Genomic DNA, 460763 nt, shown 5'->3' with positions numbered 1-460763 from the left:
CAGCTGATAAGTACTTGAAGGATTAAGATTGTTAAACAGAAGTAATTTACAAATCCTAGATCCTATACATCCCACAACAACTGACTGATGAAGAGTAGTAGCACGGGGTGGCACCTGTGGCAATAATGTCCAGGGGTAGCGGATGCTCTTGCCGTCCCTGGAAGGGGGATCACACTCTGCAGTCATCATACCTACAGTCCTGGTGTCCTCGTCACACAGGGTGTGTCAGGCAGGGGACTCCCAGCAATCCTGGAGAAGACGAGGCAGGTGCCGTGTACTCCCTCACACTGACTCTCTTCAGCTCTCCCAGCTCTCAGCATTGCCTGCGCTCCCGACACCAAGCGCTTCCTTTAACTTCTCTGATGGTGTGTACGGGGCACAATGTGAGAGGCACACCAAACTTACCCACGTGTCTCCCCTCCTTTCTCACTATCAGGATATATGCAGTGCTGCAATGGGAGCCCTGTCACTGTCACACAGCAAGTACCAGACCAGGTACCATGTCCGTCCAGCCTCATCTCTGTATGGGATAAGTGCCGCAGGTGTAGGGCTGCGTGCTCCCACATCCCGGCAGAATAGCCATTGGCTGGATAGCCTTTTTTATTGCAATGGCCCCGACATGCAGCAGCATCAACACACAATAGGCTCTGCCTTCAACACACGATAGGCTCTGCCTTCAACACACGATAGGCTCTGCCTTCAACAAACGATAGGCTCCGAGAGGCCATCCTATGTTGAAACAATCATGTGTCGGGGCCATCGTATGTCGAGGGACCCCTGTACATACCACATGCCTAAGGTGAAGTACAGTACAGTAGTACCATTTGTTTGCATTTTGTGACCATATAGTGGATGCCATAAGATGGTCATAACCAAGAACAACAGGTTACCAAAACAAAGCAGGCACATGAAGGGTGTCACGCACCTGCAGGGAGGCTGTCACGGAGCTCGAAGTGGATCCTCCACCTGTCTGGCTGATGACTCGGACGGTATCGGGAGCAGAGTCTAAGGTGCTGCTGGTTTTCACCAGAGCCCACCACAAGGCAGGATGGGCTTGCTGCGGCAGGCGACACACAGGTCACTTCCCCCGACATGGCTCGACCAAAAAAGTTACAAGACAAGGTACCGAATGAGGATGTAGCGTAGTCAAGCGTAGCACAAGGTCAAGGCAGGCAGCGAAGGTTCGTAGTCAAAAAAACGTAGCGGGAAGGTCTGGATACACAGGAATGGCAAAACAGGCAATGGGAACGATTTCTCTCAGGCAAATGGCACTGAAGATCTGTCAGAGAAGTGTGGGAGGTGCAGGGACTTATAGAGTATTGTCAGGTGTTACACATAATTATGGGCGTACTGGCCTTTTAAATTTCAGAGCTCCGATGCGCGCGTACCCTAGGAGACAGGGACACGTGCGCCGGAGCTGAGACACAGTGGAGGAGGTGGCAGAGGAGCGAGGTAAGTGACAGGCGGGGATTCACATGCAGGCGCGTCACATGCGAATCGTGGCCCTGCGGGGAGCAGGAAAAATGCTCTCGCGGACGATATGTGCGACCGGAGCGCCAGCTGTAACAGAACCGCCCCCCTCTTTTGGCCTCTTCCTCAGGAATTTCTTGAGAAGGTCTTTGTCCAGAATATTGTCCTGCGGTCCCAAAGACCTCTCCTCCGGACCAAAATCTTCCCAATCTACCAGAAAAAAGCGTTTTCCTCTGACGAACTTAGAGTCCAAGATTTCCTTTAAAACATACACATCTGAGGTACCAGAGATGGGAGCAGGAGGGATGTCCCTTGGAGAGAAACGGTTGAAGATGGCTGGTTTCAGGAGGGAAACATGGAAGGAATTCGGGATACGGAGAGAGGAGGGAAGATGGAGGGAATAAGCCACAGGATTGAGCCGTTTCTTGACTTTATAGGGACCTAAATAACGAGGACCTAGTTTATAACTGGGTATCTTGAAATAGATATATTTAGTGGATAGCTAGACATTGTCACCAGGAGAATACTCAGGAGGAGGACATCTCTTCTTGTCTGCCTGAAATTTTATGCGATAAGTAGCCTGTAGAAGTGAAAGACGTGTCTTTTGCCAGATGGAAGAAAAATTCCGTACTTTTTCATCAACAGCAGGAACTCCAGAGAAAGATGACAAAGGATGAGGAGGACAAATGTGAAGTCCATAGACCACAAAGAAGGGATAAGCACCTGAGGAATCGGAATCCTTGCAGTTGTAGGAGAATTTTGATTGTATCATTGTAACTTTTTATATTCTTTTAATATTTTTAAGGAGTTACATTGCTTTTACAGATACTGAATTTACCTGGGTAGCAGCCTCTAACCAAGGCTAAACCTCTAAAAGGAGCAGCTCACGTTCAAGCCCCAATAAGCTGAATCCTTTATGTTAATGATTGATGTAAACTATGAGGAGATTACTTCTATACAGGACTCTGTGGCTATTGATTGCTCCAGTTTGGTCCCTCTAAATCAGGCCACCCAATAGGTCAACAAATTCATATTTCTGTAAAGCACTAATGATTAACCAAGGGCTAAGAAGGTGTTAATGGCTTCAACATTGATGGTCTTGAGCAGTGAAGGGGATAATGTCAGCACCCCTTGTACTAGCCATCATGCCCCCTCCCATAGACATGAATGGAGGGGGCTCGGCGTGACATCACATACACATACACAGAAGCCCCAAGCTTCCTGTAACGGCTCTGGATGTGGATCCACTGACCTCTGTGGCTGATGATACGGGCCGTATCGGGAAGCAGAGTTTAAGGTGCCGCTGGTCTTCACCAGAGCCCGCTGCAAGGCAGGATGGGCTTGTTGCAGCAGGCGACACCCAGGTCGCTACCCCCGATACAACTTGACCACACTGGTAGCTGGGCGAGGCGAGGTACAGAAGGATGAGGCAAAGGCATAGTCGGACTTAGCAAAAAGGTCTAGGCAGGCGGCAAAGGTGCATAGTCAAAAAATGTAGCAGAAGGATCTAGAACAAGGGCAAGGCAAATAGACAAAAGTACACTTAATCTCAGGCAATGGGCACTGAAGATCCGGCAGGGAAGAGTGGGAGGAGCTGCCTTAAATAACATAAGGGAAGGACTGTTTGTAATAATATTTAACATAATATTTAACATACTGCACACTGGAACCATTCAAACAGTCTTTACAGCAAGCAAATAGACCTACATTGGCAGGTGTCACAATTCAGTAGTGCTGAGTTTATTGTAACAATTCACCTTACAGCAATAAGTTCCGTTTGCAGCATGTGGTATGAATGAAACTTAAATGTCCTTTTTTAAATGTCCAGTAGTGTTGAGCGGCATAGGCCATATTCGAATTTGCGAATATTCGTGAATATATGGACGAATATTCGTCATATATTTGCGAATATTCGCATATTCGTAATATTCGCGATTTATTTTTGCATATGCGAAAATTCGCGTATGCGAAAATTGACATATGCAAAAATTAGCATATACATTAATTAACCCCTTAAGGACGCAGGACGTAAATGTACGTCCTGGTGAGGTGGTACTTAACGCACCAGGACGTACATTTACGTCCTATGCATAACCGCGGGCATAGGAGCAATGCCCGTGTCATGTGCGGCTGATCCCGGCTGCTGATTGCAGCCAGGGACCCGCCGGCAATGGCCGACGCCCACGATCTCGCGGGCGTCCGCCATTAACCCCTCAGGTGCCGGGATCAATACAGATCCCGGCATCTGCGGCAGTGCGCGATTTGAATGAATGATCGGATCGCCCGCAGCGCTGCTGCGGGGATCCGATCATTCATATCGCCGCACGGAGGTCCCCTCTCCTTCCTCCGTCCGGCTCCCGGCGTCTCCTGCTCTGGTCTGTGATCGAGCAGACCAGAGCAGGAGATGACCGAAAACACTGATCTGTTCTATGTCCTATACATAGAACAGATCAGTATTAGCAATCATGGTATTGCTATGAATAGTCCCCTATGGGGACTATTCAAGTGTAAAAAAAAAATTTTTAAAAATGTAAAAGTAAAAGTAAAAAAATTTGAAAAATCCCCTCCCCCAATAAAAAAGTAAAACGTCCGTTTTTTCCTATTTTACCCCCAAAAAGCGTAAAAAAATTTTTTTATAGACATATTTGGTATCGCTGCTTGCGTAAATGTCCTAACTATTAAAATAAAATGTTAATGATCCCGTACGGTAAACGGCGTGAACGGGAAAAAAAAAAGTCCAAAATTCCTACTTTTTTAATACATTTTATTAAAAAAAAAAATTATAAAAAATGTATTAAAAGTTTTTCATATGCAAATGTGGTATCAAAAAAAAGTACAGATCATGGCGCAAAAAATGAGCCCCCATACCGCCGCTTATACGGAAAAATAAAAAAGTTAGAGGTCATCAAAATAAAGGGATTATAAACGTACTAATTTGGTTAAAAAGTTTGTGATTTTTTTAAGCGCAACAATAATATAAAAGTATGTAATAATGGGTATCATTTTAATCGTATTGACCCTCAGAATAAAGAACACATGTCATTTTTACCATAAATTGTACGGCGTGAAAACGAAACCTTCCAAAATTAGCAAAATTGCGTTTTTCGTTTTAATTTCCCCACAAAAATAGTGTTTTTTGGTTGCGCCATACATTTTATGATATAATGAGTGATGTCATTACAAAGGACAACTGGTCGCGCAAAAAACAAGCCCTCATACTAGTCCTTAAGGCCAAAATGGGCTGAGTCCTTAAGGGGTTAACATAAGCGAAAATTTGCATATGCGAAAATTTGCATATGCAAATTTTCGTATATGCGAAAATTCGCACACCGGTATCACACAGTAGTATTAGAGCCTTCTTTACACCACACAAGCTGGAAGCAGGAAGGGATGATCACTGCGATGTGAACTGTGAAAAAAAAAAAAATAAAGTATAAAAAAAATAAAGTATAAAAAAAAAAAAAATAAAACAATATTCATAATTACGAATATATAGTGCTATATTCGCGAATATTCGCAAATTCGCGAATAAAATTCGCTTTGCGAATATTCGCGAGCAACACTAATGTCCAGGTTTTTCACAGAAACATAAACTATAAAGCCTCTCCTCTTTGCTGCTCTCTGGCAGTGTTCACACACCTTTGTGATCAAGTACAGGACTGAAACCCCCCACCCCACCCCAAACTGGAGTATGCAAATGATATCACTCCCAAAACCTGGTCCCCAACCCCCAGTCTTATGTCCCTGAGGCAAGAAGCCTTAGTGTTATATACCTCCCATCCACCATTTTACCAGCTGCTTGCTTACAATACCTTGAATGGAGGATCTCTCATCTCTATGTACTTCCATGCCTCTAATGGCAGACATTGCAGTTTCAATTTAGGTCACTAGAGATCTGGGTATAATAATCATGTTTTTACCTATGGAGAGAGAAGAGTATGTGTCTGAATTATGTTAAAGGGGTATTCTGGCTTTATACATGTTATTCCCTAGCCAAAGGATGGGGGATAAGATGTATGATCGCAGGGTTACCGCCGCTAGAGAAATCCGTGATCTCGGTGCAGCCCCTGGCATTCTGTGCCGGGCGCTGCCTCCAAGATGGTGATGTCATGACCACGCCCCCTAGTGACATCATGCCATTCCCCCTCCATTCATGTCTATGTCACGCCCCCTCCCATAGACTTGAATGGAGGAGGCGTGGCGTGATGGCACTAGGGGGCATGGCCGGGACATCACAGCCCCGTCTTGGAGGCAGCGCCCGGCACAGAATGCTGGGGGCTGCACAGAGATCGCGGGGGTCCCAAGCGGCAGGACCCCTGCACTCATACATCTTATCCCCTTCAATGACCTTTAATTAGTAAAAAATTAGGAAGTGTACCCATTTTTACAGAAAATGTCTACATTTTTGTGCCTTCTACTGTCTGAAAGTTTTGCTGAGACATTTATGTCTGTTGCTGATCATCTACAGTATTCGTCTTTCTTTTTTTTTTTTTTTTTTTTTAATCTAATTTTTTTTACCTCTGCCAAAACAGATTATCACCTCACTCCTTGGGGTTTCAGGTTCTGTGTACTTCTTATAAAATCTTCTTAACTACAAAGTGTGACATGGATAAGTGTGATTTCTTAGAACATTTAGTAATGTATGATGTTAGCAGTATAAAGAATTATCTATGTGTGAATGTAAACACAGGACACAAACACATTGTACCATATCTAACTTTATTCCATAATGTTATATTATTGTCTGTTTCAATATTTTTATACATTTTTTTTCAGAACAAGAAAATATAACAATATTATTTTGCAACAAGTAAATGAGGTAATACATACACAGGTTGTCAATAGTAAAGGGAGCGTCCGGCTGCATATTTACGGGACATGTTCCCACCCCATAAAAGCACATCCCCAATCCACAGAATGAGGGATAAATATCTGTGTGTGGGTAGAAGGGGAGGGGGGTTCGGCCCCACCTTTGGGGACCCCTGTGATCTCTAGAACAAGGAGCCCACTCTCCCAGCTGAATAAAGTGGTGGATCGGCACACTATTTATCAGACATGTTTTTAGAGGCTGGCGTACCCCTTCAGTAATCCAGTAACAATTGTTTCAATTGTAAATGTAACAATGTAAATGTCCACACTGTTACCTTCTATATAATTTGTGAAGAGCTTTTTATTAACTGAGCAAAATCGTAATAAAGCCCAATGTTTGTTTAGCAACCCTGATTAAAGGGTACTCCAAAGGATAGGGGATAAGATGTCTGACCGAGGGGGTCTTGCCGCTGGGTACCCCCGCAATGTTGCATGCGGCACCCACCTATTTGTTGTCAGGAAGTGCTGGAAGGTCTCGGTCACGACCACTGGAACGGAAGTCCGTGACGTCAGGACTCCACCCCCGTGTGACGTCAAGCCCCGTCCCCTCAATGCAAGTCTATGGGAGGGGGCATTGAGGGGACCCCCCTCCCTTTGACTTGCATTGAGGGGACGGGGCGTGACATCCCACGGAAGCGGAGTCCTGACGTCACAAACTTCGAGACCCTCCACCGCTTCCGAACAACAAACAGGTGGGTGCTGCATGCAACATTGCGGGGGTCCCCAGCGGCGGGACCCCTGCGGTCAGACATCTTATCCCCTATCCTTTGGATAGGGGATAAGATGTCTAGGGTGGGAGTACCCCTTTAAATCTAAATGTCCTACAATCTGATATGCATCTGAATCTAATTTTCATTTTTGACTTTTCTAATTTCTCCATTGTACCTGTTCCATTAAGAGATTGTCAGAGTCAATGACATACAATTAACACTTTACCATCATAACAAATGTATACCAAACCAAGAAAAAAAAAAGGAGTTTCTTCATTTGGTGTATATATGGTGTATATATAGATTGGTCAGATAAACCCAACTGTGTGTTTGTATATTTTCTCTGGTTTGCCATTTTGAAAATACCATCATTCCATCAACAAATAGAAGGTTGTAGCACTCTTGGTCAAAAAAATGAGGCTCTTAGTGGACTTTTTATCAAAACATGACCCCCCCCCCCCAACCACCACGCAGAGGTGGCCTCACTGCAGTTGGGACCCTAAAACACTCGCCCTCACCCCTACTGGTCATATGGCTTCTGACTAGGTAACATGCAGGATCCACTATTAGTTTATAAACCTCCTGTGATTAGGGAGGGGTGCATTGCTATGGAGGGCTGCCACTCCCCCTCACTTGTATTGCAAGAAACACTCAGAAAAATATTCAGCACAACTACCTAATACACAGGTGCATGGCGCTGTGCAAATACAAAGTATACCAATAGAAGGTTGCAGCAGCACTCGGTCAAAAAGTGGAGGCTCTTAGTGCACTATTATTCTGTGTATTTCTTACCATTATAACAGTTACCCAAGGACCTGATCATAAGTCCCTCTTAGAAATACTTTCCACTTACCCAATACAGATATTCAAGCCACATCACCAATGACTGACAGCTCTAGGTATTTTCTGACTGGTTGCTACAGGTGTTAATCATTGGTGAGGGGCATGGCTGGGGAGGTTGTCATCATTGCGAGCTCAGGGGAAGATTCCACCTCTCTGACTCTTTAGAAGCTATGGACTGGGACAATAAAAAATACATTTTCTTGATCATGCAAAGTGCATAGTGGGGAGCAGAAATATGTATGCTCTTCTCGTCCCAGTGCCTATTATGGGCTGTTCATAGATAGTGTTGAGCGGCATAGGCCATATTCGAATTCGCGAATATTCGCGAATATATGGACGAATATTCGTCATATATTCGCGAATATTCGCATATTCGTTATATCCTCGTTTTATTTTCGTGTTTGCGAAAATACGCGCATGCGAAAATTTGCATATGTGGAAATTCGCATATGCGAAAATTAGCATATGCTAATTTCCGTATATGCGAATATTCGCACGCCAGTCTCACACAGTAGTATTACAGCCTTCTTTACACCACACAAGCTGGAAGCAGAGAGGGGTGATCACTGTGATGTGTACTGTGAAGAAAAAAAAAAAAATACGAATATTCGTAATTACGAATATATAGCGCTATATTCGCGAAATTCGCGAATTCGCGAATATGCGATATTCACGAATAATATTCGAATTGCGAATATTCGCGAGCAACACTATTCATAGATTGCTATCTCAAAACTGCTGACAGTTTCCCTTTAAGATAAAACCTTTTGATGACTTGCCATGTACGGGAAGGGTTATTTTTATCATCTTGGTAGATCCCTAGGGATTATTATACTCGCATTGGTCTCCTACTAGTATTGTAGGTTTTTGTGTTATTTGCTGGAAAACCCTTGCCCCACAGTTAGCACAGATAATGCTATTTTTTGGAAGACTGCAATACATGTTTTACCTTGCTCAGGGGAACATAGACAGCCTCGTCCATGTAGTAGGTGTGGATCAATGTGTCACACTTTGTATTCACTTAAAGGCAGTAGAAGAGAGAGGTGGTGTCTGATAAGAAAGTATACTAAGCGATTGTCTGAGCTAGTGATTGTTTCCAGTGAGTCGTGTGAGATGTGTGCGAGTTGTTCATTATGAAGCCCAGATCCTGTATCTAGAGGAGCAACTGGCAACACTGAGACACATTGACAACGAGGAGAGGAGTCTTCTGCTCACTGAGCAAGAACTCTCTAGGGTAGAGGTAGGGGGGGGGGGTAGTGGGACGGAGGTGCAGGACAGTAAGGCAGCTAGCTGGATCAAAGTTAGAAAACGGGGTAGAGGGAAAAGTGTCAGGGAGGCTAGTCCTGATCTGGCACACCCCAACAAGTTTGCCGGATGGCAGATGAGGGGGATGCCATTTCAGAGCTAGCAGTACTGCAGCAGGATTCTGCCTCTGATGGCCAGGGGGGTGTCTGCTCCAGTAAGGAGGTAGGGAGGAGTGCAGGGCAGGCCAGACAGGTACTGGTAGTGGGGGGCTCAATTATTAGTGGGACAAACAGGGCGATATGTCAAAAAGACCGGGATCGCCGAGCAGTGTTGTCTTCCTGGTGCTCAAGTTCAGCACATCATGGATCAGGTTGACAGGTTGCTGCGTGGGGCTGGGGAGGACCCAGCAGTCGTGGTACATATTGTCACCAATGACAAAGTAAGAGGTAGGTGGAATGTCTTTAACCCCTTAAGGACCAAGGGCGTACAGGTACACCTTTGCTCCCTAGTACTTAAGGACCAAGGGCGTACCTGTACGCCGATGGGAATTCCGGTCCCTGCCGCGCACCGGGCGGGGATCGGACAGTGGTGACTGCTGATATCTATCAGCAGGCAACTCGCGCAAATGCCCAGGGGGGTCAACAGACCCCCCCATGTCGGCGATGAATTCACACTTGCGATTTGCGGCTATTCCGGGTCATACGGGTCTATGGTGACCCGGAATATAATGGGGATCGCGGATGTCCAAGACACCCACGATCCCCCTCAAGGCATAGGAGTGAGGTGGCAGGGGTGCTATCCCTCCTATCCCTGCTATTGGTGGTCTAGACACGACCACCAATAGCAGATCGGGGGCGGGGGGCTTTACTTTCGGTTTCCCCGTTCTGCCCACCCACAATAGGCGGGGCAGAACGGGGAAACGACAGAGGACCGGCACCGACGTCCACTTACCCCGCGGATGAGGCTGCGGGCGACCATCGGTGGAGGAGATCGGAGTCCGGCGATGTTGTGCGTCAGGCTCCCTGGATCCGACGGAAGCCAGTAAGTTGCCTAGCAACATCTGGAGGGTACAGTTTGAGACCACTATACAGTGGTCTTTAAACTGTAACCCTCCAGATGTTGCAAAACTACAACTCCCAGCATGCCCAGACAGCTGTTAGGGCATGCAGGGATTTGTAGTTTTGTAACAGCTGGATAGCCCCAGTTTGGAGATCACTGGCAGTGATCTCTAACTGTGGCCCTCCAGATGTTGCAAAACTGCAACTCCCAGCATGCCCAAACAGCAGTTTGCTGTCAGGGCATGCTGGGATTTGTAGTTTTGCAACAGCTGGAGGTCAACAGTTTGGAGATCTCTAAATTGTAGCCCTCCAGATGTTGCAAAACTGCAAATCCCTGCATGCCCTAACAGCATACAGCTGTCTCGGCATGCTGGGAGTTGTAGTTGTGTACCTCCAGCTGTTGCATAACTACATCTCCCAGCATGCCTTTCGGCGATCAGTACATGCTGGGAGTTGTAGGTTTGCAACAGCTGGAGGCACACTGGTTGGTAAATACTGAGTTAGGTAACAGAACCTAACTGAAGGTTTTCCAACCATTGTGCCTCCAGCTGTTGCAAACCTACAACTCCCAGCATGTACTGATCGCCGAAAGGCATGCTGGGAGATGTAGTTTTGAAACAACTGGAGGTTTGCCCCCCCCCCCCCCATGTGAATGTACAGAGCACATTCACGCAGGCAGGTTTACAGTAAGTTTCCTGCTTCAAGTATGGGCTGCAGCAAATTTTTCGCCGCAGCGCATACTCCTAGCGGTAAGCTCACTGTTAACTGCCGCGAGTGTGAAAGCACCCTAAAAACACTACACTACACTACACTAACACAAAATAAAGGGTAAAACACTACATATACACCCCCTTACACTGTCCCCCCCCCCCCCCCAATAAAACTGAAAAATGTATTGTACGGCAGTGTTTCCAAAACGGAGCCTCCAGCTGTTGCAAAACAACAACTCCCAGCATTTCCGGACAGCCACTGACTGTCCAGGCATGCTGGGAGTTTAGCAACAGCTGGAGGCACCCTGTTTGGGAATCACTGGCCTAGAATACCCCTATGTCCACCCCAATGCAATCCCTAATTTAGTCCTCAAATGCGCATGGCGCTCTCTCACTTCAGAGCCCTGTCGTATTTCAAGGAAACAGTTTAGTGCCACATATGGGGTATTTCCGTACTCGGGAGAAATTGCACTACAAATTTTGGGGGGCTTTTTCTCCTTTTACCCCTTATGAAAAAGAAAAGTTGAGGTCTACACCAGCCTGTTAGTGTAAAAAAAAAACTACACCCCTCACGTAATGTAATAAGGGGTACAGTGAGCATTTACGCCCCACAGGGGTCTGACCGATTTTTGGAACAGTGGTCCGTGAAAATGAAAATTGTAATTTTTCATTTGCACAGCCCACTGTTCCAAAGATCTGTCAAACGCCAGTGGGGTGTAAATGCTCACTGCACCCCTTATTAAACTATGTGAGGGGTGTAGTTTCCAAAATTGGGTCGCATGTGGGTATTTATTTTTTTGCGTTTATGTCAGAACCGTCGTAAAATCAGCCACCCCTGTGCAAGTCACCAATTTAGGCCTCAAATGTACATAGTGCGCTCTCACTCCTGAGCCATGTTGTGCCCCCGCCGAGCATTTTACGCCCACATATGGGGTATTTCCGTACTCAGGAGAAATTGCGTTACAAATTTTGGGGGTCTGTTCTGGCACCAAGGGGGGGGGCTTTGTAAATGCACATGGCCCCTGACTTCCATTCCAAACAAATTCCCTTTTCAAAAGCTTAATGGCGCTCCTTCTCTTCTGAGCATTGTAGTGTGCCAGCAGAGCACTTGATGTCGACACATGGGGTATTTCCATACTCAAAACAAATGGGGTTACAAATTTTGGGGGTAATTTTCTCCTATTACCCCTTGTAAAAATGTAAAATTTGGGGGAAAAAATGCATTTTTGTGAAAAAAAATTTTTTCATTTACACATCCGACTTTAACAAAAAGTCGTGAAATACCTGTGAGGTGTTAAGGCTCCCTGTACCCCTCGTTACATTCCTTGAGGGGTGTAGTTTCCAAAATAGTTTGCCATGTGTTTTTTTTTTTTTTTTTGCTGTTCTGGCACCATAGGGGTGCTTCCTAAATGTGACATGCCCCCCAAAAACCATTTCAGAAAAACTCACTCTCCAAAATCCCATTGTCGCTCCCTCCCTTCTGAGCCCTCTTCAGTGCCCGCCGACCACTTGACATACACATATGAGGTATTTTCTTACTCTAGAGAATTTGGGTTACAAATTTTGAGAGGATTTTTTTCCTTATACGTCTTGTAAAAATTCAAAAACTGGGTCTACAAGAACATGCGAGTGTAAAAAAGGAAGATTTTGAATTTTCTCCTTCACTTTGCTGCTATTCCTGTGAAACACCTAAAGGGTTAACACACTTACTGAATGTCATTTTGAATACTTTGAGGGTTTCTGTTTTTTATAATGGGGTCATTTGTGGGGTATTTCTAATATGAAGGCCCTTCAAATCCACTTCAAACCTGAACTGGTCCATAAAAAATTCTGATTTTGAAAATTTGGTGAAAAATTGGAAAATTGATGCTGAACTTTGAAGCCCTCTGATGTCGTCCAAAAGTAAAAACATGTCAACTTTATGATGCAAACATAAAGTAGACATATTGTATATGTGAATCAAAATATTATTTATTTAGAATGTTTATTTTTCTTACAAGCAGATAGCTTCAAAGTTAGAAAAATGCAAGATTTTAAATTTTTTCATCAAATTTTGGAATTTTTCACCAAGAAACGATGCAAGTATCGACAAAATGTTACCAATAACATAATGTAGAATATGTCACGAAAAAACAATCTCGGAATCAGAATGATAGGTAAAAGCATTCCAGAGTTATTAATGCTTAAAGTGACAGTGGTCAGATGTGCAAAAAACGCTCTGGTCCCACAGTGAAAATTGGCCTGGTCCTTAAGGGGTTAAAGGCAAGGACCTCCAAGGTAATATTTTCTAAAATGTTACCTGCACCAGGAGCCACACCAGAGAGGCAGCAGGAGATTAGGGAGGTAAACAAGTGGCTCAGAAGCTGGTGTAGGAAGGAAGGGTTTGGGTTCATGGAGAACTGGGCCGACTTCGCTGTCGGATACCGTCTCTACCATAGGGAACATGGGGAGGGGTGCAGCTGTGCTTGGGGAGAAGATAGCTAGAAGGGTGGAGGAGTGTTTAAACCAGGGACTGTAGATAGAGAGGGGACTAATTAATGTACTTGGGGGTGGAGCGGATGGAGGGGTAAGAATAGTTAATAGGGATAGGCTTCATAGGAAGAAAAAACATACACCTTTAAATTGCATGTTGACTAATGCCAGAAGTCTGTCCAATAAAACAGAGGAACTGGAGTGGTTGAAATCTGAGGAAAATTATGACATAGTGGGTATAACAGAGACTTGGTTGGACGATAGCTGTGACTGGGCGGTCAACATACAGGGTTATAGTCTATTCAGGAAGGATCGGACAAAATGTAAAGGGGGAGGAGTTTGCCATTATGTGAAATCAAGTCTGAAGGCCAGTCATTATGGGTAGAAATATATGGAGATAAAAAAAAAATTCTGATAGGGCTTTGCTATAAACCACCAAACATAATGGAAGAGGCAGAAGATCAATTACTGAGGAAAATAAACAAGGCAGCGAATCAGAATGAGTAGAAATCTTTGCAGATGAAACTAAACTTTTAAAATGGTAAACACAATAGAGGACAGTTCACTGTTACAAATGGATCAGGATAGGTTGGAGGTTTGGGCTGAGAAGTGGCAGATGAGGTTCAACACTGATAAATGTAAGGTTTTGCACATGTGGAAGAATAATCCGGGCTGGGAGTATGTATTAAATGGGAGAACACTTGGGAAGACTGACATGGAAAAGGATATAGAAGTCTTAGTTAATAGTAAATTTAGCTGCTGTAGTGATCAGTGTCGGGAAACTGCTGCCAAGGCAAATAAAATCATGGGGTGCATCCATAGGGGCATAGATGCCCACAACAATGAAATAATTCTACCACTGTACTAATAACTAGTTAGACCACACATATAATACTGTGTACAGTACTGGGCACCAGCGTACAAGAAAGATATAAGCTGGAGAGGGTTCAAAGACAGGCAACCAGGGTAAAACGGGGAATGGGAGGACTACAGTACCCAGAAAGATTATCAGATTTAGGGTTATTTCGTTTAGAAAAAAGAAGGCTTAGAGGCGACCAAATAACTATGTATAAATATATCAGGGGACAGTACAGAGATCTCTCCCATGATCTATTTATACCCAGGACTGTATCTACAACAAGGGGGCATCCTCTACGTTTAGAGGAAAGTAGGTTTCTACACCACCACAGACGGGGGTTCTTTACTGTTAGAGCAGTGAGACTATGGAATTCTCTGCCAGAAGAGGTGGTCATGGGGAACTCTGTAAAATAATTCAAAAGGGGTCTGGATGCATTTTTGGAGAGTAATAACATTGCTGGTTATGTATACTAGATTTATAGGGACAGAACGTTGATCCAGGGATTTATTCTGACTGCCATATTTGGAGTTGGAAAGGAATTTTTACCTCTAGTATGAGTTTTTTTTGCCTTCCTCTGGATCAACTCATTAGGGACTCATTAGGGATATAGTTTTAACTTGATGGACTCTGGTCTATTTTAAACCTTATTAACTATGTTACTATGTAATAATGGGGGACTTTAACTATCTTCATGTAAACTGGAAGACTGAAACCTGTGAATCTCATAAAGGAAAAAGTTTCTGACTATAGCTAAAGACAATTATCCATCCCAAATGGTGCAGGGCCCGACCAGAGGGGGCGCCCTACTGGACTTAATATTAACCAACAGACCTAACAGAGTAACTAATGTGCAAGTAGAAGGACACCTAGGAAACAGTGATCATAATATAATACATTATAGCTTGTTCATCAATAAGGGAACCTCGCGAGGGGCCACAAAAACAATGAACTTTAGGAAGGCAACATTTGATCAACTCAGAGAAGCCCTTAACAATATAAAATGGGATAATGTCCTCAAAAACAAGAATACTGATACTAAATGGGAGACCTGTAAAAATATATAAAATTCTAACTGTAAGATGTATGTACGTTATTAGAATAAAAGGGTCAGAAATAAAAGAAAACTAATATGGATGACTAAAAATGTTAAGGGCGCAATAAATGACAAAAATAAAGCATTTAAAATACTAAAACGAGACTGCAGTGAAGAAGCATTCAAAAGCTATAGAGAAAAATGTAAAATATGTAAAAAACAGATAAAAGCTTCAAAAGTAGAGACAGAAAGACTCATTACCAAAGAGAATAAAACTAACCCAAACATTTTATTTAACTATATAAATAGCAAAATGGTTAAAAATGAAAGTGTAGGCCCTATAAAAAAACTATAAAGAAGAAATTATAAATGGGGATCAGGAAAAAAAAACTAATATATTATGCAAATTCTTCTCCACTATATTCACCAAGGAAAATGAAATGCCAGGTGAAATACAGTGAGATAAGGTAAACTCCCCAGTACAGGTCACCTGTCTAACCCAGGAAGAAGTACAGTGCCGCCTACAAAAAATCAAAATAGACAAATCACCAGGTACAGATGGCATTCACCCCCGTGTTCTAAAGGAATTAAGTAATGTAGTAGACAGACCCCTATTTTTAATATTCAGGGACTCTATAATAAGAGTTCCCCAGGACTGGCACATGGCAAATATGGTGCCGATATTTAAAAAGGGTTCAAAAGGTGACCCCGGAACTATAGGCTGTTTGTTTAACCTCCATTGTATGTAAATTGTTTTCTAAGAGATGCTATTTTGGAATATATTGATAAAAATAAATGCATGACCCCATATCAGCATGGCTTTATGAGGGATCGGTCCTGTCAAACTAACCTGATCAGCTTTTATGAGAAGGTGAGCTCCAGACTGGACAAGGTGGAATCGCTGGATGTCGTATATCTGGATTTTTCCAAAGCATTTGATACGGTTCCACATAAAAGGTTGGTGCATAAAATGAGAAGGATTGTGCTGGGGGAGAATGTGGGCAAGTGGGTAAGTAACTGGCTCAATGATAGGAAACAGTGGGTGGTTATTAATGGTACTTATTCTGATTGGGTGACTGTTACTAGTGGGGTACCACAGGGGTCAGTCTTGGGTCCTGTCCTATTTAATATATTCATTAATGACCTTGTAGAGGGGTTGAATAGTAAAGTAGCAATCTTTGCAGATGATACTAAACTCTGTAAAGCAGTAAACACTATAGAGGACTGTGCAATGTTACAAATGGATCTGGATAGGTTGGAGGTTTAGCCTGGGAAGTGGCAAAGGAGGTTCAACACTAATAAATGTAAGGTAATGCACATGGGGAAGAAAAATCCGGGCTGGGATTATGTATTAAATGGGAGAACACTTGGTACGACTGACGTGGAAAAGGACTCAGAGGTCTTAGTTAACAGTAAATTTAGCTGTAGTGACCAGTGTCGGGCAGCTGCTGCCAAGGCAAATAAAATCATGGGGTGCATCAATAGGGGCATAGATGACCACGACAAGGAAATAATTCTACCGCTGTACAAATCACTAGTCAGACCACACATGGAATACTGTGTACAGCACTGGTCAGACCACACATAGAATACTGTGTACAGTACTGGGCACCAGTGTACAAGAAAGATATATTGGAGCTGGAAAGGGTTCAAAGACTGGCAACCAAGGTAATACGGGGAATGGGAGGACTACAGTACCCAGAAAGATTATCAGAATTAGGGTTATTTAGTTTAGAAAAAAGAAGGCTTAGGGGAGACCTAATAACTATGTATAAATATATCAGGGGGCCGTACAGTGATCTCTCCCATGATCTATTTATACCCAGGACTGTATCTATAACCAGGGGGCATCCTTTACGTCTTGAGGAAAGGTTTCTACACTAGCACAGACTAGGGTTCTTTACTGTAAGAGCAGTGAGACTTTGTAATTTTCTGCCTGAGGAGGTGGTCATGAGGAACTCTGTAAAAGAATTTAAAAGGGGTCTGGATGCATTTTTGGAGAATAACAACATTACAGGTTATGGATTCTAGATCTATTGGGACAGAATGTTGATCCAGGGATATATTCTGATGCCATATTTGGAGTCGGGAAGGAATTTTATGAGTCGAGTATGAGAGTTTTTTGCCTTCCTCTGGATCAACTCAACTTAGGTTTATAAGTTTATATTAGAAGTAGAGCAGGAAAAACCCATCAGGTATGGTGCTGCAGACTCTTGTAGACAGATGAGGCGGATGCCAAAGGTAATAGGAAAGTACAATAGCAGGTTTATATAGCCCAATAATGGGCATCAAAAACACATGGGAGGAGTAACAATCCAAACTTGAAAATCAAAGTACAGGAACAGAAACAGCACTTACATATAATATACAGTATGAATATACATTAGGAAGCAATACAATTACAAATTGTGGTAATATAAGGTCAGGTTATGTGTTGGACCATGACTAGCAACTGCTGGAGAACCGCAGTGGGCCGAAAGCTGTTCCTGCAGTTTCTGTTCCTGTACTTTGATTTTCAAGTTTGGATTGTTACTCCTCCCATGTGTTTTTGGCACCCATTATTGGGTTATATAAACCTTGTATTGTTGTACTGTCCTTATCCTGATCTGAGGAAGGGAGGGATCCTCCCGAAATGCGTAATCTTGTCCATTTTATTGTTTTTTTTTTATAAAATGTTCTGCTGAGGACTTTCCTATTACCTTTGGCATCCGCCTCATCTGTCTACAAGAGTCTGCAGTGCCATACCTGAGGGTTTTTTCCTGATATACTTCTAATATTGACTCCCAGGATGACTTGTTTTCTCCTGCAACCCATCGGCATAGCAGCAACTCGCACTACAGTACCCAGATTATATCGTGGGTGATATGCTTTTTTGCATAGATCTCAAGGTGAGCGGCCATCTATAAGCCCCGAGATCGCGCGGATGTCCGCCATTAACCCCTCAGATGCCGTGATCAATACAGATCACGGCATCTGCGGCAGTGCGGTACTTTGAATGGATAATCGGATCGCCCGCAGCGCTGCCGAGGTGATCCGATCATCCAGCATGGCAGCCGGAGGTCCCCTCACCTGGCTCCGGCTGAGTCCTGGGGTCTTCTGCTCTGGTCTGAGATCGAGCAGACCAGAGGAGAAGATCACCGATAATACTGATCAGTGCTATGTCCTATACATTTAAACAAACAACAAAAAACGTGGTCTCAAATGGCTGGAGGTCCTCAACCCCAAATGCGGTTGTGCATTTATACTGGGGGAGCAGATCCTGCCCTTGTAGTCCGTTGCTAAGGGCGATCCCCAGCATAAAAATGCATACAATGGAGGATGCCTGCAGCGAACTACAAGTGCCACAATAGAATCCAACACCAGATAAACGGTGTGGATGTGTAACAATTAGAATACAATACAGGAATATGGGTGCACTACTGTGGTAGATGTATACAATGACATTGGCTATCCCTCAACACTGATGTTAAAATTGAGACATTTGCCAGTGTATCCTTATATGAAGGACACACCAGAGCCCGCACACCAACGCCAAGGTTTCTCAAGATGGTGCGAGACCTACGCTAATCCTACCTGTGCTTGATAAGCAAAACAGGGGCCAGTGGGCAATTACGGCAGCATTCGGTCGACTCACAACTGTTACGCCGAGCGCTCCGGGTCCCCGCTCCTCCCCGGAGCGCTCGCTACACTTCCCTCACTGCAGCGCCCCGGTCGGTTCCACGGACCCGGGGCGCTGCGTTACCACCTCCGGCCGGGATGCGATTCGCGATGCGGGTAGCGCCCGCTCGCGATGCGCACCCCGGCTCCCGTACCTGACTCGCTCCCCGTCAGTTCTGTCCCGGCGCGCGCGGCCCCGCTCCCTAGGGCGCGCGCGCGCCGGGTCTTTGCGATTTAAAGGGCCACTGCACCGCTGATTGGTGCAGTGGTTCCAATTAGTGTTTACACCTGTGCACTTCCCTATATCACCTCACTTCCCCTTCACTCCCTCGCCGGATCTTGTTGCCCTAGTGCCAGTGAAAGCGTTCCTTGTGTGTTCCTTGCCTGTGATTCCAGACCTTCTGCCGTTGCCCCTGACTACGATCCTTGCTGCCTGCCCCGACCTTCTGCTACGTCCGACCTTGCTTCTGTCTACTCCCTTGTACCGCGCCTATCTTCAGCAGCCAGAGAGGTTGAGCCGTTGCTAGGGGATACGACCTGGTCACTACCGCCGCAGCAAGACCATCCCGCTTTGCGGCGGGCTCTGGTGAAAACCAGTAGTGACTTAGAACCGATCCTCTAGCACGGTCCACGCCAATCCCTCTCTGGCACAGAGGATCCACCACCTGCCAGCCGGCATCGTGACAGTAGATCCGGCCATGGATCCCGCTGAAGTTCCTCTGCCAGTTGTCGCTGACCTCACCACGGTGGTCGCCCAGCAGTCACAACAGATTGCGCAACAAGGCCAACAGCTGTCTCAACTGACTGTTATGCTACAACAGTTACTACCACAGCTCCAGCAATCATCTCCTCCGCCAGCTCCTGTACCTCCTCCGCAGCGAGTGGCCGCTTCTGGAATACGACTATCCTTGCCGGATAAATTTGATGGGGACTCTAAGTTTTGCCGTGGCTTTCTTTCCCAATGTTCATTACACTTGGAGATGATGTCGGACCAGTTCCCCACTGAAAGGTCTAAGGTGGCTTTCGTAGTCAGCCTGCTGTCTGGAAAAGCCCTGGCTTGGGCCACACCGCTCTGGGACCGCAATGACCCCGTCACTGCCTCTGTACACTCCTTCTTCTCGGAAATTCGAAGTGTCTTTGAGGAACCTGCCCGAGCCTCTTCTGCTGAGACTGCCCTGTTGAACCTGGTCCAGGGTAATTCTTCCGTTGGCGAGTATGCCGTGTCCCTGTGCTTCCTCATGTAACCGGTCTCCCTAAGGCCTATATGGACTTTGCGGACGTTTTTTGCAAAAAACAAGCTGAGACTCTACCTCCTCACAGGCCTTATGATTGTCCCATTGACCTCCTCCCGGGCACTACTCCACCCCGGGGCAGAATCTATCCTCTGTCCGTCCCAGAGACTCTTGCCATGTCTGAATACGTCCAAGAAAATTTAAAAAAGGGCTTTATCCGTAAATCCTCCTCTCCTGCCGGAGCCGGATTTTTCTTTGTGTCCAAAAAAGATGGCTCTCTACGTCCTTGCATTGACTACCGCGGTCTTAATAAAATCACGGTTAAGAACCGCTACCCCCTACCCCTCATCTCTGAACTCTTTGATCGTCTCCAAGGTGCCCATATTTTTACCAAACTGGACCTAAGAGGTGCTTATAATCTCATCCGCATCAGAGAGGGGGATGAATGGAAAACGGCATTCAACACCAGAGATGGACACTTTGAGTATCTGGTCATGCCCTTTGGTCTATGCAACGCCCCTGCCGTCTTCCAAGACTTTGTTAATGAAATTTTTCGTGATCTCCTATACTCCTGTGTTGTTGTATATCTGGACGATATCCTGATTTTTTCTGCCAATCTTGAAGAACACCGCCAGCATGTCCGTATGGTTCTTCAGAGACTTCGTGATAATCAACTCTATGCCAAAATAGAGAAATGTCTGTTTGAATGCCAATCTCTTCCTTTTCTAGGATACTTGGTCTCTGGCCAGGGACTACAAATGGACCCAGATAAACTCTCTGCCGTCTTAGATTGGCCACGCCCCTCCGGACTCCGTGCCATCCAACGTTTTTTGGGGTTCGCCAATTATTACAGGCAATTTATTCCACATTTTTCTACCATTGTGGCTCCTATTGTGGCTTTAACAAAAAAAAAATGCCGATCCCAAGTCTTGGCCTCCTCAAGCGGAAGACGCCTTTAAACGACTCAAGTCTGCCTTTTCTTCGGCTCCCGTGCTCTCCAGACCTGACCCATCTAAACCCTTCCTATTGGAGGTTGATGCCTCCTCAGTGGGAGCTGGAGCTGTCCTTCTACAAAAAAACTCTTCCGGGCATGCTGTTACTTGTGGTTTTTTTTCCAGGACCTTCTCTCCGGCGGAGAGGAACTACTCCATCGGGGATCGAGAGCTTCTAGCCATTAAATTAGCACTTGAGGAATGGAGGCATCTGCTGGAGGGATCAAGATTTCCAGTTATTATTTACACCGATCACAAGAACCTCTCCTACCTCCAGTCTGCCCAACGGCTGAATCCTCGTCAGGCCAGGTGGTCTCTGTTCTTTGCCCGATTTAATTTTGAAATTCACTTTCGACCTGCTGATAAGAACATTAGGGCCGATGCTCTCTCTCGTTCCTCAGATGCCTCTGAAATTGAACTCTCTCCTCAACACATCATTCCTCCTGACTGCCTGATTTCCTCTTCTCCAGCCTCCATCAGGCAAACTCCTCCAGGAAAGACCTTTGTTTCTCCACGCCAACGCCTTGGGATCCTCAAATGGGGTCACTCCTCCCATCTCGCAGGTCATGCGGGCATTAAGAAATCTGTGCAACTCATCTCTCGCTTCTATTGGTGGCCGACTCTAGAGACTGATGTGGTGGACTTTGTGCGAGCCTGCACTATCTGTGCCCGGGATAAGACTCCTCGCCAGAAGCCCGCTGGTTTTCTTCATCCTCTACCTGTCCCCGAACAACCTTGGTCTCTGATTGGTATGGATTTTATTACTGACTTACCCCCATCCCATGGCAACACTGTTATTTGGGTGGTCGTTGATCGATTCTCCAAAATGGCACATTTCATCCCTCTTCCTGGTCTTCCTTCAGCGCCTCAGTTGGCTAAACAATTTTTTGTACACATTTTTCGTCTTCACGGGTTGCCTACACAGATCGTCTCGGATAGAGGCGTCCAATTTGTGTCTAAATTCTGGAGGGCTCTCTGTAAACAACTCAAGATTAAATTAAATTTTTCTTCTGCATACCATCCTCAATCCAATGGACAAGTAGAGAGAATTAACCAGATCTTGGGTGACTATTTACGACATTTTGTTTCCTCCCGCCAGGATGACTGGGCAGATCTTCTACCTTGGGCCGAATTCTCGTATAATTTCAGAATCTCTGAATCTTCCTCCAAATCTCCGTTTTTCGTGGTGTACGGCCGTCACCCTCTTCCCCCCCTCCCTACCCCCTTGCCCTCTGGCCTGCCCGCTGTGGATGAAATTTCTCGTGATCTTTCCACCATATGGAAAGAGACCCAAAATTCTCTCTTACAGGCTTCTTCTCGCATGAAGAGATTCGCAGATAAGAAAAGAAGAGCTCCTCCCATTTTTTCCCCTGGAGACAAGGTATGGCTCTCCGCTAAATATGTCCGTTTCCGTGTCCCGAGCTATAAGTTGGGACCACGCTATCTTGGTCCTTTTAAAGTTTTGTGTCAAATTAATCCTGTCTCTTACAAACTTCTTCTTCCTCCTTCTCTTCGTATCCCTAATGCCTTTCACGTCTCTCTTCTTAAACCTCTCATCCTCAACCGTTTTTCTCCTAAATCTGTTCCTCCCACTCCTGTTTCCGGCTCCTCGGACATCTTCTCTGTTAAAGAAATCTTAGCCTCTAAAAAGGTCAGAGGAAAAACTTTTTTTTTAGTGGATTGGGAGGGTTGTGGTCCAGAAGAGAGGTCCTGGGAACCTGAGGACAATATCCTGGACAAAAGTCTGATCCTCAGGTTCTCAGGCCCCAAGAAGAGGGGGAGACCCAAGGGGGGGGGTACTGTTACGCCGAGCGCTCCGGGTCCCCGCTCCTCCCCGGAGCGCTCGCTACACTTCCCTCACTGCAGCGCCCCGGTCGGTTCCACGGACCCGGGGCGCTGCGTTACCACCTCCGGCCGGGATGCGATTCGCGATGCGGGTAGCGCCCGCTCGCGATGCGCACCCCGGCTCCCGTACCTGACTCGCTCCCCGTCAGTTCTGTCCCGGCGCGCGCGGCCCCGCTCCCTAGGGCGCGCGCGCGCCGGGTCTTTGCGATTTAAAGGGCCACTGCACCGCTGATTGGTGCAGTGGTTCCAATTAGTGTTTACACCTGTGCACTTCCCTATATCACCTCACTTCCCCTTCACTCCCTCGCCGGATCTTGTTGCCCTAGTGCCAGTGAAAGCGTTCCTTGTGTGTTCCTTGCCTGTGATTCCAGACCTTCTGCCGTTGCCCCTGACTACGATCCTTGCTGCCTGCCCCGACCTTCTGCTACGTCCGACCTTGCTTCTGTCTACTCCCTTGTACCGCGCCTATCTTCAGCAGCCAGAGAGGTTGAGCCGTTGCTAGGGGATACGACCTGGTCACTACCGCCGCAGCAAGACCATCCCGCTTTGCGGCGGGCTCTGGTGAAAACCAGTAGTGACTTAGAACCGATCCTCTAGCACGGTCCACGCCAATCCCTCTCTGGCACAGAGGATCCACCACCTGCCAGCCGGCATCGTGACAACAACTTCCTTCCCTGGAAAATAAAAAAGTAAAAAAAAATCCCCTCCCCAATAAAAAAGTAAAGCGTCATTATTTCCCATTTTTTGCCACATTTTATTAGCCCTCATACCGCCCCATATACGGAAAATGAGAAAGTTATAGGTGGTCAAAATAGGGCAATTACAAACATACTAATTTTGTTACAATGGTTTGAGATTATTTTTAAGCGGTACAATTATAGAAAAGCATATAATCATGGGTATAATTTTAATCCTAATGATCCACAGAATAAAGAAAACGTCATTTTTACCGGAAAGTGTACAGCGTGAAAACCAAACCTTCAAAAAATTTGCTAAATTGCGGTTTTCTTTTCAATTTTCCCACATAAATAATATTTGTTTGGTTGCGTTGTACATTTTATGGTAAAATAAGTGATGTAATTACAAAGTACAATTGGTGACACAAAAAAATAAACCCTCATATGGGTCTGTGGATGGAAATATAAAAAAGTTATGATTTCTAGAAGGTGAGGAGGAAAAAAACGAAAATGCAAAAATAAAATTGGTCTGGTTCTTAAGGCCAAAATGGTCCTGGTCCTTAAGGGGTTAAAGGGAAACTGATAGCCAGTTCACCCGCACTAAACACAATACACAGGGTTATAATGTGGGTAAACCAGAATAAAATGAGGTATAGCTTACTTGGATTGGCACTGTCTTTCCAGAGATACAGGGTGTATCACCCTCTGTTGCTAATGAGTAAATGTCGTCCTTTGCTCAATGGAAACAGGACCCAGAATATAGAGTTTTCCTGCTTCCAACCCCTCTGCTCCAATATGCCCACCCACAGAGCACTCACATGGGCAAAGGGGTCCACGAATACTCACGAGGTGGAGGGGCATATCGGGGCAGAGGGGATGGAGGCAGGGATGATGGGTATTCCTTGTCTGACCTCTATTGCGCAAAGGATGACATTTACATATTAGCAATGGAGGCTAATACACCCTGTATCTCTGAAACAGCAGCACCGATTCGGGTAAGTTATACAACATTTTCATCCGGTTTACTCACACTATGGAAGAGACTTCTCAAAACCTGTGTAGAAGAGGTGTGCGGTTTCCTATACTGTAGCAATCAGATTGTTTCTTAAATTGTAAATGCCTATGAAAACTAAAACGAGCAATCTGACCGGTTGCTATAGGTAACTGAACTACTTTTTCTCTATACAGGTTTGGATGAATCTCCCCATATAACCCTGTGCATTCGGTTTAGTGGGAGTGACCAGAGCACAAGAGTTATACCTGCAGGTCCAGTGATATAGGGGGAGATTTATCAAAACCTGTGCAGAGGAAGAGTGGTGCAGTTGCCCATAGCAACCAATCAGATTGCTTCTTTCATTTTCCACAGGCCTCTTTAGAGGTTTTGATAAATCTCCCCCATTTTGTACTGTCTTTCTGTTATATTTTCAATTTCTGTAATAAAATAATTAATAGAGAAAACACCAAAGAAAACAAAAAAATCCTAGACTTTATATAATTATCTTTTACATAGTTGTCAGGATTCGGCAGGCTGGAGGTGGATCCTCTGTGTCAGAGAGGGATTGGCGTGGACCGTGCCGGCGGACCGATTCTAAGTTGCTACTGGTTTTCACCAGAGCCTGCCGCAAAGTGGGATGGTCTTGCAGCGGCGGTAGCAACCAGGTCGTATCCACCGTAGCAACGGCTCAACCTCTCTGACTGCTGAGATAAGCGCGGTACAAGGGATTAGGCAAGAGCAAGGTCGGACGTAGCAGAAGGCCAGGGCAGGCAGCAAGGATCGTAGTCAGGGACAACGGCAAGAGGTCTGGAACACAGGCTAGGAACACACAAGGAAACGCTTTCACTGGCACAATGGCAACAAGATCCGGCAAGGAAGTGAAGGGGAAGTGAGGTAATATAGGGAAGTGCACAGGTGAACACACTAATTAAAACCATGCGCCAATCAGTGGCGCACTGGCCCTTTAAATCGCAGAGAGCCGGCGCGCACGTCCTAGGGAGCGGGGCCGCGCGCGCCGGGACAGCACAGACGGGGAACGAGTCTGGTAAGCGGGTCGGGATGCGCACCGCGAGCGGGCGCATCCCGCATCGCGAATCGCATCCCGGCTAGGGACATTATCGCAGCGCTCCCTGTCAGCGGGTTTGACCGCGGCGCTGCGAACAGGAGAACGCTGCGAGCGCTCCGGGGAGGAGCACGGACCCGGAGCGCTCGGCATAACAATAGTGCTGCCTCTTGAGAAATGTCATCATGTCCATTTGTATGTGCTTGGTAACTGTTATCTTCGCAGGTCCTTGGATTGCTGACAATAACTCTATATTTCTTTTCCATACTATATCCAGTTCCACCCACTGATCCTTTGGCACTTTTCATTTGCTTTCTTTTTTCCAAGGATGTGTCCACACTACAGGATAAATAGGCTGAATAATACATGTGTATTTTAACATCGATTTCTTTTGAAATTTCAAAATATACGTGTATTTTCAAGGCCTTTTTAATTTTGCATGTGTTTTTACTTGTGTTAGAAGTGTGTTTTTTTTTTAAACATAAGATTTCTATTGATTTTTTTCTACTGTAATATACATGGGCAAACATAGGCCATTAAACAAATTGGAATAAGGATCCATTGAATCTATGGGTGCATAGAATGACTCTAGAGGGGCAAAATAGTAAGCGATTTTTGGACTTAAAGGGGTGTAACAGGAATTTTTATTATCTGACTATGCTACAGGAGCTGAAAAGTTAGTGTTATTCATAACATAGTGTCTGTACCTGTGTGTGATGGTTTTCTCACAATTCTTATGTGATTTTCACCCCAATATTTATTTTTACCAGCATACAAAATGACTGTTGTCTCAGATTTTTCCCAGGTTGCAATGCGGCTGAGACCTGACTCACTAGTCAGCTGATGACAGGGAGCCTGTCTGCTTCAATGGGTGGAGAGATCGCTTGGTGGGATAGGGATCAATCTGCAACTAATGCAACAGCTGTAGGCACCCTGATTGAAAACCACAGATCTTTTGAATGGATGCAGCTAATTTATGTTTAAATGGGTGGGGTGGCTGATGTGTGGGAGGGAGGAAAATGCAATTATGGGATTTGTAGGCAAAACAGAAAACTCAAACAGGAAATACCAGTTCACAAAAAGCTAGCCACAGTATTATGGTAATCTCACCACATAGCCATTTATCCCCAAGACAAGTGCAGATCCTTCCTAAGCATGTCCATTACTACTGTCTTGCAGGTATGCACTAAAATCACCTTATGGTGGATAACCCCTTTAAGCTATACATTCATAGCTCATTCCTGTGTATACAAACTGGTGCGAGATTGAGAAACAGGGCTCAGCTTCCAGCTGACCATCAATCAAGAGGGATGGGGAACACTTAAGATTCTTGGGGATACCACATTGATACTTGGTACCAGAGGATCATGCATTTTTCTAAGTTATGAAAGCACATACACATGTGTTTCCTTGCCTTAAAGGGGCTATCCACCATAAGGGGATTTTAGTATGTACACGGCAGACAGTAATTGACATGCTTAGGGAGGATCTGCGCTTGTCTTGGGGCTAAATGGCTATGTTGTGAGATTACCATAACACTGTGGCTAGCTTTTTGTGAACTTGTATTTCCTGTTTGACTGTTCTTTTTTTACTACAAATCCCACAATTCCATTTTTCTCCCTCCCACACATCAGCCCATTGAAACATAAATGAGCTGCATCCATCAAAAGACCTGTGGTTTTCAATCAGGGTGCCTTCAGCTGTTGCAGATTGATCTCTCTCCCACCAAGCAATCCCTCCACCCACTGAAGCAGACAGGCTCCCTGTCATCAGCTGACTAGTGAGTCAGGTCTCAGCCTCATTGCAAGCTGGGAAAAATCTGAGACAACAGTCATTTTGTATGCTGATAAAAAATAAAAATAAAAAAAATAAACATTGGGGTGAAAATCACAGAAGAATTGTGAGAAAAACGTCACACACAGGTATAGACACTATATTATGAACTACACTAACTTTACAGCCCCTGTAGCATAGTCAAATAAAAATAATTCCTGGAATACCCCTTTAAAGTGCAAAACACTTGCTAAGCTGCCCACACATTGCACTAGGGCTGCACAAGTATAATCCATTTATACCCTTACCCTTAAGATGCTTTATAGCAATAAAAAAAAAAAAATACATTTGTAAGGAGTCCAGGAGAGTCAGAGAGGCAAAGTTGGGTCTGCTATGCTCCAAGGCCACAATGCCTCTTTCCACTTTCATCAAGCTCGCTCTTCCTCTTGATTGACACACAGAGTTTGCCTGCCTGAATTCAGCCAGAACTGTCACTAGAGGTAGGGAGAGAGTCAGAGAGGTTCTGAATTGATCTCAAACTCACTGCATGTGCACTGCAATGAACATTTACTGTGCATGCATGGAGAAACTACACTGGGCCGCTACAAACAGGCAATACCAGTGTGCCAATCAAGAGGTACAGCAGGCATGGCATAAGCGGAGTGCAGCATTACAGCCCCAGAAGTATAGTGGACCCTGGGGTCTGCCTCTCCTGAATGCTTTACAAAAGCTTAGATTGATATAGATCACCCTACAATTAAAGGGGTATTCCAGGCAATTTTTTAATTATTTTTTTATATAGCAACTGGTTCCAGAAAGCTAAACAGATTTATAAATTACTTCTATTAAAACAATTTTAATTCTTCCAATAATTATCAGCTGCTGAAGTTGAGTTGCTATTTTCTGTCTGGCAACAGTGCTCTCTGCTGACATCTCTGCTTGTCTCAGGAACTGCACAGAGTAGGAGAGGTTTGCTATGCAGAGGAGAGGTTTTTTTTTTCCCCCCTAGATAACCCCTTTAAAGCAAAGGTATGGACTGTACGGTATGACTGGTGAAGCCCTGGTGCAATGTGGGGGCAGCTTAGTGTATGTTTTGTACATGACATATGCACTTTAAAGGGGTATTCCAGGCAAAAACTTTTTTTTTATATGTCAACTGGTTCCGGAAAGCTAAACAGATTTATAAATTACCTCTATTAAAACAATTTTAATCCTTCCAATAATTATCAGCTGCTGAAGTTGAGTTGTTATTTTCTGTCTGGCAACAGTGCTCTCTGCTGACAATGTCTCGTGAACTGCACAGAGTAGGAGAGGTTTGCTATGGGGATTTGCTTCTACTCTGGACAGTTCCCAAGACAGGTGTCATCAGGGAGCACTTAGACAGAAAAGAACAACTCAACTTCAGCAGCTCATAAGTACTGAAAGCATTAAGATTTTTTAATAGAAGTAATTTACAAATATGTTTAACTTTCTGGAGCAATATATATATATATATATATATATATATATATATATATATATAACGTTTTTTTTCCCCTGGATAACCCCTTTAAAGCAAAGGTATGGACTGTACGGTATGACTGGTGAAGCCCTGGTGCAATGTGGGGGCAGCTTAGTGTGTGTTTTGTACATGAAATATGCACTTTAAAGGGGTATTCCAGGCAAAAACCTTTTTTTATATATCAACTGGCTCCGGAAAGTTAAACAGATTTGTAAATTACTTCTATTAAAAAATCTTAATCCTTCCAATAGCTATTAGCTTCTGAAGTATTCTGTCTAACTGCTCAATGATGATGTCACATCCCGGGAGCTTTGCATGATGGGAGAATATGCCTTGCATGATGGGAAAATATCCCCATAGGAGCTGGACAGCTCCTGGGACGTGAGTCATCAGAAAGCAGTTAGACAGAAAACAGCAACTCAACTTCAGAAGCTAATAACTATTGGAAGGATTAAGATTTTTTAATAGAAGTAATTTACAAATCTGTTTAACTTTCTGGAGTCAGTTGATTTATAAAAACATTTTTTTTCCTGGAATACCCCTTTAACAGCTATCTAACAGTGTAAATCGTGGCTGACAGATTCCTATTTAATGCAATAGTGTTTCCTATTTTTGTTTATTCCCACCCATTAATGAAATATCTAAATGGAAGCTTATGAACATCTGACATGTACATTTAGCTTGGTGTAATGCTGGGTTCACACAGTATTGGGCTCCATTCAGGGGAACTCCAGAGAAAAAAACAATGCAGGACACCAAACACAGGTTATTGTGAGTTATGCTTTAGCCACATAGCTGACAGATTCTTAGATGAATTAATCTCTTATGAGCTTAAACCTAAAACCTGTTAAGATATTGTCTGTTATTTTTATTTTTCTTCATTTTTGTAATTGTATATTTATGCACATAATGCACAAACTCTTGGATCTTGCTTTGCCCGTGGAGACCTATGTCAGCACATACTGTGATCTTGGATTCTAATGAAGCGCAGTTGCTTGACCTTCATTCCTATAACTACCTATTTCCTTTTAGATGCATTTTTATACGGCTGCATGGTTAAGTTGGTGTCACAGTAGTTCGGGCAGTAATGCTATCCTGGCACAATATCTGCTTAGAATACATTTTTTATATATTTTCACTGAAATAGAGGAGTGCTGAAAGGAATGAAAATATAGAAATATATAATAAAAACATAATTTCCTTATTATCTATTTCTTTTTGCTCACACATAACAGCCATAATATTAAAACCACCTACCTAATATTGTTTAAGTCTCCTCTGACCTCTTAAAGGGGTACTCCTTAACGACGAAGGACGTATATTTACGTCCTCCGCCAGCTCCGGCGATATGCCGCGTCATATCGGGTCGGTCCCGGCGGCCATCAACGGCCAGGACCCGAGACTAATACAGGACATCACCGATCGCGGTGATGCCCTGTATTAACCCTTCAGACGTGGTGATCAAAGCTGACCGCCGTGTCTGAAGCGAAAGTGAAAGTATCCTGGCTGCTCAGTCGGGCTGTTCGGGACCGCCGTGGTGAAATTGCGGCGTACCGAACAGCTTACAGGACACCGGGAGGGCCCTTACCTTCCTCCTTGGTGTCCGATCGACAAATGACTGCTCCATTCCTGAGATCCAGGCAGGAGCAGTCAAGCGCCGAAAACACTGCTCACAGGCGTGTTAATACACGCCAGTGATCTGTGTAAGAGATCAGTGTATGTGATGTTATAGGCCCCTATGGGACCTATAACACTGCAAAAAAAGTTTTAAAAAAAGTGTTAATAAAGATAATTTAACCCCTTCCCTAATAAAAGTTTGAATCAACCCCCTTTTCCCATTAAAAAAATAAAATAGTGCAAATAAAAATAAACATATGTGGTATTGCCGCATGCTTAAATGTCCGAACTTTAAAAATATATTGTTAATTAAACCGCACGGTCAATGGCGTACACGTAAAAAAATTCCAAAGTCCAAAAAAGCGTATTTTTGGTCACTTTTTATTCCATAAAAAAATGAATAAAAAGTGATCAAAAAGTCTGATCAAAACAAACATGAGGACATTTTTAAAAGTATAAATTTCCCTGCATGTAGTTATGATTTTTTCCAGAAGTACCACAAAGTTAAACCTGTATGAGTAGGGTATCATTTTAACTGTATGGACCTACAGAATAATGATGAGGTGTCAATTTTACCGAAAAATGCACTGCGTAGAAACGGAAGACCCCAAAACTTACAAATTGACGTTTTTTTCTTCGATTTTGTCGCACAATGATTTTTTTCCGTTTTTCCATGGATTTTTGGGTAAAATGACTAATGTCACTGCAAAGTAGAATTGGTGATGCAAAAAATAAGCCATAATATGGGTTTTTAGATGGAAAATTGAAAGGGTTATGAAAGGATTTTTAAAAGGTAAGGAGAAAAAAACAAAAGTGCAAAAACTGAAAAACCCTGCGTCCTTAAGGGGTTAATCAACCAATGCCAGAAAGTTAGATTTGTAAATTACTTCTATCTAAAAACCTTTATCCTTCCAATACTTAGCTGCTGCTTCAGAGGAAGTTGTTTTCTTTTTGAACTTCCTTTCTGTCTGACCACAGTGCTCTCTGCTGACACCTCTGTCCGTATCAGGAACTGTCCAGAGCAGTAGAGGTTTGCTATGGGGCTTTTTTGTACTATTGTACAATTGTACTATTGTACAATTCCTGATGTGGACAGAGGTGTCAGCAGAGAGCACTGTGGTCAGACTGGAAAGAACTCCAGAAAGAAATACACCTTCATCTGGAGCATACAGCAGCTGATAAGTACTGGAAAGATTACGAGTTTTCTGTGACCAGTTGATTATAAAAAAAATTCCACAGGAATAACCCTTTAAGATTCAAAAGAAAAGAAAAACATTGACAAAGTGCATATTCTAAGGCAGACTTACCGTTACATGTGTCAGCTAAGATTGCCCGTCATATCAGTTCAGTTGATAGAAAACAAACAATTTAAAGACACCCTGGAGACATCTACAAAGGTGTTAAAACGATCACATGAACTCACAAGAATGACAAACATTGATTTCTTTTCTCAGATCACACATAGAATTACAAGTGCTTGAGTTGAACAACAATTCAGTAAAAAATGTTAGAAGAAAATAGCTACAGTAACAGATACTAGTGACAGATAACATTTGGATAAAGAGATAAGCCGGTTTAGGTCTTAAAGGGGTACTCCACTCCTAGACATCTTATCCCCTATCCAAAGGATAGGGGATAAGATGTCTGATCGCGGGGGCCCCGCCGCTGGGGACCACCGCAATATAGCATGCGGCACCCACCTGTTACTGTTCCGGAAGCGCTGGAGGGCCTGGGTCCCGACCACGGGAACGGAAGATCGTGACGTCACGACTCTGCCCCCACGTGACGTCATGCCCCGCCCCCTCAATGCAAGTCACGATCTTCCGTTCCTATGGTCGAGACCCAGACCCTCCAGCGCTTCAGGAGCAGTAATAGGTGGGTGCCGCATGCTATATTGCGGGGGTCCGCAGCGGCGGGACCCCCGCGATCAGATATCTTAGACAAGATGTCTAGGGGTGGAGTACCCCTTTAAAGGGGAGGCGCTAAAATAAAATTCACATCTATGCTTCTAAAGTTGCATGGTATACTATAGTATATGAAGTACATGAGTTTTATTTTAGAAGTGTTAAATATTAGATATACTGTACATGGAAAGCTATACCACTGGAAATATGACAAGACCATACCTTCTGCTCAGTGGAACAGCATGGATCTGGTCCTTTCTTAGACTGGGTTCACATCATGTTTCTTACATACGGGGACTGGATCTGGCTGGGAAAAAACAGGGACTCCCTTAGTCAAATGAATGAGATGGGGGCCGGGTTCGGGTGGGATACAGGAGCGTCTGGTTTTCCCAAATTCCCAACCCGGATCCAGTCCTCGTATGTAAGAAATGTGAAGTGAACCCAGCCTTACATGATGCAAAATCCTTTTTTTAGGGTCCTATATGCTTTTGATTAACAGACTTGCTCGATGTGCCCCACATGGCATTTGCATGGCCCATAAGAAGCTTGTATGGTATGTAATCTATGGTTAGATTGTTAATCTACATAAAATCTGAGGTAAACTAGGTCATAATGTAGTTTTCATGTTTAATTTCTTTATTTAAGATGACTGTAACATACTTACCCGACCACACTCCAGCCTCAATCTCAGCCTTTGGTGTACTGCTTAGTCTATATAGAATTGTCCTGTTTTGCACTGGAATAAATATGTTACTGCAAATTCAGTCTCTTTGGATTCAGTTTTCTCTATTACGCATCCACAAGCTGGTCCCAGAGCTACTATCTGGGCTTGATGGCTCTGATGTGGACCATGTTACTGACCTTGATAAAATCCCTGATATGCATCTCTGTTGTTGACCCAACTAGCTAGACGTTCCTTCCATCCCATTAGGTTAGGTTTCCTGAGCACTTAACTAGGAGGGGACCATAGGGGGAATTTATCATGTGTTGTGTGTATATTTGTCTCACAGTTGGTGCTACACAGCTTTTCAGGCTCTTTTTTGCGACTTTTTGGTTTACACAGCTTTTTTTTAAAAGGGTGTACGGGGCAGTAGTTACATAGTTAGTATGGTTGAAAAAAGACATACGTCCATCAAGTCCAACCAGGGAATTGAAGGGAAGGGTGTAAGGGGATAAGGGAAAGGGATGTAGTTTTAGAATTCTGCATAAGCATTAATGTTATTTTGTTCCAGGAATGTGTCTAACCCAGTTTTAAAGCTGTTAATTGTTCCTGCTGTGACCAGTTCCTGAGGTAGACCGTTCCATAAATTCACAGTCCTCACGGTAAAGAAGGCGTGCCGCCCCTTTAGACTAAACCTTTTCTTCTCCAGACGGAGGGAGTGCCCCCTCGTCCTTTGGGGGGTTTAACCTGGAACAGTTTTTCTCCATATTTTTTGTATGGGCCATTTATATACTTATATACGTTTATCATATCCCCCCTTAAACGTCTCTTCTCAAGACTAAACAATTGTAACTCCTTTAATCGCTCCTCATAACTAAGATATTCCATGCCCCATATTAGTTTAGTCGCGCATCTCTGCACCCTTTCCAACTCCGCAGTGTCCCTTTTATGAACAGGCGACCAAAACTGAACAGCATATTCCAGGTGAGGCCATACCAATGCTTTATAAAGGGGGGAGTATTATGTCCCTGTCCCTTGAGTCCATGCCTCTTTTGATACATGACAATATCCTGCCGGCTTTGGAAGCAGCAGCCTGACATTGCATGCTATTCTGTAGTCTGTGATCTACAAGTACACCCAGATCCTTCTCTACCAGTGACTCTGCCAGTTTAACCTGTTAACCTTAGTCTTTTGCAATGGTAATGAATTTAACCCGATAACGACCATGGACGTCTATACTCGTCCAATGGCCGTTACCGGGGTATGACGCGGGCTCCCGACTCGAGCCCGCGTCATACCGGCCAGCCCCCAGCTAATTCCTGTAGCTGGGGGCCGGCGTTAATAGCCGACATGCGGCGATCGCCGCGGCCGGCTATTAACCCTTTAGATCGCCGCTGTCAAAGTTGACAGCGGCGTCTAAAGGTGCCTGTATCCAGTCCCTGGTGGTCCAGTGGGGTGGATCGCTCCCCCGCAGCGCGATCGCAGGGGAGCGATCCACTGCTGAGGTAGCCTGAGGGCTTACCTCTCCTCCTGTGTCGGCTCCGGCTCTCTGAATGATAAAGCCTGGCAGGGCCAGGCTTTATCAATCGAGCGCAGAGCACACAGATGAATGGGATTGTATGCAATCCCATTCATCTGTATGAGGAATCAAATGATTCCTCCTAAAAGTCCCCTAAGGGGACTAAAAGTGTAAAAAAAAAAAGTTTAAAAAAAGTTTAAAAACACACACATTAACCCCTTCTTTATTAAAAGTTTAAATCACCCCCCTTTTCCCAAATTCCATATTAAAAATATGTAACCATAATAAAAATAAACATATGTAGTATCGTCGCATGCGTAAATGTCTGAACTATAAAAATATATCATTAATTAAACCGCACGGTCAATGGCGTACACACAAAAAAAATTCCAAAATAGCGTATTTTTGGTCACTTTTCATACCATAAAAAAAGGAATAAAAAGCGATCAAAAAGTCCAATCAAAATAAAAATGGTACCGATTAAAACTTCAGATAACGGCGCAAAAAATGAGCCCTCAAACCGCCCTATATGTGGAAAAATAAAAAAGTTATAGGGGTCAGAAAAGGACAATTTTAAATGTATAAATTTTCCTGCATGTAGTTATGATTTTTTCAAGAAGTGCGACAAAATCAAACCTATATAAGTAGGGTATCATTTTAATCGTATGGACCTACAGAATAAAGATAAAGTGTAATTTTTACCGAAAAACGTACTGCCTAGAAACAGAAGCCCCCAAAATTTACAAAATGGTGTTTTTTCTTCAATTTTGTCGCACAATGATTTTTTTTTCCGTTTCGCCATAAATGTTTGTGTAAAATGACTCATGTCATTCCAAAGTAGAATTGGTGGCGCAAAAAATAAGCCCTCATATGGATTTTTAGGTGCAAAATTGAAAGGGTTATGATTTTTAAAAGGTGAGGAGGAAAAAACGAAAGTGTAAAAACTGAAAAATGCTTGGTCCTTAAGGGGTTAAACAATTTTTGTGAAAGACACACCAAAAAGTCGTAAAAAAAAAAAAACACCAGCCCAGAGTTGGAATAGTTTTTTGGTTTATGTGTAGAGTGAAATTTCAGAAAATGTGGACGTGCCCAAAATGTTTCAAATGCCCTGTGACCATTTAATAGAATTGGTGCACCTATACATTACCAGCACACAAAAAAAGGTGTATAAAAATGCTTCACGTACACCTACAATGATGAATTCAAACACCCTTATTCCCAATGGTGGTCAGACCCCCCACGATCTGCTACTTATTCCCTATCCTGTGGATAGAGGAAAAGTTACATTTTGCCGGAGTACTCCTTTAAAAAGAACTCTTTGCCTGGAAAATCCTTTCAATTTACAACGTAAGAGAAAGGGGGTTATACTAATGATGATGTATCAAATGGGGTTATCCAGGAATAGAAAAACTGGTAATTTCTTTCAAAACCACTCACCATCTGTCTCCAGGTTTGGTGTGGAATTACAACTTGGCTCCATTCGCTTCAATGGAATTGAGCTGCAGAACCACACCCAACCTTGAGACAGACGGGAATGTTTTTTGAAAGAAATTAGCTCTGTTTTTCTATTCCTGGATAATCCCTTTAACTACTGCAGCCCAAAGTTCAAAAGGAGGCTGGACACGAAAACCAACTATATTAATATTCACATAGGAGCAGTAAGAGTCTGGCACCGCTAATGTAAGTGGATATGTGAGAGCATAGACATAGTGGATAAAACACAGCTAATAAGAGTGTCTGTCTGGACAGTGGTTGCTGTGGGTAACGGTGGTGCTCTTATCAAAGAAAGTCCAGAAATGCAGCACATTCAACATATGTAGAAAAGAACGAAGATAAAGCACTCACCACAGCAAAAATTGCGACAGCAGAATGTAGATTTATTCCAATACTTGGATACATATAACGAGGCGGACAGACACACAGGGAGCAATGGATGGAACAGGTGAGGTGGGGGTGGAACAGAGGGGCGGCTGCCCCTCTGTTCCCCCTACCCCCCCACCTCACCTGTTCCATCCATTGCTCCATGTGTGTCTGTCCGCCTCGCTATATGTATCCAAGTATTGGAATAAATCTACATTCTGCTGTCGCAATTTTGGCTGCGGTGAGTGCTTTATCTTCATTCTTTTCTGCATATCAACTATATGAATAGTACGAAAGAAAGATATTTAAAAAACATTTATATTATAAAAAACATTTCATTTACCACAATGGGATAAATAGCCACATTATTGTCTCTCAAGTAAACTGGTGCAATTGTAATAAACACTGTGCAACACCTAGAACAACTCAACTTCAACTCAACTTCAAAAGAATACTGGGCAGGTTAAGTTGGAAGACTACAATCTAGAAATATATTTAAAATATATATATATATATATATATATATATATATATATATATATATATATAATTTTTTTTTTTTTTTTTTTTTTAAGTTTTGCTGTACATTTTATGGTAAAACCAATGTTGTCTTTAAAAAGTGCAAATGGTCCCACAAAAAAACAAGTCATGACTCATAGAATGCAAGGAGTTACTAAAGTGTCAGAAATTTAAGTCCCTTGCACGTAAAATTAAGTGAAATGGACTTCTTTTTGGTCCATCTCTGTGTAAAAATTATTTTGGGTGCTTTTTTGGCCCATTTCTTTGGGGGGAAAACGTGGGGGCCAAAAAAATTAATTCTAGTTTGCTAATTGCATATTAGTATTTTCTGTGGATCAAAAAAACTTATGAAAAACATCTGAAAAAACTGTTAAAAAAACAGCTCCTCTAAAGTTTGAGGCTTACTTTGCCTCTGAAAACTTTACTTTACATTACATCAGAAACTGAGACATTAACTAACATACCATAGAGACCAGCTCTCAATATAAATGAATTATTGCTCAACAATTATTAAAAAATCCATAGGGCACAAAACAGGCTTAAAGGGGTATTCTGGTGGGGAAAACCTTTTTTTTTTTTTTTTTTTTAAATCAACTGGTGCCAGAAAGTTAAACAGATTTGTAAATTACTTCTATTAAAAAATTTCCAGTTCTTATCAGCTGCTGTATATAACACAGAAAGGTCATTTCTTTTTCCATTTCTTTTCTGTCTGACCACAGTGTTCTCTGCTGACACCTCTGTCCATGTCAGGAATTGTCCAGAGCAGGAACAAATACCCGTAGCAAACCTATTCTGCTCTGAACTGTTTCTGACATGGACAGAGGTGTCAGCAGAGAGCACTGTGGTCAAACAGAAAAGAAATTCAAAAAGAAAAGAACGTCCTGTAGAGCATACAGCAGCTGATAAGTACTGGAAGGATTTAGGCTAAGTTTCCACTTGATTTTTTTCTGACAGTTTTTGAGCCAAAGTCAGAAGTGTATTCAAAAGAAATAGGACATATAAAGGGAGGACTTACACTTCTTATGGATCCACTTCTGACTTTGGCTCAAAAACTGCCAGAAAAAAATCAAGTGGAAACTTAGCCTAAAGGGGTATTCCAGGAATAAAAAAAAACAGGCCTTTTTTTTTTTTTTTTCTTTCAAAGACCTCTTGCTGTTTGTCTCCAGTTTGGGTGTGGTTCTGCTGCTCAGTTCCATTGAAGTGAACGGAGCCAAGGTATAATACCACACCCAAAGTGGAGATAAGGAGGGTGCTGTCATTGCATGAAAAAATTCCTGGAATATCCCTTTACAATTTTTAAATAGAGGTAATTTACAAATCTGGCACCAGTTGATTTAAAAAAAAATAGTTTTCCACCGGAGTACCCCTTTAAGCCTGTTTTGTACCCTATGGACTTTTTAATAATGCCAGCGTCTAGTGAAGTATTTTGTGCAAGCGCATAAACCAGCAAGTTATATGGCAGCAGGAATCTCACAATGATGTTAAGCAGCAACGTGTTGATATCTTACCTGATGCTGAAGTTCAAAGAACAAAGGGCGAGCTTTATTAAAACTTGTGCAGAGGAAAAGTTGCCCAGTTGCCCATAGCAACCAATCAGCTCACTTCCTTCATTTTTAACAAGGCCTCTGCAAAATGAAAGAAGCAATCTGATTGGTTGATATGGGTGACTGGGCAACTTTTCCTCTGGACAGGTTTTGATAAATCTCCCCCAAAATGTTTTGGAAGATAACAATGGTACTGCCGCAATCCAATCATCATCTAATACTTTGTGTGATTACTACAGGTGATACTTGGTGATTCCTTGTAACCTTCTGCCCAGACTTAAATTGAGATTGATGGGGAATCCATCCGCCTATGACAGAGTAATCACAAGTGTCATTTTCTGTTTCTAGATACATTTTTTTCCAGGCGGACTTCAGCCATAATTTTCCCAATTTAGAAACTGCTACTGACTTCTGGAATATAAGTGTCATTACCCTGAAACTCAGCTACATGAAAGCTTGACTTTTTATTTGTAAGCATGATATATAGCCCTAAAATGGTGCATCTTAGAAGAAATGATATGTGATTATTGTAGATATTAACATTGGAAAAGCTCAGCACAGAATTAACCCCTTAAGCACCTCGCATTTTTCCATTTTTGCAATTTCGTTTTTTCCTCCTTACCTTTTAAAAATCATAACCCTTTTAATTTTGCACCTAATATCCATATGATGGCTTATTTTTTGTGCCAGCATTTCTACTTTGTATTGACATCAGTCTTTTTACCCAAAAATCTACGGCAAAACAAAAAAATAATAATAATTGTGCGACAAAATTGAAGGAAAAGCTACATTTTTCAATTTTGGGGGCTTTTGTTTCTACGCAGTACATTTTTGGGTAAAAATGACACCTTCTATTTATTCTGTAGGTCCATACGATTAAAATAATACCCTACTTATATAGGTTTGTGTGATAGCCTGGGGGAGTAGGGTATATGGAATGTAGCTGTGCAGTGACTAAAGGGTGTCTGATTAACCCTTGCTATTCATGACATCAGGGTGAGGGCTTCTCTGTAATGCTTGTCCTACCGCCATTCTTCCCAAGAGCGATAGGGAGGTATAGAATAATGGAATGTCCACAACCGGAGAGTTTGCAGAAAACAGTTGGAACTTTTACTGCAGATTGTATGCAACTTCACAACAGGAACAGTCTCTACAAGTGCAAATTCTCTTGGAGATTGACAAAGGTTGGGACCTTAAGCAATTTAGAGTCTTTAGATTGATATGCGCTGTTCCACTGGATTTAGGGGAATTAGTTGTGGTCCAGTAGTCACGCTAGCTTTATCGGGGATTTGATTAGAACTCATGGTTTAGGTTCTGCTGAGGCTGTTAGGTTGTTAGGCCTAGCGTGTCTTTGAAAGTTGCGCAGATCCGTCCTGCTTGTCCGGCATCCACAAGAGCAGCAACCCAAGAGAGCGATAATTGGCTACAGCTCCCTTATATGGGCAGGGGCTGGACTAGTGCTAATTGGTCTAATACTGATGTCAATCACCTTCACACAGAATTATGGGTAACATGTGACCCAAGGACCTCCAAAGGTCCTCTAACATACCATAGAGGATTTAATATGGTCACATGACTGAAGGTCCTGCAACGCTAGACAAGGTAAGCATACAATACATCATATTAAATATACATTATTATTAAATATGTACATATATAAACATTACAGAGTTAGAGTAGAGAAGAGGCGACTAGGGGCTGTCCCACCTGGGGGGACCCTACCTGAGCGTAGTTACTCTGACTTTAGGGACCACCATACAAGGTATGGTATGCAATACGGTACCAGGACACCGCAAACCCCCTCACTTAAAATAATTCGGCCTCGACCTCTGCCCCTAAGACAGAGGGACAAAGTGAAGGTTGGTTAATAACAGTCCTGAGCATAACTTTTCAAATGTCCATCAATCAGGCTGCTCATTTGAGGAGGATATGGTGAAAGCCATACAGAGGCTAACTAAACATTTCGTTAACTAAACATTTCGCCATTATGAATAAAAGTGGCAAAATCCTTGATACCAAACCACCCAAAGAGGGGGAAACCAGGTGTAAAATTGGCCCCCTAGGTTTTAGGGTGATCTCCGGTAATACTGTCCAAGATGAGGAAAATGTGAGATTATTAGCCAGTCTAACAGAGACAGAGGAGGAATTTTTAAGCAGAGAAATTTTGGTGGACGCCCCCTTTCGAGGAGGCAACCCTTCTCACTTTAACCCCCCAGTTCCTCCAGGCAGCTCTGTGGATTTATTCCACAGAGCTGTCTGTCAGGACGTTAAGGCTTTAATCTACCCCCATGTGGATGGAAATATCACACATGCAGAGGAGAAAGCCCTCAAATGGTTGTCTGACAGGGACGATTTAATATTGTCCCAAGCAGACAAAGGAGGGGCTATTGTATTATGGTATAAAAAGGATTATGAAAATGAAACATTAAAACAACTTAACAACACAGTGGTATACAAAAAATTATTGATAACCTCCGTACCCTTCTATGTAAACATGTTAATGCCAATATCATTACTGAAAAAACAGCCGAGCAGTTACTACCAGACAATCCATCAAAACCAAAGTGGTACATACTCCTAAAAATCCATAAAGCCGTCACTCCACCACCAGGACGCCTCATTATTGCAGGAATTGGTTCACCCACTTCATTCCTATCAAGCTATGTTGACTGGATGATATACCCTATGCTCCCACACATCCCATCATATGTGAGGGCTAGAGGAGACTTGATATCAGCACTTGATGGGTTTGAATGGCAAGAAGGTTACGCACTGGCATCAATTGACGTTGAGAGTTTGTATACCCACATCCCCTAGGATGCGGGGGTGCAGGCTCTCCGTCAATTCTTGACCAGCTCAGACAAGTCTCCAGCATTAATTGATTTCATCATAGAAGCAACTTCTTTCATTCTGTCAAATAATTGTTTCCAGTACAATGAGCAGTGGTACAGGCAGTGCCTTGGCACTGCCATGGGCACTCCTGTATCTTGCTCATTTGCAAACATTTATTTAGCAATTTTTGAGTACAGGTACATTTACACAATTGCTAATCCATTCATTCACAACATTAAACTCCTCCTCCAATTCGTCGACGATGTATTCGTCGTATGGGATGGAGACAAGGATAGTTTTGATCAGTTTACACAATATTTAAACAATGTGAATAACATGAATATGAACTTTACATCTGTATTTGGGAAAAACATTTTGTAATTCCTAGATGTACAAATAGAAATAAAAGATAACAAAATCATTACATCAGGGTTCAGAAAATCTACATCACATAACTCCATCTTACACTACAATTCATCCCATCCCACCCACATTAAAAACGGAATTCCTAAAAGCCAACTAATTAGATTGAAAAGGATAAACAACGATGAGAACAAATACAATGAGCAAGCCGATGAGCTGGAAAAAAGGTTATTAAAACGAGGATACCCCCCTGAAATACTCCAGGCAGCACTATCTAAAGTAGATAAAATTCCCAGAGCAGCACTTCTTTCCAATTAAAAAGAGAACAGGACAACAACCATAGGTTCACATTCACATTTAAAAATACTGCCATGAATGAAGTAATAAGAAAATCCATTAATAAAAACTGGTTTATGATCCAGCAGGATAGTGACTTAGAGAAAATTAATAACAGGTCACCGATAGTAACATACAGAAAAAATATTACAATCCAGGATAAATACAATAAAAATAAAATACAAAAAAAAAACATACTACTAACTGGTTGAGGGACTCTAAACCAATAGGTAATTTCGCCTGTGGTAATTGCAAGCAATGCAAATACAATGGGAAGTATAAATATTTGCAATTAGGTGGTTACAACATCAAAATAAAACAGTTTTTAAAATGTAAGTCAACCCACGTAGTTTACTGCATAGTCTGCACATGTGGATATTTTTACGTGGGGAAAACGATTCACCCACTATATCACAGAATCAGAGAACACCTGAGATCACTCGTTACAGGTATAGGTGCCCCACGATTCGTAACCCACATGAGAGACGTCCACTATAGCAATCCAGAAGGGTTGCGCTTTGCTGCTATTGAGCAAAAAGTGAATATAGCGCAAGGTCTGAATAAACACCAACAATTGTTGAAAAATGAAGCCAGGTGGATCATCCGGCTTGATGCCACCGGCCCGATGGGCTTAAATGACAAACAAGAGTATAGTGCTTTGTTATAAGTTGGCATATTGAATACAATTGTCTCATTAGATAAGAAGTTTGCTTTTAACTTGCACTTGTATAATTTTTTAAGAGTTATATGTAATGGTGTTGTAGCCAATGACGCACAGATTCACCTGCAGCGTCACTACACTTACCTGTTTTAAGCACACCTCTTCCTGTGAACCCGACACTCCCGGTCTGACGAAGCACAGAAGCGCGCAACGGTCCGTCACCGAGATTATACCCCGCGTCCTCCGGACAACTCCCTGGTCCGTGCACCCCTATGATGTAAGTTTTGCAATAAACTACAGCTGCAGTTGAAGCTTGGCGAGTGCTCCGCATTTTTTCTTCATCTCCTGTGTTGAAAGATTTGTAAATTACTTCTATTAAAAAATCTTAATGCTTAGTGCTCTCTGCTGACATCTCTGTCCATTTTAGGAACTCTCCAGAGCAGCATATGTTTGCTATGGGGATTTCCTTTTACTCTGGACAGTTCCTAAAATGGACAGAGATGTCAGCAGAGAGCACTGTGCTCATGATGTCAGCAGACAGCTCTGTGTTTCAAACGGAAAATAATTTCCACTGTATATAGAAACATAGAAACATAGAATGTGTCGGCAGATAAGAACCTTTTGGCCCATCTAGTCTGCCCAATAATCTGAATACTATGAATAGTCCCGGGCCCTATCTTATATGAAGGATAGCCTTATGCTTATCCCTTGCATGTTTAAACTCCTTCACTGTATTTGCAGCGACCACTTCTGCAGGAAGGCTATTCCATGCATCCACTACTCTCTCAGTAAAGTAATACTTCCTGATATTACTTTTAAACCTTTGCCCCTCTAATTTAAAACTATGTCCTCTTGTGGTAGTTTTTCTTCTTTTAAATATGCTCTCCTCCTTTACCATGTTGATTCCCTTTATGTATTTAAAAGTCTCTATCATATCCCCTCTGTCTCTTCTTTCTTCCAAGCTATACATGTTAAGATCCTTTAACCTTTCCTGGTAAATGTTTCCTGCAATCCATGTACTAGTTTAGTATCTTCTTTGAACTCTCTCTCTAGAGTATCTATATCCTTATGGAGATACGGCCTCCAGTACTGCACACAATACTCCAATTGAGGTCTCACCAGTGTTCTGTACAGCGACATGAGCACTTCTCTCTTTCTACTGCTTATACCTCTCCCTATACATCCAAGCATTCTGCTAGCATTTCCTGCTGCTCTATTACATTGTCTTCCTACCTTTAAGTCTTCTGAAATAATTACTCCTAAATCCCTCTCCTTAGATACTGAGGTCAGGGCTGTGTCAAATAATCTATATTCTGCCTAAGGGTTTTTACGCCCCAGGTGCATTATCTTGCACTTATCCACATTAAATTTCAGTTGCCAGAGTTCTGACCATTCTTCTAGTTTGCCTAAATGCTTTTGCATTTGGCGGATCCCTCCAGGAACGTCAACCCTGTTACGTATCTTTGTGTCATCAGCAAAAAGACATACCTTACCATTGAGACCTTCCTTAATATCACTAATGAAGATATTAAACAATATTGGTCCCAGTACAGATCCCTGAGGTATCCCACTGGTGGCAAGACCTTGCTCTGAATATTCTCCATTGACTACAACCCTCTGTTGTCTGTTACTCAGCCACTGCCTAATCCACTCAACAATATTGGAGTCCAAGCTCAATGACTGTAGTTTATTGATCAGTCTTCTATGTGGGACAGTGTCAAAAGCCTTACTAAAAATCTAGATATGCAATGTCTACTCCCCCTCCGCCATCTATTATTATAGTCAACCAGTCAAAAAAAAATCAATAAGATTTGTTTGACATGATCTCCCTGAAGTAAACCCATGTTGTTTTTAATCTTGCAATCCATGGGATTTTAGATGTTCCACAATCCTATACTTTAGTAGGGTTTCCATTAATTTCCCCACTATTGATGTCAGACTTACTGGCCTATAGTTGCTTGATTCCTCTTTACTACCTTTCTTGTGAATGGGCACAACATTTGCTAATTTCCAATCTTCCGGGGTGGCTCCTGTTACCATTGATTGGTTAAATAAATCCGCTAACGATTTTGCTAGCTCACCACTAAACTCTTTTAATAATTTTGGGTGTATCCCATCAGGCCCCTGTGATTTATTTATCTTCACTTTAGAAAGCAAACGTAGAACCTCTTCCTCTGTAAAGACACATGCATCAAATGATTCCTTAGTTTTTCTCTCTAATGGAGGTCCTTTTCCTTCTTTTTCTTCTGTAAAAACTGAACAGAAGTATTCATTAAGGCAGTCGGCTAGCCCCTTATTCTCTTCTACATATCTTCCTTCCTTTGTTTTTAATTTAGTTATTCCTTGTTTTGATTTCCTTTTTTCATTTATATATCTGAAGAATGTCTTATCCCTTTTTTTCACAGACTGAGCTAGTTTTTCTTCTGCCTGTGCTTTAGAAGTTCTTATAACTTGCTTGGCCTCTTTCTGCCTAGTCTTGTAGATTTCCCCATCTTCATAGCTAATAAGTACAGGAAGGATTAAGATTTTTTAATAGATGTAATTTACAAATCTGTTTAAATTTCTGGCACCAGTTGATAAAAAAAAAAAAAAAAAAATTTCACCGGAGTACCCCTTTAACATCAGTTTCAGATCCAATTAATATGACCTTCGTTAGGTGACAATAACGTATTTTTCATTACAGATTTGTCCAACGCTGATGTGAATATAGCCTTACCCTGCAAACCACACAGCTTTTTTATTTACACTCGTGAACATAATTGCAGGACCTTCACAAAAAAAAAAAAACGAAATACAGGACATATGAATGGGACTTGGATTTGGAGTCATGCGGATTTGGAGTCATGCTGACGAGTTTCAGATGAACAGCATGCCCTCTTTGTCACTAATACGGATTTGCCACATATGTTTTCTATTTCTATGCAATGTATAATACACGCTAATTTAGCCATGAATTTCAGTCCACTTTACCGGTGATAAAATCTGCTACATGGGCATATAGCACAACATGTGATTTCTAAAAAATAAAATAACATTGCAATTCTGCATTCTGAGGCATAGTTCTCTAGAATAATTCGGGAACTAATTCATAGAAATACTGTATGCTTAAAGGGGTTCTCCGGTGCTTAGACATCTTATTCCCTATATAAAGGATAGGGGATAAAATGCCCGATCGTGGGAGTCCCAAGCCTATGGGAGGGGGCGTGATAGCTGTCACGCCCCCTCCCGTGGGCTTGCATTGAGGGGCGGAGCGTGAAGTCACACGGGGGCGGAGGCGTGACGTCACACGCCGCTGGCCTTGTGGTCGTCCGTAATCAGACCCGGAGTGAACACGCTTCTGGGACTGATTACAAACGGGGTGCCGCGTGCAAGATCCCGGAGGTCCCCTGCGGCCGGACTCCAGCGATCAGGCATCTTATCCCCTTTGCTTTGGATAGGGGATAAGATGTCTAAGCACCGGAGAACCCTTTTCATGATTCTAAATATACCTTCCATAATATGTTGAATCTGTAATGTATCTAACTACAGTGATCCCTCAACTATTAATGGCCTCTGGTTACAATATTTTCAACACACAATGGTCTCTTCTGGCCCATTGTAACTCAAAATCAGACTCAATATACAATGCTAACACCTATAACATACACCAGACACAAAATATCGAAACATTGAACACATCTTTATTAGAAATTCATATAAAACTTAAAAAGGACAAAAAGACAGCCACACAAACACTGATGAATGTGAAGTATAGTACAGAAAGATAAAGTGCATACAATAGCAAGCTAATCCTAAGAGGGCCACCAGTGTATATAAGCTGGACAGTATTGCTCAATCAAAGCACTAAATATCTTAACCCCTTAAGGACTCAGCGTTTTTCAGTTTTTGCATTTTCGTTTTTTCCTCCTCACCTTTTAAAAATCATAACACTTTCAATTTTCCACCTAAAATCCATATGATTGCTTATTTTTTGCACCACCAATTCTACTTTGCAGTGACATTAGTCATTTTACCCACAAATCCATGGCGAAACGAAAAAAATTATAATAATTATAATAAAAATATAACAAAATTGAAGAAAAAAATATTTTTTTTTTTAACTTTTGGAGGCTTCTTTTTCTATGCAGGTAATTTTTCGGTAAAAAATGACACCTTATTTTTATTCTGAGGTCCATATGGTTAAAATAATACACTAATTATGTAGGTTTGATTTTGTCATTTAAAAATGTCCTCTTCTGACCACTATAACTTTTTTATTTTTCCGTGTACAGGACGGGTTGAGGGCTAATTTTTTGCGCCATGATCTGAAGTTTTTATTGGTAACATTTTAGTTTTGATCAGACTTTTTGATCGCTTTTTATTCATTTTTAATGGCATAAAAAGTGACCAAAAATAAGCTATTTTGAATTTTTTTTTACGTGTACGCCATTGACTGTGCGGTTTAATTAATTATATATTTTTATAGTTCAGACATTTATGCACGAGGCGATACCACATATGTTTATTTTTATTCTCACAGTTTTTTTTATTGGAAAAGGGGGGTGATTCAAACTTTTATTAGGGAAGGGGTTAAATCACATAAGACTTTTTTTTCACCTTTTTTTTGCAGTGTTATAGCTCCCATAGGGGGCTATAACACTGCACACACTGATCTTTTACACTGATCACTTGCATGTATTGACATGCCATTGATCAGTGTTATCAGCGATTTACTGCTCCTGCCTGGATCTCAGGCAAGGAGCAGTCATTCACCGATTGGACACCGAGGAGGCAGGTATGGATCCTCCCGGTGTCTTGTAAGCTGTTTGGGACGCCGTGATTTCATCGCGGCAGTCCCGAACAGCCCGACTGAGCTGCCGGGATAGTTTCAGTTTCAATTCAGATGCGGAGGTCAACTTTGATCGCCACGTCTGAAGGGTTAATACAGGGCATCACTGCGATCGGTGATGTCCTGTATTAGCCGTGGGTCCCGGCCATTAATGGCCGCCAGGACCGACCTGATATGACGCAGGGTCACCGCGTCACCCCGCGTTATATTCTATGAGCCGGTTCAGGATGTAAATATACATCCTGTGTCGTTAAGGAGTTAAAGAGAAAAAATGCAAAGGATCATGCTCACAAAAGATATGGAAGTGCTGAGATTGCATGTTGAAATGGGAGACATATACCTCAGAGGTAAGTCATGTATACTTAACTAAGCCTCCCGTGTAACTGGTATGTAGCACAACTCATTCTCCCCAGCCCCACACGCCATAGCAGCATAACAAACTTTAAACAACCTCACAATTCACCAGCACTCCAACGCCGTTTCACCATTAGGCTTCCTAATGGGGTACTCTGGTGGAAAACATTATTTTTTTCTATAAATCAACTGGTGCCAGAAAGTTAAACAGTTTTGTAAATGACTTCTATAAAAAAAATCTTTACCCTTCTAGTACTTTTTAGCAGCTGTATGCTAGAGAGGAAATTCTTTACTTTTAGAATTTCTTTTTTGTCTTGTCCACAGTGCTCCCTGCTGACACCTGATGCCCGTATCAGGAACTGTCCAGAGCAGGAGAAAATCCACATTGCAAACCTATCCTGCTCTGGACAGTTCTTGACACGGACAGAGGTGTCAGCAGAGAGCACTGTGGACAAGACAAAAAAGAAATTCAAAAAGAAAAGAATTTCCTCTCTAGCATACACCTGCTAAAAAGTACAGGAAGGGTAAATATTTTTTTAACCCCTTAAGGACGCAGAGTTTTACAGTTTTTGCATTTTCGTTTTTTACTCCTTACCTTTTAAAAATCATAACCCTTTCAATTTTCCACCTAAAAATCCATATTATGGCTTATGTTTTGCATCAGCAATTCTTCTTTGCAGGGACATTAGTCATTTTACCCAAAAATCCATGGCGAAATGGAAAAAAAAATCATTGTGCGACAAAATCAAAGAAAAAAACACAATTTTGTAACTTTTCGGGGCTTCCTTTTCTACGCAGTGCATAGTTTGGTAAAAATGAAGACTTATCTTCATTATGTAGGTCCAAACGGTTAAAATGATACCCTACTTATATAGGTTGGATATTGTCGTACTTCTGGAAAAAATCATAACTACATGCAGGAAAATTCATACGTTTAAAAATGTCATCTTCTGACCCCTATAACTTTTTATTTTTCCACATACAGGGCGGTATGAGGGCTCATTTTTTATGCCATGATCTGACGTTTTTATTGGTACCACGTTTGTTTTGATCTGATTTTGGATCACTTTTTATACATTTTTAATTGTATAAAAAGTTACCAAAAATACGCTTTTTTGGACTTTGGAATTTTGACTGCTCCTGCCTGGATCTCAGGCATGGAGTAGTCATTCGCCGATCGGACACCGAGGAGGCAGGTAAGGGCCCTCCCGGTGTCCTGTAAGCTGTTTGGGACGCCGCGATTTCACCACGGTGGTCCCGAACAGCCCGACTGAGTAGCCGGGATACTTTCACTTTCGCTGCAGACGCAGTGGCCAGCTTTGATCGCCACGTCTGAAGGGTTAATACAGGGTATCACAGCAATCGGTGATGTCCTATATTAGCCACGGGTCCCAGCCGTTGATGGCCGCCGGGACCGACCTTCGTCGTTAAGGGGTTAATAGAATTAATTTACAAATCTGTTTAACTTTCTGGCACCAGTTGATTTAATAAAAAAAATGTTTCCCAATTGAGTACCCCTTTAAGTATACGTGACTTACCTCTGAGGTGTATTTCTCCCATTTTCACATGCAATCTCAGCACTTCCATACCTTTTGTGACCGTAATCCTTTGCCTTTTTTTCTCTTTAAGATATGTAGTGCTTTGGTTGAGCTATACTGTCCGGGTTATAAACACCGGTGGCCCTGTTAGGATTAGCTTGCTATTGTGTGCACGTTATCTTTTTGTACTATACAGCACATTCATCAGTGTTTGTCTGGCTGTTTTTTTGTCCTTTTCAAGTTGTTATATCTGGCGCTCCCAGACACGCTGGTCGTGAGTGCTCTCCTGCTCCGTCCACTACTTACGGCAGGGCCGGGATTCGCATCGTGGGACGTGCCCGCATGCGAATCTCGGCCCATCACTCACCTTCCCTGTCTGCCATCCCTCCTGTGCTCTTGCATTGCCGGTGCACGTGTCCCCCCCTCCTAGGGCGTGCGCGCCGGTGCTCTAAGATTTAAAGGGCCAGTTAATTATGATTTACATTTGTACCTTGTGGCTTAGAGATAGCATTATTGTGCCTTGCCTTATCATGTTCCAGACCTGTCTGATCCCTGACCTTGCTCCTGTGCCGCCAGCCTGTTGACTTCCTGCTACGTTTCCTGACTACGCACCTGTGCGCCTGCCCTGACCTTCTGCTAGTCCAGACTACAAGTTGCCTAACCTTTCCAGTACTCTGTTCAGTAGCCTGTGGGGACAAGTCGTACTAGGGGTAGCGACCTGTGTGCCGCCTGCAAGTCCATCCCGCGTGGCGGACTCTGGTGAAATCCAGCGGCACCTTAAACTCTGCTCCCTGGTACGGCCCACGTCATCTTCCACACAGGTACAGCGGATCCACTACTGCCGTGAGTGTTACATAAGCATTTTTATATGAATTTCTAATAAAGATGTGTTAAATTTTTCTATAATTTGTGCCTGGTGTATGTTGTAGGTATTACTGTTGAACATTGTTCACACAATACCAGTATAGCTGATGCAGATATTTACCCACTTTTTTCAGTTATATCAACATACAATGCTACAGACAGCCCAGGACAGCAATGGTCGGAAGTACTGACCAATCAGAATGGGCATTTCACTGGTAAAACCCCTGTATTACTGAAGTGCATGCACCGACTGGCTGTCTAGTGTTACGCCTAGCGCTCCGGGTCCCCGCTCCTCCCCGGAGCGCTCACGGCGTCTTTCTCCCTGCAGCGCCCCGGTCAGTCCCTCTGACCGGGAGCGCTGCACTGTCATGGCCGTCGGGGATGCGATTCGCACAGCGGGACGCACCCGCTCGCGAATCGCATCCCAGGTCACTTACCCGTCCCGGTCCCCTGCTGTCATGTGCTGGCGCGCGCGGCTCCGCTCTCTAGGGCGCGCGCGCGCCAGCTCTCTGAGACTTAATGGGCCAGTGCACCAATGATTGGTGCCTGGCCCAATTAGCTTAATTGGCTTCCACCTGCTCCCTGGCTATATCTGATCTCCTCCCTTGCACTCCCTTGCCGGATCTTGTTGCCTTGTGCCAGTGAAAGCGTTTAGTGTGTCCAAAGCCTGTGTTACCTGAACTTCTGCTATCCATCCTGACTACGAACCTTGCCGCCTGCCCCCGACCTTCTGCTACGTCTGACCTTGCCTCTGCCTAGTCCTTCTGTCCCACGCCTTCTCAGCAGTCAGCGAGGTTGAGCCGTTGCTAGTGGATACGACCTGGTTGCTACTGCCGCAGCAAGACCATCCCGCTTTGCGGCGGGCTCTGGTGAAAACCAGTAGCCTCTTAGAACCGGTCCACTAGCACAGTCCACGCCAATCCCTCGCTGACACAGCGGATCCACAACCCGTAAGCCGAATCGTGACAGTAGATCAGGCCATGGATCCCGCTGAGGTGCCGCTGCCAAGTCTCGCTGACCTTACCACGGTGGTCGCTCAGCAATCGCAGCAAATTGCCCAACAAGGACAGCAGCTGTCGCAGTTGACCGCCACGTTACAGCAACTTCTGCCTCTGCTACAGCAGCAACCATCTCCTCCGCCAGCTCCTGCACCTCCTCCGCAGCGAGTGGCCGCTCCTAGCCTCCGCTTGTCCCTGCCGGACAAATTTGATGGGGACTCTAAACTCTGCCGTGGATTTTTGTCTCAGTGTTCCCTGCATATGGAGATGTTGTCGGACTTGTTTCCTACAGAACGGTCTAAGGTGGCGTTCGTAGTAAGCCTTCTTTCAGGAAAGGCCTTGTCTTGGGCCACACCGCTCTGGGACCGCAATGATCCTGCCACAGCCACAGTCCAGTCCTTCTTCGCTGAAGTCCGGAGTGTCTTCGAGGAGCCAGCCCGAGCTTCTTCTGCCGAGACTGCCCTGCTGAACCTGGTCCAGGGTAATTCTTCAGTGGGCGAGTACGCCATCCAATTTCGTACTCTTGCTTCCGAGTTATCATGGAATAACGAGGCTCTCTGCGCGACCTTTAAAAAAGGCCTATCCAGTCGCATCAAGGATGTGCTGGCCGCACGAGAGATTCCTGCCAACCTGCAAGAACTCATCCATTTGGCTACCCGCATTGACATGCGTTTTTCTGAGCGACACCAAGAGCTCCGCCAGGAAAAAGACTTAGATCTCTGGGCACCTCTCCCACAGTATCCGTTGCAATCTACGCCTGGGCCTCCCGCCGAGGAGGCCATGCAAGTGGATCGGTCTCGCCTGACCCAGGAAGAGAGGAATCGCCGTAGGGAAGAAAATCTCTGTCTTTACTGTGCCAGTACCGAGCATTTCTTGGTGGATTGCCCTATCCGTCCTCCACGTCTGGGAAACGCACGCAGGCACCCAGCTCACGTGGGTGTGGCGTCTCTTGGTTCTAAGTCTGCTTCTCCACGTCTCACGGTGCCCGTGCGGATTTCTCCTTCAGCCAACTCCTCCCTCTCAGCCGTGGCCTGCTTGGACTCTGGTGCCTCTGGGAATTTTATTTTGGAGTCCTTTGTGAATAAATTCAGCATCCCGGTGACCCGTCTCGTCAAGCCGCTCTACATTTCCGCGGTCAATGGAGTCAGATTGGATTGCACCGTGCGTTACCGCACAGAACCCCTCCTGATGTCTATTGGACCCCACCACGAAAGGATTGAGCTCTTCGTTCTCCCCAACTGTACCTCTGAGGTCCTCCTCGGTCTGCCATGGCTCCAACTTCATTCTCCCACCCTTGATTGGACCACCGGGGAGATCAAGAACTGGGACTCTGCCTGCCACAGGAAGTGCCTCTCCCCCCCTCCCAGTCCCGTCAGGCAAGCCTCTGTGCCTCCTCATGGCTCCCGTCCTTGTGTTTCCCTGCCCCGTGCCAAGCTTCACCCTCTGCCCTCCCTCCCCATTCCAACTCCTGCTGTACTGCCTGCCGTTGAGGAAACCCTCCATTCTTTCCCGGTGTCCTCATCCCAGGGGAGGCAGTTACCGGACAAAAAAAAGGGGAGACCTAAGGGGGGGGTACTGTTACGCCTAGCGCTCCGGGTCCCCGCTCCTCCCCGGAGCGCTCACGGCGTCTTTCTCCCTGCAGCGCCCCGGTCAGTCCCGCTGACCGGGAGCGCTGCACTGTCATGGCCGTCGGGGATGCGATTCGCACAGCGGGACGCACCCGCTCGCGAATCGCATCCCAGGTCACTTACCCGTCCCGGTCCCCTGCTGTCATGTGCTGGCGCGCGCGGCTCCGCTCTCTAGGGCGCGCGCGCGCCAGCTCTCTGAGACTTAAAGGGCCAGTGCACCAATGATTGGTGCCTGGCCCAATTAGCTTAATTGGCTTCCACCTGCTCCCTGGCTATATCTGATCTCCTCCCTTGCACTCCCTTGCCGGATCTTGTTGCCTTGTGCCAGTGAAAGCGTTTAGTGTGTCCAAAGCCTGTGTTACCTCAACTTCTGCTATCCATCCTGACTACGAACCTTGCCGCCTGCCCCCGACCTTCTGCTACGTCTGACCTTGCCTCTGCCTAGTCCTTCTGTCCCACGCCTTCTCAGCAGTCAGCGAGGTTGAGCCGTTGCTAGTGGATACGACCTGGTTGCTACTGCCGCAGCAAGACCATCCCGCTTTGCGGCGGGCTCTGGTGAAAACCAGTAGCCTCTTAGAACCGGTCCACTAGCACGGTCCACGCCAATCCCTCGCTGACACAGCGGATCCACAACCCGTAAGCCGAATCGTGACATCTAGTAGCACCTCCTACAGTACAGGGAGGTACTACATTCCGCAAAAAGTCACGTTTAGTAAATTAAATCAGTGACCACTGCACAAAGTGCTCTAAATGGGTAAAAATCATGGAAACGTTTCGCTATTTTAGCACCAAAAGTTGCACAGAGCCATTGTGCGACATTTCGTGTGACAAACATTAAGAAAAAAGCCGTTTAATAAGCTTTCTAAATGTCTTGATAAATCCCCCCCATTGTGTGTACTGTACAGGACCCTGAAGAAGCTCTTGTCCTCTACATAGACAGTGATTTAAGGCTTCCAGCAGATCTTTATTACTTTTATATATAAGGATTTGCTTTATCTATTTTAGTTATCTAATTATTTTTCTTTATTCCTTTTTTTTTTCTTTTTTGGATGATATTTTGGTGGCTTCATAACTAATGGTGTCAACATACAATGGTCATCCTAAAACCAAATACTATTGTAACTTTAGGGATCACTGTATTAGTATCACCCCCTAAGACATTATATTTTATACTTAGTTGCATTGGTTGGAGCATAGATTGGCCCTCATTTACTATTCTAAACCCGACTTGTTTTGTTGGTTTTTTTTGGCGCATTTGCGACACGATGCAACATTTTTTCCTGACAGACCCCATGTGGATTCTCCCAAACCCGAAAAGGGGCGTAACCTGACATTTCTGAGCTTTCCCACATATTTATAAAGGTTTCCAACCCAAATTTGTTGAATTGTTGTGGATTTTTTCCCGACAACTCAGAGGAGTTGGAAACCAAAACCAACAAAACCCAAGTGCGACAAACAGGATGCGACATAATAATATATACCAGGGGAAAAAAGCAGTCAGGTAAGAAAGCAAGATAGACTTACAACCCGATTTTCTAAGTAAATGAGGGCCAGTATCTTTGAATACTAGTTTTACTCATGTGCCTTGTAGAAGTTATAGCGTATGCTCCAAAAAAAAAAAATCTTTCACTACCAATATTTGTGACTGTTCCTTTAATTCTATTATTGTTTTGAGATCTCCTGCAAATATTCTTAAAAAATTGACAAATAGCTGTACTGCAGCCAACGTGCAAAACAATCTTTTCCCTGTTAGTACCCAGAAGGGATTATTTTCTTACGAAACCTTTTAGTTTCAGTTTCTACCAAGTATTCATTACAATAAATTAACCTCTTCTATGACCCGTTACATATGTTTGTTTCTCTGGGTAGTTGTGTATATTTCAGGATAACAAAAAAGCTGTTTATTATCCCTAGAGAAGCTACAATAAATCATGTATATTCCCATTGTAATTGTTCATTGGGGAATTTTGATTTGTCTTTTTTTCTAAGTGTTTTTCTTCCAGTGTTGCTTGGGCAATTTCTTAGCAACAGATTCGTAGTGCAGGAGGCAATAAGGACAGTGGGGGGGGGGGGGGGGGGGAATATTCAAAACCTAAGTTGCCTTTTTATGTGTATATACTGCTACATAAAGAACAAACCAGCTATGAACTGGATCGAAAAACTAATCCCAAAAGGTAGCTTTAAGTGTGGCCAATGCAATGTATGTCAACACATGCAACAAACTAAAATGGTTCAACTTGGAGTCCAGAACATCATACTACACGATTTTACAACATGTAAAAAAAACAACATATGTGGTTTATGCCTTAATATGTACACGGGGCCTATACTATACGGGCAAAACAATTAGACCCCTGCATAAGAGAATTAGGCAACATTTTCTTTCACTCATAACTGGAAAAGGATGTCCTAGAATAATAGAACACATGAAAACCGTGCATGAAAACAGAGTAGAAGATTTTAAAATTTGTGGGACTTTCAGCTGTTAAGCTTTTGTAGAATGGAGGAGATCGTCATAGGTTTTTATTACAAAAAGAAACTGAATTCATAATACGCACTGATGTGGTAGGACAGCAAGAGTTAAAGGAGTAGTCCAGTGGTGAAAAACATATCCCCTATCCTAAGGATAGAGGATAAGTTTCAGATTGCGGCGGTCTGACCGCTGGGGCCCCCTCGCAATCTCTCTGTACGGGGGCCAGGCTCGCTGGCCAGATAGGGCGTGTTGACCACCGCACAAAGTGGCCCTTCAATACTACGCTATGGCAGAACCGGAGATTGCCGAAGGCAGCGCTCCGGCTCTGCCATAGAGTTTTATTGAGGGAGCTTGTCAGCCGCCGCTTCGTGCGGTGGTCAACACGCCCCCTTCCCGCAGGCTGTCGGGGCCCCGTACAGGAGATCACGGGGGGCCAGAATGGTTGGACCCTCTGCGATCTGAAACTTATCCCCTATCCTTAGGATAGGGGATACATTTTTCATCACTGGATATCTCCTTTAATTCCTTTTCATTTTTAACTTTTTCTTCAGAATGTAACATGTTTTTATCTACATTCTTTATGTGTTGTCAATAGGTGGTTAACCTGAATAAAGTTTTGTATATAAGGGGAGGGGGAGGTCACTTCTAAGCGGTCACTCCGTGTAGCGCCAAAACGGCCCATCAGCCATGCCACTGCTGTTGTAACCAGTGAGTGTTGCTTAATCATTTCTACCATGTTGGATTGTTATTGTCTGTGCCTCTGAAAAGTCACAACATTTTTGGGCAAGACTACATTTTGCAAAAAAAAAAAAATTTACTTTTTCAATTTGCTTGTCAAGTGGGGGAAGCTACAGGAAGTGTGGCCTCCTAAAATGCTGTATTTATTCCAATATATGCTGGAGAGGTAGTGTAAATTGTAGATTAAATTGATACTAGCTCAGAGCTATCTTAGATTCCTAAGCACGGCGCATGGGCCACTTCACTAAGAGGTAAGTGCCCCCTATTAAATCAGGAAAACGGAAACCATCCCACTTTCACATTAAAGCCAGTGTGTGAAACACAGGTTTTGATAAATTTCCCCCTAGAAGTATAACAATTAAGCTAATATCAGAAGGCACCTTGTTCAGAGACTGTGAACCCGGACTGTGTATATATACCGTATTTATCGGCGTACAACACGCACTTTTTAGGCTAACATTTTCAGCCTTAAGTCTATGTGCGTGTTATACGCCGATACACCCCCAGGAAAGGCAGGGGGAGAGAGGCCGTTGCTGCCCGCTTCTCTCCCCCTGCCTTTCCTGGGGTCTAGAGCCCTGCTGCCGGCCCTTCTCTCCCCCTGGCTATCGGCGCCGCTGCCCGTTCTGTCCCCCTGACTATGCAGTGCATAGCAACGACGCAGGGGACGCACGCCGGAGGCCTGGAGCAGCGCGGACCCGACCCTGGCAACAGGTAATTATGCAACCGGGGATGAGGGGAGGCAACGGGGCAGCGGCGCCGGCAATGGGTGCCGCTGCCCCTTCTCTCCCCCTGGCTGTCGGCGCCGCTTCTCTCCCCCTTGCTATCGGCGCCGGCAATGGGGCGCCGGCACCGATAGTCAGGGGGACAGAACGGGCAGCGGCGCCGATGGCCAGGGGGAGAGAAGGGCCGGCAGCAGGGCTCTAGACCCCAGGAAAGGCAGGGGGAGAGAAGCGGGCAGCGACGGCCTCTCTCCCGCTGCCTTTCCTGGGGGTGTATCGGGGTATACAAGCGCACACACGCACCCTCATTTTACCATGGATATTTGGGTATAAAACTTTTTTTACCCAAATATCCTTGGTAAAATGAGGGTGCGTATTATAGGCCGGTGCGTGGTATACCCCGATAAATACGGTATATATATATATATATATATATATATATATTAAAATATGATTGGCCTCAACAGAGAAACGTGAAACTGGCCTGGGCAAGGTGATTCTGGAAATGGAAAGTTACTTTATAACAGTGATTCCCAACCAGAAACTTGGGGTTCCGTTGGCTCCAGCAGGCAAATTTTTCTTTTTTTAAAGTGTCCCGCCCCATCCTGTGTGCCTGTTATCCCTTTACACCTATATGCCCCTTTATTCCTCCTCACTTCAAAAAAGGGAATCTGGAGGCTGTTGAGTGCGGAGCCTAATAGGTTTGTTTTGCAGGTTTAAAGGTGAAGAATTGTGGCTGGAAGAAATCGTCATGACGGTGCGAACCAGATGGAAAAGAGAAGGAAATCACACTGATTTTAGAAGACGTCACTTGTGAGTAGCTGTATAAAGCAGCACTGTAATCTCCATACCCACAGATAAATAGATATTGGGCATTGTTTCCCTTTTTTTTTTTCCGGTAGGGGTTCCCCATGAAAAAAAAAAAATCATGAGGGATTCACTGGGAAACACTGCTTTATACAAACACAATGGAGGTGTCAGAGGATCATAAGCAATGGCTGATTCAATATCACAAATAAGACAATGCAGGGCATGCTCAGATGTGGGAAAGGGGTATGGTGGTGTTATATTAAAGGGGTACTCCGGTGGAAAACAAAATCAAATCAACTGGTGCCAGAAAGTTAAAGAGATTTGTAAATTACTTCTATTTAAAAATCTCAATCCTTCCAGTACTTAGCTGCTGTATGCTCCAGAAGAAGCATACTTTTAAAATGTTCTTTTTAAAGTAATTTTCTGTCTGACCACAGTTCTCTCCATGGAACTGTCCAGAGCAGAAGAGGTTTGCTATGGGGATTTACTTCTGCTCTGGACAGTTCCTGACATGGACAGAGGTGTCAGCAGAGAGCACTGTGGTCAGACAGAAAAAAAAAATCTAAAAGTAAAGAACTTCCTCTGGAGCATACAGCAGCTGATAAGTACTGGAAGGATTAAGATTTTTAAATAGAAGTAATTTACAAATCTGTTTAAAGGGGTACTCCGGTACTCCTTTTTTAAATCAACTGGTGCCAGAAAGTTAAACAGATTTGTAAATGACTTCTATTAAAAAATCTTAATCCTTCTAGTACGTATTAGCTGCTGAATACTACAGAGGAAATTATTTTCTTTTTGGAACATAGAGCTCTCTGCTAACATCATGACCACAGTGCTCTCTGCTTACATTTCTGTCCATTTTAAGAACTGTCCAGAGTAGAAGAAAATCCCCATAGCAAACATATGCTGTTCTGGTCAGTTCCTAAAATGGACAGAGATGTCAGCAGAGAGCGCTGTGGTCATGATGTCAGCAGAGAGCTCTGTGTTCCAAAAAGAAAATAATTTCCTCTGTAGTATTCAGCAGCTAATAAGTACTAGAAGGATTAAGATTTTTTAATAGAAGTCATTTACAAATCTGTTTAACTTTCTGGCACCAGTTGATTTAAAAAAAAATTTTTCACTGGAGTACCCCTTTAAGTTAGGACTGCAATGTGTACTGCAATAGAGAGAGAGAAATGTTACAAGCAAAAGCAACTGTTCTGTTTATCAGGAGACTCTCCCCACCAAGTATTCCAGAGACCAACAAGCTACGCTACGCTAGAAAATGTATTCAACTTCTACCTGATCTTTTTGTTTTGGATTTGACCTTTGTCTAAACTGCTGATCGTACCATTTGCAATGGAATGTGAACCGGGTGCTTGGAGCCTGCTGTGTAGCAGCAAATGTATAAAATTCCTGGGACAAGTATTTTATCTGGTTGTAAGGAAAATGCAGGCGCTATGGTTAAAGGGGTATTCCGGGCAAAAACATCTTATCCCCTATCGAAAGGATAGGGAATAAGATGTCTGATCGTGGGGGGCCTGCCGCTGGGACCCCCCCGCAATCTCCCTGCAGCAGCCTGCATTCTATGCGTAGCTGTGTCTGAAGTTGCGGAAACCTCCGGGCTTCCGAGACGGGGACGTGACGTAACGCCACGCCCCCTCCATTCATTTCTATGGAAGGGGGCATAATGGCTGCAACGCCCCCTCCCATAGACATGCATGGAGGGGGCGTTGTGTGACGTCACGTCCCCGTCTCGGAAGCATGGAGGTTTCTGAAACTTCAGACGCAGCTACACATTGAATTTGGGCTGCTGCAGGGAGATCGTGGGGGGTCCCAGCGGCGGGCCCCCCGCGATCAGACATCTTATCCCCCCCGAAATACCCCTTTAAAGACAATAGCCAGTCTAGTACCATACAAAAACACAGTTACAATGAAGTAATAGGATTATTTCTGTACAGCAAGGTCACATTGTCAGTGTAAATTTGTAATGGAAAGCATTATGAAACAATAATCCTGTACCAGGTAACCTGCTCCTCTGATTCTATGGCAGGTCCCTGATCAGTATGCAACAAAAGCAAGCAAACTAGAAAGGACCTGAACAATGCTCATTTTTAAAAATCTTCTTGTTTGCATAATACAGATTAAACATTAGCCTGGGTGGCCTTGTATTAATATGTAAATAAACTTATAACACATAGAAAAGCCCAGTAACATTGTTAGTACTGTGAATTTTATTATAGGGGTATTCTCTTCTAGTATAGGGGTATTCTCTGCTAGGGGTATTCTCTGCCCCCTCATGACATTACATCCCGCCCCCTCAATGCAAGTCTGTGGGAGGGCGAGTGAAAGCCGCCACGCCCCCTCCCATAGACTTGCATTGAGGGGGCAGGGCGTGACCTCATGAGGGGCTGGGGCTATGATGTCACGAGCTCCCCGCGCCGGCTCCAGCATTTAGAACAGTTTGTTTCAAACGGTGAGCAGCGGAGTACCCCTTTAATAAAAAGAACTAGATAATGGCCCTGGCCCTAGAACCCTTGCTTTGGAGTCTTTTCCATTTAGGTTGCCCATGGCACCTTTGGCTGTGAGGTTGTGTTCACATTTGCTTTGGTGTTTTATCTATCTATCTCTTTCTATCTCTGATATTTGGGTTCTATATGGCTATTACATATACACTATACTCGAGTATTACAATATTATTATAATTAGTGATGAGCGGCATTGCCCATATTCCAATTCGCGATATTTCGCAAATATATAGACGAATATTCATCCTATATTCGCAAATTTCCATTTAGGTTGCCCATGGCACCTTTGGCTGTTCACATTGTGTTCACATTTGCTTTGGTGTTCCATTTGGAGGGCTCTGTCACAGATGGCATTTATTTTGCAGGATCTGACCAGACAAAAAATGACTACAGAAAGTAATTTGTTTATCCAGTCAAATGCTGCTAAATAAACACCTGATGGTATCCTGACAGACACTATTGAAGTCAATGGGATCTCCTGGAATTCGTCAGTGTCTATTGTGCAATGGACTCTCCAGCTCAGTTTTCTGCCAAGACGCAAACGTAGACCTGGCCTGACACGTGTTGCACATCCAGATATCTCACAGTCAGGCTACCTGAATCAAAGTGGGTAAAGGTTGCATTGCAATGCGACCATGTTATCTTCCAATCTACAATGTTATCTATCTACAATAATTATAATTATTGTTATTAATTATATTATAATTGCTCCTGCTGCTGGCACTCCGCTATAATCTCCTACATTGGTGCTGCCGCTCTTTTTGTGTTCTATCTATCTCTATCTATCTCTGATATTTGGGTTCTATATGGCTATTACATATACAATATACCCCAGTATTACAATATTATTATAATTAGTGATAAGTGGCATTGCCCATATTCGAATTTGCGATATTTTGCGAATATATAGGCAAATATTCGTCCTATATTCGCGAATTTTGCATATTCGTTATATTCATATATTCACATATTCGAGGAAGAAAACAGTGAGGGGGTGGGCAACTTTACTATTGGTTGCTAGGGATGTGGTTGATAACCTCTGACAAGTGTATTTGCATGATTCTAATTGGCCCACAAGTGAAAAGAAGGAATATGCAAATATTCACATGCGGGAATATGCACATATGCGAATATACAGCGAATATATTCCTAATAATATAAATAATATGTTGTATAGATTGTCATGTTTATATTACAATTTCCATCTTTTTTTTGTACAGTTTATATTTTACTAACAGAGTATATGGCTTTGCCTGGTCTTTTATATATATAAAAATGTATGTATGTATCTATGTATGTATGTTCCCTATGGACTTCTAAGGCTCCTTTCACACTATACTGTTGCTCCAAAAAAAGACCCTGTCACGATGCCGGCTGGCAGGAGGTGGATCCTCTGTGCCAGAGAGGGATTGGCGTGGACCGTGCTAGTGGACCGGTTCTAAGTCACTACTGGTTTTCACCAGAGCCCGCCGCAAAGCGGGATGGTCTTGCTGCGGCGGTAGTGACCAGGTCGTATCCACTAGCAACGGCTCAACCTCTCTGGCTGCTGAAGATAGGCGCGGTACAAGGGAGTAGACAGAAGCAAGGTCGGACGTAGCAGAAGGTCGGGGCAGGCAGCAAGGATCGTAGTCAGGGGCAACGGCAGGAGGTCTGGAACACAGGCTAGGAACACACAAAGAAACGCTTTCACTGGCACAATGGCAACAAGATCCGGCGAGGGAGTGAAGGGGAAGTGAGGTATAAATAGGGAGTGCACAGGTGAACACACTAATTGGAACCACTGCGCCAATCAGCGGCGCAGTGGCCCTTTAAATCGCAGAGACCCGGCGCGCGCGCGCCCTAGGGAGCGGGGCCGCGCGCGCCGGGACAGGACAGACGGAGAGCGAGTCAGGTACGGGAGCCGGGATGCGCATCGCGAGCGGGCGCCACCCGCATCGCGAATCGCATCCCGGCTGGAGACGGTATCGCAGCGCACCGGGTCAGTGGAGCTGCCCGAAGCGCTGCGGCAGCGAGAGTGAAGCGAGCGCTCCGGGGAGGAGCGGGGACCCGGAGCGCTCGGCGTAACAGTACCCCCCCCCTTGGGTCTCCCCCTCTTCTTAGAGCCTGAGAACCTGAGGAGCAGACTTTTGTCTAGGATATTGTCCTCAGGTTCCCAGGATCTCTCTTCAGGACCACAACCCTCCCAATCGACCAGGAAAAAGGTTTTCCCTCTGACCTTCTTGGAGGCCAGTATCTCTTTAACGGAGAAGATGTCCGAGGAGCCGGAAACAGGAGTGGGAGAAACAAACTTAGGAGAGAAACGGTTGATGATAAGTGGTTTAAGAAGAGAAACGTGAAAGGCATTAGGAATTCGAAGAGAAGGAGGAAGAAGAAGTTTGTAAGAGACAGGATTAATCTGGCACAAGATTTTGAAAGGACCAAGATAGCGTGGTCCCAATTTGTAGCTAGGGACACGGAAGCGGACATATTTAGCGGAGAGCCATACCTTGTCTCCAGGAGAAAAAATGGGGGGGGCTCTTCTTTTTCTATCAGCAAACTTCTTCATGCGTGATGAGGCCTGTAAAAGAGAATTTTGGGTCTCTTTCCATATGGTGGAAAGATCACGAGATATTTCATCCACAGCGGGCAAACCAGAGGGCAAGGGAGTAGGGAGGGGGGGAAGAGGGTGACGGCCGTACACCACAAAAAATGGGGATTTGGAGGAGGATTCAGAGACTCTGAAGTTATACGAAAATTCGGCCCATGGTAGAAGATCTGCCCAGTCATCCTGGCGGGAGGAAACAAAATGGCGTAAATAATCACCCAGGACCTGGTTAATTCTTTCTACTTGCCCATTGGATTGAGGATGATATGCAGAGGAAAAGTTTAATTTAATCTTGAGTTGTTTACAGAGAGCCCTCCAGAATTTTGACACGAATTGGACGCCTCTATCCGAGACGATCTGCGTGGGCAACCCGTGAAGACGAAAAATGTGTACAAAAATTTTTTTGCCAACTGAGGCGCTGAAGGAAGACCAGGAAGAGGGATGAAATGTGCCATCTTGGAGAATCGATCAACGACCACCCAAACAACAGTGTTGCCACGGGATGGGGGTAAGTCCGTAATAAAGTCCATACCAATCAGAGACCAAGGCTGTTCGGGGACAGGCAGAGGATGAAGAAGACCAGCGGGCTTCTGGCGAGGAGTCTTATCCCGGGCACAAACAGTGCAGGCTCGTACAAAATCCACAACATCCGTCTCCAGAGTCGGCCACCAATAGAAACGAGAGATGAGTTGCACGGATTTCTTGATACCCGCATGACCTGCGAGATGGGAGGAGTGACCCCATTTGAGGATTCCGAGGCGTTGGCGTGGAGAAACGAAGGTCTTCCCTGGAGGAGTTTGCCTGATAGAGGCTGGAGAAATGGAGATCAGGCAGTCAGGGGGGATGATGTGTTGCGGAGAGAGCTCTACTTCCGAGGCATCCGAGGAACGAGAGAGAGCATCGGCCCTAATGTTCCTATCGGCAGGCCGAAAGTGAATTTCAAAATTAAATCGGGCAAAGAATAGAGACCACCTGGCCTGGCGAGGATTCAGCCGTTGGGCAGACTGGAGATAGGAGAGGTTCTTGTGATCGGTGTAAATAATAACTGGAAATCTTGATCCCTCCAACAGATGCCTCCATTCCTCAAGTGCTAATTTAATGGCTAGAAGCTCTCGGTCCCCGATGGAGTAGTTCCTCTCAGCTGGAGAGAAGGTCCTAGAAAAAAAACCACAAGTAACAGCATGCCCGGAAGAATTTTTCTGTAGAAGGACCGCTCCAGCTCCTACAGAGGAGGCATCAACCTCCAATAGGAAGGGTTTAGATGGGTCAGGTCTGGAGAGCACGGGAGCCGAAGAAAAGGCAGACTTGAGCTGTTTAAAGGCGTCTTCCGCTTGAGGAGGCCATGACTTAGGATTGGCATTCTTTTTGGTTAAAGCCACGATAGGAGCCACAATGGTGGAAAAATGTGGAATGAATTGTCTGTAATAATTGGCGAACCCCAAAAAACGTTGGATAGCACGAAGTCCGGAGGGGCGTGGCCAATCTAAGACGGCAGAGAGTTTGTCTGGATCCATTTGTAGTCCCTGGCCAGAGACCAAGTATCCTAGGAAAGGAAGAGATTGACATTCAAACAGACATTTCTCCATTTTGGCATACAGTTGATTGTCACGAAGTCTCTGAAGAACCATGCGGACATGCTGGCGGTGTTCTTCTAGGTTGGCAGAAAAAATCAGGATATCGTCCAGATATACAACAACACAGGAATATAAGAGATCACGAAAGATTTCATTAACAAAGTCTTGGAAGACGGCAGGGGCGTTGCACAGGCCAAAGGGCATGACCAGATACTCAAAGTGTCCATCTCTGGTGTTAAATGCCGTTTTCCATTCATCCCCCTCTCTGATGCGAATGAGATTATAGGCACCTCTTAAGTCCAGTTTGGTAAAGATGTGGGCACCTTGGAGGCGATCAAAGAGTTCAGAGATGAGAGGTAGGGGGTAGCGGTTTTTTACAGTGATTTTATTAAGACCGCGGTAGTCAATGCAAGGACGTAGAGAGCCATCTTTTTTGGACACAAAGAAAAATCCGGCTCCGGCAGGAGAGGAAGATTTGCGGATAAAGCCCTTCTTTAAATTTTCCTGGATATACTCAGACATAGCAAGAGTCTCTGGGACAGAGAGAGGATAAATTCTGCCCCGGGGTGGAGTAGTACCCGGGAGGAGGTCAATAGGACAGTCATAAGGCCTGTGAGGAGGTAAAGTCTCAGCTTGTTTTTTGCAAAAAACATCCGCAAAGTCCATATAGGCCTTAGGGAGACCGGTTACAGGAGGCACCACAGGGTCACGGCAGGGAGTACTGGGAACCGGTTTAAGACAGTCCTTGGAACAAGAGGGGCCCCAACTCTTGATCTCCCCAGTGGACCAATCCAGGGTAGGGGAGTGGTGTTGAAGCCAGGGTAGTCCAAGGAGAATTTCGGAAGTGCAATTGGGGAGGACCAAAAACTCAATTTTTTCATGGTGAGATCCGATGCATATTAGGAGGGGCTCCGTGCGGAAACGTATGGTACAGTCCAATCTTTCATTGTTAACACAATTGATGTAGAGAGGTCTGGCGAGACTGGTCAGCGGGATGTTGAACCTGTTGGTGAGAGAGGCCAAAATAAAATTTCCTGCAGATCCGGAATCCAAGAAGGCCATAGTAGAGAAGGAGAAGGTAGAGGCGGATACCCGCACAGGCACAGTAAGACGCGGAGAAGCAGAGTTGACATCAAGGGCTGTCTCACCTTTGTGCGGGGTCAGCGTACGTCTTTCCAGGCGGGGAGGACGGATAGGACAATCCTTCAGGAAGTGTTCGGTACCGGCACAGTACAGGCAGAGATTCTCCATGCGGCGTCGTGTCCTCTCTTGAGGTGTCAGGCGAGACCGGTCAACCTGCATAGCCTCCACGGCGGGAGGCACAGGAACGGATTGCAGGGGACCAGAGGAGAGAGGAGCCGGGGAGAAAAAACGCCTTGTGCGAACAAAGTCCATATCCTGGCGGAGCTCCAGACGCCTTTCGGAAAAACGCATGTCAATGCGAGTGGCTAGATGAATGAGTTCATGTAGGTTAGCAGGGATTTCTCGTGCGGCCAGAACATCTTTAATGTTGCTGGATAGGCCTTTTTTAAAGGTCGCGCAGAGGGCCTCATTATTCCAGGATAGTTCTGAAGCAAGAGTACGGAATTGTACGGCGTACTCGCCAACGGAAGAATTACCCTGGACCAGGTTCAACAGGGCAGTCTCAGCAGAAGAGGCTCGGGCAGGTTCCTCAAAGACACTTCGAATTTCCGAGAAGAAGGAGTGTACAGAGGCAGTGACGGGGTCATTGCGGTCCCAGAGCGGTGTAGCCCACGACAGAGCTTTTCCAGACAGAAGGCTGACTACGAAAGCCACCTTAGACCTTTCAGTGGGAAACTGGTCCGACATCATCTCCAAGTGCAGGGAACATTGAGAAAGGAAGCCACGGCAAAATTTAGAGTCCCCATCAAATTTATCCGGCAAGGATAGTCGTAGGCCTGAAGCGGCCACTCGCTGCGGAGGAGGTGCAGGAGCTGGCGGAGGAGATGATTGCTGAAGCTGTGGTAGTAGCTGCTGTAGCATCACGGTCAGTTGAGACAGCTGGTGGCCTTGTTGCGCTATCTGTTGTGACTGCTGGGCGACCACCGTGGTGAGGTCGGCGACAACTGGCAGAGGAACTTCAGCGGGATCCATGGCCGGATCTACTGTCACGATGCCGGCTGGCAGGAGGTGGATCCTCTGTGCCAGAGAGGGATTGGCGTGGACCGTGCTAGTGGACCGGTTCTAAGTCACTACTGGTTTTCACCAGAGCCCGCCGCAAAGCGGGATGGTCTTGCTGCGGCGGTAGTGACCAGGTCGTATCCACTAGCAACGGCTCAACCTCTCTGGCTGCTGAAGATAGGCGCGGTACAAGGGAGTAGACAGAAGCAAGGTCGGACGTAGCAGAAGGTCGGGGCAGGCAGCAAGGATCGTAGTCAGGGGCAACGGCAGGAGGTCTGGAACACAGGCTAGGAACACACAAAGAAACGCTTTCACTGGCACAATGGCAACAAGATCCGGCGAGGGAGTGAAGGGGAAGTGAGGTATAAATAGGGAGTGCACAGGTGAACACACTAATTGGAACCACTGCGCCAATCAGCGACGCAGTGGCCCTTTAAATCGCAGAGACCCGGCGCGCGCGCGCCCTAGGGAGCGGGGCCGCGCGCGCCGGGACAGGACAGACGGAGAGCGAGTCAGGTACGGGAGCCGGGATGCGCATCGCGAGCGGGCGCCACCCGCATCGCGAATCGCATCCCGGCTGGAGACGGTATCGCAGCGCACCGGGTCAGTGGAGCTGCCCGAAGCGCTGCGGCAGCGAGAGTGAAGCGAGCGCTCCGGGGAGGAGCGGGGACCCGGAGCGCTCGGCGTAACAGACCCGTTACAAAGTTCCATTAGAAAACCCTTAAAAACAACCGTTAAAAAATCCCATTCAAGTCTATCATAGCCCGGTATAGCCCATTATGACTAACGACCGTTATTTCTGACAGCACAAAAGACGGTGCATGCACTAATGTTTGTCCCGTCAAAAATAACGGTGGAATAACGGCCGTTAAAATGTTAACATTGAAGTCTATGGCAAACAAATGAGCCTTTACTGTCAACCGTTTGCACCCGGTTTATAATATTGATCGCACCGGGTCTCATTTCTGAGACCCGATGCGATCAGAAGTTATTAAACAGGGGAGCGGGCGGCAAGCCCTGCTCCTCTGCGATGTACAGTGTACTTTTAATGGTTACCGACATGTCCCCGCTGCTGCCTTGCTCCAAGCACAGTCAGATCGCACAGCAGGGACATGTAAGCCCATTCCCCACTGCTCAACCCCATACCCGACAGAGATGAGGAGTGGGGAATAGATTGATATGTCCCCGCTGTGCACTCTGCGCTTGGAGCATGTCGGGAGCAAGCGGCAGCGGCGGTGAGTGAATGAAGCCCCCTCCCATAGACTTGCTTTGAGGGGGCATGGCCGTGACGTCACGAGCCTCTGCCCCGCATCAACAGTCATCCGGCATGGAGAGAAGTTTGCTCCGTGCATCAGATGTCTGGGGTGCTGTAGCTGAGCTCGCGGTCAGACATCTTATTCCCCTATCCTTTGGATAGGGGATAAGTTGTCTAGGGGCGGAGTACCTCATTAAACCATTCAATAGCCTGGACCAGCAGAAATATTAAAGGGTTTTTAAAGGCCTCAAATGTATTAAATTAACAAACCAGCAGTTATTGGCCTCTCGGATGCCGTGCTGTTACAGGAGCTGTAATATGATCCCTTGTTCAGACTCCTGTCAACACCCCAGGCTATCTTTTTGGAGTGAAGATTGCCAATCCTTTTTGACCACTGCAGTAAATTTTTATTTTAACCCCTTAACGACGCAGGACGTATATTTACGTCCTGCGCCGGCTCCCGCGATATGAAGCGGGATCGCGCCGCGATCCCGCATCATATCGCGTCGGTCCCGGCGCTAATCAACGGCCGGGACCCGCGGCTAATACCACACATCGCCGATCGCGGCGATGTGCGGTATTAACCCTTTAGAAGCGGCGGTCAAAGCTGACCGCCGCTTCTAAAGTGAAAGTGAAAGTGACCCGGCTGCTCAGTCGGGCTGTTCGGGACCGCCGCGGTGAAATCGCGGCGTCCCGAACAGCTGATCGGACACCGGGAGGGCTCTTACCTGCCTCCCCGGTGTCCGATCGACGAATGACTGCTCCGTGCCTGAGATCCAGGCAGGAGCAGTCAAGCGCCGATAATGCTGATCACAGGCGTGTTAATGCACGCCAGTGATCAGCATTAGAGATCAGTGTGTGCAGTGTTATAGGTCCCTATGGGACCTATAACACTGCAAAAAAAATGTTAAAAAAAAGTGTTAATAAAGGTCATTTAACCCCTTCCCTAATAAAAGTTTGAATCACCCCCCTTTTCCCAGAAAAAAAATAAAACAGTGTAAAAAAAATAAAAAATAAACATATGTGGTATCGCCGCGTGCGTAAATGTCCGAACTATAAAAATATATCATTAATTAAGCCGTACGGTCAATGGCGTACGCGCAAAAAAATTCCAAAGTCCAAAAAAGCGTATTTTGGTCACTTTTTATATCATTAAAAAATGAATAAAAAGTGATCAAAAAGTCCGATCAAAACAAAAATCATACCGATAAAAACTTCAGATCACGGCGCAAAAAATGTGTCCTCATACCACCCCATACGTGGAAAAATAAAAAAGTTATAGGGGTCGGAAGATGACATTTTTAAACATATAAATTTTCCTGCATGTAGTTATGATTTTTTCCAGAAGTGCGACAAAATCAAACCTATATAAGTAGGGTATCATTTTAACCGTATGGACCTACAGAATAAAGATAAGGTGTAATTTTTACCGAAATATGCACTGCGTAGAAACGAAAGCCCCCAAAAGTTACAAAATGGCGTTTTTTTTTCGATTTTGTCGCACAATGATTTTTTTTTCCGTTTCGCCGTGCATTTTTGGGTAAAATGACTAATGTCACTGCAAAGTAGAATTGGCGACGCAAAAAATAAGCCATAATATGGATTTTTAGGTGGAAAATTGAAAGGGTTATGATTTTTAAAAGGTAAGGAGGAAAAAACGAAAGTGCAAAAACGGAAAAACCCTGAGTCCTTAAGGGGTTAATGAGGTTCCCAATCCTTATGTTAATAAGAACCAGCAGATATCCTTTTTACCAAAGGGCTTGAACATTAGCAAACAACACTCTGGTAGGATTAATCCAAGGTAAATGAAAAGGAGATTAAAGCAAACAAGAATAAAATCTTCCTGACCCGGGTGGTGAGAGGTCTGGTAATGTGATCATCACTAAAGGTTGCTGCATGTTAATTGTTGATACAAGTGCCATCATATCTACTGTATATGCCCCTGACTAAAGATATTATATATATTATATTATATATTCAACATTACTCCTTAAACTGCGCCCTAAGCTGCCAAGGACAGATTGCATTGGCACTAAAGTGAAAGTTTTGTAAGGGATAAGGTAAATTGGTTATTTAAAAAATGTTTGCTAAAATGGCAACTCACTAGCTTGCTCCCCCTCCCATCGTGCTTTAAACAATGTGTATAAGATGGCGCCTCCAGAGAGAGCTACACTCAAGATGATAAGACTGACATGCTGGATGAGGAACACCTGCAGATGGAGGAAACCAATCACAAGGATAGTTATTCATGACGTATAGCTTTGCACATGGCACAGTGTTACAGTCTGTATAACCCCTTGCAACTGTTGTAAATACAGGAAGTATCATTTTGACTGAACTGTGTTAGTGTGATTTTCTTCTCTTGTGCATGCACAGATCCTGATACCCAATTAGGAAGGTGGCAGATACTCATCTGATTCAGGGTCCAGTTCCGATCCATTTCAGCATCCCTTTTATTTGAAAAAAAGAAACAATAATTTTGAAATGTCACATAGACATGCCAAAAGTTTTGATAGGGGGTCAGGCTAGGTTTCCACATAGGTTTTTTCTGGCGTTTTGGGAAAAGGCCACTGCAGTTTTTGATCCAAAACCAGAAGTGTTTTCAAAGGGAATGGGGAATATAAAGAAATAACTTACACTTCTCCTTCCTACTGGATCCACTTCTGAATTTGGCTAAAAAGCTGCAGTGGCAGTTTTCCAAAAATAAAACACTAATAAAAACCTGTGTGAAAACCTGGCTATAAGGTATTTAGGCATCCATCGTTGTGTTTTTTTTTTTTTTTTTTTTAAGTGTGTGTGGGATACTTTTCCATAGCATTTCATATAGCACGATATCATATTACACTAAAATACTGCATATTGTGTAGTTAACTTACTAAATTACTTTGGCTTCAGTATTAGTCACTTCATACCTCTGTGCATCTGTGGATCGGATAGGTTAAATGTTACAGGTATATGTCATATTATATCTGTCATATGTCAAAGCTGTACCTAACAAAAGTAGCAGTGGAGACCAAGACAAAATTTAAAATGTACACATTTTAGCAAGTTTAGCATTTTAACATATGGGGGGAGATTTATCAAAACCTGTCCAGAGAAAAAGCTGCTGAGTTGTCCATAGCAACCAATCAGATTGCTACTTTCATTTTTGAAAAGGTCTCTGAAAAATGAAAGAAGCGATCTGATTGGTTGCTATGGGCAACTCTGCATCTTTTCCTCTGGACAGGTTTTTGATAAATCTCCCCCATGGAGTGCTACATGATTTATACTTTTTTCTTACTCTTGGACAACATCTTTGAAGGGGCTTCTCTGGTTTGCCCAATTCTTTGACCCTTGTCAACAAAGTGTTGGGACACACAGAAACCAACTATTATCTGTCTGGAAAACTAATAGTAAGTGTTTAGTTTCTCTGCAGCGCCACCACAGGAGAGATTGAGCATTGTATAATGTCTATTAAAATGAATAGTTTGTCTGTCTAATGCAGGACAGTACTGGTCCTCCAGAGTCATAGACACTAAGCTGTTCTCCATTCTGGCCAATAGGTGAAGATCCTGAACAAATCAAAACAACTTTCATACTGATGATAAGCTAAAGGAAATATTCCCACAGCCCCCTTAATGGACTTAAGACAGGTCCCGAACCTGAAACTGATGGTAAGGAGTGACCTGGACAAAAAGGCACCTCAGCCTGCCTCCAAAAATGGTGCACAACATGCGACCACATCCACACTACGGAGAGAGTACCCATAACAAACTCAAAATAATATTGTTACGCCTGCGCTCTGGCCGGACTCGCCGGCCGTGAGTGCTTTCTATCCCCGCTGTCGGCAGGGCTGAGATTCGCATTGGGGGACGTGCCCGCATGTGAGTCTCAGCCCGTCACTCGCCATCCTCGGGGTCTGCTTCCTGCTGTCACTGCAGCCCCGGCACACGTGCCTCCGCCTTCTGGGGCACACGCTCACCGTAGCTCTTACTCTTAAAGGGCCAGTACCCAATTAATTAAAGTGCCTGCACCTGTCCCCTGGTCCATAAGTATCTGTTCCTCCCTGGTTTCCCTGCCGGATCTTTGGCAGTCTTTGCCATTGTGAAGTCCCATAGCCATTGCTTACTCCTGTTTCTCAGCTTCTGTACCCCTGTCCCTTGTTCCTTCCTATCCTCTACCTGTGTTCCTGCCCTGGCCTTCTGCCATCTTGCCTCATCCGGCCAGTCTCCGTCTGTGCTACGCCACCTCCCAGTTACCTGTGTGGACGAGTTGTGCTTAGGGAAGCAACCTGAGTGCCGCCTGCCGCAGCAAGATCATCCCGCTTTGCGGCGGGCTCTGGAGAAATCCTTAAACTCCTTAGACTCTGCTCCCTGGCACGGCTCTCATCATAATTCATACAGGATCCACCACCTGCCGTGACCATAACAGTAAGATCCGGCCATGGATTCCACTGGGGTGCCTTTGTCTTGGATTTTACCACCGTAGTTGCTCAGCAGTCGCAGCAGTTAGCCCGTCAGGCGCAACAACTGAACCAACTTACAGCCATGATGCAATAGCTCCTTGCTGCGCAACAGCAACAGCAGCAGTATCATCTGCCGAGACAGCTCTACTGAACCTCTGCCAAGGTAACTCCCCCATTGGCGACTACGCGGTTCAGTTCCGCACTCTTGCCTCAGAACTTTCTTGGAACGATGAGGCCTTGTGTGCTACCTTTAAAAAAGGACTTTCCCCTCGAATCAAGGATGCTCTCGCTGCACAAGATTCTCCGAATAACCTAAGCGAACGTATCCATTTGGCCACCCGTATTGATGTGCGCTTTGCCGAGAGGCAGGAAGAACTTCTTTTGGAAGGGGAACCTGCCCAAACATGGCAATTACCCAGTCTGGCACCCGTATTCCAACAGCCACCTCTACTATCTACTTTGCCTCCTGCCGAAGAGGCTATGGAAGTGGACCGTTTTCGCTCAACACAACAGAAAAGATCCCGTCCTTGCAATGAGAATTTGTGCTTATTTTGTGTCAGTCCAGAGCACTTTTTCAAAGCCTGCTCTGTACGTCCTTTGCATCTGGGAGAATGCTCTCATCTTGGTCAAGTTGGAGTGGCATCCCTTGGTGTGAATACTTCCTCTCCTCGCTTGACCACCCCGATTCAAGTGCTCACCTCTGCCAGGACTTCTTTCATTGCTTCTGCTCTTTTGGACTCATGTTCCAGTGGTAACTTCATTGGTGCCTCCCTGGTCCATAAATACTGTCTTCCAGTGTCTTGTCTTACCAAGCCCTTCCACATCTCTATTGTAAATGGAAAAAAATCTGAACTGTATTGTGCAATTTCGCACAGAACCCCTCGACATGCATGTAGGAAATTTGCATAAGGAGAAAATTGTATTCTATGTACTACCACAGTGTACTTCAGAGCTTCTTCTTGGTATTCCTTGAGAAATCACTTGTTGGGGACTATATTGCCAAGATCACTGTCTTGTTCCTCCTGTGTTGTCTTCTGTTAGATCTAAAGTCTTAAATGTGGGACATTCTTTCTCGCCTGTTGATCCCCTTAAAAGACAGAAGACTCCTCGACAGATGCCTGCAAGTTCCTTACAGCCTTTGCCCATTCCTGAAACCCCCTGGTCTCATGTAGTAGGGAATGCTTTGAGTTCCAAAGAAGAGGGGGATACCAAAGGGGGGGGTACTGTTGCGCCTGGGCTCTGACCGTACTCATCGGCCGTGAGCATTTTCTGTCCCCGCTGTCGGCGGAGCTGAGATTTTCTTCGCGGGACATGCCCGCATGCGAGTCTCAGCCCGTCACTCACCGTCCTCGGTGTCTACTTCCTGGTGTCCCTGCAGCCCTGGCACCCATGCCACCACCTTCTAGGGCACGCACGCATCGGAGCTCTTACTCTTATAGGGCCAGAACCCAATTAATTAAAGTGCCTGCACCTGTCCCTTGGTCCTTAAGTATCTGCTCCTCCCTGGTTTCCCTGCCGAATCTTTGGTAGTCTTTGCCATTGTGAAGGCCCAGTGCCATTGCTTAGTCCTGTGTCTCAGCTTCTGTACACCTGTCCCTTGTTCCATCCTATCCTGTACCTGTGTTCCTGCCCTGTCCGTCTGCCATCTTGCCACGTCCTGCCAGTCTCCTTCTGTGCCACACCACCTACCACCTACCTGTGAGGATGAGTCGTGCCTGGGATAGCGACCTGGGTGTCACCTGGTGCAGCAAGACCATCCCGCTTTGCGGCGGGCTCTGGTGAAATCCAGCGGCACCTTAGACTCTGCTCCATGGCACGGCTCACTTCATCATCCACACAGGCCCAGAGGATCCACCACCTGCCGTGACCATAACAAAAATCAAGACATCAATGGCATCTTCTCCTGCAAATAATCTAATGTGGTATACATCATCATGTGTGCAAAATGCCCAACTACTCTCTATGTGGGTGGAACAGGCCAACCACTGTATAAATGACTCAAGGGGCACTCCATTGAGGAAAAAAAAAAAAGGTTTTCAAATCAACTGGTGCCAGAAAGTTTTACAGATTTGTAAATTACTTCTATTTGAAAATCTTAATCCTTCCTGTATATATCAGCTGCTGTATGCTACAGGGGAAGTTGTGTAGTTCTTTCTAGTCTGACTACAATGCTCCATGCTGACACCTCTGTCTATATGAGGAACTGTCCAGAGCAGGAAAGGTTTGCTATGGGGATTTGCTTCTACTCTTGACAGTTTCGGACACAGACAGAGGTGTCAGCAGAGAGCACTGTGGTCAGACTGGAAAGAACTACACAACTTCCTCTGTAGTATACAGCAGCTGATAAGTACTGAAAAGATTAGGATTTTTAAATAGATGAAATTTATGAATCTGTATAACTTTTTGGCACCAGTTGATATGAAAGAATTTTTTGTTATACTTGTTTTCCACTGGAGTTCTCCTTTAATTCACACAGGTACAACATTAACAATAAGAGGACAGAGACACCAGTAGGAGAACATTTTTGCAAGACTGGACAAAGTGTCAGAGACATCACTATTAAAGAAGCCCAAAATAAGAAAAGCAGAGTATGATGAGCACTACTCAAAGTCCCGTAATTAGCACCGGTAACCACAATAGCGCATATGAGGCACTTGGGGAAGTGATCTCCAGATAGTCCTGACAGCGGTGCTCGCCGTTATCAGTCACTAAGGAACAAGGTGTGTAGAAAAAGAAGTAGCGGCAACTCACTGTGAAATGCAGGAAAGATTTATTGGAGATTCAGAGACAGACAGCTGGACTTTTCCAGAGGATGGAGCGACACCGTGTTTCGCCGGTGGCTTCTTCCGGCTCCCTGCCTTGACGTGGCGGCGGCACCTCTGAAATACGCAAGCAAATGCGCGTCATCGACGTCCGTCGTCACAGCAACAGCTCACAAAACAAAACAGCCTGATATCTCTAGGCGCATGCGTACTGCGCTCAAACGCTGGCGAACAGCGGAGCGCCGTATCAGGGGTTACCTACGCTACAGGCCAGAGAACGCCCTTAAATGGGCGGGCATAATGCTGTGAGCAGTGATAGCAACAAAAAAGGACAGACATAAACAGTGCAATTCAAGGTATGTAAAATCAAAAAACATTAATATAAACAGAGCACAGCACAAAAATACTCATAAATGGGGTACAGAAAAAAGTATAGTCAGGACAAAAATATACACATGTCAATGTTTTCGTTCAAACCAGGTGGTCCCATAGCGTCTGTACGTAAAATTCAGGTAGCCTCCTTTTTGAGCAAAAGCCCATTCCGGTCACCACCATCTTTTGAAATAGGGACCTGCTCAAGACCTGAAAAACGTAACACCCGCTGGTCTCCACCATGGCTATTCCTGACATGTTCTATAAGCCAAGGGCATCCCTGCCCGGTTCTTATAGAACAAAAGTGTTCTTGTACACGGGTGTACATGCACCGGATGGTTTTCCCTATGGAGTACAGGCCACAAGGGCACTGCACTACATAAACCACATATTTAGACTTACAGGTGAGGAAATGGTTAACCTTCCACTCGATCCCTCCTAACTTACAAAATTTCAATTCCTCATTGAATTGACACATCGAACATTGTCGACATTTAAAGTTTCCCTTGGGGAGTGATTTGTCCAACCACGTTCCTGTCTCCAGGTGTAATTTGGTGCATCCTAACTGTGACCCTAAAGTGCTGGTGCGTTTGTAGGAGAAAAGGGGTTTATTCAGTGCAATGTTTTTTAGGTCCGGATCATTTTCAATAAGGTGCCAGTGCTTCCTGTTGGCTGATTGGATGATGTCATTCATGGAAGAATGCTGAAACGAGAAAGTGAAGCGTTTAGGCTGTTTAGGTTGTGTAAACTAGACGTAATGTCTGACTGGGGATGCTGACAGGCTCTATCGTAAGCCTCCTGTATGGTCTCAATAGGATAGTTTCTGTCAAATAGACGTATGGCTAGCTCTTTAGCCTGAGACTCAAATTGTAATTTGTCACTGTTGAGTCTCCTCAACCGGACAAATTGTCTTTAAGGTAGAGCTTTCTTGACGTGCGGGGGGTGATAACTATCATAATGCAAAAGGGCATTAGTCGCTGTCTCTTTTCTGAAGCCCGAAGTGGACAAACCATCTTCTCTTGCTTCCACCCGCACGTCAAGAAAGTTCAAAGTTTTATCGCCAAAAGCGGTGGTGAACTGCATGTTCATTTTGCAGTCCGTGTTCAGGTATGCAACAAAGTCAGAAAACTGCGATGGGGACCCCGACCAAACAATAAATACATCATCGATGTATCGCAAGAAAGAAACCAAAAATTTGGCAAAAAAGTTTCTTGTGGAGAAGATGAATTGCTTCTCAAAAGAGGCCAAAAAAAGGTTAGCAAAAGAACATGCTACCGGGGTCCCCATCGCTGTGCCCGAATCCTGTTTGTACCATTTGTTTTGGAACTTAAAGGCATTGTGATCAACGATAAATGACAAAGAGTCACCTATGAAATCTATAAAATCCGGTGTCTTACCAATATCGGTGAGAAAATCCCTTATCACCCGGACCCCCTCAGTTTGGGGGATCCGGGTGTAAAGGCTCTCTACATCTACCGGTGCCAGATGGTAATCCTCCTGCCATGCGATCTCTTTCACTGTTTTTAAAAGATTAACCAAGAGGGGTCTGATTAGCCAATCAATGCATTGGGACAAACTCTCGGTCACTGAGCCTATCCCCGAGACAATGGGTCTGCCTGGGGGCCGGCTCAGTGACTTGTGAATTTTGGGGAGATAGTACCAATTAGGGGCACTTGGGTTGGTAGGGAGGAGCTTATTGGCTGTATGTTCTGAAATAATATTACGTTCAGTGTACTTTCTAAGCAGTGTCCTTAACTGTCCCTCGTACTTATTAGTAGGTTCACCTGGAAGTGGGGTGTACACTCTGGTGTCATGTAGGAGGCGATGTGACTCTTCTAGATACTGATCTTTTGATAGAACAACAATATTCCCTCCCTTGTCCGCTTTGTGGAAAACCAACTGTTTTTGTTTTTTGAGCCACTTCAGTGCCCTCTGCTCTCTAATGGATAAATTATCTGCCGCCCTAGGGTAAATCAGTGCCTTGACCTCATTGGTTACTAAACTAGTGAATGTCTCCAGGGTCCCTCCCGGGGCTAGAGGTGGGCAGAAAGTGGAAGGCTTACCACCAGAAAAAAAGGCACATGAATGTCATCATCATTGTCATAAATATTATCCAAGTCAACATTGCCCCTATCCTCAAAGGCTCCGACAGTTCACATAGTAGTTCGGCATACTCTCCTACATCAGGCTCGAGGTCTGTCACCACTCTGAATCCGAGCTGACTAATCTTAATAGGGACTTCTCCCTCTTTCTTAGGAGGTGCAGGTAAAGTGTTTTTTGTGAAATGTTTATTAAGGCCAATTTTCCTTATAGACCTAAACAGGTCTACCTGAAAACTGGCAAAGTCAAAGTTCTCTATGAGGACAGGGAAAGGCAGTCAGGTGACAGTACAGTTTCTGACAAATTAACAACATTATGAACGACGTTCTTACCCAGTCCCTTTAAGACCTCCACAAGACTTGCTTCCTTTTTGCCGGCCCCCATTTTTTTGCCCCTCGGGCCGCCTCGCTGGGTCTTCTTTCTAAAGGGCCGGAACCTGGGGTTTGGGTGCGAGCAGGATCCTCAGATGCACTCGAATCTGAGTTTGTGGTCCAGAATTCTTGAGATCTTTTTTTTGGGGTACGGTTGCGCATTTTTTGTTGTCTGCGATTTCCCCAGTCGAGGATGCGATCGTTGGTATAATCCGCTTTGTCTCGTATAAACTTGTCCCTCTTCCTTTCTTTGATATCGGCTTGTGTGGTGAGGAGTCTTTTTTCCAATTTCTTATTTACTGTATCAAATTGTTCTCCTGACAGACGTGAGCGCAGTTCAGATTTTGCTTTACTTAGCAAACTCGTCGTCTGTTCGTACTCCTTTTCGTTACGCTGCAGAGTAATGGTGAGTAAGTTCAAGGAGTGCACTAAATGTGCTTGTTTCCATTCATTGACAAACTCCTCATCTTCCAGGAATTGCGACGGCTCCTTGTAGAACCGTAAGTCCCTCGGAACTCTCTGGCACTCCTTATATGACCGCAAAGAGTTGATGGACCAAAACAGTCTAACTTCCTTTTCTGCCAAAGCAAACACACGTGCTTCCAGAGATTTGGAGCTCAAGAGCTGTAAGTCCTCTTTGGTGTTACAGGACAAGAAGAAATTTCCAGCGTCTGTATGTCCTTCATCTAGTGCATTGCTGGCTTGTTGTGGCTCACTATCCATATCCATGGACTAAGATCCGGCTCTAGGAACTAGCAGGTGTGCTCAATCCACAAATACACAAAAATGTCCAAAATAAGAAAAGCAGAGTATGATGAGCACTACTCAAAGTCCCGTAATTAGCACCGGTAACCACAATAGCGCATATGAGGCACTTGGAGAAGGGATCTCCAGATAGTCCTGACAGTGGTGCTCGCCGTTATCAATCACTAAGGAACAAGGTGTGTAGAAAAAGAAGTAGCGGCAACTCACTGTGAAGTGCAGGAAAGATTTATTGGAGAATCACAGACAGACAGCTGGACTTGTCCAGAGGATGGAGCGACACCGTGTTTCGCCGGTGGCTTCTTCCGGCTCCCTGCCGTGGCGTGGCGGCGGTGCCTCTGAAATACGCAAGCAAATGCGCGTCATCAGCATCCGTCGTCACGGCAACGGCTCACAAAACAAAACTCAGCCTGATATCTCTAGGCACATGCGTACTGCGCTCAACAGCGGAGCGCCGTATCAGGGGTTACCTACGCTACAGGCCAGAGAACACCCTAAATGGGCGGGCATAATGCTGTGAGCAGTGATAGCAACAAAAGAGGACAGATATAAACAGTGCAATTCAAGGTATGTAAAATCAATTTTTTCGTTCAAACCAGGTGGTCCCATAGTGTCTGTACCAAAGATCCTCTGTAGTATACAGCAGCTGATAAGTACTGGAAAGATTACGATTTTTAAATAGATGAAATTTATGAATCTGTATAACTTTTTGGCACCAGTTGATATGAAAGCATTTTTTTATACTTGTTTTCCACTGGAGTTCCCCTTTAATTCACACAGGTACAACATTAACAATAAGAGGACAGAGACACCAGTAGGAGAACATTTTTGTCAGACTGGACACAGTGTCAGAGACATCACTATTAAAGAAGAACTCTGGGAAACTTCCGGTTCCGGCGCGGCCGATGTGAGTCTCACTGCAGGAGTGCTCCCGCTCCCCCTGCTCGTAACAGCCCCGTACCAACTGCCCAGACTATTCTAGTCACACACACGGGTGTGACAAGGCTCCGGCGTATACCCGAGTCCTCCGACATGGACAAATTCGTGCAGCGGAGCAGCCAGCAGCCGCCGGCAGCCTCCGCTACTCAGGCCGCCCTGACAGAAGCTGCGATTAAAATGGCCGCGGGCACCGCCGCAATCCCTGCCACTGCTACCACTGACGTGCCGCGCGCCTCGCTCCCAGCTAGGGAACAGCCACTGACACCACTGATGGTACAAGAGACGGAGGCTCCGACAGCTATGGAGACCAGCCTTCCTGACCCACAAGATCCCAGTAAGGTGCATGACAGATCACCTCCAGATGAGGGAGACGGCCATGCGCCCACACAGCCTAACCACGTGCTTAAGGGCCAGGTACACCAGCCTCAACATGGTAATCCCTTCCATATTGATTATCAGCAATTAGCAGCAGAGGTGGCGCTACGTATTACTCCTAATATACAGCACATTGTGGAGGACGTCCTGAAAGCGGCTTTACAAAACTTACACTTAGAGGTGAAAGACCATTCAGACAGGCTGCATATGATGGAACAGAGAGTGTCTCACTTGGATGATGCAGAGGCGAAAACCTCCAGGCGCTTACATTGCACTGAAACTGAAATTGCTAGAATGAGCGAAAAACTAGAAGATCTCGAAAATAGATCTCGGCGGAATAACCTGAGAATTGTGGGGGTGAAAGAAGTGGTATCACCCCAGGACTTACAGCGATTCTGTGAGAGAGAGACTTACCGAAAGCTTTGGGATTGTCTCATCCGTGCCGAGTTGAAAGAGCTCATAGGATTGGGTCTGCTCCCCCTACATCATCTGATGCTCCGGCGGCTTTGGTACACCGCCCGCGCCAAGTGATCTTGAAGTTTTTGGACTTTAATGATAAGGTTGAAATCCTACAGGCATACCGGCGTCTATCACAACCGCTGATTATCCAAAACATGCGTTTATTGTTATTTGAAGATTTCTCGGTGGAAGTGGCAAAACGCAGGAGAGCATTTAGCACCATTTGTACAGCACTCTTTAAAGCCCGCTACAGATTTCAATTGCAGTATCCCGCTACTGTACGAGTATTCCATACAGATGGGACAATTTCGGTGTACAAAACGCCGGATACAGCATCCACCGCTTTGGAGCGGATCCTGTCCTCTTCGGCACATCGTCCATCAAGAAAGCGATCCCAACACAAGAGAAGATCCCGCTCGCCAAGAGGACAACAGCGTTCCAGGTCGGCAACGAGAGATGACGCCTGCTCTGCAGAACCGAGAGAACAACGCCTCAGACACCGCTCCCCGAGACGTCATCATGGTGGTAACAGGCAATCTTCACCGGATTGATGGATCGCCTACTTCACCTCCTGGTTGAGCTATGGACCGGACTTGAACCAACTGTCTCTTCAGGACATGATCGAGCCTGGAGGCTGTCCTCAGGTTTATAATTAACAGTTTGATTTACCCACTCTCTCTTTTCTCTATAGTGGACTTATTTACTTGCTGATATGAATATTGTTTACAGTTTAAAGCGGGGATTATATAGTTGGGTTCATAGGGCGGTATAACTAAGAGATATAATCGGGGGGGGGGGGGGGAGGGAGGCCTGGCTCTCCTCCTGAATGGGGCATGTTAACCACCGTACAAGGCAGCAGCCGACACTCCCCCTCCATGCAGCTCAATGGGATAGTCGGAGATACTTGACTGCAGCACTCCGGCTCTCCCATAGAGCTGCATTGAGGAGGTGTGTCAGCCACTGCTTTGTGTGTTGGTTGAAACTCCCCATTCAGAAGGAGAGCCGGGCCCCATACAGGAGATCGCAGAGAGTCCCCTGACACTTATCCCCTATACTTAGGCTAGGGGATAAGTTTTCCTATTCCAGAGTCCCTCCTTTAATGGGACTTTATTAATGGGACTATTTCTAAGCAACGGGGTGACTCTGAATGTGATGTGCTAGTCTGACATTCATTGGCTCTTTGCTGGGGGACAGTATTATGTGTTGGTACTAGTGGCTGTGTAGCGACCTTGCTTCTGTTTACATAAAACCCTCCCCCTTCTTTCCATCTCCCACATCACATTACAGACACTTTGTTTACCACATTTTCCTTCTCTTGTGCTTTGCATGTCAGGCTGCCTTACTTATTCTGAGCACTTTGTGGCACTTTTTGTAATTATTACATCAAATCTGTTCTTACCCTATTTTGGTAGACTTTTTGCTATAACATGTATCTGATCACCGCACATTTTTCTAACTGTCATTGAGCCCTTTTATTATGTTGTTTTATTTAATCATGTATGTTCAATAAAGATTATTGGTTTTATATCAATTTCATGTTTAGTGCTATTTTTTGATAGGTGATCATTATTAGTATGTTATGCACTGAACAAGTATTTCTTCAGGTTGCAAGACACTTTGGTCCTATTATTTGGTTACGTTATTTCCTGTATATTTACAGAGGGTTTTCCATTCAGTGAGGATGGATTTTCAGGCCAGAGAGGCTTTCTTGCTGGAACAGGCCAGTGTACTTTTCAGGATCAGCTACAGGCAGTATGGAAACAGTTATCGTCAGATGAAGACCTGGTGGAACAAAGCATCAATTGACAATTATCTACAGAAACAACTTATACCACACGGTTTAAGAATCCAGACCTTCCCCTTTTTCAGAGAGAATGAGCTGTCCACTAAGAAATGAGAAGAGGCTTGTAACACCTGCTCCAGATCATTCATGATGATAATAATGGAACAAAATACCCAGACGCTCAGTGAGTTGTCATTACAGATTACCAACATGGAGAAAGAGATTTCCAAAATGTTGGCGGGAGATGAGTTTGTAATTTTTAAACAGGAATTGGATAAATCCCTGAAACTTTGGAAAAAAAAATCTAAGAAGTTTTCTTGGGGTTTGAATGATTATTCTTCCAATAAAATTTAGAAGTGGAAGCAGGTGCCAATGGAAGGATTAGCCTCAATTTCTTCGACTACCTCAATGGGGATAGAATCTACCGCATCATCTCAGACATCAAACAACATTGGGAGATATCCTAATAGAATGAAAATACAGCGCAATAAGGGTAATCAGAGATGGAGGACTGAGAAACGCATGGACACCAGAAACACTAATGGATTGCGCAAGGTAACTAACCTCTCAGAAAAAATCCTAACTACAGCTCAGCATGAGGTGTTAAGCCTAGGCATGACCTTTTCACCTTCCTCATCATTTAATACATTCACAGCATTAAAGGACCTCCACCTATTCGCTAGAAAGTTGATTTTCATTCAACACCGGAAATTTAAGCTGTCAACGCCCTGTATGACTTTTTGGAAGAACAACAGACTTCAAATTTGGGTAAGTTCCCCAAGGGGGTGTTACTTCCTTCTAAAAATGACCCTGCATTGTCCCAATGTTTGTCCAGCTTGTCACTAATGAATTTGAAAAAATTCTAAATACTAGATTACATGACCATCTCTCACACACACAATGCAAGGCACTCATGGATCTGGGCCGTATGGACGACATTGTTATTAAACCATCTGACAAAGGTGGCAATGTCGTCCTGTGGCCCAGATCCATGTACGAAAAAGAGGCAAAAAGTTAACTCACAGATGAGGACTGTTACAAACGGTTGACTTTCAATCCACTCTCCCAATTTAAACAAGAGCTGGCTGGGATTTTGGATAATGCAGTTGAGAGTGGTCTTATCAATAACAAACAGTATCAAGGTATTTTACCTGAATATCCCACAATAGCCACATTATACCTTCTCACAAAAGTGCATAAGGCAATTGAAAACCCTCCTGGCCGCCCCATAGTATCGGGCAACAGCCCTTTAATGGAATCCATTTGTAAATATATTGACCATTTTTTTAAAAACATTGTAGAATCCTTACTTTTTTCTCTGAAGGATACAGCCAACATACTGAGGAGACTGGACAACATTCAACTTGATGAGGAAGTAAGTCTTGTGACGTGTGACGTTGAAGACTTATATACATCAATCAGACATCGTTATGGTATAGAGGCAACCAGGACGTTCTTGTCTATGACGGATCTGGACCCTGAGTTAGGTGAGTACATTGTCCAACTTTTAGAATTTGCCTTAACGCATATTTTTTCTTCTTTAACCCCTTAAGGACATAGCATTTTTCCATTTTTGCACTTTCGCTTTTTTCCTCATAACCCTTTCAATTTTGCACCTAAAAATCCATATGATGGCTTATTTTTTTGCACCAACAATTCTACTTTGTAATGAAATCAGTAATTTTACCCCAAAATCTACAGCAAAACGGAAAAAAAATCATTGTGCGACAAACTGGAAGAAAAAATGCCATTTTGTACATTTTGGGGGCTTCTGTTTCTATGCAGTACATTTTTCATTATAAATGACACCTTGACCCTCATTTACTAAGAGTGTTGTGTAGGTTTCTTTGTGGGTTTTAATTCCCTACAATTCATTTTCCCCGGTATTTACTAAGGTTTCCCTACATTTTACACTTTCCCTACACTTTGCTATTTTTTTACACATGCTCTGATCTGTAGGGTTTTCCTCAGCTCAAATCCACCAAATTTTCTGTGGAAACCTTAGTAAATATGTTGGTTTTTTTGTGAAAATGTTGGGAACATGCCCCTTTTCTGAGACCAGGTCCCTTTTCCCCGGTGGTCACGCCCCTTTTTTGAGTTTTCTTAGCAAAATGGAGAGTTAGTCGGGTTTTTTCAATTCTGGCGCAAATGAGGGCCCTTATCTTTATTCTGTAGGTCCATATGATTAAAATGATACCCTACATGCAGGAAAATGTATATGTTTAAAATTATCCTCTTCTGACCCCTATAACTTTTTTATTGCTCCATGTATGGGACAGATTGAGGGCTCATTTTTTGTTCCGTGATCTGAAGTTTTTATCAGTACCATTTTTGTTTTGATCAGACTTTTTGATCACTTTTTATTCATTTTTTTTATGTTATAAAAAGTGACCAAAAATACACTATTTTGTACTTTGAAATTTTTTTTGACCGTGCAGTTTAATTAACAATATATTTTTATAGTTCAGACATTTAGGCAGGCAGCGATACCACATATGTTTATTTTTATTTACACAGTTTTTTTTATGGGAAAAGGGGGTCATTCAAACTTTTATTAGGGAAGGGGTTAAATGATATTTTACACAGATCACTGCAAAGCCATAACTTTGCATTAATCAGTGTTATAGGCAGTTGATTGCTCAAGCCTGGATTTCAGGCTTGCAGCAATCAATCGCCGTTTGGACATGCAGGAGGCAGGTAAGGCACCCTCCTGCTGCTTCCTAGCTGATCGGGATATTGCAATTTTATCGCAATATCCTGATCAGCTTGACTGGGCTGCCGGGATGCTTTTACTTTCACTTTTAGACTTTCACTTTGATCCCGGCGTCTAAAGAGTTAATGCCATACATCTGCCGGAATGGCGATGTCCGCCATTAGCCATGGGTCCTGGCTGCTGATAGCAGCCGGGATCGTGCAGGTATGATGCAAGCTCAGCTCCTGAGCTCGCTTCATAATCCTCCCGTGCCGCAGTGCCGTATAAACCCAGCGTACTGTGGCAAGGGGTTAAAGGGGTACTCCACCCCTAGACATCTTATCCCCTATCCAAAGCATAGGGGATAAGATGTCAGATCGCTGGGGTCCCGCTGCTGGGGACTCCTGGGATCGCCGCTGCGGCACCGCGCTATCATTACTGCTCAGAGCGAATTCGCTCTGTGCGTAATGACGGGCGATACAGGGGACGGAGAAGCATGACATCATGGCTCCGCCCCTCGTGACATCACGGTCTACCCCCTCAATGCAAGTCTATGGCAGGGGCCGTGACGACTGCCACGCCCCCTCCCATAGACTTGTATTGAGGGGGTGGGCCGTGACAGCATGAGGGGGCGGAGGCGTGACATAACGATGCTCCAGACCCTGTATTGCCCTTCATTACGCTGGGTCCCCAGCAGCGGTAAGATGTCTAGGGGCAGAGTACCCCTTTAAAGACCTCATCTACCTACAGCTCCAGGGGACAGACGTGGGGGCATCTTGTGTGCCCTCATATTCTAATTTGTTCCTGGGGCTGTGGGAGAGGAGGACCTTTATGTTGGAACCAGTTGAACTTATTGAGAGGGTGTCACTATGGGGGAGGTTTATCGATGATATCCTATGTGTGTGGCATGGCACTGTGGAGGAATTGAAACTATTCATGACCAAACTCAATGATAACACCTACAACATCTGTCAGGAATGGGCAGGGAAGGAGTGCACAATATGCTCACCCACTCCCCTTGTCCCTGCCTACTTGCGTACCTATCCTAAATAACAGGTGCACAACCACGAAGACAGTCCCTTCCTATATACGTGAGGGGTATATTTGTCAAAATAACAAACTACAATGACACAGACTTAGGTCTGGGGACAGTAGGATAACAGACAGACTAACAAAGAAAGACTAAACACAATAATTCCAATGTCAACTATCCGCATCTGAAGCAAGGAGATGTCACAGTACAAAATTGCTAATACCAGAGAGAATAGTCAGAAAGAGAAGCCAAAGATTCAAAAAGCCAGATATAGCAAGTACATAAGACAAATAGCTAGAGTACAAACTGAGCTCTATAGCAAGCACTGACTGGGAGTAGACTGCCAGCTTATATGGAGTAAGAACAGGTGCTCCAATCAAGTTCAGCTGACCAGTCAGACAGCCAGGCATAACCCAGCAACAAAACACAACAAAGAACCTGTCAGAACCTTTTAACCCTATAGGTTCTGACAACATCAAGTTGACATATAAATGGGGACGGTCTGACATGGACTTTTTAGCCATTCTGCTAAATGTTGATAAAGAAGGGTATATTACTTCTAAAATCTATCACAAAAAGACATCAACTAATTCTGTCTTACATGCAACATCCTCTCATCTGAAAACCCTTGTTGCTAATATTCCTGTAGGCCAATTCCTACGATTGAAGTAGATATGTTCCTCACCATCCTTTTTTGAAGAACAAGCTACGGATTTGAAGAATCGCTTCAGAGAAAGAGGTTACAGCAACAAAGATATTCAGAAGGGGTGCTTGAGAGCCAAGGAGACCCCCTAGGACCAGTCTACTTGTTCAATCCAAGGGAAAATGTTTAGACAATCAGGTAAGGTTCATATCGACTGATAACACCCGAGGGCCTTACAGAAACATTGGCCCATTTTACAGATGGACCCCATACCTACCCAATACTTACCCGAGAAACCATCCATCACGTATCGCCGTTCTAGAAACCTGAAGGACATTTTGGTGCACAGCCATCATAAGAACAAGAGTGATAAGGGCCTTTTTTGCATAAAGGGCCTTAAGTGGGGGAGCAAGCCTTGTGGGGGCTGTGTAGCCTGTCGTAATATGGAAAGAACTAAGGACTTTACAGACTCTAGTGGGTTGAAGAGCTATAAAATACACAAAATACACAATCAACTGTTGTACCCAGGGGTTGTCCTTGCAACTTAATGTACGTAGGTCTAACTTCTAGGGAACTATGGAGATGTGTTCAGGCGCATGTCCTGGGTATTAAGGCTGCAAAGAATGAAGATGACATCAGTAAATTGACATTTACATTTCAAGGAATACCATTTACATTTCAAGGAACACCATTCCTGTGATGGCATCTTGTTACAGGTAAGGGGGATTGATAAAGTGATTGTGGGGTTCAGAGGGGGGGAATTGGAGGAAGGTGTTGGCACAAAAGGAGACTCCTTGGATATTTGATCTTAAAACTGTTGCTCCACATGAATTACATGAAAATAGCAGCTACATATCTTTTCTGCGATGCATACTGGCCCATGGTTTTACTTATTTTAAATATCCGATTTCGTTCTGTCAGTATCTTTTGTCTTTTGATTTTAGTTATAATTTAACAGGTCACTTTTTTATAAAAAATCATGACCAATCATATTCAACAACCATCATACTCATTATTTTGTTCATTTTCTTTATCTTTTCTATCTTGCTCTCCCCCCTTTTTGTCACCCTCTTTTTTTTTTTGTTCCTCGTTTGTTGTTTTTGTTTTTCTTTCTTTCTTTTCAGATCCTGTAACAAGTGTCATCGGACTATGAAGAGGGGCGCAATCAAGACATTTATATATCTTTATTTGGGGTTGCTAATACTGGCTCGGAATACATTGAGCCCTTTTCTTACAATTGTATACATACCGTATATATTTTTAATAATGAAAACCATTATAAGTGCACTAGCACTTTATATCCCTGCACTTTACTATTGACAGTACACAGCAATTTGCACATATTCTCATGATGCTGCATCTGATTGAACGCATTCATGACCTTAGTTAAAAGCATACATTTTTTTATCATGATTATGCAGCATTTGGACACATTAGATTTGTTGCATCACATTACATATTCTAAACATTTAAAATATCGTTTTTTTTTTACCCTTTGAGAAAAGATGACAGGTAGAAACATCCCTTTTTCACAATATTGTGATTTATTTAATAACGATTCATAGACAGGTGCAATTGTCACATATGGCCTATGGCACTTTACATACTATTTAAAGGATGTTGCACGTTTGTCACTTTGTTGTGTTTTTCACGTTTTTTACTTTTATTTTGAGCACGAGCACTGGCACCTTCACTAATTATTATTCATTATTACATTTCTTTATGTTATTGTGTCATGTATGTTATATATGGATTCAGTCTGCGCAACCTCCATCCTTTTTTATATATATCCAACATTTAAATCATGCTTTAAAGAATTCCTATACATTTACTTGGTCTGCAGCTGCGAGGTCCCATTGGTGGAGCAATCCGCTCTGGTGCCACACTCGCTGCGTCATCACTTATGGACTCATCAGCGCATGTGCCCACTTAAAGCGGGATGATATTGGTGCAAAAACGTCATAGCCTAACAGCAAGCATGCACGTTTGACTCCGAAATGGCGCTGGCATCTTCAGCTTATGGCGGCACAGACTGCAGCTGTTTTTCATAGGTGTTACTATATTTGGTTTTTGATTGGTCAGTCTTAATATAAATATCATGCTCTAACTAGTCTAAAGACACTCCCTGATGAAGCGAGTAGTGAAACGGCGTGGGGGTAGTGCGTGACCAGATCCAGTGAGTATAACGGGGTGACTCTGAATGTGATGTGGTAGTCTGACATTGATTGGTTCTTTGCTTGGGGACGGTATTATGTGTTAGTACTAGTGCTTTCTGTTTACATAAAACCCTCCCCCTTCTTTCCAGCTCCCACATCACATTACAGACACTTTGTTTACCACATTTTCCTTCTCTTGTGCTTTGCATGTCAGGTTGCCTTACTTATTATGTGCACTTTGTGGCACTTTCTGTAGTTATGTCTTTTACATATTACATCAAATCTGTCCTTACCATATTTTGGTAGACTTTTGCATACCATGTATCTGATCACCGCATATTTTTTCTGACTGTCATTGATCCCTTTTATTATGTTGTTTTATTTAATCATGTATGTTCAATAAAGATTATTGGTTGACAGTTTATGTTTAGTACTATTTTTTGGTAGGTGATTAGTCTGACTACAGTGCTCCATGCTGACACCTCTGTCCATATCAGGAACTGTCCAGAGCAGGAAAGGCTTGCTATGGGGATTTTCTTCTACTCTTGACAGTTTTGGACTTGGACAGAGGTGTAAGCAGAGAGCACTGTTGTCAGACTGAAAAGAACTACACAACGTCCTCTGTAGTATACAGCAGCTGATAAGTACTGGAAGGATTAGGATTTTTAAATAGATGAAATTTACAAATCTGTATAACTATTTGGCACCAGTTGATATGAAAGCATTTTTTATACTTGTTTTTCACTGGAGTTCCCCTTTAATTCACACAGGTACAACATTAACAATAAGAGGACAGAGACACCAGTGGGAGACATCACTATTAAAGATGAAGTCTGGGATAGTAAAACGTATCCCATATCCTAATAATAGGGGATAAGTGTCGGATCGCAATCTCCTGTACGAGGCCCAGGCTCTCCTCCTGAATGGGGCATGTTGACCACCGCACAAGGCAGCAGCCGGCACTCCCCCTCGATGCAGCTCAATGGGAGAGTCGGAGATACTTGACTGCAGCACTCCGGCTCTCCCATAGAGCTGTACTGAGGAGGTGTGTCAGCCACTGCTTTGTGTGTTGGTTGAAACTCCCCATTCAGAAGGAGAGCTGGGGCCCCGTACAGGAGATCGCAGAGAGTCCCCTGACACATCCCCTATACTTAGGCTAGGGGATAAGTTTTCCTATCCTGAAGTTCTCCTTTAATGGGACTGTATTAATGGGACAATTTCCAAGTTGGTCTTAACAGAGATAGATACTTTATTTCCATTATTCCTTGGTGGATCATCAAACTAAACATGCACACAGCCTGCCTGCAATATGCATCCCATTATACCACCATGGACTGATCAAAGAACTTTGTCCTACACTAGGTTGATCATCTCTGCTCCCTATGTCTGTAGAAAATGTATTTAAGAGAGATGCTTTTCACATTAATTTTGTATAATATTCCCCAATAAAGGGAACAAAGTATCAGATTTAACCTTTGGCAAAGCATTATATATGGTAAAATCTTCATCCTCACCATCCCGAGGGGTTGTTCCTACCCACAGAGATGGTGTAAGTCTCCCCCCCCCCCCCCACGACCCCTGTAAGTAGTCCCCTGGGTGGGGAACTTTACTTTCCTAGTCCCGACAGCTACACTGTAACCACACCCTCTCAGCGTGATTGATAGCCCGCGTCACCACTCCACTCCCTGAGCACCATGCCCAGGGAACTGCTAACTAACAGGGGCCTCGGGGGAGACTGACAAACTTCATATTCTCACCATCCCTGCAGGAAGGGGCATCCTCTGGGGATGATAATGATGAAGATTTTACCATATATAACGCTTTTAACGAGGCTTGTTTCTTTTTAATGGACCTGAGCTTGCAATTCCTAGCATCTCAATTAACAAATAAAGATATCGGGGGAGATGTATCGAAACCTGTGCTAAGGAAAAGTTTTCCAGTTGCCCATAGCAACCAATCAGATCACTTCTTTTATTTTTAACAAGGCCTCTGGAAAATGAAAGAAGCAATATGATTGGTTGCTATGGGTAACTGGGTAACTTTTCCTTTGCACAGGTTTTGATAAATCTCCCCCCATCGTCCTTACTCCATGTATTGTTTGATCCTGAACAGAGGACCCTCTCTATTAACACAGAAAACCCAGAAAGTAAATATAAAACAGAGTTTTCTAAACCGGTTAACTCCTTTAAGCTAATGGATCTCTTCTCGAATAAACTCTAATACATTTTAAGCCGTCCATCCTCTGCTTGAACTAACAGCCTTAACAATGAGAAATACATTTTACACTTTCAGAGTTTACTGAAGAATATCTGGTAATAGGAACAGCAGATTTTCTATATTTTCCAGACTGAATTGGCCGGTGAAGGTAACTTTTGATCATTTCATTTCCTCAAAGTTTTCCTTTAGGTTAGGATTGTAGAAGGTAAGATAAACATGAAAGAACTCAACATTTCTAACGGCACAAAGAGAAGTAGTATTGACTTGAAATCTGCACTTAAGTTAACCTTGTGTTACATCTTTTAGCTTTATTAGCAGGTAGAAGTTGTATTAACTCTCAGAATTAGAGTTTATTCCCAGAGAGGGTTAAACGTCTGAGAATAAAGTTTTATCCAATCACAGCTTTTGCTGTGAGGCGGTGGCTGTCAATCGAAGACTCCATTCACCTGCTGTGCTTGTCTGATCCCTGTGCTATACGGCCATGAGCTTTATAGATGAAGGGGCTATGGGCCTGCTCTGGGTCAAGCACTGCCCTAAGGCTGAACCATCTTTCCACCCTTAATTTTAATGCAGACAATACCTCAGAGCTAGAGAAAGATTATAGGGACCAACCTCTTATCCAGACTAGATTTCCCAAGTGTTTCAAGTCCACATAAATTATGCAAAATGTAAAGAAGGGTGGGGGTCACAAGGGCCGTATTTTGATTTGTATTTGCTGCTGTGTATTTTCCCACCCATTGAAGTCAATGGGTAGCAAAATATGCAGCTGATTTTGTTACTCATTGACTTCAATTGGTAGGAAAATACACAGCAGCAAATATGCAGCAAATTATGGCATGTGTGACCTTACCCGAAAGGGTCACTTTTTAATGCAATTATTTTGTGGTTGTCTTAACAAGGTTTCCCTGTATAGTAGATATGCAAAGTTATTACCTTTTATATAAATTAGCTTGATGTTTAAGCTGTAAAATGTAGCCAAAATGTGGACATGTGCTTTAATTTTCTTTTTTTTGCCCAAGATATGTACATATATTTGCTTAGTGATGTGGGAACAATGCAAACAGTGTTATTGTGCAGCTTCTCTAGTTTCGGACCAGCATAGGGAATGTGGGAAGGCCTGCAGGAACCCTCATGCCCCCCTTGTAGTGTCTTTACCTTCAAATCAAATAAATAAAAACCTTTTAGCCATTTGTATCTTGGCTTAGCATTTTTCTTTGTTTGCATTTTTACTCTTAACCTTATGCACACACTCCCTCTGGCCACAAGGACAGCGCTATTGTTAAGACGCCTTCTCACAGCATGTGTATTCCACAGAATTAGAAAATTGTGAAACAAAGGGAACTATTAACTTGCACAATCACATTCTTGATCATTGTGAACTACATCAACACAGCAGAAACATGACACTTAAAATGCACATTAAAGGGGTACTCTACCCCTAGACATCTTAAAAGATGTCTGATTGCAGGGATCCCTCCGCAAAAATCTGCAGGGCAGTAAAACAGATGTATCACTCCTTAAAATTAGTTCCAGAAAATAAGTATTAATATAGCTTAACCCCTTTAAGTATTTTTTTTTTATATTTTCACACTAGAATTTTTTCCTCCTCCTCCTCCAGTAATCATAACACTTTCAATTTTCTACCTACAGACATATATGAGGCTTGTTTTTGTGTCACCAATTTTACTTCATAATGACATCGATCGTTTTATACCAAAATCTATGGTGAAAAATAATAAAGGAAAAAAAAAAAAAAAAAAAAAAATATATATATATATATATATATATATATATATATATATATATATTGTTAGGAATCACGGCAGGTGGACAGCAGATGGTGGATCCTCTGGGCCTGTGTGGAAGGAGACTTGAGCCGTGCCAGGGAGCGGGGTGGGATGGTCTTGCTGTGGCAGGTGGCACCCAAGTCACTACCCCTGGCACGACTCATCCACACATGTAGCTTGGGGGTGACGTGGCACTGACAGGGACTGGCAGGATGTGGTTGGCAGTACGTGGCGGGATGGCAGAAGGTCAGGTAGGTAACACAGGTATAGGTTAGGTAGGGTAGCTAGGAACGGAAACACAGTAACAAGAGAACAGGAACACAGGACTTCACAATGGCATGGACAACCAAAGTTTCGGCAAGGAAGCAAGGGAGGAGCAGGAATATTTGGACCAGGGGACAGGTGTTAACACTTTATTTAATTGGGCACTGGCCCTTTAAGAAACAGCTCTGGCGCGCGTGCGCCCCAGAAGGCGCAGGCACGCGCACCGGAGCTACGAGGACAGGGCACAGTGAGGCAGTAACTGAAAAAAAAAAAAAAACACCATTTTTTATTTTTGGGGCTCCCAGTTCTGCGCAATGCACTTTTTGGTAATCATTACATCTTATCTTCATTCTGTAGGTCCATAAGATTATGATGAAACTCAATTTATATAGGTCTTATTTTGTTTACTACTTTAAAAAGAATTATAACTTTTTATATGAAAATTTGTATGCTTAAAGGGGTATTCGACCCCAGGACATCTTTTCCCCTATCCAAAGGATAGGGGATAAGATGTCAGATCGTGGGGGACCACCGGGATCTAGGCTGCAGCACCCCACCTCCTCAATACAAGTCTATGGAAGGGGGCGTGGCAGCCAGCACACCCCTTCCCATAGACTTGCATTAAGGGGGCAGGCTGTGATGTCTCGAGGGGCGGAGCCGTACGTCATGATGCTCTGGCCCCTGTATCGCCAGTCATTACGCACAGATTGAGTTTGCTTTGTGCAGTAATGAAAGTGGGGTGTGCAGCCAAGATCCTGGGGGTCCCCAGCGGTGGGACCCCGCAATCTGACATCTTATCCCCTATCCTTTGGATAGGGGATAAGATGTCCTGGGACAGAGTACCCCTTTATCCCCTTGACGCAAATGGACATAAATTCATGTCCATTTGTTGCTCTCGAGGTATGACGCGCGCTCAGCAGGTGCGCATCATACCCAGAGGGTCCTGGTTGCTATAAGCAACCAGGACCCACGGCTAATGCCAGACATCGCCGATTAGGATGATGTCCGGCATTAATCCTTTAGACGCGGTGATCAAACTTGATCGCTGTGCCTAAAACGAAAGTAAACATTGCTGGTTAGCTCATTGGTGCTATTCGGGACAGCTGCGGTGAAATTGCGGCATCCAGAACAGCTTGCAGGATGCGAGGAGGATCCCTACCTGCCTTCTCACTGTCCGATCGCCGAATGACTGCTCCGTGCCTGAGATCCAGGCAGGAGCAGTCAAGCGGCAGAAACACTGATCAATGTTATGCTACGACATTGCACGGATCAGTGTAAGGCTGGGTTCACACCACGTTTTTGAAATACAGTTCCCGTATCAGGTTTTTGATTTTTTTTTTTTTTAAACAGATTCCTCAAAACTTGACTAAACTGTATCAAAACGTGTGTACAAATTTTAAACCGTATAAGGTTTGAAAAATGATGTCCGGTTGCATCTTTTTTTTTTTTTTTTCTTTAAGAAAAAATGTATAAATGTTTTTAACTTTTCATTCCATAACGAATAAGGTTTCACTTGTTTAATTGAAATTCCAAGAAAAAAACTGTTCAAAGTCAAAAACCATATGGTGAAAACTGGGTGAAACCGTACACACATACGGTTCTGTACGGTTCCATTGACTCCCATGTTAAAAAAAATTAGCCATCATATGGATTTTTAGGTGCAAAATTGAAAGGGTTATGATTTTTAAAAGGTAAGGAGGAAAAATTTAAAGGGGTACTCCGGTGGTAATTTTTTTTTTAACTATATGGCATCTTCTTTGTAAGTTTAGTTTTTTTGCAATATACATGTGTTATATGTTTTGGCAGCATGTGTGTGTTTTTCTTACCTGTTTGTTGGGCAGGAAGTTCTGTAGTTCAGAGGGTTTTCTTTTACTGTTGTCCACAGTTCTGAGTCTGTTGTGGACAAGATGTCACAGCTTTTTTTTCTCTCTCTGTCTGCATGAGAGGAATAAGCCACGCCCCCTCATCTCATCCAGCTGAGTACACAGCTCCTCACCTCCCCTCCCCCCTGCTCTGTATTCTAAGGACACAGGTCTGCACAGGAGAAGGAACACAGAGCAGATAAGTGTTATCTGAAGGGGAGGATGAGAAGGTGCTTGGGCTGGGGATGTATGGACTGCAGGGGAATAAATCTCATACTGGGAATGATTTCTATGGGGGAGATTTATCAAAACCTGTGCAGAGGAAAACTTGCCCAGTTGCCCATAGCAACCAACCAGATTGCTTCTTTCATTTTTCACATAAAAATGAAAGCAGCAAGCTGATTGGTTGCTATGGGCAACTGGGCAAGTTTTCCCCTGCACAGGTTTTGATAAATCTCCCCCTATATGTGAAGGGGAGGGGGAGATTCCTGAATGACACATGCTGGGAGTTGTAGTCCCTGTTGTGTGTGTGTGTATGTGTGTGTATGCTGGTGTTTACAAGCCAGTGTGCCTCCAGCTGTTGCAAAACTACAACTCCCAGCATGCCCTGACAGACTTTGGACATGCTGGGAGTTGTAGATTTGCAACAGCTGGAAGTACACTGGTTTGGAAACACTGTTCTAGCCTATTCAGCATACACATCATGTTACACCAGTGTGCCTCCAGAAGTTGCAAAACTACAACTCCTAGCACGCCCAAAGGCTGTCAGGGCATGCTGGGAGTTGTAGTTTTGCAACACCTGGAGGCACCCTGGTTGGGAAACACTGGTGTATGCCCTACAGAGGTGTGGTGAACTACAACCCCCAGGAGACTACAGAGGCAGCATGCTGGTGTTATACCACAGACTGAAGACTCCTGAATGACACATGCTGGGAGTTGTAGTCCCTTTTGTGTGTGTATGACAGTGTATCCCAACCAGGGCTGATTATATTAGTGTGCTGTGTATAAGGAGCCGACCTGGGAAAATAGTGGGATGGGTAAAGGGCGGAACAAACAAACAAAAAAAAAAAGGAGCCGCCCCAAACCAGCAAGGCATGTGGCATGCTGGGATTTGTAGTTTTCAGCACAGCAAGAAACAGGAAATAGAAGCAAAGATAGGAAAACAAAGTGGGGGATAAAAAGACAACAAAGAATGGAAATAGAGTAGGCTAAGCAACAAGAATAGAAATGAAACAAAACAGAGTAAGTCAAAAACGGAAAAACACGTTGACCACCAGAGTACCCCTTTAAGTGCAAAAACGGAAAAATGCTTGTTCCTTTAGGGGTTAAAATTGTTCTCTTTTGATCCCCATAACTTTTATTTTTCTGTATACTGGGATGTATAAGGGCTCAATTTCTGCACCGTGGCCTGTAGTTTTTATCGGTACCATTTTTGTTTGGGTTAAACTTTTTGATCGCTTTTTATAAATTTTATTCTGGAATAAGAAGTGAAGATGTTTACATGTACGTCATTAACCATGCCTACTGGGTATGAAGGGCCCTTCTGAGTGTGAGACTGGACATAGTATGTACCTGTATGCTTAAGGTGTTAAGAATAACATTATTTTCTGATTGTAAATTACATAGCAACATAGTTTGTAAGGTAGATAGATATTATGTTCAAAAGCAAAACATTTTAATAAAAATTTACAAAAAATGTAAAAAAGTAATGATTAGTAATTTTTAACATAATTTTTTGACATTTTTTGTAATTTTTAATTTTAAACATAATATCTGTCCGATGCAAGGGTCCTGCAAAAGACAATAAATAAATTAATACATTTAAATATATTTATTGGACGTAGTCCCACATCTCTCTTTCTTTCTTTCTTTCTATCATCCTTAGCCTAGTAGGACTGTTTCGGTATTTTGTTCTTCTTGCAGTAAAGTTGGCACATTGGGTAATGTGTAACGCAGTATCGTCGGCTTAGGTCTTCAGTTCTATGTAGAGCTCCCATCAATTTTTTCCTTTGGTCACATCAATAATTTTTGTCGTCCTCCTCTGCACCCTCTCCAGTTCAGCCATGTCCATCTAATTTTCAGGTGCCCAAAGTTGGACACAATACTCCATGTGCAGTCTAACTAATGATTTAAAGAGAGGGGAGAAGGCGCCTCATGTGCGGGATCCGCAGATCTTGTTAGTGGGGGGAGGGGAAGGTATTCCCAAGCCCCTTACCAAAGCTGGTTGTGCGCCCACACACAACAAGGTCTAACATGAAATAGATGAATCGGTCCACTGCAGCCCTCCTTAGTAGAAATGGAACAAGGATAAGATGGATAAGAAGGAGTTTGTCCGGCGCAGAAAGGAACCGTCAGGAAGCAGAGTAAAATCAAGGGATTTATTGAATGCAACGCGTTTCGCTGCGCATGCGCAGCGAAACGTGTTGCATTCAATAAATCCCTTGATTTTACTCTGCTTCCTGATGGTTACTGTTATGATTCGGCTAGCCAGATGTGGATCCTCTGTGTCAGCGAGGGATTGGCGTGGACCGTGTCGGTGGACCGGTTCTAGGGTTGCTACTGGTTTTCACCAGAGCCCGCCGCAAAGCAGGATGGTCTTGCTGCAGCGGTAGCAAATAGGTCGTATCCACCGGAAACGGTTCAACCTCGCTGACTGCTGAGAAGGCATGGGACAGAAGGACTAGGCAGAGGCAAGGTCAGACGTAGCAGAAGGTCGGGGCAGGCGGCAAGGTTCATAGTCAAGGAGGATAGCAGGAGATCTGGAACACAGGCTTTGGACAACACTAAACGCTTTCACTGGCACAAGGCAACAAGATCCGGCCAGGAAGTGCAGGGGAAGTGAGGTAATATGGACAGGGAGCAGGTGGAAGCTAATTAGGCTGATTGGGCCAGGCACCAATCTTTGGTGCACTGGCCCTTTAAATCTTAGAGAGCTGGCGCGCGCGCGCCCTAAGGAGCGGAGCCGCGCGTGCCAGGACGTGACAGCCGGGGACCGGGACAGGTGAGTGACTTGGGATGCGATTCGCGAGCAGACGCGTCCCGCTATGCGAATCGCATCCCCGCCGGCAATGTCAGTGCAGCGCTCCCGGTCAGCGGGTCTGACCGGGGCGCTGCAGAGAGAGGAACGCCGCGAGCGCTCCGGGGAGGAGCAGGGACCCGGAGCGCTCAGCGTAACAGTACCCCCCCCTTAGGTCTCCCCCTCTTTTTGTCGGGATGTTTCTTCATCCGGGATGAGGCCTGTATGGGGGATTCTTGAGTGTCTTTCCAGATGGTGGAGAAGTCCCGGGAAACCTCATCAACAGCGGGCAAACCAGAAGGCGTGGGAGTGGGGAGGGGGGGGAAGAGGGTGAAGCTGGGCACGGGGCAAAGTGTTACCAGGACGGGGGCTATGAGGAGGAGACACAGAGGTTTGACTGACGGGACTGGGAGCAGACGTGAGGCATTTTTTATGGCAAGAAGCACCCAGTGGTCCAATCCCCAGTGGTCCAATAAAGAGTAGGAGAGTGGCGTTGGAGCCATGGCAGACCAAGGAAGACTTCAGAGGTGCAGTTGGGCAAAACAAAAAGTTCAATTTTTTCGTGATGCCGTCCAATGCTCATGAGCAGGGGTTCTGTGCGGTAACGCACAGTGCAGTCCAATTTCACTCCATTGACCGAGGAAATGTAGAGCGGCTTGACGAGACAGGTCACCGGGATGCAGAACTTATTCACCAAAGAGGCCAGAATAAAATTTCCAGAAGAACCAGAGTCCAAGAAGGCCGCGGCTGAGAAGGAGGAGTTGGCAGAAGGAGAAATCCACACGGGCACAGTGAGACGTGGAGAAGCAGACTTCGTACCAAGAGACGCCACACCCACGTGAGCTGGGTGCGTGCTTTTCCCAGACGTGGAGGGCGAATAGGGCAATCCACCAAGAAGTGTTCGGTACTAGCGCAGTACATACATAAATTTTTATCCCTACGGCGAGTCCTCTCTTCATGGGTCAGGCGAGACCGATCCACTTGCATAGCCTCCTCGGCGGGAGGCACAGGGGTAGATTGCAAAGGATACTGTGAGAGAGGTGCCCAGAGATCAAGGTCTTTTTCCTGGCAGAGCTCCTGGTGTCTTTCAGAAAAACGCATGTCAATGTGGGTGGCCAGATGGATAAGTTCTTGCAGGTTGGCAGGAACCTCTTGTGCGGCCAGCACATCCTTGATGTTACTGGATAGGCCTTTTTTAAAGGTCACGCAGAGAGCCTCATTATACCAAGATAATTCGGAAGCGAGAGTACGAAATTGGATGGCGTATTCGCCTACTGAAGAATTACCCTGGACCAGGTTCAGCAGGGCAGTCTCGGCAGAAGAAGCTCGGGCTGGTTCCTCGAAGACACTACGGACTTCAGCGAAGAAGGACTGGATTGTGGCTGTGGCAGGATCATTGCGGTCCCAGAGCGGTGTGGCCCAAGACAAGGCCTTTCCAGACAGAAGACTAACTACGAACGCTACCTTAGACCGTTCTGTAGGAAATTGGTCCGACAATATCTCCATATATAGGGAACATTGAGACAGGAAACCACGGCAGAGTCTAGAGTCCCCACCAAATTTGTCCGGCAGGGACAAGCGGAGGCTGGGAGCGGCCACTCGCTGCGGAGGAGGTGCAGGAGTTGGCGGAGGAGATGGTTGCTGCTGTAGCAGTGGCAGAAGTTGCTGTAACGTGGCGGCGGTCAACTGCGACAGCTGCTGTCCTTGTTGGGCAATTTGCTGCGATTGCTGGGCGACCACCGTGGATAGGTCAGCGTGACTTGGCAGCGGCACCTCAGCGGGATCCATGGCCGGATCTACTGTTATGATTCGGCTAGCTGGATGTGGATCCTCTGTGTCAGCAAGGGATTGGCGTGGACCGTGTCGGTGGACCGGTTCTAGGGTTGCTACTGGTTTTCACCAGAGCCCGCAAAGTGGGATGGTCTTGCTGCGGCGGTAGCAACCAGGTCGTATCCACTGGCAACGGCTCAACCTCGCTGACTGCTGAGAAGGCGTGGGACAGAAGGACTAGGCAGAGGCAAGGTCAGACGTAGCAGAAGGTCGGGGCAGGCGGCAAGGTTCGTAGTCAAGGAGGATAGCAGGAGATCTGGAACACAGGCTTTGGACAACACTAAACGCTTTCACTGGCACAAGGCAACAAGATCCGGCCAGGAAGTGCAGGGGAAGTGAGGTAATATGGACAGGGAGCAGGTGGAAGCTAATTAGGCTGATTGGGCCAGGCACCAATCATTGGTGCACTGGCCCTTTAAATCTTAGAGAGCTGGCGTGCGCGCACCCTAAGGAGCGGAGCCGCGCGCGCCAGGACGTGACAGCCGGGGACCAGGACAGGCGAGTGACTTGGGATGCGATTCACGAGCGGGCGCGTCCCGATATGCGAATCGCATCCCCGCCGGCAATGTCAGTGCAGCGCTCCCGGTCAGCGGGTCTGACCGGGGCGCTGCAGAGAGAGGAACGCCGTGAGCGCTCCGGGGAGGAGCAGGGACCCGGAGCGCTCGGCGTAACAGTTCCTTTCTGCGCCGGACAAACTCCTGACTCTACGGTCATCTTATCCTTGTTCCATAACTAATGATTTAGGCAGAGGTAACTATGTCCTTGTCACAAGCCTTTGAGCCTCTCTTCATCCATCCCATGATTTTTTTTTTTGCCTTCTCACTTGTGTTTGGGTCAGTTTATAAATCCAGAGTCAGACATGGGTATACTAAACTCTTCTCATGTCAGGACATGTTGCAACGATTCTCCAGAAATGAGTCAAAAAAGGCTTTGCTGTTTTTCTCTCTCCGATTATCACTAAGTAAAGTTTATTTTAAGCAATTGTTTACCTTGACCAAACAGAGGCTTTATCTCCAATAGATGCCTTTTTTCTTTTTTAAAGCTCATGCGCATAATCCTTACAGGGGGAGGCAGCAGGTCCTCACACATTCTCCTCCCATTCTGTGCATTCCTTTACTGATTGCGAAACCATTTGAATGAGGGGGAAGTTAATTGAGAGATTATAAACAAGGCCGGTCTTTGAGTGTCTCACTATAGCAGGAGCTGTGGCAGGAGAAGCAAGTTGCTTAAAGACAAATGCTCAGTTAATGGTCTTTTATAATGTCTTTACTTGGATATTTTCTTCTGCTGACAGCTGCCTTATGCTGTACTGCGGCCCCGGCATCGGACGGTAAGGTTTTACAAGGATGTGTAGCTAAAATGTTTTAGCAAAGTACGTGCTTTCTTGTGTATACTACTGTATGTGAAATCTGTTTAACCACTTGCAATAGCTGGCCTCTTAGTTGTTTCCTCTTGGTTCTTACTGTTCAAGAAAGTTGGAGTCGCTGAAAAACGTGAAACAATGTTGTTAAAATGTATTTGGAAAAAAAAATGCAATATAACTGGAGTATGAATTGCAAACAATTTTTACTAAGTAGTTACAAAATTAAAACCCTGAGTAACACGTATGTGTGTGTGTATATAATATATATATATATATATATATATATATATATATATATATATATATAATTCATTTGTCTTTCTATCTGCTCAAATCTATCTTCTATTAATTATCTCGTATCTATCTAGCTTTATCTATCTTCTATCAAGCTCTAAAATCTAACCTAATTTGTAACAGTAATGAATCTGTTATCCAATTATTTATTTTGTGAATCATGTGACCGGGTTTTATTAGCACTGTCATACTACCCCTTAAAGGGAAACTGACAACTAGTTAACCAGCACTAAACCCCATACACAGGGTTATCTGTAGGGGTGAACTGGATTACAACTCCAGAGATTGAGAATGGCAGCAGGATGCTGCTGAAACGTTGTATCGTCCACATGGGTTAATAAAACCTCATTTGTTTTGCACTTTATGGGTGTGCTGCAAGGATAATTTCTTCTTTGGATCTACTTCCATGGTCTGCGATTGGGACCGTGCCATCGTGCCGGCCTGTACCTGCATATTTGGGACTACATTTGGTTGTGCTGCCTCCACCCTTGCTGTTTGTATCTATCTATCTATCTATCTATCTATCTATCTATCATCTATCTATCTATCTAGAAAAATTTAATAAACAGTGGCACACCAAGTGTCAGCAAAAAAAAAAAGGTGATTTATTCAAAAGAATGTGTTGGGCAACGTTTCAGCTGGCTCACCCAGCCATTGAAAATGGCTGGGTGAGCCAGCTGAAACGTTGCCCAACACGTTCTTTTGAATAAATCACCTTTTTTTTGCTGACACTTGGTGTGCCACTGTTTATTAAATGTTTCTGTATCTCAGAGGGGTCCCCAACCTAGACCTGACACAGTAGGCACCCGAGCACCTTTTTTTACCCTGGAGTGCTGCTTCCCTCCTCTATCTATCTATCTATCTATCTATCTAATATCTATCTATCAATCTATCTCATATCTATCTAATCTATCTATCCAGGGGCATATATAGAACATATATCCCCTCTTCTATGATTTTTCTATGGGGTGCTTCTATTTTCCTAGCACTAAACCACCACACACCCCCCAAGATCACCCCACCCCATGCCCCACCTCCTGAATTATGCTGTTGGTACAGCATAATTAACTATGAAACGGAAAAAAATGGAGCTCTATCCTGCAGTGTGCTGGCAATCCCCTGCCAGACACCCGAAGTCAAAGAACAGTGAGTGAGCGCTAATTTCCAGTGCCTGACTGGGAATTGCTGGTGCGCTGCAGGATTGAGCTCCAGTCCGATAACTTCATAGTGTCTTCTACCTATGCATCTATCTAGTATTTCGTTTCTAACTATCTATCTATCTATCTAATCTATCTTTCTCATATCTATCTAATCTATCTTACTCATATCTATCTATTTACATATCGTTTCTTCTGTTTATCAATGTATCTATCGTCTACAATATCTAACATAATTTGGAACAACAGTAAATCTGGTATCCAATTCTTTCTTTTGTGAATCTATGGTTAATAGAGATAAGAGTTTAGAGACAGCAATGTGCTTTCTTACCTCTTCTCATGATAATGTGTTGCATGTAATGACTAGCTTAGAACGAAACATGATATCACGATACTCTGTCTGGAGATGTATATGCTTTATGTGTCTATGTATGGCCACCCATTGGTTGTAATATGAACTGCAGTCTGTTGAGGTTTTTCCTAGGATGTTTTTATAGCGTACTGAATTTCTATTATGAAAAAATGTAAGGTTAGGGTGGACAGAGCTGTACTTTAATTTAATGCTAGGAAATATATTATAATTTAATGCCCCATTACTCTTCTAGAGCCAAAGACTTACATTAAAATGTATCCAGTCTGTATCCACTAATAGAGAAAGCACTAGTAGACATAGAACACTGAATAGGGATACATACATATATAGCTCTTACTGAACTTAATAATAAATCCATTTGTATCATTTATAATAATTCCATCATTGGCTTCACATAAATGTCTCAGACAATAGTTTATATTACTGCTGTTGATTTAGGTAATAATGGGGGCGATTTATCGAAACCTGTCCAGAGGAAATGTCGCTGAATTGCCCAGAGCAACCAATCAGATCACATTTTTTTTTAAAAGCCTCTGCAAAATTTAAGAAGCAATCTGATTGGTTGCTATGGGCAACTCAGCAACATTTCCTCTTGACAGGTTTTGATAAATCTCCCATTTAATACCCAAATTCCTGCAGACAAAATAAGGCTGTGTGCACACTGAATTTGTTGCTTACATCAGATGTATACACCCACAATGTAAACATCCGGCCAAAGTGTCCCGCAGAGAGACGTAAAGTTTCCCAAAAATTTGTTCCCCTGTTTTATTTTCTGGAAAAATTGAAATTTTCAAAAAAATGCTGAGTGGAGTAGTTTTATGCATTTAAAATCATTTCAATGCTGGATATTGGTCTAATATTTTTACTAATAGGAGGAAAATAAAATTAATTCATTAGTCAACCATACTCTATGCAAATATTATTTATGATGGGGGAGAACATTATTTGTGATGGAGGAGAGAACATTATCTGTGATGGGGAGAACATTATCTGTGATGGGGGAGAGAACATTATCTGTGATGGGGGAGAGAACATTATCTGTGATGGGGAGAACATTATCTGTGATGGGGGAGAGAACATTATCTGTGATGGGGGAGAGAACATTATCTGTGATGGGGGAGAGAACATTATCTGTGATGGAGGAGAGAACATTATCTGGGATGGGGGAGAACATTATCTATGATGGAGAAGAGAACATTATCTGTGATGGGGGAGAGAACATTATCTGTGATGGGCAGAGAACATTATCTGTTATGGAGGAGAGAACAATATCTGTGATGGGGGAGAGAACATTATCTGTGAGGGAGGGAGGAGAGAACATTATCTGTGATGGAGGAGAGAACATTATCTGTGATGGAGGAGAGAACATTATCTGTGATGGGGAGAGAACATTATCTGTGATGGGGGAGAGAACATTATCTGTGATGGAGGAGTGTCAGGATCCGGATACTGTGAGGATACTGGTGGTGGATCCTCTGTGTCAGTGGGGTGATGACGTGGGCCGTACCAGGGGAACGGAGTCTAAGGGGTTACTGGTTTTCACCAGAGCCCGCCGCAAAACGGGATGGACTTGCTGGTAACCCCCAGGTCATTCCACCCGATAGCGACTCAACCCCAACTGACGGCTGAGACAGGCGCGGTACAAGGGATTAGGCAAGAGCAAGGTCGAACGTAGCAGAAGGTCAGGGCAGGCAGCAAGGATCGTAGTCAGGGGCAACGGCAGAGGGTCTGGAACACTGGCTTGGGACATACAAGGGAACGCTTTCTCTGGCACAAGGCAACAAGATCCAGCAATATTGGGAAGGGGAAGTGAGGTTATATAGAGGACACAGGTCTGAGCACTAATTGGGCCAGGCGCCAATCAGTGGTGCACTGGCCCTTTAAAACGCAGAGGGCCGGCGCGCGCATGCCCTAGGGAGCGGGGCCACGTGCGCCGGGACTGAGCCGTCGGGTCGCCTCCCCGCCGATGACATTAATGCAGCGTCCCGGTCAGCGGGTCTGACCGGAGCGCTGCAAGAAGGTGAACGCCGCGAGCGCTCCGGGGAGAAGCAGGGACCCGGAGCGCTCGGCGTAACAGTACCCCCCCCCTTGGGTCTCCCCCTCTTTTTGGAACCCAAAGCGAATGAGCTCCTTGTCGAGGATGTTATCCTCGGGTTCCCAAGACCTCTCTTCGGGGCCACAATTCTCCCAATCTACGAGAACTTTTTTTTTACCTCTGACTATTTTGGACGCAAGGATTTCCTTAACAGCGAAGACATCGGAGGAGCCAGAGACAGGAGCTGGAGCGACAACCTTGGGAGAGAAGCGGTTAAGAACAAGAGGTTTGAGAAGAGAAACATGAAAAGAGTTAGGAATATGGAGAGAAGGGGGAAGAAGAAGTTTGTAGGAGACAGGATTGATTTGACTCTTGATTTTAAAAGGTCCAAGATAGCGTGGTCCCAGCTTATAGCTGGGAACACGGAAGCGGATATACTTGGCAGAGAGCCACACTTTGTCCCCAGGAGCGAAGACAGGAGGAGTTCTTCTCTTTTTATCGGCATGTCTCTTCATACGAGACGAGGCCAGTAGGAGGGACTTTTGAGTTTCCTTTCAGATGATAGAGAAGTCCCGGGTAACTTCATCAACGGCAGGCAATCCAGAAGAAGTGGGAATGGGGAGGGGGGGCAGAGGGTGACAGCCGTACACCACAAAGAATGGGGATTTGGTGGAGGATTCATAGTTTTTGAAATTGTACAAGAATTCAGCCCAGGGTAGAAGGTCGACCCAATCGTCTTGGCGGGAGGAAACAAAATGTTGCAAATAGTCACCAAGGATCTGGTTAACTCTCTCTACTTGCCCATTGGATTGGGGATGATAGGAGGATGAGAAATTTAATTAGATTTTTAATTGATTACAGAGAGCTCTCCAAAATTTTGATACAAATTGGACGCCTCTATCTGAGACGATATGTGTGGGTAGCCCGTGAAGGCTAAAAATATGCATAAAAAATAGCTTCTCCAACTGTGGCGCAGAAGGAAGACCTGGAAGCTGAATGAAATGTGCCATTTTTGAGAAGCGATCAACGACCACCCAGATGACGGTGTTGCCATGGGATACAGGCAGATCCGTAATAAAATCCATGGCAATTTGAGACCATGGTTGCTCAGCAACAGGTAAAGGAAGGAGGAGTCCAGCAGGCTTCTGGCGAGGGGTCTTGTCCCGGGCACAAACTGTACAGGCCCGAATGAAATCAGCGACATCACCCTCCAGCGTAGGCCACCAATATAAACGAGAAATAAGCTGGATGGACTTCTTGACACCAGCGTGGCCAGCAAGGTGAGAGGAATGTCCCCACTTGAGGATCTTGAGGCGCTGGCGTGGAGGGACAAAGGACTTTCCAGGAGGAGTTTGTCTAATAGAAGCTGGAGCAGAGGAGATCAGGCACTCAGGAGGTGCTATGTGTTATAGAGGGGCTTCAGATTCGGTAGCATCAGAGGAACGTGAAAGGGCGTCAGCCCTGACGTTTTTGTCAGCAGGACGAAAGTGAATCTCGAAGTTAAAGCGGGCAAAAAACAAACGACCATCTAGCCTGGCGAGGGTTCAGACGTTGGGCAGACTGGAGATACGAGAGATTCTTGTGATCAGTATAGATGACAATGGGGTGTTTGGAACCTTTCAGTAGATGCCTCCATTCTTCAAGAGCCGGATATGCCGGCGTATAAGACGACTGGGCATATAAGACGACCCCCAACTTTTACAGTTAAAATATAGAGTTTGGGATATACTTGCCGTATAAGAGTACCCCTCCTACCGCGATGTACAGTACCTTGTAGTTCCCCCCATATTAAGTAGGCAGTAGATAGTTCCCCCACATTAGGTAGGCAGCATGTTCCTCCACAATAGTAGGCAGCTCTCCCACATTATGTCAGCAGTTCCCCCCCACAATAGTCGGCAGCTCCCCCCCACAATAGTAGGCAGCTCCCCCCCACAATAGTAGGCAGCTCCCCCCCACAATAGTAGGCAGCTCCCCCCCACAATAGTAGGCAGCTCCCCTCCACAATAGTAGGCAGCTCCCCCCCACAATAGTAGACAGCTCCCCCCCACAATAGTAGGCAGCTTCCCCCCCCCCACAATAGTAGGCAGCTCCAGTGGCGTTGCTAGGGTTGGTGTCACCCGGTGCGGTAGAAAATTTAAATATACAGCTCCCAGAATTACTTAAAGGGGTACACCACTGGAAAACATTTACTTTTCTATCAACTGGTGCCAGAAAGTTAAACAGATTTTTAAATTAAAGGAATATGGATACCGCTCTCACCAGCGCTGGACACCTCTCACACCTGTGCTACAGACTGCCGGCACCGCCTCCGGCAACTCTTTATGCTATAAAGAACTCCGTCCGGCACCAAGGTATGGGGTAAAAAAGGCTTGTCTTTTTTTATTCCACTGCAGGATACATACAGATCAAGATGTCCAACGCGTTTCGCCCTTTACAGGGCTTAATCGTAGACTCACGATTAAGCCCTGTAAAGGGCGAAACGCGTCAGACATCTTGATCTGTATGTATCCTGCAGTGGAATAAATAAAGACAAGCCTTTTTTACCCCATACCTTGGTGCCGGACGGAGTTCTTTCTAGATTTTTAAATTACTTCTATTTAAAATCTTAATCCTTACAGTACTTATAAGCTGTTGTATTATCCACAGGAAGTTGTGTAGTTCTTTCCAGTCTGTCCACAGTGCTCTGTCTGTCCATGTTAGGAACTGTCCAGAGCAGGAGAGGTTTGCAATGGGGATTTGCACCTACTATGGAGAGTTCTTGTCAGCACAGAGCACTCTGGTCAGACAGAAAATAAATTAAAAAAGAAAAGAACTTCCTGTGAATCACTTATACAGCAGCTAATAAGTACTGGAAGGATTAAGATTTTTAAGTAGAAGTAATTTATAAATCTGTTTAACTTTGTAGCACCAGTTGATAATTTTTTTTCCCCCAGTAGAGTACCCCTTTATGCAGTGGTGAGGTTATGCTGGGAGTTGTAGTTTCACTCATCATAACTGTAGAACTGACAAGTGACTACAGCTCTGATAGGACATAGAGAGGAGAATGTACAATGATATCAGTGATTACAGGTGACGTCTTCTCTATAGTGAGGAGGATACACAATGATATCAGTGACTACAGGTGACGTCTTCTCTATAGTGAGGAGAATACACAATGATATCAGCGACTACAGGTGACGTCTTCTCTATAGTGAGGAGAATACACAATGATATCAGTGACTACAGGTGACGTCTTCTCTATAGTGAGGAGGATACACAATGATATCAGTGACTGCAGGTGACGCCTTCTCTATAGTCTTCCCTTATCTAATTCAGATGAAACATACTGCCTGGTCCAGCTAAAACTTCTCTCTGCAGAATGTGACGCCCAGACATCTCCTCACTATGTCAGCGCATTCTCATCCTCTATATGAAAACAATAATTATTATAAACCTGCCAGACACTGTATCCTCTAAATATAATACTACTATACACTACACTCTTTGATTATAAACCTTCCATACACCATACCCACTGAATATAATAATACCACACACTGTACATTCTGAATACCAACACATACTGTACCCTCTGAATATAAATCTGCTACATACTGTACCCTCTGAATATAAATCTGCCACATACTGTACCCTCTGAATATAAATCTGCCACATACTGTACCCTCTGAATATAAATCTGCCACATACTGTACCCTCTGAATATACAGCCACACACTGTGCCCTCTGAATATAAATCTGCCACATACTGTACCCTCTGAATATAAATCTGGTGGTGTTGCTAGTTGATGATGGGGGTGCTAGTACTGGGGAGGTGTTGCTGGAGGATGATGAGGGTGCTATTGGCCATCCCGCTGGCAGTATCACCCCCATCGTCCATCGGCAGGATCATCCTCCTGGCAGGAGCACTCCCATCATCCACCATCAGGATCTGCTGATGGAGGTGCTGCTGCTGGGGGGGTTTGCTGGTGGATGATGAGGGTGCTACTGCCAGGGGGGGAGCATTAGGTAGGCAGCAGTTCCCCCACTTAAGGTAGGTAGCAGTTCCCCCACATTAGGTAGGTAGCAGTTCTCCACATTAGGTAGGTAGCAGTTCCCCCACATTAGGTAGGTAGCAGTTTCCCCACATTAGGTAGCATAGATTCCCCACATTTGGTACCAATTACCCCACATTAGGTAGTTATTTCCCCACATTAAGTAGCACAGATTCCCCACATTAGGTAGCACAAATTCCACACATTAGGTAGCACAGATTACACACATTAGGTAGCAGTTTCCCCACATAAGGTAGCATAGATTCCCCACATTTGGTAGTAGTTTTCCCCCATTAGGCCGCAGGTTTCCTTGCATGTTCCCCACAATAGGTCAAAGTCTCCCCACATTAGGTCAAAGTCTCCCCACATTAGATCACTGGTTCAAACAACCCCCCCCCCCTCCCCCCACACACAAAAAAACACACACACACAACACAGAGACACACAGACACAGATAGATAGAGACAGAGAGACACACACACACAGTCAGAGAGACACACACTCAAAGAGAGACACACACACACAGAGTCACACACAGTCACACACATACAGAGTCACACAAAGACAGAGTGTCACACACAGACAGAGAGCCACACACAGACAGAGATTGCAACAGACACACACAGTCACACACACACAGAGAGACACACACACAGTCACACACAGACAGTCACACAGAGACAGTCACTCACACACACAGTCACACACAGACAGAGACACACAAACAGAGAGAGTGAGACAGACACACACTCACTCACCCATCCAGTGCAGCGCTCCTTCTCTCTGGGCGCTCTGCGAGTGACGTCACGTCCTCCTGCGCCGGCCCTGCGGAGGGACGTCGGACTGGTGCAACAGAAGACGTGGGGGCGCAGGCCGGTTCACTGTGCAGGTGACGGGGGGGGGGATGCTAGTACGGAGACGCAACAAGTGAGGACCGGGGGGGAAATGCTCTCACAGAGGCAGCGCAAGCTGCTAGTATGGAGACAGGCAGCGCAACTGAGGACCGGCGGCGTACCTGGTGTCACCCCATCAGGATGGTGTCACCCGGTGCGGGCCGCACCCCCCGCACCCCGGTCGCAACGCCACTGGGCAGCTCCCCCCCACAATAGTAGGCAGCTCCCCCACAATAGTAGGCAGCTCCCCCCCCCCCACAATAGTAGGCAGCTCCCCCCCCCACAATAGTAGGCAGCTACCCCCCACAATAGTCGGCAGCTCCCCCCCCACAATAGTAGGCAGCTCCCCCCCCACCCCACAATAGTAGGCAGCTCCCCCCCCCCCACAATAGTAGGCAGCTCCCCCCCCCACAATAGTAGGCAGCTACCCCCCACAATAGTCGGCAGCTCCCCCCCCACAATAGTAGGCAGCTCCCCCCCACCCCACAATAGTAGGCAGCTCCCCCCCCCACAATAGTAGGCAGCTCCCCCCCCCCACAATAGTAGGCAGCTCCCCCCACAGACATACAACTTCCAGCCATATAGAGTGTATGGCTGGAGGCTGTATGTCTGTGTACTGCCCCCCACAGTGTTCCGGTCACCGCTCCTCCGGCCCTGGGTCACAATCTACTGCTATGGCCTATGGACCATAGCAGCAGTCCCGGGACCGGAGGAGCGGTGATCGGAACACTGTAGATGACCCGCCGCCGGTCACTCACCAGGCCCCGGCCAGCTCTCGTCCTCCTGCGCCTCTATGGTTGTACGCACGGGACGTCATTGACGTCCCGTGCGTACAACCATAGAGAGGTGGAGAAGCGCAGAAGGACCGGTGGAAGACCGCAGGAGGACCAGAGGAGGACGCATGGTGGTTGGGGACTGGTAAGTGACCCGCGGACATCCTTATGTTCCGAAAAGATTTTTCGAGACACAGGGATGTCCGGCATAGGAATACTTATGATTATCTTCCCGACTCCTGTGTGCGGCTGCAGGCGGGGGCCGGCCAGAGCATGTAAAAACAAATTCATGTATACTAAAAACCAGGGTGCCTCCAGCTGTTGTGAAACTACAACTACCAGCATGCCCGGACAGCCTTTGCCAGTCCGGGCATGCTGGGAGTTGTAGTTTCCCAACAGCTGGAGGCACCCTGGTTTTTAAGTATACTGTACAGTTATTAGTTTGTACATGCTCTGGCCGGCCCCCGCCTACAGCCACACACAGGAGCCGGGAAGATAATCATAAGTATTCCTATGCCGGACCCCAATACCCGGCGTATAAGACGACCCACGACTTTTCAGAAGAAAATTCGGGGTTAAAAATTCGTCTTATACGCCGGGATATACGGTATTTTATTTTTTAAATTAGCATTTTATATGAATTAGAAGCCTAACAATTTTACTTTAAATTTTCAACATTTTGGAAATTTGAAAAGTACAGGGTGGGCCACTTATATGGATACACCTTAATAAAATGGGAACAGTTGGTGATATTAACTTCCTGTTTGTGGCACAATAGTATATGTGAGGGGGGAAACCTTTCAAGATGGGTGGTGACCATGGCGGCCATTTTGAAGTCGGCCATTTTGATTCAAACTTTTGTTTTTTCAATAGGAAGAGGGTCATGTCACATATCAAACTTATTAGGAATTTCACAAGAAAAACAATGATGTGCTTGGTTTTAATGTAACTTTATTCTTTCATGAGTTATTTACAAGTTTCTGACCACTTATAAAATGTGTTCAATGTGCTGCCCATTATGTTGGATTGTCAATGCAACCCTCTTCTCCCACTCTTCACACACTGATAGCAACACCGCAGGAGAAATGCTAGCACAGGCTTCCAGTATCCGTAGTTTCAGGTGCTGCACATCTCGTATCTTCACAGCATAGACAATTGCCTTCAGATGACCCCAAAGATAAAAGTCTAAGGGGGTCAGATCGGGAGACCTTGGGGCCATTCAACTGGCCCACGATGACCAATCCACTTTCCAGGAAACTGTTCATCTATGCTCGGACCTGACACCCATAATGTGGTGGTCCACCATCTTGCTGGAAAAACTCAGGGAATGAGCCAGCTTCAGTGCATAAAGAGGGAAACACATGATCATGTAGGAATTTCGCATATCCAGTGGCCTTGAGGTTTCCATTGATGAAGAATGGCTCCACTATCTTTGTGCCCCATATACCACACCATACCATCAATGGAGGGATCTTGGAGGGATCTATCCAATGTGGGTTAGTGTCAGACCAATAGCGGTGGTTTTGTTTGTTAACTTCACTATTCACATAAAAGTTTCCTCATCACTAAACAAAATCTTCTGCTAAAACTGAGGGTCCTGTTCCAATTTTTGTTTTGCCCATTCTGCAGCACCTGAAACTACGGATACTGGAAGCCTGTGCTAGCATTTCTCCTGTGGTGTTGCTATCAGTGTGTGAAGAGTGGGAGAAGAGGGTTGCATTGACAATCCAACACAATGGGCAGCACGTTGAACACATTTTATAAGTGGTCAGAAACTTGTAAATAACTCATGAAAGAATGAAGTTACAATAAAACCAAGCACATTATTGTTTTTCTTGTGAAATTCCCAATAAGTTTAACGTGTCACATGACTCTCTTCCTATTGAAAAAACAAAAGTTGAATTCAAAATGGCCGACTTCAAAATGGCCGCCATGGTCACCACCCATCTTGAAAAGTTTCCCCCCTCATATATACTAATGTGCCACAAACAGGAAGTTAATATCACCAACCATTCCCATTTTATTAAGGTGTATCCATATAAGTGGCCCACCCTGTACATCTATTTTTCATGTGCTATGCAAGGTTTGCAGAAACTTAGAGGTGGTAGAACATAGGACCCCCCTAAATGACCCCATTATAAAAAATAGACCGTTTAAGATTAGTGTTGAGCTACATAGGCCATATTCGAATTTGCGATATTTTGCGAATATATGTCTGAATATTCGTCATATATTCGCCAAATTTGTATTTTTGTAAAATTTGCGAAAATTTGCATAAACGAAAATTCGCATATGCGAAAATTAACATATGCAAATTTTCACATATGCGAAAATTCGTACGCCAGTCTCGCACAGTAGTATTGGAGCCTTCTTTACACCACACAAGCTGGAAGCAGAGAGGGATGAGCACTGTGATGTGACCGTAAAGGTTACAAAGTCAGTGGAAAAAAGTGAAATTTGCTTTTTTTTTTCACAAATACATAATTTGCGGGACATATTTTGTTTTTCTGAAAAGGAGGAAATGTGCTCCCATATTTTATTACGTTGTTCGTCCCGTATACGGCAATACCACAGCTCAGGCCATATTAGGCTGCACTGTTACATGGTGGGACCAAGAATGAAAGGAATGCCATTTGGAGTTCACAACTTCATTATAAAAATATAGACCCCACTCCATGCCTGCAAAGGATTGAAGCTGGTAGATCCATACCTCACCCCCACAAGTGACCACTTAAAAAAAATACACCCCTAAAGTATTCACTTTGGATAGTAGCGCATTCTTTGATGCCTTTTTGTGTTGTTGGCATTAGCATAAGTCAGTGTAAAATATTTAAAATCATAGTTTTTTTCACATATGCATAATTTGTGGGATAAATTACTTAAAAATAGCCTCTGAAATGAATGAAATGCACCCCAATTTTTATTATGCTTTTTATCCCATGTTAGGGAGTACCCCGCTTTGGCCATATTTGGTTGCCTGGCCACATAGTGATACCCAAAAGGAGAGGAGCGCCATTTGGCTTTCAGGATATCATTGTACAAATTATAGGCTGCACTTCATCTTGCAAAGCATTCTAGCTGTCAGAACAATACTGCCCCCCAGAAGTTACCCCATTTTTGAAAATAAAGTATTCACCTAGGGCAAAAGTGAGTATGTTGAGCCCTTATTGTGTGACTGGAATTACGTCAAAGTCAGTAGAAAAAACTAGAAATTTGCTTTTTTTTTTTCATAAACACTTTATTTGTGGGACATCATTTTGGTAAGTCGCTTCTAAAATGGAGGAAATATGCCCCTTATTTTATTATGCTGTTTGTCCCGGGCTGGGCACTACCCCCACTTAGGCCATATCTGGTTGCCTTACCGTCTGGTAGGACCAAGAAGGAGAGGAGGACCTTTGGCTTTCAGGGCATCATAATAGGAATTATAGACCCCACCCCATGCCTGCAAAGGATCGGAGCTGGCAGAACAATACCGCATCCCTACAATTGACCCCATGCGGACCACAAGATTTTTGTCTTGGAAATAAATATTTATTAGCTGGACCAGGGACCGCTCTGATTGGTCCTTGGTCAGCTAGCAGTGATACGCGGCTGTCTGTGACAGTTGAAGTTCCTGATGATATATCCGTCATGTTGTGGAAATAAGCCCCCGCTCATGGCGAATATATCCATCATTGGGCGTTTTGTTGGGGTTGGGGGAGGAGGGGTTTAATAGTCCCCATTTATACTGCATTTCTGCAGTATAGGTCCGTTGGAATCATGTCAAAAAAGTGATGCCGCCGTATACTGTAGTAGTCTCATTCAGAAATGAATGGGGTTGCTGCAGTATACATTGGCATCACTTTTTTGACGTGATACTGACGGATACCTGTAATTTTACGGTAAAGATGACACGTTTTCTTAATTCTGTGGGTCAATACGATTAAAATGATACCCATGTTATATGCCTTTTTATTATTGTACTGCTTTAAAAAACATGTCAAACTATTTAAACAAAATTACTTTGTTTGAAATTGCCCTATTTTGACCACCTATAACTTTCTAATTTTTCTGTATATGGGGCGGTTTGAGGTCTAATTTTATGCGGCATGATCTGTAGTTTTTATTGGTACCGCCTTTACTTATATTTGACTTTTTATAAATTTTTTATTATTTTTTTTTTTCTAAAATGTGACAAAAAAGCAGCAATTTGGGATTTTTCTTTATTTTTTATTTACGTTTACCCCGTTCGCCGTACGGGATAATTAATAATATATTTTGATAGTTCAGACTTTTATGCACATGGCGATACCAAATATGTGTATCAATAATTTTTTTACGCTTTTTGGGGGGTAAAATGTGAAAAATGGATGATTTACATCCATGGGATTTTTCACATTTTGTAACTATTTTATTTTTTTGCATTATTTTTACTCTCTTTTTTTACACTTTAATAGTCCCCATAGGGGACTATTTATAGCAATCATTTGATTGCTAATACTGTTCAGTGCTATGTATAGGGCATAGCACTGATCAGTATTATCAGTCATCTTCTACTCTGGTCTGCTCAATCTCAGACCAGAGCAGAAGACCCCTGGAGACGGATGGAGGCCGGTGAGGGGACCTCCGTATGCCTCTATGGATGATCAGATCCCCGCGGCAGCGCTGCGGGCAATCCGATCATCTATTTAAAGTACCGCACTGCCGCACATCCCGTGATCTGTATTGATCACGGGATCTGAAAGGTTAATGGCGGACATTTGCGTGATTGCGGATTTCCGCCATTACCGGCTGGTCCCTGGCTGCTGATAGCGGTCATGGCGGAGCTTAAATGTATGTCATTGTGCGTAAAGTACTAACGCACCATGACGTCCATTTACGTCCATTGTCATTAAAGGGTTAAATATGTCCAGTAGATCCTGAGATGTCCCCCAGAAGATCCTCTGCTGATTTCAGTGACTCACGCATGGGGGTGGGGCATCCCCGGCTCAATTTAAATATTCATTGTCTGTGACTCCACTTCACTAGGATGTGGAGTCACAGGCAATGAATATGTAACTTGACCCAAGAGGCCCCACCCCCTCTGTGTGATTCACTAAATTCAGCAGAGGATCTCCTGGGGGGGCATATTTCAGGATCTAGTTGACGTATTTAAGTAATTGACCCCTCGTTGGACTACAGTTTACCCACACTATAATCCAGTGTATTGGGTTTAGTGTGCGTGGACAGGCTGACAGTTGTAGCTGTGATCCCAACAGGATGAAGCCCAGCCACAACCAAACTATTTGTTTCCCCTGCAGCGCCCCTAGAGACAGAAATGCATATTGCTGTTCTTTCAAACTGCATTCTCAGCATTTTAATTGCTTTCTGCGATTTTCTTGTCTTCATGTGAGACTGGAGAATTTGCAAAGATTCCCAGATGTCTTTCATTAAGGTCTAAATGTTTTATAGTTTGAATACCATGTTATAAGGAGATTATTTATTATTATAAAAAAAAACATATTCCTTACTCCAGGGCTCGAGTCCTGCAGGAACTAAGGAGATTACATGAGGAGGAGGTTTGTTACAGTGTGTCACCCCAGTAGTAAGGTGATTACATGAGGAGTAGGTTTGTTACAATGTGTCACTCTTATACTCCGTAGGTAGCTGTATGCCTGTGGCCTGTAAGAATCCTGGAACCGTGCAGGATGCCAAGTTTTAGCTTGGACATTTATTTATTTTTTTTTAGAAATCTTGGGTGAGTTGCCAAACTTTTCTTTCCAGGACTTGACCCCTGGATGTAACATATACGATGTGAGCTTTTCCTGCTATATCTGTTAAATATACACTGCTTGTTAAAAAAAAAAAAATAAAGGGAACACTTAAACAACATAATGTAACTCCAAGTCAATGACACTTCTGTGAAATCCCACTGTCCACTCAGAAAGCAACACTGATTGACAATCAATTTCACATGCTGTTGTGCAAATGGAACAGACAACAGGTGGAAATTATAGGCAATTAGAAATACACCCCCCAATAAAGGAGTGGTTCTGCAGGTGGTGACCACAGACCACTTCTCAGTTCCTATGCTTCCAGGCTGATGTTTTGGTCACTTTTGAATGCTGGCGGTGCTTTCACTCTAGTGGTAGCATGAGCGGAGTCTTCAACCCACACGAGTGGCTCAGGTAGTGTAGCTCATCCTGGATGGCACATCAATGCGAGCTGTGGCAAGAAGTCTGTGTCTTTAAGCGTAGTGTTCAGAGCATGGAGGTGCTACCAGGAGACAGGCCAGTACATCAGGAGATGTGGAGGAGGCCGTAGGAGGGCAACAACCCAGCAGCAGGACTGCTACCTCCACCTTTGTGCAAGGAGGAGCAGGAGGAGCACTGCCAGAGACCTGCAAAATGACCTTCAGCAGGCCACAAATGTGCATGTGTCCGCTCAAACGGTCAGAAAAAGACTCCATGTGGGTGGTATGAGGGCCCGATGTCCACAGGTGGGGTTTGAGCTTACAGCCCAACACCGTGCAGGATGTTTGGCAGTTGCCAGAGAACACCAAGATTGGCAAATTCACCACTGGCACCCTGTGCTCTTCACAGATGAAAGCAGGTTCACACTGAGCACATGTGACAGATGTGACAGAGTCTGGAGACGCCGTGGAGAACGTTCTGCTGCCTGCAGCATCCTCCTGCATGACTGGTTTGGCGGTGGGTCAGGAATGGTGTGGGGTGGCATTTCTTTCAGGGGCTGCACAGCCATTCATGTGCTTGCCAGAGGTAGCCTGACTGCCAATAGCTACCGAGAGGAGATCCTCCGACCCCTTGTGAGACCATATGCTGGTGCAGTTGGCCCTGGGTTCCTCCTAATGCAAGACAATGCTAGACCTCATGTGGCTGGAGTGTGTCTGCAGTTCCTGCAAGAGGAAGGCATTGATGCTATGGACTGGCCCGCCCGTTCCCCAGACCTGAATCCGATTGAGCACATCTGGGACATCATGTCTTGCTCCATCCACCAACACCATGTTGTACCACAGACTGTCCAGGAGTTGGCAGATGCTTTAGTCCAGGTCTTGGAGGACATCCCTCAGGAGACCATCCTCCACCTCATCAGGAGCATGCCCAGGCATTGTAGGGAGGTCATACGGGCATGTGGAGGCCACACACACTACTGAGCCTTATTGTGACTTGTTTGAAGGACATTACATCAAAGTGTGATCAGCCTGTAGTGTGGTTTTCCACTTTGATTTTGAGTGTGACTCCATATCCAGACCTCCATGGGTTGATACATTTGATTTCCATTGATCATTTTTGTGTGATTTTGTTGTCAACACATTCAACTATGTAAAGAGGAAAGTATTTCATACGATTAGTTCATTCATTCATATCTAGGATGTATCTTAGTGTTCCCCTTATTTTTTTAGCAGTGTAGTGCACAAATGTAGCATGCACTTAACCTATTTTTACCTTATATAATTAAATGCAAAAAAAGGTGTCTCAAACATAAAAGAGTTTAGTTATCTTCACCTGGGTCTGTAAGAAGCATTACGATGAATGTCGCTGAAAGTTCTGTTTGCTTTTCCTTTTAATAAACCAAGAACTGTAAGTATTGTTTGTCCCTATGCTTACAGAATATGTAATTTTTGCTCTGTCCATGGTGCTGAGAAAGCATTGACACCTATGTATGACTACTCTAAGGCTTCGTTCATATCACATCAGCGCTATACATTGCATGTATATGTTAGGAGTGCGCCCACCAAGCAAGTTACCCCAGATGTGGATGTATTTCCATACTCAGGGGAAAAAGCCCTCCAAAATTTGTAACCCAATTTCTTTACCTTGTGAAAATGTAAAAAATTGGGTAACCCCAACATTTTAGTTTAAAAAACATAACATTTTTATATTTATGGCCCACTTTTCAAAAAACCTGTGAGGTTTAAGTACTCACTGTACCCATTGTTACCTTCCTTGAGGGATGTAGTTTCAAAATTGTCGTCACTTGCCAGATTTTTTTTTTTTTTTTTAGATCTTATGTCAGAACCTCAACCATTGCAGTGCGAAGCACCACTTTAGGCCTCAAATCTCATCGGTAAAACAAGCTGGCCCTTGGACTTCTCAATAAACAACATTGCACTTTATAGCAGATTCCACCAAAAGAAAAGAGCATGTTCATTCTTTCGGTGGAGTCTGAGGTCTGAAATTCCGTAATGTGAATATTGCAGCAGAATCCCGTTGAGGACAATAGGAGGCTGTGGCATTGTTTTTTCCGAGCGGAGCGAGTTTGAATGAGCCCTTAGTGTAGAGGCACTAACAGGGAAACATTTTTACCATTTGGGGCCCTATAAATGGTAAGTTTGTATAGAGACACAGAGGGTGCTAGAAAACTGAGGAGCCTATAGTGTTTGTCTGGCAATTGTGTAGAAAAGAGAAACAGCTAGAAAATGTTGACATGGCGGTTGGAGTCTGGGATCTGAAATGTCAGCAAATTTTGTAGAGTGAATGGTGCAGCAGAATCCAATGGAGAACAATAAAAGGCTACTGCACCATATTCCACTCGAATAATAAGTTGTATAAATGGGCCCTAACTCTGAGTAAGAAAAACAAGCCACAGAAACAGCCTTAACCTCCCTGGCGGTATGATTGTGTGGAAAAATGTACCAAAATCGTTACAATTTTTTGCAATGAAATTTCACATCTCCCCTCGTCACATTTCCCCCTCCCTTATCACATTTTCCTCCCCCTTGTCACATTCCCCTTCCCCTTGTCACATTCCCCCCCTCCATGTCACATTCCCCCCCTTGTCACATTCTCCCCCCTCCTTGTCACATTCCCCCCCCCCTTGTCACATTCCCCCCCCCCTCCATGTCACATTCCCCTCCCCCCTGGTCACATTCCCCCCTTGTTACATTCTTCCCCTTGTCACATTCCCCTCTCTGTCACATTCCCCTCTCTGTCACATTCCCCCTCTCTGTCACATTCCCCCCTCTGTCACATTCCCTCCTCTGTCACATTCCCCCCTCTGTCACATTCTCCCCCCCCCCCTTTGTCACCTTGTTCTGCAGCAACACACACTAGGTTTGCCGGGCAGATTTCAAACCTAGTGTATTTGCTGCAGAACAAGCCCTTTCCCCTTCAGCCAATCACTGGCTTGACACCACTGCGGCCGGTGATTGGCTGAAAAGGGAAAGGTCCTGTAAGATGAACAAAGAAGAGAGCAGGGAGAGGAACGGCATCTGCAGGGACCGGGACTAGGTGAGCAGAAGTTTTTTTTTTATTTTCCTCCCGGTGGCTTTTTACACTTAGCTCAGTGTTTTTCTACCAGGGTGCCTCCAGCTGTTGTGAAACTACACTCAGCATGCCCGGACAGCCTTTGGCTGTTTGGGCATGCTGAGAGTTGTAGTTTTGCAACATCTGGAGGCCCCCTGGTTGAGAAACACTGACTTTTAGTATTTGTCTTTACCTGCTCTGGCCGGCCCCCGCCACGGGAGCCGTCCTGAGCAGATAATCGCATGTTTTGCTGGGGGCCGCATAGCTATATTGCAAAAAGCAAAAATTGCGATGCGATTGCTTTTGCGATATATCGTGCAGCCTGGCCGGCAACTCTCCAATTCTACCCCGAGCGTGACTCGGGGTTACCGCTCCTGGCAGGGAAAATTAACCCCGAGTCACGCTCGGGATAACCGCTAAGGAGGTTAAAGGGGTACTCCAGTAAAAAACTTTATTATTATTATAATTTTTTTTTTTTTATCAATTGGTGCCAGAACATTGAGCAGATTTGTAAAGTATGTTTTGCTGAAGGTCCATGAAAAGGATTTTTTATTTTATTTGCACACCCTAATGTTCCAAAGGTCTGTCAAACGCCAGTGGGGTGGAAATGCTCACTGCACCCCTTATTACATTCTGTGAGGGGTGTAGTTTCTGAAATAGGGTCACATGTGGGGGGTCCACTATTCTGGCACCATGGGGGCTTTGTAAACACACATGGCCCCTGGCTTCCATTCCAACCAAATTCTCACTCCAAAAGCCCAATGGAGCTGTTTCTCTTCTGAGCATTGTAGTTCGCCCGCAGAGCACTTTACATCCACATATGGGGTATTTCCTTACTCAGAAGAAATGGTGTTACAAGTTTTGGGGGGCTTTTTCTCCTATTACCCCTTGTGAAAATAAAAAAATGGGGTAACACCATCATTTTAGTGTCAAATCAAATTTTTCATTTTTATGTCCAACTTTAGCGAAAATTTAGGGTGGGTAGGGTGTAAAGGCTCATTGTACCCCTTGTTACGTTCCTTGAGGGGTGTTGTTTCCCAACTAGTATGCAATTTTTTTTGCAGTTCTTGCACCTTAGGGGCTTCCTAAATGCAACATGCCCCATAAAAACCATTTTAGCAAAATTTGCTTTTCAAAAGCCAAATGTGGCTCCTTCTCTTCTGAGCATTGTAGTGCGCCCGCAGAGCACTTTACATACATAAATGGGGTATTTCCATACTCAGAAGAAATAGGGTTACAAATCTGGGGGGGAATTTTCTCCTATTACCTCTTGTAAAAATTAAAAATTGTGGGAAAAAAATGCATTTTAGTGAAAAAATGTTTATTTACACATCTGACTTCAAACACCTGTGGAGTGTTAAGGCTCAATGTACCCCTTGTTACGTGCCTTAAGGGGTGTCGTTTCCAAAATAGTATACCATGTGTTTTTTCTGTTCTGGCACCATAGGGGCTTCCTAAATGTGACATGCCCCCCAAACACCATTTCAGCAAAATTTACTCTCCAAAATCTCAGTTGCTCCTTCCCTTCTGAGCCCTCTTTGGCACCTGCAGGGCACTTTACATTCCCATATGAGGTATTTCCTTACTCAAGAGTAATTGGGTTAAAAATTTTGGGGGGCTTTTTCTCCTATTACCCCTTTTTAAAGTTAAAAAAAAATGGGTCTACAAATGAAAAAAAAATTAAGATTTAGAATTTTCTCCTTCACTTTGCTGCTATTCCTGTGAAACACCTAAAGGGTTAACAAACTTTCTGAATGTCATTTTGAATACTTTGGGGGTGCAGTTTTTATAATGGGGTCATTTATGGGGTATTTCTAATATGAAGGCCCCTCAAAGCTGCTTCAAATGAAGGCCCCTCAAAGCCAATTCCCTGAAAAACTCCGATTTTGAAAAAAAAATAAAAAATTGGAAAATTGCTGCTGAACTTTGAAGCCCTCCAATGTCCTCAAAAAGTAAAAACATGTCAACTTTATGATGCAAACGACATTTTGGAATTTTTCACCAAGAAATTATGCAAGTATCGATGAAAATTAACCACTTTGTTAAAGTAGAATATGTCACGGAAAAAAAGCAGATTATATTTAGTATTGCATGCATTTTTATATAGAGTTTTTGTAGCATTTTTTTCAAAATAATGTGTTCAAAGTGTCATTTCAAAATAACATTTGACGTGTCATAGTCATGTCAAAAGTTTTGATCAGTCAAGGTCGGGTTAACATGTGCATGTGCCTCTAATAATCATAGTGGTTTCAGCACTAAGACTACGACCAGTCAAAACTGTTGACATGTCTCTGTGACATATCATGTTTTTTGAAATGATAGGGACATTTTAAGGTCACACTTTTTTGGTTGGTTTTTGTCCCTATTGACTTCCAGCTAACATCTGACTGTTTATAAGGAAAAAAGCTGGGGGGAAAACACAGTAAAAACACCACAAATACATGAAAAGCACTTATTGGGAGTATGTTTAGAGAAAATGAGTGGTCATGAGCTGCCATCTTGTGGCTGTGCCAAAGTCTTACAGGTACAATATTTTTTAAGTAGTCAAACAAACAGATAATGGGGTCGGCACTACTGAACTGTACAACTCACGATCAACCACAGGGAGATTCATCACAGAACTTTCAGCATTACATCCTGGTACACGGTGGTGCTCAGCTGATAGTGTCACAATAGTCCAACAGCAATTTCAGGCAGAAGAATGATATATAACGGCACTCACATTCTGGGTGGATAAAACAGCAGTCTTTATTGTACGTACATCGGGGTTACAGAATGAAAGTGCAGGGAGGGAGCAGACTAAGGGTGAACTTAGTCACTGATCTGAAGAAGGGGGCGCTGTCCCCCGAAATGCGTTATCCTGTTTGTATTTATCTCTTCACTGATAAATTGGTCCAACTTCGGTTGTTACCTCATCCGCTTGCTTGATCATTTCCACCTACAATGGACTACAGCAGCGCCATCTCTAAAGGGTATTTTCTGCTTCTACTTTCTACGCCTCTCATCAGGACAGGCCGCGCCTCTCCTACACCCTGGGCTCAGCAGCTGTCTCCGCTTCATAACCGCTGTTGCGGGTTGATATGCAAGTTTTTTGCTCTCCTAAGGTGAGCATCCACTACCTAGGGGCTCTGCATGCCCATTAACACATTGTTTCACCTAGCCTCCTTTCCTTGCGGTATCACACTAGGCACCTCCTGCCGGTCATCTTTTTACCCTTTTATAGATTGTAATTGTTATTTGTAAAATATTGGTGCAGTTTCTGCATTTTTTACTGCTGCAGTACAAGGGAAAATAAGAGAGAGGTGGCCGATTGAATGAGATTGTATAATGATTGTATTAAAGAGAAACTGACAGTCGGCTCACCAGCACAAAACCCAATACACAGTTATAGTACGGGTGAACTGGATTAAAACTAGGGCTGCAGCTAGTGATTATTGTTAAAATCGATTAGTTAGATGATTTTTGGTACAATTCGATTAATCTGTAAAAATAGCAAAATGACTTTAAAAACTATGTATATTAGGCATATAAAAACAAGTGAACAACTCACATAATCGTATAAACTCAGCATTAAGGTATGTTCTCACATGCATATTTTTTTCTACGGATCAGCTGATTTGCTGCCCATTGACCTCAATGGGTAGCAAAATCTGCTACAGCAAATCTGCAGCAGAATATAAGCCCATGTGAACGTACCCTTGCAAAGTAAAAAATTATAGCATGTCCCTATGCTCAGGGCTGATGGCATTCTAGCTGTGAGCTGTAGTTTTATTGGTACCATTTAGTTTTAATGGGACTTTTTATTGCTTTTTATACATTTTTTAGGGTATACAAAGCGACCAGAAATAAGCAATTCTAGATTTTGGTATTTTTTACATATATGCCATTGCAGCTTAATTAACTTTATATTGTTATAGTTCAGACATTTACACACATGTTGATACTAGGGATGAGTGAATCGAATCTGACAAATCCGAACTTGTTATGAATTTCAGGAAGAATTCAATTCTCAACGAATGTGGATATCGCCACGATTCCTTTGTGCAAATCGCTTAATTAAACTCCATTTAGTGCAGTCCAGGCTCCAGGGCATCTAAAATGGTAGATCCAAATGTCAGGACATGGGCCAAGGAATCATGGGAAGGCAGGAACAAGGGTCGGCAGGATGACTCTGAATCACATGCAGCATGCAGCCTATCAGCAGCCAGTCGCCCCTGAGATGTCACAGCACTATATAATTGGCAGGCATCTTCCGGCCACTCACTCCAGCGTTCTATTGCAGAGAGAGACACAGAAAAGCATTTTTACAGCAGTGTTTAACCTCAAGCCAAATTCCAGCCTACAAGCACCGATAGGGAAGGGAGAGAGATTGAGAGAGAAGGTGCACTTTCAGCCTACAAGCACTGATATAGAAAAGAGAGAGTGAGAGAGAAAATGCATTTTTGGGTTTATTACATCAGTGATTCACCTCAAGCCCAAATCCAGCTGAAGGGAGCGAGCAACTGTGAAAGGCCATCCAAAAGTACACACCTGATGGTGTTGTAGACAAATACTGTTTTAAGTGTACTGGAGCGTATGTCAGGAAGAGAAGTGCCAGGACATGCACAGAGGAGTGGCAGAGGCCTAAATTCATCAGGCAGAGATGGCAGCAGACTAGGGGCGAGTGGCAGCAGGAGTCGCAGCGAGAGACCTGAGCTTCCGGTATCAGCTAGCGTTCATGTCTCGACCAACAACCCATCTGCTGTCATCGATTGGTTAACACGGTCATCCACTTCCTCACAAGTAACATCTGATACCCCCAGTCAACAGTTGGTGGGTTCCTCAGACACAACCCTCAGTTGGCATGGCCCGGGAGAAGTCCCTGTCCTCCCATTGTCTATGTCCTATGCTGTTCCCTCCTCTATAGAAGTATCTAATGCTTTGGGTTCAGCTCCACTATTCAGTGAGGATGATCTAATAGAGGACAGTCAGCAGCTACTGCCCAGCCCAAAAGTGGAGGAGACATTCACAGCTTCCTCCACTAGGTGGGCAAGTAGTGATGAGGAGAGTGGTGTGGGAGGTGGTGTTGCCAGTGTTCAGGCTCCTGAAACAGACACTGTTGAGAAACCTGAGGAGGACATCAACGCAATGATGATGAAGCCGATCATACTCGGGAGCCGGGTGCAGAAGGGGCTTCATCATCATCAGGAGAAGAGGGTTTCAGGTTGCCTGTGAGGCAGCAGCTGAGCCAGCAAGGTGGTAGCATGGTTGGCACTCAGCATGGTGGCAGCAGTGGGAAGTCTGGAGCCAAACGTGCCCGGGGTAGACCACCTGCCTGGGAGGTAGTGGAACAGGGGTTCCTGGAGTTGGCAGCGGTAGCAGTCAGTCATTGCAGACAGTTGGTGGGGAAATCAGATACTCATGGTGGGGGCAATTTTTCATCAAGTATACAGAGGATATTAACATGGCCACATGGAATTTCAAAAAATATCTTTCATCTTTTAAATTGAGAGGCCTTTTGGTCTGGTCAGGCTGCCGCCACCTCCAGGCTGTGTCATTCTTTGACCATATGGTCTACTCTTGCTTCTGCCACCTCCAGGCTTGGTCATTCTTCCAAATTTTGGTCTCCTCATGCTGGTACCACCTCCAGGCTGGGTCATTTTGGTCTCCTCATGCTGCTGGGACATTACCTAAAAATTTTTACGGTAGCACTAGCTATTCAAAATTAGAAAATTTAATTTAAACTTAAATTAGAAAATATATATTTTAATCTGAGGAATAGTGAGGCATGGTTTCCTCATGCTGCTGAGACATTACTTAAAAATATTTATGGTAACACTAGCTATCATAAATCTTCCGTTTAAATTTGAAAATGTATCTTTTAATCTTTAGAATTGTGATGCCCTATTGTCTCCTCATGCTGCTGCCACCTCCAGGCTGTGTCATTGTGCCGCCATGTGCTCTTCTCATGCTGCAGGCACTTTACGTAAAAAAAAAAATATATATATATATAATAATAATTATTTGAACTTATTATTGATTTAATTTAAATCAATTTCAATTTATACATTTAATAAAAATGCTCCTCCAGCATACCATGTGTGCAGGGCACAGCGGTGTTACGCTGTTCTTCCCATGGTTTGTCTTGGTGAACGGAGTCACACAGGGGAGGAACTGCTAAAAGTCATTCATCAAGAAATCGAATCATGGCTTACTCCTCGAAAACTGGAAATGGGAACCATGATGACCGACAAGGGGAATAACATCTTGTCTGCGCTGTCACAAGGAAGCCTGAGCCATGCACCCTGCATGCCGTATGTGTACAATCTGATTGTCAAATGATTCCTGAAGTGTTCCCCCATCTGCAAAACATCCTAACAATGGGAAGAAAACTTTGCATGCACTTCAGCCACTCATACACCGCAAAGCACACCCTCCTTGAGCTGCAGCGTCAGATCAGCATCCCCATTGGAATTCCACCCTCCATATGTTGGACCAACTATACGAACAGAGAAGCCATCACTGATTTCTTGATGGTCCAAACGGATAGGGGGACTCCCCTGTGTAACTTCAATGTCAACCTGTGGCAGCTCAAATGTGACACCTAGCGTTTGCTCAGGCCCTATGAGGAAGCCACATTATTAGTCAGTCACCAGGATTGTGGGATTACTGACATCATTCTACTGCTTCATATCCAACATGTGTTGGAAACAATGGCTGGTCAGGGCACTGGAGACGTGGCGCCTTCATCTCGAGGCCACATGAGCCCTATGGGGGCTGAACTGGAGGAGGAGGGGGACAGTGAGCGGAGCACAGGCAAGGTTTAGCGAAATAGGTGGTTTTTAGAGATGAGCAAATTTTTTGAAAAATTTGATTTGGCCGATTTGCTGAATTTTCCCCAAAATTTGTTTTGTTCTGAATTTATTTGCAGCAAATCGCTGTTAAAAATGGCTATTTCTGGCCTACAAAGAGCTGCAATATGGGTGTAGAACACTTTGCCTTACTGTAACACCCATAGGGTGTGTGCTGAGTTAGTAAAATGATAATGTTATTAAGTATAACATGCAGATTACAGGCATCGCTAGAATCACTGCCACAGAGCATCTGGATGTGGCAGCAGGGAGACCACATGGCATCAAAATTGAATAGAATAAATAGATTTTAATGTAATTTTTTTAAATTTAACTTGAGTTTATTTAATTTTTTGAGCACCCATTCTGGTGAGCATCGAGCTGGTGGTCCGCCGCGAGGCGAGCTATCACCTTTTCCAGCCCGTGCCTCTCAGCGCTCCCGCCCCCACTCTCTTACTCTTTGTGGAACTGCAAATGTTTCATTTAATCAGTTATGGTTCATTGTTATCTCTCCAACCTGTTTCATTGAATTCTTGTGGTAATTCCACAGCTAATATATGATGTTGAAGACCATAGGGCCTCAGTCTTGAAAAGATTAAATCGATTGTTTGAAATTTTAATTTAGTATTACACTCCCAAGTTTAATGTCCCAGGCCCCGACGTTTACTTTGAAGAAATAGTGTGGTTGGAAAAGACAAAATCTAACAAGGAGTCACATGTCACATGGCGGCACAATGACAGAGACTAGAGGTGGCAGCAGCATGAGGAGACCATAATCTGGCAGAATGACACAGCCTGGAATTGATGGCAGTAAGAGGAGACCATATAGTGGCAGAACGACCCAGCCTGAAGGTGACATAAGCATGACAAGACCATAGGGCCTCACAATTGAAAGGATTAAAGATAGTTTGGAAAATTGAAGATTTAAAATAGATTATACTTTAGTTTCATTTAATGTGCCAGCAGCATGAGGAGATCACATGACCACAGTGTGTCTGGGTCCTCTGTCTCGTCTTCCTCATCACCCTGTAGCTCCACAGCCTGTTCCTGCTCCTCCTCTCCTTTCAGATGACTTTAAAAACCACTCATTCGGCAAAACCTTGCCTGTGCTCCACTATCCCCCTCCTCCAGTTCAGCCCCCACAGGGCTCAGTTCAGCCCCCACAGGGCTCATGTGGCCTCGAGATGTAGGCGCCACATCTCTAGTGCCCTGACCAGCCTTCATGTTGCAGGATATGAAGCAGTGGAATGACGTAGTTCATCCTTTAATCCTGGCGACTTACGTAAAATGTGGCTTCCTCAATGAGCCTAAGCAAACGGTAGGTGTCACGTATGAGCTGCCACAGGTTGAGATTGAAGTTACGCAGGGGAGTCACCCTATCCGTTTGTGTAACCAACAAGTGGGTGATGGCTTTTCTCTGTTCATATAGTCGGTCCAACATATGTAGGGTGGAATTCCAATGTGTGGAGGTGTCGCAAATCAGACTACGTTGGGGGATGTTGGTCTGATGCTGCAGGTCAAGGAGGGTGTGCTTTGCGGTGTATGAGTGGCTGAAGTGCATGCAAAGTTTTCTTCCCAATGTTAGGACATCTTGCAGATGGGGGGAAAACTTCAGGAATGGACAATCAGATTGAACAAGTGTGCCATGCAGGGTGCATGGCTCAGGCTTCTTTGAAGTAGCGCAGACAAGATGTTCTTCCCCTTGTCGGTCACCATGGTTCCCATTTCCAGTTTGCGTGGAGTAAGCCATGATTAGATTTCTTGGTTAATGACTTTTAGCAGTTCCTCCCCTGTGTGACTCCATTCATCAAGGCAAACCATGTGAAGAACAGCGTGAACGGCTGTGCCCTTCACACATGGTATGCTGAAGGGGCATTCTTAGTAGAATTATTAATTAAAATGTATTAGAATTAATTTCTTAAAATTAATTCAAATTATTTATTTTTAACATTTTTTACAAAATATGCCAGCAGCACGAGAAGACATCATGGTGGCATAATGACACAGCATGGAGGTGGCAGGAGCATAAGGAGACCATAAAGGGGCAGAATGTCCAAGCCTGGTGGCAGCAGCATGAGGAGACCATAGGGCCTCACAATTCCAAAGATTAAAAGATACATTTTCAAATCTAAGTGAAAGATTTATGGTAGCTAGTGCTACCATAAAAAAATAAAGTAATGTCCCAGCAGCATTAGGGGACTATATAATGGCTGAATGACACAGCCTGGAGTTGGCGGCAGCATGAGGAGACCATATAGTGGCTTAATGACACAGCCTGGAGTTGGCGGCAGCATGAGGAGACCATGAGGCCTCACTATTCCTAAGATTAAAATATACATTTTCAAATTTAAATTTAAGATTTATAGTAGCTAGTGCTACCATAAACATTTTTAGGTAATGTCCCTGGAGCATGAGGAGACCACGTGGCGGCAAAATGACACAGCTTGGAGGTGGCACCAGCATGAGGAGACCAAAATGTTCCAGAATGACCAAGCCTGGAGGTGGTAGCAGCAAGAGTAGACCATGTGGTCACAGAATGACACATCCTGGAGGTGGCGGCAGCCTGACCAGACCAAAGGGCCTCACAATTTAAAAGATATTTTTAATTTTCATGTTGCCATGTTAACATCCTCCGGATACTTGATTAAAAACTGCCAAACCACAGAGTAGCTGATTTTCCACCCAACAGTCCGCACTGACTGACTTCTACTGCTGCCAATTCCAGGAACCCCTGTTCCACTACCTCCCGGGCAGGTAGGCTGCTGCGAAGCAGGTGGTCTACCCTCGGCACATTTGGCTCCAGATTTCCCACTTCTGCCACCATGCTGAGTCCCAACCATGCTACCCATTTGCTGGCTCAGCTGCTGCCTCACGGGCAACGTGCCAACCTCTTTTCCTGATGATGAAGCCCCTTCTGCACCCGGCTCCCAAGTGTGATAGGCTTCATAGAAACATAGAATGTGTCGGCAGATAAGAACCATTTGGCCCATCTAGTCTGCCCAATAATCTGAATACTATGAATAGTCCCTGGCCCTATCTTATATGAAGGATAGCCTTATGCCTATCCCATGCATGTTTAAACTCCTTCACTGTATTTGCAGCAACCACTTCTGCAGGAAGGCTATTCCATGCATCCACTACTATCTCAGTAAAGTAATACTTCCTGATATTACCTTTAAACCTTTGCCCCTCTAATTTAAAACTATGTCCTCTTGTGGTAATTTTACTTCTTTTAAATATGCTCTCCTCCTTTACCGTGTTGATTCCCTTTATGTATTTAAAAGTCTCTTTCATATCCCCTCTGTCTCTTCTTTCTTCCAAGCTATACATGGTAAGGTCCTTTAACCTTTCCTGGTAAGTGTTATCCTGCAATCCATGTACTAGTTCAGTAGCTCTTCTTTGAACTCTCTCTAGAGTATCTATATCCTTATGGAGATACGGCCTCCAGTACTGCACACAATACTCCAAGTGAGGTCTCACCAGTGTTCTGTACAGCGGCATGAGCACTTCTCTCTTTTTACTGCTTATACCTCTCCCTATACATCCAAGCATTCTGCTAGCGTTTCCTGCTGCTCTATTACATTATCTTCCTACTTTTAAGTCTTCTGAAATAATTACTCCTAAATCCCTCTCCTCAGATACTGAGGTCAGGGCTGTGTCAAAAAATCTATATTCTGCCCGAGGGTTTTTACGCCTCAGGTGCATTATCTTATCCACTTATCCACATTAAATTTCAGTTGCCAGAGTTTTGACTATTCTTCTAGTTTGCCTAAATCCTTTTCAATTTGGCGGATCCCTCCAGGAACATCAACCCTGTTACATATCTTTGTGTAATCAGCAAAAAGACATACCTTACCATCGAGACCTTATGTAATATCACTAATGAAGATATTAAACAATATTGGTTCCAGTACAGATCCTTGAGGCATCCCACTGGTGACAAGACCTTGCTCTGAATATTCTCCATTGACTACTTACTCAGCCACTTCCTAATCCACTCAACAATATTGGAGTCCAAGCTCAATGACTGTAGTTTATTGATAAGTCTTCTATGTAGGACAGTGTCAAAAGCCTTACTAAAATCTAGATATGCAATGTCTACTGCCCCACCGCCATCTATTATTTTAGACACCCAGTCATCATCATCGAGTTGTGTCTGCACGTCACTGATGTCCTCCTCAGGTTCCTCAACAGTGTCTGCTTCAGGAGCCTGAATGCTACCAACACCGCCTCTCACTTTGCACTTATCTGCCTGACAAACTTAGTGCGTATATGAGAGGAGTACACTATGCTTAAAACAGTGTTTGTCTAGAACAGCAGCAGGTGTGTACTTTTGGCTGGCCTTGTACAGTAACTAGGCCTTTAAGACTTTAACAGGAACAAAATGGTACACTTAGATGTACGTATGTGGTATGCACTTATGAGGGCAGTACAATGTGCTCCACTAAGCTTAACAGTATTTGTCTAGAACAGCAGAAGGTGTGTACTTTTGGCTGTCCTTTCACAGTATGTAGGTCATTCAGACTTTAACAGGAACAAATTTGGGCTTGAGATGATTCATTGCTGTAATACACCCACAATTGCACTTTCTCTTCCAATTTCTCTGCCTTCCCTATCAGTGCATTTATGCTGGATTTGGACTTGAGGTGAAACGCAGGTGTAAAAAAGCTCTTCTGTGCAACACACTGCTCTTTGTCCCTCTCTCTCTCTCCCTCTCTGTAATAGAACACTGATGTAACTGGGAGGTGAATTGGTGCTGTAAAAATAGCTTTTCTGTGCAACAAACACTGCTGTCTGTCCCTCTCTCTCTGTAATAGAATGCTGATGTGACTGACTGGAAGATGGCTACTGATTATACAGGGCTGTGCCATCACAGGGGTGGCTGGCTGCAGATAGGCTGCATGCTGCATGTGATTCAGGGTCATCACGCTGACTCTTGTTCCTGCCTTCCCAGGATTCCTTGCCCCATGTCCTGACATGTGGTTCCGCCATTTTCGATGCCCTGCCTGGAGCCTGGACCACAGTAAATGGAGTTTAATGAAGTGATTTGTGTGATCAAATAGCGTCAATTTTCTCATTCGTTGCAAGTCGAATTTTTCCTGAAATTCGTTACGAATTCGGATTTGTCAGATTTGATTCGCCCGTCCCTAGTGGTTCTTATAGTCATCTGAAAGGAAAGGAGGAGTAGGAGCAGGCTGTGGAGCTACAGGGTGATGAGGAAGATCACACACCGTGGTCATGTGGTCTCCTCATGGTGCTGGCACATTAAATGAAACCTAAAGGGGTACTCTGCTGCTATCTTACCTCTGTAATTACCACAAGAATCCAATGAAACAGGTTGGGGCGATAATAATGAACCATAACTCATTAAATGAAACATTTTCAGTTCCACAAATAGTAAGACAGCCAGGGGCACTGAGAGGCAGGGGCTGGAACAGGTGGTATCTCGCTTTGTGGCGGACCGCCAGTTCAATGCTCACCAGAATGGGTACTTAATTTTTTTTTTATAAATTCCAATTAAATTAAATAAAAATTACATAGGAAATCTCTTTATTCTCTTCAATTTTGATGACATATGGTCTCCCTGCTGCCACATTGCGGCAGTGATTCTCATAGTGATGCCTGTAATCTGCATGTCATACTGAATAACAGTTTTATTTCACTAACACCACACGCACCCTATGCGTGTTAGGTTCAAATGGTTTTTATTGAATTTTTCAAGAATTTTTACAATACAATAAACAAGACAAAAAAGAGAACAGTATAAAACAAATACAATTATAGCATATGTGTGTGCATATATATATATATATATATATATATATATATATGTTTGAAATGTCCTGTAGAGACCTGAAATTTAAATTATAATTGTGTATTGACATTCATACACAATAATAACATAGCGCACTAAAGACCAGCTGTAAGTGTAGAAAATGCACTTAATTTACCTAGTCAGGTATTAACAATCATACCTGCACTCAAGCTACAATCAGAGTCATGAAGCATCCGTAGTCCGTGATCCTCCCCTCCCTCGTCCTCCAAAGAACCTGTAGTAAGTTTGAATAGAACCACATACACGCAACAATATAGAAACATCATACTGTACTCTCAAATATGTGGATTTAGGAGTGCAGTCAACAGCAAGAAGACACCTGTTATATGGGGTAATAGGGAAGGTTCAGGAGGGGGATATATAAAAGGTAGTGTTATTTCAGAGCTGGGAACAGCTTCTTCCATCTTCTCCAGTTGTCTTCGCAGGTCGGTCCAGAATTTGTCTTCCAAGCGTAGGTAGTCTCATAGAAGCAATTAGTTGTCACCATGTCGATTACATCTGCAGAGGTAGGAATATTTGTAGACTTCCATCTAGATGCGATTAAGGATCTATATGCAATCAGTACATGGCAAATAGGTGTTCTGTATTTGGGTTCTGCAGAGGACAATGTGATGGTTTGACGTGAGATTACTTGTATTAATTCGCTAATGTCTCCTTTAAATTTATGAAGTAAGGGGCAGGTCCAAAATATGTGACCAATAGTTCCATTCTGTCCACACCCGATCAGTGATGTCTTGCATTAGCCACAGGTCCTGGCGATATAGTCAGTATTAGCCTGTATTGCTAGTATTGTAATTAGCCTCTTTTGCGCGATGGAGGTGGGAGCCGGCATGCCTTTTTCCTTTCTTTTCACATGTGCCCACTCACATGGGTAAGAAAGTCCATAAATATTTGCAAAGTGGGTGGGCATATGGGAGCAGAGGGGACAGATGCAGGGAGGTATTGCTTTCATTACTATACTAGCAGTGCAGGTTAATACTAGCTGTATCTCCAGAATGGCGGTGCCGAACAGGGTAACTTTCACATAATTTTAATCACCCGCACTATAACTATGTGTATTAGGTTTAGTATGGTTGCCAGCTGCCAGTTTTCCTTTAAAGGAGAGGTAAATATGTGAATATTTCCTTCAGCCTATTGTCTTTGGGAAATATCCATTGGGGATCAGAATATTGTCTGATGCAAAAGAAACAGAAATTAAAACCTGTGGTTTACACTTTGGGGGTCATTGATTAACATGTGCAACTTTGGTGTTTTATTTTGCCTGTGTGGCGCACTAGTGAGCCAGGCGTAGCTGGTTGACATTTATCAAGAAGTCAGCGACTTTGGATGAATGCTGACTAATGTTTACAGGGCTAATGTGGAGCACATTTATCAGTCAGCTTGCGCCTGGTCTCAGCTGGAGAGACTGTTGTGCAAAATTGTGTGACTTTGCAAAAGTTGCATGTCATAAATCTGTGTGTAAATTGTGTGCCCAGAAAACCATGGCAAACAAACATCCACTGGATTTGGCAGAGTAGAAAGCCATATAGGCTCATAAATGCTGTGAGTATTGTGTGCTGTGACTTCGCAACAATAGAGGCCGATTAGGGCCTGAATAAATGATAAATATTTGCTAAATATACTCAGGATTGCTCTGAGCTGAAGTCACCTATTTTTTTAAGTGTAGTTGAAAAAAAACATATGCAAAAAGGACACATTTTGTATACAACATACCCCAAGTACTATCTTCATATCTACTGTATATACAGCACAATGGGGGAGATATATCAAAACCTGTCCAGAGGAAAAGTTGCTGAGTTGCCCATAGCAACCAATCAGATTGCTTCTTTCATTTTTAACAAGGCCTCTGCAAAATGAAAGAAGCAACTTGATTGGTTGCTATGGGCAACTGGGCACCTTTTCCTCTGTGCAGGTTTTGATAAATCCCCCCCAATGTCTAGTAGAGATAAGTTGAAATACCACTTGCAGGTATATTTACTTGAATGCTTGTGGGTGACATGACTACTTTGCCTTCTGATGCCACATTGATGACATAGATTTTAGGCTGCTATAATAGAAAATGTGAATAGATATCGCAACGGCATTTATACACAGGCAAATGGTCTATGTTTGACAAGAGAATTATAGTGCGAGTGTTGGCTGCAACCGTTGTCCAAATAAAGTCTCCTGTGAGTGGACAATGATTTCTTAACTTGTTTTTTTTTCCTGCATTTAGGTTCATGCCTGAGGCCAGAGAGAAGGGAATCGGAAGAGCTGACAGGTGACTGGGAGAAGGACTCGTTCCCTCCAGGTACAACAGCAACTTACCAATGCCGGCCTGGATATAGTCGTCTTGGAACGATTAAGATTGTTTGTTTGGAAGGCAGATGGCAAGATGTTGGAAGACGGGGTCAATGCAGAAGTAAGTATATATGAGTTGGAGAAGATCACTGTCAAAACCAAATTTCATATGCATTATATATTGGCTGTAACTATAATTCTGTATGAGCAGCAGGATACACGTTTAAACTCCCGGCAATTCCATAGCCCACTGTGAAAGCAAAAGTTTTAGCAACACGTTACGGAGTTGCCAGAAGTTTGAACGTGTATCCTGCAGCCACAATGAAACAATACTTACTCTTTTACTCTATGCATTACAAAGGATGAAATCCGCTAGGTAAATCCAAGACAGATCCAGAGTAGAATTGACATATTGCATATTAGTAAGCCCATGGGGTTGGGACTCACAATCATAATAAGTGACACCTTCAGGTATTCATTATGCAGGAAATGTTCAATTATGAAGTGGACAAAAGGGATTTGTGAGTGAGGTGACCAAGAAGTTATGTGATGAGGAATTTTACAAACTGCGAAACTAAGGGGATGGACTACCTATGTAACTGCACACGGCCCATAGATTATATAGGGAAAACCAAAAGGGAGCTCAGAAGACAAAGAAACATGTAAACAATACTGAAAATAGAAGAGACACTTCAGTAGCTCATCACATGTCCATAAGGTTTAACCCTAAGGCGATCTTGTTCAGCATAATAGAGATGATCCACTACTTCCCTAGTCAAAGAAATCCCTAGATCAAGTTCATTTGATTCTTTTTCTGTCTTTCCATTGTGACCGATTCTCTTTCCGATCTTCAATTTTGCAGCAGTTTTCAGGGTTTCCCTTTATTATGGAATCACTTCTACCTACTGTTTTTTATACAGTAGTTTGTCTCTTTGAGTACATGGGAACAATGTAGCAACTATAAAAACTTGTACAATGGCAGGACCAAACATACCACAATACAAAAGCTATTACAATTGTGAATAATGTGCTTAAATCTTTATCTTTTACTCAGAAAAATCTTGTGGGCATCCAGGTGATATCCCATTTGGATCATTTCAATTGACAGAAGGGGAGTCATTCGTTTTTGGAGCTATTGTTGAATACTCTTGTGATGATGGGTGAGTCAAAATCATGTTAAACACTTTCTACTAGTTTTAAAACACAAGTCTGTATAAACATTAGAAAATAGAACTAAATCCTAGCACTGGCATGTTCTGCCAGCATTCCACGGTCGGGGGAATGCACTGTGTGAACATAGCCTTATACCGATCATGCATTTTACTAAGCAAATATCCACAATGCAGGGAAAAAAATCAGATTAAAACCTTTAGATTGCCTTTAGCAGCAATCACCTGCACTAAACATATTGGAGGAGATTTATCAAAACCTGTCCTGAGGAAAAGTTACTGAGTTGCCTATAGCAACCAATCAGATTGCTTCTTTCATTTTTAAAGAGGCCTGTGAAAAATGAAAGAAGTGATCTGATTGGTTGCTATGGGCAACTCAGCAACTTTTCATCTAGGCAGGTTTTGATAAATCTCCTCCATTCTGTGTAATTTTGGACCATCCCTTCCTGCAAATTGGTTTTTGGTTCCCTCATAGATCATAGTTTGTGTTCCTTCATAGATAATAAGGCATCCAGATCCTTAGACAGCAAAACCGGCCCAAACTATGACGCTCTGTCAATCATGCCTCCCTGATGAGATGAGCTTTTGATATTGGTTTTGTTAGTTTTCCTTCAAACATAGTGTTGTGCAATTATGTTAAAAACTCCCAGTGTTGTCTCTTCTGTCCATAAAACTTTTGTACGACAAGCATTGATACAGATGGTCTCAAGAAAATTTAAGATGGACCACAATGTTTATTTTGTTTTTGTTTTACCAGTGGAAAGCAGTGTATTTCTTTGTGATATCATTCCATGTACATCATTCTTGTTCAGTGTTTTTCTCATAGTGCACATGTGAACAGATGTTTTTGCAGTTGTAGGGTCTCCAGTAAGTCTTTTGCATTTAAACTTGCATTATGTCGCCTCTTTCAGTAATGTTCTCTTGGTGAAATGCTTGTTGTTCTGTTTGTGTGATTCTAATCCCTTTACCCTCCAGGGACAAAGCCCCCCGTGGTGCCAGAACAGTGGACCCCCCCACATGTGACCCCATTTTGGAAACAACACCCCTCGCGTAATGTAATAAGGGGTACAGTGAGCATTTATACTCTACAGGTGACTGACAGATTTTTTGAACAATGGTCCACGAAAATAAAAATAAAATATTTTCATTTGCACAGCCCACTGTTCCAAAGATCTGTCAAACGCCAGTGGGTTGTAAATGCTCACTGCACCCCTTATTACTTTCTGTGAGGGGTGTAGTTTCAGAAATAGGGTCACATGTGGGTGGGTCCACTGTTCTGGAACCATGGGGGTTTTGTAAACGCACATGGCACCCGACTTCTATTCCAAACAAATTCTCTCTCCAAAAGCCCAATGGCGCTCTTTCTTTTCTAAGCATTTTGTTCACCTGCAGAGCACTTTACATCCACATATGGGGTATATCCATACTCAAAAGAAATGGGGTTAAACATTTTGGGAGGATTTTTTCTCCTATTACCCCTTGTGAAAATGAAAAATTTGGGGTAGCACCAGCATTTTAGTGAAAAAGAAATGTGATTTACACATCCGACTTTAACTAAAAGTCGTCAAGCACCTGTAGGGTGTTAAGGCTCACTATATCCCTTGTTACCTTCCTTGAGGGGTGTAGTTTCAAAAATAGTATGCCATGTGTTTTTTTTTATTTATTTTTTTGCGGTTCTGGCACCATAGGGGCTTGCTAAATGTGACATACCCTCCAAAAAAACATTTCAGAAAAGCACTCTCTCTCCTTCCCTTCTGAGCCCTCTAGTACACCCACAGAGCCCTTTACGTACACATATGAGGTATTTCCTTACTCGAGAGAAATTGTGTTACACATTTTTGGGAAATTTCTCTCCTTTTCTCTCCCTTGTAAAAATTCAAAAACTTGGTCTACAAGAACATGCGAATGTAAAAAATGTAGATTTTGAATTTTCTCCATCAATTTGCTGCTATTCCTTTGAAACACCTAAAGGGTAAACACACTTTCTGAATGTCATTTTAAATACTTTGATGGGTGCATTTTTTATAATGGGGTAATTTATGGGGTATTTCTAATAAGAAGGCCCTTTAATTCCACTTCAAATCTGAACTGGTCCCTGAAAAGTTCAGATTTTTAAAATCTGCTGAAAATTGCTGCTGAACTTTGAATCCCTCTGATATCTTCCAAAAGTAAAAACATGTCAACTTTATGATGCAAACATAAAGTAGACATATTGTATATGTGAGTCAATATATAATTTATCTGGGATGCCCATTTTTCTTATAAGCAGAGAGTTTCAAAGTAAAAAAAAATGCAAAATTTTTAAATTTTTCATGAACTTTTGGAATTTTTCACCAAGATATAATGCAAGTATCGACGAAAATTTACCACTAACATAAAGTAGAATATATCACGAAAAAAAACATTCTCAGATAAGAGTGAAAAGTAAAAAGCATCCCAGAATTATTAATGCTTAAAGTGACAGTGGTCAGATGTGCAAAAAATGCTCGGGTCCTTAAGGGGTTAAAGGGGTACTCTGGTTGAAAACTTTATTCAACTGGTGCCAAAAAGTTAAAAAGATTTGTGACTTACTTCTGTTAAATTCTTAATCCTGCCAGTACTTATTAGAATTAGCAAAATTCTTTGCTTTTTGGATTTCTTTTCTGTCATGACCACAGTGCTCTCTACTAACACCTCTGTCCATTTTAGGAACTATCCAGAGCAGCATATGTTTTTTATAAGGATTTTCTCCTCCTCTGGACAGTTCCTGACATGGACAGTGGTGTCAGCAGAGAGCACTGTGGTCGTGACAGAATAGAAATCCAAAAAGAAAAGAATTTCCTCCATAGTATAAATCAGCTCTTAAGTACGGGAAGGATTAAGATTTTTTAATTTAAGTAATTTTCAAATCTGTTTAACTTTCTGGCATAAGTTCATAAAAAAAAAAAAGTTTTCCACCAGAGTAACCCTTTAAACTTTTAAAAAGGAAGGTGTTAATGTATGTGTGTTAAATCTTTATTAATTTATTTTGTTACTGTATTGGACCCTTTAGAGACTTTTAGGAGTAATCATTAGATTCCTCATACAGATCAATGTAGTCATATTGAACTGCATTGATTTGTGTGTTCTGTACTTGATTGATAGACCCTGGTGCAAAAAGCCTCTATCAGTTACAGATCCATGAAGAGCACTAAAGGAGAGGTAAGCCCTCCAGCTGCCTAAACAGTTGATTGCAAATCTGTGATTACACTGTGGGAGGGTGATCAACTAGACCCCCAGGCACCATTTAAATTTCCCTTTAGACACCACTATCAGTTATCATAGTGGCGATCTAAAGGATTAACAGCCGGCTGTGGTGATCGCTGCATGCCGGCTATTAGCGGTGGCCCTGTGCTACTGTAATTGGGTAAGGACTTTTTGGTATAGTGTGGGCTTCAGCCAGGAGACAGTGCCAAAGCCCCTTAATGGTCCCACAATGTGTATACACGTCAAAGGTCGTTAAGGGGTTAAGAGGAGTCCTGATATTCTTCATTTGTTGAAAAGCTGTCTTATCATGGATTGTACACACAGGTCTTTTATAGCACCTATGTGACTTTTTCAGTTTTACAAATCTCCTCTAAGTCAACTAATGTCTCCTAAAAGTTGCTCACATTGAGGCATGGTTCATAGTAAGCAATCTTTCAGTGTATTTATTTAACCCCTTAAGGACACATGACGTACTGGAACGTCATGTGTCCGCTCCCGATCTATAACGCCTCATAGTGGGTCGGACCCGTGGCTAATAGCACGCGGCATTGATCGCTGTGCTGCGCGCTATTAACCCTTTAGATGCGGCGTTCAAAGTTGAACGCCGTGTCTAAAGTGAAACTGAAACCATGCCGGTTAGCTCAGTGGGCTGTTCGGTATAGCCGCGGCGAAATCGCGGCATCCCGAACAGCTTACAGGACAGCAGGAGGGTCCCTACCTGCCTCCTCGCTGTCCGATCGCCGAATGACTGCTCAGTGCCTGAGATCCAGGTATGAGCAGTCAAGCGGCAGAATCATCGATCACTGGTTTCTTATGAGAAACCAGTGATCAATGTGAAAGATTAGTGTGTGCAGTGTTATAGGTCCCTATGGGACCTATAACACTGAAAAAAAAAGTGAAAAAAAGTGAATAAATATCATTTAACCCCTCCCCTTTTCCCATAAAAAAACAGTGTAAATAAACATAAAAATAAACATATATGGTATCGCCGCGTGCAGAAATGTCCGAATAATAAATATATATTGTTAATTAAACCGCACGGTCAATGGCGTGCGCACAAAAAAATTCCAAAGTCCAAAATAGTGCATTTTTGGTTACTTTTTATATCATGAAAAAAGGAATAAAAAGTGATCAATAAGTCCTATCAATGCAAAAATAGTACCGTTAAAAACTTCAGATCATGGTGCAAAAAATGAGCCCTCATACCGCCCCATACACGGAAAAATATATATAGGGGTCAGAAATGACAATTTAAAACGTATTAATTTTCCTGCATGAAGTTATGGTTTTTTCCAGAAGTACGACAAAATCAAACCTATATAAGTAGGGTATCATTTTAGCCGTATGGACCTACAGAATAAATATCAGGTGTCATTTTTACCAAAAAATGTACTACGTAGAAACGGAAGCCCCCAAAAGTTACAAAACGGCAGTTTTTTTTTTTTTCAATTTTGTCTCACAATGATTTTTTTTCCGTTTCACCGTAGATTTGTGGGCAAAATGACTGATGTAATTACAAAGTAGAATTTGTGGCACAAACAATAAGCCATCATATGGATTTTTAGGTGCAAAATTGAAAGAGTTATGATTTTTTAAAGGCAAGGAGCAAAAAATGAAAATGCAAAAACGGAAAAACCCCCGGTCCTTAAGGGGTTAATGGACAAAGCCCCTGTGAAACCCACACCCACATCTCATATCCATAATTATAATATATTTTGCTAAAAGTCTTTATATATAGCCATAGCTTTATGCATGTGTATATATATATATATATATATATATATATATATATATATATATATAATATATATACGATTTTGCTCCCAGGGATGGTGAGGATATGACATTATAAAGTCCCCCCGCCACCCCATAAATAATCCCCTGGGCAGGGAACTATACCTACCAGGTCCCGTCGCTCTGGCCATAGTGATGCCCCTTTGGCATGATTGACGCCTCGTGTTACCAGTCTGCCCAGTCTGCTTAGACAACAGAGCGATGATGCAGGCTGTCAATCACAGCTGGAGCAACGGGACCTGGTAAGTATTATTCCCCACCCAGGGGACTACTTACAGGATGGCAGTGGGGGGACTTTATAACTTCAGAAATTCACCATCCCTGAGGGCAAAATTGTCCCCCTGGGGATGGTGAGGATATAGATTTAACATACATAACACGATGACAAACATTATATATGGTAAAATCTACTGCTTGGTTTCATTTAACATAGAAACTCACTTACTTTTTCTCTTTGCACTCAGAGAAAACTTTATGAATGGTACAGCATATTAAAAGTAAAGTTAGATCATGTTTATCCATCATTTTGATTTATAGTTGTGATTAACTGTAAATAATAATCATGACCCATTTTATTAATGATCAATGCAGAAAGTGATTCCAAAAGGTTTATTCTTTCTTAAACTGCATATAATTTAATCAATAGTCTGCCATATCATATATACCTATATTTTTCTTAAATAAACTAAAATTTTAATTTTTTTAGATATCAGATGGTTAGCAAAGAAAAAACACGCCAGTGCACAGCTAATGGTTGGAGCAATTACCCTCCTCACTGTGAAGGTAAGGTTCAAGGAAATGCTTATGTTCAAGATCTGCACAAAGGGTTTTAGATAAATGTATATAGGGGTACATTTTGCAATTTTCTTTTTGAAGAAGCATATATATAAATGTGTTATGGAATTACTGTTCTTTTATCCTTTGTGTATTTAAAGTTCTTACATCCTATATGTACAGTATGTGTAAAGTAGGACAACTTCTTCCCAAAATTATGTGATAATGACCCCAAAAGCAGCAGCAGCATAGATCATATGAAACTACAATAGATGTACACAAAAAGTATAACTAACTATTTATTTCAGTATTTACAAAGTTTACATAGATCACAGAGGGGTTGTACACACTAATATGTTAATCCTCAACTAGCATTAAAAATATTACCTCACAAAAACACATAAGTCACACCTTTACAGCCATTAAAGGAAATCTGTCACCAGTGTTACCTGCACTAACCTGTCTGTACCGACAGGTAGTGCAGGTGACATTGATGACAGCGGTACATTCCTTGTCCCGTTCCATGGCAAGGATCTCTGGTAATCTTGTCCATTAAGCTTCAGTTCTGGCCCAGCTTGGGGCATGGGTGGAGCTTAGTGATGTCACCACTGCTGTGAGACCAAGCAGAGAGCAGCAGCGGCTTGAGGCATGGGCGGAGCTTAGTGACCTCACCGCCACTGTTCCCTGCTTGGTCCCACTGCTAGATAACAGCAGCGGTGATGTCACTAAGCTCCGCCCATACCCCAGACAGGGCCGGAGCTGAAGCTCAACGTACAAGATTATCGGAGATACCCACCATGCAATGGGACAAGGTAAGTGCTGTTGTCATCAGTGTCACCTGCACTACCTGTCAGTATTGACAGGTTAGTGCAGGTGACACTGGTGACATATTTCCTTTAACTAAATTTTAACTAAATGTAGCTTTAACCATATGGAACTACCAATTCATGGGAACCTAAACAAACTAACAAGGTATAGTTTTAATGTTAAAGTATGGATCTCATCCAGAGTCTCAATTCAGTGTTACCTCTGCCTTAATAGTGGAGGATACTAATTACCTTCCGTGCCTCCATTATCAGGCCCTTCCCCCCGGTATCCACCACACTGCACTTCCTGGTTCCATAATCGATATGTCACATTGGTGCTCAGCCAATCACTTACTATGGTGGAACACCGTTGCAGCCAGTGATTGGCTGAGCGGCATTTTCTTGCACCTACCCCTGCACCAATATACTTTCTAATGCTGGGGTCGACGTGTCCTGCCTAACTCCGTGAATGGTTGAGCGGCAATATGACATATTGAGCATAGCACCATTAAATGCAGTTTTGCTGGACAACCCCTTCAGTGGACTTAGAGATATTATGAGATATTTCCTTCCTATAGCTCTTTTTAATTTAAGGAACTACTCTGAGTTTTTTTTTTTTGGTAGGGAAGCAGTGGATTTCCAACTACAGAAGAACAGAGTAGCAATTAGAAAATACATCTGGCTTTTTGTCTTATTCTGGCTAGGAAACTGTCATATCCTAATTAAAAAGTTATCCCATTGAAAAATCATTAAATATGTGACATTATGATTAACTGAAAAGTATAAACAATGTAATTCATATTTCTGGGTCTAACTATTTACCCAGAATTGTCTATCAAGCTCATTGATTAGTGCTAACTGGTATTTTTTGCAATATTGTAAAATATGCTGGTATTATTGGTTATGTTTGATGAACATAATTCAGTATATAAACATAATGATAAGAAATCATCAATCAAATATGAACATATATAGAATTGTGGTAGCCCTTGGGGGAGTATTGGTAATGGAGTATTGTATCGGTATATGAGGGGTTAATGTTAACCCTATAGTTCGTGATGCCAGGCTGAGGGCTAGTATGCTGAGGTAACTCTCCAGCCTATTGCCACCCTTCCCAGTAACGATAGGTGCCTGTAATAAAATGACTGAAGATCCACAAAGTAGTTGAACTTTAACTTGAAGAACTTTACTTAGATGATTGCGGTACACCCAATGAACAATAATAGTCGCAGGCAAACAGTCTCTATATATCTCAATGACTGACAGTTGTTGCGGACCTTGAATAATATTAAAGTCTCTGAATTTAGGGTAATTATTGCAGATCCGTCCAGATTTAGGGGATAGATAAGGTCCGGTGATCCTGCAGAGTGTTTAGGGATTGATACACTCGCGATCCTAAATATATCAGCCGTTGCCGCAAGGCTCAGGCCTAACTCACTGCGATAGACAGCTGCGCAGATCCTGCTCGTTTGACACCCCGGAAACAAGAGAGAAAACAATGGCTGCCACTCCCTTATATGGGCAGGGGCGGGGTGAATTTGATTGGTCCGAACATCCGTCACTCACTGTTACACAGTGTGATGGGATTGACTACGTCACAGGGACCTCCAAAGGTTCTTAAGCAGAAATACCATAGAGTTCACCTAACCACGTGACCCGCAGGTCCTGCTACATTATAGACAGGTAATTAACTATTTATAGACATTGATATCATATTTACATGCTTCTTACATAAACTATTAGTGCAATAACTATCTGAATGAGAGGTGACCAGGGGTGAACTAGACAATGGGAACCCCGATGTCCTAGGGACTCTGGCTAAGGGGACCCACACATGCAGGTACCGGATAGGATACGGTACTGGGATACCACAGAATGTTAGTGAAGCATTTTACTACATACAGCAGAACTACAAGTTGCTTAAGTTAGTAACTATGTCAGTATAACATCAGTTACAAAAGTTAGTTCAATATGATATACATGTTATTACTCTGAAAGAGAACATCACATCAATTGATATAAAGAATGGGCAAATACCTAATCTCTAGATATATTAAATGGAGGTGATTTATATAAACCACACAACTCTGGTAGGCAAAGTTTTAGGCACAGTACAAGATATATAATATTTGGTAGTCTGGATTAGTGCTTAAAAGAAGTTTCCTTGTGGGAATATTATTTTTTTTATCAATTTGATGGTGAAAGATTAAACAATTGACTAAGCTAGATTCATTATGTTAATGCACTGATATGCATAGCACATTCTTTATTCTCTGCAGAAGAAAAAGGAGTGATCCATATGCTAAAACATAATCTTAATGTGGAGTTTAAAGAAAAGTTCTAATTACCATAATTATTGATAACATTTTATACACAGTTTTAAAAATATTTTTAATCAAATAAAAACAATTTGTATGTTAGGAGATAAAATGTTGGCACTTGGAAAAAAGGGAAAGAAGGAGTCATCATAAGAAATCATCCAAAAGTGCTTTTAGAACCTAAAGGGTTACAACTATTAATAACAAAGATATATAGAAAAATAACCATACCTCCATAAAAAGCACAAGACATTTTGTTTATAGCTAATGTCTGATTATGAAAGACGTTTTTATCTATGATCCATGAATTACACAAATAATTAGAGAAATCATAGCAATATTATGTATTCTTTCTTCAGAAAAATGACTTCTTTTGTACCCTTGCTACAAAACAACAAAGAATAACAACATTATTGTGATATATTAAATGTTAAGGTTCCCTTGGAACTTACCATTCCTTGATTATCTCTAGACAGTTCATAGAGAGAAAAATATAGTCATGGAAAATAATCATGTGCAGTGTGTGGATATAAGATATGTAGATATGTGTTTGTGCTAACAACATACATATTTTTTTTTCTTTTTTTCAATAGTAAAATGTATTAAAGATTTTAAACATATAAAGTAGTAAATGTGAAAGTGAGCAAGGGGCCAAAATATGTGGTGCACATGTGCCCAAAAGAAATAAACAGGTAATATGGCAAATAAGTCATATTAGGAACAGTAACACTAGTCTTTTAGGACTCCAACATGACAACAATAAACACTTAGGCATACATGGCAGGCAATAAAATATCAGCACCTAGTCTGGCACAAGTGTTCCTACAAGAAAAAGAGAAGAGCAAGACTAAATGAGAAAGGGAGAAGGCTCGCAGGTAGACCGGAAGGAAGACAGGAGGAGTTGGAAGGAGACAGAAAAACACAGGCAGAGACAGAGAGAGAGAGAGACAATAAAGAGGATTAACCTTTCAGCACGGTGCACTGGCGAGAACCCCAACACCGGACAGACTGACATCATATGTAAGAGCACACGCTCAAGGCATCAGTCAGTAGACATTTAACATACATATTTTTTTCTAAATATATATGTAACCACGTTTATATATGGCTGCCAGAGGCAAAATGAGGAGACTGACATGATCACATGTTTCTCTGGTTCATTTTGACCTGGACCAAAGCCTGATAGTGGAACTAGAAGCCTTCACTGATCTGGAAAGGCTTTCCACAATATTTTAGATTGTGTCTGTGTTGTCCTTTTAGCCTAAAGAAAATTTTTAAGGTCAAGGACTAATGTAGAATTAGAAGATTTGGCTTACAACTATCATTTCAATTTATCCCAAAAGTATTTAAAGGGGTACTCCGGTGGGGGAAAAAAAATTAAATCAACTGGTGCCAGAAAGTTAAATTACTTCTATTTAAAAATATTAACCCTTCCAGTACTTATCAGCTGCTGTATACTCCAAAGGAAATTATTTTCTTTTTGAATTTATTTTCTGTCTGACCACATTTCTCTTTGCTGACACCTCTGTCCATGTCAGGAGCAAATCCCCATAGCAAACCTATCTTGCTCTGGACAGTTCCTGACATGGACAGACCGGTAAGCAGAGAGCATTGTGGTCAAACAGAAAAGAAATGTACAGCTTACTTATATGCCAAACATTAAAAAAAAATACCAACATTTTAAATTCTCCTATGAATGTCATTGAGTGGCCCAGCCACAGCCCTGAGGTATTGAGTGCAGAATAATGGATGGGGGAGGTGTGGGGGTTGCAAATTGATTATTTTATTTAGCATGAGGCTGTGGGATAACAAATGGTAAAAAAAAAAGGAAAAGATCTAAAGACTTTCTGAATGCATGACTGGAAAAAGTCTTGTGTTATAGATGGTGAAACTGTATGAGTTGTCATAAGAATCAGTCTGCTAAAGTAGAGTAGCTTATTGTCATCATTTCTCAGTCAGTGGGCTGAGGGACACAAAGGCTTGTTCATCATGAAAATTTTGTGAGCTGGAGGCTTAAGCAAAAAGATACATTTCTTAGTAGCTGCTGTTTGGGGACAGTTCAGGGACCCTGAGTTTAGGAAGCATTAGAGGTGTATGGTAGCGGCTTATTCTCCACACCACTCCTTGCCACTTATTTAAAACAATTACACGCTCAGCTAAGCTGACTTTGTAGATAGAAAGTTTAGAGGGAATAGCTGTTTGCCAAATGTGCATGGCAAGCATATGTGCAATGTTTGAAACATTCATATACTATTGTTCCTGTGACAAAGAGAAGGAGGTTTACCAGTTTATACATATTTAGGGTACGGTCACACGCACTGCTTATGCAGCGTGAAATATGTCACGCTGCCCAAAATCTGCTGCTCAGTAGGAAATACATTGCATTATCCCAGATCACCATACACACAGGGCTATCCGGTGGCTGCCCTATGTGTGCAGTGAGTTTTGGAGGCGCTGCCCTGCCTCCAAAACTCACTGCACACACAGAGCTGCCACCGGATAGCCCTGTGTGTATGGTGATCGGGGATTATGCAGCGTACTTCCCGCTACACAGCAGTTTTTGCGTGGGACCGTACCCGTAATCAGTTAATTGGTGACAATATTGAGGCTAGGAACACATGGTCAGCTTATCCAGAAGACTGATTAGAATCCTCTGCAATTGTACTAAAAACGGCCAAAGATTGTTAGGCAAGGGACAAGATGGGATAACAATTGTATAGCAGGTAATAGCTGCCCCATCTGGAGCCAAGCTCAGAAAAAATTGACATGCCCAGATTTATCAATCCCTGGGAGACAAAAATGTTTATGTGTTGTGCCCATAGCAACCATTCGCCCAATCTCAAATTACTCTAGTAATATTTAAGGAGATTTATTATGGTGAATATTGTATGCCCTATCCTTTGGATAGGGGATATGTTTTCGATCGAGGAGGGTCCGACCACTGGAACCCCCCTGGGATCCCCTGTACATGGCCCTGGCTCTCCCGGGAGCTGTCATGCCCACTGCTTCGGGTCATGATGCACCACTCCTGGGAAGAGCTGGGATGCACAAGATCACGGGGGTTCCCAACGCCCATCCTAGTGGTCGCCCAATCCCCCCACCTTTAACTTTATCCTTCGAATAGGGGATACATTTTACTGCAGTGGAGTACTCCTTTAATCTTGAGTTGCGGTTTGTTGCAGGCAATTTTTCGGACTCATGCAATTGATACATCTGGGCCCTTGTTTTTTAAATTAAGTGAGAAGTTATTATTATTATAATTATTCCATAATTGGTTCCTAAATTATATATAACACTCAATGGAGATTACTGTCATAATTCTATAAGAAAAACTAAAAATATGTTTACTCTGATTTTATTTGTGTGGAAGTATTGGTATTCATTACAGTATGCAGATGTGATAAACTAGTGTCACATTACAGTGGAAACTCAGTAAAACAAAAACACCTATGTATATATGTGCATATTTTATCTCTTGCAGTTAGGAATTGCCCACCAGTTGAAGCTGAAGCCAATGTTAATGTTTTGTCCACTTCATACGATGAAGAATATTCTGTTGGCCAAGTGGTTAGATTTGAATGTAAAGACCCAAATCTTAAGCTGGAGGGTGCTTCTGAAATTTATTGCACATCAGAAGGAGGATGGAATTTGGAACCACCAAAATGCGTAGGTAAGAGGTGGGATTACCGTAAACAGCATTAAATAATAAATACAGCACATTGTTTGTTAAGGTAATGGTATAGTTATTGACCGTGCAGTACTATTACTATATGAAGAAATTGGCAGGAAGTTACAGGGAAACTCTATATAAAAACACTAAGTATTATATATTATCGGTTCATCTGAGTTCAACTGTTTAATACTCTGAAAAGCCAAAAGGATAGCCACTCATACATGGGTGATACTGAGCGAGGGGGCTTCCTCTGTGATCTTTATATACACCAGTATTTCCCAGGAAAAAAAAAAGGTTTTCTAATCATCTGGTATTGGTTGATGTAGAGCAGGGGTTCCCAAACTTTTTTCGGCTCGGGGTACCCCTCACAAAAATATTGCCTCCTCATTCAACCCCCACCCCTTGCTATCGCCTCCTTAGTTCATAACCACCCGTTGCTTCCATTATTTAGCCCCCACCCCCCTGCTATTGCCTCCATTATTAAATCAACAACTTCCCAGCACCCCCACCATGCCGCTACTGCCTCCATTCATCCCCTCTATCCATTTACTCTCTGTTCCAGCTACATTACTTGCTACCAGCTCCCTGCTGCGCTGAGGACTGCCGGGAAGCGTCCAACGTCGTCGCTTCAGTGACGTGGATTATTCCCAGCAGGTGTCTGTATGCACTCCTTGCTGGCGGAAGAGTTCAGCGTATGACACTGACGCTTCCGTCCAGGATGGAAATTCAAGATTTTTTTTTTTTTAAATCATGCATTTTTGCCCACTGGACCCCTGGCAGTGCTTGCTGGCACCCTTATGTAGAGGTTGGCATACATAATCACATCATCCTTTCCTATGCAGTAAAAAGAAAATGTTACACTGATTATTACTTATTACTTATTACTGATCCTGGGAAGCAGATTCCAAAAGGACACTTTGCCTTTGCTGTTCTTTGGAGTTTATGGATTTTTCAAAGTTATCTTAAATGAGTACTCTGGCACTTAGATATGTTATCCCCTATCCAAAGGATAGGGGATAAGATGCCTGATCGCGGGGGTCCCACCGCTGGGGACCCCCGTGATCTTGCACACCGCACGCCGTTCCTGCAAATCAGTCCCCGGAGCGTGTTCCCTCCGGGTCTGATTACTGTCGATCATGGGGCTCCGCCCCCTCAATGAAAGCCTATGGGAGGGGGCGTGGCGGCCATCACGCCCCCTCCCTTAGACTTGCGTTGAGGTGTGATGTCACACGGGGGCGGAGTTGTGACGTCACGCTCTTTCGCTCGCGTGGTCGGGATCCGATGCCTCCAGCGTTGCCGGAAGCCGTTTAGGTGGGTGCTGCAGCCGAGATCCCGGGGGTCCCCAGTGGCAGGACCCCCGCGATTAGGGGATAAGATGTCTAAGCACCGGAGTACCCCTTTAAGTACCCCTTTAAAGTAATTTCCTGAAGTATACACTGAAACATGCACATGGTGTGAACAGAGTGTTACACAATAACAAAACTGTGTGTGGTGTTCACAAATGTTACTTTTATCTATTGTTACATATGCCTAAGCTTAATAAATCATTCCATAACATGAAAAACAAATGTTTTTATGCAGCACTTCCTAAGGCAAAGTGTTACAGCTCCAATAAATTTCTCAATTATTTTGCATTATTTAGGTTCTCATGTTCAGTAATAGACATTTGTAACAACCAGAACCATGTATATATTGGGATATAATAGTCAATGGATATAATAGTAACAAATGACATTGAAACCTAAACTGTAAAATGTATTCATACTGTACATCCGGGACTTTAAATCCAATTGGTTGTTATCTCCTAGAGTCTTACCTTTTGACATTTCCTTAAAGGGGTACTCTGGTAGAATACATTTTTTTTCTAATCAACTGGTGCCAGAAATTTAAACGGATTTGTAAATTACTTCTATTTAAAAATCATAATCCTTCCAGTACTTATCAGCTGATTTATACTCCAGAGGAAATTATTTTCTATTTGAATTTCTTTTCTGTCTGACCGCATGTCAGGAGAAAATCCCCATAGCAAACCTCTCCTGCTCTGGACAGTTCCTGACATGGGCAGAGGTGTCAGCAGAGAGCACTGTGGTCAGACTGGAAAGAACTACACAACTTCCTCTGTAGAATACAGCAGCTGAAAAGTACTGGAAGGATTTAGATTTTTTTAATAGAAGCAATTTACAAATCGGTTTAACTTTCCGGCACCAGTTGATTTGAATTTTTTTCCCCCACCGGAGTATCCCTTTAATATAACACCACCATACCCCTATCCCACATCTGAGCATACCCTGCATTGTCTTATTTCTGACATTGAATCAGCCATTGAATCAGCACCAGTTGATTAAAAAATTTTTTTTTTTTCACCGGAGTATCCCTTTAAACAATTTGTTACTTTAGGATTTATAAAGTCTATATAACAACAGAGAGACAACATACACTATGTTATCAGGCGCGTACTTGCATTTGCGACAAGTGTAAAAAATGACAGTCAGGCTATGTCAACACTACAGAATATCCCCTTGGAGATCTTTTGGGTGGACATTTCGAGTGCAGCGGTGACTGCGGAAATCAATCAGTGCTAGGACCACACAGACCTGTGTGTTCACCATTGACGGCATTGCAGTCCACGTGGATTTAAGATGAAGGATTGAACATGTGAATGGGTCTATGAAAAGGCCTTCACACCAATCTTACGTTCATAAAGCAGAATTTCAGAGAGCAGTTCTACTCAGAAATTCAGTAGTGTGAACGTTGCCTTAGTAGCCAAAATATTTTTTTAAGAACAATTTCCATTAGAATAAAGAAGTAAATTTACAGAGTGTACAATACACAATAGCCAGAATATTAGGAGTTTTATTAGTAGCATGTACAGTTATTAATAGCATTATTTTATAAGGTAATGTTCACACAGTAATGAAATGCTGCAGAATATCCACAACAATATTGGCCCTGATTTATCAAAATATGCAAGAGAAAAACTGGAGAGATTTCCCCATAACAACCAATCACAGATCAGCTTTCACTTCACCGCAGCTCGTTCAGATAGGAAAGCTGAGCTGTGATTGGTTGTTATGGGGAAATCTCTCTAGTTTTTCACACATTTTGATGAATCAGGCGAATTGCTTTCTTTTTGTATGATGTTTGTTTTTTTATTTATAATAATAAACTTCTAAGACAATTATTTGTCTTGCTGCATAAAAACAATATTGTCTCTCATTAATATACTTCTCTACAGTGATTAGATGCAGACCACCAACTATCGATAATGGAAAAGTGAATGAACCAAAAAAAGGAGTGTACAATAATAATGACGCAATACAAATTACCTGTAATGAAGGATTTAGTCCAAGAACCAGCAGAGACATTAAATGCACTAAAGATGGCTGGACTCCTAACCCTTCATGTGAAGGTTTGTAAATTCTTTGTTTGTAGAGCTCTATAATATATAAGATTGTGTTTGAATGTGTTCTGCACTGAACTGTAATTTTGTAGCAAAATGATCTCCATTTAGGTTTGAATTATGCGTTTCACTTTAAGAATGGTGTAAAGCAATTAGCATATGTATACATTAATTTAATGTGACAGATGGTTATGTCCACCTCCTTACATTTTTGTAAATATTTTCTGAAACAAAATTGAAGAAAGAACCTCTGCCACAATTTTAAAGGAGTATTCCGGGATTTTTTTTTATTTGACTATGCTACAGGGGCTGTAAAGTTAATGTAGTTTATTATATAGTGTCTGTACCTGTGTGTAATGGTGGTCTCGCAATTCTTCTTTCACTTTTGCTCCAAAGTTTATTTTCAACAGCATACAAAATGACTGTAGTCTCAGGTTTTCCCAGATTGCAGTGCAGCCCGAGACATTACATCACTAGCCAGGTGATCAGAAGGAGTCTGTCTTTGCTTCAATGGGTGGAGTGACCGCTGGGTAGGAGGGAGATCATTCTGCAAGAATTGTAGTTTTGCAACAGCTGAAGGCACCCTTGTTAGAAAACACTGGTCTATTGCATTGAAGAGATCACTGGTGTGTTTCAGTGTGTGTGTGTGGGGGGGGGGGGGCTGATGTGTGGGAAGGAGAAAAGTGACCTCACACTTACAAACAAGAAATGATTGGACTTATAGTTGGAGGGAGGGAACTCCAACAGAAAATAACAAGTTCACAAAAAGATAGCCTCAGTATTATGGTAATATCACAACACAGTGATTTAGCCCCAAGACAAGTGGAGATCCTTCCTAAGCATGTCCATTACTGTCTGGCAGGTAGGTACTAAAATCATCTTATGGTGGATAACCCCTTTGAAGTAGTAAGTGCACAGGTGTTTAACACCTTCAGCAAACATTCTGTTTTGGCCTTAAATGGCCACTGTTAGATACAAAAACTTTTGATATGTTGTAAAGCATACAAAACCAATGGGTTTACCAATTGCTTTTATTAGAAAAATTTCAGTATTTCATACTGAAAAAGCCAGTCAAACAACTGCCCCCCCCCCCCCCCCTGCCTGCTTGGACACATACTAGTCCTGCTGTGTCCATGCGTCATCACCTATGTCATGGACACACTTCCTTGATTGACAGCTGTGAGTGAAGGGCAAATAAAGGTGCTAGACACATAAAAATTTGATGTACATGGTCAGGATTAGGTGCTAGGTGATATATTTAAAAAAAATGTTTTTTGTTGGATCTGACGGGTACGCTTTAAGGACACAGACAAATTTTCAAATCTGACCTGTCACTTTATAACTCTGAGATGCTTTTACTTTTCTTTCTGATTCTGACATATTGTGACATATTCTACTTTAAGATAGTGGTAAATTTTGGTTGACACTTGCATCATTTCTTTGTGAAAAATCTCAAAATTCTATGAATTTTTTTTTTAAATTTAAAATTTTTCTAAATTAAAATGCTCTGCTTGTCAGGAAAATGGGCATACCAAATAAATGACATTTTAATTCACATAGAAAATATGTCTACCTTATGTTACCATCATAAATTAGACATGATTTAACTTTTTGAAGATTTAAAACATTTTCACGCAAATTTTTTTATCTGAATTGTTCAGGACCAGTTCAGTTTAAATCCCCTATAAATCAAAACTGAAGCCTATAAAATAAAGTATAAAAAGGTACTTTAATAAAGTTTCTTAACCATTTAGGTGTTTCACAGGAGTAGCAGAAAAGTTAAGGTGAAAAGTCAGAATCTCAATTTTTTTACACTAACATGTTGTAGCCCAAAAATCTTAATGTTTACATGGTAAAAGGAGAAAAAAAAACCTCAAAACTTGTAACACAATTTCTTACGAGTGTTAAAACACCCCATATGTAGATGTAAAGGGATCTACTGGCACATGGCAGGGCTCAAAAGGGAAGGAGCAACATTTGCCTTTTAGAGAGAGAATTTGACTGGAATTGTTTTTCGGGGCCATGTTGCATTTATAAAGTGCCCGTGGTGCCAGGCGAGTCAAAACCTCCCTTATGTGACACCATTTAGGAAACTACACCTCTCAAGGTATATAGTACCATATTGCTAAGGCTATCTTTTTGTGAACTGGCTATTTCCTGTTGGAGTTCGTTCCCTCAAACTACAACTCCTATAATTCCTTGTTTGTAAGCGTGAGGTCTCTTTCCTCTCTTCCGGACATCAGCCACCCGACCCATTAAAACACACCTGTGATCCCTTCAATGCAATAGATCAGTGTTTTCTGACCATGATGCCTATAGCTGTTAGCAAAAAAAAGGGGTTTATGTACTGCTAGCCTCTCCCGTGCATGTGAATCAGTCCTCTTCAACCGTTAGTGGGCAGAATCCAAAAGCAGAAAATTACAGCTCTGGCAGTTAAAAGAATCACTTTTATCCCATCTTCTTATAAAAGATTATATTCAATTATAATTACATTATAGATTTTCTAAGAATAAAGGTGATTTTTTTTTAAATACTAGAGCTGTGATTTTCCCTTTCTGCTTTTGGATTCTGCCTCCAGCTGTTGCAAAACTACAATTCTTGCAGAAGGATCTCCCTCTCACCCAGCGGTCGCTCCCCCCATTGAAGCAAAGACAGGTTCCCCCTGAACGCCTGACTAGTGATGTAATGTCTGGAGCCGCACTGCAACCTGGGAAAACCTGAGACTACAGTCATTTTGTATGCTGTTAAAATAAACCTTGGGAGCAAAAATCACAGAAGCATTGGGAGACCACCATGAAACATAGGTACAGACACTATATTATGAACTACGCTAATATTATAACCCCTGTAGCATAGTAAATAAATAAAAATGGGATATATCAAATTTCCACAAGAGCTAGTATGGGTGGAACGTGAAAAGGACCCTAGCTGCAGCTGTGCTAAAAAGCAAACATCCATATATATTGTGCTAAGGTGCAAAATTAAATCAATAACAATCAATGTGCTGCAAGGGGTATTTGAATATGTGTTGAAATGATGCATAGATGGTGTGGACTGCTGAGGCCCCGTACAGGACATCACGGGGGATCCCAGCGTTCAAGCCCACGGCGATCTATATATTATTTTAAACTACAGATCTCCTTTAAAGAATAACTCTGGGATGTAAAAACGTATCCCCTATCCTAAGTATAGAGGATAAATGTTAGATTGTGGGGGTCCAACCGTTGCCCCCCCCCCCCCCCCCCCCCCGCGATCTCCCGAATGGCGCCCCGACTCTCTGTATGAAACAAACATTTTCGAGCACCGCACTAAGCGGTGGCAGACACGCCCCCCTCCATGTAGCTCTATGGGGCTTCGGGAGCACTGCTTTTGGCAATCTCCAGCTCTGCCATAGAACTGCATGGAGAGGGTGTGTCGGCTGCCGTTTCGTGTGGTGATCAAAAATGTTTGTTTCATGCATGGAGCCGGGGCGCCATTCGGGAGATCGCGGGGGCCCCAGCGGTTGGACCCCCCATGATCTAACACTTATCCCTTATCCTTAGGATAAGAGTTATCCCATAGTTATCCTTTAAGCTCAGTACTGATAAAAACTCCCTTTTCTCACAGAAGCCCTCATTGGTTGCCTCTGATTGACCAATGAGGGCTTCTGGTGGGAAATATGAACTTACAGCATTGTAAGTTCATGTTGCCCGCCAGAAGCCCTCATTAGTCAATCAGTGGGGACCAATGAGTTATTCTGCGGAAAATACGTACTTATAGAAGTATGTGTATTATTTTATTTTCTCTACTCCCTCCCTCTATCCACCCGTCCCTACAGAGCCGTTGCAGTCAGCACAGCTGTAAGTCCCTTATATCCGCTTGCCTCTGCATTGCACTGTACAGTCAACACTACAACTCCCAGCATGTCCTCACTGTCAGGACATGCTGAGAGTTGTAGTGTTGACTGTACGGAGCAATGCAGAGACGAGCAAGGACAAGGGGCTGACGGCCGTGCTGAGTGTGGTGGCTCTGTAGGGGCGGACGGCTGGAAGTAGCGGAGGAAATACAATTAATAACACAAATAGAGAAACATAGCCGCACATCCACCATTTGTATTTTTATCTACTTGCTTCTCAGTATAATTTAAAAAACTAACAGGTTGTAAGTATACATTTTGATCAAAAAGTACAAGCCCACTCGCCACGTCAAGGCCACCTTGTCAGAGTGGGTCCCTAACCGGACACTGGCGTAGCGTTGGGCGGCAACCACTGCCTCCGAGACACAATGCCCACAGGGGGAACGACCCAGTGGCCAGGCAGCATCGCCACTGTCAGACCAAGCCCCATAATACACATACTTCGATACTAAGTTTGTATTTACCGCAGAAACTCTCATTGGTCCCCACTGATGGACCAATGAGGGCTTCTGGTGGCAGGAAATATGAACTTACAGTTTGTAAGTTCATATTTCCCATCAGAAGCCCTTTATTGATTAATCAAAGGCAATCAATGAGAGCTTCTGTGGGAAATATGAATTAATTCAGTACTGAGCTTAAGTGCAGCCAAAGTAAAATATGAAGCACCTAAAATAAAAAGTTTAAAAAGTTTGTAAGACACATACATTATTCATAAAAATTAATACACATAAAAAAATCATAAATGTTTGCTATTAATAACATGCCCTGCTCCCAACAATTGCTCCCTGCTTTCCAATAAAAAAATTTTTTCTAAAAGTTCTATAATTCGTCCCCTACAATTTCCTATATCCCTACTGCATTATTCTTTATTTTATTTTTTATTTTTTTTATAATTGGTATCCTACTAAATTCTAAAGAAAAAAAAAATGCATGTAGGGAAACTGCCAAAGGGCAAAAATGTGCAATTTCCACAGAAAGGTAAAAACACCTTTTTTTTTCCAAAAAAAAAAAAAAAAAAACTTTATCCCAATGGTGCATTTTTTGCTCCAATTTCTGTGAAATTTATGGGAAAAATTTACAAAAATGCGTATAAATCCACCGTGTGACTAGCTTTAAAGTTGCTAAGTAAATGAATATTTGGCATTATACCAACCCTATCAAATGCCAAGCCCTACTCACAGCCTCCTTTCTCCTTGTAATTATGTCCCCTGTGATTTGAAGGAAATAACCTTAGTTAGGATATGATATGTGTATATGCCTATTTATGAAGTCTATGGTTCATCTATTCAATTGTTTTCAAAAATTTTCCTAGAAATATTCTGCAGTGCTTATTCGTCTGTGACCAATGGAAAACTGGTTGGAACAAAACCTTCTTACAAATATGGAGAGGAAATTAAAGTGGAATGTGATGATGGATATGTGCTTCAGACTGAGCCAGATAAACTCCGTAAATGCACATCAAACGGATGGTCTCCATCTCCTGTCTGTGTTAGTAAGTACAATTGTAAATGCTAATGTTTTCAGTGGGCATATTTTTGTGTACAATAGATAACTATTTTACTTTCTTTATATAGTGACAGTAAATAATCTTCTAGGTAGAAAACTAAACTACAGTCAATGAAAAGTTAAATAATCTCAGGATCAATGTCCAGTCTGTGTAGAGCTTAAAAGCTGTGGAGTATTCTTTCTTTGTACTTATTATGGTACAAAAACTTATTTTTTTAATAGAATAACAAGTTTATAGCTTCTGTTGTAACTTGCTTGCAGACAGGGGCATTGCTAGGGATGCACAAGACCGGGGCATGAGCCCACAACCAAAAACATGCCCCTAACCACACCCCAGTCACACCCTCTAACCACACCCCGGTCACGCCCAATCGTGCACAGTATACCAGTATACAAGGATAAATATTATCACTGTACATATTACCGCCATACTGTTAGTTACCATATCTAACCAAAACTAAGACCAATATTACCAATAATACCAGTAAATAAAATAAAAAAATAAAAATAAAAGCATCTCCAAACAAAATGAAACACATGCACACTTCTAGTTGGACTCCATAAGTGATTTAGGGTACGTTCACACCTGCATATTTTCTGCTGGAGATTTGCTGTAGCAGATTTTGCTACCGCTTAAAGTCAGTGGGCAGCAAAATCCACTAAAGCAAATCTGCAGCAGAAAATATGCAGGTGTAAAAGTAGACATAAAATAACATCTTTAGTCCTCAGTGTCTTATCACCTATGGTGAATGTGCAGTAGACATTTGTTCATATAGCCAAAAACTGTAAGAAAATAAATCCAAGTCTGTAAAGAAAGAATGTATCCAAACTAAAGAGACATGTCCAAGTTCAGCGATCCTGTCAGAAAGAAAAGTTTGGCACTTGGTGCCACTCACCAATCCTGGATATCTATGGAGGTGTAACACCGGTGAGGTGGTTCTGTGTTTCTGAAGCGGCGACACCCGCGTACCGGAGTCTAGCCGCTATAAGGAAGCCATTCCTCCAGTCTCTCCGTCCCGCTCTCGGTCAGCGCTGCCGCTGATTATTATCATTTTGTTCTCCACTGAAGAAGGGGTCAGGATATCACCTATGTGTACCCCGAAACGCGTTTGGTTTTATTTTGTTTCATTGTTGTGCTGAGTTCATACTAATGTGCGGTTCACCTGCGTCCTTTCCTGCGATCTAAAGATTTATTGGGATTCCTCCATTTGCGAAGAGGTCATAGCACAGACTATTACTATTACTATCTATCCCACTAAGTCTGTCACACCACAAATAGGTGGCAGAAGGACTACAACAACCAGCAGACCTTACAAACACTTGTATTGAAGCGAAAGAGACCAGCTAAACCTGTGTCATAGCCATCCCGTCCAGAGTCTTGGGCGGACACCCTTCGGTACATCCTAGGTGCTTGATACCACCAGAGGTCAGCTGACCTGCAATCAGCTGATCGTTCACACCCACGTCACACGCCACGGGATGCAAGCAGCGGCAGCGCTGACCGAGAGCGGGACGGATAGACTGGAGGAACGGCTTCCTTATAGCGGCTAGACTCCGGTACCTGGGTGTCGCCGCTTCAGAAACACAGAACCACCTCACCGGTGTTACACCTCCATAGATATCCAGGATTGGTGAGTGACACCAAGTGCCAAACTTTTCTTTCTGACAGGATCGCTGAACTTGGACATGTCTCTTTAGTTTGGATACATTCTTTCTTTACAGACTTGGACTTGGATTTATGGGATACAGCCTTTTATCGTTTACTTATCCAATGGTCCAGATAAGTCAATTCACTCTGTCTCCTCACTCATATTGTATGATCTTATTGTCACCCCCTTTATACATCTCTTGATGCATTACAAGTTTGCTTATTTGGCTTAATTTTGACTCCATTGCATTACAAGTTTGCTTATTTGGCTTAATTGTGACTCCATTGCTATATATATGATGCATTGTGGTCAAAGCTTTATATTTTTGTAAATTAGTTGTGCATTTATATGATATAGGTGTATATACCTGAATGCCTTTTGTATGGAGTTTCTCCTATCTATGGGGTCAGTTGAGTGACATATATAAAGTGTATCATAAACTTTAAAAACACGTGGTGCATTCGAATGACATTAGTGTTAATGATACACCCGAATACTTACATACAAAGTTTTCAAGCAATATATATGAGATCAGTTGAGTAATATACTACCTACATCGTGACAATATATACATATATGTTCACTCTATAGTACCCACACTATTGGTGGGACCCCTAGATTGTGGTGACAATAGGTCCTATCTATCCTTCTCCTATCCAAAGAGATAGATAGTTCTATACAGTGAGACAGAGAGCCTCCCTGTGGTCTATAGCACAGGGTAAGGCGAGCTTATTGAGGGGTAGGTTCCTGTACGGGGCCATCCTTCTTAGGGCGATCACTCCGTCTAGGTTTAGGGGTAGTGGAAGGGACCTAGAATAAGGGCGAGCAGGTAGTGGCCACCATCCATAGGCCTACACCCCCCTTAGGCCCTTCCCCCTTGATCCTACCTCATCCCCTATCCTATCCTTTAGCATCTATATGGACCATTGATTGTAAGTCTCCTGATTGGTGGGAGCAATTGGATATTGGTATCACAACCAGTGGTTCCTGGTATGCCCATATTTTCAAGCACCAGGACCACATATTTTATACAATTTTTGTTGGTCTGAGTGGACCTTTTTTTTTGCTTTAGATTCTCAGATTAAATAAAGTTTGATTTTTAGTGTTTGAATTTGGATTATAATTTTTGGCCTTGACACTAACTGTATCCAAGACTCAGTGATATTTTTCTTAGATGATCCAACTCCAGTAAAGAAAGACATATGGGTTCAAGCGCAGCGTGATTTTGAAATCTCTCGGGCTGCGTCGGATTCCTACTACAGGGACCAGTTTAGGGCGGAGTTTTACAGGTTTGGAAACAAGTCTGGGAAATTGTTGGCCAATATGGCATGTGGTCAGCGAACCCTAGAGCCCATCCGGCCCCTTAGAGATAAGGATGGCATCCTGCATAAGCAGCCTAGGGATGTGGTGGAGGTTTTTTGTCAATTTTATCAAGACCTCTATACGGCCCAAGATATAGATACTGCTGCAGGGGATAGATTTTTGAGCTCCATTACACTTCCTGAATTGTCTGCGGAGGATAGAGACTTGATTAATGCTCCTATTACGCTGGAGGAGATTTCTCAGGCGATTTCCCGCTTGAAAAGCTGTAAAGCACCTGGACCCGACGGCTTTACGGGGGAATTTTTTAAGATTCAACGTGAGAAGCTTAGTCCAGTATTATTAGCAGTATATGATCGTACGTTGTCGGTGGGGATGTTACCCCCATCTGGCAACTTGGCCCATGTAAAGGTCCTACATAAGGTGGGGAAAGACCCTTCTCAACCTAGCGCCTACCGCCCTATATATTTAATAAATGTAGATATTAAACTCTTATCCAAAATACTAGCAGACAGGCTGGCAATGTATTTGCCATCCCTGATAGGGATGCATCAGGTTGATTTTATTAAAAATAGAGCAGCCGTGTTCAATATACGGACGGTTCTAGCAGCTCAAGGGGCGGTGGCGTCTCGTCCATACTCCAGCCGGGCTCCAGCACTATTGTCTTTAGACGCCGAAAAGGCTTTCGATAATGTTTGCTGGTCCTGGCTGGAGTTAGTACTGAACAAGACGGGGTTAACGGGTAGTTTTAGGACGTTTTTGTCGGCTTTATATAAAAATCCTGTATCTAGAATACATCTACCGGGGTATCTTTATACCCCATTTCCACTACAGAAGGGCACAAGACAGGGATGCCCCCTCTCACCCCTGCTTTTTAACTTGGCCTTGGAGCCGCTGGCACAGTATTTTCTTCAGCACAGCATCTATGAAGGTATTATGGTGGGGTCGGAGGAGGTGCGAATTAGCTGCTTTGCTGATGATATACTGCTATATAAACACACCAGAGACTCAGTTGCCGGCTGTTTTTAGAGCCTTGTTCACTTTTGGCTCTTTATCGGGCTACAAGGTGAATTTAGATAAAAGTCAACTGCTATTTTTAGGTTCGGGATCTCATGATCCTGCCCGGGTGCCCTTGCTTCAAGTAGCTCAGAAATATGTCTCTTACTTAGGTATAAAGTTGGGTCGCACTCCACTCTCCCTGTATACTCTAAAGTATCCCCCCTTGTTTGCGAAAATTGAGGGTGAGCTGCACAGATGGCAGAACCTGCCTCTCTCGTTTTATGGTAGGGTGCAATTAATTAAAATGATGAGCTTCCCGAAAATCCTCTATCCGCTGCAGACAATTCCCCTGTTATTACGCCATACTGATGTTAAAAGGCTCCATGCTAGTTTTACAAGGTTTATTTGGGTAGACAAACGCCCAAGAGTAGCCTATGACACTTTATGTCTAGCAAGAGAGAAGGGGGGACTACAAATGCCTAATGCTCATCTATATAATTTGTCAGCTATTTTTAGACATGTCCGAGACTGGATCTTTGATACCGCTCATTTCTCAAACACGCCCTTGGAGAGGGGTCTCTGCCCGCTGGGTTCGCTGTCCACCCTGTTTCACTTACCTTATAAAGATATCCCTGGCTCATTGAGAAAGAATGTACTATTTAGTGATACTTTGGCAACGTGGAAGGCACTCCGTAAAATCTGTGGGATGCCTTGGTGTCTCTCTAGACACTTTCAGTTGTGGAGCACCCCTGCGCTTGATCACTGTACCAATAGTCCAATAGGCAACAATTGGAAATCGCTGGGTATCACTCAGTTTGCTGATTTTTTGAATGAATCTACTGGAGTGTTCATGAGCTGGGGGGAATTCCAGAGCAAATATACCCTTCCCGATTCCCATCAGTGGCTGTATAATAAATTATGCTAATTTTTTCATGGTGTGGTGAGAGGTTATGCGACGGTAGAGAAACCTAATGATTTTGACAAATTGTTGGGGAACACACAGTCCCACCATTCCCTTTCGCTGATCTACGCAACCATCAGGGATATAGCGTTAAAGGGACGGGGGGGCCACAGCTCTTGCCAAATGGTCCTCTCAACTTGGTGACTCTGATATCGCCCCCTGTTTACTAGAGGGCTTATTGGCTGTCAATGGCTCTATCCCCAGTGCACAACTAAGAGAAATTCATTGGCGTATTCTACACAAGGCTACGTATGCATTTAAATGGAGGGGCACACCACCCCCGTCTCCGTTCCTCACGCATTGTCCGACATGTCAACTATAGGGTGCGGACCTATGGCATTGTTTATGGGAATGCCCGCAGGTGTCGAAATTGTGGTCTGACCTATCCTCTTTAATATTTGGGATAGACATTTACCGTTCTCCCCAGAACCATACCTCTTTCACTATCTACCTGTCAGAGAATCGAACCCTCCTGATAGGGGCAAAATGCCCAAAGGTGTACACTTACTTATCTTGATTACTAAATTGTGCTTGCTTAGACATTGGCTCCAACCTACCGTGCCGACAATCACAGAAATCTTAAAGGAATATCATTATGTACTACATAGAGAGATGTTATTGTCCATAAGATGCTCAGAGTTGCATGCAAAGACCTTTTTTAATAAATGGAAACGATATTTGCACTACTTACCTGATGCCGGCGAACGTCACAGGATAATGACATATTTTAAACATACTACATGGTATTTAACTGAGGCTCTCAGGGGCACTCTTGGTAATCTAGAACTATCATCTTATTGTTGTATGATCCTCTACATCCTTGGTTTTCTATGGGATCCCACTCTTAGAACTCTCTGTATGCATAATATATAGTCTGACCTCAGGTGGCCAGTATCCTACATGGGCACGACACTGTACTCGGGGTGGGGATGGTGCAGCTTTCCTTGGGAGATTTGAGGTTTTGTTTCACAGTTGTTACTTGTTATTTCCTATATTTTGGGGGTAATCCTCCGTATTACAAAATGGATCTAGACGATACTTTCTGACCTATTATTCTGACATTGTATTGTTGTTCCAGATTCTGACTGATTTCAATGCACTTTTGTCATATATGCTTTGTACATGCTCTGGATCCGTGAATAAAGTATATTTAAAAAAAAAAATAATAATCAGCCACCCCTGTGCAAATCACCAATTCAGGCCTCAAATGTACATGGTGCGCTCTCAGTCCTGAGCCTTGTTGTGTGCCCGCAGAGCATTTTACGCCCACACATGGGGTATTTCCGTACTCAGGAGAAATTGTGTTACAAATTTTGGGGGTCTTTTTTTCCTTTTACTGCTTGTTAAAATAAAAAGTATGGGGCAACACCAGCATGTTAGTGTAATTTTTTTTATTTTTTTACACTAACAGGCTGGTGTAGCCCCCAACTTTTCCTTTTCATAAGGGGTAAAAGGAGAAAAATCCCCCCAAAATTTGTAGTGCAATTTCTCCCGAGTACGGGAATACCCCATATGTGGCCCTAAACTGTTTCCTTGAAATACGACAGGGCTCCGAAGTGAGAGTGCGCCATGCACATTTGAGGACCAAATTAGGGATTGAATAGGGGTGGAGATAGGGGTATTCTACGCCAGTGATTGCAAAACAGGGTGACTTCAGCTGTTGCTAAATTCCCAGCATGCCTGGACAGTCAGTGGCTGTCCAGAAATGCTGGGAGTTGTTGTTTTGCAACAGCTGGAGGCTCCGTTTTGGAAACACTGCCATACAATAAGTTTTTCATTTTTATTGGGGGGGACAGTGTAAGGGGGTGTATATGTAGTGTTTTACTCTTTATTATGTTGTAGTGTAGTGTAGTGTTTTTAGGGTACATTTGTACTGGCGTGTTACGGTGAGTTTCACGCTAAGAATTTGCGCTGCGGCGAAAAATTTGCTGCAGCCCAGACTTGAAGCAGGAAATTTACTGTAAACCTGCCTGTGTGAATGTACCCTGTACATTTACATGGGGGGGGGGGGGCAAACCTCCAGCTGTTTCAAAACTACAACTCCCAGCATTCACTGACAGACCGTGCATGCTGGGAGTTGCACTTTTGCAACAGCTGGAGGCACACTGGTTGGAAAACCTTCAGTTTGGCTCTGTTACCTAACTCAGTATTTTCCAACCAGTGTGCCTCCAGCTGTTGCAAAACTACAACTCCCAGCATGTACTGATCACCAAAAGGCATGCTGGGAGATGTAGTTATGGAACAGCTGGAGGTACGCAACTACAACTCCCAGCATGCCGAGACAGCTGTTTGCTGTCTGGGCATGCTGGGATTTGCAGTTTTGCAGCATCTGGAGGGCTACAGTTTCTAGACCAGTGCACAGTGATCTCCAAACTGTGGACCGCCAGATGTTGCAAAACTACAAATCCCAGCATGCCCAGACAGCAAACAGCTATGTGGGCATGCTAGGAGTTGTAGTTTTGCAAGATCTGGAGGGATATGGTTTAGAGACCATTGTATAGTGGTCTCAAACTGTAGACATCCAGCTGTTGCAAAACTACATATTCCAGCATGCCCAAACAGCTGTCTGGGCATGCTGGGAGTTGTAGTTTTGCAACATCTGGAGGGCTAAAGTGTAGGGACCACTTTATGGTGGTCTCAGACTGTAGCCCTCCAGATCAACTTACCAGCTTCCCTAGTATCTAGGGAGCCATCCTCTTCTGACGCACGACGTCGCCGCCTGCTGATCACCGTCTCCCGCAGCCTCTGGACGGGTAAGTGATCTTCGGCATTTGATCCGCTTCCTTTCCCCGTCCTGCCCCGCCTATTGTGGGTGGGCAGGACGGGGAAAACAAAAGTTAACCCCCCCCCCCCCACCCCGATCTGCTATTGGTGGTCACGTCTAGACCACCAATAGCAGGGATAGGAGGGGTGGCAACCCTGCCACCTCACTCCTATCCCTTCAGGGGGATCGTGGGTGTCTTAGACAACCGCGATCCCCCTTATATGCCGCCAGAACAATTTCTTTTAGCTAGAACTCATCCTTGCAGAACCTCAATTTGACTGATGGAAGTTGCAGGCGGAAGGTTGTAGCTGCCAAGCAATCCACCCCCCTACCCCCAGCTCTAAGCTCCCTGCACCTGTTCTCTAGTTAATTCCTGCCCTGCTGTCATCTATCTGACTCTCCTGGCTGATTGAACCCTCTCTTCTGTGGCTGAGATGTAGGCTTCTATGCAGTGCATGCTCCTGTGCTATTCCTCTGAACTGCTCTGGTGAACAGGTTCCTGAGGTCGTGGCACACAGCTGGGTTTTTCGACGCTCTCAGATGTGGTGACGATTGGACACCGCAAGATGCTAAGTTACATTAGGGCAGGTTGTCAGCGGTTGGAAGCCAGGAGTCTCTGTGCATGCGGTGCTCGTACCAGAGCATATAGGATGGTGTTAATATTTCCAGCCAATAGGCTCCTGGGCTGGGTTAGTTAGACCTCTGTTGGAATTCCCTGCTGCTTATTACAGTATGTTTGCACTATGTTTGACATAGTACCTTAGTGGGTGTTCATGTATAGCCATGGTGTCAGGGACCGACCGGGGGAAAGGGAGAGTGCACCCTAAACCCTAAAACGACTCTCCCTACCTACTTGCCCATCCACCCTAAACGATGGATTGACAACTGGGTGCCGGTCCCTCCCTGAGCTAAAGTGCAGGAGCCTAATAAAAACACATACTAACAAATAGGCAGTCATAAACCAGAAACATACAGGAACATAGAACTCCATAGTAGAAAAGTTCAGAGAGCACAGATCAGAGAGTTAGTACAGAGGACACTATATCAGCGGTCATGAACAGAGGACTCCATAGATCAGCAGACATGAACAGAGGACTCAGAGGTCATGAACAGAGGACACTATAGATTGGCAGTCATGAACAAAACTCCAAAGATCTGAATAAAGAACTAATAAACACATGGAGTTTAAAACACCAGACAGGAAAATGGATGAGTCTGAACATACTCCAGAAACAAAACAGGAATAAGCTTAATCCCCTAGAAAAACCTCCAGTAGACACAGTAATAACAATACCCTCTGAGTCCCCATGGACAGGTAAACAGGATCTATCGCTAAACAGGAAGAATCACAATGCCTCCGAACACCTCCAGTAGACCCGGAGTCCTCATAGATAGGTAACAGGAATGACAAGTTAAAACTCAGAAAAACGGATACAACAGGATATAATTATAGAACACTGTTCACACTGAACACAACACAGGATAAACCGCAATCCCTCAAAACACCAACAATAGAGAAGGAGTCCCCATGGAACGGTAACAGGGATGCAACATAGGACACTGATCACACTGGACACACAAACTGGACACTCCACTAAAGGAGTAGCCATAATAATAAATCCAAATAGACTACTGGACAGCGGCACACTCACCAGTGTGGACAGTATGCTGGCCCAGTAGGAAAATAGAAATATAAAACACAGAACTTCATATAAATGGATACAAGAGAAAACTCAGTGTGAACAGACACATAGCAAAAAGAACATACAAATCCTAAAACCGACTAAACAAACACAGCTTAAAATCTACTAAGCGCATGCCACATAAAGTTGGCTAAAACCAGAAAATACAAAGTGCAGGCTAAAACAGAGATAGTGGATTAACAGCTCAATTGAAGAGTGTTTCGCCAACAGCTCCAAAGCAGCATGTCCAGCATGTTAGCAAGTCAGGATTTAAGGAAGTCAATCACCAGCCCAGAGGCTAGACTGGACTGACTTTAAATAGACACACCATATGAGCTATTGGCTAGCATGCAAAAGGCTATTAACTATTCCCTGACCAGGGAACATAAAACTGTTCACACACAACCAATTCAATAGCTGTGTGTGAACACAGGCCAATACAAACATGACACATGGCTTCTTATCCTGTATCTGTGTATATAGATTTTAGCCTTGTTATGTTTATACTTTGCTCTGGGTTTTTGTGTTATTTTTTGTATATATTAAGTGTACCTTGTTTAGATTACATTCTGTTATCAGTCCTGTTTGGTTCTTGTTTATGATTCCTGTAAAGCTCCTGTTCTAGTCCAGTGTTCCGTATTTAGTATTCTAGTTTAGTATCCATAGTCCTCAATGTTATGGAGTTTCGCTCTTAACCGGAGCTGTGCCAGTAACGAGACGGGAGCGCTGCCATTGCAGCATTTTTAGAAACCTTCTGAAACAGATAGCGTCGGCATTATAGTATCCCCGGCAACAATGTCCTAGGTCTATAAAGATTATCATGATGGGACTGTGCTCTGCAGGGAAATGGATACTATGATGCTGATCTGTGAGGTTATTTTAAGAATGTTTTGAGGGGTCCCCATAGGATATGATTTGTGTGGAAACCTTCCCCCGTGTTATTATTTATTATTAAAACACAAGAGCAATAGGAATAAAACAAATTACTGTTGCTAAACCAAGTTTTTCTTCCCCCCAGCAATTTCCCCTGTGGAAGCGGGTGCCATATTTTTCTGTGCACATAGACACCCGCAGAAACGCGTCAGGTTTAGGGTAATGACGCAGGTTTATGATAATGACTGTGGATCATGTGTATATCAATCATGTGTTTTTGAGTCTGAACCTCATAAGTAAGAATATGGAGAGTAATGATTAAATAACCAGTAAACTACTCTCATATTCTTGCTCAAAGTGACATCCACAAGTGGACCGCTGAACTGCGGATTAGTGGTAATATTTAGTCCGAGGTGGACAGTGACATTGTTGAATAGTTAGTGTATTATATTTGTAAATTGGTTTCCACGTTAAATTTATGTGGGTGACTTTTAAGGTAGTATCTTAGTAAAAGTTATGTTTTAAAGCACCTATTCCTTTGGGAAACTTTATATTCCTCCTTCCAGTACTTATCAGCTGTTGTATACTACAGAGGTAGTTGAGTAGTTTGTTTATGTCTGACCACAGTGTTCACTGCTGCCACCCCATGTCAGGAACTCTCCAGAGAAGGAACAAATCCCCATAACAAACCTCTCCTGCTCTGGACAATTCTTGACATAGACAAAGGTGTCAGCAGAGAGCACTGTGGTCAGACTGAAAAGAATTACTCGAGAACCCCTCAACTTTCTCTGGAGCATACAACAACTAAGTACTGGAAGGATAGACTGTTCGGGCACCAGTTAATATGGAAAAAAAAGTTTTCCACCGGAGTACCCCTTTAACTATAGATCGGCTGATACCTGTTCACATTAAGTGCTTTTTCTATTCTATACATTTTTGGTTGGGAATTTGCAATTATTATATTTTGGGCGGTGTGATATTGCAATTGTTTTACGCTTATGAAAATTTTGGATAATAGGAAACTAATTTAGAGCATATAAAGTTTTATAAGATAAGGAATAAAAAAAGGACTTTTAGGTGAAAACAATATAGTTGATGTTCCAGGTTGACAGATTTATGATGATGCTTTTATACATTTCTGACTGCATGTGTTTTGTGTGATGAATCTGTCCTAACCGACATCACTGCTATGAACTTTCACATTGGCTTAAAGGGGTACTCCACAGCAAACATCTTATCCCCCGTGATCTCCGTGCCAGCAGCGGCTACGTTAGGCACGTGGAAGCGTGCAACTTCTGAGGTTGGTGACGTCACGCCACCCCCCAAAAAAAATGTCAATGGGAGAAGGTGTGACGTCTATGATGCAGCCGTCACGCCTCCTCCGATAAAAGTAAATGGAGGGGGTGTGGTGGCCACATCGCCAGTCATCAGGCACGGAGAGGAGTTCACTCCGTGCGCCAAATGACAGGGTGCCGTGCTGGGGATAAGATAGGGGATAAGATGTTTGCAGTGGAGTACCCCTTTAAGTTGAGTAATTCCTTTTCTGTCTGACCACAGTGCTCTTTGCTGACACCTCTGTCCATGTCAGGAACTGTCCAGAGTAGGAGAGGTTTGCCAGAAAGATCTGCTCCTGCCCTGGACAGTTCCTGACACGGACAGAGGTGTCTCAGAGAGCACTGTGGTCAGACAGAAAATAGCAACTCAACTTTCTCTGGAGAATAAAGCAGCTAATAAGTACTGGAAGAATTAAGAGTTTTTAATATACATAATTTACAAATCTGCTTAACTTTTTGTAGACAGTTGATATGATTTTTTTCCATAAGAGTACCCCTTTAACCTATTGTGGACCAAGGTCATACAGGTATGCCCTTGCATCACAGTACTTAAGGATCAAAGGCGTACCTATACGCCCTTGGTATTTCCGATCACAGCCACTTGCCAGGTGGCGATTGGAACAGGATTACTGCTGATATTTATCAGTAGCCATCTGGGCACATCGCCTAGGGGGGGGGGGGTCCCTCCTGAGACCCCCCCTATTACGGTGATCGCCATGATTCGCTGGTCAACTCTGACCGGCGAATCATGCTTTTTCTGGGCCAATCAGGTCTCGGGTAACCCGATGGCCCGGAAAAAAAAGGTGATCAGTGTTGTCAGAGAGAGCACCTGAAGGATAGGAGTGAGGTGGCAGGGGTGCTCCCAGTATTCACTGATGGACTGTATATGCTGGGAGTTGTAATTTTGCCACAGCTTGCACACTGGTGGGGAAACATTGAGTTAATATTTTATCTAACTCAGTGTTTCCCCACCAGCGTGCCTCAAGCTGTGGCAAAACTACAACTCCCAGCATGTACGGTCTGTCAGTGCATGCTGAGAGCTGTAGTTTTGTAACAGCTGGAGGTTTGCGCCCCGCAGGGTACATTAACACGGACGGAGGTTTACATTGAGCTTCCCAATGCAAGTTTTAGCTGTGGCAAAACTTGCATTGGGAAACTCACTGTAAACCCCCGCCTGTGTGAATGTACACTAAAAACACTACACCACACTACACTAAACCTACACGAAATAAAGGGTAAAACACTACATTTCAACACACCCTTAAACACTTACCCCTCCACCTAACGTCTAGTTTAGCACTGTTTCCTAAACTGAGCCTCCAGCTGCTGCAAATCAACAACTTTCAGCATTGCCGGACAGGCATGCTGGGAGTTTTGCAACAGCTGGGCGCACCCTGTTTGGGAAAATACTGCCGTAGGGTATTTTTGGTGGAGGAGGCAAACACCATGTTTGCATCAGAGTCCCCCCCTATGCAAATCCCTAACTTATGCCTCAAATGCGCATAGCGCTCTCTCACTCCGGAGACCTGTCGTATTTCAAGGCAAAAGTTTAGCGCCACATATAGGGTATTTCCATACTCGGGAGAAATTGTGTTACACATATTGGGGGGCTTTTTCACCTTTTACCCCTTATGAAAAGGAAAAGTTGGGGTCTACACCAGCATGTTTGTGTAAAAAAATTAAAAATTGTACACTAACATGCTCCTGTTGCCCCATATTTTTGATTTTCACAAAAGCTAAAAGGAGAAAAAGACCCCCAAAATGATTTAATTTCTCCCGAGTACACCCCACTGGCATTTGACAGATTTTTGGAACAGTGGACTGTTCTTATGAAAAATAACATTTTTAATTTTCTCGGATCCCTGTTCCAAAAATCTTTTAGACACATGTGGAGTGTATATGCTCAATGCACCCCTTATTACGTTCCTTGAGGGGTGTAGTTTCCAAAATTGGGTCACATGTGGGTGTTTTTTGTGTGTGTGTGTTTGTCAGAACCGCTGCAACTGTCAGCCATCCCTATGCAAATGACTAAGTTCTCAAATGCGCATGGCGCTCTCCTAATTCAGAGCCCTTTAGGGCCACATATGGGGTATTTCCGTACTCAGGAGAAATTGTGTTGCAAATTTTGGGGGTCTTTTTCTCCTTTTACCTCTTGTGAAAATGAAAAGTATGGAGCAACACCAGCATGTTAGTGTAAAAATAAAAAAAAACTTTTTTACACAAACATGCTGATGTAGCCCTCAACTTTTCTTTTTCATAAGGGGTGAAACGAGCAAAAGCCCCCCAAAACTTGGGACACCATTTCTCCCGAGTATGGAAATACCCCATATGTGGACACAAAGCGATCTGCTGGCACATAACATGGCTCAGTAGTGAGAGCGCACCATGTACATTTGAGGCCTAAATTGGTGACATAAACGCAGAAAAAAAAACACACACATGTGACCCAATTTTGGAAACTACACCCATCAAGGAACATAATAAGGGGTGCAGTGAGCATTTACACCCCACAGGTGTCTGACATTTGGGACATTGGTGAAAATGAAAATGTTTATTTTTAATTTGCACAGCTCACTGTTTAAAAAATCTATCAAGCGCCAGTGGGGTTTAATGCTCACTGCACCCCTTGTAATGTTCTTTTAGGGATGTAGTTTCCAAAATAGTGGCATGTTGTTTTTTTTTTATTTTATTTTTTTTTTATTTTTTTTTGCTGTTCTGGCACCATAGGGGCTTCCTTAATGTGACATGTCCCCCAAAAACCATTTCAGCAAAATTCGCTCTTCAAAAGCCCATTGTCGCTCCTTCCCTTCTGAGCCCTGTAGTGCACCCGCCGAACACTTTACATCCACATATGAGGAATTTCCTTACTCGTTACACATTTTAAGGGCATTTTTCTCCTTTTACCCCTTAAAAAAAAGTGAAAAAAAAATGAATTGAATTTTCTCCTCCATTTTGCTACTATTCTTGAATGTCATTTTGAATATTTCGAGGGTCGCAGTTTTCATAATGGGGTCAATTATGGGGGATTTCTAACATGAAGACCCTCAAATTCACTTCAAAACTAAACTGGTCCCTGAAAGATTCCAATTTAGAAATTTGTGTGAAAAATTGGAAAATTGATGCTGAATTTTGAAGCCCTCTGATGTTTTCTAAAAGTAAAAACATGTACACTTTATGATGCCAACATAAAGTAGACATATTGTATATGTGAATCAATATATAATTTATTTGGTATGTCCATTTTCTTTACAAGCAGAGAGTTTCAAAGTTCGAAAAAGGAAAAACTTTCAAATTTTTCATAAAATTTGGGAATTTTTCACCAAGAAATGATGCAAGTATCAACAAAAATGTACCACTATCTTAAGGTAGAATATGTCATGAAAAACAATCTCAGAATCAAACTCTGAAGTAAAAGCATCCCAGAGTTATTAATGCATAAAGTGACAGTGGTCAGATTTGCAAAAAATTTCTTGGTCCTTAAAGGGGCACTCTGGTGAAAAACAATTTATTTTAAATCAACTGGTGCCAGAAAGCTATACCGATTTGTAAATGAAAAAATCTTAACCCTTCCAGTACTTATCAGCTGCTGTTTACTACAGAGAAAGTTGTTTTCTGCTTGAATTAATTTTCTGTCTGTCCACAGTGCTCTCTGCTGACGGGGGTACTCCACTGGAAAACATTTTCTTTTAAATCAACTGGTGCCAGAAAGTTAAAAAGATTTGTAAATTACTTCTATTAAAAAGCTTAATCTTTACAGTACTTATCAGCTGCTGTTTGCCCCACAAGTTCTTTTCTTTTTGAATTTCCTTTTTTTCTGACCACAGTGCTCTCTATTCTGACACCTCTGTCCATGTCAGTAACTGTCCAGAGCAGGAGAGGTTTGTATAGGGATTTACTCCTACTCTAGACAGTTTGTAAAATGGACAGAGGTGTCAGCAGAGAGCATTGTGGTAAGGCAGAAAGGAAATTCAACAAGAAAAAAACTTCCTCTGTAGTATACAGCAGCTGTTAAGTACTGGATGGATTAAGATTTTTTTAAATAGATGCAATTTACAAATCTGTTTAACTTTCTGAAATTAAGTTGGGTAGCCCTTTAAGCCTAGGTTTCCACTAGTGTTGAGCGGCATAGGCCATTTTCGAATTTGCAATATTTCGCGAATATATGGACGAATATTCGTATATATTCGCTAAATTCACATATAATATTCGCGTTTTATTTCCGTATATGCGAAAATTGTGTATGCAAAAATTAGCATATGCGAAAATTAGCATAAACCAAAATTAGCATAAGCAAAAATTTGCATATGCAAAAATTTGCACGCCAGTCTCACACAGTAGTATTAGAGCCTTCTTTACACCACACAAGCTGGAAGCAGAGAGGGGTGATCACTGTGATGTGTACTGTGACAAAAACAAACAAATATTCGTAATTACAAATATATAGTGCTATATTTGCGAATATTTGCGAATATGCGATATTCGCATTGCGAATATTCGCGAGCAACACTAGTTTCCACTTAGGTTTGGGTGTTTTTTTTTTTTTTTTTTTTTCTTTGATCTGAATAATAAAAAAATTAAAAAGTGACAAAAAACTGCCCTGTCATGTTGTACTCCCAATATAAAGTTTTTGTGGTCTTTTTTTATTTTATTTGCCGATTTTTTTCTCCTACATTTTTATCATGACAATTCATGTTATTCTTTCATCATGTGACAAGGATTTCTATTGAATAAATGGGGAAAAAACACCAGAAAAAACACCAATGCAAAACCAATGTAGCGTTTTTGCTTCTGCTTCTTTGCCTCCCATAGACTTCTATTCTAGAAAAACCCCAAGATGTATTAACAAAAAACACCATAGTCTCAACATGCTGCAAATTTGGGAAACTGCCACTGAGCCTAAAATAGCCCAAAAACTTCCAAGATGAGTAAAGAAAATGTCAAAGGAGAAAATGCCAGGTGGACGTTTTTGGAAACCTAGCTTGAAAAATATGTGACACAACAGGAAAGACACTAGAAGTAAGATACACCAAAAATAAGCACATACAGTGACAAATAAGTGATACAAAATGAATGAAACATAAATGGACTTCTCTGGTAAAGCAGCCTATAGTCCTCTTAAAATAGAATTTGCATAGTAACTGGCCATTTTTCTAGCACACTGTAAAATGTATTAGGTGCAATGTTTTTATGAATAAAAATCCTCCTAGTAAAATAGTAGGTTATTGTAAAATAGTGTTATGTGAAAGGACATTGAGAAAATTATAATTCAAATATAGTTTCAGGAGATCTTTAAAAATTAAGTACAGTGATCCCTCAACTTACAATGGCCCAATGGCCTCAACATACAATAGTTTCAACATACAATGGTCTTTTCTGGACCATTGTAACTTGAAACCAGACTCAACATACAATGCTATGGACAGTCCAGATCTGTACAACATGTCAATGGCTGGAAGAACCAACCAATCAGAATGGGCATTCACTGGTAAAAACACTGTATTACTGAAGCGTATGCACTAAATTCCTGTCTGGTAGCGCCCCCTACTGTACAGGGAGGTATTACATATTCTGTACTCTTTACCAGTACCAGGATTAGCTGGTCCTTTGGACACCAGGTAAGGGCGGCTCCATGTTACTTTATTAGGACACTGTGTACTGTACAGGACCCTGAAGAAGCTCCTGTCCTCTACACAGACAGTGATTACAGCTCCCAGCAGATCTTTATTACTTTTATATGTAAGGATTTGCTTTATCTATATTAGTCATCTACTTATTTTTCTTTAATCCTCATTTTTTCCTATTTTTGGATGACATTTTGGTGGCTTCAGAACCAATTACCAGGTTTCCATAGAGTTATGGTCTCAACATACAATGGTTTCAACATACAATGGTCATCCTGGAACCAATTAATATTGTAACTTGAGAGACCACTGTATATGAAAACATTATAAGGTGGTGCTGGTAACACAAATGGTTATCTGATCAATGATTCCTTAAAGGGGTAGAAAATGTACAAATTGTACAAAATGTTCCGAACGCTGGGGCAGGGGAGTACCCCTTTAAGAGTTTTAGTCTTAGGGTCTTGTCAAACCTTTTTGGACCTTATTCCTTAAAATCCTCTTTCTACTGCTTTGTTTTTGCAGGTAAAACATGTGACAGGCCTTACATAAATCATGGATCTATGTACTACAATTACAATTTTCCAAGACGCCTTGGAACATCTGTAGATTATCGGTGTGAGAGAAATTACCTGTCCCATCAGAGAGAATACTGGGGGAGGATATATTGCACTGACCTTGGATGGAATCCGGAACCAAAATGCTCAAGTAAGAATCTAACCTGTTATATAAGTCTCATGAAAATGAAGTATATCTTTCTTAAATGAATACAGTCATACATTTGTCATCATACTTTACTTTTCAGTTATCTTTTAAACCACTTAAGGATGCAGCCATTTTATTTGATAGTCTTTATTCTGTAGGTCCATTCGAATAAAATGATAACTAATTTATGTAGGTTTTGGTTTATTGACAAAAGTAAGGTCTATTATTTAATTTACTCTGTGTGTATAATCTGTGATAACATGAAAAAGAATTGACAGATTTGTCTTAATTTTAACATAATAACATATTAGGGGTAGAAACTAAACCCTATTAAATTCGGCTGAAACCTGTAAAGCAGAAGAGGATCGTGTCATATGATCTCGATATAAGCTTGTGTGGTGCTGTGTTTGGGTTCGGACAGTTCGCTAAGATCAGCACTTGACAAATTTGCTTTGAATCCAGGAGCCAGCAAAAAAAAAAAAAGAAAAAAATGTAGGATCCAGGATTTTTTTTAAAACTCCTTAAGAACGAAGGGCATACAGGTATGCCTTCGTCCTGCTCCCCTTCTATGATGTTCGGTCAGGAGCTGACCCGTGGCTAATATCGGACATCACAGATTGCGGTGATGTCTGGAATTAACCCCTAAGATGCCGTGTTCAAAGTTGATTGTTGCGTATAAAATTGAAAACAAATGTTGCTGGCAAATCAGCGGAGCTGATCGATACCACCACTGTGAAACCGGGTATCCCGATCAGCTTAGAGGATGGCGGGAGGACCCTTACCTGCCTACTCGCCATCCAATCAGAGCTCTAATGCTCCAGCCACACTAAGCAGGCTCGAGCAGCAGAGTATCGATAACACTGATCAATGCTATGGCATAGCAGAAGATTGCATGTTACAGTCCCTTATGGGGACTATAAAATAGTATAAAAAAAAAGTTAATAAATGTGAATTAACCCCTTCCATAATAAAAGTTTGAATCACCCCCCTTTTCCCATAAACAAAGTAAACAAAAATAAACATAAACATATGTGGTGCCACTGCATGTGTAAATGTCCTACCTATAAAATAAAATGTTAATTAAATGAAGTTAATTAATCAATGGCGCATACGTAAAAAAAATTCAAAAGTCCAAAATTGCGTATTTTTGGTCACTTTGTATACCATAAAAAAATGCATAAAGAGCTATCAAAAAGTCCCATCAAAACAAAAATGTTACTGATTAAACCTTCAGATCATGGTGCAAAAAATGAGCCCTCATACAGCCCTGTATACAAAAAAAAAAAGAAAAAAAAAGTTAGAGGGGTCAGAAATGACAATTTTAAACATACACATTCTGGTGCATGTAGTTATAATTTTTTTAAAGTAGTAAAATAAAATAAAACATATATATTAGGTATACAAAAAAAAATGCAGTAAAATCGGAAGTTACAAAATAGCGTTTCTTGGTTTTCTACAATTTTGTCCCGTGAATATATTTTTTTTCTAATTTTTTGGTGAAATGATTGAAGGTATTACAAAATAAAATTAGTGGCGCAAAAAACAAGCCCTTATATGGGTCTGTAGTTGGAAAATTGTAATGATTTTTAGAAGGTGAGAAGGAAAAACAAAAGTGCAAAAATGAAAAAATTGACTGGTCTTTAACCCCTTAACGACCACAAACGTAAATGTACGTTCTGGTTTGGCGGGACTTCCCGCACCAGGACATACATTTACGTCCTGTGTACACGGCAGCCCGGGACCCACCGGTAATGGCCGACATCCGTGATCGCGCAGATGTCCGCCATTAACCCCTCCGATGCCATGATCAATACAGCTCACGGCATCTGTGGCAGTGCGGTACTTTGAATATGCAAATGTTGTATCGATAAAAAGTAAAGGTGACGGCGCAAAAAATTAGCCCTCATACCGCCCTATATACGGAAAAATTAAAAAGTTATAGCTGGTCAAAATAGGGCTATTTTGAATTACTGATTTTGTACAAAAGTTTTAGATTTTTTTTAAGCGGTACAAAAAAACAAAACCCTCCAAAATGCGCAAAATTGTGGTTTTCATTTAAATTTCCTCTCTAATTTTTTTTTCCGGGTTCGCTGTACATTTTATGTACAATCACGCAAAAAACAAGCCCTTATATGAATACAAGCCCTTATATGGGTCTGTAGATGGAAATATAAAGGAGTTATGGATTTTAGAAGGCGAGAAGGCAAAAATAAAATTGTCCTTGTCCTTAAGGTGAAAATGGGCTTGGTCCTTAATGGACCAGTGGAATTTTTCATTTTTTGTTTTGTGAGCTGTAGTTTTTAACAGTGCCACTTTTACATACTATTTTTTTCTGTGATGTTCTAAAAAAAAATCAGCAGTTCTGCCATTTAGATTTTTTTGCATTTATGCCACTTACTATATGGGATCAGAAATGTGATTATTTAATAGTTGGAAAAAAAATTACAATAAGAAAAGGTGGTGATTAAAATTTTTGTTGGGGAGGTTGCCATTTTAAAAAAAAACATTTTTTTTTTATTTATTTTTTTTACACTTTTTGAGAGAGTGACAGAGAATACAGCAGAAGAGAGTGACAGGAGGTGAAGCTGGAAAGAGCATGACAGAAGGTTCAGCAGGAGGTAGGGTGACAGCAATGATAAGGGGTGCAGCAGTAGAGAAGGTGTCAGGAGATGCAGCAGGCAGGGGGATGACAGCAAGTGCAGCAGGAGGGAGGGTGAAAGGAGGTGCATAAGAAGGGAGGGTGACAACAGTGACATGAGGAGCAGGTGGGAGAGTGATAGGAGATGCAGCAGGAGGGAGGGTGACAGAAGTTGCTTGAAGGGGCCTGTGGTTGACTGGCACCTCAGGTGGCAGGAGAGTTATTGCATGTGCCACCTGTGCACAGTACCACAATAATGGTATAAATAGCTGTAAGCTCTGATTGGGGCTTGATACAAGATGATGGCAGCCTGGGGTGCATACCTGTATGTAGTACGTGATGGTTCAAAGTAGAGGCAGGAGATTCAAGGATAAAGGCCAGACATATAAAAAAATAGCTTTTTCAAAATTCTTGCTAGAAGAAATGTACGTGAAGGAATATTAATATTCAAATAAACAATAGTGCAAAAGACTCCCTAATACAGAAACGGTGCCTACCTTATAAAAGAGGAATACGTGATTGGAGCACAATAAAAGCGATGTAGGAGGGGGGTAGTTTAAGCCGCTAAAGATGCCTCAAGAATCTATGGTAAAAAACATATATGAATAGTGAATTGAAATATGTAAGGTAAAGCTGCCGGCGGGGGTTAAGTATGTTAGCGGTGTCCTAAAAATACATTCACATGGGTATTTATATTCATATGTCCCTTCTTTAGCGTAACTATTAGCAAGTAAATAAATGTAGTAGTGGTCCCAGCGAGTGGAATGACAGGCGTGAGGAGCGCTGATCACTCTTGTATATTTAGTAATGAGTCCTGCTGCCATAAAATGAGGAGAAACATGTGAGGCACCTCTTTAAGTCACTTAGGTTATTAATACGGAGCGTAGAAAAAATGCTCACAAGTTTCACAGTCTCTGCGCGGATCCTGCAGTGGAACCAAAAGTTTGTCCTGACATTTGGTGGTCTCTACTTCTTTCAGTCCGGTCTTTTCCTTAGTTGGCGTGAGAATTTCTGTCAATAGACGGTGATTGGGAGTCACGGGAGAACGCCCTGGCCGGCAGTGTCTCAACTGTGATAACTCCGGCTGTAGTTTAGTAGCAGTTTGGGCACACCACCCACTCAGGTCCATCACCCACGCTAGTGTTATCTTTTAAATGTGTAAAGTACCCCCCCCCCCTCAACTCACACATATGGCAGCGCCCCAGCACCAACCAGGTTGCCAGCAGTGCAAGGCACTCTATGTCTCCATTGCTACTGATGACAGATTCTCCTGCAGGTTGGGAGGACACACAGTGACTGAGGCCAGGACACACGCTCTGCTACGCAGCAGCATTGTGCATTCAGAAGGTGGACCAGGAGCCTCTAAATGAGAGAGCGTGCAGGAGGAGGAGCTACTGCTGACCATCACCACAGGGAGCACAGAGCATTGACCTTCTTTGTACAGGTGGCTCAGCACTAGATTAAAATACAATACTCTGGCTGATTTATTTTTGGACTTTGGAATTATTTTGCGCATACGCCATTATAGTTTGTACATTTACGCACGCGGCGATACCACATATGTTTATTTTTTTATGGGAAAAGGGGGGTGATTCAAACTTTTATTAGGGAAGGGGTTAAATTACCTTTATTAACACTTTTTTTTACTTTTTTTTGCAGTGTTATAGGTCCCATAGGGACCTATAACACTGCACATACTGATCTCTCATGCTGATCACTGGCGTGTATTAACACACCTGTGATCAGTGTTATCGGCGCTTGACTGCTCCTACCTGGATCTCAGGCACGGAGCAGTCATTCATCGATCGGACATTGAGGAGGCAGGTAAGGGCCCTCCCGGTGTCCTGTAAGCTGTTCGGGACGCCGCAATTTCACTGCGGCGGGCACGAACAGCCCGACTGAGCAGCCGGGATACTTTCACTTTCACTTCAGATGCAGTGGTCAGCTTTGATCGATGCGTCTGAAGGGTTAATACAGGGCATCACCGCGATCGGTGATGTCCTGTATTAGCCGCGGGTCCCGGCCGACGCGGGGACACCGCGTGACCCCGCTGCATATCGCGGGAGCCGGCGCAGGACGTAAATATACGTCCTGCATCGTTAAAGGGTTAAGGACCAGGTCCATTATGGCCTTAAGGACCAGACCAATTTTATTTTAGCATTTTCGTTTTTTCCTCCTCGCCTTCTAAAAATCATAACTCTTTTATATTTCCATCCACAGACCCACAGGCTTGTTGTTTGCATCATCAATTGTACTTTGTAACAACATCACTTATTTTACCATAAAATGTATGGTGAAACCAAACAATATTATTTATGTGGGAAAATTGAAAATAAAACCGCAATTTAGCAAATTTTGGAAGGTTTTGTTTTCACGCTCTACACTTTCCGTTAAAATTACATGTTTTCTTTATTCTGTGGGTCGATACGATTAAAATGATACCCATTTTATATCCTTTTCTATAATTGTACCGCTTATAAAAAATCTCAAACCATTTTAACAAAATTAGTATGTTTGAAATTGCCCTATTTTGACCACCTATAACTTTCTAATTTTTTCCATATATGGGGCAATATGAGGGCTCATTTTTTGCGCCATGATCTGTCGTTTTTATCAGTACCACATTTGCTTAGGTTTTGCTTTTTATTAATTTTTTATTAATTTTTTTGGGAATAAAATGTGACAAAAAAGTAGCAATTTTGGACTTTTTTATTTTTTTACAATTATGCCGTTCACCGTACGGGCTAATTTTGTAAATATTTTAATAGTTCAGACTTTTACGCATGCAGCAATACCAAATATGTGTATTAATTATTTTTTTTACACTTTTTTGGGGGGTAAAATGGGAAAAACTGACGTTTTACTTTTTTATTATTCAAATTTTTTTACTTTTTTATTTGACATTTAAAAAATTTTTTTTACACTTTTTATGTCCCCATAGGGGGCTATTCATTGAAATCAGTTGATTGCTAATACTGTTCAGTCCTATGCATAGGACATAGCACTGCTCAGTATTATCGGTCATCTTCTGCTCTGGTCTGCTCGATCTCAAACCAGAGCAGAAGACCCCGGGAGACGGCTGGAACCAGGTGAGGGGACCTCTGTCTGCCATGCAGGATGATCGGATCCCCGCGGCAGCACTGCGGACGATCTGATCATCCATTCAAAGTACCGCACTGCTGCAGATGCCGTGATCTGTATTGATCACGGCATCTGAGGGGTTCATGGCCAACATCCGCACGATAACGGATGTCCGCCATTACCGGTGGGTCCCTGGCTGCTGATAGCAGCCGGGAACTGCCGGGCATGACGCGAGCACCGCTCCAGTGCTCGCAATCATGGCGGCGCGTAAATGTACGTCATGGTGTGCTAAGTACCACGTCACCATGTTGTACATTTACGTCCCTTGTCGTTAAGGGGTTATATATAAACGGAGTGAGGTGTACTGTTCACTACTGGTTTACTTTTAAAAAATGATATTTTTTAGTAAGAAAATGAGTATGCTATATATTGTCATCTTCTGACCCCTATACCACTTTTTTGTATTTTTTCATATACAGTACAAGGCTGTATAATGGCTCCTTTTTGCGCTGTGATCTTTAGTTTTTATCATCACCATTTTTATTTTGATGGGACTTACTGATTGCTCTTTATTAATTTTTTTTCTGGTTTATGAAGTGATCAAAAATCGTATTTTGTTACGTTTAGGCCATTGACCGTGCAGTTTCATTAATGTTATATTTTTAATAGTTCAAATGTTTCTGCCTGCAGCAATACCACACATTTATGTTTATTTAAAGGGAAAAAGTTGGATGATAAACTTTTATTTTTTCTGTACATCTTTTTTTTTTTTTTTTTTTTACAATTTTCTAGTCCCAATAGGGGACTACTGTACAAGTGATCTGTGTTATCAGCACTTCATTACTACAAGCTGCTGAGGCTGCCTCCAGAGATGGCGTGCCGATCGGACAGAACAAAGGCAGATAGTGACCTCCACCTGTCCTATCAGTTCATCAGGACCACACAATTTTGCTGTGGTGGTCTCGAACAGCTCCACTGAGCTACTGGGAACTGATTTTCAGTACTTCAGACATCATGATTAATTTTGATTGTGGCAATTAAAGGTTTACTAATGGATATCGGCCCGATCGGCGATGTCCAGCACTAGCCGTGGGTCTTGGCAGCTTAAAGCAGCCGTAACCGACCGGGTATAAAGTGCAGTTAGATCCTGAACGCGCTTCATGCAGTGGGAGAGGGCGCAGGATGTACATGTGTGTCCTGTGTCCTCTAGGGGTTAAAGGTCTTTATTTTTTTTTTTTTAGTCATTCAGTCAAGTACCCTTTGAATACTCTAGATTGAATGAATCAAACCAAAGATTTCAAAAGAAACCCCAAAAAATCACTTACTGGAGCAGTGGGCAGTAGAGGAAAATTCCAGTTCCAAACATTAAGAAAAGTTTTATTTCATCATTTTATAATCCACAGGCTGGCACGGTACTGGGAATGCCAACTTTAAAATGATGAAATAATCTGGAATAGTCTTAGCCGGGAATTTATGTAACATAGAAGTTAGTAAGTTAAGTAAATGTATTAAAATCAGGGCTGGTGCAAGGATTTTTGCCACCCTAGGCAAAAGTTAATGTTGCCGCTCCCTTGACTCCGCCCATTGGCTCCACCCTTTGACACGCCCCAACTTACAACTGGGTTGACACACTGCAACAAACGTCCTCATGTAATCTCCTTATTACTGGGGTAATGCACTGTAACAAACCTCCTCCTCATGTAATCACCTTACTACTGAGGGTGACACACTGTAACAAACCTTCTCCTCGTGTGATCACCTTAATCTGGGGGTGACACACTATAAGGCTGCATTCACACTAAGTTTGCAGCCTATGACTGCCGGATCCTAAGCCGCGGTATACTACTGTTTTAGGTCCGGTCACAAAACCAGATACAAGGCAGAAATGAGCCTATTGGAGTCACTATCTGTCCGGTCGGCTCATTTAAGTGAGTGAGAAGCTGCGCGGATCCGGCTGGGGTACAGGAGAGCCCGGTTTTGAAATTTCTCAGCCGTATCTGGCAGCGGTATGCGGCAAACATAGTGTGAATGCAGCCTAACAAACCGCCTCCCGATGCAATTTCCTTACTATTGGGGTGACACACTGTAACAAACCTCCTCATGTAATCTTCTTACTACTGGGTGACACACAGTAACAAACCTCCTTATGTAATCTTCTTACTACTGGGATGACACACTGTAACAGACCTCCTTATGTAATCTTCTTACTACTGGGTGACACATTATAACAAACCTCCTCCTTATGTATTCTCCTTACTACTGGAATGACACACTGTAAAAAATCTCCTCATGTAATCTTCTTACTACTGGGGTGACACACTGTAACATACCCCCTCCTTATGTAATCTCCTTACTACGCGGGTGACACACTGTAACAAATCTCCTCCTCATGTAATCTTCTTACTACTGGGGTGGCACACTGTAACAAACCTCCTCCTCATGTAATCTCCTTAATACTGGGATGACAAATTGTAACAAATCTCCTCCTCATGTAATCTTCTTATTACTGAGGTTACACACTGTAACAAACCTCCTCATGCAATCTCCTTACTACTGGGGTGACACACTGACGCAATAACACTATGGTGCCAATAAAAACTACAGATCCGGGGGCAGATAATGAGCCCTCATACAGTCCGACATATAGGAGAATAATTTATTTTTTCTTTTGCTAGAGTTCCCCTTTTATTCTGCTTCAATATAACTTAGTGTCACATATATAGTTTTGTTTTCGTATTATAGACCATAGATAGAACATTGTCTTGCACCATTTCCCTCTGGAAGCAGTGGACGGACTTCTGCTGACACCCCCCTCTCACTTTGCACTCGCATGCCAGCGTACACAGACGATTACGGGTATAAGCCAGATGCAAAAATCAGTTATATGCTGAAAAACATCCATCATGTGTGAACATGACCTTAAAGCTTTGTTCCCAGCATTGGTGTGACTGAGAAATCCCTCCGTGTATCTGCAGCATGTGAATGGATCACAGCAAGTCAAGTCAAAGAAATGCAAATCTGCCATTTTTAATGTACCCCAAGAATAGTTGGGGTAATGGATGCAAGTACTGTCATGTAGTCATGCCTTAAAGTAATAAGGAACTGATATATAATGTTTTGATTTATTTTAGGACAATGTGCAAACTATAAGGCAAATGTGGAAAACGCAGATCTCATAAATCCACAGTACGATTATATGGATGGAGAAAAAGTGCAGTTTCGGTGTAAATCTACTTTTCAAACACCAGATGTAAAAACTGATGGAGAAAGGACTTGTCTTCCTAATGGAGAATTTACTCCAGCCAAATGTTCTAGTAAGTTTTATTAGTTATATGTAATATTTATTATTCAAATACATTTCCTTCACACAGGGTTTTGTTTCAACATTTTTCCTCTTGTTTATTAGTCCTTCTTCATTCAAACTTTTTTTGTGTAGCCTTTTTATGCTTAAATGTCACAAAAAATCCAATGTTTATACAAGAAAGTGCTACAAAGTGCATGAAAAACATCAACCTACTGTACGTATGATACCTGTCTCAGGGACTGTCCAGAGTAGAAGCAAATCCCCATAGCAAACCTCTTCTACTCTGTGCAGTTCCCGAGACAAGCAGAGATGTCAGCAGAGAGAACTGTGGTCAGACAGAAAAGAACAACTCAACTTCAGCAGCTGATAATTATTGGAAGGAGTAAGATTTTTTAATAGAAGTAATTTACAAATCTGTTTAACTTTCTGGAGCCAGTTGATATATAAAAAAAAAAAAAAAAAAAGGTTTTTTCCTGGAATAACCCTTTAACAAGCTCTGGTAAAATGAAAGCTGAGCTGTGACTGGTTACTGTGGGCGAAACATAGATGCATAATATGGCTGAAAAAAGACATGCCCATCAAGTTCAACCAAGGAAGTGAAGGGAACGGGTATAGATAAATAAAGGGTTAAGAGACTGCGTAAGCATTAATGTTATTTTGTTCTATGAGTAGGATTACCGGTCCATAATTACACGGGGTAGACATAGAGCCCTTCTTAACCCCTTAAGGACGCAGGACGTACTCAAACGGCCCCTTTTCCGAGTCCTTAAGGAGCCGCTAGCTGGAGGGGAGCCGGTGCCTGATGCCTGCTGAAATCGTTCAGCAGGCATCGGGGCATATCGCCCAGGGGGGTCATGATGACCCCCCCATGTTGGCGATGGCCGCAGATCGCTGGACAATTCAGTCCAGCGATCTGCGGCAGATTCCGGGTCAATCGGGTCTCCAGTGACCCGATGACCTGGAATTACAGGCTGTTCGGGGCCGTCTCTGATGGCCCCGAACAGCCAGAGCCAGCAGGGGTGAGGTGGCACTGGTGCCACCTCATGATCGCCCTGATTCGACGACGAGGGACTGATGTGATGCGGCGTGGATCGTTGGAGGTGAGTGACAGCCTCCTGCTGTTGCTTAGCAACAGCTCCCAGCATGCAAAAAGGGCATGCTGGGAGCTGTAGTTATGCAACAGCAGGAAGCAGACCACCACAACTCCCAGCATGCCCTTATGGGCATGCTGGGACTTATAGTTTTGCAACAGCTGGAGGCACATTTTTTCTATGGAAAAGTGTACCTTCAGCTGTTGTGTAACTACAACTCCCAGCTTGCACAAACAGCTAAAGTGCATGCTGGGAGTTGTAGTGGTGCATCTGCTGGTTGCATAACTTCAACTCCCAGCATGCCCGTTGGCTGTCGGTGACTGCTGAGAGTGGTAGTTTTGCAACAGCTGAAGGCACACTGAGTTAAGTAGCAAACCAGTGTGTCTCCAGCTGTTGCATAACTACAGCCCCCAGCATCCTCAGCCAAAGTAGTATGTCTCCAGCTGTTGCATAACTACAAGACCCAGCATGCCCTTCCGCTGTCCGTACATGCTGGGGGTTGTAGCTTTTACAACAGCTGAAGGCACACTGGTTGCAAAACACTGAGTTTGTTACCAAACTCGGTGTTTCACAACCAGTGTGCCTCCAGCTGTTGCAAAACTACAACTCCCAGCATGCACTAATAGACCGTACATGCTGGGAGTTGTAGTTTTGCAACAGCTGGATGTCCCCCCCCCCCCCCCCCCCCAATGTGAATGTACAGGGTACACTCACATGGGCAGAGGTTTACAGTAAGTATCCGGCTGCAAGTTTGAGCTGCGGCAAATTTTCTGCCACAGCTCAAACTGCCAGCGAGAAACTACTGTGAACCCCCACCCGTGCGACTGTACCCTAAAAACACTACACTACACTAACAAAAAATTAAATAAAAAGTAAAAAACACTACATATACACATACCCCTACACAGCCCCTCTCCCCTCCCCAATAAAAATGAAAAACGTCTGGTACGCCACGGTTTCCAAAACGGAGCCTCCAGCTGTTGCAAAACAACTACTCCCAGTATTACCAGACAACCACTGACTGTCCAGGCATGCTGGGAGTTTTACAACAGCTGGAGGCCCCCTGTTTGGGAATCACTGGCGTAGAATACACCCATGTCCACCCCTATGCAAGTCCCTAATTTAGGCCTCAAATGCGCATGGCGCTCTCACTTTCGTATTTCAAGGCAACAGTTTAGGGTCACATATGGGGTATCGCCGTACTCGGGAGAAATTGTGTTACAGATTTTGGGGGGTATTTTCTGCTTTTACCCTTTTTAAAATGTAAATTTTTTGGGAAAAGAAGCATTTTAGGTAAAAAATAAATTTTTTTTTTACATATGCAAAAGTCGTGAAACACCTTTGGGGTATTAAGGTTCACTTAAACCCCTTGTTACGTTCCCCGAGGGGTCTAGCTTTCAAAATGGTATGCCATGTGTTTTTTTTTTTTTGCTGTTCTGGCACCATAGGGGCTTCCTAAATGCGGCATGCCCCCAGAGCAAAATTTGCTTTCAAAAAGCCAAATGTGACTCCTTCTCTTCTGAGACCTGTAGTGCGCCAGCAGAGCAGTTTTCACCCCCATATGGGGTGTTTTCTGAATCGGGAGAAATTGGGCTTCAAATTTTTGGGGGTATTTTCTGCTTTAACCCTTTGTAAAAATGTAAATTTTTTGGGAAACCAAGCATTTTCGGATTTATTTTTTTTTTTTACATATGCAAAAGTTGTGAAACCCCTGTGGGGTATTAAGGTTCACTTTACCCCTTGTTACGTTCCCCAAGGGGTCTAGTTTCCAAAATGGTATGCCATGTGTTTTTTTTTTTGCTTTCTTGGCACCATAGGGACTTCCTAAATGCGGCATGCCCCCAGAGGAAAATTTCCTTCAAAAAAGCCAAATGTGACTCTGTAGTGCGCCAGCAGAGCAATTTTAACCCCTATATGGGGTGTTTTCTGAATCGGGAGAAATTGGGCTTCAAATTTTGGGGGTATTTTCTGCTATTACCCTTTTTAAAAATGTTAAACTTTTGGGAAACCAAGCATTTTAGGGATTTTTTATTTTTTTTTTACATATGCAAAAGTCGTGAATCACCTGTGGGGTATTAAGGTTTACTTTACCCCTTGTTATGTTCGCCGAGGGGTCTAGTTTCCAAAATGGTATGCCATGTGGGGTTTTTTGCTGTTCTGGCACCATAGGGGCTTCCTAAAGGTCACATGCCCCCCAAAAACCATTTGTCGCTCCTTCCCTTCTGAGCCCTCTTCTTCGCCCGCCGAACAATTAACATAGACATATGAGGTATGTGCTTACTCGAGAGAAATTGGGTTTCAAATACAAGTAAAAATTTTCTCCTTTTTACCCCTTGCAAAAATTCTAAAATTGGGTCTACAAAAACATGCGAGTGTAAAAAATGAAGATTGTGAATTTTCTCCCTAACTTTGCTCCTATTCCTGTGAAACACCTAAAGGGTTAAAACGCTGACTGAATGTCATTTTGAATACTTTGGGGGTGCAGTTTTTATAATGGGGTAATTTATGGGGTATTTCTAATATAAAGACCCTTCAAATCCACTTCAAACCTGAACTGGTCCCTGAAAAATTGTGAGTTTGAAAATTGGAAGATTGCTGCTGAAAAAAGCGAGTTTCAAAATTATGTGGAAAATTTGAAAATTGCTGCTGAACTTTGAAGCCCTCTGATGTCTTCCAAAAGTAAAAATACGTCAATTTTATGATGCAAACATAAAGTAGACATATTGTATATGTGAATAAAAAAATATTTTTGGGAATATCCATTTCCTTACAAGCAGAGAGCTTCAAAGTTAGAAAGATGCAAAATTTTCAAATTTTTCATCAAATTTTGGGATTTTTAACCAAGAAAGGAAGCAAGTTACCAAAAAATTTTACCACTATGTTAAAGTAGAATATGTCTTGAAAAAACAATCTCGGAATCAGAATGATAACTAAAAGCATTCCAGAGTTATTAATGTTTAAAGTGACAGTGGTCAGAATTGCAAAAAATGGCCGAGTCCTTAAGGTGAAAAAGGGCTCAGTCCTTAAGGGGTTAAAGATTGGTACCACATTTGCCTATGCCTTTCAGATACCAGAGAATCTCTAAATATAATGATCAAGGATACAGAAATTACTGAACTTAGTTCTCTAAGAACTCTTGGGTGTAATCCATCCGATTCTGGAGCTTTGCTTTAATTCACTTATATTTAATTCACCTGGACCATATCTACATTAAGCCAGTTCAGTACATTACATGATGTGTTACCAGCACTGGCCCGGCCTGTGTCAGCTCCTCCCTCTTCATATATACAGAACTAAAGAAGTCATTCAGTAACTCTTTCTTCTATTGGTCCCCAGTGACCACCTCCCCATTATCAGGATTCAGGTGTCCTACATGCTCTGCCCTCATTTTTTTTTGCATTTATATTTTTATATAAAAAAAATTGATTTGTTTTTCTTTCCTTTGCCAATACGGCATATTATGCACTGAAGAAAACCTCCAATCCTGCTATCCACTATCCCTGGTTACAAAACACTGATAATCAAGTGTGAAGGGAAAGGATCATTTACAGGGATGTTTAACTCCCTCTTTTATCTCCTGTTTATAACTCCTTATTTCCACAATCCCACTTGATTCAACAAAAAGAAAATAACAAAGCAAGCAGAGTGCCAGAGTTAGATTTATACACCTGAGATCAATTTACCCCTCCCCCTAGGTGCAGGGAAGACTAGAGAAAGAAAAGGTGAAAAAAAGTATTGTAATGGGGAACTCCAGCGGAAAACTATTTTATTTTTATTTTTTTCAAATCAGCTTGTGCCAGAAAGTTAAACAGATTTGTAACTCCCTTCTATTAAAAAATATTAAATCTTCCAAAACTTAATGCTCCAGAGGAAATTGAGTTGTTGTTTTCTCTCTGACCACGGTGCTCTCTACTGACACCTCTGTCCATGTCAGGAACTGTGCAGAGTAGGAGCAAATCCCCATAGCAAACCTCTCCTGCTCCGCACAGTTCCAGACACGAACAAAGGTGTCAGTAGAGAGCACTGTGGTCAGACTGAAAAGAACTACTCAAAAGATACAGCTGGCCGTATAGTTTGTAAGTTTAAAGTTAAAGGAGAACTCCAGCGAAAGTAAACTTATCCTCTATCCACAGGATAGGGGATAAGTAGCTAATTATGGGGGGTCAAAGCGATTGGATCCTTTGTAATCTCTGGGACGGGACCACTGCTCTCTGAGAGGAGCGTGTGTCATCTACTGGTAGATTGTACACCCCCCATTCATTTCTATAAGAGCGCCAATGATTCCCAAGTGCTGTACTCGGTCCTCACTTAGCGTCAGGTCCCGTCTCGGTGATCACAGAGAATCCTAGCACTGGGTTAGGGGCTCAGGGGATAAGTTTATTTTTGTCGGATATCTCCTTTAAAGGAACACGAGCTACACTACCTGGATGTGGCAAAAAGAGGAAGCTATCACTGGTTGCCTCAAGATTTATTAGCTCAAAAACGACCCAATGGAAACACAGCCTAAAGCTCATAATAAACACTGAAGGTCTGTGTCTACATGCCAGGACTCAAAGACCTAATCCTCTAATGACCCAAAAGGACAGGAAAGTTGGTCACTATGCTCTAAACCATGTAAATAAGCCACAACAGTTTGGGGATTCTGTTCTGTGGAGTGGTTATAAAAAAACTGGAACTTTTTGGACCTATAGACTAGCTGTATGTTTTAACCCCTTAAGGACTCAGCTCATATTGGCTTTAAAGGGGTACTCCGGTGGAAAACTTTTTTTTTTTTTTTTAAATCAACTGGTGCCAGAAAGTTGAACAGATTTATAAATTACTTCTATTAAAAAAAATCTTAATCCTTCCAGTACTTATTAGCTGCTGAATGCTACAGAGGAAATTATTTTCTTTTTGGAACACAGAGCTTTCTGCTGACATCACGAGCACAGTGCTCTCTGCTGACATCTCTGTCCAATTTAAGAACTGTACAGAGTAGGAGAAAATCCCCATAGCAAACACGATTTTGTGTTTTCATTTTTTTCCTCCTTGCCTTCTTAAATGAATAACTTTTTCCTTTTTCCAATCACAAACCCATATACGGGTTTGTTTTTTAGGTGACCAAATGAACCTTGTAATAACACCTCTTATTTTACTATAAAATGTACATAGTAACCAAAAAAGTATTATTTTGTGGGGAAAGTGAAAAGAAAAACACAATTTTGGATCTTTTGGAGGATTTTGTTTTTACGCAGAGCACTTAACGATAAAAAAAGAAAGTTAAACCAGTTTTGTAAATTACTTCTATTTAAAAGTCTTAATCCTTCCAGTGCTCATTAGCAGCTGTATGTTCCAGAGGAAGGACTTTTCTTTTTTGAATTTCCTTTCTGTTTGACCACATTGCTCCCTGCTGACACCTCTGTCCATTTCAGGAACTGTCCAGAGTAGGAGCAAATTCCTATAGCAAACCTATCGTGCTCCGGACAGTTCCTAAAATAGAAAGAGGTGTCAAAAAGAAAATAACTTCCTGTGGAGCATATAGCAGCTGATAAGTACTGGAAGGATTAAGATTTTAAAAAATAAGTAATTTACAAATCTAAATAACTTTCTGGCACCAGTTGATTAAAAAAAAAAAAAAAATCCAAGTATTAAGTCTTCTGTTACGGATAGATAAATGATTATTGTGTTTATTGTGTTTTTACTAAAAGATAAATGGGGAGATTTCTCAAAACCTGTGTAGTAGAAAAGTTGACCATTTTCTCACTGCAACCAATCAGATTTGTTGTATAAGACTAGGTTAACATTGCTGCTTGCATCCGACCCATTAAGGATCCAACTGTCTCTTTTTTTTTTTTTTTTTTTACCTTGAGCTGATCAGACCCTGAAACGGGTCGGATGCAAACGGCTACTGCTGGGTCCCGATGTCCCCCATTCCCTTGCATGAGGCCCGATGGTGATCTGGTAATTTTACAGGAATTAAGTGGAGAAAAAAATAGTGCTTGCACCGTTTTTTTCTTCTAAACTTAATGGAACTTCCAACTAAGCTCCACCTAACGGAGCCTGATGGCAGTGTGAATGAGGCCTAATCTTTAAAAAAAGCCTCTGAAAAATAAATTAAGTAATTTGATTGGTTGCTACGGGCAACTGGTCAATGTTTCCTCTGCACATGTTTTGATAAATCTCTCCAAAAGAGTCCAATAACCCCATTAACAAAGTGACATTTATTAATCAATTGTTATTAGCTTTCTAAATAACCATTTCTGTTTCCTACAACTTTAATATTTCTTCCTAATCCCAGGATTTTGTAAGGCTCCCGAACTTCCAGATGGAAAATTCAGACCAATTAAAAATGTTTTTGACCTCAGAGAAGTTTTGCAGTATGAATGCAATAAGGGATTTATGACAGAAAGCAGAAAACTTAGTAGCAGCGCTTCATGTCTGGACAGAGGATGGTCGGAGGAGCCTAGATGTATACGTAAGTCACTATCTTATGAAAAATGATAAACAAAGATAAGCCACATAAATTATAGGATAATGAACATACATCAGTTAATGACTAATATTCATTGATTTTGGCTATATAACTATTCTATAGAATGAAACCATGTAAAAATACTCTAGTTTGGTTGTGTGTAAGGATGAGTAAGAAACTCATTTCCATAGAAAAGGCTCTTCTAAATTTGGTTTTAGTAAATACATTATTTAAAAAAATCTGCAGTATCTCTTGTAAGATGTGTACTGTTCCTCTGTTCTTTCTCCTAGAAATGTATGAATGTATTTACAGCTGAGTGATACCAGCTTGAGGGGGGAGGGGGAGGAGTCACACAATAGATTCAATCGTGTCAATATTTGTTGATTTATGACAATCAGTCTCTTCCATCATTCTGTTGGAATTTGGGCCATTCTTCTTTACAGTGCTTCAGTTCCTTGAGATTTGTGAGCATTTTTTTATGCACAGTTCTTGGGAATGTGTTATCATACAATTACTTGTTGGTTGCATCAAGTGTTCATGTTTTACTATTATCACAGATATGGTACATTAAAGGTGAAACCACTAGGTGAATAGAACTAGGTAAAGACCATTCTCAATAGGTGAAATAGGTGATGGTCATAGGTGATGCTCAGCAACCTTGCTCCCCCCTTGCACAAACACACAAAGCTACCTGTATGCATCTCAGAGGCCATGTGTCACATAAGGTAGGGAGAAATACAGACCTGACTTGCCCCAATCACTGACCCTATATGCTTGAAGACAAGCTGCCCTAAATGGTGGTCCCCAACTTGTAAACGTTCCTTATACTAGCTAAGTGCACAGAGGTAACAGGTTTGGTCAGTAGCACAGGCAAGGAAGTAGCCAAGTCAGAAGCCAAAGATTAAAACAGAAACAAGCCAGAGAGACAAAACCTATAGGGGACCAAAGTACACATTCAACAGGCAAAAGAATAGTAAAGGAACTGGCAGAGGTCAGATCAGAATAAAAGGAAGATATAGGGGAAAAGGTGACTTGAACACTGGGGACTGGATGGAACCAAAACCATGAGCATCTCAGCTAGGAAAATTACTGTTTAAATATTCAGCCACTGGGAAGTGTATTTGTTGATGCTGCAGCTGTATGGCCTAGCTCTCCCATCTCCTGAGAGGTTTAACTGGCAACATCATAAAGTGTTGATTGGCCCTGTGCCGCACAATCCAGTAGTCAGGATGACAAAAGTCGCTGCCAGCAGTGACTAGCTGCAGGCAGGGCCCAGGATGCTCAAATTATGGAGAGGTTAGACTTCGAAAAGATGACATCCACTTCTGGATTTTCAGGACTGTGAGGAGGCCACTGAGGAAAATCAAGGATGAACTATAGTTACAAAAAAATGGTGATACCTCAGTAAAACTATTAACTTGATTATTATAAGACAGATCAGTCTTCCAGTGAGTCTGACCATCGGACAATAAACTCTTGTTCAAGTGACTGGTAGAAGAATCCAGTCTGACCATTGGTTTTAGGGTGGAAGGCGGATGAAAAGTCTAAAGAGATTTCCGTTTCCGATTACAAAAGGATTTCCAAAAATTTGAAACAAACTTGACACCCCTATTAGAAACCCCTATCTGGAATATTATGCAAACAAACAATACTGGTGAAACTCGAAAAATTAGAATACTGTGCAAAAGTTAATTTATTTCAGTAATGCAACTTGTCTGCGGGAGTAATCCTGAAGTGCTCCAAAATTTCCTGGTAGACGAATGCTTTGACCCTAGACTTAATGAAGCACAGTGGACCAACACAAGCAGATGACATGGCTCCCCAAATCATATAATATATGGGGGATGTGGGGTTTCCATGAGCTGTAATCATCACAATTATAAAAAAATCACGGCTTGAACTATCTTGCTTTGCATGTAATGAATCTCTCTCATATATTATTTTCACCTTTTAAGTTGCATTACTGAAAGAAATTAACTTTTGCACGATATTCTAATTCTTCGAGTTGCATCTGTATTTTCCAAGAAGAAGGCAAGTTTTTAAGCGGTGGGTAGTTGACAGAGGCAAATCAAATGACACAACTAAGGCTTGGTTCACATTGCCGTTCGCATCTGACTCATTAAAGGTTCGATAAGTACTTTTAAATTTTTATTTTTATTTTAAGCCGAATGGATACTAAAACAAGTCAGTTGCATGGGGTCCATTAGCAATCCAGTAATTTTACAGGAATTTAGCGTCTGAGTCTGATGGCAATGTGAACAAGGCCCTACAGAATCTGTGAACTTCCACCCAGACAACAGTTCATTCTGTCAGAACCCGTTGGTTTAAACGGTTCTGACAGCTCTCTGTTTTGTTTTGGGTTATGCCCAGCTGTCTGTACTGGTCAGCTGACCTTGATGTGAGCACCTGGTCTGGGTCTATTTAAGCTGGCAGTCTACTCCCAATCCTTGCCTGCTATAGAGCTCTGTGTACTCCTAGCTAGCATTTATATTGTATCTGTTATATCTGGCATTTTGACCCTTTGGATCCGCTCTCTGACTCTTCTTCTGGCTTTGCGAATAGGCTTATCTGTAACCTCTTGGTATCGACTGACTGTGGACAGCAACTTATTGTGTATATGTTTAGTCGTTTTTCTGTTAGTCTGAGTGATTCCATTCTGTGTCCCGACCTCCGTCTGCATAATATTTTTACTGGACTGCCCTCACTTATTGTAAGTAGGGACCATCACTGTGGTTACAGACCCGCTACCTAGAGCGGGTACGTAAGTACGCACGGAAAGGGGGAGTGGGCGAGAATAGTGTGCACTCCTTTCCTGCCCAGACGTGACATTATAGCAGGCCCACATACTGGTATTTGCTTTGTTCCTGCATTATGGAAGCTATGTCTGCTTTGGTGGAGAAAATGCAGGGCTTGACTCAGCTGGTCCATGATTTAGAGCTTGCTAGACAGAATTCAGGAGCTGGAGTCTGCCCGAATTGAGGTGTCATCTGTTCATGATCCAGCTCCTGTGGAGCCACAAGTTAGTCTCCGTTACCGATTTTCTGGTAACCGCAAAATGTTCAAAACCTTTTCTGAGAGCTGCAAATTGTACTTCAGGTTAAGGCCTTACACATCTGGTACTGAGGCCCAGGGAGTGGGTATTATAATGTATCTTTTGCAAGGAGATCCCTAGGAATGGGTATTTTCTCTTGGTCCTGATGCTCTGGAGTTGTCCTCAGTGGACGCCTCATTTGCGGGATTGGGTCTCTTGTAAGCTGAATCGGTCCGTGCTGCGTATGCTGAGATTCAACTGCTTACATTAAAGCAAGGTTACAGACCAGTAGAGGAGTACTGTGCACATTTTAGAAAGTGGTGTGTGGCCTCCAACTGGAATACTCCAGCCTTTATTTGTCAGTTCAGACTAGGGTTATCTGACACCTTAAAGGACATGCTTATAACTTGTCCCTCTCCTGACAACCTTGACCAAGCCATGACTTTAGCTGTGCATTTGGATAGACATTTGCGAGAATGCAAATGGGAGTGTTCTTCATCCTCTGCCTCTCCTGCCCTGCTTGATTCCTCTCCTGCCTCTAAATCTGTGCCAGAGGATGAACCTATGTAGATAGGGTCCATTCATACCCCGGAAGAATGCAGGAGGTTTCGTCAACACTATGGCCTGTGTTTTTACTGTGGAGAGGACTCTCATTTCATCAAATCCTGTATCAAGCGTCCACGTCCACGTCGTAATCGGGTAGGCCACTTGGACGCACAAGTATATCATGTCCCTCAGAGAACTATGCCTGGCAAAGTTCTTCTGGGGGGCATAGTTTCATCTTCACTGCAAACTGATGTTATACCTGAGACTGTCTTAGAACCAGTCTTGCAGCAGCCTCTGACTAAATCTGTGCGTTGTGATATCTTAACCCCTTCAGGACCAAGCCCATTTTGGCCTTAAGGACCAGAGCGTTTTTTGCACATCTGACCACTGTCACTTTAAACATTAATAACTCTGGAATGCTTTTAGTTATCATTCTGATTCTGAGATTGTTTTTTCGTGACATTTTCTACTTTAACATGGTGGTAAATTTTTGTGGTAACTTGCATCCTTTCCTTGTGAAAAATCCTAAAATTTTATGAAAAATTTGAAAATTTTGCATTTTTCTAACTTTGAAGCTCTCTGCTTGTAAGGAAAATGTATATTACAAATAAAAAAATTTTTTATTCACATATACAATATGTCTACTTTATGTTTGCATCATAAAAGTGACGAGTTTTTACTTTTGGAAGACACCAGAGGGCTTCAAAGTTCAGCAGCAATTTTCCAATTTTTCACAAAATTTTCAAACTCACTATTTTTCAGGGACCAGTTCAGGTTTGAAGTGGATTTGAAGGGTCTTCTTATTAGAAATACCCCACAAAAGACCCCATTATAAAAACTGCACCCCCCAAAGTATTCAAAATGACATTCAGTCATCATTTTAACCCTTTAGGTGTTTCACAGGAATAGAAGCAAAGTGAAGGAGAAAATTCACAATCTTCATTTTTTACACTCGCATGTTCTTGTAGACCCAATTTTTAAATTTTTACAAGGGGTAAAAGGAGAAAATGTATACTTATATTTGTAGCCCAATTTCTCTCGAGTAAGCACATACCTCATATGTCTATGTAAAGTGTTCGGCGGGCGCAGTAGAGGGCTCAGAAGGGAAAGAGCGATAAGGGGATTTTGGAGAGCACGTTTTTCTGAAATGGTTTTTGGGGGCATGTTGCATTTAGGAAGCCCTTATGGTGCCAGAACAGCAAAAAACCCTCACATGGCATACCATTTTGGAAACTAGACCCCTTGAGGTACGTAACAAGGAATAAAGTGAGCCTTAATACCCCACAGGTGTTTCACGACTTTTGCATATGTAAAAAAAAAAATTTTTTTTTCACTAAAATGTGTGTTTCCCCCCAAATTTCACATTTTCCAAGGGTCAATAGCAGGAAATACCCCCCAATATTTGTAACCCCTTCTCTTCTGAGTATGGAGGTACCCCATAAGTTGACCTGAAGTGCACTATGGGTGAACTACAATGCTCAGAAGAGAAGGAGTCATATTTGGCTTTTTGAGAGCAAATTTTGCTCGGGGGGCATGTCGCATTTAGGAAGCCCCTATGGTGCCAGAACAGCAAAAAATACCCACATGGCATACCATTTTGGAAACTAGACCCCTTGAGGAATGTAATAAGGAATAAAGTGAGCCTTATTACCCCACAGGTGTTTCATGACTTTTGCATATGTAAAAAAAAAAAAAAAAATTCCACTAAAATGTGTGTTTCTCCCCTAATTTCACCTTTTTGCAAGGGTTAATAGCAGAAAATACCCCCCAAAATTTGTAACCCCATCTCTTCTGAGTATGGAGGTACCCCATAAGTTGACCTGAAGTGCACTATGGGCGAACTACAATGCTCAGAAGAGAAGGAGTCATATTTGGCTTTTTGAGAGCAAATTTTGCTCGGGGGGCATGTCGCATTTAGGAAGCCCCTAAGGTGCCAGAACAGCAAAAAACACACACATGGCATACCATTTTGGAAACTAGACCCCTTGAGGAACGTAACAAGGGGTACAGTGAGCATTTGCTCCCCACTGGTGTCTGACAGATCTTTGGAACAGTGGGCTGTACAAGTTTTCATTTTCATGGACCACTGTTCCAAAGATCCGTCAGACACCTGTGGGGGGTAAATTCTCACTGCACCCCTCATTACATTCCGTGAGGGGTGTCGTTTCCGAAATGGGGTCACATGGGGGTTTTGTTTTTTTTGCGTTTGTCAAAACCGCTGTAACAATCAGCCACCCCTGTGCAAATCACCTCAAATGTACATGGTGCGCTCTCCCTTCTGGGCCTTGTTGTGCGCCCCCAGAGCACTTTGCGCTCACATATGGGGTATCTCTGTAGTCGGGAGAAATTGCGTTACAAATTTTGGGGGGCTTTTTTCCCTTTTACCTCTTGTGAAAATGTAAAGTATAGGGCAACATCAGCATGTTAGTGTAAAAAATAAAAAAAATTTACACTAACATTCTGGTGTAGACCCCAACATTTCCTTTTCATGAAGGGTTAAAGAAGAAAAAGCCCCCCAAACCTTGTAACGCAATTTCTCCCGAGTACGGCGATACCCCATATGTCGCCCTAAACTGTTGCCCTGAAATACGACAGGGCTCCAAAGTGAGAGCGCCATGTGCATTTGAGGCCTAAATTAGGGATTTGCATAGGGGTGGACATAGGGGTATTCTACGCCAGTGATTCCCAAACAGGGTGCCTCCAGCTGTTGAAAAACTCCCAGCATGCCTGGACAGTCAACGGCTGTCCGACAATACTGGGAGTTGTTGTTTTTCAACAGCTGGAGGCTCTGCTTTGGAAACAGTGGTGTACCGGACGTTCTTATTGGGGGAGGGGGGCTGTGTAGGGGTATGTGTATATGTAGTGTTTTTAACTTTTTATTTTATTTTGTGTTGTGTAGTGTAGTGTTTTTAGGGTACAGTCACATGGGCGGGGGATTACAGCGAGTTTCCCAGCGCAAAATTTGCTGCATCTCAAGATGCGAGAAACCCACTGTAAAAGCCTCGCCCATGTGAATGTACCCTGTACATTCACGGGGGTGGCGGGGCAGGGGGGGCTTGCATCAGCTGTTGCAAAACCACAACTCCCAGCATGCATGGTCTGTTAGTGCATGCTGGGAGTCATAGTTATGCAACAGCTGGAGGCACACAGGTTAGGGAACACTGAGTTAGAAACAGACAATGTTTCCCAACCAGTGTGTCTCCAGTTGTTGCAAAACTACAACTCCCAGCATGCCCAGACAGCTGAAGGGCATGCTGGGAGTTGTAGTTCGGCAACATCTGAAGGGCCAGATGTTGCTGAACTAAAACTCCCAGCATGCCTGGACAGTCAGTGCATACTGGGAGTTGTAGTTTTGCAACAGCTGGAAGAGCACAGATTGGAGACCATTATACAATGGTCTCCAAACTGGGGCCCTCCAGATGTTGCAAAACTACAACTCCCAGCATGCATGGTCTTTTAGTGCATGCTGGGAGTTATAGTTTTGCAACAGCTGGAGGCACACAGGTTAGGAAACACTGAGTTAGAAACAGACAATGTTTCCCAACCAGTGTGTCTCCAGCTGTTGCAAAACTACAACTCCCAGCATGCCCAGACAGCTGAAGGGCATGCTGGGAGTTGTAGTTCGGCAACATCTGAAGGGCCAGATGTTGCTGAACTAAAACTCCCAGCATGCCTGGACAGTCAGTGCATGCTGGGAGTTGTAGTTTTGCAACAGCTGGAAGAGCACAGATTGGAGACCATTATACAATGGTCTCCAAACTGAGGCCCTCCAGATGTTGCAAAACTACAACTCCCAGCATGCCCAGACAGCCAAAGGCTGTCTAGGCATGCTGGGAGTTGTAGTTTTCAGACTCCTAGAAGCAGCAGTGAAGATCTTCACTGCTGCCTCTGAGGACCACATACTTACCCGTCGCTGCTCGTCCACGTGGCCGGTCCCGCGCTGCTCCTCGGTCCCGCCGCTGGATCAGGTAAGTCCGCCGGTCCCCACGTGTTCCCCCCGAATGCCGCAGGTCCCCGCGAGCCCCTGCAGCCTTCGTCCCCCGTTCTGCCCGACTTCCAGGGGCGGGCAGTGCGGGGGATCTGAACTTTCACCCCAGATCACTGTGATTGGTCCACAGGGACCAATCACAGTGATCGCTGACCAGGACCATCAATTGATGGTCCTGGGGGTGAAGCAGAAGTTGTCCCCTGCTGGAAACAGCGGGACTTCTGCCAGTTAACCCGTGCGATGCTGCGCATCGCCGGGTTAACTGCATGTCATTTATAAACGCCGGGATGCGCGAACGCACTGCACAACCCGGCGTTTATATATGACATTCTGCGGGAAGGGGTTAAGCAATAAATGTTTGGAGAATAATCATGTGGATTTGGAGTCTGATAAGAGTGAAGATGATTGTGAGGACACCAATGAGTGGTGAGACATTGAGGAGAAGGATATTGATGTAGAAATTGATGATTCATCCGTATCTCTTTCCTCTCAGGTTGTGAAGGGTCCAGTGGCCCCTCCTAAAAGGGGGGGGGGGTACTATCAGAACCCGTGGAGTTAAACGGTTCTTACAGCTCTCTCTGTTTTGTTTTGGTTTGGGCTATGCCAAGCTGTCTGGACTGGTCAGCTGACCTTGATGTGAGCACCTGGTCTGGGCCTACACCCGTGGGAATTTCGGCCACCACCGCTAGCTGGTCGGGGATCTGACCGAAATGCCTGCTGAAATCATAATGTTTTTAATTTTTTCACATATGGGGCTATATGAGGGCTAATTTTTACGCCATGGTCTGTAGTTTTTATCGGTACCATTTTTGTTTTGGTGGGACTTTTTGATCGCTTTTGATAATTTTTTTTTATGGTATATGAAGTGACCAAGAATGCACAGTTTTGGACTTTGGTATTTTTTTTTTTTATGTGTACGCCATCTACCGTATGGTTTAGTTATATCATGCAATCTTTTGATTGCATATGCTGATCAATGCTATGCCATAGAATAGCATTGATCTGTGTTATGGACGCTCTGCTGCTTAGGCTAGGAACAGCAGAAGACCGATCAGACGGCAAAGAGGTAGGTAAGGACCCTCCCGCCGTCCACTCAGCTGATCGGGACCAGCGGTGTCACTGAGGATGTCCCGATCAGCTCCATTGAGATACTGGCACCGTTAACCCCTCATTTTAGATGCCGCAATCAACTTTAATATGGCATCTAAAGGGTTAATGCTGGGCATAGGCCCCGGTCGGTGGTGCCCAGCATTAGCCATGGGTCCTGGCTGCCCGGGTTTAAACAGTTCTCCGGTCGTGAGAACAGTTTAAGCCCCGTTAACAGGATGTACAGTATATGTATGTCCACTGTGGGCTCCCGCTGTATGACACGCAGCAGGTGAGCACGCATCATACCCAGTGGGACTTGTTTGCTGATACCTATATCTGACATAGACAATCGGGCTGATGTCCGGCATTAACCCTTCAGATGCCACAATCAAAGTTGATTGCGGCTTCTAAAAGCGGTTAATTCCCTTCCCGGTTAGCTCAGTGGGCTGATAGGGACTGCTGCGGCATCCTGATCAGCTGACAGGACGGGGGAGGTTTCTTACCATCCTCCCTGCTTTCCGTTCAGTGCTCCAGGCTTGCATTCTGCTTTGCCAGGCTGAAGAACTAGAGCACAGATTACATTGATCAATGCTCTCCGATTGAGAAGCATTGATCAGTGTATGCAATCTAAAGATTGTATGGTATAGTCCCCTGAGGGGACTAAAAAAGTGTAACAAAAAAAAGTTAATAAATATGCATTACCCCATTCATAATAAAAGTTTAAATCACCCCCCTTTTCCCATTTTTCAAATAAAAAATAAATAAATAAATAAAACCTAAACATGTGTGGTATTGCCACATGCATAAATGTCCAAACTATTTTAATATAATGTTAATTAAACCGCACGGTCTAGGGCGCAAGTGTAAAAAAAATTCCACACTCCAGAAATTAGTATTTTTGGTCACTTCATATACTAGAAAAAAAAAAATATGAATAAAACATGATCAAAAGGTGCAATCAAAATAAAAATTGGCCCAATAAAAAAAATAACCCTCTTACATGCCATATGGAAACATAAAACGTTATAGAGATCAAAAGTGGACAATTTTAAACACACTAATTTTGGTGCATGTAGTTATAATTTTTTTAAATAGTCAAATAAAATAAAACCTATATAAATGAGGTATCCTTGTAACCGTATGGACCTACAGAATGAAGATAAGGTGTCATTTGCACTGAAATGTGCACTGCGTAGAATCGGAAGCGCCCAAAATTTACAAAATGGCAGTTTTTTTTAATTAAAATTTTGCCCCACAAATATTTTTTTTCTGGTTTTGCTGTAGATTTTGTGGTGAAATGGTTTATGGTATTACAAAGTAAAATTGGTGGCACAAAAAACAAGCCCTCATATGGGTCTGTAGGTGGAAAATTGAAAGTGTTTTGATTTTTCCTCCTCACTTGGCGCGCGGCGACGTACATGTACGTTGCGGGGTTCCGAGAGTGCCGCGTCACCGGTAGCTGTGATCCGGCCAGGATGACTGCTGTTATTTAACAGCAGGCATCCCAGCACATCGCCGAGAGGGGTACTGAGACCCCCCCATGACCGCGATGGGCGCAAATCGCAGGTCAATTCAGACCTGCGATCTGCGCAATTCCGGGTCATACGGGTCACTGGTGACCCGGTGACCCGGAAAATAAGAGGGATCGGGGGTGTCCGAGACACCCTCGATCCCCCTGAAGGGATAGGAGTTTGGTGGCAGGGGTGCCATCCCTCCTATCCCTGCTATTGGTCGGCCGAGCGACCGACCGATAGCAGACCAGGGGAGGGGGGGTTAAAGTTCGGTTCCCCCGCAATCAGTACATGCTGGGAGTTGTCGTTTTGCAACAGCTGGAGGCACACTGGTTGGAAAATACTAAGTTAGGTCATAGAACCTAACTCAAGGTTTTTCAACCAGTGTGCCTCCAGCTGTTGCAAAACTACAACTTCCAGCATGCATGGTCTGTCAGTGCATGCTGGGAGTTGTAGTTTTGACCCCCCCTCCCATTTGACTGTACAGGCTACATTCACACTGGCGGCAGATTACAGTGAGTTCCCTGCTTCAAGTTTGAGCTGCGGCAAATTTTCCGCCGCAGCTCAAACTCCTATCGGCCTCCAGTGTGAATGTAACCTAAAAACACTACACTACACTACACTATACTACACTAACATAAAATAAAGAGTAAAACACTACATATACACACGTACACTGCCCCCCCTACCGCCCCCCCTTCCCCAATAAAAATGAAAAACTTATTGTACGGCAGTGTTTCTAAGATGGAGCCTCCAGCTGTTGCAAAACAAAAACTCCCAGCATTTCTGGACAGCAATTGACTGTCCAAGCATGCTGGGAATTTTACAACAGCTGGAGGCACCCTTTTTGGGAATCACTGGCATAGAATACCCCTATGTCCACCCCTATGCAAGCCCCTCATTCAGGCCTCAAATGTGCATGGCGCTCTCTCACTTTGGAGCCCTGTCGTATTTCAAGGCAACAGTATAGGGTCACATATGGGGTATCGCTGTACTTGGGAGAAATTACCATACAAATTTTGGGGGGGCTTTTTCTCCTTTTACCCCTTATGAAAAGGAACAGTTGGGGTCTACACCAGCATGTTAGTGTAAAAAAATAAACATTTTTATACTAACATGCTGGTGTTGCCCTATACTTTTCATTTTCACAAGAAGTAAAAGGGAAAAACGCCCCCCCAAAATTTGTAACGCAATTTCTCTTGAGTACGGAGATACCCCATATGTGGGCACAAAGTGCTCTGGGGCGCACAACAAGGCTCAGAAGGGAGAGTGTGCCATGTACATTTGAGGTGATTTGCACAGGGGTGGCTGATTGTTACAGCGGTTCTGACAAACGCAAAAAAAAAAACACACCCACATGTGACCCCATTTTGGAAACTACACCCCTCACGGAATGTAATAAGGGGTGCAGTGAGAATTTACACCCCACAGGTGTCTGACGGATCTTTGGAACAGTGGTCCGTGAAAATGAAAAATTTTGCACAGACCACTGTTCCAAAGATCTGTCAGACACCAGTGGGGGTAAATGCTCACTGTACCCCTCATTACATTCTGTGAGGGGTCTAGTTTCCAAAATAGTATGCCATGTGTTTTTTTTTTTTTGCTGTCCTGGCACCATAGTGGCTTCCTAAATGCGACAAGCCCCCCGAGCAAAATTTGCTCTCAAAAAGCCAAATATGACGCCTTCTCTTCTGAGCATTGTAGTTCGCCCGCAGTGCACTTCAGGTCCACTTATGGGGTACCTCCATACTCAGAAGAGATGGGGTTACAAATTTTGGGGGTCTTTTCTGCTATTAACCCTTTAAAAATGTGAAATTTGGGGGAAAACCAACATTTTAGTGAAAACATTTTTTTTTTTTTACATATTCAAAAGTCGTGAAACACCTGTGAGGTATTAAGGCTCACTTTATTCCTTGTTATGTTCCTCAAGGGGTCTAGTTTCCGAAATGGTATGCCATGTGTTTTTTTTTTTTTTGATGTTCTGGCACCATAGGGGCTTCCTAAATGCGACATGCCCCCCAAAAACCATTTCAGAAAAACGTACTCTCCAAAATCCCCTTGTCGCTCCTTCACTTCTCTACCCTCTACTGCGCCCGCCAAACACTTAACATAGACATATGAGGTATGTGCTTACTCGAGAGAAATTGGGTTACACATACAAGTATACATTTTCTCCTTTTACCCCTTGTAAAAATTCAAAAATTGGGTCTACAAGAACATTCGAGTGTAAAAATTGAAGATTTTGAATTTTCTCCTTCACTTTGCTGCTTTTCCTGTGAAACACCCAAAAATTTTAAAACACTTACTGAATGTAATTTTGAATACTTTGGGGGGTGCAGTTTTTATAATGGGGTCATTTATGGGGTATTTCTAATATGAAGACCCTTCAAATCCACTTCAAACCTGAACTGGTCCCTAAAAAATTGCTGCTGAACTTTGAAGCCCTCTGGTGTCTTCCAAGAGTAAAAACTCATCAATTTTATGATGCAATCATAAAGTAGACATATTGTATATGTGAATCCCCAAAAAAATTTTTGGGGGAATATCCATTTTCCTTACAAGCAGAGAGCTTCAAAGTTAGAAAAATGCAAAATTAAAAAAATTTTCATCAAATTTGGGGATTTTTCACCAAGAAAGGATGCAAGTTACCACAAAAAATTACCACTATGTTAAAGTAGAATATGTCACGAAAAAACAATCTCAGAATCAGAATGATAAGTAAAAGCATTCCAGAGTTATTAATGTTTAAAGTGACAGTGGTCAGATTTACAAAAAAGGGCTTCGTCCTAGAGGTGAAAATGGGCTCCGTCCTTAAGGGGTTAATTTCCTTTTTTCCTTTACTAGTTCATAGTGATGAGCGGCAGGGGCCATATTTGAATTTGCGATATTTTGAGAATATATGGATGAATATTTGTCCTATGTTCATTAAATTTGCATATTTGCTATGTTCGTTGCCTTTTTTTTCCATGAGAAAATTTGTAGTGAAATTTGCATAGTGTGCATGCTCGATTATATCTTTCACCTAAAAGAAGGGAGGGATCAGTGTCCTCTGGAAGTGCTGATATTCCCAAATATTTGCATATTTACATATACAAAATATTTGCATTCCACACCGACTCACACAGTAAATAATATTGGAGCCTTCTTTGGACCTCAAGCTGGAAGCACACATCATTGTTGTGATGTGTAATGTGAAGAAAAAAAAAACACAAAAATGAATATTCGCCATTATGGATATATATCTCTATATTCTAAATATTTGTGCAATTACGAAGTGCCAATATTTGCGGTAAAAATTAGCATTTTGAATATTCGCACTCAACACTACTCGTTCATTCATTATTCTAAACTATTTGTTACTCTTTAATGGAATCCTTGTTATGGGCAGATATGGCATTTGTAACTGCCTCCCTGCATTCCTATGTGTTTATATTTTAGGAGGCAGAGCAGATCTTGTGACAACTACTCCACTATTCTCTGTCACAAGATCTTCTCTGCCTCCTAACCCCTCCCTGTCTGCAGTCTGATTCCACAGAAGCACAAAAAGGGTAAGCTGATAGACGATACACATGACAATAACGCCTCCCACCTATAAAAAGTTATCCAGTAAATCCGAATGCATTTTCATAATGTTTGGTTTAAATATAATGAATATATTTGAATGTATTGGTTATTAGGCAGTTTTCACTTTGGCCATTTTAGTCTTCTGCTTTATTGAGATTTTTTTTATTTTGTTCTTCTTATTAATATCTATTCAGATTGTATGTTTTATTCAAATATGTTTTATTTTATTTTTTTTTGAAAATCCATAGGTTACTATACAAATTGCACATGTCTATTAAAAAGTAAAACCTCTCCAGCACCACCTTTTTGAGACTTCCAACCTTTAGTCCATCCTAGATGTTCAGTGACAGGACAGTTACCTTATATAAAATGTATATTGTCCTTTTCTTTAAGAGGATCACCCACTATATAAACATTTTATGCAACTTTTGATCATCTTAAAGAAGTTTTATTGTATTTGTATCAAGAGAACTAAATTTACAGTGATGTGTCCCATAAACATACAGTAATGTTAGAGTCCAAGCTCCACCTCACACAATATATTTTATACATGGAGCATTTGCCATTTATTTACTGTATGAAAAAATGTATAATTAATGTGACTATTTTTCCTTTCAGCTATAACCTGTAAACAGGGTCATGTCTCATACAATGATGGGGATGTTATTAAATACACATGTCCGCGTGGGCAGAGGCCAGAATCGGAATCGGGGCAGTGTTATTATTTTGGCATTCATCCTCCACCTAAATGTCTTGGTAAGTCTATATCTGTTTAAAAGTTGTGATGTTAAAGGGAAACTGAAAATTTGTTTACCCAAACTAAACTCAATAAACAAGGTTATAGTGCGGGTAAACCAAATTTAAAAGAAGTATGACTTACATGGATCCTTGGTCTAGTTCTAGATATCCAGTCTGTATACAGGCACCATTGCTAGTCTCCCCTGCTCAATGATGGCGGGAGGCAGTATGTAAAGTTCCCCTGCCTCCATCCCCTTCTACTCTCATATGCCCACTCTCCTCATAAATAATCCTAGACCTTTGCTTATGTGAGTGCAAGGTGGGAGGGCACATGAGAGCAGAAGGGGATGGAGGAAGGGAAACTTTGCATACCAGTTCCTGCCTCCACTGAGCAGGGGAAGATTAGCAATGGTGCCTGTATATAGCCTGGACCTCCGTAATTGGACCACAGATCCGAGTGAGTTATATATATTTTTTAATCAGGTTCACCTGCGCTATAACCATGTTTATTGGGGAACAAGGTGTCATATTTACTTTAAAAAGTATGAACTTCTATGTATTTTCTATCGTCCTGACTGCTTTTACCACTTTTAGGATCTACTCATGGATTCCAGTTTGGCTACATGTTTTATATTTTTATTAACAATTTTGTAGAAATACAAAAAGAACTAAAACAAAATGAATGTCAGTTGATAAGGAAAAGCAATACTACATTTTTTAGTGAACTATTATATAGTCCCAGTAATTAATGGAAAATCTACCTCCCCTCTGTGGCTGCTCTATCTCTTCCTTTATTCCCCCCTCTTATAAATTGTAGCTTTGCTTTCTCGTATTTCTCATGTAAGCAGGGTAAATTTTATCCCTTCTCCCTTAACTTTCCATAAAAAATTCTTAAAGAAATCTGTCACCAATGTCCTTTGCACTAACCTGTCAGTACCTACAGATAGTTCAAGTGACACTGATGACAATGGTACTCACCTTGTCCCGTGGTAGGGATCTTTGGTAATCTCCTCCGTTAGCTCCACTCTAGGCACCCAGCTTGGGGCACGGGTGGAGCTTACTGACATCGCCGCTGCTGTTCTCTCACAGCGGGACCCAGCAGGGAGCAGCATCGGTGATGTCACTAAGCTCCACCCATGTCTCATCAGTTAAGCTCCGCCCGTGCCCCAAGCAGGATGCCCGGAGCGGAACTAATGGAGGAGATTACCGAAGATCCCCACCAAGGAACGGTACAAGGTGAGTACCGTTGTCATCAGTGTCACCTGAACTATCTGTCGGTACCGATAGGTTAGTGCAGGTGACACTGGTGACAGATTTCCTTTAAGAGATATGTTTTTAACATTTGCACAACTCAGTGGGAGGAATACATAAAAAGTGTGTGAATAGACATTCTACAAATGCACCAGATTTTTATAACGGTCACAGACCAGGTGAAAATCTGGTACATCTTAAGACTAAGTAGTTAACAATTTGGCTTAATTTTAGGTACATTTTTAGCACACAATTTTGATGCATTTAGGCTACACCACTTTTATGCAAAACTACACTCACCTTTTTGCTAAGCTCTGCTCACCTGTTGGACATTTGCAAAACTAAATTCTTTTTTGTCTGATTTGTTTTAAAAATCTGATGAACAATAGATATTGTACCGAAATGGTGCACATACATTAGGATGATCAGATAAAATCTAAACAAACAATTTAAAAACAAGATTCTGTATAGACATGTCATTATCTGGTAGATATTGTGTCAATAGGTCAATAGGTAATAAAGCGGTACAATTTAGATATAAAGGGGATCGTGGAAATGTATTTAATACTGCCTTGATATTGACTGGGAGCAGAGCCCATGGCATACAAGGCAAGTGTTGGCTGCTATGACTTGGATAGACTTATCTGGGCATCCACTTGGCAAATGAGGTTCAATGGGGATAAATGTAAAGTTATGCATCTGGGTACTAATAACCTGCATGCGTCGTATGTCTTAGACGCGCGACTAAACTAATATGGGGCATGGAACATCTTAGCTATTAGGAGCGATTAAAGGAGTTACAATTGTTTAGTCTTGAGAAGAGACGTTTAAGGGGGGATATGATAAACGTATATAAGTATATTAATGGCCCATACAAAAAATATGGAGAAAAACTGTTCCAGGTTAAACCCCCCCAAAGGACGAGGGGGCACTCCCTCCGTCTGGAGAAGAAAAAGTTTAGTCTCAAGGGGCGACACGCCTTCTTTACCATAAGACCTGTGAATTTATGGAACAGTCTACCTCAGGAACTGGTCACAGCAGGAAAAATTAACAGCTTTAAAACAGGATTAGATACATTCCTGGAACAAAATAACATTAATGCTTATGAAGAAATATAAAATCCAATCCCTTCCCCAATATTGCGCCACACCCCTACCCTTCAATTCCCTGGTTGAACTTGATGGACATATGTCTTTTTTGCACCGTACTAACTATGTGACTATTTGCAGCCAATACTCGCTGTAATGACCAACATCAGAGATCACTCCAATGCTGGTTATTTAACTATTAGGATGCTGCAATCAGTAGAGACTGGGGCATCTAAACAGTGTTTAGGTGCATCATTTGTGGCATAGTATAACCAATCATTACCCCACAATATAGTCAGGGTGCTCTGACCTGTTGTCATGGCAGCTGGGCCTCTGCTAGGCCTTAGTGCCTGCTGTGACTTATTTGTTAATAATACAGCCTAGCTATTGCAGGCTGCAACAGTAGGACACTGATCACATAGATCAGTGCAGTGCATATGTATTGCATTGATCTATGTAAGCAATCAAATGATCACTTATAAAAGTCCCCTAGAAAAATAAAAAATGATATATATATATATATATATATATATATATATATATATATATATATATATAGTAAAGTATGTAATGACTAAACACGTTGTGTACAGAGTGTGTTCTATGTGGTGCTGGGCTGTGTGAAACCCGGTTTAGGTCAGATATTAGCGACTGTATGAATTTATTGATGCCTTCAATCCTGGGAGAAATTTAAGAAACACTCTGGTATTAAATATATATATATATATATATATATATATATATATATATATATATATATATGACTAATAATCACAATTTGTGCTAACTTGTGTAAAATTGCCACACAGTTCATAAACTAAATCAGATATTCCACATGTTAAAGGAGTAGCCTACTGCAAAGTATTTCCAGGCTGGAAAAAAAAAAAAGACTTTAACTCACCTTCCCTGTTCTCCCATAGCTCCGCTACAGCTGTTCGGTCCTCTGGTCCGTCCATTCTTCTTCCACGGATCGTCTGAAGGGACATCGCTGCGGCCGGTGATAGGCTGAGAGCAGTGTGACTATCCGTGACACACGGAAGAAGGAAGAAGAACGGACCTGAGGACTGAACAGCTGTAGCGGCACTATAAGGGAATAGAGGAAGGTTAGTTAAAGATTATTTTCTTTTTTTTTTTTTTTGCAGCCCGGGCACAGCGGACTGAATATACTTTGCAGTAGACTACTCCTTTAACATACATGCAGCCCTGGACCCTGCTGTACCTTTGAATGGAGTTTCAGGGCTTTACTAATGAAAAGCTCAGTCAGAACAACCTGTTCCAGCACAGGCACATATTCCACTAGTAGGCCACAAGTCTTGTTGAAGATCTGCTGGTCCTATTTGGGTCAGCAGCACCACTTCTGGCTCCTATCAGCACAAGAGATTCAGATCTGTAGGTTCCACAGGTATTGGGGTAGGACAACTGTGGCTATAGCTGATGAAAATGTCTGCCAGTGCCTTATTACTCATTTTTTTAATTTGATTGAATTTTAAACTGTCTATGTTTCTCTTTTAGATATAACATGCACAATTCCAGATACTTCAAATCTTATACTAAGTCCTCATCAGTCATCTTATCAGAGTGGTCGTAGAGTTTCATTTTCATGTAAAGAGGGTTTTGTCAGAGATGGATCTTTGGAAAGTGTTTGTAAAAAAGAAGGTTGGAATCCACCTCTACCCACCTGTAAAGGTAAATTTACATAAATTTGATAAAACATTTGGCTATTACTTAGTGACCCAAAAACACTACATTTTCTAGCCGGGAGCTTGTGATGTCATAGCCCAGTCCCCTCATGATGTCACCTCCCCCCCCCCCCTTGATGCAAGTCTATGGGAGGGGGCGTGACGGTTTTAATGATGACAATGGCAGTAAGGAACCAAAGTAGACAGAAGATGAAAAGGAGCAAACTACATAAGCAAACTAGACAAACTGACCCTAACTAGCTTTCCCTAAATCAATCCCTAGATATATCCCTATAGTATCTTACTGCTGCAGTTAGATACTATGATATTGACCTGATGAAGGCACAAGTGAAATGTGTTGCCATAACAAACTTTTGAAGACTTTACTCTCTAACTTATGGATTTTACTTTCCTGAATGCAAGTAGTGTCCCTTTTGAGATGAGCATTTTTTAACTATTAACAACTAGAGGACAAAATGAAAATGTACGTCCCAACCTATTGAGACTTAACACACCAGGGACATAAATGTACACCCTGTAGCGTCGAAAAAAACTATGAAGGGAGGGCAGGAGCTACTAACAGTAGCCATGACCTCACCATTATTGACAGACATCGGTGATCCCGCCACTAGCCCTTTAGATGTTGTGATCAGTGTCAATCACAGCATCTAAAGTGAAAGTAAAAGATGTTGATAGCTCACTGGAGCTTCATGACATGAACGTTGGGTTCCGATGAGCTAAAATAGCGACAAGGTTCTCCTCACCTGCCTGAGGCTGCCAGATCAATGCTGCTGTAATCAGTCTGGGAGAGGCAGGCTGTATCAGTGGAGCGCCTATCTCACTCTTCAATGTCATGCAATTGTCATGCATGGAACAGTGAATGCAATCTAATGATTGCCTGTAAAATTTATCTATGGGGACTAAAAAGTTTAAATAAAAATGTATACATTTTTCTAAAATTATATAGAACTCCCTAGCCTTATACAAATTAAAATCACCTTTATTTTCCGAATTCACAAATAATTGAATAAATATAAACATATTTGGTACCGCTGTGTGTCATTGTCTGATGAATTTAAAATATTATGTTCATGATGACGCACAGTGAACGACATAAAAAAAGGTCAAACGTTGATTTTTGGTCACATTAGGTTAAAAAAATGGCCATCACGCTCCCTCCCATAGACATGAATGGAGGGGGCGTGGCGTGACGTCACACCCCCAGTCCCGGAAACCTGGAGGTTTCAGAAACTTGAGATGCAGTCCCGCATAGAATGTGGGTGCGGCAGGGAGATTGCAGGTTGGGGTTCTTTGGATAGGGGATAACATGTTTTTGCCTGGAATACCCCTTTAACATAAAAATGACCTCAGACTGCTCCAGCTACGCAAAAAAAAAAGGTTATGGCTTTCAGAATATGAGAGTTGAGAGAAATGTATTAGTTTTGGTCTATTGTCACTTCCTTTTTGGGCACTTTAGTCGCAGGGTTTTGGACGAACGTGTGGCAAATTTTCCGAAATGTCGCACGGCACTTACTAAATTTGTCACACAACAAGATCACTTCATAAATGCTCTTCTTCAGAACACAGCTAGCTGGTGGCGTGTATAAGGAGCTGGAGGGTTTAAACTAGAGATGAGCAAACTTTTAAAAAATTTAATTCGGCCGATTCGCTGAATTTTCCCAAAAAGTTTGTTTCGATCCGAATTTGTTCATGGCGAATCAATATTAGAAAAGGCTATTTCTAGCCTACATACAGCCTCTATAGGGGTATAGAACACTTTGCTGTGTCCTAAAACGCATATGGAGTGTGCTGTGGTAGTGAAATAATACTGTTATTCAGAATAGCATGCAGATTACCGGCATCGCTCTTAGAATCACTGCCGCACAGCAGCACAATGACAGAGCCTGGTGGTGGCATCAGCGTCAGGAGACCATATAGTGACTGACATAGCGTGGAGGTGTTGGCAGCATAAGGACACCATATAGTGGATGAATGGCACAGCGTGGAGGTGTTGGCAGCATGAGGACACCATATAGTGGCTGAATGGCACAGCGTGGAGGTGTTGGCAGCATGAGGACACCATATAGTGGCTGAATGGCACAGCGTGGAGGTGTTGGCAGCAAGAGGACACCATATAGTGGCTGAATGGCACAGCGTGGAGGTGTTGGCAGCATGAGGAGACCATATAGTGGCTGAATGGCACAGCCTGGAGGTTTTGGTAGCATGAGGACACCATATAGTGGCTGAATGACACAGCGTGGACATGTTGGCAGCAAGAGGAGACCATTTAGTGGCTGAATGGCACAGCGTGGAGGAGTTGGATGATGCACTAGTACACTACACACCAGGGCTTCACAATCCCCCCCCCCCCAAAAAAAAAAAAAAAACACAATATATGAATTTTTTGACAACGATTTCTCATAGGTAGCACCCGCTATCCAAAAATTAGAAATTTCAAGACCCAGGCCCCACCTCTGCAGCATCAGGAACCTGAAGGACACAGCCTGGAGTTGGCTGATGCACCAGTACACACCCGGGCTTCACAATCCCCTCCAAAAAACAACAACATTTTAGAATTTTTTTAAAGAAATACCTTTGTGTTAGAACAAGCGCATATCCAAAAGTTCACAAGACTCTATAATGCAGGACGGTGGACCACCCAAAGACATTTTTCTCAAAAATAATAAACCACACAATGTTGGAATTTTTTTTACAAAAACTAATTCAATATGTGTGTAAGCGCATATGTCTCCAAAAGATCAGATCACCAAAGGACTGTTTTCACCCAAAATGATGAAGCAGAGTTAATCCCTGTCCGTTTTTTTTTTTTTTTTCATTAAAAAATCACACGCAACAAGCGTTCCGTTGTGTAACGATTAGCATTCTGGAAAATTCAATTTTATTACCGATAAAATTATCAGTAAATAAAAAAAACACTACCCAAGAGTGTTTAATTACCCCATACATTACACCAGGAGCAGTCAGGAGTAGGCCTCAGTAGTTCCCAAGAGGCTTTAATAACCCCCTACCTTTGCACGATCAATTGCGAGATCGAGCAATACCAGGTGTGTTATGCCCTCAGATTTCCGGGGCCGCAGGCGTGCTCCACTGAACGGATTAACGTGTCTCTATCTATCTTTCATCAACCGGTGCTGGTAACCCGCTAACTCCCGGAAAGGTAAACTGCCGCGAAGCAGGTGGTCTCCCCCGGGCACGTTTGGCTCCAGAATTTCCACTACTGCCACCACCACGCTGATTGCCAACTGTGCTACCACCTTGCTGACTCAAGGGCAACCTGCAACTATCTTCTCCGGATGATGAACCCCCCTTTTCCTGAGATCGAGCAATAACAGGTGTTTTATGCCCTTAGATGTCCGGGGCCGCAGGCGCGCTCCACTGAACGGATTAGGGTGTGTCCATCTTTTTTGGTAGCACCCACAATCCAAAAATGTTAAATTCCCAGACCCAGGCCCCACCTCTGCGGCATCAGGAACCCATAGATTGCCTGAAAGACACAGCCTGGAGTTGGCTGATGCACCAGTACACACCCGGGCTTCACAATCCACCTCAAAGAACCGCAAAATTTTATTGAAATTGTCTGACAAAAGCGCATATACAGCATTTCAGAAGACTCTATAATGCAGGACGGTAGACCACCAAAAGACATTCTTCTCAAAAATAATAAACCACACAATGTTTGAAATTTGGTTAAAAAAATTATTACATGTGTGTAAGCGCATCTGTCTCCAAAAGATAGATTACAAAGGATTCTAATCGCCAAAAATGATTAAGCAGAGTTAATCCTTCTCCATATATATATATATATATATATATATATATATATTTTTTTTTTTTTTCATAAAAAAATCACACGTAATAAGCGTTCCGTTGTGTAACGATTAGAATTCTGCAAAATTCTATTTTATTACTGATAAAATTATCAGTAAATTTAACAATAACACTACCAAAGAGTGTTTAATTACCCCATACATTGCACCAGGAGCAGTCAGTAGTAGGCCTCAGCAGTACCCAAGAGGCTTTAATAACCCCTTACCTTGCCCGATCAATTGCGAGATCGAGCAATAACAGGTGTGTTATGGCCTCAGATGTCCTGGGCCGCACTAGCGCTGCACTGAACTGATTAGCGTGTCTCTATCTTTCAAGGACAGGTGCGTGTTGCACGCTGAAACCAGTTTGTGATAGGGATCTGGATTATTTAACCTTAAAACAAGGAATTACCAGTAAGTGAGGGTCATAAACTTGCATTGATTAAGTCCCTGCCCTTTGTACACACCGCCCGTCGCTATAAGCGATTGGATTAGTTAGTGAGTTGGTTAGTGAGGTCCTCGGATCAGCCCAGGCGGGGTAGGAGAAGGCACTGGCAGAGTGCCGAGAATTTAACGATCATTGTTGAAATTTGCATTAAGCAGGTATTTAGCTACTGCTAAACATACAAAAATGTAAGGCCCAAGTTCCTGAAAGACACAGAATGAGTCTGGATCATGCATTTGCAGTACCCAAGAGGTTTTCATAACCCATAACATTTAAAGATGAATGTTTACATTTGCATTAAGCATGTATTTAGCTACTGCTAAACTTCAAAAAATTATAGGCCCAAGGCCTGAGGCACCAGGGAGGCAAGTAGTTTGTGAAATACAAAGAATGAGTCTGAAGCAGTCATTCGCAGTACCCAAGAGGGTTTCATAACCCCTTACATTTAAAGATCAATGTTGACATTTGCATTAAAAATGTATTTAGCTACTGCTAAACTTCAAAAAATTATAGGCCCAAGGCTAGAAGCATCAGTTTTCCCCATATTAGGAGCATAGTTGTCCCCAAGATTAGGCAGCATAGATGTCACCCAGATTAGGCAGCATACATGTCCCCCAGATTAGGAGCATACTTGTCCCCCAGATTAAGCAGCACAGATGTCCCCCAGATTAGGCAGCATAGATGTCCCCCAGATTAGGCAACATAGATGTCCCCCAGATTAGGAGCATACTTGTCCCCCAGAGTAGGCAGCATAGATTTCCCCCAGATTAGGAGCATACTTGTCCCCCAGAGTAGGCAGCATGGATGTCCCCCAGATTAGGAGCATACTTGTCCCCCAGAGTAGGCAGCATAGATGTCCCCTAGATTAGGAGCATACTTGTCCCCCAAATTAGGCAGCATAGATGTCCACCAGATTAGGCAGCATAGATTTTCCCCAGATTAGGAGCATACTTGTCCCCCACAGTAAGCAGCATATATGTCCCCCAGATTAGGAGCATAGTTGTCCCCCAGATTAGGCAGCATAGATGTCACCCAGATTAGGCAGCATAGATGTCCCCCAGATTAGGAGCATACTTGTCCCCCAGAGTAGGCAGCATAGATATCCCCCAGATTAGGAGCATACTTGTCCCCCAGATTAGGCAGCATAGATGTCCACCAGATTATGAGCTTAGTTGTCCCCCAGATTAGGAGCATAGTTGTCCCCCAGATTAGGCAGCATAAATGTCACCCAGATTAGGCAGCATAGATGTCACCCAGATTAGGCAGCATAGATGTCCCCCAGATTAGGCAGCATAGATGTCCCCCAGATTAGGCAGCATAGATGTCCCCCAGATTAGGCAGCATAGTTGTCCCCCAGATTAGGCAGCATAGTTGTCCCCCAGATTAGGCAGCATAGATGTCCCCCAGATTAGGCAGCATAGATGTCCCCCAGATTAGGAGCATACTTGTCCCCCAGAGTAGGCAGCATAGATGTCCCCCAGATTAGGAGCATACTTGTCCCCCAGATTAGGCAGCATAGATGTCCACCAGATTAGGAGCATAGTTGTCCCCATATTAGGAGCATAATTGTCCCCCAGATAAGAAGCATAGTTGTCCCCCATATTAGGCAGCATAGATGTCCCCCAGATTAGGCAGCATAGATGTCCCCCAGATTAGGAGCATAGTTGTTCCCCAGATTAGGCAGCATAGTTGTCCCCCAATCAGCGCGGGACGGTCAGAGCCAATCAAAGGGTCGTATGTGGCAAGCGGGCCATACAATGCACAGGTCGGCCCCAGAGGGTTTCATAACCAACCACAATAGAGAAAATTTTGTTGTAGAAGCATGGTCAATCTACTCAGACCCATCTGTCATTGGTGGCTGTAAATCCTGGCTGATCCATCCCTGATTCATCTTGACAAACATCAGTCTCTCCACATGTTTAGTGGACAGACGAGTTCGCCTTAGGGTGACTATGGCCCTGGCCACACTAAGCACCCGCTCTGATGGCACAATACTGGCCGGGCCGGACAGCTTTTCCAGGGCAAACTCCGCTAGTTGCAGCCATAAATCGAGTTTGGCTGCCCAGAAGTCCAGCGGATCTTCAACGGTTGTTGGCAGGGTCTTGTCGAGGTAAGCCATCACCTGCTGGTTCAGATCCTGCTCCATGTCCACCTGCTGCTGATGAGTAGCTTCACTATGCGGCAGAAGGAAGCTACTCATCAGCGACTATAGACTCAGGCTGCTACTGATTGAGCCGGTACTGCTCCTGCCACCCCTCCCCTCCCCAGCAGCCGTGGCAGTGGAAGGTGAGCGCAGAGGGCCCCCCGAGTCAGACCTGCGAGTGGATGGACCATGTGGCCGTTTACGTAGAAGCTCCCTGAAGTAGGTCAGTTTGTCCTCCCTCTCAGTGGGTGTAAAAAAGGCCCCCATTCTGGGCCGGTAGCGAGGGTCTAATAAGGTGGAGATCCAGAAGTCATCGCGCTGACGAATTTTGACAATTCGGGGGTCACTACGCAAGCAACTCAGCATGCATCGTGCCATTTGTGACAGTGACTCGCTGGGACTACCTGCCTCCATTTCCACTGCATACTGCTACGGTGTGTCTGGGTCCTCTGTCTCGCCTCCCTCCTAATAACCCTCCAGCTCCTCTGGCTGCTCCTCTTCTCCTCTCCAAAGACCAGAAACACCGGCCATCTCATCCACCGTAAACTGTGCTCCGCTCTGCCCCTCATCATCCTCCTCCAGTTCATCCCCCACAGGACTCATTTAGCCTTCTGATGTAGGTGTAACGTCTCCATTGCCGTGACCAGCCATGTTTTCAATCATTTTTTGGAGTAAATGTAGGAGTGGAATTACGTTGTTCATGGCGTAATTCGAGCGACTAACAAAAATTGTGGCTTCCTCAAAGGGCCTCAGCAAACGGCAGGTGTCACATATGAGCTGTCACTCGTTCACATTGAAGTTACACAGGGGAGTACTCCTATCTGCTTGTATCATCAAAAAATCTGTGATGGCTTTTCTTTGTTCGTATAGTCTGTCCAACATATAGAGGGTGGAATTCCAACGTGTGGCAAATGACATCACAACACACAACATCACAAATGAGACTATGTTGTGGGATACCGTTCTGACACTGCAGCTCAAGTAAAGTGTGCTTGGCGGTGTACGAGTGGCTGAAGTGCATGCAAAGTTTCCTTGCCATTGTCAGGATGTCTTGCAAATGAACTTGAAGACTTGATGAACTTCTTGACAACCAGATTTAACATGTGTGCCATGCAGGGCGAATGGTTCACACTTCCTTGTCGCAGCGCGGCCACGATGTTCTTCCAATTGTCGGTCACCATGGTTCCCATTTCCAGATTTCGTGGAGTAAGCCATACTCGGATTTCTTCACGAATGAACTTTAGCAGTTCCTCCCCTGTGTGACTCTGTTCGCCAAGGCAAATCATGTGAAGGACGGCTTGACACCGCTGTGCCCTACACATATGGTACGATGAAGGGCCACCGAGATTTGGACGTGCAGTGGAGGCCGAGGACACGGGGGAGGAGGAGGAGGCGGCACACACTGTAAAAGGACCAACTGCCTGGGAGCAAGAGCGTGGAGGAGGAAGCACTTTGACCTGTCCAAGTTACTGTGGTGGCTGTGCAGGAACAACATTTACCCAGTGGGCCGTAAAAGACATGTATTGTCCCTGCCCGTAGTTACAGCTCCACACGTAGGCTCAAGGACTGGCCCACCTTCTCTTGTACAAACTTATGCAGGGCTGGTACTGCCTTCTTCGCAAAGAAATGACAGCTTGGGACTCTCCACCTTGGCTCGGCACAAGCCATCAATTCCCTGAAAGCTGCAGAGTCCACCAGTTGGAAAGGGAGGGACTGCAACACCAGCAACTTGGACAGGAGCACATTCAACTTATGCGCCGTTGGATGAGTGGGCGCATACTGTTGTCTCTTGGACATGGCTTCGCCGATCTATTTTTGGCGGAATGGCTGACTACGAGCGGAAGAAGCAGGCGCGCAAGAAGGAGGGTTTGACCAAATGCTCCCTTCGGCTGAGGTGGTGGAGCCTTGGCTGGATGATGGAGATAGCGGAGGGCCACTGGGTGATGCGGCAGGCTGGACCACTGCATCGGAGCCACGGTTATCCTAGGACGCCTTATGGTGGCGAATCATGTGTTGACGCAGGGCCGTGGTGCCGAGATTGGGACCCTGGCCACGCTTCACTTTCTGTCGATTTTGCATGTGACTACGCTAAGGTCCTCCGGATTCTTTATGAAGAACAACCACACTGTAGAGTAGCTGATTTTCCCACCCGCAGTGCGCACTATTTCACTGCTATTGGCGCCGTCTCCAGGAACCCCTGTTCCACTACCTCCTTGAATGGTAGCTTGCCATGAAGCAGGTGGTCTCCCCCTGGCACGTTTGGCTCCTGAATTTCCACTACTGCCACCACCACACTGATTGCCAACCGTGCTACCGCCTTGCTGCCTCATAGACAAAGAGCAAATCTCTTCTCCTGATGATGATGAAGCCCCAGCTTCTGCACCCGGCTCCCAATTGTGATCGACTTCATCATCATCAAAAGATGTGTTCACATCTCAGGACCCTGAACAATTGAAACACCGCCTCCCATGTCACTCTCCGCATCACTACTTGCCCGCCTTGCGGAGCAAGTGACGCATGTCTCCTCACATTCTTGGCTGCCTATTAGCTGCTGACTGTCCTCTATTACATCGTCCTCACTAAATAGTGGAGCTGAACCCGGAACATTGGAAACTTCTTTGGGAGAGAGAACAGCATAGGACAAAGGCAATGGGATGACGGGGACTGCTCCCGGGCCATGCCAACTGAGGGTTGCGTCTGAGGAACCCACCGACACTTGACTGGGGTTGTCAGATGTCGCTTGTGATGTTGGGGATGAGTGTGCAAACCAGTTGACGAGGAGAGATGGGTCGACGACACGACCGCTGGGTGTTAACGGGAGCTCAGGCTTATTGCTGCGACTCCTGCTGCCACTCGCCCCAAGTCTGCTGCCAACTCTGCCTGACGTATGTAGGCCTCTGCCCCTTCTCTGTGCACGTCCTGGCACTTCCCTGCCTGACATACTTAGTGCGTTTATGAGGGTATAGGACAGCAGCAGGCGATTACCTATGGCTGTCCTTTCAAAGTATATAGGCCCTAGACAGAATAACAGTTACTAAATAGTACACTCCTTTGTTGTATGTATGCCCTTTGCAATGATGAGCGCACTGGTATGCGTATTTCGACGCAAAAAAAAACACTTTTTTTTTTTTTTAAGTACACCAGCAGGTGTATACTAATGTGTGGAATAGCACTGAATTTAGCACAGAGACAGAATAACAGGTAGTAAATAGTACACTACTTAGTTCTATGTATGCCCTTTGCAATGATGAGCGCACTGTTAAAGGGGTACTCCGCCCATAGACATCTTATCCCCTATCCAAAGGATAGGGGAAAAGATGTCAGATCGCCGCGGTCCCGCTGCTGGGGAGCCCTGGGATCCCCGCTGCAGCACCGCGCTCTCATTACAGCACAGAGCGAGTTCGCCCTATGCGTAATGACGGGCGATACGGGGGACGGAGCAGCGCAACGTCATGGCTCCACCCCTCGTGACATCGCGGCCCGTCCCCTTTATGCAAGTCTATGGGAGGGGGTGTGACGACCACCACGCCCCCTCCCATACATTTGTATTGAAAGGAGCAGGCCGTGACGTCATGAGGGGCGGAGCCATGACATAACGATGCTCCGTTCCCTGTACTGCCCGTCATTACGTGCAGAGCGAACTCGCTCTGTGCAGTAATGATAGCGGGGTGCCGCAGCGGGGATCCCAGGGCTCCCCAGCAGCGATCTGACATCTTATCCCCTATCCTTTGGATAGGGGATAAGATGTCTAGGGGCGGAGTACCCCTTTAAGCATATTTATACGCAGAAAAAAACTCTTTTTTTTGTTGTATACACCAGCCGGTGTATACTAATGTGTGGAATAGCACTGAATTTAGCACAGAAATACAGGTACTAAATAGTACACTATTTGCTTGTATGTAGGCCCTTTGCAATGATGTTAAGCTTATTTGTACGCAGGAAAAACTTTTTTTTTTCTTTAATACACCGGCAGGTGTATAACGTGTGGTATAACACTGAATTTAGCACAGAGACAGAAAAAAGGTGGTATATGGTACGCTATTTGCTTGAATGTAGGCCCTTTGCAATGATAAGGCCACTGTTAAGCGTATTTGTACGCAGGAAAAACTTTTTTTTTCTTTAATACAAAGGGATTTTTACAGGGATTAAACCCTAAATTGCACTTTGTGGAGCAACAGAAAAAACTCAATTGGGCTGAAAAAAGAGGAGATTAGATGCTCCATACAGGTAAAACAGCTGTGAGATCTATGACGCAGGTGACTGCTATGCAGCACCTCTATGCCTGCTATATGGAGTAAGGAGGTTTTGCTAGAATTTTTCTCGGTCAGAACTGCAGCAACACTGTGCCCTGTGTCTTTCCCTAATGCTGATGTCACCGCTGCATATGTGCTGTATAACGCCGTTGTATGCGATCAGCACACAGACGTGCAGTCACTTCCTTTCCCTATCTCGTGCATAGGAGAAATGACCAGAGGGAAGATGGCCGCCGATTATATAGGGATGTTACATCACAGGGGTCTCACATGTGATTCAGGGTCAGCCCGCCTACCTTCATTCCCGCCCTCCCATAATCCCCTGCCCCATGTACTCACATGTGGATCCGCCATCTTAGATCTCCAATAGCCTGGAACGCTGTAAAATGGAGTTTAATGAAGCGATTTGCGCTATAGAATCGCGGCGATATTCGTATTTGCTGCGAATCAAATTCTTCATGAAATTCGTAACGAATTCGGGTTTCATCAACTTCGATTCGCTCATCTCTTGTTTTAACCTTACGGTTTCTTTTTTCTTTTCTTGACTAGTAACTTTGCCTATATTTTTAAGAATAAACATCAAATTGTAAAATATTAACAAATGTGTTATCCAAACCAAAGACCAATACTTCCTTCACATCAAACACTATCATTTGGCTCATTAGCCATTGCTTTCACATGATTTTTAAAGCCCTTCTTCAATTTCCATCAACAAGACTGGTGAGACTTAAAGGGGTATTCAAGGGGAAAAAAAAAATATATATATATATATATACACACACACACACATCAACTGGCTCCAGAAAGTTGAACAGTTTTGTAAATTACTTCTATTAAAAAATCTTAATCCTTCTAATAATTATCAGCTGCTGAAGTGTAGTTGTTCTTTTCTGTCTGGCAACAGTGCTCTCTGCTGACATCTCTGCTTGTCTCGGGAACTGCACAGAGTAGAAGAGGTTTGCTATGGGGATTTGCTTCTACTCTGGACAGTTCCCGAGACAGGTGTCATCAGAGAGCACTTAGACAGAAAAGAGCAACTCAACTCGGGCAGCTCATAAGTACTGAAAGGATTAAGATGTTTTAATAAAAGTAATTTAAAAATCTGTTTAACTTTCTGGAGCCAGTTGATATATTTAAAAAAAAAAAAAGTTTTTTCCTGGATAACCCCTTTAATTTGATGTAGTGAGTACAAGATATCATGTGCTTCTAATTTGCGACTTTTACTGATTCATTTGATAAATGAATAACCACTGCAAAAATAAATCTAAAGAAGAGCATAATGTGGTTAAATAATCTGCCAGGATTAACGGTTTAATATCCCTCAATGAGTTTTTAAGTGTTTTTTTTTATTTTTTATTTTATTTTTTTTAAACAGTCAAAAAAAAAAAAAAAAAATATATATATATATATATATATATGTATATATATATATATATATATATATATATATATATATATATATATATATGTATATGTATTCTGTGCAATCACCCAGCATTCTGAAGATTATGTTCAGAACCCTAGGTTTTAGCAGCTGTGTTCATGACATCACACCACACCCTCTCAAGATGTCATACCATGCCCCCCCTTCATTAATGTCTATGGGAGGGGCCGTGATGTCACAAAGGAGCATTGTGTGACCATGGCAGCCCAAAGCCAACATAATGGTCAGAACATCGGGTGACTGCACGGAGATTGGGGCACGTATATCCAGCAGCCCTACCCCTGCGATCAGACATCCTTTGGATAGGGGATAAGATGTCTAGGGGCAGAGTACTCCTTTAAGTCATTAAAAAGCCAATTCTTTAAGGGTTAAAGCCTTGAACTATAAAAAGTATCCTCTAATGAGTATTTTTTTTTTTTTTTTTTAGAAGTGAAACCACAGGCCACTGACTCACCAACAGATGTAAATAAAAATGAAGGTACGTTATGAATCACAAAATATATACAAATGTTTCCTTCTTTAATTTTCATCATGGCTTAATATAAACTTAAATGTGTGTCACAAAATAACTAACTTAATAGGTGGAAAACTTTTTTTTAAATCAACTGATGCCAGAAAGTTAAACAGATTTGTAAATTACTTCTATTAAAAAATATTAATCCTTCCAGAACTTATTAGTGGCTGTATACTACGGAGGAAATTGTTTTCTTTTTGGATTTCTTTTCTGTCATGACCACAGTGCTCTCTGCTGACACCTCTGTCCATGTCAGGAACTGTCCAGAGCAGGAGCAAATCCCCATAGCAAACCTATCCTGTTCTGGACATTTCCTAAAATGGACAGAGGTCAGAGAGCACTGTGGCCAGACAGAAAAGAAATCCAAACAGAAAAAAAATCCTCTGTAGTATACAGCTACTAATAAGTACTGGAAGGATTAAGAATTTTTAATAGAAGTAGTAATTTAAAAATCTGGCACCAGTTGATTTAAAAAAAAAGAGTACCCCTTTAATACATGATATTGTAAGATACTTTTTCTCTCTCTCTCTGGCCACTCAGAAGTTGCAGCCTACTAATGGTCTTCCTAATATGTTTCGCTATTGTATTGAATTTGTATCATGGGAAATTGGAACCCTTAAAGCAAACCTTTTAGTAGTTTTTAGCACCTAAAGGACACAGGGCATAAATATACACCCTGCACCCATGCTCAGGCGATGAGTATGCTTCATCAGCTGCTATCAAAAGCTGGGACCAATTGCTAATGCCGGACATCACCGATCAGGGTGATGTTTGGCATTAACCCTTTAGACGCTGAGATCACAGTGGATTGCAGCATCTAAAATTGTAGGTGAGGAATGCTGATCTGGAACACAGTGGCAAAATTTAGGGGTTCCAGTCAGCTGAGAGAAAGTAAGGTGTATCCTCACCTGCCTCAGTCACGTCTGGTCAGCATTCCATAACTGCAGGAGCCTTTACAACTTATTCTGTAAAAAGAATAAAGACCTAAATGGCTACATAAAAAAAAAAAAAAAAAAAAAAGTTATAGCTTTTGCAATTCAACCTTTCAAAAAAAAAAGACAGAAGATTGTGGGGGTCCCAGCAGCCGTACCCCTGTGATCAGCCATCCTATCCTCTATCCTTTGAATAGGGGATAAGATGTCTGGGGGCAGAGTACTCCTTTAAGTCATAAAAAAGCCAATTCCTTAAAGGGGTACTCCACCCCTGGAATCTTATCCCCTATACAAAGGATAGGGGATAAGATGTTAGATTGCCGCGGTCCCGCTGCTGGGGACCCCGGGGATCACCGCTGCGGCACCCCGCCATCATTACTGCACAGAGCGAGTTCGCTCTGTGCGTAATGATGGGCGATACAGGGGCCGGAGCAGTGTGAAATCATGGCTCCGCCCCTCATGACATCACGGCCCGCCCCCTTAATGCAAGTCTATGGCAGGGGGCGTGACGACCGCCACGCCCCCTTCCCATAGACTTGTATTGACGGGGGCGGGCCGTGATGTCACGAGGGGCGGCACCATGACGTAACGATGCTCCGGCCCCTGTATTGCCCGTCATTACGTGCAGAGCGAACTCGCTCTGCGCAGTAATGATAGCGGGGTGCTGCAGGAGCGATCCCCGGGGTCCCCAGCAGCAGGACCCTGGCGATCTGACATCTTATCCCCTATCCTTTGGATAGGGGATAAGATGTCTAGTGGTGGAATACCCTTTAAGGATTAAAGCCTTGAACTGTGAAAGTATCCTCTAATGAGAATCCTTTTATTTTTTTATTTTTTTTAGAGGTGAAACCACAGGCCACTGACTCACCAACAGATGTAACTAAAAATGAAGGTACGTTATGAATCACAAAATATATACAAATGTTTCCTTCTTTAATTTTCATCATCGCTTAATCTATCTACATAAATATATATAAAACTCAATGGCCCTCATTTATTTAAGTCCAGCCGACCCTTTTTCTCAGTTATTGCGCCTAAATTTTAGTCGCAACGTCTGTGTGAATATTTATGCGACCAAATTTTATGCCGCACAACCTACACTTTAGAAACCACTCAGAGTGTTTTTTTTTTTCCTCTCTGAAATGGGCGTGTTTTATGCAAAAATGGGCGTTTTACCGAAAAAAAACAAAAAATACTTGGAGTACTTCCAAAATCACTCGAGAAAAAGTGTGAGTTTGCTTCACACAATAACCGACAGCCAAGAGGTCGAGTGAAATTCCAAAAATGGAGGGATTTCTAACGAGGGACTGTTTACCATTGTGTTTTGTGTGAAAGTAACTTGTTTTATAACCTGAAAACATTTTGTACAGTTAAACACTTTTATGAATAAAATATTGAATGCTTTTGTGATGTGCGACAGATTAGTAAATAATGAAAAAAAAGACGAGTGATATTGAGAACACTCCAGAATAAACACTCCCCTCTTAGTAAATCAGGGCCAGTGTGTGTGTGTATGTGTGTGTGTGTATGTGTGTATGTTCCAGCATCACGTCAAAACGGCTGAAGATATTAACATGAAACTTGACACACGTTACTTATATGTCAAACATAGAATAGGTATTTTAACCCTTACTCACCCCCATTTGCCAGGGGCGGGGTTTATGTTTAAAGTCCCGTACAAGTCTATGGGAAATATATGTTACTGCATAACTTCCAAACGTCTGGAGATATTTCGATAATACTTGGTCACATGTTACTCATACCTATAAGACCAATAATACCTATAATATAGGATAGTTCATTTAACTCTTAACTACCCCCATTTGTGAGGGTCGGGGTTTTTGTTTTAAGTCCCATGCAAATCAATGGGAAATGTATGTTCCCACATAACTTCCGTACGGCTGAAGATATTTCAATACCTGGTACACATATTACGGGTCGGGATATGAGGTCCGGATAGGAGGTCGGGATAGGAGATCGAGATAGGAGAAAGGGATAGGAGGATGCGATAGGAGGACGGGATAGGAGGTTGGGATAGGATGTCGAGATAGGAGGTCGAAATAGGAGGACGGGATAGGAGGACGGGATAGGAGGACGGGATAGGAGGACGGGATATGAGGACGGGATATGAGGACGGGATATGAGGACGGGATATGAGGACGGGATATGAGGACGGGATATGAGGACGGGATATGAGGACGGGATATTAGGACGGGATATTAGGACGGGATATTAGGACGGGATATTAGGACGGGATATTAGGACGGGATATGAAGGCGGGATATAAAGGCGGGATATGAAGGCGGGATGGGAGGTCGAGATAGGAGGACGGGATTTGAGGACGGGATTTGAGGACGGGATATGAGGATGGGATATGAGGACGGGATAGGAGGTCGTTATAGGAGGTCGTTATAGGAGGTCGGGATAGGAGGACGGAATAGGAGGACGGCGACGGCCTATGAGGACGGCCTATGAGGACGGGCTATGAGGACGGGCTATGAGGACGGGCTATGAGGACGGGCTATGAGGACGGGCTATGAGGACGTGCTATGAGGACGGGATATGAGGATGGGATATGAGAAGTGCATAGGAGGTCGGGATATGAGGACGGGTTTTGAGAACAATATATAAGGACGGGATATGAAGTCAAAAGCTTCCTCCTCTGGTTATTTTCCTCCCCAACAAAGATTAGGAAGGAAAAACCGGGCAACGCCGGGTATTCAGCTAGTTATATGATTATAAAAAAAAAAAGTGTGGTCAGTCGAAAGTCAGTGGAAAAATGTAAAATTATTTGTCTTAGAATTCCTAATCCTTCCAGTACTTATCAGCTGCTGTATGCTCCCCAGGAAGTTGTTTTCATTTAGAATTTATTTTCTGTCTGACCACAGTACTCTCTGCTGACACCTCCGTTCCGTGTCAGGAACAGTCCAGAGCAGGAGAAGTTTGCTATAGGGATTTGCTCATGCTCTGGACAGTTCCTGTCATGGACAGAGGTGTCAGCAGAGAGCACTTTGGTCAGAAAGAAAATTAATTAAAGAAGAAAAGAACTTTCTTAGGAGAATACAGCAGCTGATAAGTACTGGAAGGATTAAGATTTTTTAATAGAAGTAATTTACAAATATTATATTCAAATGGTAACCAACCTCTCAAGACTAGTATCAGTTGCCTGATACATAGATGAATAGTTGTAATAATGAAAAAGTAGATTGTGCTTCAATTATAAGACACATATTAAAAATATATTTTTTTAATTAAAATATAAAATAATGCAATTTGACCTCTTAGCACACGGCCCTTGTGCCGAGGAAAACAAATACATGTGATTATGGCATATAATATGATAAGAAAATACACCGATATCTAGCATTGGTAAGAAAATAGCAAATTTATATCACTTTTGGTAATCCGGCAACTGGTAGTCCAGAAGTGTTATAAAGTCCCGTATATATAATATGGAATTCCGATATACTGGATGTAAGGAAAATGGTATAGTTACCAGCCTGATGAAAGTCTCAACATACTGTCACCTAAGGATAGATGTGAGGTCCGTAGGTCTTGGATTGTAAAGACGCTGGCATGAGTCACCACGGTGGTCTGCCTGCCACAGACCGGATTGAATGGAAGCCGATCCCAAGATCTTTCACTATGGATGGCAACAAGCGCTGAACTATTGCGGACCTCGTGGTATCCTGATGGCGTTTGATGTCACAGGCGCTCGGCAAAGCTGCCTGGAAGTTGGACTCAGATTGCACTGCTGAGGAAAGGGCCGTCTTTAACATATAAGAGCCCTGAAACGTGTCTAGGTGTATTTAAGCTACTTGTACACCACCGATACCTAACTAATATATATCTACCTGAAGATCCTGATCCAGCCGTGATTATTCTGTGCTAAATCAGCAGTGCAATTCGAGTCCAACTTCCAGGCAGCTTTGCCGAGCACCTGGGACGTCACACACCATCAGGATACCACGAGGTCCGCAATAGTTCAGCGCTTGTTACCATCCATAGCGAAAGATCTTGGGATCGGCTTCTATTCAATTCGGTCTGTGGCAGGCAGACTGCCGCGAAGACGCATGCCAGCGTCTTTACCATCCAAGACCTACTGACCTCACCATCTATCCTTAGGTGACAATATGTTGGGACTTTTATCAGGCTGGTAACTATACCATTTTCCTTACATCCAGTATATTGTAATCCCATATTATATATGGGACTTTATAACACTTCTGGACTACCTGTTGCCGGATTACCGAAAGTGATATAAATTTGCTATTTTCTTACCAATGCTAGATACCGGTGTATGTTCTTAACATATTATAAGTCATAATCACATGTATTTGTTTTCCTCGACACAAGGGCCCTGTGCTAAGAGGTCAAATTGCATTATTTTATATTTTAAATAAAATAATATATTTTTAATCTGTATCTTATAATTGAAGAACAATCTAGTTGTCACGGTTCGGCTGGCTGGAGGTGGATCCTTTGTGCCAGAGAGGGATTGGCGTGGACCGTGCTGGTGGACCGGTTCTAAGTTGCTACTGGTATTCACCAGAGCCCGCCGCAAAGCGGGATGGTCTTGCAGCGGCGGTAGCAACCAGGTCGTATCCACCAGCAACGGCTCAACCTCTCTGACTGCTGAAGATAAGCGCGGTACAAGGGAGTAGACAAGAGCAAGGTCGGACGTAGCAGAAGGTCAGGGCAGGCAGCAAGGATCGTAGTCAGGGGCAACGGCAGGAGGTCTGGAACACAGGCTAGGAACACACAAGGAAACGCTTTCACTGGCACAATGGCAACAAGATCCGGTGAGGGAGTGCAGGGGAAGTGAGGTATAAATAGGGAGTGCACAGGTGAACACACTAATTAAGCCTGCTGCGCCAATCAGTGGCGCAGTGGCCCTTTAAATAGCAGAGACCCGGCGCGCGCGCCCTAAGGAGCGGGGCCGCGCGCGCCGGGACAAGACTGACGGAGAGCGAGTCAGGTACGGGAGCCGGGATGCGCATCGCGAGCGCGCGCCTCCCGCATCGCGAATCGCATCCCGGCTGAGAGGGGTATTGCAGCGCACCCGGTCAGCAGGTCTGGCGCTGCAAATGCGAGGATGTTGCGAGCGCTCCGGGGAGGAGCGGGGACCCGGAGCGCTCGGCGTAACACTAGTTTTTCATTATTACAATTATTCATCTATGTATCAGGCAACTGATGCTAGTCTTGAGGGGTTGGTTACCTTTTGAATATAACATTTTAAATCCCTAACACCAAGTGTATGTGTACAACCTCCTTACCTCGGCTAGTAAATCGTGAGCTGCACAGCCCCTTTTTGTTTTGAATCCATTTAATTTACAAATATGTTTAACTTTCTGGCACCAGTTGATAAAAAATAATGTGTTTTCCACCAGAGTACCCCTTTACTAAATCTCACAAAATATTTGTGCCTCTTTATGCCTCATTCACTTTTATAGCACCCTGTTTCTTTAAAACACAGTAATAATGCTCCCACATAATAATGAATCCCTGTGATATGAAAGAGTTGTGTCATAAATGGAAAGGAAAAAAAAAAGTTTTTCTTTCTTTAACAACATGCATCACAAATGTTGTTATGTTTGAAAGTACTAGTGTATAAAATGTTACTCCCACCTAAATTCCTCCGGCTTTTCCCAATCCTCTGGCCTGTTTGCAGCAGCCTGAGATGGTTGATAAAAACCAAAAGCCACTGAGGTGGGAAAGTTACACAATTTGCGTTATTCCCATAGACTTTAAATTGTGTATCCCTGTGGTCTACTCTGCTTAGGTAATATGCAATCTTCCTCATCTCGGCTGCTTTTGGCCACTGTATACAGGCCAGAGAAGCGGAAAAGTATTCAAGTAACAAAGTGGAAATGTTGCTTTAAGGAGGGAAATTCTAGACATATATTGAAAACTTGACTTTTCGCACAATGTAAACATTTAAGAGCAAAATAATTTTTCATTGCAGAAATTAAATGCACCATTTCTGAAAAAGCTAATCTTATAAGGAAACCAACCAAGTTACAATACCTACAAAATGACGAGGTATCCCTTAACTGCGAGGAAGGCTTTATAAGAAAAGGACCCAAGACAACTACTTGTACTGCAAATGGCTGGAATCCACCTTTACCAACTTGTGGTCAGTATTCCTATTTTTTTTAGTGTTTTTTATTTCATTTTTTAAGTAGTGAAATATAAAATATATACATACATTTGATGTTGCTATAATTTTACTGATCCGCAGAATAAAATGTATGATATTTAGTTTAGTTTTTTTCCATTCCTCCCAAAAAAAAGTTGTGTGCGTTTTGAAATGGGGGCATTGGAAACTACAACTCATTCTGAAAAAATAGAGCCCTATATGGCTACTTTGATATATACATGAAAAAGTGATAACTTTTGAAATTCAACTTTATTTTATTTTTTATTTTTTGTTAGACAATGAACAAGAGCCCCTTGATCCACCAACAGATGATAATAAAAATCAAGGTATGTTTTGAATCTTAGTCATAAAATAAATACAGATTCCAGTTTCCTACCTTCATTTTCATGGAACCAGAAGCCAAAGGAGGAAAAAACATAAACAACTGAAGCTTAGTGCTAATAAAGGAGAGAGAGAATGAATAGCGATCAGGCCACATGATTAAGGGGTTAACAAGTTGTCAGAAGAAAACAATAGTCATAAACACATGAGTATTCATATCATACTTAATAAATTGCCAATATAAACAAAGTTCACCCAAAACCAGGGCAACAAAACCCCTACCAGATCGTGGCTCAGCCGAGACACTGCCCCCCCAAACACTGCAAGCCTGCCTCAATCAATGACTGCAGCCAACATAAAAAATGTCCAGGCCGATAAGGAAAAGGTGAACCATATCCAGATGATAAAGCCATGGTGTAAAACCTTCTAAATCAATTTGACGGTATGAGAAGCCCCCAATTAAAGGCAAACATTTTTCCATAGACCTAGTAATACGCCTACTGATTTTATTAAAACATAGTTACATCAGAAGCCCATACTAGCCTGGAAACCATTTTGGAAAACAACACAACTAGAGATGAGTGAATCGAAGCTGATGAACCCAAATTCATTACGAATTTCAGGAAATATTCGATTTGCAACAAATGCGAATATCAATGCGATTCTGTCGCTCGAATCGCTTCATTAAACTCCATTTATAAATACACGGAGAACCAGCGTATAATGAATCAAAGATAGAAAAAGTTTATTTCAATATAAATCATTAAAAACAGTCACAGACAAGAAAATAACCTTAAAAGCAAGGAAAAACTGACAGTGAAAACCGAAGAAATGGAGTCCAGCACTTGGAAGGGAATCCCAAATATAGTCCCCGAATATACAACCTTGATCACCAAGGTAAACCAATAGTGAGGGAAACGGGATAGTTGGTACCCACCCAGGGGTTAACACAAACAAAGTTAGTAAACAGTAATCACATAGTGTGAAATAACATTACCAGACAATGCAGACCAAGTGCAGGACGCCACTGCCCGACGTTTCGCCACTCAGGGAGGCTTCTTCCGGGGCGTGGTCTTAGCTACAACTGTCCACCATTAAATATATGTCCCCATCCAATCACAGGGTCCGGTGCAAATCACATGTGCGCTACGTCAGCGCTCAATGTGAGTTGTCAGGAACCAGGTCCCGAGGCCACCCCAGACTGCGCATGCGTCCGGAAAGTGGGCCCGTACCGGGCTCCCCACCCACAACCAATCCACGGACACCATGATGTAAACAAACCTACACGTGCATATTACATCCGCGCTGTACATGAAGGACGCCGGCACCAGCCCCGCCACCCGAACGCGCAAGCGCACAGGCGACGGACCAGGAGCCAGCCCCCTCCACCACAGCGACCAATAAAAAAGTACAAGTTGTATGGGACATGCCCTGCAACAGCAGGAGGACATAAAACTGGGCCACCCTGAGTGGAACCCAGTGCTGAACCGACCACTCCCCGCAGGAAGAAGAGCCACCGCATCCCCGCCACCCAAGGCAAGCGCGACCGGGGGCGACGACACCAAGCACATAGCGAGGCAGCGCCGACCCCGGTTGCGCACACCCAGCGGGGACCAGCGGCACAACAGCACGCGGGGAGCAGACAGTATCGGCACCAATAAAATAAAACCTGATAGTTCAGAAATAAATAAGTAAATATACATGTATTTCAATGAGGGCTCCAAGTCCCTCGGGGATCATAATAAATAATAAATCATCCAATATACAAAAGTAGAAAATCTTCATACATATAATAAATACTCAAAAGTACATGTAACATCCACACAATGTGTATATGTTCATACAACCTAATAATGACCCATAAATCATATAGACTAAAATATATAGACTAAAAGTTAAAAAAATATAAATATTAATTCAAAGGATGCTGACCCATAAAACATGGTGCAAATATATAAACTAAAAGTGTAAAAAGAATATATTAATTCAAAGGATGTTGGCACTGTGCAGCGCGAATGAACATGCGCATATACACATGCCAAAAAACCTATTGTTACGCCTAGCGCTCCGGGTCCCCGCTCCTCCCCGGAGCGCTCTCGGCGTCCTTCTCCCTGCAGCTCCCCGGTCAGCGCTGACCGGGAGCGCTGCTCTGCCATGGCCGTTGGGGATGCGATTCGCACAGCGGGACGCACCCGCTCGCGAATCGCATCCCAGGTCACTTACCCGTTCCCGTCTCCTGCGGTCATGTGCTGGCGCGCGCGGCTCCGCTCTCTAGGGCGCGCGCGCGCCAGCTCCCTGAGACTTAAAGGGCCAGTGCACCAATGATTGGTGCCTGGCCCAATTAGCTTAATTGGTTCCCACCTGTTCCCTGGCTATATCTAGTCTCCTCCCTTGCACTCCCTTGCCGGATCTTGTTGCCTTAGTGCCAGTGAAAGCGTTCCTTGTGTGTTCAATAGCCTGTGTACCAGTACCTTTGCTATCTCCCCTGACTACGAACCTTGCCGCCTGCCCCCGACCTTCTGCTTCGTCCGACCTTGCTACTGCCTACTCCCTTGTACCTCGCCTATCTTCAGTATCTTCAGCAGCCAGAGAGGTGAGCCGTTGCTAGTGGATACGACCTGGTCACTACCGCCGCAGCAAGACCATCCCGCTTTGCGGCGGGCTCTGGTGAAAACCAGTAGTGGCTTAGAACCGGTCCACTAGCACGGTCCTCGCTATCCCTCTCTGGCACAGAGGATCCACTACCTGCCAGCCGGCATCGTGACAGTAGATCCGGCCATGGATCCCGCTGAAGTTCCTCTGCCAGCTGCCGCCGACCTCCCTACATTGGTCGCCCGACAAGAGCACCAGCTGTCGTACTTGACCACCATGACACAGCAACTCCAGTCGCAGCTACAGCAGCTCCAGTCACAGCAACAGCAGCAACAGTCGCAGCTACAGCAAGTTCAGTCTCAGCTACAGCAGCAACAACCATCTCCTCCGCCAGCTCCTGCACCCCTTCCGCAGCGAGTGGCCACTCCTAGCCTCCGCCTGTCTTTGCCGGACAAATTTAATGGGGACTCTAAGTTTTGCCGTGGCTTTCTTTCCCAATGTTCCCTGCATCTGGAGATGATGTCGGACCTGTTTCCCACTGAAAGGTCTAAGGTGGCTTTCGTAGTCAGCCTTCTGTCCGGAAAAGCCCTGTCATGGGCCACACCGCTCTGGGACCGCAATGACCCCGTCACTGCCTCTGTACACTCCTTCTTCTCGGAAATCCGAAGTGTCTTTGAGGAACCTGCCCGAGCCTCTTCTGCTGAGACTGCCCTGTTGAACCTGGTCCAGGGTAATTCTTCCGTTGGCGAGTATGCCGTACAATTCCGTACTCTTGCTTCAGAATTGTCCTGGAATAATGAGGCCCTCTGCGCGACCTTCAAAAAAGGCCTATCCAGCAACATTAAAGATGTTCTGGCCGCACGAGAGACTCCTGCTAACCTGCATGAACTCATTCATCTAGCCACTCGCATTGACATGCGTTTTTCTGAGAGGCATCAAGAGCTCCGCCAGGAAAAAGACTTAGATCTCTGGCCACCTCTCCCACAGTCTCCACTGCAATCTGCGCCTAGGCCTCCCGCCGAGGAGGCCATGCAAGTGGATCGGTCTCGCCTGACCCTGGAAGAGAGGAATCGCCGTAAGGAAGAGAATCTCTGTCTGTACTGTGCCAGTACTGAACATTTTTTGGTGGATTGCCCAATCCGTCCTCCACGTCTGGGAAACGCACGCTCGCACTCAGCTCTCGTGGGTGTGGCGTCTCTTGATGCCAAGTCGGCTTCTCCACGTCTCACGGTACCTGTTCGGATTTCCACTTCAGCCAGCTCTCCCCTCTCAGCCGTGGCCTGCCTGGACTCTGGAGCTTCTGGGAATTTTATTCGGGAGTCCTTTGTGAATAAATTCCGTATTCCGGTGACCCGTCTTGTCAAGCCACTCCACATTTCCGCAGTCAACGGAGCCAGGTTGGACTGTACCATACGTTTCCGCACGGAGCCCCTTCTTATGAGCATCGGATCTCATCACGAGAGGATTGAACTTTTGGTCCTCCCCAATTGCACCTCGGAAATTCTCCTTGGACTTCCCTGGCTTCAACTTCATTCCCCAATCCTGGATTGGTCCACTGGGGAGATCAAGAGTTGGGGGTCCTCTTGTGCCAAGAACTGTCTAAAACCGGTTCCCAGTAACCCTTGCCGTAACTCTGTGGTTCCTCCTGTATTCGGTCCCCCTAAGGTCATTAAGGACTCTGCCTGCCACAGGAAATGCCCCTCCCCCCTCCCAGTTCCATCAGGCAAGCTTCTGTGTCCCCTCATGGCCCTCGTCCTGGTGTCACACTGCCCCGTGCCAGGTCTCGCCCTCTGCCCTCTCTCCCCATTCCTACTCCTGCGGTTCTGCCTGCCGTTGAGGAATCCCTCCATCCTTTCCCGGTGTCCTCATCCCAGGGGAGGCAGTTACCCGATAAAGAGAAGGGGAGACCTAAGGGGGGGGGTACTGTTACGCCTAGCGCTCCGGGTCCCCGCTCCTCCCCGGAGCGCTCTCGGCGTCCTTCTCCCTGCAGCTCCCCGGTCAGCGCTGACCGGGAGCGCTGCTCTGCCATGGCCGTTGGGGATGCGATTCGCACAGCGGGACGCACCCGCTCGCGAATCGCATCCCAGGTCACTTACCCGTTCCCGTCTCCTGCGGTCATGTGCTGGCGCGCGCGGCTCCGCTCTCTAGGGCGCGCGCGCGCCAGCTCCCTGAGACTTAAAGGGCCAGTGCACCAATGATTGGTGCCTGGCCCAATTAGCTTAATTGGTTCCCACCTGTTCCCTGGCTATATCTAGTCTCCTCCCTTGCACTCCCTTGCCGGATCTTGTTGCCTTAGTGCCAGTGAAAGCGTTCCTTGTGTGTTCAATAGCCTGTGTACCAGTACCTTTGCTATCTCCCCTGACTACGAACCTTGCCGCCTGCCCCCGATCTTCTGCTTCGTCCGACCTTGCTACTGCCTACTCCCTTGTACCTCGCCTATCTTCAGTATCTTCAGCAGCCAGAGAGGTGAGCCGTTGCTAGTGGATACGACCTGGTCACTACCGCCGCAGCAAGACCATCCCGCTTTGCGGCGGGCTCTGGTGAAAACCAGTAGTGACTTAGAACCGGTCCACTAGCACGGTCCTCGCTATCCCTCTCTGGCACAGAGGATCCACTACCTGCCAGCCGGCATCGTGACACCTATGTGTAGATGTGTGTAGACGGCGGCAGGGACTTCGAACGAAGAACAATGCCGGCAATAATAAAATGGAAAATGTAAGTGCAAGTGCACAGTGAAAGTAGAAATAGAGTGATACAGGAAAAATGGAAATAAAAATTAAAGTTGATTGGCGGAGTGGCCAGTTCCGCCAGTCGGGACACATTAAAAGACAAAAAGACGTGCATAAGTGAGAGTTGCAAAAAGTGAACAGTGAAACACACGTGAAGGTGCATCTATGCACCTTCACGTGTGTGTTCACTGTTCGCTATTTTTGTCTGTGACTGTTTTTAATGATATATATTGAAATAAACTTTTTCTATCTTTGATTCATTATACGCTGGTTCTCCGTGTATTTATACTACGTTTTTGCGTATGTTCTGTGACTTCCAAAGGGTCCCTTTTTTGGTTTTTGAATTAAACTCCATTTTACAGCATTCCAGGCTCCAGGGCATCTAAAATAGCGGATCCACATGTCAGTACAGAAGGGAAGTAGGTGGGATGACCCTGAATCATATGCAGGATGCAGCCTATCAGCAGCCAGTCACCCCTGTGATGTCACAGCCCTATATAATCGGCAGCCATATTGCGGCCATTTATATATAAATAAATATTTTAATGGATGGATGACCAAAAAATTAATTAACTTTAAAATCTGAAAATAATGGCAACTAGGAAGGTAAAGTGGAAATAAGCAATAAATAAGGCCAATATATGGGGAAAGAATACAATTTGCATTACTAAAAGAAGACACAGGGTGGCAGCACTCGTGTACTGAGAACAGTTCTGATGGCAAATGAGGAATACAGATGCTCAACAGCTAATAACTAGCTGCGCAGCTGATATCGGGAGATCCCGGGAAAAAAAGTCCTGTGTCACAACAAAATAACTCAGCAGAGGATCATAGCAGAAGAAGGAGCGCGTGCCGAAGGAAACTATATATATAAATAAACAAATTAAATACAGATAAACGATAATATCTATCTATCTAATAAATGCAGGAAGTGGCAATCATGAGAAATATAAAAAAATAATCATGAATAAATAAATATTTACAATAATCATAGATAAACAATACAATGAAATGAAATGAAATTAAAGGGGTACTGCGCTGGAAAATTATTATTTTTTTTTTTTAACAACTGATGCCAGAAAGTTTAACAGATTCGTAAATTACTTCTATTTAAAAATCTTAATCCTTACAGTATTTATCAGCTGCTGTATACTACAGAGGAAGTTATTTTCTTTTTGAATTTCCTATTTGTCTGATCAGAGTGCTCTCTGCTGACACCTCTGTCCATGTCAAGAACTGTCCAGAGCAGGATAGGTTTGCTATGGATATTTGCTCCTATTCTATACAGCTTCTAAAATAGACAGAGGTGTCAGCAGAGAGCACTGTGGTCAGACAGAAAAGAACTTCAAAAGAAAATAACTTTCACTGTAGTATACAGCAGCTGATAAGTACTGGAAGGATTAAGATTTTTAGAGAAAAGGTATTTGAAAATCTGTTTAACTTTCTGGAACCAGTTGATTTAAAAATAATAATAATAATAATAATAATAATAATAATAATAATAATAATAATGTTTTCCAGTGGAGTACCCCTTTAAGTCCAAAAAACTCTTACGGGAAAACTGAAACAACTTATCTCATGCAATGAGCAGCAAAGAGGAAGTTTCAGTTTGGACTTTACCATATATTTCATAGTGACTAAATGTGATTGGTTGATATGTCGCTGTCTGTGCGCATGATTACATAGTTTTCTGCACTTTATTTGTTTTTAACCCATTAGTGCTATATTAGCTAGTAAAGAAGAATTAGCATTACGTGGTCTGCTGAGAGAATGAACATGTTTATTCTTTTGGCGGAATTTTGGGTGAACTTCATTAAAGGGGTACTGCCGTGGAAAACTTTTTTTTTTTAAATCAACTGGTGCCAAATTTGTAATTTAAAATCTTAATCCTTCCAGTACATTTTATGGGCTGTATACTACAGAGGAAATGCTTTTCTTTTTGGATTTCTCTGATGTCATGACCACAGTGCTTTCTGCTGACCTCTGCTGTCCATTTTAGGAACTGTCCAGAGCAGCATATGTTTGCTATGGGGATTTTCTCCTGCTCTGGACAGTTCCAAAATGGACACCAGAGGTCAACAGAGAGCACTGTGGTCATGACATCAGAGAAATCCAAAAATAAAAGCATTTCCTCTGTAGGATACCGCCCATAAAAAGTACTGGAAGGATTAAGATTTTTAATAGAAGTCATTTACAAATCTGTTTAACTTTTTGGAACCAGTTGATTAAAAAAAAAAAAGTTTTCCACGGGAGTACCCCTTTAAAGGACAGCACATGTCTGCCCTGATGTCTGCCCTATATATGGACTAATGCATGAAAATGATAGCGGATTACCATTCCATGCATGTGGAAAAGATTTTACAAATCTCATCCACATGCTGCTGATTTTTTTCTCCTCAATGAAATACATTTTTTGTCTAGATTTTTTTACATTTGAATTCCAGTTGTCGGCTGTTTGCAGATTTCCTGTAGATTTTCCCTATTGACTTCAATGGGAAAGTCAATATTTGCAGCAAACTCCACAGGCAAGTCTATTACCCCATATTGTGCTCTGATCTTCATGAATCCATATAAAATGATTTTATTTTTTTTATTAGAAAATCCACAGGAAAGACTGAAGTGAAAAATCCACAATAAATGGTCACCACAGTTTGCACAATTTGATGCAAATGTTGTGGCTGCGGATTTCGCTGCAGACTTCTGTGGATCTGAGGCAGAAAATTTCTCCAGGAAGCCTGCATAACTAGGGCTTTAAGAAGTTAAACATTTTTGGTTTAGGTGGTGTGTATTAAGACAGAGATTGTTAAGCGACAATGCTTATTAATGTATCATTTTTATTACCTTCTAGAAAAAATAATAAAATGTCCACATCCATATATTCCAATACATGCTGAAATTAAAGATCGAAAGGAAGAGTATTATACCAATGACAATGTTACCATGACATGTGAAAGAGGATATAAGATGAATGGCTCTCCAGTAATCCGCTGTATTGAAGGAAAATGGGACACACCCCCAGAGTGCATCCGTAAGTTATTTGTATGTAATGTGTACATGTGAAGAATGGGTGGAGCTGTGTTTGGTCGCTTTGGGCAAAATCTCTAAACCCAATACACTGGGTTACAGTGCGGGTGAACAGGAGATCGATGAGGGGTCAATTAGTTAAATGTGTACCTGTAGTCCAGAGCTGTGTCCCTCCGAAGATCCTCTTCTATCTCTCACTAAATTGTGCACAGGAGGGGGGCCTGCCAGGTGAATTTAAATATTCATTGGTGCTGGTTACAAGAGTTACGTTACGTTATGGGCTTGTGCCTACTGAGCGCTCACGTAACCAGCACCAATGAATATGTAAATTCCCCTGGCGGGCCCCCCTCCTGTGCACAATTCAGTGGGGATAGCGGAGTATGTTCGGAGGGACACAGCTCCGGACTACAGGTACATATTTTACTCATTGACCCCTTAACGGTCTCCTGTTTACCTACACTGTAGTGTATTGGGTTTAGTGTGGGTGCACAGGATTACCATTTATATTAAATACCTTTTTTATTCACTGCATTGAAAAAAAATGCTTGTTTTTTGAACTGTCTAAAATATAAACAGCCTTCCAAATGTAATCAGATTTTAGATTATTCTGTGTATTTTATGAAGCAATTGCCTTCCCGCTGACTGCAGCAAAAGGCAAGTAAACAATACATAGGTTTTCTACAATTCACAATGCAGTCCAAAATGTAATGTTCCTCAAACCAGTTTTGAAAATTGTTTGTAGTGTGGCAGGGCCAATTATCCTGCAAAAATAGCCAATACCACTAGTGACCAAACCATTTTAGGCCTTTTTGCCCAATTTTGTTTCTATTTTAGTTTTTTTATTCTTAAATTCTAAGATCTATGTGGTAGATTTTTTAAATCCTGTGTAGAGGCAGAGTGGAGCAGTTGTCCATGACAACCAATCAGATTGCTTCTTTTATTTTTCATATTTCTCTTTAAAAATTGAAGAAGCAATATGATTGGTTTCCATGAGCAACTGTACCACTCTTCCTCTACACAGGTTTAAATGCATCTCCCCTTATAACTTTTTATTTTTACATCAACATAACCATGAGGACTTTTTATTTTGCTGGACGAGCTACATTTTTTAAAGGGGTCATTTTGCAATTAAACAAATGTGTTCATCAACTTGTACTAATTATTTTTTGGGGGTGGGACAAGGGAAAAATGCAACTTTGTCATTTTTTGCATTTTAAATTTACACTCTTTTCTGGGTGGTAAAAATAACATTTAAATTTAAATCTCTGGCCAGTATTTAAGTTTTTCAATTAACCCCTTAAGGACTCAGCCCATTTTGGCCTTAAGGACTCAGACAATTTAATTTTTAAGTTTTCATTTTTTCCTCCTCGCCTTCTAAAAATCATAACTCTTTTATATTTTCATCCACAGACTAGTATGTGGGCTTGTTTTTTGCATGACCAGTTGTCCTTTGTAATGACATAACTCATTATATCATAAAATGTATGGCGCAACCAAAAAACACTATTTTTGTGGGGAAATTAAAACGAAAAACGCAATTTTGCTAATTTTGGAAGGTTTCGTTTTCACGCCGTACAATTTATGGTAAAAATGACGTGTGTTCTTTATTCTGAGGGTCAATACGATTAAAATGATACCCATTGTTACATACTTTTATATTTATTTATATTTTATTTTTTGATACCACATTTGCATATAAAAAACTTTTAATACATTTTTTATAATTTTTTTAAAATAAAATGTATTAAAAAAATAGGAATTTTGGACTTTTTTTTTTTCCGTTCACGCCGTTAACTGTACGGGATCATTAACATTTTATTTTAATAGTTCGGACATTTACACACGCGGCGATACCAAATATGTCTATAAAAAAAATTTTTTACGCTTTTTGGGGGTAAAATAGGAATAAACGGACGTTTTACTTTTTTATTGGGGGAGGGGATTTTTCACTTTTTTTTTACTTTTACTTTTACATTTTTTTTTAAATTTTTTTACACTTGAATAGTCCCCATAGGGGACTATTCATAGCAATACCATGATTGCTAATACTGATCTGTTCTATGTATAGGACATAGAACAGATCAGTGTTTTTGGTGATCTTCTGCTCTGGTCTGCTCGATCACAGACCAGAGCAGGAGACGCCGGGAGCCGCACGGAGGAAGGTGAGGGGACCTCTGTGCGGCGTTATGAATGATCGGATCCCCGCAGCAGCGCTGCGGGCGATCCGATCATTCATTCAAATCGCGCACTGCCGCAGATGCCGGGATCTGTATTGATTCCGGCACCTGAGGGGTTAATGGCGGACGCCCGCGAGATAGGCAGCCGGGATCAGCCGCGCATGACACGGGCATCGCTCTGATGCCCGCGGTTATGCTTAGGACGTAAATGTACGTCCTGGTGCGTTAAGTACCACCGCACCAGGACGTACATTTACGTCCTGCGTCCTTAAGGGGTTAAAAAACAAACTTTGTGACCCATAATTTTAATTATTAATTTATTTTTCGTAATGGAAATTATTTTGGGGCTTGTTTTATCAGAAAAACTTTTAGTTTTTATCGGTGTAATTTTCAGGAGCATACAACTTTTTTTTATTGCTTTCCCAAAATTATTAAATATTTTTACTATTTCTTTATGAAGATTACTGGGAGGGATAAATAATTATATACTTTTATAGATAAGGTCCTTACGAACGTGGCAGTACCATATATTTAGTAAAATATTTTATATAAAAATACATGTATTGTTTTTGTGGGGAGGTTTTTATTTTTATTTTAGAGTATTATCTTATTAAACTTTAAGTTTTTTTTTACCTCCAACTAGGTGACTTTTAATGCAGTCCCCATAATGTTTCCATACATGCTGCTGTCATTATTTGACCACATAATAGATATAGTATCGCTTTCAAAGTTTATGCCTACCTGCACATTTATATTTGCAAATTATAATAATGAATACATGCAGATCTAGTCACAAATCCAAATAGGGAACGACATCCAGAATAGATCAATAGTTACATGTCCACAAGCCTATAAACACAAAAAAAAAAAAAAAGTAACAACCATTCCATTGATTGGCGCCTGGTCCAATCAGTACTTACACCTGTGTCCTCATTATTAAAAACCCACTTCCCCTTCCTGGTATCGCCGGATCTTGTTGCCTCAGTGCCAGTGAAAGCATTCTTGTGTATGTTCCAAGCCAGTGTTCCAGACCTTCTGCTGTTGCCCCTGACTACGATCCTTGCGGCCTGCCCTGACCTTCTGCTACGTCCGACCTTGCTCTTGCCTTGTCCCTTGTACCGCGCCTGTCTCAGCCGTCAGCTGGGGTTGAGTCGCTATCGGGTGGAACGACCTGGGGGTTACCTGCCGCTGCAAGTCCATCCCGCATTGCAGCGGGCTCTGGTGAAAACCAGTAACCCCTTAGACTCCGTTCCCCTGGTACGGCCCACGTCATCACCCCACTTACCGCTCTGGGACCGCAATGATCCTGTCACTGCCACTGTCCAGTCCTTCTTCGATGAAGTTCGTAGTGTCTTCGAGGAGCCAGCCCGGGCCTCCTCTGCCGAGACTGCTTTGCTGAACCTAGTCCAAGGGAGTTCTTCCGTAGGCGAATACGCCATCCAGTTTCATACCCTCGCCTCAGAATTATCCTGGAACAATGAGGCCCTCTGCGCGACCTTCAAGAAAGGCTTATCCAGCAACATCAAAGATGTACTGGCCGCACGAGAAATTCCTGCTAACCTGTCTGAACTTATCCATTTTGCCACCCGCATCGACATGCGTTTCTCAGAAAGACGCCAGGAGCTCCAACAGGAAAAGGATCTTGTTCGCACCAGGCGATTTCTCTCCCCGGCTCCTCTCTTCCAAAGAATCGAAGCTGACAAAGTCGATTTTGTTCTGAATTTCATAAAAAAATTAGATTCTGAACTAATCCAAATTTCCTCGCGCTTTGTGGTAATAAATCGCTTCATTCACTACATTTTGTGCAGGCTGGGATGCTAAAATGGCGGCTACACGTGGGAGGACATGGGGCAAGGAAGTCTGGGAAGGCGGGTAGGCGGCATAACCCTGAATCATATGGCGGCATGCAGCCTATCAGCAGCCAGCAGGCTGCAGCCAGCCAGCCCTGTGATGTTGCAGCCCTATAAATTTGGCAGCCATTGCCAAAGACGGACATTTTCCGGACGTTTTGCTGAGAGAGCAGAGACTGTGTGTGCGCACTAATCACCATTACTGACAATACAGATATTTACAGCTGCAAATCCATTCACCTCAAGCCCGCATTTGTTCTGGCTAGAGAGAGAGCAGACACTGTGTGGTCACTAATTAGTATTACTGCTGACAGTACAGATCAGCACACAGGAAATCCATTGGCCTCAAGCCCACTTCACTGCAGGCAGGCAGGGACAGTTCAGAAGTTGTTTCAGAGTCTGCCAATTGAGTTCAGAACTGGGAGCAATCCCCATTCAAAGACTTCAAGCAGCCATAGTGCAGGCAGGGACAGTTCAGAAAGAGGAAGTATGCTTTTCTCTGTTGCAACCGTACTGGGGCGTATTACTGTAAAAAAAAAAAAAAAAAAAAAAAAAATTAAAATTTATGAATTCTGCAGTTCTACGTTTTTTTCTGGTTAAATCTAATAGGGGGCAGTAAGTGTAAAAGCAATAAAAGACTTACGCACTAGACTGTTACGCTTATTTCTGGTGCAACCATACTATTAATCTAAAAAAAATATAATATGTACGCACTCCGCAGTCCTATGTTTTTTCTGGGTAAAGCTAATAGGGGGCAGTAAGTGTAAAAGCACTAAAAGGCTTACACACTAGATTGTTACGCTTATTTCTGGTGAAACCATACTGGAGCATATTACTCTAAAAAAGTTATATATATATATATATATATATATATATATATATATATATATACGCACTCCGCTGTTGTACGTGTTTTCTGTTTCAAGTGTATAGTGGCCTGTTAATGTAAAAGCAGGGATATATACAAACATTGAGTGTTCCGCAAATTTCTCTTGCAGCCGTATAGGGGCATATTTCTCTATAAAAAGTAAAATATAGACGTACTCCACTGTTGTACATGTTTACTGTTAAAAGTGTATAGTGGCTTGTTAGTGTAAAAGCAGGGATATATACACACACACATTGAATGTTCCACAAGTTTCTGTTGCAACCGTATAGGACCGTATGTCAGGCAGAGAAGTGCCAGGCCATGTGTCAGAACCCGTAAGGTTAAATGGTTATGACAGCTCTCTCTGTTTTGTTTTGGTTAGGGATATGCTCAGCTTTCTGGACTGGTCAGTTGACCTTGATTGGAGCACCTGTTCTGGCTCCATATAAGCTGGCAGTCTACTCCCAATCCTTGCTTGCTATAGAGCTCTGTGTACTCCTAGCTAGCATTTATATTGTATATGTTATGTCTGGCATTTTAACCCTTTGGCTCCACCCTCTGACTCATCTCCAGGCTTGGCAATTAGGCTTATCTGTAATCTCTTGGTATCGGACTGTGGACAGCGACTTATTGTGTGTATGTTTAGTTATTTTTCTGTTAGTCTGAGTGATTACATTCTGTGTCCCGACCTCCGTCTGCATTATAATTTAATTATTTTGACTGCACTAACCTCACTTATTGATAAGTAGGGACTGTCACCGTGGTTACGGACCTGCTACCTAGGGTGGATATGTAAGTAGGCATGGATAGGGGGAGTGGGCAAAAATAGTGTGCACTCCTTCCTTGCCCAGACATGACATTATAGAAGGCCCACATACCTGCATTTGCCTTGTTCCTGCATTATGGAAGCTATGTCTGCTTTGGTGGAGCAAATACAGGGCATGACTCAGCTTGTCCACGATTTAGCTGAAAGACTTCAGCAATATGAGTCTTCTCAGTCAGTATTAGTCCAGACCTTGACTCAGAGGTTGCAAGATCAGGAGCAGTTAGTTCAGAGCTTTTTAGCCAGAATTCAAGAGCTGGAGTCTGTCCGAATTAAAGTGTCATTTGTTTCTGCTCCAGCTCCTGTGGAAGCACAAGTTAGTCTCCCTGACCGATTTTCTGGTAACCGCAAAATGTTCAAAACCTTTTGTGAGAGCTGCAAATTGTACTTCAGGTTAAGGTCTTACATATCTGGTACTGAGGCCCAGAGAGTGGGTATTATTATGTCTCTTTTGCAAGGGGGTCCCCAGGAATGGGTATTTTGGTTCTGATGCTCCAGAGTTGTCCTTAGTGGATGCCTTATTTGCAGATAGTGTCTCTTGTATGCTTAACCGGACCATGCTGCGTACGCTGAAAGTCAACTGCTTACATTGAAGCAAGGTCACAGACCAGTAGAGGAGTACTGTGCAGATTTTAGAAAGTGGTGTGTGGCCTCCAACTCGAATACTCCAGCCTTGATTTGTCAGTTTAGAGTAGGGTTATCTGACACCTTAAAGGACATGCTTGTAACTTATCCCTCTCCTGATACCCTTGACCAAGCCATGACTTTAGCTGTGCATTTGGCTAGACATTTGCGAGAGTGCAAACTGGAGTGTTATTCATCATCTGTCTCTCCTGTCCTGCTTGATTCCTCTCCTGTCTCTAAATTTGAGCTAGAGGATGAAGCTATGCAGATAGGGTCCATTCGTACCCCGCAAGAACGCAGGAGGTTTCATCAACTCTATGGCCTGTGTTTTTACTATGGAGAGGACACTCATTTAATTGGATCCCGTATCAATTGTCCATGTCCAAGTGGTAATCGGGGAGGCCACTTGGGCGCAAAGGTATGTAATGTCCATAAGAGAACTACACCTAGCAAAGTTCTTCTGGGGGGTATTGTTTCATCTTTAGTGTAAACTGATGTTATATCTGAGACTGTCTTTGAACCAGTTTTGCAGAAGCCTCTGACTAAATCTGTGCATTGTGATATCTTGGGCAATAAATGTTTGGAGAATAATCATGTGGATTTGTAGTCAGAAAAGTGTGAAGATGATTGTGAGGACACCAATGAGTTGTGTGACATTGAGGATGAGGATACTGATGTAGAAATTGATGATTCATCTGTACCACTTAACTCTCAGGTTGTGAAGGGTCCAGTGGTCCCTCCTAAAAGGGGGGTACTGACAGAACCTGTGAGGTTACATGCACAGTGAGAGGTCTGAGCTCCCGTGTTGGGAGGTCGTTTCTCACATGCAACACTGCAGCGGTCATTGATTGGTTAACTCAGTCTTCCACTTCATCCTAAGTGACATGCGACACCCCAGTCAACAGTCGGTGGTTCCTCAGACTCAACCCTCAGTTGGAATGGCCCGGGAGCAGTCCCTATCCTCCAACTGCCTCTGTCCTATGTTGTTCTCAGAGGACCTAGTAGAATACAAAAAGGAGAGAGAGAGGTGCGCACCTCGTGCAGGTAAACTCAGGATAATAGATACAACAATAAATGGACGCGGGTCTAATGGATGGACCCTTACCTTGAAGAGTTATGCTCAGAGCATAACATCTGGTTGAACTTGATGGACGTATGTCTTTTTTCACCCATACTAACTATGTAACAGCATGCAAATGGGTAGAAGATTGCTGCCTCCTGGTCCCTCCGGAATAACTCCTGGTAATCCGGTAACAGTAGCAAAGAACAGTCGAGGTGTAATCCTCTGGAAAAATGGGACATCCAAATAGGGGCGCAGACTTCAAGCTGAAGAATGTAGTTGATTCATCGCAATGTAGTTTATTCATTCAAGGGATGAAGAAACTGCATTCTTCAGCTTGAAGTCTGCGCCCCTATTTGGATGTCCCATTTTTCCAGAGGATTACACCTCGACTGTTCTTTGTCCAAGAGGACCTGGACACACTTTGGCAGTATGCAGTGGAGATGGAGGAAGGGAGTCCCTTCGAGTCACTTACACAAATGGCACGATGCATGCTCACTTGCTTGCGTAGTGACTGCTGATTTGTCACCATTCGGCTGCGGGATGTCTTACAGCTCTCCACCTTATTGGACCCTCGCTACAGGCACAAAATGGGGGCTTTTTTCACACCCACTGAGGGGGAGGACAAATTCACCTACTACAGAGACATCCTACATAGTTAGTTGGCCGATGCCTAACTGCACCATTGTCCATCCTCTCACAGGTCTGACTCTGCGCCATTGTCCATCCTCCCGCAGGCCCTCTGTGATCACGTTCCACTGCCATGGCTGCTGGGGAGGGGTGAAATGGCAGAACCAGTACCAGCTCCATTAGCAGCAGCCTGAGTCTATAGTCGCTGATGAGTAGCTTTCTTCACCTGCTTAGTTAAGCAACTAATCAGCAGCAGCTGGTAGAACTTGAGAAGGACCTGAACCAGCAGGTGGTGGCATAACTTGGATATGACCCTGCCAACCCACATTGTAGATTCGCGGGACTTATGGGCAGCCAAACTGGATTTGTGGCCACAACTACCAGAGTTTACCTTGGAAAAGCTGTCTTGCCCGGCCAGTAGTGTGGCATCAGAGTGGGTGTTTTGTGCGGCGGGGGCCATAGTAACCCCAAGGAGAACTCGCCTGTCCACCAAAAATGTGGAGTGACTAACCTTTGTCAAGATGAATCAGCCAGGATTTCCACCCACCAATGCCTGATGCGCATCAGACTAGATTATCCATGGTGCCACACCAACACTGTTACGCCTAGCGCTCCGGGTCCCCGCTCCTCCCCGGAGCGCTCACGGCGTCTTTCTCCCTGCAGCGCCCCGGTCAGTCCCGCTGACCGGGAGCGCTGCACTGTCATGGCCGTTGGGGATGCGATTCGCACAGCGGGACGCGCCCGCTCGCGAATCGCATCCCAGGTCACTTACCCGTCCCGGTCCCCTGCTGTCATGTGCTGGCGCGCGCGGCTCCGCTCTCTAGGGCGCGCGCGCGCCAGCTCTCTGAGACTTAAAGGGCCAGTGCACCAATGATTGGTGCCTGGCCCAATTAGCTTAATTGGCTTCCACCTGCTCCCTGGCTATATCTGGTCTCCTCCCTTGCACTCCCTTGCCGGATCTTGTTGCCTTGTGCCAGTGAAAGCGTTTAGTGTGTCCAAAGCCTGTGTACCTGAACTTCTGCTACCCATCCTGACTACGAACCTTGCCGCCTGCCCCCGACCTTCTGCTACGTCTGACCTTGCCTCTGCCTAGTCCTTCTGTCCCACGCCTTCTCAGCAGTCAGCGAGGTAGAGCCGTTGCTAGTGGATACGACCTGGTTGCTACTGCCGCAGCAAGACCATCCCGCTTTGCGGCGGGCTCTGGTGAAAACCAGTAGCTTCTTAGAACCGGTCCACTAGCACGGTCCACGCCAATCCCTCGCTGACACAGAGGATCCACTACCTGGAAGCCGAATCGTGACAGTAGATCCGGCCATGGATCCCGCTGAGGTGCCGCTGCCAAGTCTCGCTGATCTTCCCACGGTGGTCGCTCAGCAATCGCAGCAGATTGCCCAACAAGGACAGCAGCTGTCGCAGTTGACCGCCATGTTACAGCAACTTCTGCCTCTGCTACAGCAGCAACCATCTCCTCCGCCAGCTCCTGCACCTCCTCCGCAGCGAGTGGCCGCTCCTAACCTCCGCTTGTCCCTGCCGGACAAATTTGATGGGGACTCTAAACTCTGCCGTGGATTTTTGTCTCAGTGTTCCCTGCATATGGAGATGTTGTCGGACTTGTTTCCTTCAGAACGGTCTAAGGTGGCGTTCGTAGTAAGCCTTCTTTCAGGAAAGGCCTTGTCTTGGGCCACACCACTCTGGGACCGCAATGATCCTGCCACAGCCACAGTCCAGGCCTTCTTCGCTGAACTCCGGAGTGTCTTCGAGGAGCCAGCCCGAGCTTCTTCTGCCGAGACTGCCCTGTTGAACCTGGTCCAGGGTAATTCTTCAGTGGGCGAGTACGCCATCCAATTTCGTACTCTTGCTTCAGAGTTATCATGGAATAACGAGGCTCTCTGCGCGACCTTTAAAAAAGGCCTATCCAGTCGCATCAAGGATGTGCTGGCCGCACGAGAGATTCCTGCCAATCTGCAAGAACTCATCCATCTAGCTACCCGCATTGACATGCGTTTTTCTGAGCGACACCAAGAGCTCCGCCAGGAAAAAGACTTAGATCTCTGGGCACCTCTCCCACAGTATCCGTTGCAGTCTACGCCTGGGCCTCCCGCCGAGGAGGCCATGCAAGTGGATAAGTCTCGCCTGACCCAGGAAGAGAGGAATCGCCGTAGGGAAGAAAATCTCTGTCTTTACTGTGCCAGTACCGAGCATTTCTTGGTGGATTGTCCTATCCGTCCTCCACGCCTGGGAAACGCACGCACGCACCCAGCTCACGTGGGTGTGGCGTCTCTTGGTTCCAAGTCTGCTCCTCCACGTCTCACGGTACCCGTGCGGATTTCTTCTTCAGCCAACTCCTCCCTCTCAGCCGTGGCCTGCTTGGACTCCGGTGCCTCTGGAAATTTTATTTTGGAGTCATTTGTTAATAAATTCAGCATCCCGGTGACCCGTCTCGTTAAGCCGCTCTACATTTCCGCGGTCAACGGAGCCAGATTGGACTGCACCGTGCGTTACCGCACAGAGCCCCTCCTCATGTCTATTGGACCCCACCTTGAGAGGATTGAGTTCTTCATTCTCCCCAACTGTACCTCTGAGGTCCTCCTCGGTCTGCCTTGGCTCCGGCTTCATTCCCCCACCATTGATTGGACCACCGGGGAGATCAGGAACTGGGACTCTGCCTGCCACAGGAAGTGCCTCTCCCCCCCTCCCAGTCCCGTCAGGCAAGCCTCTGTGCCTCCCCATGGCCCCCGTCCTGGTGTCACACTGCCCCGTGCCAGGTCTCGCCCTCTGCCCTCCCTCCCCATTCCCACTCCTGCTGTACTGCCTGCCGTTGAGGAAACCCTCCATTCTTTCCCGGTGTCCTCATCCCAGGGGAGGCAGTTACCGGACAAAGAGAAGGGGAGACCTAAGGGGGGGTACTGTTACGCCTAGCGCTCCGGGTCCCCGCTCCTCCCCGGAGCGCTCACGGCGTCTTTCTCCCTGCAGCGCCCCGGTCAGTCCCGCTGACCGGGAGCGCTGCACTGTCATGGCCGTTGGGGATGCGATTCGCACAGCGGGACGCGCCCGCTCGCGAATCGCATCCCAGGTCACTTACCCGTCCCGGTCCCCTGCTGTCATGTGCTGGCGCGCGCGGCTCCGCTCTCTAGGGCGCGCGCGCGCCAGCTCTCTGAGACTTAAAGGGCCAGTGCACCAATGATTGGTGCCTGGCCCAATTAGCTTAATTGGCTTCCACCTGCTCCCTGGCTATATCTGGTCTCCTCCCTTGCACTCCCTTGCCGGATCTTGTTGCCTTGTGCCAGTGAAAGCGTTTAGTGTGTCCAAAGCCTGTGTACCTGAACTTCTGCTACCCATCCTGACTACGAACCTTGCCGCCTGCCCCCGACCTTCTGCTACGTCTGACCTTGCCTCTGCCTAGTCCTTCTGTCCCACGCCTTCTCAGCAGTCAGCGAGGTAGAGCCGTTGCTAGTGGATACGACCTGGTTGCTACTGCCGCAGCAAGACCATCCCGCTTTGCGGCGGGCTCTGGTGAAAACCAGTAGCTTCTTAGAACCGGTCCACTAGCACGGTCCACGCCAATCCCTCGCTGACACAGAGGATCCACTACCTGGAAGCCGAATCGTGACAAACACTTTGACAAAAGAGACCAATTTCTTCTGCCTACCTGCCTCAGCTACTATTCTGATCCTGCCACCCACCTGATGCTACAAATCTGATGCCAAGTGCTCCTTCTTTCACCCACCATCATCAGCGGGTACTGGGATTGCCACCCACCGTCCCACTCTGTCACTGGGTCACTTTCAGGATTCCTGCTGCTGCCACCTCCAGGCTCTGTCATTGTGCCATCATATGATCTCATCATGCTGCTGCTGCCACCTCCAGACTCTGTCAATGTGCCACCATATGGTATCCTCATGCTGCTGCCACCTCCAGGTTTTGTCATTGTGCCGCCCAATGGTCTCCTCATGCTGCTGCCACCTCTAGGCTCTGTCATTGTGCCACCCTATGGTGTCCTCATGCTAATGCCACCTCCATGCTCTGTAATTGTGCTGCTCTGTAGCCTATGTAGGCTGTTGCCACCTCCAGGCTGTGTCATTGTGCTGCCATGTGATCTCATGCGGCTGGTGGCACATTAAACTCAGTCATCTCTTTAACTCCTTCAGGACGAAGGGCGTACCTGTAGGCCCCTCGTCTGATCCCTGTGTTTAAAATGTGGTCACGTTGTGACCCCGCACCACACCGGGTCGGTCCAGGCTGCTAACGATAGCCAGGACCCTGGGCTAATAGCGTGCGGCACCTTTAGACGCGGCAATCAAAGTTGATCGCCGTGTCTAAAAATTTAAGTAAAAGCTTCCCGGCAGCTCAGTTGGGCTGATTGGGACATCGTGATAAAATCGTGATGTTCCAACCAGCTAGGACGCGCGCGGAGACCCCCTTACCTTGCTCCGTCATGTCCGATCAGCATTTGATTGCTCCAAGCCTGATCTACAGGCAAAACATAGCCGATTTCTTCTGCCTACCTGCCTCAGCTACTATTCTGATCCTTCCACCCACCTGATGCCACAAATCTGATGCCAAGTGCTCCTTCTTTTACCCACCTTCATCAGTGGGTACTGGAATTACCACCCACTGTCCCACTCTGTCACTGGGTCACTTTCAGGACTCCTGCTGCTGCCACCTCCAGGCTCTGTCATTGTGCCGTCATATGATCTCATTATGCTGCTGCTGCCACCTCCAGACTCTGTCAATGTGCCGAGATTAGATTGATTTTAATTTCTCTGCAATTTGAAACATTTTTGTACCATCAAATCACAACTCCCTAGTTTGGATCACACAGCTTTTTACTATTACTATTACTTTCTCTTGGGTCTTGAATTAGAATGAAGCAAGTATGTAAGTTAATGCAGGCCTGCTCTGTGAAGGTAAGATTGTTTCACAACAGAAAAGCATTCTAGTCATTATGTTCAGCTGTTCATGTACACTATTTGTAAAGATGAAGATCGTACAATCCTAAAGTAAAAACAAAAAAAGTTACATTTGCTCTGTTTTTCCCCCCAAGAATTAACACAATGCAGAAGTCAACCCAAGATAGACAATGGTGACATAACCGAATCCTCCAAAAAAGAAACATACGTAACTGATGACATTGTGATATTCAGCTGCAAACGTGGATTTCATCTCACTGGGCCAGAGGAATCTATGTGTGTGAATGGACAGTGGACGGCATTTCCAACATGTACAGGTAGGAAAATCAACATGCTTCCAAATGTGATACAGTGTATATCAGAATTGTCAAATAAGATGAGGGAAGACTCCAAAGTATAGTTTATTATTTGTATTTATAATGTTACTGTTTGAAGGTTTGGTTCAGATACTGTTCATATTGGCTTCCATTATCTCCTTGTGCCAAATCCATATTAGGACAGATCTGAACGATGACAGTTAAAAACCAATGACTAACAGTATAATGGAGTTTTTTACAGATAGCAAAGATGTATTTAGATATAGTAATTAATTAAAATGGTATATTTAATGGAGGGCTAGAGATATAGCTGGCATAAAGACATGGTTTAGTTAAAATAAAACAGAATAAAATGTATGGTGTAATCTGGTCACTGAGCAGGGCCCTTGCTGTTGAGCCAGTACACTAGTAGTACAATATTGCAATATATATTTTAAAAAACATATATATGTGTATAGTTCAAATGACTAGTAAAATGTTATATGCTACTCTGCTACTAGGTGGTCAATTTCATGCACGGATAGTACTGAGAAAGAAAGTTCTCTGAAAGAAAGTTCAAAGTCTTGGTTTAGTACTTCATCAATTAGTACTGTATGTCTATATGATTGTGCATCATAACAATAGGTAGATAGTAATACGAGTTCGCTGGTTGGCACGGGTCTGCACCCGGCCTGTTAACAGAGTTACCTGCGATCCTTATGTGATGTGCGGCTGACAGTCGCCATGCTGTTTGCCGTCCTGGCGTGGAGGCTGGTGAATGTCAGCAGTGATGGTCTGTAGGGAAGATGGTACAGGTGCCCGACTATTTTAATCTTTGATATCTTCTAGGTAGTAGGTAGATGGCATGGAACAGGCAGCGAGGGGAGTGCAGTGCTACAGATAGCAGTGTCCTTGTGCGGCAGTTTCTTTTTTGGGCGCGTATCACACACTGCGGCGGTTCCTTAAGCAAAGGACTGCAGCGCATGCTAGGGTATGAAATACAGGAATAGTCAATGATACAAGTGGCAGATTATATCAATGTGTGCTGTATGGAGGCCAGACGTGTTTTTTTTTTTTTTTTTTTTTGGGGGGGGGGGGGTTTGGGGTTCCCTCTTTCTCAATGGCTGTGCATGGCTGACAATAATGAGAGTGGTCTTTTATAGGGTGCCACACTGATTGGTATCTGCACAATGGTGGAAGTAATATATGTCCTGGATTTCCCTTAAGAGGATTCAGACTTGCTTGTATACAAAGAGTGGTATATATTATTTTATGAGCATACACATATAAAGAACTGCAACTTGGAATGATTATCAAATATATATTAAAACAACCCTTGATACATAATAAAAGGACAATAATAATACAATAAAAATAAAATACAATAGAACATAAAAGATAACCAGCAAAATCTCCACACTGTTCAGTAAAAGATTGTGTTATGGATAGTAAGATTATGTTATGTGTTATGGATAGTAAGAATGATAACCCAATTCTGAACATGGACATCATAGAAAAAATATACAAAAATGTATATTTGGAAAATTGATATAAAGGAATTGCTTGATTACATATGTTCAGACTGGCTGTAAGTGTTATTCTATGGTGAGAAAGAAAGATTTTCTTTGTATGGCTGGGCAAATGAATGAATAAATTAAATATAAATGTGTAATAGGTCATTTTTTTCAGGAAACAGTAGAAGGATTTTGTATACATAAAAATAAAATGCATGACTTCACTGCCCTCTCTTCTAACTTCTATACGCAGATTCTCCACATATAGCAACTGTAAATTGAACTCCTCTAAAAGCGAGGCCCTTAATGTAAGCCTCTCTTCTCACACTGTCCACATACTTAGAGCCTCGTATCCATTCCAGTGGCAATCAAAGTCGTTGACATACTTGGGTATTAACCCCTTAAGGACCGGAGGTTTTTCCGTTTTTGCATTTTCGTTTTTTGCTCCTTGCCTTTAAAAAATCATAACTCTTTCAAATTTACACCTAAAAATCCATATGATGGCTTATTTTTTGCGCCACCAATTCTACTTTGTAATGACGTCAGTCATTTTGCCCAAAAATCTATGGTGAAGCGGGAAAAAAAATCATTGTGCGACAAAATTGAAAAAAAAACGCTGTTTTGTAACTTTTGGGGGCTTCCGTTTCTACGTAGTACATTTTTCGGTAAAAATGACACCTTCTCTTTATTCTGTAGGTCCATACGATTAAAATGATACCCTACTTATATAGGTTTGATTTTGTCGGACTTCTGGAAAAAATCATAACTACATGCAGGAAAATTAATACGTTTAAAATTGTCATCTTCTGACCCCTATAACTTTTTTATTTTTCCGTGTATGGGGCGGTATGAGCGCTCATTTTTTGCGCCGTGATCTGAAGTTTTTAACGGTACCATTTTTGTATTGATAGGACTTATTGATCACTTTTTATTCATTTTTAAATGATATAAAAAGTGACCAAAAATGCACTATTTTGGACTTTGGAATTTTTTTGCGCGCACGCCATTGACCGAGCGGTTTAATTAATGATATATTTTTATAATTCGGACATTTCCGCACGCGGTGATACCACATATGTTTATTTTTATTTTTATTTACACTGTGTTTTTTTTATTATTGGAAAAGGGGGGTGATTCAAACTTTTAATAGGGGAGGAGTTAAATGATCTTTATTCACTTTTTTTTTTCACTTTTTTTTTGCAGTGTTATAGGTCCCATAGGGACCTATAACACTGCACACACTGATCTTCTATGTTGATCACTGGTTTCTCATAGGAAACCAGTGATCGACGAATCTGCCGGATGACTGCTCATGCCTGGATCTCAGGCACTGAGCAGTCATTCGGCGATCGGACAGCGAGGAGGCAGGTAGGGGCCCTCCCGCTGTCCTGTCAGCTGTTCGGGATGCCGCGATTAGCCGCGGCTATCCCGAACAGCCCGACTGAGCTAGCCGGGAACTTTCACTTTCACTTTTAGCCGCGCGGCTCAGCTTTGAGCGCGCGGCTAAAGGGTTAATAGCGCGCGGCGCCGCGATCGGCGCTGCGCGCTATTAGAGGCGGGTCCCGGCTTCACTATGACGCCGGGCCCGCCATGATATGACGCGGGGTTACTGTGTAACCCCGCGTTATATCAGAAGAGCAGGACCAAGGACGTACCGGTACGTCCTTGGTCCTTAAGGGGTTAAGGTGCCAGCTAACCCGGCAGACATATACTTACTGAATTTGACCAAATGGGACCGGACTGATGTTTCATGGTTGGGTAGAATTAGATTCTAAAATGATTTTTTAAAATGAATATACTTCCGCGTCTGTTGTACCTGTTTGCGGGAATACCCACCCATGTCCTGCGCACCTTCTTTAAGGATCTGTCTTCCCTACAAACTATGTACGTATGGGCAAACAAACACCCGAGGATAGCTAGAACAGTCCTAATCCGGCAGAAAACGGAAGGAGGTCTCGCACTTCCTGACTTTATCTCCTATTACCTAGCGGCGGTCCTCTCTAGGGTATTAGATGCCTTACACTCTCCCAATAGCAAACAATGAATCGCTCTGGAATACGAGATATCTAGAATGGACATCAGGGTGCTCCTGTGGATGACCCCTCACCCCCATCTCACCACATTCCCCACCCTAATCCTCTTGTCTACTCCTCCATACTACGCGCCCAATCATCCTACCTGTGACGTTCCTCCCTACTCTCCCCTAATGGCCCGCTCACCCCACTCTTTGGTAATACAACCTTCCAACCAGCTCTGCATGCCCGTACCTTCCTGTCTCTCACACACTCTGAAGGCCCCACCTTCCTCACCTTAACTGATGACAGCGGACTCAAACCCCTTAGTGATCTTTGCCAAGGTTCCCCGCCTACTTTACTACATCAATACCAATATGCCCAACTATCCCACTTTTATCCCAATAATAAGGATACCATGGCCCTTCATCGCCCTCTCTCAGCCTTTGAACACCTCTGTACCTTGTCGTTGTCCCCTAGGGGCCTGATAAGGGAAATCTATGCTCTTTCTAGATGACTTTGCCTCTTCCCCTTTACGTTTTCAATCATCCTGGGAAGATGAGCTGGGGCACGCTTTGACAGACGGGGACTGGCAAAGGGCGATCTCGGTCTGTCACAAGACAACATTATCATGTAGGGCGCACAAGACAAATTACAAAGTCTTGACCAGATGGTACTGAGTTTTTGACCCTCTTTGCACACATGTACCCTGGGGTCTCGGAGAAGTGTTGGAGATGTGGGATCCATAAAGGCATGATGTCCCAGATCTTGCTTACTTATCCATTGCTTGACTCTTTTTGGGATGGAGCGTTAGCGTTGATGTCTAAATTAGTATCCCACATGCTCACTAAGACTCCAGAACTGACCTTACTCTCCATCCCCCCCCTACCCAACTCCTCTTCCCACCTTCACCACATGCTGATAGCTGCTAGATCGGTGATCCCCAGGTTATGGAGGATGTCCTGCCCACCTAACCTTTCAGCTCTACTTAAGGAACTCTCCCATATATGTAGAATGGAGAAACTACTTGCTGATTCCAAATGACGGATGGACAGATTCCAAGCTATCTGGGGCCCTTGGCTTACCTTTATGGCATTACAGGACTTTGAATCCTTTCACTTAGAGGCTTAATGTAGGGGCCCGGGGCTCGGCTCTGGACCTTTCCCTTGCTAGAACCGTGTGAAATGATCTGGAGGTGGCCATTGCTGCTCAACTCATGAGGTAAGTTTCCTTCCCCCGCTACCTGCTTTCCTGCTACTCTTTTTTCTACACTTTTCCCTGGTCCTATGGACTTCTTCTCTATTTTTCCCTTCATTTATTTCTGTTCCCCTGCTGTGCATGTTAGAACCTCTACTCTACCCCAACAGCCTTTCATACCCTCTAGCCCCCTCTATGTTACTTGGTCCAACTGTGTTGCTGATACCAAACTTATTCATTGTTGCTTACTCCTTTAATTTTATTGCTACAGCGACAACTGTTATGCATTTGTTTTTTCTCTGTTGCCGTGGACTAATTGTTCGATGGGATCAAGGTTAGAAGCTCCTTTTGTGTTCACCTGCACATGTTATATTGTCCTGCTTTTCTGTTTGTTATCTTGTACTTCATTTTGAAAAATAAAAAACTTTACTTTGAAAAAATAAAATAAAATAAAATAAAATGTACCAATAGAATGGATCTTATTGGGATGAAAAATTAGTAATAAATAATTATTATGTTATGTGTGAGATGTTTTAAAATGTAAGGTGTAAAACTGAGGTCATATGCTAAGAATGTTGCAAGAAATTGGGATGTGAAAAATAATACATATAAATAAACACTAGACAGATAAATAAGCAATGATGAAAAAATGAAAAGATGAAGATGAGCCCTGTGGGATAGGGTCCGGACCCTGTTCATTTTGTTACAAATTAGACAGATCAGAGGCTGACATCCTATTCCAGAAAAAAAGAAAAAAAAAAAAACTTACCTGGCTTACAAACATTGGCAGTAAAATTACAAACACAGAAAATCCTAGATAACCAATTAGGAATTATTCACACCAGAATCATGTACACCCTAAACCATACCACAAGTACAATGTACCTACACAAAACAGATACACCCCTCTATCTGAGGATTTTTTAGGAACACGCTGCAACACATACCACCCTCCCAACCACAGTTATCACTCCCCAAACTATCATCACAGGAACCCTCCTCCATGGTACCACAACACAATCACAGCCCAGACCACCACACACCACCAGATCCCAGCCATTACTTCCCACTGCACACACCAGACAGGTTGCACCTCCAGTTCGTCCAGCACCACCACAATGCAGCAACCACACAATACAAGCAGGAGTACACACCGTTCCCCACCTCTCACACACAACAATTAAGTAAATTCAACAATTATATAGGAATAGAAAACATTTTCAGGAAACTTTGCCTAAAAAAATACTTTATTGAACATCCTTTGGAGACCCCCTACAAGCTTGGCGGATCCATACACTCACACCAATTGCATGCTTAAATCAAATTTCTACCCCAGATAGAAAATGGGACCTTCAATCACTGCATTCTAAAAATCAGTCGAATACGGTACCCGGTGTTTGAACCTCCCTAAAAACAATAAGTCCAACCTAACATATAAAGAAAAACAGTATATCTTACAATTGCAAAAAGACAAAAATTTCACTATATGCCCAGTGATCCTTGAAACAGACAATTACAACAAAGAATGTTTTTCACAATTATCAGACACAAACACCTATCAGCTATTTAAACAGGACCCTACTCAACAGTATAATAAGGAGTTAGAACAACTATATGGCACACATGTTGAAAGTGGTATACTTACATCAAAAGAGAAACAGTTCCTGTTAGGAACTCTAGAAAGGATCACAGTATTTTACACGATTCCCAAAATTCATAAAGACCCGTTAAACCCTCCTGACTGCCCTATAATTTCTGGTATTGGTCAAATCAAAATGATCACAGTATATTGACCAATTTCTCCAACCATATGTCTAAAACACTCCGTATTACCTCAAAGACACTACTCAAATTATCTCAATAATCAAAAATCTACACTGGAATTATTTACTAGCTACATTGGATGTCAGTTCATTATATACTATGCTATAATACCACATCACTTAGGAGTAGAAGCATTCAGAAAATATCTCTCACAAGGCAATCTACTACCTGCACAAATCAAATTAATTCTAGACAGCATCACATTCATTTTGACTCATAATTATTTTAAGTTCAACAGTAATTTTCATCTACAGAACAGCACCGCCATGGGGACCAGTTTGCACCCAGCTGCACCAACCTTTTTAGGTCTGCGTGGTAGGAGTCTACCATCACTCCCCACCTGGGCGCAGGTCTGGTCCTATGCCGTCAATATATAGATGACATCATTTTAGTTTGGGATAAACCAGTCACAGAGTTGATCTCATTCATCTATAACCTAAATTCCAACACTAGAATTCTTAGATCTTGTTATATCCAGTTCATCTGGTACACTGGTTTGTAGCACTTACCATAAACCCACCTTAATAAAAACTGTTTTATTCTAGTTTCAAGCTGCAATTTGCCTAGATGGCTCATGAACATTCCAGCCTGACAGTTCAGGAGGATCAAACATAATTGTACAGAAGCAGCGCAATACGAGCTGGAAACTCAAGAACTGACCAACAAATTCCAAGAACGAGGGTACCCCAGTAAACTTCTCCAATAGGCCCAATCCAAAATTGCACAACAAGTTTGCACAACAATGAGCACAACTCATTATACCTTTTAACAAAGACAACAAAAAAGTCAATAATTCATAAAAATTTGTATCATCTACATTCTATTTTATCACCCATTCCAAAAATTATGTATACTAAAGCTCCAAACTTTGGCCTTACGGTAGCACCAACCATACAGAACTCAAACACGAAAAACGATACGTGGTTGGCTATCAAAGGTTTCCACCAATGTGGTACCTGCTCAAATTGTAAACAAACGCATTTTCCCAAAACCACAACATCGATACAATCCACGAACAATAGGTTCAATTGGGAAATCAAGGAACCTATAACTTGCAATACTAAGCAGGTTATATACCTCCTACTGTGTGAATGTGACAAACAGTACAAAGGGAGAACCAAGAGAACACAAACAACAAGAATTTCTGAAGACATTTATAATATAAAAAAAAGAAACAGTAAACACCCTCTCTCTGCCTACTTTATCAGGTACCGTAAAAATGATCCATCACAGTTGAAGTACTATGGCATACAGATTGTTAGGAAAGATTGGAGGGGAGGTGACTCACTGATTTCATAGCAAGAATGTCGAGAGCAGAAGCAAAGAAAATTTACGAATTTTAATACTTGGAACCGAGAGGCCTCAATTCTGAACTGGAGATTTTTGGTTTTCTATAAATATTCCCTGTTGGGCTCTGATCCGTTCCCTGTCCAATGCCAGGCTGTTTACCCAGTGCTTGGACAGCCGTCAGGGCTAATCTTTATCTTTTCATTTTAATTTGTTTTCATAATTTCTTCTTTATCTGTCTAGTATTTATTTAATTACATGTATTTGTATTATTTTTCACATCCTGATTTCTTGCAACATTCTTAGCATGTGACCTCAGTTTTACACTTTACATTTTAAAACATCTCACACATAACATAATAATTATTCATAACTAATTTGTCATCTCAATAAGACCATACCATTGGTACATTGCATTTTATTTTTATATACCATATTTATCGGCGTAAAACACGCACTGGTGTATAACACGCACCCCATTTTAACAGGGAAATTTAAGTTAAAAAAATAAAATGTTAAATAAATGACTTGGACTAAATGCCACATCATCCCCCCAACTTCCTTTTCTTCTGCACCTCAGTTTGGTCCCGTCCCCTCCAGTGCCACATCATTCCTTCCCTTTTATCAGTTCCTGTGCCACATTTACCACTCTCATCATCACCCCCCATGTCTCATCATTTCCCCTGTCCCCACCACTAGCCATACAGACATTAAGCCTTTAGTGCCTCCCCCCACCATAATTTCCCCGTCTCATCATCCCCCACCCTGTCTCATCATGCCCCCATCATTCCCCCCTCATCATTTCCCCCTGTCTCATCATCCCCCCACCATGTCTCATCATCCCCCCATCATTTCCCCCGTCTCATCACACCCCCACCCTGTCTCATCATGTCCCCCATCATTCCCCCCTCATCATTTACCCCTGTCTCATCATACCCCCACCCTGTCTAATCATTCCTCCATCATGTTCCTCCTATGCTATTCTTCCCCTCCCTCATCATTCCCCCTTTTCCCTGCTTTTCATAGTTTTTTTTATTTTCCTTACCTGGCTGCGCTTCGGCAGGCCAGGTCAGGCGGGGGGTCTTGTGGGCTGCGGTCAGTGAAGCAAATGAGTGACGTCCTCTCTTGGCTTCTCTGCGCGGCATCAGTGACGTCACTTTTCATTTCCTGCAACCGCCGCGAGTCAGAGTTCGGAGTGCGGCGACTACAGGAAATGAAAAGTGACGTCTCTGATGCCGCGCAGAGAAACCAGCAGAGGACGTCATTCATCTCCTTCACTGACCACAGCCCGCAAGACCTGCTGCCTGACCTGGCCTGCCGAAGCGCAGCCAGGTATGGGAAAAAAATAAACTATAAAAAGCAGGGGAAAGGGGGAATGATGATGGACGGGGGAGGTAAGAAAAATTGAAAGTGAAACTGTCACTTGTTTTTTTCTCCCGCACTATCCACAGGTACTGGTGGAAAGTGCGGGAGACGCTGATTAAAATGAGCCCTACCTTGCCCGGATCTGCGCCGCCATACTCCCGCAATTGTAGTTTTATTATCTGTTGAAATCTTCCTGTAACTGGCACGAGTGGGGCTTCGGCACTTAACTGGCACTGACGTCAGCGCCGCTTATGAATTTTCATCCCCCCTCCCTCCAGTTCTCCCTCTCTTTGCCACCCCTAACTGGGGAGGGGGGATGAATATTCATATGCGGCGCTGACGTCAGTGCCAGTTAAGCGCCGAAGCACCACCCGTGCCAGTTTCAGGAAGATTTCAGCAGATAATAAAACTACAATTGCGGGAGTACGGCGGCACAGATCCGGGCAAGGTAGGGCTAATATTAATCAGCGTCTCCCGCACTATCCACCAGTACCTGTGGATAGTGTGGGAGAAAACAAGTGACAGTTTTACTTTACATTTTTCTTACCTCCCCCGTCCCTCATCATTCTAGCTATCCACAACACAATCTCTTTTACTGTACAGTCTAGAGATTTAGCTGGTTATCTTTTATATTCTATTGTTTTATTTTTATTGTATTATTATTGTCCTTTTATTATGTATTGAGTGTCGTTTTAATATATATTTGAAAATCATTCCAAGTTGCAATTCTTTACATATGTATGCACATAAAATAGTATATACCACTCGTTATATAAACGCAAGTCCGAATCCTCTTAAGTGAAATCCAGGACATATATTACTTCCACTATTGTGCAGATGCCAATCAGTATGGCACCCTATAAAAGACCACTCTTATTATTGTCAGCCATGCACAGCCATTGAGAAAGAGGGACCCCCTGAAACGCCTCTGTCCTCCATACAGCACATATTGATATAATCTGGCACTTATATCATTAACTATTCCTGTATTTCATACCCTAGCAAGCGCTGCAGTCCTTTGCTTAAGGTACCGCCGCAGTGTGTGATACGCGCCCAAAAAAGAAACTGCCGCAGAAGGAGGCTGCTATCTCTAGCACTGCACTCCCCTTGCAGCCTGGACTTACCATCTCTGAGCCGGATGCTGTTCCGTGCCATCTACTTAAGACCTAGAAGATATCAAATATTAAGATTGTTGGGCAGCTGTACCATCTACCCGACAGACCATCACTGCTGACATTCACCAGCCTCCATGCCAGGACGGCAAACAGCATGGCGACTGTCAACCGCACATCACATAAGGATTGCAGGTAACTCTGTTAACAGGCCGAGAGCAGACCCGTGCCAACCATCAAACTCTATTACTATCTACCTATCGTTATAATGCACAAACATATTGACTTACACTACTAATTGATACAGTACTAAACCAAGACCTTTAAATTTCTTTCTGAGTACTATCAGCGCTTGAAATTGACCACCTAGGCTATTGAGTATACAGGGTGGCATATAACGTTATACTAGTCTTTTCAACTATATATATATATATATATATATATATATATATATATATATATATATATATGAAACCTAATATATGTTTTTTTTAAAATACACATTGCAATATTGTACTACCAGTGTACTGGCTGTGCAGCAAGGGCCCTGCTCAGTGACCAGATTACACCATACCTTTATTCAGTTTTATTTTATTTTAATGTAATTAGATATAGTAATTCATTAACCCCTAAAGGACCGGGTTTTTTTTTCGTTTTTGCATTTTCGTTTTTTGCTCCTTGCCTTTAAAAAATCATAACTCTTTCAATTTTGCACCTAAAAATCCATATGATGGCTTATTTTTTGCGCCACCAATTCTACTTTGTAATGACGTCAGACATTTTGCCCAAAAATCTACGGTGAAACGGTAAAAAAAAATCATTGTGCGACAAAATTGAAAAAAAACTGCCGTTTTGAAACTTTTGGGGGCTTCCGTTTCTACGTAGTACATTTTTCGGTAAAAATGACACCTTATCTTTATTCTGTAGGTCTATACGATTAAAATGATACCATACTTATATAGGTTTGATTTTGTCGGACTTCTGGAAAAAATCATAACTACATGCAGGAAAATTAATATGTTTAAAATTGTCATCTTCTGACCCCTATAACTTTTTTATTTTTTCGTGTATGGGGCAGTATGATGGCTAATTTTTTGCGCCGTGATCTGAAGTTTTTAACGGTACCATTTTTGCATTGATAGGACTTATTGATCGCTTTTTATTCATTTTTAAATGATATAAAAAGTGACCAAAAATGCACTATTTTGGACTTTGGAATTTTTTTGCGCGCACGCCATTGACCGAGCAGTTTAATTAATGATATATTTTTTATAATTCGGACATTTCCGCACGCGGTGATACCATATATGTTTATTTTTATTTACACTGTGTTTTTTTTTTTTTTTATTGGAAAAGGGGGGTGATTCAAACTTTTAATAGGGGAGGAGTTAAATGATCTTTATTCACTTTTTTTTCACTTTTATTTTGCAGTGTTATAGGTCCCATAGGGACCTATAACACTGCACACACTGATCTTCATCATTGATCACTGGTTTCTCATAAGAAACCAGTGATCGACGATTCTGCCGCATGACTGCTCATGCCTGGATCTCAGGCACTGAGCAGTCATTCGGCGATCGGACAGCGAGGAGGCAGGTAGGGGCCCTCCCGCTGTCCTGTAAGCTGTTTGGGATGCCGCGATTTTGCCGCGGCTATCCCGAACAGCCCACTGAGCTAGCTGGCAACTTTCGCTTTCGCTTTTAGCCGCGCGGCTCAGCTCTGAGCGCGCGGCTAAAGGGTTAATAGCGCGCGGCGCCACGATCGGCGCTGTGCATTATTAGAGGCGGGTCCCGGCTTCACTATGACGCCGGGCCTGCCATGATATGATGCGGGGTTACTGTGTAACCCTGTGTTACATCAGGAGAGCAGGACCAAGGACGTACCGGTACGTCCTTGGTCCTTAAGGGGTTAAAATGGTATATTATATGGAGGGTTAGAGATGTAGCTGGTATAGGGGATAAGATGTCTATGGGCGGAGTTCCCTTTTAATATGTCAGAGGAGGTTGTCATGCCTTGGTCAGCTGACTTCCTGTGAACTATGGGATGACAATATCATCTATCGTATCCCTCCTATATCTCACAACCTCTCCCCTCCCAGCTCCATATGGATATAGGATATATAGTAGTTATACACCTCCAGAGACATTTTTTTTGCTGCAATTCTTTTTATATTTTTGCCAGAATTTTCCTAAAATTGTGGGAATAATGTGATATTTACTGTAACTCTATCATTGTAAATGTGTCAATTTACTGTAATTTTAGAAAATTGACATAAAAATTGGCTAAATGCAGAAACAGACTTGTGAGAAAACTTGCAAATACTGCCTAAAGTGTTTAAATATTTTCAAAACACCTCAATTCTGATTATAGTTCAAATTACTCATATAATTTTACATTAGCAGAATTAGCTGTGCAACAGGAAATATGCTGTGGATTATCCTATGAGCAGACACACAATTCTACCCGGCAGAAGTCCTGTGTGTGCAATGGGGTTTGGAGGCAGGGCAGGCATGCCTTTGTTACTGTGACAGGTAGGCCTGTCTCCAAACCCCACTACACTCAATCTTAAAGGGATACTCTGCCCCTAAACATCTTATCCCCTATCCAAAGGCACCGCAACATCCTCAACACGGAAGCTTGGAGCATAGCCATGACACCTTATCCCAAAGACATGAATGGTGGTGGTGGTGTTGGTGGTGGTGAGGGGTGACGGCTGTGGTCGCCTGTCATCCAGCATGGAGCGGAGCTTGCTTGTACACCAGATGACTAGGGTGCTGCGCCGGAGATCATGAGGGGTCATCTTATCCCCTATACTTTGGATATGGGATCAGATGTTTGGGAGTGAGGTCGCCCATTTAACCTCACTACACTTAATCTCTCAGAGAAGCCAGAGGATTCATGGGGAACGGCTTTATTCTCTAATATATAGGCAAAACAATATATATATATATTACAGAGTGCTTCTTTAAAAAGTAAAAAAAAAAAAAAAAAAGATTATTTGTGTGTTGAAAGGGAAAAAAAATAAAAAAATGTGTGTGGAGCAATTTTTTCCTGGCATCAATATATGGTAAATGTGACATGGTAACTTTAATCTACTGGTCAATATGATTTTAGAGGTACTAAATTTGTATACATTTTCAATTTTGTTGTACCACTATCTGTAGTTTTTATGAGTACAATTTTTGCATAGATCAATTAAAATCAGGTAAGAAGAAAAATTTGTTACTTAACTGAAAATTTACAAAATCTTTAAAATGTTAGCTAGAAATAAGTCATAGTATAGTCATACAATGGCCCCGATTTACTAAGATTGGAGTGTTGTTTTCTTTGTGGTTTTAATGCCTGACAGGTATTTTTCCACTGTATTTACTAATGTTTCCCTATATTGCACTTTTCCTTAGGTTTCACTTTTTTTTACAACTGTTCTGAACTGTGGGGTTTTCCAGACCTCCAATTCACCACCTTTTCTGTGGAAACCATGTTAAATAACTGGGTTATGTCCCCTTTTCCAGTTGGTCATTTTTTTGGGGGGGTTTTGCCTCAAATTCTGGCACAGACACAATTTGGGGTGTAATGCACCAAATTCTAGTGCAAAACCTGACAAAACAGGTCGAGTTTCCAATAGTAAATTAGGTCCAATATGTTTCAATCCTTTTATTAAACATATTTATTTCAATGTTTTAGAAAATCCATGTGATGCGCCTCCAGAAGTTTTGCATGCAACTGTTGTAGACAAAAAGGAATCATTTAACCACGGTGAAAGAGCTAAATATGAATGTGAAAATGGCTTCCGATTCTCTGGAACAGATTCAGCAAGTTGTATAATGGGAAGATGGACGAGTCCTCCAAATTGTGTTGGTCAGTATTCCTGTTTTATTAAGCTGAAATTATTTTCTTCATAGAAATATCTCTTTGTAATAATGTATCCAGTGTTAAAAAGACATTAAAAACACACACGTGAGGTCATGTCATGCAGAAGAACAGATAGGGGGTGTCTCATGGGCAATGCTAAAATAAAAAATAATATCAAGACGAGTTGATTGAGCCTTCAAACCTGGATTTGATCCGAACTTCGGAGGTTCGCAGAGATGAACTTTCGATCATTGCAAGGTTCGGCATGCGCAAACCTGGCAATTTTGCGGCTGGGCTGTGTCTGCAGCTGAAAGCCATAGGTACAGCTCAGCAAGGAAGAAGTTATGTAGTGCTGATGAGCAGCACTAGATAAGTTAAGGGAGGGTGGTGTATAAATTATACATACATCAATATAGATGGATGTATAATGCAGACATTGAATAGGGTTATATATTACCAACCTTCTTCCTGGTCTCTTTTTTTTCTTGTGTAACCCCGCATATAACAATTTCCTGAATGGGATGGGGGGAGGGGGTGCAACTACACAAGCAGAAGCTCACAGTCTGAAACAAGGTGTGATAAGTTAGGCTCTGTTCCTATTATGCAATTTTTGTGTGTCTTTTTGTATTGAAAAGCATGTTAAAAATGTATAATGTAAACAGTGCCTTTCTGACTGTGTTTTTCCAAACAGGGAGCTTCCAGCTGTTGCTAACCTACAACTCCCATTATTCCCAGACAGCCTGTGGCTTTATGGGAATGATGGGGGTTGTATTTTCTCAACAAGGATCTTCCAGAAGTTGGGAAACTGTTGATTCTAGCTGGGAGTTGTAGTTTTGTAACAGCAAACCACCCATCTCGCGAAACCTAAACTGTGCTCCTCTGCAGGGACGTGCACAGACATTTTGGAGGGCAGGGGCTCAAATAAAAAAGAGGACACTTCTCATCATTTAAAAAACGTCTGTCCGACTTTATGTGCTGCGGCCCAGGGACACAGTGGACCTCCCGCCAGGCCTCCTCGACATTCCTATCCCCCATAAAAGTTGGTGTTTTTGTAAAATAAAGTCAAGAACAGTTTCTCTGAGGTCTGCCATGTGTATATACACTTTGTCTGTGCTGTCAGTCTTATTTACAGAAAACATGTGACAGCTGCCCTATAATATACTGTATTATAGAGGAGATTTATCAAAACCTGTGCGGTGCAGTTGTCCATAGCAACCAATCAGATCGCTGCTGTCATTTTGCAGAAGGCTTTTCCTCTGCAAAGGTTTTAATAAATCTCCCCTATATGCCACGGTCTGAGCTCTATATGACAGAACCAAGCACCCATCACCCAGCACCCATCACCCATAACTCAGCACCCACCTTATGCAGGAATCTCCACACAGCTCTGTTTATTACACTGAAGAGATGGACACCACACTTATATATGCTTACATGCTACGATATACAGGTTGGCAAAAAAAAAGAATTATAAATATACAAAGATGGCCAGGCATAGCACAGCATACAGGATGGAGGCCAGGAAGCTCCGCCTCCATTGCGCACAAGACTGACTTTGCATACTAGCAATGTGGGGCAATACCTAGAAAACGGCTGGTCCACATTTAGTAAGTATAACATTATCTTTCTCCTGTTCACCTGCACTGTAACCTAGTGTATTGGGTTTAGTGCGAGTAAACAGCCTGTCAGTTTCTCTTTAATTACATACCGTACCCCCCTTAATGAACTATATACTGTGCCACCATTCATCTATTAATTCCCCATACTGTGCCACCATTCATCTATTAATACCCTATATACTGTGCCACTATTATTTAACTATACCATGCCTCCATTCATCTATTAATTACCTATATACTGTGCCACCATTAATTAACTATATACTGTGCCACTATTATTTAACTATATACTGTGCCACTATTATTTAACTGTATACTGTGCCACCATTCATCTATTAATTCCCTATATACAGTGCCACCATTAATGAACTATATACTGTGCCACTGTTATTTAACTATACTGTGCTACCATTAAGGATCTATACACAGTGCCAGAATACATAAAAAATATAATGTTCCAATATAAATAAAATATATACTGTGCTTCCATAAATTCCCTATATACTGTGCTTACATCCCTCTATTCATTCCCAAATGTTCCATACAATAAATACAAGCACATAACATAAAGACGCATACAGTACATAGGTAATATACACAAAGATACACTTTGACACATACATACAACATGGAATATATACTAAAAGATATAACCAGCAGGCACATCATACATACAGGTTCACACATAAATTCACTCACAGATATATACACACACATATACATACATTCACTTGCTCACATTATATACACACTCACATAGATTCACTTGCTCACATATACATAGATTCACTTGCTCACATATATAGGCACATACATTGAGATACACACACATACACATCATACAGACACACTGACATACAATCACTCACATATATACACACACATATACATAGATTCACTTGCTCACATATATAGGCACATAAATAGAGATACACACACACACACACACATATATATACACACATCATACAGACACACTGACAATCACTCACATATATACACACACACATATACATAGATTCACTTGCTCACATATATAGGCACATAAATAGAGATACACACACACACACACACACACACACATATATATATACACACATCATACAGACACACTGACAATCACTCACATATATACACACACACATATACATAGATTCACTTGCTCTCATATATACACACACATACATAGATTCACTTGCTCACATATATACACACACAGATATACATAGATTCACTTGCTCACATATATATACACGCACATATATACATAGATTCACTTGCTCACATATATATATATATATATATATATATATATATATGCACATACATAGAGATACACACATATATACACATCATACAGACACACTGACATACAATCACTCATAAATACACACACAGTCACTTACAGTAAGGCCCCAGCCATCCTCTCTGCACAGGCACATACATAAAGATACACACACACACACACACACACACAATATCACTCACTCATATTTTCAGTTACTTACAGTAAATAAGGGCACCATCCCCCTCTGCACAGGCTGGAGTTTCTGGCAAGGCAGACTGTGGGTGGGGCTTCTCTCTGCCTCCTCTGCTTCTGTCTCCTCCGTGTGGAGAGGAGCAGAGAAATAGCTGATAATGAAAGGGTGAGTGGCGCCCCCTTCCTGCAGGGAGGGCACAGCACCCTCCATTAAACCACATGCAAATCTCCCCAGCAACGGATCCTTTTTACTGCACCTATCACCCTGAGTCTGCACCTCCTTTTGTGAGGGCACTATAAGGGCAGGTGAGGAAAAGGGCAGGGGCTCCAGTCCCCTTTTACCCCTATGTGTGCATGTCCCTGCTCCTCTGTGTCCCTCCCCTTCCTCTTCTAGTTCAGCCCCCACAGGGTTCATATGGCCGTGAGATGTAGGTGCCACGTCTCCATTTCCAGCCATCGTTTCCAACACGTGCTCTAGGAAATGAAGCAGTGGAATGAGGTTGTTCATCCCGTAATCTAGGCGATTTACTAATAATGTGGCTTCCTCGAAGGGCCTGAGCAAATGGCAGGCATCACGTATGAGCTGCCACTGGTTGACATTGAAGTTACACAGGGGAGCCTCCCTAACTGCTTGGAACATCAAGTAATTGGTGATGGCCTTTCTCTGTTCGTATAGTCGCTCCAACATAGGGAGGGCGGCATTCCAACGTGTGGCAATGTAAAAAATCAGACAATGTTTGGGGATACCGTTCTGATGCTGCAGCTCAAGGAGTGTGTGCTTTGCGATGTACGAGTGGCTGAAGTGGCAAAGTTTCCTTCCCATTGTTAGGTTGTCTTGCAAATGGGGGGAAAACTTCAAGAACCACTGAACAACCAGATTGAACATGTGTGCCATGCAGGGAACATGGCTCAGCCTTCCCAGTCTCAGCGAAGGCAAGATGTTTTTCCCGTTGTCAGACACCATGGTTACCATTTCCAGTTTTCGTGGAGTAAGCCATGATCCCATTTCTTTACGAATGATTTTTAGCAGTTCCTCCCCTGTGTGACTCTTTTCGTCAAGGCAAACCATGTGAAGAACAGCGTGACACTGCCATGCCCTGCACACATGGTATGCTGAAGGGCTTTGCAAAGAAATGACGGCTTGGCACTCTCCACCTTGACTCGGCACAAGCCATCAGTTCTCTGAAAGGTGCAGAGTCCACCACTTCAAAAGGGAGGGACTGCAGCACCAGCAAATTAGACAGAAGCACATTCAGCTTTTGCACCATTGGATAAGTGGGTGCATACTGTTGTCTCTTTGACATGGCTTCGCCTATGGATTATTGGCAGAATGACTGACTAAAAGTATGAGGAGCAGGAGCATCTTGAGCGACAGAAGGAGGGTATGACACACAGCTACCTTTGGCTGAGGTGGTGGAGCCTTGGCTGGCTTAAAGAGGGAGCGGCGTGCCACTGAGTGATGCGGCAGGCTGGACCACTACATCGGAGCCATGGTTCTCCCAGGCCTCTTTATGGTGGTGCAGCATTAGTTGATGCAGGGCTGTGGTGCCAACATTAGGACCCTGGCCACGATTCACCTTCTGTCGACATATCTTGCATGTGGCTGTGTTAACCTCCTCCGGATGCTTGATGAAAAACTGCTACACCGTCGAGTAGCTGTTTTCCCCACCAACAGTCCGCACTAATTGACTGCCACCATCTCCAGGAACCCCTGTCCCACTACCTCCCGGGAAGGTAGGCTACCGCGAAGCAGGTGGTCTCCCCCGGGCACGTTTGGTTCCAGAATTTCCATTTCTGCCACCATGCTGAATGCCAACCATGCTACCGCCTTGCTGGCTCAGCTGCGGCCTCACAGGCAACCTGCAACCATCTTGTCCTGATTATGAAGCCCCTCCTACATCCGACTCCCAATTGCGATCGACTTCATCATCATCAACAAGTGTCTGCACGTCACTGATGTCCTCCTCAGGTTCCTCAACAGTGTCTTCTTCAGGACCCTGAACGCTGACCACCCCGCCTCCAACATCACCTCCCAGTAGCTGCTGACTGTGAATAGTGCAGCTGAACCCACAGCATAAGATACTTCTTTAGGGGAGGGAACAGCATAGGACACAGGGAATGGGAGGACAGGGACTGCTCCCGTGCCATGCCAACAGACGGTTGTGTGTGAGGAACCCACCGACTGTTGACTGGGGGTATCAGATGTCACGTGTGATGAAGTGGATGACCGCGTTAACCAATCGATGATGGCAGATGGGTTGCTGGTCGAGACACGACCGCTAGCTAATTCCCTACAATATTACTGTTTTTACTGAGCTTGGCGCAGATAGTAATACATCTATAGCTGGCTTTAAGTAAGAGAGTGCAGTGTAACCCCTTGGAAGCCTTTTTGCCTTGCTGAGATTGTGGTGTTTTCACCAGATTAATACTGACTTGTGAGTCAGAAAAATAAATCCTGGTAGCTAGGGTCCTGTCAAGGTACTGAAGCCATCTCCACAAGGACATGAACTTTCTCCTTGTGAGTAATCCTTGCAGGAGGACCAGTTGAGAGATTAGATTTGAACTAGGCCTCTCAACAGAGCACACAGCACACACCTGAACAAAACTGTATATCAGCTTGCTCTCTACTAGACTGAACAACCCCCCCCCCCACTACACTATACAGGGGAGACTTTAGGTGTTTCCATTAGAAGGCAGGGTCACATGGGGTCTCTGCACTCATTTGAAGGTACAGTAACAAGGTAAATATATATACACATAACAAGAATATAAGTGATTAGAAAATTAGATTACTTTGCAATAGAGTGTAATCATATTTAATATTACATTAAGTCCTTTGGTGGGCCCAACACCGTACACTACCAAGCTGCCCGAGACAGTACAAAGCCACAAGACAGCTATTGGTGCTGGGACACCACGTTTCTCTTTCTCCTTTTTCACAGCCCATAAAATTTCCCACCCACTTCCTGTAATTTGTCCTGATCTAGATGTTACTAGACACATCATTTCCCTAACAGGGACCACTTCTTGGTCAGGCCACATGGAGGACACTTCATTACTCCAAAAAAGTCACCTTTCTCTTCCATCCGTAGATTATAAACATAACTCCCACCATATACAAAAAAACATTACACTGTTAGGTGTCATTTTATATAATGTCCAGGTGAACATTTCAACAAGAAATATTAATATTTGTTAATACAAAGGCAGGAGAACAGTATTGCTTGATCTACGGTAAAACTTGGACATGTTTGTGTTCTATAGAAAGCCTGATATCTGGACATCACAGTTCTAATTCACAGTCAGGTGTTTATTGGTGCACAAAAAGAAAACTAATGGAAGATACACCCATCCAGGTGGCCCAAGAGACAGAATAAAGCCATGTGTCCCATTACCACCCTGTCCCCCAGGTCATATCTTTTTATGAAATTATATCCCAAGCCCCTTTTCACTACATTGTCCAATGGAGGGAAATTGTTTGAATCAACAGTGACTATTTAAAGTATGGCCATGTTTTATGGGGAAAAAACAGGAAATAAAAAATTTCAGGAAAAATTACAGACATATTTCTGGTCAAATAAGCCATAAAGATCATACAGGGGATGGACGGTGCAGCTTCCATGGTCTGTTTGATCTCCCTTATATATTTCATTATATACAGCATGTGGGCTTATTTGGTTGTGTACTTTGGTTGCGTACTTGTAATTTCCTTGCACCAATGCTTTAACCCCTTAAGGACCACGGGTTTTTCCATTTTTGCACTTTCCTTTTTTCCTCCTCAGCTTTTAAAATCATAACCCTTTCAATTTTGCACCTAAACATCTATATGATGGCTTATTTTTTGCGCCACCAATTCTACTTTGCAGTGACATCAGTCATTTTACCCAAAAATCTACAGCAAAACGGAAAAAAAAAATCACGAAAAAAGATGAAATTGAAGATAAAACGCCATTTTATAAATTTTGGGGGCTTCCTTTGATGTTGTCGTACTTCTGTAAAAAATCATAAATACATGCAGAAAAATTTATACGTTTAAAATTGTCATCTTCTGACCCCTATAACTTTTTTATTTTTCCGCATATTGGGCGGTATGAGGGCTAATTTTTTGCGCCATGATCTGAAGTTTTTAGCGGTACCATTTTTTTATTGATTGGACTTTTTGATCGCTTTTTATTCATTTTTCATGATATAAAAAGCGACCAAAAATACGTTATTTTGGACTTTTGGACTGAATTTTTGGACTGAATTTTTTGCGCATACACCATTGACCGTGCGGTTTAATTAATTATATATTTTTATAGTTCGGACATTTACGCACGCGGTGATACCACATATGTTTATATTTATTTTTATTTACATGGTGTTTTTTTTTTATGGGAAAAGGGGGGGGATTTGAACTTTTATTAAGGAAAGGGTTAAAACACATTTATTAACTTTTTTTTTACACTTTTTTTTTGCAGTGTTATAGCTCCCATAGGGACCTATAACACTGCACACACTGATTGCCAGCACTGTTCACTGCAAAGCTATAGCTTTGCAATGATCAGCGTTATCGGCGGTCGATTGCTCAAGCCTGCATTTCAGGCTTGGAGCAATCAATCGCCAAGGGGACACGCCGGAGGCAGGTAAGAGGACCTCCGCTCATGTCCCAGATGATCGGGACACCACATTTTCTCTGCGGTAGTCCCGATCAGCCCCGCTGAGCAGCCGGGCAGCTTTCACTTTCGGTTTAGATGCCGCGTCTAAAGGGTTAATAGCACGCAGCACCGTGATCGCTGCTTCGCGCTATTAGCCCCGGGTTCCGGCATCAGATATGGTTACCATGGCATGACCCAAGCTTTGTGTTAGGCTAGGGTTTTTTGGATATCTGCCAATGCAGTTTTTGAGCCAAAGCCAGATATATACTCAAATGGATTGGTAAATATCGAAGAAGAACTTATATCTCTCCTGTTGGATCCACTTCTGACTGACTCAAAAACTGCAGTGGCAGTTTTGGAAATAAAAAGCCAGAAAAAAATCTGTGTGGAAACCTAGCCTTACATGAAGCTTCTATCATGCCAAGATAACCGTATGGACTGTACAACCATTCCTCCTGTGCCTCCTGTGGGAGTTTCCAATGTGCTTGTATGCAAACAACAATATATTTTTTTATTCCATTATACAGTGATCCTTATCTTGTGACTGCTGTTTTCTATTTCTCCATGCTCTACTTCTCATTGTATATTATTGATGTATTTGTAAAATATAAAATACATTTATTTGTATGCCTTCATACAGGCATTTAGGTGAGACTTTCTGCTTGTTGGTCTATCATTATATAACATTTATTTATGTTTTCATTTTAGCAACCTCTTGTCCACCTCCACCTAAAGTGAAGGATTCCAAAATTCATGGTCAATCAAAACAGAATTATGCATCTGGTGAAAAGGTTACCTATATATGTAATCCTGGATTTGCCTTGGAAAGGTCTTTAACAGGAGAAGTATTATGTGAGAACACACAATGGAAAAATGTCCCAGTGTGCAGAAGTAAGTAAATTCTAACCAAACCTCATATACTGGGTACAGTAATATGTAGCGTAAAGGGGTAAACATTTTTTTTTAAAATCAATTGGAGCCAGAAAGTTAAACAGATTTTCAAATAACTTCTATTTAAAAATCTTAACCCTTCCAGTACTTATCAACTGCTGTATGCTCCACAGGAAGTTTGAATTTTTCTGTCTGACCACAGTGCTCTCTGCTGACACCGCTGTCCATGTCAGGAACTGACCAGAGCAGGAGAGGTTTGCTATGGGGATTTGTTCCTGCTCTGGACAGTTCCTGACATGGACCGAGGTGTCAGCAAAGAGCACTGTGGTCAGACAGAAAATAAATTCAAAAGGAAAAGAACTTTCTCTGTAGTATACAGCAGCAGATAAGTACTGGAAGTATTGCGATTTTTTAAATAGAAGTAATTTACAAATCTGTTTACCTTGCTAGCACCAGTTAATAAAAAAAATTAAAAAAAATGTTTTCCACCTGAGTACCCCTTTAAGGTTTCACCTTCATTCTTTATTTGACATAAAAGATTTATTTAAGCATTAAACTTCCTTATAAAGTTTTTATTATAGCATATATTATATTTTTGTTACTTTTACACTAATTGACTAAAATAATAATGCACCCAGATATAAATGTTGGATTGCTGCAAAGCTGGACAAGCAGTTGTGTCTCAGGCAGCTGTGTGTGTGATTCCAGGTCTGCTCCGATTAGACATTGGGTCTTGCCACTTGTGTCATCTGTAGTAATGAACCCAGGTTCTGTTTGGGATTGAATAATAGTCGGGATTGAGTATGGAGGCATTGTGGGGAACGCTTCAATACTGCCTCTGATCTGAAGTGACACATTGCCCCAACTGCTGGTGTGGTGTTCTGGGCGCCATCGCATAAGACAGTTGATTGGTTTTCCATTAGTAGCGAAATGGTGCGTTCACACGTACAGGATCCTGTGCAGATTTGATGCACAGGATTTTTGCTGCAGATTTAAATGTAAACTAAATGACTGAGCATAGCTTCTAATCTGCAGTCACAAATCTTGCACATCAAATCTGCACAGGATCCTGTATGTGTGAATACACCCCTAAAAAGGCACTAACAGCTCCATGATATGTGCAAAGCATCCTGTGGCCTCTCATGGCGGGTCTTTCAACTGACATTTTTCAGCAGGATAATATTTGCCCATGTGCAACATGGATTTCCTTGAAATGTCTCCACCAGACTGCAACATTACCTTTTCCTACCCGGTCACCAGAATTATCACTAATTGTGCATTCATAGCGAGCAGGGATGCCAACAACCTATCAGTGTGTATAATCTACAGGCCCAGCTGCCAATCTGTTGGCAAATGTGCCACAAGATGCCATATAGGACCTGTATACATCTATGCTCAACCAAATGCTCAACAGGGATACCACAGCCTCCTTTCATTTATACAGGTTTCCCCAATAAACGTATCCTTTGAATCTAATATTGTAATCACTTAAATATATAGAGGGGAATTCATCAATACTTTTTTTAAACTATTTTAGACATGAAAAGTTGCCTTGTTTTTTAACTCCCTGCGCCAAAGTCATGAAAAGTCGCATGCGCCTTGATGAATTTGGCCCTCGGAAATAGAGATGAGCGAACTTACAGTAAATTTGATTTGTCACAAACTTCTCGGCTCGGCAGTTGATGACTTTTCCTGCATTAATTAGTTCAGCTTTCAGGTGCTCCGGTGGGCTGGAAAAGGTGGATACAGTCATAGGAAAGAGTCTCCTAGGACTGTATCCACCTTTTCCAGCCCACAGGAGCACCTGAAAGCTGAACTAATTTATGCAGGATAAGTCATCAACTGCCGAGCCGAGAAGTTTGTGACGAATCAAATTTACTGTAAGTTCGCTCATCTCTACTCGGGAACATTACTTAAAATTTACCTCACAATTCTCCTACATTTCTCACCTATGGGATAAGCTAATCAAAAATCAGTTCAACTACCCTTTGGCACACTGCTTCTTCTTTCAATAGATGTGATTCTGAACCAATTCTGTGTAGGTGCTCTGTCTTTTGAGGAGCTGATCCCATAAGGTTCTAGGTTCAATCCCCAGAGAGGTCCGATATTTAAAGAATTTCATTTTTTTTTTTAAGGAGTTTTATTAGGGGTCGAGCAGCAGGCGAGTGCGGCAGGGCAGGGGGCAGCCTCACAGGCAGCGCTGCTTGGGGCACATTTATCTGCTTCTGTACCCCTGATCTCCACACTCGGGGATTGGGGGACAGAAGCGCCATGGGGGAAAGTTTACAGCTTCACAGACAACGCTGTTTGGGGCATATTTCTCTGCTTCTGTACCCCCGAAGCAGAAGCAGGATAATGCTGGGGGTGGACAGATAGCTGAAGCGCTGCGGGGGACAAGTGAGTCATTGTGCGCTTAGAGTACTTTTCAGGGCTAAAGAAAATTAGTGAGGGTTATTGTAGTACCTGCATTAATGCATATCGCAGCGAGTGAAACTTCTGACACCTGTTGTGATCTGTCTATTAATGCAGGTACTACATCTCCCAGCATTGAGCAGAGTGTGCTCCATGTTGGGAGTAGTAGTACCTGCAGTTAAGGAAAGATCATAGCGGATGTCACTCCTGACACCCGCTTTGATCCTCCTGTATAATGTATGGATGCGGCCGTCCGCTCTTCTATGGTCCCCTGCACTGACATACATATACACATATTCATATTTCCCACAAAGAGTTGTGATTGGCTGGAACCATCTGTCCAATCACAGCTCTCTGCGGGAAATATGAATAGGTGTATATATACGTCAGTGCAGGGGACCATAGAAGAGCGGCCGGCCGAATATATAAATTATACTGAAGGATCGCAACGTACCCCTTGTCAATTTGTACAGGTACTACTTCTCCCATCATGGAACACACTGTTCCATGATGGGAGTAGTAGAGGTGCTACCTAAATTTTTTTTTTTTTAAAGTGAAAAACACACACACACACACTAAATTTTTATTATTGTCGGCTATATTTTTAGTGCCCTGCCTTCCCACATAATTTGATGTCTGAAAACTTATTGATCCCTGAAAAAAATGTTGTTATAAAAAAGATGAATTTTGTTAAATACAATTTTTTCCATCACTACTGTATCTTTTTTATTATTATTATTTTTTTAATGGTACACTACGAAATTTTATTAAAAAAGGTATCTCCATCACTTTTTTGCATCGCTAAAGTCTCTATCACCCTTTCTTTCACTTTGGCTGAGGTTTTTTGCAAACAGACAGGAGTAGTTATTTTTTTAAGACCTGGTCAGGAAGTGGTATAGATTTTCAGATTTTTTTTGCACCATTTGCAGGAAATTTTGCGCAAAATCTTAAAACATGCAGATAATAAATATGTTACCACTGCATCCGTCACTTCAAAAACTGGTCTAGCAAGACAAAAAGGTAAAAATGACGGAATTTGGAACTTGTGAACAAAAACACAAAAAAAATGCAATTAGAGCGAAAGTTAAATTATTTTGCAGATTTAGACCAAAAAAGGAATAGAACACAATGATAAATAACCCCCACAGTACAAAGGCTGTGTGTAGGTTAAATAGCCCCAAGATCATGACAGTTGCGCTTTAAACTGCCATTTACTACTTCTTTAGCCGAATCTTGGTTGGAAGGGAACCTGCAGGCACTTCAAAATGGCAAAAAATTCAAGGCAACCCTTCAAGAAGTGGAGTGCTACCTCCCTAGCTGGGGCTCCCAATATGGTGTCTGCAAGCACCTCATCCCAGGAGGTGGGAGAAGACTCTGACATGGAAAGCACTACCAGTAAGTGCGATGAACAAATAACTTCCTTTATGAAGGCTTTAATGAAAAAAGCCATTTCTCAGTAACTGAAACAACAACAGTCATGCACAAGCTTGTCAAGATTAAAATAGAAGTTGAGCAAGTCGGTCACATGGTTAAAGCCATGGAGACCTCTGCGCCTGACCTAACTTCCTTCAAAGCTTCTCTCTCCCACCAAACTGCGGAACATTCAGCACAGATTAAAAAAGCCCCTTCACTCATCGAGGACCATGTGTAAAAAGTCAGTCTGGTTCTGCCAGAAGGATTAAAGGGGTACTCTGCCCCTAGACATCTTATCCCTATCCAAAGTTTGCTCTGTGGCTGATGACTTATGACAGGGGCTGGAGTAACATCATGTCATGGCTCCACCCCCTAGTGACATCAAACCCCACCCCCTCAATGCAAGTCTATGGAAGGGGGTGGAGCCATGATGTTACGATACTCCGGACCCTGTATCATGAGTCATCAGCCACGGAGCAAACTTAGCTTCATACAGCTGATGACTTGGGGGGCTGCAGGAGAGATTGTGGGGGTTCCCAGCTGCGGGACCCTTGCAATCAGACATCTTATCCCCTATCCTTTGGATAGGGGATATAATGTGTGGTGGCGGATTTAGGATCAAGCCTTGTGGGGTGTAGGGTAGTTAGGGTGTTGCTGTTCGGGATTATAAAGGGCACTGTTAACCCTTGTCACTCGTGACGCCAGGGTGAGGGTTAAATTCTATAATCTTGATAGGCCTATTGCCACCCTTCCCAAGAGCAAGAGGTGATGCAGAAATAAAGGATTGTCCACAACCACTGTTAACTGAAAACGTGCAGGAACTTTTACTGAAGAATTTCTGTACATGCAGCAATAGTAACAGTCCAGATAACAAAGTCTCTATGCATATAGCTTTAGCAGCGATTGACAGTTGGTTGGGATCAGATAAGCTCAATTTAGCTGCTTAGGGATTGTATAGCAGAGAGCCGCTGGATTTAAGTGTGCGTTTAGGTCCAGTGATCTTGCGGTGAGTAGCGGGGAATTGTTTAGTCTATCAGCTATGTTAGAGGCCGCAAGGCATTTTGCCTAGTAAATCGTCTTGTAAGCTGGGAGGTCCTACCTCTTCCAGAGTCAGCAACCCAAGAGAGAGATCAAGATGGTGCAAGTCCCTTATATGGGCAGGGGCTGGCCATTTTGGATTTGTCCATAACAACTGTCACTCACAGTTACAGTGCATTGTGGGTGAACACGTCATGGGAACCTCCAAAGGTCCTGTAGCAAAACCATAGAGTTCTAATCTAATCACGTGACCCGCAGGTCCTGCTATGCTTGAACAGGTAGGCAATTTACATATATACATATATCTATACTTATACTTATATGAACTTCTATATAGTCATTGACTAACTGAGGGATGACAAGGGGATAACTACAGAAGAGCGACCCTGACGTCCTAGGGACTCTGACTATGGGAACCTCTGCTAAGGTAACGTATAAAATACGGTACCAGGACACCACAAACCCCCTTACTTAAAATAAGTGGACCCCGACTCCTGTCCCCTAAGGCAGAGGAACTAGGACTAGAACAGGATTATATATATATATATATATATATATATATATATTATATACATCCTGACAAAGCCTAAGTAAACATTAAACACATTCACATCCTCTGGATACTCTTACTAGTATCTTGACTAGACACTATTGAAGCTATCTAGGCATGTTAACGCTATCTAGACATTTTGAAGCTATCTAGACAGCGATGAAGCTATCTAACCTTTAGTTTCTAGCTCCTTAGACATTTTTTTTATAGCTCTCTATAACATTTACGGGGCTAACTAGACATTCATATATAGCTTTCTATAACCTTTAGTCTCAAGCTGTCTAAACATTTTGAAATCTCACAATATTTTCTTTTTTTGCCAAGATGAGTCACTTGTTAGTACACAGAAGGGTATATTGGTTTGTCCGAGGCTCTCTACCAATAAGGATGGCTTCTAGGGTCTTTCGGCTATACTCTACTTACCCCTAGAACACAACAGTATAACCTACCTAGGCTACCTTTAGAAATACGTGTTTAATTCTAAGCTCGAAAGAGCATCTACTGGCCAGTTAGAGCATCTCACACATGTAATAAAGAGAAGAGAAATATGAGTGTACCTAACAGTGGCAGGAATTGGATATCAATAGGCTACAATTCCTAAGTGTTTTTTTGTTAATATGAGATATATTTTTGTTTTTGTGTATGTACTGAAAAGACTGAGGTAGTACATTTAAGTGAGTAATTTAGTGTACTGAAAAGATATAGGTAGTACATTAAAGTGAGTCATTGAAGGTACTATGTGTGCAGGCACTAAATGCAAATCCTGGTACCTTAAGGGTAGTTTACCCTGTGTAGTCCTTTGAGACCGTCGCAACACCACCTCTGAGTCATCAGGAGTTTCTTCACTCGATGATTCTGCAAGAACTTCAGTCCCCGGGGGACCAGCTGGAGGGCTGGAAACAGGAGCAACATCTTCGGTTGGACTGGGAGATTCTCTGAAGTCAGGTGGAGAAGGTCCAACAGAACCTGGAGCGGTCACAGGAGCAGGACTGATGCTTGGTGTAATGACCAATGATGGAGGACAGGGAGAAGCAGTTATTGGCAGCTGGCTGGGTGGAACGGCTACTGGCAGCTGACTGGGTGGAGCAACTAGTGGCGGCTGGCTGGGTGGAGCTGGACATGGTATACCCCAATACATGACAGGCTGATGAGAGGGGAACAAAGGAACGTCCATAGTAGGATGAATTCCCTCTCCCGGCACATATTCTCTCACTGGCCTTGCTGAGGGCGGAGTAGGCAGAATAGGTGGAGGTGGTCCAGGCACATCTTCTTGCAGGCACACTTTTATCCTGTTTCTGTGCAATTTGGGCAAAGTGGGGGATGAAGCGTCAGTAATATCCAGCAAATCCCAGGAACCTTCGGACGTCCCGCACTGTCTTGGGTGTAGGCCACTCTCTCACAGCACTCACTTTATCTGGATCAGGTTGGACTCCTTGAGCACTGACGACATGTTCCAGGTAATGTACTTGCGGTTTCAGCAAATGAGACTTGTCCATGCTGGATAAGGACTTGGAAAACTTCTTTCAGGTGGTCCAGATGTTCCTGATACGTCCGGGAATAGACAATGACGTCATCTAAATACAACAGAACACTCTGGAAGTTGAGATGTCCCAAATATCGCTCCATTAATCGTGGAAAGTAGCTGGTGCATTGCACAGTCCAAAGGGGATGCTTTTGAACTCGAAGAGTCCCATGGGGGTCACAAATGCTGTCTTCTCTCTATCCTCCTCTGCCATTGGTACCTGCCAGTAACCACTTGTCAAGTCCAGTGTGGAAAAGTAGGCAGCGGACCCTAGTGCAGTAAAGGATTCTTCAATACGGGAGAGAGGATAGGCATCCTTGTGAGTTATGCCGTTCAATTTCCGGTAGTCTACACAAAAGCGTATAGTCCCATCCTTTTTCTTCACAAGGAACAAAGGTGCCGCCCAAGGACTCTGGCTTTCTTGGATAACATTGGCCTCCTTCATTTCCATGAGCATCTTCTTTATGGTCTGATACATTCCAAGAGCCACGGGGCGATGCCTCTCCTTAATAGGTGGAGAATCCGATGTTTGATCATCATGGTCCTGCCAAAGTCTGTGGGGAACTTGCTGAAAGCTTCTTGATATTGTTTAGCTACCTGGATAACTCTTTCCACCTGTTCTCTGGGGGTGTCTTCGTCCCCTATTTGTAGTTGGAATCACCAAGATTCTGCTGGATTCTGATCAGGTCCTCGTTGGGCCACTTGTGACTTCGAGACCACATCTCTTGTGTCTAAATGGTGCAGTTTAGCCACAGGGATGTATTTGGGTAGCCGGACAGCAACTTCAGAGAGATTAATGAGTCTTACTGGAACTTTCCAATATTTTCTGTTACCAGGCTTCTAGCTGCTCGCACCAAGGGACAATCTTCCAGCATGATGGGCTCCAAGAGCACTTGGTAATCTTGATTTTCCACCCCAGGTCGGGCACGACACAAAATAACTGTCTCCGCTTGTGGCTGCAGAGTAACAGCACGTATGTCTTGAATCCTGATCCGACAGATTTCTCCTTGATGGTTCACAAACTTCTGTTCTGCTTGGAGTATTCTGAGGTGGTGTTGCGCAGCTCGCCGGCCTGTAGGTGACAAGTGAGGGAGAGATGCATGCAGTGAACAGACAATATTATCAAAACAGTGCCTCATGATGTTCATCCCTAAGATGAAGTCAGCTGCTCCTTCATCCCTAACACTGGTGACAATAACACCCTGCCTTTCTAACACATGCTCTCCCACTTTCACCGTGGGCTCCCAGTAGCCATGCCTGGGTACTGGTTTCCTGTTCCCTGCGATTACTCTAAACTCCGCTTCCTTAGGCTCACACAACCTTTCTGGCCCCAATACTTATAGAAAACTCCCTGCGGAATAGTGGACACCTGAGACCCCGTATCTATCAGAGCCTTCAACCGGATTCCTTCGACTATCACCTGTACATAAGGGCAAGGAGCAACATACATAGACAGTCCTTTCTTGTTGCCGGTTGGTTCTGGACCTTCAGCAGCTACTCCTGGGGTGCGGTCCTCGACCCCAGGGGACGACCGTTTAAAGCCCAGCATTGGCTCTTCCAGTGTCCAGTCTTGTTACAATAACTACAAACAGGTCTCTGACTTCCATGCGGTCTCACAGGAGGGGTATCAGTTGGATCAGCAGGGTGGGGGTCAGGTTTCTTAGGTGGGAGTGCTGCAGATCTAGAGGAATTGGGATGGACGGCATATCTCTTTAAAGGCCTTGGCTAACTGTTCAATGTCATGCTTAATGTATTGCAAATCGACTGTCCAAGGGCTAGCGGTAGGCGTTGTAAGAGCAGGCTGAGAAGGGACAGGTGACTGGGGCGAGGGCCCCAGGGATTCTTTAGCGGGGGCACTAGCCTCTTCTGTCTGGGGCCCTGATTCGATCACTTTAACCGCTAGTCTCTTAAAAGCTGTGAAGGCCATGTCGGGATTTTGCACCGCTAGCATCCTGAGTTGGGCTTTGTCCCATTTATTCAGTGCTCCCTCTATAAAACGGTCTATCAGCACTCTGTTACCCTGATCGGGCGTGATGCCATCCAGCTTCTGCACCGCCTCTAATGCGCTCTGTAAAGCAACTGCATATGCTCTGAGAGTCTCACCTGGTTTCTGACGTCGCTCATATAGCCTGAGGTGTACTTCAGAGGGGGAATAAGATTCGAACACCTGAGAGAGACCTTCAAAAATCTGCCCCACTTTGACTTTGTCAGCTGCTGGCCAGGTGCGAAGTTCCTCCAAGTCAGGTCCCTGGAGCTGTCCCAGAAGCAATTGTATCTGTTGATGAGGAGGTAATGCATAGAATTCGAAGAGGCTGTAGAACTTTTCTTTAAAGTCTCTCAATGTAAAAGGATCACCATTGTAGGTGGGAAGCACATGATTCCCCAAGAAGACAGGTGCGGCAACAGGGGCTCCCAATGCATAGGTAGAAGCTGGAGGTGGACTTGCTGGGTCCTGCTCTGCCTGTGGCGAAGGTCTTGCTTCTTGCTGGAATCACAGGGAGAGCACGTCTTTGTGAGGTAGAAAACGTTGGTGAAGGCGGCAGCACCCTTCTGACTAATGGTGGAGACCCCATTGGTAGAGTCACTGGAGCATTGCCCTCCTGCTGCTCAGGTGGGGACAGTGGCACTGCAGGCTCTGACATTTTTGTATTAGGTGTGCTGGCCCTTTAAATAAATCTTGGATTCCTAGGTCCCAAGGAGATACGCAGTTGTTCTCTAATCTGGAACTTGAGAACGTAGATTTCAAATTTGAGAGCGGTGACTTGAAATTCAATTGCCTTCAGTTGAAATTTGAGTGTGTTGATCTGCAGCTGAAGTGACTCTATATAGGATTTCAATTTGACAATCTGGTGTCTCAGAGTCCCATACTGTTCCGGCTTCTTACAACTTCCAACCCGCTGTCGCACTCTGCGCCTTTTCCCGCGCTGAACTATCTCTCTTTTTTGGTCTCCGGTCCTAGACTCCAACAAGGTTCATGTGCATACACCTGATAAGTGCAAATTTTAGCAAGAGAGTCCTATAAATATAGGGTTATATACATAAAATTGGCGTGTAAGCATCTGCAGTTCACCTACACTAGGAGTCTATATTTTATGGTTGCCCCAAATCAACCGGGCACAAAACTTACAAATCTCCTACTGGCAAGGAGTCTCTTGACCTGATGGTCAGGCACAAAGCTTGATGGTTACGTTGCTGAACAATGGAACAATCATAGCATAGTCCTGCTAGGCACATGTCTTGAACTTTGTTACTGAAAAACAAAAGTGGGTAGCATAGAAAAGCAATAAACATTACTTTATAGTCCTTCAAAAGACATTTCTCCGGAATATTCTTGTGCCTCTTGTAGATCCTCTATACCTCCCAACATCTGTAGCAGGCAAGGAGTTAATGTAACTCTCCCACACCACATTGGTGAGAGTAGAATTGGTAACAGTAGGATTCAAAGTGACCAGGGGCTTACTGGTCGGGATCACAGTTGGGGCATAAGGTTTTAGCACCATCTCCATATCAGGAGTGGGCCAAAGCACTTTCGTCGGTACCCTGGAAGCAGGCAAACTCTCCACGTCGGAAGAGGGCCTTGGTACACACGTTGGTACCTGTGCAGGAGGCAAACTCTCATTGCTCCGCGAGGGCCTAGGTACGTGCGTTGGTACCTCTGGAACAGACAAACTCTCATTGCTCCGAGACGGTCTAGGTACGGTCTTTGGTGCCCGCAATTTAGGCTTACTTTCTTAATCTTGAGCAGGACTTGGCACTTTACTGTACACAGAAGATGATTGATGCTGTGGAGGCTCCTCCTCCTTGAGTACGTTGGTGTAGGCATCAGGAGCAGACCATTTCGGCCTTAGGTTGAAGGGATCCGATTCCCAATCTGTAGATGGAAAGTATTTGAAGGGAAGCTGTGTTGGGGCTGTTGGTCTTGTACTCCCCAATGTCACCCACCTCCAAGGAGTAGAACTTTTTATGAAAATATGGCCTCTGTACTGGTCGCCGGTTTACAAGGATGGTTTGCCCTGTATGGCAATCTAGGAGTGTCCCATAACCTCTGACCTTGTCAAACTTGGCCACAGTTGCTCTTTGTCATTCTAGAGGCTCCTCCCCTTCTCGGGGATGGTCCCATTTGCGGATGAATAATGCTTCCATTTCTTTAGTATTCTCCTGGTAACAAATTATTTCCTCAGGAGGCAAATACACATGCTTAGGGGAGTACAGTTCTCTGTGTCGGGCCTTTAATTTATCAATCAGTTCAGCCAGCTTCATGACGGGCCCTTGCCCTTTGTGTGGCTGGAATTGGTGGGAGTGGCTTCCCAGGTATAGGTTGTAGAACCGCGTGCATATACTTGATGAGTCCCGGCTTGTCCCCAAAGATCCACTGGCGCAAATATGGTGAGCATGGTCTTGCACTTGGCAAAGTAGATAGGGGTATTTTAGCTTCAGGGCTGGAGGAGGAAGAAAAGGCCGCTTCTGGCGGTGTACTCACTGCAGACTCCTCCGATGGGATTTCGGCCCACGAGCCCCAAGTTCTATGGTGAGGGGACAATCTCACCGGTGATGCACCTCTAGGTGTCCCTGCGCTCTCTGCTGGAGGTGTGTCTGACCAATCGTCGTCATCTTCAGGCAGTGGGGGAAGATTGCAGGCCCTCTCTTCATCTACTGACAACCACTACAGATGGTCAGCAAGTTCTTGGAAAAGTCGGGCTGCGACTGCCACAACTTTCCGCTGTTCCGGCGCCATTTTGCTCTCTTCATCACGTGGAACGCTGCTCTCCGCCATGTCTGTACTCTCCGGCTCCCTATGCAGGCTGAAGAGGTCGCTGTGCGTGGTGTCTTTTATAGTGGGCTTCCCCAAAATGGCGGCCGGCAGGAAGGACGTCATCGGTGCAGCCCCACCTTCCAGTCCTCCCAGAAACAACTCCTGTGTCTCCAAGTTCCCTTTCGGTTGGGACACAGCAACTTGGCAGCCACGCCCAGGGGCAGCACGTGGCGCAGCGCAGGCCTTTTTTGCACGCTTCTCTGGTAGCAGGTTAACTCTTCCTGGGCTGACCAGCCAGAGGATCGTAGCATGAATTTGTTTCGCAGTTTACACATTCTTGCTGCGCATTAATTTTCGCCTCCCCCTTACTTTACGCATGGCCCCCTTGCAACTTGCACCACACGCACCACTCTTGTACACTGTAATGCGGTCTGCGACACATGAATAAAGTCTGTTACTTTCTGGGGGGGAGTACACTTTCACTGGTGGCAACAGCAGTAGGCACACACCCGAATCACACCAAGGCTTGTGGTGGCAGATTTTGGATCAAGCCTTGTGGGGTGTAGAAAAAGCCACAATCCACCTCCAAAAATGGAACTTCAGGCGCTGAGGGATCAGGTAGTAATGAGAGCAAATAACTTTATTCCCAGCATGCAACGCGTTTCGCACATCTGCGCTTCATCAGGCATCATGCCTGATGAAGCGCAGATGCGCGAAACGCGTTGCATGATGGGAATAAAGTTATTTGCTCTCATTACTACCTGGTCCCTCAGCGCCTGAAGTTCCATTTTTGGAGGTGGATTGTGGCTTTTTCTGGTTACTTGTGGAATGGCTGCAGTGGGCTATTGATATACAATCCCTCCATGTTGTGCTGGCGCAACATTTTATGGTAAGCGCTTATTAACATTTAGCGTTTGCCATCATTGGTGATATTACACCATGGAGCGCTCCCTCTCTCCTTTTTCTTTTTCTTGTGGGGTGTAGGGTAGTTAGGGTGTTGCTGTTCGGGATTATAAAGGGCCCTGTTAACCCTTGTCACTCGTGATGCCAGGGTGAGGGTTAAATTCTGTAATCTTGATAGGCCTATTGCCACCCTTCCCAAGAGCAATAGGTGATGCAGAAATAAAGGATTGTCCACAACCACTGTTAACTGAAAACTTGCAGGAACATTTACTGAGGCCCAAGGAGTTAGGATTATTATGTTCCTTTTGCAAGGGGGTCCCCAATACTGGGTATTTATCCTTGACACTGACACCCCTGAATTGTCCTCAACAGATGCTTTGTTTTCTTGACTAAGTCTGGTGTGTGCTGAGCCTGACGGAGCAGCACTTGCTTAGTCACAGATAGGGGTCTTGTAGAAGGGTTGTAGGCCCATAGAGGATTATTGTACTACATTTTGTAAAATGTATGTGTGGAATGACCTGATCCAGGTTTTTCAGTTTACATTGGGTTTGTCTGGCTCTGTAAAAGACATGTACGTTACTTACCTTTCTCCTGACAACATTCTGTCTGTGTAAACACAGACAGAAATTGTTTGTTGCTCCCAGCTCTCCTCCTGTGTCTGTTCCTTGTTTCTTGCCCGTTCACTCACCTGTGCCTGAGGTGAAACCTATGCATCTTATCACCCCCTTCATCCTGGAAGAGCACACGAGGATACACAGGAACAAGGGGTTGTGTTTTTACTGTGGAGAGAATGACCATTTCATTGGATCCTGCCTCAAGCATCTGTGTCCAAGTGGTCATCATAGGGGCCTTACAGCAGCTATAGAGAAGCACCCAATGATGTATGGGGAAGCTAAGATGGCATTTTGTCAAGACCTTGCTGAATCAACACTTGCTTTACAGTGATTTGTGAAACCGTACCTTGACTTGACTGGGACATAAAAACAAAATGTGCAATTATGTGATAAATAATGAGACATTAGGTAAAACTTCTACCGAAATGACATGGGGGTACTGGTGGACAATAAGCTAAACTAGTACCCAGTACAAGGCAGCGGCTTCCAAGGCTAACAAAGTCATGGGATGTATCAAGAGAAGCATAGTGGCTTGTGACAAGGACATAGTATCCAATTTTGGGCACCTTTATATAAGTAGGACTTGGTTGAACTGAAGAGGATGCAGTGCATAATTACAGGTACAAAAATAATTATTAGTATGGGAGGATTACAGGACCAAGACAGGTTATCAACCTTGGGGTTATTTAGTTTAAATATAAGACGTCTTAGGGGCGATCTGATCACAAATGTAAAAATATATGAATGGACAGTACAGAGATCTTTCTATTGATCTTTTTATACCTAGGTGAGTAACTATAACAAGGGGGCATCCTCTAAGTCTAGAGGAAAGAAGGTTTCATCATCATCACAGAGATTCTTTACTGTAAGAGAGAGACTATGGAACTCTCTGCCACATGATACCACAACTATACAGAAGTTCACCTGGCACTGCCTTGGGATAGATATTCCTTTAATCAGGCGGTCATCTAGTCGGTGCTGCTAGCATAAAATAGACAGGTGGTGGTGCTCACACTAAATAGTCACTTCATATAAACACATAGAAGGAGCTTCAAAGAAAGATGCGGATCACTCACCAAAGAAGCGATGCTGTTTTCTTTATTCCAAACAATGCAGGTGGCTACACATAGACGGATGTTACGGCAGGGTGTTACCGTGACGTCACATGCCTCCGGCGCTGCATCGCTAGTAATCCAGCATGAAGTGAAGTTCGCTCTGTGCACCGGATGACTGGGGTGTCGCAGCACAGATCTCGGGGGGTGGGGGACGGGGTCCAAGCAGCGGGACCCCAGTGATCAGAAATCTTATCCCCTATCCTTTGGATAAGGGATAAGATGTTTAGGGATGGTGTACCCCCTTTAATGCCAAAATGGGCTGTGTCCTCAAGGAGTTAAGTCTTCACCTGAACAATAGGGTTTAGCGCAGGCATCTGAAGCAACGTTTACCTGAAAGGGCCCACTTTGGTACTGGGATACCACACATCCCTTACTGAAAACCCACAGAAGACCTTTAGTCCGATCCCCTCCCCCCCCCCCCTCCCTAATCTAACTCACAAATTATCTTCGTCTCCACTTTGGTTATTTTTATCCGATTAGTAGATTAATTGAAACAATAAGCGTCCAGCTAAAATATGAAAATAGTTATTACTCCCAGCCCTAGTTAGTTGTTTGCACTTTGATTGTACATATACCCACCTGTGTTTAAGCCCCAGTACAGTATGTGTTGACGTTAGCAGAGGCCCGCCGAAGCGCTTTAAAAACCAATGCCCCTACCCTGTCTTCCTGTACCATCGCTTCTTCGTGTTTACTTGTCTGCACATGAATAAACAAGATTCACTACAGAGTGGTGATACACGTTGGATTCTCTGCAGTATAAGAATGAGCAATATAGCAATTTATTCAGTTACCTATACACATAATACTCTCAATTACCCCCCCCCCCTCCTCCCCCAATCGACTTTCATCAGATCTAGTGTCATGAAAAAAATCCATTCCGATCCACATTTTTTACACCTACATTAAAGGGGTACTCCGTCCCTAGACATCTTATCCAAAGGATAGGGGATAACATGTCTGAACACGGGGGTCCCGCTGCTGGGTACCCCAATGATCTCTCCTCAGCTGCACAGAGCGAGGATTGCTCCATGGTGGATGACGGGCGATAAAGGGGATAGAGTATCGGGACATCACGGGTCGGCCCTGTTGGGACATCACGCCTTGCCCCCTCAATGAAAGCCTACACCATGCCCCCTTCCATAGACCTGCATTTAGGGGGCAGGGCATGACATCACAAGGGGGCCGAGCCATGACATCAAGATACTCCATCACCTGTATTGCCCCTCATTAGCCACAGAGCAATCCTCGCTCTGGGCAGCTGAGGAACGGGGGATGCTGGAGGAGAGATCACGGGGTCGTTGGATAGGGGATAAGATGTCTAGGGGCAGAATACCCCTTAAAGCATCACCTCTGAAATAGATTTATTTTCCACTGAGGTTTAGTTCTGGTGTTTTTTTAGGCTAAAAAATGCTAGAAAAGCTGCCACAAAATATCCCTGCATTTTTTCAGTTTTTTTTTTCTGGCGTTTTTACCTTTCTGTGGAAATTGCAGTTTTCAGCTTGTTTGTTTTTTGCAGAATTTTGTAGGAGTTATACGGTCAGAATGCAGGACTAAGTATTAAACAAAATTCATATTTTTTTTCAAATAAAATTTTATTTGATTTTGAAGATCAGAAGGGTTTTTGCGAGTTGGCAGGGAATTGAACGAGCCAGGAGAAAGAAAAGAAGAGCGATAAGATTTAGTTTTTTTTATTTATTTTAACCCCTTAAGGACTCAGACAATAAAATTTTTACATTTTTGTTTTTTCCGCCTCGCCTTAAAGAAATCATAACTCATCCACAGTCTAGTATGGGGGCTTGTTTTTTGCGTGACCAGTTGTCCGTTGTAATGCTATCACTCACTTTACCATAAAATGTATGGCGCAACCAAAAAAAATACTATTTGTGTGGAGAAATTAAAAAAAAACCACAATTTTGCAAATTTTGGAAGGTTTTGTTTTCACGCTGTACAATTTACGGTAAAAATTACATGTGTTCTTTATTTTTTGGGTCAATAAGATTAAAATGATACCAATGATAATAAACTTTTCTATTACTGTTGTGCTTAAAAAGATTGCAAACTGTTTAACCAAATTAGTACGTTTAAAATCCCCCTATTTTGAAGACCTATAACTTTTTCATTTTTCTGTATAAGCAGTAATATGAGGGCTAATTTTATGTGCCTTGATCTGTACTTTTTATTGATACCATATTTGCTTATATAAAACTTTTAATACTCTTTTTATCAATTTTTTTGGGAATAAAATAATATTAAAAAAAGCAGCTATTTTGGACTTTTCTTTTTTTTTTTTATGTTCACGCCGTTCACCGTACGGTATTATTAACATTTTATTTTAATAGTTGGGATATTTACCAAATATGTTCATAACATTTTTTTTTACACTTTTTGGGGGTGAAATAGGGAAAATGGGACAATTTAATCTTTTATTGGGGAGGGGTTTTTTCACATTTTTTTTTACTTACATTTTGTATAATTTTTTACTTTTATTTACTTTTTTTTTTACACTTTAAGAGTCCCCATAGGGGACTATTTATAGCAATCATTCGATTGCTAATACTGTTCAGTGCTATGTATAGGACACAGCACTGATCAGCATTATCGGTCATCTTCTGCTGTGGTCTGCTTGATCGCAGATCAGAGCAGAAGACCCCAGAAGACGGCCGGAGCAAGGTGAGGGGACCTCCGGCCGCCATGCTGGATGATCGGATCGCCGCGGCAGCGCTGCGGGCAATCCGATCATCCATTTAAAGTACCGTGATACTGCAGATGCCGTGATCTGTATTGAACACGGCATCTGTGGGGTAAACGGCGGACATCCACGTGATCATGAATGTCGGCCATTATGGGCGGGTCCCTGGCTGCTATCAGCAGCTGGGACCTGCCGCACATGAAGCGAGCATCGCTCTGATGCTCGCGGTTATGCATAGGATGTAAATGTACCAGCTCACCAGGACGTACATTTACGTCCTGCATCGTTAAGGGGTTAAACATTTCTATAAAATTTTAATTATTAATATTGTTAGGTGACAAATGTATTTGAAGCTTATTCATTTTTTTCCGCTATAATATGTCTAATGTGGGATATTAACATTTACATGATATGTCAGCTCTCATTTTTCAAATCTGCCGCTTCAGACAATTGAATAAAATAAGGTCAAATTGATGCTAATTGATTTTAGAATGTTGAGGGACTTGTGGTTAACCACAAGACTGTAAATCAATCAGCATCCTTCCTTTTATGGAGTTACCAGTTGACCTGTATTTTATTCGCTGAAATAGCAAGATAATGATAATATAACACATTCCACATATTAGAACTGTAGTAAAAAATAATAAATTGGGAAACACATTTGTCAGCTGACCAAATTTATTATTGATATATATTTTACTATAAATAGCTAAATGCAATTTTTAAAGTGGCCTAGTGCTATGCTCTGCCGAAAATATAGTATTTCTATGTACACGTCCAGGGAGCATCTTTCTACACTGTCTAACTTATTTCCTTGAATTGTCTATACTAGTTTTACATTTTCCAACTATAATTTGGATAATAACCTGTGTGGCAGATGACTCGGACTGTATCGGGGAGCGGAGTCTAAAGTGCCGCTGGTTTTCACCAAAGCCCGCCGCAAAGCCGGATGGGCTTGCTGCGGCAGGCGACACCCAGGTCGCTACCCCCAACACAGCTCGACCCGACAAGGTTCTTAGTCAAAAAACGTAGCAGGAAGGTCTGGATACACGGGAATGGCAAAACAGGCAATGGGAACGCTTTTTCTCAGGAAAATGACACTGAAGATCTGGCAGAGAAGTGTGGGAGGTGCAGGGACTTGTGCCACGGAATCAAAGAAGATAGATGCACAGGACCATAATAAAGTATAAAAAATATAAATTTTATTGAATTACACTTGAAAAAGCAACATAAAAAACATACATCTGAAAAAAATTGTTAGAAAAAAAGGAAAGAAAAAGCAGTAAGGCACCAGAATACAGCAAAGAACTAAGTGGATAGAGGGTCTGACAAAACACAGCAAAAAATATATATATATATGCCTAAGACAATGTGGGTATACAAAAATATCAAAGAAGACTATCAATGAGTCATAAGACACCACACTGTTAAACAGGACATAAGAAATATATAAACACACTAATGGATGCCAGACCATACCCAACAAACCCCAACGACCGTTTCGCTCACAATGTGCTTCCTCAGGGGATGTCACGCCCCCTGAGGAAGCACATTGTGAGCGAAACGATCGTTGGGGTTTGGTGGGTATGGTCTGGCATCCATTAGTGTGTTTATATATTTCTTATGTCCTGTTTAACAGTTTGGTGTCTTATGACTCATTGATAGTCTTTTTTGATATTTTTTGTACACCCACACTGTCTTAGGCATATATATATATATATATATATATATATATATATATATTTTATTTATTTATTTTTTTTTTTTTGCTGTGTTTTGTCAGACCCTCTATCCACTTAGTTCTCTGCTGTATTCTGGTGCCTTACTGCTTTTTTTCCCCTTTTTTTTCTAACAATTTTTTCAGATATATGTTTTTTATGTTGCTTTTTCAAGTGTAATTCAATCAAATTTATATTTTTTATACTTTATTATGGTCCTGTGCATCTATCTTCTTTGATTCGGTGGTGCTAGTTCTATTGCACAGTAACCTACTTAGTTGTAGGGTTTTTCTTCGTGGGTGTTCAGGTGCAGGGGTTTTATAGAGTAGTGTCAGGTGTTACACATAATTATGGCCGTACTGACCCTTTAAATTCCAGAGCTCCGACACGCGCACCCTAGGAGTCGGGGAAACACGCGCCGGAGCTTAAACACAGTGGAGGAGGTGGCGGAGGAGCATGGTAAGTGAGGGGCTGGGATTCGCATACGACATGTGCGGCTGGAACGCAAACTGTAACAGTACCCCCCCCCCCCTTTTGGTCTCCCCCTCCTTCTGCGGCTCAGAAATATCTTGAGAAGGTCCTTGTCCAGAATATTGTCCTGTGGCTCCCGAGACCTCTCCTCAGGACCGAAACCTTCCCAATCTACCAGAAAAAAGTGTTTTCCTCTGACGAACTTAGAGTCTAAGATTTCCTTAACAACATACACATCTGAGGTAGCAGAGATGGGAGAAGGAGAGATGTCCCTTTTTAAGGTGGCTGGTTTCAAGAGGGAAACATGGAAGGAATTCTGGATCCGGAGAGAGGAGGGAAGATGAAGGGAATAAGCCACAGGATTGAGCCGTTTCTTGACTTTATAGGGACCCAAATAACGAGGACCTAGTTTATAACTGGGTATCTTGAAACGGATATATTTAGTAGATAGCCAGACTTTGTCGCCTGGAGAATATTCAGGAGGAGGACGTCTCTTCTTGTCTGCCTGAAAATTCATGCGAGAAGTAGCCAGTAGAAGTGAAAGACGTGTCTTTTGCCAGATGGAAGAAAAATTCTGTACCTGTTCATCAACAGTAGGAACTCCAGAGGAAGATGACAAAGGATGAGGAGGACGAGGGTGAAGTCCATAGACCAGAAAGAAGGAAGAAGCACCTGTGGAATTGGAATCCTTGTGATTGTAGGAAAATTCTGCCCAAGGTAGCAGATCGACCCAGTCATCTTGACATGCAGAAATAAGATGGCGTAGATAGTCCCCCAAAACCTGATTCACCCTCTCGACCTGTCCATTGGATTGGGGATGGTAAGCTGAGGAGAAATCCAACTTAATTTGTAGACGTGAGCATAGGGCCCACCAGAATTTAGAGACGAACTGAACCCCTCCATTGGAAACAAATGGGAAGGGAGTCCATGCAAGCAAAAGATATGAAAAAGAAAAATCTTGGCAAGCTGTGGTGCTGATGAAAGGCCAGGTAACGGAACAAAATGAGCCATTTTAGAAAATCGATACACTACCACCCATATGACAGTATTACCATGGGAAGATGGATGTCTGTAATCAAATCCATGGCAATATTGGACAAAGGAAGCTCAGGAACTGGCAAGGGCTGAAGAAGACCTGCTGGCTTGGAACAGGGAGTCTTGTCCCGGGAACAGACTGAGCAGGACCAAACAAAATCAACGACATTCTTTTTCAAAGTTGGCCACCCATAATGTCTGTAGATGAGCTGTAGGGAATTACGAATACCAGGATGGCCGTCCAGAAGAGAAGAATGTCCCCATTTCAAGACTCTGAGTTTCATACGAGAAGATACGGGTGTTTTTCCAGGAGGCAGATGTTGGAGACTTGCTGGTGCTGTAGAAATGAGACGCTCCGGCAGGATAATAAGCTGTGGAAGAGATTCATTGTCGTGCACATCTGAAGACCTGAAAAGAGTGTCAGCTCGGACATTCTTTTCTGCAGGATGGAAGTGGATGAAGAAGTTGAATCTGGAGAAAAATAAAGACCATCGGGCCTGTCATGGGTTGAGACGATGGGCAGGCTGAAGATAAAGCAAATTCTTGTGGTTTGAATAAATTGAGACAGGATGTACCGAGCCTTCCAAGAAGTGACGCCACTTTATGGCTAAGAGCTTGCGATCTCCCATAACATAATTTCTCTCCGCCGGGGGAAGGTTTTAGAAAAAAATCTGCAGGTTATAGTTCTTCCCTCAGTAGATTTTTGTGTTAAAACTGTCCCAGCTCCAACTGAGGAAGCATCCACTTCCAAGAAAAAAGGCTTGGTAGGATCAGGTCTAGAGACAAATAGACAACGACACAAGAGTATAGAAGATCTCGAAAAATATCGTTGACGAACTCCTGAAAGACTGCTGGAGCATTGCAGAGTCCAAATGGCATGACAATATACTCGAAATGTCAATCACGGGTATTAAACACAGTCTTCCATTCGTCCCCTTTACGAATACGAATCAAATTATATGCCCAACGAAGATCAAGTTTTGAGAAGATTCTGGCACCTCTGAGGTGATAAAATAATCCTGAGATTAGAAGTGGTGGATAGCGTTTCTTTACAGTAATTTTATTCAAACCACGGTAGTCAATACAAGGTCACAAAGAACTGTCTTTTTTCTCAATGAAAAACAAGCCAGCTCCAGCAGGAGAAAAGAACTTCCTGATAAACCCCTTCTGTAGGTTTTCTTGGATGTAGTCTGCCATGGCCTGGGTTTCTGGAACAGGCAAGGGGTAAATTCAGCCTCTGGGAGGAGTGGTGCCAGGCAGTAAATCTATAGGGCAATCGAAGGGACGGTGTAGAGGCAATATTTTAGCTTGCTTTTTGCTGAAGACATCAGCAAAGTCCTGGAGGAAAGAAGGCGAACCGGGCAGAGGTCTAGAAGTTGGTTTCAACTTAGTTACACGTATGTGCGGTATAGCACGGTACAGTCCAGTTTTTCTACATTGACCGTAGAGATGTACAAGGGTTTCAGAAGACGAAACATAGGCAGACGATACTTATGCACCAAAGAGGCATCAATAAAGTTTCCCTTAGAGACAGAATCCAGGAAGGCCAGAATGGATATTATCTCTTTGGAGGGAAGAAGAAGCTGGACTGTCAAATTTAAGCGAGGAAAGGAGGAATTCAAACCTAGGGGGCCTCTCCTACGAACCCTAGGCGCGAGCGTTTCCCTGTGGCTGAGGACGCAGAAGACAATCCTTAAGGAAGGGGTCTGCACTGGCGCAGTAAAGACAAAGAGTTCGTCGGCGAGTCCTTTCCTGCTGGGTCAAGCGAGACCGATCTACTTGCATAGCCTCCACTGCGGGAGGCATTGAAGAAGGTTGTGGTGGTTGGTGGAAGACTGGCACCAGACGAGGAAAGCGCCGAGGTCGTGCAGATTGCCTTTGTTGTTGTAGTTCCTCTCGTCGCTCGGAGAAACGGACATCTATTCGGGATGCCAATTGTATAAGTTCGTTCAAGGTAGATTGCAATTCCTGAGCAGCGAGGACATCCTTAATTTGACTTGATAATCCTCTCTTGAAGGTAGCGCAGAGAGCTTCATTATTCCAGGACAACTCCGACGCCAGGGTAGAGAACCGGAAGGCATACTCGCCAACAGTGAAGTTGCCCTGAGAAAGATTCAGTAGAGCTGTCTCTGCGGAGGATGCTCGAGCAGGTTCCTTGAAGACAGTGCGAAATTCCATCAGGAATGCCTGGAGATTAGTTGTGACGACATCACTGCAATCCCACAGCGGGGTTGCCCAGTCCAAAGCCCTTCTAGACAGAACACTAAGGGTACATTCACACTACGGAATTCCCGCGGAATTCCATGGGCAGAATTCCACGAGCGGAATTCCGCGGTGTGAACTTAACATTAGTGTGAAGGGGTCTCCGCAAGAGCTGTTTACACTGCGGAATTTCAGCGCAAAGAAAGAACATGTTCATTCTTTGTGCGGATTCTGCGAGCACTGCATAGCCGTCAATGGTGACGGCTCAGTGCCCTGCGGCCCTAGCGCCAAAGTATTTTCGGCGGTGGCCCCCAGACGGAATCTTGGCTCGCTGAATTCAGCGAGTGAACGCACCCTAATGACGAAAGCCACCTTTGCACATTCCGTGGAAAAGTGATCCGTCATGGGTTCAATGTGCATGGAGCACTGCATCACAAAACCACGACAGGACTTGGGATCCCCCTCACATTTTTCTGAAAGCAACAAACGGAGCTTGGTCCCGGAGGAGACTGCAGCAGCGGGAGTCTGTACTGGAGCTGGAGGAGGCTGTGGCTGTGGCGGGTGCTGCTGAGCAGAAAGCAACTGCTGCATCATGACGGATAGCTGGTTAGGCTGCTGTGCCTGCTGGGCCAATTGCTGTGACTGGAGCGCCACAATAGATGCAAGATCCGAGTTATCTGGCAGATGAACCCCAGTTGGATCCATGGCCGGGCCGCTACCCCCAAGTCGCTACCCCCCGACTCGGCTCGACCACACAGATAAATGGACAAGGCAAGGTACCGAAGGATGAGTCTGGAGCGTAGTCAAACGTAGCAGAAGGTCAAGGCAGGCAGCAAAGGTTCGTAGTCAAAAAACGTAGCAGGAAGGTCTGGATACACGGGAATGGCAAAACAGGCAATGGGAATGCTTTCTCTCCGGCAAATGGCACTGAAGATCCGGCAGAGAAGTATGGGAGGTGCAGGGACTTATAGAGTAGTGTCGGATGTTACGCATTATTATGGGCGTACTGGCCCTTTTTTCAGAGCTCCGGCACGCGTGCGCCCTAGGAGACGGGGAATCGCGTGCTGGAGCTGAGACACAGTTAAAGAGATGGCAGAGGAGCATGGTAAGTGACGGGTAGTGTTGCTCGTGAATATTTGCAATTCGAATTTTAATCGCGAATATCGCATATTCGCGAATTTGCGAATATCGTTTTTTTTTTTTCACAGTACACATCACAGTGATCATCCCTCTATGCTTCCAGCTTGTGTGGTGTAAAGAAGGCTCTAATACTACTGTGTGAGGCTGGCGTGCGAATTTTCGCATATGCAAATTTCCGCTTATGCCAATTTTTGTATATGCTGATTTTCACATATGTAAATTTTAACATATGCAAATTTTTCGCACATGCAAAAATAAAATGTGAATATTGCGAATATGCGAATTTAGCGAATATATGAAGAATATTCGTCCATATATTCGCGAAACATCGCAAATTCGAATATGGCGTATGCCGCTCAACACTAGTGACGGGCCAGGATTCGCATGCAGGTGCATTTCGCAATGTGAATCCCGGCCCCACCGGCTGCAGGGACAATGCGCTCGCGGCCGACATGTGCGGCCGGAGCCCAAGCTGCAACAGTAAGGCTTTAAACACTTGGTCAAGACCAGTATATGGAGTGTTTGCTCCAATAAGTATACCTATTGATTCCTCCTTTGGGCAATCCAAAAATACCCTTTTTTCCCATATGTCCTTTAAAAACTTCCCATGAGCTTTATTCTTTATATTACTACACACTTTAAAAACAGTTAGTGCAATAGCTCTTTGTTATTCATCAACACTGTGTATCTGGAGCATTCACTTAGTCCTCAATACATTATCTCTACTCCTAGATGGCTGCGTCTTCCTGCAGCACACACTATGTTAAAAGTTCCTACTCTGCCTCCCTCTGATTAGCCCTAATTTATGCTGCTGGCACATCTATGAGTATGGATCATGTATTATCATGTATTGAGGACTAAGTGAATCCTCCAGATACACAGTGTTGATGAATAACAAAGGACTATTGCACTAACTGTTTTTATAGTGTGTAGTAATATAGGGGGAGATTTATCAAAACCTGTGTAGAGGAAGAGTGGTGCAGTTGCCCATAGCAACCAATCAGATCACTTCTTTCAATTTTAAAGAGGCCTGTGAAAAATGAAAGAAGCGATCTGATTGGTTGCTATGGGCAACTGCACCACTCTTCCTCTACACAGGTTTTGATAAATCTCCCCAATAAAGAATAAAGCTCATGAGTAGTTTTAAAAGGCTATATGGGAAGAAAGGGTATTTTTGGATTGCTCAAAAGAGGAATCTATAGATATTGATTGTAAGGCGGTGCAACGCTCTGCAATTGCGGCAGAGATACAGTGTAGCAATCTGTACTGTTCTTCCTTGGTCCTGTTCTTTTCCTTAGGCTGATGAATTGTAGATATTTCTTTATCTATCAATACATTTGTGATCTAAGTGTAAAAAAAAATGAAAAACTACCCGCAAAAATGCCAATGTTAAAACCCACATGGCTTTTTTGTGAAAAAACGCGTAGTCTCAACATGAGGTCATTTTTGAAAATCACCCACTGAGTCCAAAAAAAGCCAAAAAATGACAAAAGGATGAAAAAAAGCCAGTTCCCTATTGACTTGCAGCTAACATTTGGCTGCAGCAGAATGGGCTCTCATACTACCCTCATGAAGTCTGTTTTTGACTGTTTGAGTGGACACATGCACATCTGTGGCCTGCTGAAGATCCTTTTGCAGGGCTCAGCAGTGCTCCTCCTGCTCCTCCTTGTACAAAGGTGTAGGGAGTGGTCTTGCTGCTGAATTGCTGTCCTCCTACAGCCTCCTCCACATCTCCTGATGTACTGGCCTGTCTCCTGGTAGTGCCTCCATGCTCTGGACACTAAGCTGACAGACACAGCAAACCTTCTTGCCACAGCTTGCATTGTTGTGCCATCCTGGATGAGCTGCACTACCTGAGCCACTTGTGTGGGTTGTAGAGTCAGTCTCATGCTACCACTAGAGTGAAAGCACTGCCAGCATTCAGAAGTGACCAAAACATCATCCAGGAAGCATAGGATCTGAGAAATGGTCTGTGGTCACCACCTGCAGAACAACTCCTTTATTGGGGGTGTCTTGCTAATTGCCTATAATTTCCTCCTGTTGTCTGTTGCATTTGCACAACAGCATGTGAAATTCATTGTCAATCAGTGTTGCTTCCTGAGTGTACAGTGTGATTGACTTGGAGTTACATTGTGTTGTTTAAGGCTAGGTTCAGACTACGGAATCTCCGGGCAGAAAATTTCCGTCCGGAGATTCCGAGTTCCGTTTGCGCCGACTGAATTAGTCGGCAATAGGACCACGCGGACACTGCAGTCTCCTATAGACTGCTATGTGTTCCGCTTGGATTTCCGCCTGAAGAAAGAGCAACCCCTTTCTTCAGGCGGACATTTTCTAGCGGATTTTTCATCCGGATTTTCCGCTTCACAAATTCCGAAGTGGGAATTTGTGAACGGAAAACCATTCACTACACTATGCATTATAGTAAGCGGAATTTCTGCCGGAATTTTCAAAGCGAAAATTCCGGCGAAAATTCCGTAGTCTGAACCTAGCCTAAGTGTTCCCTTTATGTTTGAGCAATGTAGTACCAGAAGAATACTGCAGCTGCTAAAGAAATGCTGACATGTCTGTACATTAAAGTATGGGACTACAAAGAGAAAACCAAAACTAAAATGATTTATTATATTATGAAATGATTATATTTAATTAGTAATTTACTTCATTATCTTTCTTTTTCAGAGACCGGTGAGCAGTGTGATCCACCGCCAGTTGTACAATATGGAGACACCATAAGCTTTAACAAACCTTTCTATAAATCTGGTGAATCTGTGGAATATAAATGCCCAGAATATTATATTCTTAAAGGAAACAGGGTTGTGAGATGTTTAAATGGCGTCTGGGATGAAGCTCCAGTTTGTCTAGGTATGTCCATTATACTTCATTACAGTGTGTGCACAAATGACGTAAAGGAAAGAAAATCTGATCAGTATTAGGATTATAATGCACAGAGGGAATGTTCGTTATACTCATGGCTGCCAGGGATAACAACATACACAGAAAAAGCAGGGTAGTGAATTAAGGGTCAAAGGTGGAGCCATTCAGTTATGGACCTTTTTGAGGTCATAGCCATGAAAATAGTGTATATGCAAATAGGGACTATGGCAAGTCCTTGTATGATTTCTACTGTGTGTTCATGCAAAAAAGAATTATTCATATATCTATCTATCTATCTACCTAGCTGCATGCTGAAATTGAGGTAGAGATGTGTACAGTACTGTCCTTCCTTACCTTTCCTTGCAGCTCAATATATCAAACAAAATGTGTATCACAAGCTAACTAGCTAACATGTTTACACATGTGTCATTGGACGCGTGAGTATGACAGATATTATTTAGCATCTACCTAGTATGGGACACAATTTGATGACATGTAACACTAGCTCTGCATTGATTGGTTATATTGATTGTGAGGAGATTCCTGATTGGCAAGTAGATGTAATTATTTGTAAGTCAGATGGCTCTCTGCCCCTTCGTGTCAGATGACGTCAATCGCACATGCGCAGAAGATCCTGTACAGAGATAAACAATCTACGCATGCACAATCAGCTGACAGTAGGATCGTACCAAGAATGTATCGGAGCAGGGATGCACCTGCACAGTAAGTTGCCACTACTATAATAAAATAATATATTATAAATACTATAATAAAGTGTATAGGTAATGCCACACACATAATTTACATTGAATAAACAGAATTGTGGTAAGTATAAAAAGTAGAACCCCGGACCACTTAATAAATTCACCACGGATTATGTGAACATATTGTATGTTATAAAGAAATTGTTACAATTAATTCTACATGCTTATTAACCCCAGAATAAAGTCCAAGTAGTGGACTGGTACATAAACTATACTGACTTAATATTATAAGTTAGTGGGACTTACAGGTCAATTTATACTCTAATTAAACCCTAAACAATATGTAAATAACAGTCACATGCTGACATCTGACCTGAAGAGAAGTGCTTCAAGACAGCATAATATCAACGAATCCACATCTTGTTGAAGTATGCAGTCCATATAGAGAGAACTCACACAGGCAAGGTCAGTAGAAAACATCCTAAACATCATTGGAAATCCCCATAATTTGATCTGTATATCCATCAAAGGTATCAATGCAATGGATCTTATTCTGTGATGTTCCCTCTGCCCCAATTTGTGTCAGGAGTTTCGATCTATCACTGTCACATGCCCTGTGCTATGCCCTTTTGACATATTTTTTAGGGGAGCCCCTGACTCTCTTCTAAGAACAGAGTTCATATTGGAGTAATTTTGTTTTGCTCTCAAGTATTGTTCACTTGGCATACTTCTCCTAAATGACCCTGGATGACAGCTTTGTAGCAATGCGTTTGCTGATATCCGTCTCCTAAAAATTATTGTCTGCAGACTCATAATCTCATCAAAAAATGTGTAAGTTGAGGAAGATAATGGCATGCCCCCGATCTCATAGGTAAAGACCATGCCAATGTCATTATGGTTAAGTATTGAAACAAAATCAGAAAAAAGTAGACCCATCATCATCACTCAAAATGAGGATGTCATCTATGTTACGTCCCCCAAAAAGTGATCAGTGAATAAACTCAAAGCATCCCCAAAAACAATCATGTCCTCCCACCACCCTGAAAACAAATTAGCATAACCAGGTGCGCAGAAAGCCCCATGGCAGTGCTCTGTGTCTGGTAATAGTAAGTGACATTAAAGGGGTATTCCGGCCTTAGACATCTTATCCCCTATCCAAAGGATAGGGGACAAGATGTCTGATCACAAGAGTCATGCCGCTGGGACCCCCACAATCTCCGTGAAACCCCCGGCATTCTGTGCTGGCTGCTGCTCCCAAAACGTGACATCACGGCCATGCCTCCTTGTGACGTTACCTCACACACCCTGCATTCATGTCTATGGGAGGAGGCGTCATATAGGGGAAAAAATGTCTAAGGCCGGAATTACCCTTAAAAAAGAAAATAATGAAGAAAATAATAAAGAAAATAATAATCACAACAAATTCCAAAATTGAACAAATGAATTCATTGCGATCAGTGAAGTAAGTGTTACTAGTGCTTAGAAAGTGCTTAATAGCTCTAAGGCCTAATTCATGTCGGAATCTGCTATATAATCTTTCTACATCTAGACTGGCCAAAATCATAGTCAGAAACAGTGAGGTCTTGCATTTTAATCAAGGTGTTGTGCAAATGTGACGGCAAAGAGGTGAAGAAAGGTGCAAAAACATAATCCAAGTACACACTAGCCGCTTGTGTCAAACAATCATTGCCTGAAACAATGGCTGTCCCCTAACGGGGTTGATGGATTTATGTGTCTTGGGTAAAGACTAGAAGATGACTATAGTGGGGTGAGGCCTAAACATTAACTTAAATGGGCACTGTCAGATATAAAAACTTTTGATATGTTGTAAAGCATGTACAACCAATAGGTTTTGCAATTGCTTTCATTAGAAATTTTTCAGTATTTCATACTGAAAAAGCCAGTCAAACTATAGGGTGGGCCATTTATATTTGTTGGTGATAATAACTTCCTGTTTGGGGCACATTAGTACATGTGAGGGGGAACTTTTCAAGATGGATGGTGACCATGGTGGCCATTTCGAAGTCGGCCATTTTGAATTTGGTTTTAACGTAACTTTATTCTTTCATGAGTTATTTACAAGTTTCTGACCACTTATAAAATGTGTTCAATGTGCTGCCCATTGTGTTGGATTGTCAATGCAACCCTCTTCTCCCACTCTTCACACACTGATAGCAACACCGCAGGAGAAATGCTAGCACAGGCTTCCAGTATCCGTAGTTTCAGGTGCTGCACATCTCACATCTTCACAGCATAGACAATTGCCTTCAGATGACCCCAAAGATAAAATTCTAAGGGGATCAGATCGGGATACCTTGGGGCCATTTATCTGGTCCACGACGACCAATCCACTTTCCAGGAAACTGTTCATCTAGGAATGCTCGGACCTGACACCCATAATGTGCTGGTGCACCATCTTGCTGGGAAAACTAAGGGAACGTGCCAGCTTCAGTGCATAAAGAGGGAAACACATCATCATGTAGCAATTTTGCATATCCAGTGGCCTTGAGGTTTCCATTGATGAAGAATGTCTCCACTATTTTTGTTCCCCTTATACCACATCATACCATAATTTTTGTGTTCCAACCGTCTTGGAGGGATCTATCCAATGTGGGTTAGTGTCAGACCAATAGCGGTGATTTTGTTTGTTAACTTCACCATTCACATAAAAGTTTGCCTCATCACTGAACAAAATCTTCTGCGTAAACTGAGGGTCCTGTTCCAATTTTTGTTTTGCCCATTCTGCAGCACCTGAAACTACGAATACTGGAAGCCTTTGCTAGCATGTATCCTGCGGTGTTACTATCAGTGTGTGAAGAGTGGGAGAAGAGGGTTGCATTGACAATCCAACACAATGGGCAGCACATTGAACACATTTTATAAGTTGTCAGAAACTTGTAAATAACTCTTGAAAGAATAAAGTTGCGTTAAAACCCAGCACATCATTGTTTTTCTTGTGAAATTCCTAATATGTTTGATGTGTCACATGACCCTATTCCTATTGAAAAAACTAAAGTTGGATTCAAAATGGCCGACTTCAAAATGGCCACCATGGTCACCACCCATCTTGAATAGTTTCCCCCCTCACATATACTAATGTGCCACAAACAGGAAGTTAATATCACCAACCATTCCCATTTTATTAGTGTGTATCCATATAAATGGCCAACCCTGTACTGCCCCCTGCCTGCTTGGACAGTGGACACATACTAGTCCTGCTGTGTCCATGCATCATCACCTATGTCATGGACACACTTCCTTGATTGACAGCTGTGAGTGCAGGGCTCACAGCTGGATTAAAAATCCTCCCATTGTCAGCTTGTGTCCCGCTACTGTCAGTGAGGACAAGCTGGAAGTTGTAATAGACGCACCGGAGTACCCCTTTAACGACGCAGGACGTATATTTACGTCCTGTGCCGGCTCCCGCGATATGAAGCGGGGTCGCGCTGCGACCCCGCATCACATCGCGTCAGTCCCGGCGCTCATCAACGGTCGGGACCCGCAGCTAATACCACACATCGCGATCGCGGCGATGTGCGGTATTAACCCTTTAGAAGAGGCGGTCAAAGCTGACCGCCGCTTCTAAAGCGAAAGTGAAAGTATCCCGGCTAGTCAGTCGGGCTGTTCGGGACCGCCGCGGTGAAATTGCGGCATCCCGAACAGCTTGCAGGACACCGGGAGGGCCCTTACCTGCCACCTCGGTGTCTGATCGACGAATGACTGCTCCGTGCCTGAGATCCAGGCAGGAGCAGTCAAGCGCCGATAACGCTGTTCACAGGCGTGTTAATACACGCCAGTGATCAGCATAGGAGATCAGTGTGTGCAGTGTTATAGGTCCCTATGGGACCTAAAACACTGCAAAAACACTGCAAAAAAAAGTTAAAAAAAAGTGTTAATAAAGGTCATTTAACCCCTTCCCTAATAAAAGTTTGAATCACCCCCCTTTTCCCATAAAAAAATAAAACAGTGTAAATAAAAATAAAAATAACATTTGTGGTATTGCCGCGTGTGTAAATGTCCAAACTATAAAAATATATCATTAATTAAACCGCACAGTCAGTGGCGTACGCGCAAAAAAATTCCAAAGTCCAAAAAAGCGTATTTTGGTCACTTTTTATACCATTACAAAATGAATAAAAAGCGATCAAAAAGTCCGATCAAAACAAAAATCATACCGATAAAAACTTCAGATCACTGCGCAAAAAATGAGCCCTCATACCGCCCTGTACGTGGAAAAATAAAAAAGTTATAGGGGTCAGAAGAGGACATTTTTAAACGTATAAATTTTCCTGCATGTAGTTATGATTTTTTCCAGAAGTACGACAAAATCAAACCTATATAAGTAGGGTATCATTTTAATCGTATGAACCTACAGAATAATGATAAGGTGTCATTTTTACCGAAATATGCACTGCGTAGATATTTTTGGTGTTATGTTCTTTACGTTTACACTGCTCACCGTGCGGGATCATAAACATTATATTTTAATAGTTTGGACATTTACGCGATACCAAGTATATAAATTTTTTTGGGAATATGGAAAGATAAGGGTCATTTTATTTTTATTAGGGGAGGATTTTTTATAAAATTTTACAGACTTTCCTTTTTTAATTTTACACTTTTTAAGATTGCATTCCCTTTATAATTCTATGCCTATGGCATTACACAGTGTGATAATCAACCTGATCACATTGCGGGGGTTCAGTAAGTTTCCCTGAGATACCACAGATTTTTACTTTCACTTTAGATGTCGTGATTGGCATTGATTGCGGCGACTAAATGGTTAAATTTCACGCAGCGGCAGGATCATCCCTGCCCGGCATCATAAGCAGTGAGAGTCTGCCTACTAAATGTAGCCAACACTTACTGCTCTGAAGCGAGCTCAGCTCCTACACTTGCTTCAAATCACTTAACCCCTTAAGGAAACAGGTTTTTATTTTATTTTTAATTTTTTTTTGCTTATTTTTTCCTCCTCAGCTTCTCAAAATCATAACACCTTCAATTTTTCACCTACAGACCATTATAAGGGCTTTTTTTTTTTTGCACCACCAATTTTGCTTTGTAATGGCATCAAAAATGTCACCACAAAATCTACAGCAAAAACTGAAAAAAATAATTTGGGGGGCAAAAAAAGACAAATAAAAAAAAACACAATTTTGTAACTTTTGAGGGCTTTCAATTCTACACAGAGCTCTCTTTGGTGATAATGACACCATATGTTTATTTTGTAGGTCCATATGAATAAAATGATACCCAACTTATATAGGTTTGATTTTGTGTTAATTTTGTTAAAAAATTATATCTTTTTGCACCAAAATTTGTACGCTTAAAAATTTCCTCTTCTGACCCCTTTTTTATTTTTACGTATACAGGGATATGTGAGGTCTCTTTTTTTTGCACCATGGTCTTTAGTTTTTATCAGTACCATTTTTGTTTTGATGAGTCATTTTGATTGCTTTTAAAAAAAGTTTTTTAGGGTATACAAAGTGACCAAAAATATGCAATTTTGTACTTTGGTATTTCTTTATGTAAACGCCATTGACTGTGCAGTTTAATTAACATTATAATTTTATCATTCGGACATTTAGGCAGGGGGCAATACCACATATGTTTATCTTTATTATGTTTACATATTTTTTATATGGAATTTGGAAAATGGGGCTGATTTAAACTTTTAATATGGAAGGGGTTAATGGGTGTTTTTTTTTAACCCCTTAACGACGCAGGATGTATATTTACGTCCTGCGCCGGCTCCCGCGCACATCACATCGCGTCGGTCCCAGCGCTCATCCACGGCCGGGACCCGCGGCTAATACCACACATCGCCAAGCGCGGCAATGTGCGGTATTAACCCTTTAGAAGCGGCGGTCAAAGCTGACCGCCGCTTCTAAACTGAAAGTGGAACTATACCGGCTAGTCAGTCGAGCTTTTCAGGACCGCCGTGGTGAAATCGCGGCGCCCCGAACAGCTTACAGGACACCGGGAGGGCCCCTACCTGCTTCCTCGGTGTCCGATGGACGAATGACTGCTCCATGCCTGAGATCCAGGCCGAAGCAGTCAAGCGCCGATAACACTGATCACAGGCGTGTTAATACACGCCAGTGATCAGCATGAGAGGTCAGTGTGTGCAGTGTTATAGGTCCCTAAGGACCTATAACACTGCAAAACAAAAGTAAAAAAAAAGTGTTAATAAAGGTCATTTAACCCCTTCCCTAATAAAAGTTTGAATCACCCCCCTTTTCCCATAAAAAAAATAAAACAGTGTAAATAAAAAAATAAACATATGTGGTATCGCCGCATGCCGTAAATGTCCGAACTATAAAAATATATCATTAGTTAAACGGCATGGTCAATGGCATATGCGCAAAAAAATTCCAAAGTCCAGAAAAGCGTATTTTTGGTCACTTTTTATATCATTAAAAAATTAATGAAAAGTGATCAAAAAGTCCGATCAAAACAAAAATCATACCGATAAAAACTTCAGATCACGGCGCAAAAAATGAGTCCTCATACCGCCCTGTACGTGGAAAAGTAAAAAAGTTATAGGGGTCAGAAGATTACATTTTTAAACGTATACATTTTCCTGCATGTAGGTATGATTTTTTCCAGAAGTGCGAAAAAATCAAACCTATATAAATAGGATATCATTTTAACCGTATGGACCTACAGAATAATGATAAGGTGTCATTTTTACCGAAATATGCACTGCGTAGAAACGGAAGCCCCCAAAAGTTACAAAATGGCATTTTTTCTTCGATTTTGTCGCACAATGTTTTTTTTTTTGCTTTTCACCATGAATTTTTGGGTAAAATGACTAATGTCACTGCAAAGTAGAATTGGTGATGCAAAAATTAAGCCATAATATGGATTTGTAGGTGGAAAATTGAAAGGGTTATGATTTTTAAAAGGTAAGGAGGAAAAAACGAAAGTGCAAAAACTGAAAAACCCTGTGTCCTTAAGGGGTTAAACTTTCATTAAACTTTTTTTTTTTTAAACTTTATTAGTCCCCTTTGGGGACTTTTAGGAGGAATCATTAGATTCCTCATACAGATCAATGTAGTTCCATAGACCTAAATTGATCTGTGTGCTCTATGCTTGATAAAAGCCTGGTCCAGCCAGTCTTTATCAATCAAAGGGCCATGGACGGTGGAGGAAGAGAGGTAAGCCCTCTGGTTACCACAGCAGTGGATGGACCCTTCATCCCACTACATACCCCCCCCCCCCCCCCCCCCGATCCCGCTGCACCAGGGAGTGATTAAAGTTCCCTTTAGACGCAGCTGTCAGTTTTGACATTGGCTATCTAATAGGTTAATAGGTGACTGCAGCAACCGCTGCATGTCGGCTGTTAATGGTGGCACCTAGCTACAGTTGAGTCAGGAGTCCGTGCTATACACGCTTAACTAGCTCATCCTTAGATGGCAACCAATGAAGCATTGGGGCGTACAAGTATGCACTGCCTCCTTAAGTACCAGGGTGCGGAGGTGTACCTGTACGCCTTACGTCCTTAAGTGGTTAAGGGGGAGAATTTGCAATTTTTTTCATTTTAAAATTATAATAGGAGATACCTGAGAATCTCTCCAGAGTAGAAAATATTTCAGGGAGCGAAGCCCACTTGGATTCTGGAGGCTAACATTTTTGCGTACAGCTTTACATCCACATTTAAGAGGGAAGGAAAGTTGGACATGGAGTCAGGGGCCTTCCTTGGCTTAGGGCAGTGTCACTATGAGGGCATTGAGCATCTTCCCTGAGAAACCACCCGAATTGTATGCTTGGGGGAAACTGTACGGAGATTTGGAAGCAGTAATGGGGAGAGATTTTTGTTCGGGGAGAAATTAATAGCTTATGTGATTTCTTTGTTTGAGATTGGTAAATTTAGGGATTATAATTGTTTTGTGAGTCTCTGTAAATAAACCTCTACAAGGAAATCAGTTATAGCAGGCTCAACAGGTTGGGGAGTATTGGGGTCATCCCTTAAGTTGTATGAACTGTGATAGTCTTTGAATGTGTTGGTTATACCTCTCTGTGTTCGTTGAGCGATGCTATTGAATGGATGTTTAAAAGGAAAACTGTCGGCTCGTTCACCCACACTTAACCTTATACACTGGCTTATAGTGTTGGTGGACAGGAGTCCAACGAGGGGGCACTTACTAAACTATGTTTAGTAGGTCCTAAGATATGTCCCCCAGAAGATCCACTGCTGAATTAAGTGAATCACACCGTGGAGGCGGGGCCTTGCAGGGGGCAGGGCTCAGTGACTCCACTTCACTAGGATGTGGAGCCACAGACAATGGATATGAAAATTAAGCATATGAAGCCCCGCCCCCTGTGAAGCCTCATCCCCACATATTTAAGTGAGTGACCCCTCATTGGACTCCTGTTCACCCACACTATAAACCAGTGTATAAGTGAACAAGCTGACAGTTATCCTTTAATGTATGGGATTCTAGTTTTTTGGGGTCTGTTATATAACTAGTCTCGCCAACAAGGAACCTGCTTTATTGTCATGAGTGTGGAAGTGCACCTTCGTCTTACGCATCATTGTGTCATGTTGGTATAAAAGAAGATTGCGAAGATCATGAACCTTGGACATAGGTTCCCGAAAGATAGAAAAATGTATCAGAAACTAACTGGATAAAAAAGGACCAAGGTAATAGCCTTATGGGTGTTCCAACGAATATATGGGTCTGTGTCTGGTTGTGTATTGTGTTCAAAGTATGAGCAAATAGCTTGTTCGATGTTTTGGGTATGTTTATCATGTGAAAGATTTATATGTTGGCCCTCCAGACAAAATCATTAGGAATGTGACCTTTAGCACAGGTGTGTGGTCAAACCAAAGAATATCCCTCACACTTGAGGAGACCGTCCTATTAGAGTTTTGCTTACAAAAAAGTAATCTATGCTAGAGTAGGAATGTGTCTGCACTCACCACATCGTTGTAATAAAAGTCAGACTTTATTGTTGCATGTCCATGCAAAGAACAAACTTCACCCGGTACCGAGGGACGTCTGTTCTTTGTATGGAAATGTAACAATAAAGTCTGAGTTTTACTGCAACGATGTGGTAAGTACACACATTTATTTTCTTCTGCCTATTGTTTTGCGGAGCCTATGTTCTACTAGTGTCTGGCACTTCACACTGATCTTCACCGGGATCCTTTCCATAGTGTTCAGTAGGCTGTTATTGCAAGTGCTGCAGTGCCCATCCCCCAACCTGTTAGTTACTCTGGATATTCTAGAGTAGGACGGATGCCTAGAAGAGATGAACGTGTAGACCCGTTGTGTCTTATGTTGTGCCCGATATGTGTCATGCACCCCATGTTGCCACATAAATTCGCCTAATTGAAATAATCTGGGAGATGCTGTGGAGGAGTCAAGGGCAGGGTTGCAAAGTGAGTTAAAGTCCCCACATATTATAAGTTCCCCAATACTATCCTTTTAGGACAGTTTTAGCACCTTTTAAAGAAAGGGCCGTTGACTGGAATTAGGAGCATAGAGATTGACTAATTTATATTCTGCATTATTAATAGTGCACACAAGAATAATGAATCGGCTGTGGGGATCTATTGTTTGCTTGTGGACAGGCATGACAAGGTAATAACAGAGGGGTGGACATTGGTGACAAAGCGACAGAGGGGTGAATATGTGGGTGGACATGGGTGACAAGGATGTCATTAGAGGGGTTGATAATAGAGGGTGAACATGAGTGACAAGGGGGATGGACAGGGGTGACAGAGGGGGTGGGTAGGGGGGTGGCCAAGGTGGACATGGATGACAGGTGGGTGGACATGGGAGACAGGGGTCAGAAGGGATGACAGGAGTGACAGAGAGGGTTGGACTGGGGTGACAAAGGGACAGAGGGGTAAATAAGGGGGTGGACATGGGTGACAGAGGTGTAGACTGGGGGTAGTCAGAGGGGTGGACAGGGGGGGTGAATATGGGTGATGGGTGACAGAGGGGTGGCTAAGGTGGACATGGATGACAGGGGGGTGGACATTGGAGATGGGGGGGTGAACAGGGGTGACAGGGGATGGACATGGATGACAAGGGGGATAAAAGAGAGGACAAAGGGACAGAGGGGTGAATAGTGGGGCGGACATTCGTGACAGGGGTAGTGGGGACGTGCACACATAGGCTTCAAAGGGGGCTCTAGCCCCTACCTTTTTTTGCATCTGCCCCTTCAATGCCTTTTTTTTTAAATAAACATCTACAGCACTGCCCAAGTCAGGGCAGTGCAACCTCCACAGGTTGTCAGCAGAACTCTTGATATAACATAATAATATCACATAAGATAATTACCAACCCCGACAAGCCCCCCTCCTTTTCTTTTCCCTCCCCCTCCAGTCTGTTCGCTCTCTATCTCAAGTCCGGCCAGTACCTGAACTATCCCAAGGCCTCCGGGAGTCCTCTTCCTCTTAATTTGCCAGATCCTTACATTAGAGCGCAGGGGCTGCCTGGGTAAAAGACGTGCGCACGTCTGCTAGGTCATGTGACCCCCAACGCATTACAGCAGAGGAGTCTGCATTCCTGAAGTGTCTCCGGTGATCTGTCTGCCCTCTGCCCTGCCACGGTAATAGTTTTAATTTAGTGGTTTTTTTTGTGTGTAATTTTCAGTAAGGAAAGGAACAAAACACTACAACAATTGTAGTACCTTGTCCCTTTGCATATTGGGGGGTTGTTGTGCTTTGTCATTATACATGCTGGGGATTGTAATGCCTTGTCCCTTTGCATACTGGGGGTTGTAGTGCTTTGTCACTTTACATGTTGGGGGTTGTAGTGCTTTGTCACTTTACATATTGAAGTTTGTAGTACAGACTCTAATATGCAAAAGGTTAAAACACTACAAACCCCAGCATGTAAAGTGACAATGCACTACAACCCCCAGCATGTAAAGTGATAATGCACTACAACTCCCAGCATGTAAAGTGACAATGCACTACAACTCTCAGTATGTAAAACTACAGTGCATTACAAGCTCATAACCTCCAGCACACAAAACAAGAAGGCACTACACAGTCTGTAGTGCCTTCTTGCCTTGTGCTGGAGGTTGTGAGCTTGTAATGCACTGTCACTTGGGAGTTGTAGTGCATTGTTGCCCCAAATACTAGAGGTGGTGATACAAAATAGTAAATAAAATATTTTAAAAAAGTGTTAATAAATGTGAATAAGCCCCTTCCCTAATAAAAGTTTATATCACCCCCACTTTTCCAATTTTTCAAATTAAATAATGTAATACAAAATAAACAACAAAAATAAACATGTGGTATCGCCACGTGAGGAAATGTCCAAGCTATTGAAATATAATATTAAGTCAATAACATAAAAGTAAAAAAAAAAATCTGAAGTACAGAATTGCAAATTTTTGATAACTTTGTGTATGAGAATTTTTTTTATAAACAGTGAATAAAAATTCCAATAAAAAACTACGTATCACGGCGTAAAAATGAGCCCTCATACGGATAAGTAAACATTAACAGAAAAAGGAGCATTTTTCCTTTTTTGTACTTTTGTATTTTCCTCCTCATTTTCTAAAAATCGTAACGGTGTTCCACCAACAGACCTATATGAGAACTTTTTTATGTGCTACCAAAAGTACTTTGTATTGACATCAGTCATTTCACCACAAAATCTACAAAAATTATTTGTAGGACAAATTTGAAGAAAAAAACGCCATTTCATTTTCTTGGGGCGGCTTTCGTTTCTACAGAGTGCACTTTTTGATAAAAATTACACCTTTTGTCTATTCTGTAGGTTCATGCGTTTACAAGGATACCCAATTTGTGTAGGTTTTATTTTATAATATAAATGTAAAGAAGACTGATCACACTCCACTGCCGTAGATGAAAACCGTTTTATTTATCCAACAAAGTGCAAGGCGCTCAATACAGACAAGGACATGGCTCGAACGAAGGGGTGACAGCCAATGCACGTGCGCATTGGCACGCTTACTCAGACTCTCCTTTTATTATATTACTTAAAAACATTATAACTACATGCACCAAAATTAGTATGTTTAAAATTGTCATCTTCTGACCCCTATTATGCATGCGGCGATACCATGTATGTTTAGGTTTATTTTTGTTTACATACTTTTTTTTTAAATGGAAAAAGGGGGGTGATTCTAATTTTTATTAGGGAAGGGGTTAAATCACATTTATTAACTTAATTTTTTTTACTATTTTTACACCATTTTTTAGTCCCCATAGGGAACTATTACATGCAATATTCTGAATGTATACACTGTTCAATGTTATGCCATAGCATAGCATTGATCAGTGTTATCTGCGCTCTTCTGCTCCAGCATGCTGAGCCGGCATGGAACAGCAGATCGCTGATCAGACGGAGATGGCTGCAGGTAGGGACCCTCATATACAGGGAGAGAGCCTGCTGTCCGAGTGCAGCTGCAGCAGACATTTGGAGGTATCATTCATGACTGTGTAACCTGTCCAATGTGAAGTAATAGTATTATAGTTTTCAGTCTGTATTTAAAATTCAACTTATATAGTTCATTTTTATTATCGCATACGTATAGTTTTTGAACACCTAGAGGATGCTACTAGACTTTGAAGTGAGATCTGAAGCTGAATTTGCTTCAGTGCTGGTAAGTAATGGCTATCAGAAGCCAGAACACAGTTAATGCCAGACCTCGGCAATCACAGCAATATCCGGCACTAACACTTTAGATGCTGTGATCAAACTTGATTGCGGCATCTAAAAGTGCAAACTACTGGGCACCAGTAGTTTGCACTTTTAGATGCCGCAATCAAGTTTGATTTTAGGGGGGGTTTTAGGGGGGCTGATCGGGACCTACGTGGGGTGAGGCAGGGTCCTACTTAGCTGACATGACAAAGGAGGCCCCTACCTCAGGAATTGTGTTCTGTTATAGGGGAACTCTGATACAGAACATCTTATCCCCTATCCACAGAGTCCGACCGCTGGGACCCCCCTCCCTCACTCTCTCCTTCCCAGCACCCCGGCTCTTCTCATGTATTGAAGGATCTAAGCACCGTGCATGGATTACTGTCGACCACTATGGGAAGAGGTGGCCGACATGTCCCTCTATGTATCTTTATGGGGGAGCCAGAGATACATGGAGGGGTGTGTTTGTCACTGCTTTGTGCAGTGGTCGACAGGAATCCATGCACGGTGCTTAGATCGCTCCATACATGAGAAGAGCCGGGGTGCTGGGCAGAAGATAGAAAGAGGTCCCAGCAGTCGGATCCCTTGTAATCAAATACTTATCCCCTATCCTGTGATTAGGAGAGAGTAAGATGTTCTGTACTAGAGTTCCCCTTAAACGTATGTAAGGCTTTTACTAACATTTTTTTTTTTATAATGAAAAGTGCCCTTTATTTTATTTGAGCCCGTGCCCTCCAAAATGTCTGTGCACGTCCCTGAGGGGTAGACTGGTGGGTGGACAGAGGGGGTGAACATGGGTGACAATGGGGTGGACATGGGAGACAGGGGTAGACAGAGGGTCAGAGGGGTGAATAGGGGGTGGACATGGATGACAGATGGCTAGACTGGGGGGGGGGGTCAGAGGGGTGGACAGGGGGGACATGGGTGACAGGGCGATGGATAGGGGTGACAGACGGGTGGTCAAGGTGGACCCGGGAGACAAGGGGGTAGACATGGGAGACGGGGGGTGGGGTGGACAGGAGTGACAGGGGTGGACAAGAATGGCAAGAGGGATAAAAAAGGGGTGACAAAGGAACAGAGGGGTGAATAGCGGGGTGGACATGGGTGACAGGGGGTAGATTGTGGGGTGGGCAGGGGGAGTGAACATGGGTAACAGGGGGTGGACATGGGAGACAAGGGGGTGAACAGGGGTGACAGGGGATCAGAGGGATGGGCAGGGTTGACAAGGGGTAAAAGAGGTGTGGACAGGGGTTACAAAGGGACAGAGGGGTGTATAGGGGTGGACATGGGTGACAGAGGGGTAGACTGGTGGGTTGGTCAGAGGGGTGGACAGGGGAAGGGTGAACATGGGTGACTGGGATGGACAGGGGTGACAGAGGGGTGGCCATGGTAGACTTGGAAGACAGGGGGGGGGGTGGATATGGGAGATAGACATGTGCAATTCGGTTCGGCACGAATGTCTAAATTAACGAATTTTACCGTTTTCGTGCATTCGGATTGAATGCACGAAAACATATTTTGAACATTCCCGAATAGCCACGATAATACCAATAGCAAAATAACGAATACATTCGTTATTTCCCGACCATAATGCTGTAAATAACGAATGCATTCGTTATCTGTAAACGAACGTGAAGAATTCATTCTGATAACAAATATAATAAAAAGGATATAGATAGTTTGATTTTTCGGATACATTCGGTATTCGGGTACATTCGGTAAATCTTTTTATTCTTTTTTTTGGACTTTAGCGATCCTAAAAAATTATGGAGATACCTTTTTTATAAAAATTTCGTAGGGTATCATAAAAAAATCATAATAAAAAAGATACAGTGGTGATGGAAAAAATTGTATCTAATGAAATGTATGATTTTTATTATGAAATGTTTATTCATTTTTAAACAGGGATCAATTTATGTGAGCGGGTAAAGCACTAAAAATGTAGCCGACAATAATGAAAATGTAGTGTGTGCGTGTTTTTCACTTTTTTTTAAAACATTTTTTAGGTAGTACTACTACTCCCAGCATGGAACACACTGTTCCATGATGGGAGTAGTAGTTACCTGTACTAATTGACAGATTGCAGGGGTCCCTTGCGATCCTCCTGTATAATGTATAGATGCGGCGGCTGCTCTTCTATGGTCCCCTGCACTCACGTATATATACACATATTCATATTTCCCGCAGAGCTGTGATTGGCCAGATGGTTCCAGCCAATCACAGCTCTCTGTGAGAAATAGGAATATGTGTATATATACGGCCGTGCAGGGGACCATAGGAGAGCGGCCGCTGCATTCATACATTATACTGGAGGATCGCAGCGGGTGTCAGGAGTGATACCTGCAGTGATCTTTCCTTTACTACAAGTACTAATACTCCCAACATGGAGCACATTCTGCTCCATGCTGGGAACTGTAGTACCTGTATTAATAGACAGATCGCAGCGGTTACACTGGCTGCCATATGTCTATTAATGCAGGCACTACAGCTCCCAGCATGGAGCAGAGTGTACTCCATGTTGGGAGTATTAGTACCTGCAGTAAGGGACAGATCCCAGGGATGTCACTCCTCCTGACACCCGCTGCGATCCTCCTGATGTGAATGTCGGGATCAGCTGTTCTCAGGGCTTCAGAGCCAGGAGAACAGCTGACGCTGAGCCGTAGGTATACATCGTATATCTACTGCCCAGCAAGAACTTACAGTGAGCCTGCAATGTGTATACAGTATACACATTGCTGGCTCACTTAACCCCTTGCTGAGCTGTGCGCTATGCGCAAGCCCAGCAAGGGAAGAGTTAACTTACACTGCTGGACAGTGTAGGTTAACCCTTTGGGCGGTATACACTACATACAGCTATCTATAGATAGCTGTATACAGTGTATACAGAAGACGAAGTCCAGCTTACTTCCCTCGAGTCCCGGGCGGGGTTCGTGTAGCTCCGCCCCCTAGTGATGACGTCATTAGGGGGCGGAGCTACAGAAGGGAACAAGGCTAATTAATCTGAAGCTCTGTTCACATTGTACGTTATGTATAATGTGAACAGACCCTTCTGGCAGTGTCTACCCAGACAGGGAGACTCCAGCTGTTGCTAAACTACAACTCCCAGCATGCCCAGACAGCCAAAGGCTGTCTGGGCATGCTGGGAGTTATAGTTTTGCACCAATTGGTGGCTCCCTGTTTGGGTAGACATTGCATCATGGGTGCTCTCCCCAGCGGACAGCGCCAAAAATGTCATAACCAATTTTTTGTGTTTTTTTCTTCTCGTTTCAGATCCGTGTATGCAGAGGATTACTGCGGCTTCGATGGATTACGGCGGATTATTTATTTTTTCCTTTAATAAAATGGTTAACGAGGGCTGTGGGGGAGTGTTTTTTTAAATAAAATAATTTTTCCAATGTGTTGTGTTTTTTTTTTTTTTATTGAATTTTCAAGGTTAGTAGTGGACGCTGTCTTATTGACGGAATCCATTACTAGGCCAGGGCTTAGTGCTAGCCCCAAAAACAGCTAGCGCTAACCCCCAATTATTACCCCGGTACCCACCGCCACAGGGGTGCCGGGAAGAGCCGGTACCAACAGGCCCGGAGCGTCAAAATGGCGCTCCTGGGCCTAGGCGGTAACAGGCTGGCGTTATTTAGGCTGGGGAGGGCCAGTAACAATGGTCCTCGCCCACCCTGGTAACGTCAGGCTGTTGCTGTTTGGTTGGTATCTGGCTGAGAATGAAAATACGGGGAACCCTATGCGGTTTTTTTTTTAATTTTTTTATTTAAATTAAAAAAAAAAAACTCATAGGGTTCCCCGTATTTTCATTCTCAGCACAATACCAACCAAACAGCAACAGCCTGACGTTACCAGGGTGGGCGAGGACCATTGTTACTGGCCCTCCCCAGCCTAAATAACGCCAGCCTGTTACCGCCTAGGCCCAGGAGCGCCATTTTGACGCTCCGGGCCTGTTGGTACCGGCTCTTCCCGGCACCCCTGTGGCGGTGGGTACCGGGGTAATAATTGGGGGTTAGCGCTAGCTGTTTTTGGGGCTAGCACTAAGCCCTGGCCTAGTAATGGATTCCGTCAATAAGACAGCTTCCGCTACTAACCCTGAAAATTCAATAAAAATTAAAAAAAAACACAACACATTGGAAAAATTATTTTATTTAAAAAAACACTCCCCCACAGCCCTCGTTAACCATTTTATTAAAGGGAAAAAAAATAATCCGCCGTAATCCATCGAATCCGCAGTAATCCTCTGCATACACGGATCTGAAACGAGAAGAAAAAAACACAAAAAATTGGTTATGACATTTTTGGCGCTGTCCGCTGGGGAGAGCACCCATGATGCAATGTCTACCCAAACAGGGAGCCACCAATTGGTGCAAAACTACAACTCCCAGCATGCCCAGACAGCCTTTGGCTGTCTGAGCATGCTGGGAGTTGTAGTTTAGCAACAGCTGGAGTCTCCCTGTCTGGGTAGACACTGCCAGAAGGGTCTGTTCACATTATACAAAACGTACAATGTGAACAGAGCTTCAGATAAACTAGCCTTGTTCCCTTCTGTAGCTCCGCCCCCTAATGACGTCACCACTAGGGGGCGGAGCTACACGAACCCGGCCCGGGACTCGAGGGAAGTAAGCTGGACTTCGTCTTCTGTATACACTGTATACAGCTATCTATAGATAGCTGTATAAAGTGTATACCACACAAAGGGTTAACCTACACTGTCCAGCAGTGTAAGTTAACTCTTCCCTTGCTGGGCTTGCGCATAGCGCACAGCTCAGCAAGGGGTTAAGTGAGCCAGCAATGTGTATACTGTATACACATTGCAGGCTCACTGTAAGTTCTTGCTGGGCAGTAGATATACGATGTATACCTACGGCTCAGCGTCAGCTGTTCTCCCGGCTCTGTAGCCCTGAGAACAGCTGATCCCGACATTCACATCAGGAGGATCGCAGCGGGTGTCAGGAGGAGTGACATCCCTGGGATCTGTCCCTTACTGCAGGTACTAATACTCCCAACATGGAGCACACTCTGCTCCATGCTGGGAGCTGTAGTACCTGCATTAAGAGACATATGGCAGCGAGTGTAACTTCTGACACCCGCTGCGATCTGTCTATTAATGCAGGTACTACAGCTCCTAGCATGGAGCAGAGTGTACTCCATGTTGGGAGTGGTAGTACTTGTAGTAAAGGAAAGATCACTGCAGGTATCACTCCTGACACCCGCTGCGATCCTCCAGTATAATGTATGAATGCGGCGGCCGCTCTCCTATGGTCCCCTGCACGGCCGTATATATACACATATTCCTATTTCTCAAAGAGAGCTGTGATTGGCTGGAACCATCTGGCCAATCACAGCTCTGCGGGAAATATGAATATGTGTATATATACGTGAGTGCAGGGGACCATAGAAGAGCAGCCGGCGCATCTATACATTATACAAGATGATCGCAAGGGACCCCTGCAATTTGTCAATTAGTACAGGTAACTACTACTCCCATCATGGAACAGTGTGTTCCATGCTGGGAGTAGTAGTACTACCTAAAAAATGTTTTAAAAAAAAGTGAAAAACACGCACACAATACATTTTCATTATTGTCGGCTACATTTTTAGTGCTTTACCCGCTCACATAAATTGATCTCTGTTTAAAAATGAATAAACATTTCATAATAAAAAAGATACATTTCGTTAGATACAATTTTTTTCATCACCACTGTATCTTTTTTATTATGATTTTTTTATGATACCCTGCGAAATTTTAATAAAAAAGGTATCTCCATTATTTATTAGGATCGCTAAAGTCCAAAAAAAGACTAAAAAGATTTACCGAATGTACCCGAATACCGAATGTATCCGAAAAAAATAACACTAATACCCGATAATATATTGCCGAACCGAAATTTTTTTCCAAAACGAAAAAACGAAACGAAATTAAACGAAAATGTTTCTAGTGCACAAGTCTAATGGGAGATGGGGAAAAAAGAGAGGTGACAAAGGGACAGAGGTGTGAATAGGAGGTGGACATGGGTGACAGGGATGGACAAGGTGGACATGGATGACAGGAGGGTAGACATGGGTGATGGGGGGGTGGACATGGGTGACGGGGGGTGGACATGGGTGACAGGGGTAGAGAAGGTTAAGAAGAGGTAACAGAGGGGTGGAAAGGGTACAGTACCTTAAGCAAGCTGGCACGGGAACCGAGCGCAGCTTCCACGGCAAGTTCCACAGCCCCTTCCCCTCTCTGGTGTAGCAGGGCCTGCGACTCACTCACTGCGCCGCAGGGGCTTCCGGTTTCACTAGACCTGGCCCTAATACCATAAGTAGTTTGCAGCAAGTAGGTTGCAGTGGCTCAAAGTTATTGAATAAGCATGCATATAAAATAATGGTTTTTGCACGGGGCACCATGACTCAGGGGGCCGCAGAGGGACGCTTCCCTTCTCCCCCTGCGGCACCGTGATTCACAGGTGTGCAGGCTGAATCAAAAATTCACAGCAAAATCCTGCAGCAGCCCAGTGTGTTGGGAATCACTGCACTAAAGGCTACTAAAACACCCCTTTTCTTTTCTTTAGGCGTCTCACTTACCTCCACATTCAAAAGCACTTAAATGGACTGACTATTCAGCCCTTTGAAATTCTTGGGGTTAGTACTTGTATCTCACAATGTGATAGTGGTGTCTAATGCCTAAGCGGTGCCAGTAGGAGATAAGAGATGGAGATCCATGTGGCATTTGGACTACCGAGCAACAAAAACGACAACACAAAGTCTGACGTTAATGATTCTCAAGCTGCGCAGGTTCAGTAGCCATGCAACAAAGATGCATCAGTGAAGTTTGTCGCTTAACCCCTTAAGGACAGGGCCAATTTTCATTTTTTGCATTTTCATTTTTTTCTCATCTCCTTTTAACCCCTTAAGGACTTAGGGTTTTTCAGTTTTTGCACTTTCGTTTTTTCCTCCTTACATTTAAAAATCATAACCCTTTCAATTTTCCACCTAACAATCCATATTATGGCTTATTTTTTCCGTCACGCATTCTAATTTGCAGTGACATTAGTCATTTTACCCAAAAATGCATGGCGAAACATAAAAAAAAATCATTGTGCGACAAAATCGAAGAAAAAACACCATTTTGTAACTTTTGGGGGCTTCCGTTTCTACGCAGTACATATTTCAGTAAAAATTACACCTTATAATTATTCTGTAGGTCCATACGGTTAAAATGATACCCTACTTATATAGGTTTGATTTTGTCGTACTTCTGGAAAAAATCATAACTACATGCAGGAAAATGTATACGTTTAAAAATGTCATCTTCTGACCCCTATAACTTTTTTATTTTTCCACGTACAGGGTGGTATGAGGGATCATTTTTTGCACCATAATCTGAAGTTTTTATCGGTATGATTTTTGTTTTGATCAGACTTTTTGATCACTTTTTATTCATTTTTTAATGGTATAAAAAGTGACCAAACATGCGCATACGCCAATTTTTTTGCGCATACGCCATTGACCGTGCAGTTTAATTAATGATATATTTTTATAGTTCGGACATTTACGTACGCGGCGATACCACATATGTTTATTTATTTATTTTTTTACACTGTTTTATTTTTTTTATGGGAAAAGGGGGGTGATTCAAACTTTTATTAGAGAAGGGGTTAAATGACCTTTATTAACACTTTTTTATAACATTTTTTTTTCAGTGTTATAGGTCCCATAGGGACCTATAACACTGCACACACTGATCTTTTACACAGATCACAGGCGTGTATTAACACGCCTGTGATCAGTGTTATCGGCGCTTGACTGCTCCTGCCTGGATCTCAGGCACGGAGCAGTCATTCGCCGATCGGACACCGAGGAGGCAGGTAAGGGCCCTCTTGGTGTCCTGCAAGCTGTTCGGTGAAATTGCGGCGGTCCCGAACAGCTCGACTGAGTGGCCGGGACCCGCGGCTAATAACACACATCGCCGATCGCGGCGATGTGCGGTATTAACCCTTTAGAAGCGGCGGTCAAAGCTGACCGCCGCTTCTAAAGTGAAAGTGACCCGGCCGCTCAGTCGAGCTGTTCGGGACCGCCGCGATTTCACCGATTTCACGCGATTTCATATCGCGGGAGCCGGCGCAGGATGTAAATATACGTCCTGCGTCGTTAAGGGGTTAAAATAATTTATTTTTTACCTCATTGAGCGACCAATTGTACTTTGTAATTACATCTTTCATTTTTCCATTAGCTGAACCATGAAACCAAAAAATGTGTATTTGCAGGCTGAAATTTATAAGAAAACTGCAATTTTGCCTTTTGGGGAGGTTTGGGTTTTAACCCCTTAAGGACACAGCCCATTTTGGCCTAAAGGACGCAGGAAATTCTATTTTTGCATTTTCGTTTTTTTTCCTTCTCGCATTCTAAAATGAATAACTCCATCCACAGACCCATATGAGGGCTTTGTACTTTGTAATGACTTTACGGTAAAAATGACGGCTGGCATTTATCATTGTTTATCCTTTTTTCGGTCTATATTTGGCACTATTTTGGCGCAAGTGTCCTTTTTGCGACTTTTGTTTACACATTTCTACAGATTTTGAGTTGCAATCCACTGATTTTGGCAATACGCATGATATGGACGGGTTTTATGAACTACACCTTTTTTGTGAAAAGGCGCAAAACCACCAAAAAGGCGCAAAACTGACAAAATCTTACACCTGTCCAGACTTAGCTTAGCTTTTTGGTATATCTGAAGAGTGACATTTCAGAAAATGTGACCTGCACAACATTTAACAAATGCTCTGTGACCATTTAATAAATTTGGTGCTCCTACACATTACTAGCACACAAAAAAGGTAAAAAATGCTTCACTTACTACTAAAATGATGCATGCCCCCCAACATGTTCTGTGAGTCAATACGATTAAAATGACACCCATGATTATATGCTTTTCTATTATTGTATTGCTTTAAAAAAAAAAACACACTTTTTTTACAAAAATGTTTTTTAACCACTTAAGGACCTAGGGCGTATGGATACGCCTTGACGTCCTGGTACTTAAGGACCCAGGGCGTATCCATACGTCCGTGGGAATTTCGGTCCCCGCCGGGCGGGGACCGGACCAGGATGCCTGCTAATATAGTTCAGCAGGCATCCCGCGCAATTGCCCAGGGGGGTCATCAAACCCCCCCATGTCGGCGATCGCGGCAGACCGTTGGTGAATTCACACTAACGATCTGCCGCGATTCGGGTCATACGGGTCACGTGTGACCCGCTGACCCGAAGATACAAGGTGATCGGGGGTGTACAATACATTCCCTATCACCCACTGTATCTATGGGGAGGTGGCGATTTTGTCACCCCCCCAGGAGCGCTGCTATTGGCTGGACGATCGTCCAGCCAATAGCAGCCGGCGGGGGAGGGGTTAACTGCATCTTCTTGCAGCTCTGCCCGTTAGCTGAGTTCAGTCAGCGGGCAAAGCTACTCGAAGGTGCCCCCCTGTGAGGATTGGAGCCCCCTCAGGACCGACGATCCCCCATAGAGAAGGGACAGAAACCCCCCCGGGGAAAGGTAGGAAAAAATTGTGTAAAACAGTAAAATAAAAGTAAAAAAATAATTCTTGGAGGCCTATGTACCGCTTAGGGAGCTCTCTGTAGATGAGTCTCTCATCATTTTAAGGGGAGACTCATCTTCCGTCAGTATATTCCCTCGAAGCGGGCACGATATGGCGTGAAGCTAAATAAACTTTGTGAGAGTACCTCCGGGTACACTCTCAAGTTTAGGGTGTATGAGGGACAAGATTCCCGTATTGAACCCCCAGATTGTTCCCCCACTCTGAGTGTTAGCGGAAAAATCGTTTGGGACCTTATGTACCCATGTACCCATTGCTGGATAAGGGTTACCCCCCCAAAAAAAACAACACAATATATGACATTTTTGACAGATTTCTCATAGGTAGCATCCGCTATCCAAAAATGAGAAATTTCCAGACCCAGGCCCCACCTCTGCGGCATCAGGAACCCATATATTGCCTGAAGGACACAGCCTGGAGTTGGCTGATGCACCAGTACACACCCGGGCTTCACAATCCCCTCCAAAAAACAAAAAAAATCTAGAAATGTTTTAAAGAAATACCTTTGTTTAAGAACAAGCACATATCCAACAGTTCACAAGACTCTATAATGCAGGATGGTGGACCACCCAAAGACATTCTTCTAAAAAATAATAAACCACACAATGTTTGAATTTTTTTTTACAAAAACTAATTAAATATGTGTGTAAGCGCATCTGTCTCCAAAAGATCAGATCACCAAAGGACTTTTTTCACCCAAAATGATGAAGCAGAGTTAATCCCTGTCCGTATTTTTTTATTTTTTTTTATTTTCATTAAAAAATCACACGCAACAAGATTTCCGGTGTGCTGGAAAATTCTATTTTATTACCGATAAAAATTATCAGTAAATAAAAAAAAAAACACTACCCAAGAGTGTTTAATTACCCCATACATTACACCAGGAGCAGTCAGGAGTAGGCCTCAGCAGTACCCAAGAGGCTTTAATAACCCCCTACCTTTGCATGATCAATTGCGAGATCGAGCAATACCAGGTGTGTTATGCCCTCAGATTTCCGGGGCCGCAGCCACGCTCCACTGAACGGATTAGCGTGTCTCTATCATTCAAGGACAGGTGCATGTTGCACGCTGAAACCAGTTCGTGATAGGGATCTGGGATTGCAATTATTTTACCTTAAATCGAGGAATTACCAGTAAGTGAGGGTCATAAACTGGCGTTGATTAAGTCCCTGCCCTTTGTACACACCGCCCGTCGCTATAAGCGATTGGATTAGTTAGTGAGTTGGTTAGTGAGGTCCTCGGATCGGCCCAGGCGGGGTAGGAGAAGGCCCTGTCAGAGCGCCGAAAATTTTATGATCATTGTTGAAATTTGCATTAAGCATGTATATAGCTACTGCTAAACATCCAAAAATTTAAGGCCCAAGGCCAGAGGCACCAGGGAGGCAAGTAGTTCCTGAAAGACACAGAATGAGTCTGGATCATGCATTTGCAGTACCCAAGAGGTTTTCATAATCCCTTACATTTAAAGATCAATGTTTACATTTGCATTAAGCATGTATTTAGCTACTGCTAAACTTCAAAAAATTATAGGCCCAAGGCCTGAGGCACCAGGGAGGCAAGTAGTTTGTGAAAGACACAGAATGAGTCTGGAGCAGTCATTCGCAGTACCCAAGAGGGTTTCATAACCCCTTACATTTAAAGATCAATGTTGACATTAAGCATGTATTTAGCTACTGCTAAACTTCAAAAAATTATAGGCCCAAGGCCAGAAGCATCAGTTTTCCCCATATTAGGAGCATAGTTGTCCCCCAGATTAGGCAGCACAGATGTCACCCAAATTAGGCAGCGTACATGTACCCCAGATTAGGAGCATAGTTGTCCCACAGATTAGGCAGCATAGATGTCCCCCGGATTAGGAGCATACTTGTCCCCCAGATTAGTCAGCATAGATGTCCCCCAGATTAGGAGCATAATTGTCCCCCAGATTAGGCAGCATAGATGTCCACCAGATTAGGAGCTTAGTTGTCCCCCAGATTAGGAGCATAGTTGTCCCCCATAGTTGTAGGAGCATGGTCAATCTACTCAGACCCATCTGTCATTGGTGGCTGAAAATCCTGGCTGATCCATCCCCGATTCATCTTGACAAACGTCAGTCTCTCCACATTTTTAGTGGACAGACGAGTTCGCCATGGGGGGACTATGGCCCCGGCCGCACTAAACACCCGCTCTGATGGCACACTACTGGCTGGGCAGGACAGCTTTTCCAGGGCAAACTCCGCTAGTTGCGGCCATAAATCGAGTTTGGCTGCCCAGAAGTCCAGCGGATCATCAACGGTTGTTGGCAGGGTCATGTCGAGGTAAGCCACCACCTGCTGGTTCAGGTCCTCCTCCATGTCCACCTGCTGCTGATGAGTAGCTTCACTATGCGGCTGAAGGAAGCTACTCATCAGCGACTGTAGACTCAGGCTACTGCTGATTGAGCCGATACTGCTCCTGCCACCCCTCCCCTCCCCAGCAGCCGTGGCACTAGAAGGTGAGCGCAGAGGGGCCCCCCGAGTCAGACCTGCGAGTGGATGGACCGTGTGGCCGATAGGCATCGGCCAACCGACTACGTAGAAGCTCCCTGAAGTAGGTCAGTTTGTCCTCCCTCTCAGTGGGTGTAAAAAAGGCCCCCATTCTGGGCCGGTAGCGAGGGTCTAATAAGGTGGAGATCCAGAAGTCATCGCGCTGACGAATTTTGACAATTCGGGGGTCACTACGCAAGCAACTCAGCATGCATCGTGCCATTTGTGACAGTGACTCACTGGGACTACCTGCCTCCATCTCCACTGCATACTGCCACGGTGTGTCTGGGTCCTCTGTCTCGCCTCCCTCGTAATAACCCTCCAGCTCCTCTGGCTGCTCCTGGTCCTCTTCTCCTGTCCAATGACCAGAAACACCGGCCATCTCATCCACCGTAAATTGTGCTCCGCTCTGCCCCTCATTATCCTCCTTCAGTTCATCCCCCACAGGACTAATGTAGCCTTCTGATGTAGGCGCAACGTCTCCATAGCCGTGACCAGCCATGTTTTTAGTCATTTTTTGGAGTAAATGTACGAGTGGAATTACGTTGTTCATGGCGTAATTCGAGCGACTAACAAAAAATGTGGCTTCCTCAAAGGGCCTCAGCAAACGGCAGGAGTCACGTATGAGCTGCCACTCGTTCACATTGAAGTTACACAGGGGAGTACTCATATCTGCTTGTATCATCAAAACATCTGTGATGGCTTTTCTTTGTTCATATAGTCTGTCCAACATATGGAGGGTGGAATTCCAACGTGTGGCAATGTCACAAATGAGACTATGTTGTGGGATACCGTTCTGACGCTGCAGCTCAAGCAAAGTGTGCTTGGCGGTGTACGAGTGGCTGAAGTGCATGCACAGTTTCCTTGCCATTGTCAGCACGTCTTGCAAATGGGGTGAAGACTTGATGAACTTCTTGACAACCAGATTCAACACGTGTGCCATGCAGGGCGAATGGTTCACACTTCCTTGTCGCAGCGCGGCCACAATGTTCTTCCCATTGTCGGTCACCATGGTTCCCATTTCCAGATTTCGTGGAGTAAGCCATACTCGGATTTCTTCCCTAATGAACTTTAGCAGTTCCTCCCCTGTGTGACTCCGTTCGCCAAGGGAAACCATGTGAAGGACGGCTTGACACCGCTGTGCCCTACACACGTGGTACGATGAAGGGCCACCGAGATTTGGACGTGCAGTGGAGGCCGAGGACACGTGGTAGGAGGAGCAGGAGGAGGACGCGCATACTGTAAAAGGACCAACTGCCTGGGAGCAAGAGCGTGGAGGAGGAAGCGGTGTTACCTGTCCAAGTTTCTGTTGTAGCTGTGCAGGAACAACATTTAGCCAGTGGGCCGTAAAAGACATGTATTGTCCCTGCCCGTAGTTACAGCTCCACATGTCGGCGCTGCCGTGCACTTTTGAACACACCGACAGGCTCAAGGACTGTCCCACCTTCTCTTGTACAAACTTATGCAGGGCTGGTACTGCCTTCTTCGCAAAGAAATGATGGCTTGGGACTCTACACCTAGGCTCGGCACAAGCCATCAATTCCCTGAAAGCTGCAGAGTCCACCAGTTGGAAAGGGAGGGACTGCAACCCCAGTAACTTGGACAGGAGCACATTCATCTTTTGCGCCGTTGGATGAGTGGGCGCATACTGTTGTCTCTTGGACATGGCTTCGCCGATCGATTATTGGCGGAATGGCTGACTACGAGCGGAGGAAGCAGGAGCGCAAGAAGGAGGGTTTGACACAATGATGCCTTCGACTGAGGTGGTGGAGCCTTGGCTGGATGACGGAGGGAGCGGATGGCCACTGGGTGATGCGGCAGGCTGGACCACTACATCGGAGCCATGGTTATCCAAGGCCGCTTTATGGTGGCGAATCATGTGTTGACGCAGGGCTGTGGTGCCGAGATTGGGACCCTGGCCACGCTTCACTTTCTGCCGACAGATTTTGCATGTGACTACGCTAAGGTCCTCCGGATTCTTTATGAAGAACAACCACACCGCAGAGTAGCTGATTTTCCCACCCGCAGTCTCTAGGAACCCCTGTTCCACTACCTCCCTGAATGGTAGCTTGCCGCGAAGCAGGTGGTCTCCCCCTGGCACGTTTGGCTCCTGAATTTCCACTACTGCTACCACCACGCTGATTGCCAACTGTGCTACCGCCTTGCTGCCTCATAGACAAAGAGCAAATCTCTTCTCCTGATGATGATGAAGCCCCAGCTTCTGCACCCGGCTCCCAATTGTGATCGGCTTCATCATCATCAAAAGATGTGTGCACGTCACTGATGTCCTCCTCGTGTTCCACAACAGTGTCTGCCTCAGGACCCTGAACAATTGAAACACTGCCTCCCACGTCACTCTCCGCATCACTACTTGCCCTCCTTGTGGAGCAAGTGACGCATGTCTCCTCACATTCTTGGCTGCCCATTAGCTGCTGACTGTCCTCTATTGGATCGTCCTCAGTAAATAGTGGAGCTGAACCAAAAGCATGTGATACTTCTTTGGGAGAGGGAACAGCATAGGACAAAGGCAATGGGATTATGGGGACTGCTCCCGGGCCATGCCAACTGAGGGTTGTGTCTGAGGAACCCACCGACTCTTGACTGGGGTTGTCACATGTCACTTGTGATGATGGGGATGAGTGTTCAAACCAATTGACGAGGAGAGATGGGTCGACGACACGACCGCTGGGTGTTAACGGGAGCTCAGGCCTATTTCTGCGACTCCTGCTGCCACTCGCCCCAAGTCTGCTGCCAACTCTGCCTGACGTATGTAGGCCTCTGCCCCTTCTCTGTGCACGTCCTGGCACTTCCCTGCCTGACATACTTAGTGCGTTTATGAGGGTATAGAAGAGCAGCAGGCGATTACTTACGGCTGTTCTTTCAAAGTATATAGGCCCTAGACAGAATAACAGTTACTAAATAGTACACTCCTTTGTTGTATATATGCCCTTTGCAATGATGAGCGCACTGGTATGCGTATTTATACGCAGAAAAAAACTCTTTTTTTTTGTTGTATACACCAGCCGGTGTATACTAATGTGTGGAATAGCACTGAATTTTGCACCAAGACAGAAATACAGGTACTAAATAGTACTTGGTTGCATGTATGCCCTTTGCAATGATGAGCGCACTGTTAAGCATATTTGTACGCAGGAAAAACTTTTTTTTCCTTTAACCTCTTCAGGACATAGGCCGTATGGATATGCCCTGCATTCCAAGTCCTTAAGGGCCGAGGGCGTATCCATACGCCTGTGGGAATTCTGGTACCCACCGCTAGCCGGTTGGGTACCGGAGCCGGATGCCTGCTGAAATCGTTCAGCAGGCATCCCGGCATATCGCCCAGGGGGGTCATTATGCCCCCCCATGTCGGCGATGGCCGCAGATCGCTGGACAATTCAGGAGGTGAGTGACAGCCTCCTGCTGTTGCTTAGCAACAGCTCCCAGCTTGCAAAAAGGGCATGCTGGGAGCTGTAGTTATGCAACAGCAGGAGGCAGACAACCACAACTCCCAGCATTCCCTTATGGGCATGCTGGGACTTATGGTTTTGCAACAGCTGGAGGCACATTTTTTCTATGGAAAAGTGTACCTTCAGCTGTTCGAAACGTCTGGTACGCCACTGTTTCCAAAACGGAGCCTCTAGCTGTTGCAAAACAACAACTCCCAGTATTGTCGGACAGCCGTTGACTGTCCAGGCATGCTGGGAGTTTTGCAACAGCTGGAGGCACCCTGTTTGGGAATCACTGGTATAGAAATCTTCTATGTCCACCCCTATGCAAGTCCCTAATTTAGGTCTCAAATGCGCATGGCGCTCTCACTTTGGAGCCCTGTCGTATTTCAAGGCAACAGTTTAAGGTCACATATGGGGTATCGCCGTACTCGGGAGAAATTGTTTTACAAATTTTGGGGGGTATTTTCTGCTTTTACCCTTTGTTAAATGTTAAATTTTTGGGAAAACAAGCATTTTAGGTGAAAAATATATATTTTTTTTACATATGCAAAAGTCGTGAAACACCTGTGGGGTATAAAGGTTCACTTAACCCCTTGTTACATTCCCCGAGGGGTCTAGTTTCCAAAATGGTATGCCATGTCAGGTGTTTTTTGCTGTCCTGGCACCATAGGGGCTTCCTAAATGCAACATGCCCCCAGAGCAAAATTTGCTTCCAAAAAGCCAAATTTTGACTACTACTCTTCTGAGACCTGTAGTGCGCCAGCAGAGCACTTTTCACCCCCATATCGGGTGTTTTCCGAATCGGGAGAAATTGGGCTTCAAATTTTCAGGGTTATCTTCTGCTATTACCCTTTTTAAAAATGTAAAATTTTGGGGAAAACAAGCATTTTAGGTTAAAATTATAATTTCTTTTACATTTGCAAAAGTCATGAAACGCCTGTGGGGTATTAAGGCTCACTTTATCCCATGTTACATTCCCCGAGGGGTCTAGTTTCCAAAATGGTATGCCATGTGTTTTTTTTTTGCTGTTTTGGCACCATAGGGGCTTCCTAAAGGCAACATGCCCCCCAAAAACCATTTCAGAAAAACGTAGTCTCCAAAATCCCCTTGTCGCTCCTTCCCTTCTGAGCCCTCTACTGCGCCCGTCGAACACTTTACATAGACATATGACGTATGCGCTTACTAGAGAGAAATTAGGCTACAAATACAAGTAAAAATTTTCTCCTTTTAGCACTTGCAAAAATTCAAAAATTGGGTCTACAAGAACATGAGAGTGTAAAAAATTAAGATTTTGAATTTTCTCCTTCACTTTGCTGCTATTCCTGTGAAACACCTAAAGGGTTAAAACACTGAATGAATGTCATTTTGAATACTCTGGGGGGGGGTGTAGTTTTTATAATGGGTCATTTTTGGGGTATTTCTAATATGAAGACCCTTCAAATCCACTTCAAAACTGAACTAGTCCCTGAAAAATATCGAGTTTGAAAATTTTGTGAAAAATTGCTGCTGAACTTTGAAGCCCTCTGGTTTCTTCCAAAAATAAAAACTTGTCAATTTTATGATGCAAACATAAAGTAGACATATTTTATATGTGAATCAAAAAAAAAAATGTGTTCGTAATATCCATTTTCCTTACAAGCAGAAAGCTTCAAGGTTAGAAAAATGCAAAATTTTCAAATTTTTCATCAAATTTATGGATTTTTCACTAAGAAAGGATGCAAGTTACCACAAAAATGTACCACTATGTTAAAGTAGAATATGTCACGAAAAAACAATCTCGGAATCAGAATGATAACTAAAAGCATTCCAGAGTTAATAATGTTTATTTAAAGTGACAGTGGTCAGATGTGTAAAAAACCCTCCGGTCCTCAAGATCAAAATGGGCTTGGTCCTGAAGGGGTTAATACACCGGCAGGTGTATAACGTGTGGTATAACACTGAATTTAGCACAGAGACAGAAAAAAAAGGTGGTATATGGTACGCTATTTGCTTGCATGTAGGCCCTTTGCAATGATAAGGGCACTGTTAAGCGTATTTGTACGCAGGAAAAACTTTTTTTTTTCTTTCATACACCGGCAGGTGTATAACGTGTGGTATAACACTGAATTTAGCAGAGATACAGAGTAACAGGTGAAAAATGATAAAAAAGGCACTAAAGTCCACACTAATATGACTTATTTCTGAACAGCAGCAGGACCCATCAGTGCAGCACCACAAAAAAAAATCCAGGGATGAAACCCTAAATTGCACTCTGTCACACAATTCTGAGCAGCAGAAGATTTGTGGAGCAAATAAAATTAAACTCAATTGGGCTGAAAAATTAGGAGATAAGATGCTTCAGAAAGTTCAGTCTGCTTGGAGATCTGTATGAGGCAGCTGACAGCTATCTGCCCCTCTCTGCTGCAATGCTCAATAACGTGAATAGGAGGTTTAGCTATCAATGATCCTTCTCAGAGTAACAGCAAAGCACTCTGCACTCCTGCCTTTCCCTAATGCTGATGTGACTAGCAGTTGCAGTGTAAGGCTGTGGTATGAGCTATTCACACACACGCAGTCCCGTCCTCTCCATCTGAGTGCATAGATGAAATGAAGAGAGGCAAGATGGCCGCCGATTATATAGGGGCTGTGACAGCACAGGGGTCAGTGAACACTGATAGGCTGCATCTCACATGTGATTCGGGATCAGCCCGCCTACCTTCATTCCCGCCGCTGTTTCCCGCCCTCCCATAATCCCCTGCCCCATGTACTCACATGTGAATCTGCCATCTTGGGTCTCCAATAGCCTGGAACGCTGTAAAATGGAGTTTAATGAAGCGATCCGCGCGATAGAATGGCGCCGATATTTGTATTCGTTGCGAATCGAATTTTTCATGAAATTCGCAACGAATTTGGGTTCGTCAACTTCGATTTGCTCATCTCTAGTGCCATGGGTGATCCAATCATCCGGTATAATGACTACATTGCCGCAGATACATCTGAGGGGTTACTGGTGAACATCAGCGCAATCGCTGATGTTCGCCATTACCGGTAGGTCCTTGGCTGCTGATAGCAGCCGGGGCCTGCCGTGCATGATGCAAGTACCGTTCTGGTGCTTGTGTCATGTATAGGACGTAAATGTATGTCCTGGTGTGTTAAGTACCAGGGCACCAGGACGTACGTTTACATCGTATGTCGTTAAGGGGTTAAGCAGTGCATTCTTTGGTAAAAATGTTCATTATCTTCATTGTATAGGTCAATGCGGTTATAATGATACCCAATTTATATAGTTTTTATTATTATTATTGTACTATTTAAAAAAAAAAAAACTATAACTTTTAAATTTTTCCATATACAGAGAGGTATGAAGGCTAATTATTTGCACCGTGATCTGTAGTTTGCTTTGATGGGACTTGAATGCTTTTTAAAAAAAATTCTGTTATATGATGTGATTAAAAATCTGTATTTTTGGTGTTTCATTATTTTTTTATGTTTATGCCATTTACCGTGCAGGATCTTAACATTATATTTTAATCGTTTGGACTTTTACACATGCAGCATAGCATTATACAGTGTGATCAGCTATTCACTGATCTCGCTTGGCTAAATCAATTAGATTGGAGGCAGGTAAGGGGAACCTCCAACACCATTTTAGCTCACTGAACCCCCCGAAGTCAATGTTGCTGGATTTAGGGCATACAGGTACGCCCTTTGTCCTTAACAGGTTAAGAAAACTGTAACAATGCCTGTTGGTGATGTAAACCCAGTGGATTAACTCATGAATTTGACTTAAGGCTTAACCTGTGAGTAAAGTATAAGGCTAGGTCCACCTATATCCAGCATCCGACTTAAACTTGCCGCAGCTGATGTTACAACTGATGACAAAGTGTATCAGGTGGCATCAGTTGTTTAGCATTAGTGTTGAGTGGCATTGGCCATATTTTCACTCCCCATATTCAGTCCCTTTCACGTTCTTGTCACCTGCATCCAGAATCCGCCCATTTCTCACTACTGAAACTGCTAAAACTCCCGCCTCGACTACTGTAACTCTTTACTAATAGGCCTTCCTTTCTCCAAACTCTCTCCTCTCCAGTCCATCCTTAATGCCGCAGCCAGACTCATCTTCCTCTCCAGCCGCTACACCGACACCTCCTCCTTGTGCCAGTCACTTCACTGGTTACCATTTCAGTCCAGAATACAGTACAAAATCCTCAGTCTCACACACAAAGCTCTCCACAATGCTGCACCTCCCTACATCTCCTCTCTCATCTCTGTCTACCATCCTACACGTTCTCTCCGATCTGCTAATGATCTAACACTAACATCTTCTATAATCCGAACTTCAAGACTTCACTCGTTCTCTGGAATGCTATCCCTCAATCCCTCAGACTCAACAACAACATCCATAGTTTCAAACGTGGCCTGAAGACACATCTCTTCAGACAGGCCTATAACAGTCATTAATTGGCCGCAACATATCCCCAACATATCCCCAACATATCCCCACATATCCCATATCACCTCTTGTTTGAATAGTTATTGTGTAATTTTATGTCTGATACTTGTCTTTGTTTGTACCCCATAATTGTAAGCGCTGCGGAATCTGTAGGCGCTATATAAAATTATTATTATATTTGAATTCACAATATTTCATGAATATATAGACAAATATTCGTCCTATATTCGCGAATTTCGTGTATTTGTTATATTTGCATATTCGCATATTTGCGTATTCGAGGAAGAAAACAGTGAGGGGGGGGGGGCAACTTTACTATTGGTTGCTAGGGATGTTGTTGATAACCTCTGACAAGTGTATTTGCATCATTCTAAATGGCCCACAAATGAAAAGAAGGAATATACGAATATGCACATATGCGGAAAAAAATGAATATTTGAAATTTTTTATACATAGCAAATATATTCGCAATATTCACGAATTTGCGATATTCGCGATAAAAATTTGAAATGCGAATGTTCACGCCCACCACTATTTAGCATCGGCATTTCTTCAATTGTGCTAGCCAAACGGGGAAATGCTGCAAGATGCGTTCCCCTGTCCAGGGCCCATGCAATGTGCCCAACCCTCCAGTATTCAAATTGCTACAATGAATGAATGTAACTGTCCTATTCAAATAAATGGGATCATTTATATAATCTGTTTCCTTCCAGCACTTTTTCTACAGTGCAAGATTCGAATACATGTAAAGGGGCCTAAGGGATTTTAAATACTTCACTCGACACCCACCAGGGAGTCTGAATATTCCCTCAGGGAATTCCAAGCTTGCTTTATCCACTAGCAACAGCTGCTGGCCTCTGGCTTCTTAGGCTCGAAACATCACAGGCAGTGCAGGCAACGTTTCACCTGCCACAGCGATGTCCCACCTCGGCCAGTGATAGGCTAAGCCCCCTGTCATGTAAGGAGCCCGGGCACTGCCCATTGTCATGTAAGGGCCACTGTGACATTTCAAGCCTAAGAAGCCAGAGGCCAGCAGCACCGGAGGAACAGGACACCAATATCTTAGCAACGGGGTGGGGGGGGGGGGGGGATGCGGGGGGACGCAGGAAGGTGAGTTAAAGTTTGTTTTTTATGTTTTTGCAGCCCGGGTACAGAGGGACTTGAAAAATTTACGCCACAGTTTTCCTTTAATTATTTTACAGTGATACAATGGTGGAACAGACGGGGAAAATGATTGGTTGAAATTCTGCTAAATATACAAAAAAAAAACATAATAGGGCAACAAATTTCAATTTATGTTGCAGAGCCATGTACTGCAAAGGAAAAGGAAATGAAAGACAATAATATAAAGCTAAGGTGGAGACCTGATCCAAAGCTTTACAGTGAACATGGTGACAAAATAGACTTTCAGTGCCTTAATGGATATGAAGCTCCTCCTGGCACTCAGATGAAAATTACTTGTGAACAAGGAAAACTGGAATATCCAAAATGCTTCAAAGCAGGTAATTGATCCTATTTATTACTACTGCCTCTGAGGAATACTGCCTCTAGTGGTGTGACAATTACCTGCTGCCAAAGACTTGGTTCTTGTACTGTATGTATGCATTAACCCTTTGTACACACAGACAGTTTTACTTTTTAGCGTTTGTTTTTTTTCTCCTCGCCCTTTGATGTGAGGTAAAATAATATGTAAACATATACAGCACAGAAAACCACCAAGGTGTAAATCAAACCCACAAGTATACAGGGATGCCCCCACTCCAACGTCTGTTTTGGGCTATGCTGCTTTCTTCCAGGAGTCTCCTGGAAGAAGGCAGCATAGCCGAAACGGACGTTGGAGTGGGGGCATCCCTGTACTCTTGTGGGTATTATTTACACCTTGATGGTTTTCTGTGCTGTATATGTTTACATTTTATTCTACCTCTTGGATACATGTGCAATATATAGCTACTTGAGCCTGTACTGTTTACTATGTCTACTATATGGTTCTGTATGCACTCTTTATAGCCAATTTACGGTTTATACTTATAATGATATTTGCCCCACTATTGTTTGATGCTGATAATCTCCTGATACCATATATGTACTGATTTTAGGTCTCTAATAGACCCTATTTTTTACTTCAATAAACTGATATATTTTATATGTTTCCACAAGTGACTCCATGTTTCTTTGTTCTCTATTCATATCACTAGGAGTTCACCTAATATGCTCACATACTATATAGAGCCCCATATATATATATATATATATATATATATATATATATATATATACATATATAATTTTTTTTTTATTTTTTTTATTACCCACAGTGGTTGGCACAATAGGGAGTCAATATAGACTGTGTTGCTCAATTTTCTCACTTGTATGCTTATCCCTATAAATCTAGTATTCATAACCTGTAATGTTATTACTCTCCAGAAACATGTGTATGCCTCTTTAGAACTTTTATTTTGTTCACCATGACCACATCCTCTGGCAGAGAGTTCCACAGTCTCACTGCTCTTACAGGAAAGAACCCCCGTCTGTGCTGGTGTAGAAACCTTCTGTCCTACAGATGAAGAGGATGCCCCTTGTTATAGATACAATCCTGGGTATAAATAGATCACGGGAGAGATCTCTGTACGGCCCCCTGATATATTTATACATAGTTATTAAGTCACCAGTAAGCCATCGTTTTTCTAAATAACCCTTATTCTGATAATCTTTCTGCGTACTGTAGTCCTCCCATTCCCTGTATTACCCTGGTTGCCCGTCTTTGAACCCTCTCCAGCTCCACTATATCTTTCTTGTACACTGGTGCCCAGTATTGTACACAGTATTCTATGTATGATCTGACTAGTGATTTGTACAGCGGTAGGATTATTTCCTTGTCGTGGGCATCTATGCCCCTATTGATACACCCCTTGATTTTATTTGCCTTGGCAGCAGCGTCCAGACACTGGTCACTACAGCTAAATTTCCTTTTCCACGTCAGTCGTCCCAAGTGTGCTCCCATTTAATATATAACCCCGTCCCGGATTTTTCCTCCCCATGTGCATTACCGTACATTTATCAGTGTTGAACCCGGGTGCGGGGGGTGCGGCCCGCACCGGGTGACACCAACCTAATGGGGTGACACCAAGACGCTCCGCAGCACCCACACCCCCTCCCCAGCTACACTGACACCCCCCTATGTGCCCGACCGGCCTCCCATCCGTCAGCACACACCCCCTGTGCTGTGTGTGCGGTGCGCCCGTCCGTTAGCAACCCCCCCCCTTTCAGTGCGCCCGTCCGTCATCACGCCCCCCCCCCTCACCTTCACCAGTACTGTGCCCGGCCTCCGCTCCCACGTCTGCGCCGGCCTGACGTCGCACCGCATGGCCGCGAAGGGGAACGTCAGTTACGTCACTCGCATTGCGCCCGGTGAGAAGGATCGCTGCGCTGGATGGGTGAGTGTGTGTGTCTGTCTCTATGTGTGTGTGACTCTGTGTGTGTTTGTGTGACTCTCTGTGTGTGTGACTCTCTGTATTTGTGTGACTCTGTGTGTGACTGTGTGTTTGTGTGACTCTGTGTGTGTGTGACTCTGTGTGTGTGTGATTGTGTGACTGTGTGTCTGTCTGTGAGTGTGTGTCTCTCTGACTGTGTGTGTTTGTGTGTGTGTCTCTCTGTGTTGTATGTGTTTTTTTTTTTTGTGTGTGTGTGTGGGGAGACTTTGACGCATTGTGGGGAACCTGCAAGGGAACCTGCGGCCTAATGTGGGGAGTCTATGCTACCTAATGTGGGGAGTCTATGCTACCTAATGTGGGGAGTCTATGCTACCTAATGTGCGGAGTATATGCTACCTAATGTGCGGAGTCTATGATACCTAATGTGCGGAGTCTATGCTACCTAATGTGGGGAGTCTATGCTAGCTAATGTGGGGAATCTGTGCTACCGAATGTGGGGAAACTGCTACCTAATGTGGGGAATCTGTGCTACCTAATATGGGGAAATTGCTACCTAATGTGGGGTAACTGGTACCTACCTAATGTGGGGAAACTGGTACCAAAAGTGGGGAATCTATGCTGCCTAATGTGGGGAAAAGATGCTACCTAATGTGGGGAAACTTCTACCTACCTAATGTGGGGGAACTGCTGCCTACCTAATGCTCCCCCCCTGGCAGTAGCACCCTCATCATCCGCCAGCAACTACCCCCCCCCCAGCAGCACCTCCATCAGCAGATCCTGATGGTGGATGATGGCGGTGCTCATGCCAGGAGGATGATCCTGCCGATGGATGATGGGGGTGATACTGCCAGGGGGGATGGCCAGTAGCACCCTCATCATCCTTCAGCAACACCCCCCCCCAGGAGTAGCACCCCGATCATCCACTAGCAACACCACCAATACCCCCCTCCCGTGGTAATAACATCAGCTAACGGATGTTGAGGGGTGTTACTGCGGTTGTGGTATTATATTCAGAGGGTGCACTGTATGGCAACATTATATTTAGAGGGCGCAGTTTGTGGTAGTGTTATATTCAGAGGGCACAGTGGGTGGTAGTATTATATTCAGAGGGCGCAGTTTGTGGTAGTATTATTAGAGATGAGCGAACTTACAGTAAATTCGATTCGTCACGAACTTGTCGGCTCAGCAGTTGATGACTTATCCCGCGTAAATTAGTTCAGCCTTCAGGTGCTCCGGTGGGCTGGAAAAGGTGGATACATTCATAGGAAAGATTCTCCTAGGACAATATCCACCTTTTCCAGCCCACGGGAGCACCTGAAAGCTGAACTAATTTATGCAGGAAAAGCCATCAACTGCCGAGCCGAGAAGTTTGTGACGAGTTGAATTTACTGTAGTTTGCTCATCTCTAAGTATTATATTCAGAGGGCGCAGTGGGTGGTAGTAATATATTCAGAGTGTACAGTATGTGTTGGTATTATATTCAGAGGGTACAGTATGTGATAGTATTATATTCAGGGGTACAGTATGTGATAGTATTATATTCAGGGGTACAGTATGTGGGCAGATTTATATTCAGAGGGCACAGTATATGGTAGTATTATATTCAGAGGGTACAGTATGTGATAGTATTATTCAGGGGTACAGTATGTGGCAGATTTATATTCAGAGTGTACAGTATGTGTTGGTATTATATTCAGAATGTACAGTGTGTGGTATTATTATATTCAGTGGGTATGGTGTATGGAAGGTTTATAATCAAAGAGTATAGTGTATAGTAGTATTATATTTAGAGGATACAGTGTCTGGCAGGTTTATAATAATAATTGTTTTCATATAGAGGATGAGAATGCGCTGACATAGTGAGGAGACGTCTGGGCGTCACATTCTACAGACAGAAGTTTTAGCTCTACCAGGCGGTATGTACCATCTGAATTAGATAAGGGAAGACTATAGAGAAGACGTCACTGATATCATTGTGTATTCTCCTCTCTGTGTCCTATCAGAGCTGTAGTCGCTTGTCAGTTCTACAGTTATGGTCAGTGAAACTACAACTCCCAGCATAACCTCACCACTGCATAAAGGGGTACTCTACTGGAAAACATTTTTTTAATCAACTGGTGCTACAAAGTTAAACAGATTTGTAAATTACTTCTATTTAAAAATCTTAATCCTTCCAGTACTTATTAGCTGCTGTATAAGCGATTCACAGGAAGTTATTTTCTTTTTTTAATTTCACAGTGCTCTATGCTGACACCTCTGTCCATGTCAAGAACTGTCCATAGTAGGAGCAAATCTCCATAGCAAACCTATCCTGCTCTGGACAGTTCCTGACATGGACAGAGGTGTCAGCAAATAGCACTGTGGTCAGATTGGAAAGAACTACGCAACTTCCTGTGGAGCATACACCAGCTTATAAGTACTGTAAGTATTAAGATTTTAAATAGAAGTAATTTAAAAATCTGTTTAACTTTCTGGCACCAGTTGATATAAAAGTAAATGTTTTCCAGTGGAGTACCCCTTTAAGTAATTCTGGGAGCTGTATATTTAAATGGTGAAAACTTCTTTAACACTTTCCCATTCTGTGGCAACTGGTATATCTGATTATTATACTGGAATTTCTCACAATGCGCTACAACAGTGGTTTCTGTCCCAACAGGCTAAAAACTTACTGGGGGGAGGTATGGGGGTGACACCATTTTCTACCGCACCGGGTGACACCAACCCTAGCAACACCACTGCCTGTCACTATGGGACCCTAGAATATTAGGTATATGGGTCTTGCTAGTACATTACTTAAAGTGGAAAACAATATTTTTTTTTCATAACTGGTGCCAAAAAGTTAAGCAGATTTGTAAATTGTTTATATAAAAAAATCTTAGAGTACCTATCATGAACTCATCCGTCTCTAATTGCCCCCTCCCTGTCCCTGACTCTTCCTGACTCTAATCCTACTCTCTTTTTTTTCTAAAACCCCTTTTCATACCTTTACTAGTGTCTTCTTTCTTGCTCACTTCCCTGCTGTCTGTGAGAGAGGAAGGGGAGTGACCCGGCAGGCGGTACGTCAGCTGCAGGCTGGCTTAGGTAGCACTGTGGGCAGATGTCAGCACCATTCCATGGGCTCACATTGTAGCGCTGTTGAGATTTCAGGCGCTGTGGCCGCATTGTAAGTTGTATGTGTAGTGCTGCGGCCAAATTGCAAGTTGTAAGCACTGTAGTGGTGAGTTTTTTACATTGAAAATAAACATAAAAGTAATTAAATTTATAATAACATCCTATTAGAAAGTGATTCATTAGGCATTAATCTTTAACATATAAAAAGTTTTTTTGATAATAGGTACCCTTTAACCCCTTAAGTACTTATCAGCTGCTGTATGCTACAGAGGAAGTGGATGTCACGATGCCGGCTGGCAGGAGGTGGATCCTCTGTGCCAGAGAGGGATGGCGAGGACCGTGCTAGTGGACCGGTTCTAAGACACTACTGGTTTTCACCAGAGCCCGCCGCAAAGCGGGATGGTCTTGCTGCGGCGGTAGTGACCAGGTCGTATCCACTAGCAACGGCACCTCTCTGGCTGCTGAAGATAGGCGAGGTACAAGGGAGTAGGCAGAAGCAAAGTCGGACGTAGCAGAAGGTCGGGGGCAGGCGGCAAGGTTCGTAGTCAGGGGAGATAGCAGTAGTTCTGGTACACAGGGTATAAACACACAAAACGCTTTCACTGGCACTAAGGCAACAAGATCCGGCAAGGGAGTGCAAGGGAGGAGACTAGATATAGCCAGGGAACAGGTGGGAAGCAATTAAGCTAATTGGGCCAGGCACCAATCATTGGTGCACTGGCCCTTTAAGTCTCAGGGAGCTGGCGCGCGCGCGCCCTAGAGAGCGGAGCCGCGCGCGCCAGCACATGACCGCAGGAGACGGGAACGGGTAAGTGACCTGGGATGCGATTCGCGAGCGGGCGCGTCCCGCTGTGCGAATCGCATCCCCAACGGGCATGGCAGAGCAGCGCTCCCGGTCAGCGCTGACCGGGGAGCTGCAGGGAGAAAGACGCCGTGAGCGCTCCGGGGAGGAGCGGGGACCCGGAGCGCTAGGCGTAACAGTACCCCCCCCCTTAGGTCTCCCCTTCTCTTTATCGGGTAACTGCCTCCCCTGGGATGAGGACACCGGGAAAGGATGGAGGGATTCCTCAACGGCAGGCAGAACCGCAGGAGTAGGAATGGGGAGAGAGGGCAGAGGGCGAGACCTGGCACGGGGCAGTGTGACACCAGGACGAGGGCCATGAGGGGACACAGAAGCTTGCCTGATGGAACTGGGAGGGGGGGAGGGGCATTTCCTGTGGCAGGCCGAGTCCTTAATGACCTTAGGGGGACCGGATACTGAGGGAACCACAGAGTCACGGCAAGGGTTACTGGGAACCGGTCTTAGACAGTCCTTGGAACAAGAGGGCCCCCAACTCTTGATCTCCCCAGTGGACCAATCCAGGGTTGGGGAATGAAGTTGAAGCCAGGAAAGTCCAAGGAGAATTTCCGAGGTGCAATTGGGGAGGACCAAAAGTTCAATCCTCTCGTGATGAGATCCGATGCTCATTAGAAGGGGCTCCGTGCGGAAGCGTATGGTACAATCCAACCTGGCTCCGTTGACCGCGGAAACGTGGAGTGGCTTGACAAGACGGGTCACCGGAATGCGGAATTTATTCACTAAGGATTCCCGAATAAAATTCCCAGAAGCTCCAGAGTCCAGGCAGGCCACGGCTGAGAGGGGAGAGCTGGCTGAAGTGGAAATCCGAACAGGTACCGTGAGACGTGGAGAAGCCGACTTGGCATCAAGAGACGCCACACCCACGAGAGCTGGGTGCGAGCGTGCGTTTCCCAGACGTGGAGGACGGATTGGGCAATCCACCAAAAAATGTTCAGTACTGGCACAGTATAGACAAAGATTCTCTTCCTTACGGCGATTCCTCTCTTCCAGGGTCAGACGAGACCGATCCACTTGCATGGCCTCCTCGGCGGGAGGCCTAGGCGCAGATTGCAGTGGAGACTGTGGGAGAGGTGTCCAGAGATCTAAGTCTTTTTCCTGGCGGAGCTCTTGATGCCTCTCAGAAAAACGCATGTCAATGCGAGTGGCTAGATGAATGAGTTCATGCAGGTTAGCAGGAGTCTCTCGTGCGGCCAGAACATCTTTAATGTTGCTGGATAGGCCTTTTTTAAAGGTCGCGCAGAGAGCCTCATTATTCCAGGATAGTTCAGAAGCAAGAGTACGGAATTGTATGGCGTACTCGCCAACGGAAGAATTACCCTGGACCAGGTTCAGCAGGGCAGTCTCAGCAGAAGAGGCTCGGGCAGGTTCCTCAAAGACGCTTCGAATTTCCGAGAAGAAGGAGTGTACAGAGGCAGTGACGGGGTCATCGCGGTCCCAGAGCGGTGTGGCCCATGACAGAGCTTTTCCAGACAGAAGGCTGACTACGAAAGCCACCTTAGACCTTTCAGTAGGAAACTGATCCGACATCATCTCCAAGTGCAAGGAACATTGCGAAAGAAAGCCACGGCAAAACTTAGAGTCCCCATTAAATTTGTCCGGCAAGGACAGGCGGAGGCTAGGAGTGGCCACTCGCTGCGGAAGGGGTGCGGGAGGTGGCGGAGGAGATGATTGCTGCTGCAGTTGCGACTGAAGTTGGTGCACAATGGTGGACATTTCCGACAGCCGGTGGGATAGATGGGCGATCTGTCGGGATTGCTGGGCGACCACCGTGGTGAGATCAGAGATGGACTGCTGGGGAACCTCAGCGGGATCCATGGCCGGATCTACTGTCACGATGCCGGCTGGCAGGAGGTGGATCCTCTGTGCCAGAGAGGGATGGCGAGGACCGTGCTAGTGGACCGGTTCTAAGACACTACTGGTTTTCACCAGAGCCCGCCGCAAAGCGGGATGGTCTTGCTGCGGCGGTAGTGACCAGGTCGTATCCACTAGCAACGGCACCTCTCTGGCTGCTGAAGATAGGCGAGGTACAAGGGAGTAGGCAGAAGCAAAGTCGGACGTAGCAGAAGGTCGGGGGCAGGCGGCAAGGTTCGTAGTCAGGGGAGATAGCAGTAGTTCTGGTACACAGGGTATAAACACACAAAACGCTTTCACTGGCACTAAGGCAACAAGATCCGGCAAGGGAGTGCAAGGGAGGAGACTAGATATAGCCAGGGAACAGGTGGGAAGCAATTAAGCTAATTGGGCCAGGCACCAATCATTGGTGCACTGGCCCTTTAAGTCTCAGGGAGCTGGCGCGCGCGCGCCCTAGAGAGCGGAGCCGCGCGCGCCAGCACATGACCGCAGGAGACGGGAACGGGTAAGTGACCTGGGATGCGATTCGCGAGCGGGCGCGTCCCGCTGTGCGAATCGCATCCCCAACGGGCATGGCAGAGCAGCGCTCCCGGTCAGCGCTGACCGGGGAGCTGCAGGGAGAAAGACGCCGTGAGCGCTCCGGGGAGGAGCGGGGACCCGGAGCGCTAGGCGTAACAGTGGAGTTGTTCTTTTCAGTCTGACCACAGTGCTCTCTGCTGACACCTCTGTCTGTGTCAGGAACTATCCAGAGTAGGAGCACATCCCCATAGAAAACCTCTCCTGCACTGTGTTCAGACAGAAAATAACAACTCAACTTCCTCTGTAGTATACAGCATTTGATATGTACTGGAAGGATTAAGATTTTTTTTATAGAAGTAATTTACAAATCTGTTTAAATGGGAACTCAAAACAAATGTTTTCAAATCAACTATTGCCAGAAAGTTAAACAGATTTGTGAAATACTTCTATTAAAAAAATCTTAATCCTTACAGTACTTATTAGCTGCTGTATAAAACAGAGAAATGTGTAAATTTGTTTTCTGTCTGATGACTGTCCAGATTAGAATCATATCCCCATAGCTGATTTGGAAAAAAAAAATGTTTTCCACCGGAGTACCCCTTTAACCCCATTAGAACTCAGGGCTGGGGGTTGAATGCCATCTGAACATGGTGATTTGTCTATTTAGATTTCTTTTAGGCGCCACTGCACTTCTTCCTGGGATAGACAGGTGACCTGTACTGGGGAGTTTATCGTATCCTGCTGTATTTTACCTTGCATTTTATTATCCTCTGTGAATACAGTGAAGAAAATGTGTTTAATATATTCGCTTTTTCCGGATCCCCATCAGGGGCGGACTGACAACACTCAGGGCCCCCGGACCAAAATAAGTTAGGGCCCCCTGTGATGCTCTGCTGCTGGTCACAAATCCCTCCACCACCTCTACACACAAAATAAACTAAATTGTATATAAGAAACACTTTAAAGGGGTTATCCAGCATAAGGTAATTTTAGTACGTACCTGGCAGACAGTAATGGACATGCTTAGGAAGGATCTGCACTTGTCTTGCGGCTAAATGGCTATGCTGTGAGATTACCAGAACACTGTGGCTAGCTTTCTGTGAACTTGTATTTCCTGTTTTCAGTTTTCTTTTTTGCCTACAAATCTCATGATACCATTTTCCTCCTTCCCACACATCAGCTACCCCACCCATTGAAACATAAATGAGCTGCAGACCTGTGGCCTTCAATCAGGGTGCCTCCAGCTGTTGCATTACTTTCAGATTGCTCTCTCCACCCATTGAAGCAGACAGGCTCCCTATCATCAGCTGACTAGTAAGTCAGGTCTCGACCGCATTGCAAGCTGGGAAAAATCCGAGACAGCAGTCATTTTGTATGCTGTTAAAAATAAATATTGGGATGAAAATCAAATAAGAATTGTGAGAAAACCGTCACACACAGATAAAGACACTATATTATGAACTACACTAACTTTACAGCCCCTGTAGCAAAGTCCAATAAAAAAAATTCCCGGAATACCCCTTTAACCCCTTAATGACGAATTGCTTTTCAGTTTTTTGCATTTTTGTTTTTTCCTCCTCACCTTTTAAAAATCATAACCCTTTCAATTTTCCACCTAAAACTCCATATTATGGCTTATTTTTTTGCGTCGCCAATTCTACTTTGCAGTGACATTAGTCATTTTACCCAAAAATTCACGGCAAAACGGGAAAAAAAATCATTGTGTGACAAAATCGAAGAAAAAATGCAATTTTGTAACTTTTGGGGGCTTCCGTTTCTACGCAGTACATATTATATAGGTTTGAATTTGTCGTACTTCTGGAAAAAATCATAATTACATGCAGGAAAATGTATACATTTAAAAATGACCTCTTCTGACCCCTATAACTTTTTTATTTTTCCACGTACAGGGCGGTATGAGGGCTCATTTTTGTTTTAATCAGACTTTTTCATCCCTTTTTATTAATTTTTTAATGGTATAAAAAGTGACCAAAAATACGCTCTTTTGGACTTTTGAATTTTTTTGCGTGTACGCCATTGACCGTGCGGTTTAAATAACGATATATTTTTATAGTTCGGACATTTACGCACACAGCAATACCATATATGTTTGTTTTTATTTTTATTTACACTTATTTTTTTATGGGAAATGGGGGGTGATTCAAACTTTTATTAGGGAAGGGGTTCAATGACCTTTATTAACACTTTTTTTTTACTTTTTTTTTGCAGTGTTATAGCTCCCATATGGACCTATAACACTGCACACACTGATCCTTTACACAGATCACTGGCGTGTATTAACAAGCCTGTGATCAGTGTTATCGGCGCTTGACTGCTCCTTCCTGGATCTCAGGCACGGAGCAGTCATTCATCGATTGGGCACCGAGGAGGCAGGTAAGGGCCCTCCCGTTGCCCTGTAAGCTGTTCGGAACGCAGTGAATTTAACCACTGCGGTCCCGAACAACCCAAGTGAGCAGCCGGGTTACTTTCACTTTCACTTCAGATGCGGCGGTCAGCTTTGATCGCCGCGTCTGAAGGGTTAATACAGGGCATCACCGCGATCGGTGGGTACCTGCCATTGATAGCCGCCGGGACCGACCCGATAGGACGCAGAGACACCGCATGACCCCGCGGCATATCGCGGTAGCCGGCGGAGGACGTAAATATACGTCCTTCATCCTTAAGGGGTTAAGGTAGGTAAAGTAATTTACCATGACCAATACTAGTATACAATGAGTAACAAATACCACCACACAATAACTGGATAATATCACCATGCTGTACTGAATAAAACCACTATACACAAACCGGTATACTATACAAGATCTGTATACTATATAAGTGATTATACACAGGACCATATGGCGGTAAATATCAGCTGAACACAGGATGTGTATACCATATAAGTGCTTACAGTTACATCTAGGGACTCACAATCACATATGTTCTGATCAGCAGCGTCCTCTTTCCTTTTCTTCTCTGTCCGGATCAGACCGCCATGTCCATCTTTTAACATCTGCAGGACAAACATGTCAGACTTTAAATTTTTCCAGTGTCCTCCCCTCCTCTGCACAATCTGCCAATCCATAGGCCCACAAACTGTAATAATGCCCTCCTTGGTGTCCTGCACAGTAAAAGGGTAGATAGCCAGGTAAATAGGTAACTAGGTAGGTAGCTCAGGAAGCCAGATATGTAGGTAGGTGACTAGCCAGGTAGGTAGGTAGGTTGCTAGCTAGGTAGTTAGTCAGCCATTTATGAAGGACAGGTATGTACATAGTTAGGTAGCCAGGTATGTAGTTAGGTATCAAGATATGAAGGTACGTATTTAGGCAGCCAGGTTTGTAGGTAAGTAGTTAGGCATCCAGGTACAAAGTTAGGTAGCCAAAGTGTTAGTCAAGTAGGTAGCCAGCACCCCCTCCACCCAGTGGCGGATGCAGAATCTAGTCTCGGGAGGCGCACTATGAAAACCCCCTATGCAGGTAGTAGGTACCCCTCCTATTAGTTTAAGTAGTTTGTCCCCATATTAGCTAGGCAGGAACATAGTAGATAGTTCCTCACATTAGGTGTAGGCAGCAGAGTTCCCTCACATTAGGTGTAGGCAGCAGAGTTCCCTCACATTGGGTGTAGGCAGCAGAGTTCCCTGATAGTAGATTTAGGCAGCAGAGTTCCCCCATAGTAGGTGTAGGCAGCAGAGTTCCCCCATAGTGGGTGTAGGCAGCAGAGTTCTCCCACAGTGGGTGTAGGCTGCATAGTTCCCCCACAGTGAGTGTAGGCAGCAGAGTTCCCTCACAGTAGATGTAGGCAGCAGAGTTCTCCCACAATAGGTGTAGGCAGCAAGGTCCCCCTCCCAGTAGGTGTAGACAGTAGAGTTAGAGCCTCCCTCCCCAGTAGGTGCAGGCAGCAGAGTTAGAGTTCCCCCCAGTAGGTGTAGACAGCAGAGTTAGAGTCCCCCCCCCAGTAGGTGTAGACAGAAACAGAAAAGTTAGAGTCCCCCCCCCCCAGTAGGTGCAGGCAGCCCCCCTCCCGGGTTGAAAATAAAAAAAATGATGCTCAACTTATGTCCCACGCAGCGATCTCCTCAGCAGCAGGGGCCCGCATCTGTCTTCCTCCACTGTGTAGGTGACGTCATTGGCCACTGTGCTGCAGCGGTGCGGAGTTACGTCTCCTCTATGTCTCCTCGCATATGCGCTCACACTGAGCGACGCCTTCTACTGTATGTACCGTGCATACAGGAGAAGGCATCGCTGTCTGTTGGGGATCCGAGACAAGTGTCCTGGATCCTTACAAGCTGCGGCAGCGGGCCCCTTACCCAGCCAGGCCCTCGGACGATGTCCGATCGGATTGGACAGTCAGTCCGCCCCTGATCCCCATTCATATTTTCCACCTCATTAGTTTTTAGGCTTTCATTTTTAACCTTTTTTACTATTTATGTAGTTAACCCCTTAAGGACTAATCATAACACTTTCAATTTTCCGCCTAAAGACCCATATGAGGGCTTGATTTTTCCACCACCAATTTTACTTTGTAATAACATCAATTATTTTACCCCACAATCTACGGTGAAACAAAAAAAAAGTTTTCTGGGACAAAAAGAAAAAAAGCCATTTTGTTCCCTTTCTATGCAGTGCACTTTTTGGTATAAATAACACGTTATCTTTATTCTGTAGGTCCATCTGATTAAAATGATACCCTACTTATATAGGTTTGATTTTGTAGCACATTTAAAATTGTCCTCTTCTGACCCCTATAACTTTTTAAATGTTTCCGTATACTGGGATGTGTGTGGGCTCTTTTTTGTGGCATGATCTGTAGTTTTTATCAGTACAATTTTTGATTCAATGGGACTTTTTGATCGCTTTTTATAAATAAAAAAAATTTGCATATACAAAGTGACCAAAAATATGCAATTTTGGACTTTGGTAATTTTTTTTAGGTATACGCCATTGACCTTGTGGTTTAATTACCGTAATGTTATATTTTTATAGTTCGGACATTTACAGAAGGGGTTATACCAAATATGTTTATCTATATTTTTGTTTACATTTTTGTATTTATTTTTTTTATGGGAAAAGGGGGTAATCAAACTTTTATTGGGCAAGGGGTTCATTCACAGTTATTAACTTTTTTTTTTTTTAAACACAATTTTTTTGTCCCCATAGGGGACTATTACATGCAATCTTCGGATTGTATACACAATTCAATGCTATGCCATAGCATAGCATTGATCAGTGTTATCAGTGCTCGATTGCTCCAGCCTACCATGGCTGACCGGTGCACAGGAAAACAGATTTGACGGCGAGGAGGCAGGTAAGGGCCCTCCCTCCGCCTTTTCAGCTGATCAGGACACCGCGGTTTCACTGTGGTGATCCCAAACATGCCGACTGAGCAGCCAGAATTATTATTTTTTTTTTACATTTTAGAAGTGGCAATTTGATTGCTGCGTCTAAAGAATTAATGCCGTGCATCACTCAGCTCCTGAGCATGTGTTTTAGAAGGGGAGTGGGTGCAGGACATACATACGTTCTTTGTCCTTAAGGGGTTAAACACTTCTCTCCAAGCACCGCTGCACCCTTCCCATTGAGGTGCAGCCTATCCCTACCGTAGAACCTGTGTCCAACAGAAAAAGTCCGCCCAGTTCTCCATGAACCCAAACCTCCAGAATAACAGCAGGAATGCAAAGTAGTACAAACTGATATCAAGGAAAACATGGCAGCAGGTATATGGGGTACAGAGAACACTATAGATCAGTGATCATGTACAGAGGACACATTGGATCAGTGATCAGGTACAGAGGGCACTACAACCCATTTGCTGCTGATTGGTAAAAGATTGTAACTTTGAAATACACAGACTGGTTAAGTGTACTCATTACAGTAACCCAGTACAGTAAAAGGGGGGCTCTTCCCTCCCTTTAACCCCTTAAGGACATGTGTCGTAAATGTACGACACTGCGGCAAGTAACTTTGTGCATAGCACTGTACATATACGGCACAGCTATGAAGCGAGCAAAGTAGCTGCGTGGTCCACCATTAACCCCTCTGATGCCGAGATCAATACAGATCACAGAATCTGCAGCAGTACGGCACTTTAAATGGCTGATCTGATATCCCCCCTCACCTGCCTCCGTCTGTCTCAAAGGGACTTCTTCTCTGGTCTGAGATCGAGCAGACCAGAGAAAAGGATCGCCTATAACAGTGATCAGTGCTATGCCTATGCATAGCACTGAACAGTATTAGCAATCTAATGATTGCTTTAAATAGTCCCCTATGGGGACTTAAAAACTGTGAAATAAACGTCAAATTTTTATTTTTTTTAAAGTATTTTTTTTTTTTTAAAGCCGCTCTGCCAATAAAGATTTAAATCACTCCTTTTTCCCATTATAATAAAAAAAGCCTAACAATTATAAATAATAAACATATTTGGTATGTCCGAGCTATAAAAATATCATGTTAATGATCCCGTACGGTGAACGACGTTCACATCACAGCACATGACAAAAAATGTAATAAAAAGCGATCAAAAAGTCTCATATACACGCAAAAGTGGTACTTAACCTTTTTGGCACTCAGAGACCTTTTAACAATCAGAACCCTTTCAATTTTTCACCTCCAGACTCATATGAGAGCTTTTTTTTTTTTTTTTTTTGCACCACCAATTTTACTTTGTAATGACATCAGTCAGTTTACCCAAAAATGTACAGTGAAAGAAACAAAAAAAAAAATAAATAAAAAAATCATTCTGCAACAAAATTGAAAAGAGAACAAAATGCCATTTTGTAACTTTTGGGGGCTTCCTTTTCTACGCAGTGCGTTTTTCTGTAAAAATGACACCTTCTCTTTATTCTGTATGTCCATACGATTAAAATGATACCCTACTTATATAGGTCTGATTTTGTCGTACTTCTGGGAAAAATCATAACTACATGCACGAAAATTAATACGTTTAAAAATGTCCTCTTCTGACCCCTATAACTTTTTTATTTTTCCGCATACAGGGATGTATGAGAGCTAATTTTTTTCCACCGTGATCTGAAGTTTTTATTGGTACCATTTTTGTTTTAATCTGACTTTTTGATTGCTTTTTTTATTTTTTTTATAGTATAAAAAGTGACCAAAAATACAATATTTTGGACTTTGGAATTTTTTTATGTGTACGCCATTAACTGTGCGGCTTAATTAACAATATAGTTCGGACATTTACACATGCGGCGATACCACATATGTTTATGTTTATTTTTATTTACACAGTTTAATTTTTTGAATGGGAAAAGGGGGGTGATTTGGACTTTTCTTAGGAAAGGGGTTAAATCATATATATTTCTTTTACTTTCTTTTTGCAATGTTATAGTCCCCATAGGGGACTATAACATGCAGTACATTGATTGCAGAAACTGATCAATGCTATGCCATGCCTGGATCTCAGGCTTGGAGCAATCAATCGCTGATCAGATGCCGAGGAGGAAGGTAGGGACCCCCCTTGTGTGTCCTCAGCTGATCGTGACACCGTGGTTTTACCGATCAGCCCAACTGATATTCCGGGAATGCTTTTTTTTTATTTAGACGTGGCAATCAAATTTGAGCGCCATTTCTAAAGGGTTAAAAGTGGACATCACGGCGTTCGGTGATGTCCAGTATTAGCTACGGGTCCCAGCTAATATTAGCCACCAGGACCGACCTGAAATGATGCAGGATCACCGCATGATCCCGTGTTATATCGCGGGCGCAAGACATACAGGTACACCCTGCGTCCCCAAGAGATTAAAAAAACTACAGCTCATAGCAGTAAAAATGAGCCCCCCACACATCCCCATATATGGAAAATTAAAAAAGTTAGAAGGGGGTCAAAATTTTTGAAAAAAAAAGTTTTTATCAAAAAAGCAGTACAATAATAGCAAAGAATGTAATTATGGGTATCATTTCAATCGTATTGACCCACGGCCGATCAGATCAGCCATTATAAGTGCCACACTGCCGCAGATGCCGTGATCTGTATTGATCACGGCACCTGAGGGGTTAATGGCAGACATCAGCGTGATTGCTGATGTGCGCTATTACCGACGGATCCGCGGCTGCTGACAGCCACTGGGAATGAAGTGAGCGCAGCTCCTGCGTTCATATCACAGTTGTTCCGTAAATGTACGGCGCTAAGAGGTGCTTTGCACATGTCCTTAATGGGTTAAAATATGTCTCAGTCAATCAGTGCCTCTGTATCATTACTTACCCGGTGTGGAGTTCCACTAGTAGCTCCCGTTCAACATACTGTGCAAGATTCCAGGGTACAAAACAACTTCTACTGCAGCAGGGGTATATTTAACAAACACAAAGAAAATACACTCACATTTCCTTGTAGTTCTTAACCATCTGTTTGTCTTTTTATTTTATTTTACAATGTAAAAAAATGTCCAAGGTTCAAACAGCTTTCAAGTTTACATAGCGGAAAAACCTCCACACATCAGAATCAGGATGTGACGAGTGACGTTTCGGGGTCCACCCCCTTACTCATGTGTACTAGATCACACCGATCCACCTATGTATGTCCTGACACACCTTTTCTTAAGCAGAATAATTAGATACATTACCAATACAAAATTCACTTGCATTAGAAGCCACATAAATATTTAGTATTTCATATGTATTATAAAAATGATCTGAAATTACATATCTCATTCAATCCTGAAGGCTGTAACGTTTCAAGTTCTGTAATCCAAAATACTTCTCCAAATGTATTCTCCTGTACATTCAAAGTTTGTGTTTGTAAGGTTTTGCGTATAGCAGATTTATGTTCTGAAATTCTGATTTTAATCATTCTGCCCGTCTTTTGAATTATTGTCTTTTGTGAGTAGATTAAATTCAGTACACCCATCCATAAAATTCACATTGCCATATGATGAAACTAGAATACAATTTTTGTATGTTGAAATAATAAAACAAAATAATTGTTCCAAACAATTATGTATACAAAAAAAGATGGATAGAAACAACATGCTACATCGGCAAAGTTCACCCAGTGTTTTTCAGTGGCTCCCGAAATGCCAATTAATATGGGCTAATAGGATATCTAGCACAATTATCTATTATGAGAAATCACAAGAGCAGATTGTAAAAACATTTTTTAGATATGGGTTATGATAAAAAAAACAAATAATGGAAGCAGGAAAATAAGTGAGTATTATGGAGAGAAGAGAATTAATCAAAAATAAATAAAAATATACGTAAAAAAAGGAACACCCACACCATGTACACAGATACATATGATAGACACATTCCTATGATTAGACAAATAGTGTATAAGTAATGGGGAATATTGAAATCTGACCCTAAATACGGTAGCCTCTTCTGTGAACCTCCCCTCTTTGTGCATACTAAAGGGAAAACAATTAGAGACAGAATGGTGAGAGGGGACATAGGTACTAAAAAGAAAAGATAATTTTTATCTACAGCTAAAAGAAGTACATTTACATGCTTGTCGTGCATGCAATGTAGCAGTATTATTAAAGAATAAAACATTTATCACCCTAGAAAAGGACACACTATGCCGGTTAAGGGTTTTTATAGATGCCCAAGTGAGAACGTTGTTAGAGATGTCGCGAATTGTTCACCGGCGAACAGTTCCCGGCGAACTTAGCATGTTCGCATTCCCATTGCTGGGCGAACATATGTGAAGTTCGATTCACCCCCTATACTTTAACATTGCGGCAAACTTTGACCCTGTGAGTCAGAGTCGGCAGACACATTACAGCCAATCAGCAGCAGTCCCTCCCTTCCAGACCCTCCTACCTCCTGCATGGACGCCATTTTACCTTCATTCGGCATGCTGCAGGCTTAGAAAGTGGAGGGACAGAGAAGCTGCTCCTGCTGTAATAGGGAAAGCGATAGCTAGGTTGCTGCTAGGTGGTGTATTCAGGGTCCAATTTACTCCTGAAGCACTAGTCTAACATCTGCTTTAAGGACAGCACTCAAAAAAGACCTTTTTAGGGTTCAAATATCAGTCCGTGTGTCTTGCAACAGCTAGAGGCACCCTGGTTGGGAGGGGTTCTCCAGTGTAAAACTTAAGTTCCTTCAAGCAACTAACTACAGTATTAAAAGGGCTATATGTTCAGTCCGTGTGTCTTGCAACTGCTGGAGGCACCCTGGTTGGGGACCTTTGCTTAAAAGGGAAACGCCGCTGTAAATCTTTTTTGCTCATTGTCACACTAGTGCAAATCACATTTGGTGTGAGAGTTGTTAAAAAAAAAACAAAAAAAAATAACTTTTTTGGCTGTGAAATAAAACCAGTGCTGCCTAAAGGGGGGCTCTTACTATGTGCTGCCTAATATGGGGGAATCTATGTGCTGCCTAAAGGGGGATCTAACTATGTGATGCCTAAAGGGGGGATCTGACTATGTCATGCCTAAAGGGGGATCTAACTATGTGCTGCCTAAAGGGGGCTCTATGTGCTGCCTAAAGGGAGGCTCTACCTATGTGCTGCCTAAAGGGGGGATCTAAATATGTGCTGCCAAAAGGGGGCTCTATGTGCTGCCTAAAGCACAGGCTCTAACTATGTGCTGCCTAATATGGGGGAATCTATGTGCTGCCTAAAGGGGGGCTCTATGTGCTGCCTAAAGGAGGGCTCTAACTATGTGCTGCCTAACATGGGGGAATCTATGTGCTGCCTAAAGGGGGATCTAACTATGTGATGCCTAAAGGGGGGATCTGACTATGTCATGCCTAAAGGGGGGATCTAACTATGTGCTGCCTAAAGGGGGCTCTACCTATGTGCTGCCTAAGGGGGGGCTCTAACTATGTGCTGCCTAATATGGGGGAATCTATGTGCTGCCTAAAGGGGTGAATCTAACTATGTGATGCCGAAAGGGGGGATCTAACTATGTGATGCCTAAAGGGGGATCTAACTATGTGCTGCCTAAAGGGGGCCCCATATGCTGCCTAAAGGGAGGCTCTACCTATGTGCTGCCTAAGGGGGGGGGGGTCTAACTATGTGCTGCCTAATATGGGGGAATCTATGTGCTGCCTAAAGGGGGGATCTAACTATGTGATGCCTAAAGGGGGGCTCTATGTGCTGCCTAAAGGGGGCTAAAGCACGTTGTTCCAAATAATTTAGGAATGTTAGGTGATTTATGCCCTTTATGGATTAAAACCAGACTCTGCATCAACTGTCATTTTCCATGGGAGTTTTGCCATGGATCCCCCTCCAGCACACCACAGTCCAGGTATTAGTCCCCTTGAAACAACTTTTGAATCACTATTGTGGTCAGAAAGAGTCCCTGTGGGTTTTAAAATTCGCCTGCCCATTGAAGTCAATGGCGGTTCGCCCGGTTTGCGAACTTTTGCGGAAGTTCGCGTTCGCCGTTTGCGAACCGAAAATGTTATGTTCGCGACATCACTAAACGTAGTCTAATTACTAATGTAAAAAAAAAAGCACAAACGGATGCGCTCCGTAGTGTAACACCAAAGGTGAGTTGGTAACGCTAAGTGTGAATTGCGCTTGCCACATGAAGTTGTACTCCAACCAAGTACAACAATGGAACAGGGTGTATCATGAAAGGGTCTCTGCAGCTTCTTCTCGCTGAAATAGAATCACAATAAAAACAAGCAATCTCCAGGTAGCAGAGCGGGATCAATGGAAGCGCTGAGACCAGATAAGAAGTTAAAAGGATTTATTTCCCATAATGCAACGCGTTTCACGGTCACCCGCTTCCTCAGGCACCCGATGCCTGAGGAAGCGGGTGACCGTGAAACGCGTTGCATTATGGGAAATAAATCCTTTTAACTTCTTATCTGGTCTCAGCGCTTCCATTGATCCCGCTCTGCTACCTGGAGATTGCTTGTTTTTATCGTAATTACTAATGTGTCCATGTTGAATGGGATATGTGGGACAGACGAGCAGAATGATTAAAATCAGAATTTCAGAACATAAATCTGCTATAAACAAAACCTTAAAACACAAACTTTGAACGTGCAGGAGAATAAATTTGGAGACATATCTGTTGCCAGACATTTTCTAGAGAAAAATCACTGTGTTAATGAATTAAGATGGCAAGTGTTAGAACAAGTAACTCAAGGTGTGAATAAGGAGAGTAATAATAAGCGTCTCTTGCAAAGGGAAGTATTTTGGATTACAGAACTTGAAACGTTACAGCTTTCAGGATTGAATGAGAAATGTAATTTTAGTTCATTTTTATAATATATATGAAAAACTGAATTTCTCGGTCGCTCTTCATTGGGGGGACACCTAACTGATGGGTATATGCTCCAGCCACTAGGAGGTGCTGACACTAGGAAAAAGAAAAGTCGGCTCCTCCCTGGCAGGATATACCCGCCCACCTGCAGTGAGGCAACCAGTTTTAGCTAGTGTCACTTAGGAGGTAGGCACACAGGTCTGGAGCTCTCCAGACCTGGTCTTTTATTATTTTCTAGTAAGGGCTGTTTAGTCAGGTTCTTTACTCCTTTTTGTTTCCCTTTTTCAGGTGGGGGTTCAGGAGCATGGCGCCTACCTGTTCCCCCTCCGCTGCTGGGGTCTATTTTCAGTGGGGCCGCGGCGTCTAGCTATGCCCCCTCCCCGCCCCCAACTGTGGGCTCAGCATCGCTCCTTTAGCTCCCAGGGAGCTTTGTTGGTACTCTCTTCTCCTGGAGCCGAGCGGCGGCTTGGCAGCAGTGCTGCCGTGAGCCGTCGCTTCTCCAGGGGATCCTTCTGCCCATATGCGGGCAGCACTTCGCAGGGCGCACTGCGCCCCATGCAGCGGAGTTTAGCTCCGCCCCCTCCCCCCTTTCGGGAGCCGGTGCAGTTTTGTGCTCCGGCCTCACGAAGCTGCAGCCTGGCGCGAGCTTCTCCTGTCTGGGCTTCTTTCGTTTCCAAGGATCTAGCGGTGCCTTCCGGCGGAGCTTAGCTCCGCCCCCTCCGCCTTTTTGGGAGGTGGCACCGTTTTGTTCACCAGCCTCCCGAAGCTGCGGCCCGGCGGGAGCTCCTCCTGTCCGGGCTGCTTTTCTGCTATCTGTCTATTAGCCTTGGGGCTGTGCGGCTTAGCAGACGCTTCTAAGCATACTGCTCCGTGCCGCCGTCACTTCCGAGGCTGCCCGCTATCTATTTTTCCTCATCTCAGGAAAAATTGACTTATTAATTATTACTAATAATAAAAAAACAAAAAAAAAAGTTCATGTATTCTGCAGCTTGTCAGACAATTTGGCGTACTCTGACAACCTCTTGTGGCCAATACTTGCATTGCCTTATATTTGGTTTAGTTTTCATACCTGAAGTCCTGGGTTCCTTATTTCTCTCATCTAGCGGCTGGCCTACCGGTACCTCTCTACTGTGCAAGATGTCCGACGGAATGACTTGCCCATACCTGTGGGCCGGACAGTCGTCTGCACAACTGCTGGGTTCAGTGTGTGGAGGGCTGTCCCGATATGTCTTCAGGACCTATACCGGTAAGCCAGACAGTGGTCTGTATGATTTCCTCTGCTGCTTGCCACACGTCTCATGGCTGATGTATTGTTGCGGCAGTTCCGATACCCCTCTGATGGGTGCGGTATATGTGGAACTGACCGATGTGTCTTCAGGACTCATACCAGTAAGCCAGACAGTGGTCTGCATGGTTTCCTCTGCCATTTCTCCAACGTCTCACGCCTGAGATGCCTGTGGCTGCAGTTCCAATACCCCACTGCTGGGTGCGGTATATGTGGAACTGACCGATGTGTCTTCAGGACCCATACTAGTAAGCCAGACAGATGTCTGCATGGTTTCCTCTGCCATTTATCACACGTCTCACAGCTGAGGTGTCTGGGGCTGCAGTTCCGTTACCTGGGTACGATGTATGAAGACCTGACTCGATGTGCCCTCAGGACTACTACGTCTTACATGGACCCGTCCGTGTAAGTCTGGATGGTTTCCTACGTCATCGGTCACAGGATTCTCGGATGATGCATCTGCGTCTGGAGTCCAGTTCCTCACTACTGAGCGAGGTACCGATGGTATGTATGGTTGTCTTCTGTGGATCCACGTCAGTATACCAGACGATGGTCTGCATAGTTGACTACATTGCCTGTCATGCATCGACCGGCTGCTGTTCTGCGACTGGTGTTCCAGTCCCTCTCTACCGGGTAAAGTACTGATGGCATGCCTGATTGTTTTCGGTGAATACATGCCATTAAGCCTGACCTTGGTCTACATGGTTGTGTACACCGCCTGTCATACATCAGATGGCTGATGTATCTGCGCCTGGGGTTCCAGTTCCTCACTACTCTGACTCAAACAGTGATCTGCATGGTTGCTGCACTGTCTGTCGATCTTCAGACAGCTGGTGTCTCTGCAGCTTGGTTTCCGGTACCTCATTGCTGGTGGGGTGCCGATGGGATGTTTCGTTGTCTACTTTGGACCCATATCAGTATGCCAGACATTCGTCTGCTGGGTTGTCTTCACCGCCTGTCCTGCATCAACCAGCTGGTGCCTCTGCCTTTTTTGGCACCTCATCATTGTGTGAGGCATCCGACGGAGTATTCCTTTCCCCGCTATGGTCCCATATCAGTAAGCCAGTCAGTGGTCTGTATGGTAGCCCCCCGCCGCCTGTCATACATCACACGTCTGATGTACCTGGGGCTGGAGTTTCCGTGCCTCACTACTGAGCGAGGTGCCGATAACATAACTCTTCTTCTCTGATCATGTACCTGTCATTCAGGTAGTGGTCTGCATGCTTTCCTGTGCCACTTGTTACTCATCACATCATCGGTGTATCTGCGTTGGTCTTCCACGACCTCACTACGGTGTGAGGTTTCCGCTGGGTTGACTCTCTGCCCCTTGGGGACTCCCACCAGTTAGCCAGACAGTTGTCTGCATGTTTTTCTTCTGCCAAGTGTCTCACGGCGGATGTTTTTTGGGCTAGGGTTCCAGTACCCCACTGTTGTGCGTGGTATCGTGGACCTGACCCAGCGTGTCCCACGGACACTTTACGGGATGTCAGGGATGCATCCCACAGTCCCTCTGCTTCCCCCTATCTCTCACCTGGGGGCGGGGTTTTTGGCCTCCTCGCCCCTCCACCTTTGTCTTAGATGCTCAGTTATCTCCGGTCCGGCTGCTCCCCATGATCGGTGGTTCCCCACTGCCATGGTAGTTTTCCTGTGGTCTCTCCGAGAGGCCTCTTGTGCCTTATGCACCGCGCCTCATACTGGTTACAGGGTTTGCCTGCTTGCCTGCTACTGTCTACAGGCGGGTATCTTTCCCCACTGTGTGTCTCCATGTGCGGGACCAGATGTGCCTCACGGTCTCTAGGCCCCAGGGCCAGACTGTGTCTGCTGGTTGTTATAATCCAACTGGTCACCTCCCTCATTCGGCTGCCACTGCAGCTGTTGTCCGGTGTCTCTCTCCCAGGTGCAGTCCCGCAGAGGGTGTTCATGCGGGTTCTTTGACCCTTCATCCTGTAGGTCACTCTGTGTCGGTGTTTGTCTGTGAGTTCCAGCGCCTGTTGCTGCAACAGCAGCATGGCTCTGTTCTTCTTTCTTACGTTGCACTGTTGGTCCACTGTGGGCATACCTCCCTTCCGGCTGGTCCTTTGGATGTCTGCCTTTCCCCGTGTCCATACGCCGCTGTTGTCGTGGGGTCCTCATGTCTGTATCCCTACATATGCTAGGACCACGTTGAAGGATTGGAGCCATCTTCCTGTTGCTCGGGGGCTTCTGGTGACCTTGTCTCTGCGGTTCCGTGGCAGTTTCAGCACCTCTATTTTGACATGGGGCCTGCTGGGGGCGCCTGTCGATTCTGCCCCTTCCGGTACTTCCGGGTGTTTTCTTCCAGGGTCTCTGTCCAAGGTGACTCTGGCACCTCCTTTTCACTTTCTGGATTGATCCTCAGCGGGTCTTGTATTTCTTACCCAGCTTCAGGGTACGGGGCCCCGATCTCTCTTGGTTCGAACGGTTGCTCCTTCAGGCGGCGAGGGTTGCCGCTGGTGCCTGGGGGCTTCTTCCACCCAGTATTTGCATTTCCCTGCTCCTTCTGCGCCTAGTGCGTTTGCGGCTCCCCTTTTCGCTTGGAGGGCAGGGACAAAGGTGCTTGTCGTAGGTCTCTACTTGAGTTGTCCTCTCAACCACCCCTGTTTTTCCTTCCTGGAGGGATTCTTTTTGTTTTTTGCTAACATGCATTCAACGGTGGACTTTCGAGTCTGGGCTTGTGTGCTTTCTGTCTGCTATCACTGCCTAGTGCTCTGTATGTCATTCTTACCCTTTTTGTCTGGGTCAGTTATACTGCATTGGCTCTACAGTCTTCTGGAGTCATTCTTCCTATGCCTGGACCCTGGATGTCCAAGCTGGGCTCTCATTGGTCCTCCTCCATTCCTGTTCTGACGGGATGTTTCTTGAGGCTGCTCAGGTCTACTCCATCCACTCTGATCTCTCACTGTTGGTCCCCTTGATTTGGACTCTGTCCTGCGATGCTGCGGTGTGCCTTCTTTTCAGGGGCTCTCCGATTCCTTAAGCCTTGGTGAGGGTTCAGTCTTGGATTTGTAGCGACCAGCCCCCGACTCCTCAGCGATCTGTTGGTCAGGGTGTTATTTCTGTTCTGCTCTCCTTCCCTTCTTTCGGGAAGTTTTCTCGCAGGAGAGTTTTTCGCGGTCATCTGGTTCCTTTTTTCCTGTGCTTTCTCGTCCTTCTCCTTGGATGGGAGGTCTTACGGGAATTCATTTGTTCTGGGCTTTGTATGTCTCCGACTTGGGGAGCTGTCCATAGTCCTTGCGGGCATACAATTTCAGTCTTGGACTGTCTTCTTTTCGCTGGTGGTTGTTTTTTCCCCACCCAAGGAGACTGCTTTGGTATGTCCCATCAGTTAGGTGTCCCCCAATGAAGAGCGACCGAGAAAAGGAGATTTTTTTATACTCACCGTAAAATCTCTTTCTCATAGCCTTCATTGGGGGACACTGCACCCACCCATTTCTTCTTTGTACGGTTCTTGGGTTGTTTCCGGGATTCCTTTCTAATGTCCTTCGTACGTATTTCCTCTCGGGCTTCTCCTACTGCTTTGTGACAAAACTGGTTGCCTCACTGCAGGTGGGCGGGTATATCCTGCCAGGGAGGAGACGACTTTTCTTTTTCCTAGTGTCAGCGCCTCCTAGTGGCTGGAGCATATACCCCTCAGTCAGGTGTCCCCCAATGAAGGCTACGAGAAAGAGATTTTATGGTAAGTACAAAAAAATCTCCTTATTTATGTGGCTTTTAATGCAAGTGAATTTTGTATTGGAAATGTATCTAATTATTCTGATTAAGAAAGGGTGTGTCAGAACATACATAGATGGATCAGTGTCAAGGATCTAGTATGCATGAGTAAGGGGGTGGACCCCGAAACATCACTCGTCAGATCTTGACTCTGATGTGTGGAGGTATTTCAGCCATGTAAGCTTGAAAGCTGTTCGAACCCTGGACTTTTTTGAACATTGGAAAATAAAATAAAAAGACTACCAGATGGTTAAGAACTACAAGGAAACCTGAGTGTATTTTCTTTGTGTTTGCTAAGTATACCCTTTGTAAGGATTCCTCCTTGGGGATTAGCTCTGGGATCGTCCTGGACCACGCCACAGGATGCGTTTCTTCTCAATAAACCAGCAAACAAATGCTTATAATGCAAATCTGGCACCTTGCCAGTTTTATTAGACAGGTTGCAGGGAAAGAAATAAACAAAAAGCAGGAACAAACAAAATCCTAGACCGTCTGGTCACTGACTAAACAGATCAGCTTGTCCTGACTAACAACCGCTGAGCTTCCCTCAGTCGGTTAAACATATGTCCCCTGCAACCTTCTACTCACATTTCTTATCACTTTCTTTGAGCCTCTCATAGCTCGGGCTGTGTACTCCTCAGCAGCCTCTGTCTCTTCCCTACAGCCCACATGCTGTCTCCTAGGAAGAGCCCCAACTATTCTGTTCTTTTTCCTTTTAAACACACACTTTCCCTTCCTGATACCTCATTAATCAGGCCACAGGTGGAGCATTCTGCAGAGATAGCAAGGGAAATACACCTTGCTGCAGCAGAAGTTGTTTTAATACCCTGGAATTTTGCACGGTATGAGAAGAAAAAATGCAAACACTTAAATAAAATTGGCTGTGTCCTTAAAGGGGTACTTCGCCCCTAGACTTCTTATTCACTATTCAAAGCATAGGGGATAAGATGTCTGATGGTGGAGGTCCCGCCACCGGGAACCCACGCAATCTCTTTTGCAGCACCCCCTGTCATCTGGTTCATGGAGCAAGCTTTGCTCCGTGCCTAATGATTGGTGATGCAGGGGTCAGATGATCGTGATGTAACTCCCCCGCCCCCTCGTGATGTCACACCCCGCCCCCTCAATGCAAGCTTATGGGAGGGGGCGTGTCGGCCCTTACCCATAGACTTGCATTGATAGGGGATAAGATGTCTAGGGGTGGAGTACCCCTTTAAGGCCAAAATAGGCTGTGTCCTTAAGGGGTTAAAGAGGGGCCACCAGACCCTCTAAAAACACAAACAAGAAAAAACAAAATGCGAGAAAAATAATAAAAAAAATTTAGGCACCAGAGGAAAAGAGACTGCACTTCAACTACAAATATCGATCCACAGGCAGTCACTGATGGGGGTTGTAATACAGTATATAGTGGTACAAAAAGGCAAAGGTGAATCTGTTTACCTGCAAAATGAACTCATAGCTTTCACCAGCGCAGCTCCGGCTGCTGCATCTTCTTCTCCCCTCCCCACCACCAGCCAGCTGTTATTTGTATTGATGTGGAAATAAAGGACTATATTCAATAGGTGAGTGCAAAAGCTTTATTCTACTTGTTCTCTTATAATACAAAACTAACTGGGTACCCATGTGGCCTCCATGATGGCCACCTGAAAGGAGATGCTTGGTACAGAGATAAAGGCCATCTTCGGCGCTGTAGAATCCTGGGCTGGCCGAGAAGTTCCTTTGCATTAGGTCTACTTGAGACAACAGGAATTCAATGCGAGAAGTAGCACTAGTGCAAGTATCTGGTTGTTACGCCAAGCGCTCTGGGTCCCTGCTCCTCCCCGGAGCGCTCGCGGCGTTCCTCTCTCCGCAGCGCCCCGGTCAGACCCGCTGACCGGGAGCGCTGCACTGACACTGCCGGCGGGGATGCGATTCGCATAGCGGGACGTGCCCGCTCACGAATCGCATCCCAAGTCACTCACCTGTCCCAGTCCCCGGCTGTCATGTCCTGGCGCGCGTGCGCCAGCTCTCTAAGATTTAAAGGGCCAGTGCACCAGTGATTGGTGCCTGGCCAATCAGTCTGATTAGCTTCCACCTGCTCCCTGTCCATATAACCTTACTTCCCCTGCACTTCCTTGCCGGATCTTGTTGCCATTGTGCCTTGAGAAAGCTATCTCTGTGTTTGCCATTTCCAGTGTTCCTGACCTCTTGCCGTTGCTATTGACTACGAACCTTAACGCTTGCCCCGACCTTCTGCTACGTCTGACCTTGCCTCTGCCTAGTCCTTCTGTCCCACGCCTTCTCAGCAGTCAGCGAGGTTGAGCCGTTGCCGGTGGATACGACCTGGTTGCTACCGCCGCTGCGAGACCATCCCGCTTTGCGGCGGGCTCTGGTGAAAACCAGTAGCAACTTAGAACCGGTCCGCCGACACGGTCCACGCCGATCCCTCTCTGACACAGAGGATCCACATCCAGCTAGCCGAATTATAACACTGGTCTGCTGATTCTGTTAGGCTAAGCTTCCACTTGTTTTTTTTCTGCAGTTTTTGAGCCAAAACCAGAAGTGCTTGCAAAAGGAATAGGAAATATAAAGGAAGGACTTACGGACTTACTCCTCTCTTATGGATCCACTTCTGACTTTGGCTCAAAAACTGCAGTGGCAGTTTTCCAAAAACTGCCAGAAAAATAACAAGTGGAAACTTAACCTTAGGGTTATGCATCTCATGTGCTTCACATAAGTATCAGGTAGGGAAGGATAGATTGAGCCCTAAGCTGACCCTATATAATGAACACTGCTATTATTTGTCATGCCTGATGAAGCTGTGCATGTGTGGCGAAACTTGTTGCATTGTGGAAAAATAAAAACTGTTTTACTGAATCTGATGTGGTGATTCCAGTCAGTGCCACTCCAGTCCTGCTATTCCTTGTGAAGTCCTTTCGGTTTTTGTGCATTACTTGTGCAGGATGGCTGCAGACCAGATTACATTTGCCTCTACTCGCGATTAGCATTGTTTGTATATGTGGTTGTACAACCAACTGTGGTAAGCAGCATCCACCATTTATTTTCTGCACCACTTTCCCTGTGTTGTTACGCTATGGAGTGCCTTTGTTTCCTTTCCTAGGCGCCGAGTTAGGGACACACAACTATGTGGGACGGGACCTAACCTTGGAGGAATATGCAAAATACAAACATGTCTTAACACGGGTAAAGATTCAGGATTCACAGAAACATGTGTAAATACTAACCGTGACACAGGTTCACAAAACAAATACACAGCCAGACATGCAAACACTGACCACAGTACAAGCAGAACACTGGTAGAAGCCAGACAAGACTAAACTAGTGAACCAAGACTTCTTAAAGTCCATGTGTGCTCAGACACAGACATTAGTGCAAGGTGAAGAGCAAGACAATTAAAATTAGCAACAAAGCCACAAAGTCTTGAGGCCTAGAAATACAACCCACTAGCTGCTGATTGGTAGAAGGCAGTAACTCTTACCTGGCCAGGAGAAATACAGAGACTGGTCAGGTGTGCTCATTATAGTTACTCTGTCATTGTTCTAATTTGTGAAAGAAAAACATTTGTAATAATAATAAAAATAAATTTAAAAACAAAAATTGCATTACAAAGACAGTCACATTTTGTGATGCTAATACAGGAAGTCAAACATGTGTAATGTTGAGTTTCTCCGCGTTGGAACATTGCAAATGAGGCGTTGTTAAAAAAAATAAATAAATAAAAAAACACTTTGACGCTGTAGGTCAAGTAAGAAGAGCTTAACTGAACCAAAATCCTGCAGTTAGCCAGCACATCACTGAGACAATTTCTCAAGAAATGTTTGACAATGAGATTTAGCACATGTGCCATACAAGGAGGCTATTTCTTGCCATCTAGAGGCAGTGCTTTGACCATGTCCGAGCTGTTATCAGCGACCACATTTCAGACGACAGGTCAGTTTGAAACTTCCTGTTGCAGATAGAGTAGCATCTTCTTCGCTGTGTGACTTTCTCACCCGAGCTTAGCAGATGTAATACAGCATGATAGCGCTTGATTTTGCACCGATGAAAGGAGGAGGGTAAGATACGTTTTTCTCTGTGAAAGGAGGCAAGATGTCTATGGTGAAGGAGGTGGAGAAGAATAGGTGACAGGTGTCAGAAGTTGAACTGGATCAACGCAAATGTGAATGTTTCACTACAAGTTTATGGTCATATTGTGGTGGAGTCTTGTTCTGGCCATAGCTACTACTTAAAGTATCAACTGTGGCATATACTGTGCTGCACACAGACAACTGCAGGGAATTGCCCATCCTCTCCACCACATGCAATGCGGGGTCAGCTTTCATAGCAAAATTATGGTGACTAGGTATGTGCCACGTGGGCTGAGCACATCCCATTAGTCACCTAAAGGCCGTAGAGTCAACAGGATGTTACGGGAGCACCTGCACCACCAACAACTTGTTGTGAAATAGGGCGCATTACAACAGGGTGATTGGAATAGGTTTGTCTGTATGACATAGATCCCCAATAGATAACTGAAAAGATAGAGGATGAGGGAACGACATTGATGAGGACAAGATAGAGAATGTGCTGCTTGTGAACGAGGCCTGGCTGCTAGACAGCTGGGAGAGATCGGAAGAAGCAGCAGCAGGGGCAAAGTTTCCTCACATTGTGGGGCATCTCAGCTTCCTCATGAGGTCTTGTGATGCCGCTCCATGTAACCACAGAGAAACGTAGATCGTATATACTCGTCTCCTGGCCACAGCTTCATTTTGTTTGCAGAGATGGCACAGTGCCACATTTTCTGCATCTGGTAAGGTAGAAAAGCACTTCCACACATCAGAACAATGGGCAGTTACACCAGCATCTGATTGTCCCCCTCCTCTGGCTGTAATTTTAGTTTTTAACCTACAGATGTAGCATTATTACTGATCAGACCAGCAGGTATACGTCTGTTATGTTTTACAGATATTTTTCCCCTACCTTGGCTATGCTCTTCTACACTGACACTATCACTACCCTCCTGCTCTGAAGATGTCACCTCCTCCCCACCTTGTTCCTTTGTCCTGCCCCAAACTACATAGTGATCATCAAACTCCTTTTCATTAGCCTCGCCACTCCTCTATGCATGAACTTTTTGGGCTCATTCCTCCCCTCAGCGTATTCACCATAATGTCTTAAAATATCCCCACCACACCTACCACCATCAGTTCTACTAGTGCTATGCTCAGCCACTGCTTTCACCTCTACCACCTCAGTAACACACTCCAAAGGTTAATTGTCCTCACACAAGTCCTCATGGCTAATCCTATCTTTCTGCTTAGCACTCAGGGAGGTGGGGGTGGGGGGGGGGGGGGCGATTCAAAGACAGAAATAGGACAGACATTTCCATAGTGCCATGTAATTGTAGAAGATGAGGAATCCATTGATAGCTGGCTCACCATCATATCGTCAAACTCTCCATTCTTCTCCTGAGAAGATCTCGAACCAGTCATCACTCAACAAGAGCGGGAAAACGAGATAAACTTTGCTGACGGGGCTGTTACTTCTACTACTAGGCACTTGGCTGCTGCTGCTACCTGTACTGGTACTGCCCTCAACATTCTTACCAGCAGAGAAAATGGCAACGGTGCTCTGTCTTCTACCGCATCCTACTTTTCCTTTACCAGACATATATCATTTTATTTTATAACATTTTAACTGTACAGGCCACAGTAGGTTCTAACAGAAGGTCCTTGTCTGCCGATCAATGCTTGGCTCAGCTTGTTGTAGAATCCTATAGAATCTTGACTCTCTTTTCCATGCTCTGAGGTCAGCCAACTGAACAATGCTTTGCTCTGATTGTATTGTAATGGTTTTAATGGACTGGTTCACTGCTCGCTGGAATTTGTAGTGCACCAACTCTACAGACCACAGCAGGTACTAAGACCACAGGTAAATCAGACCACAGATCAATGCTTAGCTCAGCTTGCTATGGAATTGTATAGAATTTGTGATGGCTTTCTGCCATCAGTAACCCTTGCTATCTCTCCTCTCTCACTTCAAAATAGTGGCCACAATGCAGAATATGAGCCTTTATCTTTATTTAGTGTCTTAAACCCACCCCATGCTGTATCCTATTGGCATTGGAGCTAAATTACACATAAAGGCAAGTAAATGGGACTGTAACGGTCAGGAGAAGCATTGCTCAAAAGACTGGAGACTGCCTCCATTGCTCAGAAAATAACATTTGTATATAAGGAAAGATATAGATAACTCATGGACTGCCGAACAGATGCCTTGGGGAATATGAAGTGAGCTCCAGAGCTCACTGCTAATGCTGGAAATCAGCAATCATTCCTGATATCAGTGATCACAATGATGTTGGGCATTTAACCCTTTAGATGTCATATAGGGTTAACATTTTATCATAGTTTTCAAAACCCTTTAAAAAAGAATACACCTATATATTTTATACTGTTAACATTGCTTTATAAAACAAAAAAGTAGAAGAGAGAAGGTCTATAAATGTTTCATTAGGCAAGGTTTTTATTTACCACTAGCTGAGTACCCGTTGTTGCCCGGTTTTTCCTTCCTAATTTTTGTTGGGGAGAATCAACAAAGAAGGAAGCTTTTGACTTCATATCCCATCCCCATATATTGTTGTCATTTCCTGTCCCCATATCCCGTCCCCATATCCTGTCCTCATATCCTGAACTCATATCCCGTCCTCCTATCCCGTCCTCATATCCTGACCTCCTATTCCATCCTCCAATCTTGACCTCATACCCCGTCCTCATATCCCATCCTCATATCTCGACCTCCTATCTGACCTCCTATCCTGACCTCCTCTCTTTGTGAGATGGGGTGTGGCTTGCAAGACGGATTGGCACATTCACCAGGAGATGCAGAGCGGAGCTTGTGAAGTAAGGTACTGGAAGTCCCATATACTCACATGGGACGTGAAACACAAACCCATCTTTTATGTAAGGGTGTAGGTAAGGGTTAATTTAACTATAATATATTTTTATTTGACATATAAGTAATAAGTGTACCAGGTATTATTGAAAGATACATGTCCCATTGATTTGCATGGGACTTCAAACAAAAACCCGACCTTCACAAATGAGGTTAGTTAAGGGTTAAATTAACTATCCTATATTTTAAGTGGACATATAAGTAACATGTGACCAAGTATTATCAAAATATCTCCAGCCATTTGGAAGTTATGCAGTAACATATATTTCCCATAGATTTAGATGGGACTTTAAGCAAAAACCCTGACCCTGTTAAATAGGGGTGAGTAAGGGTTAAATCACCTATCCCTATGTATGGCGTTGACATATAAGTAACATGTGTGCCAAGTTTCATGTCAATGTCTTTAGCCGTCTGGACATGATGCTGGAACATACACACACATACAATGATATATATATATATATATATATACATATATATATATATATATATATATATATATATATATATATATATATCCTAGCTGAGTAACCCGGCATTGCCTGGTTTTTCCTTCCTAATCCTTGTTGGGGAGGAAAATCAACAAAGGAGTAAGCTTTTGACTTCATATTCCTTTCTCATGTATTGTTTTCATCTCCCAACCCCATATCCCGTCCCCATATCCCATCCTCATATCTCAACCTCATATCCTGTCCTCATATCCTTACCTCATATTCCGTCCTCACATCTCGACCTCCTATCCTGACCTCTTATCCCATCCTCATATCCCATCCTCATATCCTGTCCTCCTATCCTGTCCTCATATCACAACCTCCTATCCCATCCTCCTATCTCGACCTCATATCCCGTCCTCATATCCTGTCCTCATAGCCCGACCTCATAGCCCGACCTCATAACCCGTCCCCATATCCTGACCTCATATCCCAACCTCCTATCCTGTCCTCCTATCTCATCCTCCTATCCTGGCCTCATATACCGTCCTCATATCCCGTCCTCCTATCCCGACCTCCTATCCCGACCTCCTATCCCGACCTCCAATCCCGACCTCCAATCCCGACCTCCTATCCCGACCTCCTATCCCGACCTCCTATTCCGTCCTCCTATCTCGACCTCCTATTCCGTCCTCCTATTCCGTCCTCCTATCTCAACCTCATATCCCATCCTCCTATCCCGACCTCCTATCACAATCTCCTATCTTGTCGTCCTATCTCGACCTACTGTCCCATCCTCATATCCCTTCCTCATATCCCTTCCTCATATCCCTTCCTCAAATCCCGACCTCATATCCCGACCTCATATCCCAATCTCATATCCCGTCCTCCTATCCCAAACTCCTATCCCATCCTCTTATTACGACCTCCTATCCTGTCCTCCTATCTCGACCTCATATCCCGACCTCCTATCTTGACCTCCTATCTCGACCTCATATCCCGTCCTCCTATCTCGTCCTCCTATCTCGACCTCCTATCCCGTCCACATATCCCTTCCTCCTATATCGACCTCCTATCCCGACCTCCTATCCCGACCTCCTATCCCATCCTCCTATCCTGTCCTATCTAGACCTCCTATCCCGACCTCCTATCCCGACCTCCTATCCCATCCTCCTATCCTGTCCTATCTAGACCTCCAATCCCAACCTTCTTACCTGTCCTCATATAAAAAAAACCCTATCCTGTCCTCCTATCTTGACCTCCTATCCCATCCTCATATTCCGTCCTCATATCCCGACCTCATAGCCTGACCTCATTGCCCTTCCCCATATCCCAACCTCATATCCCGACCTCATGTCCCGTCCTCATATCCCATCCTCAGTATCTCACCCTCCAATCTCGACCTCATATCCCGACCTCAAATCCCGTCCTCATATCCCGTCCTCATATCCTGACCTCATATCCCGTCCTCATATTCCCACCTCCTATCCCGACCTCCTATCTCGTCGTCCTATCTCGACCTCCTGTCCGTCCTCATATCCTGTCCTCCTATCCAGACCTCCTATCTCGACCTCACATCCCGACCTCATACCCCTATCCTCATATCCCGTCCTCATATCCTGTCCTCTACATACATTTCCTGTAGATTTGCATGGGAGTTTAAACAAAAACCCCGACCCTCACAAATGGGGGTAGTTAAGGGTTAAATTAACTATCCTATATTTTAAGTGGACATATAAGTAACATGTGACCAAGTATTATCAAAATATCTCCAGCCATTTGGAAGTTATGCAGTAACATATATTTCCCATAGATTTAGATGGGACTTTAAGCAAAAACCCTGACCCTGTTGAATAGGGGTGAGTAAGGGTTAAATCACCTATCCCTATGTATGGCGTTGACATATAAGTAACATGTGTGCCAAGTTTCACGTCAATGTCTTTAGCCGTCTGGACATGATGCTGGAACATACACACACATACAATGAGATATATATATATATATATATATATATATATATATATATATATATATATATCCTAGCTGAGTAACCCGGCATTGCCTGGTTTTTCCTTCCTAATCCTATTCCGTCCTCCTATCTCGACCTCCTATTCCGTCCTCCTATTCCGTCCTCCTATCTCAACCTCATATCCCATCCTCCTATCCCGACCTCCTATCACAATCTCCTATCTTGTCGTCCTATCTGGACCTACTGTCCCATCCTCATATCCCTTCCTCATATCCCTTCCTCATATCCCTTCCTCAAATCCCGACCTCATATCCCGACCTCATATCCCAACCTCATATCCCGTCCTCCTATCCCAAACTCCTATCCCGTCCTCTTATTACGACCTCCTATCCTGTCCTCCTATCTTGACCTCATATCCCGACCTCCTATCTCGACCTCCTATCTCGACCTCATATCCCGTCCTCCTATCTCGTCCTCCTATCTCGACCTCCTATCCCGTCCACATATCCCTTCCTCCTATATCGACCTCCTATCCCGACCTCCTATCCCATCCTCCTATCCTGTCCTATCTAGACCTCCTATCCCGACCTCCTATCCCGACCTCCTATCCCATCCTCCTATCCTGTCCTATCTAGACCTCCTATCCCAACCTTCTTACCCGTCCTCATATAAAAAAAACCTATCCTGTCCTCCTATCTTGACCTCCTATCCCATCCTCATATTCCGTCCTCATATCCCGACCTCATAGCCTGACCTCATTGCCCTTCCCCATATCCCAACCTCATATCCCGACCTCATGTCCCGTCCTCATATCCCATCCTCAGTATCTCACCCTCCTATCTCGACCTCAAATCCCGTCCTCATATCCCGTCCTCATATCCCGTCCTCATATCCTGACCTCATATCCCGTCCTCATATTCCCACCTGCTATCCCGACCTCCTATCTCGTCGTCCTATCTCGACCTCCTGTCCGTCCTCATATCCTGTCCTCCTATCCAGACCTCCTATCTCGACCTCATATCCCGACCTCATACCCCTATCCTCATATCCCGTCCTTATATCCTGTCCTCTACATACATTTCCTGTAGATTTGCATGGGAGTTTAAACAAAAACCCCGACCCTCACAAATGGGGGTAGTTAAGGGTTAAATTAACTATCCTATATTTTAAGTGGACATATAAGTAACATGTGACCAAGTATTATCGAAATATCTCCAGCCGTTTGGAAGTTATGCAGTAACATATATTTCCCATAGACTTGTATGGGACTTTAAACAAAAACCCCGACCCTTGCAAATGGGGGTGAGTAAGGGTTAAATCACCTATACTATGTTTGTTGCTGACATATAAGTAACATGTGGCCAAGTTTCATGTTAATATCTTTAGCCGTTTGGACGTGATGCTGGAACATACACACATACATACATACATACACACATTGAGTTTTATATATACAAATTGATGATCGGGGAAATCGTTTAATACATTTTTCTAAATTGCAATTGCATTGTGAGGGTGCAAGAGACAGGAAAAGACTGGCATGCAACTTCTAACCCCCAAATGCCCCAGTCTCCCCCTGACCATGGATTTTAGGTTTTCTTTTTATGACCTTTATTCTAGCTAGCTTTGATGCCACACTGTGCCCACTGTTGTTAGCTGCAGATAGAAGCCAGCAGCTGCAGGGTTCAAAATAGTATCAGCTCCTCAACCCTTTCTATAAGTTAGGCATAAATGGGTTAAATAAATACATTTACAATAGGTTTTAAAGGATCACACAGACTTCCCTCCCGCATGCTGCTAATATAAATTTGGAGGGAGGGGAAAGAGTAGGAAGAGTTAGCTACAGAGTAAGACAGAAGTAAAGACACAGAAGCATGGGCTGAATGCTTTAGTGTTACCTACGTGATGCTTTGTAATTTCCTTGATGCTGCTGCTGTCTCTGAGGGTGTGCTACAGATTATAGTGGAACAGGATCCCCTCTTTTTTTGTGCAGTGTATCAGGGACATCATAGCAGCTAGTCTACACCTACCTGCTAAGGGTCAACTGAAAAGTAGAGGTGAGGCCTGCGGAGGCTGAAAATAATTACAAGTGCTATATACAATTTATAAAATGACCAGTATTGGTGCTAATAGTACATATACATAAGTCACCTGTAGTTACTAGGCATGCATCGGAAGGGAAATTTTGGTCCAAAACCAAAAATTTAGGCTGTGCCTAAATTTTAGGCCAAAAACTAAAACCAAAATTGCATTGCCCCACCCACTTTTTTAATATAGTTTATGTAAAATTGTATTATCAGAATTTTTTGTTAAATACATTTGTGAATTTAAGTAAAATGAAATTAAAAACTCCATGCTAATAATAATAAAATAATCATCACGCCCTGATGTACACTAAACCGGCCCTGGCCCCCTTATAAACTATCGGCCAATGTGGGAAAAATGCAGCAAGCATTACGTACTGGCTCTGCCTGTGATCCTGCTGGTACTTGGCGCCAACTGTGCTTCTTTTGCCGGACTTGCCTAAGTAAATTCCACACCAGGCCCCACTTTAACCTCTCAAGGACACAGCCCATTTTGCACTTGGGACACAGGAAAATTCCAATTTAGCATTTTCGCTTTTTCCTCCTCGCTTTCTAAGAGCCATTAGTTTTTTTTATTTTTCTCTCTACAGACCAATATTAGGGCTTGTTTTTTCTGTGACCAATAATAGTTCTTTGTAAATGAAACCTTTCATTTTACCATAAAATGTACAGCAAAACCAGAAAAAGTATTATTTGTGGGGGGAAAATTAAAGAGAAAACCGCAATTTTGCAACATTTGTGGAGTTTTGTTTTTACGCAGTAAACTTTATAGTTAAAATATTAGGTTACCTTTATTCTATGGGTCAATAGGTTAAAATGATTTAAATAGTTTTGTTACATTGCTCTACTTTTATAAAAAGAATAACTTTATTGAACAAAATTATTATATTTAAAATTGTCCTCTTCTGAGCCCTATAATTTTTTTACTTTTCCCTATACGAGGATGTATGCTGGCTAATTTTTTACGCCGTCATCTGTTTTTATCGGTACCATTCTTGTTTTGATTTTTTTAATTGCTTTCAATACATTTTTTATGAGATATGATGTGATTAAAAATCAATATTTTTGGAAGTTTTTAAATGTTTACAGTAATACAGGATACATTAACACTTAATATATATATTTTATACATTAATACACCATACAGGATCATTAAAAATGTTTTTATGAAACAGATAATTACGCACACAGCAATACCAAATTTGTTTATTTATTTACATTTTTTACACTTCTTTTTTTTTTTTAAATGGGAAATGAGGGGATTTTTTTATTGAGGGTGGGGCTTATTCATTTTTATTAAAACTTTTTTTTTTGTTACACTTTTATAGTCCCCACAGGGGACTATGTATTGCAATCTTTAGATTGCATATACAGATCAGTGCTATGCATAGGCATAACACTGACCAGTGTTGTCTGTGAACTACTTCTCTGGTCTGCTCGATGGCAGACCAGAGAAGAAGACCCCATTGTGGCAGCAGGAGGCAGGTTAGGAGACCTCCGGACGCCATTTTAGCTGATCTGATCCCGCGCGGCCGTGCCGCGGGCGATCAAATTAGCTGCCGTAACTGCCACAGATGCCGCGATCAATAATAATCACGGCATCTGAGGGGTAAATGGCGGCTGGAGGTCTCCTCACCTGGCAGGTCCCTTGCTGCTGAAAGCCACATACCTTGAAATTATCTGCGGAAAATTCCCTTAGCCGAAAAGGCCGAATGGGGCATTTTTGACTGATAATTTTCGGCACCCATAATTTCGGTGTATCCCTAGTAGTTACGTTTAAAATAAAAATGTTGTACCACTTGTCTGCTAAAGTTTACAAGCTGCTGGATGCCATTCAGATCTTGTTTCATCAATTGATGTTGCAGAATGCAGACTGCACCCCTCTGCTTGTTCTCCTGACCATTATTCTAGGCTGATATCTTTAAAGTCTAAATGTATTATATTTCTTTTTCAGGTTTTTGTGTATTAGATCAACCAACAATGATTACTCGGAATATTCATTACAATGTAAGCACTATAGTGGACAATGAACAAGCAATTACATTTCAATGTATTGAAGGAACAATACCAGAAACTAACCTGGAAGCCAAATGTAAATCGAAAATGATAACCTATCCAAAATGTACTGCATCAAGTAAGTCTGCTCTATAAGCATGTACCTGACATGAGCATTTTATACATCATTACAGGAACCGGACTGTTTCTATATCAAAGAGAACAATGCTCAGCAACAGTTATAATAAATTATTCCTTGTCTTCACTCAATGCATTGATAATATGTTCTATGAATATATTTAGTGGTAAACCAGTTTAAAAATATTAATATACTGTTATAAAATATCTGCAGAATGTATGGAAAATTCTTGTATTCCATGTATAGATCGATAATGAAGCCTTCAGAAATAGCACTCATCTCCTTTAAGGAGTACTCTAGTGCCGACTATTCCTCCTCCATTGTGCCCGGGCTGAAAAAAAAAATGAAAATAAACTTTCACTAACCCTCCTGCGTTCCCCCAGAGCTCTGCTACAGCTGATTGGTCTTCCGGTCCTGTCTTCCTCCTTCTTCCGTGTGCACGGATCGTCACACGGCACCCAGCCTATCACTGGCTGCAGTGATGGGTGTCGGATTCTGGGTTGGCTTTTGCAACTTAATTGTATTGTGTTTTGTCTACATAAGTATTTTAGCCATTTGCAACACTTGGGGGAAAAAAAGCCCTCCCAACCCCACAAATTCTGGAATATGACTGATTTCCACTGTGGACAGGTGCCTTTTATCCTAAGATTAGAAGCTCTCCCTTGGCTGGGGAGAATCAATATTCTCAAAATAATTGTACTCCCTTGTTTTTTATACTTGTTTTCTTATGTCACAACTCACCTGCCTTGTTCTTTTTTCCAGAGGCTCGCAGGGCTCCTATCTGGCTTTGTGTGGGCAAACAGACACCCGCGGATAGTGAGGGGTATTTTGATCCATAGAAAACAAGAGGGAGGCTTGGCTCTCCCAGACTGCCTATACTACTACCTGTCTGCATCATCCGTGTTTTGGATGATTTCCAGAATAGGGACTCGAAGCAGTGGTTTGGACTGGACTCCTCCAGTACAAACCTGGACCCAAGAGCACTTCTCTGGCTTCCGTAAAAGGCGATCCCTAAGTCGGTCGTCTCCTCCCTACCTCCAATGATGGCTTCTATAGCCTTGATGCATGCTTCATATCTTAAAGGGGTACTCCCGCCCCTAGACATCTTATCCCCTATCCAAAGGATAGGGGATAAGATGTCAGATCACCGCGGTCCCGCTGCTGGGGAGCCCCAGGATCCCCGCTGCGGCACCCCGCTATCATTACAGCACAGAGCGAGTTCACTCTGTACGTAATGATGGGCGATACAGGGGACGGAGCAGCGTGACATCATGGCTCCGCCCCTCGTGACATCACGGCCCGTCCCCTTAATGCAAGTCTATGGGAGGGGGCGTGGCGACCGTCACGCCCCCTCCCATAGACTGGTATTGAAACGGGCGGGCCGTGACGTCACAAGGGGCGGGGTCGTGATGTAAAGATGCTCCGGCCCCTGTATTGCCCGTCATTACGAGCAGAGCGAACTCGGGGATCCCCAGCAGCGGGACCCGGGCAATCTGACATCTTATCCCCTATCCTTTGGATAGGGGATAAGATGTCTAGGGGCGGAGTACCCCTTTAAGCGCTCCCACATCTCTGCTCCTAATGGCACCGGACCCCGGTGTTTGGGAATGTTGCTTTCCCACCAGCCCGCTCTGTCCCTCTTTTCTGAACAAACAGAAGTGGGGGGGGCGACCTTTAAGGACTTCCTAAACACGTCTTCCTTGAAGCCGCTTGCCTCCCTCGTCGGAGCTGGTGTCCCCTCTCTTACCTCCACTTTTCAATACTCACAACTGTGCCACTTTGCTTAAGCAGAATTACAACACCATTGCTCACTGAGCCCTTTTGAAAACCTGTGTGCCTCCATCTCGAAAGTGTTTTGCACAGTCAGTGTATTATACAATCTCTTCTTGGATTACTTTAGAGACCAACCCCTGCCCTTCTGCCAAAGTTGGGGAAAGGCAGTGGTCTGCTTGTTTTTGGATGTGGAGTGGGCGACGGCCATGACCATTTGCCACAAAACATCCATCTACTGTAAGGAACAGAAAACAAACTACAAATTTATTACCAGGTGGTATAGGATCCTGACCCTCCTCTCATGCTTATACCTCTCCTTACTAGGCGTGTTGGTGCTGTGGAACAGCTGGTGGCAAGATCCAACACATCTGGTTGACATGTTCTGCCCTGTTGACTTTTTGCCAGGTTCTACCTCAATCTGCTTACCTCTGGATTCGGCCCCTCTCTTTCTCTCCATGCTCCCAGTCGCAAAGCCCAAGGGACTAAGACTCTCCTACGCTTCCTCCTCTTAGCTGTCCTTCCTGGACTCTGGAGATCTACTCGTCCTAGCTTCAGGAAGTTGCACACTTACATAGAATGGAGGAACTACTTGCAGACTTGCGCTGCAGCATAGACAAATACATGATCATCTGATACCCGTGGATTGAATTTGTCCTTCCCTGATTTTAGAAACCTCCACCACCCATCTTCTCCTGGTTAGATCTCCGTCTTAACTTGTCTACAGACCCTGCCCTTGTCCTGCTCAGTCCTTACCCTACCTGATTTCTGGATAATGAGACTCTGGGAGCTCCCCTGCAAGGTATGTTGTCTTCTTCTCTTCCTACCTGTGGAATCTCATACTCCTTCTCCCTCTTCTCCTCCCCTTCTTTCCAGTGTCCTGTCTCTTGACACTCCTCAAATTTCCCCTTCTTCTTAAATGTTGCTTCCCTGTTTTCTTTTTCTCTCTACTGCCTCCTCCACCTCTCCGCCCTCCATCCCCCTCCCTTTTTCCCATAGAGGTTTGACTCCCTTGATCTTGGAACCATTGTTTGTGCTTATCTGCTGCTATGCCTATCCGAGCATAGTTATGCTTACTGTTTGCATTCCTCTCTTATTGCCATGTTTTTGTCTTTTGTGAAAAAAAAATGCCTATTTTGAAATAAAAAAGGCAAAAAATCGTAAATCTTGTCGGCTTATTTTGTGCCTTTATAATTCGTTCTGCTAATATTGTCTTTCTATCAAATGTGCCCATTCGGTATAAAAGCATATTGCCACCTCCAAGGGGAAAAACTAAGCTTTACAAACAGTATGTGTGTACAGGGTACTCCACGGTATGCTCACATATGTTGCGTCGAAACGTTACATAAAGTGTCGACGCAAGCTCCAGTCTTTTCCCCTTCGTGAGTGGAAGGTCGTCCAGCTAAAGGGAGCCAGATAATGGGCTGAAAATCTCCTGCAGCTCAAAGAGTGTCTAGTGTGTCCGTAGAAGGTGCACCTTTGGTGAATTATTTTTTGATATTTTGTAATGTCAACTTTTTGCAATATTTGCTTAAGACAGTGTGATTTTCTGCAATATTTTCACTAAAGCAATTGAAAAAAGCAAAAAAGTGGTGTTTGGCATTTAATTATTATTGCAATAAGTTTAAAAACCCTGCTGGGAGCCCTGAATTGTTCCTCGGTGCCAGCCATTCAGGGCTCCCGGCCAGGTATTTAAAAATGAAAGTAAAAATACACAGTATATACATCACAGGGGAGCAGAGCATGCCGCCCACTCCCATGTTTAATAACTGATCACATCTGGGCTCAGAAGTAAGAGCAGGTGCATTCAATTCCTCAGCCCCTGTACTAATACCCCCCAACATGGAACAGACTCTGTTCCATGATGGGGGTTAGAGATGAGCGAACTTTTCAAAAATTTGATTCGGACGATTCGCCGAATTTTCCGAAAAAGTTTGTTTTGTTTCGAATTTTTTCGCGTCAAATCGCTAATAAAAAAGGCAATTTCTAGCCTACATACAGCATCTATAGGGGTATAGAACACTTTGCTGTGTTCTAAAACGCATATGGAGTGTGCTGGGTTAGTGAAATAATACCGTTATTCAGAATAACATGCAGATTACCGGCCTCGCTTTTAGAATCACTGCCGCACAGCAGCACAATTACAGAGCCTGGTGGTGGCATCAGTGTCAGGAGACCATATAGTGACTGAATGACACAGCGTGGAGGTGTTGGCAGCATGATGACACCATATAGTGGCTGAATGGCACAGCGTGGAGGTGTTGGCAGCATGAGGAAACCATATAGTGGCTGAATGACACAGTGTGGAGGTGTTGGCCGCATGAGGAGACCATATAGTGGCTGAATGACACAGCTTGGATGAAGCTGAAGCATGAGGACACCATATAGTGGCTGAATGACACAGCATGGACAGCTTGTCAGCATGAGGAGACCATATAGTGGCTGAATGGTACAGCGTGGATGTGTTGGCAGCATGAGGACACCATATACTGGCTGAATGGCACAGCGTGGAGGTGTTGGCAGCATGAGGACACCATATAGTGGCTGAATGGCACAACGTGGAGGTGTTGGCAGCATGAGGACACCATATAGTGGCTGAATGACACATCGTGGATGTGTTGGCAGCATGAGGAGACCATATAGTGGCTGAATGACACAGTCTGGAGGTGTTGGCCGCATGAGGAGACCATATAGTGGCTGAATGAGACATCTGTGATGAAGCTGAAGCATGAGGACACCATATAGTGGCTTAATTACACAGCATGGACTGGTTGTCAGCATGAGGAGACCACATAGTGGCTGAATGACACAGCATGGAGGTGTTGGCAGCATGAGGAGACCATATAGTGGATGAATGGCACAGCCCGTAGTTGCCAGCAGCATGAGTAGGCACTAGGCCTTCACAATCCCTAAGTTTAAAATATGAATTAAGAAATTTAAACCGAAGATTATGGATAGTGGGTGCTACCTATGAGAAAATTTGAAATTCCCAGACCCAGGCCCAACAGCGGCATCAATAACCCATATATTGCTTGAATAACAGTCTGGAGTTGGCTGATTCACGAGTACACAGCAGGGCTTCACAATCCCCTGCAAAAAACACAACATTTTTTTAAATTTTTGAAAAAGATTTTGTCTACCTATGAGAAAATTTGAAATTCCCAGACCCAGGCCCAGCAGCGGCATCAGTAAACCATATATTAGCTGAATGACACAGCCTGAAGTTGGCTGATTCATGAGTACACAATAGGGCTTCACAATCTCCCCCAAAAAACACAACATTTTTCGAAATTTTTGAAAAAGATTTTGGATAGCGGGTGCTACCTATGAGAAAATTTGAAATTCCCAGGCCCAGCATCGCCATCAGTAAACCATATATTGCCTGAATGACACAGCCTGGAGTTGGTTGATGCATGAGTTCGCACCAAAGCTTCACAATCCCTACGAAAAAAAGACAATCATTTTTGACGAAAAATGTTTACGAAAATTTAGGACAGCGTGTGCTATCTATATATTTCCTCAATGACACAGCCTGGAGTTGGCTGATGCATGAGTACTGTCACGATGCCGGCTGGCAGGAGGTGGATCCTCTGTGCCAGAGAGGGATTGGCGTGGACCGTGCTAGTGGACCGGTTCTAAGTCACTACTGGTTTTCACCAGAGCCCGCCGCAAAGCGGGATGGTCTTGCTGCGGCGGTAGTGACCAGGTCGTATCCACTAGCAACGGCTCAACCTCTCTGACTGCTGAAGATAGGCGCGGTACAAGGGAGTAGACAGAAGCAAGGTCGGACGTAGCAGAAGGTCGGGGCAGGCAGCAAGGATCGTAGTCAGGGGCAAAATTGAATTTTTGGTCCTCCCCAATTGCACTTCCGAAATTCTCCTTGGACTACCCTGGCTTCAACACCATTCCCCAACCCTGGATTGGTCCACTGGGGAGATCAAGAGTTGGGGCCCCTCTTGTTTCAAGGACTGCCTTAAACCGGTTCCCAGTACTCCTTGCCGTGACTCTGTGGTTCCCCCTGTAACCGGTCTCGCCTGACACCTCAAGAGAGGACACGACGCCGCATGGAGAATCTCTGCCTGTACTGTGCCGGTACCGAACACTTCCTGAAGGATTGTCCTATCCGTCCTCCCCGCCTGGAAAGACGTACGCTGACTCCGCACAAAGGTGAGACAGTCCTTGATGTCAACTCTGCTTCTCCACGTCTTACTGTGCCTGTGCGGATATCTGCCTCTACCTTCTCCTTCTCTACTATGGCCTTCTTGGATTCCGGATCTGCAGGAAATTTTATTTTGGCCTCTCTCGTCAACAGGTTCAACATCCCGGTGACCAGTCTCGCCAGACCCCTCTACATCAATTGTGTTAACAATGAAAGATTGGACTGTACCATACGTTTCCGCACGGAGCCCCTCCTAATGTGCATCGGACCTCATCACGAGAAATCCCTGCTAACCTACATGAACTCATTCATCTAGCCACTCGCATTGACATGCGTTTTTCCGAAAGGCGTCAGGAGCTCCGCCAGGATATGGACTTTGTTCGCACGAGGCGTTTTTTCTCCCCGGCTCCTCTCTCCTCTGGTCCCCTGCAATCCGTTCCTGTGCCTCCCGCCGTGGAGGCTATGCAGGTCGACCGGTCTCTGCGATTTAAAGGGCCACTGCGCCGCTGATTGGCGCAGTGGTTCTAATTAGTGTGTTCACCTGTGCACTCCCTATTTATACCTCACTTCCCCTGCACTCCCTCGCCGGATCTTGTTGCCATTGTGCCAGTGAAAGCGTTTCCTTGTGTGTTCCTAGCCTGTGTTCCAGACCTCCTGCCGTTGCCCCTGACTACGATCCTTGCTGCCTGCCCCGACCTTCTGCTACGTCCGACCTTGCTTCTGTCTACTCCCTTGTACCGCGCCTATCTTCAGCAGTCAGAGAGGTTGAGCCGTTGCTAGTGGATACGACCTGGTCACTACCGCCGCAGCAAGACTATCCCGCTTTGCGGCGGGCTCTGGTGAAAACCAGTAGTGACTTAGAACCGGTCCACTAGCACGGTCCACGCCAATCCCTCTCTGGCACAGAGGATCCACCTCCTGCCAGCCGGCATCGTGACAAGTACGCACCAAAGCTTTACAATCCCTACGAAAAAAGACAAACATTTTTGACGAAAATATTTTACGAACATTTAAGACAGCGAGTGCTACCTATATATTAACTGAATGACGCAGCCTGGAGTGGGCTGAAGCATGAGGAGACCATTGAAATGTCTAATTATTTAAATTTTTTATTTAGATCAAAATTTGTGTCCCGGACCCCGCCATGTGGGTACAAAGGATGTAATGTGACAAGCACCCACAGGGCTCATGTGGCCGTGAGATGTAGGCGCAACGTCTCCATTGCCCTGACCGGCCATTTTTTGTTTTTGTACCTTTGTTTAAGAACAAGCGCATATCCAAGAGTCCAAAAGACTCTATAATGCAGGATGGTGGACCACCAAAAGACATTCTTCTCTAAAGTAATTTTTTCTGAAATAAAGAAGCAGAGTTCATCCTTTTCCGTATTATTTTAGAAAATGTAAATTAAAACAATCATACACAACAAGCGTTCCATGGTGTAATGGTTAGTACTCTGGAAAATTCAAGTTTATTACCAAAAATAGCATCAGAAACTTTTGAAAAAACAGTACCCAAGAGGGTTTAATAACCCTATACATTGCACCATAAATTTTGAAATTTAAATTAAGCATGTATGTATCTATTTAAAAAATCCTAAAATTGAAGGGCCAAGCCCAGAAGCATCATGAAGGCAAGAAGTTCCTGAAAGACACAGGAGCAGTCATCAGCAGTACCCAAGAGGCTTTCATAACCCCTTACATTGCACAATCAATCGTGAGATCGAGCAATAACAGGTGTGTTATTCCCTCAGATGTCCGGGGCTGCACACGTGCTACACTGAAGGGACCAGCCTGTGTGTCTCCTTCAAGCAACAAGTGCGGGTAACCTGCTGAACCATGTGCGTGATAGGGATTGGGGATTGCAATTATTTGCCATGAAAGAAGAATTCCAACTAAGTGCGGGTCATAAGCTCGGGTTCATTAAGTCCCTGACCTTTGTACACACCACCTGTCTCTACTACCGATCTGATGGTTTAGTGAGTTCCTCGGAACGGCCCCGGCGGGGTAGGAGAAGGCCCTGACAGAACGCCGAGAATTTAAAGATCATTGTTGAAATTTGCATTAAGCATGTATTTAGCTACTGCTAAACATCCAAAAATTAAAGGCCCAAGGCACCAAGCATCAGTGAGGCAAGAAGTTCCTGAAAGACACAGGATGAGTCAGGAGCAAGCATTCGCTGTACCCAACAGGGTTTCATAACCCCTTACATTTAAAGATCAATGTTGAAATTTGCATTAAGCATGTATTTAGCTACTGCTAAACATCCAAAAATTTAAGGCCCAAGGCCTGAGGGCAGGGAGGCAAGTAGTTCCTGAAAGACACAGAATGATTCTGGAGCAGTAATTTGCTGTACCCAAGAGGGTTTCATAACCCCTTACATTTGCATTAAGCATGTATTTAGCTACTGCTAAACTTCAAAAAATTATAGGCCCAAGGACAGAAGCATCAGTTTCCCCCATATTAGGAGCATAGTTGTCCCCCAGATTAGGCAGCATAGATGTCCCCCAGATTCGGAGCATACTTGTCCCCCAGATTAAGCAGCATAGATGTCCCCCAGATTAGGCAGCATAGATGTCCCCCAGATTAGGAGCATACTTGTCCCCCATATTAGGCAGCATTGATGTCCCCCAGATTAGGCAGCATAAATGTCCCCCAGATTGGGCAGCATAGTTGTCCCCCAGTCAGCGCGGGCCGGTCAGAGCCAATCAAAGATCCATATATGGCAAGCGGGCCATGCAATGCCCAGGTCTGCCCCAGAGGGTTTCATAACCAACCATAATTGAGAAATTTTTGTTGTAGGAGCATGGTCAATCTACTCCGAGCCATCTGGCATTGGTGGCTGGAAATCCTGGCTGATCCATCCTTGATTCATCTTGACAAACGTCAGTCTCTCCACATTTTTAGTGGACAGACGAGTTCGCCTTGGGCTGACTATGGCCCCGGCCGCACTTAACACCCGCTCTGATGGCACAGTACTGGCCGGGCAGGACAGCTTTTCCAGGGCAAACTCTGCTAGTTGTGGCCGTAAATCAAGTTTGGCTGCCCAGAAGTCCAGCGGATCTTCAATGGTTATTAGCATGGCCATGTCAAGATATGCCACCACCTGCTGGTTCAGGTCCTGCTCCATGTCTACCTGCTGCTGATGAGTTGCTTCACTATGCGGGTGAAGAAAGCTACTCATCAGCGACTGTAGACTCAGGCTGCTGCTGATTGAGCCGGTACTGCTCCTGCCACCCCTCCCCTCCCCAGCAGCCATGGCAGTGGAAGGTGAGCGCAGAGGACCCCCCGAGTCAGACCTGCGAGTGGATGGACCATGTGGTCGATAGGCATCAGCCAACTGACTACGTAGAAACTCTCTGTAAACACTGATCAGTGTTTACCAATAACAATTCCACAATCATTTTTCACAAGCATGCAAACAGTTCAGTATGAATATATTTGGGGTGGGAAAAAACCACGATTGAAGAGAACATTGCTATGTTACCCAAAAGATAAAGGAGGGCTGGGTATTCCCGACCTGAGAGGATATTACATTGCCTCAATGCTAGCGAGGGTAGTGGAATGGTGCAGGAGCGATGCTCAGAAAATTTGGGTAAGCATAGAACAGAGCACAACCTAAATGCCTTCCATGGTGCCATTCCCTAAAGAATAAAGAAATATGGCAACATCCCACTATTAGTGCTACCCTGAAAGTGTGTAACGATAAAAGAGTACGCAATCACCTCCTTCCCAAAAATTCTTGCATGTCCCCGATAATAGGCAACCCAACTTTTTTACCAGGTTTATCTGACTCAGTTTTTTCTCGCTGGATAGCCGAAGACGGATACCGGGTATGTCATTTACGAGAAGGGCAAGAGAGTGTCGGTTGGTTAGATGTAACAGAAATCAGTGAACCGTGTTCATTAGGTTTTTGGCGTTCTTTACAGCAAAACAACCAGATGTAAGGTTTTATCGTGCTCAGGCTACGACTTTTGAAAAATTATGTGTTAGGAAAGAGAGAACGCTCCATTCATTGTCAGCAATTTATAAAGTGTGGTTGGGAGAATTGGTTGACTCTCTCCCTGACTATACGGCAAAATGGGAAAATGATCTCAAGATACAACTGAATCAGGAACAGTGGGTTAAGATCTTTGGGCTGGTGCATGGTTCCACCATTTGTTCAATGGCCCAGGAAGCTAACTATAAAGGTACTGTCAAGATGGTAGCGCGTGCCCAGGATACTACATAGAATGAGTGTAAATAACTCAATTCATTGCTGGCGCTGTAGATCAGGAGAAGGTTCATTAGTGCATATATTTTGGTCCTGTCCAAAACTTACACATTTCTGGCAGCGAGTCCAGGCAGTAATTGAAAAAGTGACTGGGCAGGCGGTTCCATTAGATGCAGTCTTCGTTTTACTTCAACATCATGATATACCTGTTGGTAAATATAGAAATTCCTTGCTAAGCATTTTGGTTCAATCTGCCCGAAATTGTATCCCTGCCTTGTGGGGTCAGGAAAATCCACCAAATACGGAATTGTGGTTTAAAAAAATAAATGATATTAGATATATGGAGAATATTAGATCTGCCCGTAATGAAACTTTTGGCAATTTTTATGCAACGTGGGCCCCGTGGGTACAGTTTATGGAAGATGTAGATATGGAAGCATATGTCAACTAGGTCAAGTGGAGACGTGGAGGAGTTGTGGGCCGGAGGGAGGGAGGGGGGCGCATATGTATTTATATATATATATATATATATATATATATATATATTTATGGTCAGGGCCTTTCTGTGCGTATGGAACGTACACCTACCTAACCTAACATACCATGATAACTATAACCCTATTTCCTATCCTGTAACAAGAATACCGGACATGATCTACCTTATCTAATCTGCGGCAGAGGTGTGCCCGTGCCGCCGTCGGGGGGGTACACCTTAAGTGGGCAAAAAACAGCATGCCTAGGGGAGTGTTATGATATGCCCTTGTGATACCAGAGCCTGAGCTGCCGACCCAGCCTTCAGGCCATGTTCCCAACCCCCTCAGCGAATATCCGATATTACTGCGGACATCCCTATAATGACACCTACCTCACCAGGAGCCCTAGCTACCATCTAGACACCATGTGCATATTCGCCACCTGAACTTGCTGAATGGACTGACCAACCCGCTCCCTATCCTACTGTACCACATGACCCACCATACGTAAACCTAGTATGTAGTTTCCAGGATTATGGCCAAAACCTGACAACCGTAGGGAGCCCTAAAAAGAAACCCAAGTGTCATGAGACACAGAACATTACAGATATATACTGCCGATACCACGAACTATTCCCTAAATCAACGACCATAACTATTGGAGAAAACAACTAACTGAACCATGTTAACATGTGTGCACAGGTCACCTGTAAATGATCACTTAATACCGGTATAACAGTCGTATGCTGCAAACGAGTCAGAACATACGACTATGCAGTGCATCCCACCTGAGAACGTGACAGGCATGACGGGTATACAGCTGCCTATGTGTAGTGCCGTTACTGCTCTGAAAACGTGTCAGCAACAATAACCAAGTAGTATATCCCACCTGAGAACGTGTCAGGCATATCAGGCATATACTCCTCTATGTGTCCTGCTGCTACTGCTCGGGAAAACGTTGCCGAAACAATAGCCCAAATGATGTATTCCCCTGCAGACGTGGCAGGCAGTGTGAGAATATCCGTAACCTGTAAACGTAACCCGATTCAAAATGGTTGATAATGCGCCTATGTGCCTGATGCAAATGACCATCACGTGTAAGATCCGTGCACTGTGGTTACCATGAAAGTAAGCACTATGCCTAGCATGTAGTGTCATACCCGCATTAATGACGTAAGCGTGTGACTACTGTATGCAAAGTAAGATAGCTTGACGTAGAACCTATAACGGTGGTATGTTAACGTAACCTGACCTATTCATGAACGTAGAATCAGGACTAAGTAACCTGCTTAAAATAACGTACGTGTACGAAGACCTTTACTGGGTACCCGAAACAAAATGGCAGATAAGCATCGCGTCATGCAAGTAGTAACTTATACGTAGAATGCCCGAACTTACGTAGCGCATGTGCCGTAGTAAATACTATGATAGTAAGCGAAATTACATAAGGTATACATACCCATATTATAGCAACCAGACTCAGTACACCCGTAAATGATCACTTTAATACCGGTATGGCAATCGTATCCTGGAAACGTGTCAGAACATACGACTATACAGTGCATCCCAACCTGAGGACTTGACAGGCATAACAGGTATACAGCTGCCTATGTGTGGTGATGTTATTGCTCTGAAAACGTGTCAGCAACAATAACCAAGTAGTATATCCCACCTGAGAATGAGTCAGGCATATCAGGTATATACTCCTCTATGTGTGCTGCTGCTATTGCTCAGGAAAACGTGTCTGAAACAATAGCCCAAATGATGTATTCCTCTGCAAATGTGGCAGGCCGGTTTAGAATATCCACAACCTGTAAACGGGACATGACCCAAAATGGTGAAAATGCACTCAGTAAGACATGTCTAACCCAATTACCATAGACACCTATGCTTACCACAATGAGAAAACATGATCCAGTTATACTATAGCCCGATAAACGTGTAATACAGTATGGAAGGCCTACGGGTATGTGTAAGCTATATGGAATTTGATCGCATTAATCGTATGGAACACCACGTGTTATGCCGTATAGACACATAAGCGTATGATAACGTATGGAAACCTATGCGTATGCCACGTATGTGACATGAGCGTGTTGTACCCTATGGTGAACAATAGTATGCCATGGCATATGGAAATATGAATGAAATCTCGTAATGCAACATCAACGTTTTAAGCCATCGGAAACCTGAGAGTCACACCATCTAAACCATAATCATGTTATCCCTAATGGAAACTGAGCGTGTAACTGAATGGAACATACAAGTATTTATACTGTGTGCTAATTACCAGCACACACACCGAATGGTAAAACACCCGCGCACACCCCGTATGCCAACCACAGGCGGGCACACCGTACAGAAAACACCGGCATGCCCGCCGTACAGTAGACCCCAGTGCTCGCACCCACAACAACCGCCGGCATGCACCCACAACAACCACCGGCATGCACACCGCATGGCAACCACCAGCGTGCCTACAGAATGGAAATGCCATCGTGTATACCGTTATGAAAATGCCATCGTGTATACCGTACAGAAAATGCAATCGTGTATACTGTACGGAAAATGCCATCATGTACACTGTCCGGAAAATGCCATCACGTATACTGTACTGAAAATGCAACCATGTATACTGAACGGAAAATGCAACCGTGCCTGCTGTACAGAAGATACAATTGCGTATACTGTATGGAAAGTGCAATCATGTATACTGTACGGAAAAAAGCAATCATGTACACTGTACGGAAAAAGCAATCATGTATACTGTACCGAAAGTGCAATCATGTATACTGTACGGAAAATGCAATCGTGCCTGCTGTACCGAAGATACCATTGCGTATACTTTATGGAAAGTGCAATCATGCATACCGTTCAGACAATACCATCGGAAAATACAATCGTGTATACTGTATAAAGAAAATACGAACGTATATTATATAGAAAAGTGAGCGTGTCTACTGTACTGGAAATACGAACGTGTATCCTGACCTGAAAACACTCGAATGCATACTGTACTGGAAATACGAGCGTGTATACTGTTATGGAAATACGAGAACACTGTACTGGAAATACTAGCGTGTATACTGTACTGGAAATACGAGCATGTACACTGTGTGAAAGAGTAAGCGTTCATACTGTACGAATTACAGTCATGCGTACCGTATGAAACACCAGTGTAAATATTGCATGAGAAACACGAGTGTGTGCATCGTAAGAAACCCAAGCGTGTAATCTATATGGAAAATGCAAGCGTGCCTACCTTACAAGCGCGTATACTGTGTGAATGTACAATTGCATATTTGTATGCAAATAACATCACATGTTCTAGAGAAAATGAGAGTGTATACTGTATGCAAATACAAGCATCTATACTGTATGCAAGACAAGCGTGCATTCTACCTGGATGATAAAAGCACTTACACTGTAGGACACACAGCGTATACACTGTATGCAAATCCAAGCGTGTACCCTGTATGAAAATCCAAGCGTGTTCTTGAAAATACAAGCGTGTCATACTGTATGACAATGTGGACGTGTCCTTGTATGAAAACCCAAGCGTGTCCTACTGTATGAAAATACACGTGTGTTCTATTGTACGAAAATACAAGCGTATTCTATTGAACAAAATACAAGCGTGTTCTCTTGTATGAAAATACAAGCGTGTTCTATTGTATGAAAATACAAGCATGTACTGTAAGGACAATACGAGCGTGTATACTGTATGGTCAATACAAGCGTATATACTGTATGGAAATATAAGCGTGTATACTGTAAGGAAATATAAGCGTGTATGTTGTATGGAAAAACAAACGTGTATACTGTATGGAAAATGCCAGCGTGTGTACTGTATGGAAAAATACAAGCGTGTATACTGTATGGAAAATACAAACGTGTATACTGTATGGAAAATACCAGCGTGTATACTGTATGGAAAATACAAACGTGTATACTGTATGGAAAATACCAGCGTGTATACTGTATGGAAAAAACAAGAGTGTATACTGTATGGAAAATACCAGCGTGTATACTGTATGGAAAATACAAACGTGTATACTGTATGGAAAATACCAGCGTGTATACTGTATGGAAAATACAAACGTGTATACTAAATGGAAAATACCAGCGTGTATACTGTACGGAAAATACAAACGTGTATACTGCATGGAAAATACCAGTGTGTATACTGTATGGAAAATACCAGCGTGTATACTGCATGGAAAATACCAGTGTGTATACTGCATGGAAAATACCAGCGTGTATACTGTATGGAAAATACCAGCGTGTATACTGTATGGAAAATACCAGCGTGTATACTGTATGGAAAATACCAGCGTGTATACTGTATGGAAATGCAAGTGTGTATGCTATATGGTAAATGCAAATGTGTATACCGTGTAGTAAATGTAAGTGTATACTGAACGAAAATATATGCGTGTATACTGTATGGTAACATGTAATGACTGCACGGTGTAAATGCTATGAGTGACTGGACGGTATAAATGCTAGGTGACTGCCAGGTATGAATGCCGAGTGACTGTACGAAATAAAATTCTGTGAGCGACTGTGCATAAGCAACTGTTATGAGTGACTGTATGGCACAACGTTGTGAGCGGCTGCATGGCATGGCCGCTACGTGAACCGTCAGCCACCATTAAACGTGGTCCGTGGGGACCCTGCGTCCGGCAGGGAAACCTCGGGTGTGATAAGTGGAGGAGGGGAATTGCACCGGAGACTTCCCCCTTGGCATACCCGCGGCCCTGTGGTCGCGGGGAGCCAGGCCCTTAGATGAGTCCCCCGTCTATAGGGAAGCCGGTGTATTGACCCGCTTGCAAGTTTTAGCTCCGCCCCTTTGCATACCACACGGCCCGGCGACGCCGCCCCCAGCCAACGGGGAGGATGCCGATCCCGCCGCCCTGAGCCACAGGGAGTGAGGAGGAGGAGAGCCCGGCGCGAGAACCATGCCAGGCACCCGCAGAGGTCGGAATCTCCTCCGCCGCTCCGGCAACCCAGTAGCCGCCAAGGCCCCTCCCCATGCACCGTCCAGCAGAGTTAAAACGGCAACGGGGGGGGGGGGAGGGGTCCAGGGGCCACTGCAAAGAGAGCGGAGGAGAGTTCGGGACGGGGGAATCGGGGACGGAGTACGGGAACCCGGTGCGTAGGTGGGAACATAATAAAAAGACTGGAGGTGCTGAAACCATGGCCGGGGCTGACCGAGGGTGCCCTCCGTGCTCCGGCTTACCTCCGGCGAGTGGGCTGCCGCGGATGTCGGCACGCCGGCCGGCCCCGGCCGCTTACCATTACCCTGAAAACTGTGACTCCTGTGCATCAGCTGACTGGCGTGTCAGCTGATCCCCTACAGGGTGACGTCCAACGTGCACCTGAACCTGCACTTGCTGGTATTTATACCACCCAGGCCCCTCCCATAAACCCAGGTTGTCATTCAACCTTTCACACATATATATATATATATATATATATATATAAATATATATATGGGTATGTGTGTATATATGTGTATATTGTTGTTGTTGTTTTTTTTTTTTTTTTTTTCTCTTTCTGGGGAAGGGGGGGGGGTGCCAGGGGTTTAGGGGGGGGCAGTTCCAGATGAGGGGGGGTAAGATGAATAAACTTTGCATGGTAGTGATAGGTCTAAGGTACTTGCCTTTATTAGGTGGTTAACATAAAGTAGAATTTTATATATATTTTTTCAATCCTAATAAAGACTAACCTTAAGGAGAGGGGAGGCATGAGTTCCTATGACTAAATTTGTGAAGGGAAGTGATTTTTTCTTTTTCCTCTTGTCTTTCTTTTTTTTGTATAGTGGAGTGAGTTACTGCATTATGTCAACCTTCTCTTAGTTGCTGCTCTAGACCATATGTTGTAAGTGTGATTAAATGTAAAATAAAGAAATGATAAAAAAGAAACTCTCTGTAGTAGGTCAGTTTGTCCTCCCTCTCAGTGGGTGTAAAAAAGGCCCCCATTTTGGGACGGTAGCGAGAGTCTAATAAGGTGGATACCCAGAAGTCATCCCGCTGATGAATTTTGACAATTCGGGGGTCACTACGCAAGCAACTGAGCATGCATCGTGCCATTTGCGCCAGTGACTCGGAGGGACTACCTGCCTCCATCTCCACTGCATACTGCCACGGTGTGTCTGGGTCCTCTGTCTCAACTTCCTCATAACCCTCCAGCTCCTCTGGCTGCTCCTGCTCCTCCTCTCCTGTCCGAAGACTAGAAACACCGGCCATCTCATCCAACCTAAACTGTGCTACGCTCTGCCCCTCATCATCCATCTCCTCCAGTTCAGCCCCCACAGGGCCCATGTAGCCTGGAGATGTAGGCGCAATGTCTCCATTGCCGTGACCAGCCATGGTTTCAATCATTTGTTGTAGGAAATGTAGGAGTGGAATTACGTCGTTCATGGCGTAATCCAGGTGACTCACAAATAATGTAGCTTCCTCAAAGGGCCTCAGCAAACGGCAGGTGTCACGTATGAGCTGCCACTGGTTCACATTGAAGTTACACAGGGGAGTACTCCTATCTGCTTTGTTCATCAAGAAATCGGTGATGGCTTTTCTTTGTTCGTATAGTCTGTCCAACATATGGAGGGTGGAATTCCATCGTGTGGCGACGTCACAAATAAGACTATGTTGTGGGATTCTGACGCTGCAGCTCAAGGAAGGTGTGCTTGGTGGTGTACGAGTGGCTGAAGTGCATGCACAGTTTCCTTGCCATTTTCAGGATATCTTGCAAATGGGGTGAAGACTTGAGTAAGCGCTTGACAACCAGATGCAACACGTGTGCCATGCAGGGCGCATGTTTCACACTTCCTTGTCGCAGCGCGGACACAATGTTCTTCCCGTTGTCGGTCACCATGGCTCCCTTTTCCAGATTTCGTGGAGTAAGCCATACTCGGATTTCTTTACAAATGAACTTTAGCAGTTCCTCCCTTGTGTGACTCTGTTCGCCAAGGCAAACCATGTGAAGAACAGCTTGACACCGCCGTGCCCTACACACATGGTACGATGAAGGGCCACCGAGATTTGGCCGTTCAGTGTAGGTCGAGGACAGGGTGGAGGATGAGGAGGCAGCGTCGCACACTGTAAGAGGACCAACTGCGTGGGAGCGAGAGCGTGAAGGAGGAAGCGGTGTGACCTGTCCAATTTGCTGTTGTGGCTGTGCAGGAACTACATTTAACCAGTGAGCCGTAAAAGACAAATATTGTCCCTGCCCGTAGTTACAGCTCCACACGTGGGCGCTGCCGTGCATTTTTGAACACACCGACAGGCTCAAGGACTGGCCCACCTTCTCTTGTACAAACTTATGCAGGGCTGGTACTGCCTTCTTCGCAAAGAAATGACTGCTTGGGACTCTCCACCTCGGCTCGGCACAAGCCATCAATTCTCTGAAAGGTGCAGAGTCCACCACTTGAAAAGGGAGGGACTGCAACACCAGCAACTTGGACAGGAGCACATTCAACTTCTGCGCCGTTGGATGAGTGGGCGCATACTGTTGTCTCTTGGACATGGCTTCGCCGATGGATTGTTGGCGGAATGGCTGACTAAAAGCAGGAGAAGCAGGAGTGACAGAAGGAGGGTTTGACACACAGCTCCCTTCGGCTGAGGTGGTGGAGCCTTGGCTGGATGAAGGAGGGAGCGGATGGCCACTGGGTGATGCAGCAGGCTGGACCACTACATCGGAGCCACGGTTCTCCCAGGCCGCTTTATGGTGGCGAAGACATTGGGACCCTGGCCACGCTTCACCTTCTGCCGACAGATCTTACATGTGGCTATGTGAACCTCCTCCGGATGCCTTATGAAAAACTTCCACACTGCCGAGTAGCTGATTTTCCCACCTACAGTCCGCACTAATGGACTGCTACTGGCGCCATCTCCAGGAACCCCTGTTCCACTACCTCCCGGAAAGGTAGTCTGCCGCGAATCAGGTGGTCTCCCACGGGCACGTTTGGCTCCTGAATTTCCACTACTGCCACCACGCTGACTGCCAACCGTTCTACCGCCTTGCGGCCTCAAGGGCTACTTGCAACTCTCTTCTCCTGATGATGATGAAGCTGAAGCCCCTTCTGCACTCGGCTCCCAATTGCGATCGGCTTCATCATCATCATCAACAGTTGTGTGTATGTCACTGATGTCATCCTCAGGTTCCCCAACAGTGTCTGCTTCAGGACCCTGAACACTTGCAACACCGCCTCCCACGTCACTCTCCGCATCACTACTTGGCCACCTAGCGGAACAAGCAGCGCATGTCTCCTCCCCTTCTTGACTGTCCAGTAGCTGCTGACCGTGCTCTATTAGATCGTCCTCTGTAAATAGTGGAGCTGAACCCACAGCACAAGATACTTCTTTAATAGAGGGAACAGCATAGGAAAAAGGCAATGGGAGGACAGGGACTGCTCCCGGGCCATGCCAACTGAGGGTTGTGTCTGAGGAACCCATCAACTGTTGACTGGGGGTGTCAGATGTCACTTGTGATGATCTGGATGAGCGTGTTAACCAATCCACGACAGCAGATGGGTTGCTGGTGGAGACACGACCGCTGGCTGATAAAGGGAGCTCAGGCCTCTCGCTGCGACTCCTGCTGCCACTCGCCCCAAGTCTGCTGCCAACTCTTCCTGAAGTATTTAGGCCTCTGCCACTCCTCTTTGCATGTCCTGGCACTTCTCTGCCTGACATACTTAGTGCGTTTATGAGGGTATTACAATACGCTACACTACTCTTAAAACAGTATTTGTCTAGAACAGCAGCAGGTGATTACTTACAGCTGTCCTTGAACAGTATGTAGGCCCTTGACAGATTAACAGGTACTAAATGGTACAATACTTGGATGTACCTATGCGCTATGCACTGATGAGGGCAGTAATATGCCTAACTATTAGCAGAAAAAACTATTTAAAAAAAAAATAAAAAAAGACAGTGAATAGTATTGTTTGGACTTGCACAGTATGTAGCCAGCCCCTTGACAGATGAACAGGTACAAAATGGTACAAATGCACTACAGTCCACGAAACAATCACGTATTTCTGAACAGCAGCAGGACCCAACAGTGCAGCACCACAAAAAAAATCCAGGGATTAAACCCTAAATTGCACTCTGTCACACAATTCCGAGCAGCAGAAGATTTGTGGAGCAAATAAAAATAAACTCAATTGGGCTGAACAATGAGGAGATAAGATGCTTCAGAAAGTTCAGGCAGCTTGGAGATCTGTATTAGGCAGCTGACATCTATCTGCCCCTCTCTGCTGCAATGCTCAATAACGTGAATAGGAGGTTTAGCTATCAATGATCCTTCTCAGAGTAACAGCACAGCACTCTGCACTCCTGCCTTTCCCTAATGCTGATGTGACTAGCAGTTGCAGTGTAACGCTGTGGTATGAGCTATTCACACACACACAGTCCCGTCCTCTCCATCTGAGTGCATAGATGAACTGAAGTGAGGCAAGATGGCCGCCGATTATATAGGGGCTGTGACATCACAGGGATCAGTGAACACTGTTAGGCTGCATCTCACATGTGATTCAGGGTCAGCCCGCCTACCTTCATTCCCGCTGCTGTTTCCTGCCCTCCCATAATCCCCTACCCCATGTACTCACATATGGATCCGCCAACTTAGGTCCCCAATAGCCTGGAACGCTGTAAAATGGAGTTTAATGAAGCGATTCGCGCAATAGAATCGCGGTGATATTCACATTCGTTACAAATCAAATTTTTCATGAAATTCGTAACGAATTCGGATTCGTCAACTTCGATTCGCTCATCTCTAATGGGGGTAATAGTAAAAACACTAATGTAGCCTTCCTAGCTTCCGGCAGACTCCCGCAGCTGGGGGAACTACTACTCCCATCATGGAAACAAGTCTGTTCCATGGTGGGAGTAGTAGCAGTCCCGGCTGCGGGAGTCTGGAGGCATACTAACGGATGAAAAACTGATGCAAAAGGATGCCACAAAAGGGCATCCTTTTGCATCAGTTTTCATCCTTTAGTAGTATAGTCCGTTTAGGAGGCAGTGACGGAAGAAAAGAGGGACGGAGGACAACGGGCGTGTGAACGTAGCCTAATAGTGATAAGGTGCTTGGTCTCTTTCCAATAAAGAATTGCATGTAAAATAATTGACATTATTGGTAATTATTATATAATATGATTACATACCATATGCATCACAAGGACACTTGTCAGCTATAAACTGTTCAAAATTTTATTTCATTATTACCCTTTAGAAAGCTGCGCAACTCCAAAAATCGAAAATGCATTCCTCAAAACTGAACCCCAGGACAGTTATGACTCAGGCTCGCATATCGAATTTGAGTGTAAGGAAGACCATGTAATAAATGGGCCTATAAATGTTAAATGTGAGAATGGTCAATGGACCGAACTACCAGTATGTTACCGTAAGTACAATATTAAACTACACATTTACAAGTATTTAGCGTGTTGTTAAACAAAAGAGGAACAAATGTGTTTCCCTTTTATTTATCTTTTAGGTCCATGTAAAATCTCCACAGCAGATCTTACTAAAAGCAACATTCAGCTCCTTCCATCTGACAGTAATCCTGATATCACTCATATACACGGCACACGATTCAGTGTAACCTGCAAGTCAGGATTTAGACGACCAAATCAAGCAGCTTTGGGGATTGAATGTTCTGATGGGAAATTTAGGTATCCAAGATGCTTCTCTGGAAGTAAGTATTATTTAATGTTTATTGTTACTAACAAGATGTTATATAAATGTTACATTTCACATTTGAAAGCACAAAATTATTTTTTAGGAGTTGCTGCTTTTCTTTAACAAAGAATGTTTTGTTTGTTTTTTAATTAGTTATTGGTTTTCCCATTGACCTTATTGGTTTTTCCATCTCATAATATGAACTATGAAGATTTTTCTCTCCCATTAAGTGTTTTGCACTAAGATTATTTTTTTTTCAATATAGATTTTATTAAAATTAATCATAGTAACATAATTTTAACATAATAATGAGAAAATATAAATGTAGTTTTGAAACCTCTGGAGGTCCGCAGGTTAAAGACCACTGCGGCCTTCGTCATCATCCAGACCCCCCTTTAGTTTTCTACTCCCCTTGGTGGGAAGGAAGGGTGAGCTGGTCCGGGCCAGCTATGCTGCAGGGACCGTCCGGTGGGGAGGGTTAGTCGTTCTGGGCTGTCCATTTTCACCGGGGGGGGACCCTCTTCTCCGCGCTCTGGGCCTGCCCCGGACTAGTGACGTTGCCTTGACGACGACGTACAGGGATGCACATGAACGTCCCTGTGCATCGTCGTCAAGGCAGCGTCACTACTACGGGGCCTATCCCGGAGCCCGGAGAAGAGGGCCCCCCCCCGGTGAAAATGGACAGCCCGGAACGACTAACCTCCCACCGGACGGTCCCTGCAGCATAGCTCACCCTTCCTTCCCACCGAAGGGAGGGGAGTAGAAAACTAAAGGGGGGTCTGGATGATGACGAAGGCAGCAGTGGTCTTCAACCTGCGGCCCTCCAGAGGTTTCAAAACTACAACTCCCAGCATGCCTGGACAGCCAATGGCTGTCCGGGCATGCTGGGAGTTGTAGTTTTGCAACATCTGGAGGTCCGCAGGTTGAAGACCACTGATTGACAGACGGTGATGATGAAGGGGGGGATGATGACGGGGGTCTGGATGATGACATGGGGGGGGATGATCCATTTCCCACCCTAGGCTTATAGTCGAGTCAATAACTTTTCCTGGGTTTTTGGGGTGAAATTAGGGGCCTCGGCTTATATTCGGGTCGGCTTATACTCGAGTATATATGGTAGGTAGAATAATAGAAAAATATTATTATATTAAAATAAATATAAAAGAGCATACAGGTTTATTATACAGACAACTTCCCTGCAATTCGGATGTATATTACACATTTACTGTTTCGGTCATTCTTATTTGAACATTGTCACATAGACATCATGTTCCCTGTTTGATTCCCTAGAGACATGCCGAATAGATCAAGATGAACTTGATGAAAACAACTTGGAATTAGATGAAGTCCATGATAATGAAGTATACTATGAAGAAAATGAGAGCGTGCACTTTCAATGTAAGACTGGATATTATCTTAAGACTAGACCTATCGGAAAATGCTCTGGAGAAACACTGATCTATCCAAGCTGTACAGGTAAAGGCAAAAAAATCATTTCATATTTAAAGAAAGTACGATAACCTGATACTACAAAAGCCAATGATGTTCACAATATCTGAACTATCAAAAGTTTTCTACCTATATTTGGAAATATTTCAGGACTTCTAAAACCTTGTTTGTATTTTCAGGGCCTCCAATGTAGTGTCCAAGTAGAATTTTTGCACTATTGAGGTTTACCCAGTTGTTTTATTAATCCCAGTATTAAAAGATGTGACGTCAGATGGCAGATCCCTGGGCTTACTAGAAGAAAGGGTTCTTGGGGCCTATCGCTTCCATCTGTAGCCAACAAATGAATATTTACTTTTATTTACATTGCAAGATTTAATTAATATTGTACATGTAAGATGCATAGTCAGGTGAACAAATAAGGACACCCTGGGGGACATTTATCAATGTTTGCTTATGTATTCCTTTTTTTAGTTTTTTTTTTCTTACAAATTTTTTGCTTATGTGCGACTTATTTATCAACTGCTTTCAGCCTTTTGATAAATTTCTTTCATATAAGCAATTTTTCTTTTTTTGCTTTGGTAGCGGCTTTTTCTGCTCCATGTCTGAGCTGGAGTAAATTTAGTAGCTTTTTTCATATAATGCGACTTTTTTGCGACTTTCACACTTGATAAATCTCTGACCACTGCAAGTCAAAAACCACTTTTTGCTTTGGTAAGCAAGATTTTTATTTTTACGTTCTTGGAGGGGTGTAGTTTCCAAAATGGTGTCACATGTGGGGGGCTTCTGCGGTTCTGGCATCATGGGAGGTTTGTGAATGCACATGGCCCCCGACTTCAACTCCAGCAAAATTCTCTCTCCAAAAATCCAATGGCAGTCCTTCTATTTTGAGACCTGTAGTGCGCCAGCAGAGCACTTTACGTCCACATATCAGGCATTTTCTTAATCGGGAGAAATTGGGATTCAAATTTTGGGGTCCATTTTTTTCCTATTACACCATGTGAAAATGAAAAATTTGGAGTAACACCATCATTTTACTGTTAAAAATCAAATTTTTCATTTTCTCGTCCAAGTTCAGCATAAACCCGTCAAACACCTGTGAGGTGTTAAGGCTCACTGTACCCCTTGTTACGTTCCTTGAGGGGTGTAGTTTCCCAAATCGTATGCCAAGTGTTGCTTTTTTTTGCTGTTCTGGCACCCTGGGGACTTGCAAAATGCAACATACCCCCCAAAAACCATTTCAGCTAAATTCTCTTTCAAAAAGCAAAATTTAGCTCCTTCTCTTCTGAGCATTGTAGTGCGCCAGCAGAGCACTTTACAGCCACATATGGGATATTTCCATACTCAGAAGAAATGGGGTTTTACATTTTGGGGGCATTTTCTCCTATTACCCCTTGTAAAAAAGGAAAATTTGGGGTTACTCCATCATTTTAGTGTTAAAAATCTATTTTTCTATTTTCACGCCCAAATTTAATGCAAAGTCGTCAAACACCTGTGAGGTGTTAAGGCTCACTATACCCCTTGTTACGTTCCTTGAGGGGTGTAGTTTCCCAAATAGTACGCCATGTTTTTTTTGTTCTGGCACCATAGGGGCTTCCTAAATGCAACATACGCCCCAAAAACCATGACAGCAAAATTGCTCTCCAAAATCCCACTGTTGCTCCTTCCCTCTTTAACCATGTTGTGAGCCCGCAGAGCACTTTAGTCAACATATCAGGTATTTCCATACTCAAGAGAAATCGGGCTACACATTTTAGGGGGCTTTTTCTCCTTATACCACTTTTAAAAATGAAAAAAAAGGGGGCTACAGGAACATGTTAGTGTAAAAAATGCAGATTTTGATTTTTTCCCCTCCACTTTGCTGCTATTCTTGTGAAACACCTAAAGGGTAAATAAACTTTCTGAATGTCATTTTGAAAACTTTGAGGGGTGCAGTTTCTATAATATTGACATTTATGGGGTATTTCTCACAGGAAGGCCATTCAAATCCACTTCAAACTTAACTGGTCCCTGAAAAATTCAGATTTTGAAATCTTCATGAAAATTTTGAAAAATGCTGCTATACTTTGAAGTCCTCTAATGTCTTCAAAAAGTAAAAACATGTCAACTTTATGATGCCAACATAAAGTAGACATATTGTTTTTGTGAATCAATATATAATTTATTTGGAATATCCATTTTCCTTTCAAGCAGAGAGGTTTAAAGTTAGAAAAATGCTAAATTTTCATGAAATTTGGGGATTTTTCACGAAGAAATGATGCAAGTAACGATACAAATTTACCACTATGTTAAAGTACAATATATCACGAAAAAACATTCTTGGAATCAGAATAAAAGGTAAAAGTATCCCAGAGTTATTAATGCATAAAGTGACAGTGGTCAGAATTGCAAAGGGCTGAGTCCTTAAGTTGAAATAAGGTGAGTCCAAGGGGACCAAGAGGTTAATAAACACATTATCCCAAAAAATATATAAAAAATAAAATAAAAAACAGCTGTTTTTGTTATTATCTAATACAAAGTCAGGACTAGATCATAAATGAAATATACATAAAAAGTAAAGGCTGAGACTTAACTCTTTTTTAATCTATTCATGGCTTTGCATTCAATAATTTCAATTAAAAATCAGAATGAATGAACATAACTTTACTCTGTCAGGGAAGTAAAATAATAATTCTCTTGTTAGTAAAAGCTGTGAAAACCTCATTCTATATTTACTATTGCAAAGGTGCCAGAATTCTGTGTTCCAAAAAGAAAAGTGGCTTCTGGTAAACAGTGCACCAATCAGCTTCGCTCATGAAGTCAGCCAGGCTACGGGTCCCTGATGTCTGATTTCCTTCAACAATAAGGAAGTTTTTGACACAAAACACGAGTGTCAATACATCTTTATCCACTTACTAGTTGGTCCATTTAAAGAAAAGAAAAACAGGTAGAATCCTGTTCATAAATATGATGTGCTTCCTAGCAATCCATGGACACACTTGTCCTTTATTTCTGGCAAATGGTTTGATAAATGTGTTGTGAACTAGTTGTGACAATATGCACCAACACAGCTGGCACAAAAAGTGCTGAAAAGGGCACAAAGTTCCTTTAGTAAATCTGGGTCACTGTCTATAGATTTAGAAACACAACCCTTTATTTTCACTATAGGAGACATAACAAGTAGATAATAATGAATTTTCAGCATTAGATAATTGAGCTTCTAAATGTAATTTAACCAATTAGAGTAAATGCTGATGTAGTGGAACTTTCTATTGGTAAATTCAGGATACGTTCACATGTTGATAAACTCGCATCAGAGTTTTGTTGCCATTGACCTCAACGAGTCCCTGGAAATTCTGCGATAGCAGCAGATTTGCAAATTGCCAATGGACCTATTTTAGTGAATGGTAATAACTCACAGTGCAAAATCTGTGTGAACGTATAAAGTACCCAGAAAGTGGCAAATCTACAAGTTTTGTGCATTTCGTGAGGAGATTTAGAAAAGTCTCATCCACCTGTCTTTTCCTATTATGTGTTTTGGATGTGTTTGCTTGTGCAAATCCCCAAATTTGTCATGTTATATTTCAATATGTATTTTTTTTTTAATATTTAGTAGTTGTTATTTTGAACACTAGATACAGAGCAGTAATTCTATTCTATTTTCTCTCGTTTCAGCACAATCTTCTGTGTGATTACAATAAATATATACAGGATGTAACAACAGCCAACAAAAAAACAGGAAGAAGAAATCTGCAATGACAACTATAGACAAACGGCATTGTTTCTAAATGTAATCACATATAGTAGTCATTATATACTGTGTATTGTTTTAGCAACTTTTATATGTCTCTGGGTAAAATAATAATAATAAAACTTTTAAAAAAAACCTGTCACAGATAGTACTTTATATTTTCTGATCTACTTTATCTGCAGTTTGTCCATTTGTTTAACGCAAACAGAATGATTAGCCCCTTCCCTCCCAACAATGAAATTGTGAAGGGCGTGTAGCTGTAGCATACTTCCCCACTCCCTCTGTAGTTGCCTATATTAACCCCTTTACTTTCAGGACATAGGGCGTACCTGTATTACCTGCATGATTGGAACAAAATGACTGCTGTAATTGCACAGCAGGCATCCTGGCACATCATCCAGAAGGGCCCTGAGACAACTACTTGTCGGTGACCAGCGAATCATGGAGCTTCTGTGTCAGTCGGTTTCTGGTGACCTGGTGGCACGTAAGATGAGGGTGATTGGTGCTGTCCGAGACAGCACCAATCACCCTTGAGCAGCAGGAGCGCCACCTCCTGATCATTTCTATTGGTCGGTCGGACCAACGGCTCAATAGTAGCGCCTGGTGGGTGACTCAAATCACCGCACCTGCTCTGCGCGCCCCATCCTGGTCTGGACGGGGAGCAGAGCTGGTGCAATGATTGGACTGAAGGACTGGAGGCTCTGGACCAGTGATCCAGTACCAGGTAAGGGACAGAGGGGGTTAGGCAGTTGTAGTTATGCAGCAGCTGGAGGCACACATCTTCAACACCGAGCATGGCCTTTAGCTACCTGTGCATGCTGGGAGTTGTAGTTTAGCAACAGCTGTAGGTGCATTGGTTGGAAAACACTGCCCCATCTCAGTTCTCCCCCCCCTCCCCCCTGTTAAAGGGTACAGTCATGTGGCAGGTTTACAGTCATTTTCCCTCTGCAAGTTTCTGCTGCGGAAAATCAGCACTAGAAAACCCACTGCAGCGCAAACTTGAACAAGTAACAAGAGTAAAATACTACATTTACACACACCTTTACACTGTAACTCCCCCCATGAAAATAAATAATGGCCTATAGGGCAGCATTTTCTAAACAGAGAGCCTGTTTTGAACTTTTGAACATTTTCTGCTTCGGCTCGCGCAAGCTGGGAAATGTGCATTATAATTAACATGTGCACTACAAATCCCAGCCAGCCTATTCAAAGCGCATAGAAATATATGTTTAACTACTAAGCAAAGCTGTGGGCTGATCTCAGACCCTCCTGTGCTGTCCCTTCCAGCAAAAGCCTCATTGTGCACTACAAATCCTAGCCAGCCTTTTTCCAGGTACATACATACAAATATCTGTACAACTCAGCTAAGCTGTGAACTGACCTATATTATAGCAATACTTATTTAAATCTATGTGAATGTAGCATAGCCATCGAAAGCGCCTTACTTACATTTACTGGGTTTAAGCGCACACACAGTTTATCTAAAACGCAATAAAAGCGCTTATGTTTAAAGTGCATTACATCTACATAAAGCGCTTGCACATTTACATTCCTTTGTTTAAATAACATGTCATATTTGCCTAATTGTAGAATAACAACGAAGTTCAAAGTGTTGAAAGTTAAATAGCAGGTACAGAAGGCAAATTGATCAGCTCACCGCTTGGAGACTCCAGACACAGACAGATGATAATATGCAAGCACGGATGCAGGGATCCGCCTATCCCCGTAGAATTCAGGCAGTAAACAAAAGGAAAATACAGCTCCCAAGGTGCAGGTGGAATACAACAACGTTTACTTCATTCAAATAAAAAAAAAATTCTGTGGTGGAAGTAAGTGGTGACATGTCACTCTAAAATTGGAATGAAATGCCGACTTTTTTCAAACATAAACTCTTAGTCATGCTACTAGTAGGTGAGTGAAAAATCACCCCAAAAATATCAAAATAACCTAAAAGAATATGTCTGGTAAAGGAATTGTTGGACGGGGTAGAAGACAGAAGATCCATGCCATGTCCAGTACCAGCACCAGTACAAGTAGCCACAGTAGCCAGGTGCCTGGTGGTAGAAGTAACAGCCACATCAGCCATCTAAAGTTCTCACTGTCTGTCAGGGGTTGTGTGATTTCACAGGATAGCATGGCCCTTGTAGACAGGTTAACTGATTCAAGGACTTCTCTGGAAGAGGAAGAAAAGTCTGACGATAACGGTAAGCCAGTTGTCAGTAAATTCCTCATCGTCTACAGTTACACTGCACAGTGGAAATGTCTGTCCTTTACAGTCTGTTTTCTTTTCCCTGTCTTTGCTCTTGCCCTCCCCCTCCTGCTACACAGAAGGATAGCACTAGCTATAAGGAGGAGTTGTGTAATGGTCAGCCTTTGGAGTGTTTTGCTGAGTGAGGTGTTAGAAGGAGACGCAGCAGCCGAGCATAGCACTAGTTGGACTGGTGGTTGTAGGCGGGGTGGGTATACTGTCAGGCATCATAGTGGATATGCTGAGGGGGAACAAGGAGGCCACGATCAGACATAAGAAGTTCTTACTAAGAAAATTGGTGGGGATAATGGAGAGGAGTTTGAGGATGTCAGCAGGCCTGTTGGTTTGAGCAGCTAAGGAGCAGGTGACGATGCTGCTGTTGCATCTGAAGACTTGAGAAAAACTTCAGGGTCCGACTTTAGGAGGCCTCTATATAAGCACATTGGGGGAGATTTATCAAAACCTGTGTAAAGGAAGAGTGGTGGAGTTGCCCATAGCAACCAATCAGATCAGATGGAAGAAGCAATCTGATTGGTTGCTATGGGTAACTGCACCACTTTTCCTTTACACTGGTTTTGCTAAATCTCCCACATGGAGAGGCTTCACAAGGCCAGTTGACAAGCATTCTTAGTCCACCAATGCCTGCTGTCTGGTGGCTACAGCTAACACTACTTCACCACTGCCTGCTGTTTACTGGCTACAGTTACTACTAGTCCCCGCTGTGCACAATCATGTAGTGCACAGGGTGGGCCACTCCATGCAGTTGTCAGCGTGAAGCACTGAAGCAAAATTGCTGCTGCTAATTCCTGCCAGGCCTTGGAAAATTTTAATAACTTAACTTAAAATTTTTAAACCTCCTGCTTTCCATTTGCTATTACCAGTCCCTGTAGTCCAGCCTTACCCTTGCTGCTGCTCCTTTCAGCCAGGCCTTGAAAATTTTTAAAAACCTAAGTTTTTAAACCTGCTGTTTGCTGGATACTACAAGCCTGCCACCTTCTGCTGTGTGTTGGTTGCTAAAAGTCTGCCACCACCTGCTGTGCCCTAGATCCTACCAGTCAGCCACCTTCTGCTGTATACAGACTGCTACTTGTCTATGATCTTTTGAGGTATGCAGGCTACTATAAGTACTATGAGTCCACCACCTTCTGCTGTGCGCTGGCTATTATCAGTCCACCACCTCCTGCTGTACACTGGCTACTACTCCATGGGCCGCAATCACCTTTGCTTCTTCTACTTCCAGCCTGGACTTTTTCTTCACTAAATTGTAATTGTTTTGCTACTCCCATAAAGGGATAATTTTTGGAACGCTTCGAAAAATCCATGCCATCTTCTTTACTTGCCAGATTCAAAACCTGTTGCTTTTGCCTAAAAGGGATCATTTTTGGAATGCCTGGAAAATCCATGTTGTTTTTTTCACTTGCCAGATTCAAAGCCTGTTCCTACTTCCAAAATGGGATAATTTTTGTACGCTGGGAAAAAGCCAGTGTGTCTTGTGATCCTTCTGTGTGCAGGCATCTATCGACCAACAGGTATACTTTATTCCACTTTATTGAATGAGAATAAGGCTAATTATCCTTAAAATCACTTTAAAACTACTTGAATACATTCCTAGCAGTGTTATTCAGATATTTTGAGCTCTTAGGCAGTGTTATAAACATGTATAAGGACCTGTTTCATTGCCAGGTCACATCAAACTAGTTTGACCAGTACTAATAATTTCACAAAAGTTCATCAATCATGAACAAATACACAAATATTGTGTCTCAAGGACTTTATGGACACCAATCTTAGATAACAAAATAATCAATTTTATTCAAATACCAGTCAATACATTAACACCATAATTACTTGTGTTCCACAAGGCCCTTGTGGGTGCACTACATGTATACAGGGTGGGCCATTTATATGGATACACCTTAATAAAATGGGAATGGTTGGTCATATTAACTTCCTGTTTGTGGCACATTGGTATATGTGAGGAGGGGGGAAACTTTTCAAGATGGGTGGTGACCATGGCGGCCATTTTGAAGTTGGCCATTTTGAATACAACTTTTGTTTTTTCAATAGGAAGAGGGTAATGTGACACATCGAACTTATTGGGAATTTCACAAGAAAAACAATGATGTGCTTGATTTTAACGTAACTTTATTCTTTCATGAGTTATTTACAAGTTTCTGACCACTTATAAAATGTATTCAATGTGCTGCCCATTGTGTTGGATTGTCAATGCAACCCTCTTCTCCCACTCTTCACACACTGATAGCAACACCGCAGGAGAAATGCTAGCACCTGGCTGCCAGTATCCGTAGTTTCAGGTGCTGCAGAATGGGCAAAACAAAAATTGGAACAGGACCCTCAGTTTACGCAGAAGATTTTGTTCAGTGATGAGGCAAACTTTTATGTGAATGGTGAAGTTAACAAACAAAGCCACCGCTATTGGTCTGACACTAACCAACATTGGATAGATCACTCCACGACTGTTGGAACACAAAAAATTATGGTATGATGTGGTATATGGGGTACAGAGATAGTGGGGCCATTCTTCATCAATGGAAACCTCAAGGCCACTGGATATGCAAAATTGCTCCATGATGATGTGTTTCCCTCTTTATGCACTGAAGCTGGCACGTTCCCTGAGTTTTTCCAGCAAGATGGTGCACCACCACATTATGGGTGTCAGGTCTGAGCATTCCTAGATGAACAGTTTCCTGGAAAGTGGATTGGTCATCGTGGGCCAGTTGAATGGCCCCCAAGGTCTCCCGATCTGACCCCCTTAGACTTTTATCTTTGGGGTCATCTGAAGGCAATTGTCTATGCTGTGAAGATACGAGATGTGCAGCACCTGAAACTACGGATACTGGAAGCATTTCTCCTGCGGTGTTGCTATCAGTGTGTGAAGAGTGGGAGAAGAGGGTTGCATTGACAATCCAACACAATTGAACACATTTTATAAGTGGTCAGAAACTTGTAAATAACTTATGAAAGAATGTAGTTATGTTAAAACCATGCACATCATTGTTTTTCTTGTGAAATTCCCAATAAGTTTGATGTGTCACATGACCCTTTTCCTATTGAAAAAACAAAAGTTGGATTCAAAATGTCCGACTTCAAAATGGCCGCCATGGTCACCACCCATCTTGAAAAGTTTCCCCCCTCACATATACTAATGTGCCACAAACAGGAAGTTAATATCACCAACCACTCCCATTTTATTAAGGTGTATCCATATAAATGGCCCACCCTGTAGATTAAAATATATTGCCAATCGAGTGTACAGCATACATATACCTTATTAATAATATAATCATAACATAAATAGGTAACTGTAAAAGTGAATAATCCTTATTAAAAAAATAACATAAAAAATCCACCTTAAAAGTTCAAAATAGTTGTGATAGCTAACAATGTTTCATAGTTGATAATCGCAACTTCTGTAAATAGAGAAGTGGTAGCTGCCAATACAGTGAAGGAGTTTAAGCATGCGTGGGATAGACATAATGCTATCCTTCATTTAAGATAGAGATAGGTATAAGGCTACCCTTCACATAAGTTAGGGACAGGTATAAGGCTATCCTTTATATTAGATAGAGATAGGTATAAGGCTATCCTTCATACAAGATAGAGATAAGCATAAGGCTATCCTTCATATAAGATAGGGATAGGCATAAGGCTATCATTCATATAAGTTATGGACAAGGACTATTCATAAGAATTCAGAATATTGGGCCAAATGAATTCAACTCCAGACTCCACCAAGCAAGGAGGATCCAATGTGCGCTGCCTCACCACAATTAGAGGATACAGTGCTGGGCAAATAAGTTTAATGCCATAAAAACTGTTAAAAGTACAACCTGTTTCAAAGCCGGACTGGCTTCTTTTTCAAGTACAATTAACAAGTGTGGAGAGGGCAGGTTAAAATACCTATCCCCCTCCTCCAAATGCGTGGTCACATGACCAGAAAAGACTACACATATATTAAAACACTAAACAGCTTACATTGACGTGGTCTGAAATGGCAAGAGATACTCAACCCCAAGTGCAATTGTGCACCTATGCTGGGGTGGAGCCCCCCGCACTTGTGGTCCGTTGCTGTGGGCGATCCCCAGCACAATATGCAGACGGTCACAAGTACCACAATGGCATCCTACACCTGATAAACATGTGGATGCATGAAATTTAAACATTAAACCACTACATCAATGTGATCTAAAATGTCAGGCGATCCCCAACCCCAAGTGCACTTGTGCACTTACACTAGGGTGTCTAAAGTTTATACTAATGCACCCTTTTTATCATACTGGGTAGCATTAAGGTTTGACCTGTGAGGCCGGCACTATATTATCCAACCAGGGTGGGGCTTGTAGCCTGTCTCTCCCCCTCCCATTGTATGTGTGCTTAGTCACACTGGAGTTAACCTTGGAGCAGTCTACAAGTCGGACCTAATGCTGCTGTAATTTGGTTCCTGGTTTTGCTAATCATGCACAGGTAGGTTAGTTGTTAGGTCCCGTACCACTTGAGAAACCTTGGCGTTGGTGTGCAGGCTCAAGTAGGTCCTTCATATAAAGGATATACTGGCTAATGTCTCAATTTTACATCAGTTTTGAGGGTTAGTTAATGTCATTGCTTACATCTACCACAGTAGTGCACCTATTTTGTGGTCCACAAATGCAGGACCTCCCCCCCCCCAGTATTACTGCACAACTGCACTTGGGTTTGAGGATCGTCTGCCATGTTAGACCACATCGATGTAGTTATTTAATATATTAAAACACTATTATGGACATTTATCAACTGGTTTTAGTCAGGTTTACTTTACTATAATTGTTGCAAAATTGTCGCAACTGCGACTACGCGATTTTTCGTGCGACATTTTGACTGGAAAGCGAGAAAAGCAAGTTTTCCAAAAATTAACTACGTAGTAATAATTTTAAAATGGACTACGGGTAGTCAGGTATTTATTAACTGCGACAGTCGCAACTGCGCAAAGAAAAGTCGCAACAGGGTTAAAAATTGACTAAATTTACTCCAGCTCAAACATGGAGCAGAAAAAGCTACTACCAAAGTAAAAAAGTAAAAATTGCTTACGTGAAAGAAAATTATCAACAGGTTGAAGCCAGTTGATAAATAAGTCACACATAAGCAAAAAAAAGTAAGGAAAAAATTACTAAAAAAAGGAATACATAAGCAAACATTGATAAATGTCCCTCTATATGGTTTACTGATGCTGCTGGTTCTGGGACATCACCTAGCTACCATAAATCTTCAATTAAAATTTTCAAAAATGTCTTTAATCTTCTCTATTGTGAGGCCCTATGGTCTTGTCAAGCTGTTGCCACCTCCAGACTGGGTCGTTCTGCCACTATATGGTCTCCTCGTGCTGCCACCAATTCCAGGATGTGTGATTCTGACAGATTATGACAGAGCCACCTCTAGGCTCTGTCATTGTGACTCCATGTTAGAATGGATTTTGTGGTCATACAGTATTAGTTCAAAGTAAACACCGAGACATGAAACTTGGGAATCCAATATAAATCTTAAATTTAACCCCTTCACGAAGAGCGACGTACATGTATGGCGCCGCGAAGTGTCACTTGGCGCGCGGCGACGTACATATACGTCGTGGGGTTCCGGGAGCGCCGCGTCACCGGTAGCGGTGATCGGACCGGGATGACTGCTGTTATCTAACAGCAGGCATCCCGGCACATCGCTGAGGGGGGTCCTGAGGGGGGTCCGTCAATTCAGACCTGCGATCTGCGCGATTCCGGGTCATACGGGTCACTGGTGACCCGGTGACCCGGAAAATAAGAGGGATAGGGGGTGTCCGAGACACCCTCGATCCCCCTAAAGGGATAGGAGTTTGGTGGCAGGGGTGCCACCCCTCCTATCCCTGCTATTGGTCGGCCGACCGACCGACCGATAGCAGACCGGGGGAGGGGGGGTTAAAGTTCGGTTCCCCCGCTTTGCCCACCTGTCGGTGTCCGGGCAAAACGGGGGAACCGTCCATGGAAGGTCGGCGCCGAAGGTCCCTACCTGGATCCCGGATCCCCGTTCGCGATCCTCCCCCACGTGCGGCGGCGGCGGCAGCAATACTTCCGGGTCCTGCTAGGTGAGTTGTTGCCTAGCAACATCCGGAGGGCCACAGTTTACAGTGGTCTCTAAACCGTGGCCCTCCAGATGTTGCAAAACTACAACTCCCAGCATGCCCAGACAGCTGTTTGCTGTGTGGGCATGCTGGGACTTGTAGTTTTGCAATATTTAGAGGGGTTCAGGTTGTAGATCACTAAGTGGTCTCAAACTGTAGCCCTCCAGATGTTGCAAAACTGCAACTCTCAGCATACCCAGCAGTTTGCTGTCTGGGCATGCTGCGAGTTGTAGTTTTGCAACATCTGGAGGGCCACAGTTTTGAGACCACTGGACAGTGATTTACAACTTGAACCCCTCTAAATCTTGCAAAACTACAACTCCCATCATTCAGGAACAGCATAAGGCTGTCTTGGCATGCTGGGAGTTGTACTTGCGTGCCTCCAGCCATTGCATAACTACATCTCCCAGCATGCCCTTCCGCAATCAGTACATGCTGGGAGTTGTAGTTTTTCAACAGCTGGAGGCACACTGGTTGGAAAATACTGAGTTAGGTCATAGAACCTAACTCAAGGTTTTCCAGCCAGTGCGCCTCCAGCTGTTGCCAAACTACAACTCCCAGCATGCATGGTCTGTCAGTGCATGCTGGGAGTTGTAGTTTTGACCCCCCTCCCGTGTGAATGTACAGACTACATTGACACTGGCGGCAGATTACAGTGAGTTCCCCGCTACAAATTTGAGCTGCGGGAAATTTTTCGCCGCAGCTCAAACTCCTAGCGGGAGACTCCGTGTAATCCGCCGCCAGTGTAAATGTAACCTAAAAACACTACACTAACATAAAATAAAGAGTAAAACACTACATATACAAACGTACACTGCCCCCCCCCCCACCACCCCCCTTCCCTAATAAAAATGAAAAAACGTATTGTATGGCAGTGTTTCTAAGATGGAGCCTCCAGCTGTTGCAAAACAAAAACTCCCAGCATTTCTGGACAGCAATTGACTGTCCAAGCATGCTGGGAGTTTAGCAACAGCTGTAGGCACCCTGTTTGGGAATTCACTGGCATAGAATACCCCTATGTCCACCCCTATGCAAGTCCCTAATTCAGGCCTCAAATGCGCATGGCGCTCTCACTTTGGAGCCCTGTCGTATTTCAAGGCAACAGTTTAGGGCCACATATGGGGTATCGCCGTACTTGGGAGAAATTGCCTAACAAATTTTGGGGGGCTTTTTCACCTTTTAACCCTTATGAAAAGGAACAGTTGGGGTCTACACCAGCATGTTAGTGTAAAAAAATAATTTTTACACTAACATGCTGGTGTTGCCCTATACTTTTCATTTTCACAAGAGGTAAAAGGGAAAAATGCCCCCCAAAATTTGTAATGCAATTTCTCCCGAGTACGGAGATACCCCATATGTGGGCGCAAAGTGCTCTGGGGGCGCACAACAAGGCCCAGAAGGGAGAGTGCGCCATGTACATTTGAGGCGATTTGCACAGGGGTGGCTGTTTGTTACAGCGGTTCTGACAAACGCAAAAAAAAAAAACACCCACGTGACCCCATTTTGGAAACTACACCCCTCACGGAATGTAATAAGGGGTGCAGCGAGAATTTACACCCCACAGGTGTCTGACGGATCTTTGGAACAGGTCCGTGAAAATGAAAAATTTTGCACAGCCCACTGTTCCAAAGATCTGTCAGACACCAGTGGGGGGCTAAATGCTCACTGTACCCCTCATTACATTCTGTGAGGGGTCTAGTTTCCAAAATGGTATGCCATGTGGGGGTTATTTTGCTGTTCTGGCACCATAGGGGCTTCCTAAATGCGACATGCCCCCCGAGCAAAATTTGCTCTCAAAAAGCCAAATATGACGCCTTCTCTTCTGAGCATTGTAGTTCGCCCGCAGTGCACTTCAGGTCCACTTATGGGGTACCTTCATACTCAGAAGAGATGGGGTTACAAATTTTGGGGGGTATTTTCTGCTATTAACCCTTGCAAAAATGTGAAATTTGGGGGGAAACCCACATTTTAGTGAAAAATATATATATTTTTTTTTACATATGCAAAAGTCGTGAAACACCTGTGGGGTATTAAGGCTCACTTTATCCCTTGTTACGTTCCTCAAGGGGTCTAGTTTCCAAAATGGTATGCCATGTGTTGTTGTTTTTTTTTTTTGCTGTTCTGGCACCATAGGGGCTTCCTAAATGCAACATGCCCCCCGAGCAAAATTTGCTCTCAAAAAGCCAAATATGACTCCTTCTCTTCTGAGCATTGTAGTTTGTCCGCAGTGCACTTCAGGTCCACTTATGGGGTACCTCCGTACTCAGAAGAGATGGGGTTACAAATTTTGGGGGGTCTTCCTGGAAGATATTCAAGGAGTATTACATATGGAGGTTACACGCCTCCAAGTATAAAGTATAAATTTATACTGGGGGAGCAGATCCTGCCCTTGTGGTCTGTTGCTAGGGGCGATCCCCAGCATTAAAAAAAATGCATAAAATGGAGGATGCCTATATTCCTGTATTATTCTAATTGTTACACATCCACACCATTTATCTGGTGTAAGATTCTATTGTGGCACTTGTAGTCCGCTGCAGGCATCCTCCATTGTATGCATTTTTATGCTGGGGATTGCCCCTAGCAATGGACCACAAGGCCAGGATCTGCTCCCCCGGTATAAATGCACAACTGCAGTTGGGGTTGAGCACCTCCAGCCATTTGAGACCACGTCTTTGTTGTTGTTTAAACTTTATACTTAGAGGTGTGTAAACTCCATATGTAATGAGCCTTGAATATCTTCCAGGCAGCATTAAGGTCCACTTGTGAGGCCAGCAACTATATCAGCCAACTGAGGTGGGGCTTGTAGTCTGCCTCCCTCCTCCCATTGTATGTGTGCTCAGCCACACTGTAGGGTACCTGGGAGGAGGCTGTGAGTCGGCCTAATGCTTCCATAATTGCCCACTGGCCCCTGGTTTTGCTTATCATGCACGGGTGGGTTTAGTGTTAGGTCCCGTGCCACTTGAGAAACCTTGGCGTTGGTGTGCGGGCTCAGGAATGTCCTTCATACAAGGATACACTGGCGAATGTCTCAATTTTAACATCAGTGTTGAGGGTTAGCCAATGTCATTGTATACATCTACCACAGTAGTGCACCTAAATTCCTGTATTATCACATTAAATTAAACTTTTAAAATTTTAATCTATATAAAATCTTCAATTTAAATTTTACAAAATATCTTTAAAGGAAATAGTGACACTTAACTCCTTAAGGATCAAGGGTTTTTCAGTTTTTGCATTTTCGTTTTTTCCTCCTTGCCTTTAAAATCATAACTCTTTCAATTTTGCACCTAAAAATTGATATGATGGCTTATTTTTTGTGCCTCCAATTCTACTTTGTAATGACGTCAGTCATTTTGCCCAAACATCCACGGCGAAACGGAAAAAAAAAATCATTGTGAGACAAAATTGAAAAAAAAAATGCTGTTTTGTAACTTTTGGGGGCTTCCGTTTCTACATAGTACATTTTTCGGTAAAAATGACACATTATCTTTATTCTGTAGGTCCATATGATTAAAATGATACCCTACTTATATAGGTTTGATATTGTCATACTTCTCGAAAAAATCATAACTACATGCAGGAAAATTAATACGTTTAAATTTGTCATCTTCTGACCCCTATAACTTTTTATTTTTGCGCGTATGGGGCGGTGTGAGGGCTCATTTTTTGCGCCGTGATCTGAAGTTTTTAGCAGTACCATTTTTGCATTGTTAGGACTTCGCCGCGGCTATCCCGAACAGCCCACTGAGCTAACTGGCATATTTTTACTTTCGATGCGGCATTCAACTTTGAACGCCGCGTCTAAAGGGCTAATAGCACGCGGCACCGCGATCAATGCCGCGCTCTATTAGCCATGGGTCCTGGCCATGCTAGGTGCCGGGCTCGACCCGCTATGACGCGGGCCACGCCGTGGCCACGCGTTATAGATCGGGAGCATACACATGACGTTCCAGTACATCATGTGTCCTTAAGGGGTTAAAGAAAAAAGGAAAATTGGGGAGCAGCTCACCGGGTCCAAGGTGGGTAGTCAGGCTTGTCACATCACGGTCAGGCGGCAGCAAGACGGGGAGGCTGAGATGGTATGGGGGGAATCAGACGTTGGGCCATAGCCGTATCGCACCCTTCGGTCGAAGGGCGCTTCATCAGGCCAGATATTAATACAGTGAGTCTGATGTCTGTGACAGTGTCAACTCTGGCAAAAAAAGTTTTCCCGCTGGTGTCTCCGTCCTCTTATTGTTGATGTTATATCTGCATGAATTAGGCTAAGTTTCCACTTGTTTTTTATTTTAATTTTTTTATTTTTTTTCTGGCAGTTTTTGGAAAACTGCCACTGCAGTTTTTGAGCCAAAGTCAGAAGTGGATCCATAAGGGAGGAAAAGTATAAGTCCTCCCTTTATATGTCCTATTCCTTATGAATACACTTCTGGCTTTGGCTCAAAAACTACCAGAGAAAAAAGCAAGTGGAAACTTAGCCTTAAACTTCTTCTGTGATGTCACATGAAAAGTTAATAAAATGATAATAAAAATGTGAGGGATGTACTCACTTATGTGAGATACTGTAAATGACACAAGTACCTATCGAAGGTTACCTGGGGTTCCTCAACAATTAGTTAAATGCTTATTTAATCTCTTTTTTTGGCCATTTTTACAACAAAATCTCACAAGAACTATTATAGCTGGCATGAAGTCCATGGCATTTCGAATAGGGTGGAGAGAGGGGGCCATGCCCCTGCCCCCCCCTCCCCCAGAAAAAAAAATCATGCCGTGCCCCCCTCATTCAAATGTTGTAGTGCTGTATGTAAAGTCCTCCTGCTCACACGATAAATACTACTAAGGCTTCTTCCACACTACCGTCATTATCCTGCATTTTGACAGCTGCTTTTCTGCTGAAAGAGGTCATAATGCTGTTCTGATCATGTGCAGTACAAATAACGGATCATAGCGGAAGTTAAAATAAGGGGCACTAACGGATGTCAATTGGGAACATCCGTCACACATAGGCTTCAATGTAAAAATTTTAAAGTCTGTTATTCCACCTTTATTTTAGATGGGACAAAAATTAGTGCATGCATCATCTTTTGTGCCATCAAAAATAACGGCCGTTAGTGATAACAGGATATAACTGGTGCTGAAGGATGGTCAAAAAATACCATTGACATGAATGGGATATTTTGACGGCCATTTTGGGGACTTTCAGATTGGAGTTCATGACGGGAGTTTTTACAGGTGACAAGAGATGAGCAAACTTTTCAAAAATTCGATTCGGCCGATTCGCCGAATTTTCCGAAAAAGTTTGTTTCGATCCGAATTTTTTCGCAGCAAATCTATATTAAAAAAAGGCTATTTCTAGCCCACAGACAGCCTCAATAGGGGTATAGAACACTTTGCTGTGTTCTAAAACACATATGGAGTGTGCTGGGGTAGTGAAATAATACTGTTATTCAGAATAACATGCAGATTACTGGCATCGCTTTTAGAATCACTGCCGCACAGCAGCACAATGACAGAGCCTGGTGGCATCAGTGTCAGGAGACCATATAGTGACTGAATGACACAGCGTGGAGGTGTTGGCAGCATGAGGACACCATATAGTGGCTGAATGACAAAGTGTGGAGGTGTTGGCAGCATGAGGATACCATATAATGGCTGATTGACACAGCGTGGAGGTGTTGGCAGCATGAGGAGACCATATAGTGGATGAATGGCACAGCCCGGAGTTGCCAGCAGCATGAGTAAGCACTAGGTTTTCACAATCCTTAAGATTAAAAGATGAATTTAGAAATTTAAACCAAAGATTTTGGATAGCTGGTGCTACCTACCATAACAAAATTTTTATTCCCAGACCCAGGCAAAGCAGCAGCATCAGTAAACCATATATTGCCTGAATGACACAGCCTGGAGTTGGTTGAAGCATGAGGGGACCATTGAAATGTCTGATATTTTTTATTTGATATTTAAATCAAAGTTTGAGTGTCCTGGACCCCGGCGTGTGGGTACAAACGACCAAATCAAACAAGCCCCCACAGGGCTCATGTGGCCGTGAGATGTAGGCGCAACATCTCCATTGCCCTGACCGGCCATTGTTTCCAAGACTTTTTGCCAAGGCAAACCATGTGAAGAACAGAGTGACAATGCCGTGCCCTGCACACATGGTATGCTGAAGGGCCACTGAGACTTGTCCGGGCAGTGGAGGCTTAGGACACAGTGGAGGATGTGGAGGCAGAGTCGCACACTGTCACAGGACCAACAGGATTGTCACGATTCGGCTTCCAGGTAGTGGATCCTCTGTGCCAGAGAGGGATTGGCGTGGACCGTGCTAGTGGACCGGTTCTAAGCCACTACTGGTTTTCACCAGAGCCCGCCGCAAAGCGGGATGGTCTTGCTGCGGCGGTAGTGACCAGGTCGTATCCACTAGCAACGGCTCACCTCTCTGGCTGCTGAAGATAGGCGCGGTACAAGGGAGTAGGCAGAAGCAAGGTCAGACGTAGCAGAAGGTCGGGGGCAGGCGGCAAGGTTCGTAGTCAGGATGGGTAGCAGAAGTTCAGGTACACAGGCTTTGGACACACTAAACGCTTTCACTGGCACAAGGCAACAAGATCCGGCAAGGGAGTGCAAGGGAGGAGACTAGATAAAGGCAGGGAGCAGGTGGGAGCCAATTAAGCTAATTGGGCCAGGCACCAATCATTGGTGCACTGGCCCTTTAAGTCTCAGAGAGCTGGCGCGCGCGCGCCCTAGAGAGCGGAGCCGCGCGCGCCAGCACATGACAGCAGGGGACCGGGACGGGTAAGTGACCTGGGATGCGATTCGCGAGCGGGCGCGTCCCGCTGTGCGAATCGCATCCCCAACGGCCAAAACAGTGCAGCGCTCCCGGTCAGCGGGACTGACCGGGGCGCTGCAGGGAGAAAGACGCCGTGAGCGCTCCGGGGAGGAGCGGGGACCCGGAGCGCTAGGCGTAACAGTACCCCCCCCCTTAGGTCTCCCCTTCTCTTTGTCCGGTAACTGCCTCCCCTGGGATGAGGACACCGGGAAAGAATGGAGGGTTTCCTCAACGGCAGGCAGTACAGCAGGAGTGGGAATGGGGAGGGAGGGCAGAGGGCGAGGCCTGGCACGGGGCAGTGTGACACCAGGACGGGGGCCATGGGAAGGCACAGAGGCTTGCCTGATGGGACTGGGAGGGGGGGAGAGGCACTTCCTGTGGCAGGCAGAGTCCCAGTTCCTGATCTCCCCGGTGGTCCAATCAATGGTGGGGGAATGAAGCCGGAGCCAAGGCAGACCGAGGAGAACCTCAGAGGTACAGTTGGGGAGAATGAAGAATTCAATCCTCTCAAGGTGGGGTCCAATAGACATGAGGAGGGGCTCTGTGCGGTAACGCACGGTGCAGTCCAATCTGGCTCCGTTGACCGCGGAAATGTAGAGCGGCTTGACGAGACGGGTCACCGGGATGCTGAATTTATTAACAAACGACTCCAAAATAAAATTTCCTGAGGCACCGGAGTCCAAGCAGGCCACGGCTGAGAGGGAGGAGCAGGCTGAAGAAGAAATCCGCACGGGTACCGTGAGACGTGGAGGAGCAGACATGGAACCAAGAGACGCCACACCCACGTGAGCTGGGTGCGTGCGTGCGTTTCCCAGGCGTGGAGGACGGATAGGGCAATCCACCAAGAAATGCTCGGTACTGGCACAGTAAAGACAGAGATTTTCTTCCCTGCGGCGATTCCTCTCTTCCTGGGTCAGGCGAGACTTATCCACTTGCATGGCCTCCTCGGCGGGAGGCCCAGGCGTAGATTGCAACGGATACTGTGGGAGAGGTGCCCAGAGATCTAAGTCTTTTTCCTGGCGGAGCTCTTGGTGTCGCTCAGAAAAACGCATGTCAATGCGGGTAGCTAGATGGATGAGTTCTTGCAGATTGGCAGGAATCTCTCGTGCGGCCAGCACATCCTTGATGCGACTGGATAGGCCTTTTTTAAAGGTCGCGCAGAGAGCCTCGTTATTCCAGGATAATTCTGAAGCAAGAGTACGGAATTGTACGGCATACTCGCCAACGGAAGAATTACCCTGGACCAGGTTCAACAGGGCAGTCTCGGCAGAAGAAGCTCGGGCTGGCTCTTCGAAGACACTCCGGAGTTCAGTGAAGAAGGCCTGGACTGTGGCTGTGGCAGGATCATTGCGGTCCCAGAGCGGTGTGGCCCAAGACAAGGCCTTTCCTGAAAGAAGGCTCACTACGAACGCCACCTTAGACCGTTCTGAAGGAAACAAGTCCGACATCATCTCCATATGCAGGGAACACTGAGACAAAAATCCACGGCAGAGTCTGGAGTCCCCATCAAATTTGTCCGGCAGGGACAAGCGGAGGCTAGGAGCGGCCACTCGCTGCGGAGGAGGTGCAGGAGCTGGCGGAGGAGATGGTTGCTGCTGTAGCAGGGGCAGAAGTTGCTGTAACGTGGCGGTCAACTGCGACAGCTGCTGTCCTTGTTGAGCAATCTGCTGCGATTGCTGAGCGACCACCGTGGTAAGGTCAGCGAGACTTGGCAGGGGCACCTCAGCGGGATCCATGGCCGGATCTACTGTCACGATTCGGCTTCCAGGTAGTGGATCCTCTGTGCCAGAGAGGGATTGGCGTGGACCGTGCTAGTGGACCGGTTCTAAGCCACTACTGGTTTTCACCAGAGCCCGCCGCAAAGCGGGATGGTCTTGCTGCGGCGGTAGTGACCAGGTCGTATCCACTAGCAACGGCTCACCTCTCTGGCTGCTGAAGATAGGCGCGGTACAAGGGAGTAGGCAGAAGCAAGGTCAGACGTAGCAGAAGGTCGGGGGCAGGCGGCAAGGTTCGTAGTCAGGATGGGTAGCAGAAGTTCAGGTACACAGGCTTTGGACACACTAAACGCTTTCACTGGCACAAGGCAACAAGATCCGGCAAGGGAGTGCAAGGGAGGAGACTAGATAAAGGCAGGGAGCAGGTGGGAGCCAATTAAGCTAATTGGGCCAGGCACCAATCATTGGTGCACTGGCCCTTTAAGTCTCAGAGAGCTGGCGCGCGCGCCCTAGAGAGCGGAGCCGCGCGCGCCAGCACATGACAGCAGGGGACCGGGACGGGTAAGTGACCTGGGATGCGATTCGCGAGCGGGCGCGTCCCGCTGTGCGAATCGCATCCCCAACGGCCAAAACAGTGCAGCGCTCCCGGTCAGCGGGACTGACCGGGGCGCTGCAGGGAGAAAGACGCCGTGAGCGCTCCGGGGAGGAGCGGGGACCCGGAGCGCTAGGCGTAACAAGGATGACAGAGTGGAGCAGGAAGCAGCATGAGTACACAAGAGGGGTTCACAACCCCTAAAATTAAAAGGTGAACATTGAAATCTCTATTGAAGATGCATGAAGGTGCTATTTTGCATTAAGCATGTATTAAGCTACTGCTAAACATCCAAAAATTAAAGGCTCAAGGCCCGAAGCATCAGTGAGGCAAGTAGTTCCTGAAAGACACAGGATGAGTCAGGAGCAGGCATTTGCAGTACCCAAGAGGGTTTCATAACCCCTTAAATTTAAAGATCAATGTTGAAATTCACATTGAGCATATATTTAGCTACTGCTACACATCCAAGAATTAAAGGCACAAAGCCAGAAGCATCAGTGAGGCAAGAAGTTCCTGATAGACACAGGATGAGTCAGGAGCAGGCATTTGCAGTACCCAAGAGGGTTTCCTAACCATAATTGTGAAGTGCTGGTGCAGCAGCATGGTCAATCTACTCTGAGGCATCTGGCATTGGTGGCTGGAAATCCTGACTGATCCATCCCTGATTCATCTTCACAAAGGTCAGTCTCACCACATTTTTCGTGGACAGACGGGTTCGCCTTGGGGTGACTATGGTCCCGGCCGCACTAAACACCCGCTCTGATGGCACACTACTGGCTGGGCAGGACTTCCAGGGCAAACTCTGCTATTTGCAGCCATAAATCAAGTTTGGCTGCCCAGAACTCCAGCGGATCTTCAAGGTTTGTTGGCATGGCCATGTCTAGGTATGCCACCACCTATTGGTTCAGGTCCTGCTCCATGTCTAACTGCTGCTGATGAGTTGCTTCACTATGCGGGTGAAGAAAGCTACTCATCACCGATTGTAGACTTAGGCTGTTGATAATGGAGCTGCTACTGCTCCTGCCACCCCACCCCTCCCTAGCAGCCATGGCAGTGGAAGGTGAGCGCAGAGGGTACCCCGAGTCATACCTGTGAGTTGATGGACCATGTCGTCGATAGGCATCGGCCAACTGACTACATAGGATCTCTCTGTAGTAGTTCAGTTTGTCCTCCCTCTCAGTGGGTATAAAAAAGGCCCCCATTCTGGGATGGTAGCGATGGTCCAATAAGGTGGAGAGTCAGAAGTCATCCTACTGACGAATTTTGACAATTCGGGGGTCACTACGCAAGCAACTGGAGCATGCATCGTGCCATTTGCGCCAGTGACTCGGAGAGACTACCTGTCTCCATCTCCACTGCATACTGCCACAGTGTGTCTGGGTCCTCTCTCTCGCCGTCCTCATAACCCTCTAGCTCCTCCAGCTGCTCCTGCTCCTCCTCTCCTGTCCGATGACTAGAAACACCGGCCATCTCATCCAACCTAAACTGTGCTCCACTCTGCCCCTCATCCTCCTCCTCCAGTTCAGCCCCCACAGGGCTCATGTAGCCTTGAGATGTAGGCCCAACGTCTCCTTTGCCCTGACCAGCCATCGTCTCAATAATTTGTTGTAGGAAATGTAGGAGTGGAATTACGTCGTTCATGCCGTAATCCAGGCGACTTGCAAGTAATGTGGCTTCCTCAAAGGGCCTCGCAAACGGCAGGTGTCGTGTATGAGCTGGCACTGGTTCACATTGAAGTTTCATAGGGGAGTACACCTATCTGCTTTGATCATCAAAAATCGGTGATGGCTTTTCTCTATTTGTATAGTCTGTCCAACATATGAAGGGTGGAATTCCAACGTGTTGCAAGGTCAAATAAGACTATGTTGTGGGATATCGTTCTGACGCTGCAGCTTAAGGAGGGTGTGCTTTGCAGTGTACGAGTGGCTGAAGTGCATGCACAGTTTCCTTGCCATTGTCAGGATGTCTTGCAAATGGGGTGAAGACTTTAGGAAGTGCTTGACAACCAGATTCAACACGTGTGCCATGCAGGGCGCATGTTTCACACTTCCTTGTCGCAGCGCGGACACAGTGTTCTTCCCGTTGTCGGTCACCATGGTTCCCATTTCCAGATTTCATGGAGTAAGCCATACTCCCATTTCTTGACAAATTAATTTTAGCAGTTCCACCCCGTGACTCAGTTTGCCAAGGCAAACCATGTGAAGAACAGCGTGACACCACAGTGCCAAAGACACATGGTAGGATGAAGGGCCACTGAGATTTGTATGTGCGGTGGAGGCCGAGGACACGGTGGAGGATGAGGAAGCGGAGTTGCACACTGTCACAGGACCATCTGCCTGAGAGCGAGATCGTGGAGGAGGAAGCGGTGTGACCTGTCCAAGTTGCTGTTGTGGCTGTGCAGGAACCACATTTACCCAGTGTGCCGTAAAAGACATGTATTGTCCCTGCCCGTAGTTACAGCTCCACACGTCGGCGCTGCCATGCACTTTTGAACACACCGACAGGCTTAAGGACTGGCCCACCTTCTCTTGTACAAACTTATACAGGGCTGGTACTGCCTTCTTCGCAAAGAAATGACGGCTTGAGACTCTCCACCTCGGCTCGGCACAAGCCATCAATTCTCTGAAAGGTCCACTTGAAAAGGGAGGGACTGCAGCACCAGCAACTTCGACAGGAGCACATTCAGCTTCTGCGCCATTGGATGAGTGGACGCATACTGTTGTCTCTTGGACATGGCTTAGCCGAGGGATTGTTGGCAGAATGGCTGACTAAAAGCAGGAGAAGCAGGAGCATCTGGAGCGACAGAAGGAGGGTTTGACACACAGCTCCCTTCTGCTGAGGTGTTGAAGCCTTGGCTGGATGAAGGAGGGAGCGGATGGCCACTGGGTGATGCAGCAGGCTGGACCACTACATCGGAGCCACGGTTCTCCAAGGCCGCTTTATGATGGCGAAGCATGTGTTGATGCAGGGCCATGGTGCCGACATTGGGACCCTAGCCACGCTTCACCTTCTGCCGACATATCTTGCATGTGGCTACGTGAACCTCCTCTGGATGCCTGATGAAAAACTGCCACACCGCCGAGTAGCTGATTTTCCCACTTACAGCCCACACTAATTGACTGCTACTGGCGTCGTCTCCAGGAACCCATTCCACTACCTCCCGGAAAGGTAGGCTGCCGCGAAGAAAGTGGTCTCCCCCGGGCACATTTGGCTCCTGAATTTCCACTTCTGCCACCATGCTGACTGCCAACCATGCTACCGCCTTGCTGGCTTAGCTGCCTCAAGTGCAACCTGCAACTCTCTTCTCATGATATTGATGATGCCCTTTCTGCACCCGGCTCCCAATTGCAATCAGCTTCATCATCATCAACAGGTGTCTACATTTTACTGATGTTCTCCTCAGGTTCCCCAAACAATGTCTGCTTCAGGACCCTGAACCCTGGCAACACCACCTCCCACATCACTCTCCGCATCACTACTTGGCCGCCCTTACCGGAGCAAGCGGCACATGTCTCCTCCCCTTCTTGGCTGGGTAGTAGCTGCTTACTGTCCTCTATTAGAGCGTCCTCAGTGAATAGTGGAGCTGAACCCACAGCATAAGAAACTTCTGTGGGACAGGGAACAGCATAGGACAAAGGCAATGGGAGGACAGGGACTGCTCCCGGGGTTGTGTCTGAGGAACCCACCGACTGTTGACTGGGGGTGTCAGATGTCACTTTTGATGATGTGGATGAGCGTGTTAACCAATCAACGATGGCAGACCACTGGCTGATAAAGGGAGCTAAGGCCTCTCGCTGGGACTCCTGCTGCCACTCGCCCCTAGTCTGCTGCGACCTCTGCCTAAAGTATTTAGGCCTGTACCACTCCTCTGTGACATGACCGACAGCACAATCCCTGTCAGGCTGGGTTCACACTACGATTTGAACTACGGCTCCCGTATATGGCTGGGAGGAGGGGGGGGGGGGGCTTAATTGTGGCGCCCGCACTCAGCCGTATACGGGAACCGTATTTAATGCATGTCTATGAGCCGACCGGAGTGAACCGCAGCCTCCAGCATGCGATTTCCCGACGGCAGGCAAAAATGTGGTCGACTGCGTTTTTGCCTTCGGTCGGGAAACCACATACAGCCAAAAAAGCAGCTGCGGTTCACTCCGGTTGGCTCATAGACATGCATTAAATACAGTTCCCGTATACGGCTGAGTGCGGGCGCCGTGATTAAGCCCCGCCCCCCCTCCTCCCAGCCGTATATATGAGAACCGTAGTTCAAATCGTAGTGTGAACCCAGCCTCACTGTGCTGTGTGCCCTCTCTGCTGCTTCTTCACTTGCCTGGGCTGTAATGCACCTCTTCCTTCCTGGACCTCTAGAGTCTGTGCAGGGCTGGCTCCTCCCCCTCTCGAGTCTGTGAAGTGCTGACTCCTCCCTCTCTCTCGAGTCTGTGTAATGCTGGATCCTCCCTCCCTCTAGAGTCTGTGCAATGCTGGCTCCTCCCTGATTCCCCGGCCTGCTGCACAGTCAGTAAGAGCTGTAAAGTGAGCCTGTCAGGTTGTCCCCTCTGGCTACATGGAGCTTGATAAAAGCAGAGGGGTGAGTGTAATAATTGCTGCAGTCGTCTTCCCGCACACATTTTTTAATGGTATTTATAAAGGATGAGGTTAGGGGGCTGCTGTAAAGACAGAGAGTGTCAGCAACCCATGCAAAACTATATACATGATGGGAGTTGTCATTTTACAACAGCTGGAGGCACACCGGTTGGAAAACACTGCTTTATAGTGTATACCCTCCTAACCCACATCCTTTATATCCCAGGTGTCCAAACTGTGGACCTCCAGCTGTTGCAAAACTGCAACTCCCAGTATGCCTGGACAACAGAGTTGTAGGTTTGCAACAGCAGGATGTGTACAGCTTGGAGACCACTGCTTTATAATGTATCCCTTCCTCACCCATATCCTTTAAAGTATATCACTTCCCCAATATCCCCTGCTCACACCCCCATACTTTACAGTGCAGTGAGTGCACGACCACCTCACCCTGTGGTGCACTATATAAAATAGGGTTAAGGACATTATAACGGATTAACGTTTTGATTACTGTGTGTGGTGTGAGTGCTGTGATTACTCTGTGTGCGGTGCGAGTACTGTGTGTGATGTGAGTACTGTGATTACAGTGTCCGGTGCAAGTACTGTGATTACTCTGTGTGTGGTGTGATTACTGTGTGCGGTGCGAGTACTGTGATTACTCTGTGTGCAGTGCGAGTACTGTGTGTGATGTGAGTACTGTGATTACTGTGTGCGGTGCGAGTACTGTGATTACTCTGTGTACGGTGCGAGTACTGTGTGTGTGATGTGAGTACTGTGATTACTCTGTGTACGGTGCGAGTACTGTGTGTGTGATGTGAGTACTGTGATTACTCTGTGTACGGTGCGAGTACTGTGTGTGTGATGTGAGTACTGTGTGTGGTGTGAGTACTGTGATTACTGTGTGCAGTGCGAGCACTGTGTGTGGTGTGAGTACTGCGATTACTCTGTGTATGGTGTGATTACTGTGTGTAGTGTGAGTACTGTGTGTGGGGACTGAAGTACGAATTATGTTAGGGTGACTGGGGGAGATTTATGAAAACCTGTGTAGAGTTTAATCAGATTACTTTTTTAATTTTTGAAGAGGCCTGTAAAAAATTAAAGAAACATTTTTATAATGCTCCCCCCCCCCCTAATTTTGTCCTGGCCTCCAGTGTATCTATATGAAAGGGTGCATTACAGGGGGCATTTCAGTAGCACGTAGTAAGAGGGGTCAAGTACAGGTCGGTGAGGGGGAGTGGGAGGGGTTAAGGTAGTTTATAAAAGGGTAAGTCAGGAGGGGAGGGGGGTCAGTTGTGTGGAGAACCCAGAGAGTTGGGTGTTGTGGGATGGTCTGTGTGGGTTATTGCAGGAGGTTAAAGGTTTGCTGCGAGAGAGGTCAGCGGCGGGGGTGGGATCTCCGTTGGGGGTTTGGGGGACACGGTCAGGTGATGCGGGGGGGAGTGGGCCCCGCCAAGGGGGCGCGGGAGCCTCGTCCAGTGGGCCCATGGGGCCAGTGCCGGTTGGTGGGTTGGGTGTCCTGGGGGTGGCTCCTGGTAGTGGGTTAGGGGAGTTAGCGCCGGGGCCTAGCAGCGGGACGGGGGGTTCAGGGGAGGGGCAAGTTTCTGCGGCGAAGGGCGAGGGGCGAGGTATACGTATGTTTTGAGGGTCCGCTGGGTGCTCACCTGAAGGCGGAAGTGCAGGAGAAAATATGGAGGGGCGAGTATGTGGAGATTTTCTCCTTATTACCGCTTGAGAAATTTAATTTGGACCGGGGTAAACCGGATGAATCGGTTGATACCTCGCACTTTCTCCGACTGGCTTCAGGCTTTTGCCACATTAGCCAGTGTGGTAGGGGAAAAGGCACCTTAGTATTGCACGGGGCTGTTTTGCTATATTGACTCGGTGTGGGGAGGCTTATCGGGTCTATGGCGGTACCGCTTGGTTGCGGTACGATGAGCAGTTCTGGCAGCGGAAGGCGGTGCGGCCGTCCCTGAGATGGGATCACAAAGACATTAGTCTTTGGATGAAACTGATGGCGGCACCGAGGGGGGGTCAGTCCTTTCGGGACGGAGCCGGTGCGTCTGGATCAGGTTTCGGACGGCCGTCAGGGACAGGTAAAGGTTGCTGTTTGCAATTCAACGAGGGGCAGTGTAGATTTGGCGACAGCTACCGATTCAAGCACGAGTGCTTTGGTTGCGGCAATGCCCATAGTTTGTCTCGGTGTTTTAAAAAGGGAGGGGTCGAGGACAGGAGACTGACCAAAAGGGGGGAAATGCCAGTAAGGGTAGCAAAGATGTTGTCGTATTTAGAACGGTATTCAAATAGGCGGGATGCTGTATTGCTGGCGGAGGGTTTTGAGGAGGGGTTTTCGTATTCCGTGTACTGCCCCAAGGCCTCGGGTGGGGTGCCGAATCTCATCTCGGCTTTGCGTTATCCCGAGGTGGTTCGGGAAAAATTGATGAAAGAGGTGGGTTTGGGGAGGATGGTTGGTCCAGTTGACCAGTTGTGAGGGGTCACAGCAGAGGTAAATGTTACCCTAGTCATGACAGTAGATTTTCTTATAAACTGAAAGAATACATTCTGACAGTTTCTTTTTTTTTTTTTTTTTTTTTTTGTGTGACGGATCTTTCTCTTTTCAACCCCTAGATAACCTAGTGCCGTGATTCCCAATTGGGGTTCCTCGGCACACTGGGCTGCTGGCCGGGGTGCCGCAGGATTTTGCCGTCAAAATTATTATTTTTTTTATTTCCCATCCCGACCTGCACGCCTGTGACTCATGGTGCTGGAGGGGGGAAGAGAAGCCTGTGTGCGCTTTGCTGTGCGTGTGCACACAGTGTCCCCCAGTGTCCCCCTGCGGCGCAGTGAGTGAGTGCCCTGTCGGTGCCCGGCAGGAGAGGGGAACAACGTGGAAGCTGCGCCAGATTTCAGTGCCGGTGTAGTAAAGAAAAATGGCTCATTTATCACCTTTCACATGCTTTGGGGGGGTTTGGTGAATGACGCCATTAATCCTGCTTTATGTGCGGTGTCATATAACCCCTTTTGACGCGGCTTTAGGTTGGGTTGGGTGCACAAATATGGGCGGGGTACGCTGTTGGCAACGACCGACATTGAGGCTGCATTTCGTCTTTTGCCGGTGCACCAGTAGAGCTTCGTGTTTTTGGGGTGTTGTTGGGAGGGGGACTATTTTGTAGACCGTTGTCTTCCGATGGGCTGCTCTATTTCGTGTTCTCTGTTTGAGCTGTTCAGAACTTTTTTGGAGTGGGTGGTGCGTTCGGAGTCGCAGGTAGACTCGGTTTTGCACTACCTCAACGATTTTTTGTTTTTGGGTCCTGGGGGCTCTGTGACGTGCCCTATGTTACTGCAGACTATGGAACGGGTGGCGGCCTGCTTCGGGGTTCCTTTGGCCCCTGACAAAACGGAGGGGCCGGCCACACAGCTGAAATTTTTGGGGATAGTCTTTGACACAGTTGCCCTTGAATGTCGGCTGCCGGACGATAAGTTGATTGAGTTGCGGGGGGCGGTGGCAGCAGTGGCACAGGCACGTAAGATACAATTGAGGGACTTTCAGTTCTTGTTGGGGTGGCTTAATTTTGCATGTCAAATTATGCTGATGGGGCGGGTTTTTTGTTGGCGACTGGTGGTTGCGACTGGGGGTGCTGAGGCCAAGACACTGCGTGCAGTTGACAGTGGAGCATAGGGCTGATCTGGCTGTGTGGGCAAAATTTTGGGAAACTTACAATGGCAGGTCTGTCATCATGGGGCAGCCGGTTTCCAACTGGGAACTTGAGCTGTTCACTGACGCCTCTTGCAGTCATGGGTTTGGGGCGTACCTGCAGGGTCAGTGGTGTGTGGGGCCGTGGCCTGAGTCATGGAGGGAGTCGGGTTTGGTAAAGAAACAGCCCTCTTGGAGCTGTTTCCTATATTGTTGCGGTGGCGATATGGGGAGATAGGGTTCGGGATCGGAAGGTGTGCTTTCGGTGTGACAACCTGGGGGTGGTGCAGGCTATCAATGTGCAGACTGCGCGTTCGCCGCCGGTGGTTCGCTTGTTGCGCTACCTGTTTTTTTGAGGGTTGCGACTTAATGCGCAATTTATAGCTTTGCATGTGCCCGGGGTGTTGAATGAGATCGCTGACTCTCTTTCTCGTTTCCAGTGGGATCGTTTTCGCCAGTTGGCACCGGAGACAGAGGGCCACGGGATACCTTGCCCAGAGGAGTTGTGGAGGCTGGTTTGACGGCAGCCTTGGTTTTGGTCCGCAGATCGGTCAGTGGGAGCACGTGGGCTGGCTACGCTAGCTGCTGGAAGGAATGGGAGGAGTTGTTGAGTAGTTTGGGGGAGTTGGGTTCGGCAGGGGACTGGGAGGCTGCTGTTTTATATTTTGTTGGTAGATTGTATGGGGATGGGATTTCGGCTTCGGGGCTTGGTAGCCGGCTGGTGGCCTTAGCTTTCTGGTTTCAGGTGCGGGGCATGCCGGACGCCACTAAGGTGTTTTTGGTCACTAGGGCAGCGAGGGGTTTCAGGAAGCGGACGGGGGTTAGGGACTCTAGGAGGCCGGTGTCTTTTTCCCTGCTGGAGGGGTTGAGTGGCATCTTACCGAGTATTTGTTCTTCGGACTTTGAAGGTTTTTTTTTTTGCTTGGCTTTATCTTTAGCCTTCTTTGGGGCTTTTCGGATTTCCGAGTTAGTATCTCCCAGCAAGGTGTGTGTGGGGGAGGGGGGCTACTGGCGGGAGATGTGTTTGAGTCGAGGGGGGGGTGTTTGGAATGTCTGGTTAGACGGTCAAAAACCGATCAGTTGGGCAGGGGTTTTGTGGTTAGGTTGGCTCCGTTGGGGGGTCTGTGGTTTGTCCGGTGCAATGTTTTCGGAAGTATATGGCGATTCGGGCTTTGGGAGGTGGCCCCTTGTTAATACATGCGGAGGGGAGTTCCTGTCCAGGTTTCAGTTTGTGCGTGTTTTCAGGATGGGGTTGGATCGGATGGGTAGGGCATCAAGGGAGTTTAGCTCACATTCCTTTCGAATTGGGGCAGCTATGGAGGCTTCCTGGTGGGGGTTGTCTCCTGAGGTAATTAAGCGGATCAGGCGGTGGGAATCTGTTTTGTGTTTTTCAGGTGGGGCTCCCTGTCTGGTGTGGATTCTTGGCCATTCGTATGTCAGACTGGGTGAGGAAAGGGCTGCGGTGCGCCCTGACAGGTGGCAGTTAGAGCTTTCTCGGGAACTGGCACAGGTGCGTTGGATGGGGAAAGGAGGTTTGTTGTGGGCGGGGGTGCTTCCGTACTTGCACTCGTATGTTAGTTGGGACAGAGTTCCAGATGTCTTAGTTGTACATGCGGGGGGAACAATTTGGGGAGCCGTACGGCTTGTTCGCTAATGAGGGATATTAAGTTAGACCTTCTCAGGATTTGGGCGTCTTTTCCAGGGATCATCATAATCTGGTCAGATATTGTGGCGAGACTGAAGTGGCAGCATGCAAGGTCTGTTGCTGGGATCAATAGGGCTAGAGCCAAAGTCCACAGGGTGGTGGGCCGTTTTGTTGTGAGGAATGGGGGTCTGGTGGTTCGGCATAGGGAATTGGAGGTGGCGTCAGCGTTTTATATTGGATCGGACGGAGTCCATTTGAACCCCATCGATGTCGATCTGTGGTCGTGGGAGATGGTAGAAAGAGCAGTTGCTTTGTGGGTGGACGGCCGCTTGTGAGGGGGTCACGAGCGGCCGTCGTGGCAGGAGCTAGAGGGGGACTTGGAGAGAAGTTGGTGGAAATGGAATGGTGAGGCTGGGGAGCGGAACCCAGTCTCGGGTGTTTAACCCCTGCGGGAGAGGCCCAAAGGGGTGGGGTCTCTGAAGGCGGTGCCCTGGGGTCAGGTGTGGGACGGCTCAGGGCAAAGTAGGAGACCCCATGAGGATCAGGAAGCCTCCAAGTCCCTTTCCGGCTAGGTGGGGTATTGTGAGGGGTCACAGCAGAGGTAAATGTTACCCTAGTTATGACAGTAGATTTTCTTATAAACTGAAAGAATACATTCTGACAGTTTCTTTTTTTTTTTTTTTTTTTGTGTGACGGATCTTTCTCTTTTCAACCCCTAGATAACCTAGTGCCGTGATTCCCAATTGGGGTTCCTCGGCACACTGGGCTGCTGGCCGGGGTGCCGCAGGATTTTGCCGTCAAAATTATTATTTTTTTTATTTCCCATCCCGACCTGCACGCCTGTGACTCATGGTGCTGGAGGGGGGAAGAGAAGCCTGTGTGCGCTTTGCTGTGCGTGTGCACATAGTGTCCCCCAGTGTCCCCCTGCGGCGCAGTGAGTGAGTGCCCTGTCGGTGCCCGGCCGGAGAGGGGAACAACGTGGAAGCTGCGCCAGATTTCCGTGCCGGTGTAGTAAAGAAAAATGGCTTGCTTAACCCCTTAAGGATTCTGGGTGTTACCATACGCCCCCGTTTCAAAGTCCTTAACCCCTTAAGGACAAAGCCCATTTGGGCCGTTAGGACACAGACAATTTTATTTTTACGTTTTCGTTTTTTCCTCCTCGCCTTAAAAAAATCATAACTCTTTTATATTTTCATCCACAGACTAGTATGAGGGCTTATTTTTCGCGCGACCAGTTGTCCGTTGTAATGCCATCACTCACTTTACCATAAAATGTATGGCACAACCAAAAAAATACTATTTGTGTGGGGAAATTAAAAAAGAAAAACTCAATTTTGCTAATTTTGGAAGGTTTCGTTTTCACGCTGTACAATTTATGGTAAAATGACATGTTTTCTTTATTCTTTGGGTCAATACAATTAAAATGATACTCATGATAACATACTTTTCTATTACTGTTGTGCTTAAAAAAAATTGCAAACTGTTTAACCAAATTAGTACATTTAAAATCCCCCTATTTGAAGACCTATAACGTTTTCATTTTTCCGTATAAGCGGCAGTATGAGGGCTCATTTTTTGCGCCGTGATCTGTATTTTTTATTAATGCTATATTTGCTTATATAAAACTTTTAATACTTTTTTAATACTTTTTTTGGGGAATAAAATGTTATAAAAAAGCAGCTATTTTGGACTCTTTTGTTTACGTTCACGCAGTTCATGCATCATTAACATTTTATTTTAATAGTTGGGATATTTATGCACGTGGCAATACCAAATATGTATATAAAATATTTTTTTCACACTTTTTGGGGGTGAAATAGGGAAAATGGGACAATTTACTTTTTTATTGGGGGAGAGGTTTTTTCACTTTTTTTCTCTTTTCTTTTTTACTTTTATTTTTACACTTTAATAGTCCCCATAGAGGACTATTTATAGCAATCATTCAATTGCTAATACTGTTCAGTGCTATGTATAGGACATAGCACTGATCAGTGTTATCGGTCATCTTCTGCTCTGGTCTGCTCAATAGCAGACCAGAGCAGAAGACCCCGGATGTCCACCATTATGGGCGGGTCCCTGGCTGCTATCAGCAGCCAGGACCTGCCGCGCATGACGCGAGCATTGCTCTGATGCTCGCAATTATGCATAGGACGTAAATGTACGTCCTGGTGCGTTAAGTACCAGCTCACCAGGACGTACATTTACGTCCTACATCGTTAAGGGGTTAAATGGGCACTGTCAGATACTAAAACTTTTGATATTTTGTAAAGCATGCAAAACCAATAGGTTTTACAATTGCTTTCATTAGAAAGTCCCAAACAGAAAAGAGCCCGGCACCGCTACGCCGTGATCCAATAATCCGCTATGCTCTTCTCCAATATTAGACCTTTTCGGTGCTCACATTATTAGAATACGAATGCAAGTCCCAAATAGATAACAAAGAAATGGAGCACTCACCAGGTCATTCGGGGTCGTCAAGTTTCTTTTATTTCATGGAGCTTGGCAGCATACAAACATGTAAGGGAGAACAACCGGAACAAGGTAAGTGGGGGAGAGGGTTGGGCGACGGTCCATATTCGCGCATGCAGCGCTTCGTCAGGCCTGTGCTGTGCGGATGGACTGTACCTGTATGTGCGGCCTGCCCCACCACTGTCCATGATTTATCGATTTATTTTGGGTTTTAATCTTTTTTATTTTATTTTTTGTTTTCTTTGTGTGGGGATCTATGTACGTGCCACCAGTCATTGTTCTGGGCCGAGTGGCCAGACACCCCCACTGACTTCTGCGGCCACCAAGCGCTTATCAGTGTGCATACCACCGATTAGGTAAACCCTTTTTTTTTGGCACAGGGTTTTTTGCGATAGAAGTCTTTTTTTTGTTTTCCTTTAGTTTTATTTTATATTTTTGTTCTTAGGGCAGGTTAGTTAGTTAGGTTAGGGCGGGTTAGGGTAGGAAGTATCGCACCAACATATATACACTTCACCCCCCAATAGAGTGGGGAAATGGCCCACAGGGCGTTTTCAGCGGAGGAGGCATATGCCTTACTTGCCTCCGACTCTGACAGCGCCACAGAGGACGAGCAAGACCCCCACCTTCCTTATTTCCTCGTCCTCCTCATCATCTTCTGATGATGAGCTACCAGGGCGGCGGAGATGCCGCCATGCGAGGCCGCAAACCTCCTCTGCTCCTGACCCTGTGCCCCATGCTAGTATGAGTTCCACTGGCGCTCATACTAGTCAAGCCCCCCAGCCAAGTTCACTGGTGCCCCATACCGGCAAACTTGTCTGGACTCAACCAGCGGACCAAGAGCCTGTGATTCCTGAGTTTGTTGGCGACTCAGGATTCAAGTTTGACATTGTTGTGTTTCCTGAAATGGACTATTTCAGTTTTTTTTCAGTGACAACTTTTTCAATCTGATGGTTGACCAGATGAACCTGCACACCCAACAGTTCATCGCCGCAAACCCGGGCTAATTTTTTAGCTAGACCCAATGTGGTTACCAGTCAATGCAGCCAAAATGAGGACATTTTGGGGCCTCGTGCTGCATATGGGTCTAGTTAAAAAAAAAACAGTGTCAGGCAATATTGGAGTGGGGACATCCTTTACCAGACCCTGCTCTACAGTATGGCCATGGCATGTCCCCGGTTCCAGGCCATTCGGGAAATGTTTGCATTATGCTGATAATGTGGCATGTCCGGGGCAATTTTGGGAGGCCTATGTCCCGGGGCGGAAGGTCGCTATTGATGAGACTCAGCTTCCGGCAATACAATATCTCAGGGTACACCTGCAAGTTTATTGTGTATGAGGTATGAGATTCCTGTATTGAACCCCCAGAATGTCCCCCCACTCTGGGTGTTAGCAGGAAAATTGTTTGGGGCCTCTTGCTCCCATTGCTAGATAAAGGTTACCACCTTTCATGGATAACTTTTATAGTAGTATGCCTCTCTTCACATCCCTTGCCGCCAGATGCACGGCCGCTTGTGGGACAGTCCGGAAGAATCAAAGAGGCCTTCTGCCCCATCCTCTACATGCTCCTATCCCCCGGGGTGAGTCCCGTGCCTTTACCCATGAAAACCTGTTGTTGGTCAGGTATAAGGATAAGAGGGTTTGTCCTTATGCTCACCACAATTCATGGGAATGGCTGCACCCCTGTCCGAGGTACAGATTGTATTCTGAACTACAATCGGTATATGGGGGGGGGGAGTTGATCTTTCTGATCAAGTCCTCAAGCCATATGATGCCATGTGGAAAACACGGGCATGGTACAGGTTGCCATGTACAACTCTTTTGTACTGTCCCAGTACGCTGGCTACACAGGGACATTCCTGCAGTTTCACGAGGTAGTTCTAAAGGCCCTCATCTTTGGTGGCCACCAAGGAGTGGGTCAGAGCACCTCTGGAACTATGGGCCCCCGGATCGTCCCCAGCAAACACTTTCTAGGTGAGGTCCCCCACACTGGAAAGAATGGACAATCCCCAAAAATTGCAGAGTGTAGAGGCGGGATTCGTAAGAACACCACCACTCAGTGTGACACTTGCCCCGATCATCCGGGCCTCTGCATTAAAAACTGCTTCAGGGAGTATCACACTTCCATGGAGCTCTAAATTTTTAATCCTTTTCCCTAATTGTAATTCCTCAGAATTCGACTCCAATGTGCCAATCCAGAGTACGTTGTCTTCCAAATTTTCCAAACCTCTTTCCCAATACCCCTAATATTGTTTTTTTCCCGCCAAAAAATGGGTCATGGGACACAGTCAACAGCATTGGGGGTTTGCAGTTGCCTCAAATGCGCAGTGCTCTCTCCCCACCTGAGCGTGATGTGCATTTGAGGAAACAGAATAGGGATGGCCACACACATCACATTCCCAGAATGATAATTCATAGCATAGGGTTTGGGGCGGGCATCATTTTTACTTTCGGCTATACTCTGGGTCATCGTTCTGGGAATTGGCATGTCAGTATTAAAATTGAAAATACCCCCCCCAAGCGTTAGTACACTTAATCCATTCCTGGATAAAAAACTTTCTGTAATGGTGTCACATGTGGGTGTTTAATTTTAGTATTTTTCTCTGAATGTATGTATGTAATGTCAGCTACTGATATGCCATAGGCCTCAAATGCAAAAAGACCTCTATGACTTCTTAGCCTTGTTGTGTTCCCGTCCAGCACGTTACCCCATATGTGGATGTGTTTCCATAGTCAGGAAAAAAAGCCCTCCAAAACTTGCAACCCAATTTCTCCAATTATTCCTTGTGAAAAAGTTAAAAATTGGGTAACCCCAGCATTTTAGTGTAAAAAAAATCAAATTTTTAATTTTACGGCCCACTGTTCAAAAAACTTGTGAGGTATAAGTACTCTCTGTACCTCTTGTTACCTTCATTGAGGGGTGTAGTTTCAAAATTGTGGTCACTTGCCAGTGTTTTTTTTCTTAGATTTTATGTCAGAACCGCAACCATTGCAATGCAAAGCACCACTTTAGGCCTCAAATCTTATCGGTGCTGTCTCACTCCTAAGCCCTGTTTTGCACCCGCATAGTGCTTTACCGCCATATATGGGGTATGTCCTTATTCTGGAGAAATTGGGCTACAAATTATGTGGAGCTTTTTTTTTCTCTTACTACTTGTGAACTGAAAAAAAAATTGTTATTAAATTTAGTATTAAAAATCGAATTTTTCACTTTTACAGCCCACTGTTTAAAAAACCTGTGAGGTCTAAGTACTCACTGTAACCCTTGTTATGTTCCTGGAGGGATCTAGTTTCCAAAATTGTGTCACATGTGGGGGTTTCTGCTGTTCTGGCATCATGGGAGGTTTGAAAATGCACATGACCCACAACTTCAATTTTAGCAAAATTTTCTCTTCAAAAGACCAATGGCGCTCCTTCTGTTCTGAAACCTGAAATCCACTTTTGGGGCATTTTCTTAATCGGGAGAAATTGGGCTTTAAATTTTGGGGTCCATTTTCTCCTATTACCCCTTGTGAAAATGACAAATTTGGGGTAACACCATCATTGGGGACTTCCTAAATGCAACATGGCCCCCAAAAACCATGACAGAAAATTTGTTTAAAAAAAATCCCAGTTACTCTTTCCCTCTTGCGTCATGTTCTGAGCCCACAGAGCACTTTATGTCAATATATGAGGTATTTCCATACTCAAGAGAAATCGGGCTACAAATTTTGTGGGGCTTTTTCACCTAATACCACTTTTAAAAATAAACAAAATGGGGCTACGTGTTAGTGTAAAAAAATGCAGATTTAGATTTTTCTCCTCCACTTTGCTGCTATTATTGTGAAACACCTAAAGGGTTATCAAACTTTCTGGATGTCATTTTGAATACTTTTGGTCATTTATGGGGTATTTCTCCTAGAAAGGCCGCTCAAATCCAAATTGAAAAATTCAGATTTTGAAATTTTCATGAAAATTTTGAAAATTGCTGCTATATTTTGAAGCCCTCTAATGTCTTCAAAAAGTGAAAACATGTCAACTTTATGATGTAAACATAAAGTAGACATATTGTATTTGGGAATCAATATAAAATGTATTTGGAATATCCATTGTCCTTACAAGCAGATAGTTTCAAAGTTAGAAAAATGCAAAATTTTCAAAATTTTCATGAACTTTTGGGATTTTTCACCAAGAAAGGACACAAGTAATGATGACAATTTACCACTATGTTAAAGTAGAATATGTGACGAAAAAACAGTCTCGAAATCAGAATAATCGGTAAAAGCATCCCAGAGTTATTAATGCATAAAGTGACAGTGGTCAGAATTGCAAAAAAGGGCTCAGTCCTTAAGGTGAAAAAGGGCTCAGTCCTTAACACCTTAAGGACCATGGACGTGTATACACGTCCAGGCTGAATGCATGTTCAGCCATTAGGACGTGTATACTCGTCCATGGCTCTCGTGGGTGCTGCCCCGTGCACCCACGAGATTGCAGCAGGGACTCGGCTGTAACACACAGCCGGGACCCTGCCGCAATGTCGGGACTGAAGTAAACTTCAGTCCCGGCATTTTAACCCTTACAGCCGTGGTCAGAAGTGACCGCTGGCTGTAAGTGTTATGACAAAGGGAGGGAGCTCCCTCTGTCTTCCCTGCAGCGCGATCGTGGGGTGCTGTGTGTATTCCCCGGCGGGCGAGAACCTGCGTTACTGTTGGGACAGAAGAAAACTTCGGTCCCGGCAGTTTAACCCTTACAGCCGCGGTCGGAAGCGACCGCGAGCTGTAAGGAGTTTTGACAGAGGGAGGGGGCTCCCTCTGTCTCTCTCCTGTAGCACCACGCAACTATCCCAGGGTGCTGCTGCTTACCTGGGCAGCCGGGGGTCTTTACTAGTTATTGCCTGATATGATGTCCTCATATGCTGCTTGCTAGTGTAAAACTGGCAGGCAGCATATAACTGCAATGCTTTGGAATACTAAGTATTCCAAAGCATTAAAAAAGTGTAAAAAAATATAAAATAAATAAGTGTAAAAAAAGAAAGTATAAAGACAATAAATGTAAAAAAAAAAGTGTAAAAAAGTGTAAAAAAAATAATAAAAATAAGTTTATTAAATAAATATAATCAAAAAAAAATGCATAATGTGTAGGATCACACGGCGCACATCCGCAGCATATTACATGCTGCGGATGCCCGCCAGTAGTTACGATAATGAGCTCCCTGCTGCGGCTAGGTAGCTTTGTGTGTCCACTCATAGCGGCGGATTTCCTGCCGGCAGTCATGAGCGGACACACTGAGCTACCCAGCCGCAGCAGTGACTTGTGATTGCTGGGGGGCATCCGCGGTGTGAAATAAGCCGCAGATCCGCTCTATGTGACCCTACACTGTGTCCCGTTCATACTGCTTTTGTGCAGTGTTAGAGGTATCCGTCAGCATCATGTCAAAAAGAGTGATGCTGACGTATACTGTAGCAGCACCATTCATTTCTGAATGAGACTGCTACAGTATACGTTGTCATCCCTTTTTTGACATGACAATGGACACCTATACTGCAGAAACACAGTATGAATGGGGACTATTCATATAATGATTCCGTGAAAGCCAAAGGGGGCTCCTCTCCTTCTTGGTCTTACCAGGCGGTCAGGCAACCAGATATAGCCTAAGTAGGGATACTGCCCAGCCCGGGATGAACAGGGTGATAAAATATGGGGCGCATTTCCTCCATTTCAAAGCGACGTAACAAAATGATGTCCCACAAATAAAGAATTTGTGGGAAAAAAAGCTAATTTCTATTTTTTCCACTGACTTTGAAATAATTCTAGCCACACAATAAGGGCTCAACATACTCACTTTTGCCCTAGGTTAATACTTTAGGGGGCATAGGCTCGAAAATGGGGTCACTTCTGGGGGTGCAGTATTGTTCTGACAACTAGAATGCTTTGCAAGATGAAGTGCGGCCTATAATTTGTATAATGATATCCTGAAAGCCAAATGGGGCTCTTCTCCTTTTGGGTCCCACCATGTGGCCATGCAACCAAATATGGTCTAAGCGGGGGTATTACCGAACACGGGACAAACAGCTTAATAAAATATGGGGCGTATTTTCTACTTTTCAGATGCAATGTACAAAAAATATGTCCCACAAATGATGCAATTGTGAAAAAAAAAGAAAATTTTAATTTTTCCACTGATTTTGTATCCATTCCAGCCACACAAAAAGGACTCAAAGTACTCACTTTTGGTCTGGATGAATACTTTAGGGGGTGTAGTTTCCAAAATGGCGTCACTTGGGGGGGGGGGTTCTGTATGGTTCTGGCAGCTAAAACCCTTTGCAGGCATGAAGTGTGGCCTATAATCCATTTGGCCTAAAATGATGCCCTGAAAGCCAAATGGCGCTCCTCTCCTTCTGGGTCCTACCATGCGGCCAAGGAACCAAATATGGCCTAAGTGGGGATATTTCCAAACACAGGCCAAGCAGCTTAATAAAATATAGGGTGCATTTCTTGCAATATCAGAAGTGATGTACAAAAAATATGTCCCACAAATGATGCATTTGTGAAAAAATGCAAATTTCTAATTTTTAACACTGACTTTGTAATAATTCCTGCCAAAAAACTATGGTGTTAAAATACTCACTGTACCCCCTAGCGAATACCTTGAAGGGTCTAGTTTTTAAAATGGGGTCATTTGTGGGGGTGTTCCTAAGTTCTACCACCTTCAAATTTCTGCAAATCTTGCATAGCACATAAAAAAAAGATGTACTTTTCAAATTTTCAAAATTTTCAAAATTTCAATTTAAATTGTCAGGCTTCTAATTACCGTATTTATCGGCGTATAACATGCATCCCCATTTTAATAGGGAAACTTAAGTAAAAAAAAAGAAAATACATATAAGATAAATGACAGACTAAATGCCATAACATCCCTCTAACTTTGATTTTGCCTGAACTTCAGTTTGGTCCCCCAGTGCCACATCATTCCTTCCCTTTTATCAGCCCCTGTGCCACATTTACAACCCCCCCCCCCCCTTACCCTCTCATCATTCCCCCACCCGTCTCATCATGCCCCCCTCTCATCATGCCCAATTCTCACCATGCCCCCCTCTCATCATGCTACCTTCTCATCATGCCCCCCTCTTACCATGCCCCCTTCTCACCATGCCCCCTTCTCACCATGCCCCCTTCTCACCATGCCCCCTTCTCACCATGCCCTGTTCTCAGCATCCCCTTCCCCCCCCCCCTGTTTTTTATACATATTTTTCTTCCCATCTTCCTTACCTAGCCGTGCTTGGCAGGCCAGGTCCGGTGTTGGGTCTTGCGGGCTGCGGTCAGTGAAGCAGGATGAGTGACGTCCTCTGACGGTCAAAGTGGTCGCAGCGCCGGCTGCTTGTTTAAGCAGGCCAACCGCAGCCACCTTAGAATAGTCACAGTGGCAGCAGCATTGAATGAGTGACGTCCCTGATTCTGTGCAGCGGAGCTAGCAGAGGACGTCACTCATCCTGCTTCACTGACCGCAGCAGACACCGGACCTGGCCTGCCGAGCGCCGCTAGGTATGGAAGATAATAAAAAATAAAAATAAAAAACAATAAAAAGCAGGGGGGGAAGGGAGGGAAAAAAAAAGCGAGAGCCGCGCGCGGTGGTCACTGATTTAAAGTGGCCACGGCCAGGCTGCTAATCCTTAACAAGCAGCCGCAGCTGCAGCCACTTTAAATCAGTGACCAAAAGATTTTTGCCTTGAATTTAAGTTTTAAAAGTGTGTGTTATACGCCGATAAATACAGTAATTTAAAATGTGAATTAAAAACAAAAAAAATGCTGTCAAAATAAAGTAGACATCTGAAAGTATAAGTTTCATAAACTATTTGATCAGTAAGTATAAATATATGCAACCTATTAGTGTTAAAATAGCAAAAAATCTTAATTTTTCTTAAAATTTAATGATTTTTTGCATTGTAAAAAAAAAACTACAAATGATATCGGCTTACTTTTACTATGTACATGAAGGACAACTTATGACAAAAATTTTTTTCAGAATTATCGTGATTGCCAAAACGTTACCAGAGTTACTCTCTAATAAAGACAGACATCCCCAATTTGAAAAAACAGGCCTGGTCTTTCAGGAGCGTACAGTTTTACTTGTGTTGGTCCTTAAGGGGTTAAGGTACTGTACCCTTTCCACCCTTCTGTTACCCCTTCTCAACCCTGTCCACCCTCCTGTCATCCATTTCCACCTTGGCCACCCCTCTGTCACCCCTGTCTAACCTCCTTTCACCCATGTTCACCCACCCCCCATCAACCCCCTAGTCTACCCCTCTGTCACCCCTATTTACCCCCTTTCTCACCCCTGTCCACCCTTGTTACCACCTTGTCACTCCTGTCCACCAGTCACCTCCTGAACCACCCTGTCATCCATGTACACTCTTCTACACCCCTCTTTCACCCATGTACACACCTCTGTCACCCATGTACACCCTTTACACCCCTCTGTTGCCCATGTACACTCCTCTGTCACCCATTACACTCCTCTACACCCCTCTGCCATCCATGTACACCCCTCTGTCACCCATGTACACTCCTCTACACTCCTCTCCCACCCATGTACACTCCTCTACACCTCTGTCACCCATGTACACTCCTCTACACCCCTCTGCCACCCATGTACATTCCTCTACACCCTCCTGTCACCCATGTAAACTCCTCTACACCTCTGTCACCCCTGTACACCCCCTCTGTCACCCCTGTACACCCCCTCTATCACCCATGTACACCATTCTGTCACCCATGTACACCCAACTGTCATCCATGTACACACCTCTACACCCCTCTGTTACCCAGGTACACTCCTCTACATTCCTCTGTTACCCATGTACACTCCTCTGTCACCCATGTACACCACTCTGCCACCTATGTACACCCTTTACACCCCTCTGTTACCCATGTACACTCCTCTACACTCCTGTTACCCATGTACACTCCTCTACACCTCTGTCACCCCTGTACACCCCCTCTGTCACACATGTACACCCCCTCTGTCACACATGTACACCCCCTCTGTCACACATGTACAACCCCTCTGTCACACATGTACAACCCCTCTGTCACCCATGTACACTCCTCTACACCTCTGTCACCCCTGTACACCTCCTCTGTCACCCATGTACACCCCCTCTGTCACACATGTACACCCCCCCTCTGTCACACATGTACAACCCCTCTGTCACACACGTACAACCCCTCTGTCACCCATGTACACTCTTGACACCCCTCTGTTACCCATGTACGCTACTGTACACCCCTGTCACACATGTACACTCCTCTTCACCCCTCTGTCACCCATATAAACCCCACTGTCATCCATGTACACACCTCTACACCCCTCTGTTACCCATGTACACTCCTCTAAACCCCTCTGTTACCCAGGTACACTCCTCTATATTCCTCTGTTACCCATGTTCACTCCACTGTTACCCAGGTACACTCCTCTATATTCCTCAGTTACCAATGTACACTCCTCTACACCCCCTGTCACCCATGTACACCCCACTGTCATCCATGTACACACCTCTACACCCCTCTGTTACCCATGTACACTCCTCTACACCCCTCTGTTACCCAGGTACACTCCTCTACACCCCTCTGTTACCCAGGTACACTCCTCTATATTCCTCAGTTACCAATGTTCACTCCTCTACACCCCCTGTCACCCATGTACGCACCTCTCTCACCCATGTACACCCGTCAGCCATGTACACCACTCTGCCACCTATGTACACTCTTTACGCCCCTCTGTTACCCATATACACTCCTCTACATTCCAGTTACCCATGTACACTCTTCTACACTCCTCTGTTACCCATGTACACTCCTCTAAACCCCTCTGCCACCCATGTACACTTTTCTACACCCTTCTGCTACCCATGTACACTCCTCTACACCCCTCTGTCCCCCATGTACACTAATCTACACCCCTGTCACCCATATACACCCCTATGTTACCCATGTGCACTCCTATACACCCCTCTGCCACCCATGTACACTTCTTTACACCCCTCTGTCACCCATGTACACTCCTCTGCACCCCTGTCACCCATGTGCACTCCTCTACACCCATGTGCATCCCTCTGTCACAGATGTACACCCCTCTGTCACACATGTACACTCTTCTACACCCCTCTGTTACCCATGTACACTCCTCCGTCAGCCATGTACACTACTCTACGCCCCCAACACCCCTCTGTCACCTATGTACACCCCTCTATCACCGTCTACACCCCTATTTCACCCTTGTACACCCCTCTGTCACCCCATGTCCCCTGTCACCCATGTACACTCTTCTACATCCCTCTATCACCCATGTACATCGGTGTTTCACCCATGTACACTCCTCTACATCCCTCTGCCACCCATGTACACTCCTCTACACCCCTCTGCCACCCATGTAAACTCTTCTACATCTATGTCAACCATGTACACTCTTCTAAACCTCTACACCCCAACACCCCTATGTGACCCATGTTCACCCCTCTGTCACCCATGTACACTGCTCCACACACCTGTCACCTATGTACACCTTTCTACACCCTTTTACACCTATTTGCCCCTCTATTCCTCTTCACTTGTAAATCTGGTGGCTAATGCAGGAAAAGTGTGGAGCCTAATAGGTTTGTTTTACAAGTTTAACGGTGAAGAATTGTGGCTGGAAGAAATCGCCATGATGGCCCGGACCAGATGGAGAAGAGAAGGGAAAGATGCTTATTAGAGAAGACATCATTTGTGAGTTGCTGTGTAAAACAGCACTGTTATCTACATACCCACAGGTAAATAGATCATGTGCATGTTTTTTTTTTACTTGTCAACTTCGATAGGGATGCCCAGCTTTTTTGTTTTTCCGAAGGGTACCCCGAGCTGAAAAAGGTTGGGAAGCACTGACCTAGTGGGTAGAAGAATGCATCTTTTCTTCTAACAAACCCTTCCTCCATCATATTGCTAAGTATGGATGTGGAATGTGGGATTGGGGGGGGGGTGATGCTGAGGAGGTGCCAAAGTTCCTTGACTATATTAACCCCTTAATCAACTATAACTTCCCAGTGCCTTAAGGTGGTGTTTGGGAAGTATGAAGCTGGCTTGGGAGCTTAAACTGCTCCATATATGGCAGCAGGCAACAGTTTTTAATAGCTGACATCCATTGTCAAAAGTCGGTATGGTGCAATCTCTATTGGCCGCTATTTAACATATAAGGGGCCATCTGTGAGCCAAGCTTAGAGCCTACCATAGTCAGGCTGTACTAACTGATCTAACCAATCAATTCAATACAATACAATGCAATGCAATTTAAAAAAAAATCCTACTATACTAAAAACTGAAATCACCCAACCATTCCTTCCCATTTTTGTTTGTGCATAAATGTTTGAACTATTAAAATATAATTAAAATATAATTATTGACACCGCAAAGCAAACAGCATAAATGATCAAAAAATCTGATCCATGCTAAATATTACTAATAACTAGTGTTGAGCGGCATAGGCCATATTCGAATTCGCGAATATATGAACGAATATTCGTCATATTCGCGAATATTCGCATATTCGTAATATTCTCGTTTTTTTTCGTATATGCGAATATTCGCGTGTGCGAAAATTAACATATGCGAAAATTTGCACATACAAAAATTAACATAAGGGAACATTCGCATATGCGAAAATTAGCATATGTAAATTTTCGCATATGCGAATATTCGCACACCAGTTTCACACAGTAGTATTAGAGCCTTCTTACACCACATAAGCTGGAAGCAGAGAGGGATGATCACTGTGATGTGTCCTGTGAAAAAAAAAAAAAACGAATATTCGTAATTACGAATATATAGAGCTATATTCGCGAATATTCGCGAATTCGCGAATAAAATTCGAATTGCGAATATTCGCGAGCAACACTACTAATAACAAGATAAGGAATAAAAAAACGTGTTCCTCAATGAAGGCGCTGGTCCGTGGGTACATTTAAATGTTTAATTATGACATATAAAGCAACGCGTTTCGACCCCGGACAGGGGTATTCATCAGGCATGGTCTGGGAGCTGTCCCTGTCCTCTCATTGCCCCTGTCCTATGCTGTTCCCTCCCCTACAGAAGTATCTTATGCTGTCGGTTCAGCTCCACTATTCAGTGAGAACGATCTAATAGATTACAGTCAGCAACTACTGCGCAGCAAAGAAGTGGAGACATCTGCCACATTCTCCGCTAGGCAGGCAAGTATTGATGAGGAGAGTGATTTGGGAGGTGGTGTTGCCAGCATTCAGGGTCCTGAAGCAGACACTGTTGAGGAACCTGAGGAGGACATCAGTGACGTGCAGACACTTGTTGATGATGAAGCCAATAGCAATTGGAAGCCGGGTGCAGAAGGGGCTTCATCATCATCAGGAGAAGAGGGTTGAAGGTTGCCCGTGAGCCAGCAGCTGAGCCAGCAAGGTGGTAGCATAGTTGGCAGTCAGCATGGTGGCAGAAGTGGAAATTCTGGAGCCAAACCTTCCCGGGGAGACCACCTGCTTCGCGGCAGCCTACCTTCCCAGGAGGTGGTGGAACAGGGGTTCCTAGAGATGGTGGCAGCAGGAGTCAATTAGTGCAAACTGTTGTTGGAAAAATCAGCTACTCTACAGTGTGGCAGTTTTCATCGAACATTCGGAGAAGGTTAACACAGCCACATGCAAGATGTCTCAGCAGAAGGTGAAGCATGGCAAGGGTCCCAATGTTAGCACAACAGCCCTGCGTCAACATACAGTATGCTGCACCACCATAAAGCGGCCTGGAAGAACCTTGGCTCCGATGTGGTGGTCCAGTCTGCTGCATCACCCAGTGGCATGGCACTCCATGATTCAGCCAGCCAACGCTCCACCACTTTAGCCGAAGGGAGCTGTGTGTCATACCCTCCTTCTGTCGCTCCAGATGCTCCTGCTCCTCCTACTTTTAGTCAGTAATTTCGCCAGCAATCCATTGGGTAAGCCATGTCCAAGAGACAACAGTATGCGCCCACTCATTCAACGGTGCAGAAGCTGATTGTGCTCCTGTCCAAGTTGCTGGTGCTGTAGTCCCTCCCTTTTCAAGTGCTGGACTCTGCACCTTTCAGAGAACTGATGGCTTGTGCCGAACCGAGGTGGAGAGTCAAAAGCCGTAATTTCTTTGCGAAGAAGGCAGTACCAGCCCTGCACAATTTTGTGGAAGAGAAGTTGAGCCAATCCTTGAGCCTGTCGGTGTGTACTAAAGTGCACGGCAGGGCCTACATCTGTAGCTTTAACTATGGTCAGGGACAATGCATGTCCTTTACGACCCACTGGGTGAATGGGGCCACAACAGCAACTTGGACAGGTCACGCCGCTTCCTCCTCCACGCTCTCAGGTCGTTGGTCCTTGACGGTGGAGGATGAGGAGGTGGAGTCGCACACAATGTCCTCAGCCTCCACTGCCCGGACAAGTCTCATTGGCCCTTTAGCATACCATGTGTGCAGGGCACGGCAGTGTCAAGCTGTTCTTCACATGGTTTGCCTTGGCAAAAAGAGTCACACAGGGGAGGGACTGCTAAAAGTCATTCATCAGGAAATCAGAGCATGGCTTTCTCCACGAAAACTGGAAATAGGAACCATGGTGACTGACAACGGGAAGAACATCTTGTCTGCGCTGCGACAAGGAAGGCTGAGTCATGAGCCCTGCATGGCACACATGTTCAATCTTGTTGTCAGGCGGTTCCTGAAATGTTTCCCCCATTTTCAAGACATCCTAACATTGGGAAGGAATGACGTGTTGGAAACTATGGCTGGTTAGGGCACTGGAAACATGGTGCCTACATCTCACGGCCGCATGAGTCCTGTGGGGGCTGAATTGTAGGAGGAGGGGGAGGCGCACAGTGGAGAACAGTTTAGGTTTCATGATATTGGCTGTTTTTCTAGTAATCTGTGTCAGGATCCGGGTTGGTAGCGGGAAGAACACGGGAGTAGATCCTCTGTGTCAGTGAGGCGATGGAGTGGGCCGTACCAGGGGAACGGAATCTAAGGGGTTACTGGTATTCACCAGAGCCCACCGCAAAGCGGGATGGACTTGCTGTGGCAGGTAACACCCAGGTCGTTCCACCCGATAGCGACTCAACCTCACTGACTGCTGAGACAGGCGCGGTACACAAGGACTAGGCAAAGGCAAGGTCGGACGTAGCAGAAGGTCTGGGCAGGCGGCAATGGTTCATAGTCAGGGGCAATGGCAAAGGGTCTGGATACACAGGCAATAGGCACACGGGAACGCTTTCACTGGCACTGGGGCAACAAGATCCGGCAAGGACAGGAAGGGGAAGTGGGTTTTTATGTGTAGGGAGTGATAGGAACTGATTGGGCCAGGCACCAATTAATGGTGCACTGGCCCTTTAAATCTGAGAGACCCGGCGCGCGCGCACCCTAGAGAGCGGGGCCGCGTGCGCTGGGACTGAGCAGGACGACGGGGCAGGTGAGATGATCGGGATGCGACCCGCGGATCGCATCCCCGCTGGGGGACACAGAGCAGCGCTCCCGGTCAACGAGCCTGACCGGGCGCTGCAAGGATGAACAGAATGCCGCGAGCGCTCCGGGGGAGGAGCGGGACCCGGAGCGCTCAGCGTTACAATCTGACAGGAGAGGAGAAGCAGGAGCAGCCAGAGGAGCTAGAGGGTTATGAGGAAAGCGAGACAGAGGACTGTGGCAGAATGCAGTGGAGATGGAGGCAGGGAGTCCCTCTTAGTCACTTGCACAAATGGCACAATGTATGGCACGAGTCATTCGGCAGCGGGATGACTTTTGGCTCTCAACCTTATTTGACCCTCGCTACCGCCACAAAATAGGGGCCTTTTTTTACACACACTTAGAGAGAGGACAAACTGACTTACTACAGAGGCATCCAATGTCTATTGGTGCTATCGTCCATCCTCTCGCAGGTCTGACTCGAGGAGACCTCTGCTCTCACGTTCCACTGTCATGGGGAGGGGTGGGGTGGCAGGAGCAGTGCCAGCTCCATCAGCAGCAGCCTGAGTCTACAGTCGCTGATGAGTACCCTTCTTCACCCGCATAGTGAAGCAACTCATCAGCAGCAGGTAGACATGGAGCAGGACCTGAACCAGCAGGTGGGGGCATACCTTGACATGCCCACGGCAAGACACCATGAAGATCCGTTGGACTTCTGGGCAGCCAAACTTGATTTGTGGCCCCAACTAGCAGAGTTTACCCTGGAAAAGCTGTCCTGCCCCTCCAGTAGTGTGCCATCAGAGTGGGTGTTTAGTGTGGTGGGGGCCATAGTCACCTCAAGGAGAACTTGTCTGTCCACGAAAAATGTGGCGAGACTGACCTTTGTGAAGATGAATCAGGCATGAATCAGATTGACCATGGTGCCACACCAACACTTCACAAATATGGATAGTGCAAAACAGATTTAAGACACTGCTCCCCAATTACAAAATTCCTCCGCATCAGACCTTTTTACACCCACCTTCCTAACTGGGTACTGGTATTGCCACCCACCGCACCACTCTGTAACTGGGTCACTTTCAGGACTCTTGATGCTGCTGCTGCCACCTCCAGGCTGTCTCATTCTGCCACCATATGTTCTCCTCATGCTGCCACCACCTCCAGGCTGTGTCATTCACCCACTATATGGTCTCCTCATGCTGCCGCAAACTCCAGGCTGTGTCATTCAGCCACCATACTCACCCACTATATGGTCTTCTCATGATGCTGGGACATTACCTAAACATTTTTTATGGTAGCACTAGCTACCATAAATCTTCAATTTACATTAAAAAATTCCTCTTTTCATCTTAGGGATTGTGTGGCCCTATGGCCTCCTCCTCATGCTGCCGCCAACTCCAGGCCCTGCCATTCAGCCACTATATTGTCTCCTCCTGCTGCCACCAGCTCCAGGCTGTGTCTTTCAGCCACTATATGGTCTCCTCATGCTGCCGCCAATTCCAGGCTGTGTCATTCTGCCAGATTATGGACCTCCTCATGTTGCTGCCACCTCTAGGCTCTGTCATTGTGTTGCCATGTGACATGTTACTCCTTGCTGAGATTTGGTCTTTTGTAACCACACATTTTATTATTAAATCTTAAATTTCAATTTCAAAAATCGATAGAGCAATAACAGTGAACCATAACAGGTTAAATGAAACATTTGCACCTTCACAGTCAGGGGGGTGCTATGAGGCAGGGTCTGGAACAGGTAGTATCTCGCCTGGCAGACGAACGCCAGCTTAATGATCACGAGAATGGGTACTCAAAAAATTATCTTTATTCTCTTCAATTTTGATGCCATACGGTCTCCCTGCTCCCACATCCAGACGCTCTGCGGCATTGATTCTAAAAGCGATGCCTGTAATTTGCATGTTGTACTGAATAACAGTATTATTTCACTAATACAGCACACTCCCTATGAGTGTTAGGACAAGGCAAAGTGTTCTACACCCCTATTGAAGCTATATGTTCTCCTCATGCTGCCACCACCTCCACGCTGTGTTAGCCACTATATGGTCTCCTCATACTGATGCCACCTCCAAGCATTCTCATTGTTCCGCTCTGCGACAGTGATTCTAGTAGCGACTCCTCTGATCGGCATGTCATACTGAATAACAGTATTATTTCACTAACCCAGCACACACCCTATGTGTGTTACAGCAAGGACAAGTGTTCTACACCCCTATTGAGGCTCTCTGTAGGCCAGAAATAGCCGTTTTAATAGCGATTTGGCGTGATTAAATTCGGATCGGATCAAATTTTTTAGGAAAATTTTGGGCAAATCAGCCAAATCTAATTTTTCAAAAATTCGCTCATCTCTTGGTGGTAAATTTAAACTGGCAGCTTTTGGCTACAGTCGCTGGGGACTAGAATTGTGTGCCATCACTGGCGTTCCTGGACATCTTTTTGTGCCTTGATTCTTGTGCCTTGATGACTTTTGTCTGCTTTTTCTGACCCCTGCCTTTGTATCCTGATTTGGACTAGTCGAGTTCTCCGGTTCTCCCTTTGCTTGTTTCCAGGTTTATTTGCTGGTCTCTGATTCTGACATACAGTATGACAAGCAGACTTTGTGGTGGATTTGATGTGGCATAACGTTGCAGCATATATGACTCCATCCTCAAATGTTTGAATTTCTGAGACAGAATTATGCAAGAAAAGGGCACAAACTTTTGGGTTCATATTACAGCCGCAAGTACTGGCCCAACAGCAGGTACAGATTTACCCACACACAGCGTTTGGCCACCAAACACTATCTATAACCCTCACTCACTATTTATTTATTTTAATTTTTTTATTTTTATTTACCCATCTCATATCTTATTTACTACTGGGAGTAGCAATATACAGTATACATTTTTCAGCTTTTTGAGTACCAGACATACGCCGTTCACATTGTAATGACCAGTTGGCGTGGACCCACTGTGCCATCTAACTGGACATTGACCACTCCCAAGCGTGTTGTCTAAGTAGCCCCCCTGTGTTTACCCTTTAACCCCACCCCTCACCCCATACAGGGATCTGGACTTCTGCTGAAGGGGACTAGCAGGTCTTTATCTTCTGAAAATGTGCTAGAGGCTGGAATTCCACTGAGGATTTTCTAGCAAAAACGCAAAAAAACTAAACTCCCACTTTGCCGAGTCCAGATGTCAGCTGCAAGTGAATAGTAAATTGCAAAATGTCAGATCCACTTGGCATTTTTCAGTTTGGCGGTTTTTTTTTTCTATCCTTTTGGCGTTTTTCAGATATTTTGGGCTCAGAGGCTGGTTTTTCAAAATGCCCTACAAAACCTAGTTTGGCGTTTTTTGCACAGAAATCGTGGCATTTTCCTCCCATAGAAGTCTTTGGGAGAGCAAAAATGCCATGTTGGTTTTAAATTAGGCATTTCGCCGGCTGTTTTTATTCTTTCTTGGACTTTAGCGATCCAAAAAAGTGATGGAAATAACTTTTTTTATTAAAATTTCGTAGGGTTCCATTAAAAATAAAAATAAAAAAGATACAGTAGTGATGGAAAAATTGTATTTAACAAAATGTATCTTTTTTATAACAAAACTTTTATACATTTTTAAACAGGGATCAATTTATGTGTGCAGGCAGGGTACTAAAAATGTAGCCGACAATAATAAAAATGTAGTGCTGTCAGGCCCAAGGCCTGATTATGGAAACATACATGTGTTTTATAATTGTATCTGCGTATAAACTAAGACATGGGTGAGGGGTCATTCAGACGGTGTATCCTTTGTTTTTCGTTTATTGCATTTTATTGGGGGTCTAGCTCCTTTGAAGTCATGCACTCTGGTCCCATCATATAATCAAACAGATAAGGGGTCAGGAAGAGAGATGCCCCCCTGGTGGGATCAGAGGGGAGGGGGGAATGGAGTTTCCCTCCAAAAAGGCAGATATATAATACTTAACAATGCTAGAGTCAGGTTGTTCAAGGCTGTGCCAAAAGCTGACAAGAGCTGGACTCTCACTCACTGAAAGACGGCTATATCATCATGCTGTAAGAACTTCAAGAACTTTTCTGAACTTGCCTTGCTAAACTCTTTCATATTTTTGTAACTGTATGTCATTTGTTTCTGTATTTTTATATAGTCAGCACTGTGATACCTTTTATCAGATTAAATGTTTAATTAATCAGCTCTGGTCTTTGATCTCTAAATATATGAGCTCACCTTTCTGAAGGCAGCTCTGGTGGAGCCACGTTTATCTAAGGTTTAATTTGGTGACTTGCTGGGACTAGTAGTGGATACCAGAGGTCTGGCGGCTTTAATCCTTGCACCATCACACTCTCTCTAGCGTCTTAACTGGACCGATAGGGTGTGATCGTGACAAGTGTGTGTGTGTGTGTTTTTCACTTTTCGTTTTTTAAACATTTTTAGGTAGTACTTCTACTCCCAGCATGGAACACACTGTTACATGATGGGAGTAGTAGTACCTGTACTAATTGACAGATCGCCCGGGGTCCGCTGCAATCCTTGTGTATAATTTAAAGATGCGGCCGGCCGCTCTTCTATGGTCCCATGCACTGCCGCATATATACACCTATTCATATTTCCTGCAGAGCTGTGATTGGCCAAATGGTTCCAGCCAATCACAACTCTCTGTGGGAAATATGAATAGGTGTATATATAAATCAGTGCAGGGGACCATAGAAGAGCGGTCGAACGCTCGCATCTATATATTATACAGGAGGATCACAGCGGGTGTCAGGAGTGACACCCACTGTGATCTTTCCTTAACTGCAGGTACTACTACTCCCAACATGGAGCACACTCTGCACCATGCTGTGAGCTGAACTACCTGCATTTATAGATAGATCGCAACAAGTGTTAGACATATCGCAGTGAGTGAAACTTCTATTAATGCAGGTACTACAGCTCCCAGCATGGAGCAGAGTGTGCTCCATGTTGGGAGTAGTAGTACCTGCAGTTAAGGGCATATCACAGAGGGTGTCACTCCTGACATCCGTTGTGATTGTCCTTTCTATTGCAGAGATGCGGAGCAGCTCTATGCAGCGCTCGCATCTCTGCACTATACTCCAGCCAGTGTGAGGGGGAAATTTGCACCCTGTCTGCTGCGTCTGCTCCTCCCCTCGGCTCTCCGAAGATTTCCGAAGCTAGAGCTGGATGGGAGGGCAGAGCAAGGGCAGAGCCCCTGCTCTGCCTGTGTTCACTGAAAGGGAGGATGACAAAGTGCTGGGGCTGGGGATTTATAGACAGAAGGGGCTGGGGTATAAATCTCAGACTGGGGATGATTTCTACATGTGAAGGGGGGAAGGGACTCCTGAATGACACATGCTGGGAGTTGTAGTCCCTGTTATGTGTTTGTATGCTAGTGTTTCCCTACCAGGGCTGAGTTACATTAGTGTGTATAACGCAGGTTTCCACCTCACACCGGACAGTGATATGAATAGAACATCACTCATTCATGTTTGCCTCTGGCTGGATGCAACCATCCAGCCAATCTCCACTCTGGGTGGAAAATATAAATGAGTGATGTTCTATTCATATCACTGGTCGGAGTACAGAGCATAGATGTGAGCGCAGTATAGAGCGACTCCACATCTCTGCAATATTATGGACAATTGCATCAGGTGTCAGGAGTGACACCCAGGGCGATATATCTATTAGTACAGGTACTACTACTTCCATCATGGAACAGTCTGTTTCATGCTGTGAGTAGTAGTACTATCTTAAAAATGTTAAAAATAGAGAAAAAAAGTGAAACACACACATACACACTTTATTAAAAATTAATTAAAATTTCATTATAAAAAATAAAAATTTAGTTAAATACATTTTTGCCATCCCTACTGCATCCTTTTTTTTTTTGGTACCCAACAAATTTGGAAAAGAATGCCAAAGGGGCCGAAGAAAGGCAATTTCCACATAAAGGTAAAAACGCCCCAAAAAAATGCCAAAATGCAGGGAAAAACAGTGGCAGTTTTTCTGGTGTTTTTTTCTGGCATTTCTAAGCTTAAAAAACGCAGTGTAACAACCTCAGTAGAATCCTTGCCTTATAGGTATGAAGGCAGGGTTCTCCCCCTTTATGTGTGCAGTGTATTAGTGATGAGCGGCATTGCCCATATTCGAATTTGCGATATTTCGCTAATATATAGACAAATATTCGTCCTATATTTGCGAATTTCTCATATTCATTATATTCGCATGTATGAATATTCGCGTATTCGAGGAAGAAAACAGTGAGGGGTGGGCAACTTTACTATTGGTTGCTAAGGATGTTGTTGATAAACTCTGACAAGCGTATTTGCATCATTCTAATTGGCCCACAAGTGAAAAGAAGGAATATGCGAATATTCACATATGCGAATATGTGCAAATGCAAATAAAGCGAATATTTGCAATTTCGAATGTATAGCGAATATATTCGTGATAAATATTCGAAATGCGAATATTCGCGCCCAACACTACTGTGTATGGGAGGGGGGGCATTATTCCCACTCTGGAGCTGAACTGATTTTATGATGTTTGGCAACAGGTTAACATAGGGCAGCTAAGTCTTTTTCTGTCATCACCTGTTTGGTGTGAATCTTGAAGAAACACATAAGTTACCACTCAGCCTCCTTATACAGTATTTATAATGTGATGTTATGTTCAGATGTTGGCAGAACTGTGAAATAAACTAAAGCAAAATACTAAATATAGCTGTGGAACCTCACACAAAGGGGGTCATTTTTGGCATCTAGGCTACAGTAATCACTTTACAAAGCCCATGTACCAAAGATTTCCAACACTTTTTTGCCTATTAGGAAATGAGACCAGAACTCACCTGACTTCATGGGCTGCACTGGGACAGAGATTGGAGACCATTTATACTGCGCACCAGTAATAAATCTCCTTTAAGGCTCTAAAATGAGAAATATCAAGGGTCAGATCAGATACAGTGGTGCGGGGTCTGAGAGAAGGTCAAGAGTCAAAAGATACATTTTGTAAAGTCATAAAATGAATCAATAGTAGGACTAATATAGTAGGTTTAATATAAACAGGAATATAAACAGAAAAAAAAAACATTTTAAACTTTTTATTATTTAGTTTTGTATTTTCAATCAGTGGAGTAAAAAGTAATGGATATTTCACAGTGTAATATTTCAAGTCAGATTGTGTCCAGCACTACGTATGTGTAAGACTAGATACACTACTGGTAATCTTTTTTATTCTTTCTTTTTTAATATAGAATAAACCTCAATGACAGCTTGATGGCCGCACGTGACCTGAACCATCTGATTCCCTGTGACACATCTGTCACCAGCAAAATACATGAGAAAGATGACTACAATTACAAATGAAGAAAAATAAATTTTACTCGCATATAATTCACAATATATTCTATAATGATGAAGAAAAATAATCAATATTTTCCTGGTATACTGCTTTATAGTTCTCTTTTTGTTTTTTTCCACACAACTGGATGCTTCAGAGTGAATTTAGTTGTTCTGTCTTATGTCATACCAGGGAGGTGTAAAGGTTTGGAATGGTTCCCTGCTGATACTTTTTAGGTAGACTTATTACTTTAAACTAGATAATCTTTGCAAAGTTGATTATATGTTATTCTTATTCCAGAATAATTATTAATGTGTTACATCAATTGTAAGTAGTCTTCCTTAGTGGTAAACAGACAGAAAACATCCTTAACCCCTTAAGGACTCAGGGCATACCTGTATGTCCTGAGTCCGCTCCCATTCTATATCAACACAACTGAGGGAGAAACCCTCAGACTAATATCCCCAAACTAATATACCCCCCAATACTTTTTATTATTAAACTTTAATTGGCTCCATAGAGCATAAAAACCAATATGTGCAAACTTATTAACCCCTTAAGGACCAAGGACGTACCGGTACGTCCTTGGTCCTGCTCTTCTGATATAACGCGGGGTTACACAGTAACCCCACGTCATATCATGGCGGGCCCGGCGTCACAGTGAAGCCGGGACCCGCCTCTAATAGCGCGCAGCGCCAATCGCCGCGCGCTATTAACGCTTTAGCCGCGCGCTCAGAGCTGAGCCGCGCGGCTAAAAGTGAAAGTGAAAGTTCCCGGCTAGCTCAGTCGGGCTGTTCGGGATAGCCGCGGCTAATCGCGGCATCCCGAACAGCTGACAGGACAGCGGGAGGGCCCCTACCTGCCTCCTAGCTGTCCGATCGCCGAATGACTACTCAGTGCCTGAGATCCAGGCATGAGCAGTCATGCGGCAGAATCGTTGATCACTGGTTTCTTATGAGAAACCAGTGATCAGCATAGAAGATCAGTGTGTGCAGTGTTATAGTTCCCTATGGGACCTATAACACTGCAAAAAAAAAGTGAAAAAAAAAAGTCAATAAATATCAGTTAACTCCTCCCCTATTAAAAGTTTGAATCACCCGCCTTTTCCAATAAAAAAAAAACACAGTGTAAATAAAAATAAAAATAAACATATGTGGTATCACCGCGTGCGTAAATGTCCGAATTATAAAAATATATCATTAATTAAACCGCTCGGTCAATGGCGTGCGCGCAAAAAAATTCCAAAGTCCAAAATAGTGCATTTTTGGTCACTTTTTATATCATTTAAAAATGAATAAAAAGTGATCAATAAGTCCTATCAATGCAAAAATGGTACCGTTAAAAACTTCAGATCACGGCGCAAAAAATGAGCCCTCAAACCGCCCCATACACGGAAAAATAAAAAAGTTATAGGGGTCAGAAGATGACAATTTTAAACGCATTAATTTTCCTGCATGTAGTTATGATTTTTTCCAGAAGTCCGACAAAATCAAACCTATATAAGTAGGGTATCATTTTAATCGTATGGACCTACAGAATACATATCAGGTGTCATTTTTACCGAAAAATGTACTACGTAGAAACGGAAGCCCCCAAAAGTTACAAAACAGCGTTTTTTTTTCAATTTTGTCGCACAATGATTTTTTTTCCCGCTTCACCATAGATTTTTGGGCAAAATGACTGATGTCATTACAAATTAGAATTGGTGGCGCAAAAAATAAGCCATCATATGGATTTTTAGGTGTAAATTTGAAAGAGCTATGATTTTTTAAAGGCAAGGAGCAAAAACGAAAATGCAAAAACGGAAAAACCTCCGGTCCTTAAGGGGTTAAAAACGCAGAGTGCCTCCGATCCTGTTCTGCTGCATTATTAGTTAAGTGAGTGAACGCGCATCTCTCCCAGTACCAACATATGACTCGCTGTGTGACCACAGCAGTCACTAGATGGAGGATGCGTATTCAATAAAGGATTAATGCTTAGAGTATTATGTAAATCAAGCACTCTGCTGATTAAAACTACATTCTTAGCCTGTCCAACGTTTCCCCGATGAAGTTGGCTTTGTCAAAGACGCATAGGCTAATTAGCTTGATTCACATAATACTCTAAGCATTAATTCTTTATTGAATATGCATCCCTCCATCTAGTGACTGCTGTGGTCACACAGCTATATTACACAGCGAGTCATATGTTGGTACAGGGAGAGATGTGCGTTCACTCACTTAAAGGAGTAGTCCAGTAGTGAACAAGTGGTGAACAACTTATCCCCTATGCTAAGGATCGGGGACAAGTTGCAGATCGCGGGGGCTCCGACCGCTGGGGCCCCGGCAGCCAGCGTGAAGGGGGCGTGTTGACCCCCGCACGAATTGCGGCGGCCGACACGCCCCCTCAATACAACTCTATGGAAGAGCTGGAGCGCTGCCTTCGGCAATCTCCGGCTCTGCCATAGCGATGTATTGAGGGGGTGTGTCAGCCGCCGATTCGTGCGGGGGGTCGACACCCGATATCTGGCCAGAGAGCCTGGTCCCCGTACCGAGAGATCGCAGGGGGCCCCAGCGGTTGGACCCCCTGTGATCTCAAACTTATCCCCTATCCTTAGGATAGGGGATAAGTTTTTCACCACTGGACTACCCCATTAACTAATAGTGCAACAGCACAGGATCGGAGGCACTCTGTGTTTTTAATAAGTTTGCACATATTGGGTTTTATGCTCTATGGAGCCAATTAAAGTTTAATAATAAAAAGTATTTGGGGTATCTTAGTTTGGGGTTATTAGTCTGAGGGTTTCTCCCTCAGTTGTGTTGATAAATATTAGCACCTGAGCCTCTAGGAGATTGTTTTTCTCTCCCATTCTATATTGCGAGGCGACAACATCATAGTGGGTTGGGCTCAGCCTCTAACAATGGCCGGGACCCGTGGCTAATAGCGCGCGGCACTGATCGCGGTGCCGCACTATTAACCTTTTATGAGCTGCGATCAAAGTTGATTGCCACATCTAAAGTGAAACTAAAGTGCTGCCGATTAGCTCAGGAGGCTGTTCTGGACCGCCGCAGGGAAATCGTAGAGTCCCGAACAGCTGTGGGACACGAGGAGGGTCCCTTTACCTGCCTCCTGGTGTCCGATCGCCAAAGGACTTCTCAGTACCTGAGATCCAGGCAGAATCATTGATCAATGGTTTCCTATGAGAAACCATTGATCAATGTAAAAGATCAGTGTGTGCAGTGTTATAGCCCCATATGGGAGCTATAACATTGCAAAAAAAAAAAAAAGTGAAAAAAGTTGATAAAGATCATTTAACCCCTTCCCTAATAAAAGTTTGAATCACCCCCTTTTCCCATAAAAAAAAAACAAAACTGTGTAAATAAAAAAAAAAACATATGTGGTATCGTCGCGTGCGGAAATGTCCGAATTATAAAAATATATAATTAACCCCTTAAGGACGCAGGACGTAAATGTACGTCCTGGTGCGGTGGTACTTAACGCACCAGGACGTACATTTACGTCCTGTGCATAACCGCGGGCATCGGAGCGATGCCCGTGTCATGCGTGGCTTATCCAGGCTGCTGATCGCAGCCAGGGACCCGCCGGCAATGGCCGACGCCCGCGATCTCGCGGGCGTCCGCCATTAACCCCTCAGGTGCCAGGATCAATGCAGAACCCGGCATCTGCGGCAGTGCGCGATTTGAATGAATGATCGGATCGCCCGCAGCGCTGCTGCGGGGATCCGATCATTCAGAATGCCACACGGAGGTCCCCTCACCTTCCTCCTTCCGGCTCCCGGCATCTCCTGCTCTGGTCTGAGATCGAGCAGACCAGAGCAGAAGATGACCGATAACACTGATCTGTTCTATGTCCTATACATAGAACAGATCAGTATTAGCAATCATGGTATTGCTATGAATAGTCCCCTATGGGGACTATTCAAGTGTAAAAAAAAAAAATGTTAAAAAATTTAAAAGTAAAAGTAAAAAAAAAGTGAAAAATCCCCTCCCCCAATAAAAAAGTAAAACATCCGTTTTTTCCAATTTTACCCCCAAAAAGCGTAAAAAATAAATTTTATAGACATATTTGGTATAACCGCGTGCGTAAATGTCCCAACTATTAAAATAAAATGTTAATGATCCTGTACGGTGAAGGGCATGAACGAAAAAAAAAAAGTCCAAAATTGCTACTTTTTTAATACATTTTATTAAAAAATTTTTTATAAAAAAATGTATTAAGTTTTTTATATGCAAATGTGGTATAAAAAATAAATAAATATCATGGCGCAAAAAATGAGCCCCCATACCGCCGCTTATACGGAAAAATAAAAAAGTTAGAGGTCATCAAAATAAAGGGATTATAAACGTACTAATTTGGTTAAAAAGTTTGTGATTTTTTTTAAGCACAACAATAATAGAAAAGTATGTAATAATGGGTATCATTTTAATCGTATTGACCCTCAGAATAAAGAATACACGTCATTTTTACCGTAAATTGTACGGCGTGAAAACGAAACCTTCCAAAATTAACAAAATTGCGTTTTTCTTTTTAATTTCCTCACAAAAATAGTGTTTTTTGGTTGTGCCATACATTTTATGATAAAATGAGTTATGTCATTACAAAGGACAACTGGTCGCGCAAAAAACAAGCCCTCATACTAGTCTGTGGATGAAAATATAAAAGAGTTATGATTTTTAGAAGGCGAGGAGGAAAAGATGAAATCGTAAAAATTAAATTGTCTGAGTCCTTAAGGCCAAAATGGGCTGAGTCCTTAAGGAGTTAATTAAACCGCATAGTCAATGGCGTATGCATAAAAAAATCCCAAGTTCCAAAGTGGCGTATTTTTGGTCACTTTTAATATCATGAAAAAAATGAATAAAAAGCGATCAATAAGTCCGATCATATGGACCTACAATTTTGTCCCACAATGATTGTTTTTTCCATTTTGCCGTAGAAGTTTGGGCAAAATGACTGATGTCATTACAAAGTAGAATTGGTGGTGCAAAAAATAAGCCATCATATGGATTTTTAGGCTCAAAATAGAAAGAATTATGATTTTTTTTAAAGGTAAGGAGGAAAAAACCAAAGTGCAAAAACAGAAAAACCCTGAGTACTTAACCCTTTAAGGACCCAGCCAATTTTCACTGTAGGACCCGGCCATTTTTTGCACATCTGATCACTGTCACTTTAAGCATTAATAACTCTGGGATGCTTTTACCTTTCATTCTGATTCCGAGATTGTTTTTTCGTGACATATTCTACTTTAACATAGTGGTAACATTTTGTGGTAACTTGCATCCTTTCTTGGGGAAAAATCCCCAAATTTGATTAAAAATGTGAACATTTTGCATTTTTCTAACTTTGAAGCTCTCTGCTTGTAAGGAAAATGGATATTCCAAATAAAAAAAAAAATTTGATTCACATATACACTATGTCTACTTTATGTTTGCATCCTAAAATTGATGTGTTTTTACTTTCGGAAGACACCAGAGGGCTTCAAAGTTCAGCAGCAATTTTCCAATTTTTCACAAAATTTTCAAACTCACTATTTTTCAGGGACCAGTTCAGGTTTGAAGTGTATTTGAAGGGTCTTCATATTAGAAATACCCCACAAATTACCCCATTATAAAAACTGCACCCCCTAAAGTATTCATAATGACATTCAGTCAGCATTTTAACCCTTTAGGTATTTCACAGGAATAGCAGTAAAGTGAAGGAGAACATTCACAATCTTCATTTTTTACACTCGCATGTTCTTGTAGACCCAATTTTTGAATTTTTACAATGGGTAAAAGGAGAAAGTTTATACTTATGTTTGTAGCCCAATTTCTCTCGAGTAAGCACATACCTCATATGTCTATGTAAAGTGTTCGGCGGGCGCAGTAGAGGGCTCAGAAGCGAAGGAGCGACAAGGGGATTTTGGAGAGTATGTTTTTCTGAAATGGTTTTTGGGGCGCATGTTGCCTTTAGGAAGCCCCTATGGTGCCAGAACAGCAAAAAAAAAAAAATAAATAAAACAAATTCCATACCATTTTGGAAACTAGACCCCTTGAGGATCGTAACAAGGAATTAAGTGAACCTTAATACCCCACAGGTGTTTCACAACTTTTGCATATGTAAAAAAAAATTTTTTTTCACTAAAATGTGTTTCCCCCCAAATTTCACATTTTTGCAAGGGTTAATAGCAGAAAATACCCCCCAAAATTTGTAACCCCATCTCTTCTGAGTATGGAGGTACCCCATAAGTTGACCTGAAGTGCACTACGGGCGAACTACAATGCTCAGAAGAGAATGAGTCATACTTTGCTTTTTAGAGTAAATTTTGCTCAGGGGGCATGTCGCATTTAGAAAGCCCCTATGGTGGCAGAACAGCAAAAAAAAACACATGGCATACCATTTTGGAAATTAGACCCCTTGGGGAATGTAACAAGGAATAAAGTGAGCCCTAATACCCCACAGGGGTTTCACGACTTTTGCATATGTAAAAAAAATAAAAAAAATTCACTAAAATGTGTGCTTCCCCCCAAATTTCACATTTTTGCAAGGGTTAATAGCAGAAAAGACCCCCCAAAATTTGTAACCCCATCTCTTCTGAGTATGGAAATACGCCATGTGTGGACGTCAAGTGCTCTGCTGGCGCACTACAATGCTCAGAAGAGAAAAATAAGAGAAAAAAATAAAATAAGATGTGCACACTGAGGTTTTTACTTATGGGAGAGAAAACCTGTCTCTTTTTTTGAGCTTTTAACCGCTTAACCTGTTCAGGACCCATGACGTAATGTTACGTCCCGACACCCTGGGTCTTAAAGACCCATGACGTACAGTTACGTCATGGGCAGTTCCAGTCCCGCCGGGCGGAGATCGGACCGGGATGCCTGCTGAAATCATTCAGCAGGCATCCCTTGCAAATGCCCAGGGGGGTTATCAGACCCCCCCCCCCCCCCCCCATGTAGGCGATCGCGGCAAATCGCAAGTGAATTCACACTTGCGATTTGCGCAATTCCGGGTCATTAGGTGTCTATAGTGACCCGGTGACCCGGAATGTAAGGGGGAATGGGGGTGTCTAAGATTACTTGTAATCTCACTTTTAAATAAACTTTCAAATGCATCAATATGAGACAAGATATTTTTTGCTTCTATATCAATAATGTTTGGTGACATTTATTTGCACAACTAGAAAAAAATGTGGTCTCAAATGGCAGGAGATGCTCAACCCCAAATGCAGTTGTGCATTAATTCTGGGGGAGCAGATCCTGTGCTTGTAGTTTGTTGATAAGGGCTATCCCCATATCCTCATAAAATGCATACAATTGGGGATGCCTGCAGCAAACTACAAGTGCCACAATGGCCTCCTACACCAGATGAAAAGTGTGGATTAGTGATGAGCGGCATTGACCATTTTCGAATAAGCGATTTTTCGCGAATATATAGATGAATATTCGTCCTATATTCGTGAATTTCACGCATTTGTTATATTCGCATATGCGAATATTCGCATATGCGAATATTTGCATATTCGTGTAATCGAGGAACAAAACAGTGAGGGGATGGGCAACTTTACTATTGGTTGCTAGAGATGTTGTTGATAACCTCAGACAAGTGTATTTACCACTTTGTCATTCTAATTGGCCCACAAATGAAAAGAAGGAATATGCGAATA

At 44.0% G+C, this 460763-nt stretch overlaps 1 protein-coding gene across 2 annotated transcripts; it reads left to right on the top strand.

Moving 5' to 3' along the window:
- The first annotated feature begins 100859 nt into the window (after positions 1 to 100859).
- Positions 100860 to 401605, top strand: CFH (complement factor H). 2 transcript variants are annotated; one of them, XM_056523537.1, is made up of 27 exons: positions 100860 to 101028; positions 134723 to 134908; positions 135842 to 135947; positions 141682 to 141758; positions 148355 to 148543; positions 151782 to 151955; positions 157154 to 157333; positions 175073 to 175255; positions 184103 to 184285; positions 191644 to 191820; positions 206165 to 206302; positions 210136 to 210309; positions 222842 to 222892; positions 224702 to 224752; positions 229826 to 229996; positions 230296 to 230346; positions 238511 to 238690; positions 251763 to 251945; positions 265920 to 266093; positions 274532 to 274714; positions 300966 to 301148; positions 335790 to 335987; positions 374814 to 374993; positions 395841 to 396011; positions 396105 to 396305; positions 397580 to 397765; positions 401390 to 401605. In XM_056523537.1, the coding sequence occupies exons 1-27, from the start codon at positions 100959 to 100961 to the stop codon at positions 401404 to 401406; spliced, it is 4017 nt and encodes a 1338-aa protein (XP_056379512.1). In that variant the 5' UTR covers positions 100860 to 100958; the 3' UTR covers positions 401407 to 401605. The 2 variants fall into 2 exon arrangements, with proteins under 2 accessions (XP_056379512.1, XP_056379513.1); XM_056523538.1 differs by lacking the exon at positions 224702 to 224752.
- The last annotated feature ends 59158 nt before the right edge of the window (positions 401606 to 460763 follow it).

The sequence above is a fragment of the Hyla sarda genome, chromosome 6 (assembly GCF_029499605.1).
Source record: "Hyla sarda isolate aHylSar1 chromosome 6, aHylSar1.hap1, whole genome shotgun sequence".
NCBI lineage: Eukaryota > Metazoa > Chordata > Amphibia > Anura > Hylidae > Hyla > Hyla sarda.
Note: the sequence above shows the minus strand (reverse complement) of the source record. Positions and strands in the feature narration are given on the sequence as shown.

Coding starts and splice junctions, on each gene's coding strand:
- CFH (XM_056523537.1), top strand. CDS start 100,959: ATGTCTTTACTTGGATATTTTCTTCTGCTGACAGCTGCCTTATGCTGT. Junction 274,715..300,965: donor AAATGTCCCAGTGTGCAGAA/GTAAGTAAATTC, acceptor TTTCTTTTTCAG/AGACCGGTGAGCAGTGTGAT. Junction 335,988..374,813: donor TCCAAAATGCTTCAAAGCAG/GTAATTGATCCT, acceptor TTTCTTTTTCAG/GTTTTTGTGTATTAGATCAA.